This window comes from Stenella coeruleoalba (genome assembly GCF_951394435.1).
Source record: "Stenella coeruleoalba genome assembly, chromosome: 10".
In the NCBI taxonomy this organism is placed as follows: domain Eukaryota; kingdom Metazoa; phylum Chordata; class Mammalia; order Artiodactyla; family Delphinidae; genus Stenella; species Stenella coeruleoalba.
Window position 1 is genome coordinate 93,183,968 of NC_137156.1, and position 576,716 is coordinate 93,760,683.

General features: G+C 42.9%; 3 protein-coding genes across 5 annotated transcripts in view; 2 read left to right on the plus strand and 1 right to left on the minus strand.

Annotated features, from left to right (window-relative positions):
* LOC307193187 (histone-lysine N-methyltransferase SETMAR) overlaps positions 1–6,070 on the plus strand; it is a 10,624-nt gene extending 4,554 nt beyond the window's left edge. Inside the window, exon 2 of the mRNA XM_079934820.1 lies at positions 1,131–6,070. Coding sequence (XP_079790946.1) covers positions 1,131–1,970 — 840 coding nt within the window. The 3' untranslated portion in view covers positions 1,971–6,070. The remainder of the gene's footprint in view (positions 1–1,130) is intronic.
* Positions 6,071–23,157: 17,087 nt separating this feature from the next.
* SUMF1 (sulfatase modifying factor 1) lies at positions 23,158–129,297 on the minus strand. 2 transcript variants are annotated; one of them, XM_079934818.1, is made up of 9 exons: positions 129,016–129,297; positions 120,017–120,190; positions 116,763–116,837; positions 75,266–75,348; positions 73,112–73,234; positions 72,240–72,354; positions 64,255–64,371; positions 34,359–34,418; positions 23,158–25,156 (listed from the first exon to the last, which is right to left on the minus strand). In XM_079934818.1, the coding sequence occupies exons 1-9, from the start codon at positions 129,283–129,285 to the stop codon at positions 25,046–25,048; spliced, it is 1,128 nt and encodes a 375-aa protein (XP_079790944.1). In that variant the 5' UTR covers positions 129,286–129,297; the 3' UTR covers positions 23,158–25,045. The 2 variants fall into 2 exon arrangements, with proteins under 2 accessions (XP_079790944.1, XP_079790945.1); XM_079934819.1 differs by lacking the exon at positions 116,763–116,837 and having other exon boundaries at positions 25,020–25,156.
* Positions 129,298–155,913: 26,616 nt separating this feature from the next.
* Positions 155,914–476,978, plus strand: ITPR1 (inositol 1,4,5-trisphosphate receptor type 1). Of its 2 annotated transcripts, XM_079933479.1 has the most exons (59): positions 155,914–156,130; positions 156,962–157,038; positions 180,858–180,965; positions 185,275–185,345; positions 273,318–273,433; positions 282,013–282,099; positions 284,104–284,262; positions 286,411–286,509; positions 287,651–287,734; positions 287,832–287,978; positions 292,044–292,139; positions 293,811–293,855; positions 297,439–297,593; positions 303,815–303,914; positions 304,904–305,064; positions 305,585–305,726; positions 308,315–308,473; positions 310,583–310,755; positions 312,993–313,112; positions 314,116–314,310; positions 316,396–316,647; positions 317,172–317,313; positions 318,023–318,176; positions 319,207–319,394; positions 323,130–323,268; positions 323,778–323,836; positions 326,281–326,442; positions 326,551–326,721; positions 327,231–327,296; positions 328,243–328,380; positions 331,806–331,931; positions 334,082–334,282; positions 335,892–336,143; positions 338,932–339,057; positions 341,045–341,173; positions 346,528–346,648; positions 348,926–349,110; positions 352,999–353,147; positions 354,086–354,197; positions 372,992–373,124; positions 375,123–375,313; positions 404,544–404,724; positions 406,145–406,398; positions 412,653–412,853; positions 414,360–414,470; positions 416,687–416,782; positions 419,309–419,431; positions 420,411–420,515; positions 423,441–423,633; positions 428,246–428,368; positions 433,745–433,920; positions 438,365–438,529; positions 444,185–444,380; positions 445,727–445,819; positions 447,000–447,139; positions 447,709–447,874; positions 450,693–450,853; positions 467,436–467,597; positions 475,604–476,978. In XM_079933479.1, exons 3-59 carry the CDS (start codon positions 180,874–180,876, stop codon positions 475,688–475,690), a joined length of 8,130 nt encoding a protein of 2,709 aa, XP_079789605.1. In that variant the 5' UTR covers positions 155,914–156,130; positions 156,962–157,038; positions 180,858–180,873; the 3' UTR covers positions 475,691–476,978. The 2 variants fall into 2 exon arrangements, with proteins under 2 accessions (XP_079789605.1, XP_079789606.1); XM_079933480.1 differs by lacking the exon at positions 293,811–293,855.
* Positions 476,979–576,716: the final 99,738 nt, after the last annotated feature.

Sequence of the window (576,716 nt, forward strand, 5' to 3'; positions counted from 1 at the left end):
AAATATAATTAACTTTTCAATATGTAGATACCTGAAAAGATAGATGATTACATAATGATATGTTAAATCAGACCACAGTTTTCAAAAGACTATTCTTTAGTATAGCCATTTTTCTAAATCAGGTAAAATATCTTTGTAAGCTTCATTAAATCCTTTCTGGAACAAAACAAGTATAAATAAATGAATTGTTCTATACATGAAGAAATATGCTGGGCTCATGAGAGATACTGTAATCTTCAGGGTTTGAGAATATGCTTCATTCTGCCAGTGAGGAAATAACCAGAGGTCAGGTTTCACAGAGACACTTTAGACTTAAGACTTCTTTATCATAACATTTTATAAATGTAACATTTTGAAAATACAGGTACATGTAAAAGACAGAAAGTTTTTTGTATTCTCCCTTTCACACTTAATAAGAACAGGATTTCTTTACATGTACATAATATATCTACAATAAATTTCAATATCTATTAATATTATGTGACAATTTTTGGAATTATCTCTGCAAGTTTTTTGCCAAATTTCTGCTTTTAACTTTGTGAAGACTCAAATAGAACTATAAGGTAATAGCATTTTTTAAAAACATGAGAGAATATATAAGAATTCAGATAATCTTCAAATTTAAAAATTCTTTTAAAAAATCAATGGAAGACTCTCTCCCAAAGGCCATTTTTCATTGATTTATCATTTATGACTTTCTTATCCCCAAAAAGGATCTGAGGTAACTACATATATGCATTTGTATTATCAGATAAATGTGAAAGAGGTAAAAGCCAAGGAGAAAACACATAACTGCATTCAAAACCTAAATTCGGCACTGATTTTCCTGACACCTAAAGCGAACAGGGAAACAAAATGGATTACAAATTTTTCAATATCTGATAAGAGAAAAATACATAAATTTTTCCACTGCTTAAAAGGAAACCACCAAATTTTAAATCTAAAAATTAACCCTGGTTTTTAAATTGGAGAGAGATGTTTTCAGGCAATATTGTAATATATTGCATTTTGTCATTTTTGTTTCATTCTGTTTGTTGGAATTAGAAACTGTCTCAGCCAAAAGCTGCTTGGAATACAGATGAGATATATGACCTGCCGTGCTGACTTAACAGTATTTCTGTTTTTTGCAGTATACTCCTGATCATGTAGCCGGGCCTGGAGGAGACACTGATCCCACTCTGATAACCTTTCCCGGATGCGTTTGTCTCAAAACTCCCTGCCTTCCTGGAACTTGCTCCTGTCTCCGTCGTGAGAAGAACTATGATGATAATTTATGCCTCAGACACATAGGATCAGAAGCAAAGTGCGCTGAGCCAGTTTTCGAATGCAATGTCCTGTGTCAGTGCAGCGACCACTGCAGGAACAGAGTGGTCCAGCGGGGTCTGCAGTTCCACCTCCAGGTGTTCAAGACAGATCGCAAAGGCTGGGGACTTCGTACCTTGGACTTTATACCAAAAGGACGGTTTGTCTGTGAATATGCTGGCGAGGTTTTAGGATTCCCGGAAGTACAGAGAAGAATTCAGTTACAAACAATACACGATTCGAATTACATTATAGCCGTCAGGGAGCATGTTTATAATGGGCAGGTAATGGAAACGTTCATTGATCCTACCTCTATAGGAAATATTGGAAGATTCCTTAACCATTCTTGTGAGCCAAACCTATTGATGATTCCTGTCCGAGTCAACTCGATGGTACCAAAGTTGGCACTTTTTGCAGCCAAAGACATTGTGCCAGAAGAAGAGCTCTCTTATGACTATTCAGGAAGATTTCTTAATCTGCTGGATAGTGAAGACAAAGAAAGGTTGGACAATGGGAAATTAAGGAAACCTTGTTATTGTGGTGCTGAATCATGTGCTGCGTTCCTGCCTTATGACAGCTCACTGTACTGCCCCTTAGAAAAGCCAAACACGAGTGAGGAAGGAAAAGTAGAGCAGAAGCGTGTCTGGCCTCGCAGTGGACGAGAATGAGGAGGAATCGAGCGTGTTTGGCTCAGCCCTTCCTGGGTTCCCCTCTTACAAGCAGCTCACCCTCAGGGTCAGTCTCTGCTCTGTGGTAAGGAGCTTGCCCCTCACTGTAGGGAGCCCAGTGGTTGTAACTTAGGAATGTGGCAGAGACTACAGATTGTCCAGCAACACTCTCTCTCCCCTTCTATCATAGAATTCTCGGTTTTTAGCTGGGTACATGACTGCCGAGAATGCTCACTTTTCCTAGTGAGATGTGGCTAAGGGACTATGTCATAGCTAGTGGGATATGAGGGAAAACGTTGTGCCCTTAAGTGGAGCTATCCTTCCCTTATCCCACTCTTTTTTCTTCTTGGCTGGAATGTATACATGATAACTGGAGCTGAAGCATCCATGCCATACCCCAAAATAACCTTGGAGAAGGAAGCCACACATAGCAAATCAGCAAAATTGAAAGGAGTCTGGAGGCTGTACACTGTCCAACACTCTACCAGCCCTGATCTGACACCTCTGGACTATTCGGTGAGAAACTGTGTCTTCGTCATTTATGCCACTGTTATTTTGAACTTTCTAGTACTAGCACCAAACCTAATCAGTGATCCAAGGAAACCCTGATGGCTGAATACCTAAACCTTCCTTTCCAGTCAATTTTATCAGTAATAAGGCTGGTATTTTCATTTCTGTATGACTCCAGCAGTTTATTTCTCATCTGTTTCTAAATATATCAAGGAAAACGGCATGATTAATTATCACCTGCTAAAACCCTAATGATTATCACCAATAGTGAAAAATATAACCATGAGAATGACTTCCACGTATAACAAAAAGTCATAAAAGGAAACAAATTGTAAAATTTTTGCTATATACCTGCTGTACTTCAAGGCTTGTGAAGTTATGCTTCAAACAGCCTCACTTCATGTATTAACGACATGAAAATAACCCTGTCAACACCACCAAAGGTGATGGGAGTTTTATAATTCAATTTAAACTTCTGGAGAGGCAAAAATCTATTATTTCTTTTTCTAGTGTATTTAGACCCTACCACCAGGAGACTCTGTGCTTTCAAAGTTATATCATAGGGACCCATGTTATATATAACACTCTACTCCTGTATGATATCATAAGTAGGATACTTGTACATTTTAAGTGAATGAAATGTATGGTATGTGAATCATATCTCAATAAAACTGTTAAAATAATAACTATGTTAGGGTTTGCGTATTCACATAACATTATCAGGAATGGTTCCATGTGAATAGATGATAGTAGAGTACACATAAAATGCCCCAAACTACAAATGTGCAGTGTCTAAAACAGAATGAATTTTTCCTCCAAACTCATCATTTCTCCCTGCCAGCCTTCCTCTATAACTGATTTCTCTGAAGCAGTCCTGCTTTTTGTAAGGCAGCTTGTATCTCTCATTTTAAAATGGCCTTTCTCCTCCTCACAGGGGCTTCTAGTAACTGAGCTACTTAAGAGGCAATAAGGAAATGGTCAGAAGGAACATGAGTGGCTCACTGTTTGATGTTCCAGATACCCTTTCCTTCTTCCTTGTGCTCCGTATCTATTGAATATCACCGTCTGTGTATCAGAAATACTCCAGTTAGGACACGAGCAGCATCCTCCATCTTGATGTCTCTTCCAAGACAGAACTCACTGAATATAGACCCTTGGAGTTTTTTGTACTCACACACAAGTTTATTCTTTTTTTTTTTTTTTTGCGGTATGCGGGCCTCTCACTGTTGTGGCCTCTCCCGTTGCAGAGCACAGGCTCCGGATGCGCAGGCTCAGCGGCCATGGCTCACGGGCCCAGCCGCTCCGCGGCATGTGGGATCTTCCCAGAGCGGGGCATGAACCCGCGTCCGCTACATCGGCAGACGGACTCTCAACCACTGTGCCACCAGGGAAGCCCCACAAGTTTATTCTTAAATAGCAATGTAGCCTGGAAATAAGATTCCTAAAGAAAGAGTTGAAGACTCTTCCAAGTCTTTTCTAGGTAGTGAGTTAACTGCATTTACTTAATTGCCATGTTCCTAAGAAAGTTGACACTTCTACTTTTGAGAGCAAACATTAAAAGTTATACTTCTGCTTGACTATTATCCTAATATAAAAAACATAACTTTTTTACAATTATAAATTAGTATAAAATTAAAATTTTAAAAGGTGTTATGTGTCTTCATGGAATTAAAACAAAAATGGCTCTGAAGTCAATTTCCACTGAATTCACTAAGAATGTGGAAACGTGTACCTTGGAAACTGTTTTGGCCCAAGAATAATAAAGATCATACTTGGAGAACAAAACTTTTCAAATCTTTTTTAAATTAATGTTTTTAAATTTAAAATTAATATTCACAAAATATCAGTGGCTGATAGATTTTGTTCTTGGCTAAATGGAAAATTTTGCCTTAATTGAAATGAATATTCAGAGATTATTTTTCTCCCTCCCTGTTTTCAATATTAAGCCCCAATACTGCCTAACTCTGAAGCATAAGGCAGGAGTGGATTAAGTACATCAACGGTAGACTAATTTGCATAGAACAGAGGATTTTATCTTAAACTCAGGAAGATCTCATTTAAAAAGGGGGAAAAAAATCTCCCAAAGTTGTTTTCATTCCCTTGAGTGTTCAAATAATGTTCCCTGTGTAACATATTCCTTATTACATATTCCTCTCCAGTGTGTTAGTGTTCAGCAAGTTACTGAACCTCTGACTCTGAATTCCCTTTTCTGGATACAGCATTTTTGGGAGAATCAAATAAGTTAACACTTGTAAAGCGTTTAAACAATGATGCAGCACTAAGACAGCTATAACCAAAAAGACAACTACAAGTGTTGACAAGGATGTGGAGAAATTAGAACCTTCGTATATTGCTGGTAGAGTTGTAAAATTGCACAAGTACTTTGTAAAGCCATTTGGTTAGTTCCTTAAAATGTTACACATAGAGTAACCACCTGTCCCAGTAACTCCATTCCTAGGTAACAGACCCAAGAGAAACGAAAACATGTCCCACCAAAAACTGTATGCAGTCTTTATAGTGGCATTATTGGTAATAGCGAAAAAGTAGACACAACCCAAATGTCCACTGACTGATGAATGAATAAACAATATGTGGTATCTATATCACAGAGTATTATTCAACCAGGAAAAGGAGTGAAGTGCTGACACATGCCACAACATAGATAAACCTTGAAAATACTATGTTAAATGAAAGAAGCCAGACACAAACAGCCACAAATTGTATGATCCTATTTATATGAAATGTCCAGAATAAGCAACTATAGACACATAAAGTAGATTAATGGTTGCCAGGGGCTGGTGGAGAGGGAGGTATAGGAAGTGATTGCTAATGGGTTCAGAGTTTCTTTTTAGGGTGAATATACTAAAAACCCCTTTCATGTGATGACTGTCGTGTTACATGATTTATATCTCCATAAAGCTGTCATAAGAAAATGAAACAAGAAGATACGGGTGCCTCTCACTTGGAAACTGGTAACCTGTAACTGTGAACGTTGCTCTCACGAATAAACACTCTCAGATCCCAAGGAAATTCTTCTCCACTTGCTTTATGTCCTCAAAACAAAACATGACCGCGTCTAAGGTTGTGATTTTTTTGTGGCTATCACCACTATCAGAGACCAGTGAGATTTTGAACAGTAGGAGTGCTTAATTTGGTAAGAACATGGATGGATTAATTAGTCAGATCCTTCCTCTCAGACAGCATGAATGCAATTCTCAAATAACAAAGTAATGTTTCCTTGTAGTATTGAATATCAACTTTCTTGCCTCTCTTTCTGTTCAAGTTTGTGGTTCCAGTGATTTGTGTGGTTCCTCACGAATCAGCACAGTATTCGTTACAGTTGCACATGGAGACAGAAGTATTTTGCAATAATAAGCAATTCATATTAATTTTACATTTGTAAATGTGTGGGTCTAGAGGTTTGATATTGGTTCTTCACATTACTTCACATTACTTAGTTCTTCTCATAACATTTAAGAGAGTTAAAATGACAACATAAGTGATAGCAGTTTATATGATGTAATTAATATATTTTCTGCAATGATAATTCATCAGATATGATATCATTACAATGTTTGGACATGATAAGTAAATTTCATGATTTATTTTCAACTCTGTTTCAGCGGAGTAAAGCTTTCTTAAAATGACATTAATACGGCTTCCCTGGTGGCGCAGTGGTTGAGAGTCCACCTGCCGATGCAGGGGACACGGGTTCGTGCCCCGGTCCGGGAGGATCCCACATGCCGCGGAGCGGCTGGGCCCGTGAGCCATGGCCGCTGAGCCTGCGCGTCTGGAGCCTGTGCTCCACAAGGGGAGAGGCCGCAACAGTGAGAGGCCCGCGTACCGCAAAAAACAAAGAGCTACAATAACTCAGAAAGGATGGTCTCATTTGGTATCATTGTTAACAGAACATCAACCATGTGAAAATCTTGTTTATAACAGCACAATTTATGATTTTACTGAAAGGACAATAAGAAGAATTATTTTTTGGCATAAATATGTAAAAAATTATGAATCACATAGTTCATTATTTTATTATTCATCCAAACATTGCCAACTCAGTTGGATGCCCAGGAATGAGCAAAGATAATTAAATTTAGTCACATATGATATTTTGCCAACTTCACTCATATAAAAACCCTAACTTTATACATGTTTTCCATTCTTGTGGCTATGAAGACATTTTTGTCAAACTTGATTTATAACTTTTAAATATTTCTACATATTGCCTGTGGATTTCCCATAAGCTGTCCTGGCCTCGATGCTTATAAAGGGAGGGAAGAAACTAGCTTCCCTGGTAAGGCTGTTAAGGGACTCACATAAAATAATGGATTTATATAGGCTATAAAGTACTATATAAATTTGGTTATCATTACAGGCATATTTCTGGGTTTACACTCTGCTACACAGAACCGAACGCACACGTTATCATATTATCATAGTCAAGATTCATTTAGAGTCCATATAATGGTAAGTCTTTCTTGGTGGTAAATGTTATGGAAGTATTAGAATAAGCTCCCAAAGGAGTTCTGTTAATCAATTAAATAAAAGGATACTTGTCTTTGATCATTTAATTATAGCCAAATTATGAACAGAATCTGAAGAACATCCTTGGAGCTCCCTTTTACTTTATAACTACTTGGGATTTCCCTGGGATGATAAAAAGCCTTGCTAGTTTTGTATATATTGTTAGTCGGTTAATGGCCTTAGTTTTTGCCTCACTGCCCAAAGCTACAAGTCATCCGTACCTCTACCTCCTCCTCTCCATAACCAATCAGTCACCAAGTCCTATAAATTCCCTGCCCTACACATCTCTCAAATCTGTTCCGGTTTGCCCCGTTATTGTTTTATGCCATGCTTCCATCATTTCTTCCCGGCAACAGCCTCTCGGCCTCACCATCCCCACAGTGCATCCTCTGCCTTTAAAGCCTTCAGTGACTTCTCATCACACTCAGGACAGAGCCCAAACTTCTCAAGATGACCAGAAGGCCCCTGCCCCCCTCTCCACCTCATCTCTCACTCATCTTCTCACTCCGAGGTCCACCTTGAAAAGCCATGTGCCCTCTCACCCTCCCCTTCCCAACCACGACATCTCCTATGCTGCTTGTTTACATGGCTACTAGGCAGCTAAAATAACAAGACAGCCAGTAATATATTCTGTTTTTTTCCCTGTCTCTTCTTCCTTCCTTCCCCCCTTCTCCTATTTCTATTTGCTGCTAGCTGGCTAGCCAGCACTTCCATCAGCCTGCTGTCTCCTTGTCATTCATCTTCCTTCGGCCACCTGCCCAGCCTTGTCCTCACTGCCAAATCTCCACAGCTGAACTGGGAAAATACAAATTACTTGATCTACCACAATACCATCCCTGCTGTGTACTGCTCTGCTAACTTTGGTTAGTCGTCTGGTCCAGACATACTCAATGCTCCCTGTTTATAAGGGCAGCCAGTTACACAGTGCTGATGCCACTGATTCCAACCCCACATGTCCCATGGCCTCTGCTCACCATGTCCCTCTCTGACCAGCCCACCCTCCACCCTCCCTCCATCCCTAGACCACTTCTGTCTTCTTTTTCTAACCTACCACCAGCTCAAAGCATTTGTACATAGTAGGCAGACACAGAAAAGGGCCTCCAAACAAATCTAAGACATAGTTCTCCTAGCCTGTATTTAAATATAATTGAATTCCCTCAATTAGAGCTTCCATTTACCCTCAAGGCAAAGTGGGTTTGTTTTTGTTGTTTGTTTTGGAAGTGTCTGCTTGCTTGCCAATCTGTTTCTCCTGCTTTCCCCAAGACTTAAAAATAAACTCTTTCCCCTTTCCTCTGCAGTAACCAACCTACCTCTTCCCCACACCTCCTCCCCCAATTGTACACTCATCGGAATGCATTCTCCGCTCTTTTGAGGGTGGAAATAAGCATGGTTCAAAGACTAATCCTAGATCTTCAACAAACACCAGACCTCCCACTACCCTAACTTGCCCTGCAGAAATTGCTCCCAAATTTTTGACTAGTTTAAGACCATTTTAGCTACTAAATTGTTGATTTTTTTTTGGCTAGTGAGAGAACTTACAATAACCTAATATTTAGTATCACTACCCTTTCAGAAAGAGAAGGCACAGGGAAGGGGGACACATACCCCTTAAAATCTCTCAGCAGTTCTTAAAATGAAATCAGTGTAGCTTTAAAAACAACATGACACCTGGTCCTTATTTTTCTTCGCCAAGACCAGTACTTGGGAAGTGGTTCTGGTTGATCCACCCACTCATCTAAACAACTGTTATTTGTTCATTAATTCAATTCATTCATTCATTCACAAACATTTATCAAGTATCTAGTATGTGCTGGGTGGTGTGAAGTCAAGTCCCTGAATTCATATTTAATTCAGCAAATGTTTCCAAGCACCTACTATGCTACATTCTGGAGAAATAGAGACCAAAAGCCATCTTCATTCCCAAAGTGTTTAGAGTCCAATAAGGGGAAAAAAATTAGAGTCAGAGGGTCTCAAGGGTCTACACATTATGTCTATACTTCTTAAGTCTTCGAAACACTTTAATTTGGTATGTGTGTACAAATTTGGCATTTGTGTGATTGATTTATGCCTAGCTCCTCTGTTGGACTTGAGGACTGGGACCAGATCTAATTTTGCTCACCAGTTTCTCTCTAGCTACTTAATACTTAGTAGTATTAATACTAGTAGTATTAATACTAGTAATCTCTAGATACTTAATGGGTATCACTGAGTGAATGAACTATATAGTGTGATGAACCTGACATCTTTAGGATGAAGTCCAAATTCTTTATGGGAGCACCTTAATGCCTTCCACAGTCTAGCTTTTCAGCAAACCCCCACTGCTCACTTCTCATTCTATGACCTATAGTCCCTCTGGGTAGCTCTCCATTTCCTCATCAGGCCTTGGGGGAAGTTCTGCTGATGCTGCTCTCCTCCTTCAGGACAACTCCCCTCTCCCACCCTTCCACCCCTCCCTTCATTGCTTAGTGACTTCTTTCCCATCCTTCTTGAAAGTCTCAACTCAAATCCCACTTCCTCTGTGAGGCACGTGTTTGGGTTCCCTGGAGAGCACACTCAGAGGAAGGTTGGAGTGCAGGAAGATTAGCAGGGGATGCCGCTGGGATTAGCACCTGTGATCGAATGGAAGGGAAGGAAGCGGGATGGGCAAAGTAGAACTTGGGCTGTAATGAAATCTCAACAAAGACCACAGCCAACCCACAAGGAGCCCTGAGGCTGGGGTGGCCTTTCAGGGCTGCCTCTACTAGCTGTAGTGAGAGGCAGAGCCTTTATAGTCCTGCATCAGCCAGTCACTGGACGCAGACCGCCTGTGGAAAGGGAGCTGATAGCACTCTCAGCGGCCGAGGAATAAATCCTTCAAGCCTTCGGAGGGATGTGCGCAGAGCACACAGCATTCACTACACCAATATTCTCAAATTTCAGCAACCATCGAAACCACCCCAGAGGGCTTGTCAAAACAAGAGTTTTGAGTCAGTCAGAGTTTTTTGAGTTAGTAGATCTGGGGTGGGGCCTGACAATCTGCATTTCTAATAAGTGGCCAGGTGATGCTGATGATGCTTTGAGGGATCACAATGATTACATTGTAACCGCGACACGCTGTAACCACATAAAGCCTTCACCCACGTAATTTCTGACCATTCACATTGCTCTTACCATGTGCTGCCTTGTGCTGTGTTATTTCTGTGTGTCATCTTTTTGAGTCTCATCCTTTTAAGAACACCAAGCTCTACAGACCATGTTATGGTTTATGTTTGTTATGGACCGAATGCATCCCTCCCCCCTGCTCCCAAATTCATACATCAAAGCCTTAGGTCCTAATGTGATATTATCTGGAAGTAGAACTCTTTGGGAGGTAATTAACTTTAGATGAGCTCAAAGGAGTCAGACCCTCATGATGGGATTAGTGCCCTTATAAGAAGAGAAATCTCTCTTTCTCTCTCTCTCTCTCTCTCTCTTCCCCTCCCCTTCCCCCCTCCCTCGCCCTCGCCCTCTCTCCATCTCTCTGTATCTCTCCCTCTCCACTAGCACACACCACAGAAAAGCCATGTGAACACAGGGAGAAGACAACTGTCTATGAAGCCAGGAAGAGAACCTCACCAGACACTGAACAGCTGGTACCCTGATCTTGGACTTCTCAGCCTCCAGAACTGTGAGAAATAAATGTCTGTTGTTTAAGCCCAGTCTATGGTATTTTGTCAGAGTAGCCCAAGCTAATATTCTTCCTGAAAGTACATGGAAAGCCACTGGTAGAGTTTGAGCAGAATGGGTACATAATATTATTTATATTTCAAAAAGTAAAAAAAAAAGGGACTTCCCTGGCGGTCCAGTGGTTAAGACTCCACGCTCCCAAAGCAGGGGGCATGGGTTCGATCCCCAGTTGGGGAACTAAGATCCCACATGCCTCAAGGCATGGCCAAAAAAAAAAAGGGAATTGACTGTAATGGGGACACCCGACTTGGGTTGGAGGGCAGAAGGGAGTTGTGAGAGAAGATTCAGGTGGACCAGTTAGGAGATGGTTTGTATTTGTCCAGGAGAGATATGCAGCTTGGATTATTAAAAATGGGGAAAAGTACATTCAAAGAGGTACTTAGGAGGCAGTAGTGACAGGACCTGGAGATGGGCTAGATATGGGAGATGAGAGACAGGGAGAGCTCAAGAATGACACTGCAGTTTCTGGAGTATACAGCTGGATGTATTGAGGCACCATATCCTAAATACTGTGAGAGAAACAGCCTATAGGACACAAGGCTCTCACATGCAAAACTTTTACAAGTTTGCGGGGGGAGGGGTTTATTTCCTCAAATTGCACATGCTTTAAAAAAAAACTCGTGGGACCCCCCCTAGTGGTCCAGTGGTTAAGAATCCACCTTCCAATCCAGGTTCAATCCCTGGTCGGGGAACTAAGACCCTACATGCCGCAGAGCAACTAAGCCCGCGCACCACAACTACAGAGCCCACGCGCCACAACTACAGAGCCCACGCGCTCTGGAGCCCGTGCACCACAACAAGAGAGGAGCCTGTGCACCGCAACAAAGATCCCGCATGCCACAACTAAGACCCAATGCAGCCAAAAATAAATAAAAATAAATAAAGATATCTTTTTAAAACTCACTGAGGTGCTTCATTTTGCTTCTTCTTCCACATAAACGTGATTTTGCCGCACTATACTCCCAGTGTAAAGGAATGTATGTGATGCTGCTTTAGTCTTCAGCCATGCTTCTTTGACTATTTGACCATCAAAAACCAATTTAAAGTCTCATAAAAGAACACCCTGTTCTCAAGTGATTGTACCCCAAAAAAGGTGACAAAGAACATCACATAGGCTGGAATTATTGCCAGAAAGTACATCAGCATCTTGCCAAATATATTCTCCCACTTCAGACACAAGCTCTGGCCATTCTGATGACAACATACAAAGAAGAATAATAGGAGGGATGACCAAAGGAGAGTATGATCAAACGGTGTAGACGTTGTGGTCTAATTCAAGCAGAACTCCCACCATGAAACAGAGGTGCTTAGAATAATGATTCTTCTGGGAGATTAAGGACATTTTGGTACTTTTAAAGGGTTTTTTCCCATTCAAATCAGTTTTTACTATTTTTCCAATTTAAATCAGTTATTATTATTATCACTATGTATTTTGTAGAGTATATCTTTAAATGATTTTAATATTTAACGTTTAGTATTTTGTAGAGTATATTTTAACATGAGAAGGTTGTAGAAAAATGAATGTGCCTCATAGTAACTTTATATTCACTTCAAAAACATGGGTAACATTCTGCAGTACCTTTTAGATCTAGGCTTTTCTAAGACTTTCTGCTTTTTTTAAACTTGAGATATAATTGGCATTTAACATTATGTAAGATTAAGGTGCACAATGTGTTGATATTGCAATGTAATTATCAACATAGTGTTAGCTGACACCTCCATCACCTCACATAAATACCAATTCTTTTTTGCAGTGAGAATACTGAAGATCTAGTCTCTTAGCAACTTCGAAGTATATAATACAGTACCATTGACTATAATCACAAACTGTGCATTAGATCCCCAGAACTTATTCATCTTTTAACCCTATGCTTTACTTTTTAAGATTTAGGAGTCTCTTTCTCACTTGCTATGAATGAATGTATAGTTTGTCTTTCTTTTTTGTTTTTTCTTTTTCATGATGATACCGGATAAAAATATGTTTTTTAAAGTTTAGGAGACTTATAAGGCAGTTTTGGGCACCTATCATGTTAAAACGGTTTAGGCACAACAAGTATTCATTAGGCATTTGTTACTGGACAGAGGTCAAATGGTTTCACATTTTTTTTCCTTTAAAAGACTTTTTTTTTTTTTTTACCAATACACCTATACTTTTGTGGCTTGTTCGACACCTTTTCCATCTCCCCTGACACTGCCATAAAAGGTCTATGGTGATAATAAATGCTACTCATTTTTTTCTTAACTAAGAAGAAATTAAGCTGGCGTTCTCCAATTGCAGTTTCAGCTTATTTGTTTTTAAATAGTGACACTCTGAGGACGTACAAAGCAGTAAGTAATAATTTATCCCTTACCACCAAGCCAACTTGATTATGAGTCTTATAGACATTATGGGACAAAAAAGCTCCAAAGCTCCAAGTTCATATTGCAAAACCCACAGGTCCCAACAGAGGAAGCATGTGCCAAGGGTAACCAAAAAGCCACACACCATCGTGCAGCTGCTAGCAGGCTGACTTTAGTTCCTCAATGCCAGCAAATGTCAAAAACTCAGGTCATTTAGCTCTTTTTACATTTATAAATATTTATAAAACAACATACCAGCTATCATCTCGGTCCTGCAGTACCAAGGAAAGCCTTCTGTTGTTATTGTTTTACAAAGGTACTATAAAGCAAAAGCTACTGCTTAGTTTTGTGTCGCTGGCTTCACTTTTGGGTTTACTTCACCAGGGACCCCAGTCACAGAATTCCAGAGTGAAGGGTCCTTAAAGATTGTGAAATGAGGGATCTACCGCAGGTCTATGCCAATAGAGGCACATACATTTTTTTCAGTCTTGCCTTCCTTGCATCTGGTTTTATGTCATTCCAGAAGGGAGCCAAAAAATAGAGCCTAAAGCAGAAGCACCATCTGCTGGCCAATGTTTCCACCAAAATGGACACACTAGTGACTCCCCGGAGCAATTCTCCTAATCGAAAGTCTCAGGCAGAATTTTCCTGACAACCTTCCTCTCCTCCTTTCCCCTACAGGAGAGAGTTTGATATACTTCAAGCCCTCATTTTACAGATAATGCAACTAAAGCTCCCAAGGGGTAAGAGGCCCAGGAGGTAAGAATGGGGATTTTGAGAAGTATGTAATCCCAGGCCTCATTTGAGCCCTATTCACTCAGTCTTCTGGCGGGGGTGGGGGGTTGGGGTGGTCAGGAAAGTGCATTTGTGACAACCCCCCCCCCCACCACCAGGGTACTTCTAACACAACAAGCCAGGCGTGGCGCAGGGCCCAGCTCTGAGGACATCAGATGGAGTAGAGAGATGGGGAGGGGGAAGCTGATGAGGCTAGATAGCATGCAGGTCATAGTCTGACCTTCAGACTATGATTTTTTAACTTTCAAGGGCAACCAGCCATACATAGGAAAGGTCAGAATTATTAACTCAGAGATGAGCTCCAGATCGCCAGGCCACAAGGAGAAAAATAACATGGAAATTACAGGCAGTAAAGAGGTCACTGTGGATTGTGGGCAGGGGTGGGGAGTGGAAACAATTTACTCCTCAAGACTGATTCCACTAACAGTGAATCATTTTTGCAGACTGGACTCACCTGCCATCAAAACTGGACCGATTAGCATACCCCCCGGTTGTATTTCAGCCACAGAGAGCAGGGAAGGCTCCAGTGCTGAGGCCACATGAAGACCTCAGCTTGACTTCATTCATCCCCCCGACAACTATTCCTGAATCCTACAGAAGAATTTTCCTACACTGAGCTACCCTGGTTGGTCTCAGATTCGTTTTAGGATGAAAAAATAGCGTTAAAAAGCTGCAGATTCACCCTGTGTGGGAACGTAAATTGGTACAGCCAAAAAAAGGAGGGTTGTCAATATCCATCACAATTTAAAATAACCATAAGCTCTGATACAGGAGTTGTCTCCTGTATCAGAAGAGTGTGCAAATCTTTATTCCATAGGAATATTTTATTCCACAGGACTCCCAGGAACTTGTCCTACAGAAAATATCTGCACAAACCGGCAGAGATATAAGTAGGTACAGGTAGGTTTATTGGAACATTTTTTAACAGTAAAAATTGAAAATAACCCAAATATTCATAAATAAGGGAATGCTTAAATAAATGAATGTCATTAATTCAGCTATTGAAAAAGAGCTAGACCTATATATTACTTTCATGGAGTGTACACAATATATTAAATGAACAGTATCTGTAGTATGACTCGATTTTGTTTCATGAAAACCAAATATAAGTTGAATACATTGTGTGCGATTTCTGTGTGCATCTATGTATATTTTGATAAGTCATCTGTATTCAATATATACCAATAGACACATGTACAATACGTGTTTTTAAATGCATAGAAAAAGGCCTGGAAAGGTACACGTACTGTTGATAGTAGTTACCTGCTGGCACAGACTTGGGAGAAGACCAGAACTCACAGAATGAAGGACACTCTGAATATTTTTTTAGGGTTTCTAGTTTTACCCTATGCATTTTATTGCTCTTATAATTAAAAAATATTTTTCTATTGAAACTTGATGGAGAGTTATTAATAAGATACTTCTTTTTAAACATTAATTAATTTTTGGATGCATTGGGTCTTCATTGCTGCGCGCGGGCTTTCTCTAGTTGTGGCGAGCAGGGGCTACTCTTCGCTGTGGTGCATGGGCTTCTCATTGTGGTGGTTTCTCTTGTTGCAGACCATGGGCTCTAGGGTCGCGGGCTTCACTAGTTGTGGCACAGGGGCTCAGTAGTTGTGGCTCGTGGGCTCCAGACCACAGGCTCAGTAGTTGTGGCACATGGGCTTAGTTGCTCCGCAGCATGTGGGATCTTCCCGGACCAGGGCCTGAACCCACGTCCCCTGCATTGGCAGGAGGACTCCTAACCACTGCGCCACCAGGGAAGTCCCAATAACATAATTCTTAATAAAGGCAGTAGAAATTCAGAAAACAATCAGAGTGAAAAGATGAGAGATCTCCTCCCTTCCGCAGGTCAGTCTCCATCTCCATCAGCTCTTTAAAAATCTAGGGACTGGACGGGAGAAAAACTTCAGAACAATTTTTTCCTATGGAATAAAGATTTGCACACTCTTCTTTATCCTCTCCCCCTGGCTTTCCCAAATCCACAGCACCCCTAAACGAAAGGTTCTCCAACTCCAGAGATCATTTGTGCAAAAATCAAAACCAATCTGGCCACTAGAGGGGGAACAATACACATAAAACCACTTCCAGTTGCCAGGGATGGGGGTATCAATACAAGGGCTGCCTCCAAAAGACTGTCCAAAGCTGACAGCCAGAAGCAGTAATGAACGTGATTCATCCTTTGGCTTGCCTAATATATTCTGGAGCAAAAGATTTTGTTAATAAATATAACAAATATGTTAATAAATATAACAAATAATGTGGGAATGTGACTCCCACATTAATGACGTTTTTTCCCCCTCTCCACCAAACTGAGTATTTACAATGTTCTGGAACAGAGGACAATGCTGAGTTGGAAGCTGCCCTGAAACCACATCTTAAGAAACAATGCCCAGTTTTCAGTCCCTCAGCAGAGTTAGGGGAAGCAACTAAGAGACTTCTGCCCAGTTTCACAAAGACCAGGGGATTCACTCTTATCAAGGAACTCCTCCCGTATGCTTTTTCAGAGCGCTTTTTAACAAGCATGGTGCAGGACACTTGTTTCACTCTTCACACATGAGCTCAGTCGTCTTATCAGCTGTAACTTTTTTCATGAATTTGAGCCTGGTATGAATGAGCTGATAATGCACCTTTTGATCTTCATTACTGCTAGCAGGTGAATGTTTCCCATATACCCAGCTTTCTCCCACCTCGCCCCTAAAAAAAAAAAAAAATCCGCCTCTTTACGGAAACATGATCGTTTTGTAAAAAGAAGCAGCACGTTCTGGGAAAGAAAATGATGTGATGAAAACACGCCTTCTGAAAATGTGTGGGTCCTAACCTTGGATGTCTCATTGCCATATTGAGAATGACACGGAAGGGATGTAAAGCAGGTCAAAAATTTGCACACAGATCACCCTATACTGACGATTTTAACACTCCTGCCTTGATTCTACCTTTTCTGAAAGTAAATTTTAATTTTCAAAATCTGAAATAAGTAACTTGCCCGAAGTCACCCATCTAGCAAGTGGTAGGGTAAGAATTTAAACCAAGACAGTCTGGCTCCAGGGTCCATGTTCTTCACCACTGATCCATTCCATCTCCTCGCTCTTTGCCTTTTTTCTCCTTCAGGCTCCCTTTTGCCTCAGTAATCTCCCCTCTTCAATCCACCCCTCCCCACACCAAACTCAAAATAAAACTGTGGATCTAGTGATGCAGTAGAGAGAAGTCACAAAAATGGTGGGAGTCCTGGTTCGGCCTCATTCAGCCGTGTCACCTGGACGCCTTGCAAACACCGAGTCCTAGTTTCCTAAGCGCAAAGTGGGAATACTAACCAAAAATAACCGTGTCCTCCCGAGATCGCCTGCAGATTAAATTAGATCATGTACATAAAGCCTTCAGCGTAGTGCCTGGCTAAGGAGAACCTAAAACTGTGACTGGAAGATAAACCAGGCAAGAGGAAGGTAAAACAGTCACAATTTACAGCACAATGAAGATGAATTCCACCAGCAGAAAGTGAGCTGTTTCATGAAAGTAACACTTTGACCCTCCTCGCTTTATGATACAACCACCATCTGAGGGGGCAGATGGTTGACAAGCAGGGGTCCCACTACCACATCACCTCGAACAGAGGCTGCAAGAGTGGGGGAACTTACACTGTGTGCACCTGATATTCCAAAGCCCTCCTGGGGAGTCCTTGTATATCAGAGTGACTCCAATTACAGGACTGTTTAGGGCACTCCACTCACAGAATTGTCTCTCAGAGGACCCAACTCCATTATAACCATCTCTGAGAAAATGTGACAACCCATGGCGGGGCCATCTCCCTGTGCTGCTCCCCAGGGCTTCCTCTTTCTGACCCTTCCACATCGTGACCACTTCAACTAAATCATTGGTGGGTTTTCTTCGAGCCACGGAAGGAAATTCTCCTCTGCATTTAACAGGTCTCCAGAAACGAATAGGAAGGAAGCACCTCTTAGCAGATAATTTTAACTTTCTCCTGTGGTCATTTAAACTCAATTCTTCTTGACTGTCTTCGGAAGAGCTGGAGAAGGGCTGGTCATTATTCCCAAGACAGACTTGGTCACCACGAGACCTTGCTTTTCTTCTAGATCAGCAGCCCTCAAGCTTTTTGCTCTCAGGACCCCTCTACATGCCTACATCTTACTGAAGACCCCAAGGAGCTTTTGTAACGTGGGTTAGAGCTAACATTTAGCATATTAAAAATTAAGACTGGAAACATTTTAAAACATAAAAATATACAAGCTCATATTCTATGAGCCATCAGGCTACCTATCATGTAGTCTCTGGAAAATCCCACCATACACTCATGAGATAATGAGAATAAAAAAGGCAAATCACATCTTAATATTATTATGAAGATAATTCTGACTCAACCCCCTGAATGCGGTCCACAGACCACACTTTGACAGTCGCTGTTCTCAAAACCCATTACACCAATCCCTATGAGCATTGCCAAACCCTTAACTATTCTCCTTTGGATGTTGTTTTGAGTTTTGAATGTGGTAATTTATGAAGTTAGGATCTAGATCCTGGACCAAAAATCTCAGAGAAGAATTAAGTAAGAAGAAATAATTTAAATGAGTTCCCAGAATTACCTAAACAACTATTCTCTAAAACTGGCATGCAAATTAACATTGAAAACACCACAGAAAACCTTAACAGGCTGACTAGCATATTATGAGACAACAGACTGCCTTCCCTTTTGTTTTCTATTTTTAACTATTGTTATGCCCATGAATGACATTTTCATTGGTATTAAACCTGCCAGAGGTTCTTTGTGAGGCAGATTGAGGAGGAAAAGCTTCAGAATTATACAGTCTATGCTGCAATAGTCAGATGTAATTTTCTCCTTTAAAGAGAACTTTGATGGGGGGAATTCCCTGGTGGTCCAGTGGTCAGGACTCTGTGCTCTCACTGCCGAGGGCCCGGGTTTGATCATTGGTTGGGGAACTAAAATCCCACAAGCTGCACCGGCGCAGACAAAATTTGGGGAACAGATGGACCACATAGTGTCAGAACATTTTCAAATTCAAGTATTAACAGAGATTTGGGGGTCAATCATGCCAGCTTCTTTTTTTATATTTGAGATAGAGATCAAGTTACGCTTTTAAATTCAGCCTCTTTGTTTTCTGCCTCTTGGCCCACTTTGCTCCCTGTTCTAAGCTGAACCCCATGACTGACCAGGACTGTCTGGTAGTACCTTCCTGCTCCTCTGATCTTAATAATCACACTCATAGTAGAAACAAGTACCTAGCAAGCACTTACCCAAGTAATTTGTGCTAAACACTTTATTTTTGTATTATTTCATATCTCCGCACAACCTCAAGAGGTAGGTACTATTATTATCCCCATTTAACCTGAGAGGACATTACCTGCCTAAAGGCCACAAGGTAAGTAGGTGGAGAGGCAGGGAAACAATCCCAGATAATCTCATTCTGGTGCTCTCTTCACACCATGATAAACTGCCTTTTAAAGAAGATAACGGAAGAGATTAAAAAGGGCATCCTTCCATGTCATTTAAAAGAAAATAAATAAAATTTCATTTGTCAAGTGTCTGGGGCAGAGAAAAATTGTGGACTTCAGCAAAGCAACCACAAAGGGCCCTTCTTAACAGACACCAAACTAAATGCAGGTGAACCTTTTATCAGCACCACCTGACAAGGAAGGGCTTATCTCTGTTCCCCTGATTGACTGTCAGCTGGTTTCACTTTCCTGCTAAGTGTTGATTCAGAGCTTCTAACCTTACCCTGTTGAGGTGCCAAACTGACATGTTGGAAACGGGTTGGTCTGATCGGTCTTCCATTTCCTCAGCAAAGAAAACAAGGAGTTTGTCAAACATGGCCCAGGCCCAGCAATGGGAGACAATCCTGCCCGGCCTTCAATTACCCTGCAATGGAAGTGTCTTTTTGCCTGACAACGATGACTAATTCCAAAGGCCCAACCAGCCTTCTCATAATGATGACTGTGGAGTCAATTACCATTTGGGGGCAGATTAGAATCTGATCTGAAGCTGAAAAATTCCACCCCCTTGGTGCTAATCCCTTCAACTTTCCAATCCTAAATAGGGCAAATTTCAGAAAAGAGCCTATCTCATTTTACAGCCTACCTGAATATTATCTGTAATGATTTTTCTTAATCATAAAATTAATTAAACTCCTGCTTTAATAGTCTAAACACAAGAGTCAGAGGAAGGAAGGAGTTCTGGCCTGCTGCCAGGGCTCCAACTGAGCCTCTTGGCGTTAATAATTTCCATGGTGTTTTAAGCATTTGAAACAACAAAGGCCAGCTTTCACTAACAGCATGGCTGCTTCTGGCAAAACCTATAAAAACAATGCCTACTGTGGGGTAGTTCGTATTACAGACAATTAAATTTTAATAAATGAAACCAACAGTTAAGCAACTGACATTTCTGCTATTCTCTGATATTAGTCTGCAAACTTAAGTGCCAAAGTTAATGAAAATGAACTGTTGATAGCACTGCTGAGCTTGCCTATGGCTATTAAATGATTTTAGGTGGGATGGGGTGGGGATGGAGAAAAGGTGTTCCCTATGGCATTTCTAGGCAAGATGATAGCCTTGGGCAAGCCGCTGCCCTTTCTCAAACTCAGACATTTCTAACTGGTACATTACTTACTTGATCAGTCATTTTTCAGAAAGAAATAACATGGGATTTCGTGCTCCATGAAATGAATCAACTTTTCATAATCTCGGTTGAAAAGTAGCACTCCACAGGCTGAATCTGGCTACAGAAGCAATTTATTAGGTCCTCACAGTGTTTTTTTTTTAATCTGAATTGGTTGCCAACATTAAAAACTCAGAAGACTTCACAGGAAAATGCAAAGAGCCAGGTATGTACTCCCAGAAATTGGACAATCGAGGAAGTCTGGGCTCACGTTTCTGCATGGCGGCCAAGGGAGGGCAGAGCAATGACAGCGCCTTTAGAATGGGCATCAGTCAGCCTGCTTCTTGTCGCCCCCGTTCCCACAAGAGCCAGGCTCTGCACCTCCAGTGCTCCTCCTAAAAGCCAGCCTGCGGGTTAACTCCCTGGTGATAAATATTGCCAATGGTAAGGTTAGTTTCGATATCTGTTGGAAGGAAGGGGGAAGAAATGCATACCAAATATTTTATAAAGGAAAAATAAATCCTACACTAGTCCCTTGTATCAAATTCCTGAAGTCTCAGAACAGAAAACATCATATTTCCACGTCTTTTTTTCCTCAAAATACTCCTTTCACTAGGTCAACTATGGATTTTACCACATAGAACAACTTTATGTGTAGCTTGAAAACATGATCTGTTTTGTTTTTTTTTTTCCGCGGTACGCGGGCCTCTCACTGCTGTGGCCTCTCCCGTTGCGGAGCACAGGCTCCGGATGCGCAGGCTCAGCGGCCATGGCTCACAGGCCCAGCCGCTCCACAGCATGTGGGATCTTCCCGGACCAGGGCACAAACCCGTGTCCCCTGCATCGGCAGGCGGACTCTCAACCACTGCGCCACCAGGGAAGCCCCATGATCTGTTTTGAAAAGGTGATTAGCAAGAGGTTCCTGAGATTCTCATGGATGAAAGGCCCTTTGCCTTATTTTATGTCAACAACAGAATTCTTAGTAAAGATGGTCCAAGGAAAACAGAATTTACCAACATATTAGTTTGGAGCCACTACCCCACCACGCCCCAGCCCAAACCAACACTTACTAAAATAAATAGCATCTTCGATTTCTTTTTTCCTTTCATGTGGACAACAGAGATGCTCTGTCAAAAAAAAAAAAAAGTGGGGAGGGAAGAGTTAAAAAAAGAAAAAAAATGTCTACATTGGTGGAGATCTGTATTTCATTTTAAGCTGTAGGTTGAACCATGCAAAGTTTGATGCCTCTAAGTAATCTGATGTTTTCTAAGAAGGAAAGGTCACTCTTGATCACCACAACCATCACTCCCCGTCACTCCCCCCTTCTACTCATGTTTACAGGCTTAAAAGAAGATGACCTGCTCCCTACTCAGAACCTCATGTACACCCCTGAATATATATTAAGACTGCCCAAGATTCAGGACCAAAGCAGATTTGAGAACAGATCTTCAATTTCCTCCACTCTTCAATGGGACAAAAAATGAATTAGAAGCACACACCTAATAAATGAGTTCCTGAAAACACAAACAAAACAAACAAACAAACAAAACACAGATTTTCCTATACTGGTACTGGCACATCAGCCAAGTAGTCTGTTCTGTTAAGACGAATATTTCTTTAATGCAGAAATAGCTCGTAAGTGATTTGTAAACAGAGATTGGAAGATGGTCGAATGTGAAAGTCACGTTGGGGTGTATGTTATTTGAAATGTGTTTTGAAACCATCACGGGTAAACTTTCTTGAAAGTTAATAGAAAACTTTAGCGATATATGAAGACCTCCAAAATACTTTTTTTAACCCTATGGAAGTACAAGTAGTGGTTTATTTAGTGGCTTCAAAATTGCTCAAATTTGCCCTATGTTAAATAAACTCTCTGAAAATCTGCGAGTTTGAATAAAGATACTACAAAAACACTGCCCCCCTAACCTTATAAAGACTGATGCAGAAGTCTAAAACCCCAATCAGATCTTTACTTTTGATGGAAGTGGTCTCCATTAAAAGCAAATGCCATTAAAAACTTACATCTTAAGGTCTTCCCTGGTGGCGCAGTGGTTGAGAGTCTGCCTGCCGATGCAGGGGACACGGGTTCGTGCCCCGGTTCGGGAGGATCCCACATGCCGCGGAGCGGCTGGGCCCGTGAGCCATGGCCGCTAAGCCTGCACGTCTGGAGCCTGTGCTCCGCAACGGGAGAGGCCACAACAGTGAGAGGCCCGCACACCGCAAAAATAAATAAATAAATAAATAAATAAATAAATAAAACTTACAGCTTAGAAAAGAAAGATGGAGGAGCCCCAGGGCTTAAGGCTGCAAAGGACTGACTGGCTGTGATGCTGCCACTGCAGATTTAACTGAGCTACTGATTTTAGTAGGATAGGTATTATTTTTGTTAGCGCTCTAGCGGCAAAGTTCCTTAACATGTGAGTGGTCTGCCCCTACCTCTATTTTTCCTCATGCTCCCTATTTTTTACACGCAATTTTGCAGAAGGTGAGATTTTTCAGAAATGCGTATACAGCATTAAAGCTGCAGTTCGTATACTGCGATCCTGTCAGTCTGTTCCTAAGTCAACACACAATTTTATAAAGCGCAGTAGCCACAGCTGTCTGTAGTCTGGCACGCTCTGCAGCCAGTAACCGAGAAATGTGGTTCTTAAATGAAGGGCTTGTTAGGATTTCACTTTAAATGCTTTCTAACATTATGCTGCTGCTAAAAATGCAATTCTAAAGACTAAGCCAAAACACACCCCAAAATATTTATGCTATATAACATTAATTACCAAGAAAAGAATCCAAAATACACACACTAAAAGTATAACCATGTGAAAAATGTAAGTAAGTGGGAGGTAACAAGTAAAAACAAAAACTGTGCTTGAGTACTGGTGACTTAAGAATAAAATACCTTATTTCCTCCATTAGCCTTTTCAATGAACCAAATGCTTTTTTGTTGTTGGTTTTGCCCAAATTAATCATCAACTGATGAGAGCGTGTAAAGAAACATTTTATATCCGCAAAGTGACAGACTAACAAATGTGGCCAAACACCCCAGCAACACAACTGTTTCTCAGGATAAATGTTTTAACATTAGGAGGCTAGGTGCAAACGTAGCAATCAAGAGTTGGCTGAACACTTAAGAATACTCTGTGACTTAGCTTTTGAACAACCAACATAAAGACAAGCCTCTCCTTTCAAATGACATGCTAGAAGCAAATGTGGGTTCTTTGAGGACTGGGGAATCAGGCTGGGATCGTGATGACAGGGACTTCTGGCTGGAAGCCATCACTCTAAGTCAAGGTGCTTTCCCGGCATGTGAAGCACCTGTTGCGTTTCACAGGATGGAGGCGCCGCCCTTGACCTTGTCTCATCTACTGAGGCACGAAGAAGCACGGTCATAATTAGGTTCCTGGCAGAACAGCCTTGCTTTTTGGAATAAAAATTCCCACACACTGCTCAAATATCCAAGTTATCAAATAGCTAAACAACAAGAAAGTTTTCTAGCAAACAAAACACATACATATCACAAAGTCATTTCTTTAAAAGAAAACATAATAGAGGGAAAGAGAAAAGGAAACAATGAGAGTGAAGCCTGATTTAGCAGATACCACTTTATTCGACACAGTGCATGATCTGGAGCATCTGACACTCCACAGCCAACAAGATTTCCTACTTCCCTATTACAAAATACTGGATACCCTGAATACAGTTAATTCAAGGTTCTTGGTTTTTTTCTCCTACATTTAGAATTAAACAGGTTTCTCCATGTAGCAAACATTTCACATTCACCAAAGGCTTTGGGGAGAGGGGGAAATAGGGCTTGTAACTGCCCCCCTGAACCAAAGGCACTTAATGTTAAAATATAAAGCACAGTAAAGTCACCTCACAGACATCCCTGCGTGTTCGGACTGCTGAACTTGAGCGCACCATCACTGGCCCAAGTGGGATTCATTATAACAATGTAAAAGACACTGATTTCCTTGAAAAAACAAAGTGCAGTACGAATATAAAGACCCATCACCGCCACCCCCCTCATTCTTTTCTGAAAATAATATACAAGAGAACGATTATTTTACATGATTAGTATTACCCAAGGTTCACACATGGGAAAAAACAGCTAAAAAATAACCTGCCATAAACTCTCACTATGAAATCACAATAGAATCTCATATATTCAGACAATCTGCGAGTTGGGAGACAGCCTCAGAGATCATGTTGTGCATCCCCTCACTGGACAGATGAGGTCACTGAGGCCCAGGAAGGTCAAGTGTGGGACCCTGGAGTCTAACCCAGGGGCAGAGCCTGGGTAGAACGCAGACCTCCTGAGGCCTAGTTCAGGGTGCCCTCCACCGCCTTCCTCTTTAAAAGACTCCAAACGTAAAACATGAAATGCACCACACAATAAAGCACACTTGCTGATGCAGGTCAGCTATTTGGTCTCGCCACACGGTTCCTTTGGCCATTGGGCAGGTAGGTAACCCACCTGGGGGTGGGAATTCTTCACACGAGGTTGTTCAGCCTTCTGAGGGAAGCCGCGTGCAGGTTAGACACGACTTCTCCGATTCAGGAAGGCTCTTCGTGGCTGTTAGCCTGTGGTGGGCAGGTGGTCGGCTGCACAGCGGAATCCCAGATTCGAAGCGGAGCTGTCAGGTGTGTTCTGGCTTCGAGCAGCACAGCGATACCTGTAGCAGTAGGACTTTGCGGAGAGAACCAGACACATGAGTGCTCTTGGACTCTGGGCTGAAGGCTCTCAACTGTCAGATTGACGTTGTACCCAAGTACCAACTGTAGAGAGTTATGCCTATCTGCAGACAGTGCCTGCCTACAGGCACCCGCCTCCTGCACATTTAGCAGCTATGTTTCCGAAAAGGGTAGCGCGTTGAGAGCTCACCACATTATCCAGTGTTCTGTTATAAATGTGACTAGATAGAGTACAAAGATGTTGGTGTGAGTATTACTCAGAACAGTTTAAAAAAATGTAACAACCAATGGTTACATAAGTTATGGCGCATCCGTAATTTAGACTCGTAAGCAGCCATTAAAAGGCATGTTTTCATGTAACATTTAATGACACAGGAATTTCTCAGGATACAATCTTAAATGAAAAAGTCAGAATACAAAACTGTGTATGTGCTATGATCTCAATCCAGATGATCACGTACGCCAAAGAAAAGCAGACTGGAAGATTCAAAATGCACCATAATCCGAACCGCAGTTATCCTCAGGCAGTGGGGTTTCAAATTTCCGATGATAACTATGTATTACTTTTATAATTTAAAGAGTTATTTGCACGTTTGCACATTTAGAATAGCATTTGACAAGTAGACAAGAAACCAAGTAATAAAGCTAAATGGCAATTGAGAAAATATTAATTAAGAGCAACATTAAGATATTATTTACTATCCAACAGGTTGGCAAAAAATTGAACAGCAAGCCCAGGAACATCAAGAGTAGGAAAGGCTGTGGAAAACATTTTTTCTTCATACATTGCTTTTGGAGTTTAAATCACAGTAATTCATAAAGCTATGTATCTTTGTGTGGGGGACTTGTTTGGTATTGTTTTATTTTATAAGAGCAGAGTATGGTATATACATATGCACAAACACACAGACATCAAGCTCTCCAGGCATGGTGCTAGGCGCCTTCATCACTTATTTGATTTGATCATAATGGCCAGAGGAATTAAATGAGTTACCCTAGATGACACAGTTGTTAAAAGAAGTAGAATTCGAACCCAGGTCTAACTGTGGTGTGCTTGCCTGCCTAGCAACAGTCGATACTCGTAGATGGAAAGGCATCACAACTCATGATTCTGTCCCACCCCTGTTATAGCCCCCTGCATGTACACACCAGGGAAAACCTAACACATATCCCTGGTCACCTACTAGATAGTCAGTGAATAACCACAGATGACTTGATTCAAACACTTCAAAAGCTTCCACGTTCCAAAAATAACCATGCATGGAACTCTTATGTCCTAAGATCTTTGATCAAAAATAACAGACAATGAAAATAAACTAGTTACCCTGTGTACCAAGAGCATCAACTCTGAGTGGGCGCTGGGAAACTCAAGTCCCCGCCGCTGGTTAAAGAAACTGCACAAAGAATCATGTAGAGTAACTTTGGAACGCATGAAGCAGAGAGAATTTGTGGAGGGGCAAAATAGGGCAGTATGAAAGATGTTTTTTTTTTCCTTAATTCTTATTATTCTCCTTTCTCTCACGAAAGTTGAATGTTTCTAATCTTCATAAAAATTATCTCTAGAGCTGACAAAGGAATTCTCTGGAGCACTTCCACCATGAAAAAAACAAAAAACACATGGTGCTCTGTCTTTTATAGATAGCAAAACAGTAGCAACCAATTTTCTCATTTTCCCTGTGGCCAGTGAAGAATGTAACACTATTACCAACATTCAGGCAGGCAGAGGGAAAATGAATAAAAAAATATGCCTGAAATAATGAAAGATGTGATGGCATCTGCTACTACCTGTGATTGGGATGCAACGGAAGCTCTAAAATGACTAGAGGTGACCATGCAGAAAGACACGGCAGAAGCTTTGTTCCACGTAGGGCCTACTCACTGGGCTGCTGTGAAGCAAGGTGCTTTGGTATTTTTAGAATCAAGCTCCTGTGGATAATGCAGGGCCCCATGCTCTCAGTGTGTGCAGTGAATTCTACATTGGAGCAAGAATCGAGCTTGGGGCAGGGGGGCAGGCAGTCAGACAGGGACATTCTTGTTCCATAACTGGACCACACATGACAAAAAACAATCAAGCGTTTCCTGATCGCCTCCTGTGCGCACCGTCCCGCTGGAGATCACAGGCTGGTTGAGGAAACAATGATTACACATCAAAAAGCTACAAAACAAGCTAGGATTAAAAGATTCTGAGGCTACTATTAATTCAGGGGAGGAAATAGTCACTAAATGTCTAATTTTTTAGGAAAGACTTTTGAAGGCAGAACTTGGCCAGAGCAGGATTTACGTGATTATGGCAGTGGCCTTCCGACTTGAGTATACAGAAGAATAGCCTGGAGAGCTCATGTAAATACCTATTCCTAGGCCACAAACCCAGAGATCCTGATTCAGTAAGTCTGGTGTGGGTTCCAAGAATCTGCATTTCTAACCAGCTTACAGGCGCTGCTAATGCTACGGGCCCATGGACCACAAACTGAGTAGCACTGATTTACAGGACTTAGAAACAAGGAAAGAAGGTATGTTAAGTGGAGAAAACAATAACATCAGAGGCATAAAAATGGAAAAATTCAGGCAAGTGAAGAGGATAGCAAGGCCACAGCCTGAGAGTGTCAGAGCATGGTTTATTTATTCATTGAATATTTGAGAGTTTACAACATGCTAGATGCTATTCTGGGCACGAGGGAAGCAATGCGGAACAAAACAATGTACCCGTTATCGGGAAGCTCACATTCAACAAGGAGTTAAGTAGTCAGACAATAAATAAACGGATAAATTCAAGAGTGCTTCTGGCAGTGGTCAGCTTGGAAGAAAGTCACATAGGGAGAGAGGACTAGACGTGACTAGGTGCTACTTAGATAAGGTGGCCTGGGAAGGCTCCTCTGATGAGGCGCTGCGAGAGCTGAGCTGCCCAAAGATTCAGAGAATGAGAATTCCAGGCAAAAGCAATGAGTGGCACAGAGAGGATAAATGATAAAAAGCAGGAAACGTGGGTGGATAAATAGGATGGAGTCACATTAAAGGTGGTCTACTTGGCAGAAAGAGGTTGGGCTTGACACAGGTGGAAATTGTGACAAACATTTTACTAATTTACTCACCTGAAAAGGCAAAATCCAAGACTCATTAGCTATTTAACCTTAGGCAAAGCCTTTCTGAATCTGCTCCCTCTTCCGATAAAATGGGGCTATTAATGGAATAATGTCAAAATGCTTCATCTTATCTTTACATGAAAAAGTAAAGCAGTAGACATGTGGAGATTATTGTAATTGTTACTTTATAATGAACACAACACTCTTAATTAAAAGAACTCACTTTGCCTGTCTTATCTGACCTCCTTGGGTTAACCTGCTTCCTTACTAAAACAAAAGCAGCTTCTCTGCAGGTCTTAGTGATCTTGTGTTGGGAAGATGATTCCTTGCCAGCATCTGAATACGGTTACGCATTTGCTACAAAAATAGGAAAATTATTTGTTATATAAATGGAAAAGATGAAGGGGTATCTCTGGTGACAAGGCATAGGACTGAGGTCTTTGTCCGATGGCATAGTTCAATATGCAACTTGTCTCTCAAATTCTATAACAAACTGTTTTAAAATTTGGTTTTCATATGCCACAAAATGCAGGCTGTAGCAACTGTGACGAATTGTGCCTGCCTGGAGCACTGTGATCAGAAAAGAGATCCATGATGTATAAGAGATTATTGACCATAGTCATATTTGAAGGCCCTGGTACATACAGCATAAATCCATTTTGGGAAGAAAAAATAAAAGTGCACCGAAGAGTTTGGTAGAATGCTATTAACAGTTTTCTTCAGAAAGCAGCGTGAACGATTTTTTTCATTTTTCTGTTTATTATTTATTTTCTAATTTTTATGCCATGAAAATGTTTTGCTTACATAACAAAAAAGCTTAAAATCAGTGACAACAAAAAGAGCTAGTCCTTTTTTGGACCATAGCAGTACCTAAAGTCTTCCATTAACCTAAATGATGAAGAACTAAACACTAAAAAGCAAGTCTCACTACAAGTTAGTGTTGAAAGGTCAGGACCATCACATGAGAAAACAGTCAATTCACATTATCATTCCACTGCAAATGCACTCATTCACTCAGCAAACATTTATTAATAAGCAGTTCATTTTAAATTCCAGTAATCGGCAACTAATGAAATACGTAATTAAAGAGAAAAATGGCCTGATTTCATATGTCCTCATTGCTCTTTCTTTTTTTCCAACTCTACTTTTAGCACTAAAAATGGTTATTAATGATGTTAGGTCTTTGAGTGGTTGAAATATGGGTCATTTTATTAATTAAGAACAGAGGTAGTAGTGAGGGCCTATTTTAGCCCCATTTCATCAAAATGGCTAATTACTTTGTGAAACTGACCTCGATATCTGCACTAAGAATATGATCCTGGATTCAAGAACAATTCATTTAAGATAATGGCTTACCAGCCTTGGGGCTCTGAAGTCAAGTGGGACGGCAATATGGTTTTTATGAGAGGAAGACTTTTAGGGATAAAGAACAGTTTTAAGGTAATTGTAGCTCATTATGAACAAAATGATTATAGAAAAATGACACAGCAGAACTCAGGTCTCTCAATTTCCCATCCATTGCTCTTGCCACTGACACTTGGACAACTCCTTTTGCTACTAATCTTGATGTAAAATGGTGGGGTTGAGGGGGTAGGGGAGTGAGGATTTCGTCAATGTTGTAGGTTGGGCTAAAGATCCCACAGAGATTAATCTAACAACTTCAAGAAAGACTAGTATTTCCTGAGTACTTACCATGTGAACTGTTCTAAGAACTTCACATGTATTAAGTGACTTAATCCTCTCAATAATCCTGAGGTAGGTATTATTGTATACACAATAATATATATATATGTATACACAAGGAAAAAACCGACACACAGGTGTGGTAATAGTGTGCCTAAGGTCACATGGTTTGTAACTGTGAATCCAGGATTACAGTCTTTTCAGTCCCATTCCAGAATCTGTGCTCTTAACACCATGTTGACTCATAGTTGTTCTTTCTGTGCCTCGTCTCCTTACTGAAGCTATACTTTGGATGGACTTTCAAAAAATCAAAAATAATAATCAGAGCTTACTTTAGTCATGCAAACTGGCCCTGGGCCATGATCAAAAGTAAGTTACCTTCTAAGCAAGATGATTTTTTTTTCAAAATGAATTACATTATTCTTTTCTCTTTTTATTGATTTTCTTTCTTTTACTGATTTTTACCTGTGCTACAGTAATCATTTCCAGGATTCTGCCTGTCTAGTTAGCAGTTCATTAGTTGGTTTTTATTCAAAACAGAAAATGGGAGAAAATAATCTTATTATAATAAAGATGATGATTAAGAATGATGGTGTTAGCAGCAACTAACTTATGGAGACTTTACCATGAGCTAGGCACTGTACCAAGTGCTTATTTACTTTGCTGCATTTATTCCTCGTAAGAACCTTACAATACGTGCAGTTATGATGTACATTTTACAAGTGTGAAAACTGAGGCTTAGAAAGGTTAAGTAATTTGCCTAATGTTACAGGCAAAGACTAGCAAAGAACAGTTACAGAACTCCAACCCAGATCTAATTCTAGAGTCCACATCTTAATATACTTAGTGGCAGTTAAAACTGCCACTCTTAATCTAGTGTAAACAACAAGCACTGAAAGTAATTCACAGCCAACACTGCGCTGTTTTCTTGACTACACCAAAATAACCAGGCTGAGGTTAAAAACCTACATCATCTACAATTAACTTGACCAAAGATCCTAGAGCTGCCGTTTCTCTCTGGAAAATCTTGTGGATCCCACTCAGTTTTGTCACTCTGCTATTCTGTTTTCTGGAATACTCTCTCCATCACTCTGAGCCTGACTAAATTAAAACTTATCCTTCAGGGTGACTAAGAAAAGTTAAAGATGTATAATATAAACTCTAAATCAGCCACAAAATTTTTAAATAAAGAGTTATAGCTAATAAGCCAAAGGAGAGACAATGAAGTGATAAAAAAACCACTTAATCCAAAAAAAGAAAAAAAAAAGCAAAAGGAAAAGAACAGATGAGACAAAGAGAAAAACAAATATCAAGACAACAAATTTAAATCCAGCCATATCAACAATCACATTAAATATAAATGGTCTAAACAGCAAGTGAAAAGGCAAAGTTTATGTCAATAAATTCATTAACTCAGCTGAAATGGACAAATTCCTTGAAAGACACAAACTCCCAGAGCTTAATCAAGAACAAACAGATAATCTGCACAACCCTGTAGCTATTAACTAAATTAAATGTATGGTTACAACTCTAGGCCCAAATGGTTTTCCTGGGGAAATTCTATCAGACATTTAAGGAAGAAAAATGCTAACTCTACATGAACTCTTCCCCAAAAAATTCAAGATGAGGGAATATTTCCCAAATCAATCTATGAAGCCAGCAATACACTGATACTAATATCAGACAGAAAAAAAAACAAAAACAAAAAAACAAGAGACCAATACCAATCACGAACATATTTTAGCAAACTGCATCCAAAACATATACAAAGGATAATACATCATAACTAAGTGGATGTATTCCAGGAAGCCAAGGATGGTTTAACATTTGAAAACAGAAAATCAATGACTATAATTCACCATATTAACAGGCTGAAAAAGAAAAACCACATAAACATCTCAATAGCTTTAGAAAAAGCATCTGGCAAAATCCACATCCATTTCTGATAAAAAAAATTCTCAGAAATCTAGGACTAGAAGGAGACTTGCTCAAGCTGATAAAGGGCATCTTTGAAAACACTATAGCTTATATCATACCTAATTTTGAAAAGTCAAATGTTTTTCCCCTAAGATCAAAAATTAGGTAAGACTGTCTGCTCTTACCACTCCTATTCAACGATATACTGGAGGTTCTAGCCAACACAATACAGTAAGAAAAAGCAATAAAAGATATCCAGATTAAAAAGGAAGAGGTAAAATTGTCTATACTCACAGATGGTATAACCACTTACGTAGAAAATACAACACAATCTACAAAAACAACAGGGAGATCAACTCGATGCTTTCTGACGACCTAGAGAGATGGGATAGGGAGGATGGGAGGGAGGCTCAAGAGGGAGGAGATATGGGGATATATATATACTTAGAGCTGATTCACTTTGTTGTACAACAGAAACTAACACAACATTGTAAAGCAATTATACTCCAGTAAAGATATATATATATATAAAGAATCTACAAAAACATCACTTATACAGATGAGTTTAACAAGGTTACAGGACACAACATAAATATACAAAAACCAACTGCACCATAAAAATGTATTTATTAAAAATATAGGGCTTCCCTGGTGGCACAGTGGTTGAGAGTCCACCTGCTGATGCAGGGGACACGGGTTCGTGCCCCGGTCCGGGAAGATCCCACATGCCGCGGAGCAGCTGGGCCCGTGAGCCAGGGCCGCTAAGCCTGCAGGTCTGGAGCCTGTGCTCCACAACGGGAGAGGCCACAACAGTGAGAGGCCCGCATACGCCAAAAAAAAAAAAAAAAAAAAAAATATATATATATATATATATATATATACACACACACACACACAAAACATGTTAAAGGATATTTTAAAAGAATAAATTAAGAAGCTTATAAAAATTTTAAACATTTAAAATAAGCAAGAAAAATGAAATGTTAAAGTAGACACATTCATATGCATGGCACTGGAATATTTTGGTGTTCATGCTTAAAATGTTTTTTACAGGATTAATTTTCTCCACTTATTTGTGCAAAAAAAATCTTATGGTCTTTAATTCTTACAGAGTAAATGGACTCCCAATTATGAAAAGTGCCATATGTCAGACACATAACTGGTGGTAATTAGGGTTTTGAGATGCTCTTGTGCAAAAAGAGATTCACCTGTTTTTCATGGAAGTCTGGTTTCCCAGCAAGAGGATTCAGATACACCTGCAGCAACAGCTTGAATCAAAGGAAAAAAATCTGGGACTACAGACAGATGGGTATATGAACACTTAAAAGTACTGGGAAAACCTAGGGCAATGCTTTTAATTTAAAATTAAAGTTAGAATTTTAAAGATAAATTTGTCCACATCTTGTTATAAAGGTAAGTGTAAAGCATAAAGTGAACTCAACTCTATGAACTGCCACCTAAATAACTACACTAAAAATTCTAAGAAATGCAGAAGACACACACCCCTACGAACTCACAGATATACATAATTTAAATAGGTTCTCTTTAGGCCAGTGGCTCCCAAACTTTGATGTATGTTATGATCACCTTGAGAGCTTTAAAATCCTGATGCCCAGGTCACAATCCAGAAATATCAAGTCAGAATGAGGTGAGTGAGGAAATAGGCATCAATATCTTTTATAGATCCCAGATGATTCTAATGTACAATAAAGTTTGAGAACCATTATTTTAAGGCAAAGTTTGACAATGCCTCCATTATCAAATTAATAACTTAATTTGGAGCCATTACAGTTTTAAGTCTCTAACTGCCTAGACTGACTGAATTACCATGGGAAGCTTCTTGTAATAACAATCTGCAAAATGCCATGTTTACATAGAGATAGAAGTTGAAGTCCTAGATATACTAAAAATATATGATTTAAAGAAAAAAAGGGAGAGAACTGGTATTCGATTTCTGAACTCCTTAAAAAGGTTACTCATGAAACACTGAGTTACTTCTACTCGCCAAGAACAACCAACTCTGACACTGAAATTATAGCCCAAAGAGAAGAATCATTGTCTGAGAGAGATGTTTATTCCACAAAGCACACACTATATACCTAGAACACTTGGGATGTTTCCATTCCAGTATACCACAAACTACCCTCCATTTATAACTCAACTTAATCTCAACAGACAAGCCAGAAATTTACAGGAGTCTCAAATAAATTAAGGGTGTGCTTCCAGACTTACATGCTGGAAACCAGATATACAGCTCACCCTGATTCATGGGACAACAAAGGTGTCTCAAAGGGTCAAGATACAACAGATGGAATATGGTTGACAACAGATCATTTACAACCTCTGCTTCTTGAACCACTTTTCCCCATGCCTGTGCACAAACTTTTTTTTTTCTGGCGTTGATGGAGATAGGTATGTATTAACAGAAGTGGATGAGACATCTTGGGGCTAATGTTTACAATGGATCCATAAACCTGCTGTTAGAACACCAGAACAGAGTTTAGTGACTTGACTTACCTTATGGCACATGTAGGATCCACCTTTCTTCACCCGGTCTTTGCCAGAAGGGGGGCCTTTCTGTGGATGAAGAGAAGAGAACTCGTTAGTCCATAAAGCACAGCTGTCCCTCCCACAGTCAGAGGGTCTATTTTAATCCAACCAGCTCTCACATGGTTGCCTAACGTCTCCACATGCATTTCTGCCCCTGGGTCTTGCACCTGCACCCATGCACCTTCTCGAATGCCCATCTTTCCAAATCCTACATCTTCTGAGGTCCAGCTCAAGTTCCGACTATTTGGTGAACTCTTTGGGACTGCCTTAAGCAATCCAAACCCCTACAGTGTTTCCTACCTAGATGACTAATAAGCTGCCTTGCAGCACCTCTTACAACACCTTCTCACACTGATGGGCAAATTTATCCTGCATTATAACCGGCCAGCTCAACTAGACTGGCAAGCCTCTTTGAATTATGTTTTTAAAATCCTACTGTGCAACACCTAATAAACCCTTTGCTGACTGAATAAACGGATATGCTTTTTACCTTTAAAAAAATTTTAGGTCAGGTTTACTGAGGTATACTTTATATACAGTAAACTTTTATACTTTTAAAACTTTTAAATGCACACTTCTGATGAGTTTTGACAAGTGTATAACCACCACCACAATCAAGATATAGAACATAGTTTATCTTTTTCAAAAAGATTTATACAGTATTTATTATGAACCAAGTAGGGTTCTAAGTATTCTGCAAATATTAACTCATGTAATTTCTGTAACAACTTCTGAGATTAAGCAAATGCGAGAACGAGGATTCACACCGAGGCAGCCTGGCTCAAGAGTTTAGAGACCAAGAGTATAGGAAATTGGGCAAGGCCTAAAAGAAAGCAAGAAGGAACAGTGGCGGGACTTTCCTGGTGGCTCAGTCATTAAGAATCCACCTGCCAATGCAGGGGACACGGGTTCGAGCCCTGGTCCAGGAAGATCACACATGCCGCGGAGCAACTAAGCCTGTGCGCCACAGCTATTGAGCTTGCACTCTAGAGCCCTTGAGCCACAACTACTGAGCCCATGCGCCGCGATTACTGAAGCCCATGCGCTTTAGGGCCCATGTGCCACAGCTACTGAGCCCGCGTGCTACAACTACTGAAACTTGTGCGCCGAGAGTCCGTGCTCTGCAACGAGAAGCCACCACAATGAGAAGCCCACGCACCTCAACAAAGAGTAGCCCCCACTCACTGCAACTAGAGGAAGCCCGCACACAGCAACGAAAACCCAACGCAGGCCAAAAAAAAACAAAACAGAAGGAACAGTGGCTACCACTGCAATGAGAACTGGAGGCAGAAAAAGCCAGCCAAGAGGTAAGACTATTACTTCTAGAGAGGGCTCTGGATAAATGTGCAATGCAAATGAACACCGTAAAGCTGCCAGGACAAAAGCCTCATCATCAGGTAAGCCATGCAAAGAGTATTTGAGAGTTACCAGTAAACTCCTACAAACCAGAGCCACATCTGGGAAGTCTGAGGGGGACAAGAATTTTTTGCTTTTCCCTTGTTATGCAAGAAGTCAACTAATCATACAGCTGCCTGTTCTTTGCTTACTGAAACTAAGAGAAGGTTGAACAGAGCCTCCTATCTTAGTTTTCCTTTTGCTTGTCAAAGGCCCAGACGTCAGTGGCAGAAGTTAAAAGAACCATGTTTTCTCCAAGCATGGCTAACACACTGACTCGCAAATGTCAACTTGTGGGCACAAGTTCATGTTTTCTTCTAAGCCAGGTACTTAAAAGCTGTCAAAGACCAAGCCACTGGTTATTTTTCATTCCACTGCAAGGCCACAGCATTTCCATGGCCTTCAATGTTTTATGTTACATTAACAAACTTTTATTGATTAGAAATGGGCAAGCTATAATTGAGAGGAGCTACATGTGAAAATAATGACTTCACAAAACAGCATCCTTCCCAGGAGTAACTGGAATCTGACAGCCATTACAACAGAATCTGCTGGGTGAGTTTATCATTCTGTAAAAGCAGCATAATCACCAAGAATTCACTGAAGCAGAAATGAAAGCATGTAAAGCTGTGTAGCTATCCCATAGAACGGCTGCTCTCTCCTACATTAAATTTCTTGCTTGGGGATCCTTGCGTTACACTGCTTCAGGGGGGTCTCTGCATGCTGGGTTACAATGGAAAATATGACAGTTTAAATGCTGATTACAGTATCTGCTATCACGCAAGATTAAATTCTTTTGTCAAGTTAGATCCAAGAACAAGAAAAAGGAGCTGATTTGAAGGCAGGAAGGAGAACAGAACAGTTCCCTTTCACCACCATCTCCAATGAAGGAAGTCTACAACCAATAAAAGTGACACTCCTCAAAGTGACCCAAGCACTCATGAGAGTCATCCCGGGCTGATATGACCACAGCAGTTAACACAGTCCTCTAGGTGGCTGCTCATCTGGTCCTTATAAATAAAACTATTCTTGCCAGAAGACAACATGATGTAGGATCAGCTACATCCGTTTGAAATGCTTACCACTTTACAAAAAAAAACCCAGAAAAATTACTCGGAGTGTGTAGTGGGTTGAATAGTGTCCCCCCAAATTCATGTTCACTCAGAGCCTCAGAATGTGACCTTATTTGGAAATAGGAACTTTGCAGATTTGTAATTTTCTGTATTAGTTAAGATGAGGTCATACTGGATTAGGGTGAGCCCTAAATCCAATGACTGGTGTCCCTATAACAGGAGGAGAGGACACAGAGAAGGCCATGTAAAGATGGACGCAGAGACTGGAATGATGCAGCTACAAGTCAAAGAATGCCAAGGATTCCGGGGAACTGCCAGAAGCTAGGACGAGACAAGGAAGGATTCTAGAAACTCTGAAGTGAGTATGGCCCAGCCAGGACCTTGGTCTCAGACTTCTAGCCTCCAGAACTAAAAGAATAAATTTCTGTTGTTTCAAGCCACCAAGTTTGTGGTCATTTGTTATGGAAGCCCTAGGAGACTAACATAAGGGGGAAATGTCTCCATTTCTTTTCATTAAGGAAAGGATCGATAAGTCAAAATTAACGTTGTCTCTCACGATCAAGTTTGCTACTGCAGGTTAAAACAACTTGAGAGGGCTTCCCTGGTGGCACAGTGGTTGAGAGTCCGCCTGCCGATGCAGGGGACACGGGTTCGTGCCCCGGTCCGGGAAGATCCCATGTGCTACAGAGCGGCTGGGCCCGTGAGCCATGGCCGCTGAGCCTGCACGTCCGGAGCCTGTGCTCCGCAACAGGAGAGGCCACGACAGTGAGAGGCCTGCGTACTGCAAAAAAAATAAAAAATAAAAAATAAATAAAACAACTTGAGAAGCTACCGACGGTAGTGTCAATACCTCACCTCTCTGCCTGTATACTTGGCAAGAAGAGAGGCTGCTGTGCCACACAACCTGCACCACCAGTACTCAAGAATCTAAGTAAAAATACACACTGAACACAGAGACCCTGATCAGAAACAGACAAGAACCCATGTGAATGTTGTCTCCAAAGGGACTACTACCCATAACTGCTCTACTCCCAGACAGCAAAATACGAACAGGTCTCTAATGCTTGGATGATTGCAAGGACAGCAAGAAAAAAAATTTAAAAAGCAGGTTTCTAAATGTTAGCCCCAATAATCTCAAAAGGCTAAGCAAGGTGCATCTCAAGTTCTCAGGACAAGAGCTGAAGGACGAGTGCTAGTGCAGGGGAATAGTGCCTCATCTAAAACACCTCGGAAGGCACAGAAGTCCTTAGTGATGAAACAAATCCACAGTAGATGCCACAGAACCACTCCTCAGCAAGACTGGCTTGTTGAATGAGGAGTAAGCCTGCAGGAAGAGGGCTGACCAATGTGCTGGGGCTGGCCAGGTCGTTCTTCACAGGAGCATAAACAACGACATTTTATGTAGTCAAGAGATACGCTTCCCTTTCCCTCCGTGTCATATGTAATACAACAACAAGGACAGCAAAAGAGGGAACAGAGCGTCTGACAAATTTTCATCAGTCAGCAAAGGGACAAACAGCACTTCTTTTAAACGATGTGTGATGAAATCCACAGTGAGGAATACTAAGCAGCTGTTAATAAGAACGAGGCACTTCTGTATGAGTATATCGTACTGTCACGTTCACTTAGAAAATGACATGGAATCAAGCATTTATTCTGATTTTCTTATACCTTGTGCCCCAGTGGGGAGTTGATTACCTGGAGTGAGCATCTGGCCCTGGGGCACAGGAGGGTGCCTCACCCCACACGGGTCAGGCATGCACTCGTCCCTATGTGCTCATTTTCATTCACTTCAGCGTATGGTTTGACCCATGGATTATTTAGAAGTGTGTTTATTGTCCAAGTGTTGGACATTTTCCTATTTTATTTCTGTTACTGATTTCTAGTTTGATTCCACTGCAGTTGGAGAACACACCCTGTGTGACTTCAATTTTTCAAAATTTGTTGAGGTTTATTTGATGGTGCAGGATACGGTCTATCTTGGCATATGTTCCATGAGTACTTGAAAAGAAGGGGTATTCTGCTGTTGTAGGGTAGATTGTTCTACAAATGTCAATTAGATCTCATTGGTTGATGATATTGTTGAGTTCTTCTATATCCTTGCTGATTTTCTATATAATTGTACCATCAATTGTTGAAAGGAGCATTATAGTCTCCACCTACAATTGCAGGTTAGTCTATTTCTCCTTTCAATTTTATTAGTTTTTGTTTCATATGTTTCAGCTCTTTTCATTGGGGCATACATATTTAGTATTACTATGTCCTCTTGGTAGATTAACCATTTTATCATTACACAATGTCCTTCTCTGACTCTGGTGATTTTCTTTGCTTTGAAGTCTACTTTATATGACATTAATACAGCCATTCCTGCCTTTTTCTGATTAATGTTTACCTAAAACATCTTTTCCCATCATTTTGTTTTCAACCTATTTATCATTATACTTGAAGTGAGTTTGTTGTAGACCATATACAGTTAGTTATGTTTTTTAATCCACTCTGCCAATGTCTTTTAATTGATGTATTTAGACCGTTGAGCTTTTAATGAAATTATTGATATCTAAGCACTTAAGACTGTCATTTTATGTTTTGGTTTTTGTCTGCTCTCTATTTTTTTTTGGTTTTCTTTTTTCTGCCTTCCTGTGGGTTACCTGAACATTTTTTTAAAGAAATTCATTTTTATTTACCTATAATGCTTTATCACAGTTTTATATATATAAAAATACATACACAATATATTTATAAATATATAAAAAATATATATTATATATTAATATATAAAACACATTTTATATTTTTATTAAAATATGTGGATATATTTTATATACAGTTATATATATAATATTATGTTTATATATATTTAAAATATTTTATATATATTTACATTTATATATATACATATAACTGTGATAAGATGTCTACTGGTATTATTTTACCAATTCCAGTGAAGTATAGAAAATTTACCTCCCTTCACAACCCTCTAGCATCCCCTGTTTATAATTGCATTAAAAAACTTCCTCTAAATACATTTAGAAACACATCGACGTTATAATTTCTGCTTCAATCATCAAACAAAACCTACAAATCTCGAGAGAAGGACAGCCTACTGTATGCACCCGTATTTCTCCTTACTATGTTCCTTCTTCCATCCTGATGTTCAAAGGTTCTTTCTTTAATCATTTCCTTTCTGTTTAGTGAACTTCCTTTAGACATTCATTTAGGATAGGTCTGCTGGTGACAAATTCTCCAGTTTTCTTTCATTTGAAAACGTCTTGATTTCCTCCTATTCGTAAAAGACATTTCACTAGATAAAGCATTCTGGGTTGGCAGTTCTTTCAACACTTAAAAAATATCATGCCCATAGGGAATACAGGGGAAAAGTATCATGCCATTTCTTCTGCCCTTTATTAGGGTCTCTGATGAGAAACCCACTGTCATTCACACTGGCCTTTCCCCTATAGATAAGGTATCAGTTTTCTCTGGCTGCTTTCAAGATTTCTCTCTGTCTCCTGTTTTCAGAAGTTTAATTATGATACGTCTTGGTATGGGTTTCTTTGGGATGATCCTATTTAAGGTTCACTTAGCCTCTTGACTACAGGTTTAATCTCCTCCCAAATTTGGGAAGTTGTCAGCCATTATTTCTTTGAGTACTCTTTCAGCCCCATGCTCTTGGCCCTCTCTGCTGAGACTCCCACGACACAAATGACCACCTAGAGGGGTAGGATAGGGAGGGTGGGAGGGAGATGCAAGAGGGAGGAGATTTGGGGATATATGTATATGTATAGCTGATTCACTTTGTTATAAAGCAGAAACTAACATACCATTGTAAAGCAATTATATTCCAATAAAGATGTTAAAAAAATTTTTAAGTTTAAAAAATAAAATAAGAAAAAAAATGTTAGATGATCTTTTTACAGTCACAAAGGTCCCTGAGGCTTCATTCATTCATTCATTCATTTTCTATTTTCTCTCCATCATTCAGATTGAATAATTTGTTTCTGTTTTCTTTCCCCCTCTGATTTTTTTCCCCCTTTGTCCCTTCTATTATGCTGCTGAACCAATTCACAAAGCTTTATTTTGGTTATTCTATTTTTCAGTTCTAAAATTTGCCCTTAGTTCCCATTTATACTCTCTATTTCTTTTCTGAAGTTTTTTTTTTTTTTTCTGTTTTTTTTTTTTTTTTTTTGCTCAGTACGCGGGCCTCTCACCGCTGTGGCCTCTCCCGTTGCAGAGCACAGGCTCCAAACGCGCAGGCCCAGCGGCCATGGCTCACGGGCCCAGCCGCTCCACAGCACGTGGGATCCTCCCGGACCGGGGCACGAACCCATGTCCCCTGCATTGGCAGGCGGACTCTCAACCACTGCGCCACCAGGGAAGCGCTTTTCTGAAGTTTTTATTCTCTGTTTTCAATTGTTTCAAGAATGTTCATGATTGCTCACTTAAGTATTTTTATCATGGCTGCTTTAAAATCTTTAGCTAAATGGGTAATTCTAACATCTCTGTCATTAGTGTTAGTATCGATTGTCTTTTTTTCATCTCGTTTGGTGTCTCCCTGGTTCTTGATATGACAAGTCATTATTCGCTTGAAACCTGGATAATGTTTATGTTACAAGACTCTGGCTCTTATTTAAATATTCTGTTCCCCTGGCTTTCTTTGATGCCACATTGGCAGGGGAAGGGAGGGAGCCATCTCGTTACTGCCAGGTGGAAGCAGAAGTCTGGGTTCCCCACTCAGCCTCCACTGACACCTCATGAGGGATGCTCATTACTAGAGAAGGTGAGAGTTTCGGCTCCCCACATGGTAGCCACTTACACCATGGAGAGGGGTGGCCTCATTACTGCCAGGCAACTATGAAAGGCCTGGCACCCCACCTGGCCTTCTCTGACACCACCCTGGCAGAGGTATTATGTCACCTCAATACAGCCTCACGAGGGTGCAAGTATAGGCTCCCCACCCTGGCCTTTGCAGGCGTGAGAAAACACAGTTTTTTTCTGTCATGCTTAGATGGAGTAGGGTGGTTTACTGACTAGAAGTTTTCAGTATTGCTAGACTGTCCATTTCCTATTTCCCCTTTGGCTAGAGAGAGCAGGCTTTTCTTGGGACTTTTTTGGTTTACATTCCCAGGCATTTGCTGGCTTCTTCAGCTCCAAGTCTGGGATATATGAGGCCAAAAGAAAATCCATGGAACTCACCACCATGTCATTCCTGGGGTCCCAAGGTCTGCAGCTACTCTGCCTTCTTTTCGCTCTTCAGGGACTTATGTTCCTTTTCTAGGTAGCATCCGGAGTTTTAATTGTATTTAGCGAGAAGAAGAGGGAAATGTATGTCTACTCCATTTTCCCAGAATCAAGTCAGACTTCCTTCACATTCATTTTTAAACGACAGTTTTGCTACGAATAGAAGTCTTAGCTGATAGTTGTTTTTTTCCAGCCCTTTGACTGTATCATTCCACCATTTTCTGACTTCCACTGTTTCTGATGAGAAAGCAGTCATTAATCACATCATTGTTGTCCTGTATGTGATGAAGTGCTTTTCTCTTGCTGTTTTCAAGATCTTCTCTTTGTCTTTCAGCACTGGGACTATGACATGTCTAGGTATATTTCTCATTTGTGTTTATCCTAGTTGAAGTTCACTGAATTTCCTGGAACTGTAGATGATTTTCATCAAGTTTGGTAAGTATTTAGATCATTTCTGCAAAAATGTTTTGTCCCTTTCCCTCTCCCCTCTCCACCTGGGACTCCTGTTACACATGTGTTGAAATTACGTTGAAATGTTTGATACTGTCACACAGGCCTCTGTTGATCTGTCTCCAATTCTTTTTCCTCTCTGTGCTTTGGTTTGGAAATTTTCTCTTGATTTACCTTCAAGTTCACTAATTCTGCCATCCTGCCATTTCTAATCTTCTATCAGGTTCATCTAGGGAACTCTTCATTTCGGTTATTATAATTTCAATTCTAGAAATTTCACTTGGTTCTTCTTTTATCATTTCCATTTGTCTGTTGTGTTTGTCTGTGATTTGTTGATTCACATTGTATTTTTTATCAATTCTCTGAATATATTTTCCCTTAAACCTTTAAACATAATAGCTGCTTTTAAGTCTCTGTTAAATCCAGTATCTGTGATTACTCGGTTTCTATTTAACTAATCTTTTTCCTTGGTATTGGTCACAGTTTCCTGTTTGCATGTTTATTGCTTTTTAGGTGAAAAGAAGACATTTAGGTTATTTATACACACACACACATACACATATAAAATCCCCTCACTGGAATGATGTGGGGGTTAAAAGAGAGACTGCATAGAAAGCACTGAGCAAATAATACACAATAAATGTGCAGTCATTATTGTTTACTATTACACATTATTAGTTCATGACTAACTCAGACTTCCCGAAGGCGCCCATAAACCAAGTGGCGTGTAACCTCCAAAATTCCAAAACCACAGTGATAACTTGACCCATTTTTTCTAAGGCCAAAACCCCCAAAAGGAGTCTAAGTTCTAATAAAATAGCTGACCTGTTACTAACACTGCAGAAGGAAGACAGACTATTGTATAGTACAATGAAATTCACATAGCTGGTTGCAGCATGCAGAGGCTGTCACCACAGCATCCGACTTAGCAAAACGTTAACATTTTTAATGGTAAAACCCAAACAAAAACATTCTGGGGGCCAGATAAAGAGTGGAGAGAACTTCTCCTCAAGAAACTTTTAAAAGTCTGAAAATATTATTTGACTTTGCGCTTTCTCTTTCCCTTGCCTGGTACAACCGATACCACAAACACCTGAGGAGAAAACTGAGATTCACTATTTTCAATTTGACAATGGCAGCTAGCCTTTATTTTAATAACATTTGTGAGAAGACCCAGAAATCTCGTGAATACCTTAAAGTGTTTTAAATATTGTTTTCATCTGCATATTAGATACCGCTTAAGACCAACAAATGATAACAAGAGCAACTCTGAAGAAGCAACGGACACCCAGTAAAGGATCAAATTGGGGAAGGTCAGACCTATTTCTCACTGAGTCTTCCTCCATTTCACTACACCCTACCCGTTTGCTGAAGCCAGAAGCCTGAGGAGCAATTCTCAGCTCCTCCCTCTTCCCACCCCAACACCCTGCTGGTCTGATGAGCTCTACCTCCAAGGCAGATGGCTAATGGGTGGCAGCTACCATCTCCATAGTAACCACCCTGGCTCCAAACCACCACTTCTCCCCTGGACTACTACACTAGCCTCCTAAGACGTCCTGCAGCTTCCAAAATGGTACCTAGTAGGAGGAGCACAATAATATTTGTAGAATGAATAAAAGACTATGCCATTGTGAAAGAAGCTAGACAAAAAAAAAAAAAAGTACACACTGTATGAGTCCATTTATCTAAAACTCTAAAAAATACAAACTAATTTACTATGACACGAAGCAGATGAGTAGTTGCTTGTGTATGAGAGGTAGAGAAGGCAAAATGGAGGGGTTACTAAGGGGCACAAGGAAACTCTGGGGTGTTGGACATGTTCACTATCTAGACTATGGTGGTTTCATGGATATGTGTGTGATTATATATTTATTTTTTGATCAGTATATATATTTATAATTACGTATATATACATATACAAACTGATCAAACTGTACATTTTAGAAATGTACAATTTATGCCAATTATATCACAATAAAACTATTTTTAATGAAAGTAAACCAATTTTTTAAATGATGGTATTTTAAATAAAATATGAGGAGTGGGATTGGCTTCAAATAATCCAGGAGAGAAGGGGAGCGGGGATGAGTGGACGGAAATATAAATGAAACAAGATTAGCCGTGAGTTGGCTAATCTTGTTCCAGAGCCCCCAAATGCTAGGAGTCAAAGGTTTCCTTAGAAGTTTACGTATAGCAGGTTTGGAGTTTAAAAGGACAGATTTCATTCTCCACTCTCGGACCCTGAGAAGCGTGCATCTTCCCTTGAGAGCTAAGTCATCCTCGCCCTGATTGGCTAGAAGCTGGGTTCTCTGCACACTTGACTTCTAGTCAAGCCTTCAAGCTATCTTATCACCCGGGCTCCCACAGGCATGGTTCTGGCAGCCTGAAGTTTAGGATTAAACAAAAATGATCTTGCTGCCCATCTGAAGCACTTCATGCATGCTAAAACAGCGCCCTTGTTAACTCACCAGGTACTATAGCAACAGGCAGCTCAGAAACACACAGGAGCAGGCTTTTCAATCTCTTCCTTCAAGCCTCTGCTCATGTGTCTCCTAAAACGGATCTCTTTTCAATCACCTCAACCATTTTTAAAGAAAGGAACTCTGCCCACATTTGCTTAGAGCAGGCTAATACCTCTTCTCTCATTTGATCCTCACAATAACCTTGGGAAGCAGGAAGTGTCATGATCCCCGTTTTAGGGATGAGGAATAGTGAAACTCAGAGACACAGAAAAAATGGAGAGCCCCAGGTCACCCAGCTAGCAAGTGACAAGGCCAGGAGTCAAGGTCCCTCCCACATCTGTGCCTGTCCAGCTCAAATCTCTTCCAGGCTAGCTGCATCTCTGACCAACTCACTTTGTTTACCTGATGTCGAACATAACAAGGAATTTTAAGAGTGGGTAGCTGAAACCGGTATTTCAAATAAAGCTTTTTCAATTATGTGTAATTTTATTCATCCCCCAGCATAAGGTCCAACAGAAGGGACTGCAATTAGCTTTAGACCTTGCATGAGGAGAGAAAAAGGAGGGTGACACCCAGAGAAAGGTCAAAGAAAGGAAACTAGAGATCAGATTGGAAAGAAAAGCACATTAAACACACAGTCCAAGTTAACAACCCCTGCAGTATTTTCTCTGTAAAATCAGCATGTGCTGGATGGTGATTACCCTGTTAGAGAAATGAATGAAAACAGTCATTTCCTCCATGCTACTTGTTTCACCCAATCTAGGGTAAAAAGGAAGAGAATTCGCAAAGCTGTATTAACTCGCTCTCAGTGTCCATGGTCCTCCATGTTCCAAAAAAAGATGTCACTTTCACAGCCCAAGGACTACAGTAACAATTTTTTGCTTTGGGGGATAATACATAAAACTGGATATTTAAAAACACTGATGCCAGTTGTAGCAGCTAATAATAGCAGCTAATATTTACTGAGCACATATTAGAGTCAGGTACTGTTTTAATGTTTTTCATCTTTAAAAAGATATTTTGATGTAGGTTCTATTATTGGTAGGGCAGTTATATAATTTATTGTCCAAATAAGGATAATTTGGGAAGTGAACACGGCTGCTATTAACAACTGTGCCAGGCATGAGCACAGGCTAGGAATGTTTGGACACCCCATCATTAGCCCCATTAGTGATACCAAGAAGAAGCAAGCAATGAGGAAAAAGAACGACAGTGAAGTGGAAGACGTGGGACCCACAAGTCATGACAGAAAGAAGACCAAGTGAGAAACCTCAGAGCCTTTGGACACAGGCCTGTCTTTAGCCGAGGATGAAGAGCTGGTGTTACATCTGCTCAAAAGTCAAAGCTAAATAGTACTTGCTCTTGTCTTCTCCGTGAAACCTCTAGTCATGATTATGTGGGCAAGAAGTTGAAAAAACACTTGGTTTGGGGGCACTTAGGTAACATGAGTCCCATGCCCAAGGGACCCATTCTTCAGACAGGAGCTATCATACCTCTAAGCCCCTTTCACAGGCCATGCTTGCACCATCCCAGAGCAAACTCACAGTGATGGTGGATTATAAAATTTCCTGATCCCACTTTCAGAAGGTTAGAAAGAAGAGTAAGTACAAATGGAGAAATAAAGAACAGAAAGGTTAAACTGCCTGTCCAACGACACACAGCTAGTAGGTGGAGGAGCCAGGAGTCAAGCCCAGGCCGTATGGTTCCAGGCTCACACTCAGCCAACTCGGCCATGTGCCCCTTATGAGCTGAAGTGGTATCATATTCTTTTAATAAATTATTCCACTGTTCCAGTTTGAAGAGCACAAAGCTGTCCGTATTTCACAAGCTCACTGCAAGAAAATGGCTAAAACCCGTGGGAAACTGTGAGTCGAGAGTTCACATTGTTAAAAAATAAAAGACATTCATTAGCTTTGGGATAGAGCTGAAAAAACTCCCCTTGTTAGATGTGCCTCTCCTAAAGTACTTCTCTTGGCATATGACATCTGCTTCTTTCACTTAGGAATAAATACACATTTAAAGTAGCCACACTTACCATTTAAACAGACATCCATACTTACACTGATACTGCAGATGCCTTCAGTGGTTTCACTGGCTCAAACCCCCCTGGGTTTGGGGGTCTCAACCTCATACCATGGAAGCAACTGTTCCATTTCATAGACCTACTTTGTCAAGTCTCATCTTCCCTTGTGTATAACTGGAATGGTTTTCAAAAACCTCCAAGGAAAAAATCACACCCCAGAAATAAAGGGATAAGGAGGAAATCCAACATCTTCCTTTCATTACAAAATAAACTACAGGTGCCATGAGACCTCAATGAGCCACAATGTCAGGTCGGTAGAAAGTGTCTTTATGTACACACAAGACTGCGTGTGGACATGCTTCCTAAGGCAACATGATGTTGGTCTGTTTCCCATTATCCTTTTCCTTGGGTCCCTCGTGACATCACTGTCCTTTGCACTAACAGTTCTTTCTGCCTCTTCCCTCAGACTTCACACTCCATTTAGTGTCTCTGTCAAATGACAAGCTTCCAGACAGGCTGAAAGATCATACCCTCCTCCACCTACCATCACTCTCTCTCTTCATACCCTATATATATCCCCCTTCTTCCTCACTGTGGTATCAAAACAAAAATATCTGGTCTTTGTCCCCAGTTCCTGATACAGAGCTGAAACCCTTGGAAAAGATGTGTCTTTCTTTTGGCTATTCCTGAGTTGTATACGTTATAATTAACCAGCAATCATAAGTAAAGTGCTTTCCTGAGTTCTGTGAGTTGTTCTGGTAAATTATCAAACCTGAGGAAGGGGTCATGTGAACCCCCAAATTCACAGTCTGCCAGGCAGAAGTGTGGCTAGCCTGGGTACCCCATTTGCAGCTGGCATCTGAAGTGGACGAGTCTTGAAGGACTGAGCCCTTAATCTGCGGTGTCTGAGATAACTCTAAGAGTTAGTATCAGAACTGGATTGAATTTCTGGACATCCAACTGGTGCTGGAGAATTGGTGTGGAAAAATGACACGTATTTGCTGTCAGAAAAAAACACACACATTTGGTGTCAGAACAGTGCTAAAATAATTAAATACACCAGCGCTTACCACTTGGTGACAAATTACAAATTGCTTTCCTTCTCCTACTAGAAAGCAGACACCTTGACAGCATGGACTTTGCTCTGTTCACTGCTTTATCATTTGAGCCTTAAATAGTGGCTGGGATTGTAGATATCGACACTATTTGAACTAGTAGATCATCACCCTGCACTTAAGCTTCTATGTAATGACTCTTGGCCAAAGTAGAGATTCACCAAAAAAAAAGAGGCGAGAAGGTTAGAAAGAAGAGTAAGACGGGAGAGCCCCCTGTGATACAATGGGAAATATATATTTGGTCTTTGTACTGGTTCTCCAGAGTGATGAGTGGCTTCTGTGTGCTAACAAGATGACTGGTAGCTAGAGAGCCCTAGAGACCTTCAGGATGAGAGCTGGTCAGTCAGAAAGACCCAGGCATTATTATCGAGTTGGAACTTTCAGCTCCACTCCCTGATCACTGGGGAGGGGGAAGGGCCGGTAATTGGAGCTAATCGCCAACGGCCAATGATTTAATCAATTATACCCATGTAATGAAACTTCCATAAAAAACCCAGACAATGAGGTTGGAGAGCTTCAGAGATGGTGAACACATCCACATGCCAGCAGGGTGGTACACCCCAACTTCACAGGCATAGAAGCTCCTGTGCATGGGACTCTTCTGGACCCCACCCTATGTACCTCTTCATCTGGTTGTTCATTTGTATCCTTTATAATAAACCCGTGATAGTAAGTTAAGTGATCTGTGAGCTGTTCTAGAAAATTATCAAACCTGAAAGAGGGGAGCTGTGGGAACTCCCGACTCAGGAGCCAGCTCAGGCAGAAGTGTGGGTACCAGAGCGCCCAATACTTGGACTGGCATGTGAAGTGGCAGCAGACTTGCGGGACTGAGCCCTTAAACCTTGGAGTCTGTGCTGACTCCAGGTGGTTACTGTCAGACTAAATTGAATTGAAGGACACTCGGTTGGTGTCCAGAGAATTGGACTTGGCTGTTGGTATGGAAAAAAACCTATACATTTAGTGTCAGAAGTGTTGTGGCACTTTTCACAGAACTAGAATAAAATTTTTGTTTTTAATTTGTATGGAAACATAAAAACCCTAAACAGCCAAAACAATCTTGAGAAAGAATGGAGCTGGAGAAATCATGCTCCCTGACTTCAGACTATACTACAAAGCTACAGCAGTCAACACAGTATGGTACTGGCACACAAACAGACACACAGATCAATGGAACAGGATAGTGAGCCCAGAAATAAACCCAAACTTACATAGGCAATTAATCTGTGACAAAGGAGGCAAGAATATACAATGGAGAAAAGACAGGCTCTTCAATAAGTGATGCTGGGAAAACTGAACAGCTACACGTACAAGAAAGAGAATAGAACGCTCTCTAACACCATACACAAAAATAAACTCAAAATGGATTAAAGACCTAAATGTAAGACTGGACACTATAAAACTCTTAGAGGAAAACACAGGAAGAACACTCTGACATAAATCGCAGCAAGATCTTTTTGGATTCATCTCCTACAGTAATGGGAATAAAAACAAAAATAAACAAACGGGACCTAATTCAACTCAAAAGCTTTTGCACAGCAAAGAAAACCATAAACAAAATAAAAAGACACCCTATAGGAGAAAAATATCTGCAAATGATGCGACTGACAAGAGATTAACCTCCCAAATATACAAACAGCTCATACAGCTCAATATCAAAAAACAACCAACCCAATCAAAAAGTGGGCAGAAGATCTAAATAGACATTTCTCCAAAGAAGACATACAGATGGTCAAAAGGCACATGAAAAGATGTTCAACATCGCTAATCATTAGAGAAATGCAAATCAAAACTACAATGAGGTATCACCTCACATCGGTCAGAATGGCCATCATCAAAAAGCCTATAAATAATAAATGCTGGAGAGGGTGTGGAGAAAAAGGAACCCTCCTACACTGTTGGTGGAAATGTAAATTGGTACAGCCACTATGGAGAACAGTATAGAGGTTCCTTAAAAAACTCAAAACAGAGCTACCATATGATCCTGCAATCCCACTCCTGGGCATATATCCAGAGAAAACCATAATTCGAAAAGATTCATGCACCTCAATGTTCACTGCGGCACTATTTACAACAGACAAGACATGGAAGCAACCTAAATGTCCACTGACAGATGAATGGATAAAGAAGATGTGATACATATATACAATGGAATATTACTCAGCCATAAAAAAGAATAAATAATGCCATTTGCAGCAATGTGGATGGACCTAGAGATTATCCTACTAAGTGAAGTAAGTCAGACAGAGAAAGACAAACATCATATGATATCACTTAAGTGTGGAAACTAAAAAAAAAAAAAAAGGATACAGATGAACTTATATACAAAACAGAAATAGACCCACAGACACAGAAAACAAATTCATGGTTACCAAAGTGGAAAAGAGGAGGAGGGATAAATAAGGAGTTTGGGATCAACATATACATATTACTATATAGAAAATAGAAAATCAACAAGGACCTACTGTATAGCATAGGGAACTATACTCAATATTTCATAATGACCTGTAAAGGATAAGAATCTGAAAAAGAATATATATGTATAACTGAATCACTTTACTGTACACCTGAACCTAACACAATATTGTAAATCAACTATGCTCCAATTTTAAAAAATATAAAATAAAATAAATTAAAAAAAATAAGATCCTGCTTTAATTCTTTTGGGCATATACCCAGAAGTGGCACTGCTGGATCAGAGTTCTATTTTTAACATTCTGAAGAACCACTATGCTGTTTTTCCAAGAAGCTGCACCATTTTACTTTCCTACCAAAAGTGCACAAGGGTTCCAATTTCTTCACATCCTTACCCACACTTGTTATTTCCTATTTTTTTAAATAGTAGGCATCCTAGTGGTTATGAGGTGGCCAAGGGCCTCAACTTCTACACCTTCTAGGTAGAAACTTCTAGGTAGGAAGGAAAGAGAGAAGAAAGAGCAGCAAAGTCCAGGAAAATGGTTAATACTCTGACTTATACAACGGTAGATACATATGGTTTCAGAGATATAGACCATAATAATTGAGCAAATAAGCAGTAGTCTTCAACACAAGGCCATGAAATATCTAAGTGCTAAAAACCAGTCCATCTAAACACAGAAGAAGCAACTATTAAGAGAAAATAAGTAGCACATTGGATTTCTGCAACGAAGAGCTAACTTTCTTATCATCTGCTAATAGGTGTACACTGTTAAATGATATTTGTTGTCTAATAACGCAGATGGTTCTTTAATTTCTGAAAGCTTAATATGCTAATGTACTACACAAAAGAATATTCATGGTCTATCCAATCCTGGAGGGGTTGGTTCTAAAGTATAGAGAAATCAGTTTGTTTCATCCTAAACAAGGCAAGGTATATAGTAGCATGATCCTAAAGAAAGGTGACTTCTGGGTCAATGAAAACCAAGCCACCAAGATCACAGGGTACCAGCTACATCTTCTGAAAGATCTACTCCAGGTTCAGTCACTTCCATCTCTCAGAATAATGGTGTGAAACCATTCAGTCCTGCTTGCAAAGCCAGATATGGCTCTAAAGCATTGCGAGAAATAAGAAAAACAGTTTAGTCTTCCTGAGGATTTCATTTATTACATTCTCTTACACTCACAATCTACTGTGTTCTTCAGTGACAACTCATTAGCAAATTATGAGAGAGTATAAGCAATTAGTTTATACCAAATAGTATTTTTAAACATTTTTTTGCAAAGAATACTTGAACACTTCCATGATTTTATTTTGTACATTGCAAAAGTAGACAAGCACTAAGTGCCCAATTCTGTAAGTCCTGTCACTTCGTTAGAAGCAGTGTTCACTTTTTTTAGTGAGTGTAAAGCAGAGATTGTCCACGGAAAGAAATGTTATTTACAGTTGCATGTTACCAGATGTCTTATCTCCTTTCCACATCCCTAAAAAGGTCCAGAATAAATGTCTTTCATGAGTTAGATTTCAGAGTGAGGTGTCATTTCATAGCTTGTTAGCTTATTGTGTTTGAATTTTCATTACACATAAAAACAGTAGCCACAATTAAGATTTATCAAGTGCTTACCACATACCAGTCACTGCACTAAACATTTTCTTTGTGGTACCTCATTGAAATTTCTCAGTAACTCTACAAGGGGTAACTGCTATTGCCTCACTTATAGATGAGGAAGCTGAGTGAGAATTTAAGTGTCTTGCCCCAGGTTAATCAGCTGGTAAGTGGCTAAGATAGGAAACCAGGTCGGACTCCAAAACTGCCTGAGTTTAACCATCATGCTATACTTCCTCCTCACATATAGTTAAATACATAAGCACATATATATAACGAGGTGTGTTTGCTTGACTGCTTAACATCTGCAGGCTACACGCGGGCAAGCGGATCAGGTCTGTGGGATTCCCAGAACCCAGCACATAAGTCTGGTATTCAATAGATTGCCAATAAATTTTGCCGAAAGAATAAAAGTATATATTTATATAGAAATCACACATGTGGATATATATGTACCTATACTATCAATATGTCCACATATCCACATGAAAGAAGTCCCCAGAATAACCTGATATAAAAGATGATTGAACTGTTCTATTTTTCTCTTCTCAATAACATGTTTTTATTTCCAGATCCTTAGGGAAAGAACAAATGAGTCACACTATGGCATAGGAAAAGGCATGAAAGGTGAAGCTATAGAAGTGGAAGATGACGCAACATTACTTCACAATTCATTAACAGGTTAAATGTTCAGTGCAAAAACTGACTCGCCGAATCAATACTTTTAAAGAACAATTTAGTGGAAATAAGAGATTAGGAAGGTAAAAAGGACAAGAAACTGATTTAAAATCTCAAGATATAAAAAACCATAGGCATAATTCACTGCCTCTCCCTTGCTCTGGAAGAAGCCACTGCATGACACAGCAATTCACATCTCTTAAATTAACTTTCATATTTATAACACTTTCTGAAATTCCTGACTTAGTGTATGGAGTTCGTGGTAAGATACTATAAGGAAGTAAGTAGCCTTTCAAGTTTTGTATTTCAAGTAACATCTGGAGTCTGGTAAATATTGTATGAGTCTCAAGATCAGAAGACCTGGGATTTAATCCTGACTCTGCAAATCAAATTCCAAATCTGGGGCAAAGCGAGAACCTCTCTTCCACTCCCTGAATTATCATAAGAAATGAGACTAAAACCACATGTCTCCTTTTCCACAATCAGGAATATTTTGCGGGTATGAGAAATACAGAAGAGCCTCTGAGAAAGAGGGAGGGAGGGAGACAGAGACGACTCTGAGTTCTTCAAGGAGAAAAAACCCAAATATAAATGTAAAGTATACAGAACGTTGACTTGGATCCTCACAAAAGCACTGGGCAGCCCTGGGGTAAATTCAGGCTGTGGACAAGGGTCTGAGGCATACCTCTTCTTCTGCAACCCAAACATTTTACTGTAATAATCTAGAAAGCTAGAGTGCACAAGGGCTTGGGGGACTGTCTCCAGGTTGACAGAGACCACACTTTTTCTTCCCAAACAGTGTGCAATGATTCCACCTCTGGTTTAGGAGTGCTGTGGTCAACGTGTGTACAACTATAGACTGTCGTATGTGAAAAATGGTGAAGAAGAGAATTATTCCTTGTGCCAGAATAGACACATGCACTGACCTTTGCTGACTGTCGAGCATGATGAGACAGAGGCCTTAGCCGGAAATGTTAAGCGTAAATTAGGGGCTGAGATACCTGGGGGAGTGTTGAGGGAGTCACTGCAACACCAAGAAAAACGATCTGTCCAGGAAGGCCTAGAGCAGGAAGGAGATGGGAAGGGAGGCCCACGGAGGTGGAAGCCAGGATGCCAAGCCTGATGCAGAGGCTCTGGCTCTGGATACAGCACCTGCACTTCCGGCTGTCGATTCATTCTGCAAACCACACCAGGAAAGGACAGAAAAACCTTGTGCAACAGACCCATAATGGAGGCTTCTTCCATTTGGCAAGTACTCGCCTCTGTCCAGAAATGCTGCTCAGACTTGGCCTGTCAGCTGTGGACCCAAATAAATAAGGGACCCAAGTGACAGAGACTCTGCAAGCCCCCACCCTCCTTTCCCCGTGGCCGCTTCCAGGTAAACAGAAGGGCACAGAAGGAATAAACAACCTCTGAAAGGAAGCCAAAAACCTGGGCTTCAGTTCTGATTTCCTAAGTGTCAGTGGGGCAAAGCCTTCCTAGTATCATGGGAGAAAGGAACTGTAATTAAGGACTGTGAAACTCAAACTCTCTGTAGGCAAGGATGGTGTGACATTTATGTCTGCCCCTAGGACAAAGCAAGTGCTCAATAAATGCTTATTAAACAAATGGAAGAAAAGAACATAATCTGGTATAATAAACAAGAGGATGTGCTAAAGGGGAAAGGATTTTCAAAATGGAAATGTTCCAACTGCGGGGTGCTTGGAAAGTAATCAGCTCTCGTTTACGTAGTGCTTACCATGCAGGTACAGTGCCATGTGCTTGAATCTCTTGTGAATTCTCAGAACAACCCAATGTCCTTAAATTGTATCGTTACTCCCACTTTATAGATGAGGAAACAAAATCAAAAGATGTCACCCCCTTCTCCCACGGCCACCATGCCATCAGTGGCAAAACTAGGATGTAGAACGAGGTGTGAATCATTTTTAAGCCTGTCCTCTTAACCATGTTCCTACCAGCTTCTTCATCCATCGCTGCCTGTTTTCCAGGCCAGCACGAGACTCCAGGGCTGCTGTCCAGATTTACTGTACCCTAGGAACGGCTTGCTACATCCCCAGCAAAATTTACAGATGAAGCAGTAAGCCAGACAAGGGCACGACGACTCACCTAAGGCCCCTTGACATGTTAAAGCTAAATCTCAGACGGAAACCCAGGCTGCTGACCTGTGCTTCCATCACGAGGCCACGGTTCTGTTATTCAGTGCAGCAGGAAGAACCTGACTGAGGACAGCAAACGCTTTGCTCTTTGCCTGTCACGTTTTTGTTATAACCCCAACCCATTATGCCGACCTTCTGTCATCCCAATCTTAGAGCATATGGCTCCCCCCTCCCAGGAGTGCTCTACACTGTGAAAAAGACAGCTCAGAAAAGCCCTTTTACAGGGCATGCCAAACTAGGAAAGCAATTCACAAGTCACTCTCCAAAGCCCCTAGTTGGTTAGCTAACAGAAATTCTTGAAACAGCTCGACTGTGCCCATAAGGAGAAGAAAAATACACTGCGGCAAAACTAATAGAAACACACACACACCCCTCTCACTGCTTTTACTTTTACTTTCACCGTAAGTATGGGAAAGGCAAGGCTTCAAGAAACTGAAAGCAGCAGGAAAATAAAGGAATGAACACCCTTTCTCTGCTTACCATGAATTCCTCACAAGGCCATGCCATGTCCTTCCTGTGTCTGGATGCCAAGGACCTGGCACACAACTGCTGCCGTCCTTTCTAAGGGCACCTCCTCAGAGAAGGCTTCACGGCTCCAACTGGCAGAGAAAAGAGCTCAGGGAGGCCGTACCTCAACCACATCAGCAGCAAATCTCACCGCAGCACATCGTGATGTACCTGATCACTACCCACCCTCTCCCTGGCCTATGCGCTCCCTAATAGCCAGCCCGTCTCATGCACCTTGCATCCCCGAGAGCCGATACGGCCCCATGATACAGTATAAGTCTTCAGGAAATGCGGCCTGACCCCGGGGCTGACCTCTGCCTTGAGCCTCGTCCCATTCACGTGGTATCACTGACAAAACCACAGCCAAATTGGTTGATTATAAGAAGCTGGAAGGGAAAACCACTACCATAAATGACAGAGCTGATAGTCACAATGAGGTCTGTAAGCAGTCTCTGAAGGTTGAAACCCATTAAAAAAAAAATGGAATTTGATGGACAGAAAAGATAGGCTCCTCATTACATTTCAAAACACAGCTACATGGGGCTGCCCTGGTGGCGCAGTGGTTAAGAATCCGCCTGCCAATGCAGGGGACACAGGTTCAAGCCCTGGTCCGGGAAGATCCCACATGCCAGAGAGCAACTAAACCCGTGCGCCACAACTACTGAGCCTGCGCTCTAGAGCCCATGTGCCACAACTACTGAAGCCTGCGTGCCTAGAGCCAGTGCTCTGCAACAAGAGAAGCCACCGCAGTGAGAAGCCCGCGCACCGCAATGAAGAGTAGCCCCGCTCTCCACAACTAGAGAAAGCCCGTATGCAGCAATGAAGACCCAACACAGCCAAAAAAAAAAAAAAAGAATAAATAAAATAAATCAATTTTTTAAAAAAACAGCTACATAACATAAAGAGAAGATTCAAAGAAGTTTGAAAACTACTTTAAAAAATAAATGCATAAAACACAGCTGCAGGGCTTCCCTGGTGGCACAGTGGTTGAGAGTCCGCCTGCCGATGCAGGGGACACGGGTTTGTGCCCCGGTTCGGGAGGATCCCCCATGCCGCGGAGCGGCTGGGCCCGTGAGCCATGGCCGCTAAGCCTGCGCGTCCGGAGCCTGTGCTCCGCAGTGGGAGAGGCCACAGCAGTGAGAGGCCCGCGTATCGCAAAAAAAAAAAAAAAAACAAAAAAAACACAGCTGCATAACAACAATATTTAGGGAGACCCAGCCTAAAATCAATATGCTGGGGAAGAAAGGGAAGTCTTATTTGGCTACTACAAGCTGCTCCTCCTGTTGCTACTCCCACTACTACACATAGTAGTGAGAGGAACCAGCAGTGGAGGACAGAACCGGTCACGCTGAAAACAGAAGCTGCCATGTATTGTATGCTTGCTATTTGCCAAACATTGTGCTAAGTGGCTACAAACACTCTCTCAGTTCCTCACAACAACTCTATGAAGTAGGAATCTATATCCCCCTTTACGAAAGAGGGAAACCTGAGTCCCAGAGTAGTTAAGTGACTTGCCCAGGGTCACACACCTGGTAAACCAAAGTGACAGTAATAAAGTCCAAACCTGGCTCTGCTGAATTCCACTGGCTCAACCTTTAAGTCCTACCACAATCTGGGACCTGATGACACACAAGGAGGAAAAAGGACAGCCACACTATTATTTGCATCTATCAGGGAACATCTAGAATGCTGTGTACATTTCCAGATGCCCATTTAGAAAATGGGACTTTTTTAACCACTCATATTATTCAGAGGAACGTAACCTGGGTTGCCCTGGATTGGAAACCAAGTTATTCAAGGTGCAGCTGAAGGAGTGGGGATGTTTATCAAGAAAGAGAAAGACAAGGGGGCACAGGCTATGACTCTCTTCAGGTATCTGAAAAGCTTTCATGCACAAGACAGAAGCTGTGTTCTGTATTCCACCAACTGCAGAAGGAGTACCAGTGAGCTGAAACTCCAGGGATGGAATATTTGGTTGTCCGTGGGAGAACATCAAACAATGAGAACATCTGATAACACAACTAGATGCCCCAGACCTTAGGGCATTCTTGGCCCCAGGAAGTTTGAAGCTCGAGGCTGCAGGACCATAGCTGTCATGGGTACCAAAGAAAGGGTTCCTGCAGGGGTAGAAGCTGGAAGTTTTCACTTCCCTCCAAGATCCAATGATCCTCCAAACTAAGAGAGGAGGCCACAGTACATTTGGGTGTCCCACTCTATTTGAACAGGAAGAGTCCAGAGATGTAACATGAGATTGTGAAGGTAATATTATTGTGAATAGCATTTTTACCACCTTCCAAATAGCAACTGGAATTAGCATTCACTCTTTTCAAGCAAGAAGCATGTGTTTGGATAATGTGTTTGAAAATGTGTTCACAGGATCTAAATATCTGAGCCATATACATTCAAGCTTATTCCTTCTATTTTTCAACAGTTTTTTTTTGTTATTGTTGTTGAATGATCAACCTTGCTCCAGAACCACGAAGAACAGTGGCAATGGATAAACATTAGCTTTTCCTCCAGAATGATTTTCATCTTCCACTAGGGAGAAGAAGATAAAATTCTTTTCATAAGCATAGCCTCTAGAGACTGATGATTTTTGACTGCACTGCTTTCCCTTTGGGATTTATTAAATATAATTTACAACCACAGTAATTTATTATCAAGTTTAAATCAACTTCCTTAACACTTTCATGCCTTTTTCATTTTGAATACCAGGTCACTTCTACATCAAACTGATTTATTCTAAACTGTCCTCATTGAAAATACGTGAATGAAGGCCTTACGGCAGATAAAAATCCTCAGTGAACTCCTCCTCCTAGCACATCCTGGGTATGCCTGCTCCACTGATTAGGCTGCCGATGGGTGGGGCAATCTCAACTAAGGATGATGTGGTATTTACTGTTTCTTGCCCAGCTGAGACAAGGACAGGCTCACGCCATAGGCAGAGGAGGGCTAGGAGACAGGCTAAGCAGGGGTCTAACATTTTTTTTTAAGTTTGTTTATTTATTTTTATCTTTTTGTCTGCGTTGGGTCTTTGTTGCTGTGCACGGGCTTTTCTCTAGCTGTGGAGAGCGGGGGCTACTCTTCACTGCAGTGCACGGGCTTCTCATTGGGTGGCTTCTCTTGTTGTGGAGCACGGGCTCTAGATGCGCGGGCTTCAGTAGTTGTGGCACACGGGCTTAGTTGCTCCGCAGCATGTGGGATCTTCCCGGACAGGGCACGAACTCATGTCCCCTGCATCAGCAGGTGGATTCTTAACCCCTGCACCACCAGGGAAGCCCCAGGGGTCTAACATTTTTGCTGTACAAAATTCATTGATCCATGTAGTGGTGGGAGGCCAGAGGAGGGGTTATTGGGAAGAGAAACAACCAAATGTGGAGTTTAGAGCAGGGGTCCGCGACCCCTGGGGCACAGACCGATACCGGTCCGCGGCCTGTTAGGAACCGGGCCGCACGGCAGGAGGTGAGCGGCAGGCCAGCGAGCGAAGCTTCATCTTCGGCTCCCCATCGCTCGTGTCACCACCTGAACCATCCCTCACCCCCCGCCCCCCACCCCGTCCGTGGAAAAACTGTCTTCCACAAAACCGGTCCCTGGTGCCAAAAAGGATGGGGATCGCTGGTTTAGAGGACGGGCAAACGCAAGTCCAAGCCCCAAGTCCAGTCACCCAATGGCAAAAGCAGGACTGGCCATTAGGCACCTGCCAGCACCTCAGGTCAGAGGGTTGGCATGTGCCCTGTGAGATGGGCAAGGGCTCAGATGTGTGTCCTTCAAAACGAGCAGAGTGCAAACTGCAAACCACGGCTGGCACACAAGGAGGGCTTACAGCCTCTTGGTCAATTCCCAGCCACAGCAATGCACACTTGCAAAACAGAACACACTTCCCAAAATGTCTAGAGCTATACAATCTAACTGAACAACCAAACTCCACGTTGACAAAAACAAAACAAACAGAATCTCTGGCTAACAGAATTTGGCAAGCAGCAGGGATTCATTCAGAGGAGGAATACTTTTTTTAGAAAACTTTATTCCCATTGGACTTTAATGGGCCGTGAAGTGAGATTTTCATTGTAAGGATGACTATGGTAACAAAAGATAAGGATAGGAGGAATATTACGCATTCATTATTTATAAACATCATTTTCTCCCCCTCTGCTTCCAAAGGCCAACATTCCTCATTAATTCTGCTGAACAGAAGCATACAATATCCCAATTAGGTACCCAAAAATAATTTAAACAAAAAGAGTAAACCACCACCACAATAGTACTTTTGGGGTATAAAGTATTTTTATATACAACATTATCAAATCTAACTTCCCAACAATTTCATGAGATAGGTATAGTTATTCCCAGCTTGTAGGTAAGGAAACTTAAGATATATTCTAAGTTTAGAGAGATTCCTTTACTATTAAGTGGCAGAGCTATAATCCAAGTTACTGTGACTAATTCTAAGACTAGAATTCTTTCCCTTAGGGAAAAAAAGCTGCCTGAATGAAACCGTGTACCTCTAAGAGTGGGAAAGATATTATAGATCACTCCATCCTCTCACATCATCAGCGAACAAGTCAGCATGATACCAGGGTAGTGCGAGTGAGGATGCAGGTGTGGGAAATCAGGATGCTATATAAGCTCTACATAGTCTTTTATTGAAAGCAGCACACACTGCCACAGATTAATAAGGGTCTCCGGGTTAGGTAAGTGAAAAGGAAAAAAACCACAAATCATCTTTTATTATTATAATTATTGGGTGAAAAAAAACAGTAGTATCAACAGCCACACTCTGGATTGTATCTGTGTGGGAAGAGGTGATGCCACCCTAAGTAGTTCCAGAAAACACACACACACATGCATGCACACTCCCAAGAACCTTCTACCAGGTAAGACCAAACTGACCCTCACTCCATATGGCCAAATAGCTCAGTCTCTCCTAGGATTGTGTGTACAAAGCACACAAGGTGTTCCCACCACCTGCTTTTGCCATAAATGACTACCCAATAAAATAAACACTAATGATTAACATTTGCTCCCTGGAAGTCACTGAACAAGAAAAAGATAATCCCCGAATAGCCTCTGCATACAGAGCACTGACTTTTCCTAAGCTCTCCAAAGAAGATTTAAAATGATTTGCCATTATGATTTAGTCTTGGAACTAAAAGATACACATGACACTGAAGAGGTCAGTTCCTGGGTTGAAATGTTTACTAATCACATGGGTATTTTGGTCCAAAGCTTTTCCTGAAAATATCTGTTTTTAACTAGCCTTTGCTTTTGAAACACCTAGAGTATGAAGAGTAACCAAACTCTCTTGATTCTAGGTATCTGGAATTGGCTTTATTATAGGACCAGTTATTATGTACCAGGTTCTCTGCTAGGCACTGGTAATACACAGGCCATCAGGGAAGGAAGGCAAATAAATTAAGACCTCAAAGAGGGGACTTGCCTGGTGGCGCACTGGTTAAAAATACGCCTGCCAACACAGGCGACACGGGTTCGAACCCTGGTCCAGGAAGATCCCACATGCTGTAGAGCAACTAAGCCCGTGCGCCACAACTACTGAGGCTGCGCTCTAGAGCCCGCGAGCCATAACTACTGAGCGTGTGTGCCACAACTACTGAAGCCCGCACACCTAGCGCCCGTGCTCCACAACAAGAGAAGCCACCACAATGAGAAGCCCACGCACCGCAACAAAGAGTAGCCCCCACTCCCCGCAACTAGAGAAAGCCCACACGCAACAACGAAGACCCAACGCAGCCAAAATTAATTAATTAATTAAAAAAAGAAAAAAGACCTCAAAGACAATTGGGAGTTTAAACAGATCAGATGAGAACTATCAGGGCTGTGAGGAACTGCAGGGCTCAAATCCCAGAGAGAAGGGAAGCCCAGAGAGACGAGCCTATTTTCCCAGAGGTCTATTGATTCCAATGGCAGCAGCTATAATGCTGAGAAGCTGAAAAGAACTTTGCATAGACTTATAGGCCAAGGAAGAAAAACCTGGAGCTCGGCGCCCTACAAGGAAGAAAAGTCATGGAAAACCCCTAGACTGTTCGTTGGTACCCTGAAGAACTATACCCAACTAGCCCTCACAGGGACTGAAGCTCAGCTTCAAATCATCTCAATTCGTGATTGGAATAAGCTAATATGAAATAGAAGTTTCCAGAAGCAAAGGTAAGTCCACTCTAGAGAAAGATCCCACTATCCAGATCTCAAATAATCACCACAGTTTTTCTTAAACAACATCTGGTACTCAATCAAAAATAGCAAGGCATGTGAGAAAACAAGATGTGACCAAAATTCAAGAACAACAGACAACAGAAGCAGATCAACAGAGTGACCAGATATGAGAGTTGTCAGATACAGACTTTAATATATGATGACTAAATGCAAACTAGTATATCTCGAATGGATAAACAAGGTCCCACTGTATAGCACAGGGAACTATATTCAGTATCCTGTGATAAACCATAACAGAAATGAATATGAAAAAGAATGTGTATATTTATGTGTAACTGAATCACTCTGCTGTACAGCAGAAGTTAACACAACACTGTAAATCAACTGTACTTCACCAAAATAAATTTTAATATACATATACGATGACTAAAAAACCACAGTGAGATAGCACTATACACTGACCAGAATAGCTTAAATTAAAAATACTGACAAATATCAAGTGTTGACTAGTTTTTGTTCTTGTTCTTTAGCTAAAAGAAATATAGTAAATACAATATACTGTCAATATACGTTAAATCAAAATGGTCGATATCATAGGTATCTGTTATGCTATTTTCTGTACTTGTCCGAATTTTTGTAACATTTCATAATTAAATGTTGAAAGAAGAAGAAAAAGCTGTGGCCATTGAGAGATCAGCAAGGGCTAAATTATTTTAGCCTTCAGAAGTCATGTTCAAGAGTTTGTACTTTATTTTAAACAGAGGAGTGACAGCATTAAGTGTGTCCTCTATAAAGATCATTACAGCTGCAGTAGAGCAGAAAGAGTGACGGCAGGGAGCCCAGCTGGGAAGCTGATGCAGTAATGCAGATGAGAGACAGGCAGTGGCTCTACGAATGAAGGAGAGCTGTGAAGATTTCAATGAAAGAGTCTGAGTTTGCAAGGGAGTTGGGATTTAGTTCTCAAAACTGTTGAATTTTATCCCAGTCAAATAAGGAAGCAAATGAGGCCTCTGTGACAGAGAATAAACCTACAAGGAGAATGATTTATAGACCAAAGACAACATCTGAGATAGAGCCCGGGACTGGGGAAAACAAGAAAAATATGGATTTTTCTGTAAATCCTTAGAAGAAACACAAGCAATTATAAAACTGAAACCAATAAGCACTCAGCTCAACAACAGATGGTCAGAGAGATACATTCACAACTTGCCAGCATTTTGAAGCCTCGTGCACCCCCTTCCAAACATGCAGATGCTTTAATCTGAGGGGGAAAAAAATTCTATTTCTGATTCTGACAGCAAACGCCAAGTCACATCTTGCCAGTAGAGAATGGCGTCTCCCAACCACAAACCCAGTGAGAACTTCACAACCTTATTCTCATTTTGGAGAGATGGGTTGTCTTTGACCACTACTTCCACCAGTCCTGCCAGAAAGTACAAGGAAAACAAGGAGGAAATGACAGTTTCCGAAAAACTCAGCTTTTTCATCTGCCCCCAAGAAAGTAGATTTCTGTCTCTAGATTATTCATGAGCAATCCACGTGTTATTCTGTGAAGAAAAATCAAGCATATCACACAAAGTTATCCCCGTATTCTGAAAAAGGGCCGAGGCAGAGTCTGACAATTTCTTCAATTACGCTGAGCTGTTCAACACTCTACTGAGAAGAGATCAAAGAATTAATTTTCTTTATCACTACCTTTTATGCCTTTTCAAGAGGTGAAGGTTTAAAATTAAACATATTAAGTTCCCAGTCTAGCTAGTTTGGGTATAAATATACATTCTTGGATCTGACTTATGAATGTCTAGTTTGCTAGAGATAGGATTTTTAAATGGTATTTTCCCCCCAATCTGTTTACACAAGAAATATTCAGTCATGTTCTTTTTAAAGGAAGTACTTCCCACCCACATGCCCAGTTTTTGTAGCGTCTCAATTTTTGTATATTCTGCTGGGAGAGCTTGGTTTTAGAGGCACAGTAGTCCACTAACTGCAGTCAACATTCCTCCCATGCCAGAAAAGGTAAAACTTAAACATGGTTGTCTCAATTCCCAAGGCTTATGATGCACTGAACTGTGGAGTTCATACTGTGGAGTTCAGCAAATAATCATGAAATGACTCAACTTCCTGATTCAACATTCACCCAGAAAACATCCTTTCTCATTTTCTCCAAACAATGCTCTTCAATCAAAATTTCAACCAATGAAAACTCAGGCAATTAGCTGGATGATAAATACCATCTACCGGATCTCACTAGTTATTAATAAACATTAATGCATCTTGCATACTTATTTATATATCTCACTTTGATCACATTTATGAGGCTGAAATAATTTCTAAAGTTATAGACAGATTCCCTCAAATCATTAATACCATTGCAATCCAGCAGCATATGAAATGTCCATAGACATGTCTACACAATGCTTTAAGGTTGAAATGAGAGACAAGTGCTTAGTATCCCTTTGGGGAAATTCCAAGATTAACGTCAATAGAAAAGAAATACCCGAAACACATGAAATTGCTGCCACAGCCTGCCCAGGGGATGGATGTAACCTCTTCACAATACATACTCTGAGACTGATACTCACTGGGTTAATGATCGTTTCTTCAACAGAATGGTGAATGGTCCACCAGTCTGAAGTCCACTCCCAGGCATTCCCTACTATATTGTATAAGCCGTAACCATTGGGAGGAAAGGCGTCAACCTAAAAATTAAAAAAAGGGGGAAATGTCAAAGTACTCATCTTGTCTAGAAAACCTCTTTGGTACAAACATGTACAAAGAACTCTTACTTTAAAGTATGAATATTAATTCTCATTCCAACAGTGAAAATACAATCTGGCCAATGTAGAAACAAAGATATTCTTCAGCTTTGAGCTCTCAAAGGGAGTTTAGAAACCTAAGAAGAGTTCACATTACATAGTAGGACAGTCAATGAAATTATTCCTAATAGAGAGACTAGTACTGGTCATAAGTCAAATCTGTATCTGACTGGGGAGTGAGGGGTAAACCATCTTCAGACCTTCAAAAGCATAACAGAAACACCATATTAGACCCGGTATCAGTCTTGTCATCAGAGCTGAGCTCTGCTGGCCATGATGTCTTTTTAGCACTGAGAGACCCCAAGCCAATTCTATCCTCTCCACCAGCCCCTTCCAACTCACCAGCTTATCTTTACGCCTCAGTCGTTATCATCGCAACACTGAGGGGACTTGTTTTTATAAAGAAAATGTGAATTCATTACCGAGCGTATTTGTAATACATAGAGGGTTTGCAATCTCTGGCACGTGGAAGTATGAGGTAAGCTGCACAGGCTCTTCAGCAAGTAGCTTGATCACATTTCAAAGGCAGACCAGACAGTCTGCCACATAATACTGTCACAGACATGGTACCAAAGTGCAACACTTGTGTAAGAAGGAGGGTGGGGAGGAGCAGAGAAAAATCTTTGACTGAATAGTAAATATGTACAGAACAGTTATGCTATTTTAGGGACGCAAAATTTTTCCTAACATATTGTAATAGAAATTCTCATACATGAAGAAAACTTTTATTTTTTAAATGAAAAAAATACTGTTATCTTTGGGGTTCTTTTTTTTAAAGTATTTTTTTAAATCCATGTTTTTTTCCCCAATTAATGAGATAGAACTAAAAGGAATACCATTCACTTCTACTTGGCTTCAGAAGGTTTTAGACTGACACATAAATATGGAAGCATCTCACACTTGGGCAATTCAGAGCACTTCAAAGTTATGAAGCTACTCCGAAAAAAAAACTTAATCCAGGCGAGGTGGAAAGCTGAAAACGTTTACCACTCTGCTTCCTCACTCAGCATTCATTATGGAAACAGTGGTACCTATTCATTGCTTCATTCAGTAATTCCATGAGTGTCGAATGAAAGCAGGAAGGGTTTGATGACATAGACATGAATGAGCTTTAATGAGGGAGAAAGGAGGAGGATACCAAAAATTAAAAATCCAATCCTGAAAGGCAGGGTGGGATGAGTAAGGTAAGATAATGAAAGAAAAGGTGCAGGAACTCCCAAGAGGGAGAGATTTCGGGCTGAAGGTGAACCCTCTTCAACAAAGGTAGAAGTGCCTTGTGGGAATTGAGGTCAGAGTTCAAAAGACAGAGAGACAGTAAAGGAGGAAAGGCCAGAGGATACAATGTCCTTTCAAGAATTTGGAGATGATCAGGAACAGCAAGACAGAATAACAGCTGGAAAGAGAAGGAAGGAAAAGGAGAAAATAAGTTGTTTCAGGGAAAGAAGGGAAGGAGCAAGGGACGCGAGAGCAAGTGAGATAGAACGAACGTTCTGGAAGAAGGAATCATTTCTCAGGCTCAGAGAGCAGACGAGTGGAGGGGCTCTCAGGTCAGTCAGCCTGAGGTCCCCTTTATGTGCCAACACGCAGCAACCACTGGGCAAGCAAGTTAGCCTATCTGGAGCGGTTAAACCATAACATGAGGAAATAAGAGCATCTACTCAAAGGTTTGAGGGGTTTTCCCTCTTTAAACAATATGACGTTTAAGTGAGGTAAAATCAGGAGGTCACCACCCCCAAAATTACCACGAGAGTATAAAAATTTTAAACGCTCATGGTTAAATTAATCACACCAACCAAAGCTTCCTTCCAGAAAGCTCATTAAAAGACAAATGTACATGAGAAATACTTCAAACATGCTTATTTTCAGGTGAATGAGCTGATAGGCATGAAAACCAAAACATACTAACAACTGTACAACAGAGGCCTAACCAAATACAAATCCAATTCTTCAAATTCACTGTGGTCAGAATAGTCTGCTCAGTTTACAACCAGAGTGAAAATAATAAAATACATAAAATAGCAGGGGAGGGAGCTATTTCACTGCAGTCCATCCTATCATTAAAGTTCAATTCCTGCTCTCAACTGACCAGGGCCTGTGGACACAACAAGGCAGCTACGGAGGACTTGAGATAATTCTCTGGGTAAACAGTCCCAATTTAAAGGTATAGATCTTGTCTAGTCTCATTCCAAACACAGGTGGAAGTGGCCTCTGTATAACTTGCTGCTTTTTTTCTCCACGGGTCCTGTTTCTCCAATTGATTATTTGCGGGCTCCTGGTAACTGTTCTAATTTTGTCTTAGGAACTTCTATGGCAACTTCTTCAGGTAAGTTCTGTTGAATATACTCCAAACAGACATCTGTTGAACCCACAGTTAAATGTTCCAACTCGAAATATCTGTAAAGTATCCTTATTTTATACAGAAACTGGTGTTTTCTGAAAAGGTGCACTGACTTGAGAATAAATGACTATTTTCCTTGGAGGCTCATGTGCTTAAATAATGACAAGAAATTCTGTAGCCATTAAGTGCTGTAAAATATTCATAACTGTCCAGTACAGCTGCTCATGGCCTTTTATGAACACTGGCAGGCGCTAGTATAATTTGTGTGGTCCACCAGAAGCCCATGCCGTAGGCCTCAAGGCTAAGGGCAGTGGCCCTACTTCACACAGACTCCCATTGAAGAGGGACCTCCAGGCCGCCGAGGCCCTTCTCAAACCACGTGATGGCCACTGTGCAGCTTCTGCACCAACTATCATCTTTCCTGGGGTGTCATGAGCAACCTCATCCGGCACCTTATTCTGTTCATCCTGCAGCACTGTTCTGCCAACAAAAGGTGGCCCATGAGATACTGGCTGGGCTTCTTACCCAGGAAATGGTTGAGAACAGGTTGAGATAGTTTAGACCCCAAGGTCTCTAATCACTCATTTTACTGACTAAAAAATTATGCACCCATGAGAGCACAAGCGATCTTGAAGGAAACTTGAGAAGAATCAACTTCTAGATGGCCTGATTAGCCTTTTGCCTGTTGAATAATACATCCAGTTCCCACTGGTTTGTGTCGGTACCTTTATCATATACCTAACTCATATATATAGAATTTTAGAAGCACACACATATGCACCTATGTGCCTATTTAAGGGCAACATATTCTCATGCAACTTTTTTTTTTACATTAACTCTGCAAAAAAAAAAAAAACAACTATATGGCTCAAAATATTTTAAAAGTTCTCATAGGTCAAGTGTCTCCTAACCCTTCATCTTTTCCAGTGTCTCAGTCTTTCTCACTTGTTTACTATTTCAGTTGAAATTCTGGAATCACTTGGTCATGTTCCAAATAACATATGTGTGCTACATTCATAAATAAATTTTGGAAGAATCATATTTGTCTGAAACAAAAATACAAATATTTTAAAAATGACAACTGTTTGAAAGATTGTTGAAAGAAAATTATTCTCTGTAACAACAAACCCAGTAAGGTGCTACTTCCTCGCCACAAGACATCTTTCCTGACTGTGTTAAGAGAAAACGACACATATCCTTTTCAAACTCTTCCAAAATATAGCAGAGGGAGGAACATTCCCAAATTCATTCTATGAGGCCACCAGCACCCTGATACCAACACCAGACAAAGATGTCACAAAGAAAGAAAACTACAGGCCAGTATCACTGATGAACACAGATGCAAAAATCCTCAACAAAATACTAGCAAACAGAATCCAACACCACATTAAAAGGATCATGCACCATGATCAAGTGGGGTTTATCCCAGGAATGCAAGGATTCTTCAATATATGCAAATCAGTCAATGTGATAAACCATATTAACTAACTGAAGGATAAAAACCATACGATCATCACAATAGATGCAGAAAAAGCTTTCGACAAAATTCAACACTGATTTATGATAAAAACCCTCCACAAAGTAGGCATAGATGGAACTTTCTTTAACATAATAAAGGCCATATATGACAAACCCACAGCCATCATCGTTCTCAATGATGAAAACCTGAAACCATTTCCACTAAGATCAGGAACAAGACAAGGTTGCCCACTCTCACCACTCTTATTCAACATAGTTTTGGAAGTTTTAGCCACAGCAATCAGAGAAGAAAAAGAAATAAAAATAAAATCGGAAAAGAAGAAGTAAAGCTGTCACTGCTTGCAGATGACATGATACTATACATAAAGAATCCTAAAGACACTGCCAGAAAACTACTCAAGCTAATCAATGAATTTGGTAAAGTAGCAGGATACAAAATTAATGCACAGAAATCTCTTGCATTTCTATACACTAATGATGAAAAATCTGAAAGTGAAATCAAGAAAACACTCCCATTTACCACTGCAACAAAAAGAATAAAATACCTAGGAATACGGGCTTCCCTGGTGGCGCAGTGGTTGGGAGTCTGCCTGCCGATGCAGGAGACATGGGTTCGTGCCCTGGTCCAGGAAGATCCCACATGCCGCGGACTGGCTGGGTCCCTGAGCCATGGCTGCTGGGCCTGCACGTCCGGAGCCTGTGCTCCGCAATGGGAGAGGCCACAACAGTGAGAGGCCCGGGTACTGCAAAAAAAAAAAAAAAAAAAAAAACCTGGGAATAAACCTACCTAAGGAGACAAAAGACCTGTACGCCGAAAACTATAAGACACTGATGAAAGAAATTAAAGATGACACAAACAGATGAAGAGATATACCATGTTTTTGGATTGGAAGAATCAACACTGTGAAAAGGACTATACTACCCAAAGCAATCTAGAGATTCAGTGCAATCCCTATCAAACTACCAATGGCATTTTTGACAGAACTAGAACAAAAAATTTCACAATTTGTATGGAAACACAGAAGACCCTGAACAGCCAAAGCAATCTTGAGAAAGAAAAACAGAGCTGGAGGAATCAGGTTCCTGGACTTCAGACTATACTACAAAGCTACAGTAATCAAGACAGTATGGTACTGACACAAAAACAGAAAGATAGATCAATGGAACAGGATAGAAAGCCCACACATACACCCATGCACCTATGGTCACCTTATTTTTGATAAAGGAGGTAAGAATATACAATGGAGAAAAGACAGCCTCTTCAATAAGTGGTGCTGGGAAAACTGGACAGCTACATGTAAAAGAATGAAATTAGAACACTCCCTAACACCATACACAAAAATAAGCTCAAAATGGATTAAAGACCTAAATTTAAGGCCAGAAACTATCAAATTCTTAGAGGAAAATATAGGCAGAACACTCTATGACATAAATCACAACAAGATCCTTTTTGACCCATCTCCTAGAGAAATGGAAATAAAAACAAAAATAAACAAATGGGACCTAATGAAACTTCAAAGCTTTTGCACAGCAAAGGAAACCATTAACAAGACCAAAAGACAACCCTCAGAATGGGAGAAAATATTTTCAAATGAAGCAACTGACAAAGGATTAATTTCCAAAATTTATAAGCAGCTCATGCAGCTCAATAACAAAAAAACAAACAACCCAATCCAAAAATGGGCAGAAGACCTAAATAGACATTTCTCCAAAGAAGATATACAGACTGCCAACAAACACATGAAAGAATGCTCAACATCATTAATCATTAGCGAAATGCAAATCAAACCTACAATGAGATATCATCTCACAACAGTCAGAATGGCCATCATCAAAAAATCTACAAACAGTAAATGCCAGAGAGGGTGTGGAGAAAAGGGAACACTCTTGCACTGTTCGTGGGAATGTAAATTGATACAGCCACTATGGAGAACAGTATGGAGGTTCCTTAAAAAACTAAAAAGAGAACTACCATACGACCTAGCAATCCCACTCCTGGGCATATACCCTCAGAAAACCATAATTCAAAAAGAGTCATGTACCACAGTGTTCATTGCAGCTCTATTTACAATAGCCAGGATATGTAAGCAATCTAAGTGTCCATCAACAGATGAACGGATAAAGAAGATGTGGCACATATATACAATGGAATATTACTCAGCCATAAAAAGAAACGAAATTGAGCTATTTGTAATGAGGTGGATGGACCTAGAGTCTGTCATACAAAGTGAAGTAAGTCAGAAAGAGAAAGACAAATACCGTATGCTAACATATATATATATGGAATCTAAAAAAAAAAAAAAGGTTCTGAAAAACCGAGGGGCAGTACTGGAATAAAGACGCAGACGTAGAGAATGGACTTGAGGACATGGGGAGGGGAAAGGGTAAACTGTGACGAAGTGAGAGAGTGGCATGGATTTATACATACTACCAAATGTAAAAGAGATGGCTAGTGGGAAGTAGCCACATAGCACAGGGAGATCAGCTCAGTGCTTTGTGTCCACCTAGAGGGGTGGGATAGGGAGGGTGGGAGAGAGATGCAAGAGGGAGGTGATATGGGGATATATGTAAATGTATAGCTGATTCACTATGTTATAAAGCAGAAACTAACACACCATTGTAAAGCAATTATACTCCAATAAAGATGTTTAAAAAAAAAAGAGAGAAAACGAAATGCTTTTAACATTGCTTCATTAACGTATGGTTTTGCTGACAAAAGAGCAGAAAGAAAGGAACACTCATGGAGGGAAACTTGCGATACACAGTCTGGAAAAGAGTTTGGTTATATATCTGAAACCCTTATGAAGAAAGTTTTCTAGTCTTTGACTCACTAATTTCACTGTTAGGAATCTATCTTTTAAAAAATCATCAGACTAATAAGGACCTACTGTATAGCACAGGGAACTCTTCTCAATACTCTGTAATGACCTACGTGGAAAACAAATCTAAAAAAGAGTGGATATATGTATATGTATAATTGATTCACTCTGCTGTATAGCAGAAACTAACACAACATTGTAAATCAACTATATTCCAATAATAATGTTTTAAAAAATCATCAGAGATACAATTTAATATCTATGCATAAGATGTTCATTGTTGTTTACCAGAAAAACAGATATAAATTTGCAAAAATAAGAGGTAAATAAATTAGGGTTCATTCAAATGACAAGTTATCCAGCTGCTAAAAGACATGTATTTGTGAAGAACTGCTAATGACAGATAAAATGTTGCTGATATTACACAGAGAAAAACAGTAGGATTTTAAATATTATAGTATGACCCAAAAGCAATATGTAAAAAATATATAGGCACATATACACCAGAAACATTTATGCTGGCATCTATGGTAGTTAAGAGCATGGCCTTTGAAAACAAACCGACCTGGTTCAAATCCCAGCTGTGCTGCCTTCCAGCTGTATAACCTTGGGCAAGTTAGTTAACCTCTGTGTGCCTCAGAATGCTCACCTGGAAAATGGGGATAACAGTACCTACCTTACAGAGCTGAAGAGACATTAAATGAGATAATTCATGCAAATGGCTCAGCAACATGCCTGGCACTCTGCAAGTGCTCACTAACTACTAGCCATTAGGAGCATCATCAACATAGGAGACGAATGGGGGGAAATGCACCTAAACGTTAACAGGGGTTACCTATCTCTGGGGGGTAGGATTCCAGATCCTTTCAATTTTCTCCTCTGTACACTTCTTGTTTTTTCAAAGTTTCCACAACAAGTGTTATGGAATCGGAAGGAAAAAGGTGTTACAGAAAAAGAATGTCTGGTTAATTATTAGTATTTGCTACGTGCGGTGGTGGACGGAGGCAGGAAGGGGGCAGCACGTGGGGCAGAGAGCGAGCAGCGCTTTCACTCATTGCTGGTGGTTTCTCGGTGCGCTGCAGCCGCCGCCATCCGTCACAAGCCTCGCTACTCACAGGCGCAGTCCCTCGAAAGCCGTCCTCTCCGGTGTTGGTCACAGGAAACTCGCCCTGCCAAATGTTGGCATAATGTTGGCCCTTCGGCTGCAGTCTGTTGCCCCAGGGGAAGAGTCTGTCAGAAGAGACACAGGCATCAGCCTGTCAAACAGACACAGGCTTCTGGACGAAAGTCAAGAGGAGGAAGGCAGTGAAAGAGAGAACATTGCTTGCTTGTTCCGAGTGAGCTATTTTTAAAAAAAAAAAAAAAATGCATAAAGCTTTTAATCAGGATTTTTTTTTAACTTCCGCACAACCAGTTCATGTCAAGTTCACAACAACCTTGGTCTCTCCCGAGGACTCAGGAGGCCTGAAATAAATCACAGAACTAAAAGAAGGGCTTATAGGAGGCTGGGAAAGCAGACATCATCCTGGACTTATATGGAAGCATCATCAGGCAACATCACACTGCACTTTTTTATAAAGCCTTCGTTATTTTAAGGAACCTTTCCTAGATGTGACCCAAACATGAGTTTTCTGTCTCATGGCTCTGGAAGCAAAAGATATATTGCTGCTTCAGGAGATGCCTAAAATAAGAAAATCCAAAAAGCAAGGCAGCCTGCCAGGAGGCTCTAAGGAGGACTATGTGACACGGGGATGGCGGCTCAATTGCCGTAGCCCACCTCACCACACACATGGCTTTGGGAGACTGTCAGGGGGTGGTGATCCCTGCATCCATGTTTCCTAAGTAACTTCACGGGCAGGAAGAAAGCCCAGCAGCAGTAAGCTGCGATCTGGCTGTGGTTTTAAATCAACTGTCCAGCCAAAGTAAGTTCCGTATATTTAGAAAAAGGTCCACATACTGTTAGGCAAAGACGAGACCCTCCAAGTACCTATTTTGCAGGCCTCCTCGACAGCTGTACTCCCACTCGGCTTCCGTGGGCAACCGCTTCCCGGCCCATGTGCAGTAGGCGACGGCATCGTTCCAGGAGACGTGAAGAACCGGGTGATCTGGCCTGGGGAACAGCGAGAGCAGAGTGAGCAGGGCAGGAACCAGAACAGGAACAGGAACAGGAACCGGCAGGACCGGCTTCAGCAAAGTGCCCATCAGCACCTTCACCTCAATCTGTGATGCTGAGGTGAGCCTGGTCCCCAAATCCAGCCCCAGCCGGGTCACATCTGTCACCCTCGACCACGGGTTTCTGACATCCAAGGCTCCCAAAGAGGTTATGATCCCGCTTGGAACAAGACTCAAAACATTTCTTCACTTTGCATGCAGGCCTGGACCCCCAGAGAATCTCACTTGGTGCAGTAGGTGTGGAGACGCACCAGCCAGATCCCCCTATGAGGAAGGAATGATTTTCCAGCTGCTGGGCGTGGCATCAGCAGAAGCTTCCAGCTCTCGGCTCCTTTAGGAGAGCTGCAAAGAGCCGCCTTACAGCCAGCGAGGACCAACCACGGCAGGGGCATAAAGGCGCAGCCGTGTGAGTTCACCATAGCTAAATCCTACGTGTCATTTATACCCCAGAGCCCCAAGGACTGGGTGGGATGTCCTGGACCTGCACTGTAGTCTTGGCTTCTCCCTCTGCCCAATCCTGTTTCCTCCCCATCCCTTCCACAGGTGTGGATCCCCTTATACAAATATTCTTCACACCAAGCTCTATCTAAGCATCTGTTTCCAGAGAATCCAATCTGTGATACTTGGCCTTAAACTTTGTCTCTTTCTGCTATAGATGAGTCAGCTATATGTGCCTCACTCTAGCAAGTGAGGAATCTAGCAGATTCCAAATAAATCTTTATTTTTTCTAAAAGTATAGAGGGGTAGGGAAGGTTAGGGAGAAAGTTTGAGAGTAAGGGGATAAACATATTTACCCAGCACCAGATAACTTTAATTCCCTGCTCACTCTTTCTCAGGTGGACTCTACATTCCTAGGCTATTTCTTAAGCATCTTTGAATTCCCTACAGTAATTACACAACTTTCACTTATTCTTTAAAAGCGTTTATTGAGTACCTATTACATGCCAGTCACTGTTTTCAACACTGATATTAAGACATGCACTTTTCTCAGAAGAAGGACTCACTCAGTGGATATAATACATTCCACTCTCACTTTTCCTTCTACCCTTCACTTTTTCTTCTACTATTAAATTCAGGAAAGAAGATAATAATTGGGACCTAAGAGGCCGTCAACCTGAGGTACCCAAGAATCCTACAACTTTCCACCTCATGGCCTATTTCTACCACAGAGGCTACCACCTCAGGCTTTGAAAGATTTCTGACGTTTTCAAGGGGCTATATCCCTAAAGCTGAACTTCATGCACTTCCAGATTCCTGACAATGAGGTCAATAACCGGGAATGTTGTCAAAAATAGAAGCTCGAAAATCCCATCTGAAAAATTGGGTTAGGAGAACAGTTTTCTTGGGCTGTTGAGATGCTGAGTCCTGACCCAAACCTTTCTGCGTCTTCAGGGCTTAAAGTGCTATCCATTTTTGCTTGAGATAATTATTTCTTTGCCACCCTGGAGACTTGCTGACCGACTTGCAGCTCTGTGGTTTTTCGGTCAGACGGTGGCTTCAAAGTATGTCAGTCCAGGACTGGAGACAACATGAGTCCTAAACCCAAGGGATGAGCTTCTACCGCGGCCACCTGGCAGGACACCACCACTTATCTGTAAGACAGATGGTCTCCTTCCTCTCAATGACCCACTCATGAGGGAGAGCAAACAGACAAGTTGTAAAGGTTAAACATGTCATGAGATTTGTAATAGGCCTGTCAAAGGGGGAAAAAATCTCCAAGAGGGAACCCTCTGACAGGCCAAATGAGGGAGGAGGAAGGCCACTTATTAAGAGCTCTCTGTGAGCTAGGTGCTATGTTTGGGTCTGTACATACAGTATTTCCTGCCATCCTATTTTCCTACCGACCAAGTCAGTAGAGTTTTTCATACTCACTCTTTTATACAAGACGGCCACTGAGTTTCTTTTCAACAGCATAGGAACCTATTTTGGAATGAAACATGTCATCTGGGGAAAGACCCACCAGCCTCACCTGTGCAGGACAGTAGAGTCGGGCCCTTCTGGGTGTCTCCAGTTAGCGCCTTTAACAGGTAACCACCAGGGAGCAGCTGCCACCTCAAAGCAACCCAGAATAAGCTGAGGTTAGCTATGATGCCTCTAGAAAAACACTGACTCAGTCTCTGCAGAAAAATATCTCTCTTAAGGTCTTCAACTTCCAGTTGACTTACCAAATAACTTTACCAGAATATCAAAAATAAAGATTTATATGTAACTAAATCTAACAAATAAGCATTATCTCGGGAATTCTCTGGCGGTCCACTGGTTAGGACTCGATGTTTCACTGCTGTGGTCCAGGTTCAATCCCTGGTTGGGGAACTAAGATCCAGCAAGCCATACGCTGTGGCCAAAAAAAACAAAAGCATTATCTCCCATCATAAAGCACCACAGTGATTAAATAAATACGTATCTAAATGCTGTGTGTCTCCAAGAATTTTAAAAGACACACTGCTAGCTAACCCTCTATAATCTCTAACAAGTGAGACAGGTAGTATTCCTCCTATTTAAAAGATGGTGAAACAGCATTAATCTTATAGTTAAGTGCTGGGCTGAAGGTCAACCGAGGTAGCCAGAGACCAAGCTGAAGCATAGCATAAAGAGCTGGAGTGTGTTTTCAAAAGACCCTGGTTAATCTCCAGCCCGACAATAGTTGTATGGCTCTGGGCAAGTTCACTGCTTGCCTGGCCCCAGAGTCCTCATCTGTGAAATGGGAGCAGGCCCGCCTGCCTCACCTACCTCAGACTCAAAGGAGGCTGCATTAGATAGGACTGGGAAGTGGTCAGCCCAGATCCTGTTCCCAGAACCTTACCTCCTACTTTACAGTTCTGTTAACCCAAATACCAAAATCAAGTGACCCTCATTTAGTGATTGATTGAGAACGTGGCTTTGGAGTCAGGCAAAATGAGATGTGACTCATGGCTCTGCCACTCCTACGGTGACCCCTGGTAACCTAATCAACCTCCCCACACCTGTTTTCTCATTTGTAGGTGAAGACAGTAACAATGCCTACCTCAGGGGTTATTACAAGGAGGAAACAGAACATACACACAGGGCTTAGGACTATGCCTAGCACTTAGCAAGCACTCAGTAAAGGGAACCAGTCTCAACTAGGGGCCTCATGACAGGAAGAGAGTTACAAAAAAATTACCATCATCAATGATGCTAATACTAAGTAAAGAAGTTTGCAAATGTTTCTTCTAATATAAACCAGAGCAGACTCAAGGTTATCCCCATGACAATGTTACTCTCAATCCTCTGCGTCCTGATGAGCCAGCCTGAGTGGAAGAGAAGGGGGAATGTGTTCCTGCTAACAATTACAGCAATCACTGAAAACACCAAACCCTGTCTTGTTCTTTTTTCACATCAGCGCAATCAAAACATTCATGGTATTCCAATCACAATTTGATGGAAAAAGCCAAATTCTTTTATATTTCAACGAAAGAGGCATTGTGTCCTTAAAGGACACTACTGCAAAGTGTTTTATTTTTCAGACAGCAGGAGAGGTGAAAGCCATGGCTTCTTCCTATTCCTTCTGTAGTACTGCGGAATCTTTAATGGGGAGATGTTCTCGCTGACTACTCTGCTTGATGTTTAGGTGCCAGTGACAGGTAACTCATTCCATGTCAAGGGAAGACCTGCAGAGAAAGCCCAGGTCATCCCACTCTTACATTCCAGTATCTTTACATCACTCACCCACCTCTACCCTACCCCCAACACTAAGGCCACCAGAAGGTTCTATTTCTCAAATAAAAAATAAAAATTTTTAAAAAAAGAGAAGAAGAAAAAAAAACAAACAGGAAAAATGTTAACCTTTGTTAAATCTGGGTGGTAGGAACTAGAATGCCTATTTTTCTTATACCCTATTGTGCTTTGAAATATTTCATCATTAGCAATTTTTTTAACATCTTTATTGGAGTATAATTGCTAACACAATGGTGTGTTAGTTTCTGCTGTATAACAAAGTGAATCAGCTATACATATACATATATCCCCATATCTCCTCCCTCTTGCGTCTCCCTCCCACCCTCCCTATCCCACCCCTCTAGGTGGACACAAAGCACCGAGCGGATCTCCCTGTGCTATGCGGCTGCTTCCCACTAGCTATCAGTTTTACATTTGGTAGTGTATATATGTCCATGCCACTCTCTCACTTCATCCCAGCTTACCCTTTCCCCTCCCCATGTCCTCAAGTCCATTAGCAATTTTTAAAATAAATTTATTTATCTATTCTATTACTGATGGGCATTTGGGTAGCTTCCAGTTTGGGCTACTATGAATGGTACTACTTCTGTGAACATTCCTGAAAGCTCATGACTTAGTAAATATGCATAAGCATTTCTGCTGATTGCATACTGTGGAGTGGAACTGCTGGATCCCAGGGTAGACACAGGCACAGCTTTAGTAAAGACAGCTGAACACAAGCCTTAATGGCAGAAGTCCTCCACGGTTCCCAACCTTCTTCAACAGGGAACTTCCATGGAGTTGGCTTGTGTGCGGACCCAGGGCAGCTGCTCCAGTGGCCTCTGAGTCCATTCCCTTTCCCTCTCCTCTTCCCCTTAACTCACTCTGGTTGCAAATATTTACTGAGCACCTACTATCTGCCTGGAGCTAAGCCTAATTCCTAAAGGGGATCTTCAACTCCCAGAATCCTCTGAGTATGACTTAAGACAGTCGGTATATTGAGAGTTTTTCAATTATTTATTGCACATATTTATCTTACATGGTTAACTACACAAAGCAGGATACAAAGTGTGAACCTAGGCATTTTATTTTCTTCCAAAAATATCTACAAAACTCAAATTGGTGGGTCCGCGTACCACCTTACACACATCACTTCTATAGCTCCTACTCAACTTCCTCCCTGTCATATACACACACTTGCCTCTCCTTCTAGATATCTGCTTTTCATTTCTCCCACTATCACTCTTTAATGAAATCTTTCACATTTCTTAGCAACCCATCGAAAACAGACCACCGCAGCACTACTGACTTATTAGGCCACATAATTCCTTGTTGGAGGGGTGCTGTCCCGTGCGTTGTAGGATGCTCAGCCGCATCGCAGACCCCTCCCCACTAGATGCCAGTAACATCCTACCCGCAACCCAACTATGACAACCAAAACTGTACCCATATTCACCATGCCCCAAACAAGACAAAGCTACGGGTCCTATAAGGGAACCTAACGGCATTGCCACCTGTCAGAAAGACTATAAGTCCCCATTGTAATGGTCAGATGCAGAGTCAGGAACCATTTCCACATAGGACACATGAAGAAGGAAAGGTAAGTAATCAAAGTCACCCACAACAGAACATAGCCAAGTTTTCCTGGGAAAGCCATGCTTTCTGGCCAAACTAATGGCAAATCCCATCAAGTGTCACCAGGTGCCTTCTTCCAAATATCACTGTTAACTCCATGTTTTTATTTATTTATTTATTTATTAGCATCTTTATTTGAGTATAATTGCTTTACAATGGTGTGTTAGTTTCTGCTTTATAACAAAGTGAATCAGCTATACATAAACATATATCCCAATATCTCCTCCCTCTTGAGTCTCCCTCCCACCCTCCCTATCCCACCACTAGGAGGTCACAAAGCACCGAGCTGATCTCCCAGTGCTATGTGGCTACTTCCCACTAGCCATCTATTTTACATTTGGTAGTGTATAATGTCCATGCCACTCTCTCACTTCGCTTACCGTTTCCCCTCCCCCTGTCCTCAAGTTCATTCTCTACATTTGCGTCTTTATTCCTGTCCTGCCCATAGGTTCTTCAGAACCATTTTCTTTTTTAGATTCCAAATACACGTGTTAGCATAAGGTATTTGTTTTTCTCTTTCTGACTTACTTCACTCTGTATGACAGACTCAACGTCCATCCACCTCACTACAAATAACTCAATTTCGTTTCTTTTTATGGCTGAGTAATATTCCATTGTATATATGGGCCACATCTTCTTTATCCATTCATCTGTTGATGGACACTTAGATTGCTTACATATCCTGGCTATTGTAAATAGAGCTGCAATGAACACTGTGGTACATGACTCTTTTTGAATTATGGTTTTCTGAGGGTATATGCCCAGGAGTGGGATTGCTAGGTCGTATGGTAGTTCTCTTTTTAGTTTTTTAAGGAACCTCCATACTGTTCTCCATAGTGGCTGTATCAATTTACATTCCCACGAACAGTGCAAGAGTGTTCCCTTTTCTCCACACCCTCTCTGGCATTTACTGTTTGTAGATTTTTTGATGATGGCCATTCTGACTGGCGTGAGGTGATACCTCATTGTAGTTTTGATTTGCATTTCTCTAATGATTAGTGATGTTGAGCATCCTTTCATGTGTTTGTTGGCAATCTGTACATCTTCTTTGGAGAAATGTCTATTTAGGTCTTCTGCCCATTTTTGGATTGGGTTGTTTGTTTTTTTGATATGGAGCTACATGAGCTGCTTGTAAATTTCGGACATAAATCCGCTGTCAGTTGCTTCATTTGCAAATATTTTCTCCCATTCTGAGGGTTGCCGTTTCTCCTTGTTTACGTTTTCCTTTGCTGTGCAAAAGCAGGTAGGATTGTATTGCTATAAACTTCCCTCTTAGAACTGCCTTTGCTGCATCCCATAGGTTTTGGGCCATCGTGTTTCCATTGTCATTTGTTTCTAGGTATTGTCCGATTTCCTCTTTGATTTCTTCAGTGATATCTTGGTTATTAAGTAGTGTATTGTTTAGCCTCCATGTGTTCGTGTTTTGTACAGATTTTTTTCCTGTAATTGATATCTAGTTTCATAGTGTTGTGGATGGAAAAGATACTTGATATAACTTCAATTTTCTTAAATTTACCAAGGCTTAATTTGTGACCCAAGATATGACCTATCCTGGAGCATGTTCCATGAACACTTGAGAAGAAAGTGTGTTCTGTTGTTTTTGGATGGAATGTCCTATAAATATAAATTAAGTCCATCTTGTTTAATGTATCATTTAAAGCTTGTGTTTCCTTATTGATGTTCATTTTGGATGAGCTGTCCATTGGTGAAAGTGGGGTGTTAAAGTCCCCCAGTATTATGATTGTATTACTTTTGATTTCCCCTTTTATGGCTGTTAGTATTTGCCTTATGTATTGAGGTGCTCCTATGTTGGATGCATAAATATTTACAGTTGTTATATCTTCTTCTTGGATTGATCCCTTGATCATTATATAGTGTCCTTTTTTGTCTCTTGTAATAGTCTTTAATTTAACATGTATTCTGTCTGATATGAGAATTGCTACTCCAGCTTTCTTTTGATTTCCATTTGCATGGAATATCTTTTTCCATCCCCTCACTTGCAGTCTGAATGTGTCCCTAGGTCTGAAGTGGGTCTCTTGTAGACAGCATATATATGGGTCTTGTTTTTGTATCCCTTCAGCCAGTCTATGTCTTTTGGTTGGAGCATTTAATCCATTTACATTTAAGGTAGTTATTGACATGTGTGTTCCTATTACCATTTTCTTAATTGTTTTCAGTTTGTTATTGTAGGTCTTCTTCCTTCTCTTGTGTTTCCTGCCTAGAGTAGTTCCTTTAGCATTTGTTGTAAAGCTGGTTTGGTGGTGCTGAATTCTCTTAGCTTCTGCTTGTCTGTAAAGGTTTTAATTTCTCCGTCGAATCTGAATGAGATCCTTGCTGGGTAGAGTAATCTTGGTTGTAGGTTTTTCCCTTTCATCACTTTAAATATGTCCTGCCACTCCCTTCTGGCTTGCAGAGTTTCTGCTGAAAGATCAGCTGTTAATATTATGGGGATTCTCTTGCATGTTATTTGTTGTTTTTCCCTGCTGCTTTTAATATTTTTTCTTTGTATTTAATGTTTGATAGTTTGACTAATATGTGTCTTGGTGTGTTTCTCCTTGGATTTACCCTGCATGGGACTCTCTGCACGTCCTGGGCTTGACTGACTGCTTCCTTTCCCATATTAGGGAACTTTTCAACTATAATCTCTTCAAATATTTTCTCAGTCCCTTTCTTTTTCTCTTCTTCTTCTGGGACCCCTATAATTCGAATGTTGGTGCATTTAATGTTGTCCCAGAGGTCTCTGAGACTGTCCTCAATTCTTTTCATTCTTTTTTCTTTATTTTGCTCTGCAGTAGTTATTTCCACTATTTTATCTTCCAGGTCACTTATCCGTTCTTCGCCCTCAGTTATTCTGCTATTAATTCCGTCTAGAGAAGTTTTAATTTCATTTATTGTGTTGTTCATCATTGTTTGTTTGCTCTTTAGTTCTTCTACATTGTCATTAAACATTTCTTGTATTTTCTCCATTCTATTTCCAATATTTTGGATCATCTTTACTATCATTACTCTGAATTCTTTTTCAGGTAGACTGCCTATTTCCTCTTCATTTGTTAGGTCTGGTGGGTTTTTATCTTGCTCCTTCATCTGCTGTGTGTTCCTCTGTCTTCTCATTTTGCTTAACTTACTGTGTTTGGGGTCTCCTTTTCGCAGGCTGCAGGTTCATAGTTCCCATTGTTTTTTATGTCCGCCCCCAGTGGCTAACGTTGGTTCAGTGGGCTGTGTAGGCTTCCTGGTGGAGGGGACTAGTGCCTGTGTTCTGGTGGATGAGGCTGGATCTTGTCTTTCTGTTGGACAGTACAACGTTCAGTGGTGTGTTTTGGGGTGTCTGTGACCTTATTATGATTTTAGGCAGCCTCTCTGCTAACGGGTGGGGTTGTGTTCCTGTCTTGCTAGTTGTTTGGCAGATGGTGTCCAGCACTGTAGCTTGCTGGTTATTGAGGGGAGCTGGGTCTTAGCCATGAGATGGAGATCTCTGGGAGAGCTTTTGCTGTTTGATATTACATGGAGCTGGGAGGTCTCTGGTAGACCAGTGTCCTGAACTCGGCTCTCCTACCTCAGAGGCACAGGCCTGACACCTGGCCAGAGCACCAAGCTCCTGTCAGCCAAATGGCTCAGAAGAAAAGGGAGAAAAAAAGAAAAATAAAGTAAAGTTATTAAAATTAAAAATTTTTAAATTATTAAAAATAAAAAAATTAAAAAGTAATAAAAAAAAAGAACACAAGAAAGAAAGAAAGAAGAGAGCAACCAAACCAAAAAACAAATCCACCAATAACAAGTGCTAAAAACTATACTTAGAAAAAAAAAAAGAAAAAGGACAGACAGAACGCTAGGAAAAATGGTAAAAGAAAAGCTACACAGACAAAATCACACAAATAAGCATAGACATACACACTCACAAAAAGAGAAAAAGGAAAAAATATATATATATATGTATATATAAAAATAAGAGACCTACCAAATCAATAAACAAATCTACCAATGATAATAAACTCTAAATACTAAACTAAGACAAACATAAAACCAGGAACAAATTAGATGCAGAAAGCAAACCACAAGTCCACAGTTGCTCCCAAAGTCCACCACCTCAAGTTGGGATGATTTGTTGTCTATTCACGTATTCCACAGATGCAGGGTACATCAAGTTGATTGTGGAGATTTAATCTGCTGCTCCTGAGGCTGCTGGGAGAGATTTCCCTTTCTCTTCTTTATTCGCACAGCTCCTGGGGTTCAGCTTTGGATTTGGCCTCAACTCTGCATGTAGGTCACCTGAGGGCGTCTGTTCTTTGCCCAGACAGGTCGGAGTTAAAGGAGCAGCTGATTAGGGGGCTCTGGCTCACTCAGACCAGGGTGAGCGAGGGGTATGGAATGTGGGGCAAGCCTGCGGCAGCAGAGACTGCCATAATGTTGCAACAGCCTGAGGTACGCTGTGTGTTCTCCCAGGGAAGTTGTCCCTGGATCCCGGGACCCTGGCAGTGGTGTGCTGCACAGGCTCCCGGGAGGAGAGGTGTGGATAGTAACCTGTGCTTGCACACAGGCTTGCTGGCTGCAACAGCAGCCTTAGCACTTCATGCCCGTCTCTGGGGTCCATGCTGATAGCTGTGGCTCGTGCCCGTCTCCAGAGCTCCTTTAGGTGGTGCTCTGAATCCCCTCTTCTCACACACCTGGAAACAACTGTCTCTTGCCTCTTCAGCAGCTCCAGACTTTTTCCCGGACTCCCTCCTGGCTAGCTGTGGTGCACTAACCCCCTGCAGGCTGTGTTCATGCAGCCAACCCCAGTCCTCTCCCTGGGATTTGACCTCCAAAGCATGAGCCTCAGCTCCCAGCCCCCACCTGCCCCAGTGGGTAAGCAGACAAGCCTCTCGGTCTGGTGAGTGCTGGTCGGCACCGATCCTTTGTGCGGGAATCTCTCCGCTTTGCCCTCTGCACCCCTGTTGCTGCACTATCCTCCGTGGCTCTGAAGCTCCCCACCCCACCACCCCCCGTCTCCACCAGTTAAGGGGCTTCCTAGTGTGTGGAAGCTTTTCCTCCTTTACAGCTCCCTCCCAGAGGTGCAGGTCCTGTCCCTGTTTTTTGTCTGTTTTTTCATTTTTCTTTTGCCCTCCCCAGACACATGGGGAGTTTCTTGCCTTTTGGGAGGTCTGAGGTCTTCTGCCAGCGTTCAGTAGATGTTCTGTAGGAGTTGTTCCACATGTAGATGTATCTCTGATATATTTGTGGGGAGGAAGGTGATCTCCACGTCTTACTCCTCTGCCATCTTGAAGGTCCCCTTCAACTCCATGTTTTTAAAAACTGTTCTTGAACGCCTGGTCATGTCTTGAAAATAAATGCTATTCTACTATGTCTAGGAACTTATGAAATAAGCACCTTTTGAGAGTCATATGAGCCAGTTAATTCAAGGTTACGTTGCAAATTATGACATCTCTCATTCCTTTTCTTTAACAGAAATAGTCTTCAGGTGTGTTGTTTCCAGATTCACAGCAGCAACATGATCGGACTAGCATATGTGACAAGCCTCAGCCTAAAAAGAGAAATTTGGGTGTTGGGGGGGTGGGGAATGTGGTTGCCCATCTACATATATTCTGTTCAACTGAGACATTTCTAGCTGAGTTACAGCACTCCCTCATATCCAGGGAGAAAAGGACTTAACTTGACCTATTTCAAGTCAACCATCTCCATAGCGACTGTCTTGGGTTTAAGTTGAAACAGCTGTACCAGACAGCCAGAAACCAATTACAATGTAAATAGGATCCTTGTGCGTATTGATATCCCCTTGAGAAATGGACTTCAGAGAGCAAAGACATCTTTTCCCACCTCTCCCTAGGGACATAACCATACATGTAGTAACAGCTTAAAGAAAAGAAAAGGGGAAGACAGCAAAGGTGCCTTTATTCTTGCCAAGTGGTAAATTATGCTTCTCATACACACACAGCCTAGATTGAAGTCGGCACAGGAAAAAGAGCACTGTGTAATTATGCACATTCAAGTGTAAAGATGTCAAGTTCACGACTTTACAACTGTTCTTTTAAAAATTGAATGCATTTAGACAAGAGAATTAAAAAGATGGACATTTCTTGAAACGCAGTATAAACATGACAGTTACCCCATAAAAAGAGCCTGGGAGAATTTTTCAACTGGCACCAGGAAACAATGAGAAATCACAGATCTGTTCAAATTCATGAAGTATAAATAAAACTGGATGAGAATCAAATGCAACTAAAGGAATAAAATGGAATAGAAGGCACACAATGAGTAAAAATCTCTTTCTTCAACACCTAACACAAATGTAGAAAATTGAGAACTAGGCTTAAATAAAGACTAAAAACAAATTCATCATGAAAATAGATAGGTACTCAAGTCTGACAGCTTATTTCAAATTAAATCCTAAAGCAGGTACCTCGACTACTTAATAGAACACATTAGAGTAAAAAATCCATGCTTTTTCAAACAGAGTACAAATATTTAAGAAATTTAAGGCAGATCTGAAATGTCTCAATACTTTTTGCTTCAGTTTGTAGTGAAATTCCTCATGCTAGAATACACTGCATTCCATGACACCAATCGGTATACTCTAAACATTCATTACGTTTCCTTAAGAGAGTAGCAGAAATCCTATAGACTCACTCATTATAGACAATGTGTAAAAAATAGCCTAAGGGAGCAGGCAGACAGCAGAAAAAAGAAAAAATACAATCCTGCAGCCTGTGGAACAACAACCACATTCACAGAAAGATAGACAACAAGAAAAAGCAGAGGGATACGTACCAGATGAAGGAACAATATAAAACCCCAGAAAAACAACTAAATGAAGTGGAGATAGGCAACCTTCCAGAAAAATAATTCAGAATAATGATAGTAAAGATGATCCAGGACCTTGGAAAAACAATAGAGGCAAAGATCGAGAAGACGCAAAAAATGTTTTACAAAGGAATACAAGAATTAAAGAACAAACAAACAGAGATGAACGATACAGTAACTGAAATGAAAACTACACTAGAAGGGTTCAATAGCAGAACAACTGAGGCAGAAGAACAGATAAGTGACCTGGAAGACAGAATGGTGGAAATCAGTGCTGTGGAATAGAATAAAGAAAAAAGAATGAAAAGAAATGAAGACAGCCTAAGAGACCTCTGGGACAACATTAAACGCAACAACATTCACATCATAGGGGTCCCAAAAGGAGAAGAGAGAGAGAAAGGACGCAAGAAAATATTTGAAGAGATTATAGTCGAAAACTTCCGTAACATGGGAGAGGAAATAGCCACCCAAGACCAGGAAGTGCAGAGAGTCCCATACAGGATAAACCAAGGAGAAACACACAGAGACACATAGTAATCAAACTGGCAAAAACTAAAGACAAAGAAAAATTATTGAAAGCAGCAAAGGAAAAACAACAAATAACATAAAAGGGCACGCCCATAAGGTTAACAGCTGATTTCTCAGCAAAAATTCTACAAGCCAGAAGGGCGAGGCATGATATACTTAAAGTGATGAAATGGAAGAAACTACAACGAAGATTACTCTACCCAGCAAGGATCTCATTCAGATTCGATGGAGAAATCAAAAGCGTTACAGACAAGCAAACGCTAAGAGAATTCAGCACCACCAACCCAGCTCTACAACAAATGCTAAAGGAACTTCTCTAAGTGGGAAACACAAGAGAAGAAAACGACCTACAAAAACAAATCCAAAACAATTAAGAAAATGGTAATAGGAACATACAAATCGATAATTACCTTAAACGTAAATGGATTAAATGCTCCAACCAAAAGTCACAGGATTGCTGAATGGATACAAAAACAAGACCCATATATATGCTGTCTACAAGAGACCCACTTCAGACCTAGGAACACATTCAGACTGCAAGTGAGGGGATGGAAAAAGATATTCCATGCAAATGGAAAACAAAGGAAAGCTGGAGTTGCAATACTCATATCAGATAAAATAGACTTTAAAATAAAGAATGTTACAAGAGACAAGAAAGAATACTACATAATGATCAGGGGGTCAATCCAAGAAGAAGATATAACACTTATAAATATATGTGCACCCAACATAAGAGAAGCTGAATACATAAGGCAAATGCTAACACGTATAAAGGAGGAAATCGGCAGTAACACAATAATAGTGGGGGACTTTAACACCTCACTTACACGAATGGATAGATCATACAAAATGAAAATAAATAAGGAAACAGAAGCTTTAAATGACACAATGGACCACACAGATTTAATTCATATTTATAGGATATTCCATCCAAAAACAGCAGATTACACTTTCTTCTCAAGTGCACACGGAACATTCCCCAGGACAGATCCCATCTTGGGTCACAAATCAAGCCTCAGTAAATTTAAGAAAATTGAAATCATATCCAGCATCTTGTCTGACCACAACGCTATGACATTAGAAATGAATTACAGGCAAATAAACGTAAAAACCACAAATGCATGGAGGCTAAATAATACGTTACTAAATAACCAAGAGATCACTGAAGAAATCAAAGAGGAAATCAAAAAATACAGAGAAACAAATGACAATGAAAACACGGCGATCCAAAACCTATGGGATGCAGCAAAAGCAGTTCTAAGAGGGAAGGTTAGAGCTAGACAAGCCTACCTCAAGAAACAAGAAACATCTCAAATAAACCATGTAACCTTACACCTAAAGGAACTAGAGAAAAAAGAACAAACAAAACCCAACGTTAGCAGAAGGAAAGAAATCATAAAGATCAGAGCAAAAATAAATGAAATAGAAACAAAGAATACAATAGCAAAGATCAATAAAACTAAAAGCTGGTTCTTTGAGGAGATAAACAAAATTGATAAATCATTAGCCAGACTCATCAAGAAAAAGAGGGAGAGGACTCAAATCAGTAAAATTAGAAATGAAAAAGAAGTTACAACAGACACCGCAGAAATACAAAGCATCCTAAGAGACTACTACAAGCAACTCTATGCCAATAAAATGGACAATCTGGAAGAAATGGACAAATTCTTAGAAAGGTATAACGTTCCAAGACTGAACCAGGAAGAAATAGAAAATATGAACAGACCAATCACAAGTAATGAAATTGAAACTGTGATTCAAAGTCTTCCAGCAAACAAAAGTCCAGGCCCAGATGGCTTCACAGGCGAATTCTACCAAACATTTAGAGAAGAGCTAACACCCACCCTTCTCAAACTCTTCCAAAAAATTGCAGAGGAAGGAACACTCCCAAACTCATTCTATGAGGCCACCATCACCCTGATACCAAAACCACACAAAGATACTACAAAAAAAGAAAATTACAGACCAATATCACTCATGAATATAGATGCAAAAATGCTCAACAAAATACTAGCAAACAGAATCCAACAGCACATTAAAAGGATCATACATCATGATCAAGTGGGATTTATCCCAGGGATGCAAGGATTCTTCAATATATGCAAATCAATCAATGTGATACAGCATATTAACAAATTGAAGAATAAAAACCATATGATCATCTCAATAGATGCAAAAAAAGCTTTTGACAAAATGCAACACCCATTTATGATAAAAACTCTCCAGAAAGTGGGCATAGAGGGAATCTACCTCAACATAATAAAGGCCATATACGACAAACCCACGGCAAACATCATTCTCAATGGTGAAAAACTGAAAGCACTTCCTATGAGATCAGGAACAAGACAAGGATGTCCACTCTCACCACTATTATTCAACATAGTTTTGGAAGTCCTAGCCACGGCAATCAGAGAAGTAAAAGAAATAAAAGGAATACAAATTGGAAAAGAAGAGGTAAAACTGTCACTGTTGGCAGATGACATGATACTATACATAGAGAATCCTAAAGATGCCACCAGAAAACTACTACAGCTAATCAGTGAATTCAGTAAAGTTGAAGGATACAAAATTATTGCATAGAAATCTCCTGCATTCCTATACACTAATGATGAAATATCTGAAAGGGAAATTAAGGCAACACTCCCATTTACCATTGCAACAAAAAGAACAAAATACCTAGGAATAAAGCTACCTAGGGAGACAAAAGACCTGTATGCAGAAAACTGTAAGACACTGATGAAAGAAATTAAAGATGATACCAACAGATGCACAGATATACCATGTTTTTGGATTGGAAGAATCAATATTGTGAAAATGACTATAGTACCCAAAGCAATCTACAGATTCAATGCATCCCTAACAAACTACCAATGGCATTTTTTATGGAACTGAAACAAAAAATATTAAAATTTGTATGGAGACACAAAGGACCCCGAATAGCCAAAGCAGTTCTGACGGAAAAAAACAGAGCTGGAGGAATCAGACTCCCTGTCTTCAGACTATACTACAAAGCTACAGTAATCAAGACAATATGGTACTGGCACAAAAGCAGAAACATAGATCAATGGAACAAGATAGAAAGCCCAAAGATATACCCACGCACCTATGGTCAACTAATCTATGACAAAGGAGGCAAGGATACACAATGGAGAAAAGACAGTCTCTTCAATAAGTGGTGCTGGGAAAACTGGACAGCTACATGTAAAAGAATGAAATTAGACACTCCCTAACACCATACTCAAAAATAAACTCAAAATGGATTAGAGACATAAATGTAAGACTGGAAACTATAAAATTCTTAGAGGAAAACATAGGCAGAACACTCTTTGACATAAATCACAGAAAGATCTGTTTTGATCCACCTCCTAGAGTAATGGAAATAAAAACAAAAGTAAACAAATGGGACCTAATGAAACTTCAAAGCTTTTGCACAGCAAAGGAAACCATAAACAAGATGAAAAGACAACCCTCAGAATGGGAGAAAATATCTGCAAACGATTCAACGGACAAAGGATTAATCTCCAAAATATATAAACAGCTCATGCAGTCCAACATTAAAAAAAAAAAACAACCCAATCAAAAAATGGGCAGAAGACCTAAACAGACATTTCTCCAAAGAAGACATACAGATGGCCAAGAAGCACATGAAAAGCTGCTCAACATCTCTAATTATTAGAGAAATGCAAATCAAACTTACAGTGAGGTATCACTTCACACCAGCTAGAATGGGCCTCAACAGAAAATCTACAAACAGCAAATGCTGGAGAGGGTGTGGAGAAAAGGGAACCCTCTTGCACTGTTGGTGGGAATGTAAACTGATACAGCCACTATGGAGAACAGTATGGAGGTTCCTTTAAAAACTAAAAATAGAATTACCATATGATCCAGCTCTGTGTATATGCCCAGTAGTGAATCCCACTACTGGGCATATACACAGAGAAAACCACAATTCAAAAAGACACATGCACCCCAATGTTCATTGCAGCACTATTTACAATAGCCAGGTTATGGAAGCAACCTAAATGCCCATCGACAGATGAATGGATAAAGAAGATGTGGTACATATATACAATGGAATATTACTCAGCCACAAAAAGGAATGAAACTGGGTCATTTGTGGAGACATGGATGGATCTAGAAACTGTCATACAGAGTGAAGTAAGTCAGAAAAACAAATATCGTATATGAACACATATATGTGGAGCCTAGAAAAATGGTACAGATGAACCAGTTTGCACGGCAGAAATAGAGACACAGATGTAGAGGAGAAACATATGGACACCAAGCAGGGAAAGCGGCGGGGGTGGTGGTGGTGGTGGTGGTGGTGTGATGAATTGGGTGATTGGGATTGACATGTATACACTGATGTGTATAAAATTGATGACTAATAAGAACCTGCTGTATAAATAAATAAATTTAATTTAATTTAAAAATAAAAAAAAAAGAAAAACGGCCTAAGAGTTCTTTAGCATCAAAAAACCCTTTAAAAGTGATCTAGTTGACTCATTCTCAGTTGAGAACTCCATAAACATGGGAAAAGTAGATTTGCAGCTTTTTACTACAATTTTTTTATTGAAGCATAGTTGATTTATAATATTGTATTCGTTTCAGGTGTACAACATATACTCCACTTAAAGTTATTACAATAGCTCTATTTCCCTGTGCTGTACAACATATCCTCATTCCCTACCTATTTTGCACATAGTAGTTTGTACCTCTTATTCCCCTACCCGTATCTTGCCTTTCCTCCCTTTCCTCTCCCCACTGGTAAGCACTATATTGTTCTCTGTATCTGTGAATCTGTTTCTGTTTCATTATATGTATTTGTTTGCTTTACTTTCTGGATTCTATATATGTGATAAAATACAGTATTTGTCTCTCTCTCACTTATTTCACTTAGCATAATGCTGTCTAGGTCCAGGATCTGGGGCTTTTTAAAAAATTCATAAAAACAAGACAAAACAATGTTTTATTTTTTTTAAGTAATTTTTTACTTCTTTAGGCAAGGTGACAAAGTAAATTGATATAACCTATCTTGAAATCAATTTGACAATACTCAGCAAAAGGCTACATCACATGCATACCCATAGGGGAGACTGGCTGAGTCCCTTACTGTGCATCTGTATGAAGGAATACAACGTAATAACTAAAAATGATATGCAGGAAAAAAACGTAACTACTTGGATAAATGTTCACAATTTAAAGTGAAAAAAGCCAGTTGCACGTATGGCTGTACAAATCTGCTTAAAAATATGTCTAGAAAGAGACACACACAGACACACCCCCGCCCCACCAAGAAAAGATTACTGGTATATATACTGAAATGTCTGCAATGATTATTTCTGGGTGGTGAGATGATGGGTGATATTTAATGTTCTTTTTTGTGTCATTTTTCTTTTCTAAATTATCTACAGTGAATACATTTTTTATTCAGATTTTCTAAGTTTGTTCTGCTAACAGAGCTGAGAGTTAATTTACATTGAAAAAACAAAAGTAAGCAATATTAAATAATTATTTATTAATTTAATTAAAATAACATATTCACCATTCTCTATAAACTTTGTTTTTATATTCAGCTTCCAGTTTCATCAATAAGCATACACATTTTTACATATTTTTTCCAAATTTATATGTATTGATTGTTTTCATTTACTTTATAAAATATTTTCTTATGCTTTATCTGAACTTCACAACAAACATTTTTAGAGGATGCACAATATTTTCTCATGTTGATGTACTGTAATTTACCAACCAATCTCCTAACATTGAACCACTCAGGTTATATTCAACTTTGTTGCTTTTTTTTACTATTATAGATAACACTACAGTGAACATCTTCAAACATGTTCATTTAGTTTTTGCTTTTCCCAAATTTCTAGAACTGGCATCACTGTACCTAAGAGTGTGTTTCTGTGGCTTTTGCTAAAAATCGTGTTTTTTTTTAAAAAATCAACAACGGATTTTTAAAAATCTACCAATATTAATACATGGTGTGGCTAGTTTCCCTCTGGAAAGAGGGATGAGTATATGTAAAAATCATGGCACCCCAGAGAGAGGTTTTTATTACAACTCTTCACAAGAAGGCTCCATTTAGGTTCCTTATATTGCTACTGGCTTAACTACAGACATTTTTTCAATGTATAAAACAGGGAAATTACAGAAAGTCTGAATACCATTTGATTGTTTCTGTACTTTTTTTTCCTGGCTTACAAGTTCTGAGGCTTCTGAGAAAAAAGGTCAAACAAAAGACAGAATATAGAAAAGGCATATAAGATGCTTTCCCAGCCTGGCTGCATAGTTAACAGACGCAGGATTATAGTGCCGCAGGATTTTAAAGATGGGAAGGATCAGGGAGGTCGTGTATTTAAATTCCCTCATTTTAAGGATGGAAAAATAAGCCTTGAAATGTGGCAGGTAGTAACAGAGCCAGGAAAAGAACCTACAGCCGCAGATATTCAATTTATAACTCTGTTCTACTATCCAAGCATTTCCCAGTGGCTGTTTCCCAAGTCTTCCACATGACTTTAGAACATACAGGGGGGAGAAAAAGTAACATAATCAAAGCATTCAAACTAGCCAGGAAAGCACCGAGTTAATCAATTTATACTAGTTTTTAATTGCAGAACTTCTCAAAATCTTTGAACTGCTAACGTAACGGTTATGGTTAAGTTCTAAGTAAGGGGAGGTTTTTTTTTTTAACATCCTTATTGGAGTATAATTGCTTAACAATGGTGTGTGAGTTTCTGCTTCATAACAAAGTGAATCAGCTATACATATACATACATCCCCATATCTCCTCCCTCTTGAGTCTCCCTCCCAACCTCCCTATACCACCCCTCTAGGTGGTCACAAAGCACTGAGCTGATCTCCCTGTGCTATGCAGCGGCTTCCCACTAGCTATCTATTTTACATTTGGCAGTGTATATATGTCCATACCACTCTCTCACTTCGTCCCAGCTTACCCTTTGCCCTCCCCATGTCCTCAAGTCCATTCTCTACATGTGCGTCTTTATTCCTGTCCTGCCCCTAGGTTCTTCAGAACCTTTTATTTTTAGATTCCATATATATGTGTTAGCATATGGTATTTGCTTTTCTCTTTCTGACTTACTTCACTCTGTATGACAGACTCAACGTCCATGCACCTCACTACAAATAACTCAATTTCATTTCTTTTTATGGCTGAGTAATATTCCATTGTATATGTGTGCCACATCTTCTTTATCCATTCATCTGTTGATGGACACTTAGGTTGCTTCCATGTCATGGCTATTGTAAATAAAGCTGCAATGAACATTGTGGTACAAGACTCTTTTTGAATTATGGTTTTCTCAGGGTGTATGTCCAATAGAGGGACGGCTGGGTCGTATGGTACGTCTATTTTTAGTTTTTTAAACAACCTCCAAACTGTTCTGCATAGTGACTGTATCAATTTACATTCCCACCAACAGTGCAAGAGGGTTCTCTTTTCTCCACATCCTCTCCAGCATTTATGGTTTGTAGATTTTTTGATGATGGCCATTCTGACTGGAGTGAGGTGATACCTCATTGTAGTTTTGATTTGCATTTCTCTAATGATTACCGATGTTCAGCATTCTTTCATGTGTTTGTTGGCAATCTGTACATCTTCTTTGGAGAAATGTCTATTTAGGTCTTCTGCCCATTTCTGGATTGGGTTGTTTGTTTTATTGATATTAAGCTGCATGAGCTGCTTGTAAATTTTGGAGATTATTCCTTCGTCATTTAATCCTTCATTTGCAAATTTTTTCTCCCATTCTGACGGTTGTCTTTTCTTCTTGTTTATGTTTTCCCTTGCTGTGAGAAAGCTTTTAAGTTTCATTAGGTCAAAGGATCTCACTGTGATTTATGTCAGTGTTCTGCCTATGTTTTCCTGTAAGAGTTTTATAGTATCTGGCCGTACATTTAGGTCTTTAATCCATTTGGAGTTTATTTTTGTGTATGGTGTTAAGGAGTGTTCTAATTTCATTATTTTACATGTAGCTGTCCAGTTTTCCCAGCACCACTTATTGAAGAGACTGTCTTTTCTCCATTGTATATTCTTGCCTCCTTCATCAAAAATAAGATGACCATATGTGTGTAGGTTTATCTCTGGGCTTTCTAGCCTGTTCCATTGATCTATACTTCTGTTTTTGTGCCAGTACCATACTGTCTTGATTACTGTAGATTTGTAGTATACTCTGAAGTCTGGGAGCCTGATTCCTCTAGCTCCATTTTTCTTTCTCAAGATTGCTTTGGCTATTTGGGGTCTCCCTAAGAATTTGTCCATTTCTTTCAGGTTCTCCATTTTATTGGCATACAGTTTCTTGTAGTGATCTCTCATGATCCTTTGTATTTCTGCAGTGTCAGTTGTTACTTCTGCTTTTTCATTTCTGATTCTATTGATTTGAGTCCTCTTCCTTTTTTTTCTTGATGAGTCTGGCTAATGGTTTCTCAATTTTGTTGATCTTCTCAAAGAACCAGCTTTTAGTTTTATTGATATTTGCTATCGTTTACTTCATTTCTTTTTCATTTATTTCTGATCTGATCTTTATGATTTCCTTCCTTCTGCTAACTTTGGGGTTTTTTGTTCTTCTTTCTATAATTGCTTTAGGTGTAAGGTTAGGTTGTTTACTTGAGATGTTTCTTGTTTCTTGAGGTAGGATTGTATTGCTATAATCTTCCCTCTTAGAACTGCTTTTGCTGCATCCCATAGGTTTGGGGTCGTCGTGTTTTCATTGTCATTTGTTTCTAGGTATTTTTGGATTTCCTCTTTGATTTCTTCAGTGATCTGTTGGTTATTAAGTAGTGTATTGTTTAGCCTCCATGTGTTTGTATTTGTACAGATTTTTTTCCTGTAATTGATATCTAGTCTCACAACGTTGTGGTTGGAAAAGATACTTGATATGATTTCAATTTTCTTAAATTTACCATGGCTAGATTTGTGACTCAAGATATGATTTATCCTGGAGAATGTTCCATAAGCACTTGAGTAGAAAGTGTATTCTGCTGTTTTTGGATGGAATATCCTATAAAAATCAATTAAGTCCATCTTGTTTAATGTATCATTTAAAGCTTGTGTTTCCTTATATATTTTCATTTCAGATGATCTGTCCACTGGTGAAAGTGAGGTGTTCACTTTCACTATGATTGTGTTACTGTTGATTTCCCGTTTTATAGCTGTTAGCATTTCCCTTATGTAGAGGTGCTCCTATGTTGGATTCATAAATATTTACAATTGTTATATCTTCTTCTTGGATTGATCCCTTGATCATTATATAGTGTCCTTCTTTGTCTCTTGTAATAGTCTTTATTTTAAAGTCTCTTTTGTCTGATATGAGAATTACTACTCCAGCTTTCTTTTGATTTCCATTTGCATGGAATACCTTTTTCTATCCCCTCACTTTCAGTCTGTATGTGTCCCTAGGTCTGAAGTGGGTCTCTTGTAGACAGCATGTATACGGGTCTTGTTTTTGTATCCATTCAGGCAGTCTATGTCTTTTGGTTGGAGCCTTTAATCCATTTACATTTAAGGTAGTTATCAACATACATGTTCTTATTACCATTTTCTTAATTGTTTTGGATTTCTTGTTCTAGGTCTTTTCCTTCTCTTGTGTTTCCTGCCTAGAGAAGTTCCTGTGGCATTTGGTGTAAAGCTGGTTTGGTGGTGCTAAATTCTCTTAGTTTCTTCTTGTCTGTAAAGGTTTTAATTTCTCTGTCAAATCTGAATGAGATCCTTGCTGGGTAGAGTAATCTTGGTTGTAGGTTTTTCCCTTTCATCACTTTGAATATGTCCTGCAACTCCCTTCTGGCCTGCAGAGTTTGTGCTGAAAGATCAGCTGTTAACCTTATGGGGATTCCCTTGTATGTTATTTGTTGTTTTTCCCTGCTGCTCTTAATATTTTTTCTTTGTATTTAATTTTTTAATTATTTATTTATTTATTTTTGCCTGCATTGGGTCTTCGTTGCTGTGCACAGGCTTTCTCTAGTTCTGGCGAGTGGGAGCTACTGTTTGTTGCGGTGCGCAGGCTTCTCATTGTGGTGACTTCTCTTGTTGCGGAGCACGGGCTCTAGGTGTGCAGGCTTAAGTAATTGTGGTACATGGGCTCAGTAGTTATGGCTTGCAGGCTCTAGAGCACAGGCTCAGTAGCTGTGGCATACAGGCTTAGTTGCTCCGTGGCATGTGGGATATTCCCAGACCAGGGCTCGAACCCATTTTCCCTGCATTGGCAGGCGGATTCTTAACCATTGTGCCACCAGGGAAGCCCCTGTATTTAATTTTTATAGTTTGATTAATATGTGTCTTCGCTTGTTTCTCCTTGAAAATATCCTGTATGGGACTCTATGCCCTTCCTGGACTTGATTGACTATTTCCTTTCCCATATTAGAGAAGTTTTCAACTATAATCTCTTCAAATATTTTCTCAATCTCTTTCTTTTTCTCTTCTTCTTCTGGGACCCCTATAATATAATTTGACTGTTGGTGTGTTTAATGTTGTCCCAGAGGTCTCTATGACTGTCCTCAATTCTTTTCATTCATTTTTCTATATTCTGCTCTGCAGTAGTTATTTCCACTATTTTATCTTCCAGGTCACTTATCTGTTCTTCTACCTCAGTTATTCTGCTATTGATTCCTTCTAGGGAATTTTTAATTTCATTTATTGTGTTGTTCATCACTGTTTGTTTGCTCTTTAGTTCTTCTAGGTTCTTGTTAAAAGTTTCTTGTATTTTCTCCATTCTACCAAGATTATGGATCATCCTGACTAACATTATTCTGAATTCTTTTTCAGGTAGACTGCCTATTTCCTCTTCATTTGTCTGGTCTGGTGGGTTTTTATCTTTCTCCTTCATCTGCTGTGTGTTCCTCTGTCTTCTCATTTTGCTTAACTTACTGTGTTTGAGGTCTCCTTTTTGCAGGCTGCAGGTTCGTAATTCCTGTTGTTTTGGGTGTCTGCCCCCAGTGGCTAAGGTTGGTTCAGTGGGTTGTGTAGGCTTCCTGGTGGAGGGGACTAGTGCCTGTGTTCTGGTGGATGAGGCTGGATCTTGTCTTTCTGGTGGGCAGGACCACGTTGGGTGGTGTGTTTTGGGGTGTCTGTGACCTTATTATGAATTTAGGCAGCCTCTCTCCTAGTGGGTGGTGTTGTGTTCCTGTCTTGCTAGTTGTTTGGCATAGGGTGTCCAGCACTGTAGCTTGCTGGTTGTTGAGTGGAGCTGGGTCTTAGCGTTGAGATGAAGATCTCTGGGAGAGCTTTCGCCACTTGATATTATGGGGAGCTGGGAGGTCTCTGGTGGACCAATGTCCTGATCTCAGCTCTCCCACCTCAGAGGCACAGGCCTGACACCCGGCCAGAGCAGCAAGACCCTGTCAGTCATACAGCTCAGAAGAAAAGGGAGAAAAAAAAGAAATAAATAAAATAAAATAAAATAAAGTTATTAAAATAAACAATAAAAAATCATTATTAAAAATTTTTTAATTAAAAAGTAATAAAAAAAAGAAAGGAGATAGCAACCAAACCAAAAAACAAATCCACCAATTATAACAAGAGCTAAAAACTATACTAAAAAAAAAAAAAAGGACAGACAGAACCCTAGGACAAATGGTAAAAGCAAAGCTATACAGACAAAATCACACAAACAAGCATACACATACACACTCACAAAAAGAGAAAAAGAAAAAAAAATATATATATATATATAAAAGGAGGAAGAGAGCAACCAAATCAATAAATAAATCTACCAATGATAATAAACTCTAAATACTAAACTAAGATAAACATAAAGCCAGGAAGAAATTAGATGCAGAAAGCAAACACGAAGTCCACAGTTGCTCCCAAAGTCCACCACCTCAACTTTGGGATGATTCGTTGTCTATTCCGGTGTTCCACAGATGCAGGGTACATCCAGTTCATTGTGGAGGTTTAATCCGCTGCTCCTGAGGCTGCTGGGAGAGATTTCCCTTTCTCTTCTTTGTTCGCACAGCTCCTGGGGTTCAGCTTTGGATTTGGACTCACCTCTGCGTGTAGGTCACCTGAGGGTGTCTGTTCTTCACCCAGACAGGACGGGGTTAAAGGAGCAGCTGATTAGGGGGCTCTGGCTCACTCAGGCCGGGGGGAAGGGAGGGGTACGGAAAGCGGGGCAAGCCTGCGGCGGCAAAGGCCAGTGTGACATTGCACCAGCCTGAGGCGCGCTGTGCATTCTCCTGGGCAAGTTGTCCCTGGATCACAGGATCCTGGCAGTGGCGGGCTGCACAGGCTTCCGGGAAGGGCGGTGTGGATAGTGACCTGTGTTTGCACACAGGCTTCTTGGCGGCTGCAGCAGCAGCCTTAGAGTCTCATGCCCGTCTCTGGTGTCTGCACTGACAGCCACGGCTCACACCCATCTCTGGAGCTCGGTTAGGGGGCACTCTGAATCCCCTCTCCTCGCACACCCTTAAGCAATGGTCTCTTGCCTCTTAGGCAAGTCCAGGCTTTTTCCTGGACTCTTCTGGCTAGCTGTGGGGCACTAGCCCCCTTCAGGCTGTGTTCACGCAGCCAACCCCAGTCCTCTCCCTGGGATCCGACGTCCGAAGCCTGAGCCTCAGCTCCCAACCCCGCCCACCCTGGCGGGTGAGCACATAAGCCTCTCAGTCTGGTGAGTGCTGGTCGGCACCGATCCTCTTCGTGGGAATCTCTCTGCTTTGCCCTCCGCAACCCTGTGGCTGCGCCCTCCTCCATGGCTCCGAAGCTTCCCACCTGTCCCCACCCCATCTCTGCCAGTGAAGGGGCTTCCTAGTGTGTGAAAACCTTTCCTCCTTCACAGTTCCCTCCCCTAGGTGCAGGTCCTGTCCCTGTTCTTTTGTCTCCATTTTTTCTTTTTTCTTTTTTCTTTTGCCCTCCCTAGGTACATGGGAAATTCTTGACTTTTGGGATGTCTGAGGTCTTCTGCCAGCCGTCTGGCACTGCCAGGCCCATAGCATACACAGGATCAACATTTATTTTACAAATAAGTTCACCTTTTCCTGAGGTTTCCATGGTTTCCAAAGCCCTCAGCACCTTGCGTGACCATCTTCTGGATAAACACCAATTTTAAATATAGTCTATCAGTGGGATATGCTTTTTCAGTGGGATATACTTTTAAAGAGAGAGAGAATCAGCCGTTGTCTTATGGGTTTTGCACAGGGGTCCGTAAGGGGAAAGGTACTATACTAGTTCTCAGGTACTATTTCGTGGCCCCCCTCAAACATTACTGAGAACTGAGGGGAGCCATTTCCCCTCCTGGGCCATGGCTGCCTCATCTACAAGAGGAAGGGTTTTTGCCTGAAGATTTTGGAAGCTCCCTCCATTCTAAACCTTCATTTTTGCATAAATTTTTCTTAATGCTGGATATCCCCTGAGCAGGACTCCCTACTAGATAGTCTGTCTTTGTCTCACCAAGGAGATTTTATGGCGCAAACGCCAACAGCTGGGAGGTAGGGGGGATGTGAGAATCATTTTTATTTCTTAATCCAAGACAGACCTCAAAAGACCCATGACTTGAAAAGACACTTAAGAACACCTTAAACAGATATTTGGAATCTGAGCCCCTGGGACCCCAACACACCTCACTCACACTCATTCTGATCAGGTGCCTTGTTTTGGAGCAGGCTGGAATAAAATATTGTGCCCTGTTATCTTATTATATTGGGTTCTCAGTTTCCAGGGTTAACATGCTTTGCTTCCTGAGCCTACACCACACACTGACTCCTAAGACAGGTGGACAACTACTCCTTTCAAAAACAGACATAAAATACGGTTGTCTGACCATGTTCCCTTCTTATCCAATCAGCCAGCCCTGGATCGCTCTTGCCAAAACTCTTCAGTTACTGTGAACCGACCTTAACCCTGTTGATTGGATCAGTGTTCTCGTGCCAAGGAAAAGCTGCCTTTCCAACATAAGACAGGTCATACCAGGTCTGAGCCCCTCAGCCCTCAAAAACTAATGCTCCCCCAGGTGATACCCAAATGGCATTCTTTCATTTTTCGACAAATGTTTATTAAGTGCTTATTAAGTGACAGTTACTAGGCTGGGGATATTGTGAATAATACAGAAGCATCCCCACCCACCATCACAGGACATATCAGGTAAAGCAAAGGGCATTCAACAAATACCTACACAAATAATTATAGGGGAGGTAAATGACATAAAAGGAAGGCACAAGAAGCCATAAGAACAAATAAATGGAAGCATCTAAATCTGGAATGTGGGACAACGGAAGGGCATTTCAAATGGACTTCCCAGAGTAAGCTTAGCTGAGTCCTGACCATGTAAAGCTGAAGGCGGATGGTCAACACATCCGGACATAGTAGGCCCTCCACCAGACACTGTGCTCTAGTTCATCCCAAGATGAGTTCTTCCTCACCTGCAAGGCTTCCCTAAAATGGCTCTTCCTCACACAGGCCTTCTCTGATCAACCTAGCAAATTCAGCTTTCCTGGCATCTACCCCAACTCCTCACCACTTCTCTTTATCACAGCACCTGCTGATGTACTTCCACTACAGAATAGGATGGACTTCATATACTCTCATTCTTTTCAAGAATTTTTAAACAGATGATATATGTGTTTTCATTTTTATTTCTCTATTAAAAAGTCATAAATCAGAAAAAAAAAAAAAAGACACCTCGGGCTTCCCTGATGGCGCAGTGGTTGAGAGTCCGCCTGCTGATGCAGGGGATGTGGGTTCGTGCCCTGGTCTGGAAAGATCCCACATGCCGCAGAGCGGCTGGGCCCGCGAGCCATGGCCGCTGAGCCTGCGCGTCCAGAGCCTGTGCTCCGCAACGGGAGAGGCCACAACAATGAGAGGCCCACATACCACAAAAAAACAAAACAAAACAATAAAAACACCTCATATCAGTTCAGAGTTGATGTCACTGTATCTCTTAGACTTTGCACAGCTAAAAGACAGGGAAGTTATGTTTCATCGCTGTATTCTCAGGAATAGCACAGTACCTAGAAGACAGCAGGACATTTCTGATGGTTTGCTAAACAAACAGCCCATATTTTATGCCAGAAAGCAAATCTTCAAACAGAGGGAGCTAGACTCATTTCTATCACTAGAAGAAGTCAAAAAACAGACCCCACTGATGGATGGCAGACAATCAAGGGGGCATGAATCCAAAAAAAAGATATGTTACTGTATATACCCAAAAGAATTGGAAGCAGGGACTCAGCCAGATACTTGTACACCAATGCTCATGGCAGCATTATTCACAATACACAAAAGCTGAAAACAACCCAAACATCCACTGACAGATGATTAAACAAAATGCGGTATACAGAAACACTGGAATATTATTCAGCCTTAAAAAGGAATGAAATTCTTTTTTTTATTGAAGTATAGTTGATTTACAAAGTTGTGTTAATTTCTACTGTACAGCAAAGTGATTCAGTTATACATATATATACATTCTTTTTTTATATTCATTTTCATTATGGTTTATCACAGAATAGTGAATACGTTTCCCTGTGCTAATCATCAGGACCTTGTTGCTTATCAAGAAATGAAATTCTGATACATGCTACAACACGAATGAACCTTGAAGACATTATGGTAAGTGAAATAAGCCAATCATAAAAGGACAAATATTGTATGATTCCATCTATGAGGCACTTAGAATAGAGTAATTAAAAGAGACACAAAGTAGAAAAAAGGTTACCAGGGGCTAGGGGAGGAGAGAATGAAAAATTATTGTTTAATGGTACAGAGTTTCTGTTTGGGATGGTGAACAAGCTCGGGAAAGGCACAGTGGTGATTGAGGGTTGCACAACATTGGGAATGTACATGATGTCAATGAATTACCCGTTTAAAAATAATTAAAATGATAAATTTTATGTTATATATATATTTTACCTCCCTCCCCCACCAAAAACAGATTTATCACTTGTATATTCCTCCAGTCAAGGACTCTGAGACAATCCAAGAGGCTTTATTCCACAATAGCAAATCCTTTGAAAATATCATTGTAATTTGGTAGAACACTTTATGTGGCATTTCCAATTCATGAAAATGGGCAAGAGTGAAGCAAAGAAGATTTAAATAAATTTTCAGTTAGGCCAGGCAAAGAGATAGTGCATTTGAAGAAACGAGAATAACAACATTTATTAAAAGGCTCTGTATGTGCTAGATATTGTACTACTAGGTGATTCTGTGTATATTATTTCATTTGGTCTTTACAATACTCTACTAGGTAGGCATTATTATGCCTTTAATCAACTGCAAGAAATTGATTAAACAAGTAAAATGTGATAAACCATAATGGAAAAGAATATGAAAAGCAATATATATATATATATATGTATATATGTATAACTGAATCACTTTGCTGGACAGCAGAAGTTAACACAACATTGTAAATCAAATATAATTCAATTAAAAAAAGTAAAATGCTAGTTACGACAAAGAAAAAAATAACCATAGTGCTATCCTAGCATGAAAGGGATGAATGAACAGAGCTACAAAATCACTACCAGCAGTAGGCAAGACAAAACTTCAGATCTGTACTCAACGAGGTTATCAGGTTGATTGCCTCAAAAAAAGTCAACTTTCTCCGCAGCATTATAACAGGACCCAGAGTTCCAATACTGAAGGGAAAAGAAAATGAACAGGTGTCAAACCCAAGATGACCCAGATATTGGAATTATCAGACAAAGACCAAAGCAGCTATTATAACCATCAGCTATGAGGTAAAGATGAATGCTCTTGAAATGAATGAAAAGACAGGCATTCATTCTCAACAGAGAAGCAGGAGCTATTTTTAAAAAGGAAACTTTAGAATTGCAAAATACAATATATGAAAATCAAAATTCACTGGACAGGCTCAAGAGCAGAATGAAAATGACAGAAAAAATAGGAAACTTGAAGACATATCAAAAGAAAGTACACAAACTAAGAATAGAGAAAAAAAATTTTTAAACAGTGAACAAAGCCTAAGGCATCTCTCGGATAATCAAAAGTCTAACATTCACGCATTGGTATCCCAAAATGAGAGGCGACATTGGTGTTGAAAAAATATTTGGAATCATGGCTAAAAACTCCCCCAAATATGGTTAAAGACACAAATTTACAGACACAAGTATCTCAACAAACCCCAAACAGGATAATCTCTAAGAAAACAATGTCCAAAAGCATAATCAAACTACTGCAGACAAAACAATTTTTAAATCTTGAAAGAAGCCAGGAAAAAAAAAATGACACAATACATATGAGAGAACAGTGATTCAAATGACTGTTATTAGAAACCACGTGAACAGAAAAGAGTGAAATATTTTTGAAGTGATGAAAGCAAAGAACTGTCAACCCAGGACTGTGTATCCAGTGAAAATAGCATTCAAGAATGAAGGTGAAATAAAGACATTTGCAGATGAAGAGAAACTAAGAGAATTCATCACCATAAGACTTGCTCTAAAACAAACACTAAAAGAAGTTTTTTAAGGTGAAGGGAAACATGGAACTTCAGGAATGAAGGAAGAGCAACAGAAATAGTTTGGGTAAATATAATAGATTGCTTTCTCCTTTAAATTATAAAACATATGTATGAGTGCTGCAAGCAAAAATTATATGCAGGCCACAACTACTGAGCCTGCGCTCTAGAGCCTGCAAGCCACAACTACTGAGCCTGCATGCCACAATTACTGAAGCCCGCACACCTAGAGCCTGTGCTTCACAACAAGAGAAGTCACCAGAGTAAGAAGCTCACGCGCTGAAATGAAGAGCAGCCCCTGCTCAATGCAACTGGAGAAAGCCTACACGCAGCAATAAAGACCCAATGCAGCCAAAAATAAATAAATAAAAACTTTTTAAAAAACATTAAAAAAATGCTTTTAAAGCCGAACTACTTAAAAAAAACACAAAAAACAAAAAACATGAGTGTTAAGAATAATCCAGAGATCGACCAGAGGACAGACAGCAGAAGCAAGAAGAACTACAATCCTGCAGCCTGTGGAACAAAAACCACATTCACACACACACAAAAAAAAACACATTCACAGAAAGATAGACAACATGAAAAGGCAGAGGGCTATGTACCAAATGAAGGAACAAGATAAAACCGCAGAAAAACGACTAAATGAAGTGGAGATAGGCAACCTTCCAGAAAAAGAACTCAGAATAATGATAGTGAAGATGATCCAGGACCTCAGAAAAACAATGGAGGCAAAGATCGAGAAGATGCAAGAAATATTTAACAAAGACCTAGAAGAATTAAAGAACAAACAAACAGAGATGAACAATACAATAAATGAAATGAAAACTACACTAGAAGGAATCAATAGCAGAATAACTGAGGCACAAGAATGGACAAGTGACCCTGAAGACAGAATGGTGGAATTCAGTGCTGTGGAACAGAATAAAGAAAAAAGAATGAAAAGAAATGAAGACAGCCTAAGAGACCTCTGGGACAACATTAAATGCAACAACATTCACATCATAGGGGTCCCAGAAGGAGAAGAGAGAGAAAGGACCCGAGAAAATATTTGAAGAGATTATAGTTGAAAACTTCCCTAACATGGGAAAGGAAATAGCCACCCAAGTCCAGGAAGCGCAGTGAGTCCCATACAGGATAAACCCAAGGAGAAACACGCCAAGACACATAGTAATGTAATTGGCAAAAATTAAAGACAAAGAAAAATTACTGAAAGCAGCAAGGGAAAAAGGACAAATAAAATACAAGGGAACACCCATAAGGTTAACAGCTGATTTCTCAGCAGAAACTCTACAAGCCAGAAGGGGGTGGCATGATATACTTAAAGTGATGATATGGAAGAACCTACAACCAAGATTACTCTACCCAGCAAGGATCTCATTCAGATTCGACAGAGAAATCAAAAGCTTTACAGGGCTTCCCTGGTGGCGCAGTGGTTGAGAGTCCACCTGCCAATGCAGGGGACATGGGTTTGTGCCCCAGTCCGGGAAGGTCCCACATGCCGCAGAGCGGCTGGGCCCGTGAGCCATGGCCGCTGGGCCTGCGCGTCCGGAGCCTGTGCTCCACAATGGGAGAGGCCACAACAGTGAGAGGCCCGCGTACCACAAAAAAAAAAAAAAAAAGAAAGCTTTACAGACAAGCAAAAGCTAAGAGAATTCAGCACCACCAAACCAGCTCTACAACAAAAGCTAAAGGAATTTCTCTAAGTGGGAAACACAAGAGAAGAAAACAACCTACAAAAACAAATGCAAAACAATTAAGAAAATGGTAATAGGAACATATATATTGATAATTACCTTAAACGTGAATGGATTAAATGCTCCAACCAAAAGACACAGGATTGCTGAATGGATACAAAAACAAGACCCATATATATGCTGTCTACAAGAGACCCACGTCAGACCTAGGGACACATTCAGACTGCAAGTGAGGGGATGGAAAAAGATATTCCATGCAAATGGAAATCAAAAGAAAGCTCAAGTAGCAATACTCATATCAGAAAAAATAGACTTTAAAATAAAGAATGTTACAAGAGACAAGGAAGGATACTACAAAATGATCAGGGGATCAATCCACGAAGAAGATATAACAATTATAAATATATATGCACCCAACATAGGAGAACCTGAATACATAAGGCAACTGCTAACAGCTATAAAAGAGGAAATCAACAGTAACACAATAATAGTGGGGGACTTTAACACCTCACTTACACCAATGGACAGATCATCCAAAATGAAAATAAATAAGGAAACAGGAGCTTTACATGACACAATAGACCAGATAGATTTAATTGATATTTATAGGATATTCCATCGAAAAACAGCAGATTACGCTTCCACCTCAAGTGCGCACGGAACATTCTCCAGGACAGATCCCATCTTGGGTCACAAATCAAGCCTCAGTAAATTTAAGAAAATTGAAATCATATCCAGCATCTTGTCTGACCACAACGCTATGAGATTAGAAATGAATTATAGGGGAAAAAATGTAAAAAAAAACAAACACATGGAGGCTAAACACTATGTTACTAAATAACCAAGAGATCACTGAAGAAATCAAAGAGGAAATCAAAAAATACAGAGAAACAAATGACAATGAAAACACGACATTCCAAAATCTACGGGATTCGGCAAAAGCAGTTCTAAGAGGAAAGTTTATAGCTGTACAAGCCTACCTCAAGAACCAAGAAAAATCTCAAAGAAATAATCTAACCTTGCACTTAAAGGAACTAGAGAAAGAAGGACAAACAAAACCCAAAGTTAGCAGAAGGAAAGAAATCATAAAGATCAGAGCGGAAATAAATGACATAGAAACAAAGAAAACAATAGCAAAGATCAATAAAACTAAAAGCTGGTTCTTTGAGGAGATAACCAAATTGATAAACCATTAGCCAGACTCATGAAGAAAAAGAGGGAGAGGACTCAAATCAATAAAATTAGAAATGAAAAAGAAGCTACAACAGACACCGCAGAAATACAAAGCATCCTAAGAGACTATTACAAGCAACTCTATGCCAATAAAATGGACAATCTGGAAGAAATGGACAAATTCTTAGAAAGGTATAACGTTCCAAGACTGAACCAGGAAGAAATAGAAAATATGAACAGACCAATCACAAGTAATGAAATTGAAACTGTGATTCAAAGTCTTCCAGCAAACAAAAGTCCAGGCCCAGATGGCTTCACAGGCGAATTCTACCAAACATTTAGAGAAGAGCTAACACCCACCCTTCTGAAGCTCTTCCAAAAAATTGCAGAGGAAGGAACACTCCCAAACTCATTCTATGAGGCCACCATCACCCTGATACCAAAACCACACAAAGATACTACAAAAAAAGAAAACTACAGACCAATATCACTCATGAATATAGATGCAAAAATGCTCAACAAAATACTAGCAAACAGAATCCAACAGCACATTAAAAGGATCATACATCATGATCAAGTGGGATTTATCCCAGGGATGCAAGGATTCTTCAATATACGCAAATCAATCAATGTGATACACCATATTAACAAATTGAAGAATAAAAACCATATGGTCATCTCAATAGATGCAGAAAAATCTTTTGACAAAATTCCACACCCATTTATGATAAAAACTCTCCAGAAAGTGGGCATAGAGGGAATCTACCTCAACATAATAAAGGCCATATACGACAAACCCACGGCAAACATCATTCTCAATGGTGAAAAACTGAAAGCACTTCCTATGAGATCAGGAACAAGACAAGGATGTCCACTCTCACCACTATTATTCAACATAGTTTTGGAAGTCCTAGCCACGGCAATCAGAGAAGTAAAAGAAATAAAAGGAATACAAATTGGAAAAGAAGAGGTAAAACTGTCACTGTTGGCAGATGACATGATACTATACATAGAGAATCCTAAAGATGCCACCAGAAAACTACTACAGCTAATCAGTGAATTCAGTAAAGTTGAAGGATACAAAATTATTGCATAGAAATCTCCTGCATTCCTATACACTAATGATGAAATATCTGAAAGGGAAATTAAGGCAACACTCCCATTTACCATTGCAACAAAAAGAACAAAATACCTAGGAATAAAGCTACCTAGGGAGACAAAAGACCTGTATGCAGAAAACTGTAAGACACTGATGAAAGAAATTAAAGATGATACCAACAGATGCACAGATATACCATGTTTTTGGATTGGAAGAATCAATATTGTGAAAATGACTATACTACCCAAAGTAATCTACAGATTCAATGCAATCCCTATCAAATTACCAATGGCATTTTTTATGGAACCAGAACAAAAAACCTTAAAATTTGTATGGAGATACAAAAAACCCCGAATAGCCAAAGCAGTCTTTAGGGAAAAAAATGGAGCTGGAGGAATAAGACTCCCTGAGTTCAGACTATACTACAAAGCTTCAGTAATCAAGACAATATGGTACTGGCACAAAAACAGAAACACAGATCAATGGAACAAGATGGAAAGCCCAGAGATAAACCCACGCACATATGGTAAACTAATCTATGACAAAGGAGGCAAAGATATAAAATGGAGAAAAGACAGTCTCTTCAATAAGTGGTGCTGAGAAAACTGGATAGCTACATGTAAAAGAATGCAATTAGACACTCCCTAACACCATACACAAAAATAAACTCAAAACGGATTAGAGACATAAATGTAACACTGGACACTATCAAACTCTTAGAGGAAAACATAGGCAGAACACTCTTTGACATAAATCACAGCAAGATCTTTTTTGATCCACCTCCTAGAGTAATGAAAATAAAAACAAAAATAAACAAATGGGACCTAATGAAACTTCAAAGCTTTTGCACAGCAAAGGAAACCATAAACAAGATGAAAAGACAACCCTCAGAATGGGAGAACATATTTGCAAACGAATCAATGGGCAAAGGATTAATCTCCAAAATATATAAACAGCTCATGCAGCTCAATATTAAAAAAACAAACAACCCAATCAAAAAATGGGCAGAAGGCCTAAATAGACATTTCTCCACGGAAGACATACATATGGCAAGAAGCACATGAAAGCTGCTCAACATCACTAATTATTAGAGAAATGCAAATCAAAACTACAATGAGGTATCACCTTATACTAGTTAGAATGGGCTTCATTAGAAAATCTACAAACAACAAATGCTGGAGAGGGTGTGGAGAAAAGGGTACCCTCTTGCACTGTTGGTGGGAATGTAAACTGATACAGCCACTATGGAGAACAGTATGGAGGGTTCCTTAAAAAACTAAAAATAGAATTACCATATGATCCAGCAATCCCACTACTGGGCATATACCCAGAGAAAACCATAATTCAAAAAGACACATGAATCCCAATGTTCATTGCAGCACTATGTACAATAGCCAGGTCATTGGAAGCAACCTAAATGCCCCTCGACAGACGAATGGATACAGAAGATGTGGTACATATATACAATGGAATATTACTCGGCCATAAAAAGGAATGAAATTGGGTAATGTGTAGAGACGTGAATGGATCTAGAGACTGTCATACAGAGTGAAGTAAGTCAGAAAGAGAAAAACAAATATCGTATATTAATGCATATATGTGGAACCTTGAGAAATGGTACAGACGAACCAGTTTTCGGGGCAGAAATTGAAACACAGATGTAGAGAACAAACATATGGACACCACGGGGGGAAAGCCGCAGGGGGGTGAGGGTCGTGGTGTGATGAATTGGGCGATTGGGATTGACATGTATACACTGATGTGTATAAAACTGATGACTAATAAGAACCTGCTGTATAAAAATAAAAATTAAAAAAAAGACAACATTCTTTTCTCCCTCCCCAAAAAAAGAATAATCCAGGGAATTCCCAGGCGGTCCAGTGGTTAGGACTCTGCACTTCCACTGCAGGGGGCACAGGTTCGATCCCTGGTCAGGGAACTAAGATCCCACATGCCGCATGGCGTGGCCTAAAAAATAAATTAAAAAAAAAAAGAATAATCCAGATTTGTTTTAAAAACACCACTCCTCAGACCCAGGAAGCCCAATAAAACTCAAGCAGGAAAAATGAAAGAAATCAACACCTAGACATACCATAGTGAAACTGTAGAATAGTAAAGACAGGAGACAGTTTTAAAAGCAGGCAGAGCCCAATCACCTACAGGGGAAGAGCAATAGATGTTCCTGATGGCTGACTTTTGAATGGCAACAACAAAAGCCAGAAGACAGTGAAATAAGCCCTACGGTGTACTGACAGGAAATAACTGCCAACCTAAAATTTTTACTTGGTGAAAATATCTTTCAGTAATGAAGCAAAATAAAGATATTTTAAGACAATTAATAACAAAAACATTTACCAAAGGATATCCTTTAAGCAGAAGAGACATTGTTTTTTTACACATTTTTTTTTTTTACTCAAGAAAGAAGAAAAAGAAGCAGCAGCCTTGGTAATTCTGAATCCTCACTGAAATTGGCTTTCAATTGAAAATAACATCTCAAAATAGCCTCCCATCCTCCTTTATGGAGGACACTTATTCAGGAATTTGTTTCCTTAAACTGTTAACAACTTTGAAAGTACAAAATTACAAACCAATAGGTGATCATTGTTTCTCAGGATTCCATCAAGAGAAACTGTTTTCTCCTACCCCACAGCCATTCCTCTGTCAAAGATTTATGAGATACATTAATGACACAAGTAAAAAAATGAAACATACTTTTTAGAAATTAAATATTTTAAATACCATCCTTTTCAACAATAAGTTTTCTAGGGTAAAATACCCCCAAACCAACAAAATCAACAACACGACAACCTTAATCCTTTCTAGGATTTGATATCTATAGCTTTTAAGACCCTGTTTCAAATTCAGCATCCAAAGAATAATCACGAATAAGAAAATTCCAGCATGCACATGTACTCTATTTTTAACCATTAAATTCACAGTTTATCTTTACAAGCAAACCCTGAGAGCCAGATCCATGTTTTGCCTCAAAACTGTATACATTAAAAAACAGGGCTTCCCTGGTGGCGCAGTGGTTGAGAGTCCGCCTGCCGATGCAGGGTACACGGGCTCGTGTCCCGGTCTGGGAAGATCCCACATGCCGCTGAGCGGCTGGGCCCGTGAGCCATGGCCGCTGAGCCTGCGCTTCCAGAGCCTGTGCTCCACAACGGGAGAGGCCACAACAGTGAGAGGCCCGCGTACGGAAAAGAAAAAAAAAAAAAAACAAGACAGAGCAACTAGATAACCACTGGATACCACCACCAAAAACCCAAGAACAACATGCAGAGTCAATCTATGTGACAGGGTACTTAATCAAAGCCAGAATACAAGTACGTGAGGAAAAACTGCCAATAGCCATACAACCTGCATGATGCCTATGGCTGGGCAGGAGAAAGCAGAAGAAACAGCAAGTCATCAGAGATGTGACGAGGAAAATCCCAAAGTAGCCAATGGGTATCACCGGAAAGCAGAGAATTACAGTGTGAGAAAGCACTGAAAACGGGAAGGAATTCTGCCCACTCTGCTGGTGAGTGTATGTAAGGGGCCCGCAGTGAGAGAGTATAAAGGCCTTCGAACAGTCTTGCCCTATGAATTCTTTACACTGACCTGCCAGGGTTCCCTTCCAGAAAAGAGACCCACCAAGGAGAAACCTCAGAGAATGAAATCAAACTCCAGAAAACAAGGGACAAGAGAGAAAAGGAGAAGGAGTGGAGGGGGAGAGATGCCGGCAATCTGAGGAAGCAGGACTTTTTTTTTTTTTTTTTTGGACGCAGGGCATGTGGGATCTTAGTTCCCCAACCAGGGATCGAACTTGTGCCCCCTGCAGTGGAAGCACGGAGTCTTAACCACTGGACGACCAGGGAAGTCCCAGGAGGCCATATTTTTGAAGCCTACATGAGTACAACTGAAGAAAGAGTTCTGTGAAGTTACAGAAGCTACCCTGGGCCACGCCTCCTTCTAAAGGTTAAGTCATGCTCAAAATAAGCCTGCAGCTGGCCATTTCAACATGAGGTCAGGGGGCTTTCCTGGTGGCGCAGTGGTTGAGGGTCCGCCTGCCGATGCAGGGAACGCGGGTTCGTGCCCCGGTCCGGGAGGATCCCACATGCCGCGGAGTGGCTGGGCCCGTGGGCCGTGGCCGCTGGGCCTGAGCGTCCAGAGCCTGTGCTCCGCGGCGGGAGAGGCCACAGCGGTGAGAGGCCCGCGTACCGCAAAAAAAAAAAAAAAAAAATGAGGTCAGCGGAATTAAGAAAATGATTCATGAGAATAAATCAGAATCAGCAAACTCAGATGAGGTAGAGAACTCAAGAAACAACTAAAACAAAAGAAAAAGTCAGTTCAGAAATGAATACAAGAATACTTAAGAGAGAAAGAAGATGAAAAGGAAGAATTTAATTTAAAAAAAAGAGATAGAAATATTCAAAAGTGATAAACACTGAAAATGAATCCTACAAACAGATATATTAAGAATTCCTAAAGAAGAAAAAAAAAGTAAGGGCACAGAAAAAAATAGCAAAAACTTGAAGAAAAATTTCCTGAAATTAGAAAAAAAATTTTTGAAGCTACATATTAAAAGAACACACCCCATACCTGAGAATACTGACCCACAAAGAAACACCAAGATATATTCTGGTAAAATCACTAGATACTAAAGAAAAAGAAAAAAAAAATCCTTGGGTATCTAGGCAGAAACAACAAGTAGCTTTCAAGGGAAAGAAAATTTGACTATCATCAGTCTTTCAACAGTAATGCCTATTCCAAGAGAAAACAAAATAACATATATAAGATACTCAAGAAAAACAAAAGTGAACCAGATTTCACATCCAGCAAAATTGACTTCAAAGTCTAACGGGCAATAACAAACTGTCAACAATATGCAAAAACTAGGCAATACTGTCCCCAAGACCATTTCCTTAAGAATCTAGAAGAGAAAAAGCTTCATTAATCCAAATGACTAGAGAGACATTGAACATAGAAAGCATTAAACATATAGTTACTTGTGGAAGTGAGTACTCTATGTAATGGACACATGCTCTGATAATACAGAAATAGTACAACAATTTTAAAACTGGGAGAGAAACAGGAAATGCAAATGTAAAAGCTATTTTTTTTTTTTTGACCTGGTCTCAGTAATTCCATTGGTGATGGTAGCATTAGTCTTGTTATTTTGAGACTGCCATGTATAAGAGCTGGGATAAAATAAATGAGTAATTATAGGTTATTCTGATTCTATCATCCCCTGTGTCCTTGAGAACCAGGATTCTTGATGTGGAAGGAAGAAGATACAGGTAATACAAAAACCGGCTAAGTTATAAACCCTAACCTAGAAACATCGGTATGAACTCATAGAGCATTTTATCATAGCTCTGCCCACTGAAGAGGCCTAGAAACAATGACCAACCTTAGGCAGTGAGCACACCTAGAACCTAGACAGGGTCCTGGAATACTATTTTCTACTAAAAGGTGCTAGTGTTTCTTAAATAAATGGCTGATTCCAGGCCAGGGGGTCATTACAGAAAGCAAGGAAGCACTGACGACTAGGGTTACTCCAAAAGGACTCAGGACAGTTGCTTAAGGCTCGGGGTGGGAATGAGGAGGGACTGCAAATGGGCACATGGTTCCTTTTGGGCTGGTGGATATGTTTTGCACTGGGATGGTGGTGACGGCTGCACGACTCTATAAATGCACCAGAAAAAGCTGAATAAATTGTGCACTTAAATGGTGAATTCTGTGGGATAATAAATATCTCAATAAAGCTGTTTTAAAAAGAGAAGAAAAAAAGAACTCACAAGAACTTAAAGAGGCACTCAATACCCCAAAATAGGAAAATTTGACATTCAAAAGGTATCATGATTCCAAGTGAACAAAACCCGCAAAATATTTTTAAATCCATAGGTTCATGAAGATAATTTTTTAATCCGGTGATTATACAAATCTACATTTGTGATAAAACTGCATACAACTAAATACACACATACAAATGAATACATATAAAACTGCTAAAACCAGACAAAGGTAAGTGGGTTGTGTCAATTGTCAGTTTCCTGGTTGTAAAGCTGTACTATAGTTATACAAGATGTTATCATTGAAGGAAACTGGGGGGAAGGTACACAGGATCTCTGTATTATTTCTTACAACTGCATGTAATTTACAATATTCTTTAAATGTTTAATTTTTTAAAAAAGAAACCTAATTGGTCACTTAAAAAAAAAAAAGAAAAGAGCAGACGAGGCAATCAGCTCTTTATAAAAGTATCTCAATTAATAAATGAAAAAAAACCTATTAGATTATCAGAATCTTCCCACTCCCAGTGAATTAATGGGTCTAGGCACTGAGCACTAACAGCAGGTAACATCACAAAAAGAGGAAGAAGAAGACATTAGGTGCCTCGTAGTGAAAGAACACGTCACTATCTGAGGTCTTGCCACAGGGTCCAAACATGAGTCTGATCAGGCCTGGCGATCCAGCTACCAACTTGCAGGACAGAGAGGAAAGGTGAGCTGTACTGGGACAGTGCAGGCAGCAAAATTCAGACTGTGGGAAAGCCTACCGCTAAAACAACCTGGATTCTTCCACAGATAAATTGTTAGGGAAAAAAAGGGGGGCAAGGGCCAGGGGCTGGGGAGGAGCAGAGTAATGGAAGGGAAATCCATTGATTAAAAGAGTCTTAAAAGACACAAATTTCCTTTAAATAGACAAGAATAAACATTGGTAGTCTTGAGAGGCACACCTCGCAATATTACTATAAAGAAAGGCAGGGAAGCATCTACTTTAAAAAGCAAGACAGTGGTTACTTCAGGGACAGAGGGGGTGATGATAAGAATGTGGCTCGTGGATGGGATCGCTGGGGCAGGGAGCAAAATCCTAATTCTTGACTTAAGGGAAGGTTACGATCATGTTTGTTTAAAAATAACACAGTAAAGCTACACATTTGCTTTGCCTGATGTTCTGTATTTGACTTTTCTTTTACAATAAAAAGGCTTTTTCTAATAAGGAAAAGTTATATCACTAGTGTTACCTATCATAAGAGAACATTTATGACATTTAAAATAATGACATTTATTTTAAATAATTATATGAAACATTTAAAATAATTATACGATAGTAAACATGTAAAACAACTATGTGAAAGTAACCAATCTTATAAAATAATCACATTTAAAATGTACATACAGATGAACCTATTTGCAAAACAGAAATAGAGACACGGATGTAGGCAACAAACATATGGACACCAAGGGGGGAAAGGGAGGGTGGGATGAATTGGGAGATTGGGATTGACATATATACACTACTATGTATAAAATAGATAGCTAATGATAACCTACGGTATAGCACAGGGAGCTCTACTCAATGCTGTCTGGAGATCTAAATAGGAAGGAAATCCAAAAAAGAGGCGATATATGTATACGTGTAGCTGATTCACTTGGCTGTACAGCAGAAACTAACACAACATTGTAAGGCAACCATACTCCAACAAAAATTTTAGAAGTAAATAAAATGTACACAAACATAAACCGTATTATTAAATTCCAGCCAGCCACTGAAGCCTGAGGAAGGTTCTGAGGCCTATTTTCTGTGTTAGAAAGGAGATTAACAAGTGCCGCTGAGTGTTAGTGACATGCCAGCGCTCAAATGAGACTTTCTTCTCAACTTAATCAGGCCTTGAAAGAGCCCTGAGACAATGTGATTCAGGATTCTCTTACGTTTGGCCATGTACCAGCTTAAGTCACCTGCTTCACTTCAAGTCACCTCATGGACCATCTCCTATCGTACACTTCTGGAAACACTGGGTTAAAAACAGGTCTGGTGCATTAGGGTGGGCCAAGACCTAAAAACAAAAACTTAGCTCTCTCGGATCACCAACAGATTCATTTCACTTGTTCCAACCCTTTCTAAACATGCTTAAAAGGTCTGCTTTTCCATTATGAGCATTTAAGCAAGAGACCAACACTACGACCCGGTAAGAGCTGCTTATCTTCATCCTAGTTACCAGCACACACACTTCACTATGGACTTAAGAGGGCACCGTCAGAGCCCAGTAATCCTCTGCCTCTGCCTTTATGCCTAATGTGCTCAGAGGTTCTCAAGTGACAGGAGGCCTTGTATCGGAAAGCACAAATTACAAAAATAAGTGCAAAGGCCCTCCCCCAGCTGAACTCCCCATCATAAAACAAGGCACCACATCCTGAGCTACTGGCTCATCAGCACTAAGCAAATCTGACCTTTGTCAAAGCCCTTTTAAAAAAACGGCGGGGGGGGTAATCAGGTTATATAATAGACTTATAACATAAACTTGTAGCAAGCAAAGAAAGCTCTGAAATTCAGATGGAATTCAGTCATGTTTTTAAAACATTTTTCTAAAATACATACATAAAAGTGGCTTGATTCTCCTATAAACGACTTGAGAGCAAATCTGCTTCTACCTCATCTTCCCCCCCCCCAAGTTTTGCTACAAGTTTGAAGAGAAAGCAAACCCGAGCCAGGAATGTTTAATTTTTCTGGCACTGCTGCTCACCAGAGAATAGCGACCCCAACACATAAAGATGAGATTCAGGCAGGAGCTGAAAGGGAACTTGTATAACAAAGGAAGATTAGTGCTGAATTCCTGCCTTCGATGTCTGTATCTTAATCAGTCTCCCTTGGGTCAGCTGACCCCATTTCCTTTCCTCTCTTCCCACCTCCTGCTTCTTCTGTGTCCTCAGCCATCCTTGTTTTGTGAACCCTCAGCTTCCCAGCTTACCCACACTCCTTTCCTTGTATATTTTGCTTTCTCATGAGACATGTGAGTAGACAAATTCTCAAATATACACAAGCCTACTAAAATGTCTGGAACAGAAATCCCAAGTTCCACTCACCACACAGGGGCTTATGGAGACCTAGTGCAGTCTCCATGATTTCCCTGGATCCCTTTATGAGAGAAGGTACACCCTGGATGGTAAGGACCAGGTCCTGGGCTCAATTTCCTGTGTACATCCACAGCAAAGGGCCCCTTTCATAACTACTACTCTGATCAAGTGAATTCAGGAATGTTTAAATAGGAAGCTCTCTCTCCATACCAGAACCTGATGAGACCAAGACTTTAAGAATAGAAGTAAAAAACATGCACATTTAACCCTCCATTCTAGAAATGGCTATGAGCAAAAGAAACCCAGAAGTGTCTAAAGCCCAGCTGAGCTCCACTTATACTCAGGTGCACAAGACAGAAGCTCACGTCAGACCTAACACTTCAGATACTGTCCCAGGTTTGTGCCATTTTCCTCAAGATAAGGTGCCCTGGTCCCATAGGCCTGTTCTACGGGCAAATCTATAGCAGGAAAATGGTGAGGCGTTTATTTTTTTTGGGGGGGGGGGTGGCGGGGCTGGTAGTTTGGATTTTTCACCCAAGCCCTTTCCAATGAGCAATAGAGAAATATGAGAGCCTGTTTAAACATTACTTACTGCCTGTTGGATATCAGACTTCACTTGCTCACTCAACATGCCTTCAAAGACAAAGGAGTCACCAAACTTCTCAGCCTAAAGGAAAGGAAGGAAATAAAAATCCAGAAAAGGTTGTAGTAACATATTTCACATGTGCCATTTTCTCTGTACGCTACTAAAGGGGTTCTTCTTGTCCCAATGAACTTAGATTTGTCTTCTAACCTCCCAAATGACCTAAAAGCATGTGGCTTCCTGTTAAAACAGGTTACTGTCACATAGAGAGACCATTTTTATTTAAGGCTCATTTAGCTGATAAGAATGCAGACTGGAAGAGATTAGCTACTGAGACTGTGATTGTTTCTGTTGATGGAAACACATCTCCCCAAGTATTACAAATGACTTTGGAAAATAACAGGATTCTTTACATGTCAGATTACATAATCAACCTTTGTCCTTTGTTCTGCTCCTGGAACCTAGCTAAAAGAAGTAAATGGCACTGTTTGTTGATATTCTGACACACTCCACTGAGGTGTCCACTGTGCTTATACATCTCAAGTGGCCAATTCAAACACCAGATGGAAATCTGTATTTTAATCATTTTTATTTACCATTACTGTCTCAAGTCCATATCTACCTGGTTTTCTTTGTTGCATATGACCCCAGTTCTGGAAACACCCAATGTAGTCTCTTGGTCTCCATGATTCTACTCTTCTAGTTTTCTTCCTCCATTTCAGACTCCTTCTCATCTCCTGAAATACATGGGCACTTCTTCTTGCCCCTAAGACACTGTTCCTCCCCAGCAGTCTGCCCTGGCTCTCTGCTCTTCTTACTCTACACCAGTGGCCCTCAGGCTTTGTGCAGTTGAGATCACCTGGCCAGCTTGTTATAGCTACACAGCACTGCTCCCCAAGCCCAGAGGTTCTGATTCTGTAGGTCTGGGGTGAGGCCAAGGAACCTGCCCATGTGAACAGATAAGCTGGTGATTCTAACACAGGTGGTCTAAGAGATCACACGATGAGATACACCGACCTGCTGCTGGACAAACTCTTGAAATCCCATGATTTTAACCACCACCGGCATTTCAAATGATGTTCGTATCTCCACCTCCAGTCCTCTCCTCTCCTCACCACATGATATTAACGGCCTACTAGATCCCTGTATTTCCAGCTTTATGAGCACCTCAAACTCCTTTTGCTGATTAGAGCTCATCATCTTTTCTCCACCCCAGCTCTTATTTCTGCATTCCCTTGTAGCATCACCATGCCTGAGAACCCAGACCATTCCTTCACTCAACAACATGTACCAAACACCTATCAGAAGCCTGGCTTTGGGCTAAATGACAGAGATACAAGGTCAATATTACAGAGGCATGGTCTCTGTCCTGAAAGCACTCACATATGTGGTCACAAACAAAAGTCAAGTCAAACAAAGAAAGGAAGAATATAATTACAACTTTACTTGACCCTGTAAGGCAGAGAGTATAGAGAGAAGCCTCCTTTTGATAGGGTGGGCAGAGGAAGCCTCCCTGAGAGGGATATTTAAGCTGAGATGACTCGAGAATGAGAAGGAGCCAGCCATGCAAAAGGGGGACAGGCAACGGGGTCAGGAAATTCCAAGCAGGGGGAAAGTATGGGCTGCACCCCCAAGATGGGAACGAGTGTCAAGTCTGCAAGGAATAGAAACAAGAACAGCAGGGCTAGAACATGGTGAGCAAGGGAAATGTGATATAAAATGAAGTTGGAGAAATGGAAGAAAAGAAACATGAATGCCATAATAATATGAAGTATTTTATCCAAAGCAGGGGTTTTAACCCTTTTTGTGCCCTGGACCCCTTTGGCAGTATGGTGAAGCTTAAGGATCTCCTTCTCAGAATGAAATGTTTAAGTGTATAAAATAAAATCAATACAATTACAAAGAAAACTAGTTATATCGAAATATTAGTAAAACAAATTTGTGCTATAGTAACATATACATATATGTTATATATATCTATACATTAAATATAAATATGTATAAATAATACATTAAATAAGATCTAGTGGCAGGCCTCATAATTATCATTTCTAAAGTGAGGATGAATACAAACAATATTTTATGATCTCTGCAACAACAATAATGGGATACAAATTGTCTGTGATTTCTATTGGTGATAAAGTCATAGGCACTGCTGCCACTACTGTGGTATGTTGTCTATTCCTAACTGAAGGAAATGCTGAACTTCAGTTAGAGGGTAATAGAAATCCAGATGCAGTATTTCCCCATCCATGCTCCTAGATGCCCTAAACTCTGCTTAGTCTATCTAGTCTTGATGGGAACCCTAGTCTAAGGGAAGCTTCTTGCCTTAGAAGCCCACTTCTAACTTCATCAGACTACTGAGGAACCTGACCTGAGAGTATCCTCATGAAACAAAAGGAACAGCAACTTCTTACTACAAATAGGTACAAAAAGACAACTACTTTGTATATTTTAAGAAATTCCAAAGAAATGCAAAATCAAATTTGGATGCTGTTTTGCTTTCAGCATTCGCTCTGAAATTTTTTTTTTAAAGAAAGGAAGATGTTCTGGCCTGGAAAAAAACAAAAACAAGGACAGGGACTCCACAAACTGAAGGCAAGGGTAGGGTAGAGTCCTTTGGTAAGAAAAAAATGGGAAACCTACATAACAAGGATATTTTAGACACTCACAGAAACTTTCATAAACTAGAAAGCCTCTCTCTTCCTATTCCCGTTTAGGACAAACATCCACTTGCAGAACCTTGCTCTGTGATTCAGTGACCACAGGATAAAGCCTGGAACTGCCAAAGGAAAGCTTATGAGTCGTCAGGCACTGGAATAAAACCACAAAAATGAAAAGCTGCACTTCTGCATCTATTACTTCTGAATTATGCAATGCTTCTGGAACACCCAAACTATAAAGTTTTGAGAGGGAGAAGTGGCCTTACTTTACATGCTATCATCTCAAAAAGCCTGAGAGGACAGTGACGCTCTTTGGAAGATTAAAGCACTGACACACTAGAGCATAACGGTTAAGAAGACAGCTCCTGGGGTCACACTGGCCAGGCCTGAATCCCAGCTCCGCCACTAACCAGCTGTGGGACTCGGGGCAAATCACTTTGCTAATTCCCAGTTTGCCACCTGAAAACTAAGCTGCCTCACTGGGTTGCTATGAGAACAAAAATTACATGAAATATACAGAAAATGCCTGTCAAAGCACTGGGCACATAGGAAAAAGCGGTCAACTGATAAAGTTCTTCCTCCCCATTCCAACCCCATTACCTCTGTCAAATAGCCAGTTGAGTTCACAAACTTCTCAAATTCAGCATTACTGACTTCATAGGCATCCATGTAAAAGGCATCAATAGCAACTCTCCTCGCAGGTGCTTCCCCATCCTGCTTTATCTGAGGATCATCTGTGCCCATTGTAAATACTCCGGCAGGGATGGGGACCATCTGCAGCAAAAGGGGAAACACGGGAAGTCAGGCCGTCACCGCCAGAGTGAACCTGGGTCAAGTGTAGAGCGCCAGCACACAGTAAGCACCCAACAGCGAGCCAACCTCCGCCACAAAAGCCACTGTGAAGTAAGTAAAATCATGGCGTACTCCAATGAATGATTAGTCACAAAAAGAAGTGAAAATTCTTTAGGGTAGTGATTTCTTTAGGAAAAACACTACATAATACACATCTGCACACGCCATGGAAACAGGTCTGGAGCAACAGTCACCAAGCTGCTAATGGCTGCAGTGCAGAGGCAGGGAGAATATTCCACTTCTTTATACATTTGTGCATTTTTGTCCTTTATTATGTCCATATTTCTTTTAAATTATTTTTAAAAGCAAATATAAAAATGCCAAATACAATATTTTTTTTTAACTTTTTTTTTTTTTTTTGGCCACATGGCATGTGGGATCTTAGTTCCCCGACCAGGGCAACCCGCGCCCCCTGCAGTGGAAGCGCAGTCTTAACCACTGGACCACCAGGGAAGTCCCCATATATAATATATTAAAAAACCCACTGAGTGAATCTAGGTTCCCAATGATAATGGAAAAGACAAATCATTGAAATGGAAAATCTAAAAGGTTTACTAGAGGACCATGTCTTGTCCTTATTTAATACCTTATTAAAACTCTAATTGTTCCTATCTACTGTTTCACATAACCTCTAAACACCAAGAGGGTAGCAACCGAGGCTGCTTTGTTCACATGTTTTCCTAGCACTAAACATAAGATCTGAGGATCACACCGAAAATTTTCAGTTAAGAAACACAGGTCCATCCTCAGCATCACTTGGGAAATCCAACATTACAGCAGTCATCCAGTTTTACTGGGTATCCTAAATATATATCCCTCTGTCCTCTCCCCTTTTCTTTTCCTCGATTAATGCTGTAGCCTCACAATTGTCTCCTTGCCTCCAGTCTCATCCCTTCACATTTCTCCCGGCTCCTCTCTAAGCCATCAACCTTCCTTTCAATCATTCATACAAGTATTTAAGCCCCTACTGAACTTTTCAAAATATCTGTCTTCTGTATCCCACACAACTTACTGAGGCTCTGCTTGGAACAGAAAAAGACTGGAAACAACCTAAATATTTTTCAATATTGGAATGATTAACTAAATTGTGGGCCACCCAGAAAATGGAAAATTAGGCAGCCATAAGAAAAGGAAAAGAAGGAAAACACCAGGAATAAAAAGACACTTTTAATATATTGATATGGAGAGATCTCACCACGATGAAAAGCAAAGTGAACAAAGCAAGGTGCACCCTAGAAAGCATGGTGTGTTATCATTTGCATGAAAAGGAGGTGGGCAGGAGAACATAGATTCACATATTTTTTTGTATTTGCTTACATTTGCAGAACACGGCTCTGGGAAGGTATTCAAGAAACTCATGCAGTGGTTGTCTGAGGGGAAGGTTATTACGAAAGTGGAAAATTTTTCACTATACACCCTTCTACAGAATTTTTTTTGTAATTTTAAAACCATGTACTCTATTCAAAATAACAAACAATAAAGTGTCAATCTGATTATACCTCTTTCCTACTTAAATTCTTCAGGGATCCCCAGCACCTTTGAGGGTTAAATATCTCAGCATCAGAGCCTAATCTCTCCCCACCTCTCTCACCCTGTACTCCACCTGCACTTCATCTCTTGTGAATAACATCAATGCTCAACGATCACCTCCTACAGAAGGCCTTTCCTGCCTACATTTCCCTCTGCTGGCTGGGCATATCCCCCTCATTTGGAATCCTCTGATAAACACCTCTCTAAACAACCGACACACACTGTACATACTTTAATGGCTTGTTTTTACCTGCCCTAGATCCCAGGCTCCTTGGGGACCAGAAATAAAGTTTTCACTTCTATGTCCCCAGCTCCTAGTACGGTGCACGGCAAGTAAGGAAAGAAGGAAGTAAGGAAGGAAGGAAGGGAGTGGGGGGGATGGATGGATGAAGAAACTTCGTTGACTGAAAGAGTGACATCACGGATACAATGAAAAATGTATCAGTTGAATTATTCCTAATTATAAAAATTCTCTTTCTTTTATAACACCATCCCAGACATGGATAGCATGCCTGCATCACAGTGAAACCTGTTTAAGAGACTCTGCTCGAAGACTGAACTAGGTTCCCACATTATTCTCATTATTCTCCAAGCATCTGGGACACAAGATTCCTCAATCGAGATGAGAAGTCAGAATTTCAAGCAGCTCTGCAAAGAAGAAGAAAAATAGAAGCCTGCAGACGAAAGCTTAAAATGATTATTAAAATGATCTAATAAAAGGTTTCATATTTCCTAAAGGACTTTAAGAAAAAAAAAAAGCTTTCCAGCAGCAGACAAGTAGGTCCTTTTCTCAGAACGGCTGTTCATCCCAAGGTGCAAACACAAGGCCTATAGGAAACTATGCCCATTGTTCCCAATGAAGTTTTACAATTATCTCAGTTTTTCATCCCACTCTCCCTCAAGGTGAGCACCAACAATGCTAATACAATCACAACTTCCACTGTGGACTCCAGGCCTAATTTTTTTTCTTTCATTAACCATCAGAGATAGCCAGCAATGAATAAGCCAAGTTTCCATTCTGGAGGCTATAGATAAAAATAGCCTGCATGGCTCTGACTGTATCATAATTCCCAATTTTCACTGATGAAGTCTCTGTCCTACAAATGTAGAATGTCGTTCTAGTGAAATTCAGAGCATCAGGTCTCACACTCCTAAACCAAATACAAAGAACCGTTTTGATCAGTGTGGACCTTCATGAAGGTCCAGATTCAAACAATCCATTCGTCCTTGGAGGTAAGTTAAAACCCCTTCTGGCACATCAGTTTCTGCCACTGCCAAGCAAGCCAAAAGGACAGGTGAGTCAAAGCAACTCTCTTATCACTAGGACCATATCTGAGCTACACACTCTGGCCAGGTGCAGTGGACATCTATGATTTTTGCCCACCTGGCACCCATTCCCTCCTGTTCTTGTAAGAGCAAGTGACATCTCTTTGAAAACCACTTCTTCAACTAAGTACATGTCTCAGGTGGAGCTGGATGACACTGCTGCATGCCCCCCACTCCCCCCCGCCACACACACACCCCGCCCCTGCCCCATGACTCAGGCCTAGCCAATTACCACATTCTTTTGACCACAGAGATGTAATCAGGGATAGGCCCACGACCCAATCAAAGTTAATCTCAGAACTTTTGCTGGAGCTATGAGGGAAAGAAAACTCTTTCTCTTCCAGCTCTTTGATCATTAGAAGGAATACTACCTAAAAATGAAGCCAACATAGAAGAAAGAGGAACTGCCGAGAGAGCCAAAAAGAGAGATCTGGAGATGCTGCCTGAGGCCCTGCATCCAGCTGTGTCTGGGACCATATCTGCACGTGAACTGCCCAGCCATGAGAGCCCATAAACGTCCCTACCCACACTTCTTTATCAGCCTACTAAGCTAGTTTTAAGAATCTCTTCTTTCACTTGCTTCTGTGGGACTTTTGTTTTACACACAAAAATGAAATAAGTTTACAGGCAACTCTTTTGTGTAGCACTTCTCCTTTTTCCTTCTTTCCTCTCCTCAAACCTAAGTAAAAAGGTAAAGGCTCCGCAGAAAACTGGGTGAATAACAAGAGATGCAAGCTCCCTGGATCTGCCCACAAGCTGCTGTCTTATCTATCTATGCAGGGCTTACCTACCTATATCATCCTGTCACTCTACTGACACTAATCATAGATGAAATGGCATTAAAGTTCCTTCAAGCCCGGGGATTTCATGATTCTATTCAGCCTCAGTTGTCACATCTGTAAAGTAGGGGATAATATCTCACAGGATCCTGGGGAGGATAAGATACAGCAAAAAGACTGCTTTCCAAAGGTTTCTTTAAAAAGTAACTCATACCCTTAATTCCCCTGGCAGTTTCTCAATATTGTAACCAACAAAAAAAGGTAAAAGATCATTCCAGAAATTGTTACACGATGCCTAAATGTGTAAAGCGCTTGGAGGATACAGACATTAAAACAGGTCTAAAAAATTGCTTCCCGTGTAGAAAGAGATATCAGACAATTACACAAATAACACTACTTTACAGAAAATATACAAGTTTCCATCAGACATTGACAAAATGCTATGAAAATTTAGAGGATAGAAACACCACTTCTTCCTGGAGGAAAGGGGTCATAGAAGAGATGGTATTCAATCGTGTCTTGACACCTGGGTAAGCATTACCCGATCAAACCATCCTCAGACAGGAAACTGACTGACTTTACCCACATATACAGAGATACCACGTACAATTTTATTGTCTCATGATCTTCAATGCCTTTTCAAACAACTCTTTTAAAAGATACATGGAGATTAAAACATTTTGATACCTTTTTATAAAATAATAAGCTGTACAGAACATTGTTAGAATAGTTTTCTCAAGGAGCATTGTATAGTTTTTAACCAGAGGGAAGTTAAGTAAAATTTGAAAATATCTATATTGTTTCCCAGACAATTCTTACTGCCATAACTTTCTGGTGAAACCTAAATTCCTTGAGGGTAAAGCCCAGTGCTATTTACTTCTCTGTAAATAGCACTTGGCAAGTGTTCATTAAATCGATTAAAATATTTTTTAATAAAGACTCACACCTAAAAAGTGTTACATTAAAAAGGGTGAAAATGTCACCCCCAGAAACCTTAAACTACTTACATATCCCGGAACACACCATGCACTTGTACAATGCTTCATTTGTACCCATGCTATTCTCCTTCTCGCAATGTCCTTCAATCTGCCCTTCCATCCCTAACTCCTGAAAATGTCTCCTCCAAGGCCTAGCCTAATGTGGTCTTTTCTTTGAGCACTTCCTGACTTGTCCAGGAAACAAGAATCCTTTCTTCTTCTCCAAGTGCTTTGTACATACTCCTCCTATAGGACTGTCACTATAGAAAAATGATGCTTGCATATAATTGTGATTGTGTGTGTGTGTGTGTGTGTGTGTGAGTGAGAGAGAGAGAGAGACAGACAGACAGACAGAGAGAGACAGAGAGAGACAGAGAGAGGTCTACCAACAAGTCAATGCCTTGAGGGTAGGGCATAGGTCTTTCTTTTCTATAAGCCCAGAACACAGGACAGAGTCTTATATAATACGTGTACCAAATAAGTATTTATTGAATTAAACTAAATAAACGGAAAACAAAAATAGATTCAGTACAACCTCAATCCAAATCCCAGCAAGTTATTTGATCAATATGAACAATACGATACTCAAGTTTATATGGAGAGGCAAAAGACCCAGAAGAACCAACACAATATTGATGAGAAAAACGAAGTTGGAGGAAAGACACTATGCAACTTACTATAAAACTACAGTAGCCAAGACATGTATTAGTTAAAGAACACCCAAACGTATTAATGGAACAGCGGAGAGGGACCAGAAATAGACCTCCATAAATAAAATCAAATGATCTTTGACAAAGGAGCAAAGACAATACAATGGAGCTAAGGCAGTCTCTTCAACAAATGCTGGTACAACTGGACATCCACGTGCAAAAAAAAAAAAAAAGAATCTAGACAGAGACCACTCTTCAAAAGACAATGTCAAGAGACAGAAGACAAGCAACAGACTGGGAGAAAATAGTTGCTGATGACACATCTGATAAAGGACTGTTATCCAAAATAAACAATTCTTAAAACTCAACAATAAGAAAACAAATAATACAATTAAAAATGGGCCAAGGACCTTCCAAAGAAGATATACAGGTGGCAAAGATGCTCAGTATGTCAACCAAAAAATGCAAAATTAAAACAACATACCATTACATACCTTAGAATGGCCAAAATCTGAAACACTGACAACACCAAATGCTGACAAGGGTGTGGAGCAACAGGAATTCTCATGCCTTGCTAGTAGGAATGCACAACGGTACAGCCGCTTTGGAAGACAGTTTGGTGGTTTCTTACAAAACTAAGCATACTCTTGCTATATGATCCAGCAATCACATTCCTTGGTATTTACTCAAAGGTGTTGAAAATTTTATGTCCACACAAAAAACCTGCACCCAGATTTTTATAGCAGCTTTATTCATAATTGCCAAAACTCAGAAACAAGCAAGATGCCTCTCAGTAGGTGAATGGATAAACTGTGGTACATCCAGACAATACATTATTATTCAGCATGAAAAATAAATGAACTATCAAGCTATGAAAAGACACATAGGAAACTTAAATGAATATTACTAAGTGAAGGAAGCCAATCTGAAGAGCCTACATACTATATGATTCCAACTATAAGACATTCTAGAAAAGGCAAAACTTATGGAGACAGTAAAAAGATCAGTGGTGGCCACTTGGGAGGAGGGAGAGGGATGAAGAGGCAGAGCACAGAAGATTCTTAGGGCAATAAAAATATTCTGTATGATACTATAGTGATGGACGTATGTCGCTGTACATTCATCCAAACCTATAAAATGTTCAACACCAACAGTGAACCCTAATGTAAATTACAGTTGACTCCTGAACAACACGGATTTGAACTGTGAGGGTCAACTTATACATAGATTTTTTCAATAGATACATACTTCAGTACTACATGACCTGCACTTTGTTGAATCCTGGAATGCAGAACCACAGGTATGGAAGGCCAACTGTAAAGTTATACTAGGATTTTTGACCACGCAGGGGGCCAGTGCCCCTAACCCACATGTTTTTCAAGGGTCAACTGCACAGACTTTGGGTGATTATGATATGTCGGTGTAGGTTTATCAATTGTAACAAATGTACCACTGTGGTGGAGGATCTTGATAATGGGCAAGGCTATGCCTGTGTTGGGGCAGTAGGTATATGGGAAATCTCTTTACCTTCCTCTCAATTTTGTTGTGAACCTAAAACTGCTCAAAAAAATAATCCTTTTATTTAAAAAAAGAAAGAAAATTAAGAAAATAAAAGGTTATCACTACGACCATGTATCTCACATAATATTGGACTTCCTGAATTCAGAATAAATGGCTAAGTGTCAGAATTAGACCAAAGTCATCTGCACATGAACTAAAACATCTGAAACCAAGGAAAACAGAGAGACAAAGAACAGCCTCCTAGGAATTCCTTTGTCTTGATAAGAAGTCTACTTCAGGTTCAAGCATTAAGTTTAAGAGTCCTTGAAGGCTTGTGAGCTGTGTTCTCAACAACTGCTAGTTTACTAATAACTTGGGATGCTGCCAAACATTATAGAAACTGAGTGCAAGGGAAGACAAACATAAAATAAATGCACATATACAAAATATAAGTTAATTAATTATATATTTTTCCCTTTATAAAATGAATGCAAGATATGGCCAAAGATGACCCACACAATACTCAGTCCGGACGTGAACCCACTCTAAAGGGATGAAAAATGGATATCTTATAATGATACGTACATCAGATTCTGGAATCAATAGGACATTGGAGCATTTAAAATGAGGAATGTTCAGTACTGGCCAGAAGGTTCTCGGCAAAAGTTTGACACAGACCAATGTACATGCAAATAAGACAGCGCCCCTGTTAGTTACAAAGCAGATAACCAGAGGGCTTTCCCTGCAGGAGGAGGGAGAAACTGATTATCAATTACCATTCAAGTTATAGAGGAACTAAAATCAAGTATGGCCAACACACACTACAACTGTAACCAAGGCTCCCCACAACACAAAGGATAAACACTAATAATGCAGGGAATCCTCTGAGGAACAACAGGAAACATTTTAGAGGCCAGTAATTATACAGGATGGAGAAACAATGAGAAGTCCAGCTACCAACCTCCTAACACTCTATACCCAAGTCACAAAATTATAGTCCTGACTCCCCTCCCTCTCACAACCTAGCTGGGGAGAGACACCAACAGACAAATATCTTCAGTAATGGTTATGTCAGAGCAAACAGGTACAACTGCGGCAGCATATGGAAATACTGAAGGGGAAGGAAGGAAAGAGGTCAGGTAAGGCCTGCAGGAGGATGTTACCTCTCACCTAAGAACTGAAAATTGGTCAGAATTAACCCACAGGAAAAAAAAAAACTTGGACAGAAAAAGCTGGAAAGGGTGTACTAGTATTCAAGAAGAAGAACTTTGGGAGTCAGCAGATCTAAGTTGTTTTCACAACCATACCAATATGCAAAATACCTGGAATGGTAAGAACTAAGGAACAGTTACTGATATTTTGCTTTAACTAAGAACTAAATAATAGTTATTATTAATGTTATTATTTACATATCCTAGCACATAAAACATTCAGGCACTGTGCAAGGTATAGATAAACGATAGTAATAAAACAACTACTGTTTACTTAGTCTTTCCCATGTACTAAAGTGCTAGGAATAGCAGAATAAATAAGACAAGTCCTTGTCGTCAAGAAGCAGAGTCTACTGTCAGAGACTACTGATAAGTAAACAACAAGGTTAGAGACACTGACACCCAGTGTCCTGATTCCTTCGCAATTAATGAGAGGAACGCAGGACTTAAACCCACATCTATCTGACTTAAAATTCTGAGAACCTCATCAAAAACACAGGGTGCAAGAACGAGGAAGCAGGAGATAAGAGGTAAGAAAAGGAAAGACAACTGTCCTCAAACCAAACTCCCTAATGCTCAGCATTACGCAGAGCTCCAAGACCCACCCGTTTCGGAGGGCGGAAGAACTTCTCAACAAACTGGATCTGCAAGTGCGCGATTTGGCAATGTAATTATAATCTTTACTTGCCTTCCTCCAAACCCTGGCCTTACCCATCCCAACCCTGTCGAGGAACCCGGCGCCCCCCACCCGTCGTTAAGGAACCAAGAGAGCACCTTGGTGGGCGGGAACGGTCGCTCTCCGGCTACCGAGCCTGGGGCGTTCGCCTCCCGCGAGTATCGGTGCGCGGCCGCCGAGCTGCCATGGGCCCCGGGCCGCTGGGGAGTGCCACAACCGCACGAGCCCGCGAGGGACGCCGCGCCCGCCTCGGCCCCGACCTCTTCGCCCCCCGCCGCCCGGCCCAGCAGCAAGACCAGAGGCAAAGAGAGAACGAGACCGAGCCCGGCGCCTCGTCCTCCAGCCGGCCCTAGCGCGGGCGCAGCCATGTTTTCCCACTAGCCATGTGACCCTTTGGGTCACGTGGCCCCGCCCACCTTAAAGGGGCCAAGCCCTAGGCTGACTTCAGTGTCCCTAAGAGTTGCCCTCTTTCCCCCTCTCTCCAGGTACCTCTCCTTTAGAGCCTTCCTCCTTGGCTCTCCTGACGTGAAAACAAGAAAACCCAAAAAGTCTTGGCCTTCCGCAGCCTGTGCGCCCCATTATTATTTTTAGGTTGAAAAAATTATAATCGAGTTTATTGAGCATTTGTTGTGTGCCAGGCAATACACTAGGTGAGCACTTTATTTTTTGAAATCTCATTTAATCCTCACGAGGACCCTGAATGTTGAGTGCACAGAACAATTAAGTGATCTGCCCAAGGTCACAAGGCAAATAAATGTCAAAAGACGAGATTTAAACCCAGCCACACTGCGTCTCTAACACATACCTTCAAACCCTGAGTTTTAAATCATTATGCTGTAATGCAGGCAATTCAATAAGCTTCCCTTAACAGGAAAATGGAAGATGAACGTGTTGAAGGACACCTCACCAAGGGATACAGTTAGAGAAATCCCTACTGTGGCTCTCAAAGTGTCGTCCCAGACCAGCAGCATGAGCATGACCCGGGAACTTGTTAGAAATTCAATACTCAGAATGTCTGGGGACAGGACACATCAATCTGTGAGTTTAACAAGTTCTCCAGATGATTCTAAAGCATACTGATGCACACTAAAGTTTGAGAACCACTGTTTCATAAGACCCAATCTCTTCAGGGGGAAATAAAAGGCAAAACAAAAACCAGAAAGAGGGGGGACCTATAGATTAAATATGACATCTCACACAATTGTAGTATATATGAATCTTATCTAAAAAGTGATTCAAACCTACTGATCTCAAATTTTTTAGGATAATCAGAGAAATATGGCCACTAAATCAAGTTATGATATTTGATAAAATTAAGAATTACTGTCAATTTTGTTTTTAGTTTTTTAAGAGTGATAATGGTATTTGTGGGTATGTTTTTTAAAAGAATCCCTTCCTTTGAGATATATGTATTGAAATAGATGATAGATAGATAGATAGATAAAAAGACATGCTGTTGCCAAGGAGTTGCTTCTCAAAATATGGTGAATGGGGTGATGGCTAGAGATGAAACACAATCGGCCATGAGTTGGTCATTGTTAAAGCTGGTTTATGGATTTTTCAGTGTTTTTTGTCCTATTCTTTCTAGTTTATGTTTGAAGTTTTTTTAGTATAAATGAAAGTCCGTGGTGATCATTTTGCAATACATACAAATAGGGAATCATTCTGTTGTACACCTGAAACTAATCTGTCAACTATATCTCAAATGAAAAAAACAGGTGAAAAAATTTTAAGTCCTTCCATACTTGCTATTTTACAGTTTGCCAAGAGCTTTCACACATTTTCTCATTTAACATCACAACCCCTTGGCAAGAAATCTACTATTACTATACCCATTTTACAACTGATGAGGCTAAAAGATCAATGCTTTAACCAAGGTTTTACATGTTAGCTGTGCACAAATATAGATTCCAGGTCAGAGATAATCTTTGTCAGTCTCTTTGCAAGTGTTCAATCTCAGCACAAGCCTGCTGCCCTACCGAGCCCTGAATTCCTTTGATTGATGGTCCTGCTACACTATTAGGCGATAAGCTTCATGAAGGCAAGGATCCTGCCTATTTGTTCACCATTGTATCTGCAAAATTAGGCCAAGACCTGGCACTTAATAAACTCTTAGTGAGTATTTATTGAGTTAATGGAAAAATGAATGGCAGTAATCATGACCTCTTTCCCTTAAAGAGAAGCAAATTGTTGAGAAAATAATACAGATTTTAGACTCAGAAAGAGCTGTGTTTAAAGCCGGCCAATTACAAGAAGCATTCACCTTTCTAAGCCACTATTTCTTCATATGTGAAACGGGGATAATAATAGCACCTTCTTACAGATTTTATGAAGATTAAGTGAGATAGCGTTGAAAAAGTCTTCGCATTTCACAATACCTCAAAAAAAATGTTTGCTATTATTAGCCATCATTATCAAAGATGGAAACTTCGTTGATTCTCCAGGAAGTATCAACCTTCTCTCTCAATTCATTAAATAATTTCTTATTGGTCACTCACTAATCAATGAGTAAGTGGGAAAAAGTGATAAGAAATCCATAGGTGAGAAGGCCATGCTAGGAATCAGAGTTAAAAGTACAGCTCAGCAATCAACTCTACACCAATTAGGGCAATTTATCTAGACTTTCCCTCACGCTCTGACTCCCACTTAAGTTCCTTCTGCTGGTCTTCTTGCCCCTTCCATCTAATGAAGCTAGATGAAAGACCTCAGACCTGACAGTGACTTCTGTGTTCACTAAACAGCAAGACCAGTGTGACTGCAGTAGAATGAACAAGGGAGGGAGGGAAAACAAAGGAGGTCAGAAAGTAACAGGGGGCCAGATTATGTAGGATCTAGTAAGCTTTTACTCTAACTGAAAGGCAGTGTCATTACATAGTTTTTTGTTTGGTTGGTTTTTTTGCGGTATGCGGGCCTCTCACTGTTGTGGCCTCTTCCGTTGCGGAGCACAGCCTCCGGACGCGCAGGCTCAGTGGCCATGGCTCACGGACCTAGCCGCTCCGGGGCATGTGGGATCTTCCCAGACCAGGGCACGAACCCGTGTCCCTTGCATTGGCAGGCGAACTCTCAACCATTGTGTCACCAGGGAAGCCCTACACAGTTGTGAGAAGACATCTCACACTTTTCCTGCTAATCAGGGTCAGTTTCCCTGCCAAGTTATAGGCTCCTTGTCTTGCCTGGAGGTCCCTGAACACAAGGAGTCCAAAGAGCCCTGATAGCAGTCATGGCTTGTAGTTCAATGGGATCGTTCCTGTGCGCAGCAAGAGTGTACTCCTTTGAGGACCAGGACAAGGCGAGCCTCTGTTGAATTGCTGAGTGATGCTGGTGCCCCTCTGCCCCATGCATGCCTGACAGCCTTGGTACCTAGCATCTCATGAGGGCCCTCCCAGGGAATACAGTCCTCAGTGGGTCTTCTGGCCTCTCAGAATAAATCCAAACAGCATTTTTAGTTCCCTGAACTATCAAGTCCTTTCTTCTATCTGCCTCAGCAACCCCTGCATTTCACCTTCATTTAGAGTAAGCCACTGCTTTCTCCCAGCTTCTAGATCCACACTAGCAATGAGTCTGCCCCTTTCCCTGGGGTCCTTGCCAAGGTATGAAATCCCAAGTCCTAAGTGAGAACTTCCAAGTCAATACATTCTTGTCCATCCATTCTTGTGTTTTGGGCCCTTAATCAAATACCCACACAGTTCAGGCCCAAGGTTACTCCCCTGGCTTTGGTTCATATGTGCTAGTTAATTCCTTTGTAAAACAGCTTTACTGAGATATAATTCACACACCATACAATCTACCCTTTTAAAGTATATAATTCAATGATTTTTCATATACTCACATTATTATACAACCATCACCACAATCTAACTTTGGAACGTTTTTATTATCCCTCCCAAAGAAACTCCAAACCTCATTAACAGTCACTCTTCATTCCCTCATCCCCCCAACCCTGCCCCGGGTAACACCCACTCGACTTCCTGTCTCCATAGCCTTGCCTATTCTGGACATTTCTTGTAAATGAAATCATAAAATATATGGCTTTTTGTGTCTGCTTCTTTCACTTGGAATATTTCTGAGATTCATCCATGTTGTAGCACAAATCAGCACTTCTTTCCTTTTTATGGCCAAAATACCAAATTTAATTCATCCGTTCATCAGTTGATGGACATTTGGATTGTTTCCACTTTTTAGCTGTGATGAATAATGCAGCTATGGACAGCGTATGAACATTTGTCTACAAGTTTTGTGTGGACATATGTTTCATTTCTCTTGGGTATAAACTAGGGGTGGGATTGTTTGGTTACATGGTAACTCTGTGTCTAACCTCTTGCAGGAGCTACCAAACTGTTTCCCAAAGTGCCTGTACCAGTTTACGTTCCCATCAACAATGCCTGAGGGGATCTACTTTCTCCATCATGCTAGTTAATTCTTGCATTTCCTTTAGAATAAAATGTCTTTTCTCCTTTCTGAGGCCCAGCATTTCCTCAGTTTGGCTATACTGGGATTTAACTCTCCTTATAGCCTGGCAGGCACAGAGGAGGTGAGGGCACTGCCTGGGGTGAGGGGGACCTTCAGCTTCTTCCCACGTGGAGGAACTGCTAAGTTCTCCAAACTCAATACTAGTTCTCTGCAGGCTCTGGGGCTCAGAGAAGTCTGCAGAGCCACATTTCTCAGGGGCCTCCACCTACATGTTCCTGCCCCACGTTTTGGGTCCCAGGTTTTTCCAGTCTGATCCCTGACTTTAGCATAGGAAACCTGCCGTGGCTGAGCATCCAAACATCTCTGGAGCTCTGGATTCTAACAATCAGATCATTAACGTGACACTCAGCTCGACCTGCTCTTAAACAGCTACCAAAGAGCCCCTTTGGGTCTCACATGTACTTTTTAACTGTTTTTTTAGCTGCCTTTGTTTCTCTTTGTCTCTCTGTAGGATGTCAATGCCACTTGGTAATAACCAGCCAATCCCATTATTCTTGGATCCATTGTTCCTCTACATCTTTCAAATTCCCCAAATCAGCACACTGGTGTAGACGTTCCTTTCCACATGGACATTTTCCCAGGTCAGCACCAGTAAACATTTTACCAGTTGGGCTGCCACCTTGTGCCAGGGGCTGTCCATACCCCACATACCACTCAAGATGGGGGTCCTCTGAGGAGGAAGAACAGAGCTGGAGGAATCATGTTCACTGACTTCAGACTGTACTGCAAAACTACAGGATTCGAAACAGTATGGTACTGGCACAAAAACAGACACATAGATCAATGGAAAAGGATAGAAAGGATAGAAAGCCCAGAAGTAAATCTACACACGTATGATCAATTAATCTACAACAAAGGAGGTAGGGATATACAATGAGAAAAGACAGTCTCTTCAATAAGGAGTGCTGGGAAAACTGGACAGCTACATGTAAAAGAACGAAATTAGAACATTCTCTAATACCATATACAAAAATAAACTCAAAATGGATTAAGATCTAAATGTAAGACTGGAAACCATAAAACCCCTAGAAGAAAACATAGGCAGAACACTCTTTGACATAAATCGCAGCAGTGTTTTGGGGGGGGAAATCTGTCTCCTAAAGCAAAGGAAGTAAAAGCAAAAATAAACAAGTGGGACCTAATTAGGCTTGAAAGTATTTGCACAGCAAAGGAAACCATCAACAAAAGGAAAAGACAACTTACTGAATGGGAGAAAATATCTTCTAATGATATGACCAATAAGGGGTTAATATCCAAAATATATAAACAACTCAAACAACTCAACAGCAAAAAAAACAAGCAACTCAATTAAAAAATGGGCAGAAGACCTGAACAGACACTTTTCCAAAGAAGACATGCAGATAGCCAACAGGCACATGAAAATATTCTCAACATCATTAATCATCAGAGAAATGCAAATTAAAACCACAAAAAGGGGTTCCCCTGGTGGCGCAGTGGTTGAGAGTCCGCCTGCCGATGCAGGGGACACGGGTTCGTGCCCCGGTCCGGGAGGATCCCACATGCTGCGGAACGGCTGGGCCCGTGAGCCATGGCCGCTGAGCCTGCGCGTCCGGAGCCTGTGCTCCACAACGGGAGAGGCCACAACAGTGAGAGGCCCGTGTACTGCAGAAAAAAAAAAAAAAAAACCTACAAAATGATATCACCACACACCTGTTAGAATGGCTATCATCAAAAAGAACACAAATAGTAATGTTGGTGAGGATATGGAGAAAATGGCACCCTCATACACAGTTGATGGGAATGTGAATTGGTGCAACCATTGTGGAAAATAGTATGGAGGGTTCTCAGAAAACTAAAAATACAATTACGATATGACCCAGCAATTCCACTCCTGGGTATACATCTGGAAAAACAATGAAAATACTAATTCAGAAAGATACATGCACCCCAATGTTCATAGCAGCATTATTTACAGTAGCTGAGATATGGAAGCAACCTAAGTGTCCATCAATAGTGGATAAAGAAGATATATATATATATATACACATACATATATATGTGTGTGTATGTATGTGTATATATATATATATATATATATATATGTGCACACACATATGTAATGGAATACTACTCAGCCATAGAAAAGAATGAAATTTTGCCATTTGCAACAACATGGATGTACTTGGGGGATATTATACTAAGTGAAATAAGTCAGAGACAAATACTGTATGATATCACTTATATGTGGAATCTAAAAACTAAAACAAACTAGTGAATATAACTAAAAGGAAACAGACTCACAGATATACAGAACAAAGTAGTGGTTACCAGTGGTGAGAGGGAAGGAGGAGGGGCAAACTACCATGTATAAAATAAAGAAGATACAAGGATATATTGTACAACACAGGGAAAACAGCCACTATTTTATAATAACTATAAATGGAGGATAACCTTTAAAAATTGTGAATCACTATGTTGTACACCTGTAATTTATATAATATTGTATATCAACTCTATCTCATTAAAAAAAGATGGGCATCCTCATTGCCAGCCAGGCAGTGGATGACCCAGTCCTCAAATCTCATCACCTGCTTTCTCAAACCGCTTCTAGTACCAACTCTGTCAGTGTGGTTCACGTCAAAAAGAGATGCCTCCAAAACCAGAAATATAGATCAATGGAAGAGGATAGAAAGCCCAGAGATAAACCCATGCACCTATGGTCACCCAATCTATGACAAAGGAGGCAAGAATAAACAATGGGGAAAAGACAGTCTCTTCAATAAGTGGTGCTGGGAAAACTGGACAGCTACATGTAAAAGAATGAAATTAGAAACTCTCCCAAAGCAAATAAACAGCATACACAAAAGTAAACTCAAAATGGATTAGAGACCTAAATGTAACGCCGGACACTTTAAAACTCTTAGAGGAAAGCATAGGTAGAACACTCTGGGACATAAATCGCAGCAAGATCTTTTTTGACCCACCTCCTAGAGTAATGAAAATAAAAGCAAAAATAAACAAATGGGACCTAATGAACTTCAAAGCTTTTGCACAGCAAAGGAAACCATAAACAAGACAAAAAGACAACCCTCAGAATGGGAGAAAATATTTGCAGGTGAAGCAACTGACAAGGGATTAATCTCCAAAATATACAAACAGCTCATGCAGCTCAATATCAACAAAACAAACAATCCAACCAAATTATTACAGAATCATTAGAGAAATGCAAGTCAAAACTACAATGAGGTATCACCTCACACCAGTCAGAATGGCCATCACCAAAAAAATCCACAAACAATAAATGCTGGAGAGGGTGTGGAGAAAAAAATGGAACCCTCTTACTCTGCTGGTGGGAATGTAAATTAATACGGCCACTATGGAGAACAGTATGGAGGTTCCCTAAAAATCTAAAAATAAACCTACCATATGAATCAGCAATCCCACTCCTGGGCATATACCTAGAGAAAACCATGATTCAAAAGATACGTGTGCCCCAATATTCACTGCAGCACTATTTACAATAGCCAGGATCTGGAAGCAACCTAAATGTCCCTCGACGGAAGAATGGATACAGAAGTTGTGGTACATATATGCAATAGAATATTACTCAGCCATAAAAAGGAACAAAATTGTGCCATTTGCAGAGACGTGGATAGAGCTAGAGACTGTCATACTAAGTGAAGTAAGTCAGAAAGAGAAAAACGAATATGACATAATATCACTTATATGTGGAATCTAGAAAAACAATACAGATGATCTTATTTGCAAAGCAGAAATAGAGACACAGATGTAGAGAACAGACGTATGCAGACCAGGTGGGGAAAGGGGGGTGGGATGAATTGGGAGATTGATTTGACATATATACACTACTGTGTGTAAAATAGATAACTAATGAGAACCTACTGTATAGCACAGGGAACACTATTCGGTGCTCTGTGGTGACCTAAATGGAAAGGAAATCCAAAAGAGAGGGGGTATATGTATATGTATAGCCGATTCACTTTGCTGTACAGCAGAAACTAACACAACATTGTAAAACAACTATAGTCCAATAGAAATTAACTTAAAAACAAACAGATGCCAAGATGTAATCAGAAATGCAAGAGATTGATTGTTGGTAACACCTGTGAAAACTAAAGGGACAAGGGAATACAAAGGAACAGGCATTGAAAGCCTCCAGACCGTAATACATATTTGAAACCTGTGAAAGGAAGGAGGCAGGAAGGTGATTGAGCAGGAAAACCTCTCTGTCTCGTGTATTTGAATTGGTGGACTGAGTAAAGCCCTCTCCAGGGTGGGTGGGCATCAATGTTAGGATTTAGAAGAGAAGCTAGGACGGTGATTTTTTATGTTATTCCTTCCTTTCTCTTCCCAAAGGCCCATAAAGCATCTTTTACTTGCCCTGAACTTCTTTCAGTGCACTCTAGCTTCTTCCCATCTTTCTCTCCAATCACCACTGTTCAGGAACATCGGGAATATGAATGGACGGTAAGTTTGGAGAAAGGAAAATGGTAGGCTGTACTGGAATTGTCACGGAGCTTGCCATGCCTGCCTCCAGCATTGCTAAGAGAAAAATGTCCCTCCCGGCACAGGTACAAAGGAGTACAGCTAGCGGCTTGCTTCACAAGAGCCGGCATTTATAAAGTGTCTGAATCAGCAGCATCAGTAGCATTGGGGAACCTGTTAAAAGTGCAAATTCTTGGGCCCCACCCCAAGACCTCCTGAGTCTGAGGGTGGGCCCACCAAGCATTGCTTTAAGTGGTTCTGATGCACAAGCCGGTTTTGCCTGAACTTCCAGTTACAGTTGATTGGACCAGGGATGGCAATGTGACTCAAGCACAGCTAAACCATAGGCTTCTGTGGGGCTGCGGTGGGCTGTGGGGAAAGAGAGAGGAGCTGGGGAAACCAGGTTTCCTCTCTGTGACGGCTGAACGGGAAGCAGTGATACCCTGAGTGTCAGCAGCCGTCAAAGCTGGACAAGGGCTGTGCCACAGTGGTGAGGCCACGAAGTGTCCTGAGAAGGCTAGTGTCCACGACCTCAACACTAGTGCACAACATCACTCGGCTCTGAAGGTGGGAGAGAAGCAAGATAAAACTATCTGAATAAGAGGAAAAGAAAAAAGCAAACAAAATGAAAATTTCTCTCGGTATAAATTTTTCTCATTGACTGCAGCACAAACTAGCAAAACTAAAAAGGCTCAGTTAGGGAATTCCCTGGCGGTCCAGTGGTTAGGACTTGGTGCTTCCACTGCCGGGGCCCAGGTTCAGTCCCTGGTTGGGAAGCTAAGATCCCTGCAAGCTGCTCTGCATGGCCACACACACACACAAAAAAATTAAAAAGCAGCAGTTAGCAGGCTTTCCAAACCAGTGATTTCACCACACAATGATGCTAAAGAATGCCTAATGAAAGAACCCCGTGGCAAAATGTTTCTGCCTCTTTGGACTTCTCATTTTTACTCTCTAAATATACAGAGGAATGTGTCCTATTTTTAAAAAATACTCTGGAATGCTCATTTTAGATATTACATAAGTTGATAATTATAATAATCAAAAGAACTAATAATTCTCGAGCTATTCCTAGGTACCAAGCAATGTTCTAAGTATTTCACATGTTTTAAATTATTTAATGTCAGTTCCACAAGAGCAAGAATCTTCATCTGTTTTCTTCTCTATTGTATCTTCGGTGCCTGGAATTGTGCTCAGCACCTAGTGGATACACAATAAATACTTGCTGGATGAATTAAAGTGGATCATCACATAACCACTGGATGGAGGGGCTGTTATATCCATCTGGCTGACCCTCCTGGCTGTAAAGATGGAAAATCAAATGAAATGATGGAGAACAATGATTCCCAAATTTTTCAACAAGAAGTCAATTGGAAAATAGAAATAAATATATATATAAATATATATATATATAGTATAAACATACATTTATATTTCAGATGCTCCTACAATAGAAGTTTTACTTTTAATATCCACTTATTTGGAAAATGAAACGTCAAGATGCTGCTTTGAAGGCAGTACATTAGCAAAGGAAACTGTGTATTACATCACATCAGTTCCTGTATATATTTGAAAGGTTTAGAAATATATTACATTTTTGGGCTTCAGGCAATGCTTAACATTTGAATGAACTCCCAATACTTGTAATCACTGGTTCCCCAGGGGTCTGTGGCTCAAAGATTGGAGATCACTGAGGAAGTAATGTCTCTCTGGGAAGATGTGCCTCACGTAGTAGAGAGGTCCTGGCATCAGTCTCAAAGATTAGCTTTGGGTCCCAGCATTTATTTAGGAAACTTTAGGTTTAGTAATTAAGCTTCTACGCGGCTGAGTCTCCTACCTTGCCTACTTCATAATCATATTTTATTGAGACCAAATATATAGGTATAAGAAAGGAAATAAACACTAGCTGGTTTTACTATGGTATCACTTTGATTCTGCAACACATTTCCATATCTCATTGTATTGTTTCTGAATTCTGGTTGTATCTTGTGAGCTAGGGATACGTATAGTATCGTAGTGCTTCCTTTTCCCTCAAAAAGCTTTTTTTTCAAAGCAGGGTATATATTTCAGTAAATGGTCTTGGAATCAAGGAAACATGGCTTTGTATGGTCCTGTAAATAACAAATAATATATGAATTCATTTTCTCTTCTTGTTCCTATCTCTTGGAATTTGCAATTATAGTCTCCGAAAAAGAATGCTGTGCTCTGTGCTACAAGAGAAGACTCTGGTAGGCAGAATAATGGCTCCAGAGACGTCCACGTCCTAATTTCAGAATCTATAAATACATTACCTTATGTGGCAAAAGGAATTTTGCAGATGTGATTAAGTTAAAGTCCTTGAGATGGGGAGATTGCCCTGCTCAATCTAATTACGTAGGTGAGCAGAACACCTCTTGGCTGTGGTCAGAGGGAGATGTCACTATTGAAGAATGGTCAGAGAGATGCAACATTATTGATGTTGTAGATGGAGAAAGGGTCCACAAGCCAAGGAATGTGGGCAGCCTCTGGAAGATTGAAGAGGCAAGGAAACAGATTCTCCTCTAGAGTCCCCAGAAAGGAAGGAATGTACCTTGGTTTTGGCTCAGTGAGACCCATGTTGGTCTTCTGACCTATAGAACCATAAGATAATAAATCTGTGTTTGTTAAGTCATTAACTTTCTGATCATTTTTTATGGCAGCAATAGGAAACTAATAAATACATCTTTCAGTTCCAGCATTATCACTAGAGGCAGGCTGGGATTCACAGCAGAAGGTCAGCAGATGTACCGAGCATTCTTTGCAGTGTCAGACGATGTGCTTTGGCTGGGGGCACAGCTGGACCATGGTGAGTCTAAGCACCAGAGGGGGACTCTGCACCTCAACCTCAGCACTCACTGTTCTCCCTTGTCTCTGGAAAAGTATGAGAGTGGTCTTGCATGGGGTCATGGAGGAATTGGAGGGTGATGATAACCATTTAGGGTTCAGGCACAGACAGAGCTCATATGCTAGCTGTTCAGGGGAATTCAGAGAAAGGCCAACCGCCCAACCCCTGGAGATCTGTGGGCCTTTGGAACCAGGGGAAGTCTTGGACCTCCCTGTGCGAGACAGGAAGCCACAGGTCCCAGCCAGTCCCTGGCCAGGCAAAGTTCCTGGAGTCATTTCCCAGAAAACTTCCCAGTTCCCTCCTTACAGGTGTGATGCCTTTGTGCCTATAAAGCATAGCATGCTGCAGCTGTTTCTCTAATTTCATCATCTGTCAGAATCATTCAGAGAGCTGATTAAAACACAGATTGCTGGGCCCCACTCCCTGAATTTGTTTCAGCAGATCTGGGATGCAGTGTGAGAATTTGCATTTCTAACAATTTCCTAGGTATTGCTCTTGCTGCTGGTCTGACGACCACAGTTTGAGAAGCATGGATAGAATGAATAAGAGCTTAGGATTCAGAGAACCCTTGCTGCTTACAAGTTGAATGATCTTGGGCAACTTACTTAAATTTTGGAATTCATCTATCAAATAGGGTTAATAAAATCCACCCTTTAGGACTGCGATGAGGATTAAATAGAATGACCTATGTAAAGCACTTAACACATAGTAAGATCTCAATAAACGGTCTCTAATATAATGTGTTTATCATCATCATCATTATTATTAATGACAACTTACTAAGTGTAACATACAAGACACCACAGGCACATCCATAGATAAGCCAATGAGAGACAATAAATGTTATCTCACAAACTGTCTTCCTACGATTATCAAAACTTTCTCAAAGTCTCCAACCCACAGATTATCATTTAACTTTGTAACTCAAGAGGACTCAGAGGAAAGAGTCTGAATAAAATGCTTCACCCACAAAACAGAATGGAGAGGAAGCAGAAAGTTTTAAAATATTTTGAGAAAATTTGTCTAACAATAGAAAGAGGAAGCTCATTTGGGTGTGATTCAATGGCTATAGAAATGAATAAAAGTAAACTGGGCCAGGAGCAAATTAATTTGAAAATAATTGCAGAAAAGAAAAAGGAACTGTGCCATGCTTGCTCCTCTGGGAAATCTGACAAAAAAAGTAAGGATTTTGGGTTTTTCCCCCCTCCCATTTCTAGGATAATTGGTATTACTGTCATGTGAAAAAAAATAAGTCAGCCATGGAATGACTCCACTGTTGCTCCTCTTTCAGGAATTTTTTCTCTGGGTCACAGCAACAGAAGAACAGGTTAGGTCACTGGGAACCCAGGACATTCTTGTGATTTCACCACGGAAAAGTGTCTCTTTCCTGTTGGAACTTGGCTATATTGATGGATCAGCCAAAAGCTCAGTGGAATAAAACCTAACTGAAATAAATGGATTTAATTTATTATAATGTATATAATAAAATTTACAGAAATAAAAATTGATATAATAAAAAGTACATAGCATTAGGATTTTAATCTTGACTTCCATTTAAAAACTAAAAATAAAGAGCTGGTTAAGAGACTAGGTAGAAAAGTTTGCTACTTTAATTTAGTAGTTTCAATCCCAAAGATCTGAGAGTCAGTGGACTTACCTCCTGCCTAGGGTCAGGAAGCCTGGTTTCTCAACCCCACATAGCCTTTTTGTGTCTCTGTGAACTGGAAGAACCACTGAATCTTTAGATGTCTGTTCCTTCATCAGCAAAAGAAAGGACTGAGTAAATAACTCCTTTATAAAATTGCCACTATTGGGAATTCCCTGGTGGTCCAGTGGTTAGGATTCCATGCTCTCACTGCTGAGGGCCCGGGTTCAATCCTTGGTTGGGGAACTAAGGTCCCGCAAGCCTTGTGGCATGCCCCCCCCCACCAAAAAAATTTCCGCTTTCAAGTATCCTTTTATACAAACTACTTTTCAGCTAAAGGACTTCACTGTGTAAACAGCTTTGCTTAACCAGCTATTTGATTAAATGCCTTTGCGTGCAAGGAGCAAAGTTGCATTAATAGTAATAATAATAAAGACTGTAGTGTTAGCTAATAGTCTCTCATTTATTGAGCATTTACTACGTGCTGAGCACTTAGATGCATTGTCTCATTTCATTCCTTTAACAAGGCAGTGAGGGAAGTTCTATAATGATACCAATTTGGCTGATGAGGAGATTGAGGCTCAGAGAGTTTAGGTAAATTACTTACCTGAAAAGAGGCCAATGTAGGTCTTGCCCAGTCATGGGGCTGGTAAGTGGAATGCTGAGATTGGAAAGTGGGACTTGGACTTCTGCAATGTGATGGCAGTATCTCTACTATTTAGTACTCGGTTACACTGCCTCACACAGTGGTGGTGGCACACTGCATGGCTATGAATGGCTTGGAATTAGACAAGGAAATTACCAGGACTTCAGACGGTTCTGGGTATTGGCCAAACTCAACTTTACTCCCAGCATCTCACCTTCTGGTGGGCATCTCCTCTGTGTTCCTCTCTGTTCCCTCACAGTTATTTCTGCTCCCTCATCACTTTGATTTGCACAGGGCTTGTCCAGCCCCTGTGACCTTGAAAATTTAGGCCTCACAGTCAGTTACTCTAGTCTCTCTGTTTCTTTATTTAAATCTAAAGAACATCAATTTCAGTAAAGTTGCAGGATACGAAATCAATATATAGAAATCTGTTGCATTTCTATACACTAACAGTGAACTGTCAGAGAAATTAATAAAACAATCACATTTCCCATAGTATCAAAAAGAATAAAATAATGAGGAATAAATCCATATAAGGAGGTAGAAGACCTGTACTTGGAAAACTATAAGACATTGATGAAGGACATTGAAAACAACACAAACAGAGGAAAGGTATATTAGGCTCATGTATTGGAAGAATTAACATTATTAAAATGACCATACTCTCCAAGGCAATCTACAGATTCAGTGTACTCTCTATCAAAATAAAGAAGAATAAAGCTGGAGGTATCGTGTTCCCTCATTTCAAACTACACTGCAAAGCTACAGTAATCAAAACAGTAAGGTACTGACACAAAAACAGGCACATAGATTAATGGAATAGAATAGAGAGCCCAGAAATGAACCTACACTTATATGGGCAATTAATCCACAACAAAGGAAGGAAGAATATAAAATGGGGAAAAGACGGCCCCTTCAATAAATGGTGTTGGGGAAATTTGACTGCTCCATGCAAAAGAATGAAACGGAACTAGTCTCTCACACAGTTATAAAAATAAGCTCAAAATGGATTAAAGACTTAAATGTAAGACCTGAAACCATAAAACTTCTAGAAGAAAACCTAGGCAGTACACTCTCTGACATAAGTCTTAGTAATATTTTTTCTAGATATATCTCCTCAGATAAGGGAAACTAAAGCAAATCTCAACAAATGGGACTACATCGAACTAACAACATTTTGCTCAGTGAAGGAAATAATCAATAAAATGAAAAGGCAGACTACTGAATGGGAGAAGATATTTGCAAATTATATATCTGATAAGGAGTTAATATCTAAAAATACAAAGAATTCATACAACTCAACATCAAAAAATGAAATAAAGTGATTTAAAAAAAATGGGTAGAGAATCTAAAAAGACATTTTTCCAAAGAAGACATAGAGATGACCAACAGACACAAAATGATGCTCAGCAACACCAATCATCAGGGAAATGCAAATCAAAAAAAAAAAAAAAACAATGAGATGTCACCTCACACCTGCCAGAATGGCTGTAATAAAAAAGACAACAAATAACAAGCGTTGGCGAGGATGTGGAGAAAAGGGAACTCTCGTGCACTGTTGGTGGGAATGGAACTGGTGTGGCTACTATGGGAAAGAGTATGGAAGTTCCTCAAAAAATAAAAAATAGAACTACACTACAATCCAGCAATTCCACTTTGGGTATTTGTCCGAAGAAAACGAAAACACAAATTCAAAAAGATACATGCACCCCTATGTTCATTGCAGCATTATTTACAACAGCCAAGATATGGAAGCAACCTAAGTGTCCAACAACACATGAATGGATAAAGAAAGTGGCGAATACAGTGGAATATTATTCAGCCGTAAAAAATGAATTCTTGCCTTTTGCAGCAACATGGAGGGACCTGCAGTTATTTTTATAACTGTGTGAGAGACTAGTTCAGTTTCTTTCTTTTGATTGGAGCGGTCCAATTTTCCCAACATCATTTATTGAAGGGGCCGTCTTTTCCCCATTGTATATTATTATGCTAAGTGAAATGTCAGAGAAAGACAAATACTGTATGATTTCACTTATATGTGTAATCTAAAAAATCAAAAGAAATGAACAAACAAAACAAAACAGAAAGAGTCATAGATACAGAGAATAAACAGGTGGTTGACAGAGGCGAGAGGTTAGGTCAGGGAGAGAAATTAGTGAGGGAGGTTAAGAGGTACAGACTTCCAGCTGCAAAATAAATGAGTCACAGGTACCAAATGTATAGTGCGGGGAGTATAGTCAATAATCGTCTAGTATCTTTGTATGGTGACAGATCATAACTAGACTTATTGTGGTGATCATTTTGAAATACATTCCATGTATAGAAATATGGAATCACTATACTGTGTACCAGGAACTAACACAATGCTGTAGGCCAATTATCCTCCAAAAACAGACTAAGTAATTCAGTAACTAACTAACTAATTCAGAAGAAAAACAATCAGATGTGTAGTTACCAGAGGGGAGTGGAGAGGGAATTGGATGAAGGCAGTCAAAAAACACAAACTTCCAGTTATAAGATAAATAACTATTGTGCTAGGGATGTAATGTACAACATGATAAATATAATTAGTACTCCTGTATGTTATGTATGAAAGTTGTTAAGAGAGTGAATTCTAAGAGTTGGCATCACAAGGAAAAACTTTTTTTTCCTCTTTCTTTAATTTTGTATCTATATGTGATGATGGATGTTCACTAAACATTGTGGTAATCATTTCATGATGTGTGTAAAAGTCATTATGCTGTGCACTTTAAACTTATACAGTGCTTTAAGTCAATTATAAAACTGGAAGAAGAAAATAGAACTAAGCTAAACATAAAAATAAGTCAGTTAGTTAATTAATTAAAGAGCAGCCATTGGCTCAGGTCACCTTTTCACATGCAGCTGTACTGCTGGCTATGGTCCTGTGGTGTCCACTAAATGGTTCAAAACACAGCAGCAAGGGCAGTGGATCAGCCAATGTCCTATAATAACGACTGATACTACCACTTACGTGCTTGCTATATTTGAGGCTTTTCCCTAGAATTATCTCCTTTAATCATTATAACAACAACCCCATGAGGGAGACACTATATTGGCCCCTTTTCAGATAAGTAATTTACCTAAGTTAGTAAGTGGCAGGGTCCCAGGTTTCAAACCCAGCATTTTTCTCTTGTAATACCTTTATTGAGAAATCATTCATCTACTATACAATAGACCCTTTTAAAGTGTACAGTTCCATGGCTTTTTGCATAACCACAGAGGCATATAATCACATTCAATTTTGGCACATTTTCACCACCTCAGTAAGAAATTCCATGCCATTTAGCAGTCCCCTCCATTCCGTCCCAGCACCCCCATTCCCTGCCAGGCCTCGGGAAACAATGATCTACGTAGTCTCTATAGATTTGTCCATTCTGGATGTTTTATATAAATAGAATCATATAATATGCAGCCTTTTGTGATTTAGCATAATGTTTTCAAGGTTCATCTGTCTTATAGCATGTGCCAGTAATTCATTAATTTTTATGGCTGAATAATACTCCATTGTATAGATAGTCTGTGTTCTGTTTATCATTTTTTCAGTTGATGGATGTTTGGGTTGTTTCCACTTTTGCCAATGATGAGTAATGCTGCTATGGACGTTGTGCACAAGTTTTTGTATGGATGTATGTCTTCCTTTTCCTTGGGTAGACAGATAACTAGGAGTGGAAAAATCTAGGCATTTTGACTCGACTCTACTTGCAGGCGTGGTTGACTTATCTAGGATAACTTACTAGTTAGTATTGGCTGTATTTTAATTTAATAGAAAATTTTAAATGAGTACACTTTTCTTAATACATGTAAATGAATATTAAATAACCAGGGCTACCTAGTTTGTTTATGATACTTTAGGGGTCTCCAGTACCACTTTAACTGATCCTTAGAGACCCAGATATCACAGGCATATACATAATGTTCAGAAATAGATTGACTTCATATGTTTATATAATAAACAGATGCCAAGTATCCACCATCTGCCAGGCGCTGTGGAGGGACTGGGGAACCCATGGAATCAGAGAATGTAGCATTGGCAAATACTCTGAAAACAACCCAAGTGTTCAAAATTCTACCCAAATCTGCCAGCTCTCTTTGCTGTTGTGTGCTTTATGGATGCCAACATTTGCCAGTGACATGTCTCTAGCAGGGTGTTCCATCCTATGTACAAAAAGTTTCCTAAACTTCCCGAACAGGCTTCTTCCCTATGGGGGAATGATAGAAATGTATGACCTCTTCCCCCCTCCAAAATAGAGTTTTAAGGCAAATTCCACTGTTTCCTCATTTCTTCAAGATGTTTCTGCTTTTACTACATTTTAAATGAGATAGAGACAAAAAAATAAGATTATAATTGAATGGCTGCAATTAATCAAAATTTAATTACTTGCTGATTAAGAATTATTCCATGAAATACATGACAGTGTTTTCCCTCTTTTACTTTGAATGTGCATTGACATGTCACCAAGTGCCACTCTATTGCTTCAAAACATGGTTCCAAAATAGGTTAGCATTATAAGAAGCCTTTTTTTTTGCCCTTTTCTTTTTTAATATTGGTGCCTCTTCCCTTGTGATAATGTTCTGAAAATAAGCTAAGTGGAAGAGAAATAAAGGCTATTAATCTGAGAACTTAATTTCTTTTCTTTTTTAAAAAAAGTTTTATTTATTTATTTTTGGCTGCATTGGGTCTTCGTTGCTGTGCGTGGGATTTCTCTAGTTGCGGAGAGAGGGGGCTACTCTTCCTTGCGGTGCGTGGGCTTCTCATAGTGGTGGCTTGTCTTGTTGCGGAGCATGGGCTCCAGAGCGCAGGCTCAGTAGTTGTGACACATGGGCTCAGTAGTTGCGGCTCACGGGCTCTAGATCACAGGCTCAGTAGTTGTGGTGCACAGGCTTAGTTGCTCTGCGGCATGTGGGATCTTCCCGGACCAGGGCTTGAACCTGAGTCCCCTGCCTTGGCAGGCGGATTGTTAACCACTGTGCAACCAGGGAAGCCCTGAGAACCTAATTTCTAACACTGATTTGGGGTCAGAATGTACACCTCTTTTTTTGAAAACAAGGGCAACAGACATAATACAAAGATCTATCTAATAACAGCTTTTCACCCTACTTCTCAAGCCAAGTGTAGTTTTCCAAAACCACATGATCTGAAATAGTTTGCTTTTTCTGAAGGTCAAATGATCATTCAATTATGCACAAGTTAAAAATAATTAGTAAATTCTTACTGGAATCATTTTTTGGAAAGACCAGCTCTGTTTATTTGTTACTACATGGAATTATTTTCATTGAGCCTTACTACGAGTTTTTTTCATTCAGGTAGAAAACAGTATATTCAAAAACTCAGAAAGAAAGGCCTTGCTTTTCCTATGAATGGGATTCTTTTGAAACAATCTTTCTCTTCGAAATATCTTTATTTTTGATAATGAGAGTACAATTTGCTTGTTTAATTTTTTTTTCTAGTGAACACTTATCTGCATAGAATCGCTCATTTGCATCAAGGATTGCCAACTTCATCTACTTCTCGAGGCATCTCAGGTGCTGAGTGAGACTTTGCCTTTAAAATAGATGTACTTTCTGCTTCCTCCTCCTACCCCTGAGAGGTAGCACAGCTATAAGTGTAATTAAAAGGGCTTGTTTGAGGGAGAGTTGAATAGAGAAACTACTCACAAGAAGCTATTCCTCTCCTTCACTTGCTATATTATATTCAATATAAGTGTTTCCATGACAAAGAATCATCTTGATAATGTGTATCTTTAACGGAGAAATATTCCGTTCTTTAACTACTTCATCACCCTAGATGGTGGTTGAAGTAATTAAAGAAGCCCGGAGGACCTGGACAACATCTGGGCGATTTCCTAGGTCACAGCTGCTAGGTCTGCAAAATATTACTGGAAAGAAGGACAATGAAGGAAATGGGATGAAAGACCATCTAAGGGCTACAACTTAACCATTAAAAAGCAGCCAATCTTCCTCTTTGTTACCCTCTAAACACCACATTTGAAAGTCTGAAATTCCTTTGGAAGGAAGGTAATGATACAGAAAAAGCGGACAGCAAAACACTTTGCGTTCTACTCAGTCTTTTCCACGCTTCCCGGTGCCCAGCTAAGCATGTGGTAGAGTATGTAGGTACCCATTAAATATCAGTTTAATACTGACAGCCAGGTACTTAAGTAGCCAATAAAGTGTTCTTATATAAATCCCTCTACTCTACTCCCCACCTCTCCAACCCCACTTCCCTGGGCTGACCCCACCTCACTGATCTGTTTCGTGAAGGATTAAACTCAAACTCTCCATCTGGGTTGAACTCATGATGCAGATTACCCATGTCCTAAAACTACAATTAGAGGGAAATACTACTTTAATCTGGGAACAAAATTAAGTGGGAACAAAAGGAAGCAGTTAACTCTCTTGAGTCTGGATACACTGACATAACATGCGAAGTGAAAAAGCTGCAGGTTCTGCTTGATTGGTAACTGAATTAAGTAGATTTCAGTACTTGCTTTAGTGACCAGGTCTATTGATCATTAAATAACTTGCCCAGGAGAAGGGAAAAATGAAGTCTGTAAAAATTCTCAAGTTTTCCATTTCCCTTTTCTCATGCGTCATTTGCTTTGCTTTTCTGGTTGCCTTGAAAAGACCTTAAGTAATTGCAATGAATTACTCATAACTTGGACACCTTTGACACAAATATGCCTAGTTACAGGAACTAGCTTGTTTTACATTTTACCGAGAAACTTAAATGGAAATTTTAAAATAATTTATTGCACTTAACTATCACCTTCAAAGGTATGAAATAATTCTCCAGCGTAACTGTGAAATGATCACAGAAATGGTCATAGAAATATCTATAAATGTGGCAAGATTTTAGATCGTTTTTTGAGGAAGTAGACAAGTACAAATACATAAACAATTTTTTCAGATTAAATACATATGCATTTTTTAAGAGTGAGTTTCAGACACCAGGAGATTCCACTTCTAAATACTTTTTTAGGGCAGGGGTCCCCAACCCCCCGGCTGCAGCCGGGTTCCTGTCCACCAGCCTGTTAGGCACCGAGCCGCACAGCAGGAGGTGAAGGGCAGTAGGCGAGGAAAGCTTCATCTGCCACTCCCCATCCGCCCATCCCTCGCATTACAGCCTGACCCATCGCCTCCCCCACTCCGTGGAAAAATTCTTCCACAAAACCAGTCCCTGGTGCCAAAACCATCGAGGACCGCTGCTTTAGGGTATGCCTCCTAAGGACAAGGGCACTCTCCTACAGAACCACAATACCATTATTGCACCCAAGAAAATGAATAATTCCATAATATTCTTTAATATACAATCTAGATTCAAAGTTTTCCAGTTGCTGAAAAATGTCTTCCATAGATATATTCTCTTATTTCTTCCAATTCAGGATCCAATCACTGGTCACATGTTGCATTTAGTTGTAATGTTTGTTTTAGTCCTTTAAAACTAGATTGTCCTCCTGCCATTTAGTTTTTCCATGACACGGATTTCTTTGAAGCATCCAGACCAGTGGTCTTGTGGAATGCCCCATATTCTGGGTTTGTCTGACTGTATGCTGAAACACTTCGGGCAAGATCGTTTCACATGTGATATTGTGGGTTTCTTATAGAATCATATCAGGATGTAAATAGTTTCTGCTTGTTCCAGTATTCTTGATGGTAAATTTGACTCCTTGGTTAATGTGGGTGATTGACATATTTCTTCACCGTAAAGGTCCACTTTCCACTTCGTAATTAGTGAGTAGTGTGGGAGGTGATTTTTAAGGACCATATGAATATCTTTCTTCCCATCAACATTTCGCCCAGGAGGTTTGGCATTTATTGATATCTGCCTAAACACATGTTTACAGCAGAAGCTGCAAAACGGTGATTTTCTAATTTTATTATTCCTTCTACATGTATTAGCTGAAATCTTCTGTAAGGAAAAGCTTTCTGTTTTTCTTTTGACAGATTGCCTTTCATTTCAAACACTGGGGTAAAATAATGAGGACTTTCCCAAGATTTCTTCAAGTCCCTAGGTCTAGCTTGGCTACCAGAGTAGTTGAGGGTGATAGTCCTACAGATGGGAGGCAGGAGATGGGGGAAATGTCTGTGATGGTAATAAAGCCCTGGTTCTGCATGTGTCACAGGAAGATAATGGGTAAGAAAGCAATAGTGCTCTTGATTTGCTTACGTGGTTCTTGATAATGTTGGCAGCGATAATCAGAGATGGTATAGCTGTCACTTTCATATAGTTTAAAGTGGTAGTGAGAGCTTAATTTTTGCATTCTTCTGTGGCTATTATGCTGCCTCCCCGATTTTATATCATTGACAATTTACCCAGATTCCCTCCACATGCAAGGTTACTGACCAGGATTCTCTTTTAAATTCCAGAGATGGGACAGCAAATATAGGGCCTCTCCCTGTTCATGCCTTTTCCTAGCCTCAGAGGATACCCAGAGCCTGGGCTCAGGAAAAACACCTTACTTTTCCTAGCTCCATGCCAAATTGGTCTCTCTTCTGCTCTTGTCCAAATGCCGACTGCACTTTTTCCATCTCAGGTAGGGCTGCTATGTGTTTGTGCATCATTTCTTCTGGCCATCCTTATAGTTTCGACAGTGAATTAGCCAATAAATGCTGTGCACCTACTCTGTATACAGAGCTGAGCTACATGCTACACAAATATAGGACCTGGTCGCTACCTTCAAACAGTGTATCTGGTTGGAAAGACAACATTACAAAAAGACGGAGCTAAAAGACAATCTAGTCTTGTAGGGGTATCTATGAATGAGACTGGGGGTGTTGGCACAAGAAATTTCAAGAACTGGTGCTAAAATTGTGAGCATCTGTGTTGTGCTGGGGCAAATGTCCATGGGTTTTATAAGATTCTCAAAGAGGACTGTGACTCCATCCTTCCACCACAAAAAGTAAATAATGACCAATGACCAAGAGAGAACAGTTGGAAGATTGTCTATATAGTAGCTAGTTCTCTTTACCGATAGTAAATGTAGTACACATGTAGGTAACACAACAGGGCCCGAAAAAATACATCAAATTCTCTGACTTCAGCGTCAGTCATTCTGTGTTGCCATTTAAGAGTGATTTGGAGAGCTATTAATGAAAGTACTCAAGGCTCACTGTGACATTTGCCTGGGAGAAAACTGGGACTAATGCTGCCCTAATAATCTGAAGTTTGGTTTGGAACTGAGTACTATATCATGACGCATCAACATTTTCCCCATGCTTGTGGATAAGGCTCTCTTGGTACAGCTACGGTGAGCTTGCAACGCCAAGCATGTCCAATGACTCATTTGATCTGGTGAACTTGGCAGGGCAAGGATTATTGGCTTTACTCATCAAAAACACTGAGCCTCTGCACAGTTAGGTGACTGGCCACAGCTACATGGATATTAATGGTGCACCTGGGTGTCACACCCATTTTTTTTCCGTTCTTTGCTTTCTCCAGCATATCTTGCTGTGTTAATCAGGGTAGCATTTGAGGGTGGGCTTCTCAGAAGATTAATCCAGTTGCAGTTTTCAGCTAAATACCGCTGACGAGAACCTGTTTCTATTTGCGGGGTTTCCCTGGGGTAGGCTGGTGTGCTAGTTTTGGACGTTCTTCAGACTTCTGCTCAATCTGTGATAGTATCCTGACTGTAAAGCTCTCCTACTTCCCTGCATAGGGCATTTTCAAGGGCAAAGTCATAAATGGCAACTTTCAGGGCTAGTCATCTTCTCAAGTTGGATCTCAAGAATCAGATTCTTGGTGTTCTAGACCAGCACTGTCCAGTAGCATATAATATAAGCCATATATGTAATTTTGAATATTGCGGTAATACCATAAAAAAGTAAAAAGAAGCAGGTGAAATTGATTTTTATAATCTACTTATCTCAATATATCCAAAATATTATCATTTCACCACGTGATCAATATAAAAATTATTAATGAGATATTTTGATTTTTTTGTCCTAAGTCTTTAAAGTTCAGTGTGTATTTTATACCTACTTCACATCTCAGTTACAAGTAGTCACATCGTAAGTGCCCGAATGCCTAGTGGGTACTGTATTGGAAAGCACAGATCTAGAAACTTCTACCAGGAAAAAAAATACAGCAAAGACAAAGAAGCCCCCTTCCCTCTATGGATAATGGAGAATGAAATGGGCTGTGGTCCTTTTATCGGGAATTCAATCATCAGTCATACTCCATCATAGAGAACCTCTGTGCAGCATAGCAAATTTCGCAAAACTACTTTCTAGTGATCCAGTAGCTTCCAGAACCTGAGGCCAGTTGCAAAATGTTGAATAGGACCATTCATACACACAGGTAGAGGAAACAGTCTATGACGCAAATGGGCTACAAGGTATGTGTGCTCAAAAAATATGTTCATCTAGCTTTCCACATGCCTGCCACACCTCCTGTCAAAACACCTTTTTAAAATGAACATTTTTTTTTGCATATCTAAAAAAATGCGCAGACAGAGGACTAAGGCCTGCTGCATTAGGAGTGGTAGGGAATACAAGCGTAAATAAAATACGGTCCGTGCCTTTAATGAAACTTGTGGTCTGGGTGGGAAGACAGTGGAGAAAGCAGTTAAAGGTCAAGTGTCCACTATATGGTGAGGATGAAAATCACCCAACTCCAGCCCTCAGACTTGAGCAAATTTCCTTCAGAAAATCCACGTTAAAATCCCACTGTGTTTCTGAATTAGAAGCACAGGGTAGGGTGCTTTAGTATTTACCAGTTATTTACCAGTTATGTCAGCATAGAGCGATTTGTTGAATATGAAAAGCAGAACAAAAAACCCTTTAGAAATAGAACAGATTGTTTTCATGGAGGAAGAGAGGGGACAGATGGGAAAGGTGTGAACCCCTTTGTTGTGACAAGGTGGGGGAGCTTCCTGCTGATGGGAGGGGTAGCTTGAGGCATTAGGCAGAAGCCTGTGGTGTCCAGCAACCAGAGGATGATGCTGAAAGAGAGGAGGGGACAAAGGTGAATGTGATAACTATTCCTGGATGATTAAACGCTTATATGCACAAATACAACACATATGTTTACATTGGGGAAGCTGTGGAGGGCAGTAGTAAAAAACCAAGGTTTGGGAGTCAGACAGCCTACTCCCTGTGTGACTTTGGGGAAGTTGCTTAACCTCTCTGTGCCTCAATTTTCTCATAAGTAAAAAAAGGTTCATTAATAGGATTTGATGAGGTAATGTACATAAAGAGTTTAGAGTAATGCCTGGCACATGGCCTGTACCCAATAAATGTCAGTAATTATTATTAGTTTTGGCATTATTATGTCAGTAATAATTATCAGCTATGCTGCTCCCCTAATTTGTTTCTGAAGTTTCATAAGACTGTTGACTCTGTATCAAGCAAACTTGACAGAAAGTTGGCAAATTCTAATGATTTTCTCCCTCCAAGATGGCAAAACTCGGGCAAAGAGATAAAAATGACTTGCCCAAGGGCTCAGAGGCTGCTCCCAAAATGGGGAGGGAGGCCGTTTAAGGCAGTTGTGATGGATTTCCCGAAAGACAAGGACTTAGTACACTTACAGGCTGGACTTGGAATCCAGGCTGCACTACTTAATTGACGGTGTCATCTTGGGAAGTTACTTGATTTCTTTGAGCCCTCAGTTGCGCGTCTGTCAAATAGGGATAATAAATATGCCTAGGGTTGTTAAAACTGATGAAAAGTGCATGTGGGCTGGGCTCAAAATCAGTCTCCCCAATTATTATTATTGCTATTGCTGTTGTAGCAGATCCTATGCGGCAGTAGGCAGTGCCTGTCCGGAACACTGCGATGTGTTTTGGCTCACCACCATACTCCAGTGCCTGGCACAGCGCCTGGTATCCAGTAGACTCTCAGGAAACGTTTGAGGAATGAACGCACATCTTCTGAGGCTGACTTGCCCTCCCTGTAAAAGCCGCAGCCAGAAGCTTATAGCCAGGCATCACTTAGCAGTGAGTGAGCTGAAAGCCACCTTGTCCCTGAAGCCCCTGTCGGAGCTGCTGGAGGGCGCCCCGCCTGGACGCGCATCTTTGTATGAGCTTCTCTCTCCACAGCCCTTATTTTTCTGGTTTGCGGTTTATTTACTTAAGCATTTACAGCTCCCGGGAGCAGAGGGGCTGCCTGTAGCAGGGTCAGGACCGAGGTCGCGGTTTGTATTTATTTTCTGCCTCTCAATCTCAGCGCTGGCAAGTCACAACCCCGCTCCTTTATTTGTGCACCGAGAGGCTTGCGTTTCTTTACCTCCTGCGGGGCGAGGAAACACACAAGCAGCTCGGGCTCAGGAAAGTGTTCTCAAGCCACTTGCCTGTGTCCCCGCTTGCACTGCTCCCAGACTTAGTTTTCTGTGCAAACCCGAACAGGGCAGAGCAGATTAAATAAAGACAACCTCGCGCCTTTAATCCTTGACCGCAAACACTGGCGTTTTTGTGCCCTGGATTTCTGAAATTCTTGGCTCGGGGACTCAAAGCGGGGGAAGGGTGGGTAACAGCTTGTAAAAACTTCCCAAAGCAGAAATCCGAGCTCCTCCCCGCCCTCTGCTCCCAGTGACACCTGGATTCTAGGGAAAGGGGGCAGCCGAAGGAGGAGAGTCCCCAAGGGTTGGGGGCGCCCCCAGAGATGGTTTTGGGTCGCGGGCTCCAAACCCAGCCGCCTCTCAGACCCGAGCTCGTTTTGAAGCCCGGACTCTCGGCCGGACGCCCCTCCCTGCCCCGGCGTGCGTCTATTTAGAGCCCAGCCCGGGAGCCCATAGGATTCTGGGACTTGTAGTTCATCCTCCCTGCCCCAGGCGCCGCCGCGACCCCGGATTCGGACTACATTGCCCAGGGAGCTTCCCGGCCTATATAAGCTGCCAGGAGCCGCTTCTCAGTGCAGTAACCATGTGGATGAGCTGCTGAGGCGCTTCCTCAGGCTTGCTGGGGTGGGAGGAGAGGAGGAGGAGGTGGTGGTGGAGGAGGAGGCAGAGGGTGGAGAGAGAAAGCCCACGCCGAGAGGAGGTGTGGGTGTTCCGCTTCCATCCTCGCGGAACGAGCTCCCTCTTCGCGGACATGGGATTACCCAGCGGCTGCTAACCCCTCTCCTCGCCCTCCTCCCCCAAAGCGGCGTGGCTCCCCGGGCACCAAGGTAGCGGCTGGGGCCGGGCAGAGGGCGCGGGGAGTTGGTACTGTTCCCCCGGGGGCAGAAGTTTTTGCCTCGCTCTCTGGGAGTTCTTGGTGGATTTGCACGCACTTGCATGCATTTAGAGGTTCTTTTACAGAGGGCATTTTGGGGGGGTTCATCTGAGGTTAAAAAAATTCTGAACTCCATCGACTGGCTTTGAGGGCTGCCCATTCTGGATTGGAATGGCATTCCCCCAAGTTGGAAACTGTTGCAGCTGCTGCAGGAAACAGTTGTTTTGTTTTGTTTTGTTTTTTGGGAGGTGTGTGCGGGGGTGTCCTGTGTGAGTCCGCTGCAGGAAACAATCTTTCTTAAAATGTAGCCGGCCCTCGTGCTGCACGGTTGGGAGAATAATGCGTGTACTGGGGCCCCAGTGGGGAGGTTTTAAAAAACGGAAGAAAACCCCGGGAGCGGTGAGGGATGAAGTGTGGACGAAGCTCACGCCCGATGAGGATACTTGGTCTCCGCTCTGGGAAACAAGTGCTTTGGGATCTGCCAAACACTTCGCTTAGTTTCAGCCCCTCGGCGCGTTCGAAGTTTGTGCGCACTTAGTCTCACCTGTCAGTTATATATTGGAAACAAATAAGCGAAGTTACCTGTAATCCTCACTTAAGTGATCCCACCAACCTACCTGTCAGATTTGGTGGTGGTGGTCGTGTGTGTGTGTGTTGCGGGGGCAGCGGGGTTGTCTCTCCAGGAAGGAGTCTAACGGAAGTGGAAGTGTGGAATTTGAAAATTTCTCTTAGGCACCCACATCTGGCCAATCTCATATTGTCTTCCTTCTTTCTCATTATTTAGGAGCTGACTACGGGGGGAGCCAGACTCGCACTCCTGGCTGGGCGTGTTTTGGCAACAGAGTGCCTGACCCGGGTCAGGTGAGTGTGGAAGCCTGAGAGCTGTAATCAATAAGGAGTTTTTGTCCTAAGCCTATTTAAGTTCCCTCTAAAGAGTCATGGAGATGGGGAATAGGAAATAAAAGGAAACTTCATAGCTCAGTCTCCAAAATTTGTCACTGCCTTTGGTGAGGGCTTTAGGGAGCGGATGAGATCCAGAGGGCAGTCCTGCCTAGTACTTTTGGCCCTAGCTCAGAAGTGAAGCAGCCTGAAGGTTTATGAGAGGAGGGGAAAAAAAGAAAAACATTAAACGGACCAGTAAAAGGGATGCCCATTGGTGACGTGAGAATTGAACTTGCCAGGTGGTGTGCTGATGATTTAAATTCTGAAGGATACAGTGTATTTCATCTGCCAAGATATGTAAGCAAAAATTATCTGCTTCTCTCTTTCAAAATAGTCACTTTCTTTTTTCTTACTGTGAACGTGTGTTTAATCAGAGTAGATTGGGTTCCAAGAAATGAAAGTGGTTGCTGGCAAACTGAAAGAATTAGAACTTTAAAAAGGGAAGTTCTTGAAACATAAGATAATAGCATCCAGCCCTTGACTTGAAGCCACTTGAACATCAAGGAATCTGGTGGATTCCTATGGTTCAGGTGCCTGTCATGGGATATGAGCTTAGAGCAGCATTTAACTGTAAACACAAGCAGCTCCTATTTTTTTCCTCCCCAAATGTTCAGACTGCACTTCACGAGAGGGAGGTTTCAACGGGTGCACATACATCCTCATTGCTGCAGATTTGAGCATCACAAGTTTTTTCTTCTGAAATGGTCAGGAAGAGGGTAAACGATAGGGTAATATGGGTGGGGGGCCTGGGTCTTCGTAACTTCTTTAACATTCTAAATATTTAGCTGTTCCCTGGGCTACAATCTTCGGGCTTTGCTAATTAGAAAAGAAAAGTCAGACATTTCATTATAGTAGTATTGTGCTTTTGTTTCCTGTTGATAAGCTCCTCAGGAGTGCTCGTGGAGTGGGAAGGATTTGGATATGTGAGGTCTACTTCCTTCTTGGAGTTTTCTTGACTCGTATGGCTACGTGGGCACTCATAAGGCCAAGGATTGGGTTCAGGTCCTCTCTTCAGAGTAAGGTGCAGGCAGGGAGAAAGTGGTCTCTTCTCTGGTTGCTAAAAATAATAATGCCCATTAAGTACTTGTAAGCCAGGTCCAGAGCCATACATCACAGAAACCCTGTGAGTCAGGTACAGGTGAAGAAGCTGAGGTGCAGAAAGTGAAATCACTTGTCCGGTAACTAGCACCCAGTGGATGCAAGATATAACCCCAAGGTTTGGGACTCTGCTGCTTCCCACAAATGCATCTAGGTTTGTGGGGCGATAAGGGGGTACCTGGGAAAAGTGGTAAACTTATTGCTGTCGATGAATAACTTTTGCTTGTGTCCCACCAAACGATGAAGGAACAAAGTGACCTTGATGTAAGAAGAAAACGATGTAGCCATAGATGTAGGAATAAAAGACTGTGGCTATTTGAGGAGGTCTTAGGTGTTGTACTGAGTTCGTTTTGGTAAGCTGTGTGCTGCAAGTCTGCATGAGGAGAATAAAAGAAACCAAACCACAAGGAACATTGCTTAAGTTCATCATTGGGTTTATCTCACACCTGAAATCCATCTTGATTGTCTACATCAAGGCATCTGAGCAGGTTACAAGAATCAAGTGTTTCTCCATTTGAATACTTCGAAAGTTTAAATTGCAGTGAGTCTAAACTGTGAAATGTTGATGTCTTTTCATGTATCCTTCAGTTTGCTTTGTGGCCAGTTGTGTAAGAACACTTTTCTTTTTCGTTTCTTTCTCTTGCGTGTGTGTGTGTTGAAAGTATAATCTGCTTTTTGAATAATTCAAATTGGAACAGAATATCCTATCAAGATTTCCTAATCAGGCAGGGAAAGTTCTTCATGCTCGTAATGAATTACTCCTGGCCTCCAGTTTGGTACTCATGGAAGTTGTTTGGGGTTGACAGTGGTGTTATCCATTTAAACACAGCGGTTGCCTTTTGGAGGGAGTTAGCACCTTTTCTTGAGGAAGGAGAGATGGAATGTTTGCTTAGAGAAGAAATAGGCGAACTAAAGACAGATCTGTTGCCTTTTATCTCAAAATATTTTCAGCTGAGGAAGACCGTAGTCTTAAAGAGAGAAAGAAACTTCTAATACAATGGTATACTAACAACTGACTTCCACAGCAAAAACCCAAATGGCTTTTTAGCTCATTTGTAATGATTTCATGGAAAATCTGATTTCTTTACAAGCAGCTCTTAAAAAACAAACCAAAATGAAGCAACAAACACCAAATTTGAACAACAGAAAAAAGTCAAAGAATTAAAATTAGGCCTGGAGTTAGGTTTTTAGGTCAAGCTGCTCTTGGGCACGTCTAATTAAGGAGTCTACCCAAGGCCAGTGCCCCATCTTTTTGCTGTTGGTTTGATCTTTTAAAATAAAACACATTGCTTTCACAGGCTCTTTCTTTAGTAACTGGAAGTACACGCGAGTTTTTAGTTCACTAAGTTTTTGCCCAACTCTTTTTTTTTTCTGGTACGCGGGCCTCTCACTGTTGTGGCCTCTGCTGTTGCGGAGCACGGGCTCCGGGTGCGCAAGCTCAGCGGCCATGGCGCACGGGCCCAGCCGCTCCGCGGCATGTGGGATCTTCCCAGACAGGGGCACGAAGCCGTGTCCCCTGCATCAGCAGGCGGACCCTCAACCACTGCGCCACTAGGGAAGCCCTGCCTGGCTCTTTTGATGAAATGAATTAAGGCTTGAAGTCAGGGACAGGAATGACATAATTTCCATGATTCCTACCAATTGTCATAGTGTTTGTGGTTCTGAGGTTATTGCTAATGAGGATGAGCTGAAACCATCACCCACTGAGCTATTCCTCCTGTTGAACTATGTCCAGGTTCCTCCCTAAACTGGACATTGTTTAAGGCACTTGGTATGATAAATCTATTCTAGAAACTCTAATGCCTGTTTAAGTTGTGGTTCAAATATTTTATTCCTTCATTCAACAAACTTTGAGTACCTGCTGTGTGCCAGGGTGTGTTCTAGATGCTGGGGATGCAGTGACGAGAGTCCTATTCCTAAGAGGCTTAAATCCTAACTGGGGGTAGGCAGCCAATATAATAAGTAAGTGTTGTAGTGTGATACGTAGTAAATGCTATGGAGAAGAATAAAGCTGAGTGAGGGGTAACGGAAGACAACAGTGTTGGTGAGGAAGTGGAGAAATTGGGACCTTTGTGCACTGTTGGTAGGAATGTAAAATGGTGCAGCCGCTGTGGAAGACAGTATGGCTGTTCCTCAAAAAATTAAATGTAGAATTACTAGGTAACCCAACAATTCCACTTCTGGGTATATACCCCAAAGAGTTGAAAGCAGGGATTCAAACATTTTTGTATACCCATGTTCATAGCAGCGTTATTCACTATAGGCAAAAGATGGAAACAACCCAAATGCCCATTGACCCATGAACGGATAAACAAAATGTGGTATATCTGTACAGTGGAGTATTATTTGACCTTAAAAAGGAATGAAATTCTGATACATGCTATAACATAGGTGAACCTTGAAAACATTCTATTAAGTGAAACAAGTCAGATGCAAAAGAACAAATAGTGTATGGTTCCGCTTAGAAGAGGTTTCTAGAGCAATCAAGTTCTTAGAGACAAGAGGCAGAATAGGGGTTGCCCTGGGCGGGGCTGCTGGGGAATGGGGAATGTGTTTATTGGGTACAGTTTCCTTTTGGGAAGATGACAAAGTTCTGGAAATGGATTGTCGTGATGGTTGCAGAATAATGTGAATGTACTTAATGCCTCTGAATCATACACTTAAAAATGGCTAAAATGGTAAAATTTGTGTTATATATGTAGATCTTACCACAATGAAAAGAAAAAAATGATAACAGCAACAGAACAGTAAAGGGAATAAGGGAGTACTCTGGGAGATCAGGAGTCATGGAAGGTCTTTTTTTTTTTCTTCTTTTGACTTCAGTCAGTCTCTTTATTTTCAGTTTGCGTTTTGTTATTTATACCTGCAATGCGAAAACGTTGTGATCAGTTTCTCATCTCTGTTTATGGTTGTGGTAATAGGGAAATCGATTGTTAATTGGTCAGCTCAAACTGTACTCATTTACCTATTATGCCTCCTTGTCTCTCTCTCTTATTTTTTTAAAAAATTTTTGTTGATTTGCCATGTTGTGTTAGGGAAGGGCTGTTTAACACGGTGGCATTTCAGCAGAGATCTGAAGGAAGTGGGTGGGTGAGCCATGTAGGTGTCTGGGGGGTGGATGTTCCAAAGGGCCAGAGCAGCCAGTGTAAAGGCCCTGAGATGGGAGCAGGTGGGGCCTGTTAGAGGAAGGACAAGGAGGCCAGGATGGCTGCAGCTGAGGGAGAGTGCCAGGTGTTCAGGTGGGAGAGGGAATCGGGAAGATTGTGCAGGGGCCAGGTGTTTGCCGGTATGCAATGATTTGTTTCCCCGAGGATCTGTAAACTTGCACAGAATGCTCAGTGGTTCTCGGCATCACTAAACCACCTTGTCCTTTCCAAAGAGGCTTTGGTGAGGCTGGCAGGATCACATACCAGCTTGGAACTTGCTGGGGGATAAAACCCAGATTTCTAGACTGTCTGGTTAATCACCTGATTTACTTGGGATTGTAATTCACTTCAGGAGGAAAGGCATCTTTGATAAAAGAGGTGAACGTACTGTTAGCTTGGATAACAAAACAAATTCTAAGAACCTAATGATATTCCTGGGGGTTTATCTTCAACACAAACCTTTTGTGCCCTGTGGCTACCCTGCAGTCTGTCTAGTCTCATTTTAAGGAATTACACAAAGAGCACTCATGCTCTGCTATCTAATATCCTTCGGGGATATGAAGTTCCTTCTAAGTGATTCTCCCTGATGAGTGGAGTGGACCCCTCAATGTGTACAAACGTGTAACAAAAATACATTTTGTTACTTATTGTGTAAGATGTACGTATTCAGTTGTAAAACCTTAGGAAGTATAGGCAACAAAACAAAAGCAGTCACTTCCAATCCTACCATCTAAGATTAGGGTTTCAAACTTTCCCTCTATGTATAGACATATAAAAATACATGTATGTTTAAATTTTGTGAAAAGGGACTCATACCTCCTGTTTGATTCCTTGCCTTTTGCATTCTATATTGTGAACATATTTTCTTCTTAATAAATAGACATCTGAGTCATTTATCCAGAAGGGGCTGTACGTTTGATGGGATTTCATTGGAATGAGGACATGTATGGAATCACTAGGGTAAAAAAAAAAAGTATATCATTCAGGTTTCATCACTGTCATAGAGTCCAGGTTTTCTCATTCAGTTTGTACTGTTTTTAAGAATGTAAAAGACAGTGGATATGTGTATATGTATAACTGATTCACTTTGCTGTACACATGAAACACATTATAAATCAACTATAAATCAAAAAGAAATAAGGAGAAAAGAATAAAAAAAGAGAATGAAATGGAAGGTAAAACACTATTCAAATGTCAGTTACCACATTACAGGGGTAAAGCCTAGTTATCATGTATTTAAATAAAAAGTTTCTCATTGGTTCTGCAAAGTAACCTAATCCCCTGAGGGGTTAGGGCCAGGCACTCTTTTGTTTGCACTTAACAGGAAAACTTTACTCTAGAAAATTGGAAATACATGAAGTAGTAGCGATCTTAGTATTATGAACCCCTCTTTACTCCTTACTCACCCTCCATGGTTATCAGTTCATGAACCATATTGTTTTATCCACAGTCTCATATACTCTTCCCTCTCTTCTTGGATGGTATTGAAACAAATCTCAGATATACCAGTTCATCTATATTTTAGTATATATCTCTAGTATTGGGATTCTTTTAAAAAAAACAATCACGATACTGTTGTCCATCTCAAGGGGAAAAAAAGAAAATTTTAAAATTGCATCTGTGTTCTCACTTCCTTAATTTAAATAAATTTATTATTTCAACATATATATAATAATAACAGATATGCATACTTCAGCAGTTTGTTTGAATTAAGAACCAAATAAGGTCGATACATTGCAAATGGTCACTGTGTCTTTTAATCTATGTATTTCCTCGACCCCTGTTTTCTTTCCATGCATTTTTTGGTTGTTATTAAAGAAACTGGGTGATATCTTTTCCTACAGTCTGCATTTTGCTGACTGCATCAGTGTGGTGCAGTTGAACATGTTCCTCTGTCCTCTATATTTATTATATTTGTGTTTAATTTGATAGTTAGATGCAGAGGCTTCATCAGAGTCACGCTTTTTTTCCCCCAAGTCTACTGTGAGCTTCACTCACGGGCGTGTGTGGTATGTCTGGACATGCTTTCTTGTGATTAGCATCCAGGGATGCTGATTGCCTCAATCCATTAGTTCAGCTGGACTTGTAACACTCCTAATTCTATTTCTGGTTCATTTATTAGCTGGAATATTTTATGACATGAAATTTCCTCCACTTAGTGTTTGGTTCCCTGGGGTAAAGTTTCATATATATATATATATATATATATATATATATATATATATATATATAAACAAAAGACAGGATCAATACTTCAGTCTCTCTCTGTGTTTTATCAGTTTTCAGAAATAACGCATTGATCCCCTTGCATGATCCATGGCAGTGGATCTCAAGTGGGGGACATTGGACGATATCTGGGGACATTTTTGGTTGTCACAACTGGGGAGAGGGTGCTACTGGCATCCAATGGTTAGAGGCCAGGGGTGTTGCTAAATAGCCTTCAATACATCTCACAGCTCTCCAACCCAGAATAATCCATTCCAGAGCATCAGCAGTGCCACTGTTGAGAAACCCTGTACCGAGATGACCAAGGGGTATGGTTATTTTAATATCATTATGAACTCATGGCTTTAGACATATTTTCTATGTTTCATTTTGTGTAGTCATCCTTATTGATGTTCAAATTGTCCATCTCTGCCCAGAGAGAGGCTACTCAAGTTGATTCAAAAGACACAACCCCAGTGGTCTTAGACTTCCTGCTTCTTGTATGACAAGATGTTCCAGGCTCATCTTCTATATTTCTTGACGCAGACCTGAATTCAGTCTTTTCTCCGAGAAGCCCTAGTTCTTTTGAGTGGGAGATGGTACTTAGAGAGCTGAGCTCAGGGCCAGATAGGTACTCTTCTCACTCTCATCCTATGGGTCAGAAAATAAATTAAAATGAAGGAAATGTAAAACCTGAACATTTTTCATGAAAGCTTTTCCAGAATGTAATCGATACATCCTTGCCTTTGAAAAAAAAATTCTGAACATACTCTTTTTTGTGTGTGTGTGTGTGTGTGTGTGTGTGTGTGTGTGTGTGTGTGTGGTACGCGGGCGTCTCACTGCTGTGGCCTTTCCCGTTGCGGAGCACAGGCTCTGGACGCACAGGCTCAGCAGCCATGGCTCACGGGCCCAGCTGCTCCGCGGCATGTGGGACCGGGGCACGAACCCATGTCCCCTGCATTGGCAGGCGGACTCTAAACCACTGCGCCACCAGGGAAGCCCTGAACATACTCTTAACTTTTCAAGTTGGTCTCAGTTTTAGCTTTAGTAGGCTGGGGTTAGGATGTAGGAGTTCTCCCCAGTCAAGCAGGAATGTTACTCTTGTTCTGTAGCCATGCTTTTCAAACTGTGTGGCAGGCCATTAAGAAGTTGTGAAATCAGTTTGGTGGACCTTGATAGATGATTTTTTGATAAAGTAGACCAGAATAGAAAACGTCACAGTATATCACGTGGATACTTAAAAGAACTGTGTATGCTGCAACAAGTTTTCTCAATCTTTCTCTCTCTCTCCCTCCCCCCCTCCTCTCTCTCTGACACACACACAGAGTAAACATTGGATTGTAAGTTCAGTGTATTTCTTACTGTGGGTCACAGCCAAAAATTTGAGAAACCTTGTTCTACATCTTTACTACTCCATTTGTGGTCACCAGACCAGCATCATTGGCTTCAAACTGAGAGCTTGTTAGAAATGCAGACTCTCGGGTCCCACCCCAGATCCACTGAAGCTGAAACTGCGTTTTAGCAAGGTCCCCAGGGGGTTCTTAATGCGTGTGAAAGTGTGAGATCTGTGCTGGAGGGTGCTTGCCCCTGTGCTTTTTCAGAACTTTTTTTTTTTCCCCCGGTACGTGGGCCTCTCACTGCTGCGGCCTCTCCCACTGCGGAGCACAGGCTCCGGACGCGCAGGCTCAGCGGCCATGGCTCACGGGCCCAGCCGCTCCGTGTCATGTGGGATCCTCCCGGACCGGGGCACGAACCCGTGTCCCCTGCATCGGCAGGCGGACTCTCAACCACTGCACCACCAGGGAAGCCCCCAGAACTTATTTTTATAGTTTGTTTTTTCATGGCTAGCTGTCACCTCTTGAAACTGACCTTTGTACTTTCCCCTAGCAGCCTTCTCATGTTCAATTAAGAGGAAAGGTAGGCGAAATCACCAACTAAGGTGAGGGTATAGAAGTCTGGCAGGATTCTTCCAATCCAAGAACATGGTATATCTCTCCATCTGTTGGTATCATCCTTAATTTCTTTCATCAGTGTCTTACAGTTTTCTGCATACAGGTCTCTTGTCTCCCTAGGTAGGTTTATTCCTAGGTATTTTATTCTTTCTGTTGCAGTGGTACATGGGAGTTTCCTTAATTTCTCTTTCAGATTGTTCATCATTAGTGAATTGGGAGGTTGGGATTGATATGTATACACTGATGTGTATAAAATGGATGACTAATAAGAACCTGCTGTACAAAAAAATAAATAAAATAAAATTTAAAAAAATGGTTATGAAGAACCTAGGGGCAGGACAGGAATAAAGATGCAGCCATAGAGAATGGAATTGAGGACACGGGGAGGGGGAAGGGTAAGCTGGGACGAAGTGAGAGAGTGGCATGGACATATATACACTACCAAATGTAAAATAGATAGCTAGTGGGAAACAGCTGCATAGCACAGGGAGATCAGCTCAGTGCTTTGTGACCACCTAGAGGGGATAGGGAGGGTGGGAGGGAGGGAGACACAAGAGAGAGGAGGTATGGGGATATATGTATATGTATAGCTGATTCACTTTGTTATAAAGCAGAAACTAACACACCATTGTAAAGCAATTATACTCCAATAAAGATAAAAAAAAAAAAGTCTGGCAGGATTCTCTCTGATAAAAATGAGAGCTTTCATGCTTACATTGAGGGATTTTTTTAAATTGGCTGTTCGGATAGAGGTAGAAAGAGACCAAAATCTACATGTAAAGCCTACTAAGGATTGTGAAGCCACAGACATACAGAAAGCTGCATTTTAGCCTGTTGTCAGACACTTTGAGGAAGTTACGTTTTATAATGTTCTATGACCCTTCGAGTCAGCAGAACTTCTGAACTGCTTGGTATAGCGTTGCTCATCAGAAAAAGATGAACAGAAGAAAAAAATATCACTAGCCTCCAAATTCCTCGGTGTTCATTTGCATTTCAGGAGCAGCTCTCTTTGGGAAGTGATTTTGTTTTGCAAAAACAGCTTGAAAAGCTCCTCATACCCCCTTCACATGCACATATTTCTGAACAGAAAAAGCTCACAAAAACACCTAGACTTGGGGACATTCATGTACTGCCCAGCCACGTGTGTGATCATGTTCTGTCTCTGTACCTTTGCACGTGTGCTTTATGCCTGCCGACCCCATCCTCATCCCCTCTGTATCCACCTTGCCAAGTGCTTCTCTTCCCAGCCAGGTGTTCTTCCTTCTGGGAAATCTTTCCTGAACCTTAAAAGTCTTTGTCATCTGAATCGCCGTGACACTTCGTATCTATAGGCCTTTTTGATTTTTCCCTCATAGGAGTACCTGGCACATAGTAAGTGCTCACAGATACTCATGAATGAGGTTATTTATCTATGTTTTATCTCCCATTGAAGTCTGTAGGCTACTTCTTCATCTAATTTTTTGTACCCCTGTCCCGGTGACCTATTTCCTGAGTTGGCCTGTTGCTTTGCCCGTTTGCCGTGGAGAATGAAGTGAGAACCGGGTAGAAAGGTCTTCAGCAGTTCCTCATGGTTGCTTTTGAGGTGCTTTCTCAGCACAGCTCTCTGGAGAGCATTCGGCTTGGAAAGTTGGTGATGGTTACTAAGAGGGAGTGGAGGTAGGAATGCGGTAGTGACTGAGCTGCTCTCAGGTTGAAATGGTGTTGTCCTGCTGAGCCGCAGGATGGGGACTCCCGAGAACTGGGTGTTGCCTGCGTGTTCAGTCCAGGCAAAACATGCAACATACGTGCATCTGTTTCCTCTTCTGTAGAATAGGTATAAAAATACCTGCTTTGGGGCATTGCTGCCAAGTTGTAGAGAATAATAGATGCTAGCCAAAGGTCTCAGAGATCAAAACAACCAGGCCTTTCCAGCGGGGTGATTTGGTCCCCCAGGGGCCATTAGGCAGTGGCTAGAGATTTTTTTTTTTTTTTTTGTCCTCACAGCTGAGGGGAAGAGGGTGCTAGTGGCATCTAGTGAGTTGAGGCCAGGGATGCTGCTAAACATCCTACAGTGCACAGGAAGGGTCCCCCACAGCAAAGAATTTTCTGCCCCCCAGTGACAGTAACCCTGAGGCTGAGAAAGCCTAGAGTGTTTTTCCCAAACTTAGTGAGACTTTTCTCTCTCTCTGAGGATATTAACCTAACGTGCTTTCTAAAATTATTTATTTATTTATTTTTTTGTGGTTCAGACTATGGGGGCGCGGAGGGGAGTCTTCTTAGGTTGGGACTGACTTTAACTTTTTAACAAAACAAACACCCTCCCCATCCCTGCAAGCGTTGGTCTTGGTTCCTGGAGCCCTGTGGTCTGCAGGCTTTGGCCACCAGTTGGTTTGTGTGACCTCCAAGAAGTCACTCAGAGGATGTTGGTTTGTTTCCACCTACAAAATGAGGACTTTTGGCTAAATGATCTCTCCCCACCAAATGTAAAGTGCTCTGACTGCCAACTTTGATTGGCTTCTCTTACGTTGGCCTTTAGGAGTAGGCCAGGAGCACGTGTCATACCGACATCTTTTCTGAGAAATAACTCTGTAGATCATGTACCTGTTTCAAGAGTAGCTTATTTAGCGGATGTGTTTGTGAAAAGGCAAGCAGTTTATCTCTGTGTGTGTGTGTGTGAGATGTCTAAAAGGAGCAACAGTTTAAACCAGAGGATCGCTCCGAACTTCAGATTTACGATTATTATTTCTGAGATTGTAACAGAGGGCCCTGCTTAAAGTTGAAACTTCTGAATTGATGACTTTCTTTGCCACTGGCTGAAAACGAAAGCAGAATGCGATCTTCTGAGCTCCAGAGAGAAGTGCTTTGTGCAGTCAAATAAATTATCTCTTGATGGGGACGCACTGCATTTCTGAGGACAGTCTGATTACACTCTAGAGGAACCAGAAGGCAAGGAGGGGGCTGCACAGAGACGTGGATGGCAGTGGGGGTGGGAGCATCTAGCCGGGTGTCCGACTGCAAAACGTGCTGCTGCTCGTCCTCGTTTCACAACGAAGATGATATCGTCAAAGTGTCTTTGCTCAAAGGAAGTTCCAGAATTAACCGTGAGAGTCCCCAGTAAGCAGAGACGGTTAGAAAGAGAACCTTTTCTCCTTCTGTTGGCAGAGTCAACCATGAAAAGGATGGGTTTTCTCTCCCCCGTATTTACAGCCGTGTTACCATATATGTGCCTGGGCTAGGGCGTCTTACTGAGGCGTGTGCTTCTCTGGAGGGAGTGTCCTTGGCCTCCAGCCAGGACATTGATCAAATGCTGGCAGCTCTTCCTTTTCCTGGGCATACTCTTGTTTTCCCTCTAAAAGGCCTCGTGGTTTTGCCTGGCTTTGCCCACCGGGGGCTGCTTGACCTAAAAGTGAAGTGATGCCATTTTGTGTTGGTGGCGGCTATGGTCCCCCCCGTGTGTCCCCCCCCAAGTCCCTGAGGTCTCTTGGACCTCCAGGCGCTTGTAAGTCTCTGTGCATAAGCCTGCTTCTTTGCAGCCTAACTTTAAAGGGTGCTTTATGATTTCATTCTTTTTAAACAGTCATTTTTAAAGCGAGCAGCAATAAAACCAGCGCTGAAAGACTTTGGCGAAAGCCCTTTGTTTTGTAGGGGCTGGAGGTGATGTGGCTATGCCAAGAAAGAGCAGGAAAAGCTGATGGATTTCCATTGGCTACGTTTTTCAGCAGAAGAATGACTTTCCAAGCGTACGGTGCTTTCAGGCCAAGTAGCAAAACTTGGGGTTCCATAGGTGTCGTGCAGTCATCTATTCTTCACTTGGCGGTGCTTGGGTGGTTTGGGTCTTACTTGGGGAGAACATTCTGTAGGAGTTGGTGTTGGCATGTTCAGGTAAACGCATGTCACAGTGTGTCCCTTGTCTGCATTCATTTGGACTTGCTGGTTGATAGACTGATCTTCAACTGATCATAAGCCCATAAGCCCTCAATACGAGTAGCTTATGAGAGTAGAAAAGAGAGCAGATCAGAAGGTAGAATAACAGCACACAGGAATGTTTCCTGTGTCTTGCCTCCAGTGTGCTAAGTCCGTTATTTCCTTTCTTTGTGTTTAATCCTCAACACAACTTTATGAGGTAAACCCTGAGGATCCCCATTCTGCAGATCAGTAGTTTGAGGCCCAGAAAGAGTAAGTGACTTGGTCAAGGTTCCGAACTTCCCATCACAGTTACAATAAAAGCCATGCATTTTACCCTTGTGAAGTCCCACTGGCACAGGCTTCTCTTTTCTCTGACCTTGCCCAGTACTTTCCTCCTTTCCCCATGAATTCTCCCGACTTTGCACTGGTTTTCTGTTTCTGGAACGTGCCAAGCCCTTTTCTGCTGTAGGGCCTTTGTACTGGCTGTTTGCTCTGCCTAAAATGCCCTTCCGCCTGATTTCTTTTGCATGACTGCCTCTGTCTTGACTTTCAGGTCTTATTTACATGTCTCAACTTGTTCCCTGACCAGCCATAACTGATGTGATTGGGTGACAGTTTTAATTCTCGGCATAGTACTTATCATTGTCTGACTTGATTGTTTTATCTTTTTTGTTTGTTTACTGTCTTCACTAGAATATGTGTATCATGAGAGCAGGGACCAGGACTGTCTTATTTGACCTACATCCTCAGCGCCTGGAGTAGGGGTAATATATAGTAGGTACTCAATGTGTCAAATAAAAAGGATTTAAGTTTCCAATCAAGGGGTCCTCTCTAAAGCCCTGGCTATTAAGTTGTATGGTTTGCATTTTAATCCTATTCTATTCAGTTTTTTATATTTATATGATATGAGTCCTAAGTACACGACCAGCCAGTGCCAGAGCAAATCTTAAAGAAAATTTGTAGCAGCAGTTTTTTCAAACTGTTGGGCCTCAAGAGCTCTTTACATGCTTAAAAATTACTGAGGACCTCAAAGAACTTCTGTTGACATGAGTTATACCAATCTGTATTTATAATATTCAGAATGAACCCTGAGAAAATTAACACAGAAAATATAAGAAATAGACCTATTGCATATTAACACAGTAACCTATATTTTTAATAGACAATAACTGTGTTTTCCAAAACAAAAAAAATTCAGTGAGAAGAGTGGCATTGTTTTACATTTTTGAAAATTGCTTTGAGATCTGGCTTAATAGAAGATAACTGGACTCACATACCTGCCTCTGCCTTGAGTCTCTTGTGACATCACATGTCTTGCAGCCTCTGGAAAATTCCACTGTACATGTATGACAGACTGAGTGAAAAGGCAAATGACACCTTGGTGTTCTTATGAAAATAGTTTTGACTTTGAAGATTCTCCAAAAGGGTCTTGGGAGCTCTCAGGGGTCCCAGGGGTACCATTAAGAGCCACTGGCTTATAGGATAGGTAGGTAATTTGGAAGCTTGCATGGTGGCATGGAACGTTTGGGAGAGGAAAGCTTTCTGTTCGGAAATATATGCATGTTAATGCGTTTAAGCTGTTCTTGGAGAACAAAATTGCTTCCCAGCTAAAGCTCCTCCTGCATTGCAAAGGAACACTGAGAACTTGGAAGCCAATGGTACTTGTGTTCATCTTTTTCAGATGAGCAGGATTACACCAACCAGTCCAGAAGTTCTGCAGTGGGAGGGGTCATTAAAAAATGGTAAAGCGCAGGTTCCTCTCCTCTCCATGTCTGAAAACAGTCACTTCAAATGCAACTTCCTTAATGGCTGTTACTCTACAACCCCTTACATTGGTGGTTCTTGTAGCTGTTGGCCTCGGATGAAGTTGTGTCCTGTGATAGAAATTAGATTGTCTCGAAGCATTATTTTCCTCGGGTTCTGTCACAACTAGTGTTAAAAGCATCAACGTGGAAGCTATTAGAAGTAGATGAGGGAAATTCCTGGCGATCCACTGCAGGGGGCATGGGTTCGATCCCTGGTTGGGGAACTAAGATCCCACATGCCTCGTGGCATGGCCAAAAAGAAAAGTAGATGAGGTATTCCATGTTAGTCAGTTTAAGTGTTTCAGTAGGGTAAATGAGTGCAAATCCAGGTCTCTGGGGAGTATTTTGCATGTGTCTTGGGTGATGTATACAATTGTCAACATTAAAGTAAGTGGGCGGGAAAACACATGGGGCAGTTGGTCATCAGGAAGTGGGTGATGCACCAGGGGCAGGCATGACGGGGGTCTTCAGTGCCTGACACCAGGGCTTGGAAGGGCCAAATTTAAGAGGGCAGTGTTAGTGGGTTTCTTTTTGTCCCCTGATTACTGAAGGTCAGACTGTTCAGCCCTAAGGGCCAGGTGGCTTCATCTTAATGAAATACAAGAGGCTTGCTTCTACATGTTAATAAAAATGTGTGAGTCTGTGGTTTTGGGGTCTATTCACTGCCATAAAGTAATGATTCTGATTTCTTCCCTTGTTCGTCCACCCTTGAGGATTAAGTGATACCTTAGTTAACTTCTTGGTTAATGAAAGTGTTCTAACTTGGTCTCATTTCAGGAGTTGCTAACTTTTAAATTCTGAATTGTGTGTAGGCGAAAGTTGAGGTTTTTTTTTTAGAAAAACGAATATAATGCAATTAGTTAAGTATGTGCAGGAAAAATAGATGGGAAAAATGACAATCAGTGAGGTTCTGCCACAAAGCTTTTAGCAAAAAAAGAAAAAAAAAAATTGGATTTCTTTCCTGTCTTGAGCTGTTTAAAATGAAATGAACATACTTCTTTTTCGATGAGGCTGTGCTTTAGCCTGTCTTCACACCCAAGTGGAAGAGGTTCTAAATATTGAATTATCATTCCTTTGAAGAGGTTTCCACCCTCCACCCCCGCCTTCCAGCAGGGGCCTGGTTTGATGTTAGAAGAAGGGAAAGTGGAGATGAAGTCTGGCTGTCTTGGGTATTTTGAATCTGGGGGCTGAGAACAGTACCTTGGATGACTTGTCCTACTGTCGGCCACTTAACGGGCCTGCAGAGGACTGAAACATTTCTGGGACCTTTGTTTATTTGAGTGTGTTTCCAGCAGTGCTGACAAAGTAAGAAGGATCTATCCAATAGAAGAATCACAAGTTATGGACAGAAGTGAGTGAAGACTTTGAAGGAAGAAAAGGGAACGTCTTCATTTCAGTCTCACTTGAAAATAAAAAAGTGAGCCCTTAGTAAGGGCCAGGTACTGGGCTGAGCACTTGGTGTGGATTATCTGGTTCTCCTCTCATGATGACCCTGCGAGATAGGAAGGGTGTTCACCGCACCTTTTTTTTTTTCTTTTGCGATACGTGGGCCTCTCACTGCTGTGGCCACTCCCGTTGCGGAGCACAGGCTCTGGACGCGCAGGCTCAGCGGCCATGGCTCACGGGCCCAGCCGCTCCGCGGCATGTGGGATCTTCCCGGACCGGGGCACGAACCCGTGTCTCCTGCATCGGCAGGCGGACTCTCAACCACTGCGCCACCAGGGAAGCCCCCACCCCACCTTATTTTATATGCACGAGGGAGTTGAAATTCAGAAGTTATGTAAATTGCTTAAGAACACACAGCAGGGCTTCCGTGGTGGCGCAGTGGTTGAGAATCTGCCTGCTAATGCAGGGGACACGGGTTCGATCCCTGGTCTGGGAAGATCCCACATGCCGCAGAGCAACCAGGCCCGTGAGCCACAACTACTGAGCCTGCGCATCTGGAGCCTGTGCTCTGCAACAAGAGAGGCCGCGATAGTGAGAGGCCCGCACACCACGATGAAGAGTGGCACCCGCTTGCCACAACTAGAGAAAGCCCTCGCACAGAAACGAAGACCCAACACAGCCAAAAATAAATAAATAAATTAATAAACTCCTACCCCCAACATCTTCTTAAAAAAAAACAAAAACCAAAAACCACACAGCAGCTAACTGATGATACTGGGATTTGAATCCAGGTGTTCTGAGTCAATGTTTCTAGCCTTTCTGGACATATTAAGGGATGGTCAGTGGGAGAGGGGTACTTCTTTTCAGGGATGGAAGTTAGATATTTTGTTTCTGGCTCTCCAGATTTCTTATAGAAATCTGTTGAAAAGGGCCAGCAGGCCTGTATTCTCCATTCTTGATCCAACAGTATGAACTTGGCTTTAATTAGTTTTAGGAAAACAGTCCCCTAAAAACCAGTGTAATTTCTTTTAGGCAGCAGACAATTTGATACTGTAGTACGTTGAACCCAAGTTCGACTGCTTGCTGTGTCCCAGGCACTGTACTAGGGACTGGGAGGCAGTGGGGAAGAATAATTTTGCTGTTCTTACTCTCATGGACTCACAGTCTAATGGTGAAGACAGGTAAACAAGCAACCAAGTGACAGGTGATTTTAGGACAGTGGTAGTGGGCCCAGATGGGGTAATTGGGGTGCTATATAGAGAAGCGTATTGCCAACATATAACCCAGATTTGGGGAGTCCGAGAGGGCCTCCCAGAGGCAGTGACATCAAACTGGGACTCTAAAGGTGACTGGGAGTTAGCCACAGGGGGTGGTGGGGAGGTGAGGGGAGGAGTGTCAGGCAGCAGGAACGGCATATGCCAAGGCCTGGGGAACAGGGAGGCATACAGCATGTTGGGGGATCTGGAAGAGTTCATCATGGCTGGAGTGTAAAAGCAGTGTGGAGAGCACAGAGAGACGAGGAAGGAGAGGTAGACAGGGACCAGATTATGGAGAGCCCTGAAGAGATCTGGGAAGGTTTTAAGTAGAGGAATGACATGGTCTGGTTTATGCTTCTAGAAGGTCATACTGGCTGTGCGTGTAGAATAGATGCAGGGAGAAAGACAGATTCAGAGACATGAATAGGAAGGGTTTATGGAGCCCACTTGAGAAATGGTAATGGCTGCAATTGGGTGGGGGAAGAGGAGTTCAAAAGAATTGGGGGAGTCAAGAAATACATTAGAGCTTAAACTCTGTGAGATTTGATGCCCATTAAACTTCTTCATTCATATATTTGACATACTTACTAAGCACCTACCATGTGGTAGGCACTGGTGATGGGAATGCAGTGGGTATGCAAAACAGATCCCAGACAGATCTGGGATTTAAGTAGGGCAAGGGATGAGATAAGGATGAGTGTGTTCTAGGCCCAAGGGAACAGCATGGGCAAAGGCCCTGTGACAGGGAAAAGGAGAGAGGGGAGACAGGAGATGTCACCAAACTCTGTGGAGGTAGATGATGTGAGTATGGAGGAGGAGAAGAGGGTTGGGCAGACAGGTGAGTTTTTTTGGTACATTGAGATGCTGTGGGCATTTAGGAGCTGAATCCCAGTAGCTCTTGGTCATGAGACAGATTTGGGAATCCTCATCCTGGAGAAACCACTGGAGCCAGCAGAGTGGACAAGATGACCAGGCAGATATAGAAAAGGCAAAGAGCAGCACAGATTCTGTGACCATGGATTTGGAAGGCCACCACCTCTGGTTTCTCTTCTCCAAGGAGATCTCTGAATTGGTGCATTTTTTTTTTCAGGCCTTACAGTGTTCTTTATATTTGTGGAAAGCTTGGTATGTCTGCTTTTCTGTGAACTCAGAATGATTTTTTTAATTGAAGTATGATTCACATACAAAAAATGATAACCCTTTAAAAGCATACAATTCAGTAGGACTTCCCTGGCAGTCCGGTGGCTAAGACTCCGTGCTTCCACTGCAGGGGGCACGGGTTTGATCCCCGGTCTGGGAACTAAGATCCCACATGCCATGTGGCACGGCCAAGGGAAAAAAAAAGTATACAATTCAGTGCTTTTGAGTATTGAATTGGCGCATTTTTATTCCCACCTTGCTTACCAATAGAATCCGACATCCCTTTTCTTTATAGTTTGCTCAGGGAACAGTTTCAGAGGACAGTGAATTGAAGCTGGGCCAGCAGGTGATGTGAGGCTCAGCAAAGCCACCACGGCTCCATCTGCCTGAGGATGTCACAGAGGCAGTAGTAATCCACCTTTCTCCACCGTGGTCAAGCCTCCCTGGGGGGATCCTGTTTTAGAAGGTGCATCAGCTGGTTAGAGCAGTGGTAGGAGGCGGAGGTGGTCTAGAGATGGCTTCTGTAGATTGCATGATTTACTTCCTGCCGAGTACTTTGGTGGGTGCTTTATAAACACAATCGTATTGAGCCCCTGACCACCTGCTGAAGGAGGTACTCTTACTATCCCCCTTTTATAGATGGGAAAAGCGAGGCTTGGGGAAGTTATGGATCTGGCCTGAAGCCGTGCAGTGATGAGCTGGCAGAGCTGGGGTTGGAACCCTGGCTCTTGAGGCCAGGTGCTGTCAGGAACAGGGCAGGATGCTGATGCTTTGCAATCAGAAGCCATGTCTTAAGGAGAAATCAGATAGGGAGCATTCACGTATTCAGAGGTCTTTGAGCATCAGAAGACAGATCAATAGCAAAAATTCTGGGAGGCGTTTGTCCTTGTGTCGGGGGGGACAAGGGCAGGAGTGTCTTCTGACTAGGCTGTTTGAACCTAGGGTAGACCTCATTGCCAGGTGTTCAAGCAGAAGCGCAGACTATACCTAGGCGAGATGGGGGGTGGGGTGGGACGGGGGGAGTTCTATTATTGGGCAAGAAATGGAATTACAGGCTTTGCAGGGTTGCTTCCGCCATTTATTCTATGATTCTGTGTATTTGGAAAGGCCAGAATGTTCTGTGGTTGGGAGTTGAGTATAATTCTGCATTGTTCAGCTTTTTCTCAAGGGGTGAATTAGGGAGGATAATTATCTTCCCTAAAGTGAAATGTATCATCATGGGTCATACAGGAGTTCATTTGTTGATACCCAGCTGACTTTTTATGCAGGGGATCCTTTCCTTTGCTGAGTTTAAATTTTTAAAAAATTTATTAATTTTCCAGTTTTATTGAGATACTTGACATATAATATTGTATAAGTTTAAGGTGTACAACATAATGATATATGTATATTTTGTGAAATGATTACCACAATAAGTTTAGTTAATATCTGTCTCCATACATAGTTAAAACATTTTTTCCTTGTGATAAGAACTTTTAAGATCTACTCTCTTAGCAACTTTCAAATATACAATACACTATTGTTAACTGTAGTTGTCATGTTGTACATTATATGCCCAGAACTTACATAATGAACAGAGAAAGTTTAATATAAAGAATTCTTTTTATTTATTTATTTATTTTTTTGCGGTATGCGGGCCTCTCACTGTTGTGGCCTCTCCCATTGTGGAGCGCAGGCTCAGGGGCCATGGCTCACGGGCCCAGCCGCTCCGCGGCATGTGGGATCCTCCCGGACCGGGTCACGAACCCATGTCCCCTGCATCAGCAGGTGGACTCTCAAGCACTGCGCCACCAGGGAAGCCCCTTTTTATTTTTTAAATTGAGGTATAGTAAATTTATAATATTATATAAGTTTCATTTATACAATATAGTGATTCATAATTTTGAAGCCCAAGAATCATCCAGAATTCCACCTCACCTCATTAAAAAAATAATGAAAAATAGCTAGCATTGAGCAGTGGAAGTCCGCCAGCCCCTGTACTGGGCACTTTGCATGTACCATTTCATCTATTCCTCAACTCCTTGAAGTATATATTATCCCCATTTTACAGATGGGGAAAGGAAAGCAGAGAGGTTTAAGTGCCCTGGATGACAGTGGTGGACTAAAAATAATAGTTAGTAGGCCAAGAGACAGTTGGAGCTCTGGAGCTGACCCCCTGGGCTTGTTTTCATAGATGTCTGGTGACCAATTCAGAGTTTGTTAGCAAAGAGCCCTAGGTGTCCATATAGTGTTTGATGTACCAGGGTCATGCAGCTGAACTGCAGGTTGGCCCTGGCTCTGTTTTTCCCTTAGGTGATCCCCAGCCACTGTGTGAGTGACACAGGAGCCCTGGGTACAGCTGTGAAGAGTTTGCAGGCACAAGTGGTCCAGGATCAGATAAAGAGGCAGGCTCTCCCACCCTGCTTCTAAACAACAGGAAGTCTTCCATAAGATTGCTCCCAGGCCATGGCACCGGCTGACTTTCCACCTCCTCCCCTCCAGGCCCCAGAGGCCTGTTCTGTTGACTATCGTGGCCTTTGTTTTTACTTCCAGGACATCAGTGATGATTGCACCAGAACCTCTCCTCCCCTCCCCCCTCCTCCCCCTCCTCTGCCTCCTCCCCTCCTCCTCCCTCTTCTCCCCTCCTCCCCTCCTCCCCTCCCCCTCCCCCTTCTCCCCTCCTCCCCTCCCCCTCCCCTCCCCTTCCTCCCCTCCCCCTCCCCAACTCCTCCCCATCCTCCCCTCCTCCTCCCCCTCCTCCCCCTCCTCCCCCTCCTCCTCCTCCTCCTCCTCCTCCTCCCTTTCCTCCCCCTCCCTCGCCTTTCTCCTCTCCCTCCACTTGACTAATGGTAGGTGACGGGAAACCTCCAAAGATTTCCAGCCAGACCAGGGAGGCTCTGCCTGGTCCTTTGTGACGGTACTTATTGTTTGAGACTCTGGGGAAGAATCTGTCCCTGCCCTCGCCTCCCCCCCGCCCCCGGCCTTTTTTAAATTGGGACCCCTGGCAGATTGCTCAGTAGAGGATCATTAACTGTGTGGATGTATTGGCCTGCGTTTTCTGGGGGAAATGTAAAGTATGCCTAAAGTTTATTAGTTCAACTATCTACTTAATAAGCATGTTGATGAGGAAGAAGATACTTAAATTTTTTCCCTATCAAAATATTATGTGGCGATGGTAGAAAAATTAGGAAATACCAAAGTAGAAAAATGAGCAAATAGAATTGTGCACATAAAAGAAAATCAGTTCTCCATAGTCTTGTCACCCAAAGAATAAGAATGGTTAACATTTTAATCCATGTTCCAGGTATCACCATTGAACAGTTCTGTTTACCAGTCATGTAGACCAGGATTATAACCTGGGCCTTCCTGCTTGTTAATTATGTGTGGCTTGGCCATCTTAACCTCTTTGTAGCTCAGTTTCCCAACAGCAAAATGGGAATAATGGTAGCGCCTGCCTCATGCTGTGGTCCTGAGGATTTGAGAACATTTGTAAAGCTCTCAGTACAATGGTGGGCATGATAATGCTTGCCAAATGCTAGCCATTATTATTGGAAACGGTCGTAATGCAGAACCTTGCTGCACGAGTGTGGTCCAGACATCTACTGCAATTATCAACTGCAGGCAACGTTGAGTATGTCATGCTTTGTCATTCCAGAACACTGAATTTTGTCCACTTCTTCCCATTAAGGGCCTGAAACTTTTAGTAAGGTGACCAGGTGGTGCTGAAAGTTCAGTGAATAACAGTCATACTCCTATTTCCTGGCCTGGTCTCCACTGGGGCCAAATACTCATTCAAAGGCCAAGCCCGAAAGGAGAGTCAGTCACAGCAGACAAGGCCCCTTGCCCTCTTGCCTGAGCACGTACCTGCTCTCCTGCGTTCAGCAACTTCCCAGTGTCCTTCTGGGAGGTCGAAGTGTGCAGACACAAATTTGGTCTGACTCAAAATTCAAACAGAACTTGTTTCCCAGTAATCAGTTCCAGAAGTACACTGACTTCCTGACCCTTTATGATGAAACTTTTATATATAAGCACATAAGGGAAATATTAATGCCCCTTAGTGGTTTTCATTTGTGCAGCTTTGGGGGATGTTGTTTAAAACATTGGTTTGCCTTTAGGTATAAAATATCCAGTTAGGAAGAAATGACAGGATGATAGCCTCGATTCTGGAGAGGGGGACTTGGCAATCTGTCCCTCTTGCATGTTGTCTGTCTTTCCCCAAGGTCCAGAGATGCTGGCTCTTCTGTTTGAGAGTTTGTGTTCTCAGCTGCTGTCTCTCTTTATACATAAGTTCAAGGCAGTGCTCTTTATCTCTCTTGTAACATCTTGGTTGTTGGGGGGATACATGAGTTTTTCCTTGCTGTTTCTCAGAAGCAGTGAACTGAGGTTCTTTAATGGTTTGTTTTCTTACCTGCCGCTCCTGCTAAGGTAGGAGAAATGCTTCTTGAGGTTTCCTGCTCATCATTGCTGCATACTAATTCTGAAAAGAAAACTTGGCACCCAGAAAGCAATTTCGGGAGAGTATGCTTTTCCACGCCCTTACAACTCTTGTGGCTTTGCGGGAGGAATGCTTTCTGGCAAGGAATCTTGAGTAAAGAGATGGGCAAAGATGTTTAAGGGGGTCTGGGTTTGGAGGAGAGGTCTGGGGAAGACCTAGGTGACCCTGAACGTTTACACACCAGGTGCCTGAGGAAATGATGGGGAGGTACTGCGGTCCACACCAGCACACACTCTTCCCACAAAACTGAGATTGTTTCTTTTTTTTTTTTTTTTTTTTTTTGTGGTACACGGCCCTCTCACTGTTGTGGCCTCTCCCGTTGTGGAGCACAGGCTCCGGACGTGCAGGCTCAGTGGCCATGGCTCACGGGCCCAGCCGCTCTGCGGCATGTGGGATCCTCCCGGAGCGGGGCACGAACCCGTGTCCCTTGCATCGGCAGGCGGGCTCTCAGCCACTGTGCCACTAGGAAGCCCCTGAGATTGTTTCTTAGATGTCAATTTAGTTTTTTACATTGGCTCCCACTCCTCAATATTTCTGGCTCTGATGAAAGCTGTTTCTATGAGTCATGTCAATATTTTCTTTGATATTTGTGTGTGTGTGTGTGTGTCTACTAGGCTGTGTAGAGATTTCCTGAATTTAAGAGCATTTTCTAGGACTGCCCCTTAACTAGCTGTGTGCGTTCCTGACCAAGGTTCTTAAGCGACCTCAACCTTACTCTTCTTAATTGCATTGGGAAGGGTTTGGACCAGGTGCTAAGATTCTTTCTCCCTCTGCAAGTGTTTCTTGGTGAAGTATGAGAAGGAAGGACCCTGGAATAGCATTTGGGTGAAGTGTGTAGGTTGTTGAATTCTTAAAAGGCTGCCAGAGCTTTGTGGTATTTATTACTAGGTTTCCTCTTATTAATTTCATTTTGTTGCTTTGGCACCTCAGCCCAGGCACTACTGGACCCAAGTTTTATACCAGGTGTTTCCTTCTGACTGAACATTCCCTGAGGCAGATTGAATATGTTAATGTTTCATAAGTCAGACTTTCCAGCTCCTCAGCACTGCAGCGTTCTTGGCTGACTTCCTGCTCTCTTAATATTCACTATTTATTATCGAGGGTCTTCAACTTGGAGAATTGGATCCAGGCATGGTTTTGTTAGAAACAAGCATTACTGTGGTTGGAATATCCTGAAATTAAAGAATATGTGGGAAAAATGTGGTTGCAGATGTCCTGCTTGGCTCAGTGAATTGCCTGCCTGTCACACTCCCATTTAAATTTGACTTTTAAGTAGGCCGCTTTGGAAAATTGAGCGAAGCCAATTTTCAGTGACTTTCCCACCCCCCCCACCCCCCCACCCCCGAGCACTTCTTTCCTTCTAATAATGTTGCATATTTTACTTTGTCTAGGATTCTCAAGAAAGCCATGTCTGACAAGATGTCTAGTTTCCTTCACATCGGAGACATCTGTTCTCTGTACGCCGAGGGATCGACCAACGGATTTATTAGCACCTTGGGGTAAGAGCGCTTGGTTTCTTGTGTGGCAGGATTGGTTTAAGACATCATAACATCAGCTTAAAAACTGATTTTTCTAGGACAAGAATGTTTCCATTTTACTGGCTTTTCCAGCAGTGGTTGGAATCATGAATATCAAATCTCACGTTAACCAAGTATAACATCTTACACAAAAGTACTGTTTTCTTGTCAGTTCTGCAAGAGTGAAACATCATTAGTTAGGACTCTGTTAATTCAGAATTTATTATAATTTCCTCTTTTTTCACATGTCAAGGGGCAAGTGTTAAGTATATGGGATGAATTTTAAGATTAATATTTACAGACCCCAAGGAAGTGCTTTAGCTTCGTAAGAGCTCTTATTTTTAAATGGTGACTTATTTGTTGTACAAGCAAAGACCAGAACTTATCAGATGCTTATCTCTCTTCTTCGAAGCAGAACTTTTCCTACTTCAAGTTGCTGTGTGCCTCTGAAAGTTACAAATTGCACAAAGTTCTTTAAATCAGATTCTTGGTCTTTTGTGCTTTCTTCAGTTTTTTTTTTTCCCCCAACTCTTAAGGGTATAAATACATTCCCTAATGTACTCATTTGATTATCTTCTCCCTTCTTTCCCTACTCCTGTTGTCTAGAAGAGGAAATGAGAGGTGAATTAGCCCCAAAGGCAGACACAAGCAGAATGGGGAGTGAAGATGGTTAACTGCAGAAGAGTCACAAATGGCCTATAATGTCTTTGCTGGAAAGGAGTAGTGGGTGGCATTGTTGTATTTGGCGAGAGCTGATCTCAAATAGATGGGGCGAAGGAAGGCAACAGCTTCTCATTCTTACAGCAGCCAGAACCTTCCTTTTAATCATACTTCTTAAAGTATGCTTGTTCTCTGGTATTTGTGCAGAGTGAGGATTCTCAGGCTCTCTTTCAGTTACTCCAGCCTCAAAGAGCAAGTTATGTCAGGTAAAGAATTCTATCGCTCAACTGGACCTCTCTGAATAAAGATTTTATTTTCAAGAGTCATCTGATAAAAACAAGTCATCCACGACTGCCTGATCACCAAATCAAGTGATTTTTTTTTTTTTTCTCAGTCCTTACCTTTTTTTTTTAAACTTCTCTAAAGACCCACCCTTCACATTTTACCTTCTGTGGCTTTTGGCAAAGAGCCCTGCTGCTTTGCCTCTCTGTTGTCCCTTTTTTCTTCTTGGCTGACTCCTTGCTTTTTCCATCCGTGGTTGAATCTTGAGTCCTCTTCTTATTTTTCACCCATAACAGCACCAATAATAAGTAGGAATGGTAACTCCTTCCACGAATCCTATGGGTGTTTACAGCTCAGTGCTGCGTACTGTACATACACCATCCCTTTAATCCCCAAACAGCTTTTTACAGTGAGGACTGTCGTTATGGCTATTTATGGGGGCAAAACCTCTGAGCATCAGAGAGGTGAAACCACCTGCCCCGGGGTTTCACAGTTGCGAAGACTCAGGACTCTAAGACCAGCGCTCCTAACGGTTGCCCTTGACAGGGCAGACTTTTCCTTCCTGCCTTTGCTGACCACCCCTCTCTGGCTGAATTGGCTCACCACCCTCCTAACTGTCTGCCCAGAGCTCTTACCTGGATGCCTTGTTAAACCTCGACCCCACTCTATGCCCCATCCCTCCTCTTTGGCCCCAGTTTCTTTTAATGGTGCCACTGCCCTTCCAGTCACCTGGGCACGCTTCCTGTCACTTGCTCAGTCTACTGTGCCAGCCCCTATAATGTTAATACCTCCTTTTCTTCCAGAACATCTGTTCTTAGATTTCGTATGAAGTGCAGAGCTTTCTACGCGTTTTCCTCAAGTATTATGAACAAATTAATGATAAGGTCTCCCCCTTTAACATGAGGATGGCTCTTGTATGAATTTTGGGCCCTAGTCCTTCCTTTAGATGAATATTTTATTCCCTTGGTTCCCTGCACATATTTGAGGATAATTGGTATAAAAATGGATTTGGAAAATAAAGTGTGACCTTTTTCCTTCTCATATTTCTTACATTTATGGAGCAGCAGTCTTGGTTGACGATGAGTGACTGCCAGTTTTTGTGGAATCAGCCTCCAGCTCCATTTATGTTGCCCAGTTCCACTTACATAGATGGTGGTTACCTCCAAATGGCTTTATTGACTCAGTGAACTCTAGAACTCAACTAGGACCTTGGACAGCCCAAGCGTATGACATGCACTGTCAGAGAAGTGCTTCTGAATCACCTGCAGAACTTGTTAAAAATAAAGGTTCTTGGGTCCCATCCTGGAACACGACTTTAGGAGGCCTGGGGAGGATGGGCACCGGGTATCAATATATTTAAGACACAAAAAGTCTTAGGAACATCTGCCTACTTGAGAATCCTTGAGACCTACTCTTCGATTTTACACATGAAGAAACTGAGACCAGGAGGAGTGAAGTGATGGAGTTAGCGTCGTGCTGCTAGTAGGTGGCCGAGTGCCATCTACAATTCACTTTCTTCTAGCCTAGGCTGGGGCCCTTTCTCCTACCTCTTCCCGCTTGTTTGAGAGCTTGATGATAAATTAACCCAGTCCTGCATTGGATTCCAAGGCATTCCCCCCGGCCTCTGCATACACATATTATATTTGATCTGGTGGCATTACCTTATTTATACTCACAGAGGCTCAGTGATTCTTGACTTTCTGCTCTTGATTTTTGCATTACAGTTCAGGCTGTCACCACACTGTCCCTCTTGTTGATGCAGAGGGCTCTTGTGTCTCGGAGCTGAAGGAGGCAAATTGCTGGTGGGACACTTTTGATTCATCCACCAAGTAAATACTGAGCACCCAGCCTGGACAGGAAGTGTGCTGGCCCTGGGCACCTTCTGGGCCACAAAGCCGGCAGATCTCTGCCCTCGTGGAGTTCGTAGCCTAGTGCACCATTTGTGTTTCAGCCCAGTGATATTGGGGTGACAGAGGAGAGGCAGAGAGGGTCTGGGGCAGGAAAGACTTGAGGGCCTTCATGGAGAAGATGGGGGCTCTGAATCAGGGTCTTGAAAGACGTGCAGGACTTTAGGAGTTGTCAGGGAATTTTGGAGGAAGGAGCAGTAAGATTTAAGGCCGGGTATTTAACGGTACCTTGCCTTTGGGATAAGACACAGATTAATGGAAGAAGCCCTGGAAAACCATATTAACTGGGAGCAAATTCTGTGGTCACTTGGAAAATGAGCCAATCTTACCGATACCAGTTTTAGGAACTTGGAAAAGTCAGTTAAACTCCTCAGAGCTTCAATTTCCTCATCTGTTCAAACAAAAATACTGTTTTAAAATCGGTTCTTCTAAAAGCATTGTACAAGTCAGATTGTTCAGTTGGGACTTTTTTTTTTTTTTTTTTTTTTTTTGCGGTACGCGGGCCTCTCACTGTTGTGGCCTCTCCCGCTGCGGAGCACAGGCTCCGGACGCGCAGGCTCAGCGGCCATGGCTCACAGGCCCAGCCGCTCCGCGGCATGTGGGATATCTTCCCGGACCGGGTCATGAACCCGTGTCCCCTGCATTGGCAGGTAGACTCTCAACCACTGCGCCAACAGGGAAGCCCTCAGTTGGGACTTTAAGCACGGGGCCTTTATATATAATTTGGGGCTGGTTATCTATCTGTAATTTTTGCACTGGTTGCTTTTGAAGCTCCAAAGTCCTTTCTTACTTCGATGCTTTTGTACGTGGGGTTCCCTCCCCCTGAAAACGCTCCCCTCTTCTTCATCCCCCACCTTGACTTCAGTTTCCAATAGCTCCAGTTTTCCCTCTTCCACCAGCAGCTTTTCAGATGGCCTCAGGCACAGTTAATTTCTGGCTGTATTTTGTTCTCTTCCCTTACAGCCTTTGGTTTATATTCTTGTTATCAGTTTGTCTTTGTGGCTCCTGCACAAACTAGCCTTGAGCTCCCTAAGGGCAGGGGCCTGGCTTCTACTCATCCTCACATCCCAGGACCTAGCTCAGTGCCTGGCATGGGGTGGGCCCCTCAGCTACCGTTGGTTGAGCGCGGATCCCTTGCTATGCCCCCGACTTGAGCATTAGTGCGTGCTGTGCTCAGATCTCTCGTGGCTGCGGGTAAGAGAAAAGAGCCACAGAAAACAGTAGCTGAATGTGTCCGTTGCAGAAGCAGAGTCTTGGGTGTTTGGATGAGGGTTAGCTCCCTCCATAGGAAACCTCTAGTGTCAACAGTTCCCTGGCAGGAGAATAGGGCAGCCTAAGTTTTGTGCAGGAACAGCCCTGAGTATTTGAGTTTTGCATAGTGCTTAGGGTTTTATTTTCTTAGACTCGGCTTGGTACAACATTTATCTTTATTTTCTTTGCAGCCTGGTTGATGATCGTTGTGTTGTACAGCCAGAAGCTGGGGACCTTAACAATCCACCCAAGAAATTCAGAGGTAAGTTGGTGACCTTCCCAGAGCGGGTCCCGTGACTCATTTGAAAATTCATGAAGTGTGTTGCTCTGTGTGGATTTAGTTTTTTTTTTAAAGCAGTCATAGGTTTATTTGCTTACATATTTTTTAAAAGTATGATACCAATTTCAAGCTTTCTGACCTCTTGAAAATGCATAAATAAGTTCAGTGTCAAGATTGGGATGGCTTGTATTAGGGCCTTCATTTGTCTCTTGAATACATGTTGGTAAGTGCTAATTCAGTTTAAAGCCTCACACTTGTGCAGATATGGCCAAACAAACGATTTCTGGATTGAGTCACAAGGAACAAGTGTTATTTCAGCAGATCTTGCTGTCCCTTTGGGGGTTTGATATCCTTAGATACCTTGCCTTGGAGTGAGAAGTTCTCGATTGTTACTTACTTTTTGAGTTAAAAGGCATAGGTGGGACGGCTTTCCTGCTGGTAGCCTAGCAGTTTTGTCTTTCTTAGTAGGCCTCTTGCGTTTGATGCCTTCCTTGGAAGGTAGCTTCGTTTATTCCAGGAGGTGTTTAAAATATTGTTGTTATCTTAAAGTGAGAAACGTTTTTTTTTAAGTTTTTTGCTGTTGCTGTGGTTAGTAGTGGTTCTCAGCTCTGGCTGTGTAGTAGAATTATCTGGGAGAAATTTTAATTAAACGGCTGCCCAGGGCCCCACTGCAGCCCAATTAAAGAATCTCTTAAGGTTGCAGCCTAGGCAGTGGCATTTTTAAGGCTTTCCGTGTGATTTTTATATGCAGCCAGGGCTGAGAACCCACTGGGTTAGGTATTTGACTGATGGCTTCAGTCCCAAAGAGTTTAAACCTTGCTGTTTGCAGATTGTATCCTTTGAGTTATAAGTTCTTATTGTTAGGTGATTTAGAAACTGTTTGAGTTTTTTGGATAAAAGCTAAAGAAATTAGAATAAAATAGGAGGCAGACGTTCAGATGGGGAGAAACCATTTGGAAGACGTTCAGTGTTGAGCTGCATCCAGTTGGCACGAGTGTGCCAGCAGAATGTTTTCACCTGGGGGGTGCTGGTGGGAGACTGTTAAAAAGAAAAATTGTTGGCGTGGGGCTTCCCTGGCGGTGCAGTGGTTGAGAGTCCGCCTGCTGATGCAGGGCACACGGGTTCGTGCCCCGGTCCGGGAAGATCCCACATGCCGCGGAGCGGCTGGGCCCGTGAGCCATGGCCGCTGAGCCTGCGCGTCTGGAGCCTGTGCTCCGCAACGGGAGAGGCCACAGCAGTGAGAGGCCCACGTACCGCAAAAAAAAAAAAAAAAAAAAATTGTTGGCGTAAGCCTGATGTGACAGGAACCTGAGGTTCCTGTTGCCTCTGTTGCCTTTTTCTTCTCAGTTCCTGTTCCATGTCATCTTCCAAAACAGAATCCTGAGTGCAGCAGAAAGATTGGATTCAGTGATCCTAATCCAGTCACTCACTCATAGAATTAATTCCCTCCTCTGAATTATATAATGTGCTGCAGTTTATCTTTTAAAAGAGCCAAGAGTGATAGACTTGAGCCAAGAGTGATGGACAGATAATGTGCTTAGGGCTCTGCAAGCATTTTTAGCTCTTGGAGGGTTCTGTTCTCCCTGGGAGGGGATTGAAGCCCTCATAGGTAGAGGTTTAGCACCTTGTCTGGAGTCACAGAGCTGGTGATGGGTGCAGTAGGAGCTGGGCTTGTCAACTTGGGCTGCACAGAGAAATCACCTGGGGGACATTCAGAAATATCACGTATGAGCTCCGCTTCCAGAGATTCTCATTTAATTGGGCGTTTGAGATATTTTGAAAGCTCCCTGGGTGAGTCTTCCGTGCAGCCTAGGTTAAGAACCACTGCTAATAGAGCCTGAGCTATAAATTCCCGGCTTTACTACGTAGCAGGGAGCTGGCCCACACGTTGCTTTTGCAGCAGGGACCAAGCGAAGGGATGAGAAGCTTATTGCTTGGGTCCGATGTGAGCTCTTATCCCATTCTACACCCAGGCTCTGGGAGTTGGGAAAGGAAGCTGAGAAAGATGTTACTGTACTGTACAAAGTTAACCAGTGGCTATTTGAATACAGGTTTAGAACATTAAAATAAACAGGACCGTAGCCAGGGGAAGTCAGGAGAGATACATGTTTTCCTGGCGCTAGGGTAAAAGTGCCTGCTGCTTACATGTATACCTGGTGGCTGATTGAAAGGGATTGTTCTGAGATAAAAGTGACAGTCCGATAGAGGCCATTTAGAAAGAACCAAATTCCATTTATGGCCTGGCCTGGTTCTACAGGTGGTCATGTGACAGTGACTTAATTTGTTGACTGTCTTTCCCCATAAATTAAAAATAAAGGTTTCTAGGTTGTGAGGTGCTTTGTACTTGTGGGAAATCTGGTTCAAAACAAGCTTTGCTGCAGGCTTTGTGAATGTAGGTCAGGGCTGCCTAAATTCCTTGTGGTGAGCCGGAGGCCCTTTGCACACAGGTGAGGGGCCCAGGCCCATCTCCCTTCGCAGCCACTGCCATGCCAGGAAGGTCTCTTCCACCTTGGAACCCGGGCGACCTTTTCCAAAGCAGCCTTTCAATTCTGGTGTAGCGTACTTTGAAACATTTTTCTCTAAAATGAAGAGAAAGGTCTCTCTTTAGAAAGGGATGACTGCCTCTCCAAATACTAGTCTATTTTGAAGTTGAAGTCATTTTGATGTTTAGAAATGGTGCATAGGGCAGTTGGGCAATTTGGAGGCATTTCTAGTCCATTTCCTTGCTGTGCCACTGCACCTCAAAGTTTAACAAACACATATGGAAAAGTGAGGTGCTGGCAAGCGGCCGCATAGGATGATGGAGTCTTTATCCAAGCAGTCAGCAGAGCTACATTTAGTCATTTGGGTTTGCTGTCGCTTCCATTGTTTCCTTGCCAAGTTGTTTCCTATATTGGGAACCATCATAACCTGTTCTTAAGTAAATGGAAGCCAAAGGCCTATTTATCTAATACTCCCTGTGGCTTCTGACTTTGGGTTTTTCATTTTGTGAGCTCCTCTTGAAATCTGCTACCCTAGTGGTTAATAGCATAGGCTGTGGTATCAGGCTTCCTGGGTTCAAATCCAAGTTCTACTCATTCTTAGCTATGTGACCCTGGACAAATGGCTTAACCTCCGTGAACCTTGGTTTTCTCATCTGCAAAATGCAAGATGGTATTAGCCCCTCCCTCATAAGGTTATGGTGACGATGAAATGTGTGTTCCGCATTTAGTACTGAGGGAGCCTGGCCCTTAGTTAAGGGCTCAGGAAGCCTTAGTTATCCCTGTCTTTTTGTTCCCAGTTCTTAGTACAGAGCCTGATACTCATATATGGTGGCAGAAGGGAAAGGAACTATATGTGAATTCTTATATATGGTTCCACTTTTTGTCTTTAAATGCTTCTGTGGTTAAGGGCGTGTACATGGACCCCGTGGGCCTAGATTTGAGGCCCAGGTGTTCCCATATACAAGCTGAGTGATCTTGATAGATGACTTAAATATCTAAGCTTGTTTCCTTACTTATGCAATGGGGGAAAAAGAATTCCTTCCTCATAAAGATAATAGGATTGAAGATAATATGGGTAAATAGCCAAACAGAGTAGTTGGGTACACAAGGCTTGCTCAGTGACTGGTTGCTGTTATTTTTCACAGTAGATGCAGAAGAGTGAAACTACTGAACACACTTGCTTCTTTCTGATGAGTCAAAGTACATTTCCAAGGGAATTGCTTTTTTTGTGATTCCTTGGACTATATCTCCTGCCCCTAACATTGTCTGTAGGAAGAAAAGATTGGCTGCACATCTGTTTCACATAAGCCAAGGCTTTTTCATTATCCGAATGAATATTGGACCGTGTCCCTGCCCTCTAGGTGATGAGAAGATCTGAGATGTAGAATAATTGTTACTTTCGTCCTTTTGTTAATGTGGTACCATTTTAAAGCACCAGTGTCCATAGAAGGGAAGGCAGAATCTCTTTTCTTCCTGATTTGTGTTGCTTTGCCCATAATCTTAAAAGAATAGGGAAGGCAAACATCAGATTGAAACTGGGAATAGAAGCTTTGTGGTTAGTGATTTCCTTTCTCTATGTTATCTTTTCCTTTTCACTCCCACCCATCCCTTCCCCCTAGTAAATATACCGGCATCTTCTGCAAAGAAAAGATGGAAACTAACAACCATCGTCCATTTTGATCCTAGAATCTCTGCTGTTTTAAGTATAACCTTCAGCACTGTTCGAGTGGAAATAAGAACTGGGGCTTCTGGGAAATAAGATAGGCTTTGGTGTTGATGCGGTTTATTGTGTAATCTCCTTTTTCAGACTGGGGCAGTGGTCCAGTTCTTGCCCTCAAAACTTGATCTTCTCCATTTATGTCAAGAGGCCAATCTTGGCCCCAAATCCTTGATCTTGTACAGATGCTATCGTATCAGTGTCACCAAGGTGTGAGAGGTTTTTAACCTTGTAGTTGAACCTTTAGTTTCAGAAGAAAAGCTGTTTGAAAGAAAACTCACAGTGGAAGATGGGGAGGAATTTAGTTTGGGCAGGGAAAGGTGAGGAGAAAGGAAGCGTTCTGATGTCGTTCAGTGCTTCATGTGGATTGGGGAAGAGCTCAGAGATCAGGCTGAAAGTGTGGGTATTTTAGGTAAGTATCGCCCTTGTGCCCTGTGCTTCGCCTTCTCCCCTAATCAAGTTGGTTTCGAGCGTAATAATCCACTAGGTGGATGTATTATGAAAATGAGTGTTCAGCTCAACAAGCACTGAGGTCCTACTGTGTTTCAGCTGCTGGTTTTGGTGATAAGGGAAGGCAGGATGAGTTGAACACAGTCCCCCTGGCTTTTTGAGAGTCTTAAGGTGTCTTGGAGAAACAGACCCACATTATAAATAACAGTAGCCGACAGTAATAGAGCATTTAGTTGTGCAAAGCATCTCCCGTGGATTCTCTCTTTTAGTCTGGTAACCTTCCTGTGAGGTGTAGGTATCAGTGTTCCCATCATGCAGATGAGGAAATTGAGGCCCTAAGAAATTGAGTAACTTGCCCATAGTCACTTAAATGTCCCTTCTTAGAATGATTATTATCATTACACAAACGTTTATTGGTTGCCTCCTGTGCACCAGCCATTTGTGTCCCAGGGAGGAAAGATAGAGACATTGACAAGGAAGTCAACGCCAATACACCGTTAAAATTTTTCAGGGCTGTGTTGAGAGTAATTTGTTGTCCACGTGACAGCTGTTTATATACAAGTAGAGGCCCAGCAGGTGAAATATCTTTCTATAAAGTAGGAAAGTTGCCCCTGTAATCTAGTAGTTTGTTGGAGCAAAGTAGATGATGACACTTTTCACGTGTTCTCTCTCCTTGAGGTTTGCCACACCTTCTCAGCCCAGGGTGTGTCTGTTTTACCCCTGATGCCATTTTGGCTGACAAGGTTGAGGATCTGGCCCAGCATCACATGATGTGTGAGTGTCAGAGTCAGGCCAGAACACTCTTGCAAAGGCCTGGACCCAGTGGTTTGTCTTCCCTCTGCCCTATGGACCCTTCCCCGTGTAAAGCACAGAGTTCCTTCAAGCCGTGTCACCTGCAGTCTCTAAATGGGAATGGACTAGGTTATTACTTTTCTGCTGTCTGCCCACACTCTTTCTAGCATTAAGTTAGGACCATATAAATGAGGAAGAAAGCCCACTGCAAGATAGAAAACCACTTGGACCCTTTACCTTAATGCGTTTTTAACAAGGTGTGGGGTACTCTGTCTGTGACCTGCAACATTATTTGAATCCTATTTGTAATGCAAATGAGGGTCTGGTCTGGGGCAGTATAACCCTGCCTCCGGGCATCTCCTGAGTAACATGTTGGCTGAAGACTCCTGCTTGCTCAGCACGTGTCCCCTTTAAAAGATTGACAGCCTAGGAATCATGGTCTCAGGATGATACTGGGATGAGGAGTGTGCTGGTTGGCGGTGACAAACCACTCTGGGTCTGAAGCATGGCTGTGAATTTGAGGATCAGACTTAGGGTCTTTTCATTTTTTTGGACTCTTCTTTTTGTGCAGCCCCAGAATGCTTGCACTGTGTCAGCCCACCTATTAGGGGGCTTGTGGATTTAGTAAGATGGCTTGTTTGAGAGAGAGAAAGAAGTGTTTCCCATCTCATGCAAGCTCTTTGTGAACTGGCCTGGGATCTCCCAGCAGTTTTGAAGGGAGCCTCAAATAAGAATGGCATTTTTCATGATCCAACGATGAGAAGTATTTGAGTACCAGCAACCTGCTTATCTGATCACAGTCTTACCTCCCATTTAGGCTGAGGTGGGGGATGGTTCTTCGCAGATGTGGGAAAACTGCTAGCCCTGGAGTAGAGAGCCCCAGCTGACCTGAGAGCTAGCGCCCCGCCCAGGCTCTGCCACCGACCACTGTGACGCCGTGGGGGAGTCACTGCATCTCTCCAGGCCTCCGTTTTCCCATCTGCTCAATGGAGTTTAGCTTGAAACTGTGATCAGCGCCAGAAATAGGCCGGTTAGCTTTTCACAAGGCAGCATTGTTGTCCAGGAGCCTCGTGCTGTCCAGAAGTAGGTTTCTATTTCTTTGGGATTACAGGTCTTCTTCGTCAAGATAAGACGAATGGATGGAAACAGCCAGGCCTTATTCTGAGGCCAAATGGGGACACGGCCTGGATCTTGGGTCACAGAGGTCATCTGGACTAGGGTGGCCATAACGAACTCATAGGCTCAGCTTTCGTTCACCCCCGCTCTCCTTCCCTGCCCGTTCTCTAATTGTTGCTAAGCAACATTATTTCTCCTTTTTTTTTTCTTTTGGCAAGGCCTCGAAGGAATGAACCCATATCTTACTTAGTTTTAAATACCCACATGCGAAGGGGAGGTCCTCCCTTAAATTTTGTTTGTTCTTTTGATTCTAATCCACGATGGGCCTTTCGCAGTGGGACTGAGTTTTCTGCCTGTCTTGTTATAAATAAGGCAGAAAAATCAGTCTATTTAAGGTGCTTGTCAAGTATATGCCTTGAAGCGTATTCAAGGTTTTGTGTGTGCGAGCAGCTGCTTTGTGGGAACGTCTCTTGCATCGTGTTCCGTATTCACAAAATCAATTCAAATTTAATAAAAAGATTAGTAGGTTTTTTTATAATCTTCATTTCAGATTTACCCGCTTATCCCAATCTTGAACCAACAGACTCCATCTAAAGGGCACAACACTGTAATTCAATTCCCTGGACACCATAGAAGGGTCACAGCATGTTCCACGGTCACTGAGGTGATACCTGCTGCGTGATTAGACTGGAGTCCCACACACTACAAGTGGCCCTCGCTGGATTCCTGCCTACTTGCTCAAAGCTTTGAGATGCGTGTCTGAAGGTGCTGGGCATCCTGCACACGGACACAGGAGAGCTTTATACTCCGTTGCCTTGGATAGCTTCCTTTCTGAATAGCTGAGTCACCCATGGGAGAGTAGACCCCAGACCCCTGTTTTATATTCATTTACTCATAATAATTCATTTGCTAATGGAGAGCAAATTTCAGCTCTATATGCATAAAGTGCTTCCAGTGTAAGGGATATGTTCTCTTTGTCATCTGATTGAATCTCAGTATTGCCGTTGTGGCTTCCTCCATTGAGGGCAAAATTGATTTGGACAGAGAGCATGTGTAATTGCATCATACTGTTATATGGTTCTCCTGAAAGCAGAACGTAGTGGTTGATGAAGGACTTCTTCTTTTGGTGAAGGCTTTTATAATCCTGTCTTCAGAGCACTGATGAAGTTACGTGGTGAATCACTTGAGTTTATGATAATTCTTTCCCTCCCTTTTTTGACAGATGAGGAAATTAGAGAGATTTAGGTCGTCTCCTGGGCTCAGAAAGCAATTCTGTGTCAACATTGGGATTGGGACACACCCTGGGTCCCCACCCACACTATCTTTTAGGCTGCTGTGTTTGAACAATGGATTTAAAAAAAATTTTTTTTTTTATCCTATCACCTTGTGTACTTAATGATAATGTGTTTTCCATACATGCAGATAATAGTGAATACCATGTATAGTGCTTACATATGTTAATGAAATTTATTTAATTTGTATAGTTTACTTTACATACGTTAATTTATTTAACCCTCATACAACCCCATAAGGCAGCTACAGAGCTATGAAGTCTTGCCCTCCTTTTATAGATGAGGAACTAATGTACAAGACGTTGAGTGGTGGGTCCAAGTTACACAGCGCGAAGTGGCAGAGCCAGGATTTGAACCCAGACAGTCTGACATCAGAAGCCTTCCTTATAATACCTCCTCTAAACTGCTTTAGAAGGAGACGGGCCTTTGAGTATTCCTTTGCCAAATTACTGGATTCCTTCTTAATCACCTTCTTCCTCTACTGCCCCGAAATATGGCGTTCTGAAATGCATTGCACAGGAGCCAATGTCTGTATGCTAGAGGTACATGCTAACTGCCTACTTCACAACCTTCAGTGTAGTGTGTGTCACAGCTGTCTTCTATTTTTGTCTCCCCAGCTAGATTTTGGAGCACCTGGAGGGACCAGATCTTGCCCTGCCCTCGTGGCCCAGTGCCCGGCATAATGATGGTCCTTAGTTAAAAGCTGGTTGAAAAGGAATTAGTGCTTGTTCTAAAATGGTTTTCACTGTTCCCGGTTCTTGCAGCGTTTTTTGCTGATGACATTTTAGGTTAACTGAAGGCTAATTTTTTTCCTACATGGATGCCTGATGCTGTGCTATAACCTCTCTCCAAACTACCTGAGTCTGGAAAGATTTCTGAACAGATTTCTTATAGTTGACTTGTCTTTTCCCTGGAATGTGGACTGGCTTCATCCTCTGAGGGTGTCTTCTCCTTGACCTCCCCCAGTGTTTGATCTTTTTTCTCTGTTACGCCCACAGTTTTGCGATTCCTTGGCCTCATTCAATACATGATCATGAAAAACAAACAATAATTAATGCCCTTCCTCTTTTGTGCCTGGTCTTCTGGCAGAGTCATGGTGTGCCTTTGCTCTTGAATGTTGGAGCATTCCTGTGGTGTGGTGGTGTATTATCCCCACTTTACAGTTGGGTACCCTGAACCTGGAGAGGGTCAGTAACCAGTCTGGACCAAGCTGGGATTTGAACCCATGTCTGGAGTGTTCTTGACAATGTCTCTACTCAACCATTCAAGTGAATTAATAGAGTTGTGCTTCTCAAGAAGCATCTGGGGGCTCTTATCACATCCTGGGTTCCACATTTAAGAGTCATACTGCTCAATGGGAATAAAGCTAAAGGAGGGGTAACCAGGAGGATAGGTCCCAAAGTGATGACGTTCGTGCTGAACGGTGAGCAGCTGAGAGAACTTGAGACGTTTTAGACTAACCCGGCAACAGCAGTTCTCACCTAAGTTGCTGCAGTGGTCTCCTTGCAGGTTTCTGCATTTTCCTCTCTGTCTCCTTTGGGCCTGAGCGTTGGGGCCCCTCCCATCCATTCCCTGCGCCTAGAGGAATCAGCGCAGGTCTCATGATGTCACTTGGTTGCTTGGTGCCCTTGGTGGTTCCCCTAGTTGTGCTTAGGATAAAGGACATGCTTTCGGGGTTCACAGGGCCCTGCATGAGTCTCCCTGCTTCCCTCTCGGCCTCAGCTGCCGTCCCCCCCGCCACCTCCACATTCTGTGTTCCTGCCACACCGAGGCATTTCGTCCTGGCAGTCAGGGTACTCGCTCTGCGCTCTGGGCCTTTGCGTGTCCTTTATCTTCTGTCTGAAATGATCTCCCCATCTCTGTCACTCCTCCTGGGACCCCCTAGTCTTTGTCATGCCCACTCATCCTTCAGACCTCAGGCATCTCCTGTGGAGGTTCTTTGCCGACCCTGTGTACACATAGGCTGCTCCTTGTCAGCCCGGACCCTGGAGCCAGACTGCTAGGGCTTGACTCTCAGCTCTGTTTTATGCTGGTCATGTCAGCTTGAACCTCTCAGTATCTCCATTTCCTCATCTTGAAAATGGGAAGATTCTTATATGCACCTCATGGTGTTTTTGTGAGGGTCAAAGGAGCCAGTCCACGTGAAGCACTTAAAGGAGTGCCTGGCCCGCACTAAATGCCCTAAAACGGTGAGCTGCTCTTGCCGGCGGATGACTTCACTGTTACCCACTCCATTCATCGTGAGCTCGGAAGCTGTGCCTGTCTCCCTCTAAGGCTTTGCACAGGCCCTGGCCTGTGGCAGGCTCTTGCATATTTGTAGAATGAATGAAGAAAAACCTCTAAGGCATGGCTTCTGAAACTTGAATGGGCACCTGGGGATCTTGTTACAATGCAGATTCGAATTCAGTAGGTCTGGGTGAGGTTTGAGATTCTGCATTTCTGACAAACCGCCATGCTGATGCAAGGCCCGAAGGGACAACTGACAGTTGTCTCCTCTCACTGTGAGGCTGTCACAGGGAGGGATGTGCTGAGCCCAGAACAATAGAGAATTAGGGCCAGCAGAGGAAAGTGACCAGAGGCAGAGTTTTCGATTTTAGGAATGTGCTTCTGACTGTAATAAATACTGAGCCATTGCTTAGGGAAGAGGCCTGCTTCAAATTACTGAGTTTCCTCTCATTCATAAGGGTCTGAACATCTGTCAGGGATCTTGGAGACGATTTCTGCTCTGGGACAGAGGTTAGGTAGATGATCCCATCTGACCGTAAGTGTCTGTGTTTTCCCACCAAAGGACCCAGCTGTTTCTTCTGTTTTGCTTCCTGTGTTTGGGGGCATTGGGTCAGCAAACAGCTGGGGAGAGTTACAGACACGCTGTCCACATGAGTAGCTCTCAGGGAACCAAGTATGTTCAGTTCAATGGGTAGAAAACAATAGGTAGTAGTGGAAAGATGGAATTATTGAATATTTGAAAAGGTGAGCAAATATAAAAATCCAAAAACCTTTCTGAATCAAGATCCTGCCAGATCTGGTTTAAATGAATAGGTAAGATGTATTGGGGAGGCCATGGGCATAGTGGTTGAGAGTGCTGGCTCTGGAGTCAGACTCAGGCTCAGGTCCCTGCCCCACCTCTCATTAGCTGTGTGACCGTGGGCAAATTACTTAACCTCTCTACACCTTAGTCTCCCCAGCTGGTAACTGTGGTTAATAGTAGCATGGAACTGATGGGATTATTTTAGGGTGAGGTGATGCATGTGTGTAACACCGTTGGCAGCATGCCTTGCACAACCTAAGCACTTAATATGTGGTAGCTGAGTAGCTGTTGTGGCTCAATTTGCAATTAACAGCTTTTAGGACATCTCTTAGGAACATCAGACATTGCCCTTCAGACGTTGATATGTCCGTTTTAAAACTTCAGTATGTGGAGTGTACAAAGATATCCATGGCCAGACACACTTTAACCTCGCTGCATTTCTTATACTTTATTGAGCGAGTTCATGAACAAGAGGGAGCTCGAGAGCTTGCAACCTTTTGAAGAGAAACCAAAGGCCTTTCTCTACTTACACAAGCCTTGATCAGGGCCTCACTCACTGATGGGGCGTTCACTTGAGATGGCAATCCTGCCTTATGTATAGAATTACAGGCCCAGCCGAGAGAGGAAGTTGTGTTTATCTTAACCCAAGCAGCAGGCACTCCGACCACTCTTGACAGACAGGAGACAGATATTGCCAATCTGCTCTTTTCCTGAAACCCCCCACCCTGCTGTGTGTTTTTTGTACGTTCAGAGGGGTGCCTGCCAGTTGGGCTGCAGAGTGACATTCTGTACCTGACTCTGAGGACAGTTGAGCTTCCAGGAGAAGGGATATCCAGCAGCTGCTTCCTTGGTACTGTTGGCCAAGGCAGAAGCCCTCGTGGCTCCTAGAGAAGGCAAGAATTGTGCTTGTGTCCACTGGTTTGGGGAGAAAAGTGGAGAGTGGCCACAGGTGTGGGGAGAAGAATGTGTCCCTTCAAAGAGTCTGTCTTTTCTCCCTGACAAAGCAATAGCTGGAGGCCAGGGCAGAAAAACTCCAATTAGAGCAGTTGCAGTAATTGAGAAAATCAGTTGGACAATTATTTCTCTTATTGACATTTAGAAGTGCCTTTTTTCGTCTGGTATTTTTCCAGGTACATGTGAGTTCCAATTTGGGTGCTTCTGAAATGTCTGGATATTTTGTGCTGCTAAAATTATATGTGTCTAAAAATGTTATCAGTGATGACACTTAAGTATAAGCTCACTTGGACTTGCTGCTAGCACGTTGCTGAGACTGAAGTCACCCCCTCCCCCATATCCATTCTCAGAAACATGGCATTTCAGGTAAAGGTAGAAAATAGAATAATTCAGCCTAGGTTTAGCCATCACGTAGAGGCCTGCTCTTGAGAACTTTGCTTTGGTCTTGTTGACAAAGAATACTGGGGTTTTGTTGCCATAGTTTCAGTGAAAAATTTGACCTTAGCTACAATAACATACAGTTAGAAAGAACTAGCTAATCGGTTTTCTAAAATTAGTGTTCTCTAGTACATAAACCAGTAAGCACAGAGTATTTAATTAACTATTACACAAGGATATAAAAGCCCAGGGGAATGCAGTCCCTTGATCCGGTCAGGGGGAGGAAGGAAACCCATAACTGTCCTTCACTGGTCTCTTGCAAGCTAGAAGAACTTTTCTTTTTTTTTTAATGTTAGCATTGACTTTATTTTCAGATCTGTCAGGAATGGATACACAAAGCTTGCTGAGAGAACAAAACAACATTCAGCATTATTTCCAGTTGTCCCTTGCTGGGTACAGACTCACAAGGCAAGAGCTGAAAATGATGTTGGGCCGCGATTCTCACAAGGACACTTGTTGGTGGTGTCTTAGTCGGCTTGGGGAGAAGGAGAGGCATTTGGAAAGCTATTTCCTGTCTGAAATCTTAGCAGCTAGGTTCTAGACTTTAGTTCCTTTGAATGCTGAATGTGTGATGAAGGGGCCAGTGCCCCTTTGTTGTCCCCTCATTCTGAGTTCTGAGTACAGCTGTGTTCTTCCCTCAACCCCACAGTTAGCTGGTCACTGAGCGCTGACTGAGCGCCAAGAAAATGGCCCGTATGTAGATTATGCAGAATTTGGTATCTCTTGTCATCTGTCTATTGAGACGCCCTGCCTGCAGTAGCTCATCTTTTTGGCGATGGCTTGAAATGTTACCAGTGTTGCGTCAATCCAGAAAGCTGTGTTAACATTTCTGGAGCGAGGAAGGTTTCAGCCTCTGTGGTTTCAGGACATGTAGTCAGATCCCTAGCTGACATTCTTGTCTAATCTTTCCACTGCCTTCCATGGATGCTGCAGAGGTGTAATTGAGTTCGTCTCTTTGCCAAGTTTATTACTGTTTGAAAACATGACTCAGGATTTTCTGGAACGTCCACTGTTGTATCTTCTTATCAATAACATCATGATAAATGTTCTCTCTCTATTGCATTATGATTTCAGCTTTTTCTCTTTTACCCATAAACAATTCTTTCATAGAATTTGAAGTGTGGGCTATATTTAAGGGGCTATAAACTTTCTCCATTTGATTTTTTCACCATTTTGCATGTTTCTGTATTGGCATCTTAACTATTGCAATGGAAAATATGTGGTTGGCGAGACTCTTAGAAACAGTCTGAAAGGTCATTGGACTGTGCAAGCTTCTTGACTATTTACAAGGTCATCTACCTGAACAAATAGAAATGGTCTCTGCCCTTAAGGAATTTGCAATCTTACGAGAAGAGATGAGTGAGAACTACTTTGAGGATTATTCTTAGAGGATGTTGAATCCTAGATATGGTTTTATTTCCCTGATGTTCATTGTTTCCATGTATTCCATCAGGTCACTGTGCCCAAATCATTTGAATTCATCTTAATAATAGCTTAACTGCAGTGAGGTGGGTGGACCTAGAGTCTGTCATACAGAGTGAAGTAAGTCAGAAAGAGAAAAACAAATGCCATATGCTAACACATATATATGGAATCTAAAAAACAAAAATGGTTCTGATGAACCTAGGGGCAGGACAGGAATAAAGACGCAGATGTAGAGAATGGACGTGAGGACAGGGGGAGGGGAAACGGTAAGCTGGGACGAAGTGAGAGAGTGGCATGGACTTATATACACTACCGAATGTATAATAGCTAGTGGGAAGCAACCGCATAGCACAGGGAGATCAGCTCGGTGCTTTGTGACCACCTAGGGGGGTGGGAGGGAGACGCAAGAGAGAGGAGATATGGGGATATACATATACATATAGCTGACTCCCTTTGTTATACAGCAGAAACTAGCACACCATTGTAAAGCAATTATACTCCAATAAAGATGTTAGAAAAATAATAATAATAGCTTAAGAAAAAATGCAGTTAGAGAGCTTGTTGAAAAGTGACAGCACACATTTTAAAGTGTCCGGTTGGCCTGGCTTTCACTACCTTTGTGTCCTCAGGCCCGTGCATTAATGTGGTTAATTGAATTAATGATACTTAGCAAGTATCATTGAAGAGATTGCGTGTGTCCAGTTGGTTGGTGGAATGGTGCACTAGTCAGGACTCTTGGTTGTGGGTAATAGCCAGCTTGAACTAGCGCAACATAAAGGGGCTTTTATTGGCCCCAACAGCACTGGCTGAACAGCTGAATTGCATGAAGGGCAGGGATGCCACAGCGGCTCAGGAAGAGACCCATTCAGGCACTGAGTACCTTCAGCGGCCTGTGTCCATCTCTGGTCTCTTCCTCTCCCTGCACATCTGCTACTTTGTGTTCTCCCGTTCTCATCTAGTTTTGGTGTCAAGGTTATACTACACTCCTAGAAGGAGTTGTGCCATGTTCCCTGTTTTTCTGTTCTTTGGGAGAGTTTGTGTAGCATTGGAATTAGCTCTTCCTGGAAACTATAAAAACCTATAGGTTCTCTTTATAGCAAGATATACTACTTATCAGTAGACAGTTTTCTTATGTCCTTAAAGGGCTATTTCTTCTTGGGTCAGTTTTGTAAGTTGTCTTTTTCTAGGAAGGTAGGCATGCCATCTAAGTTTTCAAACCTATAATATCCTTCTATTATCTTGTTAATCCCAGAAGTGTCTGGTGTGGGCCCTGTGGTAAGTTTAAGAGTCTCCCTCTCCCTCGTGGTGTCCACTTTTAAACCCCCAGAACCTGTGAATATGTTACCTTATTTGGTAAAAGGAACTTCACAGATGTGATTAAATTAAGGATCTTGAGATGGGAAGATTATCTTGGATTTTGGGAGGTGCCTAATGTAATCACAAAGGTCCTTATAGGAGAGAGGCAGGGGGAATAGGGTTAGTAGTAGGCGATGTGAGGATGGAGGCAACAAGTTGGGTGATGTGGCCATGAGCCAGGGAGTACAGGAAGCTGGAAAAAGCAAGGTAATGGATTCTCCCCTGAAGCCTCTGGAAGGGGTGCAGCCCTGCTGACAGTTTAATTTTAGATTTCATGACATTGAGAGCATAGCTTTGTATTGCTTTAAGCTCCTAAACTTTGGTAATTTGTTACAGCATCAACAGGATTATTCTAATAATAATCTGAATATTATTTGTTTGTTCTCTTTTTCTGGATAAGTGTTGGCACATTTTTCTGTCTTGTTAGTGTTCAAAGGAACAAATTTTGGCTTTATTGATTCTCTTGTAGGTTGGTTTTGAAGTTCATTAATTTTTGCCTTTTATTTTATTCCTTCTACCTTCTTTGGATTTATTTTGCCCTTCCTTTCCTACTCTCTTAAGTTGGATAATCAATTCCAAATATTGAGCCCTTCTCACCTTGTAATTCGAGCATCTAAATTTGTGAATTTCTTTTAATATTGCTTTAGTTGCATCCTACCTATTTTGACATGTATTATTTTTTATTCTTATTAAATTTTAAATACTTTCTTATATCTACTATCATTTCTTATTATCTATGAGTTATTTAGAAGTATTTCACATTTTCAGTTGTATGGGGGATTTCTGGTTCTGTCTTAAAAAAGTTTTTTTATGACTTAGTTGTATTTTGGTCAGACCATATGGTCTGTATCCTATCAGTTCTTTAAAACTGGAGCGACTTGCTTTATGGCTTAGCAGGTGACCTGTTTTTATGCATATTCTACTGTGCTGGAAAGAATATGCTTTTTCCAGCCTGGGGTGCAATATCCTGTATATGAGTTCATTAGGATCTTTTTTGGTTGCTGTTTTTTTGTATGCTGGAACTATCAAGACATTTCTTAAAATTTCCCACTGTTAATTTTCTGAGGTTATGGAACTCTTCTATATCCTAGTTGTGTTGGTGATTATACAATACATGTATGTGTTAAAACTCGTACATCTGTGTACCAAAGAAAAAGGTGAATTTAACTGTATGTAAAGATTTTTTAAAGGTTTAAAAAGTTCCCACTGTTACAGTGGATTTGTAATTTTGTCTTGTAATTTTTACGTTTTTGTGGTTAGTTTTTTTAGTTTTTAGTTTATCGAAGTTATGTCAGTAAAGGCTAACACTTGTAAAATTGTTTATAACTTCCTGATGTACTAAGTGTTTTATTATTATGCAAGGAACATTTTTATCTGTTTTATGTCTTGAAGTCTGTTGTTGTCTGTTATTAATAAACCCACACCAGAATTGTTTTAGTTAGTATATATTTGGTATAACTTGTTCTTTTAAATTATGTCTTTATGCTTTGGCGATGTCTCTCATAAGCTGCACATAACCAGATTTTTAAAACTATTCTGACCATCTTTGTCTATTAATTGGAATGTTTACTCCATACATATTTGTTGTAATTACTGATGTTTTTGGATTTACAAACTTAGCTTGTGTTTTTCTTTCTTTACCTCATTTTTTTCTTTATTTTTTTCCTTCTTTAAATTTCATTGAAGGCTTTTTTTGTTGTTGTTCCATTCCATTTTTTTCCCCTCTACCAGCTTGAAGGTTATACTTTATATGTTTACTATAGCAGTTACTCAAGATATTTTAATGTGTATTTAATTAAGCATAACATACAATATAACGACCTTAAAACATTTTGATTCCTGTCACCCTCTCTGAGTATGTGCTCTTGTTAGTACTTTATTTTATATTTAAGCTTACATATTACATATGATTTTTTATATTGTCTTTTTTTAAAAATTGACTTAACACATTAGAATTTATCAGACTATCTGGGATAATTGTCTTTCCACCTCAGAAATGCCCTATAGAATTTAGAGGGTCTGCTAGTGGTAAATTCTCTTTTTTTCTTTGAAAATATTTGTTCTATTTTGTTTGTCTGCAAATTTGACTTTTATTCTCGAGTGATAGTTTTGCTTGGTATAGAATTGTAGGTGGATGGGTACTTTGTCTCGGCATTGCTCTTTTTTGGGGTTCCATTTTTGCTGTTAAAAGCAATTGGCAGAAAGTTTGTATTTTTCTCTCTGGTTGATTTTAGGATCTGCTCTATGCTTTTGCTTATCTGCAGTTTTATCGGTATGATTCCAGGTGTTGATTTCTTTTCATTTATCCTAAATGATATTTGTTAGATTCCTAGATTGAGCGTTTTTTTTTTTTTATAACAATAGTGGAGAGTTCTGAGCCATTATCTATTGGAATACTTCCCTTCCCAGTCTGTCTGTTGTCTTTTGGAACTTTAGTTAGGTTATGCTTCTTAACTTCTTCATCTTTTCCATCTTTGCTCTCTAGCCTGTGCTCTGGATAGATTTTCAACTCTGTCTTTGTTTACTAATTCTGTTTTATTCTAAACTGCTGTTTATTCTTTGAGAGTTTAATTTCAATTCTGTTTTTCATTTCTAAAATTCTCTTTGTATCTTCTAAAAACGTTTGGTCATTCTTCCGTATTCCTCCATATTGTCAAGCCTCTGTTTTACTTCTTGTTGCATAAAACGAAACAAAACATAGTGTTAAAATATTCTCTCTCTAAAAATTCCAGTTCTCTACAGATCTGACTCTATTTTCTGTAGTGGCTTGCTCTAAAACTGGTGTCTTATTTCCCTATGTGTTTTGTGATTCTGACTATTGCTTGTGTTTCGTGGATTTTCATCTGTGGGAATTCTTTGAGGACTGCGGTAAAGCTCTGTTCCTCCAGAGAAAAGTGTTTCCTTTCGCCAATTGCCTGAGATGCCACAGCTCAGGACTTCTTTAAATCAAATTCTCGGCCTAAGGTTTTCTTTAATTTTGTTTTGTTTTCTGCTTAGAGTTTAAAGATTTCCTGTATAGTATGAATCTGGGTAACAAACAAGTATGAGAGCCCACTTGTGGTTACGAATTATAGGAGAGTTTCCTCTCCTGTATCTAGTGCCGAAGTCAAGAGAGACAAATTACCAGAGCAGGTTTCTTTGTTATTCGTCATTGCTTTGGAGGTGTAACTCCTTGGGAGTCCAGGCTTTATGCAAGAGTCTCCTAGAAGACTTCTGACCTTGATTAGACTCAAAGCTTTATCTCCTGTATCCAGTACAGCTATCAAAATGGAAGCCTGAGGTCAGCAGGTTTTCCAGATAACCACAGGGTGAATGCTAGCTTTAGGACTCATGCACCACCCAGGGGTCTTGCTTTCACTTCTTTATTGGGTTCTTTGGATTCCCAACTAGCTATCTACTTCAGTAGATACTTCAGTAGGTGCCTTGAAATGTGTTTCAGTATTTCGTCTAGCTTTTTTTGTGTTTTGATTGAGAGGCTCATGCAGAATTGGTCACACTGTAAAAAAAATAGATGTGCACAATCTTGGCTTTTTACCTCCTGCAAAGTGTCATTTTCTGGGTGTTGGAAAACACGGCTGCCAATAGCTCCTGAAATTTAGAATTTTACAGTTTTAATCGTTGGAGAGAGACTGATCTCTGTTGTTTTAATGATCAAAAATTCCAGGAAGAGCTTCAGTCAGATGTCTTCCTCTGGATCAGAAAAAGCTTAGGGGGATGAGACTAGGGGCTTAGGGTTACCTGTGTTGACATGGAAGCTCCCAAGAAAACCACCTGGGCTAGAATCAGTTCCTAAAAATGGAGGTATTGGGTACTGGTCTGCTGTGGTGCTTATCAGGGAATAAATAATGATACTTGAGTCTGTTAGGAATGATTTTGACTTTGAATAAGAGAAAGGTCCGTCTAATAGTGGCTTAAAATGTAAGTACATTTGTTGTTTACTTAATTAGAAATCCAGAGAATGGGCAGTCTCAGGTTTAGCGAAGGACTCTAAAGTGTCCTGTCTTTTTGCTCCACATACTCCGGGTATGGACTTTTCTTTTCATGCTCTTGTCACATCTTGGTTACAGATTGACGGTTGTGGCATCAGATATCCTGTTTGCATTCATGGCAAGATTAAAGGGATGGGGGCAACACAGTGAGCTTTCTGCTCTCATTCTTGTCCTTTTAAATAAGGCAACAAAAGCTTATCCCCAGGATCCTATTTTTGTTTCATTGGTCAGTACTGGGTTCCATACTGTTCTTAGCTGCAGGGAATTTGGGGGAAGCGGCCAGGGAAAAGGTGTTAGAAATAGCTAGGGTAGACATTAGGACCTCCATAATGCGGTACGCTGATTGCAGTGGAGGACTGCACGTGGTTTTCCTGCTGTCTCATTTTTAGTGTTTTGGTGATTAAAGAATACTGGCTTTTATCAAGGATAAATACTTTAAGGTACCTATCTATAAGAACAAGAAGAATTTTTTTTTTCCCCCAGTTGAAGTTAAACATGTAAAGTCATCTTAAATGGATGCTATATGTTCACCAGATGCCAGTATCTGCCATTAATAGTATGACTGTTGGTGAAAGCAGGTAACTTAGTAATAGCCACTTGATTTGTTTTATTGGCTGGCATATGAGAGGTATGCCCCAAGTGAATAATTTCTGCATTTTGTTTGTAATTCCTCGGTTTGGCTAGATGAATGGGACTAGGTGAAGAAGAGCCTTTCATACACGTGACTGGGTTTCCATTGACCAAGTCTGGGGGCCACCCATCTCAGTTATTTTGGAACAACAGTGCCAGTTTGCAAAGCGCAATGGACTTTTCTGTGATGGCGATGTCGGAGGGTCATTCTGTGAGCTTGCCCTTTGATTTGCTTTCATTGGAACAGCTTCTTAAGAATCAAGAGCTTACTCGCGGTATCAAAAACAGTTTGGTTTCGGTTCCCCAAAAAGATTAAGCTTGAGAGAAAAACCTAAAATAAATTAGATGATCTTCTTCAAATTCAATGCGTTTTCCTTTTTCGTCTTAAGGAGGAAGTAGTTTTTCTTGGAAAGTGGTAGGGAAATCTTTCCTATTTCTAGTACTTGTGTATGGAGGCTGCATATGGTATAAAAAAAGAATTTGGCTCTGGAAGCATCTTTATTGGGTTCAAATCCTGATGAGTGTGTGATCTTGGGCAAAGTATTTCATTCTTCTGTCTTGATTCGCTCCTAAGTAAAATGGTAACAACTTTAGAGGGTTTAGGGGACTAAGGGGTGTAAGAAGTGCTCTGAGAGCAAAGCCAAGGACACTGTAAGCGTGTAGTTAGTGCTCAACAGTATTATCATGATGATGATAGGCATGTACATTCTTTTTCCTCCTTTCTCAGTTATGCTTCTGAGTTGGAAAAGGAGTTCTTTTCTTTAGGAAGATAGAGTTGGGGAGCAGAAAGTATCTTCTAAGGGCACCGTAAGAAGACATTCGGGTTGCTGGCGCCTGAGAGTGTGTATATACAAAAACCTTTCATTCACTTTTTTTTTTTTTTTTTTTGCGGTACACGGGCCTCTCACTGCTGTGGCCTCTCCCGTCGTGCAGCACAGGCTATGGACGCGCAGGCTCAGCGGCCATAGCTCACAGGCGCAGCCGCTCCGCGGCATGTGGGATATTCCCGGACCGGGGCACGAACCCGTGTCCCCTGCATCGGCAGGCGGACTCTCAACCACTGCGCCACCAGGGAAGCCCTCATTCACTTTTATATTGTCTGATCCTTACCTCAGTTCGGTGAAGTTGGTGCCTTATAACCATTTTCTAGTCGAGGGAAGATGACTGTGTAGGTTATGAAACTTGCCCAAACTCATAATTCTGGCACACGATAGAGCAAGACTTGCCACTAAGAGGGAGCTCCTGAACTTTTCCTCCTCTTGGAAGTTCTTGCCTCAAGGCTCTGCCTTAGCTCAGGCTCGTGCTCAAACTGGGTTCTTCTGTCCACTCGGTAGCAAATGTGCGTTCGGCCTTCAGCCCATGAATCTGAAAACTGTATTATACTCTTTGTTGTTTCTTCTTCATTTACATAAAAGGGTCGTGTGTCTGTCTTAAGATGGGACAAATAATTCAGTGACAGAGGGACAGGGTGATGCTTAACACTCAATGAACTAAACCAAGCATTAGGAGAACTTCAGCTTTTTCCCCTTTGGAATGACAGTGTGCTGCATTCTGCAGTAGATCTTGACAGACCTTTCTGGAGTTCATGTCATGTGAAGAAGTGTGGGCACATAAGACATAACAAGGGGAAAATGAGAGGGCTGACTTGGAGTGTCCAGATGTCAGTCCAGGTTTGGGAGCTGAAGGACCCGAGTCCCGGCCTTTGTTTTGCCCCTGACTAGCAACGTGACCTCGAGCAATGCTCTTGACCAGTCTGGGCCTTTGCTTCGTCATCTGTGACGTGAGAATGCTGGCCTGGATAATGAAACATAACAGAATTTTATTAAGTGTTGATCCCATGCAAGGCCTGAGCTAGGCACAGTTTGTATTACAAGTGTATTTACAGTCTCTTAAATCACTCAGGTCCGCTCTGTGTCTCTGATTGATTTTAATCTCTAGTTTATGAAAGATTAGGTTTGACATTTTGTTCTTGCATCTCAGTTGTAAGAAGCACATACCAATCCCTCCAGTTTATCACCTGTAGTTACTTAATATGGATAAACCCCATGTATGCATTTAAAAAAAATTTGGCCAAGAAGTGATAACAGTGTCTAAAATTACCCCAAATGGAAAGCCTTAATGCAAGCAATGAAAAGACAGATCTGCAGCCATTCCTTGTATTATGCTGCTGGGTTCCCTACCTCCATGTCCCGATTGATGACATGGATTTGCCTTTCTTAATTGTGCCCTGGTCCAGTATGGCTTCAAAGGAGTTGGGCATGTTGGTCCATGGTGGAGTGGTGGTATATGGTGGTGATATCAGAGACTTTATAGTGGAACTTGGGTTCAAATATTAGTTTTGCCATTTACTACGTGTTAGTATCTCAGAAGCTCAGTGACTTAAGCTATAAAATACTATCCCCGTCAAAAAGATGGTCTATTGTGCATATCATAGGCACATAGTAAATGTTAATTTCCAGCCCCCTTCCTACCCAATCACATTGGGATATAAGTCACTTACCCAGATCCAGGGGGTTGAGCTTCACATGCACCAGAATCATTTTCCTCCTTCCTACCCTGCAAAGGCTTAGACTTGTAGTGTGGTAGGTGGGATATGAAACAGGTACCAGACTGTTTCTTGGCAAAAGGGCCTTAGATATCATTTAGATCGTTTTATTTCACTCTAATTCACATTTTCTTCTGTACCCACTTCTGAAGCACAGTTACAAGCCTGGCTCCGTCTGGGTGCCTACCTGTGACTAAGCCATCCTACTTCTTATTTCCCACGCTGAATTAATAATCAAACCCTCTCCTAACTCCAAGCACTGGTCAGGGTTATGTAGGGTGATTGAGTGAGCACTGGCCGTGGGGTTGTTAGAAAACATCATCTTTTTGTTCCTCTGAATGGAGTCTGTCCCCTGTCCTGCTTAGGTTTGTCTTCAGTAGTAGATAAAGTTAGTAAGACCTCAGTCTGACTGTAAATAGCCAGACACTGCCAAGATTCAATTGCAGTTGAATTAAAACCAGCGGAATTGAGTCTGGTTAGTTAATTGAGAATTACGTCTCAGTCAGTGTTCATCTTCAGTTTTTCGCCTCTGTGCTCCTGTCCAAAACCAAGTTTGGGGCTTCCCTGGTGGCGCAGTGGTTGAGAGTTTGCCTGCTGATGCAGAGGACATGGGTTCGTGCCCCGGTCCGGGAGGATCCCACATGCCACGGAGCGGCTGGGCCTGTGAGCCGTGGCCGCTGAGCCTGCGCGTCCGGAGCCTGTGCTCCGCAGTGGGAGAGGCCACAGCAGTGAGAGGCCCTCATACTGCAAAAAAAAAAACAAAAAAAAAAAACCAAGTTTGGATTGTTTACATGTTTGGATTTCCTTTTTCATGGCATTTTCTAGCCACGTGATCCAAGAACTTGTGAAGTAAAAGGAGAAGGGTATGCGTGTGTGTGAAACTAGGACATTCTCATCTTCCTAGTAAATACTCAGTACTTTATTTCTCATTTCTTGGATGGCATCTAAGTTTAAGATGCCATCTGATGGCGTCTAAGTTCATCAGGTTTCACAGCTGTTTGATTTCCTTCATGCAGAAAATAAATCTCAGCACCTTTTCCTAAAGCCCGTATGTTTCCTCTTGAAATGTACAGGTAGTGATGAAGGAACCCTTTGTCCTGTTGATTGGAATTGTGCCACTGACCCTTTACACTGATCACTTCCGTTCTTTCAAGGTGACACCAAAGATATGTTATTGGGGGAGGAAGAGCAGGCGTGTCTCGCTCAAGTCATAAGTTTCATTTAGGGGCTAAATTTTGGGGCTAATAGCTAAGAGATCTTTTTTTTTTTTTTTTGTGGTACGCGGGCCTCTCACTGTTGTGGCCTCTCCCGCTGCGGAGCACAGGCTCCGGATACGCAGGCTCAGCGGCCATGGCTCACGGGCCCAGCCGCTCCGCGGCATGTGGGATCTTCCCAGACCAGGGCACGAACCCGTGTCCCCTGCATCGGCAGGCAAACTCTCAACCACTGCGCCACCAGGGAAGCCCTAAGAGATCTTTTAAAGAACTGCCCAGGACCCCACATTCTGTGTAAGTCAGAGGCACAAATTTAAGTGTTTGCATTTTACACTTAGAGTAAAACTGCTCCAGTTCTCACCTAACCTGTAAACCGTATTAAGAAAATCTGGGTTGTTAACTCGCCTTTCTCAGCAGGAAAAAAAAAAAAGTCTTCTTGAAGTGGAAAGCTGATGAGTGGTTCTCACGTTTCTAAGGAATCACTTTTCAGGAGAGCATGGCTTGTTTTTCTTCTTGGTTACAGAGGGCAAGTAACACAGAGCACCCTTGGTTGTCCAGTTAGTAGGAAAGAAATCTTAGTCCCTCTTGATTTTCTGATTTTTAGAAATGATTGGTTAATAAGAGAATTATAACATGAAAATATTAAAAAAAAACTTTCACATACTAACTCTCTATAGTAAATGTTTAAATAAGTATGATGCTTTGCTTTTTCATAATCAGTAAATGCACTGACATGGCTGTTTAGTCATCCTCCTTTCTGTTTTATCACAAGACTATTTAAAATTGAAGTCAAAGATAACTTAAAGCCTCACCAGGGCTGTTTAAAGCAGAGGGGCTTGAAATTATCTTTCTCTTGCAAAAAATAGAAAAAGGATTTCCAAGTTTCTAAAATCCTGACAGCTCCACTGTGCATAAAGGATTCAAGGGCTTTGTTCATCTCCCACAAACATCTGTCTTGAAGTTTGAGCGTTTTTTTTTTTTTAAAAAGCCTGAAACATTCTGATTCTTTGTTTCCCCAAACTATAACTTGGATTGCTGAGAGGCAGCAAATTGTCAGTGTTAACTATTACTTTCTTTCTCTGGACCATTTCTCTGCATTTTCTCCTGTGGGGGTGAATCTGGTCTAGTCAATGCCCCGCACCATGTGGGCACTCCGAGGAAAGAAATGGGAGAAGAGAAAGGAGGTGGCTATTTCTACTAACTGGAAAGTCAGAGGTGGTGTTTTTTCCCTGCCCCCAAGGAAAAAAACAAGATTTTCTTCTTGAGACATCACTTCAATTGCCCGTGTTTTCTTTGCTAGGCTGTTTTTGCTGATGAAATCAGTGTCTGCAGCATTTCCTGTGCTTTCCATCTCTTTCTTTATAGTTATAACATTCACCTGTCATTGAATCTGCTAACAACTTGGCACATGCCAGAAAGAAAGCTGTTCTTGGGGGAAGGGGTTGATTTCTGGCTATTAAAAATTTCCCAAGACCCCGTAATTCTCTGAGTAGGGCCATATTGACGATTTCCAGTACCTGTGCTTTTCAGACCCTGCTCCAAAGGGCCACAGCCGGCTCCTTCCATACAGTAGGACATGTCAGTACATGTCTGCCACGCAAGTGCATGGTAACCATCTGTCCCACTGACACACTGGCACCTACCTGACAGGGTTGTGATGATGATTTTATTGGCTGTTTCAGATAATCATTTAGTGCCTGGTACATAATAAACAATTGAAACTTTGTGTTTCTTACACCTGGCATGTAATAAATATTCCTAAACTGTTAAAAGACAAAACAAAAAACCTGAGCACATCCTTAGCCAATTATCTTTGAGTTAGATTTTATCCAGATACAAGCGACATACTTTGCTAACACGGGCTTGAAGAAGTAAATGCAAAACATTGATTTGTGGAAGATGAAGATGACTCCCCTGGGAACCAAAATGGCTGGAGTAAAAGAGGACAGACCAGAATAGGGCTGTCTGACTTTGTGTTTACATCTTACACGGAGCTGTTTTTCCCACTGCATGGAGCAGACAGAGCTGAAGTGCTTGTGTGTATGTATGTAAGGGCGTGGCGACTTGGAAGAGAAGATGCCAGCTGTGGCTTCTCACAGCAGAGGTTTGGAGGCCAAGGACGGGGCTGCAGGGAACTCCCTCTACTACAACATATGTTTTGTTCATTTCATTCTGGTCTTGGTCTACGTGTAACCAAAAAAAAAGAGAGAAGGAAAGGAAAGAAAAAAAGACAGAGACCAGCTGCTGGAGTCTAGAAGGGAAAAGTAATGGGAATGGGGAGAGTATGTCAGAATCATCCAGCATCATCGTGTTCATGGGGTGATCTGTTTTACTTGCCCCTCACTGTTGGTGCTGAGATCGAAAGATGTGAAATCCTGGAACAATTCAGAAATGTTTCCTTAGAAAACATCATCTTCTCATAGCTTCACTGTATAATGCTTTTTATTAGGACAGATCTTTCTGATCTCTCAAGCATTGCCAAGAAGTGCCTATGCTTCTTATCTAGAGAGTTTATTCCATGTCTTAATTATAAAGGGTTGAGTAGATGTTTCAGTATTGACGTTGGTCCTTGCCTGTGAGACAAGGTCATAAGAGAGGTAGCCCCGGCCTTGGCCAGTGATTTAGCACTCATTCAATAAATACTTCCAAATTCTTGCTGTGTTAATAATATGCGCTAATTGCATTGGGGTAGAGAAAAAGATAATACTTCATGTGCAGTGCTTTTAATAGTTTCTAAAGAATTATTCTTTTATACCAGTGAGGAATTTGAAAATCAGAGGGGTCAGGCCGAGGTTATATCACTGGTAAGTCAAAGAGTTATAGCTGCAACTAACTATCTAGTTCTTTTTCTCTTCTAAGACATGTTCCCTACTCTCAATCAACTCAACTTTTAATAGAAAAGATAATTTGGTTGACTACAGTGAACATTTATGAAGTACATTCTGGAGGTACCATGTTAAAACAGACTTGCTGTTAATCTGGGTCTCAATATAGCAGAAGCAATCCTATTTGTATTTTTATCTGTTTTATTTTAAGGGTGCTTATCACAATTTTAATGAGGAAATTATTTGGGTAACGAGTTATTCTCTATGTATCTCCCCTCCTATACCGTGGGCAGGGGTTGTGTCTTTCCTGTTGACCTCAGGATTCCCAACTCAAAATGAAGTACAAAACAGGTGCTCAACAAAATCTTATTGAATCTATAAAGAGCAGATTAGGTTTTGTTTTATCAGTATGTAAAGTGCCGTGGGAGTGTAGATGAAGTCTGTTGGGGAAGGGGTTGTAGACAGGAGTAGGGAAACTTTGAAAGAAGACATATAAAGCTGGGCCATGAAGGATGGATGGGAGTTAGGGATGAATGGAATGAGAGGCATTGGGGTACATGAGGGGAGGGACATTCCTATGCACTGACTTATAGGACCAAAACTATAGACGGGCAGAGTCCAGAGGTATCTTTTTTGACTTGGGACAAAGTGTTTGAAGTTGAGGCTGAAGTGGTTGATCAGTGCCAGATTTTGAAGCCCTTGCTAGACTTAGGGCATTCTGATTTTGTTAATAATATTGTTACTAGTAAAAAAGAACATTTATTAGTTTCTTGCTATGCTGAATGCATTTTATACCTTACCTCATTTTTTAGGTCAATCCCGTATAGTATAGTGATGGTATCCCCATCTTGTAGATGAGTAAACTGACACTCGGAGAGTTTAAGTGACTTTCCCAAGACCACACATTGTTTTTGTCTGTTCAGGCTGCTATAACAAAAATACCATAGACTGGGTAGCTCATAAACAAAAGATGTCTTTCTCATGGTTCTGGAGGCTGGGAAGTCCAAGAAGAAGTCAGACCCGGAGTCTGGTGAGAGCTTGCTTTCTCTTCATAGAGGTGCCTTCTAGCTGTGTCCTCGTGGTGGAAGGTGGCGAGCTCTCTCAACTCTCTCTCGTAAGGGCGCTAATCCCCTTCCTCAGGGCTCTGCCTCGTGACCTAATCCCCCCACCTCCACAAGGGCCCTGTCTCCTAGTACTGTCAACATTGGGCATTAGGTTTCAACATATAATTTTGGGGGGACACAAACATTCAGACTGTGGTAATCTGTGAGCAGCAGAGTTGGTGATAAATTCAATTCTCTTTGGTAGGAACAGAGACCCACTGATGTCTGTGAGCCTAACGTTTCTCAGTGAGTGGGGGAGTGATATATCATTCTTTATATCATTAGAAGTGAGCACAACTTGGCAACATACAGGTGTTCCAGGGTTTGAGAATAAATTTTTGCATCTATAAGTAGATGTAATCCGTACTTTCCTTTACGAACATTAGTCTGGTAATAGTATGTATTGGCTGAGTTAACAGATGTGTGTGTGTGTGTGTGTGTGTGTGTGTGTGTGTGTGATGAATCCATTGAATTAAGATATTTGATGCTTGCTGTGTGCTGGCACCGTGGTAGGTGCTGGGGACGTAGAGTGGTGAGCTCGTTGGTGGGTTGGGCTGGAGGGATAGAGGCTCTAGGGAGGTAGGAAGGCCAGATGGGAAGGAGTGAGGGTGAGGTTGCAGGTCTAATCAGTGAGAGAAGATGGTGACCAAGAATCATGACTGGTGTCAGTGACAGAGAGTCTCTGTCATTGGCCATTGGGCGAATGATGGAAACATGACCCTGATTTTGAAACAGCAGTTTCTTGTCTTCCTGCTTGTGGGTAGATTAATTGGGTTGCATGTGTCTATGAATGGTAGTATAAATACGTTTCTGATGATAATCCAGAGAAAAAGTAAAAATGGCAATAAGGGAACCGTTGCTCATATATCAGTTGATAAAGCAACTCTCTCTTCTGTAAGAACACATGGCACCGGTGTGGCGGCTGAGAGTGAAGAAAGAGTTTATTACTGAGAGCATGATCCATGGTTGGAAATGTACCCACGTGGAATGTGTTTCGATCTGGTACGGGCCGTGCTTTTGAAACAATGCGCCCTGTTCCATAGGGCTTTTGATAAATACTGAGCAGAGTGGAGTGTTGGAGAACTCAGTGTTATTATTTATAGAAAGCACCAGAATCCCATAATCAAAGTCAGGGAATTTGGGGGGTTGGAATTGATTGGAGGGATTGCTGAATCTAGTCATCCCTACCTCTCCCTGTCTTTTAAGCTGAGGAAGCTATCCTTGGGTGTTTACTGAGTTACGTGACATAGCCAAGGTGGTACAGCTAATTATTATAGAGCCTAGACAAGAACCTAGATCCTCAGAGGTAATGGGTCACTTTCAGCAGTTTGGTGTCTATCTTTCCAGAATGTTTCCTATTCATTGGAAGGCATATACAGGTATATAAACGTGTACATTTTTATGAGTCCTCTTAAACTTAAAATTATTCTTCTGCAACTTGATGTTTTTCACCTGGAAGTATTTCTTTAACCCTTTTTTTATAAAGAAAGCCAGTGCCTAGTTCTTTTCATCTATAGAGGATTGTTCCATAGTATGGATATGTCAGAGCATAAGTAGGCATTTGGTGAATGATAGACATACAAGTTTTTTTTCTATCATGAACAATATTGTAATTGATTTATCAAAAATTTGTATAGCCCCCACTCTGTGTCACATGGTGTGCTAAAATTAAGTTAATCCTTATAAGTGCCTAATGAGACTTAGCTGTCTTACAGATGAGGAAACTGAGATAGGGAAGAAATTAAATAATTTTGCTTAGCACCACATGGCTTAAAGCCAGCATTTGAATGCACGCAGTCCAGCTCCAGAGCCTGAATTCTTAACCGCTGCACTGTGCTGCTTTTTAGCTTACATAGCTCTGCGTTCACGAATGCAAATATTTCTGTGCAATAGGTAGCATAGAAAGAGCATTATCAAAGAAACTTTTTTATGGAGAAATGGCCAAGCATTCGGACACAAGATGGCTTCTGAGTTGATAATAGTATCAGTGACTAGCCTTTATCAACACTGTGCTAAATGCTTGTTATGCTTTGTCACACGTAGTCCCCACACCTGGCCAGACGGAATCTCTTACGTTAAGGGAACTACAATGTGGTCTGGTTTTTAGGGCCCCAGATCACTCACACACTTCCTCCCTCCCTCCTTCCTTTATTTTTTCAGCTTTGTTGACTTATAACTGGCGTATAACACTGTGTAAGTTTAAGGTGTGTAAGTTTAAGTTGTACAGCCTTTTGGCTTGATAGGTTTATATATTACAAACTGATTACCACCGTAGCGTTAGCTAACACCTGCATCACTTTGCATGACTACTCTTTCTTTTTTGTAGTGAGAACATTTAAGATCTTCTTTCCTAGCAGCTCTCCAGTATATAACACGGTATTGTTAACTATAATCACCACGCTATACATTAGATCCCCAGAACTTCCTTATTCATCTTAACAACTGGAAGTTGGTACTCTTTGACCAACACCTCCCCTTTTTCTCCATCCCTTAGCCCCTAGTAACCACCATTCTGGTGTCTGTTTCTACGAGTTCAGCTTTTTTTAGATTCCACGTATAAGTCATATCATACAGTGTTTGTCTTTCTTCGTCTGACTTACTTCACTTAATATAATGCCCTCCAGGTCCATCCATGTTGTCCCGAAGGCAGACATCTTTCTTTTTCATAGCTGAATAATACTCCATTGTTTATATAAATATAAATATATAAGTAAATACACACATGTGTGCATGCTTGCACACACACACACACACACCCCACATCATTTTTATCCATTCAAAGGTTGATGGACACTTAGATTGTTTCCATATCTTGGCTATTGTGAGTAATGCTGCAGTGAACATGGGTGTAAATGTATCTTTTTTTTTTTAAAGGTATCTCTTAAAGATAGTAATTTTGGTTCCTTTGCATATATACTCAGAAGTACGATTGCTGGATCATGCGGTAGTTGTAGTTTAAACTTTTTGAAGAATCACCATACTGTTTTCTATAGTGGCCGCACCAATTTACATTCCTGTCAGCTGAGATCACCCATTTAGTGAGTGGCAGTTGGTGACTTGAACCCAGGTTTCTCCAACTCCAGAGCCTCAATTCTTAATACTGTTTAACTTCCTTTTGACTCTGTCAGTTGGGCCTCCGTATGATGAAATATTTTGGCTAAAGGTTTGACTGGACTTCTGAATAGTCATCTGTGGCTTTTTAGCTTAAATTTTGTTTCTTTTTTTAGTGTTTGGAATTAAGCTTACGAAGTAGAGTAACTCTCCTCTTGCAGATTCGGTATTTTTTCTCCCTCTAGCAAAGTTATAGTGCATGGATATGACTCAGAAGCTGGGATGAGGGTAGGATTGTTCCCAGTTATTCTAAATGTAAACATGAATCAGGGGATGCATACCTCACTTCTCTAAAAATGCAGTGATTTTAGCATTCATTGTAAATTCACTGATGTTCATAAATTCATGGTGTGACTCCATTGAGTTTGAACATAAGCTTTATTAGAACTGCATAAGCTGCTACCCCTACCCTCCACCTCCTTTCCTACAAGAACATTCTCTGCCCACTCTGAATAAGTTTATAGATGTGTTTGGATGTCTTCTCAGCTCAGTTGAAAAACAGGGAAAATAGGCTTCGGAATATATTTTCTGAGTGAGAATTTCTTCTGTCATGTGACAGGTTTAGTATGTTTAAAACATAGGAGGGGGGGCTTCCCTGGTGGCGCAGTGGTTGAGAGTCCACCTGCTGATGCAGGGGACACGGGTTTGTGCCCCGGTCCGGGAAGATCCCACATGCCACGGAGCGGCTGGGCCCGTGAGCCATGGCCACTGAGCCTGCACGTCCGGAGCCTGTGCTCCACAACGGGAGAGGCCACAGCAGTGAGAGGCCCGTGTACCGCAAAAAAAAAAAAAAAAAAAAAACATAGGAGGGGAAAAAATGTTAATTGGAATTAAAGCCATCCAGTTGAATGCTTGATATGATGAAGAGTTTGAAGAAAGTCGAGGATATGCTAAAGGCAAATAGTGAAAGAAAAAAGAAAAGCACGTAGAAACTCCAGGAGAAACTAAAACTGAACTGAAAAGGAAGTATATTCATATTACATTATCTGATATGTTTTGAGCAATATTTACATGGTCATAATAATAGAAACACAAAGTCAATTTACAGGCAAAATAGAAAGCTCACGGTTAGAAAACATTATCACTAATCAATCTTGATGCAAAAGTGAAATTATATAAGGTAGATGGTAAGAGATGGAAAGACATGGAGAAGTGAAGGAGGAGACAGTAATATCAAAGTAGGGCAGATAAGAGCTACTGAAGGTGGTGGAACAGGAGTTAAAAGGGACTACATTTAAAAAATAAGATAAAAATCCATGGGCAAGAAAATACCAAACTAATCTTTTTACGAGAGGAAAATAAATACTAAGAAGTAACAGAGAAAAGAGTTAAGAGTGCATCCTCTCTGGAGAGGCATTTGGGGAAAGTGGCTTCTATTACAGGACAAGGGACTGTTGCTTTTCATTTTAAGTTAATTTGATTTTTAAAACTTTTTTCTGATGGAAATTTCCAAATACCCCCAAAATAGATACAGTGAACCCCCATGAACCTGTCTGCAAGATTCAACAACACTCTATGTTTTACCATTTTTGTTTCATTTATCTTGTTTTTTTTTTTGGCTAGGATACTTAAAAAAAAAATGTCACGCCGTTTCAACTCTTAATACTTCTGAATATGTCTCAGAATAGAAAAGACATCTTAGATAAGCACTTTACTATTATCATAGCCAATACAACTAACAATTTCTATCATTACCACATTGAATTTTCTCTGATTATCTGAAAAAAAAAGTTTGAATAATTAAAATGTTCAAATGAGTTTCCAAACAAGGCCTCCTCTTGTACATAGGCATAGATCTCTTCAATCTCTTTTAAGTCCCTTTTAATCTAGACTAGTTCCCTTTTGCTTTTTATCATGCAATTGACTTAATGAACAATATTTGATATTGAAAATATGTGCTTGCATTAATTTGATTAAAAAGTTTAATTTGATTAAAAACTTCAAAGCTTTATATATATATATATATATTTTTTTTTTTTTTTTTTTTTTTTTTTTTTGCGGTATGCGGGCCTCTCACTGTTGTGGTCTCTCCCGTTGCGGAGCACAGGCTCCAGACGCGCAGGCTCAGTTGCCATGGCTCACAGGCCCAGCCGCTCCGCAGCACGTGGGATCTTCCCGGACTGGGGCACGAACCTATGTCCCCTGCATCGGCAGGTGGACTCTTAACCACTGTGCCACCAGGGAAGCCCAAAGCTTTATATATTTTGAAAAGCCTTATATTCTCCTTAACTTTAAGTATACTTTAATAAAAATTCCTTTTTAATGCTTAAATTTAAACATCTCTAATGCAGAAGCATTCAATTATCAACTATTTTGGGCAGGATTCTTTGCTTACAAAGGTGAATAAAAATAATCGTTTTCCTCACAAGGATTTTTCAGTTTAGTCATAGAGGGCAGTTTGTGGATGTCCCTGCTGAGGCATTTTGCCATATGGAATTTTAATTATTTTTTTAAGCTAACAGCTAATGGATCCCTTACTAGGTGCCAGCCACTAAGTGCTTTAAATGTATTATTTTATTTAATCCTTATCATGCCCTATGGGAGAATCCCCAGTGTACAGACAAGGGACCTGAGACCCAAGGGGACTGAGTAACTTTGTGTGGGATCATCTAGGTTAGTATGTGACTCAGCCTGTATATGAACAAAGTCTTTCTGATGCTGGACCCTGAGCTCTTAATCACTAAACCTCTCAGTTTTGATGTGCTGGTCATCTCTTCTAACAAACAGCATCCTGTATTGATTCAAAATATGGGCTGTGGAGCCAGACTGCCTGGTTTCCATCTTGGCTCTGACACTTAGTAGCTCTGTGACCTTGGGTGAGTTACATAATCTTTTTGTGTCTCAGTTTCCCCATCTGTGAAATGAGGATAATAGTCCTGCTTCATAGGGCATTATGAGATTGAATGACTTCTTATTTGTAAAGACCATGGAACAGCCTGTGGCACATACATAAACAAAAAAGTGATTTAAATAGCTGCAGCTGGAAACACTGTGACTGCCATATGTGTGGATTGATGGGCAGGTGACAGATGGACAAATAAGAAAAAGTAGAAGCAGATAGTAGGCAGTGTCTTCTTATAGTATCTTATGAGTGAAAGGAATCTCTTAATGTGATAAAATTCTCCATCAGGCTCATAATATTTTGTTGGTAGATTTCCTGATACTTAATGTTCAGATCAACTTTTCTAACCATTCCTTTTTGTTTTGTTTTTGTCTTGTTACTTCAAATCATTTGAATAATCAGGAAGCATAAAAAGCAACTCTCATGTTAAGCTTTCTGTGGAAGGAGAGAGAACTGGGTTTAGGCTTTCCTTTCAAGGAGAAAGGAAAAAAAAATGTTAGTCACATTACACAGTTGAAATCTCAAAAGGTTCTGGAGGGGCAGATAAGTTTTAGTGCTGGCTAATAGATGCAGTCACTTAGCCTCTGCCACATAATCTATCCCCAAGGTCTCATGAAGGGAAGTAGAGGGGAGAAGTGGATTATAATGTGACTGAGCAGTTAAGGATGGCTCCCGAACTCCTTGCTCGGTTTGACTGATTTTTTTTTAACCTTTTGAACTGGGCTAAAGCATAATTATTTATAATCTAGGAGACTAGAGCAACTTGGAGACCAATGAATTACTTCTAAGATGGCACTCTGCTGTTTTGAGGATGTAGGCTGATAGGACTTTAGGTCATACATGGATTCTGCTGGAGATGTCCGTGGAATGAGGTGAAGGATCTTGTATTCAATGCCTCCTGATCCATTTTCAGCAGCTGACCTGGTTGGCTGTGATGTGCTGATTACATTTGTGTAATAGGTGTTAGTACATGCCAAGTAGTTTTGGGTAAGTAGTGTCAGATGGAAGGAGATGATCTGCTTGGCCTAGTAGCTGATTGTTTCTGTAATTGGTAATGATGTGAGTGAAATTCCATCTTAAGGATGGCAACAACTGACTTAATTGAGAAGGACGATGTGGAATTTCCCATTGTCTTCCTTTATTCTGCAAATGACGTATGAGCAATTCTCGTGACTGGAATGATACTGTGACTGAGTAGTTAAAGTTGGCTCCAGAAATCCTAGGTTGGCTTGACTGTTTTTTTTTTTAACCTTTTGAACTTTGGTGATACATAATTGTTTAGAATTTGTGTACTTATCCAAGCACATTTATATTTTCAAACTTACTTATTTGGGTCCAGTGTGATAAACTGACCAAAAGGAAAAAAAAAAAGGAGAAAATAAGAAGAAAGTATATCAACTTTCTCTCTGATTTTTGGATCTGGAATGGATTTTGGACAGTGTTATGCTTGCCTAGGGACTTCTTTATTTTTTTATTCATGGCATTGGTTTGTAACAGTTATGATTTACCTTAAATGACTTAAAGGTGTATTAATTTTTTTGGATGTGGGATAAAAGAACATGAGTAATAGACGTGCCAACAACTATTTTAAAATACAAACAGATAACTGTTTGTTTTGCTATAAAGGTTACGTTGAGGATTCAGAGCTTGCGACTCTCAGGATGGCTGTGTTTCTTAGGAGAATGATTTAGACAAGCTGAAATGAAAAGTTCCTAGGTCACTGACATTTATTCAACTTTGTTTTTAATGCTTGTTTAGTTTCTGATTGTATAGAACATGGGCATTTAGATACATCTTATCAAGATATCTTGATGTGCTAAATTTTTTTAATTTGTGTTTTTGTATAAGAAAAATTGTTAGATTGAAATGTTAAGTTTCAACATGTAGCTTTGCCTTTTGGGTGATAATAGTCCCCAATTTTATTAAAAGCTTGTTTTGTGGTAATCATAGATTTTTTTTTTTTTTTAGCTGATAGTGTGTGGAAAAAAATACTGAGTGGGTGAAGCAGTTGGACTAATTATTTATGCTGAAATTACTTAGGAAAGGATATGTGACATGTTTATATTACACTCAGCAAATTGTTTATAGCAGGGATCATTTAAATACACATTTCCAATATCTTAGGTTTTAGATTTGCCAACTCGATATATGTTGAGACTTTCCAGAGTCTTATAATTACACCAGCTAGTGGTTCTCCCTTGAATAAACTGCAGGACTTTGCACCTCACTGAAGATAGCTCCCCTTTGAAGGTGATACTCATTTATTCTTTCAAAAAAAAAAAAAAAAAAGTGCCTGCAACGCACTATGCACGATGTTTACCGCTGGGGCTGCAGTGCTGAATGAGACAAATGAAACCTCTGCCCGCATAGAACTTTCAGTCTAGTGGGGTGAGACTAACACCAAGCAAGTAAACAGTACATAGTGAGGTGCACCAGAGAATGATAAATGCTGTGAAAAGTATCAAGGAAGATGGTGGGATGCAGTTTGGCTGGGATAGAGTGGTGTGGCCAGCCCTAAATAGAGAGGTGAGAGAATCTTCTAGAGAAGGTAAAGTGTAGGTTGATTCTTAAAAGTCTAAGAGGAGCCAGCCCTGCGAGCCTCTGGGGGATGGTGTGCCAGGCACCCGGAACACCGAGGGTGAAACCGCAATGTGGGTACAAGGAGTGTTGGAGAAAGAGAAAGAAAGCTGGATGGCGGGGAGCCCGTCACCTTGTCCTAAACCATTCCCACTATAGGCAGTGCTCAAGACCCTGCAAGAAGTAATTTTGTCTCTTTATGCAGATGTTGAGAAGTATTATGTAACTTGGGTTTTGCTAAGCCTTGCAAAGTTCAGGTGACAAAAGTTTGATTTCCTACCAAAATGCAGGCGCTTTTGCCCCCAGTACCCCAAATTGTGTGGATTTCCAGCACCCTGTTTCCTATTTTGCTTACTCTTTCTTTGGTGAGGAGAGGAGACTGCATTGGATTTGTCCGTTCAGGATGCTTGGGGTGTCTGTGAATCGACAGACCAACATATTTGCTTTTGGAACTGGTGGGTTCATGCTTGTTTATTAAACAAATATGACTTTATTCAGAGGGTATATTAGTTTGCTAGAGCTGCTGGAACAAAGCGCCACAAGCCATGTGGCTTAAATCAGTAGAATTCTGTTGTCTCACCTAAATTAAGGTGTTGGCAGCTTTCTGAAAGCTGCGAGGAAGAGATCTGTGGCCATGGTCTCTCTCTGCTGGCTTCTGGGGGTTTGCAGATGGTCTCTGGCATTCCTTGGCTTCTGTTGTATCACCCTGATCTCTGCCTTCACCACATGGCGTTCTCCGTGTGTGTGTGTGTGTGTGTGTGTGTGTGTGTGTGCGTGCGTGCATGCCCAAATATCCCCTTTTTATAAGGCACCAGTCACACTGAATTAGGGCCTACCCTGGTCCAGTATGACCTCATCTCTGCAGTAATCCTGTTTGCAAAAAAGGTCACATTCAGAGGTACTGGGGGGTTAGGCTTTCAACATATGAATTTTGGGGGAGGGGGAACACAATTCAGTCCTTAAGAGAAATGTATATAATTTGGCTGAATTCATTGTTTCCCACAAACAGAAAAATGAACGATGTCTGCAGATTTCTTGAAGCTGTTTAACCCATTTTTTTCAGTTCAGGCACCGGGAAGCCATGGCTCCCCGTCAGTTAATAACAGCTTAGTGTTTATTGAGGACTTACTAGGGTCCTCTGTGCTAAGGTCTTGACACGTGTTGCCTTGTTGAATCCGTGTATGCACCTTCTGGAGATGATTCTGTCATCAACTTCACTTACCCTTGAGGGAACTGAGACTTAGTTCTGTAAGGAACCTTGGGTTCTGTCACCACAGCAGCTCTCGTTGCGACACTATTTTTCATACTCATCTCAAACGGCTTAGCCTTGGTGGGGTACTGGGAGCTACCATTACCACTAACAGCACCTCTAGGTAAAAGGAATTTCTTATCTTCCTAATTCTATTCTGTGGCTGTTCAGTGCCTCCCTTGGTCTTTACCCTTGGGAGATCTTATGTCATTGTGCAGCAGTGCTGCGAAGATTAATTAGTTAATATTTGTGAAGCACTTTGAAGATGAAAAGCTCATGAACGCTAAGTAGAATTAAATTTGGTCTCCTGGTGCCAAGAAATAAAGTTTTTTCTTTCCTGCTTGGGGTCAAGAGCTCGCCTTAGGGTGCAAGAGAGCCTGTCCTCACAGGGAGTAGGCTGTATTGATTACTCACCCAAGGGGAAGATCTGAATGGTACTCAATTCTCTTTTAACCTAGATTGGATTCTGCAGGCTATTGAACAGTTGACCCTCTGGGAAATAGAAAGGTGATTGATATCGACACAGGTTTTAAGTTTTAACTTCTAGGGAATTCTGTTGAGTACAACCCCAGAAATTCAGAGATGAAGTAGTTTGAAGAGTGGTTCTGACTTTTGACTAAGTATATTAACTCTGGAAGTGATACTGATGTTTCAGAACACAAGTCTGCCGTTATTTCTTTCTCCTTTTCATTTGTTACCACTTTGGCCTGAGGTTTGTGCCAGGAAGTTGCGATGTCTCACTCTTAATGATCTGAGTGGCACAGTGTTGGCTCTGCCTTGCCTGTTGCCCTTCCTGGTGGCCAAATCCCTGTGCAGTGAGCTGTAACATATCCTCAAATAAACTTTGTCAAAGTGTGTTTGGAGATGGAGGAGAAGATGAATTCACAGAACAAATAACTATAAAAAATTCATGACTCGTAAGAATTTATTTGGCTTAAGAATTTAAGCTAAATTAGGAGCCAAATTGGAAACTGAATCTTGGACTTTTAAAGACTGTTCTTTCCTTCTCCTGTTGGATAGATCTTCTAAGCACTCCCCTCAACTTATGTGTTTAACAATTGCTTTTCAAAAGGACAGTTTATTTAATTAACCCTGACTCTATATATCAGCAATTTTTTGTTGCCCAGGAGCTGTTTTCCCAGAATATATTGACATTTATTCTGGTCTTCCCTATGAGCAAGCGTCTGTCTGTCGAATTCAGCTCCTAGAATCTCAGCTCGGAATGAAGAAATAGGTAAGGTGGGGCATCGGTGAGTCAGTTCGGCCAAGAATGAGGCTGGATAAGCTCAGAGTCCAGAGCCAGGTCAGAGTTGGGAGTGGAGAGAAATAGCCAGGAATATTTGGCCCAGGAGACAGACAGACACACACACACATACTCACTGCAGAAGTAGAGCTGTTTCCCAGGTTCTTGACCTCCTGAACGCAATAAGGATGCCTCCCCCTTTCTTCCCCTGCATTTTTCCACCTGTCTACCCCGTATGACTCTGGACAGTTACCCACCTGCCCTAGCCTTGGCCACTGCTAGATATTCTCCTGGTTGAGACGTTTTCCTTCTCTTAATCTCTCCTCAGGAGAGTTGAGTGCATATTAGATTGCTTTCCTTTCATTTCCTCTGCCTTCCTCCATTCCCACTTCAGCTCTCTTTCTCCTCGACGTGTATCTTGAGAGGTAACACAGGGTGGGTTAAGACTGCCTGAGTTTGAATCCCGGCTCTGCCACTTTAAACCTATATGTAGATCTTGGGGAAGTTATTTAGCCTCTCTTTGCCTCAGTTTCCTCATCGGTAAAATGGGGATAATAATAATACCTATTTGATCACAATATTTTGAGGATTAGATGAGATAATGTGTTAAAGTCTTAGGATGTGGCCCGGAATGTGTTCAATTAATGTAAATTGAAGAGGAAGTGAATTGTCCTCTTTCTGCCCTTCAGTTCTTACCTAGGTGACATTGGACAATCCCTATCTGTTTTGCTTTAGTTCTTTCTCTTTCTTACTCATTCCTGTAGCACTAGAGATAAGAAGAAAGGACCTAATTGCTGATGGATCAGTTCCTTGTTGAATTCTTGAAATACTCCAGGTTGAAAGTGAAAAGATAAAGCACAGTAAGATAAATTCTCTTTTGTAACTTAGGGTACCAGGAGACGAGATATGCCAACAGAGGATAACAGTATAGTGTAGAAAGTGCTAGACCCCAAGTACAAACCAAGATTAGAGGTAGGACAAAGGAAGACACCATTCAACTATAAGGAGGAGTCTTGGGAGCAAGGGTTGGTCATGGAGGGCTTCCCCGAGGAGGTGACACTTGAGCTAGTTCTTAAAGGATGAAGAGGCATTTTCCAGTCGTACAAGATGGGAAGAAGAATTCCAGGAAGAAATAACCTCATAAGTAAAACAGTGGAGATACCAGAGCATTGGGAGGACCGTGCAAGAGGTTCACTGGGGCTGGAGGGGGTGTTGAGAGGTCATGCTGCACAGAAGGTGAGGCTGGATGAACAGGCACCCAAGTCATGGAGAGTCTTATGGGCAGTGAAGCCACTCGGCCTTTACCTTTAGTCAGGGATGTGATTAAAGGGCTTTGGCAGAGGAGTGAGTCTGGTATGTTTGCATTTTAGGTGGACAGCCGTGCTAGCATTACACGTAAGATGGGTTGTGTGGGAAGGGGTGATGGAGAAAGCCGAAGACGAGTTATTCTACACTATAGGTGAGAGATGGTGAGGAACCTGGGCTGTGGGGCTGGAGAGGAGAGAAATCTAAGAAGTGCTTTGACAGGACTTAGTATCTGATGGATGTGAGTGCTGATGGAGAAGGAGCCTCTGGGAACATTTCCCAGGTTTCTGCCCTTAGAGCTTACTGGAATGGTGTGCAGTTAACCACCATAGGGAGCATGGGAGGAGAAGATGAAGTTGTGTTGGGTTCAGTGTCGGGTATGTTCAGTACCCAGTGGGCAAGGAAAAAGGGTCCAGCGGTGAGATCTGGTTGAATTTAGATACATGTTCAGAAGTCAGTAGCAGATGGTACTTAAAAACTTTGGGAATGGAGCTTCCTTGGTGGCGCAGTGGTTGAGAGTCCGCCTGCCGATGCAGGGGACGCGGGTTCGTGCCCCGGTCCAGGAAGATCCCACACGCTGCGGAGCGGCTGGGCCCGTGAGCCATGGCCGCTGAGGCTGTGCGTCCGGAGCCTGTGCTCCGCAGCGGGAGAGGCCACAACAGCGAGAGGCCCGCGTACCGCAAAAAAAAGAAAAAAAACTTTGGGGATGGATGAGATGGCGTAGAAAAAAGGGCAAAAGACTAAAGCCTGGAAACTCAAGAAACACCAGCATTTGGGGGAAAGTAAAGGGAAGGGAGAAAACCCAGGGGCAGGTGCAGTGGGGGGAAAATGCAGAACATCTGGGAGAGGAGGCTGTCCTGGATGCCAAGCGGGACTAGAGGTTCAGTAATGAAGATTCAACACTATCATCACCCCCAGCAAATCAAATATGTTAAGGTAAGAGAGCTTCTCATTGGATCTAGCAGATGTGTGGTCACTGGGAGTCTATGCCAAAGCCATTGCAGGGCATGGGGGTGAGGGAACCCGAACCCAGAGACCCGAGGAGAGGAGGACGTAAAGAAAAAAAAAAAGTCTGTTTTTACAAAATTGGGCCATGAACTGATGGTACTTACTGTAGAGTTTTATGGTAAAACTTTTGGGTGCTAGTGATGTTTTAGAGAAATACAGAAAGCAAAAAACATAATAAGCTTTGTAGTGAACTGAGACGTAGTGAAAACTAGTCATACTCTACTGCTAAGATCCTTACTGTCCTTCGGGACCTGTGCTCGCTTTTATCTGTTTCGATTTCTCTTCTCTTTCCTTCTACTTCCTCCCATTCCACAGAGCTTTGTTGAGTACCTATTATATGCTAGGCCCTAGGGGCTGACAGCCTGGGTAAAGATTATATCCCTCCCCTGGAGGTCATCTCCCCTGAGGGGGAAGATAGTGGTGTGAATTAATGGCAATGTCCCAAGTGTGTCTTGGGCTAAGAAGGTTGGGGATGGCTTCAGTTGAAGTGGATCTTGCAACATGGGTAGATGTTGACCAAAGCACTTCAGCAAAGGGAGTAGAGCCTGCAACATCAAGAAGATGAGAGGCCATAGCTTGAGTGAAGAATGCACATAGTTGTGTGGCCGGAGTACAGGGTGCTTGGCTCTTGACATCAGGAGTGGTTCCAGATGAGGCTGGAAATGCTGATGGGGGCTGTATGGGGCAAGTTCTTTTATGCTCTCTTCAAGGCATAAGGAGTTTGGAAGAATCCTTAAAAACACGAAAGTTTGTCAGCCAGAGCATGACTTAAAAACCATTACAATTTGGCTTTTTTTTTTAAAAAAGAAAGTTAATTCTGGTGATAGTGTGGAAGACATGTTGTCTTACATCCAGTCTTTCATATAAAATTTGCTTTTAAAAATGCTTAGTTTCTAGCATTATAACAGTATATATATTTCTGTATACATGTATATAAAATGTATTTCTAACAGTGTAGCAGTCTGACATTATAGCAATACTTTTACACATTTTTAAATGATATTTTAGGTTCCCATAAGTAAAGTCATTTTTGTGACCACCCTTTTTCTATAGAAAAATGAATATTGAATGTCAAAGGACAGAACTTAGCGTGTGAGAATCATAAGCTAAAAGATCCTAAACTCAGATCTCTGGTGTCTTTTAAAAATGCTTACCTTTCTTTTTGTGTACGATGAGAAATCCCAGAACTCATGATCCCCGAAGTGGAAACCTATGATTCCCTGTGTTTGCCTACGTAGGTAACACAGCTGTTTTATAGATGTCTTTCAAAGGGCGCATGTATGTTTTGGTATTTAAGGAATAGGTCTTTGAGCTTGTCATGGGAGCGCATAGTTTTGGAAACCAGTTTTTAACCTTAAACTTGGCTCACATTGAACTCTAGAATAATGTGTTTTTTAAAGACCAGCTGCTGACTGCGTTCACGCATATTTAATTAAGTTTTTTGAATGGCTATTAAAGATCTTAAGACAGTTATACTCAGGTTCAAGGAAAGGACTTCCTGTGGGAATTTAATATTTTTAAACTGTGGGCTGACCAAGGACTGGTATTTACTGATATTCTTGACTCCAGGAGTCCCAAGTATAACAGCTGAGGGTTATGTTGCTGTTCATTTCCTCTCTTCTCCCAGCTCTGCAATTGAGCTACCCTTCAATTTTGGACCATTGCATATTTTCACACTCCAACTTTGAGGCTTACTATTTCAATGTACGATACAAATACAGTTGCTGAGGGAAAATGACAAAATTTCAAACTTGATCAGAGGCAAATAGGAAGTTGTTAGTTGGGCTTCTTTCAGTCTTCGTAAGCTCCTCAGCCTCATGATATTATCAAAATAAAAGTATGGACTATTGAAATATTAATTGTTTGCAGTTTCTTACAGTCTATGAATATCATTTATGAGAGCCGTACTAGCTTGAGTTCCCCTAAAATCATTCTCTAATGTTTTTGGAACCTACGTGTAGTTTGACCTAACAGTACAAATAGACCGTGTAACCACTCACTGAATATAAATGATGTTTTTATGCTGAAAGAATAAGACTGTCTTCTTGAGTTTCCAGACACCGTATAGCAGATCACAAGTAGAAGAGTCTGAATGCCTCATAGTCTTTCATATTATTTTACTTGCTTGTTTGTCTGTTTATTTGCTTATTTATTTTACCATAAACCTTAAAATTATAGGTAGTTCTACAGTAGTTGGGGGTAGATCAGTCAGATCACGCATCACCTAGATATTTTTGAAGTTCCTTTTTTGTTCTGTCAATTATGTTTTGTCTGTATTTTGCAGTTTTGGGGGGACAAGTTTGTCCTCACTTACCAGTGGTGATAACTGTGAATAGGAAGTAAGTCAATCAAATCCCATCAGTGTTTTTTTTTTTTTCGGTACGCGGGCCTCTCACTGTTGTGGCCTGTCCCATTGCGGAGCACAGGCTCCAGACGCACAGGCTCAGTGGCCATGGCCCCCAGGCCCAGCCGCTCCGCGGCATGTGGGATCCTCCCGGACCAGGGCACGAACCCGTGTCCCCTGCATCGGCAGGCGGACTCTCAACCACTGTGCCACCAGGGAAGCCCCCCATCAGTGTTTTTAATCGATGATGTATCAGTTATCTTTGCTACATAGTGACTGGCAACATACCAATTACAAAACATTAGGGGTGCACACAGGTAAGTGTTTTTTGCTCATGTGTCTGGGGTCGCTGAGGTTCTGCTGATTGTGGGCGAGCACGCCCACGTGTCTAGGCTTGGCTGGCTGTAGGATGGGGTGAGGTGATGGGGTGACTTGGCTCTGCTACACACGTCTCTCCTTCTCCGTCAGTCTTGGCAGTGGCTCTAGAGAGCCAGCCCCAGTGTACAAACCCATGAAGCCTCTGCTTGCATCATGTCTGCTTGACCAAAGCTTGTCACTCAGGGCTGAGGCCAAAGTCAAGAGGCAGAGCAGGCCACCCCACGCATGGAAGACCGGCACTGCAGAGTTACAAGGCAAAGGGCGTGGATGCAGGGAGAAGTGAAGAACTGGGGCCAAATGTTGCAGTCCATCAAGTAAAATAGAGAATTTTGATTGAGACCAATTGATTTCACTTCTTGCCCATCACATACCTTGTCTCCTTCCTTTAGGATTACATGAGGGATTCTTTGTTGGTAAAGACTCAACACTCAAGTTGCCTTGAAGGTTACTGTAAACAGAACAGGCAGGCTCACAGACACATAAAAGTATCAATAGGAAACCAAGAATAAGCAGTTCTCACTGGTACTGAGATGGCTGAACAGAGTTTGAGGCTCTTCTGTCTGTGAGAGTCTGAATGGCTTCTCTCATCTCTGCTTCTTTCTTTTTTTTTTTTCCTTTTCTTTCCTTTTTTTATTTTGCCACGCCTTGTGGCTTGTGGGATCTTAGTTCCGTGACCAGGGATTGATCCTGGGCCCTTGGCAGTGAGAGTGCGGAGTCCTAACCGCTGGACCGCCAGGGAATTCCCCTCTGCTTCTTTCTATTTCTTCTCTCTTGCTCTTGACCCATCATGGCCTCCTGCGTCCCAATTCTATGTGGGCTTTCAGCTCAAGCACCCACCACATCTCAACTGTCTGGATCTGTTTGTCTCAAATTCCTGTCCCAGCCTCGTGCTCAATGATTGGTCATGCTTGGGTCTACTCTTTGTGTCTCCCAGGGCTGAGTTCTCAGATTTCCTCTCTTTATTTACTCCCTCACTTACTGAGCTGGTCTAGTCCCATGACTTTAAATGTTACCACAACGCTGATGACTCAGACATTACTGTCGCCAGCCTAGACTTCTCCCTTGAACTCCAGACTCACGTATGCTATATCTTATTGCACATTTCCCCTTGGATATATCTCACAGGCATCTCAAACTTAGACCACTTGATTTCCCCCTCATAAACCTGCACTTCTCAGTTTTTTCCTCAGTAAATGGTAATTCCAGTTTCCCATTTGTTTAAGACTCTTGTTGGAGTCTTTTCTTTTACATTTGGTTATATATTTATTTTAAAATGATACGCATATACTACAGTTCTAATACATATAGTATGTACATTATCAAAGGAAGCAAATTTGAAAACTTAATATGATACAGATGAAATCTGTAGATATTAAAAGTCGTCTTCTTTAGGATGCTTCGTATTTTCGTTTATGAATATCTTAAACACGGTAGATGCTTAAATGGTGCCTTAAACATGAGTTTCATTTTTTATTGTGGTAAAAAATGCTTAATGTAAAGTTTACCCTCTTAACCATTTTTATGGGTAACAATTCAGAACTGTTAAGTATATTCGCATTATCGTGAAAGAGACCTCCAGAACTTTTTCATTTAGCAAATCTGAAACTCTGTATCCATTAGACAAAAACTCCCCTTTTCCTCCTCCCCCCAGCCTCTGGTAACCACCATTCTGCTTTGTTTCTATGAATTTGATTACTTTATTTAACTCATAAAAGAGGAATCGTACAGTATTGGTCTTTTTGTGACTGGCTTCTTAGCATAATGTTCTCAAAGTTCGTTCATGTTGTAGCATGTGGCAGGAATTCCTTCCTTTTTAAGGTTGAATCATATGCCCTTGTGTGTACAGACCACATTTTGTTCATCTGTCCTTGGGTATATAGTTGCCTTCACCTCTTGCATATTGTGAATAGTGCTGCTGTGAACATGGGTGTGCAAATATCTCTTTCAGTTCTTTTGGGTGTATATACCCAGAAGTGGGATTGTTGGATCATATGGTAGTTCTCTTTTTAATTTTTTGAAGCACCCCCATACTGTTTACCACAGCAGTTGCACCATTTTACAATTTCACCCACAGTACACAAGGGTTCCAGTTTCTCCACATCCAACATCTGGAGTCTTGTAACTCCTCTTTTTTAAATTTAGATTAGATACCTAATGAAATCCATCTGCAAATCCTCCTGACTTGTGCTCAAAATATATGCCCCGTCTGACTGCTTCTCACCTGTCCATCACTGTCACTTTTTCCCTAATCACCACTGGCTCTTGTCTGGACCACTCCCATAGTCTTCTAACTGGTCTCCCTGTTTCCACGTTTACCCCCTACAGTCTGTTCTCCACAGAGCAGCTAGTGATAATTTTAAAACATAAGCCAGGTTTTATCACCTTCCTTCTCGAAACATTTTCATGGCTTCCATCACACTGAGGATAAAATCCAAAGTCTCTTCCTTGGTGTATAATGTCCTAAAAATGTTCATCCCTTTACTTACGTGGCTTCAGACACGCTGACCTCCTACTGTGCCTTAAACACACTAAGATTGTTCCTGCCTCAGAGCTTTTGCATTTGTTGTACCTCAACCCGGGTGGCTTTATTCATGGACAGTTTCTTGATTGACTTCCTCCTTAATTCAGGTGTCTGCTCAGTTGTGACCTATTCGGAGAGGCCTCTCAAACTACCTGATCAAAAGGGGAGCTCATTGTCAACATTTGTTGAGCACTTACCACTCTCTGACGTCGTACTGTACTTACTTGTGGCATTATTATTGGCTTTCTCCTCCAAGAGAATTTCAGCACTATGAATTCTCTCAGCATCTGCAAGAGTGTCTTGCACGTAAAAGATGGTCAATCAATAATTGTTGAATGAATAAAAGAATACTTTGTACTCAGGTATTTAAACAACTTTGGTCATGGTGACAGAGATACCTAGTGTACACATGGTGTCCTAGGTGGGGGACTTCTAAGGAGAATGACTTTAGTTTTTCTCCCTCCTCCAGCTGATTTCACCAGCTCTTATTCACTTGTGGGCTGTTGCTCAAGGGATCTGAGTGGGAAAGTATAGATAGATGCCTCACCCAGACTCTTATGGAAGAACAATTCAAGAATTGATGGGCATTGTTTGCCTCTGTCCTCTTGGCCCCAAATTACCCTTCCTAAATGAGTTTTGCTTGCTCTTTATTACCTGCAATCACATTTCCTGTTGTAATGTGAGGGCAATGCCTCATTTGCACAGTGAATGCTGAAAATGGGCTTTAAAGCATAAAGCAAAGCCAGAAATTCCTCCTGCAGGGGACATGGTAGTTTGACAAGTCTTTGAATTACATAATGGAATCTCCTCTTACTGTCATTATAAAAGATACCGAAGTATCCAAAACAATGGGCTTTTCTTCCCAGTTTGTTTGGGATATTCCTGGCACTCCTGCCATCCTATACTTTAGGGGCTGGGGGATTAGAATTATGTGTAGTACCTTTGTTTTCCCCCAGCTGGGTTTGTGATGAAGCTATTCCGATGGGAACGCTCAGTTAATTCTAAAGGATCTGCACGTGCTTGTTGAGCAGAGTGCTTCTACCTTAAATGGTCTTCCATGCTGTGGAAGAGAGCTCCTGGTGCATCATCACAGTGACAGTGTCATAGGGCTGGAACATCATCTTTGTCTGTTCACGCCTCCTCGCGGCTTTGAGAAGTCTCTTTCAGTCTTACTAGTCTGTTAGAGACAGTGATAGTCAAAATGGTCCGTAGACTCCTGGGGTCTTTGGATAGGTAACCAGGGGGTTTATAAATTGCAAGAAGTTGAAAGATGATTGCAAACATAGTTTCTAGTTTCTCAATTTGGGTGCTACTTACACAGCATGTTCACTTTCTGAAAATTCAGCTTCTCTGCTTACGATGTGTGTTCTTTTCTGTATGTTATACTTCAGTAAAAAGGCTTTCTGAAGAAAACAAACCAACCATAATTCCTGTCTGCAAAAAGATCTCCTCCTGGTGGAGGTGGTCAAATAGAAGATCACATACTCAGATTACTACTAGGATTAAAGAAAGCCCTATTAGAGGAGCACAAATAAAAGGGATCAAACTCATCTTTTAATGGGATGGAGGAAAATCTGAGAGAAGATTTAAAGGGAATTTATCACCTTTCCTCCATACACGATAGGATTTATACAGAGAAAACCAGAATAAGTAGGTTAGATTCTAATTCTGTGATAGCATGCTTAGAAGATAAAATATTGGTTAAAAAAGCAAAAAACATGTTCAGAATATCATTGCCCTCAGGGAACTTGTTGATGATCGTCTCCCCAGACCTACCTCACTATTGGCATGGGTGACTAGATGGATGAATGAATGAGTGTTGAAACACATGATGATGGGTGGTCCATTGATGTGTTTCGTTACTGTGAGATATTTATTACTATTAATGACCAGCAGTGACGCTATATTGGAGGAAAGTGGTGTTGGTGTTACCGTGTCAGGTGTTACATGGTGTTACATGTGTCAGTTGGTGTTACATGTTACATGGCTAAAAACATGACATAATTATTTTTTAAAATGTTGCTCACTGTGAAAGAATCTGATGAGACAAAATGGTTTTATTGTTTCTCTTCATCATAATGATTGAACAGAATCATAATAGGCAATAATTAGCAAGCCTTGCAAGGTGCTATAAAGCTAATTTCTCTAGTGTAAGCGCATTGAGCTCATAGCAGGAACTGATGGGCAGGGATTGGAACTGTCGGGCAGTAGAAGTCCTTAGTGTAGATAGCACCCAAACTGGTCTTTGAACAGTGGGTTCCACACATGCGGGTGCAGAAGAAATACCTTGTTAACAAGTTTAAAGTGTAGATTCCTAGGTCCTGCCCCCATGTTCCGTGGGTCTGGGGGAAGGAAGCCTACTGTTGTGAAAGTGTGGGTGGTTCACAGAGGATGCTGTGAGAAGTGATGATGGGAAGTGAAGGTAGGGGGTGAGAGGAGGATGGGTGAAAGGCAAGTGCTTGGAAGTGAAAAACGATAGCATTCAGTGAGGAGGCAGGCTGATTCCCAAGATAGAAACAGAGACTGTGTCTGAGAAGGAACAAGCGTGGCGGGCAGTCTCTAGCTTTGGAGGGACTGACGCCAGAACAGATAATAGCGGTTGAACCTCTTAGCCATAGGATGCTATGATCTATACTTGCTGATTTCATTTGAAGGTGGCTTAAGAATGAGGTTAATATTTAAGTGAAAATGTCAACTCGAGAGGAATTTGTGCCTTAAGACGTCAGAGCTGAAACCAATCTCAGAGTAGCTTTTTGTTCTAACCTGTCATTGAAGGGCTGAAAAGACTGGGAGCCCCAGAGCCAGGGAAGTAAGTTGTGAGGGGTCAGCAGAGCTTTGGCTGAAATTCAGGAATCTCCTGATGAGTAACCATTCCACTTATTTGTTCACTTATCAGACACTTGATGAGCCCCTACCATATGCTCAGTTCTGGGCTGGGCCCTGAGATTCTGCCGTAAAAGAAAAAAATGATACAGCCTTTGCCCTCTTGGAGTTTATAGTCTAAGGAAGGAGAGTCAGTTGTAGAACAAGTACAGGAATTTCTCCTACTGTGAGTTCTTTCTCCCAGGATGCCAGTTAAGTACAGTAAGGTGGTTTTATTAGGAAACAAGCTTTGCACTTTGCAGCCCCCTGCTGATTACAATACTATTGAAATGAGGACCTGGGTACATGATTAGCTGTGCAGCTCTCTACATAGCTGCACTGTTTGAGTGGCAGGCTGCTCCTTGGCCCTGAGTTATTTTATTTAATGCAAGCTTTTATGATTTATTTGGATAGTGTACAGCTGTGCTACTTGACATTTACTGTGCAAGGCTATCCCCTAGGTGTCTTGTTAAAAATGCAGATTCTGTGGGTTTAAAGTGAGGGCTGAGGTCCTGCGTTTTCAGCAAACTCCCAAAGGTGCTGATGCTGGCAGCAGGTGGACCACACTGAACAGCAAGAATCTAGAAACCTGGAGATATTAGAGGATCTTCTGAGTCACTGAAGATCTCTCCTGTGATAAGCCATTGGCTTTTCGTTAGTTTGGATCAACTGATTTTTTTTTTTCAGCTTGTAATAATAACAAGGTCCACTGTAACTACAAAAATACCTTTGCTGTTGAAATTCATCCAGAAGAACAACTTCTTGATTGCAAGTCCTTTCTAACCCATTTTCATTGAAAACATTATAACATCATTTTGGATAAAGCAGGTTTCTTGAATTCACCAACTATCACATTATAGCAGAACAGACTGTAATTACAAGTGTGACAAATATAATAAAGGAACTGAGAAGGATGCTAGGATATCTATATTGGGGTGTTCTAGCTGCAGTACGTTTGGATAGAAGTCACACTGTTTTTTTTTTCTGCTCACTCACCCCAATCTTACATTAGTACATAAGATAGTATATCTCGGAACAGAAAATCTTGAAGGGGGGTAGCGTTATTACCTCAAGCTCTTCCAATAGCTAAAGCCAGTGAAACTGCACATTCTACACACATCTCCAAATATCAGCCCTTTCACTTCCGGCTCATCATTTGTTTATAGCAAGCGGAAGGAGAAAAATTATTACTTTCAGATTGCTATAATGCTTTACACTATTGGGCTTTTTAAAGGTTGTAAGTGAATAAATTGAGCTTTTGTGTAGGCATGTTTCTTTTTTTAAATTGTTTGATATGAGGTTAAAAACTTAATTACGTAAGATTCTATAGAAAATAGATTCTCTCTGCCACTTTTTTTTTTTTTTTTTTAAAGAGCGATTTTCCCATCTTTTCAGTGACAATATCGGAAAATACAGAAAATCACGGGAGGGAGAATTTCAGTTCGACCTCCTTGATTAATTTCCTTCCATTGTGTATTGGCCTCCTTGTTCAAATTAGAAATTTCCATGGCTGACAACAAAAGCATTAATCCAGTTGTTATTCTAGGTTCCTTTGCCACTTAAAATTGTGGAGTTTGTGTTATCTTTAGAATGAGAAAGGACCTTGGTACTTAACCTGGCCCAGTGGTTCTGCATTCTGCGGTGGGCTCAGCTGTGGAGTTACCATCGTTCGAATCCCCCTTCTTTAAGGATGTCTGTGCTTAGTAATCTTCCAGTCAACATTTGTGCATGAGATTTGGCCGTTGATGGCTATCCTGATGGCCATAATGAAATGTGTAGTTTCCAAGGAACAACGGAAGAATTATAAAATGACTACACATCAAGAAGTTTTTCTTATTGTAGTCTTTTCTTTTTTTTTTTTTTGGTGCCTTTTACATTTTGTCTGTGTGAGCACAGAGTCCTTGTTACTGGTTTGTATAGAGATAGACCAAATGAGGTAGATAACAGTGAACTTGACAGTGTCGTCAAGAGGGTAGGACTCAAGGGGTCAAGGCATCTTTTGTCTTGTAATTTTGAGGCTTCTACAGTTCTGACTAGAACAAAAATTTGACCCACGTGTTGCTGCCAATTTTGACTATCAAAGTATTTCATTTGGTTCTACCCAACCAACTTTATGTTATTCCATGGCTGTTATGACCTGAGCATTTTGATACGAGGAAGGTCCATTTGTGCAGTGACTTCATGTGACTTGGGGTCAGATTGCCTGGGTTTGATTTCTAGCCCATGGCTCATCAGCTATGTGATATTGGGAAGATTACTTAACCTCTCACAGCCTTCTAAAGGATGTGCCCCTCTGATGATGAAATGAGATGATATTGCAAAGTACTTAAGTAGCAAATAGAACATTGTAAACACTTAATAATAGTAGTACAATCGAACATTTGTTGAGCTCTACATTCTTTTTCATAAAATAATGATCATGATATCTCACTAACATCAATATATACTTTAAATCCTTGTTTTATATATTATATATAATAAATGTTATATATTCTATATTATATATATTCTATAGCTTAAATGTTTAGAATAATAGATCAGCATCTATTAGATCATGTTGATCCTGTAACTTGACCAGAGCTGTCACCATGGAAAAGTGTTTTTTCCTTTGGGGATGAATGGTTGTGGACTAAGGTTGGTGCTTGGCTTGGAGGTGCTTAGAGAGAGGAAATATTGGTCAGTCACTGAGTACGTCCTTCTTTGGTGGTTTCCCTTTAGTAGAAAGTCTATTACTGATCTGGGTTCCTTTCTGTAGGAAAGTTCATTTTAGACAGTGGCACTGAGCTTGAGTTTGTGTTTAATGATAGAGAATTGAAAAGTGTTATTCTCAGAAGGCATGGTAGGTTCTTTTTGGTGCTGTATAAGATGAGGTTGGACATAGACTTTAAGTGGAATTATTTGCCCTCATTGCTTTGTCTTTAAAGCACATCCCACCATCTGCAGTTTATAAGCATATATTATCTGGATTGGATAATTAGATATAACTGCATTGTGAATGTTAAATCAAGCCTTTTTTCCCCTTAGGATATGTTGGAAGACCCCCGATGGAGAATCTTAACAGTAATAACATTAAGTGAGGAGGAAGGATAAGGGTTCAAGTTAGTTAAATAAGGAATTGGTTGGTTGATGGTTCAGAGAAGTGGTTTTCAAATTTACTCATCCAGCTACTTCTTAGGACCCATGTCACCCTTTCGAAGGGGAGTCAGAGCAAGAGAACCCCACAAATTCCCCACATTGTAAAAATTACCAAGCCAGTTATTCAAAGCACCATAGTTATGTAATTTGAACACGTATTACAGGGAGGTTATAGATGAGCAGAGCGGAGAGTTTGCTGCTCTGGGGTTCTACAAGCTCACTGATTTTGCAAGTGAAGGATGTGGTTTTCGCCTTGCTATCCCACAGGCTTGTTAGTAGTACCCCACAACCGTCCTTATCCCCAGCCCCTTGCAGGGACAGAGTTTCCCCGGCTGAACGGATCAGAACAGATCCTCTCAGTGGACAAGCCACAGGGACTGAACTAAGCATGCCCAGCTTCTCCCAGTCCTTCAATCCCTGAGGGGGGCTTCCTCCTGCCAGGAAGAGGGATTGAGGGGGACTGGAGAGAAGCTACCAGTGTCACCCTTGGGAAGATGCCCCTACCCTCAGGCAAGAAGAATGAAGATTCCCGCCTTGTCCAGCAAATACTTATTGGTTCTCTAAATACCAAGCAGTACGTTCCGTGCCAGAGCAGTTAATGAAACTCTGTACCGCTGGACTCCGTAACCCTTAGGGCTTAACTGTATTGACCCTGGGGATATAAACCAATCCCCACACCCCCCAGGCACCAAACTGAAATATTTCAGAAGTTTCAAATACTCCCTGTTTCAGGTACTGGTAAAAATTCAAAGTAATTCCCCTAAGAAACACTTAGAAGCCACCCAGATCCGTTCTGATAGCCCAGCCATCTTGCAGAGTGTTTTTGCTGAGGCAGCATGAGTAGGGCGCAGGAGAAATGTCAAGTGTCCGTCCCTTCTGAGCTACCGAGAGGCCATGAGGTTCCTGCCTAAGGGGGCTGTCTGTACGGATGAGACACATGGACGGTGACTCGGTGGTCTTACGTCGTGAGGTTAGCTCTGTTTTGGGGGCTTCAAAACTCCCAGGAAAGATTTCTTTGTTGTTCCCAGACCAGTGTTGTATACATTGGTCATTTTTACATAATTTTAGGTTGCTTGCCGTATTCTATATAAACCTCGGTTTAGGAAAATTTAGCTTGGTAGTGGCAGTCTATATTGGGAACCATCCCTTCTCAGTATTAAATGAGTCTGGGACAACGGGCAACGCCCACCCCATTACAAGATTTTTATGAAGCAAACATCTATTTTTGCTTTGTGCAGACTCTACTATATGAAGGGCTGAAAATAACCAAATGCTCAGACACCATTTGTAATGCAAAAAATGACCGTAGGGGGAACCGTGTTTTTTGCTGCCCTGGTTATGACTAACTAGTATAGGTCATAAATTGTGCCCTCTAGAACCAGTTTTGCTAGGTCATTCCAAGGTTTTTTCTGGTATTGGAGGAACCTGCAGTTTTTCCTGTGGACCTGAAATGTCCTCTTGTCCACACAAACTGTGAAGGAAACTGAAAATAATTTAGAGAGGAAGGCTTTTTCTTTTTTTTTTTTTTGTGGTATGCGGGCCTCTCACTGTTGTGGCCTCTCCCATTGCGGAACACAGGCTCCGGACGTGCAGGCTCAGCGGCCATGGGGGCCCAGCCGCTCTGCGGCATGTGAGATCTTCTTGGACCGGGGCACGAACCTGTGTCCGCTGCATCGGCAGGCGGACTCTCAACCACTGCGCCACCAGGGAAGCCCCTTTTCTTTTTTTAAAAAAATTTTTACTGGAGTATAGTAGATTCACAACGTTGTGTTAGTCTCAATAGAGTGACAGATGTAGATGACGCTGTTTCTTAAGCTATGGCACGCATGAGGCTTGCAGACTCCAGAGCGCCCATCCTGGCCTGCATTGTACTCCCAAGGAGTGTGTTTGCCAGTGTTCTCAAACCAGCATCAGAAATCAAGTTCTGCATTCAAAAGATAGACGCTTCTGATTTTTATCAGATAGGCAAGTTCCCTATCCCCCTAGCACATACACAAGCTTTCTGATCCAGAAACGTCGGCGCGCGCCAGAGGAACAGCTGGTTATTTTAATGCCTCAAGCCTGTTCCTGCTGCGTCTATAGGACAATGCTTCCCCCACCCAACCCCCCAGCCCCACAGTCTGACTATGTCCAAGGGGAGCCCAGTTGACCCACTTCTCCTGTGTGCTGTGGAGAATGGATAGTCACCAACTCCGTGTCCCAGCCGCCAGCAGAGGTGCAGTTACAGACAGACGTAGACTTGAGCGTTTCTTGTAGCATTGTGATATGTGTTTTCATCTCCAAACTTCAAGAAAGAAAAAAAAAAAGATCCAGGATGGTAAGTGACTGTCCAGGTTGCATTAGCAGGACGTGGACACAGAGGAATCACGTTCTGCATTTCAAGCTACTGGCAGTTGACTGGACATTGCATTTTCTCTGAGCCTCTTAACCTTTCAGTGCATCCCTTCATGGCTGTGAAAGTTTCTTACCATCTGTTTGATTTTCCTGTGAGATGATTAACTTTCAGAAACCTAAATGACTCAAGGAAAGTGAAAGCAATACTAGACTTTCTGGAAAAATTTATGGAATGTGTCATTCTTCTCCCAGTGACGTGTGTGCTTTAGCGAAAATGCCTCCTTTGCTGTAAGAAGTCTGTACTCTTTGGGCTGGTGGTTTGTCTCAAGAGCTGCAGAAGACAGTGTCAAAGTCTAAATCACAACCCTAGAGAGATTTTTTTTACCCCCAGCCTTTATTTTAGCAACCTTTGTCTCCAATTTCATCTCTGGCATGTAAAAGACTCATGGCATAAGGGGGGAAAGAAAAGTTGATTTATAAAAATCAACCCATTTCTCCTATCAAGGAGATGGGCTAAAACAGGAAATTGGATGTGGAACTTCTTTGGAAGAGAAGAAAATAGAGTTAAATAATTTTTTTTTTAATATTTAAATGCAGGTAGTCTCATAAATATTTCCTTTGAAAAAAATTCATTGGATAACCTTATCTATTGATATAATAACGTCTAACTATATGTTATATCTGAACTGTTTGCTCTGAAGCTATTCATGTATGACATTGAGAAAGAGTTAGGATTTGAATCATAGCAAAGCCTTGTTCCAGTCTGAGTTACGTGTTTCACAAGAGAACGTTTGGGCAGCCCAGTGGGTTTGAAACTTCCTGAAAGTTGCACGGGCTGGGATCTGTGCATTCCGGGCCTCTCTTTGGCAAAATATTCTTTCCTTTGTGGTTTCTTCACATTTTCTCTTTGCATTTGCAATCCATGCCGGTAGAATTGGGATACTCAAATTTCTATGATCCAGCTGGCTAGTTTTAGGAAAGATACAGCTTGAGCCTGTTCTTCCTTGGCTTTTCGCTTTCACTTGCCTTATTTGGTAAAGCTGTGGGCTTCGTTGTTCCTGGAAAGGGCTGTTTCACCAGTTTCAAGGACTATTTCCCACTCGCATCTAGTTCGGAGCTGGGAACCAGAGCTCGCTGGTCGCTCTGTGGTGTCTGTTCCGAGCTGGGGCAATTGCAGGGTTGGAGTAGCCTTAAGAATCCTCCATGTATACAGGGCTGACGGTGATGTATCCCTCCCTAGTGAGAGGTTGGCACGTAATATATATAGTGCAGTGTAAACTTCCTTTTGAAACTGGGACTCATGAAAGATGCCGGCTTTTTTGCTTTGTCCAGGGCCTGGAATGGGCATGCCCTTCTCCCTTTTCCCTGTATCTTGTTATCTAGATTACCTTTCCCCCAATTATTATTTCCGGTTCTGCTTTCTCCCTACTACTTTGGGGGCTTTTTCCTATCCCTTTTAAGGAACCAATAATCTTGCTCATATGAGAGCTCCACATCCCAGGTTTTAATAGAGCTCACGGTTTAATATTCGGTAAGTACCTCTTTTGATGTTATTTATAGGAAAAGGTATTCTTATCATGTTTGTGGTATATGAAGTCATGTTCTTAGCACACCCACACCACCTTTCTGACTACACACCCTTCTCTTGTTTCTAAGGAGCATTGCTTTTAAAAATAATTAGCATAACTTTTAGAGAGATGAGAAGGTGGGCCTTATTTCTTGGGGCTTAAATTTGTTTTCTGCTTTAGCATAAAAAGGAAGTTTGTAGACCCCTAATCCTCAAAAAGATAGTTATATTCTTTCTGATAAAAGATGAGGATGGAGAGGGGGGAGGAGAGGAAGTGAGGTTGATGTAACCTGATCCTTCACTCTTTGCCAAAAGAACAGTCAACTGTTGTTGTTGTTTTATAAAGTACAAGGAAGTTGATTTCATTAAGAGTTTGGAGGGAGGGGGCAAAGGAAACATTTTTTCTTTTTAACCTCCCAGAACACAGAGGCTGCCCCTCAGTAGGAGAAGCAGCGAAACTCCTGAACTGAGCTCACTTTCATTTTCAAGGGCCTCTTGTGGAGCATTTTTTCATCTTTGCTGCAGAAAGAAAGGCTCCCTCTTCTTCTTCCTTACCCTGCAGTTCATTTTGGGGGTGTGTGTGAAGTTAAGGGATGCTTAACATCACCAGGCATCCCCAAAACGCTAATGGACAGGCACAGATGGGCCATCTAGACATTTACTGGGACGGAAAAGCCAGAAGGAGGAAAACAGAAGGGCAGCCTCTGAAAGTTAAGCACCAGAGTTAAACCTGACCTGACCTCTGACAATGTATTACTCTGCTACCCAAACCTGTTAGAGGCACACGAGTGTCCCCCACTCTCCTCGGGTATGAATTCTGGGCTGTTCTCTGACCAGCCACTTGTTTTGAATACTCAGTTCAGCCCTATCAGGTCTTGAGTGTTTCTGTTTCCCTTTTAGAAAATAACAAACAAGTTTGAGAAGGTTGGAAGCAATGCGCTGGGTGTGTAAATGAACAAGTTTGCCTCATGCTGGGTTAAGCGTGTAAACCCAGCCAATCATGTGCCCGTACAGGACACACAGGAATATTTTGATCTCACTACCGCTACTCCTTCTACAGTAGAGATTAATGTCTCTTGGCTGGATTAGTTCTTTGATCCTCCTTACTCATTCTTATCTGTCCTGGGGCACATAACTCTTCGTCACACTAACAATAATGATTACTACTGACAGGAAGGCTTAACGGTAGCTAGCGGTGAAAGCTTTACCCCCGTTTCCCCATTTCTTCCTCACAGCGGCACTGAGAGGCTGGTGCCGATTAACTCTTTGTTTGACTCTTGAGGGAACCGAGGCTTACAGAATGAACACGCCCAAAGCAGTGCAGTTAACTGGAAAGCACGGTCCTGCCAGCTGCTTCGCTCTGTTGCCTCCTAGCCCTGTTTACGTCATTGTCCCGCTGCCCAGAGCCTCGAGTGCTTCTTTAAGTAGTTTCTGGAGATCGTGGTGCAAGGACTGACTAGACTAAATGCACATCAGTAAGTTGTCGAGATGACTGTGTCTTTAACACGCTCAGCCCTCTGCCCTGCTTTGCTGCCACGTTCTCTCTTAAACTTCATCTCTCTTCTTACCCTGTTCCATTCGCCTCTGACTTTGGTTCCTTTGCTGCTCAGGTAGGTCTCAGACCTGTGGGTCCTCTAAAGGCGTTGGTTCCCAACCTTGACTGTGCCTTGGAATCACCTAGGAGAACGAAAATATGAGATTGGAGGGCTCCATCCCTGCTGTTGGGATAGGTCTTGGCAATCCATGTATATATATATATATATGTGTGTGTATGTATATATATATATATATATTTTTTTTTTTTTTTTTTTAACATTTACCTGGAGATGATGATGATCAGCTAACTTGGCTTTCAGGCGGTTTCTCAAACTTTACTGCTGAAGTACGTGGTGATCTTGTTAAAATGCAGATTTGGAATCCGTCTGGCCTCTGATTGCTGTCTCTCTACCCACGATCCTGCATTTCTAACAAGAGCACAGGTGATGCCGAAGCTAATGGTTCACAGTTTTTATTTTAAGTAAATGGTGCTGAGATGGTGCATCTTGACTGTGCTTCCTTTCCTTTTCAAATCAATTAAGTGACTTGTATCTCCTAGTAGCTGGAATGGGTGGCCTCCAACAACCTACTGGATGTAACTGCTTCTGGGATAAAGTGAGAAAAAGGAGCAACATGGAAGGGTGTTGAAAGAGAAACTGGGGAATTCCCTGGTGGTCCAGTAGTTAGGACTCCGCTCTTTCACTGCCGGGACCTGCGTTCAATCCCTGGTTGGAGAACTAAGATCCTGCAAGCCGTGCAGCACAGCCAGAAAAAAAAAAAGAAAGAAAGAAAGAGAAGCGGCCTCCGTTTGGAAAGGACTTGTTAAAAAGGCAGGTATTCTTAATTAGTAGCTTAGGATCTAATCTTTGTCACTGAGGGCTGCAAATGAAGCTGCCTGGAGTCTTCTTGAAGACAGCTTCTAGCTGCAGAGGTTTTTAACACCTCTCATCTGACTTTGTTAAATATCTACTGGAATCCGAAATAGAAGCTGTGTAGGGAGAGTCTCCCTAAGCATACCTCGGCTGCCAGGCATGCTCTGTGTGGATTTCTTCCTTGATATGAGATCAGTCATAGGAAATCTGAAAGCCCTCCAAGACGTTTGGTTCCATGTGATATTTAATGCTGGAGTGTGTCCCCTCGAGTGTCCCCACCCCGGGATCCCTAGCCCTGGCTGCCCGCAGAATCATTTAAGAGCTTTCCATTCTATAAGAAATAGGTAACTATAGTCTCTCCGTAAACATGTAAGGCATTGATGCAAAGGCTTGTCTCCTTTTATCCCCTTCCTGACCCTACGTGACTACTGTTATCGATGGTGCAGTAATCTTGCAGGTTTTTCCCTCTGCATTTATTCACCTATGTGTATACCTTTTTTGAAAAGAAGGCTATTATTGAGTGTGTATTTTAACATTACAGTGGCTAGGAGTGCACACACCCTACCCTGCTGGCTCTCCAGAACCTCCCTGGCTACACCTTCTGGGCCTCCCTATCTCTCCCTCTTTCTTACTACCTTAGTCTGGTCCCGGGCCTTGTTCTCAGCCCTCATCTCCTCTCTACCTATGTTCATTCTCTAGATGATCTCACCCAGTCCTGCGAGGTTAAATATGCTGACCACTAATTCCCAGCTCACTTACAGTAAAATCCTATAGGACGTTCTGTCAAGCCAGGTTCTCAGCCTTGGCTGGCTGCACGTTAAGATCACCTGGAGGAATTAAACAACAACAAAAAACCATAGTGCCCGGGATACATCACAGAGGAGTTGGATCAGAATATCTGCACATGCGACCAGGATTGAGAACTGCTGTTGAACGTGACCTGGCTCCTGCCTACGTGTTGCTCTCCCGGCTGGCTCAGCTCTAACCATATGGGTTGCTTGACAGTTCTGTGCACGTAGCTAATTTCTGCCCCAGAGCCGTTGTCTGGCCTGGAATTTTCGTCCCCCCACCCCACAGGACTCGTACCCTCACTTCCCTCATGTGTCTGCACAGATGTCACCACCTCAGAGAGACCTCCCCTGACCTTCCTGCCGTATCGCCTTGGTCCCTTTAGCTGCTTCATCCCTTTTTGTCCCTCCACCATGCTTCATTCTTCTTCATAGCAGTTATTATTCCCAATACTATGGTTTTTTTTTTTATTGTTTTCTTATTCTTTGTCTCCCTCTCTAAACTTTAAGCTATGTGAGGATAGAGGCCCTCTCTGTCTTGGTCACCAAGACACTAGGTATCCCTAGTACCTAGACCAGCGTCTGGCCCAAAGGAGATGCCGAATCAGCATTTATGAATGAATGGGAGTCAGCAGGGTAACTGGATGACCGTATTATGGTTTTTGTGGCATTTACCCCTGAATCTGCCCTCGCTCTTTCAAGACCACGAGGCAGGAGGAATGCCTCATCCCTCTAACTCTGGTCCTCTCCATGTATTTTGATTCAGGATGGTGTTTCCTCGATCCCTCCTAAGGGAAGAATGTAAAGGAGAAAAAGAACGAATGGCAGGATAACCTGATTATTTTCCTCAAGTGACTTGACTGTGTTCAGATCACTAGATCTTTGCCTTGAACTGGTTCCAGTTTGGGGGGAATGTTTGAAAGAGCTTTTCATTTAACCTGGGCATTTAAAATTTTTTTTGAAGAGAAGCTTATGCTAGAATTACAGAAACCTTCAGCACTTAGGACTGATACCAGAGTATTAAATGTCAGTGGTTACTCTGGCTTGGGTTTGGTTGTGAGGTATTTATTTAAATGATGGCTTCCCTCGACTTGATTCTTTTTAAGTCCTCGTTTGGAGCAGTGTCAGTTTACTAGTCAGATCTGATATAACTCTCTTATATAATCAGACTTTTTAAAGATGCAAATTGAAAAGGCATTGCAGTTAGGGTTTAGAACTTCTTTTATGTTACACACGTCAAGGATTGGTCTTCCTGCTTTTGATCTTTTTCCCTTGATCCCTCCTTCAGCAGGTTAATTCAGAGCTGGGTTCTGAAGGGTTCTTCAACTGAAAACAGAGGGCAGTGAGAATAATGTCTGTGTGTAATAACGACACCATTTGAGTTGAAGGAGGGGACTGTGTTGCTCTCTTGTGTAAGTGTGGCTGGTGCCTTACCTGTCATACCTGGGAATGCTGGGAAGGTGCAAGAGTCACTCCGTGTACTTAGGTTGACTGTCCTGTTTTATGTTACATATCTAGTCACTGTTGGCCTCTGTTATGCATTTTGTCTCTTAGTCTCAACACATTGGTGATATTCTTTGTACATTAAGTGTTTGCATCGTATTTTGCTCATTACTTGTAAAGCATAAAGCCTTTTGTCTACTGTGAGATACATTTCTGGCTGTTTACGTGAAGCAGTTCCTCTTGCCTTCCCTTCGTGGCTTTTATATGAATCACAATCCCTTAGGGTACAGACAGCTGGAAGCCTCACTCATGCAGGGATTTGTTGGCTGATGTTACCGGCTGGAGCCCAGGGACTGAAATGATGTGTCTTCAGGGGCTGTACTTGCTGCTTTCTCCGTGTTTTGTCTCTGCTTCTCTGTGGCTGGGCTCCTTTCTCAGGCAGCCTTTCCCTTTGTGGTATCCAGACTGTCGTGTGCAGCTCTGGGTTTGCACGCTCTTGTCAGCCAGGCTAGGGGAAGGAAGATGTCTCCGCCTGTTTTCTCCAGCCAGTTAAATCCCACCGACTCAGAGGTCCTGGGCTCCTAGCACTGTGGCCTGGGGAGGCAATCCCGTATTTGACCAGGGTGGGTCACGGGCCCACCTGTGGAGCAGGGAGGTTGAGTGAGCTCCACCCAAACACTGCAGTTGGGTGTGGCTGGAGGTTGGTTCCCTGTAGAAATGAGTCATGTCACTGGAAGAGTAGGGAATTGGGCTTAGCTGGGCACCCTACGAACCACTGGCTTCTCTGGTGTCATCATTGGGAAGTGACCCATGGTCTGATAGCACAGAACATGCTGTGTGCTGGGGCAAGAACTTGCTCAAAGCCAGGCGACCTCAGCTCTTGTCAGGCGACCCTTGCCTTGGCACTTGGTACCCCGTCTAACAGTATCTGTCGGCGATGCTTTACCCATAGCTTCCACGTGTGGATTTTGTTTGCACGTTTGTGAACCGAGACATGTCATTTCCCTCCTTTGAGTAAGTGTTACCGTTATTTGTAAATGGGAGGCTTGAACAAGGTCACTCTTCACTCTCAAGCTTCATGATGTCCTATAGGCCCCTCCCTCCATTTTAAGAGGAGGAATGTGAGAGTCCAGGTGAGTGCTTGGAGCCACTGGCAGAGTCTGGGTTACATTTTAAGAGCTGAGATTAGAAAGAAGTGAACACAGCAGTGTGTGTGGGGGTGATGACAGATTTTTTGCCTTATAGCCTTGAATTTGATTCAGCATTATAAATCGAATAATTCCGTTTAAATTTCCGATGCTAGTTCCTTGGGGGAATATAAAAGTGAATAAGATGACCATGCTTCCATGCGGGCACAGAGAACACTGTAGGAGAGAGAGGGCAACTGTATTCTGTCATAGTTCTATTATAAGTCGTGAGAAAATAAATACACCTTTGTATTTATATAAGCAGACTCGTGTAATATTGCAGGGGAGCCCAGAGGGACAGAAAGTGTGAGATGTGCTGTTAAAGGTGCACAGGATGAGGTGGGAGATGGAACCGGAAGCGTGGCTGGAGGCCCCAGCACTTGGGTGCTGGCTTCAGGTGCTCAGATCTTTATTCTTGGCCTCTGAAGACTGCTGGGTGGGGAAGGCTATGGTCAGCAAGTGTTGCAGAAGGTCACCCCTCTGGAGAAGTGGGAGACTGGAGCCAGAGAGGCTACCAGGAGAGTCCCTGTGGCAGATGACAGGATTAAGAACCAAGGTAGAGGCAGCACTAAAGGTGGGGTGGCCGTGCGTAGAAGGTAGATTCACTAGGACCTGCTCGCAGGCTTTGGGAGATGTGAGGGAGGGAGGTACGTTGAGATCATCTAAGTGTTCTTTCCTGATTTACCAGGAAGGTAGTGGCGCCGTGAATCACTGCCAGTGGTTAGGAGGAGGAAAGGATTTCGGGTGGTGAGAGGGGCAGAGAATGGTTTGACTCTGGTTCGTGTCACCATGGCCATGAGGCAGATGTCAGCTGCCTGTCTCCTTGAAGGAGCCAGATGCGGCATGTGTGAACAGATGTGGAGAGACATACCTGGCACTTACATTCTTGGCTGGAGTTCAGGAGAGCCGTTAGAGCTGGAGATGCACATGCGGACGTCTTCAGCCAAGAATCTGCATCACTCGGGATTAGGTCTGGCTGTTACAGAACAGAAATATAAACCGCAGAGCTTTCAACCCAATGGATGCTGTAGTGGCAGCAGTCAGCGCTTGGCCTGGGCCCCCTGGGATCCCTATGTGTTCTTCCTCAGTTTTGGGGCATTTGTGTCCTACAGCCCAAGAGCACGCAGCTCATCATGGGAAGATAGCCCTCAGGCTGCGGGACCCACTGTGCCATAAAACATGGAGAGCCCAGAGTATCTGGGAGTCTCTGAAGTTTCCCACCTTCACCAGGGACTGACTGATACAGAAGAATGAAAACTCAATCTCAGGACGGGAAAACAGGAGGCATTGTTTATACTCCGGGGCTCCTCGTAGGATCAGGCTGAAGTCATCCTCTGTAGAACTGTACCTAACAGTCCACTCTGATGAGCTTTTCTCTCTTCCCTGTCTTGCTTCACCCACTTCCTTATGGGTTTATTTTGGGAGCATTTCCTTTTTGAAAAAAATTTATTTTTTTATTTGGCTGCGTTGGGTCTTTGCTGCAATCAGGCTTTGTCTAGTTGTGGCGAACGGGGGCTGCTCTTCATTGTGGTGCACGGGCTTCTCATTGCAGTGGCTTCTCTTACTGCGGAGCACAGGCTCTAGGCGTGTGGGCTTCAGTAGTTGTGGCACGCGGGCTGTAGAGCACAGGCTCAGTAGTTGTGGCGCATGGGCTTAGTTGCTCTGCGGCATGTGGGACCTTCCCAGACCAGGGCTCGAACCCGTGTCCCCTGCATTGGTAGGCGGATTCTTAACCACTGTGCCACCAGAGAAGCCCGCGCTGCCTTAATAAATCATTTGTATATGAATCCTAGTCCCAGTCAGCCCAAGATAGGGATTCATCTTTATCTCAGGTAAATGAAGTCCAGGTAGAGGTGTTCCAGGTCTGCTGTGGCAGCCGTGTGGTTATCGAGAGGCAGACCCTTGTGTCTTTCTGCTCTCCCATCCCTCGTGTGTGCCTGTCCTCAGGTTGTCTCTTTATCATAAGATGGCTACTCTTGCTCCAACCATCACAGTCACATTCCAGGAAATGGGAAAGAGGAAAGGGCAAAAGGATGCACCTGCCCACTGATTGAGCCTTGTTTAAAACCCTCAGCCAAAAGGCCCTCCCCAGGACCATCTCACTGGGAGGCTGGGAAATGTCTGTGTGTGGCTTTGTGTGTTTATTTGAATCTGGGCCCATTGCCACCCCAATGATAAAGTGTTCTATTGGTGAGAAGAAGGGGGAATGGGTACTGAGTAAGCAGCAAACAGTCTCTGCTGCAGAAATTAAATTCAAAACTGAGCATGCAGACAGTGTTGCTTTTGGAAGCCTGGCTGAGGAGGAGGAAATAGAGCAGGGAGGTTAAGGATTTGGGCTCTGGATTTAGACCTGGTTTATAAACCCCTCCCCTGCTCTCTTGTTTACATGATGTATAACTTGGGCCAATTGCTAAGCCTCTGTTTCCTCTTCTGAAAAATGAGGAGGGCGATAATAATGGAATCTAGCTAAAAAGGCAGTTGTGAGAATTTGCTGAAGTAGATACTGTGTATGAAGCTCTTCACATAGTACCTGGTATATATCAGTTATTTTGGGGCAGCATATGCGAGGAGCAGGGGCCTTGGCTTACGGATGTTTTTAAGAGCAGAGAAGGAGCTGTTAGTGAAGAGAGGCCTAAAGAGGAGCAACGAGACGGAGGGCGGGAACTTGGAAATTGCAGGGGAGGGTGATGAAGAGTGTCAGATGGCGCCGAGATTGGGAGGATGAGATCTGAAAAGTCAGTTGACTTTAGTTATTTATTTTTAAATAAAGTTATTTCTTTATTTTTATTTTTGGCTGCCTTGGGTCTTCGTTGCTGCATGCCGGCTTTCCCTAGTGGGGGCTAGTGGGGGCTACTCTTCGTTGTGATGCACGGGCTTCTCATTGCGGTGGCTTCTCTTGTTGTGGAGCACGGGCTCTAGGCACGTGGGCTTCAGTAGTTGTGGCACGTGGGCTCAGTAGTTGTGGCGCGCGGGCTCTAGAGTGCGGGCTCAGTAGTTGTGGCGCGTGGGCTTAGGTGCTCCGCGGCCTGTGAGATCTTCCCAGACCAGGGCTCGAACCTGTGTCCCCTGCATTGGCAGGCGGATTCTTAACCACTGCGCCACCAGGGAAGTCCCAAGTCTGTTGACTTTATAGCATCTAGGTCATTGATGACCTTTGGGAGAATTTTAGAAACATGACTGGGGAAGAATGTTCTCATGAAATCAGAAAGGCGGCCAGGCATGGCCCTCATTTCATAGATGAAGAACTATGGTCTTTGTGTGTTTTTCTTTGGGATTTGCTTAAGCACACCCTGCCCTGCCACCCCCAGCCTCCTCACCCCACAATGATTATGGTGAAACCAGAAATTAAATCCAGATCCCCTGCTTATGAGCGCCTCACTAGAATGCCAGTTTAATCCCTGAAGTTGGCACTGGTATCTGCATCTTGCTTGTAGGTGAGTCTCTACAGTAAAATTCCCTGATGAGCCAAGAGTTGAGAACGACGTTCTTTAGGGTTTGTTTTGAAGAGTCTACCTTTGTGGTTGAAAACCAAGTTCATAAACAAATAGATAAAATCTTTGCATGAGTTTTCATTCCTGCTTTTAAAATATTGATTTTAATAATATTTATAACTGCCCTATATTTCATCATCTTTGATTCCAAATCTCAGACTTAGTAGTCAAGTGAAGTAATAATCTACCATTCGTGTTAAGTGGTGTTTGTACTCTGCTGATCCCTTGTTTATAGATGGCAGAAGTGGGACATGGGGTTTATTTATGTTCAGAAGGGTTTAGTAACTGGTCACAGATGGGTTTGCAATTCTCCAAAGCAGGTTGTTACCCTAATGAAGGTGTGAAGTGTCACCTTTCCGGTTTTGGGTTATGTGGGTTAAATGACTGCCTCTTTGCTAGAATCCTTTAAATTTTGATAAATGGAAGTCTCTCTCCTCCCTGCAGTCTTAGACAGCTTCTTATGATCAGAACTCCTCATTAGCTGCTCGGTCTTTCCAGAGTCACCTTTCATTTGTGTACCCTGGCAGTGTTGAAACCCAGCAACTACATGCTTATTACACAGGACAAAACAGAAGTCACCCTATGGGGAGATGGGAATGTGGTTGCCATTCACTTTAAAGCAACTTGACTTCACAGTGTTTCTCTGGGTCAGTAAAAGGATGTAACTTTTAGAGGCTGATTTTCTCAGTGTGTTGATATGTCAACAGGGGTTTGCCCTTACTTACTGTGTTCAGCAAGCATGAGTGAGGCCTGCAGAGAGCAGTAAGTGAGTAAATGAGCTCAGAGAGGATGAGGGCAGATGAGGAAGTAAGTGTGTATGTCCTGTCGCCAGGGGTCCTCTCACTCACCTCCAGCAACTTGCTGCCATGCAGAGATAGGAGCCCAGCATTGCCAATTCCTGTTTTTGTTTGTCTTTTAATAAAAAGCTGGAGAGGAGGATTTTAACGTGAAATTGCCTGCTTTTTAAATAGTGGCAATTAATATGAGTGTTTGGAACAGTGAGCTGGCCAGATAGAACATTGGCTGTGAGCTGGATGCGGCCTGAAGTCCACCAGCTGGCAACTTCGCTTAGGATAATGCTCTTAAGTGAAGCTACTGTTGATACATTGAATGTGTCTTTATGTCAGAGCAGTGAGCAAGGTTTTCTGGGGCTGGGGGTCTAGGTAGGTGACGAGGATGCCGCTTGAGCCCCCGTGGAGCTCACAGTGCTGTAGATAAATGAGGCAGTAATCCAGGGCCGTACCTGAGAAGCATTGTAAGAGGAGGGCGGCAGAAGTGCCGCAGGGTTTCCAGGCTGGAGAGATGACTTCTGGCTGGCATCACCAAGGAAGGGGGGCATTTGCGTTCTGTCGGGAAGATGATGGATCAGGGGGTCATTCTAGGTACTGAGGAGCCCAAGAAAAGTCGTGGAAGTGAGAGCGAGCTCTGTTCAGGTCCATAACTGGGTTTGGCTAGAGGTCAAGTCCTGGTTAATTTTTGTCTGGGGATTCTGACTAGCATGATACGGGATCCTGTTTAGCTGTGCTCATTGCAGGCTGCCCCTCCTCGCTTGTTGGGCCATTCCCGGCTGTGTGGTCAGGCTCTAAAGTACACAGAGTCACAGTGGTCATCTCCCTCGTGTTAATCCCTGTGGTTGGTTTTGCAAACATCTGCAGAGACCTGCGCATTGGGAGGCTGTTAGCGTTAGTTGACTTTCAGATTCAGAGAGCTGTTTCTATAAACCATCCTGGAGCTCGCCTGCTGTGTGCTTCTGTGACTGTTTCCCACTGAATTTTCTTATCAAATGGCACTAACTTTCAGCGCCTGTCCTAGGTCTACACAGCCCCATGTGGCTCTGGATAGCGAGGAGTGCTAAGCTTCAGTCCTCCTCCCGGTTAAGGTGTGTTACTGCCCTCATCACCCCTGGTTGAAAGGAAGCAAGCTCTCCTGACTACGACCGGTCATTGCCCTTGTTCTGCACACTGCCTGTGGCAGTCCAGTCCCTTTATAACAGGGTCCTGTGCTTCTTGAGGGCAGCAAGGAGGTCTTCTCCCTACTTGGTTATCTGGGTCTGTCTTGGGAAACCCTAGTTTGACCAGAGGATTAAAACATAATAAACGTGAAAAATAAATAAATAAAAATAAAGGTAGAGAAGTTTTAGGACACACAGTTGTGGTCCATGTTTTAAGTGCTCGTAAAGCATGGGAACATAGTAAAGGCTCTATCAAGTCATACGGTAAATCGTTTTAACTTTTTCCAAATGAAGTTTTCCAAAAGTATGTCTAGAAGTGTGGCTCTGGATTTGGAGCGTCTCAGTTCAGGTATGATCTCACGTAAGGTACCTAACTTCACCGAGCCTTACTTTCCTCCAGAAACGTTGTCGAGTCCACTGGGTGTCCTGGTGCCTCTCTCTGGCTGTATCCCGTTCACTGTGTCTCCTACAGCGTGGCTTCCAAAACTAGATGTCGTATTCACTTGTGGTCTGATTAGTGCACAGGATCACGAGTAATGCGTTGCCCTCTTCCCCGCCATGTTTTGTTGCCATAAAACACTGACACGTTCTACTCACATCCCTCCAAGTCCTTCCGAGTTGCATATTGCCTGTATCTTCCTTAGTGAGTTAGGATTTGCTCCCCAGCACGCAGAAGTTTACTGTTGAACCTGTGTGATGTGGTTGGTTTTGTCTCCTTCCTCTGGCCTGTTGAAGCCTGTTTGCTTCACCAGTGTTCTTAAGATCACTCCAAGCTTCATGCCATCTGCAGCTTCAATACAAAAGACAAATCTATTTTTGGAGAAGTCTGTTGAAGTGAGGCATGCTCTCATTTGCAGAATAATATTGGCGATATGTACTGGGGGTTTTCTAGGTGTTAAACATTTCGTCTTGACTGCAGCCCTCAGATGTAGGTCCTTTATGAATAGCCCCATTTTACTGGTGAGGATATGGGATCTTAGGTTAAGTTACCTGAGGTTGCAGAGCAGGGAGGGATAGAGCTGGTCTTGAACCCAGAGCCTGTGTTCATAGCCTCTCTGTCCACATTTGCAGATCATCAGCCCATGGGCTGACTCCTGCTCTCCCTAGTTTTTGTTTTAACCTGCGCGATGTTTTAAAAATTGAGTTAGTTGGTTCACCCTTTAAAATTGTATACTTTACATAAAAACACAAAATTCTGGCTTTGGGGGAAAATTCAGAAGATCCAGCCACTTTGGATTAGTGTTCTTAGGTGGCAAAATGGTCAGAAACTGACAGTTTTTCAGAGGGCAAGCACTCTACAGTTTGCTAACATCCCTTCGTTTCCTGTGGTCCTCACCTTCTTAAAATTCTTGAGTGGCTGCTGCAGCCAGTTGGATTTGTGATGCTGTACTTGATTCATAAAACTGGGGTCAAGAGAAGTCATGAACTCTAAAAATGAAAATCGTTGAATGAAAGTAATTGGCTGAAGCCCTCACCCACCCCGTGATGGCATTTTTACAGTTGGGGTCCTTGGGGTCATGGCTTTCCTTCCGTGGCACTAGCACAAGTCGGATCTCCTCTGCACTGAATTGGTCTTGGGCTTGACAGTGTCCGGTTCGCACGTCAATATGCCCTGTTGTGAGGTGGTGGATGTAGTTTTGTGTTACTGTTGTTTAAGATTGTTTTATTGAGGTATTGAATATAATTGGCATACAATAACCTCCACATTTAAAAAGTGTACACTTCGGTAAGTTTTAACACATGTATATACCTGTGAAATCATCACCGTAATTAAGATATTCACCACCCTAAAAGTCTCATCCTGCCCCCTTTTAACCCCTATTCCCTCCTTCTTTACCCCACTGCCACCCCTACCCAAGGGAACCCTGATCTGCTTCATCATTATAGATTAGTGTGCATTTCCTAGAATTTTATATTTAAATGGCATCATACAGCATGCACTCTCTTTTGTCCGGCCTCTTTCCATGCACCATACTTATGTTAAGATTCATTCATGTGGTGGTTCTGTCAAAAGTCTGGTCTTTTTTTTTTTACTGCTGAGCACAGTTCCATTGCATAACTCAGTTTGTTTATCCATTCAAGGCAGATTTTTGGACATTACGGCCCCGGTTTCTGGCCACTCGTCATGTTCTCTCAAGCTCCCCCAGGGATTGGGGTTGGCATCTAGGATTTCTAAGGTCTTAAATGATTCTGTGGTTCTGAGGAGAAGGCAACCTTGGGTCTTGTTGGGTGGCCTTGCTGGGGAACATGCAGATGGGCTCTTTGACAGGCTGGAGCTCAGAAAGAAGGCTGTCTCTACCGACCTTCCTGTTCTGTGTTTTTTTGAGAAGGGTTTAAATAGCTTTAATTTTTGGCTTCTAAATTGAGAACACTTTCCTGGCATTTGTCAAATATATGTGAATGTTTATGTGTCTTCTGCGTAAAATGATAGTCTGTGGGCTGGTTAGAAATTGTAATGTGGAGATTATGGTGTGAAGGTTGGTATTCTGAGAATTTAAAGTTAATGGTGGTAGACACATTCCTTGGAAGAAGGTCAAGATTGTGTCATAAAAGCTAATTTCTATGGCTGTCCCTCTAAGACTTATTTGCTTCCCGAATGGGAGTTCAACAGAACCTCAGTAGCCATCACAACACAGGAATGGAGAAATAAGAGTCCCACTTAATTTCTTGGTTGGGTGGTACAGCTCATGAAACCACATCCTAATTTTGTGGTCTTTAGAGAAATTCATTCAGTATTCCAAGCTGAATTTATTCCTGGAAGAGAACTTCGTCAAAGCTAACTTTGCCAAGTATGTTGTCATATCCATTGTTTAAAAAGTTATTGACAGTAAAGTAGCCTTGGAATGTAATCTCACACTGCCTTATATGTCAACAGAACCCATTCTGAAGACCTTCTGTCTTCTTTCTGTATTTGAAAAGTTGGGTTTTCAGACCCAGTTGCATCACCACACATTCTTACATACTCGAGTGCAGTATAGATGGTGGCTTTGGTTCTTATATATATGTTTGTTTAACTTTGAGAGAAATAATACTAATTTTACATTTTCAAATGTGTTTAATTATAGTTGTAAGCTTTCTTGGTGAGTTTCTAGAACATTTTTTTTAATAGACTTTTTTTTTCCTTTTGTTGCTGATAGTTGAGTGTGGGAAGTGTTGGGTGTACAGTTAATTGCCTCTTAGAAGCAAAGGGGAAGGAAACCCATGATTTATAGTCAACTGATTTTCAACATAGGTACCAAGACAATTAAAAGGGGAAAATGGTCTTTTCAGCAACTGGTGCTGGGACAGCTGGATTCCCAGATGAACAAGAATGAAGTTGGACCCCTACCTCACACCATACACAAAAGTTAACACAGAGTGGATCAAAGATCTACAGATAAGAGCTAAAATATAAATCTTCTAGAAGAAAACATAGGTATAAATCTTCATGAACTTGGATCAGGCAGTAGTTATTTGATATGACACCAAAAGCATAAGCAACAAAACAAAAAATAGATAAATTGGACTTCATGAAACTTAAAACCTTCAAAGGACAGTATCTTTCTCTTCAATAAGAAAGTAAAGAGACAACTCACAGAAAGGGAGAAAGTATTTGCAAATCCTTTTTCTGTTAAGGACTAGTGTCTAGGAACTTGTAGAATTACACACACACACACACACACAAAAACTCTTAGAACTACACAACAACAATTCCAGTGTGAAAATGGCTAAAGGATTTGAATAGACATTTCTCTAAAGGCAATATACAAACGGCCAATTGGCACATGAAAAGATGCTCATTATCATCAGTTGTTAGAGAAATGCAAATGGAAACCACAATGAGAAACCACTAGTATGACTAGAGTCAAAAAGGTGGACAGTAATAAGTGTTGGCGAGGATGTGGAGAAATTGGGACCCTCATACGGCTGAGATTGTAAAATCACGCAAGCATTTTGTAAAATAGTTTGCTAATTCCTCCAAAGGTTGAATATAGTTACCATATTACCAGCAGTTCCACTCCTAGGTACATGCCCAAGAGAAGTAAAAACAGATCTGCATAAAACCTTGTATGTGAATGTTTCTAGCAGCATTATTCATAATAGCTGAAAAGTAGGAATAACTCAAATGTCCATCACCTGATTAATGGATAAACAAAATGTGGTATATCCACAAAATGGACTATTATTCAACCATAAAAAGGAATGAAGTACTGATACCTGCCACAACATGGATCAACCTTCCAAACATGCTAAGTGAAAGAAGCCAGTCACAAAAGGCCATGTATTTTATGATTCCATTTATGTGAAATGTCCAGAATTCATAGAGACAGAAAGTAGATTAGAAGCTGCTAGGTCCTGAGGGGAGAGGAGAACAGGCAGTGACTGCTACTAGGTACAGGGTTTCTTTTGGGGAAGATGTGGGTGTTCTGGAATTAGATAGTGGTGATATCTGAATTTTTTTAAAAAAACTGTTGAACTGTATACTTTAAAAGTGTGAATTTTGTTGGATGTAAATGATAGATCCATAAAAAATGGGTACATATTAAAAATTTCAAGCTTACGGGTAACAAAACATATGAAAAGAAAACAGAAACATTAACTAAAATACTAAAGCATCAACTTTTGACTAAACAAGTGAAAAAAAGAACTAAAGGAGACGGAAATAAGGCAAGACCCATTTTTCAGATGACAGTTTTTGAATGCGTGTGACGGTGCGTTCTAGGTGGGAGGTACATTATAGCTCAGCAACAGTTAGGGAAGGCTCATGTGTTTGCTAGGCTGTTTGGAACACAGGGATGAATAAGACCGTAGACTTCTGTTTCCAGGCGTGGGCAGAGTTGTGGAGGTGGAAGGTGGGAGGGAGGTCAGGTAGGATAAAGTCAGAAGTCTTTGCTGAGGCACCAGGACACAGAGGATGATGCATTCCTGTTGAGGGGTCAGAGTCTTTATAAAAGCATTAACTGAAAAAAGTTACTGGATTACCTGGAGAGCTGGGTATGTATCTCCTCTGCTGGGGGAGGAATGAGGGTATCTGATTCCAACCAGGGAATATATGGGGATGAAAGAGGCTGTCTGGCTCTGTTGACAGCAAAGTAAAAGAGCATTTCTGCTACATTGGCGTCCATTTCCTCAGGCAAAGAATGTGTGATTTTTTCCACTGGGCACATAAGGGCCATGGGTGTAGGTGAGCTGGTGTGGGGCTTTTCTTAGCCAGGAAGGGCGCCCCATGGAGAAGAACCTAGGGTTGCTGGATCGGACCTTCATTGGCTGCGGAGGGGTTGTGACTGCCAGAACAGATGCTCTTCCCCCTGAAGGGGGAATGCAGAGGAGGGACATCTAGCCATGGCAGGCTCACCTCCAAGATGCCTATTAAGGTGCCAGCCAGAGCAGATGGATGCCGTACACCTCCAGATGTGACGCCCCGAGAAGCACACAGCATCCCTTACGCAGTATCCCAGCTGGAGTCAAACCTTGAGGAGACATGAGACAAACCCCCAATGAGGAGGGCTCTGTTTTTTTAAAAAGGACTGTGTTCTTAAAAAAAAATGTCATGATCATAAAAGATGTGTAACAGCTGTAGTCATATCACAACTAAATGCATTCCCTCATCCTAAATTGGATCCCGGACTGGATCAGGAAGTGCTAGACAGGACATTATTGGATCAAATGACAAAATGAAAATCTGGACTATAAAAGTTGAGATAAAAGTATAGGATCAATGTTAAATTTACTGAAGTTGATAACTGCACCATCGTTACGTTAGAGAATATCCTTGTTCTTAGGAAATGGGCACTGAAGTAAATATAAAGGACAATAATGTGTGCAACTTACTCCCAAGTAGTTAAGGAAATTATGTCATATGTATGTATCATACACATGAAGTGTTATATATTGTGTGTGTACATACAGAGAGAGCATGAATGGTAAAGCAGATGGGCAAAATGTTAACAATAGGTGACTTTGGGTAAAGAGTAGTCTTCGTATTATTACTCTTGCAACTTTTCTGTAAGTTTCCAATTATTTACAAATAAAAATCTAAGAAAAAGTGCTCGTGAATGAAGCAGCTGTAAGTATCTGTCATGCCGGGCTAGAGTGTGAAGCTAGCCAAGGAAGGACTCTGCTGTTCTCCTGTCCCTCATCTCTTCCCTTATCCCTGGATCGGAAAGCGAAGTAGGCAGGATGGGAGTACGGTGGGGAGGATGGAGGTGTATGTCAGAAGGGAGTGCGGGAGTGGAAACCTGGCTTGAAATAATATTGGCAGCTTTGATCATTATAAGGGTTTAGATAATTTAAATTTCTGAATTGGCACTGTTTGCAACTTAGGGTAGTCAGTGTCTTGCTGTTTTTTTTTTTGTTTGTTTGTTTTTTTAAAGCCGGGGCAGAGGAAGTAATTTTTCCCACTGAATAGATGAGTCCTTCATGGTCCACGTACCTATTACATACATCATAAGGGAGAAAGGCACTGTTTGGCATGCTGGAGGAGGGAGTGATGAGTCTGCATCGTAGCAGAGTCAGGTAGGATGGGGAACAGGGAGGTCTTCTCTAGGGAGCTGGCCTTTGAGGTGAGCTGAAAGCATGTGAGAGATGAAGAGTGGCCTAGGCAGCAGATAGCCATGGTGCTGGTCAAGGTGGGGACCTGGGAATACAGTTTCAGGCGGAGAGAACAACTTGGTAAAAATACAGAGGAGTGACATGTGGCACATGTTTGTGAGAACTGTAAGTGTTTTGGAATGGTGGGAGCGGGGTGTTGGTGGAGGAGCATTTTAAAGAAATGAAACTGGAGAGGTGGGTGGGAAGGTGGGCAGCCCACACATCCCCAGCTGATGTTCTGTGCACCACGCTGTCATCTGAGGCATCTGAATGCTTTGCTTGCTAAACTCTTTGAGGTATGTCTGACAGGACTGGGGAATCCAAGTGGCTGGCAGTGACTTCAGTTTCTTAGAACGTTGCTACTCAGAGTGGTTCCCCAGGCCAGCAACTTCCAGATGACCTGACAGTTTGTTAGCAATGCAGCTTCTCAGACCTGTCTCCAGACCTGCCGACTCAGTGCCTTCCTGTTAACAAGATCCTCAGATGATTGGTCTACATGTTCAAGTTTGAGAAGTCCCGTTCTTAGAATTCATTTATTCTGCAGGTTAGTGTTTTTCTGAGTGCGGCTGGGGACACTTCACATTAGAATCACCTGACTTACTTCACTTACTATGATCATCTCTGGGTCCATCCAGGTTGCTGCAAATGGCAGTACTTCATTCTTTTTTATGGAAGTAAGTCAGGCAGAGAAAGACAAATATCATATGAGATCACTTATATGTGGAGTCTAAAAAAATGATACAAATGAACTTATTTACAAAACAGAAATAGACTCACAAACATAGAAAACAGACATGGTTACCAAAGGGGAAGAGGGGGAGGGATAAACTAGGACTTTGGGATTAGCAGATACACACTACTATATATAAAATAGGTAAACAACAAGGACCTACTGCATAGCACAGGGAACATCTTGTAATAACCTATAAAGGAAAAGACTCTGGAAAAGAATATATATATATATGTATAACTGAATCACTATGCTGTACACTTGAAACTAACACACATTGTAAATTAACAATACCGCAATAAAAAAAAAGAAACATCACCTGGAGAACTTGTTAAAAATGGCAATTCTGGACTTCCCTGGTGGCACAGTGGTTAAGAATCCGCCTGCCAATGCAGGGGACACGGGTTCGAGCCCAGGTCCGGGAAGATCCCACATGCCGCGGAGCAACTAAGCCAGTGAGCCACGACTACTGAGCCCGAGCTCTAGAGCCTGCGAGTCACAACTACTGAAGCCCGTGCACCTAGAGCCTGTGCTCCGCAACAAAAGAAGCCGCCGCAATGAGAAGCCCATGTACCAAAACGAAGGGTAGCCCCCGCTCACTGCAACTACAGAAAGCCTGTGCACAGCAACGAAGACCCAATGCAGCCAAAAATAAACAAACAAATTTATTTATTAAAAAAAATGGCAATTCCTAGGCCCTGTCCCTCCACTCAGACATTTGTATTAATTTGTATTGATAAAATCCCCTGACAACTATGATATTTGTACTTCTGAATTTGAGGTCAACTGCTGTGGTGTGAAATCCTGAAGGAGTGGTTCTCAGTTGAAATCTCCTGTGGAGTTTGGGAGGGAAAATTGCTCACACCCAACCTCCAAGGAGTTAGAATCTCCTGGGGAGGGCCCAGAGCATAGTAGTATTTTGAACGCTCCCTGTGTGGCTGTGGGGAGTAGCCAGGGCTGAGAATCACAACCCTAAAGGGTTTTAGGCAGGGGAGTCAGTTTCAGAACAAGAGCTGTAGCGATAAAGTAGAGTTGCAAATACAGCAAACAAAGAATGTGGTTTTGAGATGCAGTACCGAAGGGTCTGGAATGCTTCCCTTTTCACCCCCTACCATTGTCTTTATCCCTCCATTGTGTCAATTTCGGTAACTTTAGGACATTGATTCATGGGAAGAATGGGAAGGAAGGCTTAATCCTGAGGTCCTCAGTGGGGGGCATTTTTGATTGTAATACCTGGGTGCTACTGACCCCTGAGATGTAAGGCCACGGATGCCGCCAGGCTTCCTACAATGCACAGGACAGCACCTGCCCCCCCAAGAAAGAATTATAGATGATGCCCACAGTGTCGGGCCTGTGCTGAGAAACCCTGGTGTAATAATTTTGAAGCAAGGGGTCATTCTTGAGGTGCCTTCCTGGAGAGTTGCTACTCTGATAAGCCACTGTTTGGGGTGGGAATGTATCATGTCTTTCAGATACGTGTTCTGGAGGAGAGAAAAATCTTGACAGTCATTTTTCTTGAGAGATATTTTAACTTGTAAAGGCTGTTTGATGGTAGACTGTGTTTGCTAGGATTAAAAATCAAATGTAAGTAAAGGAAACCTAAGTCGTGAAATAAATTAGGAAAATGACTTTTCTTTTTATTCAGGGTAAATATATGCCATCTTTGAGTGACTCCTGATTTGTTTACTTAGTTCCTTTTCGCTGAGTTAGGGTTGGTGAAAGGGTCCCTTTGGAAGTAATCTGTTCACTGAGGGTGTGCTTAGTATGCAAAAAAAAAAATCACAACTATGTATAGGGAGTGGCCCACATCATGTATGAAAGGGGCTGGTTGGGGAATCCTGGGTTGGAAGCACCGAAGGACCCAGAGTTGGGTCACTAGGTCTTCAGTGGAGACCAGGAAACAAACGAACAGAGCAGGACAGATGGGGCTGCATCTTCCTTTGGTCGTCGTTGTCCGCTTGCCTTCTTGCCTCTCCATGGAGATGTGAATACAAACCAGCAGTGACAGCTTTGCTCACTTGGCCAAGGTTGCCTTGAATACCACGTGGAGAATGTGGGAGGGAAGTGCACTCATGGGGTCAAAGGGTGATGCCCTCCTCCCTGCCCCTGCCCCCGCCCTGCCTAGGTAGGGGTGAGAGGAGGGCCAGCAGGCTGGCAGTATTAGCCTTTCTCTTCTAGACCATGGGCCATATCAGGAGGTCTGGTCCACGTCACAGAAAAGCAGGATGTGCAGCATATAATGGAACAGGTTTCTCCAACTTCTCATTCTTTCCATGTCGTCCATCCCTCTTCCTGCCCCACCCACTGGCTTGCGCAGTAGATGCTGTTAAGCTCAGCTGAGAAGGCCTCTGACACCGTCTCTCCCATGTCTCCCTGGGCTGGCTTAGATGTTCTGCTCCAAACACCTTGGAGTTACCTGTTGGCTTCTGTCTGTCTCCCCAAGGACTCTCAGGGCCCAGGTTCTACTGACACTGTGTCTCCAGCACACATGTGCTTAAGAAATGTTTGTTGAATGAAGGAGAAATCAAATGCAGGAGAAACTGTGTACGTTTCCTTCGTGTAATGGGCGTTTCTGATGGCGAAAGTATTTTTCCAGGAGGATCTTGGGATAACCAACCCAATAGCTCATGTAAGTATTTTCAGACCACGTGTTGCAGACCTTCTGAATGCCCTTTTGTAGAAGATGTGACATATCCTCAGAGGTTCACATGAGCTGTAGTGTTTGAAATAGCCAGGGCCATGCACTGTGAGATTTGATTTGCGTTGAGAGATACTGAGCATGTAGAGATCTACACAGCAAGATTTTTAACCTGAAGTCCACGATTTTGTTTACTCTTCGTATATCTAACACAGAGCTGGGCATCCTAGCTCAATTTTTTGTGACTGTTGGATTTATTTGACAGGTCTATCCAGCTATTTACTCCTTTGTAGAGTATATTCGTTTTCAGGTAGATTGGCAAATTGGACCAGATGATATAAATAACATGCTTTTCTCCCTCCCTTCCTTCCTTTCTTCCTTTTCCCCCCTCCTTCCCTCTCTCCCTTTCTTCCTTTTTTCCTTTCTTCCTCTTTTAAAAATAGTCTTTTTTTGAACTTGGTGAACATTTGATTGATTTTTATAAAAATTTCGCATTTGAAAATAAATTAATAGATGATTTTGAAGCTATTGAAATATCTTTTATTATACAAAAATTTAAGCACGTATACAAATTGAAAGAATAATAGTATAACGAACCTCCATGTACCCAATACGCACCTTGACTGTTAGCAACTCATGGCCAATCTCAAGTCATCTATATCCTCCCATCTCTCTCTCCCCAGTTATTTTTTTTTAATTATTATTTTTTTTTGTGGTACGCGGGTCTCTCACTGTTGTGGCCTCTCCCGTCGCAGAGCACAGGCTCCGGACGTGCAGGCTCAGCGGCCATGGCTCAAGGGCCCAGCCGCTCCGCGGCATGTGGGATCTTCCCGGACCGGGGCAAGAACCCGTGTCCCCTGCATCGGCAGGCGGACTCTCAACCACTGCACCACCAGGGAAGCCCTCCCCAGTTATTTTGAAGCAAATGTCAGACAACATGGCATTTCATTACAGATTTAAAACCGCTGCCTGTTAATGGTTTCAAGGTGTTTGGATAGAACAGGGAATCAGTGGGGAAAAGGGACTCGGTCAGAATACCTCCGGGCATAGGGCTTCGTGCCAGGGAATGCTTATTGCCCAGAGTGTCCTGTGGTGAACAAATAACGGCTGCCCTTTGGGGAGACAGTGATGTCATCTCCCTTCTGCCCCTCCTCCTCTCCATTATGAACCAGTAAGCGCCCAACCCAAACCCTGACAAAACAAGGTGTGTTTTCGCAGCCACAGAAGTCGGACACTATTGTTAACCTTTTACATGAAGGGGAAATTTGTTTTTCTGTTATCAGCAAGATCATCCTCCTTTTTTTGAGAACAAGTACTATCTCAGTTTTTTCTTTCCTTAAGGTATTACACACACACACACACACACACACACACACACACACACACACACAAAGATGCACAAACCTTAAATTTGAGCACTGCTTGATGTTTTAAATACACTTATACCCACATGACTCCCACCCAGATTGAGCTAGGAGAACATTTCCAGCACCCCAGAAAGTGCCCCTTCTCAGGAAATACCGCCCCCAAAGGTAACTGCTATTTTGACTGTGGCTCTAGCAAAGTTTTGCCTGTTCTTGAACATCACGTGAATGGATTCATTCGGTATAAATGGACTGTTTTTGCCTTGGTTTCTTTCACTCAAAATAGTGTTTGTGGGGACTTCCCTGGTGGCACAGTGGTTAAGAATCCGCCTGCCAATGCAGGGGACACGGGTTCGAGCCCTGGTCCGGGAGGATACCGCATGCCACGGAGCAACTAAGCCCATGTGCCACAGCTACTGAGCCTGCGCTCTAGAGCCCGCGAACCACAACTACTGAGCCCGCGAGCCACAACTACTGAAGCCCACGTGCCTAGAGCCCGTGCTCCGCAAGAGAAACCACTGCAATGAGAAGCCCGTGCACCACAATGAAGAGTAGCCCCCACTTGCCACAACTAGAGAAAGCCCGCGCGCAACAATGAAGATGCAACACAGCCAAAAATAAATAAATAAAATAAATTAAAAAAAAATGTTTGTGGAATGCATCCATGTCGTTATGTGTAACAGTCGTCTGTAGCTGTCCAGCATTAAAGTGGAGCATGAGATGCAATTCGTTTATCCATTTTGTCTTAGTGGCTAATATTGGTTTACTCTGTGCCAGAATCTGTACTCAGTGCTTCAAGTGAAGTGGTTAATCTTCTAGGTTAATTTGTGAGTTACCCATTGCGGTTATTGCCTTTTTATAGGCAAGAAATGAAAACCTACAGAGGTGAGATAATTTTCCCCAAGATCATACAACACAGAATAGAGCTGAGGTTTAAAACAATTCTTCCAGATGGCAGATCAGTGTACACCTCAGTGCTTCCACATTTGGGTTTTCTGTGACTTCTCTGACGTGGTCTATAAGCTTCCACAAACATCATCAGGTCTTAGGGCTCTGGGGTGCCTTGGGGATCATCTGTTTTCCAGGGAAGATGTGTGGACACAGAGAGCTTTAGTAACCTGGCTGTGGCTTCCTGGCTAGTGAGTGGTGGAGCCAGGGCTGGAACCCGGGTTTCCAGATTCCTTGTCTCTTATTGTTTTTGGCATTTTTGTTACTCTGCGGGTCAGCTCGGACTTTGGGTTGCAGACAGCAGAAACTGACTCACCTAAGCCAGGAGGAAACTGTTGAAAGACTATCAGTCACTCGCAGACTCAGCAGGGAACCAGACTCAGTGCTGGGGGAGGCAGGCTCTGGACATTTCCCGTGGACACATCCGGCACCGCTCCCAGGAGCAGTCTTGAACTGGCCCTGGGACTTTGTATCCATCTGTCCCGGTGCAGAGTCCAGGGCAGAGGCTCCAGCTGTCCAAGCGAAGGCAGATACCTGTGTTGGGGCTGCCTCTAGAAGGAACTCCTGGGCCCGTTTGTCTTCCACAATGGGAGGAGTCCTTGCCTTCCCAACTAAGTTTTTACTTCTCTGATCTATATTCAAAAAGGTAAATAAAAATTTAATTGGCCAAGCTAAAGTAGGTCAAAAAGGGAAGTTTCTCCCTACATTTCTCGTTTTTAATGTGTTTGTGAATGATGGTCCTGCAACCAGGTAAGATGATAAAGGTACAGGAGAGCAACCTTGGGAGTCCTCAGTCTGAGTTTTCTACTCAGAAAAAGCATCTGGTCACCTTAATGGGAAAAAATTACCTTGTTGTGCTTTGTCTCTCAGGAACAATGTCTGTGTTTTCTGTAGATAGGTAATGGGAGGTTGATTTGGCAGTCCCTATTGGAAAATGTCACTGGACTTCAAAGGGCTTCTTCTGTTCTGGCTTGGGGAAATGTGATTCGCATGCAACAGACACAACAGTGTGATGTACTGGTTTCCTCTTACTGAACTGGACTTAATTACTTGTTTATGGAAGGCTTTTGTTGGAAATAGGAGTAGGTTTTCCTTTTGTGAACTGCCGTTGAAGAGCATTCTTCCACCTTGAGTACCCACTCATGGACTGAGTACTCATTCACTGATCCCATATTTACTGAAAGCACCAGGGACAGGATGATACAGAAGGCAGATAAGCTCTACCCTCGTGAAGCTGTTTGTCCAGTAAGTATGAGTTGGGAAAGTCCTTAAAATCCAACAATTTTGTTTTCCCCTTTCATTGCTTCTTTGAAATCTTAACTCCCTTGGTGGGGAATTAACATTCCCCTTTCTCTTTGTTGATCATATTGTCTGCTCCTTCTGAAATTTTTACTCTGTTGCCTCTTTTTCAAAAGAAGCAAGATATGTACGATCAACACTTAAATTTTTCATATTTGAGCTCATGTAAATCTACTCTTGATTTCTCCCTATATAAAATTGCATTTATATATACTCACTGAATGAAGAATTTTAAAAAGATGATAGCTTGTTGACTGTTCATCTCTTTGATCAGTGAGGTAGGTTAGAAGAGCTCAAATTCTGTGCCATGAGGGACTGTGTTTGCCTAGTTAACTACCGCCACATCAGCCAGTGGATGGGGTAAGAGACAGTGAAATGGGCGCTTGGCAACCTGGAGGACAGACTGCAGCACGGGTTGCTTGGGTCCACAGCAAACTCATTTCTTCTTCCTGGGCACTCGACTGAAGGGCATTTCTTAGCTCCTGGCATCATGGGGGTGGGGGGATCATGTGATTGGTTATCACTGATGGTCTGTGAGCACAAGTTTAATGTTGCTTCCAGGCCAGTGCGCTCAAGAGCAGATGTGCCTTCTCATGGCCCTTTTTCCTAGAGCATCCTTCTACGTGTGGAAGTGCGAGATCTGGCGACCTGGGAGAGATTTCTTTGGAATGTTTGCCCAGCAGAGAACTGCTGAATTGTATGTTAGAGGTTATGTGCACATTCCTTTGTAGCCACACTGAACGATAGTGCAGAAAGGTTTCCACATCCCCTCTGATCCTTGTTATTATCCAGCTTGTTGGCTTTTGTCACCCTGTAGTGTAAAGTGATATCTCACTATGATGTTGAACAGTGATTTAGTATAAAAAGGTCATGTTTAAAAGTTACAGATTTTCATTGATACATGGGTTGGAGGGGGAACTGCTTCATAGATACAGGGTTTACTCGTGGGAGTGAAGAAAATGTTTTGGAACTAAATAGAGGTGGTGGTTGTACAACATTGGGAATGTACTAAATGCCACAGAATTGTTCATTTGAAAATGGTTAATTTTATGTTATGTGCATTGAACTTAAAAGAGTCAAATATTGATAAAATGCAGAATAAAAATAACGGTCTTATGTCTGACACCTCACGCTTTCCCACTTTTTTGAGGCAACAATTGAAAGCATTTTAACATTTTATTCTGGTATTTACCACTGTATTTCTAGATGATGTGTGTCTCTTCATATCTGTAGATGAATTTATCTTAAATATCACCTGTTCACTTCCTGTTATTGTACATGACGGTGGCTTCCGACACTTTCCTGCTCCCCCTCCATCCTCCCATTAAAGTTGTATTACTTTTTTTTTGGCTAAATTAATAGTTAGTCTTAGATTTTTATGACTGTGTAAATATTGTTCACCATTGAGCTAAACACATACTACATTTTATCAATAGTACACAGCTTTTCCCTGGAGTTCTTAATCATCTCATTTGTCCTGATTTGCCTATTAGCTCTTTTGTAGCATTTACTAGTGTTCTCTCCCTCTGCAGGCTTCATCACGCTTCCATGTGGCAGGCGGAGGGGACGACCCATCACTCCTGGGTCTCGGCCCATGGGCCCTTTGTCCCTGCTCCAGGTTGGGCAGTGATGCCCTGTGCAGTGTCATCATGGGCTCCTGAGCCTTTCCAGGGTTCCGTAGGGCAAATAAGTTTGCTTCTCACTGGTACCCTCACTGTAGATACCTCCCTCCATCTCTCAGGTTCTACCTCTCCATCCCCTTCCCATCTTCATTTATTCCAAAAGAAGGACTTGAGTTTCTCAGAAGATGAAGTTGCATTTTTTTTGTTCTTAATTTTCATTGTGTTGGAGTTTTTTGTTGGGGGAGGGGAAAAGGAGAGGAAAGGTCTTTATTCTGCCCTCTGAAAACTATGAATCAAGTTCAAGCTTTTGTAAGGCTCAATTAACATATTCTCTAGGTTTGGTTAGATCTCCCTAGCCAAGATGAGTCGCTACATTGCATTTGTCATACTGATTTCCTCAGCTCTCTTCTCCAGTACCCCCATCCTTCCTCTTCTTCTGCCCCTAACCCCTTAAATTACTGACTGTCCTGTATTTTCAACCTGCTAGTTGACCAATGGCCCACTGAACATTTCAGCTGGGTTGTTTCACAGGCATCTCAAACCAAGCAAAGCCAAAATAAGATTCTTGATTTCTCCTATTCTCCTCTAAATCTACCCCCTCCCGGCCTTCCCTTTCTTAGGAGGCACCATCGCCAGAAGAAAGCTCCTGTAGAAACAAAAACCAGGTTCTTCTTTGTTTAAAGCCCTTTGGTAGCTTCCCACAAGGACAAGCAGTGCCTCCCCGTGACCCACACAACCCTGCGTGATGTGGCCCCCTGCTTGCTTCTCCAGACACGTCTCCTGCAACCCTCCCTTCGTCCGCTTCCCTCCAGCCCTTCTGTGCTCATTTTTAACCTCCTGAAGATTTCCTTCCAACTCGAAGCCTTCGCACTTGCTGTTCCCTCTGCCTGGAAGGCGTTGCCTCTACGTTGTTATCAAAGCCGGGCTCCTTCTCACCCTGCAGCTCTCTGTTCAGAAGCCGTGGACATGCCTTTCGTTGATGACCCCGTATAAAGTGGTACTCCTCCACACCAGTCGTATTGGGCTGATGGATAATTCTCGTCTTCATAGTCCTTTAACTTGCTGTATACTTCAAGTTGTGTATTTGACTAGTTTTTCGTTGTCACTAGGGTTATACTAAGAAACTTGTGCATTGGGTTCACTGTTACAGTCTCAGCCCCCTGTACTGTGCCCAGCACATAGTAGGCGCTTTAATAAGTAGTCATTGGATTCATGAATAGACTGCTGGGGGCTCAAAGCTGGAAGTGACTTAGGACAAACCTGATGTTGCTTCTGAAGACCTAGGGATTTCAGCATGTTTAAATCCTTAATACAACAACCATCTTTGTGCCGCTACATTACTCCTAGCCCCTGGGTTACCGGAGTGTACAGAACAGACACGAGTCCCTGCCATCAGGCACTTTACTTTCTAGGATTCAAAGTTCTAAGGATGTGGAGGACAGCAAGGAGATGGGGGGTTTCGGCTGTTCTTCTGGCAGACTTTATTCTCTCACTGAGTCCCTGATGTGTGGCTCCGTCGGCTTCTTGCTTTCTCACCCTGCTGGGAACCCCATCAAGGTGGCTCCAAGCACACCTGTGGCTCCTCTTCCTCCTGTTTTTTCTTTTTTAAAAAAAATTAATTTATCTTTGGCTGTGTTGGGTCTTCGTTGCTGCACGTGGGCTTTCTCTAGGTGTGGTGAGCGGGGGCCACTCTTCGTTCCGGTGTGTGGGCTTCTCATTGCAGTGGCTTCTATTGTTGCAGAGCATGGGCTCTAGGCATGTGGGCTTAGGTAGTTGTGGCACGTGGGCTCAGTAGTTGTGGCTCGCGGGCTCTAGAGTGCACGCTCAGTAGTTGTGGTGCACGGGCTCAGTTGCTCCATGGCATGTGGGATCTTCTCGGACCAGGGCACGAACCCATGTCCCCTGCATTGGCAGGCAGATTCTTAAGCACTGTGCCACCAGATAATCCCCTCCTGTCTTTTCCTAACCAAGCACCGCAAGTCCTAAGGTCATGGTTAATGCAGCTGCTAAGCAGTTGAGTGTTCTCCCTTCAACCAAGTTCTGGAATGCTCTTTATTTATTTATTTACTTTTATAAATTTATTTATTTATTTTATTTTCGGCTGCATTGGGTCTTCGTTGCTGCATGTGGGCTTTCTCTGGTTGCAGCGAGCGGGGGCTACTCTTTGTTGCGGTGTCTGGGCTCTAGGCTCGCGGGCTTCAGTAGTTGTGGCTCACAGCCTCAGTAGTTGTGGCTCGCAGGCTCAGTAGTTATGGCGCACGGGCTTAGTTGCTCCGCGGCATGTGGGATCTTCCCGGACCAGGACTCGAACCCATGTCCCCTGCATTGGCAGGCGGATTCTTAACCACTGTGCCACCAGGGAAGTCCCTGGAATGCTCTTTAAACCATGGAAGATCAGCTATGCCTGTTTTCAGCCCGCGTGCCCTTTAACACTTAACCCAGCCTCTCCATTCCACTCACTTCTCCTTTGCTAGCCCAGTGTGGCATCTGCTGAAGCTTAGGAATATTCCAAAGTAATTTTTTGAAAGCTTAATTTAGTTTATTTTTTAAAAGCCTTGAAAAATCACTTGTCACATAAGAGATCTTTGTGGCATTTCTTTGGGGCAAAATCAAAGCACAGTGTGTGTGTGTGTGTGTGTGTGTACATGCACATATATATACACACATACATACTTCCCCCAAATAGGTACAATTCTTCCACCAGATTCCCTATATTTGTGCATTTCTATACTTAGCACAGTATTGGGATCCAGCAGAACTTTAACTTTGTCCTGCTGTGCCATCCAAATAACAAAGGGCAACATAGAGCCGCTGAAGTGCAAAATTTCAGAAGGTTACTTTAACATCATATTTGAATTGCTTAATCTAATTTTCACTTTGAATCAGTTGCTAAGCAACTGGGAAGACAGGACAAAATCAGCAAGGCTAATTTGGTTCTGTTACTAGTATGTTAGCATCTCATATTTACATAGACAGTTGGTTGTAAAAACGCTTAATCCAGTACAATGCTGTTTTGCCCAAGAAAAATAGTTGTTGTGGAAGTTACAGCAGGGCTTTGGTTGGATTGACAGTGCTTCAATTCACACTCTCATCTTAGGTCAATGGAAAGCTATCTGAAATTTGAGCCTGTTTGTAGTCCATTGGTTTGTTAAGTGGGTTATACCCACTGACAATACCATCAACAGTTGTAAAATGGTATTTTCCATTGCATGTTAATCCCTTGGCGTTATAGATCCAGCCGGATCCTTAAATCAACTTAAGTCAAGTTATGGGTGGGATGGGGTGGGATGGTAATGCATACCAGTTAGCCATCATCATATGAATTGTGCTGGAGGGAAAAATAATAGTTTTTCTCAATGTCTTCTTATTGATGAAAATTGAAATTATTAACCTCATTTAATCCATAAAAAGTTGTGTACCAGATATTAATACCAGTGACTTAAGTGTTTTGAATGGTTTTTTGGTGTTAAGTCTTGTGATTATCAAGGAAGTCACCCTGGTCCTGCGCAAGTGGCACCTTCTGTCTTGTGTCAAAGATAGGACATTTAACACTGGCTGGTAGTCTCATGGTTGTGTGTGATTGTTCTCAGGGTGGATGGAGAGTTCACATATATCAAAGCGGTAGAAAAACTGTGTCTTTCAGTGACGTCATGAAGTTGCCACTGATACAGTAAATAACAATGACCTGTGAGTTTCATTAGAGATGAAACTTTTATCTTTTAAACCAGTTTCCTGCCATGTCCTTTGTTCTCTAAAGACCTGGATAGCGTCTTTCATGCGCACTAACAATTACTTTCAGTAGATGGATTACATTCTTGATAAAGATGGATATCAGTGATCTTATATTTGTCTGGTAGCTGCTTGTGACTAGGTAGAAATATTTAGTGAAGAAGGAGGTTATTGAAATGGGAAAGTACCTTTTTTTTCTGCAGTTAATTGATTAAAAATTATTTTCTGAACAGTGTCAAGTATTTGTATGCATTGTACTTCGTAAAAGTTCATTGATTCCAACTGAATTAGAGGAAAGACTTAGTATCTGTGTCCTTGACAGTAAATGAATATTTTTTACTTTGAGATAGTTATTTGGCTAAGACAAAAACAGTATTTAGCTGTTCAGTGTCCTTTCAGGGAATGTCTCAGTGAACAGATATGAATAAGTGTACAGTTAGTAGATTAAGTTTTTTATAAAAGCTTGCTCTGATCTACTTTCAGGGTGCAGTTTTCCCAAATCTGGGTGTTCATTCCAAATTTATTAATTTTACTCTACAGATACCATTTGAAAGTCCTGTATGTCAAAAGGTAAAATTTTCAGAGAGTGAGTATCAATTCTAGTGTTAGTTTTTTGTTTTTTTTTTTTTTTTTTTTTGCGGTACGCGGGCCTCTCACTGTTGTGGCCTCTCCCGTTGCGGAGCACAGGCTCTGGAAGCGCAGGCTCAGCGGCCATGGCTCACGGGCCCAGCCGCTCCGCGGCATGTGAGATCTTCCCAGACCGGGGCATGAACCCGTGTCTGCTGCATCAGCACGCGGACTCTCAACCACTGCGCCACCAGGGAAGCCCTAGTGTTAGTTTTTTAGAGCGGTTATTTGTAAGCTCTTTCCATGGCATATCCCTATCAAAAAAATTTGACAAAAATACCCCTAAACTCTGTGTGTGTGTGTGTGTGTGTGTGTGTGTGTGTTTAAAAGTTATATACATGTGTCACTGTACTAATAGATTGTATACATTATAAAAGCAAGCAGGAAAATATGTTGATGAAAAAGATTAAGATTAAACAATAATGTGTCCTCTTAATCATGATTAGCATATTATCATGAATATCTTAAGGCACATGGGTGCTTTCAGGGCAACGTTCATCATTAGAGACAACATTTTACGTGTTTTTTAAAACAGTTTTTAATATCTGGGTGACTTTTTTTTTCACATCTCGTTAGATCATCATCATTTTTCCTTTTTCTTGTTTGTGGGGTTTGCATTACTCCTCTCTTTGGTGTTTTGATTTCATTGCAGACATCTTTTGAAGCCACTAGTCCATTTTGTGAGTTAGTTCTACTACATAAAACAATGTAAAAAGTCATGACCCCAGGCATTCCTAAACAGAAGCACATCACCATGCACTGAGAGAGAGGGAGAAGACACAGGATGTCTCTGCAAGTTCATTTATTTTCTTCCTGCTCTCCAGAGAGTCATCTGGTAAACAACACTCAAGAGACCATTGCCCAAGGAGGTGTCTCCAAATAAGCTTCTGTTGTTGTTGTTTTTTTTAATGTAGTCAAATTGAAGTGAGTTGGATTTATATCCAGAAATGTTTGTAGGTACTATTGCATACAGTGAGACTACTGCCCTTAAAGTTGTCCATCATAAAGGAAAGGAGATAACTCTGGGGCAGCATTGAGAGCTCTGAATTTGGAGTCTGAGTCCCAGCTCTGCCCCTAACTGGCTGTGTGACAATGGACATTTGACTTAACTTTCTAGAAGTTTCATTTTCCTCATTTCTAACCTCACATAATGGTGGTGAGAATTAAAGGTCAGAGGAGAGGTTTGTAAAAGGGCCCTGTAACTTACCATTTACACTTTCATGTAATTTATAATGCGTTATAGAAATAAAAGGGGAAAGTTTTTTTCATAGGTTGAGTGTATATACGTCCTCAGTAACAGTTTTTACTTGTTTGTTTCACTTCTAGATTGCCTCTTTAAACTATGTCCCATGAATCGCTACTCCGCCCAGAAGCAGTTCTGGAAAGCTGCTAAGCCAGGAGCCAACAGCACGACAGACGCAGTACTACTTAACAAACTACACGTACGTATGGGGATGGAGCTCCATGGCGAGGTCTCGTGAGCGGCCGTGTGGGTTGTGTCTGAGTGGAATGGGTCGGGAAGATGAGTTTTGCGGTCCTCTAGCTCTGGATACCAGCTTTCATACAGTCTTTGATAAAGGGCTAAAAGGGAGCTGACCCTAAGGAAAGGTGGGTCGTAGTCATCCTGAGATGTCTTGAGAGTTTCTTTTTTCTCAGCCATGCCCTTTCTGGGATGGCTTTAGGTACGGTACTGGTTATGAGCACAGGGTCAGGAAGCCAACTGCCTAGATTAGAATGCTAGCTTCACCACTCACTAACTGGACATCTTGGGTGAGTTACTTAGCCATTTTGTGCCTCTTGTTACCTCATCTGTAAAATGGGAATGGTAATAATATACACATCAAGAGGTTGTTGTGAGGATTACATGAAACATAAAAAGCACATGAACAATGCCTGGCATGTGATAAGTGCTCAGAAAATTTTAGCTTTTATCATTGTATTTATCTTGTCTATTACTTGGCATATAAAAGAGATGCTCATTCTACTGCTGATGCGCTCTGTGACCATAAGCAAATTTTTGAGCCTTTCTGAGCCTGTTTTTCCATCTGTCAAATGATGCTATAATTCTTCTAGTGTCGAGATGATATAATTCTTCTGTGAGGCTAATCTGTGTGGAATTTCTTTGAGATGTGGCGAAGAAAGACATGACATATATCCAGGGTGGTATTGAAATTGCAGACCGTTCCCCATCTCCCTGTTCTGCTTTATTTTTCTCCACATCACTTATCGTGATCATTCTAATTTATTTATCAGCTCTCTACCCCCATTAGAATGTAAAGTACTCAAAGGCAGAAGTTTGTGTCAGGTTTGCTCGTTGCTGTCTCCCTCTTGCCCACAACATATGGTAGGCGCTCAAATATTTACTAACTTAATTTTAAAAAAAAGCTGTTTCTTGAGACTCAGTGATGGCAGCCGAGGATGTGGGGTATCTGTGAGCACATGGGGCTCATGCTTGCTCTCTTTGTGACTAATAAATGACAGAGTCACAGCCAGCTGCACTGGGTAAGGTAGGGCCCATGGAAGGGACTCCTTTATTCAGCACATACTATATTAGACAGGGGTGAGGGGCTCCAGGCATGATGAGAAGACCAGGTTCCTAACCTCCATGAGCTGATCCTCCAGTGTGAAGACACACAGGCACTCATGGCCCTTAAAATGAAATGCAGACTTTGTGCCTGCTGGACGCTGCTTTCCCTCTGAGGCTTCTGAACCAGCTAGACTTACTCTGTGTCCTTTCGTTTTATTTTTTTGAGCACCACAGACTCCTAACAGTCTCACGAGCTTAGCGCTTGCAATTTGTCCTGTTGAGAACAGTCTTCCCCTGACTTTGCCTAAGCTAAGACCTCTGCCTCCTTCATCTCTCAGTTTAAGTCATCTCAGTGAGGTCTCTCCCCATCTCCTTATCTAAGCCATGTGTTCCTTGCTTTCCTCCGTCATAGCACCCTGTTTATATCTTTCTCTGCACTGATCAAAGTCTGCAGTTATATTTAAAAGTTCCCTTAATTAGCATCTGTCACTCAGTAGAGTGGCGACACCACAAGATGAGGAGCAGTGCCTGTCTTGTTCACCACTGTATCCCCAGTGCATTGTAGTAGTGTCTGGCACATAGTAGGTGCTCAAGAAATAGTTCTTGAATGAATGAGTGAGCACTGTGCTAGGTGATGGTGATAAAACTGTGACAGCATCGTAACCCTCTGGGAGCTTAATAGCTAATTAAGAGTAAAGAGGTAGTGACACGACTGTAGCAAGTTCTATTATAGGGCAAACCACTGAGGCTGTGGGAGCACCTAGAAGGGGCAGTCAAATCCGCTTTTGAGTTTAAGGATGGGTGATATGGTAGTCAGGGAGGGCTTTCTGGAGGAAGAGGAGGTGACAGGTAAGCCTCAGAGTGAGGCATCTGTGGGAGTAAGAGGGTAGGAGAGAAAAAGAAAACAACAGAAGCAAAGAGATTGCTTTGAAGGCTTCTGGGATTGCATCATTATTTTAATGGTTTTAGGGCAGATATTCTCAACCTCAGCAGACCCATTGCTCCCTCTGAATAGCAAATATTATGTAACTATAAATATAAATAGGAAATAAAATCTGTAAATAATATAATCTCCCAAGATGTCAAAGTTTTGAAACTGAATTATAAAGGCAAAATAAAGGGAAAGTAATAAATTTTGTAATTGCACAGTCACTCTAGAGGACGTAAGGAAATAAATGCTTTTACCTGTTTCTATAGACCCCGTGAATGAGGCAGCTGAAGACTGTGGCCGATGTAGGTTTATAGTACTGGTGACCCAGAAAGCATGTTTTCCATAATGTGGTGTTCCAAAATGGTCAGCTGCTCTTGGTAATGTTACTAAGAATGCAAGGTACACGCTTCTCTTTATTAAATAACACCCTCAGTTTTGGAAAAGGTGTTAATAATATTACTAATTGAACCATGCAGATCCATGCTTTGTGTTCATGTGTAAAGTGGAGTTAAGGGTTTGGCTCAGAAGTTGCAGCTTTTTAAGCCGTGTGACTGTCCACCGGAATACCAAATTGTGTGGGAGGAACGATGCTTCTTCCTTGCACAGGACTGTGCAAACATTGCAGGGCATCCAGCATCCCTGGCTCTTGTCCGTGAAGTATGAGTAGCGATCCCCTCCTTCCCCAATCACTGTGAGGATCCAGGATGCCCCCGAAGTCTGTACTGGGAGCATGGGAATCGAGTTAAATGGGTAGGAAAGGTTGCTCAATTCTGCACGTCTCTTGGGAGAGCCATTTAGCACGTACGCCTGTGGGGTCATCTTGGTGGAAGGAGTGTGGCCTTAGCAGTCCTGCGGCCCCTTTTCTCGGATGAAATTGATTCTGTCCACTGAGGTATTCTTAGTCCGTCTCAAACCCTTTCTTCTCCTACGCGCTTTACAGCTGTAGTTGTAAATTCAGATTCCTCATGGCCAAGCAGGAAGCCAGTTGGAACCAAGAGGCCTTGGTGGGCTGGGTTGCTATGGGGCGTGTGCCTGTGTGCGGGTCTGGGGGGCAGCTCCGCTCCCCTGCCATTGCTGCGTGGGAAGGTGGGCCAGGAACTGCCGCCACATCTTCTGCTTCTTCAAGAGAAGCTAAAATCCGTGCTTTGATGTGTCATCTCTCAGTTTTTAAAAAATGTTGGCAGCTGCTTCCCTTAAAGTTTAAAACGTAACACTCAACACCAGTACAGGAATGGCTCAGCAGGATGGCGTCCTCTGGCCAACTGTTCTCAGCCTGTGATACGTGTGTTGTTTCATCAGCAGTTCCTTTTCCCGCCCCTTCCCACAAATGAACCATGAAAAAGCCACAGAGTTGAAAAAGGCGATCCTAAAGGTGACCAAGAACTTTGAACTCCTTACTAAAATAAACAATAAATTCTCTCTTTCATGCTGTTTCTGTTTTAAATAAATTTTAAAAGGAAACCAGCACTGTCTCCTGATTCAGGATCCCTGACATGACTTGCAGGTCTTGCCTGTTAACTTTGTGCAGTTCCTGCTTTCCTGCTTGGCTGGACCTTTCTTTCCCCCTCTTGTGTCTGAAAGTCATGCACATGTTCTAGTGCCGTCATTAAAATGTTGTGTTTTGGGCAGCCGCTTGCCTTTGGGGGCGGACGGCCAGTCTCCAGTGGGTTTTCATTTTTATTTTTGTCAGCTACTGTGGAGCACCCCAATCAAAGGTCAGATTATTTTAAATTAATGCCATTTAAGGAATTAGTCGTCTAGACCAGTTGACTTCCTTTTGACTAGGATAAGCAACATGCCACCAACTCCCTGAAGGACAATGACATCTAGTGGCTGGTTGCTATGTGTGTCTGTTCGTTCTGAGAGAATAACTGGGTTCTAACTCCCCTGGTCGTGATTTCCCAAGACTCTTGGCAGAATGAGGTTCCGCCATCTGCAAATCACATAATTTGTTCTACAGCCCTCGACTGCCGTTTCCTGACAGCATTTTTACCTGTTACCTTGAAACAGCACCTACATTGTTTTGGTTCTGAGAAATGGTCCATTACCTTAAGCCGTAGCTTCTACAAGCTAGGAGGAACCAGAGGAGTGAGGAGTCTTTATTGTCATCTGAAGCCTGGGTCCTGCCTTGCTTGTTTTCAGAAGCCTTAATATTTATGTTAGATACTTCAGAGCTTGTTGACCTTAAATAAGGTTCCCCATTGTTCCAGTGACGTCTCTGTAGTAATTTAATAATGGTTTCTCCATTTCTGAAATAAAATAACAGGTGACTGTGATGGGGTTGACCTTGATGTTGCTTAGGGAACATTGTAATGTCTGTGGTGATTCATGGTGGTAGAGACCATAGCATAGAGCGTGATTTCTCCCTTAGAAATTCAGAACTGTCCGCAGCCCATTGTGTAAGGGAAAAGAACAACAGGTACTTAAATTATTGGGATTTTAAATATTGAAAAGATAACACATTTAAGATGGCTTTTTAAAAATCTAGGCTTCTTGCCCCAGAGGTACGATGAAGGTGTTTCTGAAGTGAGTATTGTAGGAAGAAGTGAGCTCCAAAGTATACATGAGTAAGAAAAGGAAAAAAAAGAGTGATCTCTAAACCTTAATCCTCAAAGATAATCTCGGTGTGTGCCCCAGTCTCCCATCCCCTATTTTATTCCTTTATCTCTATATTTTAAAGTATTAAAGGGGGCATGCCATCTCACTTTCTTCCTTTTTTTTTTTTTTTTGGCGGTGCCGCGCGGCATGTGAGATCTTAGTTCCCTGGCCAGGGATTGAACCCATGCCCCTTGCACTGGAAGCGTGGAGTCTGAACCACTGGGCCGCCAGGGAAGTCCTTCACTTCTCTTTCTTTCACCTGCTTTTTTTCCCACTTAATATGTCATGAATAAATAGGTAGCTCTGTATTTTTAATGGCTACTTGATTACTCCATGATATAGCAGTACTGTAATTTTAGACAGCCAATCCCTATGGGGGGAGGATTCTGACAGTTTTTGCCATTCCCCCCAAAAATAAATGATGGTTATGGCCTTGTGCACATGCCAGATTATCTTAGAGAAACTCCTAGAAATGGGATTGCTAAATCAAAGTTATGCACGTTGAACAACTTTTTGGTAGATATTGCTGGATTATTCTTCAGAAAGGTTATACAAATTCACTGTCTTTTTTTTTTTTTTTTGCGGTACTCGGGCCTCTCACTGTTGTGGCCTCTCCCGTTGCGGAGCACAAGCTCTGGACGCGCAAGCTCAGCGGCCATGGCTCACGGGCCCAGCCGCTCCACGGCATGTGAGATCTTCCCGGACCGGGGCACGAACCCGTGTCCCCTGCATCGGCAGGCAGACTCTCAACCACTGTGCCACCAGGGAAGCCCCAAATTCACTGTCCTACAGTGTGGGCTCCTCTTTAGAATATACTTGAGGGATTTAATAGACCAGATTTAATTTTTTCAAGGGTGAAAGCAGCCTTGGTCAGTGGGCCCAGGTATTGCCTGTACTGTCCTTCCTTTTTTTAAATTTTACTTTTTTAAATTAATTTTTATTGGAGTATAGTTGATTTAAAATGTGTTAGTTTTACTTCCTTTTTTATCAACCTTTTGAACTAAAAATCATGATGAATTTTTTTTTTTCTGAAAAGCCCAATTATATGTCAGTTATATCAGTAAATGGGGGAAGGGAACAAATTTGGTTTTGTGGAGGAGTTATCTAAAGACTGATATGTGAACTCAAATGAACACATATATAGTGTTTGTACACTTAGTAAAAGATTAAGTGAGTGGGAGAGTTTTCTCCTTAAACAAAGAGTGCGTATAGGAAAAGTGAATTCTTAGAATGGTCTGTAAGCTTAATGCATGGAATGTTTGTTTAGTAGTTATATGTAGGCTTGGTCATCATTAAACCTTTTAATGGAGTTTTCAGATGTGATATTTGATATTCTTAGATATTTATTCTCCAGTTGTGTATTTTCTGTTCTAATTTTATCTTTTGTATGTTTGTACACGAATGACCTTTAATCTTTAGAGCTGCTGGTGTTTAATTAGTCTTAACTATGAAATATGTGTCTTCTTGGTGACTAATCTGACCTTTCCTTTTAGATATGCCAGTGACCACTGGCTTACCACTTGTGTACTTAGTCTGAGCGTAGGTAGGAACTTAATATTTTAGATGAATATTTCTTAGATTGAAGCCACTGGAAATTCTTGAGAGTAAGAGGAATACCCATGAGAATTTTCCCTCTTAAACAGGAGCCCTTATATCATTTAAGTTCAAGAAACACTACTTTATAATTTTCTCAAGGTGAATCCTTTTGGTGTGGTGTTTCGAGCAGAGAACATTTGTATTTGTTTGTTGGAAAATGTTGTTTTATTTTACTGAATTCCTTGATTCCTCCCGCTTTGACATTTTTTTGCTTTCTCAACTTTCCTGTCCTTATTAGCTGAGAACTGCTTAGCAGAAAGAATAAGTGGCTCTCTGCAAAGTATAAACCTGCCTTCCAAGTGGATTCAGTCCAGTGTGTTTTTTTTTTTAAAACTACCTGCAGAACCTGTGGGTACTGTAGAGCTCTTTGGATAGGGTACAGCTCAGGCATGAAAATAGGGAGAACAGAGGTGGGAGGAGGGGATGGGAAGGTGTTTATGGAGGGGAAGAGAGAGTTGGGGAGAGCCATGCCTAGGGCGGTTTGGATGCCAAGGATTGCCATGGTGTCTGCGCTGGTATTATTTCTGGATGTGTCTTGCACCCAGTGGATATTACCTTTTTGTAACTGAGAATAGCAAACTGGTAACTAATTCCGAAACAGAAAGAGGGAAGCCTCTGAATAGACCATTGTTTTAAAGGATTGAGACATATGCTGCAAACTTGCAGTCAGCCACACAAACTTAGGCAAATCCTTACCCTCCTATAAATGTGGTTTCTTTTTAGTTTAGGGTTGCTTCCTGCAGCTTATTTTTCTCAAAAGATGTTCCTTCCTAAAAATACCTATACTCCAGGTAGAGGTGGAGCGAATGCTGAATTAGAAGGAAACTGAAAGATTCTTCACCCACCCACCTTAGTTCACCTTTTGAAATTTTCATTAGAACGTTTCTTAGTTACATAAACTTGTGTATAACATTGGTTAAAATTTATTGAATGCCTATTTTGTGTCTGGTATGCATTTTCTGTAATGTCTATGATTAGGGAGAAAAAAGGCTTGTATTGTCCTCATTTTGTGGATGAGAATGCTGAGTGAGGCTTGGTGAGATTAAACGACCTGGCCAAGATGGTAAAGCTGGTCTGTGGTGGAACCAAGACCAAGTCCAGAAGGGTTGTGTGGAAACGCGGACGTGCTCCCTGGGAAAGAAGCCCATTAACCCACTGGCATCTGGTCGCATCTTGCCTCAAGGCCAGGGGAGACTCTACGAAGAGAACGTTGGAAGCAATTCCGAAGTACATCATTGGTCATCATCATGCTTCTGTCACCCATCAGATTAGATGCCGTATTTCTTCCGTTATTTTTCTTTTGTTTTACTTAGTCTGGGTTTGGGAATCAGAGATTGGAACGGCAGTTTAATTGCCTAGGATGAAACTAGTTCCCCTTGAGTGTGGTTATAATATGCTAACAGACTTGCAGAGCTACACAGGTGAACGAAGGAAAAATGACTGTGCGGGTTGGTGGCCTTGGCAAACTGTTATGGGAACCCTCTATTTGGTTTTACCCTGTTCCCTGGCCTGCCGGAGCTGCACTAGTAATATCTCCAGCCTCATTTGTGAATGTGTAAATCTGGAGTTAACCCAAATATGGGTTTGGGGATTATCTCTTACTTACTTAATAGATGTGTAATTTTTAAAAAATGACATTATTAAGCAAAATTTCAAATATACACAGTAGTAGAGAAAACAGTGCTCCTTTTGTACCCACTCAACTAGCTATGCAGTGTCGACCAAACTTTTTCATCTCTCTGAGTCTGTTTCTTCTTTATGAAATTGAGATAATGATCTTCTCCTCAGGGAACTACTGTGAAAACTAAATAAATTATAATTGGTATGTAACAATAATAACTAACACTCCATGAATGCCACAATGATGAGATACCGTGCTGTGTGATTCCTGTGAGGTGAAGGTACTATTTTTATTTTCATTTTACAAAAGAGGAAACTGAGGATTGCAAAGATGTTAACTAACACATTCCAGGTCACAAAACCAGTATTTAAATGCTGTTTTATTTTACTCCAAAGCTATAAAGAAGACCTGTACAAATCATAAAAGGGCTATGCAAATTCCCTTCCAACCCTACCCTATTTTCTTTAAAAATACATAAGCTTGTGACTTAGTCTCACCCTAACCAGATGTCCATGAATTCCTTAAAAAATGAATACATGTTTGAAAAACCAAGAAGGCCAGCAAACAAGGCATAGTGGGTTGGTTTCTTGAACCCCTTGCTCATTGCACTTAGCCTCAGAGTGTACTTAGGTATTTGCTTATTTTTGTGGTTCTTGTATGAACTGGCTATATTGCTTTTGCCTTGCGGCAGAGAAATATATAACCCATTGTTTCTTCTTTGTGACCAATCTTCCTCCTCTATGTACAGCATGCCGCAGACTTGGAAAAGAAGCAGAATGAGACAGAAAACAGGAAATTGCTGGGGACCGTGATCCAGTATGGCAATGTAATCCAGGTGGGTCAAAGCCGCTGTTCTGTCGTGGAGCTGAAGCTTTACAAAGAGTGAATCGAAAAACAAGCACACGAAACCCGGTTTGGACAGATAGGACTCTGTGGACACAGCCAGTTTATTGCAAAAGGTCTAGCATTTCTTGTGATGTGGGCTGGACTCTTGGGCTTTTAGTTGGTTCTCTCTCAGTGCAAGGGTCCACTTCTCTCCCCTGTTAATTTAAAATCTGTTAATTTAAAATCTGTCCACATTTTTTAGATGGGAGGCTCCCTGTCTGAAGAGGAGCCTGGCTGTTGCGCTTTTGCCTAACTTGCATTGCTTGAAAGTTCTTCATGTTTGGTAAAAATTGGTTCAAGAGCTGGTCACCAGAAGTAAGAAGAGCAATTCTGTACCTTCAGGTAGAACATTTGATGATAGGTCTCATGTCTTACCTCACGGGTTGTGAGGTTTACTTGTTTGTATCTGGTACCTTCAAATTTGACAGGATAAAACACAATTTAAGAAACAGCTACAGCAGGTTTTGCTAAAAAAAAAAAAAAATCCACCTAGGTCTATCCTTGCAGAAAACTGTGTGAAGAAGTCCAGTGCCAAATGTGGCTTTTTTTTAAACCATTTTTAAAAATTGAAGTATAGTTAACTTACAGTGTTGTGTTAGTTTCAGGTATATAGCAAAGTAGTTCGGTTATACATATGTGCATATATCGATTCTTTTCCATATGTTTTGCATTATAGGTTATTACAAGATATTGAATATAGTTCCCTGTGCTATACCGTAGGTCCTTGTTGTTCATCTATTTTATATATAGAATAGTGTGTACGCGTTAATCCCAAACTCCTAATTTGTCTCTCTTTACTAATACTAATATTAACTTTACAAATGACAAACGAGTTCCTTCCCACTTGTTTTCCTGTTAGGTATTGGGCAAGAATTCTTGCCATGGTTCGGCTGGCTTACTAGCAGAATGGGAATAATAATGGTATGTGCGGCCTAGGATGATTGAGAGGTACCTGTCACAGAGTGTGCTGTGAATACTTATGACCTAATATTTCTTATTTTCCCAGCCTAGATCTTGAGGATCACCTGTAGGTAATGCCAGGTTATAAGCCAGCTAAGTCCAGCCCTTGGAGAGGTGCATGGAAGATCAGAGGTACTACTCATCAGAGTACCACGGAAGCTTGGGAAGGCATTGCCTTATGTGTCATGGCCAGGGGATGTCAGGGACTCACAGATCAGACAAGAAGATTTGTGGGCCTCCTAGGAGTGTTCTAGAAACTGTATCTGTTAAGCTGAAAAGGGAGATACTGGCAGTTGGAGGTGGTGTCCCATGCTAGTCTTACCATTTCTCCAGGGATTGGACGGTCTTTCCTATTCCCCTCCATCTTCTCTTACAGCCTGTTGAGTTGGGAAGCCTTGGTCAGCTCTTGCTGGTCTAGACTTACTATGAGACGTTTCGCATCTAGATCTTCCATCTTTCCATCCCCTTCGTGTAACGGTTACACAAGAATTAAGAATAGAGTGCTTAGAAATTCAAGGTGGAAATCCATAGCAGCCGTGTTTTTCCAAGTGAATTGACAGTCCCCTAATGGGGTCACTTCTTAAATTGAACTGTTTCTCGTGTTCAAAAGTGCCTTTCCTTAGCTCCACCTTCATGTCAGGGCATATTCAGACTGCAGTTCTTTAGTCCCTTTACCTGGGGTTAGACCCCTTGCTGCTAACCAATGGCACAGTGATGTTCCTAGCTGATGGTGCACTTGACCTGAGCGACACCCATCTTGTCCAGGGCTGTGTTGGGGGGGAAAAATGTCTTCTCCTCTTCCTTCTACTTCTGCTCCCTTTGGTCTTCCTTCTTTTCTAATCATTCCCTGCCTTAACCACTTCTGTGGTTCTCTAACTTCACAGGTGGCTCAGTGGTGGGAGGAGTGTTTGATACATATCTTGTATGACTGAGAGAGAAATGTAGAGATTCGGGGACGTGCTGACGCTCACCTTATTCTCTTGGTGGTTTTCAGCTCTTGCATTTGAAAAGTAATAAATACCTAACAGTGAATAAGAGGCTTCCAGCTCTGCTGGAGAAGAATGCCATGAGAGTAACGTTGGACGAGGCTGGCAACGAAGGGTCCTGGTTTTACATTCAGCCATTCTACAAGCTGCGATCCATCGGAGACAGTGTAAGTGCACATGCCCAGCCCAGGGCGTGCTCCGTGCCAGGCCTCCAACCATAACTGTACACTAGAGTCAACTAAGAGAAATTTAAAGTTGGAGCCAGAGGCTTATCCCGTATGAGGAGAAGGAAATCACCATGGAAACCAGTGTTTGGGAAACAGGGAAGTTTGGAGAGCAATGTGACCTAAATACAGTAGCTCTGTTTTTTTCCTACTGGGCTTCTGAAAAAAAATCATATGAGGAGCCCATTACTTGAGTAACTTTACCACAAGAGCAGCTATCATGTATGAGTGTCCTGGGGAGTGTCCCTGTCCTTCTAGATCAGTAGTGGAAAAGAAATGGTTCTCTATTGCGGAAATAAAGTTAGGACAGAAGGATGGAAAGGAAGTAGATCAGGGAAGGAGAGTGGCTTTTAGGATTATCCTCAGTTGCTCTTGATAACTCTGCAGGCTCTTGCTTCCATTTCAATGACTGTGGTTGGTCCCGAGCTGGCTCCTCTCCTGAGGGGTGATTAAGTTATAAAGCCCCAGAAATCCTTTCCAGGGTGACTTAGAACAGTTCTGATACTTATTAGCTACGTTAGTAAGTCATTATGTGGGCATATACTTAACAGTGACTATGTTTCAATGCTATCAGCTGCATTTCCAACCTCATTAAGATTCTGAAATAGTTGTTTTCCACCAAAAAGAAATATGTATTTAAACAGTGTGAAATCTTGTCAAAAAGCTTAACTTGCCTTCACCTGAAACTGGGTTTTCCCATTTTTTAATATTTAAGTATACAAGCTTTGGGTCGTTTAAATATGTTTCAGTTTATATGTTTGTGTGCATATTAAAGTCTGTACAATATACGTGAAGCCTCTAGTACCTGAGCAGCCCCCTCGCAGCGGGTGTACAGTGCATAGTGATCATCAACTGATTATAGAAGAGTAAGTCCAGTAAAGCTTAGGTTTCACCTAAAGGGTTGGGTTTTTTGACATATTTAACTTGCATATATTTTGAGTTAGAGAAAACTTAGTTGTATGTGTTCCCCAAATGTATCAAACTGAGAATAGGTGTGTTTTACACCTTAGGAAACCATCGTTTCTATTCTTCTTCCTTCCACTCCCATAATAAAAGACAAGGGTGCTTTGCTCTGAACTTCATGTTTGCAAGTCCTTTGCTTTCCTGTCCTTTAAGCTTACCTGTTTAGCTGTGCCTTAGTTGAGAAAGTAAGATGGACTTGAATACTTGTAGAATAGTGTCTTTCAAAGGACAGGTATTCATCTACTCATGGGCCAAGAGATCAATTTAGTAGCTTGGGACACTCATTTTAGAAAGTGGAATAGAATAGGCAGTATCAAGCTGTGTTAAACATGACGGGGATAAGATTGTTTGGGGGGGTGACTTTTTTTTTAGATAAATAGAGATCTCTATATCTTTCTATACATGCATATATGTATATACACACATAGCCACATAAACTCTATGTATGACTGAGTCATAATAGAAAATGTATTTCTTAATACGACTTTTCAAAAAAGTATAAAAGCCTTTGCTTTAGAAATATAAATTTATAGCTTTATTCTTTCAAAGATAAAGACTTACTTCAGGCAATAATCTGCTTCTACTCCTAAAATTTAGTTAGAGCTTATTTGTACAAGTGCCTTAACTGAAGCTAACGAAGATATGATTTTTTTCTTCCTGCTCTGACTGACTTGGAGATCGCCTTTGGATAATCATTGACAATTGTGGGCAAAAATTTACCCTTAGGCTTGTGAACATCACCTCTTCCTGGTCAGGGTCAGGCTTTGGGGTTTTAAAATCTTTTTTTAATTTTTATTTTTTTTGAAATTCCATTCTTTATATATTTTAAAATTTTTATTTTATATTGGAGTATAATTGATTAACAATGATGTGTTAGTTACAGGTGTATAGCAAAGTGATTTAGTTATACCCATACAAGTATCCATTCTTTTCCCAGTTCTTTTCCCGTTTAGGTAATGATAGAATATTGAGCTGAGTTAATTGTGCATTTGTGCTGTATCATTCTACTTGCTGGAAGCTGGGCCGCCTTCTATGCAGGCTCTTACAGCTCCTGCCAGAACTAGCCACTGGTCAGTCTGCAGTCCTGACCTGTTTTGTGAAATGCTCTATTGGTCCTTTCCTTTCCAGGTGGTCATAGGTGACAAGGTTGTTCTGAACCCCGTGAATGCTGGCCAGCCCTTACATGCCAGCAGTCATCAGCTGGTGGATAACCCAGGCTGCAACGAGGTAAGGGAAATAAAGTTATGGCTTGTGGGCAGGCATATGCTGCAGGAGCAAACCTTCCTGGGGCCAGAGCATGTGCGTGCTCACAGCGACTTGAGTAGTGACTCGGGGCAGTGTACCCATTCTGCAGGGGAACAAACTGACAGCCAGGCCTGCCGCATGAGGTTATATAAGCCTGTTCATTGGGTGGGGGCTGATGTCACCTGAGGGCTCAGTGTGCTAAGCTTTGTATCCCTGGAGGATTGTTTTCTAACTTCTTTAAGGAGAGAAGGGCCCCCTTTACCAAGTGTTTTTGGCCAGAGGGGTACCCTTTTCTAATTGGTCTCTCTAAAGAGTGTGTCTTGTGCTGATTCATAAGAAGGGGACACTGCTGGCCATCGGCAGCCCTGTGAGAGTGACATCTTACTTTTGGCAGTACATCTACTTAACTTAATTGGCAATTTTAGGACACAAGGGCAATAACTTGATGGTGACATAAATGTTTGCCTAATGTTTGTTTGGAGGACACAAGCTCTGGAAACAGACAGATACGGATTCAAATCCTGAATCTGCCCTTCCCTACCTCTGTGACTGTAGGTTCATTATCCAGTCTCCCTGGGCATCAGTTTTCCTACCTCTGAAATGGGCATGATGGTTATGGCTATTTTTAGGGTGTTGCTGAGGATAAAATATATTAGTGAATGTTAGACCAGTGCCTGGCATATATTTCGTTTACAAACAATGGCTATATCATTAACATTTTAGGATGTATACGTTGGACTTTTTTTTTTTTTTTTTTTTTTTGCCTTTGTAGCTCATCTCATTTTATACATACTTGTTTTCACTGGGCCTTTACGTCTGGCTATAGTACAAGAGACTTGGGGGAAAAAAAAGAAGAAGAAGATATCATTCCAGGGGGGCAGGAAGCTTGGTTCTGTTAGCCGGAGTTGCAGCATACATACTGACTGGTACAAATGAACCATTTATTACCAAAGACTTCTATCAGGCCAACTGAATTTGCAAGTTCTATGATCTTCATGATGTCAGTCTTTAGGCTTGGAGGGCTGAAGCACAGCCTTGCTTCTTGGGCAGAAATAAGGCATTTGGGCACAGGAAACCACAGTTGTTGAGGGGTATGTGAAATAATAACTAATTTGTTTTCTAGGTGAATTCCGTCAACTGCAATACCAGCTGGAAAATAGTCCTTTTCATGAAATGGAGTGATAACAAAGATGACATATTAAAGGGGGTAAGTTTGATACGTTACAGGCTGGGCAGCACTTGGGTCCTCTTTGGTTCTCTTTTTAAATGCGTTTTCCTTCATTCTTCCGTGTGTTGACTTGTAGGGTGACGTGGTGAGGCTGTTCCACGCCGAGCAGGAGAAGTTTCTCACCTGTGACGAGCACAGGAAGAAGCAGCATGTCTTCCTGAGAACTACCGGCCGGCAGTCAGCCACGTCTGCCACTAGTTCCAAAGCCCTGTGGGAGGTGGAGGTAAGGGATGGGGTGGGGCGGGCAGGGAGAAAGGATTCATGGATTTATAGGAATAAGTCACATCCAGGTACTCACACCCACCTTGTTCCAAAAACAATGGATGACTTGGGATGACTTAGAGAAACAAACACATCACGCCATATCTGAAGGATGCCAGATGTTCCTGTGGAGGAAAAGAATAGCTACCTCGGGAGCCAAGTCCCAACTGAAGTTAGAAATTTCTTTCTCTGGGTCATCTGATCATCTCTTCCTTCTGTGTTTTTTTCTTTCCCTTGCTCAGTTATCTATCACAGCAATATGTAATCAAGTGCCTAACCCATCACAATGTGTAGGTGACTGCACATTGGCGATAGGATGGAAAGATACTGGATGGTGAAGTATCTACACCTCCAAAGCACAAAGAGGCACATTCCCTGTCCTCTGGATGTGTAGATGAGGGAGGGCAAGCGATCAAGGAAGACTTCCTGAAGGAGGTAGCATCCGAGCTGGTGCTGACGGGATGACCTATATTTCAGACGGAAGGGATGAATGGAGTAAGTCACTTCCTATAAGATACTAACGTGGAATTGGAAATGTGAGGCAACCTTGGGTTAGAACTCAGTAACCTCATTTGATGAGGAACAGAGGATAGTCATGCGAAATAAGACAGAAACTGTTTTAGGAGACCAGATCCTGAAGGGCGATATATCCAGGCTGTAGGGACTTGGAACTTAATTCATAAGCGAAAAAAGTATTAGAAATGTCAGAACCCTACGAAGTCACCGTGACTGACTTTAGAACCTTAAAAGCAAGTACCATGTCTTCTTCACTCACAAACTGATTGAAATGAATTAAACGTGTCAACCTTTTGGGGAGAGTTTTTGCAGTATGGACTCACTTAACCCAGAAGTCCACTGTAGACCATCTTCTATATTTTATCGTCTGAGAAGCAACAGCTGTCTAATTTTTGCTCCCCCCCAAAACTGTTGCCTGCCAATTTTCCCTCTGAATACTCTAGGGAAACACTGAACGTCTTCCTTTTTTATTTTCTTCTTGAGGATTTTAGAAACTTAAGTGTCCCTTCCAAATAAAAGAAGGAAGGCAACACCATGTGTTTTATATTTCTGGTCATGATTTAGGGTTTTCATTATATGTCTTCACCTCATTGCCAGTCAGTTTTACATATCGTCATAACTTTTTACACGTGATGTTAGAACCTTACGATAGTATACAGTTGAATCTTGAACAACACGGGTGTTAGGGGCACTGACCCTCCACATGGTTAAAAATCCACGTATAACTAATAGTTAGCCCTCGGTGTTCGTGGTTCCTCTGTATTCGTGGATTCATCCAACCATGTAGCACTGTAGTATTTAATATTGAAAAAAATCCACGTGTAAGTGGACCCTTATAGTTCAAAGTCGTGTTATTCAAGGGTCAGCTGCACTTCTGTTTCTCCCTTCCTGTCCTTTGTGGTGATATTCTCTTGCATTTTATTCTATATATGCTATAAACTCCATAGTGCGTTTTTATTTTTTTTTTTGCCTTGTTTAAGGAGTCACTTGCATTTTAAAAACATGGAAAAACGAGAGGACAGGAGTCTTTTACCCACATAGTCATCATCTCCAGCTCTTCAGTTTTTGGTGTAGATTTGAGTTTTCATCTGGAATCATTTTCCTTCAGCCTAAAGAACTCCCTTATCATTTCTGTAGTGCAGGTCTGCCACTGGCCAATTCTCTCAGCTCTCATTTGAAGACAAGAAAACAACTTTATATTTGTCCGTGAATATCTTTATTTCACCTTCATTTAAAAAGATCAGTTTATTTTTCGTTTTTGAAAATAACAGCCTCATTGAGATACAATTCATATGTCACACAATTCAGAAATGTACAGTGTGTAGTTCTCAGTGGTTTTTAGTTGACCCAAAAGAATCCCTGAGCCACAGCGGTCACAGCTCATTTCTCTTCAGATTTGCCCCTCCCCACCTCTGGTAACTGGTCCACTTTCTACCTCTGTAGATTTGCCCGGGTTGAACATTTCATATAAATGGTATCCTACAATATGTGGTCCTTTGTACCTGACTTCTCTTACCTAGCATAAAGTTTTCAAAGTTTATCCATGTTGCCATGCGTATCTGTATTTCATTTCTTTTTATTGTCAAATAATATTCCACTGTATGGATATACCACATTTTATTTACTATTCATGGGCATTTGGATTGTTCCTGCTTTTTGGCTGTTGTGAATAGTGCTGCTGTGAACATTCATGCACAAGTTTCTGTGAGGAGTTTCAGTTCTCTCAGGAGTGGAATTGTGGGTCATATGGTTACTTTCTTTAACTTTTTGAGGAAATGCCAGGCTGTCTTGAAGGCACTATTGTATGTCCCCACCTGCAGTGTATTAAAGGTTCTCATTTCTCCATATGGCCTTCATTCATGAAAGATATTTTTGTTGAGTGTAGAATTTTACATAGACCGTTATTTCTTTTTGTACTTGAAGGCGTTCGTCCATTGTTGTCTCGCACAGATTACTTTCTGATGTGAATTCAGTGGTTTTCTTTTGTTCCCTGCATATAGCGCCTCTTTTTTTCCCTAGCTACTGTAAAATTTTTTCTTTTTCTTTCTGGTTTACGTTAACCTCATTATGATGTGTCTTGATGCACGTGTGAGTGTGTGTATGTGTGTTTATCCTACTTTGAAACCACTGAGATTCTCAAAATGTGTGGGTATGTATCAAAATGGGAACATTTGGGGGTCCCTGTTACGTATTTCTCTAGCCTCCACCAACCACATGGACACACTGGGTCATTCGATATTGTCTGACAGGCTGCATTTTCCTGATTCTTGCCTGTCCGCTGCATTATGACAATATGCTCAATGTTGTGATGCTCCTTTGTTGACGCTCTGGATCTGCTGCCTTCCTTTAAAGAGTATTGACTTTTGTTTTGCCAGACAAAGAAAGTTACTTGCAGATCACTTTGACCCTTTGGAGGTTTGTTTTAAAGCGTCATTGGGTCAAGTGTACTGTAGCATTTTTTTAGGGCTAGACTAGCCCAGCTACTAAGGTGTGGGCCTTTTGATGTCGATACTGAATGCCCCAGGTGTTCAACCGGCCTCTCCTCTGGCTTGTTAGAATCAGAACACCTTCTAGTCCTGTGTGAACTCCTGGATCCTTGAGCTTACGACTACCCTCTCGTTTTCTATTTGGCCTTGTGGGGTCTCACCTTACACGTATGCCGCTTGGTATTTAGCCAAAGACTAAAGGAGGCCCTTGTGCAGATTTCTGGAAATTGTTTTCTGGGGAGCTCTGTATTCTGCCCTGACAGATTCCAGTCACCTCAACCTCCTTAAGTTCTGATATCTCCTCACCTCAGTGAGACTGGTCTCCTCTGCTTGAATACCTCTTCTCGATGCCACTGTCCAGAGAGGGGACCTCCCAGCAGAAAGCTGGAGCAGTCGTGGAGATCACCCTGTGTCCCTGTCCTCAGAGATGACAGTTGTGCGCTCCCTGTCATCCAGCATCTGAACCCAGTTGTTTTGTATATCTTACATCTTCCTCAGTTTTCTCGTTGTCTATGGCATGTTCACGTATTGTGTGAGGTGCCTATTTATGGCAGCAACTCCCAGTGCCAGTTATTCCATCATGAGCAGAAGCTACGGTTACATTTATTTGTAGGCTGAATTGGCCCAGGCACTGTGAGTGTCCAGTTTCAAAGCTCAGGCGTGTGGATGTATTATAGTGCATGAGCGCATGGATAAATTGCTACAGTTTTCCATGAGATTCTTTTTTTGTTGCTTGTTTCGCCTTTTGTGGATGAAGTCCAGGATCTTAACTTCTTCCTTATGATTAAGGCAAATAATCTGAAAACCACTGAACTTTGTCTTACAACCGTTTCATGTTAATTAGGGGACTCTTTTTTCTTTGGAGAAACATTGCTTAACAATGCATATGATACTTGTTACGCGTTTGTTGGAAGATAATGATTTTTTTCAGCTTAAATACGGCTCCTGCACTATGACTTCTGGGTGGTGTCTCAGATTCAGCGCCGCCCTCATTTGGATTGACATTTCTTCCACTCCTGTTGCAGGTGGTCCAGCATGACCCGTGTCGGGGTGGAGCAGGATATTGGAACAGCCTCTTCCGTTTCAAGCATCTTGCTACAGGGCATTACTTAGCAGCAGAGGTAAGTGGCAGCCCCATAGTTTTTCTCTTTCAAGGATGATGTACTGCTCTTTCCTCACTTACCTATAGCCATTGAGTAGTTAGGGGCTGAGGGTAATGCTCCATTACCTAGCTTTTCCTTCTGCTTTTCTGTTTCCTTCCACCTCATTTCCCTGCTTATAGACAAGAAGAGGCAAAAATCGTGAACACATTTTAGTATTTGACAGGGATTCTGATCAAGCTGTGGGGACAAGGTCAGTTAGAAAATAATGCTGTGGTGGGAATGTAATGTCCATCCTGGTGACTTTATTTAATAATACTGTGTTGTATACATTTGACTCTGAACGACGCAGGTTTGAACTCTGAACGGGTCCAGTTACCTGTGGATGTTTTTCAGTAGTAAACACTGCAGTGCTACGCGGTCTGTGGCTGGTTGAATCCGAGAATGCAGAACTGCAGATGGGGAGCCGCAGGTTTGGAGGGCTAGCTATAAATTATACACGTGTTAACTCCCGCATCGTTCAAGGGTCAGCTGTATTTGACAGTGGCTAAGAGAATCGAGCTTAAAAAACATAATGCTAATCAGGGTTTTAGGATGATCTTTCCATTTTGCTCTTGTTGACTGCTCTCACCGCATCTTATTTACCAATCCTGATCCTAACACGAATGACCAAGACTTGGCCGCAGTGAAACATGGTACGTAAAGCTGGAAGCATTAAAGCCCATAAAGAATTACGTCATTTTATACAGCCTGGTTACTCAGAGCTTTAGTGGATAGACAGGGTCTTTTACTTACAGGAATGTAAAAAAATCAAGGCAATGTATTTTAAATGACCGTGAAGGGTTTTTGAGGAAAGGCAAGACTCAACACTGAAGGATGGGAGGAATTTCCCTTTTAGTTTTTGTATTAAATTAAGGAGCCGTGTTACTGTGTGACAGACGTTGAGTTTTACTCTGATCCGCTGGAAGATGTACGATGCATATTCATACCAGATTCTAGCCGTACATCAAGGGACACCTCCTGTCATCCGATATCACTGGTGAGACTGCTCAGAGATTTTCAAGGTGATGCCTGGGTGTCAGTGTTGCTTCTGCAGCTGACCCCAAGGAAGGCTGAATCTAAATGTTCCAACCCCCCCCGGGATGCCTGACACTTGTATGAACTGACGGTTTTGAAATATTGAAGAGCCGAAGATTAAGACTAAGTTGAAATTTGAAATGGAGCCATAGGAAATGATGGACCCAGCCCACCAGCTGTGAGAAACGTTGATTACATGGTTTGCCAAAGATCAATGGCGGTTGCATTATCTGTTATGTCCTGGGGCGAATGCAGTTCTTGCTGGAAGCCAGACATTTTTTTTTATTTCTAACTAGAAATAAGCAGGATTATCAATCACTGGGTACTGACCTTTTATTTATTTCAGGCTTTTAACTGTTGCTTTGCTAGTGGATTCTTTGTGTTCCTCTGTCTACATTTGAGAGCCATCTATTGGTGACTGGTAGATTGTTCCATGTGTGTTGTACTCATGTGACGTGTGTTGTGATTGTGGCATGCTGGTTTCGTGAACAGAGGGAAGGGAGAAGTTCTTAGCTGTCCAAAGATATTCGCAGGCCTTGAAGTCTCCTGCTAGCGGGGCCAAGTCCTTGAGAAAGCAATGGATGTTTTAATTTCCTAATGATTCTTTTTCATCAGGTAGACCCTGACTTTGAGGAAGAATGCCTGGAGTTTCAGCCCTCAGTAAGTATGGACAAGAGCCTTCTTGTCTTCGTCTGGTAGGGTGAGGACATGTGATCTGGAACCCCATGTACGAAACTGCCCCTGTGGTCACTGAGTGCTGGGGAAGGGGAGAGCTTACGCTGCCTTAACAGAGGATCTTGTTCTGTGCTTCCCTGGAGGGCAGTCATATCCCCTTGTGTCCTGGTTGGTCCAAGAGACTGTTGGTCATGATGCTCTTTCTGTGTGCTTAGTCAAGGGGTCTCCATCTCTAAGTTGCGGAAGTTCACGGTATCTCTTGGAATACTGCTAGGTTGGAGACGGTGATGGTCCCTGTAGAAGCCAGGCTTTTACATGCCAACGTCTCATTGCTGTTGACCTGAATCTATGACTCACTCGGATGTCTTCAAGGAATGAGTGTATAAGGTGGACACTGTCATTTAGAGTGTGGAGGTAGCACATGAGGCATGACTGCTGATTAGACACTCAGTTGTCTAACCATCTGTCCTTTCTGCAAAGTCAGAAATAGACCTTATTGTGTGGTTTGGAATTTTAATGCCAGCTGGATCCTTCTTGGGAAGCCATATTGCCAATTAATGCTGATAGGGAGGCACTTGGGTTGGGGGTTCAGGTGTCCACAGTTACGGGTTGAAGAGGGAAGTGGTTGTGTTACAGGGAAATGATGGGTGTAAGTCATGCAGTTCTCTTGTGGAGTGCTTCATTCTGGTGTAGGATTAACAAAACAAAGACCCAAACGGTTGCTGCTCTGTTTGACGTTGTGTGTCCATGTGGACATCTTGATGGTGAATATGCTAGGTGGTACTGAGGGTGTTATTTTTTGTAAAATTTTGAAAAAATTGGACATTAACATAGGTACATTAATGAAGGGAGTTGGGGTGGAGATGATACAGAATGTAATTGTCAACGAAAGTGCTGTGAATTCTGCAGCAGCCATGAACCTGCTAATTAGGTTTGGGCAGAATGTTAGCTTTGGAAGAAACGCAGAGTTCTAGCTGAGGGTGTCCCACCATTAGTTAGTTGCTGGACTTGCTGGGGGACTAAGGCTCCCCTTAGAGGTGACTTGGAAGGAGAACCATGGCTTCTTTCAGGGAGAGCTGATGTCCGAGTGAACCTTGAACTCTGTGTGGAATGGGACTGCTCTCCTGGCCTGTTCACGTGCGAGGGAAAGACGGGCACGTGCAGTGCAGGGGGAAGGACACAGTGATTAAAAGTAGGGCGAGAGAGAGACAGACTTGGGTTTAAATAGCGGACCCACCGCTGATGAGCTGTGTGACTCTGGACAGGTTACTTGCCCTCTCTGAGACTGAATTCCCTCATCTGTAGTTGTGGACAATGGCCTGGTTGTAAGGACGAAGTGAGATGTTGTGCAAATGAAGTGCCTAGCCCATAGTAAACGCTTAATAAATGGCATTTTTGTAAGGTGCAAAGGATGGTTACCATTTTCAGTGCCTTTCCATCCACCGTTCCTCTGGGCTGCACAGCAGTTGCACGAAGGGATTGGGACAGGTCTCTCCATCTTTGTTTGACGGGTGAAGAAGCAGAGCGTGGTCCTCACTGGCCACAGGCCTCAGGGTCGCTGGGAGTGCGGTCATCTTTCTACTCTTTCGTGCTTCTGCATGCCAGGGCAGTGCCATGTGCCAGTGGGTCTGGCTGCAGATCTGGGCCGCGTTGCTCTCGCTACGTGGGGTGTTGCTTGGGTGGCGGTCCTCGCGTGGAGGAGGGGTGTGTGTGGTGGGGGCGCTCACCCCGCACCCTCAAGGCCAGCGGCGCAGCTCCTGCCTCTGGGAGGAAGGTGTCAGCGTTGGGAGGGTCCTGCACCCTTCACCGTCTTCTCGGTTGGGAGCCTCGGGAGTGTGGGAGAGGAAGCCTCTCTTTCTGCTCTGCTTCCTGGTCGCGTATTTCCTGAGACTGGCACCCAGTGCCCGTGGCTTTGCCTGGGACCCCATTCGGCTTTGTCGCTCTCCTCTTGCTCAGTTCAGCAGCCCCCCTGAGCCACGGGCTCGACGCCACAGGGACAGAAAGAACAACCCGAGGCTGGCTCTTGTCTGACGGCCTTCTGCACGTGTGCCTCTCCTCCCACTAGATGGCAAGCGCCGACTGCACTCGGGAGGATGAGGGCGCCTTGCTCAGTCACAGTCCAGATGCAGTGGACTCAGTGCAGTTGGCATTTTTCTTCGGATGTGTGGCAGGTCTGAAATTTAACTGCCAGTCCGTAGCTGAGCCCCGTGTCTCACACCAGAACCGGGGCAGGGTTTATTTTGAAAGTGGTGTGTGCAACCCTTTACAGGTAACAGTGGTTAGAAGAGGACACGTTCTGTTCAGAGTGCTTTCTCCCGAGCTGAGCTCTTGGAGCTGTCCTGAACCTCTCCAGTGGAGTCTTACGTTAGTGTAGGTGGAATGACAAACGGGGGTTTGTTTAGCCAGAGGTACAGGGTGTGAGAAGGAGGGAGTGTGAGGGGGGAGACAGAGGTTTGGGGTATCAGAAGAATTGTTTGCATTTTCTTTTCTTTCTTCCGTCGCTCCGCTCCCTCCCTTCCTTCCTTTTTTTTTTTTTTTTTAGACAAAGACTGGGGCTGCTGATGAACTGAAAAAGCAAGCTGTTACCTACAGTCCTAGAACTCAGGCCCCATGGAATGAAATTGTCTTAACGCTCTCTCCTTCGCCTGTTAGATTTGCTTTTCTTTTCTCCATTGCATTTGGAAAGGAAGCAGGGCCTCAGCCTAAGCAAAGCAAGATAGAGACAAGGGAAATGTGATTTTCCTAGTACATACAGGTGGATATTGTCATCTTGCAAGGATGTTAAACATGAGAAATGATCCCGTCTAGAGTCACACGGCGGAGAGCCACCTCGTGAGCCTGTCAGAGCAGGCGCTAGGCTCGGCATGCAGCTTCCGTCTTCTTAGGCAGATGGCCTTTGGAGACTAGATGTGTTTTTACAGTTTCTTGGGAAAGCTTTCATCCTTGTTCTTCAGCCTTCACTGTCAGAGATTTTCTTCAGTCTCAGCCAAATCCCTCACGTAGCAGGAGGGGCCCCTTTTCCCCTGAATTGTCGTCAGCAATTGATTAATTGGGAACATTTTTTCAGGGCTAGTCCGACTTCTCAAATATTTTTCTTGGCCACATGGGGACAGCTGCTTACAAACACTTGGATTCAGGTTTATTTCATTGCATTGTTTTTTTCTCCTGGGAAGTAGCTGTATCATATTCTTGCTAGACAGTTTCGCTGTAGGTTAACACAACCGCCCATAACAAAATCCACAGGCGAAGTTTCTCACACTGCTTTTCCTCTCTCCCGACCGCTGCACCGGGATGTACCGCCAGTAGCACTCTGCCCATGGAGAGCTAGTAATGCAACCCCACGTTGCTTAAGCATTTTTATTGCAACACCAGGAGGTAGAGTGTAAACATTCTTGGTGCGGGTGGCCAACTATCATCTTTGATGACTGCTCTGAAACAGTGGTGCTTCTCCTGCCAGCTACTGACGCTCACTATTGTTTCTTCCCTGTTCCTGTGGACTGTGCAGTGATTGTAGTGAGGGAAGGCCGTGGCATGTGCAATCCTTGACGTGATGACTTTTCCTCCTCAGCTGGACTCTGATCAGGATGCCTCCCGGAGCAGGTTGCGAAACGCCCAAGAAAAGATGGTGTACTCCCTGGTCTCTGTGCCCGAAGGCAATGACATCTCCTCCATCTTTGAGCTAGATCCCACCACCCTCCGTGGAGGCGATAGCCTTGTCCCAAGGTATGAGTCCAAAACGGCTTATCTCAAGTGAGTCAGGGTGGTATATGCGGCCTGGCTGGGGTTCTTGGAATCCAAAACATCATTGTCGTTCTTGAAGCTCTTGTACAGGATTTGGTAAAGGATTTGTTCTGGTTGCCCATTGAAATGACATCTGATTTTTCTTTTTTCCATGCTTATCAGTTGTAAGTTCTCAGTAGTCAGTAGTTAGCTAAGACGTGCTATGTTTAGGTGAGCAAACCAAACGTTAAGCTTAAGTAGCTCAATATTTCTAGTTTCCTTTACTCTCTCCCTCCTTTCCAAATCGGAGAGATCTCCTGGTCAATTGAATAAACAATTGAAAAGAAATTCTAGTAAATGGAACGTTTGAAATTCACTCAGTGCATAGTAAGTTTTATTAAAGGTATTGAGAAATCAGACCAGTCTTCTTTGGTTATTTTATTAAATTTGTCTTTTAGTTTTGTTGCATAAAAAAGCATTTGCATTTACTAGACCGTAAATGGAACAAAAGCTCACTCTTAAAATCAACAGGGACTTCCCCTGGCGGTCCAGTGGTTAAGACTTCACCTTCCAGTGCAGGGGGTGCAGGATCCATCCCTGGTTGGGGAGCTAAGATCCTACATGCCTCGGGACCAAAAACCCAAAACATAAAACAGAAGCAGTATTGTAACAAATTCAATAAAGACTTCCAAAACGGTCCACATTAAAAAAAAAAATCTTGAAAAAACAAAAAATCAACAAAAGTATTAATAGTGGCTAACACTTGTTGAGTGCTGACTACATGCCATCTATAATGCTAAATACTCATGTTACATAATTTCACCGTCACCAAAACCCCTGTGAGATAGGTATTATCATTTGACCTTTCCTAGAGGTAAAGAAATGAGGCTCAGAGAATTTAAACAACTTATCACAAGTCAGCGAGCACCGTTGCAGAGCCAGATAGGGCTGTTCTTACAGTTCTGACTCTTGGACACAGCCTTGGGTAGTGGAAGTCTCACTGGCACTGGGAGGTTTTACACAGGGCCCCTCTCTCTGAGGATTCCTTTGTGTTTCATTGTTCCTGTATATCATTGCTGTTTACCTGCTCAGCCAGAGCTGGGCTGTGAAAGTGGTAACTGCAGCTTGGGTGCTGTTACAACCGGAGGAGAACACAGAAGTGTCTGTGTAACACAAAAGACTATGTTCTTAAATATTGTATTATAGGAAACATTAAAGGAATTGTAAAGAAGGTAATGGCTGTGGAGAGGTTCGTATCCAAGTGTCTAGCATCCACTAGACACTTAGGTGCTTAATAAAATTAGACGGCAGAGAAGGGAATGATTAACGCTAACAAAAATGCCAAAACATGAAATTTAAAAAAAAAAGAATTAGAGGAGAACCTTCTCTTGTGCCGGATACTCGTCCTATCCCTCTCAGAGTGATAAACAGAAGGCAGCGTTCACAAGAAGAGAACCTTACAAGGAGGCTGTTCATTGCCATTCAGCACAATGATCGCTGCTTCTTACCGTCCGCTGGGTCATTAACCCCTTGAGAATCTGGGAAAAGCTGGAGATTGTTCTTCTATTAAATCCTAAGTATGGGCACAGCTTCGCGTACTCCAAGTTCGTCCTGATGTAGATTGCTTTTTAAAAAAAAATGATACATTGAGCTATAATTCATGTATCGTACAATTCACCTACTGGAAGTGCTCAATTCATTGGTTTTTAGTAGATTAGCAGAGTTGGGCAACCATCAGCACAATCGATTTTAGAACAATTTCATCACCCCAAGAAGGAGCACCGTACCCATTGGCAGTCGCTCTCATTTCCCCAGGCTCCACCCTCAGCCTTAGGCTAATCTGCATTCTGTCTCTATTGATCTGCCTGTTCCGGACATTTCCTATAAATGGAATGGCTTTTTGTGACTGGCTTCTTTCACTTAGCATTGTTTGTAAGATTCATCTGTTTTGTAGCATGTATTCTTCATTTCATTTTATTCCTTAATAAGATTCCACTGTATGGTTATGTCCCATTTTATTTATTCACTTATTAGTTGATGGCCATTTGGGTTATTTGCCTTTTTCTGGCTTTTCTGTGAACATTTGTGTACACATTTTTGTGTGGATATATATTTTCATTTCTCATGGGTCTATACCTAGGAGTGGAATTAGTGGGTTATGTGGTATAACTGTATGTCTAACATTTGAGGAACTGCCAGTTTTACATTTATAGTTTTATATTCCCACCAGCTGTATATGAGAGTTCTGATTTCTCTCCAATGCTTGTTTGTCTTTTTTACATTTGAGCCATCCTAGTAACTGTGCAGTGGTATCTCATTGTAGTTTTGACTTGAATCTCTCTGATGGCTAACGATGATGATCTTATGTGTTTATTGGTCATTTGTATATCAGTTGTGGAGACACATCTTTTCAGATCCTTTGCCCATTATTTTTTGGCCACTTAAAAAAGGGTTATGTGTCTTATTATTGAGTATTAAATGTTCTTTATTACGAACTCCTTATCAGTTATGATTTGCAAGTATTTTCTCCCATTCTGTAGATTTCTGCACTTTCTTGGTGGTGTCTCGTGAACCACAAAAGTTTTTAACTTTGTTGAAGTCCAGTTTATCTATTTTTGCTTTTGGCCGCTTATGCTTTATAAGAAGCGGTTGCCTAATCCAAGGTCACAAAGATTGATGCTAATGTTTTCCTCTGAGAGTTTTAGTAGTTTGTGCTCTTTTCACTTAGATCTTTGATCGATTTTGAGGTCATTTTTAAACATATGGTTTGAAGTAGGGTAGATTGCTTTTGTAAAGCGTCCTTTCTCACTGACTACCTAGACAGGCATAGGGACTATAGAATCCAATTGCGCTTTGGTTTAAGTACTTTTCCCTGTGTTGTGTCCTCTATTCTGGAAGCTCTTTAATGGATTTTGTTTTTAGGCTCCCAGAAGACAAGGGAATGACGTTAGTTTTATTTGCTAAGTTTTTTGTTTGTAAGGGTTAACAAAGAACAGAACCATGTGATGTAAAATATCTGTCAGAAGATATTTCATGGCATTCCCTTGGTGAAGAGGAATGAGGTGCCAGTTGGCCATATTCCCCAGTGGGTTGGAAATCCCCATGATCCCGTGGGGAGGGGAAGTTTGAATTCCTAGGTCAGCTTGCCAAACAGCTTTGGTTGGCTGTAGAGCCCTGCTTCTGTATCCCCTTGATTCATTACTGTTTCTCTGTTGGAAAACATTCTTTGTGGGCAGTTGTCCATAGACAGACTGATTGTAAACTCATAAGCAAGGGAAGCCTTGTGTTCACCCTGGAGAAAGTGTCTGGCGTGGTTTACCAATGTGTTTATTATTAGTTATGATCTTGGACTTGGTCTTAGCTCTCTAAATTTTTATCTGTTCTTGCCCTTGGCCACCAACCTCAGAGCCAGAAGTGAAAAGGGCCTCTTATTCATTGATTCAGTGGAGTCATAAAAATTTTAGGAGGAGTACACACATTTCCCTCCATCTTAGAGTTGTGCTAAATTTTGCTTCTTTGAAGATCAGAAGGTGGCGGTAGATACATGAAAGTACCTGAAATGTTACCAGCAAAGAACTTTTCTGTAATAGTCGTTGGTTGAAAGAATGCTTTCAAGACAAACTGAAAGGGATAGTGACAAGTCCTGGATATAATAAGCAAGATAGTAAAATTGCAATTTATGCAAATTAGATGCAATAAATGAACATTGGGAGAGCATCCAGCTTTGTGGCTCTTTTGCAGTTGTCCTGATATCATGACTCTTGAGCTAAGGGTTGGGAATGAGACTTCAGATGAATAGACAGAATGCCCTTGGTATTTTAAATGAACTTTGACATAGAACTCTGTAGAATGTAGTCAATCCGCCAAGTAAAAGTTAAGCTCCAAGCTTTCAGTTATACTTTGAAAAGAAGAAAATGAATCCAAGTTCCTCAGAAGAAAAAATGCAAATCTCTGTCAAATGTCTTGTTCATGTTGTTTAATTTATGTTCATGCTATTCAGAGTAAATACCACTTGTAATTTTCAAGACAATTAAAATGAAGGAAATTAGAGGATCTACCGAAGAGACGAAGAGACGTGCCTGGTTTAATGTGCCCTCCCCCGTGCCCCTTTCCCATGAACTTGGGATGCTGTTGTTTTGAATTCCTCTTAATGCAAATGACTTCCATGCTGTCCTTTCTGCTCTGGTCCCACCAGTGTTTAAAGTTCCAGCTCAAGTCTTCTGTAACAAAAATATTCCATGCCTCCCCGAAGCCTCCTTAATCTCCTCCTCTAAAAGTACTTACCTTGACTGTCTCCCATCTTAAAGCCTTTCTAATGTATGTCTCCTGTTACTTTTGCTTGGCGTGCATTCATTTCATCTCACTAATGCAATGATAGATTCCTTAAGAGCAGGTATTATGTCACTACTTCTTTAAAAGAAAAGCAAATTTGAAAAACATTGTAAAATGATCTATGCTCATCATAAAAAGAAACAACACCAAAAATATTTTAAAATCTCACGGAGAACAAAGAGACAAGTAAAAAATTACATAAAATCTAACCATTCGGAGGTAACTACGACAAACATTTTGGTTTTCTGTAGTTTCAGACACGTCTCTGGGCACACAGATAACCTGTGTATAATTTATCATAAATGAATCATAAGCTATTTTTAACATTTTTTCCACTGAACAGTATGTCCTGTACATACTTCCAAGTGAATAAATATCGATTTAATCATTTTGAAGAACTCTGTACTCTTCTGTCTTACATACTATAATTAACTAGCCCATTACTGAGACATTGGGTTGTTTGCAAGATTTTAACTATTATAAATAATGCTTTGTTGAACATCTTTCTGCCTCATTTTGCACCTGTGCTGTCATCTCTTAAGAAATATAAAAATGAGATTGCTAGATGAGAAGGTAGATACATTTTACATGTTATACGAAGTGTCAGACTCTCTTCCAGAGTTTAACCTGTTGACACTCTTACCGTGAGCGTGTAGAACTCATTTTTCTAAGCTCTGTAAGCTCTCTAAGCTCCAAGTGCTGGGTTGTATCAGTTTCCAGGATCTTTGGGATACGATACAATAAAATGATATATTGTTTTAATTTGTATAAGCTGAGGGAGTTGAATATGTACTTGGATGTTTATTGGTCATGTATGTTTCTTTATTAAATTACTGGTTTGCGTACGTGTTCCATCTTCATTTCCAATATTCATGATGTTTGTCTTACAGATTTTTAAGATCTCTCTATATATGTGGATTAATACCCTTTTATACTATATATTAATCTTTTATTTTCCCAGGTTGTCATTTTTCTTTCAGTTATGTTCATGATGGTTTTTAAACTTTTTTCTACTTTTGCTGTATGGAAATGTAAAATTTAAACTATGTAATAAGATGTATCCATCTTTTGCTTCTGAAATTTGGAAATCTTATATTTCGTTATGTGCTTCAAAAGGCTTTCCCTCTCACAAGATTATTAAATTTTTACTCACATTTTCTTCCAGGCATTTTATGGTTTTATTTTTTGCTATATTGATCCATATGAAAATTTCAATTACTGCTTTATCTCTCATGATAAGCACTAGTAGGTCCTCAGTAAATACTTTTTGTTACTCTGTCTCATGTTCGGTTTGTTCGGAGATAGTCATTCACAGTGTATAATTTTATACACGCATACCTCAGAAATACTGTGGGTTCAGTTCCAGACTATCGCAATAAAGCGAATATCACAATAAAGCAAGTCACACAAATCTGGGGGTTTCACAGTGCATATGAAAGTCACGTTTACAGTACACTGTTATCCGTTAAATGTGCAATGGCATTATGTCTTAAAAAACAATGTACATGTTTAATTTAAAAATACTTTATTGCCAAAATGGAACCTGTAGACTTGCATGATGAACAAACTTTTGATTTGTTAAAAAAACAAAAAAACAGTGTTAAGGGCAGTAGAGCCAAACATGATAGAATGAGGTGTGGCTGCGTTTAGAAATACAGCACGAGACAATCGCCTTAGAGTGGTTTCTGAATGGTTTGCCACTGTAGATCTGTCAAAGTGTATCTTGGACCAGAACCGTTTGCTCTTAAGTTTATGCTGTCCACTGTGTGTAGCGGAAAACCATTTTGGTATCCTTTTTCGATTCTTATAGGATGTATTCTAGGCCAGTGGCTCTAGAGAGCCTAAATAACCCTGTCCCTAAAATCCTTTTTCTTTTTTTTCTTTTCCTTTAGAAACTCATATGTCCGGCTCAGACACCTGTGTACTAATACCTGGGTTCACAGCACAAATATCCCCATTGACAAGGAAGAAGAAAAACCCGTGATGCTAAAAGTAAGTCCCCTAACTTGGCTGCCTCCCTCGGTCTCATGCTCCCGATAAAAGGGCTCCTTTGAGGGCAGATGGAGGCGTATGGAGGTCTGAAGTTGTTGCTTCGGCAGGAGCGTGGTGGTGGACAAACTTGAATGTGATGAAAGAATTCTTTCCGAGGGACCTGGCTGAAGCAAGCCCAGGGCTTTTGAAATACCTAGAACCTTTTATTTTATTCCATAGCTTCCGCCCTAAAGGTTGAGCAATTGTCTGGATCTCATATCTGTCTGAAAGCTGATTTTGGCTGGGGGAATGTTTGCTTGTGCCTTGACATACATCACATACCTAGTTGATTTCCCCCAATCTTTATTATTCCTTTATTTCTCTTTGTATTTCAATGTGTACTTTTATTTCTTGAAAGTCCTTCCAACCTCTTTAATTTCTCTCCCTGAAGCCCACCTCTCCTTTCTCACCTTGTTCAGGATCATAGAGCATAAATACACAGACATAGGGTTTTTCTTTTTCAAAAATGGAATTATACTCTCACATAATAGTTTTTGGTGATGGGGAAGATTATTGGAATATTTTCCTCTACTTTAATGAACATTTTCAGGTATATAGAAAAGCTAAAAGATCGGTGCAGTGTCTACCCTTATAATACTCTCAGAAACAAGAATTACCATTTTGTACATTTGATTTTTTCCCTATGTATTTATAAGTGTGTTTTTAAATTACAGAAGTCTCAGATGCTTCCTGTAACAAATGAAGCTATAAAATCATAGTGCTGCCCCATTTCCTGCCTTACTTTCCTCCACAGCACCAACCTCTAGAGGTAACAGCTGTTGATGATTTGGGGTACATCTTTCCAGGTGTTTTTCTATGTCCATTTATTTGAACCACAAGAGAGCTCTAGGCTTTTTGGATTGCCCCATGTCCCACAAATACAGTGTTTGATTAACGTCTTACCCTCTCAGTCTAAGAGGCTGTTCCACAAAGACCATCTTGCTTTTCAGATTGGAACCTCTCCCGTGAAGGAGGACAAAGAAGCATTTGCCATAGTTCCAGTCTCTCCTGCTGAGGTTCGGGACCTGGACTTCGCCAACGATGCCAGCAAGGTGCTGGGCTCCATAGCTGGGAAACTGGAGAAGGGCACCATCACCCAGAATGAAAGAAGGTGAAGGCTCCTTGCCAGAACCGGACGTGCTCATCTTCACCCCCTGTGGGTTTTTGAAATCCCTTGTGGAGAGAGAGGGTGCTTGGAAGAGCTCTGTGTGAGAGCAGCAGGCCTTAGCATTTGTGGGTGGCTTCAACTTGTGGTTTTCAAGAAATAGTTACTTTTGCTTTCACTGTTCTGAAAGTCTCTAAACTTGTAAATATCTCCTCCTTTCTCTGTTGCCCTGTCTCCAACTTGGTCTCTGGAACTATCTTACTGAGTGTCAGGGGTTGAGGTTACTCTGAGATAAAATGTAATGTCTCATGTTTTGTGAAGGTGATAATGTTTTTGTGGACAACTAGATATTGTCTCTATTTCGCTCTTATTGGTAATTGGCCTCAACTGACAAGTTCAAGGAAACTGGGAGAATGGGTTTGCTTCTGCTTAACTGGTTCCTTTGGCCTGAAGGCTTCCAAGGTGAAGCTTTCAGCCTGTCACACATCGAACACTTCCCATATCTAATAGCTTTTTTCCTCCTAAGATCTGTAACCAAGCTGCTGGAAGACTTGGTTTACTTTGTCACTGGTGGAACTAATTCCGGTCAAGATGTTCTTGAAGTGGTCTTCTCTAAGCCCAACAGAGAACGACAGAAGCTGATGAGAGAACAGAATATTCTCAAGCAGGTCAGTGAGTGGTGACATATTGGGTTGGCTTTATAAGAAATCAGTGGTATCACTGCTCTTACAGAGGGATGTGAATGATTTCCACCTCGCAGGCTTGATCCATTGACTTTAAAAAAAAAAAGACTTAATTTTTTAGAGCAGTTTTAAGTTCACAGCAAAAGTGAGTGGAAAGTACAGAGATTCCCCGAGTACCTCATACCTCCACACATCCACAGCCTTCCCTGTTATTAGCATCCCCACCAGAGAAGTACGTTTGTTATAGTTGATGAACCTACACTGACACTTCATAATTGTCCAAAGTCTATAGTTTACATTAGGGTTCACTCTTGGTGTTGTACATGCTATGGGTTTGAACAAATGTATAATCACATGTATCCATTATTATCACATCATACAGAGTAGTTTCATTGCCCTAAAAATCCTCTGTGCTCTGCCTATTTGTCCCTCCCTTTCCCCCAACCCTTTGCAAGCAACCACTGATCTTTTCTTTAACATCTTTATTGGAGTATAATTGCTTTACAATGGTGTGTTAGTTTCTGCTGTATAACAAAGTGAATCAGCTATACATATACATATATCCCCATATCTCCTCCCTCTTGCATCTCCCTCCCACCCTTCCTATCCCACCCCTCTAGGTGGACACAAAGCACGGAGCTGATCTCCCTGTGCTATGCGGCTGCTTCCCACTAGCTATCTGTTTTTACATTTGGTAGTGTATATATGTCCATGCCGCTCTCTCACTTTGTCCCAGCTTACCCTCCCCCCTCCCCGTGTCCTCAATTCCTTTCTCGACATCTGCGTCTATATTCCTGTCCTGCCCCTAGGTTCTTCAGAACCTTTTTTTTTTTTTTAGATTCCATATATATGTGTTAGCATACGGTAGTTGTTTTTCTCTTTCTGACTTACTTCACTGTGTATGACAGACTCAAGGTCCATCCACCTCACTACAAATAACTCAATTTCCTTTCTTTTTATGGCTGAGTAATATTCCATTGTATATATGTGCCCCATCTTCTTTATCCATTCATCTCTTGATAGACACTTAGGTTGCTTCCATGTCCTGGCTATTGTAAATAGAGCTGCAATGAACACTGTGGTACATGGCTCTTTTTGAATTATGGTTTTCTCAGGGTATATGCCCAGTAGTGGGATTGCTGGGTCATACGGTAGTTCTATTTTTGGTTTTTTAAGGAACCTCCATACTGTTCTCCATAGTGGCTGTATCAGTTTACATTCCCACCAACAGTGCAAGAGGGTTCCCTTTTCTCCACACCCTCTGCAGCATTTATTGTTTGTAGATCTTTTGATGGTGGCCCATTGATCTTTTTATTGTCTTCATAGTTTTGCCTTTTCCAGAATGTCCTATAGTTAGAATCATACTGTATGTACCTTTTTCAGATTTTACTTCTTTCACTTAGTAAAATGCATTCAAGTTCCTGCATCTTTTCATGGTTTGATCGTTCAGTTGATGGTTAACACACTTGTTGAATATCAGCCGTGTGAGAATTTACCTGTTAGGAACCCCAACAAGAATTCAGTTGACAACTTTATTTTCCTCACAAATAATATCAAGTGCAGTGTATCCTTAAGGTTATTTCATGTACCTGGAAGATTTGGAGTATATGATAAACTCAGAAGGCCTGTAGAGGCGCTTCTGGGGACCAGCATAAGTCACCAAAAGATCTTCCTGTAAATGAAGAATGAGTAGAAAATAAAATGAACTCACGGAAAATACAGAGATGATGTAATTTGGTATAAAGTTAAATAAACTGGGGTAGAAATAAATTAGAGGGAGAAAAGTGACAAGTCCGGGGTAGATGAAGTACATGGAAATGTATGCCATACAGTTCTCTAAAGCTGTTGGAGGCTGGGCCGCTGGAGCCAAAAGAAAAACTTGTTAGTTACAAGTCCCATAGTTCTCCCTAGGAACTTGGATTTGAGAATCCTTTCTCCTTTTAGACTGTGATAGACGATATTTATTAACACTCCATCCTGTTTCAACAAGGGTTTAAAGTCCCAGAATAGATTATGCCCTGCCGTTTGATGTGATAACTGCCAACTAAGACCTCTGGCTAAATGCCCATGCTCTTTTCCACAACAGTGATTCCTAGAGGGTCTGAAACTGTGGAGGAGCCTTCGTTGAGCACTTGTGTGAGCACTGCACTTATGACCTGACACTTACTATCTACTTTAATCCTTACAACACCCTTGTGAGCTAGGTATTACTCTTTCCATATTACTGCTGAGAAAACTGAAGGTTACCTTGACCATGATCTGTACCTGTAGGAAAGTAATAAAGATGTGTAATTTCAACCTAGAATCTGCTGATTCCAGAGTCTGTGCTCTCAGGCACTGCTTGAAACACTGCATTTTCAAGTATTTGAGGACCACTTAGGTCCAGGAGGACGGAATTCAGGGAGGAGCCAGTCCCAGTTGATGGAATGAATGCAGTTTTCAGGTTCATGACTGTTTGCATGGAGAGATTTTCCTGTATAGTTTAGCCACCCTTGAGGTTATCTTCCAAAGGAAAGGTTGGCCCTTAAAACAGTAGGTGATGGTAGTTCTTATTCTTTTCTTTCTGCAAACAGATCTTCAAGTTGTTACAGGCCCCATTCACAGACTGTGGTGACGGTCCGATGCTACGTCTGGAGGAGCTGGGGGACCAGCGGCATGCACCCTTCAGACACATCTGCCGCCTCTGCTACAGGGTCCTGAGACACTCCCAGCAGGACTACAGGAAGAACCAGGTTGGGATTAAGGACCAATGGGAAGTGAGGGGCAGCTTCCTCCCTGAAGTTCATGTACTTCCCTCAATGAGTTTTAGGTGTCACGTGTATGTTTATTTAATGGCCAGGTAGTAGTTCATTGTTAAGTTTGCTCTCAGAAAGGAAACACAGATTTGTTTTGCAAGCCTGGGAAGATATATTACAGCCTTGAGAAGGATACCTGAAAATTCCCCTTCTACAGCCACCTTGGAGTGAGAGTTCTTTTTCTTGACATTGGTATTACATATACAGTACTTCTCATGGCACGTTCCCGTAAGACTTAAGGGCACACTGATTCCATGTGCTTATATTGAAGATGGAGTGCAATCTTCTCTTCCTGTCCCATCCACCTCCTCCATCTCTGCTGGTAACTTTCTCTTTGTTGTGGTTCTGGCTCATGTTTTATGACATTCTAAGTCATCAACTGTGTGATGACAGTAAACACACACAACCAGTATATTCTCTCCGTGAATTAGGTGTTTTAACCTCTGTGAGGGTTCCTAACAATTGGAGATTCTGAGGAAACACTGTATCAGTAGTTCTTCACTGGGAGTAATTTTTCCCCCAGGGGACATATGGAAATGTCTGGAGACCCTATTGAGTGTCGTGAGTTGGGGATGCTACTGGCATCTAGGGGACAGAGGCCACGGATGCCATTAACATCCAGCCGTGCACAGCACAGCCCCCTGCAACAAAGAATTTTGCGGCCCAAGAAGTCAGTAGGTAGTGCTGAGGTTGAGAAACCCTGCGCTCCGTAAACTGCTGTGGGTGCACAGAGTGATGCTTATCGTAACTGGAACTCCAATCCCTGCCTTGTGTTACAAAAGGTTTTGTTTTTAAACTTTGAATGCCCCTACATCTGGCCTTTACATTTAAACTGTTCTCTGTAGTTAAAGTTTTTTGTGTGTCGTCATAAACAGAGTTGATCCTAAGCAGTGCTCTAAAATGTTAGATGTAACTTTGTTAGCTAGTATTTCTAAACCTTTCGCTTTGCCTTTGCTACTGTTTAAATATAAAACATCACAGACCCGTGATGCTATGTTTGTTAGTTTTATGGTCGCTATAAATCTACCTCCGGTGCATGAATACCATCCTCATACCATACTAGGGCCAAAGTGATTTTATTCTCTTCCAATGAGGATACGTTAGAGTCTGTAGTGGGTGCCAGAACATTTTGCTCGTACGTGACGGGACTAAACCAGTCCCTCTTGCTGCAACTCTGGATGTCCTTGCTTGGTTGCTCATGGACCCTGTGCCAGCTGGCAGGAGTATATCCCTGGGGGCTGATGAATTCCCGAACATGCATCCTTATGGAGTGAGGGCTGAAAGGTGGCCCATGTCCACTGTGTTCATCCTGAGTCACTTTTAGAATTTTGGAATTAATGAAAACAAATTATACCAAGTTTCAAGGGCCGTTTGAACTTTGAGCAAGCAAATAGTCTGTCTTGGGTAGGAAAAAGGTCTTTGAATAGCAACAAACAAATATTCATAAGAGGCTTCCTGGAGTTCTGAAATATTTCTATGGAATGTCATGTCTGATCCCCAAAAGAAGCCAGGGGTGTTTTCATATGTTCTACGAATATAATTGACTGGCTTACATATTCCTAACTTGTTTCTGCTACCCACTGACTTTAAAGATGTATTTTCATCCCAGACAAGGAAAACGCCATGGGGTAGCATCGTTCTAAATATCCAGGTAGGCTTGACTGTGTTTATTCAGCAACACAGAGCAGTGAGGCACAGTTAAAGCCTCTTCAATTAGTAATAAAATCAGAGCTGAAAAACAACTTTTGACCTTTCGAAAAATAAGTCACTACATTAAAATTTATACAGTGGACTTAATAAAAATGCCTATCTGTAAATACAGGATATTTTACTTAATTACATCTGAGTGGCAGGTTTAGTAAAAATAAAGGATGTGAGGGAGTTTGCAGCTGTTGCCCTGGATTAGAAAGTTGTGGAAAGATGCTCCCCTGTGATTTCCCTCATGGGCGGTGATGCTCCTCAGGGGCTGCTGCCCCCTCCCTTACTTCCAGCCTCATCCCATTGTCTCCAGTCCTCCCCCCTCACCTCGCTTTCCTTCCTCCGAAGGAGTACATAGCCAAGCAGTTTGGCTTCATGCAGAAGCAGATTGGCTATGATGTGCTGGCTGAAGACACCATCACTGCCCTGCTCCACAATAATCGGAAACTCCTGGAAAAACACATCACCGCGGCAGAGATCGACACCTTCGTCAGTCTGGTGCGAAAGAACAGGGAGCCCAGGTGAGGCGGGGGCGGGGTTGATAGGCGGAAGGTGTCTTTGCATTTCCGTTGCAGGCACTGAGCGTGTCATGGTGCTTTTTCCTGGATTTCCTTTGTTTGGGGCTGTTAGGGACAGGTTTTTTTTTACCATTAGTATTTATTTATTTTTTTTTTGCGGTACGTGAGCCTCTCACTGTTGTGGCCTCTCCCGTTGCGGAGCGCAGGCTCAGTGGCCATGGCTCACGGGCCCAGCCGCTCCGCGGCATGTGGGATCTTCTCGGACCGGGGCACGAACCCGTGTCCCCTGCATCGGCAGGCGGACTCTCAACCACTGCACCACCAGGGAAGCCTGGTATATATATTTTTTAACATCTTTATTGGAGTGTAATTGCTTTACAATGGTGTGTTAGTTTCTGCTTTGTAACAAAGTGAATCAGTTATACATATACATATATCCCCATATCCCCTCCCTCTTGCGTCTCCCTCCCTCCCACCCTCCCTATCCCACCCCTCTAGGTGGTCACAAAGCACTGAGCTGATCTCCCTGTGCTATGCGGCTGCTTCCCACTAGCTACGGGTTTTGATTGGGCAGGTTTTGACAGGCTCTTTGATGAGTAGCGGCGGAAAGAGCTTGGTATGGGAATGAGACCAGGGTAGAATCCTAGCTGCAGCATTTACCAGCTGGGTTACCTTGAGCATTAACGTTCTCATCTGCTAGGTGGGTCATTGCGAAAATTAAATGAGAATAAATACATGTGAAGTGCCTGGCATTTAGTAGGTGCACAGTAAATGACAGCTGTCGGCCACTCATTCACTTCATAGCACCCCATGGTGATCAGTTAGAACTCCCCCAAATATCATCAGTTAGTTTTTTGCACACATAGTTGTTACTTGAGTGTTTTTGTTTACATTAGTGAATTCTATCAATTCTGTTGCATTCATACAGATCTCCCCCTCCCCCTACGCTCTCTTCCCTCTTTTTTTCTCCTTCTAATTAATTAAGATCCACACCATTTCAGGTGAAGTGGGAAATAGTTTACAATGTGCGTATCATGAACGGTGACACTGGAGAGCTGAAAGTGTTCTTATAAAAATGACTGCCCCCACCCATAAAATAACATTTTATGGACCATTCTCATGTGCCAGTGAGTGAACTAAGTAAGCACTTTGCATGAATTAGCTCATTTAATCCTCAGAAGAACTCTCTGAGGTTCTATATCAGCCTTTTTTGTCGATGAGAAAACTGAACCACAGTGAGGTTAAGTAATTCCCCCCAAATAACAGTACATATCAGAACGTAGTGGATAAGAACCAGAACCAGGGTTCTGATTTGGGCCTCAAGCATCAGAGCCTTGCCCCTCACCACTCTGGGTACCTGCATCCTAACCATGTCTTCCTTATGTGAACTTCTTACTTGGTGGTTCCTTCTGTTCATCTTTACCTTGTCAGCTCTTCCTCACAACAGTCACTGCCATCCTTCCTCTTTTGCTTTTCTTTCTTTGCTCTCCCTCCCTTCCTCTCTCCCTTCCTCCCTCCCTCCTTCCTTCCTTCCTTCCTTCCTTCCTTCCTTCCTTCCTCCCTCCCTTCCTCCCTCCCTTCCTTCCTCCCTCCCTTCCTTCCTTCCTCCCTTCCTCCCTGCCTCCCTGCCTCCCTGCCTCCCTTCCTCTCTTCCTCCCTCCCTCCCTCCCTCCCTCTCTCTCTCTCTCCCTCCCTCCCTCCCTCTCTCCCTCCCTCCCTCCCTCCCTCCTTCCTTCCTTCCTTCCTCCCTTCCTCCCTGCCTCCCTCCCTCCCTCCCTCCTTCCTTCCTTCCTTCCTTCCTCCCTTCCTCTCTTCCTCCCTTCCTCCCTTCCTCCCTCTCTCCATCCATCCCTCCCTCCTTCCTTCCTCCCTCCCTTCCTCCCTTCCTTCCTCCCTCCTCCCTCCCTTCCTCCCTCCCTCCCTCCCTCCCTCCTCCTCCCTCCCTCCCTCCCTCCCTCCCTCCTCCCTCCCTCCCTCCTCCCTCCCTCCCTCCCTCCCTCCTCCCTCCGTCCCTCCCTCCCTCCCTCTCTCCCTTCCATCCATCTATCCATCCATCCTTCCTTCCCTCTGGTGTCTGGGTTTCTGGGGGTTCCATGGATGCTGACACTAAAACCCAAAGCGTCTCTGACTTGTGTTAAAGGTAGGCTGGGTCAGTCCTCTTGAGGGAGAGCCAGGCTCCCAGAGCCCAGCCCCTGCTCTGTGTACAGAAACTGTTTAATTTGGTTTCTCTTTCTCGGTAGATTCTTAGATTACCTCTCTGATCTCTGCGTGTCCATGAACAAATCCATTCCGGTGACCCAGGAACTGATATGTAAAGCTGTGCTGAATCCAACCAACGCTGACATTCTGATTGAGACCAAGTGAGTGAGACGTGCGGGTTTAAGGTAAAGAAAGATGAGGACGGGATTTAGATGGAGAATGTGTGGCTCGGTGGATGTCTGTGCTCAGAGGTGATGAAACGCAGCTCCCTGATTTCTGAAGTCAGGTTGGCTGGCTATTGATCGTCCTCTTGCAAAGGTCTTGATCCGAGGAATTTTCAAGTTTGCTTTTGCTGTGGGCTCCTCTGCATGGTGACGTCACATACTTTGACAGTAATGTGAGCTCACCAGGGAACGTTTTACACACCCTTGGTTTAATTTTAAGAGTTTAAAATTCTCTAATTACGATCATCCGTTTTAAGTTTTAAAGGAGGTAATTCATTATTGATATTAGGTCATTGTAGGGAAGAGCTTGTTAACTCATCACTGTTCAAAAAGGGTTCATGGGTCCACAGAAGTTCTGGTAATAGTAGCAATTCATTTTTAGCAGGGGAGCAGTTTTCCTGAGAAGCATAGTGCCAGTAATATTTAAATGTTAAAAACAATGTTTAAAAGAAGTTTATTTAAAAAACACTAAATTATGCTCTAAACTAGTGATTTTTTTTTTGTTTCTCATGCATAGCTTAATTTTGGGCTTGGGCTAATTCCGACTTTCTCATCCTTGGCCTTTTGATGTTCGGGGCCATGTAGTTCTTTGCTGTGGGTTCTGTCCTCTGCATTGTAGGATGTGTAGCAGCCTCCCTGCTTCTACCTGCTAGGTGCCAACAGTACCCCTCCCATTTGGTTGGGACAACCAAAAATGTCTCCAGACATTGCTAAATGTCCCCTGGGAGACACAGTCACCCTGGCGGAGAACCCCTGGGCTAAAGTGTATGAAGACGTTAATGTTTGGTTCTTCGTGATTCTGCCGGTGGGAGAAGTAAAGTGGCTTTCTGTGTGTGTCTGTGCTGAAAGTGCAGCTAGAGTTCAACGCATTAATACAGTTGATCCGTGATGAGCAAGGATTTCAGACATAATGAGTGTCCCCCCTCCTCTTATTTTCCAGGCTGGTACTCTCTCGTTTCGAATTTGAAGGTGTTTCTACTGGAGAGAACGCTCTGGAGGCAGGAGAGGATGAGGAAGAGGTGTGGCTGTTTTGGAGGGACAGCACCAAAGAGGTTCGCAGTAAGAGTGTGAGGGAACTGGCGCAGGATGCTAAGGAGGGGCAGAAAGAAGACCGAGACGTCCTCAGCTACTACAGGTGCGGGGGCGGCATGGGTGTCCTCTGATGAGATCGTCCGTCAGAAAGACGGATGTGTACTTCAGGAGTTTGTAGAGTGTAAGGTTTCATTGATACTTAGATAGGACGTTGCTATCTGGGTGTGGCTCTGTCACAAGAAGGCTGAGTGTTTGCATGAGCCCCCAGTTACAGTTGATCCCTACATAGCACGGCACAGGACACGGATATATTTTGTAGTAGTTAAGAGTCAGGCTGCGGGGTCACCTCTCTACATAGCAGCTTTTTGACTTTGGTCAAGTTATTCACCTCTTTATGTCCTAGTTTCTTTATCTGTAAAATAGAGACAATAGTTACAACGTCATAGAACTTTCGCAGACAGAGCTAGGAAATGTGTGTGTCTGTACACACATCTGTTTGTCCACGTAGACACACACATATCTATTTCTATATCGACCTATATAAATGTAATAAAAATCATGAGTTCACATCAGTACTTCCAATTCTGTTCCAACACTGTAGCGTTATTCTAGCCTTCACCCTTTTGTATTCATAACTCGTTCCTCTGACAACGAGAACCTGGCTGGCACTGTCCCCGCTGTGTTGCTCAGTCTGCATCGCTGCCGGTCACCTCCTCCATCCCAGCGTCACCTCGGTCCCAGCTCTGAGATCTGCTGACTCAATAAATACTTTTAAAATAAAAGAAGAGGGAAGGAAAGATGAGGAAGTGCTTACAGCATTTTTTAATAGAAATAAATAGAACTTTGCAATTACAATGCCCTTTGTTACCTCCTGTATTCTTTCTCTCCATTCATGCAGATGGTGTGTGACCTTCCACACTCTTTGTGTGTTTATATTTTACATTTCTGTACATTCATAAATAATACATAGTATTTTGTTGATTCTTAAAATTTTATATAAATGGTTCCAGAGTCTGAGTTCCGTTCTGAAATCTGCCTTATTTTTTCATATTGTTTCTGAAGTGGCTTCATGCTAATGGTGGTAGGTCCATTTCTTTCATTTTGACTGCTGAATGCTATTCCATTTTATTACTGTGCCACATTTTCATTGCTCTTTGATATTCAGCGTATGCCACAATTTAGTTTTTCATGTCGGGAAATATCCTTGTTCAAATTTGTGCATATGTGTAGGAGTTTCCATTCTATACCAGGGAATTATGAGATTGGGGGGCATGCATATTTTAAACTGACCAACCAATCCTAAATTGGCTATTTTGGTGTACATTCCCACCAAAAGAGAACTTTCGTTTCCCTTTGTCTTTGCTATCTCTGAATACTGTGATGCTTTTTAAATTTTTGTTAATCTTACGAGCATGAAATAGAACATAGGTTAATCCTCATTTCACTGATATCTAGTGCGGTCGAGAATATTTCCAACTCATGATTATTGGTAATAAATAGGGTTTTAAAGTCAGAAGCTGGAATTCGCCACTGTGGAACCTCGTGGCTTTCTTATGTCACATTATGGGAATGGTTACTCTTTTAATGTTTGCTATATCTTCCGCTGACAGTGAATGAGGAAGAGTGTTTCAGTGGTCAGATTTGGAAGTTAACAGAGATCATATGTAATTAGGTGAGGAAGAAACTGTAACATTTTGAGGAGCCCCCTATTTCTTCTACCATGTTTTTCACATGTGTGTAAAAGTCAAAGGGGAGAGCTCTATGGGATAAGACCCTGAAAGTATCATAAAATTCCTAAGCAGACTCAGTAAGGGTCTGAAACCTTTACCGTTTCCTATGCGGTCTTTCATGTGCTGCATAAAAGCAGGACTAAAGAAACAGGCAACCGTTTTCAGCCTAATGCTTCCCCCCCGCCATTTTATAAAATAAACAAGGGCAAAACGGCATCAACTAGCCATGTAATTATTCCCACACAGCAGGGTAGGCACATGTGACTGTTGGCGTGGCTTGAACTGTTCTTTTTCCGCTTGGTACAGAAGCCAGAGTTTGCATACACAAGCAAGTGAAGAGTGTTGATGTGTAAGTTCCCGTGGCCACCTGTCACTCCTATGAGAGTTGGGGCCCCCCGCGACTCTCCTGCTGTGTGTTTCCATGAGAGTGAGCCCTGTGTAACTTTCCTTTTCTCCAGGTACCAGCTGAACCTCTTTGCGAGGATGTGCCTGGACCGCCAGTACCTCGCCATCAACGAAATCTCAGGCCAGCTGGACGTGGATCTCATTCTCCGCTGCATGTCTGATGAGAACCTGCCCTATGACCTGCGGGCGTCCTTCTGCCGTCTCATGCTCCACATGCATGTGGACCGAGACCCACAGGAGCAAGTCACTCCCGTGAAATACGCCCGCCTCTGGTCCGAGATTCCCTCCGAGATCGCCATTGATGAGTGAGCCTGGCTCCTTCACCCTGTTAAGACCTCATTCATGTTGCTTTAAAACTTCTTAGTTATAGTGTTCTATGTAGTGGAAGACAAACCACTTATGGTCAGGTTAATAAGTCTGGTTAAATCAGAGAGGAAAGATAAGTCATTTTTTCTTTAAGCTTAAGATATAATTAAGGGTGGCAAATGTTATTTGTTTCCTCAAGAATGTAAAAGATGGCATGATTGTCCTTTTATATCTCTTTTATTCAACAAATGTTTAAGTGTCTCCCGCATGCCAGGCTCAAGGAATCTACCTGGCAACAAACAAGAAAACTGTGTGTACACTAGTGGGGCAAGACAGACAGTAACCAAGATAAAGGACTAAAATGTATACCTCGGTGTGGTGGGTGCTGAGGAGGGAAACGTAAAGCAGGGACAGGAGGATGGGAAGCGTTGGGGTGGATGGTGTTAGCTTTGGGGGCTCAGCAAACAGGGAAGGCCTCGCTGGTCAGAACTTGACATTTGATTTCTTTCTCCTTTCCTTTTAGCTATGATAGTAGTGGTACTTCCAAAGATGAAATTAAGGAGAGGTTTGCTCAGACCATGGAATTTGTGGAGGAGTATTTAAGAGACGTGGTGTGTCAGAGGTTCCCTTTCTCTGATAAGGAGAAAAATAAACTTACATTTGAGGTAACTCACGGTGCGGTGATCGTGTGTTTTGTCTGCTTCGTGTTGAGCATTGTTCTATGGGGGAAATAGAAAATAGGTGGTGATTTTTTTTTATCATGATACTCTGGTTTTGTAATAAAAAGGAATTCAGCTCAGTTTTGTTGCAGAGTAAAATAGAACGAATACCAGTCACTTGCCTTAAGGCAGTTATGCTCCTGGAAGAAATACATCTGGTGAACTGAATCCTGTAAAAAGGATAGAACGTTATGTATAATCTGTACATTATATTAAAAGTGACAGGAAAGAAACAGTCTGTGCTCGGGATCGGTCACAGATGAATCATTTGAGGGACATAAATCCTTCTCACCTTTGAGCTGAGTGTTTCTCTTTGAGACACTTTGCCTTTTGAGGAATCAGATTTCCAGGGACTGCTGTGTTATCTGGATCCTTGATTTGTATACCTTGGCTTGCCCCGTATTATCTCTGGGAAGCTGCACAGAGCCAGTGATGAGGTCAGTCTCTCATTAACCAGTCATCAGAGCGGATCAGTAGCTTTGCAGGGTTTTGTTTCTTATTTTTTCTCCTTATGAAGCAAAATGAAATTTGGTCAGAAACTGCAAGTAAAATACATGCCTTCTCTTACAGTCATTTATAAAATAGTCAACCTAAAATGTAAGTGAAGGATACTGTTTATTTAATTCCTCCTTTCTCTCTTTTTTAAATACAATAGGTTGTAAACTTAGCTAGGAATCTCATATACTTTGGTTTCTACAACTTCTCTGACCTCCTGCGATTAACCAAAATCCTCCTGGCCATATTGGACTGTGTGCACGTGACCACAATCTTCCCCATCAGCAAGATGGCAAAGGGAGAGGAGAATAAAGGTGAGAATAACATGGAGAAGCTGAGGAGGGAGGTCTCATGGCGCCCATAGGTCGGGACACGCTTGCCCGGCCTCTCCTTCTGCTCTTCTCATACCTACTGTGTGATGACGCGTCCTTTCTTTGTCTTTTCTCTCAACTTTTCATTATGAACATTTTCAGATATAAATAAAGGCGGCAAGAGTAGTACAGTGGACACCTGTAGAGCCACGACTTAGAGTCAGTGATTATTAACACTTTATTGTATTTTTATAGTTATATATATGAGTCTGTACATTTCACTGCAACATTTGAAAGTTGCCCAACGCTTGCCTAATGCTTATGTCTTAAAAATACATGTCATTGTTCTTGATGTGTCATGAGGTCCTCAGATGTTTGTATTAGTATATGAGTACGTGAAATCCAGACTGTGTCTGGGTATCCTATTTCCAATTTGTAAATAGGAAAATCTGCCTTTGTTTTTTTCCCCCTCTGTTTTAGGGTCGTAGTAGACACACACTAGGTACTCACGTGTGGATTATTGTTTAACTGGTCTCTACAGCTAGAATAGAAAAAGTACGTTTACTTACGTCCTACTATCTGTTGGGGGCTGTGCTTGCTCAGTCATTTGCATACATTTTGCCACTTAATCTCTGTCAGTTGGGCTCCGTTATTCTCATTTTATAGTGGAAGAAACTGACCCTCAGAGGTAGCATAACGTATTCAAGATCAAGTGGCTTTCGGTAGCGGCACCAGATGTGTGTCTTGTTAGCTCCTGCATCCCTAGTTCTGTGCACAGCAACAAGCATGTAGTAGGTGACCAATAAAATTTGGCAGGTGAATTAACATACATAAATGCTCCATACTCTTTCCCCTACTCCTTGAAGCCCTGCATTTCTGATGGTTGTTAACCGTTTCAGGTTCCCAGGCTCTTAGAGTATATTGGAATAGAGACATGTTAAGTGATTTGTCCCGAAGAGCCTCTGCCCCTGGCCAGGTGCCCAGAGCGGACACCAGGGATGTCATGACCAAGGTTTGTCCTGGCCCTTCTTAGGTAGTAACGTGATGCGGTCCATCCATGGGGTTGGAGAGCTGATGACCCAGGTGGTGCTCCGGGGAGGAGGCTTCCTGCCCATGACTCCCACGGCCACCGCCCCTGAGGGCAACGTGAAGCAAGCAGAGCCGGAGAAGGAGGACATCATGGTGATGGACACCAAGTTGAAGATCATTGAAATACTCCAGGTAACCGTGGGCCGGGGCGGGTGCAGGGTGGGCGGGAGTGTGCTTCCCAGGGGACCATCTGCATCCAGTGTCCCTGCTTTTACGGAGCCCTAGGCTTTCTGGGAAGAGAGTGGAGGCAGAGTCTTAGCTCAGCCTCAAGTGCTGTTTCTGAATTGGCCCTCTGCTCCCTGTGCTGTCATCTCCTGTCCCTCCCCAGCATACCCTGTTCCTCCAACCATGCCACACTTTCTGCAGTTACCTTACGTTTCCCTAGTCATTGGTCTCTGTCTTCACCCACTTAGAATTAACTCACTTACGCTTCTATACATAGCTGAATTCCCTGTTTTTTGTTCATAACTCATTCAAGGTTCCATTAAGTTTGTAACTCCTCCCATAATCCTTCCCTTCCTCCCTCCCTTATTCATTCATTCATTCATTCAACAGACATTTATAGAGACTGATTCCATGCCAAGTAGTTTTTTTTTTTTTCTTTTCCCTCTAACAGTGTTACTGTGAGAGGGTTATATTTGTTTAAATTTTGAGTACCACATTACAAATTAATTATAATTATACAATTTAAACATCATCTACCATTTCAGTTAACAATGAGAATAAAGCATATTTGTTTCTAATACTTTTTTCATATGCATTATCTCATTTAATCTTTTTTTCACACACACACACACTGTATTTTATTTTTACAAGAGATAAATAAACTGACACCAAGCATTGTAAGTGGATGACCACAACAAAAGCAACAGTGATTGCAATTACCAAACATGAAACACACTCGTACTATGTCATAATACTGACATTCAGTCCAGTAATCCTCCACTGTAACAGCTACTTTGCAGTGAAAATTGATTTGTATATTTTTTGCCTCTGAGTCCTTGTGGGATTTTTTTTTTCAATTCAAACAAAAAGTCACAAAAATTATAATCATCCTCATCAGTTCACTCAGTCCCATGTAATTAGCTTTTTTTCATCTTGATCTTTTGTTAGCACTTTTATGAGTTCGTCAGTTTTCCATTAGAGTTCTGAAAATGCTTGTTCATTCAGTTCAGCAGTATAGTCAGTTACCAGAAGCCTGTACTCGTCAGAGCATGCCGAGTACTTTTAAGCACTGAAGATCCTGCAATGAACAGAATCATTCCTGCTTACATTTTGATAGGAGGCAGAGATATATAAAAATGTATATACTAAGGATGTTAAAATATAAAAGAGAGTCAAGATGGTTTGGAGGCCATTGGGGGTAAAGGCCACGGGTACTGTTTCTGATGGAGTTGTCAGAGAAGGTCTCCCCATTAAGGTTACGTGATCAGAGACCTGAATGCAGTGAGGGAGCTAGTATGTGGGTATCTAGGAAAAGAGTCTCCGGGACTCCAAGAGGGAACAATAAAGGCCAAGACCTGAGGTGGTAGCATACTTGACAAGTCTGGGAACAGGTCAGGTTCAAGAGAGAATGGGAGAAGATGAAGTGGGGAGTCAATACATACAACCTCTTGGGTGGATTTGCTGTAAAGATGAACAGAGAAAAGTGGGAAGGTGGCTGCAGGGTGATTATTGGTACTATTTAAGTTGGGAGATGTCAGCAAGGTTGTATGCTGAATGGGAGTGATCATGCAGAGAGGGAAGACTTACTGATGAAGGGGAGAGAGGATAATTGTAGGAGCAAAGTCCTGGCCTAGGCAGGAGGGGGTGGGAGCCAGTTTACTGGAGAGGCCGTGCGTGATCTTCCATGTGAGAACCTCCCAGCCTGCCAACAGTGTGCGTTTCCTCTTCCTGCTCCTTGGTAATTTTTTATTCATTAACGAAACCAGCTGTTCCTTCATGACAAGAATACTGTTATCACCTTTCTCTTTCATCCCGCACTGTCTAATCTCAACCCCGGAACATGGAGTAGAGAACTGTAAATGTTTACAGATTTGAGGATTTTTTTTCGATTCTGAAATCACAGTTAACTAATGGTTTGAAAACATCCCTGGGACTCCTCAGAATAATTACTGAAGGCAATAAAGAGTGATTTAAATGAAGAAGAAAACTCCTTAAATTTATGTCTGACCAAAGATAGAGAAGGATTTCAAGGCTTTCTTAGGCCATGGCTTACAGGTCCCAAGTATGTGAATATCGTGCATGTTGATCAGAATCGATGCGGTGTGAAGCTTGGTTACATCTTGAGGTCTACTCACTGTAGTAATCTGAGAACATTTGGTTGATGGATTCATTCTTCCAGCAAATACTTACTGATCCCTTACCGTATGCAAGGCACTTTGCTGGGCTCTGTGAGGAAATGCACAGATGATTTGGACACAGGCTATGTCTACAGGGGGTTTATAGTCTAACAGGAAGATAAGGTATGATGAAGCTGTGTGTACATGGAAATAAAACCGTGAGAAAAGTGTTCTCCCGAAATACGGGTAGGTCGTGTGATCCCAATTAGTAAGGACCAGAGGAGGTAAGGTTTTCTTGGAGCCCTTAGCCCTGGACGGGATATGTATAGAAACAAGGGGGCGTTCTTGGGTGGATGGAGCAGGTTGAACCAGGGCATCAGGACGCATGGGTCCGTAAGCTGTTCTCCTTGGGCAGGGACGTGGAGTGTGCTGAAGGGAAGTTATCAGAAATGAGGTTGGAAAGGCGGACTGCGCTATGCTCTAGGGAGCTCTGGGTGCCTGAAGTATTAGGACTTTACTCTGTGGGGAGCCTTTGAACTTTTTCAAGCAGGGAGCTAACCTAAGAATAAGCATCTTTGAGATGTGGATCTAGTAAACTTGTTTCTGTAATGGCCGAGGAGGGAGATAGAGGCTGTGAGTGGGGGTAAACGACGGCGGGAGAGAGATCCGTGGAGAGTGGCAGAGGTAGAACCAGCAGGGCTTAGTCACTGATGAGATGTGTGTATCAAGGAGGGAAGAGTGGATGGTCCTGAGGTTGACTGAGGGTGGGAGAACCCAGGCAGAATGGACACTGTTAGTTTGGTACAATGCTGAGTTTGAGACTCTGGGAAAACACCAAAGGGGATGTCCAGCAGTCAGTAGGAAACGTGGACCAAGAGCTTGGAAGATAAGCCAAGGATCTGTTTCAATCCAGGGGAGGTGACAGCCCTGGCATTGGGTAAGGTCGCCAGGAGGGCCAGGCAGAGATAAGGAGAGCACGGAAGGGAGAATGTCGGTAAGGCCCTTAAACAGTGCCAGATGCTTGATCTTTCATTTTGGCTCCAGCCACAAACATGGAAAAAGTGACTTTCTGTTGGAGTGAACTGGGAGGGAATACAGGGAGTGAAAGAAGAGGGAGCCCAAGGGATTGTATCTACATCAAAGAAAGCAATCAGTAATAGAAAATAAGAACCAAACTAATTTTCAGTACTGAAAACACATTTTTCTCTGTCAGTTCTTTTAAAAGCGGCCAACTTCACCCTTCTTAAGGCCCAGAGTTGGCATTCAGTACTTGCTGAACTAAAGCAATGTTTTATAGAGGATGGGGTGGAGAGTGAGTGATTTATTGTCCTGAGCATTAAATTAATTGCCGGGACGCTGGAGTTTACACTAGAAGCTAAGGTGCTGTGGGCAAACTTGATATAGTCCTAGAAGTCTTTTGTTAAAGTGACTGTTTGAAATCTAAGCCAAATATCTGGCTCACGTAGCGTTTAAGGTAATTGATGCAGCAGACGCCAGGCCCAGCCAGAGTGCGGTGGCGTGGCAGAATGTTCCAGGTGGTCTGCTCATGTAACCAGTCTGTTTCCATTTCCACTTGAATCTTTAGTTTATTTTGAATGTGAGGCTGGATTATAGGATCTCCTGCCTCCTGTGTATATTTAAGCGGGAGTTTGATGAAAGCAATTCCCAGACTTCGGAAACATCCTCCGGAACCAGCAGCCAAGAGGGACCAAGTAATGTACCAGGTTAGTGATGCCAGAATGGGGTTTCCGCCATAAAATGGGACCTGGGTCTAATGAAAACTGGAAGTCCAAAGAGTATGTTCTAGAACAAGGGTAATATGTGAACGTTTTTGAAGATGACTGCATTTTAGAATGAGACCCTGGGAGTTACCCTTTTGGGGCAGGGGAATAATTGAAAGGGCCCAGATGGCTTCTGGGATAGATCTTACTTCCTTCCATCTTGGAGTGTCTTAGTCATAAGACAGCTGAGGGTTCTAGTGTTATGGTGAAATATCAGAAAACAAAAACAAAACTCTCCCAAGAAAATTTACTGTCCACTACCAACTTTTACTCATGGTGAATGCTTTTTCCTGCCCAGGAAATAGTGGTGATGGATAAGGAGAAGGGTGGTGGTAGGAATAACCCCACCTATCAAGGCCTGAGGGGCAGGGGCGAGCCTGTCTTGGGGGGAGTTCACGAGCGGCACGTTTCCACCCCTTCCTGCACCTGAAGTTCTGTTCTCTGATTTTCAGGTGCTCTTGATTTCGAACACATTGAAGAGCAAGCCGAAGGCATCTTTGGAGGAAGGAAAGTATATTTTCAGTTTCTGTTTTGTAGGTGGTTCTAAGATGGGGGAGGCCTCTCTTTTCTAGCTCTCAAAGGCTTCTCCTTTACTGTTCTAGGAAACGTTTAGTCTCTGGGTTTAGGCTGTTTGACTGCTCTCTTTATAACTCTCAGTACTCAGTCAGAGTGATCTTAGTTGGGTTCATGTGTGTGTGTGTTTCCTGCTTACAACAGAAAGAATTGACAGAGGTTTCCCAAAGTACACACATTACAAAACTTTTAAATGGTGAGGAAATAGAGTTGAAAGAAAGGGGGCGCTCGAAACAGAGTGAGTGTAGCAAGGTCATTGCTGCTAATGGGCTGCAGTCACCCCCGAGCCCTTTAGAAGCCAAGCAACGATGAAAAGGACACAGACACCTATACTGTTCTTTCATTGTCCCTAACATGAGATTAATGTATGAACCCCTTTCTAAAAGATGAGATTGCTCAGTGTTGACTCAAAACATTGTTACGAGACTCAAATACCTGTAAGCCTCAAACACCAGCAAACTTGGTATAAACACCCTCTATGCATAACTCTTAGGATATGCACACTTGGTTGAGTTACCTATTGCCGTGTAATTAATAACCTGCTCTCAAAACGTAATGGATTAAAACAACAGTCATTTTATTGCCTCTCACAGTTCTGTGGGTTGACGGGCTCAGCTGGATGATTCTTCTGTTGGTCACTGTTGGGTCTGTCGTGCAGCTGTGGTAGCTGTGACTGGGGCTGGCACAGTTGCTCTTCTCGCGTTTCTGGCTCTTTGGTGGAGGTGTCCGTAAGGCTGCGACTTGTCTCTCTCTGCACACAAGTATCTTGGGCTTCTGCATAGCTGGGTGACTGGCTCTAAGTGTAGAGACCAACAGTGTGCAAGCACTAAGCAAGCCTCTGCTTGCATCATGTTCCTAACGTCCTACTGGTCTGAGCAAATCGCCCGGCCGAGCCCAGCATCAGTGTGGGAGGGACGTATACAAGAGTGTTTAGACCACAGAGGGGCCACCGATGTTAGCAGTCCACCGCAGTGCTTAATGTAAAACCTGTGAAATTGACTTAGCAGCGGCATTTACTCTATGGAAGAGGTTGCTCTTCTGAAACTCAGGGGTTTTGCGTTTAACGTGATGTCATTTCCATCTGCTGGGTGGTGTCTCAGCTCTCCCACCACTTTCCTGATACTGAACAGCAATGAAAGCTTCTTCACACCTTTTTGGAGCACATAGCGCGAGCAGAGGATTTACGCACTGAGTCCCATCTGTCTGCAGCCACAGAGGTCCCAGCATTCGGCCTTCATTTGACTGGAAATACAAATTGGGCACCGACACAAAAATTGAGTGGCGGCGCTCAGGTTCGAGGTGGCCTGCCGTTTGCTCCGGCACGTGCTTATTGCATTTTTACTTGTATCAGTAACACACAATCAAGTTACCGTAGATACTGAGAGAACCCCTGATAATATACTGATGAACCCCGGTTGGAGGAACACTGAGTTGGGGTGATTCACGGCAACACTCTGCAAAGTGGGGTCTGTGGGACCAAAGCGCTTGCTACCAGTTTAGATAAGTGAGCCTTTGGGCACTTTGATGACAGTTGGACGCTGTGACCGCATCCAGGGGCACCATCAGTGCACATGGTACAGACCAAGACAGCAGTTGGCTACAGACTAGACATAAGAAAAGCTCATCCTTCACCACAGAGGGTTTGCTAGGTGCTGAATTAGGGCATCTTAAATAAAAAATAAACTAGCAACTCGGGAGAATCACGGCTGTGTGCAGCTCTCAAACCACAGGTGGAGCCCAGCAGAACACCAATTGGGAATCTGGTTGCAAAGCCAGGCCTGTCACTGTGGGAAGGTGGGGACTTTGATTAAAAATTAGACAGTTGTGACATCTTATTTTTTTTAAATTTATTTATTTTTGGCTGCATTGGGCGTTCGTTGCTGCCCGCAGGGTTTCTCTAGTTGCGGCGAGCGGGGACTACTCTTCGTTGCGGTGTGCAGGCTTCTCATCGCGGTGGCTTCTCTTGTTGCGGAGCACAGGCTCTAGGCGCGCTGGCTTCAGTAGTTGTGGCACGCTGGCTCAGTAGCTGTGGCTCGCGGGCTCTAGAGCGCAGGCTCAGTAGTTGTGGCGCACGGGCTTAGTTGCTCCGCGGCATGTGGGATCTTCCCAGTCCAAGGATCGAACCCATGTCCCCTGCATTGGCAGGCGGATTCTTAACCACTGTGCCACCAGGGAAGTCCCCAGTTGGGACAGCTTAACTGCCCCCTCACCTCAGAATATATCTGAAGAGCAAATAAGGTTGTGTGTTGTTAAATGAGGCAATGAAAAGCCGGGTCGGCTGAGGGGGGATACAGAGTTAGGAATCTCACTAGGTGAGGTGTGTCTGGGCCCAAGGGCACGGGAGAGGGCGTCTTGGCTCATTTGGCCTTTCCCCTCAGTGAGGAGAACACGCCACTGGACCTGGACGACCACGGCGGCAGAACCTTCCTGCGGGTCCTGCTGCATTTGACGATGCACGACTACCCACCCCTGGTGTCAGGGGCCCTGCAGCTCCTCTTTCGGCACTTCAGTCAGAGGCAGGAGGTCCTGCAGGCCTTCAAACAGGTAGGTCGGGTTGCTCTGTGTGTGTGTGTGTGTGTGTGTGTGTGTGTGTGTTGTTGGCATTGTGTCTGAGAGTCTGTTGTGAGTCACTATTGAATTGCATTCGTTCAGGTTCAACTGCTTGTTACCAGCCAAGATGTCGACAACTACAAACAGATCAAACAAGACTTGGACCAACTGCGATCCATCGTGGAGAAGTCAGAGCTTTGGGTGTACAAAGGGCAGGGCCCCGACGAGGCCATGGACGGTGCATCTGGTGAAAACGAACATAAGAAAACAGAGGTGGGTGACACACAAGTTACGCTGCAGGAGGAGATGGATGGGGTCCTCAGAACAAGTAAACGTCCTCCTCTGGTTTTAGATAAAAATGCAGATTATAGGATGGGCTTGATTCTCAAGAGGTCTGCTTGTTAACAGGGTGACAGCCATTCTTCCAGGAAGTGAGCTACAAATACAAGTTCAGCGTCATCTCTCGTGCCACCGTGGCCCATGTAGAACAGACTTTGAGTGAACTAGCTCCAGGTGTCCCTTGCAGACGCACTTGGGAAAGAACCTGTTCTCCAGCCATGCCTGGACCATCATATTCTCCCCCATCAGTGCAATAATCTGCATCCTCTCCCATCAGAGGGGAGCTGAGTTGTGAGCAAGTGAATGACAGGCACAAACCCCGCATGATGGCTAGAAAACGCTGCAAAACTCCTGTTCTTTCCTAAATTGTGATGCTAATGCTAACAAACAGACAGGAACCTAAGAGTTGTACAAACCGCACTCATGTTCATCTTGGTTCCTAGGAGGGGAACAACAAGTCCCAGAAGCATGAGAGCACCAGTAGCTACAACTACAGGGTGGTCAAAGAGGTAAGTGCTCCCTTGTGAGCTTTTCCCTTCATGGAAAGTGGAACAGGGAGAAAGTAAACCTCTGAGGTGAAGTGCATGGGTTTTAGTGTCAGGTCTTGGTTCAGATCCAGCTCTGCCACTTATTATTTGTGTGTCTTCAGTCTCCTCACCTTGTAGAGGTGCCTCCAGCACCTATACTTCTGAAGGTTTACAGTTGAAGGAAGAGTTAAGTGGTGAAATTGTCAAGGACTTGCCTCAGCGGCTGGCACGTAGTGCCCACCAATGAGGACCATGTCTCTTTAGGAATCTTTGCACAGGCTAGTTCAAAGTTGGGAGGGTGGCGCTTGGTGTTTTTTACCCTAGAGCAAATTCTTCCCAAGTCCTTGGCAGTGATGCTGAGTCATATCATTTTAGGAGATCTGAAACCATCCCACTTGCTGATGGAGCCGTAATCCATTGGTTATTCTGGAAGACTTGTTCTTAGCCATATGTGGATTTGGTTTAATACAATCAATAGGGATACTACAAGTTAGAGGAGTTTCCCTCGTTTTATGTTCTTAATATATTGTGATCCTTTTGCCTTCCCGTCCACACCGCCCCCTGCAATCTTTTTTCCAACTACACTTCCTAGTTTTCTGAGATTGATTTCTTTTTTCTTAACAAAATTTTTTTCCAACTTTGAGGTATAATTGACAAAATTATAATATACTTGACAAAGTGATGATTTGATACACATACGCACTGTGAAATGATTACCCCAGTCAAGTTAATTAAACATCCATCAGTCACATAGTTAGGTTTTTGGGGGGAGCCAGTGGGGGGAGGTAAGAATGCTTAAGACCTACTCCCTTAGCAAATTCCAAGTATACAGTGAGGTATCATGAACTGTAGTCAGTAGGCTGTAGGCTAAGTCCTCGGAACTGAGATGGGGGTCAGAGGAGAAACTTTGATTCTTTCTTTGTACCAGATTTTGATTCGACTCAGCAAACTCTGCGTCCAAGAGGGCGCCTCTGTGAGGAAGAGCAGGAAGCAACAGCAACGCCTGCTCCGGAACATGGGCGCCCATGCCGTGGTGCTGGAGCTGCTGCAGATCCCCTACGAGAAGGTGGGCGTCCACATCCACGGCTGCCGCCCCATGGGGGGCGGGTTCCTGGGTTTCCCCAAACCCTTCGCACTTGGGAGCGGTCGGTGAAGAAATGAAGCTGATGTGACGATTGTCATTATAAAGCCGTCTTCGGTAATTTATATCGAAACAAACAGAGCATCCTAACAAGGAAGCAAAACCACCCATAACCTCCCTCCACTTGGAAGATTCTATAAAGAAGGAGCAGTCTGTGTATTCTCTCCTTACTCCCGTACCATGCTGGATGGGGGCAGCTTGGTCTGAACACAAAGTCCTGATGACAGAGCTGTCTGTGCACATGGGCTTGTGCTGTACAGTTTCGTCTGCAGTGTTACTCAGGCATGTAAGCGCTACAAGTTACTAAATGCATGTGGGGACGTGGGACTCGCCCACTCAAGGTCCTCACTCATATGCTGGCAGCTGGTTGAGCTGGATCTATCAGATACTGCTTGGCTCTAAGTCTTCTGGTCTGTTGCTAGCCGTTACCCTGCGTCTCCCATTTTTCATGTTAGCGTTTGGCATTACTAGTGATGGGATTGAGGGAAGGAGGATAACATTTGCATCCGTGTGGCCTGACAGGGCACTTTCAGAAGCATTCATTCAAGCTTCTAAAACCCAGTATGGTGATCTTGGTGTTGCCACGTGATAGATGAGGAGACTGAGGCTTGGGGAAGTTAAGAGTCCAAAGGCATAGACGCCGGTCTCTTGAGTTGCCAGTGGCTCCCAGAGACTCGCTAGTGAAGAGTCGCCTGAAGAAGGTTCACTGCCTAGTGCTTGCAGGGTGCCAGGCACTGTGCTGAGGCCTTTACGTCATTTGCTCATTTAACCCTCAGGACACCCAGATGAGATAGGTGGTACTATTAGAAGCCCCATTTTAAATGAGAAAACTGAGGCCAGAGAGGTTTAGTAACTTGCCTGGAAGGCCCAGCTGCACCTCACAGAGTCAGCCCCACTCACCTGTGGAGCCCGGGCCTTGGACCTCTGTGCCTTCCACCTTACCTGTACCTCACCTTTGTAGGTAACACACCTTTACCTACTGCCCTGCACTTCAGGAAGTTCCCTGCCAAGGCTTCCTCCTCAGTCACGGTGCCTGTGTGAATCAGATGCATCAGGCCTTTCACCAGCCGCCAGTAAAGCGCAAGTTCGATCCCTCCAGTAGGTCAGGTACTTAACTACGGTGGAATTAATGTAGACAGGTGTGGGTGTCATCCGAATGTGGCTGACATTTGGACTAGAAAGAGCAGGTGGATTTCCCTCCCTCTGTGTAAAGAATGTGATGTGAGGAGGGAGTTTGCTGGCCTCGGCTTTGCCTCATAATAACGTTTCCCTAACGAGAGACGTTCATTTACAGAGCAGTGTTGAATCGATCTATAGGAACCAGATTCGGTTGGAATTGGTGGCTCAAAGGCAGAAGATTGTGTGTGTGTGTGTGTGTGTGTAATTTGTCTGGTTTTTGGATGGGTACAGTCATCCTAGTGTGTGAGAACAGTGGAGGGATTCCTACCAACAGCTGACCTCTTGTTATGTCTTTATGAGTTTGCTTGTTTGCTCTGTAGAAGTCTGCTTCGAAGGCCAGAAGCTTTTCAGTCAGCTTGTGCACCAGCAGATTCCTTTCTTAGCTGAAGAAGAGGAAGAATGCAGAGTGGTTCAAGGTTGCTGCAGTGTCTGTCTGTCTAAAACCCTCTTGTTTCTTAGAGCTAGAAGCTTTGCCCCTCTCTCTGTAAATGGGAGACAAATGTAATACCCGTTCTGTTGTTCTGAGACTTGCTAACAGTGTCCTTTTAAATCTCCTGCTTTGTTCGATTGTCTCACTGACAGCTCGGATTCCTTTCGTCAGCGTTCTCGGCAGACGTCTTCTGTTTTCTCACAGGGCTGTTGTCTAGACCAGGGTGGGCAAACTGCAGACATGGATCACTTCCAGCCCACCACCTGTTTTTATACAGCATATGAGATAAGACTGGTTGCTACGTTTTTGAATAGTTAAATTTTCAGGGGTTATATAAGTTCGTGCGTAATGTCTTCCGTTTCGCTTTTTGACCCATAAAGCCTTAAAGTACGTATCTGGACCGCTAAGAAAAAAATTTGCTGACACTCATTCTAGACCAGTACCAATAGCTAACATTTACTGAGTCATTACTGTCTAAGCCCTTGACATGAATTTTCTCATTTAATCATCGTAACCACAGTAGGAAGTGTGTGTGTGTTATTAGCTCTATTTTACAGATGAGGAAACTGAAAGGTTAAGTCACCTGCCCAAGGTCACACAGCTTGGAAGTTGTAGACCTGGCATAAGGGCCAGGCAGCCTGGTTTCAAGGCCTGCATTCCCAACTGCTACACTTTCCGGCCCTTGAAATGTGGCGAAGTATGTGCGATGACTTAGGAAGATGACGCGGGCTCTATGGATCTGAGGGATGATTTCCATTTGGGGCCTTTTTACTATTGTAAATGGTGGCTTGTTTAGAGCTGGGCAGAGTGGCAAGAGGTTTTACATAATTATCTTGTCATAGGCATCCAACTCTTTACAAATACTGAGTGTATTTTTTTTAATTGAAGCATAGTTGATTTACAATATTATATTAGTTTCAGGGGTACCGCAAAGGGATTTATTATCTTTATAGATTTTGCTCCATTAAAAGTTATTATACGATAATGGCTGTACTTCCCCGTGCTGTACAATATATCCTTGTTGCTTATTGAGTGTGTGTTTTTGATATATGAAATGAGAAAATCGTAATCAACCATGTGAAATGCCTGAGACACATATTATCCTGATTTTATAGGTAGGAAAACTAAGTCTTAGGTTAAATAATGTGCCTGAAGTGACAGGGAAAGGAGTTAAGACAGATACCTGTGCCCTAACTTAGAATCTAAAGAGATTTCCACTGTGCCATGTTAGCTACTGCCAGAAGTTAGTGTGTCCACAGGTTAAGGCAACTTAAAAATGTGTGCCCGAGAGCTGAGGAGGTGTGGGTTTATGGCCATTGAGGAAGTTGGCTCCCATCTGCTGTCCGTCCGTAGTTTCAAAAGTAGGGAGTTCAGAGATGTCAGCCGTTGCTAGACAGTGGAATTCCAGACACTTCCTCTTAGCTTTCACTCTCTATTGCCCTTTTCCCCAATAAAATCATTTCATTTCTGCCCAAAGCTAGTGGGAGAGAATTCACTTTTCTCCGTGAAGTATAAACAACTTGTTGGCTTCTTTGCAGGGTCAGCAGTGCAGTCCCCCAATGTTTTCACACAGCCCGCCCCCAGCAAACACCCCCAGAGCCCCACATTAGTCGGAGGGGATGGAGGTGTCATCGAAGCTGGCCTCCTGGCCTAGAGATCAGTGCTTTCTCCTGTTGACCTTCTCTAGTCAAAGGCATAGCTCTGTTTTCAACCTGGTTTTTGTCTCTCTCGCTCCACACAGGCCGAAGACACCAAGATGCAGGAGATAATGAGGCTGGCTCACGAGTTTCTGCAGAATTTCTGTGCTGGCAACCAGCAGAATCAGGCTTTGCTCCACAAACATATAAACCTGTTTCTCAACCCAGGGGTAAGACTGGAGGCCTGTCTGGACATCTGTGTGGGGAGGCGGGTGGGGAAGCAGGAAGCAAGAACACCTTGTTCTTTTGCTGTTGTGGCCGCTGGGACTTGTTATGAGGCAACATTCATTCCAACGGGGAACATTTTGATCAACACTCAGGAGGATGTAAATACTCCCCATCCTTTTGGGAGAAAAGGTAGAAGGAGGGGGGAAGAGGTGGTAGATGCAAAGGTAAGATGAATTGATGTTTTTTCTTAATAACAGTCCTCATTACATCAAACTCCAGCCATAGCAAAGTGCTCATTCTCACAGTGCAGGCACAACCTCCTAAGGTCACGCATCAGGTTTTCTGTGTTTATACAAAACATCATCTATCCATGTAAAACATAATTATGTTACATTTTAGTTAAATATGTTTTTAAAAATATATTAAATGTGTAATATGCTTTTTTTAAAAGAAGATGGTGGTACACTCCACCCATTGTTGTGCGTTTTGCTTTTTTCACTTAACACATCTTGGCTGTCTTTGCAAGTGAAAAATATATAAACTTTGCTCATTCATTTTCATGGCTAAATGGCATTCTGTAGAATGGCTGTAACTTTTTTTAGACCGTTCCTGTATTAATGGACAATTAGGCAGTGTCTGATTTTGGCTTGTGAACAGTACTGCAAAGAACATCTTTGTACATGAACACACCCTCACGTACACACACAGAAACACACAGAAACACTCACTCATCTGTACTGCTGGAGCTTTCCAGGAAGAGGACTACTGCGTTGTAGGGTAATGTTCCCTCTTTGTCATGTTAAGAAAAAGAAAAGGCAAAAAATGAAAAGGTTAAAGCCCCCTGCCTCATGCTAGTCATAAAACCCAATAACTCAGTAAGTCTGGGTAAAAAGTAGAAAATTAAGCTTCTAGAAGAGAACATGAAAATACCTTCATGACCTTGTGGAAAGGGAAGTTTTTTCACACAGTATGCCAATAGCACTAGTCATTAAGGAAAATATCAACAAATTGGACTTCTTTAAAATTAAGAACTTCTATTCATCAAATGACACCATTAAGTTAGCAAAGACAAGCCAAAGAGTGGGAGAAGACACAGCGTACGAGTCCAGCAACGAGTTCATACCCAGAATAGGTATCAAACTCAGGAGAGTCCGTAAGGAAATTCACAGCCCACTTTTTTAAATGGACAAAAAATTTAACAGTGGGACACTCCACAGTAGAGGTTATCCAGATGGCCAATAAATATGACAAGGCCCTCAACATGGTTAGTCATCAGAGAAATGTAAATCAAGCAAGATGCGTGCAACAAAATGTAACTAAAATGAAAAGACTGACATTACTAAGTGTTGGCAAGGATACAGAGTAGCTGTAATGTAGAATGTAAATTGGTAACATCTTTCAAAGCTGTTTGGAAGTATCTTCCGAAGCCAAACATATTTAAACTCTGCAACCCAACAGTTCGACTCTTGGGTATAAAGCCAACAGAGACGCATACATTGTGTTTATCAGAAGACATTGAGAAGAATGTTCAGAGCGGCACTGTTCACTGTTCATTATTCGTTCACTATATGAATACTGTTCATCGTATTTGTCGTAAGAATTGTGTAACTACTTACTCTTAAAATTAGGTACTCCCACAGATGCCCATCAACAATAGAACAGATCAATACATTGTGGTATAGTCATGCAATGGAATGTACATAGCGGTGACAAGAAACAAACTAGTAATACATGCAACAATGTGGATGACAACATGCAAAAGTAACGTTGAACAAAAGAAGCCAGGTAGAAGAGGATGCATGAGGTTCAAGAACAGGCAAAACAAATCTATGGTTGTGCAAGTCAAAATAGTGGTAAACATGGGGGGTGGACCATAAAGGCAGCCTGTTTTATTTCTTGATCTGGGTGCTGATGGTCCCTCTGGAATTCATTCAGCAGAAAACTAATGATGAGTTTAGTGCCCTATGTGTTTATTGAAAAAGTTGAGTAAAAAGGAAGATGGTACAGAAGCGAGCACGGAGAAAGATGCTTTCACGGGGTTAAATGCCCCCCTCTCTGTGTTTGTCGTGGACTCTTCTTTTTCTCACTTGGTCCTCTGCTCTGGCCTTCCTTTGACCATGTGCCTGTGCCCCCGCCCTCACTCTTGTGCCAGATCCTGGAGGCGGTCACGATGCAGCACATCTTCATGAACAATTTCCAGCTGTGTAGTGAGATCAACGAGAGAGTCGTCCAGCACTTTGTTCACTGCATCGAGACTCACGGTCGAAATGTCCAGTACATCAAGTTCTTGCAGACGATCGTCAAGGCCGAAGGGAAATTCATCAAAAAGTGCCAGGACATGGTCATGGCTGAGGTGACAACTGTGGATTTCTATATATCTTCCTCTGGTGTTCTGTAGGAGCTTAAAAATTATTTATTTTTATCGGTATGAACTGGCACCCTGTCCAGGAGCCATAGGAAGGGACAGAAAGTAATTGTGTGTGTGTGTGTGTGTGTAAGTGTGTGTAATCATGTGTTTGTGAGCTTAAGCTATAGATACAGGCGAGAGTCTGATCTAGGATTTTGTAGCAATAATTCTATTTATTTTAAGGATCATTGGCTTGGATTCTTCTGAGAGGGAAAAACACCCCCAGGAATCCTGAACCAAAATAGAGTGGGTGGAGGTTAAATGTGGGTAGAACCTTTTGAGCCAGAGCATCCTTTCTTGTAGATTATATGACTTTTTTTAAAAAAAATTATTCACCAAATTAATTAGCTGGAAAAATTGTTGCTTGATGATTCTCAAGGAGAAGCTGGTCAGTGGAATTGGGGCAAAGTCACCCTTGGTTCTCTGTGGGACGTCTGTGTCCCATGTATGCTGTCTGGCCAGGAAGGTCCTCTGTCACTCCCACAACTTTGGCGTCTGCATATGCTTGGTTTCATCCATCCTTCCACCTTTAAAAAAAAAAAAAAAAAAGGAATCTCAAGTAAATCCACTTAACACTTGGGTTTATAATCTTATCTACATATATGATTTCAGTGAAAGGTGGCGTAGTGTCATTAAAAGTGTTGGCTCGACCTGGGATGCGAATGTTGGCTGTACCATGTCCCTGGCTGTGTGATTCGGGATGTGTTATTTGACTTCTCAAACACTCAGTGTGGGTTTCTGTAAATGAAGGCATGGCGGTATTCACTTGAGGAGCTGATAGGCAGGTTAAATCAGATAATGATGACAATAATAGCTACCGTTTATTGGAAGTCTGCTGTGCTACTCGAGTCGCTGTTGTAAGTAATCATGGTATCTGGCACATAATCAGAGTTCATAAAGGTTAGTTATTATTAAGTAAATAATATTGACCATATTTATTTTGACTTCTGTGCTGGCCCTTTTTGGATCTTTTGTATTTCATGCAGTGGTGAAATTGATTAATTCTTAAGTAGAGTTATGAAAAGCCCCAGTCCCCGGGAGACAAGTTACGAATAGGAATGCCTTGACTCTTTGAGTGTTGAAAGGAAGGCGTATCTTAATTAGGATTGGATAATTTGTGATTGTGAAGAAATAAGGCAGCGTGTGAAAGAGTTGTAAGAAGAGTACTTATAAGGCATGAAAAGGAGATGGAAACATTTTTAAAAACAAAAATCATTGCCTAATGATTAGTTTGGAAATACAAGTGCAAGGTTGAAATCTACATTTTTACCAGATACCTGAATGCTGGTATGTAGACTTTCTCTTCCCCTGATAGTTTTTTAGGACTGTTGTGATATTTTTATATCTGTGAATGAAAATGATGCTGCTGAAGATTTGTAGTTGTTTAGTAATAAATGAATGAAATCTAGGTGAGTTCAGTAGTACAGGTGCTACTGGTTTTGGAAAGTCAATGCTAACAGAACATCTCTTTCTTTGTGAATAGATTTGTTTGTTTAATGCTTCCCCCATCCCTGCAAACTTGTGCTATAAGCAAGTCTTGTTCTTTTGATTATAGCTGGTTAATTCAGGAGAGGATGTCCTCGTATTCTACAACGACAGAGCCTCTTTCCAGACTCTGATCCAGATGATGAGGTCGGAACGGGACCGGATGGATGAGAACAGCCCTCTCATGTACCACATCCACCTGGTCGAGCTCTTGGCCGTGTGCACAGAGGGCAAGAACGTCTACACGGAGATCAAGTGCAACTCCCTGCTCCCGCTGGATGACATTGTCCGTGTGGTGACCCACGAGGACTGCATCCCCGAGGTGAGCGACTCTATCCCCAGGATGGGTGGGCCCTGCTCATGTCTCTCCTCGTGGCACGTGGGGCTGTGGCTGGATGGGAGTCTTCCGCTGACCTAGGTGGGACCTCACAGTTTTGACACCTGCAGCTCATTTTGTTGTGAGATTTGCATTGGCTGAAACAGCATCTTCTTGAGCATTGGTTTTGGGTTAGAGGAATGATGGGGGAGTAAATTTTTCCGTCTGTCTCCTTGAAGAAGAATGGGAAACTGCTGGAGGGCTTCAGCTCTGTGTAATGAATGATTCCACGTGTTGAGCAAAGAGCATTGACCTGAATGAACTTCTCAGAAATGAGAAGAACGGTGCATTGAGATACAGTTCACACCAATGTAAAACTTAACTCTGTTAAGTGTATTCTTTAAAACAAAAACTTGTATTGCAAAAATAATGAATGTCGACTATAAAATATTCAGGAACTACAGGTAACCAATAAGAAAATGAAAGTAATCTACCATTTCACTGCCCATAATAAATACCTCTTAGGTTTTTGAAGTAAATTCTTCTAGCTTTCTGTTTCCCTATTCATATACTAACAAAAAATGGATCATACAGTATATATTTTATCTTTGTATGTTTTGAAATATATACTCTTAGTTTATATTTTAAACTAAATATACATACATTTATATATATATAGCATATGTAGTATATATTAAATATATGCACTGTTTTTAGATTAATGTTTGGAAAAGTTAATACATTTAGAAAAATTCAAATAGCAAAGACCATAAAGGAGTAAACTATGAAAAATCTTTACCTGTTCCCCACACCCCTCAGAAAATTATTTATTAGGTTCTTGTGTATCCTTCCGGAGTTTTGCATAAAAACATTTATAAATATATATACTTTATTCTCCGCCCCCCCCCTTTAACACAAAAGGTGACATTCCAGGTACATTCTTTTTTTCATATCAGTCCGTAAAGAGATTCTGCATTCCTTTTTTATAGTTGTATAAAATTTCATTGTACAGATGTACCATAATTGTCTTCCATGAATGTTGAACCAGCTTATTATATAATGTGATAATAATAAGAAGAAGGAAATAAAATACTATATTTTTCTCACAGTCTGGTTTATACAGTATATTATCAAATATTTGGATTCTCATATCCCTGATATATGGATGTGGTATTTCGATATAGTTGTACTTTGCATTCTCTTATTATGCATAAGTGAGGTATAATAGCTTGTTTTTTTGCCCATGTTTGTTTGAAATACAACCTAAGTACAGAAGAGTACATAAACGTGACTTGTGCAGTATAAGAATAATTACAAAGGTAGCGGCTGTGTAACCACCACCCAGGTCAGGAAATGTGCCTCATTCCCCACCTGTGTCCTTTTCCAGTCCCCAGCCTCCCCCAGAGGGCTCCCTCATGGAGGCATAGTTGTGACGTGGCTCTTATGTAGTTTTCTTTGTACATCCCTAAACAGTATAATTCAGTTTTGCCCACTTTTGAACTTCCTTTATGCACTATTTTGTGACTTTTCCTGTACCGCCGTGTGGTGTTAGGATTCATCCATCCTGAAATAACGCACCTGTATTCATTTCCTTTGCTTTGGAGCATTGCTCTGTGTCATTGTCCCACAATATGATTTTCTGTACGTCTGTTGATGCTCATTTGGGTTATTTTTGCTTTTTGGCTGTTAGGACCAGTGCGTGTGTCCTGGCCCACACGTGTACACATCTCTGCAGGGGGTATACTTAGAAGTGCTGGATCATACAAGGTGCATTTCTTCCCTTTGACTTGATAATGTGGAGTGGTTTCCAGCAGTTACTCCAGTGGCCACCCCTCCCCCAGAGCTCCTGTTGCTCCCAGACCCTGCCAACCCTTGCTATTATCAGACCCTTTATTAGTATATATTTGTTTTCAATCTGGTGGGTGTATAGTGATATCTCATAGTGGTTTTAATTTCTATCCGCTTGATTCCTAAATGAGATTCAATCCCTTTCCATGTGTTGTTTTTGAGATTTGATATTCCTTTAAGTAAATAGCAGATCCGATTTTTTGCCTGTTTTTCCTTTGGCGTGGCCATCATATACGCACAGATCTGTAGGAATTCTCTGTGGGGATATGCATTGCAAACAGCTTCTTCCAAATCGTGTCATTTAACTCTTGTAACAGTGCCATTTCATAGATATTCTTTTTTTTTTTTTCTTAGTTCCTTGATGAGGGATCGAACCCATGCCCCCTGCAGTGGAAGCACGGAGTGTTAACCACTGGACCCACCATGGGTGTCCCAGAAGTTCTTAACTTTAATGTAGTGAAACGTGTCCATCTTCTCTTCTCTGATCAGTGTTTTTTGTTCCATTCTTTTTTTTTGTTTGTTTCTTGTGGTACGCGGGCCTCTCACTGTTGTGGCCTCTCCCGTTGCGGAGCACAGCCTCTGGACGCGCAGGCTCAGTGGCCGTGGCTCACGGGCCCAGCCGCTCCACGGCATGTGGGATCTTCCCGGACCGGGGCATGAACCCATGTCCCCTGCATCGGCAGGCGGACTCTCAACCACTGCGCCACCAGGGAAGCCCTTGTTCCATTCTTTACCTTGAGGTCATGAACATATTCTCTTCCAAAAGCTTTGTTTTTGAATTTTATAATAGTGAATTTTGAATATCAAAAAATCATAGAAGTTAAAGCGTGCAGGGAAAAATGGAATGACCATCATGGTCCATCCTTGTCACTATTAAAATGAGGGAACTAATCAATCCTGCATGTACGAAGTTGGTTTTTGAGAAAAGCCTGTTTCTCTCTTCCAGGTTAAAATTGCGTACATTAACTTCCTGAATCACTGCTATGTGGATACGGAGGTGGAAATGAAGGAGATTTATACCAGTAATCACATGTGGAAATTGTTTGAGAATTTCCTTGTGGACATCTGCAGGGTAAGTCTTTCTGGAGCTAAGGAGGCAGGGTAAGGGGGTACGTGTGTGTCTGGGTCACCCTGTGCAGCTGTAAGGACGCAGTCACGTAATTTCACCTCGCTGATTTGTGGCACAAGGAGGCACCTGGCTCTCGTCTTTCCACACGTCTCGTTTCTCTTGACCCTTTTACTCCTAGCTGAGAATAGATTTTACTCGTCAAGCTTCAGGTAAGGTAGATTATTTCTGGTTGTCATCTCATCCTTTATGGGTTGATTTGTGAATGATAACCTGGGACATACTAAACTCAAATTTATAAACTTTTCGTTTCTTTGAGAATAAGTCTTTCCTCAAAGGACACCTTCCTGAGTGTGAGCGTTTATGATATCTCCTACAGTCTGGTGTCGAGCATCCTGCAAAGCTTGTCACCTTCCGTCTATTGCTTTCCTGACCCAGCCTTCGGGGTGGGCTTCAGTACTCTTGGTTTGGTTTTGCGCTGAGCTTAATATTGGTTCTAAAGCTATGGGACTGCGACCTCACAAGGCGCTTTATGGATTTCATATGAGTTTTGTGGTGGTAGGGTTCGGGGGGAGGGCGCGTGGGGGGAAAGTAATTCAGTCCTTGAGAGAATGATTGTGAGATGAATACCAATTTCAGAAACGTTGTGATGCTAAAAAGAAAAAAAAAAGGTGCATTGGAGAACGCTAGAATGTGGTATTTTCTCCTGACTGTACAATTCCCAGTGTGAGACAAGGAGCCTGAAAGAACTTACTTTCCTTGTAATGAAGGACTATGTTTAATAATACCCGGGTGTTGGTGTCACAGATATATATATATATTGATGTATTATTTAAATATGTATATATTTTTATCTCAAATTCTTCCTAGTCTTTTAATCCCATAAATCTGGGGGTTCAGGCTTGAAATGGCAGGCCTCCTTTGCCCCTTTAAATCAGGACTCTGACAAGTTTCTGTGAAGGTCCAGATGGTAATCATGTTTGGCTTTGTGGGCCATGCGGTCTCTGTCACAACTACAACTCTGCCCTGCTAGCATGAGAGCAGCCATAGCAGTCGGTAAACAGATGGGCATGGCTGGGTTCCAATAAAACTTTATTTATAAAAACAGCCAGTAGCACTTAACTCGGCTGACCCCTGCCTTAAATTGTTCAAAAATGCTGTAAAATCTGTTGCCACCTTCATTCTCTGGATGTGTCCACAAACTGCTCATCCCTGGGCTCAGAGCATGATAGCTAATAAAATTTGATTGTTTTACCCCTTACTTCATAATTTTTTATTATATACAATTTTATATCTCAAATTAGAGGGCTAATGAATTTGGTAATAAGACTTGATTTAATAAAATGAATTTTTAAAACCTGTTCTTCTGTTGATAAATCTCTAATCTTATTCTACACAGCGAAATTATGTAGAGTCCAGGTGAAATCTGAAGTCTCTCTTCACCTGAAAACGTATACAGTTATCCTGAGTCACAGGCCACTATTTTCAACAGTACTGCATATCAGCAGAATTTTGATTGAATGGAAGAGTGTTCTAGGTTTGGAGAATATCATGCACAGTGGTCCTCAGTGGTAATATTTGATTCAGGATCTTAATTATATGCTTTAGGAAACTCTGGCCTAGAGAAGATGAATGGCTTAAACAGTTTACTTTTAGGGACAATGTAGACAATTGTAGTTATGATGCCTCTTACCACCTTTTGGGTTTTAGATTTGCCGCAAGTTGGTAGGAATTGGGAAGCGATGGCCTTGTAGGTCCCACACCAATTTTCATGTTCTGTGATGCCACACCATGATATCCAAGTTGATCTGTTTCTCTTCTTCCATGATTTATTTTTTTATCATGGCTGTCTCTTAAGGGGAGAAGTACTGACTTGCAGGCTTTTCCTTTTCCTTTGTTAAGGGTAATTAGCAGGAGTAGTCACAGATTTCTTAATTTTACAACTGGTGTGCAGGTTTTGGTATGATGTCTAAAGTGTCCATTTGTCCTCCAGGCCTGTAACAACACAAGTGACAGGAAGCATGCAGACTCAGTTTTGGAGAGGTATGTCACCGAGATTGTCATGAGCATCGTTACCACGTTCTTCAGCTCTCCCTTCTCAGACCAGAGTACGACTTTGCAGGTAGGAAATACAAATGTATTGATAGATGCAGGGTATTCACAATAGATATTTGGCAGCTGGAGCTGGTGCGGATTCGGGACTGAGCGGCTGTAGATGAGCCGCTCTGCAAAGCATTGCTGCAGATGATTTTCTCTTTGTGAAGAGTGGTTTTTACAGGATCCCTTGGATAATCAAGTACCTGAGAATGATTTTCTGTACCAGATGGTTCTGCTGGTTGTTGATTTTCTCCTTAAAATGCCTTCTTCCCTCCCCCTCCCCTTTAATCTTGTTGATTCCTTACCTCCAATCTTAGAAAGAGAAGCAACTTTCAAATAAATGCTAGCGTGTTATTAACACTTTTTAAAAATATGTCTGGAAATCTCCATTTTAACTTGAAGTGTGTGCCTAGAGTTCACCAGAAGGGGTACGTGGCAGGTGGGAGTGAGAAGTCCTTTAGCCTTGACAGCAGGGCTGCCACGTTACACCAGCCCCAGCACGTGCTGCTCTCATGGAGTCCCCTGGAGTCGTGCAGTGCAGCAGCCCTGCGTGCTGATTGTCAGTGTAGTTAGAGTTCCAAAGGATCTGGGAGGTGTTTTTATTATTCTTTTACTTGGAAAAATCGCTCTTCTTTTTAGAACTGACGTCTGGGTCCGTGGCTGTGGGAGTCTTGCTGCAGGTCTGTGTGTACAGCCTGCAGAATGAAAGCAAGACTTGGTCTCGGGTGGTCAGAAGAGCAAGAGTCACCATCCTTGTCATGCAAATAAATGGAGGCTGTCCTGGGGTTAATGGGTGGCCTAGGGTGGTTGGAGCGTAGACAAATAATCTTAAGGTAAATTCTCCAAGAGAAGAGTGATTCATGGTCAGTATAATATCACTGGTACATTTATTAGATATTGCTATATTCCATTACCTATATAAAGGAGTTCATATTAGCTTAGTACAGGTGGTATTAGCCCCATTTTGCAGCTGAGCAAAATGAGGCTCAGAGGATTTAATCACCATGCTCAGCCATGGTCACAACTACTAACTGGCAAAACAATGATTTCAACCCAGGCCTGTCTGACTCTGAAACTTGAATTACGGAATTTTTAGTAAGATATGTTTTCTTAGGGACTGTTGGTAACCTTCTATTTAATTGAGCTTCACTGCTAGCTTTTAGTTATCTCTAAAGCAGCGCTCCCCAACCTTTTTGGCACCAGGGACTGGTTTCGTGGAAGACAGTTTTTCCACGGGGTGGGGGGTTGGAATGGTTCAGGCGGTAATGGGAGCGACGGGGAGCCGCAGATGAAGCTTCGCTGGCTTGCCGCTGCTCACCTCCTGCCGTGCGGCTCTGTGCCTGACAGGCCGGGGACAGGTACCGGTCCGTGGCCCGGGGGTTGGGGACCCCTGCTCTAAAGTATCATAAAGTTAGAATGCGACTTTTAGAATATCTGTACATAGTTTTTGTGTAACTGGGCAACAGGAACTTGTTAGATCCCAAGCACATGAGCTGCTGGAGGCCAGAACGTGCTCCTTACCAAGTGCTGTTCTACAGAGCCAGCTGCTTTGGTTAGTCAGGTTGGACTTGCATAGTGGCAATTGCTATGGCAATACCCATTCTCCTAGAGATTGTGAAACAGTATTGCAAAACCAAATGTCAGAGTAAACCAATCAAATTAATTTAATGGAAACTATTAAACAGGAATTTGTATTTTTGGTTTTTCATCTTGGTCCCCCTGCTGTCTCCTTCCACTGCCTTGCTCTGAAACCAGTTTTAAGCCAATTGACAGGCAGGAGTGGTCAGAGAAATAAATCTTCAACATAAATGTTATGTAAGTCCCTAGCAAGGCCCAGGTTGTCTAAGCATATTTTTTGTTTGTTTGTTTGTTTTTTGTTTTGTTTTTGTTTTTTGGTACGCGGGCCTCTCACTGTTGTGGTCTCTCCTATTGCGGAGCACAAGCTCCGGACGCACAGGCTCAGCGGCCATGGCTCACGGGCCCAGCCGCTCCACAGTATGTGGGATCTTCCCGGACCGGGGCACGAACCCGCGTCCCCTGTATCGGCAGGCGGACTCTCAACCACTGCTCCACCAGGGAAGCGCTTGTCTAAGCATATTTAAAATACAAAGTCCAAGCTGGATTTCTAGAATATTTATTTTCAAGGAATACTATTTTTGAAGCTGTCCTAACATGTCTTACTTTATCTGTTGAAAAGCCTATGTCTTGCTCCCCAGGTAGATTTGTACCTTCGTCCTTCCTTCCTTCCTGGTTTTGTTTCCTTCCTTCCCTTCTTTTAACCCACATTTGTGAGGGAGGAAAATGGTGGCCTGGGATTGGGCTGTGCTGCATTTAAGGTGCCAGTGGAATGTCCGTGAGGCAGCTGGAAATGTGGGATCCGGGAGCAGCAACAGAACTTTGGAGGCTTTTATAGCAGGTCAGAGCTGGGTTCCAATCCTCACTCCACCCCTTCCCAGCTCTGTGAACTTGGGTAGATGTTGAAACTTCAGAACCCCATTTCTTACTATAACAGGGTTATAGTATCAACCCTGCAGATTATTGTGAGAATTAGAGTTAATGTTTATGAAAATATAGCATAGTGCCTGGTACACAGTAGGTGCTTAATAATTGGCAGTTTGTACTGTGTCCTGCTAGACGGCAAGCTACAGTGGGAAGGGCAGAGAGGTGTCTCAGATACTGTTCTATCTCGAGCACTGTGCCTGGCCCCTGGTACATGTTCATTTGTTGAGTGAGTTAAATGAATCAGGGAGACTCAGGAGAGGGAAGTGGTAAAGTCCAATTATAGACATTGGCTAGTTCAAGTCTCAGCTGGGAAAATGAAGGGGTTAACTAGAAGGGACCTGGGCAGAGCACAGATAATTAAGGACAGTTTGTTAAAGAGACCAGAGGAAGATCAAGGGGTTATCTTACAGTCAGAATGGGATTCACGAGCAACGCAGAGCCTTAAGAACTAAGCAGGGAAGAATCTCAGGAAGAAGGTGATGGGCAGCCATGTTCATTAGCCCAAGAGGTCGCGTGAGCTGATGCCCCCAGGTTGTCCATTAAAATGGATAATTAAGAAGCAGCTCCTCTGGCCGATTTATTCGTCTTTTGTTTATTCAGAGGCCAGATGGGAATAGAGCAGATGCTCAATAAATACTGGTTCAATTGAATTCATTTAGTCGAAGGATTCGTTTTCTTTGAGTTAGGCCATTGAGTTCCCATCCCAACTCCACGCACATTAGCCAGTAGGGTGGGTGCTGATACCACTGCTTACTTCACGGGGTCAGGGGTTGGTCAGATGAGGTGTGTGTAAAGCACTCAGCACAGGGACAGGCAGGGAAGAAGTGTTCTCAATAGATAGCTGCTCTCAGTGGACCCATTGGGCTCAGGAGCTCAGTATCAGGGCTTCTCAGGCTTCCTGTGTTCCTGTTCTCTATTAGTAACACAGATGACTGTCTTGGTGGGCTGTGAGGTGCAGAACAGAAAGTACTCCCTCAAGAAAGTAATGAGATTCTGGTTTGTAGGTGAACTTAGTAGAAAGAGCACAGATTTGGGGCATCAGAGAGCCCTGACGATGAGTCACTGCTTGGCCATCACTTCGTTCTTTTGGATGCTTTATTTTAACCTTTCTGAGCTTTTGTTTTTCATTTGTGTTATTAAGGTAACTCCTCTGTCATAGGATACTTACCAAGGCCCCAGTGAGCTCTTAAGTGAAGTGTGTGGTACTTAATAAGTGAAAGTTATCTGAATGGTGTTTATAGAGGAGGTTCTGAATTTTTATTAACCTGTTTTATTTTTAAAAATTTTAATTGAAATATAGTTGATTTACAGTGTTGTGTTAGTTGCAGGTGTACAGCAAAGTGATTCAGTTCTACACACACACACACACACACGGACACACACACACACACACACGTATTCTTTTTAAAATTCTTTTCCATTATAGGTTATTACAAGATACTGAGTATAGTTGCCTCTGCTATACAGTAGGTCCTTGTTGGTTATCTACTTTACATATAGTAGTGTGTATAGTTTATTCCCAAACTCCTAATTTATCCCTCCCCACTTTCCTCTTTGGTAACCGTAAGTTTGTTTCTATGTCTGTGAGTCTATTTCTGTTTTGTAAATAAGTTCATTTGTATCATTTTTTTTAGATTCCACATATAAGTGATATCATAACCTGTTTTAATTTCTTACAATAAATTTCCTTTCCCCTAGCACTTTTCAATTGTTGTTCTTTTATCTAAGAAACTTCTCTAGAGTTTTTTCTGTACTTTTTTTCGTTGCTGTATTAACTCCTCCTGTTTTTCGGAAGGGATCTGCAAGTACTTTCTCCTAAAAATTAAAGACCAGTGGAGTAGCTTACCATACACAGTGACCTTTGCCTTGCAGGTCTAATGTTACTCTGGTCCAGGTAGCTTTGAATGAAGGCCAAAATTATAATTTGCAAATGCACTTAGGAAGTCAATGTCAAATTGATTAAGTCGTAGTTTGAGTTCCTTTATTTTAAAATGAGTACAAATTTATACCATCATAGAGAGGAATAAATCCTACTCTGTAGTTAACTTGCAAGTACTGATCTGTAGTAAATGAACACTTGTGAAGAGTAACCATGAGAACTAGCTTCTCCTTATGTCATTGAAGACACGGCCAGAAATAAAGAAGTAAGGAGCATTCTAGGTGAGATTCACTAACCAGTTTGTTGATGCTGATTAAAACTATAGGTTCTATGGCTCCCCTGGTGGCGCAGTGGTTGAGAGTCCGCCTGCCGATGCAGGGGATGCGGGTTCGTGCCCTGGTCTGGGAAGATCCCACATGCCGCGGAGCGGCTGGGCCCGTGAGCCATGGCCGCTGAGCCTGCGTGTCCGGAGCCTGTGCTCTGCAACGGGAGAGGCCACAACAGTGAGAGGCCCGCGTACCACAAAAAAAAAAAAAAAAGTATATATATATATATATATATATATATATATATATATATAGGTTCTACTCATGGAATATAACATCTGGAAACAACTTTGGGGGTTCATTGGCCTCAATCCCTGTATTTTATATATTGCACGAAGTTAAAGCTCAGAGAACTAAAGTGATTTGCCTACAGTCATACAGCCAGTTGGTAGCTAGGCAAGAATACCTGTTTTCAGGCTGTGATATTCTGCTTCGCCTTCTGGTGGTCAGACTTAGCATGAAGTTTGTGCATTGCCTTAAAATGCTTCTGACTTTTTCTCCCTTGGCCAGGCCACTTCTGGAATCCAGCTCATCACTGGTCACCCCTTCCCACTCTTGCATAAGGGTCCATGAACCCGTGGTTCAAGGCAGTGTCTGTTTCTGACCAGCGTATCAATCGGTCACAAATAAAAGTCTTCACGTCGCCTTCCTCTTGGCTTCTCTTTCTTGCAGACTCGCCAGCCCGTCTTTGTGCAGCTGCTGCAAGGTGTGTTCAGGGTTTACCACTGCAACTGGCTCATGCCAAGCCAGAAGGCCTCAGTGGAGAGCTGCATTCGGGTGCTCTCTGATGTAGGTAAGACACCAACTCAGGTTGGATTTAACATGATGAATATGCATTGCCCAGTGGTAATAAAGGCCACCTTGGATGGAGCAGTGGCTCTAAAGCTCTGTGAGGCTTCCGCACCCGGGAGGCTGCACAGCCAGAACTGGAACTGAGATCTTCTTGATTCTTAAACCTCCTTTTCATCTTTCCAAGCCAGCACCTGCCAAAGTCCAGAGCCAGCAAGTCCCAAAGAAAGATAGGCTTTGAAAAACAAGATTCCACGGTTAAATGTTAGGCAACTCTTGGCAAGTCACAGAGCTCAAGTTTATTCAAGGCCCTGGGAAGCCCCTTGTTCAAGAAAGTGATTTGTTTAATCCGGTAAACATATTTGACCACATGGAAACTTTTTTTCGTGCAAAGCACATGTCCAATCCTGTGGAACGCCCTTTCTCAGAAATGGCGCACTGCTCTCTTCTGCCTCTTGATGATAAATGCTTCTCCATTCCCTCCCCCCAACCTTGTATCACCTCTCTTAGGCCGCTTTGAAAGGAAGTTACAACCATTACTGTTCCCTTCACCCGGAGCTTGTCAGACTCTGTTGCTTTGCCCTGTTCCACCCCCCCCCCCATACATGCTATGCAATGCAAAGGGATAATCTTCCTGCCTAAATTGAGAAGGGTTGTCTGTCTCTAGTAGCTATTAAGATCTCTGCAGACACCAGAAAAGACAAGCGGGGCTCTTAGCACTGTTGAGTAGCTGTCCAGCAAGTATAGATTGTGTTTACTGGGGCTCATTGCCCGATTTCAGTCGTCCCTGCCTGGTTTCCTTTATACTCATATGGAAGGTATTCGTGTCTTTTTATTATTTACGTGGTACTATTTCACAGAAAGAGATTAGGCTTTTGAAAGTGTGTACGTACCAGATTATAGGTTCGTGGTGTGATATCTCTCAAATAGGGTTCTGAGATGGGCTCCCCAGATAGCCCTAAATTCTGCCCATGTATGATCCTGCAACTTAAGGTTGTTGGTTAAAACTTGGGCAGATCTCTGAGTTCCTAGCCCAGTAATCATCAGAGAGAGGAAATGTTTTCATAGTCTTGGCCGTGATGAGGAAAGGCAAGGAGGGCTGGTATTTGTGAAACAGCAGAGCATGAAAACTGTACAACCCATTAACCCCAGCACTTTTTTTGCTTCTACTGGTATGAAGTTTTGAAGAGAAGGAACAGTTGTCTTAGTTTTTTCCATGTTGTTGGATTTCACGTATGGAAAAAAGGATTGTTCGTCTCGTTATTTTCCTTTCTTAAGTTAACTGTTTTATTTTGCAGTCATTTTAGATTTATAAGAAAGTGGCCAAGATGACACAAGAGTTCCCATATATCCCTCACCCAGTTTCCCCCGCTGTCAACATCTTCCATTACCAGCTACGTTTGTCAAAACTAAGAAGCTGACATTGGCCTATTGCTATGAACTAAACTTCCAGACTTGATTTGGTTTTCCCCACTTTTCCCCACTATTGTCCTTTTTCTGCTCCAGGATTCAGTGTAGGCTACTACATTGCATTTAGTTGTCATGCCTCCCCAGTCTCCTGTGGTCTGTGACAGTTTCTCAGACCTTCCTTATTTTCTGTGACCTTGACAATCTTGAGATGTCCTAGTCAGGTGTCTGTAGAATGTCCCCCATTGTGGGTTTTTTCTTTTTTTCCTTGCTCATCGGGTTACTTTTTTTTTTTTTTTTTAACAACTTTATTGCAGTATACCCCACTGTGGATTTGACTAATGTTTTTCTCATGATGGGACTGGAATTGTCCTTTTTTGAAGGAAGTAAAAAAAAAAATACAAGAGCCTATATGGAAAGACTAGCTTATGTCATTGTAAATATTATCTTTTGTACTTTGTTTGGCTTGACACAGCATTTTGTAGATTGTTGAAAGGATACCAAACTGGAGGATTTTTAGAAAAACAGTTTACTGGCCAACTGAGTTCCCTGTCTTGATAATTCTTAAAATGTCTGAACACATCTGAGACCCTAAGAAGCTATTCATTGTGGAAGCCCCTTGAACTTCGACTTTGAGTTACCTGAACCGTATGACCTTGGAGCATTATAAATTCTCTCAGAGCTGCTGCCCCTCAGAATTCACATTGGAAAACCCGACCTAACAGATTATGAAGTTCAGTTGAGCTACTCCATGTCCACACTCACGTTATAGGCGTGGAAACATCTGCCTGCTGGATGGTGGGGGGGAGTTGTCGGTCTCTAGGGTGTCTCCCATCAAAATTGTAGGCTCACGAGTCCCCTTTCTCCTGTACAGCCAAGAGCCGAGCCATTGCCATCCCTGTGGACCTGGACAGCCAGGTCAACAACCTCTTCCTCAAGTCCCACAACATCGTGCAGAAAACTGCCATGAACTGGCGGCTGACGGCCCGCAATGCAGCTCGCAGAGACTCTGTCCTGGCAGCTTCCAGAGACTACCGGAATATCATCGAGCGATTGCAGGTAATGCCCGGTGCTGACAGAAGCGATCCTTAGCCTGGCCTAAGACGGCTCCCCACACAGAAGTGCTTCCTGAAGCCAGAGAAAATCCAGGGTTGGCCACAGTATGGTGAGTGGACAGTCGAATGCAATGATGTTTGTGGGGCTAGGAGTGCAGAGCTACTTGGGACCAGAAAAGCTCCTGACAAAGTCATGGTCTTTAGAGGTTATTCATTGATTTACAGATCTCTTTATGAAGAAGTCCCTCCTCTCTTATTAGGAAGGAGTACATCAGTGTTAGAAGAAGATGCTTAGAATAAGGGCATAACAGCTCCTTTTTGTTCATCACCTTGGGATTTTAGCCTCTTGAATTAGTAGGTAAACAAGTGTAATCATGACTTGAGAGAGAAGTTTTATATCAAAATGAGCGAAATGAAAATAAAAGTGTTATTAAATTCTAGCTAGGATATGCTCTTTTTTTTTTTCTTAGTACCTATGAAGAAATGTGCTCTCCCTTTGTTAAAAGGGAGAGTAGTGAGAATTAGATGATGTTAAACACTTAAACATACATCTTAATATTAACATCTTCCTTTGAACAAGCACCCCAGGTGATTTTCTCACAGATGGTACCTGGACCACAGTTGGAGAATCACAGATCCTTCAGATGAGCTCAGTGCAATGGTGCAGTCGTGAAGAGCGTGATCTCAGGACAGTGCCTGGGTTCAAATTGTGGCTCTGCTGCTTAGAAGTGCATAACCTTGGGAAAGTTACTTAACTTCTCCAGTTTCCTAACTTGTAAAATAGTATAATAGTAACGCCTACGTCACGGGGTTGATATGAAGATTAAGAGAGTCAAGATGTTGCGGTTATCTTTGCCTGCCTAACAAAGGACAACAGCGATTGTTTTATGCTCTTTTAGTGTTGGAGGTTACTGGGCTCAGTGAGGTATTTCTTCCTTGAGTCCTTTCATGCAGTTGCAATCAGATGGTGGTTCTGTTTGGACTCATCTTGAAATCTCTCTCACTCACATGTTGGGCAGTTGATACTGATTGTCAGCTGGGACCTCAGCTGTCACCTAAAATATCTACACATTGTCTCCCCATGTGGTCTGGGCTTCCTCACAACATGGCAGCTGGGTCCCCAAATAAGTCTCTCTTGAGAGAGATAAGTAAAAGCTGTTTTGCCTTAATGACCTGGCCTCAGAAATCACATAGCACCCCTTCTGTCATATTCTCTTGGTCAAGGCAGTGACATATGTCCATTTAGGTTCAAGGGGAGAGGACATGGACCCCCATTTGATGGAAGGGATGTCAGTGACTCATTGTAAGAAGAGCGTGCAAGATAGTTTATACTGTGATGGCCATCTTTGGAAAATACAATACACATAAAGCACACAGAACAGAGCCTGGCAGGTAGTGAGCACTTGATCAGGGAGCTGCTCTTCTAATTATTATTACTATTATTATTGTTATGACTGTAGTAATTATTATCATTTGGTGAAGTAAATGAACCTCTGAAGGTTACATAAGTTACCTAAAGACGAATGAATTCACTGTTTCATTCATCAACCCCACCCTAGGCATGGGGGATACAATGACCAAAACCAGAAGTAACCTTAACCCTCGTAGACTCTCAAGTGTTGGAAGGGAGACAAACGTTAATCAACTCATCACACAGATAAAAGTAAAATGGCAGGAGGGGCAAACGCTGCAGAGGAATGAGTAGTGCTACGAAAGGCACTGATGAGGACGTTAATCTTGCCTGGAACTGGGGCTGGTGGTCAAGGAAGGCATTGCTGAGGAAGTAGCATTGGAACCGAGACCAGGAAACCGTAGGACTTACTTAAAGAATGGAGTGGAAGGGAAGGAGAGAGCATGTGTGTACAAAGACCACAGGAAGGTTAGTGTGGCCAGAACCCATGGAGCTGGGGAGGTGGGCAGCACTTCGCAGGTCAAGGGAAGAATTTCAGCCTTGTTGTGACAGAACCGCTTCTTAAACAAAGGTAATTTGGTTCCTCATGGAGTGCTTCCTGACCCCACTATGTTTTAGAAAGAGGAAAGTTATTGTATTGTAGACTCATAACTGTATGAACACACCGTATTTTCTCCTGCTCAAACTAAATCAATTATCCGTGGCTGCAGAAACATACCAGGGCTCTTCTTAGATCTATTATGCATACTCTTGGGGAATAGAATAAAATACATAAGTTTAGGTAGTGCTTGTTTTAAAGACTTGGCCAGTGGCTAAAGGGATCCTCGTTATCTAATGAATTATTGTCTGTCTGAGTCCCTGGAGTTAGGAGATTGCCCAGAACAGCAAAAGTTGTCATAATGTGAGAACATTAAGTTGCAAAGGGCGCGCTTATATAATTAACCCCCATTCAGACATACCCCCTCACTTAACACTAGCATCTCCCTCTGCCCATCGCTTCTCCATCCTTGTTTGTTGGTCTTTCCCTGATTGCCGAATGTTATACATTTGACAATACAATGCAAATCAATTGCAATGTGAAGTTCAAACCTGGCAAAAGATGCAAGATTTCATGAACACGATGCCAAAGAACTCCTTCAATCTCAAGCAAATGCTGGAGGCAAGTAACATTTTGCCAGAGTTAGGACCAGTGACTCTTGAAGAAGGGGAGATTGGGTGCTTTCTAAGAGGAAACTGGTAGGGAAACTGACAAAACCCTGAGAGAATTTTGCCAAAGCGGCCCTCTTTTTGACAGCGGTGTGCAAGTCACTCTGAATTAAGGGATGTGGCAATGTACTCGTACAAACTTTTTGGGAAAATTGTCCCCCCGCCTCCCCGCAAGAAATAGTTTGATTCATTCACGCATTCTTTAACGCATCCTAAATATTATTGCGTGATTACAGATTTTGTTAAATCTAAGATTAAGTAAACTTGTATTGACAAGTTTTAGTTTTAGTTTCTGGATCACCAGAAATTGGGTGGTCTGGATCACCCAATTCTTTATGAATTTTCGGCCTATGAAATTTGGGTCCCCAGTTGAGACGAATGCAATGAAAGTGGCCCTTTCCATGCAGATCTCCTTGGTTAACGGCTCCTCCTTATCCAGTAGGCTGCGTTCTGTCCTTCTTAGCCAGCATGCCGATGCCTTGGTTCTGAGTTAGCAAGCCAGACAGCAGACTTGAGCATCTTTTGAAGATAATTTCTCATCTGTTTTCTGCCATTTGCCTTTATACGGTGTTTGTTGTGTTGGTTTTGCTGCTCTTTCAACTTCTCTCTGTTTTCCTTTCCTACAGCTATGTGTTTTGCATTTGAAGACCATCATGCTCTCAGGGTACATGTATTTAGCATGTTGATACAGCATGTTCATTCATTTGTGTTCTCGTTTTTATATGACTTTTTATTATGTGAATAATTCATGCTCATTGGAAGTAATTTGACAATACTCACAAGAACCGATACATAGAAGAAAACTAGACTCACCCGTAGTTCCGCCACCCAGAGAAAACCACGAATGATGTTTTAATAATGTTTGCTGCATATCCTTGAGATATTAATGTTGTTTATAAGAAGCGGATCATATAGTCCATACTATTGTTTGACCATTTTTTGCACTCATATTGTAGACACCTTTCCATGTTGTCGAACGTCCTTTTTGCATCGTATTTTAAAATATGTGGAATGATCCCTTAAGTAGCATAAGGACCATCTCACAGGGTGGGTGGGAATGATGACTTGTTATCACTTTGTTTTCTGTGTCAGGGCCTAATGCTTCAGGTAACCGTTGGGCAATGTCTAATAATTTGAGGCAAATACCAGACGGTGCTAAGGTTAGTCTAACCCAGTCTCGTCTGTGGTCATGCTTTAGGTCAGAAATGAATGTTCTCACCCTCCTGCAGTCAGCTGTGGCCCAAGCTGCTCACCAAGGCTGTGCTTCCATTCCAGGACATCGTCTCTGCCCTGGAGGACCGTCTCAGGCCACTGGTGCAGGCCGAGTTATCTGTGCTGGTGGACGTCCTCCACAGGCCTGAGCTGCTCTTCCCGGAGAACACAGATGCCAGAAGAAAGTGTGAAAGCGGTGGCTTCATTTGCAAGTAAGCAGCCCCTTTCTCTGCGGAGCTCAGGGGCAGAATCCCACTGGCCAGACACAGCACTGGTTCCTGAAGAAGGAGGGGCTGGCCTGAGTTTTGACTTTGATGAGTACAAGGTCCCGTGCTAGGGATCTGTTCTGACCTTCCCAAAGTAAGTGTGTAGGTTCAGTCCTACTTACTGACACTTGTTTTGGTGAAAATTTCTCCTTTGAACTGCATGCCCGTTTGTTCATCTCCATTCAACACGTGTGGATAGGGTGCCCACCATGAGCTGCCGTACAGACTCAACAAGCCATGGCCTTTGTGCCCTCAAAAAGCTCTCACCTACCAGGGCCTCACAGTCTTTTCCTAACAGCTTTGTAGTTGGTTAGTTTGCGCCTTGGGGCAAAATCTAGAAGAAACAATTGGTTCCGTCACCAGAAATCTCCATCATCAGATGGAGTTTGGTTGGTTGTTTAGCTTGAGCATGGGCTCTGCCTGAGTTTCTTATTTTTCTGGGCCCCTCAAAGAATAAGACTGGACCAAGAGAACAGTGTGTTTGCTGCAACCATCATACTCCTGAGGTTTTTTTACACCCCTGGCATATTTTAGCCACATTACTGACAATCCTCAGTGGATAAATAGCTGCACTTCCTAAATGAGCTGATTTGAGGGAGCCCCTGTCTGTTCTCCATCCTCTATCTCATTTCTCCACTATGTGGGGCCGACCCGTGGCCAGGGAGCCTGTTTGCTGTTACCGACCAGCAGGTGTCACTATTGAGACACCAACGGGCTGCTCTTAGTGCAGGGAAGGCCCGGAAGCCTGTTTAACCTGGGAGCCCTTGGTAAATATTTGTTCATTAAATGACTAGTTACAATAAGTTGATTGTCAAGTGTGTTTTTTTTTTTTTAATTTAAAGATCGTTTCAGGGCTGTAATCCGTGGTTTTCCCCTCCATTCAGGTTAATAAAGCACACTAAACAGCTGCTAGAGGAGAATGAGGAGAAACTCTGCATTAAGGTCCTACAGACCCTCAGAGAAATGATGACCAAAGATAGAGGCTACGGAGAAAAGGTACTGCATTTTATTTTCATGTTAAAACTAGGTTTTGCTATTAAATTGAAGTGGAGTGGGAGCCGTTAGAAATCCACCTTAGTTCAGGCATATTCACTGAAGGGGTTAAATTTTTTTTTTTTTTTAAAGCTATTTATCCTGCCCTGAAGGTAGCTAAATCATATGACTGTCTCCTTAAAGCCATATATACGTAGTTGTCTCTTACAGGCTGCTTGCCATACAATCTATAATCAGAAAAACAGCAACAGCAAGATTTTCCATATGTTTAAATTCCCAATGAGAATGCAAATGCCTCTTGTGTATCAAGGTGTGTGTTCCTGAACTTTGGGTTCCAGCTAAGCATACCTGTGGGTTTACTTGCTTCTTTCTGGTGAGATGTTACACAATCCTTCCAGTGTATGAAGAAACTGCCTCCAGTTCTAACTGGAATGAAGACGGACAAACATGTCACCTTTTCTAGTTGAGATTGGGAAATGGACCATCCCTAGGACATGAGACTTCTTAGCACATGCAGTGAGCAATGATGTACAGAGAACAGCCCTCACACCCCCGATTTTGGTCCAAGTGGGGTAAAAAGAGCCCCATTGCTCTTCCTTTCTGCCCCCAGCAAAAAAGCATGGGCCTGAGTTTAAATCTCACCAGTCTTCATTTGAAGGTAATAATGTTCATTGTCTTCAAGCCACTTCTGTCAGCATTTTCCTAGCATGTAAATGTGCTGATATCACTGACTTGTCAAATACACAGTAACTCATTCATCTCTGTGAAGAAGCCTTGGTAATTAAATCACAGTCGTCCTCATCAAAAGGGATGGTGACAGCCAGATTTTTGCAAGTGTAAAAGTGTGTCAGAATCTTGCTTTCTAACCTAAGCAACATCTGTCATTAATATTAGAGCAATTTAATGTGTGAGGGTCTTTGGATAAGAAAAAATAAAACAGAAAGGTATGCAGTCCTTTTTGTGGTATACCTTTCTCCACTGCCCCCAAACCCAAGGCTTTTAAACGTCACTCTAAATTTGTACAATCTATAAATTAAAACTGGAATAAGTGTCGCTTAATTAGAAAATAAGTGTTTATAACTCAGGAGGAATTTTGTGTAGGAAACCTGCCAGAAAAGAGTTCATAAATATAAAAGCAAAGAACACTGGTACAAGTGGGAAGTAATGAGATGACCAGTCCGTACAACACCTGTGTAGACAGCTAGGTAGGTCTTGCACTAGAACAAGGCGGGGGGTGGGCAGTAATAGAGAATACACGTAGCGAATAAGTAAGTAATAACCATTTATTCCACAAGATGTTTATTTTTCTTAAGGTGAGATTTAAGAAATGTTTTAAAAATATGACTCTAGTTATAGAAATTCACTCTCCGTAATACAATAAATTCCACCAAAGGGACCTTAGCCAGCTGTGAATATATTAGCACCTCTGGGGCAGAGAACTTGATTTTAAAATGTGGAGACCACAATTTTCTCTTCTTGAGAATATCTGTTTCTTTCTATACCCAAGGTACTTAAGGTAAACTCTGTGTCTCAGCTCCAGTGAATTTTTCAAGTTGTGATTATACTTTTATTTCTCTGAAGTTTTTCTTTTTATAACATGGAAAGTAGAAGTACTAGGAGTTGGTCGAGTGTTTGCTGCCGAACAGAAAAGTACACCGGGGTCTTTGGGGCCGTGTAGAGGTGTGCTTCCGTGCTCCCTTTCACTACCCAGTAGAGCCAACAGGGAGAACACCGTCAGGGCCCCCGGGAGACAGCAGACCTGAGATGTTGTACCACTGCCTGTGAGAAAGCTCGTGGAGAGTGACGGAGCCAGGGCTTCAAGAGGGCAGCAGATGGAGGTCACTATCAAAGAGTTATCAGAGTTGAGAAGAGGTTCTTAGGCTGTAGCTCAAATCCCTGTTCAGCTGGTGAAGAGATGAGTCATACCCTAGCAGATAGAGGCTGGGAGGCAGGATGACATTTCTCTCCAGTCTGGTTGGAGCTGTCATCCCCCTTGTTGAGAGTGAAAGTACTATAAGCAAGTATGGGAAATGCTCTGCCACCGAGGAAGACCTTCTGGAAACCCGTGCTCATCAGCAGCTCCTGACCGGCAGCGCGTGTGTGCCAAGCTTCTGGCCCCAGGCTCTGACTGCTGGAAAAGGCTCCTTAACCATTCGCTTTAAAAGGGGGTGGAGGCTGTTAAACGATTTCTGTTTCTTCCAGTTTGGTTGCTGGTATCCACTCTGTCCAGTTTCACGAAGGCTTTTGGAAAATGCCTTTGATGGTGTGTTGGCTGCCCCTGTTTGACTAAAGAAACGTGACGTATGGGACAGCCTGACTCTTTCAAGGGTGGAAGGAACCCAGACCCAAAGCAATAACCTTTCTTAGGCGAACCCGTGGGCATTAGTCAATAAAACAAATGAGGTGTACTTTGGACTGCGTGCTTGGGACACAAGGGCAAGCGTGAATGCCATTTCTGTCTTCTTGGCGCCATTTTTCTATTAGTTGCTTCTTAAGTGGAACTTGTCCCATGACTAACACCCTCGTGGGACATCCAGGGCTGTTCTCCTCCCTGCCCTGTCCTGAGCCTTCATGGTCATGGATCTGGTCCACTGGGCTCTGGTATCACCTGTGGTTTGCGTCAGGCCCTAGGAGTCAGATCCGTGAGAAGCCAGTGGTCAGTCCACTTGTCTTGGTTCATTGCCTGAGATGTGCCCATCCAAGAACTATGACATATGATGGAAAGGTAAGGGCTGGACAAAGAAGATGGTCACAGAATTTAATCATGATCATTTAGGAATTAAATAAGTCCTCTTTTACTATTGTGTCTCTAAAATGCAAAGGACCAGCCATATTTCCCAAAGAGTGGTAAATATAAAATAAAGGAATATTTCAAAGGATCACCAAAATAACGATGGAATACATTTTTGTGTGATTCTTGTGTTTTTCTGTCCAATGTATTCAAAGTTAATCAACTTTAAAATCAGGACTTTGCAACCATTCTGTGTGTGCAGTGCCTACTAAACTCTGCTTTTAATTTACAGATTAAACCATTAAAAAAAATAACCTCCCGTAGCTAAATATCTCTAAAATTTAACCTGAATCTCTCTATAACTCGTAGAACATCTTTAAGCTCTTAGACCCTGCTTGAAAGGAAAGCGTAATTATTTTATATACTGGCTACTCTGTAATCTACTGTAGGATTTTTATTAAGCTACTTTTTATTTAAGTTACTAGTCACAGGGATTTGGAAAGAAATTCAGAGGCCAACAATTAATGTGAAAGGCCGACAATTTATTTAAAGTCCATTTTTTTCTTCTGAATAATAGTAGCTGTTATACTACTAGAGAGTTTTTGACCTTAAGTAACATCAGGGTTTTCATTTCATACGAATTGTCAGTCCCCTGTTAATTACCGGTGCTTCTTTTCTCTAGGTGAATAAACTATTAACATTTCCAGCTACCAGTGTTGCTAATAGGAGTTTAAATTTGCAAAATGTACTAAATGTTAATGAAACATAATATTTAGTACATTTTGTGGATCATCCATCTATCATCAAACAAGCATAATGGTGATTAGTGCTTTTGTTTTTTCTTTCTCTTGAACTTGATGCTAATAAATCATTTACTTGTTACTACTATCACTTGGGTAGGCACTAATCACCTTAGGGGAAATCTGTTCTCTTTAATCATCAACAGTATCAGGATTCGGAGCTTCTGGGCTTGGTATATGTTGGTCTTACTACTTAAATTGAAGTTGGATCTGATTTAGTCCAGTGATAATTTGGACTGCAGACTCCCGCCTCCCCCACTGAATGGGAAGATGAGTCCAAAGAAAGAATTTTGTCCTAAGCTGAGTTGATCAGTGTTTAGCCTTTGACTCTACTCCTTGCCATCCTCTTCTGAAAGGATATGGTTCTTGATTGGGGAACTTGCCCTTGCCCACAGCTCAGTTCAAGGGTTCTCTCTACAAGAGAGTGCAAAGGTGCTGTCCTGGGCTCTTGGTTAAGTGACCTGCGAGGTTTGATACCTGGCATGTGAACAAAGGGTGGCAGCACCCTGCCCGTTTGTTCCGGAGCAGAACATTGCAGAGCAGATGTCAGGGTGAGGTGCACCGGTGTCGAGAACGCCTGCGCCTCTTAAGATGGTCATGATGCTTCAACCTGAGTCAGTGATAAGAATACAATGACAAAGTTTCTAACACTTAGCTCGCTCGTATTTCCTTTTCTAACACTTCCTTCTTTTTCTCCCCCCCCCCTTTTTCTTTTCCAGCTGATTTCCATTGATGAATTGGAAAATGCAGAGGTCCTAATTTCATTTTTTTTTAAGTGTCCCATGGTGATGTTTCCATGACCCTCTGCCAGTGAACTCTGTGATCTGTCCCCTAGTCTCTGCAGCGTCTAGTATCTGACTTTGTGTAGTGTTGCCTCTGGGAGTGAGTCGAGTCCTTTGTGTTTGTGTTAGCATTTCCCATGAGTTTGTTTGCCATTTGTCTTTGGAGATCCCATCTGAGTCTAGATAAAGATTTCCTAAGCTGTGATAAGATGTCAATCCTTCACTGTCTAGAATCTCAACTGAATTTGTGGTTGACACTGGCTAGTAACATATCTCTGAAACTGAGTGTTGATATTACCTGAGGAGCTTTTCTGTCCATATGTGAAGCACCCATGCAAAAAGAAATAACTACATTGGTATAGTGTGAAAGTAGTCAAAGAAAAACCAAACCACTGCTCTCTTGGCCTACATGTTGGAAGTGTTAAGTGTGAGGGGTCATATAAAATTTTGTCAAAGTGCCGTGCAAATTCCAGAGCCCTGGTTGAGACTTGCCAGCTGCTGGCTTGTGGTGGGATTAGGAATGTACAATATCCCTGGGTTCTCTTCTAGAAAAACCAACTAGAGATCAAGAAATTGAAATGTCATCTGATGGTTTCTATACTTATGTATCAAATTAGTTTCATTTACCCAGAATGACCCTGGAGACTGATGAGTGGCCATTGTGTGTGGGATTTGAGGGCGTCTTAAATATTTTCTCTCCTATGAATATTTTTCAACATTTCTTGCCATATCTGTAGGATGTGATACATGTTTGGTAAATGATAATAGAAAGGATTAATGAGGGGAATTAATGCATATAATTGAGGGAGTTTAATTGCTTAGTAAATTGAAGCAGACTGGAAAACACTTTTATCTGACTTTTAAAAATTAATTTTCTGGTCCACTTCTTTAAGTATCTGTTCATTCTTTTGGTAGAACGATTAATACCTTATTTTGGCGGGATAGAGCTACCAAATAGAATATGAGGCCTGCTCTCATATCTACCCCCATAATTTCAGAAATACTAAGAGGTGGTTCAGGTGTACCTAAGGAGAGTTTGAATCACAGACTTAAAACTGCAAGCGACACGAGCAGTTATGAATTTGGTCCAGTTCCCTCAGGCATGGCGCTCAGAGAGGTTAAGTGAGTGGTGCTAGCTCACACAGGTAGATCGCGGCTAAAGCAGAACTGGTACTGCTGGCTCAGCTGCTGGCCTGGAGCGCTTACTGTTCAGCCGTGGTAGATTCTGTAAGTGCAGACTTTTCCTTAAATCGGTCGGCATGAACAGGTGAGGAGTCCGTGCTTCTTTGGGATGGAGAGAGGGTGAGAAAAACCAAAGGCTGTACAGGGGTTTAACTACTTTAACGACAGTGATTTTTGCTCCTTCCTGTTTGGTCTTCTGTCTTCCGGGTTATTTGCCAGCAGAACGTCTCATGCTGAATTTCCATATTGGCACCCTTCGACACTCTTGTTTCTCCCTAGAGTTGTAAATGCCTCTCTAATTTGAATTTTTCCTCTGAAATATTGAGGTTGAGTTTCTATTTGCTTCAAGACAAATTAAGCCAGGAAAGGAAAACCTTCCCTAATCGGAGTCTGCAGTGTTATTAATATACTGTTTTGCAGCATAGTAATCATTTGATGTGTTTGCTTTGCTCAAGATAGAACTTGGGTCTCCTGGCTGGGAGTTTACTGCTCGCTTATGGAAAGATTCCACAGTTGGAGCAGGTGTGTTTATAATTATCCACTAGGAAATAGAATACTGTCTGTTTATAAAAGAAGAATGTTCTGGCAGCCACTTGGATTCTTTGAAAATTCCCTGAGGAAGCAACTGTGGATCCCCTCTCCGTTGTTATCCCTGGCAACCCACAGAGCCCTGGAGCACCAACAGTGTCCCCAGGTCCTCAGCCTGTCGGATCTGGCCCTCTAAGCAGAGATGCCTGATTGGCCTTTATTATCCATGTCTGTTCTGGAAACAACCGCAGCTCCTGAGGTTTCTCTCCCACCAAGCCTTTTGTCCATGTGTGTGGGTGAAAACCGGCAACCCACAGCTGGAGTTCTGCAGAAACTCCATTAAGAAACTTAATGAGAGTTCACGCTGGCCCGTGGTACGGGCAAGGCCTCCCACCTAAATTGCAGACCAGCACTTCAACCTTGAAACGTGCTGGGGAATAGCCCCTGAGCAGGGTACGGCATATCTGGAGAGCCATGGTCCCTAGATTGGGGAAGGACCACCACTCTTCAGTGACAAAGGCCTGTTGAGCATCGTGAGAGAGGAGATGTGCAGTGAACGGCTTGGAAAAAAAGCACAGCATCGTCCGAGTCTCTGTCTGTGCTCTGAGAAAAGAGGGTGAAGTGAGGACAGAATCAGAGTCCCTGCAAGAAAAGTGCATGGTGGGAGCCTTCCCAGCTGTCTTCTGGAGTAAAATTTCATTTGAAACCAGGAAAAGGAGGGTTTTCTTTCTTTTCTTTATTATTATTATTATCAGTTTTTGCAAATAGGCAGGGTCTCCATCCTTACCTCCTGATTTTACCTTTTCCTTAGGGGGCAGGGAGAGGGCGAATGAGGGGAGAAGCGTAGGGAGCTGCTTGCATTAGTGTCCATTCAGCTTATTCTTAAGTTTGTATCTCGACGAATGGTTACCTATAGACACACACAAATCAAGATGGCGACTGTTTCTATCCGCCCAGAAAGTTCCCTCATCTACCCATTCTTGGCTTTAAACAGACACTGATGGCTGCTTGAGACATTCGTTCATGTGACTAATCCCTGAGTGCCTGTTCCATCCCAGGCGCGTTGACTAGGGGAGTTGGGTCCAAATAGGCACAGTGTCTGCCCTTCTGGAGTTTACGGTTCTGTGGAGGTGACAGACGATAATCCAAATTAATGTTAAGTGACAGCCATCAACCATGAGAAATACAGGAAGGTGAAGTACTTGGGGTCATGAGACCATGTAACTTAGAGACTTGTACCTGAGCAGGGAGGTGAGGTAACAGCTTAGGAGGTCAGGTCACACCGTGAGGACCACCGGCAGGTGAGCATGTTCGTCACTTTTCTAAACTGTAAATTTCTGGACTAAACAAAGGGATGATTTTGACGCAGCACTCCAACTTCAGGCCGAGGCGGTGGGCAGCACGGTAACCTACCTCATTTTCACGTGTGCGTCTTTGGAAAGGAGGGCGTGTTTAGAAAGTGTGTGCGGTAGCTCAGTGGACATGCTGCATTTCTTCCTATTTGAGATATGATCCCCATTTAATCACTGTCGCTTGGAACCCTGACCTCTGCAGAGCCACTGGTGGCAGCTGGCAACTTCAGCTCCTTGCATTGCAACAAAAAAGCAAGTGGGAGGATTGGTGTTACCGCTTGTTAGGGTGGCAGCAGCCTGCCTGTATCTGCCTATATATTGAGTCCTCAGCTTCTGCCACCGAGAACTGCGTCTGCAAGCAAAGGAGGCCACTGCCAGTAAAATTCGGGGTGGGGGGGGGTAGAAAACAGAGAAGAGAAACCCAAGAATTATTCAATTTCACCTTCAGGGGGCGTTCTCATGACATCCAACCCAGGGTGGAGGTGTCCTACTTTTTTACATTGCTGTGAACTGCTGGGTTGGGCACCTGCCAACATTCAGGCGGCAGTTACATAAGAGCTTCTTTTTTTCCTGGAATTTAGGCTCGCTGCTGATGTGTGACCTTCAGCAGTAATTGCCAATAAATGCAGCGGGGCTGTTTACTGTTAGACACTGGCAGCCATAGAGCAAGTGGGCTCAAGTCGGAGCATACAGGAGCTATTGCAGAATCTGGGGAAGTTTTGTTTTCTTTCTCTTTTTTCCTTTTTTTTTAAATGCTGAGATGATTCCATAATGACAGAAGTTGTATAATTCAGTCAAGTCAGAATGTGGTTTTTGAAAATGAATTTTACTTTTGGGTTCCGGTGATCTTGTTCTATAAGATACAGGTGAAACTTCATCGTTGGAACTAGATAACGTGTATTTCTTACTTTGTTTCTAAAAACAAATGCCATTAGTAAACGGCATTGTGTTAGCAAATGTGAAGATTTAAAATTGCCCTGCTAAAACGTTAGGTAACTTCTATTTTAGCTCAGTTTTCTTTCAGGCATTTTGTTCTCTTAATGTGGGTTTTCAAAGGCTCATGAAGGCCAGGACCCAGCAAACATATTTGCGAGGCCATTCGCTGTTTATTTATTTTTTCCCTTCTCTGAGATGGAGTGGGTGAAAGGAACTGAAGGCTGATTCAGGGGATTGGAGATGGTAAATTCTCTTTGCTGTGCTGATAATTAGATCTATAGTACAGTCTCATTTCTTGAACTATATTCAACCTCTGCTAGGGGTGGCCCATGGAAGGAGACATCTTATTTCAAAGGAAAATTCTAGAAGCCCAGGGGAGAAGGATTCATGTTGATGGCAGCAGGAAACAGTGTGTTTTAAGTGGCTCTGCTCTGTGTTGGCCTGTAACAGGCACACGTGAAACGGATGTGTATATGTATGTACGTACGGTATGGACGTATGTGAGGATGTGCCGTTGTACACACACCACAAATAGGAACCCTCAGAAGTCTGTGGGGTTTTTTTTAAGAATGGCAAAGTATAATTTCCTTCATTTGTAGTAGAAATCCATCCCCGGATAAAATGTCAGGTACATTATGTATAGAAAGCGAGTGTTTCAGCATCTTACCTGCACGAATCTAGTTACTACTCAAGTGCCGTAGTTACGATGACCTGATTCGTGGCCTCATCTGGGAAGGACACTTGGGATTCTGGACCTTGAGGTTCATTTTGAATTTCTGTTTCAAAGCCAGTCATTTGAAATCTTTTTCCTGTGAAGTTTGATTTTGCTGACCTTGTCTAAAAGCACTGAGAAGACGTAAGATCCAAGAAGAAATATGCAGAGGCAATAGAGGGCAATAGTTGGTTCCCAAGTTCAAAACCAGGCAGCATCGGACCACTGCCAGTCACCTGTTCATTTGGGGAGACTTCACCTTGACTGGAGGTGTCAGCATCTGATTATAGTGACTGATCCTGAGATGAGGTCGTGAAAGACAAGACCTGGGGAATGTAGAAATACTCATTTTCTCAGAAGAGTCTCCCTTACTATGTGGTCACTGAGAATTACCTTTCATGTAAAAAAAAAAAAGTTACTTTGATAATAAAAATATGTTGAGAAAATCATTTCATTCTTTTACCAAAATTATCTTTTGCTTTGGATAATATATATTGTATTTATGTAGCTGTTATCTGATTTGAACATATATAGCTTATTAATATGCTTATCTTTTTCAAAAGTGTGGCTTACTGCCGTAAAAGAGCCTATCCTCCCAGAAATACAGGTGAAATCCTCATAGGAAGCAGTGCTGGTAAAGGCCATTGGTTATTTTACCAAATTATACGCTTGGTTTGGCCTTTTTGATGCCTGAAATCATTTTATGTCCTATTGTGCTGTATTATTTAGAGAACTTGCCTGTTAGATATTTACGGAATGAAGTTTACTGAAAATATACCAAGCATTACTTAATGTTTTAGTTGGAAAGGAATCTTAAATAATAAGCTCAAGTCTCCTTGAACTACAGGTCAGGAAGTGGAAGCCCAGAGAGGTTCAGTGACTGCCTGAGGGTCACACAGAGCGCCAGCGCCTGCATGAGCCACGGTCGCATGATACCTGTCCACTGCTGTCAGTTTTTCTATTCTGTTTCTTGAATGGATAGCGTTAAAAAATTGTCCTCTGTTTAAATAGTGATTCCTGAAGCAGCAAAAAATTTTCTGTTGTCTCAAAAGTCTTTCTGTAATGTTCTAGGGAAAAGATCAGTAACTGTAATTTTTGTTCTAAAAATTAAACGAAAACTAACATGACAGCAGTTGAGGGAGGCAATAGAGTGTCAGTACCATCATAAAACATATCAGAAACGACTGATCTCTGAGTGTGTAAGAAATAGCTGTATACTACCCATGAACATTCCGAAAGAATTCAAGGTGCTTCTTTGGACAAAGAGATCTCAGACAAGAGAATTTTAAAAAGACACGCTACTTCCTTCCATTCCGTCGTCTTCTTTTTCTTTAACTTTTATTTTGATGGGCAAGGGAGTAAGAGGATAGCTCTGTAGTTTCCTACAGTCAATCCCTGCCTATAATTCTTTTGTTCTGATCATACAGAATCAGTATAAAGGATATGTTGGTGAAATGTGGCCAAAGCCAATTGTAAAAGATAGTACTTTTCCCATCTGTATCTCTGACTGCTCTAAAATGCATGGGAAGTTGCTTTAGTTCTACTTTTTCTTATGTGTCCTTTTTGCACTAAGAGCAGATGGCACGAGTGTTTGCACAGTTTTAATTCTTTAGCCTAAAGCATACAGGATGTAAGGATAGAGTTAAAGTGTGTTCTTGGATCGTGATATTGTTTATATTATCTGGAAAACACATACACCTGAGCTCTGGTTTTATTTTCCTCACCACACTCAAGTCCTTGCTACCACTCTGTGCTTCCCGACCCCAACAGGAAGCGAAGCACGTCGGAGGGAAATTTTCTCCCTGAGGCTAGTGGAGCTGCGCTCAGGTCTGAAAGCTCTTCTGTCCGGAATCCAGTGAGCAACTCCCCACCTATGCCTCCTTGTCCTTCTTAAATTAGTTTAAATTTTGTCCTTAAAGAGAGCCCCTGTATCTTTACTTCATTTTACCTGTTGGCAAATAGAAAAAAAAAAAAAAAGAGAAATCATTAGGTTACATAATAACAGTCTTATATGAAGAGCATTTTTTTCTATCTTGGGGATCAAACCATGAAAAGGGGTATCAAGTGTTGAGCTGGGTTGAGACCCCGCCAGATTTCACAGCTTCCAGCCTCCCCACCTCGTGTTTTCAGCACCTGTGCTGGCTCACACCTGACAGCCACGCTTTGGCCTCCCGGGAGGTGTGCTGTGTCGCTGGAGTCCCGCCGAAGGAGGCCAAGGTCACTCAGTTGCAGCGTGAGCCTTGGCTTCGTTCCATGGCCCCAGACCGCACCTTGAAGCAGCCAGCCGTGCCCGGTGCGTGACTTTGGTCCCGGGCAGCCCAGGGTGGGGTCTGGCGGTTACATCTGATGTCAGTCCCTCCTCCAAGCACGTGCCCTCCGGGGGACAGATTCGTGGTGCTGCTGCCACGTGAAACTGTGGACTTTTTAGCTGCCACGTGCACCCTCGCAATTGCCTTTCATTTTCCTGAGGGCCATCATCTTGTCTCTCAGGTATGGGTTGGGTGTAATGAAGTTGAGGGGCAGTCAGAGGAGTGGGCTGTCTACATGGAATGGTGGGGGTGGCTCCGGGGACCCCAGGCCCTGGAGCCCTGAGGGAAGTACGTGGAGGGGCGAGTGACCAGCCAGGTAACCCTGCAGCCAGGAGCCTTCCTGTCTCCTCCCAGAGCTGCTGGAGCAGAGAGGCTTTTTCAGTCCCTAAGCTGGAGCCTCGGGTCTTACCCTCTGATTCAGGGCCGGGATGTGGGGAAAGGAGAGACCCAGGAGGACGCACCTGCCCACGGAAGAAGCTTGTCACGGGCGAGTGGTGGTACAGACTTTGCAAGGGCCTCGGGACTCCGGGGAGGGGGCTGCACCTGAGGCCCCTGTTGTCATTACGCACACACTTCTCCCCTCCCTGAGCCTCTGTGGGGATACGCTCTATCACTTTTCCTCTCTGTGGACGAACAAAACATAGATGTGCAGTAGTTCTTCCTTTGACATCGTTTTTGGTTTTTTTTTTAAGGCATACTTCCTTCTTGATCAGTGGTAGACTTTTTTCTTACCTTAATTTAAATCTGTTTTCCCATCTCAGGCCAGTTGTCTCTCCTAACACAAGCACATTCAGTTCAGTTCAAAAGGGAGGGTGTCTCCTGCCCTCAGTGGCTGAAGCCCCTTTCAGTGGATGTGGCAGCTCTGTCACCGCATCATTGATCTTGCCCTCCATGTTTCGTCCTTGAGTGTTGGTCTCTGGACTTTTCGCGGCCCATGAGATGCACGTGCTGTAACTAACATGCTTCATTTTACTCCCAACTAGCTGCCCCAAACTCCGGCTCCTGAGAACTCCACCGAGGTGTGTGCTGCTCACCTGTATTTGCAGCGCCAGCAAATACGGGTGCTTGTCAGTGTTCCTGGCTGAGTGTGTGAGTTGTTCTGGGGAAATGTCTGTCCCGCTGGTAGGTGCAAGGAGGGAAGTCTCTTGTCTGCCTGGGGCCTGATCATTGCTGTAATCGGGTGGCTCTTGGTGTAGAAAGAAACTTCTTAGTTGCTGGAGCTTAAACCACAGGGTCCTGCAGGAGAGGGCACGTGACTGTCCAAAGGTTTTCACACAAAACCGTTTATCTCTGTCTTGAAATGTTCAGTTGAGAAATGCTGGAACGTCCAGGCCTTTCTGCTGTGACACAAAATAGAACTCTGGGTTCTGCGCAGAGACGAAGGGAGTTTGAAGTTCTGGATAATAATGTATAGTTTTGGTGAAGCTGCTGATAAAGTTGTAGTTTCACAGCGCACTGTTTCTGTTCTTCCTGTCGCTAACTCAGCTTGCTAAATGAGGGACTGGAATTAATTAAGACATCTAAAGTTATAGAGAAGCTTTTTGGGGAGGCATATTTCCAAGGATCAAAATTTACTTTCAGAAACAGTTATAGAATCACAGGAGTCAAAGCTAAAACGAAGTGTAGTTTATCTGAAAGGAGATCTTAGAAATGAAACAGATTATCAAATAGCTGAGTTCCAGTGGGGATGCTTTGGAACGACCATTCTCTAATATTCTAATCAGAGCTCTCCAGCGTCAGTAGCCTTGATTAGAATGCCGTGTGCTGGTGGCCTGGGGAGTGCTGAGGTCTCATGTATGTGTCTGCTTGGAAGTGTATGCATTGATGTCCTCACGCATGTGCTGTGCAGTAATGCATGTGTGAGTCATGGAAGGACCTGCCCGGTTGAGTCTTGCATCATGACCCCTTTTGGGTTCATGTAAATGTACCTAACATTCAAGTTCCTTTTCATAATCTGTGCAAAAAATAATATTGGCCAGAAGTATTAGTCATGTGCCTGTTCATCTTAAACAGTGCCCGAGGGTCGGGGATGGGCGCGTTGTTAAGCGGCATCCGAAGTAATGGAGCGTTGGTATCTGTCTGGGGAAAGCCTCACACAGGCCTGTGTTCCTTCTGTGTCAGTCTTCGCTATGTACGCATGCTCCGTGTATTTTATTTGTGGCTGATCCTGAAGATGGGAGTGTCTCCCTAGTGTTGTACGTACTTAAATGGAATTTCTGCCTGCTTAGCAGGAGGTTGAACCGAGTCCACCCCTGAGGCAACTGGAGGACCATAAAAGGGTACGTAGTCCTGGGTGTTGGGAGCTAATGACCACAGCACTGTCCACAGCCACAGGCTGTGACTTAAAGACGGATGGTGGTGGTGGTGGTTGTCATTGTCATAGCATTAATTGGCTCAGGACCGATCACAGCCATTTACAGAAATGAAACTGACTGGTGGTTCTACCCATAAACTACCTGTTCGCGCACTACACCCAGCCGGTCCCCGAATAACGACCAACTCAGCTTTTCACATCCTCTCTTCTTCTCCTGGAATGGCTTTTTCCTTAAGTGTAGCCTTAAAAACAAATTTTTTTTTCTATAAGTAACGGATGATCATCATGGGTAAAGTATAATAAACAAAACAAGTATAATGGAAAAAATGTTCATAATTATACTACCTAGCTATAAAAGCTGCTCTTGATTTAATATTTTCTTCTGCCCCCCTTTTTGCACACGTGAGAATGTGTGGCAACACACGCAGATACACTTTCATTGTCATTGGGGTTCTTCCAAGTGTATAACTTTTCTTCCCTGCTTTTGTCCTTTAATATATCTAAGCATTTTCTTGGATAGTCTTTGAAAGTTAACAACTGGCTAAAGTTCCACAAATTAACGAGTACTTTGTAATGTTTTCCTTTGATGAGGAACTGGACAAGTGTGTACATATGTGTATAGATTCAAAAAAGGGGAATTTCTAGGCCAAAGGGTAGATTCTTCCTTAAGGTGCTGATTGTGCATTGCTAAACCATTTCCTAGAAGGCCACGTATATCGTTAGCATGCTGACCACTGATTGCACGTTACCCATTTCTGGAAAATACCAGATATCCTGGTTTTCTGGGTGCCTATCATATGCCGATCCCTAGGCTAAGACTTTTACACGTGTTAACGCGTAAATGTTTATAAATGCTGCTGTTGACCTGCCAAGAGAGCCTTCCCCTCCATTTCACAAGTCACAGGGTTAGGAAATGGGCAGTCGTGGCGAGTACCGCCCTGAAAGTGTGTTCACCAGTGTCCTGGAGAATGTGCGTCTGAGATGAGTGGGTGCCCGGGGCACCTTTGTTTTGCTCACGCGCTTTCAGTCCCTGCCTCAGTCCCAGCACATCTCGAGTCCTTTCCTATTTCTTGCGATTGTGCTTTCTCAGACTATGACCAAAGAAGCTCTTCTAGGAAGTTGGCACTCAGCCCTTCCCCACCGGCTTCCAGTGTCTCCTGCCGTTCATTGATCAAGGGCACCTTGCATTCCTGTTTTTTCCATCCTTGCCTGTCCTTCAAGCATTGTCCTGGGTCTTAGAAGTAGCTGGTAAAGGCACATAGCTAGCTGTCTCTCGTGCCCTGAGTTTGATTTGCTCCAGTGCATGAGCTTTGGAATTAGAAACCGGTTCAAGCCTGCCTTTGCCAGGCCCTCGCTGTGTGATTTGGGGCACATGATTTAACCTCAGTTTCTCCTGCTGTAGAATGCGGGTAATAGTCTCCATCCCTTATGACTGCTCTCCAGGGCTGTGCCCTTGAAGCACTTAGCAGAGCGGCTGGACTCTGAGAAGGGATATTAATGATCATGGTCGCCTTGCACACTGAGACACAGCAGTGATTTGACAGACAACCGGAGTAGGAAAACGAAGGTATTTTTAAATCAAGGTGCTGCCTTAGTGCTGACTAAGGCGTGAGAGGCTCACTGCTCATGTGAGAGGGTAATCTTTCCTGAAGCACCTGATTTTTAAGCGGCTGGAACCTGGGAGCCCAAAGGTCACTTTTCCTCTCCTTTGCGACCTTAACTCTTAGTGCTGTGTTCAACGCTGGGCTCTATTCCCACACAGTTCGTTAGCCACGAGTTTCATTGACGGAATGAAACGTGTTTGAACGGACTTGCAAGGCAGGAGTCTGTTTTCTTGACTCCGCATCACTGACCTGCCTTTTTCACCATTTTCACCTGACACTTAACTGCACATGAAACCCTTTGCCTTTGTCTTTTCTCAGTCTTAGGTAATCATGTGTGTGGAATGTAGAACTTTTTTTACCAGAGACAAACATCTGATATTGGTTTGCATGCTGTAGGTGTAAACTGCTGGGGGAAAACTAGTATTCTTTTTGAAGAAAAGGCTGCATGGCCAAATATGAGAGCTGGGGAAGTGATGTTTTTTGGGAAGTGACTTTTTTTTCCTTCTCTGCAATCAGCTTTCTCAGCCCAGTACGCCGTGAACAGCTTAGTGCTGTTGAGTAATTTATATCAAGATGATTAGGAAGGCTTTTCTCTGCAGATTTTAATTTTTCCTAAATTAAACCACGAGCTCAGAAAAACAGAATTTTCCTTGAACCTAAGTTTTCACACTAAGGATTTGCATCACTTTTAATAATGCTTCTGCATTTTCTCTTTCTGTCCCTTTTTTTTACCTAAAATTTTCAGTCTTTATTCTTTCAGAAAGGGAATGAATCTCATCTTGTTTTTTCGTTTTTTTGTTTTTTAAAAAAAAGCAAATCCCACGTGTTCTCTTTTTTCCCCTTGCCTTAAAATTTATTTTTTGTGGAGTGAAGGTGAGGTGCATGTGTGCCAAAAACCGTACAATTAAGAGGGAAAAAATTAAAAGTTTGTAGGGTGGAGCGTGTGTGTGTGTGTTTTCCATAATGAACACATTTCATGATATCCTCTTATGGGGGAAAAGGTACCATTTGATGCGTTGGTTGCTATGGTAACTGCTAGGGTTTGTCTGTGCAAGGAGAGGCAAAATGGTAATGTGAGATCCCTTTGGAACTTTAGTTGGCATCCAGGCTGCATAAATGTGAAGTTCCTGTTCCTGGAGTCCACGTGTTCCCGGACGGCATATGCTCCTTTCTCTACTTCCTGCTTCCTTGATTGCAGACTGACCTGGGTCTTGCTGATGAGACCCTCACAACCCCGAGGAGCGGAAACTCTGAGCCACTCCAGTCCTAGGTGGAATCGTAGTGTGAAGCCTCTGGTTGAGTCTTCCCTTAAAGGGTGCATGTTTGTTGGCTGGTGACAGTCACCCTGCCTTTGACCATTCAACCCTGTGCTCTTCCAGGTTCTTGCCACAGTGGCAATGTTGGCTGTTCTCTGTGGCTGCAGCGTACAGGTCTCAGATCAGCCATTTACCTCTCAAACAGTGTTCTTGTGGTGCCCAAGAGGATCCCATAGAAAACCGGGATGGTTTCCTGCCAACCCTCCGTTCTGGGGGAGCTCAGAGTTTGTATCTTCAGAAACAAAATCAAGTAGATGCATCATTGTGTTGACAGAGGGAAATGGTATTTAGTGTACTGTTACATTCAATGTGGCGGTAGCCTTGCCTTTCCCCCTTTTCTTTCTTAGTCAGCTTTCTTGACCATTCCTTTGAAATATGTGTTTCTCTTGTGAAGTCAGCCTTTCAAAATCACCATGCTCTCCATGACTGCTTTGGAAAGCGTTGATAACGTTTGTTCTGGTGCAAAGCTATATCTTTATACAAAAATGTGGTTTCCTAAGCCATTAAAGAATATTATACTGAAAACAGCTTACTTTGAAAGTATTTTTAAAGATCACAAATAGCTTCTTCACTGAAAGTACTCTTGGAATCTTGAATTTACTGGTGGTCGAAGTACGAAATGAGTTTCATGTCCTAGTTACAGGCATTCTCCCTTGCTTAACTACGACGAGAGACGTATTTGTGGATGGAATGGAGAGAGGAAAATTGAGATTTCTTTTCATGCCTGAACTTTCATTTAAAAATCAGGACTGCCTTCCCCCCTTTTCTCTCTCCTGTTTACCCCATCTCTCCATTTTTCCCTGGAGTCTGACCAGCAGCATGCGTTTAACAAAGGAGAAAAGCCAGGCTGTGTAGCTCTGGGACCTCACATCATTTTGACAGTTGAACTAAAGGTTTCTGTGCCTTGGTCCTTCTTCCCTGGTCCTGCCTCCCCACCACCCTTAGGACACTCTTCTCCCTCCCATCTTGTTTTGCAAACACCCTCCTTGAAGTCTCCAGTCCTGCTCTTAGAGCCTCTCAACAAATCACTTTAAGCTCCACTGGCTCCCGTTACAGTGGCAGGTCTCTTCAGAAGAACTCCTGTGTCTCTATTTTAGAGACTTGCTGTATTGCAGCACCTCTTCTCTCTGCTAGACTTCCCACTTACCTCTCAGTGATGTGCCAGAGGAACTCCAGGACTTAAGGGTCCAGGGGAAATCCATATATCCTTTAACTGGTAGAAACTTCCAGATTGGGAGGTGGTCTGGGAGTCCCTCAGTAAGACTGCACGAGGAGTAGAGCTGAGAATAAATCCCACTGCTTTGTGCTGCTTTACCAATGTGCGTAGTATTTGAGAATAAGTCAAGGTTGTGTTTTTGGTTAGGATTTTTTGTTTTTTTTTCTTTTTTGGTTGGAATCGCGGCAGTTTGTTATATCCCCTGCCCAGGAGTCGTTTGATATTTATGTATATTTTTAAGTTTTTATCATGGAAATGTTTAAAAATATCCAAAATACATATTTTGAAGAGTTTCAAGAACCCTCATTCATAACTCAGCTTCGGTGACTATCAACTCATGCCCACTCTTGTCTCATTTATACCCAGCTAGTACCCTCCTCCCATATTACTTCAAAGCAAATCCCAAATGTCACTTTATCCATGCTACCTATTTTTTGATTGACATATCTGATCTCTGCCAGAAATTTATTTTCTGTTGCATTATTTTTTCTTCACTATGTGGCCCATTGACTATTTCTGTAAGAAAGGCTTACTTTCAGCTTATTGTTTTATTTACTCTATTACTCTGATACGTTGAGATTTTCTTTGGACCTTGGGATGAATGCTCTGGTTGGAGTAACATTTTCATATTGCTGTGGGGAAGATGACCTGTGAATTTTTCAATTTGTCTGAATTTTATTGGCTTATCCCAAAGGGATTTTCTCTTGTTTTGTTTTGTTTTTTGTTACTCTTAGTTACCCTCCGAGATTAATGTTCTGTCTTTATCACCGTGTGAGAGAGTACTTTCAGATATTTAATATTTTAGATTGATGCTTTTTTATGATGTGGTTTCCTGAGAAAACACTGAAGAAGTTAACTTCAGAGTTTCCAAATGCTCTTATTAATAATTTATTTTTTCACTGAGTGAGACTGAGCCAGTTATAACTGAGTACCTCTGTGTTGTTTTTTTTTAATATTAGTAGCTCAGTCATGCATTAAATTCAGAACCTGATTTCATTATCCTGTTTGAATTAAGGGTGAGGCCCTCAGGCAGATTTTGGTCAACCGTTACTATGGAAACATCAGACCTTCAGGAAGAAGAGAGAGCCTTACCAGCTTTGGCAATGGCCCGCTGTCACCAGGAGGACCCGGCAAGCCCGGGGGAGGAGGTAGGCCACGTGGGGTGCTAATTAGCTGCACGTGTGAACTGAGTGTGCCACGCAAGAGCTGCGTGTTTCTGATTAGCAGGTTGGACCTCTAACAGATGCATTTGGGTTGCAAGTGTATTATTTTAGCAGCTTGTTTTGTCTCTGGTCTACCATCAAATTGGTGTCTAAAAATGTTTCCCTGCAATTAGATATTGGCTGAGTGTTTTGCCCCTTTTTCCCATGCAGCAGCCCTCTTGGTGAGACTTGAATGACTCAATGAACTTGACTTTATCGCACATTTTCTCGTGGCCACGAGGACTCATGTTTTCCCGTAAAATGAGTATGCTGTTGGCAGTGAGGAGGCGAAAGCCACCATTTATTATACACTTACTGAGCCGAAGGCTTTCCCAAGCATTTTGCCTTCTTTATCTCCTTTTCTCCTCTGAGTTACTATCTGGTAGGGACTGCTGTCATCCCTGTTGAACAGAGGAAAGGGGAGCTTATTAGTGACTGGTCTGTAATGTAAAGCTGCTTTAAATTAATTAAATCTAATTCTAATGCCCAAGCTTTGTGCCTCCCCAAAGTCTTAGGTTTCTGCAAAAAAAAAAAAAAAAAAAAAACCAGTAAAGAATTGCTTAAAAACACATCCTGAAAGGAGTCCCAAAACACTGTAAGCACAATTACAGGTAAAGGCTACCAAAACGTTGAATTCAACTGTGAGCGATGGTGTTGGTTTTAAGAGGGGCCAGTAGTTCCGTGCTCAAAGCACAAATGTGAGTTGCCTGATTCCCAGGCTATGGTGATGACCCTTGAGCACTTCAGTCCTTGGTGGACTCTGCTGGTGGCACAGAAGTACTCAGTGGTTAGTAAAGTAATTCTGGCAATCTCTGGGAAGGGATCTTGGGCTTCTCGCCAAATGAAAATGTAGAGCGGATCTGCCCACAGAGCACCCCAGAGACAGACCTTAGCTTCTCATCCAAACGTTCCCAGTGATTGTCAAGCAGAAGTTCTTCCCACAACATCTCAAAACTATTTCTCTTTACTTGCCGAAGTGCAGTCATTCAACAAACATGTGAGGCTCTGGAGCGATATCAGGAGGGGGGTTTGGAAATGCATCAGAGACAGGTTCTGCTTTAAGAAGCTGTTGGAGAGAAGATGTGACAGCCAGTGTCTACCTTGTACTAGAAATGCAATAGATTGGACTCAAGGAAAGCAATGTAAAGGATGTGGCATTTGAATTGAACTCTGCAGGGAGGGACTGATAGATGATTTTCTGGGGGTTTTTTGTGGTTTTTTTTTAATCACCCCATTTCCCCATGAACATTCATATTTCGGGTTTTGCCAATAATAGTGCAAGTTCTTAAATAGGCACTTTCTCAACACGATTGGAATCTGTTCCACTAAATGGCACAGGCCTTCTCTTCCTAAGTATATGCTTCTCGTCTGAAGCTCAGTGAGGAGATGAACTTTGTTTGGTTCACTCCCCTACCCCCTGCTCTCCGCTCCATGCCAAGCACTGAGTCAATATTTATTGAATGAATGAATGAAAAAAGTATGTGAAAGGGTGAGTTTTGGGGCTGCGGTGGGCTTCTTAGAAAGAGAACTGAAGTGATCGTTATAGGCTATGCTTCTTGAGCGTGTTTAAGTTCTAAGAAGTGTTTAAGTTCGGTTTGTCTCTTAAACTCAGATCAGTTCTTAATAATTCTGCCCCGGGTCACTGTATTTTAATGTAAGGGAGAGTCTTGACTGGATGGCTTTAAGTCTCTTGCTTGAAATGTCTTATTCTTCCTTCATCTTACCTGCCTACATCCAAGTTCCACCTCTGTTACTTACAAGCTGCACTGGGTGTCCTTGGACAAGTGACTTAATCTCTGTGCTAATAACGAGTACCTTCCTTTGTGCTTGTTAAGATAGCATCACTAAAGTGTTGAGTGCACAAAATGTTGGTACTCGGTAAGTATGCAATAAATGTTAACTGCTCTGATTGTGGTTGATAAGAGCAATGTTCCATCTTCCTAGGGGGAGGTTCCGGGTCCAGCTCCATGAGCAGGGGGGAGATGAGCCTGGCTGAGGTTCAGTGCCATCTTGACAAGGAGGGGGCCTCCAATCTAGTCATCGACCTCATAATGAACGCATCCAGCGATCGAGTGTTCCATGAAAGCATTCTCCTGGCCATCGCCCTGCTGGAAGGAGGCAACACCACCATACAGGTAAGAAGGCAGCTTTGCTGCTCATGGGGCGTCCTTGCTGAACAGGAGGAGGATTTGTTCCGGGCACCAGGTACTGGGCGGTGCTGAGACTCCTGTACGAGAGACAGCTCATTTTTAGGGCACGAAATTGTATTGTTCTGAAAAGCGAATTCTTTTGCTATCTTGCTGTGGTCATCCTGTCCTAATTCAGACTTGGTTCTAAAACGTGAGTTACATTCAAAAACTGATAAAATGCTGAGGATATGTGAAGAAACCTGGCCCAGGATTTGGAGCATACTAGATAATCCGTGAATGTTTGTTCATGAATGATTGCGTGAATTATGTTTACAGCTTTTATCCAGGATCATAGAGGATCCCGTCACCTGATGACCAGAGGGGTTTGGACTGTGTGCTATTTAGATTTGTTACATCTGTGGACCTTGCAGCTCTTGCAAACTATATATTTCTCTTTCTTTTAACTGAAAAGCTCAATAAAACTGAACCAGTGTGAACTAATAGGAGCTAATAGGGGAAAGCCAGGCTAGCTTAGTCAAAGGTAAATAGATGACTTTTTGTTGGCTTGTTATGACGCATATTTTAAAATAATAATAGGAAGTAGAATTCTGAGTAGAAGTCCTTAAAGAAGCAATTTTAATGAATTTTAATAATATATACATAATTTTCACGTGGACACGGCAGTTAAAAAGATTCCTTTAAATATTTTAAAATACTTTGGATACTCCCTTCATGCATTCTTCATTCTTTGTTGGCTCTGAATAAGGGTTTACTTAGCTGTGTGTGTGTGTGTGTGTGTGTATACACACACACACACACACACACACACACACACACACACATTTTGATAACAGCTTTTGATTGAGATATAATTCATATATCATAAAGTTCACCCTTATGTATATATTTGACTTGACTATATATTCTTTTTTTTTTATGCCATTAATTATTATGCTAGGTCAGCAGGTGTACACTGGGATGTTTGGTCCCCTAATTAAATGTATTATTTCTTTTTTAAAAAAAATAAGTTTATTTTATTTATTTATTTTTGGCTGTGTGGGGTCTTCGTTGCTGCTCATGGGCCCTCTCCAGCTGCGGCGAGCGGGGGCCAGTCCTCGCCGCGGTGCGCGGGCCTCTCACCACGGTGCCCTCCCCTGTTGCAGAGCACGGGCTCCAGGTGTGCAGGCTTCAGCATTTGTAGCACACGGGCTCAGCAGCTGCGGCTCATGGGCTCCAGAGCGCAGGCTCAGCAGCCGTGGTACACGGGCCCAGCTGCTCCACGGCATGTGGGATCCTCCCGAACCAGGACTTGAACCCGCGACCCCTGCATTGGCAGGCGGGCCCTCAACCACTGCGCCACCAGGGAAGCCCTGACCATATATTCTTGGTCTTGAATTTAATTTCAGAATCTGGATTAATGAAGTTTTGTTTCTTTGTGCAAATTTAAAAAGGGCATTTCTTCTCCTGGGCCTGAGCCAGGGCACCTGGGTTTCAGCCCCACTCGCTCCTGCAGCTAGGCACCCTGTGCCCTCCCCACCCATGGCAACTGCGGCGGCCCTGTCTCTTCGGCCTCCAGCCCAAGTACCCCAACACACACTTCTGACGTTCTTATGTGCGCTGCCCTCAGTTGAGATTTGTGCTGGTGGGAGAGTCCGCTGCACGACTGAACTGTCACACGGGCACCTGTGACCTGTAACATGTGGGCTGCCGTTTGATTTTGTCCCGCGTGAGTCTGACCATGCATGTGCGCGTGGATGGGTCCTGCAGGTCCTCTGTTCACAAGGATTCGCTCGCCCACTGCCGTGGTCCTGCTGTCTGGGTATGTGCGCTGTCATGGAAGCAGGGCTGAAACTCTCCTGGTCTCTGAACCATGTGATTCCCAGGGACTAGATCAGTCAAACTAAACATTAATTGAGCACTTGCTGTGTACATGACACTGAACTAGGGACTTCAGGGCAGTGGTTTCCAGACACTGGGGCCGGTCGGTCTATGAGAATTTTCTCCAGGCACAGCCAAGTGTGGAAACCAGGGTGATGTGGTCAGTGTTTCATAAACCAAATGTATCAGTTTGAAGGACCATCTGACCATTTTATTCTGAGGTTATAGCCTGTCCAATTTTTTTTTTTTTAATCTCTGATATCTTTTCTTGAATAAAGTGGTGTTGATAGTGGTTGGGGTTTTTTCCCTACTGGCCAAATAAGTTGGAAACCTTAGGTTATTCCTTCCCCTCCTCAATTAAAAAAAAAAAAAAAAAAAGTTGCTAATTTGCTAATCCCAGTCTTCAAGAAATTAAAAATGAAGCAAGGGTATAAGACTTAGTATACATGCACATAGGAAGCTGTGTCTCAAGAATGATGTGTAGTGCCATCCAAGAGGTAGGAAAGATACTGCGGACCCCCCAAGGGAGAAGTAACGGCAGCCACGTGAAGAGTCAGTGAAAGGTTTTTTGATGACATGGGTTTTGAAGGATGGGTGTGGGGGTGAAAGTTATGCATAGAGCTGGGGGGTGCGGAGGCTGGACCATGCCGCAGGGCGAGAAGGCCCAGAGGCACAAGAGTGGAAGGCGTGCTCACAGGGCAGGATGTTTTCTAGGAGGGGCATAGGAGGCCTTTTGGGGTGTTGGAAACGATGGGCTACGTGTTGGTAGTTACGTGGGTATAAATCTGTTTCAATCTCTGGGAGCCATACAGTTAGAATTGGTGTGCTTTACTCTACAAAAGCTATACTTCAATAAAGGAGGAAAAGTATCCTGAGCCCGGTGGGGACAGGACGTCATGAATGGAGACTCTCCAACGCTCGCTCCCTCCTCAAGGCTGGTGCCTTGGACCCATTTATAGTTAATGCATGTTGGCCAAAGTGTCGCCCGATTGGCTGCCAGAAGCCAGAAGGTCAGAGGGCCCCCCACTTGGCCCCGGGAGGCTTTACCGAGTCTGGATGACTGGACACAAGAAGACACCGTTAATTAAGGAATAATGAAGCCCGGGGAGGGCTCGAGGAGACTGAGGGCTGCCGGCGCTGAGCCTGGCTGGCACGACGCAGTCTGAGTTTCTGGCGAGATGCTGTGTTTTTCACAGTGTACCCCTGATGGTGATGGCAAGGCACACAGAAGCTGTTTTTCCTTCCAGTTCTTTATCTTGTAAAGTAATTACGAATATTAGTTTCATGTTTTCACACATTTATTACTCATATGCTCAGGCTCCAGATGAAATGCCTCGGTGGAGCTCCAGGCCCAGCCTCTCGGCGAGCGGAGCTGCTGTCTGTTGGAAGAGCCAGTGTGCTCACGGCTGGGTGGGCCTGGATAGGGTGGCCTGTGAGCCCCCTGCCAGCTTGGGAGGGCACAGCAGGGAGCGTGTGCTGGCTCTGCCCGTGCCCCATCTCTCTCTCCTCCTGTGATTTCAGGGGTTGCTGGGAGGATTTCACCCACTGCCTCGTTAAAACCCTGCGGTTCCAGGAAAATTCATTCTAGCCTGCAGCTGACTTGGCCCTGAGCTCCTGTTTCTCCAGAGAAAATGATGTGGAATTCAAGTTGTCTGGGGCCACCTAAGCACAGACACCCTGCAGTCCCAGGGGGAGTGTGATTCAGTTTTGTTTTGCTTTAGAGAAGCCGGTTCAGAGTACTAAAAGAGCAGCTGGGAAGTTAGCGTGAGTCGGGTGAAGGCTGCAGTTGTGACTGCTAATGGTCGCCGAAGGCTGTCGGCCATTACAGGCGGGGTGGGTCCCAGCTGGAGCGCACTGCCCGCCGTCCTTCCTGTTCACCGTGATGTGTCCCAGTCCCAGGAAGGGAATCCAGGTGGGCTCCCCTGGACTCCTGTTTCTCAGGGACAGGTGGTAGAAAAGGCAGTCGCTGTGGGGCGTGCAGCACTGCACAGCTCCAGGGCTGTGTGCTGGTTCTCCAAGGAGACAGCTGCAGAAGAGCCCTTAGCTTTACTAGCGCCTCCTCCCAAGATGTGCAGCAGGCTTCACGTGGAGAGGAAGGGGAGTGAGACATGCTTTCCAACCTAGTTTTGTGTGGGATTCGGGAAGTCATCCCTGGGTTTCTGTTCCTGTGTGTATCTATCATGAGACATACATGCGTGTGGACTCCTGGGTTCCTTACCTCTTTGAATCAGGACTTTTTAGAGATTATTAGATGTTTTTCCAGAAATACTCAGAATCCAGTAGTGATGGCTGGCTGGCTCCATTTCTGAAGTCTTTCTTCCCTGGCTTGTGAAAATAATTATTTAAAGTACGGTGATTGCATAGTCTGTGGGACGTCCATGCAACAGCATCCTACTCAACAATAAAAGGGAATGAACTATTGATAAATGCGATGACGTGGCTGCACCTCAGAGGCATTACGCTGAGTGAAAGAAGCCAGTTTCAGAAAGCGATGCCCTGGGTGCTTCTGTTTATATGACATTCTCAAAGGACAAGGCTGTAGGGATGGAGAACAGATCAGTGTTTTCCAGCATAGGGCTGAGGGGAGAATCCGACCATAAGGGAATAGCACAAAGGAGTTTTTTGGGTGATGCCACTGTTGTGTGTCCTGCTTTGGACACACAAATCTATACATGCGTGAAAATTTGTAGAACTGCGCACCAAAAAGTCAGTTTTACTGTATGATCATTAAAAAATGAAAGTAAAAACCGTAATGATGATGACGATAACCAGCATTTATTAAGGGCTTACTGTGGACCAGGAACTATGCTTACGGGTTTCTCACGTATCATCTCATTTAATTCTTACAGTCTCCCTAAGAGGTAGGTGCCATGATTATCTCATTTTTCAGATGAGACTAAAGCCCAGAATAGTTACGGAACTCGCCCCTCATCATACAAGCAGTAAGTAGTTCTGCTGTGCGTGATCCTGGCTGGGGCTGCAGTCATCAGGGCCTTGATTGGGCTGGGACGGCCAAGATGGCCACTTGTACGGCTGTAGCACTGGTGCTAGCTCCCAGCTGGCTGCTGGGCGGGGACTGTGCCCTTGATTCTCCTCCATGTGGCTTCTCTGTGTGGTCTGGGCTTCTTAGAGCGTGGTGGCTAGGTTCTGAGAAGCAGCGTTTTGGGGAGTAGGATGTGGGAGCTACCAGTCGTTTTAAGGCCTGGGCTTGGAATCCATGGTACAACACTTCTGCCATGTTCTACTGGTCAAAGCCAGTCGTGAGACCGGCTCGGCTCCAGAGGGAGGGGAGAGGAGTGGCACCTCTTGCTGTGGGTAGAGCTTGTGCACTAAGGAGAGAGGGAGGCTGGCTCCCCCACACCCTTGTTATCGTTGATTGAGCACCTGCCATGGGTCGGTCAAGCCCCTGAGTTGGGCAAGAAAGGGAGACACTATTGTCTCTGCAATGGAGGAGCTCAGTTCTCTCTGGAAGTTCAATCCCATTTTTGCAAAAGTGTCAACTCCTGTCCTTTCCCTTCTGATGGTGTGTGAAAATTCACCCTTGTACTGAGGGTAAGGTCACTGGGGACCAGAGTTCTTCAGAAGTTCTAAACTTCATTATCCAGACCTCAGAGGGATTCCATTTGTAGCAGTCCAAAACTAAGGACCTACAATGCTCGCTAGGAACCCTCACATGGAGAATTGACCTTACTCTGAAACCTTGTAATCTGTCACACCATCACTTAAGCCCTGAAATGCCTGGAAGCTGAATTGGGGATAGTTCCTGGCCTGGCATAGTGGACTCCAAGTCTTCCCATATCTTCTGTCCCTGCCCTGGCTTCTCTGAAGATAGATACTGCCTCCAAAACTTCTCCTACCTGGGTGCTGTCAGAGTGGCTCAGGCTTCATGGTGAACCCTCTGCTTATAGGAGCAAGGAGATGGTACCACTACCCTGGGGTTCTCCAGGAATGGGTGACATCGTTGAGCCATGGGACCGAGCTTCTCTTTAAGAGTAACTCCTTCTTTTACATGTAGCTGTCCAGTTTTCCCAGCACCACTTTTTGAAGAGGCTGTCTTCTCCATTGTATGTTCTTGCCTCCTTTGTTGTAAATTAGGTGCCCATATGTGTGTGGGTTTATCTCTGGGCATTCTATCCTGTACCACTGATCAATATTTCTGTTTCTGTGCCAGTACCATACTGTCTTGATTACTGTAGCTTTGTGGTATAGTTTGAAGTCAGGGAACCTGATTCCTCTAACTCCGTTTTTATTTTTCAAGATTGCTTTGGCTATTTGGCATCTTTTCTGTTTCCATATGAATTGTAAAATTTTTTGTTATAATTCTGTAAAGAATGCCATTGGTAGTTTGATAGGGATTGCATGGAACCAACCTAAATGTCCATCGACAGATGAATGGATAAAGAAGATGTGGCACATGTATACAATGGAATGTTACTCAGCCATAAAAAGAAATGAAATTGAGTTATTTTTAGTGAGGTGGATGGACCTAGAGTCTGTCATACAGAGTGAAATAAGTCAGAAAGAGAAAAACAAATACCGGATGCTAATGCATATGTAGGAAATCTAAAAAAAAAAAATTGGTACCGAGGAACCTAGTTGCAGGGCAGGAATAAAGAGGTAGACGAAGAGAATGGACTTGATCACATGGGGTGGGAGGGCGAAGCTGGGGCGAAGTGAGAGTAGCATGGACATATACACACTACCGAATGTAAAATAGTTGGCTGGTGGGAAGCAGCCGCATTGCACGGGGAGATCAGCTCGGTGCTTCGCGATGACCTAGGGAGGACGGGAGGGAGGCTCAAGAGGAAGGGGATATGGGAACATGTGGCATAGGGCTGATCCTCTTTCTTGTGCAACAGTAACTAACACAGTATTGTGAAGCAATTATACTCCAGTAAAGATCTATTAAAAAAAAAAAAAAAAGAGTAACTCCTGCCTTCTCTCTGCCCTCTCTCATGCCACCCACTTCCTGCCAGCCCCCAGAAGAAGTCTTTCCGCTTGATGTTTTGTAGCAAGTGGGAAACTATCAAATAAGCATTTGCTTCTGAATTAATTTTTGGCAACGCAGGGCTCAGCGAGCCTCATGCCACTTGCATATCCGTCCTTCGCGTCCTTGCCAACTTCTGTGTTTCTTCCTCCTGACATGTCCCCACCAGCACCCGGGGGAGGTTCTTCCACTTCCTCTTCGCTTCAGGAGGACAGAGACTGCTCTCACCTGGGGGAAGGGGAGGAGTAGAATGTATCTTTGAACATACCCAGTGTTAGGTTTCTTTTTTAAGCACATACAGATGTTTGGGGCTGTACGTGCTGTCACGACCATAGAGAACCTCACAGCAAACGCAGGGAAAAGATCGAAAAAGAACATTTTTTGTGGATTAATTGCTTCCGGTTGCAGAAGCCCAGTGAGTTGTATGTATCAAATGGCTGCCCACGGCTCTTCCCATGCCAAGTCTAGCCTACAGACACACCCAGAAAGGATTTTCTTTTCCGCACGTACACAGCTCGAGTTGGAAAAAGTGAGAAGTGCTCTGTCAGGAAGCTGGCTGCGGATTCAGCTGAGAGAGAGAGAGGTCCCTCGTCCAGGGGCCTTTCCCTTGCCACACACTTATTTTTTGTGGTTGGCTTAAGACAGCAGCCCAAGAGCCAATATTCGATAGGACATCTCCCACCCCTTCCAGAAGAAGTCGCCGCAAGAAGGCACTGAGCGGGGAGCACGCTGGACTGGAGGCCACCCCGACCCCAGTGAGCGGAGATGGGGGGCAGGAAGGGCGCTTTGCTTTGCCTTGGCGGGAGGTGGGAGGCCAGCTGGTGAGGCAGATCAGCCTTGGTTTGACAGGACAGCTACCCCGAGGCGGAGGACGAGGAGACTGGTGTGCAAGCGAGTTACGTAAAAGGGTGTTGTGTTTGGCAGCCAAGTCAGAAATGAGTCATTCGGGAGCGGTGTTTTCTGACCTCGGGTTTTATCCATGTGGGAGAAGAGCACGGCCAGCAGTGGAGTCAGGAGACTGCTTTCTCCCCAGCCTGGGGGGTGTGGGAGCCGTTGCCATGACAATAAGAGGAAGGCTGGTGGCCCCGCCCCCTGTGCCCTTTGGCTGAAGCCACCAGGGGTCTGGACGGCGAAGCCGCCCGGCTTGGTTCAGGGAGGAGGGCTGCAGGCGCTGCCAGTTGGCCCTCCTTGGAGAACGGGTAGCGTGGGGTCAGGGACTTCGGGGGACACTGCCCAGAAGGGCAGGCGTGGCAGGGGAGGGAGCTTGGCCTCTAGAGTGGAAGCACCTGGGCTACAATTCCGGCCCTGCCCCTGCCATCGGGGTGACCTTGGACTTTCTCAGGATGCTCTGAAAGTCAGTTTTCTCATCTGTAAACCACGAGTTAGGAAGCCTGAGTCCCTTCCTTATGCAGTTATTGAGAGGATGAAACAGGGCCACATGGGGGGGGGGTACAGGGCGTGGCTGCAGGAATGAGCTGCTGCCCTGGGGCTGGTTTGATGGAGGGACGAAGGCCTCCAGCCCTGCCTCTCACCTCCCACCCCAGGGCTCAGGGAAGGTCCTTGACCCCCCAGGCCAGCTCCTGCCTGGGGAGCAGGACGGTGTCCATCCCCACCTCACAGGGCTCCTGGGATGGTCGGACAGGGTGATTCACCGAAAGTGCCTCACTCGGTGCCCAGGTCACAGAAGGATCTCGAAACGAGGTGGTGATTTTTTGTGTTAACACAGTCTTTATTATTTAAAAATGAGCTTTGTTTTCTTCAACTTGTTCTCCGTCAAAAATCCAACTTCTGATAATTTGCTTCTGTCTAGTGGTTGATGATCCGGTGGGCCTGGGGGGTGTGCTGTCGTATGTTGTTTTCACACACTGTTCACCTAAGTCCCTCTCACTCTTTCTGTATTTGAGCTAACATCGGAGGTCCAGGAGGGTGGGAGGCTTCATTGCTTCGGGTACTGGTTTTTTACGCTGCCGGACATTCTGGGCGAAGCAGAAAGCAACAGGCAGTCCAGTTACCTGCTCCCTGTCCCAGGACTTTTTCTTTCCTTCTGTGTATTATTATTTTTATCCTTACTTTTTGGTCTAAGTCATCCTTGGACATAGGCCCTTCCTCTCCATCCCCAGGAAACTGGTGTGTCACTGAACAAGAGTCTTTTAGGATTATGGGTCTAGACCAAGGTTTTGCAGTGAAGACTCAAAATCCAAAAGTCGTTCCCATTGTTGGGAATATAAGACTTGAATGAACGCCCCCAGCTGTCCAAGTGTTGTGGGCCCTGGATGATGCACGGACCTACTGCAGTTGAGGACAGAACATGACTGCAAAGATGGTCAGCGTGTTCTTTGTCACTTGGGTTTGAGAAGCACAGTCCTGTTGCGGTGGTCCGAGGGGAAGATGTGCCCGCCCGGCTCGTGCCTGTAGAGGAACTGGAGACCCAATGTTACTTTTCTTCTTTCCTGAGTAGCAAAGCCAACACTGTAGGCAGAAGTGGACGGTTCCATACATGTGCTCTTCTGGCCTTCCCTAACAGGACTGCAGTCGTTAGGGAGTTGGGGGGAGATCTTTGGATGCAAAGTGTTCATCTTCTTGCTTCCTAGAAAACCCATAAGCAGGAATTCATTTCTAAGAAGAGATATCTTCAGAGGAAACCTCGGGTTTTCCGTGATCTCCAAAATTTGACTGAGGAACAAAAAAAAATGTCAGAGAAGACTGGAAAATTGTTGTCATTATGCCTTCATTGTATCCTATTAAATCCACAAGTCTAAATGGTCCTTCTTTCTTTCTCTTCCTTCAGCTCTAGCAAGAGGTCCGTGTTCTTCCTAACTTTCCTTAGTGACTTCTGAGGATGGAGTGCCTCTTATGAACTTCTAAGCTGACCCCAGATTCTCCTCTGTTGGCTTATGATACCTTGGTCCAGGGATTGGCAAACTATGGCCAGTGGGTCGAATCCAGCCCGACGCCTGCTTTTGTAAATAAAGTTTTACTGGAACACAGCCAGCCTTACAATAACCTTTAGTGTTGTCTTTGGCTGTTCTCACGCTGCTGGGGCAGAGCTGAGGGGTTGTACCGCAGACCGAACGGCCGGCAAATCCTAGAATATTTACCATTTGGACCTTTATGGAAAACCTCTGCCAGCCCCTGTGTTTGTTGAATCTTTGCTGTCGAGATAGGCAGCTGCTTAAGGAAAAGAACCGAGTCTTAATCCCTGTGTTCTGTCGTCTTCACCCCCGGTAGAGAGCAGTGATAGGTTTGTGGTAAATATTCACCAGATGACTAATACCCTAAGTCCCCTGAGAGTCTGGCCACTTACTCCGCTTATAAATGGAAATTCAGGGAGCGAGAGGCCTCTACTTTTTCTTTCCTTTCTTGATTGGAGGGCTGATCTCCCCTTTCCCTTTACTGCCTCTGCGGGAATGTATTCCATCGCCCTGCTTAGCACTTTTTAACGCAGATTTGGAAGGCAGCCTCGGGCAGCTCCTTCCCGAGGGGATCTGTATACACGGCTCAGGAGTCCAGAGTTTTCATCTGGAAGCCCTGTCTGACCGTCCACCCCAGGGTGCCACACTTTACGTCAGTCACTTCCTGATGGCCTGACGCTGTGCTATTTCTGTGCTTCCTCTGGAGGTTTTCCTCGTGGTGAACAAGGGACTCCTTGGCACACATACAGTTCACCTTCAAATATGTGAGATGCTGGCGCCTGGTCTCCAGCCTATTTGTCGTCTTTTTCTCCAAGCTCCCTGGGTGACCTCACCCATCCCCGTGGTTCCCAGCTACCATTTATGCCAACAGCTCCTGGCCCTACCTCTGTGATCATCTCCAGATTTCTGCGCAGATCCCTGTTGGGCATCTCCACCTGCGTTAACTCTCAGTTCACGCCACCCCAGGCGTGCCCATCACCTCCAGTCCTCCACCGCGTTGGCCTTCTTGTGTTCTGTATCTAGGTCAGTGGACTTCCCACCGCCACCTGTGCAGTCACCCGAGCTGGAAACCTTGATGTCATCAACTCCTCCCTCTTGATTTTCATCAGGAACTCATTCTGCGTCTCCTCTACCTCCCAGTATTCTAATAGTCAGGACTTAGTTCAGACTTGTAATGAGCCAGACAGTTGACACCTGGAGGCTACATGACATGCCCAAAGTGACCCGGCTGGGGCTGGGGGAGCTGGGGTTGGAAACAAGGCGCTCTGGCTTCAGAATTCCTGCCCCTGACAAGCATCCTATACCATCTGCCAGAACGGGCCATCTGAGTTCTGAGCCTGAGATGGGCTCTTCAAGGCCTCCCTGCCTCCGGACATTTCTCTCTTCCATACTGCTGTCAGTGATGCCCACCCCGCCCCGCCAGATGAAGGCCGGACCACCTCATTCCCTGTCCTAACGGCCTTCCGCGGAAGATCAAATCCACTGCCCTGTTGCTGCGATCCACTGGTGCCCACGTGCCTGGCCCTGCCTGGGTTCCCACGCTCACCCCCGCGTTCATTGTCCTGTGGCTGCAACCTGCTCGTTTGCCCAGCCCTGGCCGTGTACTCAGATGCCTCTGCTCCGTGTGGGACGTGCCGCTTTCCCTTTGCCTGGCACGCTCCCTGAGCTCTGTTTAAATTGCCTCCTGCTCTGGAAACTTGTTGATCCCCTGAGGCAGAAGTAGTGGTCTCTTTGTCTGGGCAGTTCATTTACTCAGCAGTCACCACTCCTGAAATGGAGGCTCATTGTAAGACCCGAGGAGGCAGAGATCAAGTCTCACCCCCAGGCTCCCCAGAGAAGTCTCTGCATGTGTTGGATGAAGGGAAGTCAATCTGTACGTAGCAAATACACGTAGAGAATCCTGCTCCGTAGGGCTCCTCTGGGGATTAAATGAGATAATATATGGAAAGCACACAGCAGCTCAGAATGGTGCCTAATACGCAGTCATTGCTCACAGTTTCTTTTTGGTTTTATGTCTTCCTCTCCTCCCCCCACCCAAGAGTGTAATTTCTCCCAGGGTCAAGCCTCAGTCTTACTTCCCAGCACCTGGACCATGGTGGGTGCTCAATAAATGTTCCCTGAATGAATCAAAGTCTGGACCGTATGTCGCCACCATGTTACGTTCGTCATCTTGTTCTTTTCCCAATATAAACATGAGGATGTGAAATGTGTTGTGAACGGTGATCACAATTTTAAAGAGGCACTTTCTTTAGGTGAGAGAAGGAGTTAAGTTTATCAGAACCCAAGGGAAATATATAAAGTCAATTTGGAGAAATCTCCTTGTGATGCCAGAGATTCTCGATGGAGCTCTTCCTTCTCCTTTTCTTCTTTATAGTACCTGTAGTTGGTGGTAATAATAATGAGTACCAAAGTCTGAACGCTCACGTGCCAGGAGCGAGGCTTGGTTTCTCTGCACGATCTCATTTACTCTGCGTGGTGGTCCTGTGTGGGCAGGTACCGCCTGGACCCCTTTCTGCTCAGTGGGAAATAGAGGATCTGAGAGGTCAAGTTGCTTGCTTAGTGTCACAGAGCTAGCTGGTAGTTGTATCAGGGTTTGTTTCAACCCCACGTTCCCCAGGGAAGTCTCTGCATGTGTTGGGTAAAGGTAACTCGATCTCTACGTAATGAATAAATACAGAGAAGAGCCTGAGCTCTCAGCCCCTCTGCAGAATGTGTGGCTTCTCTCTCTTTGTTCTTCTTTTTGTTAGTGGGTTCATTGTGGAGGGCAGTCTGCCTTCCAGAGAAGTCCTGAGATGGCTTGTGTGTCTTTGCTTTGGTTACATCACCGGCCTGTGCATGATGGAGAAGAGAAGCACGAAAGACTTTACCTTTCAGGCTGGGCATCTCATTTGCCAAATAAAAGTTATATGTGCCACACATGCTGCTTCCCCTCTAGCGGGTTCCAGGGTCTCAGGTCCATGAAAGTTAATGGGAAGGAAGGTCTCTTGCATAACTTCCTCTCCGTGGAGACAGAGGGCAGCTCATTGAATTAGGGCTCCTAAGAAAAGTTAGATTATATTGCTACAAGTTTTGATTTTCACTTGCATCTAAAGGAGCATATGTACTTCGGTGTAATGTGAGGCTTATTAGAGCTCATCTTTTGCCCATTTTGCATGAAGAAGCTCCATGCCCTGGATTCTCCCCATATTCGAGTCTTGGGCAGGTTGAAGAATGTTTATGTGTTGCAGAAGGAAAAGGAAAGGACTCGTTGCCTTTATAAAGTGCCCGTTGCAGGGCAGGCACAGCGCATGGTGCTGCTGTGTACTTGATCTGGGCGAGGTGGGATAACCCCAATTCTGGATAAGAAAACTGAGTCCCAAAAGATCGAGGGAGGTCTTACGCAAAGTCACCCAGTTCGCAGAGCTGAGATTCGGTACCCAGGTCTATCTCCCTCAAAAACCTCTTGACTTTCTACCATGCTGGACAGCCTTGAAGTTGCATGGGTCCAATGCCAGGGAGTTAATCAGTGCCCTACATCCACTGCGGTGCTTTGCATCTTCCTCGTCATTGTTGGGAGCGGGTAGGCAGCGCTAGTTATTTGATCTGAGAAGCAAGTGGTCACTGCTTGGTCATGCAGTGAATTCTCTAAGTCAACTTAGGAACCACACGATGGAAGCACGCCCAGTTTTATAATAAGATATGAGTTTTTCTGTAGTTGCCACTGGTGTCCTTTCTCTGGTCGGAGGTGAACTTGTCCCTAACACAGGAGAGGCTCGTGCTTGGTTACGTTTCTCTTAGTTTTCTGGAATCCATGTGGGGGGGGAGTGGAGGGGCAGGAGAGTGAAAGCTGGGGTGCATTGCAGATGGCTGCGGCAAACCCCTCTACTGTTCGCAGTTAGTGGCTGCATGTGTGAGTCGTATGCCTGTCTTATATTTACAAGAGGAAATATCCCGTTTAATTTTCTTTTCGCACCAAGAGCCCAAGTGTTCAGAGAACATGGTGTTTTAACACTCCCTCGGTTATCAGCTGCGGAGCGGAGGTTGTATATTGTCACATACAGTTTTCTGAGTGTATTTCTACATTGTTACCTGGCAACATTGCCACGTCGGGACAGGAAGATGTATTGGTTCCTACCAGATCTGCGCTGTTTATATTATAGAAGGTCGATGGTGTTTTCGTCACAGGAATTTAGAAGAGGAGAAGGCTTGGGCTAATAGGGCTCAGTTGAGAGATGAGATGAGCTGATGTGCTGACCTAGGACCAGGGGTTCAGTGGGGGATGGTGGCTCTTGCCCTGCCTGGATGGATGCCTTGTTGTGTTGTTGACCACCTCCCAGTTCTGATGAGAAGGGAAATCCCATGGTAGGGAGGATAGCCACAGCATCCCTTATTGGGGTCACCCTCTGAGCTGCTGACATCCCTATGGGGTCTTCTGTTTAGCGGATAGGCTGCGTTAAAGGCCCTGTGGTTCAGAATTTGCGTGCCTAGTGGGGCCTCGGGCCATCATAGCACCCATGCCCTGTGTGATTAACCCCATCCCTTGAAGAGATTTGTGTTCAAAACCCTTGCATCATGGGTTTGAAAGTCCTCTCGGTTGAAGCCACACGTTCAAAGACTCAGAAAATGCTTACTGAGACCAAGGGCATTGAATTCTGCAGCACCTGTAACATTTCTTGAAAAATGCTTGAGAGAGAAAAGTTCCCATGGTAACAGTTTTTTGAAAGAGTCTTGTGGCATCACTAGGTTAGACAAGATAGCAGAGTAATGGGGGTTCAGCAGCACAGCTTGTAAGCACACGCTCCTTTAAAGCTACTTCCCGGTGAAGATGTCAGAACCAGAGTCTGTCCAGGAGCCCCGGCAGCGCTGGAGACTCTGACCGGGTTGGGATAGATCTCAGGGCCTCCCGTTGGTGTTTCCCTCTGCACTTCTCACCTCTGTTGGCCTCCCGAAGAAGGAGGCCTATTTTTTTTTTTTTTTTTTTTTGCGGTACACGGGCCTCTCACTGTTGTGGCCTCTCCCGTTGCGGAGCACAGGCTCCGGACACGCAGGCTCAGTGGCCACGGCTCACGGGCCCAGCCGCTCCGCGGCATGCGGGACCCTCCCGGACCGGGGCACGAACCCGCGTCCCCTGCACCGGCAGGCGGACTCCCAACGACTGCACCACCAGGGAAACCCTCCACTGGACTCTTACTGTCTTGCCTGTTGAGAAAGAAAAAGACAACTGAATCTTCCTGGAGGTATTTAGAAACCATCAGTTGGCTTTAAATGTATGTATTTTGAGTGCTCTGACCTCCTTTGAAAACCCAAGTCATGTATTTGGTTTCACACGGTTCTCTGCTCTTGGGTGTTAATACAACTCCTGGCATCATCAGAAATGTCCTCCGAGGACGCCACAGGATTCCTTAAAGTTTTATTCTACAGCAAGTAGATTTTTTTTTTTTTTTTATACCTGAGCAGGACTTGATCCTGCGGGTTCCGAGCTTGGGTGATCCTCCTGAGTGTCCTTAATGTGGAAATCTATAGCCTCCTCTTTAAACTTTAAGATGATCCCTAACTGGCTTAAAGTCCTCAACCCGCAGGCTGAAGAAAACGCTGCAGAAAAAAAAACAAGGTCATGCTGCATTTTTTTTGGTAAGCACAGGAATCAACAAAGAGATGTTATATAACTTCTATTTATATCCTCCTTGCTCACTATCTGCAGGCAGACAAGAGTCGCTGAGAAGGGATTTAATGAGCTCTCCGGGTTTGCTCACCTTCCTGAGCTGGTAGGAACCAGCTTGTTCTCAAGTGCGTCAGCAAAGAATCTGGCTGTGGGTGGGCGGCCAGGGTAGGTGGACAGACTTGTTGCCATGGTGTTCTTTAATTCCCCTGTCTCTCAGCCATCTCGCTCCCCCTTCCCTGACTCCTTCTTCTCCCCACCTTTTCTTTTCTTTCTTTTTTTCCCCTCCAATCTATCAGCTTGCTTGTTTCTCACGCCTAGCTCAGTATTCTTGGAGCTGTCTCCAGAAACAGAATATTTTCCTTTTCCCCCTAAGAGTTCCCCATCGTGTAGCTCTAAGACATCAGAAGGGTTTCGGCTGAGGTGTCTTTCCTCCCGCCCTCACCTATTTCTTTTCCTAGGATAATTTTCTTTATTACCAGCCCCTTCATTATAGGGACCTGTCCTGGGAGTCTTCAAGCTCATCCGATAGAAGCTTACCCTTTGCTCTCGGGTTGCCCCTGAGCTAGATGGATTCCATTGCCCGTTGGACAGACCATCGCTCTGCCCCAGAGAAGGAGGGCTGTTGGCATTTCCATAATCCTCCTTGTGCTCTTGCCCTGGGTGGGGTGACAGCTCTTATCTCATCTAGCACATTATAAGGTGGAACCACATGAAAACAAAGGAAGGCGTTTGTCCCACAGTGATCATTCCTGGAGCTTGGGCAACTTCTGTTACCTGAAGGCTGCAGGTCGGGATTACTCAGCCTGCACTAAAAAAAGTGGCTGCGGCATCCACTTCTCAGCAGGGAAGCAGAAGTGCCCTCCTGAGAAGCCCGGTGGCAGCTCCGGGGGTGTCCACCTGCACCCTGGCTGCTCTGATGGCTTTGCCTTGTCGGTCACATTTCCACCAGAGCAGAGACATTTAAAAGACGTGAGTTAGGGAGGTTATAATGAAATGTTCTTCGAAAAGAATAAGTAGTTCCCGTGAGGATAGGCTTAAAAAAAACAAAGCCGAAACCCACCCCTGCCTTGCCCAAGAGTTGTGCAATTCTTAATAGCAGTAGCCTGTTTGAATAATCAAAGGCGAGCTGACTTCCCCTTAGTAACTTCTGTCAGAGCCATCTGCATAAAATATCCCCAGATTCCAGACCAAGAAGGCAACTTTATTTCCCCCCGTTCTGAGTAACTGGAGGGACTTCCCCTTTGGAACTTTTCCAGTCGAGCTAACTTCATGGTTGAGAATACTTTCTCATTAGAAACTGTCAGCGGCTAGAGTCCTGCCGTGGGGGCCTTAAAGACGTGTCACTCACAAGCCTGGACCCTGCGCACTGAGAACCTAAGTGACATTCACAGCTGGCCTCGGCACCTCTGCCATGACCCTCCTTCTTACTGAGAAATCTATGCCCACGTGCATTTCCTGAGTCCTCTAAGTTCCTCTGTGCAAGCGTCAAGAGCCTCTCTTGATGTTTCTCCCAGTTACCTTTGCCTGGGTTTTAAATTTGTCATCAAGATGTCCTAGATGCCAAAGGGGAGAGTCCTGTAAACCATCTGATATCTTCAAGCCACTCGTTTTCCTTTGAAATCAGGACTTAAAAATTTAGATTGCTGTTGGAGGAGGAGGGTGCTTCAGTTGCCCTCACCATACGGTGTTTGAAAAATGTGTTTTCATTAGCCTCCTTGCAACACAAGCCCCGAGCTTGTAGTTATCAAGTCAGGGGTGTGAGCCAGGTTCTGAGATGGAAGGTCTACGAATGATTGTCCTTCCCGCCCCACCTTAATAATGCAAGTGTCAGCCAGGCCAGAGTAGTTAACAGTGAACTAGCTGGATTAGGATCCCCAGCCAGCCTGAGCCCATCGCAGAGACCTGGGCACAACCCTGATAAGCCTCTGAGAGGTGAGAACGCCACATCAGCCTCCTTCAGCTGGCCTTTGGCGTTCGGCGTTTTCCCCGCTTGGCAGGATTTTGAGCTGTCACGGACAGGGATCTTCTGGTTATTGAGTTAAACTTCAGCTGCCGTAGATGCAAAGCTGGACTCGATTTAAGTTTTGCAGGAGTGCACGTCCTTCAAGACTATTGTGCGTTCATTAAGATAGCAGGTATTGGTGGTGCCCCTGCTGGGTGCCGGGCACGGGATGAGGTGGCCGTGACACAGTCCGGACTGAGATCATAGACGGCCTGCCCTCGAGGAGGTTATAGTCTAGCAGGGGAGATGGATCGTAAGCCAGTTAACAATTAAATAAGGGAGAAGCGTGAAGAGGGAAGAGTGTCATGGAGAGGCCACTTAGGGTGGTCAGAGGAGGCTTCTCCAGGGAGATGCATTTAAGCCCAGACTTAGCAGACGAGAAGAGAACGAGTGGCGTGAAGAGTAGAGGGCAGGAGTGTTCAGACAGACGGGTTGGCAGGAGCTGAAGGAAGCCAGCGTGGTTGGAGCATAGCACTGGGGGGGGGGGGGGGCGGGGGCAGGGGCGCGGGGCATGAGACCACTGCTCGACCCAGGTACTGAGCTTCTCGTCAGGTGGGAGGCTGAATTAGGTGATCTCCACGGCCCCTGCCAAGCCCTAGTCAGTGCTTCTAAAGGGCACCAAGTTGACTCGGGCTGTAACCTACTTGGATGCACGTTCCTGATGTCAGAGCCATAATCTATTAAGCAGCACTTACACAGATGAGTGCTGTGTAATTTTATCCGCCATCTCCATCCGTCTGGCCATCTGTATGTTTTACTCTTGGATCCCAAGGATGTTCTCTGCAGCCATATGGGCCCCCTGATGGGCCAGTACCCAGTGAAATGGACCTGCTGGGTTGGGAGGACTGAAAGTCCTGGAGCGTGTCCTTTGGGGTTCAGACCAGGACTGAGACCTGAGAGGTCATCTGATCGAGCAGAGGACAGCGGGTGATGGTGAGCCCTCTGTCAGAAGGCGCTCGCTTTGCTTGATGTTTTGCGTTTGCCAGCCAACGTCCTTGCCCCCGACAGGCCAGGGTATATTTATTTCTTTTTGGATGTTATCCGTCGAGCAGGCGTGTCACAGTGCGGTTTGTTGAGAGTGGGGAAGGAAAAGTATCTGGTACAGAACACCTACCAGGTGCAGGCCCTGTGCTGGGCTTGCACTGTGTTACCTTCTTGATTCCATCCTCCAGGCCTCTTGGGTAGCACTCCCCCTCCTCCTTCCTCCGTTACAGATGAGGAAACCGAGGCTGCAGGTTAATAAATGCCCTGTGCATACCTGCCCAGGTCCTCAGCCATCCCTGTCCACCTGTTTGTACCTTGCTGAGTGTGCAGGGCGTGGAGCCCTTTCTCTGAACCCCTGCTGCTCTCCGTACAAACACAGAGAATGGGTGTGCAAAGGATCCTTCTTGACGTCGACATAAAGCTCAAGTTGGATGCCCCGGGGAACCTTGGTGACTTTAGGGCAGAAAATGTCCGTCAGTGTTGATTGATTGGCCCTCAGGTACCCAGGATAGAAATAAGACCAAAGAGCGAAGGTCTTATCCTCCGACTCCTGTGTCAGTTCTTTCTTGATAACGCGCATGGAACCCCCAAGTGAAGCGGGAAGGGACAGCAGCCGCGTCGCCCCTAGGCTCTGGGCAGGGGAGCCACCTGAGCCCTCCTTTGCTGATGCCCGGGGTGCGTTTCTTGCCGATGGAGTTTTTGCAGCACCTCTTGCATCGTCCCTTTCAGGTCTCGTGATACACACTGGAGGCTCACTGAGAAGGCCTCTGTCCCCCTGTCACAGATCCCACAGCAAGGCTGTGGGCAAGCTGACACGAGACCTGAGAGTGTCACCTGAACCAGCAGAAGGCACTTTCGTTAGATCATAGAACCAGTCCTGGAGGTCACCCTTGGAGACTAGTGTGCGTCTCCAGCAGCCCCAGACGTTCACTGATACTGATTTCCTTCTTCTCTGGTTGAGTAGATGTCTGTAGACCGAGATTCCAAAACCTCCCTGAGTACTTTAACAAAAATCATCCCTGAGGTCTAACCAAAGGCTCGTCTGCTTCACAGTGCCTTTCTTTTTTATAAACCTCATGTTGGCTTGAAGAGCAACCACAGTACCTCCTTGTACTTAAAGAAATTTCCCAAGGAGGTCCCTGCCGCAATCTCCCGTCACTTCAGGCACATTTGGGGTTGCTTCTGTTTCCCATTTTACTGGTCATCATTGTTTTTCTCTGGAGGCTCTTTGTTTTCCTGCCTTTGGTTGGAAGGGACAGACGGCTGTGCCCGTGCACCCCACAATATATGCTGGCCTTTGGCTTCTGTAAGGAGGTTTGAGAATTGAACCCAGAGAAAATTTGGAGTCCCCTTAACTTCTTGTCCCTGGGTCTTCTAGAATGAAGGCTGAGCTGCCTCCCTGAAACCTGTGTGATTTTAGTCTTAAATGTTGCTAGAGATGTTATTGCTGACAGTTTACCTACACATACAGGGGCTTTGTAAGATAACACCTTCAAAAAAAATTTTTTTAGGAAGTACAGTTTGTTGGTTGAGGTGTCATGGATGAGTATGTGAGAAGCTGTCCGTGTTCTGATCCACACGGGAGAGGGGAGACCAGCCTGCCTACCAGATCGGGGAGACTTTCCTGGCCAGTGCTGTTTCCTGTGGGCCCCGGGGGACAGGTAAGGAGAGGTGTTAAGCTCTCAGGTCTCAGAAGAAAAGTGGTTCTTAGGCAACAGGTGGGACTTCGCTGCTTGCTAAAACCAGAATTAACTCACCTTGAAAAGCATCATGAAGATACAGTGCTTTGGTATTGACCTTGGAGCTCAGGCCCTTCCCTGGAGCCCAGTGCCCAGATTAATTTGGTCTTCGTCGTCCTCCAGCCCCTCTCTCAGGCCTTGGGAATCAGCGATGAGCAGACGGTGGCCTCCGTCCAGCCCTGGCAGGGAAGAGGAGATGAAGCATGCTGTTTATGTCTGAGTTATCAAGAGATGGCTCTACAGTTTGGATGAGGGAGGAACTCTTCAGAAAAATGAAGTTGAAATGTCAGTGCCTTTACAACCCATACTTCGTTCACTTCATCACTTCCTTCTTTTCTGTTTAAAGTTTATATTATTTCTGAACTCATTAAAGCTGGCAACATCCTCAGAGACACTGGTGAGCTGAGACTTGCAGATGTTTACTGGTTGAAACCCATCAAACCTTGCTAAAAAAAATGCCCTTAGAGTGAGTGATCATTTATACCAGGGGAGTGTTTGATTCTTAATGCCCTCTTTACTAATTATTAGATTCTTTTCAAATATCATACTTTTCCTGAAGTCAAGAGTAGTTGAAAATATTGGAAAAACAGTTCATGTTGAAAGGCTTGGGCCTGTCCGGGGGAGGGTCTGACACCATTCTGCCTTGGGTGTATTACACTTTGAGAAGTGGAAGCAATAACATTTGTCTCTGTGTCTAATGGAATCTGAATGACGTCTATAACTAGTGGAATTCCAGCTGGATTTTTTTTTTAACTTCCTTCATTGTGACAGTTACTGGGAAAGGCTCTTCAGTGTGTTTTTTGCTGTCAATTTACAGGCTGTCTTGACCTACCAGTACGAGCAGGGCTTGTTTATCTTTGGCTGTTTTGGGGACACTAGACTTTGGTCATCACATAACACCCGGCACATTAGTCGATCCACCTATCTTACCCGCTAACTGATTTCCTTTGAAAGTGGTATTGATAGATTATACACCCTGCATTTGAGTAGCTTCCCGTAGTAATCAAAGTGCGTTTCACATAGTGTTTCATAACTGCACCCTTGATGGACCCCCTCCATGTGATGCACGCAGGGCAGGTGGTAAGAGTCATGTTTTTCAGATAAGGAACCTAGGGCACAAATCCAGTTAAGCAAGTTGCCCAAGTTCACGTAGCTGGTTATCGAGGAGCAGTGGCTAAAATTCAGGTTTCCAGACTTGCAGTTCTCCAGGCTCCTGTGCCTAGAGCATGTGTGTTTTATCGCCTGGTTCCTGGTACATGATCTTTGGGTTTTGATTGTTGTCATGGGTTTCTAAGAAAGGGACTCAAGACCTACGGTGGTCACTGAGGGACAGTGGTTCGGTGAACAACCTGTAACCCCCAGCCCCGGCAACTAGCAAAAGAGCCTTGTTTGGGAGCCCAGGTTAACAAGAGCATCAGGCCTTGCGGGAAAGTTGGGGCATTCACATGTGTTCCTACCATGGCTGTTCTTTCCTGTGAGAAGAGTCTGTGAGACTCTCTGCTGTGCAGCTGAGGGACCTGGGCTGGCAGGTAGGGAGTGCATTATAAAAAGCCAAAAGGTGTTTGGAGTTTGACACACTCTTGCTTAGATGAGAGGTGTTGGACAAAGCAGGGGCGTTGAGAGCATGGGCTGAGGTGTCACACCAGTGGGGCTTGAGTCTTGGGGCACCACCACCACTTCCTAGCTGTATGACTTGGCAAGTTATTTAACCTCTTTGAGTCTCAGTTTCCTCATCTGTGAAGTGGGGATAGTGGTAGCCCCTACCTCATGGGGTAGTTAGAAGGGTTAAATGAGATACTGCATACAAAGCACTTAGGTAGGTGGCAAGCAAATCAGAAGGCTTCAGTTATTGTTCACTGTAATTTACAGATCAGGGGTCCCCAGGAAGTGATGGAAGTCTCAGTTAATCACAGGTATAGGAGGAGAACCCCACAAGCTAAGCCCCACACTTGGGTAGCCATTGCTGTCACTCTGTCACCCGCAGAGCCTCTGAACAAGCTGGACAGGAATGGGTTGGTCTGTTTGGAGACATCCCTTCAAGTCCTGGAGACTCCAGGGCCGAGGCCGAGGTCCCCGTGTGCCGGAGGCAGAGTAAAAAGAGAAAAAGTCAGACTCCAGGGAGGAATTTTCATCTGCTCCTGGAAGCACAAGGATTCAGCACTGTTCAGCAGTCACATTTTTCAAATTCTTGCATTTAGCCTGAGAACTTAATTCATTCTGCAGCAGATAAGTGAGCACGCAGAGTGAATGTCATGGGCTGTGTACCAGGCAGTCAGATAGAAAAGCTCATTCTCTGGAGTCTCTGAAGGCTCAGTGTGAGGGTTTCTAGAAGGTGGACTGCTGCCGGGTGAAATGCTTTCCTTTGGGGAAGGATCAAAGTCTCAGAGCTGTCCCAGGAGCGCTGGGGACTGCTCCCCCCATACCGTCCCCTCTCCCGCCAGACCTGCCCTGGATCACATCCACCTCTGCTTCCTGCTGCTGCCACTTCCTTTATCTGAGATGCTCGTAAAGGGCTCCTCCCGTGTCCCTGCAGGTGCAGGCTGGCTGGCTGGCTCTGGGTTCCGAGGTTCCAAGACTGTCTTTGCCCTCCTTCCCCCAAGTCTCTGAATTCTGGGGAAGATGGCTTTTCAATAAGGTGCTCATTCGCTCACCTTCCCTGTTGTGTGTCCAGCGCATGGCGAAGGCCCGTGGCTCCCATCCTTCTCCCCACACCCCATCCTGCACAGTGTGACCTCTTGCACCTAAAGAAAGGAGTCCCCCCACCCCATCCTGCACACTTCCGGCCTGTTGTTTAGAGGAGCTGCCAGTTGTCTGCTGGTCCCTAACTTCGGGCCGCCTCTGGTTTCAGGAGCCGGGTGGACCTGTCATAAATCACGCTCTGTTCCTTTGCAAGGACTTGGCTGGGCACAGAGGGTGGCTGCCAGGCTAATTAAGGGATATCTTATTATTTTCAAGAGTGATCTGAAAGGGTGGTCTCATTATTTTAAACTAAGACCTCAGTTCTTAAGTCCCCATACAGCTCACGCAGCCCGAGGAGGGCAAACTGTGTCCGCTTGGCAGTTAGCCGAGAGCAGGAATGAAATCCGAGCTGCTTGCTGTGTCAGCCAGCCACCACCGGGCCTGGGCAAAGGGACTGGCTCGAGTAGGCAGGAGACGTGGGCTCTGTGTGGCCTCGAGATGTCTGTTTCCCTCTCTGGGCCTCAGTTTCCTCCTCTGTGAAATGTGTAGGGCTGGACTAAACGGGTAGTTCCCAGACAACGTCCTGTGGACCCTGGCGTTGCAAGGAGGCGCTGCAGTGATGTGAGGGGCGTGCTCCCTGCTGTGTTTCAGGCTGAGCAGTTCTGCCTGTATCTCTCTCATATCTGGGTCCTTACGGAAGGTGGTGTTAGGGGACGGAGGAGAAGCAGGGTTTCCCTGCTGGGAAAAACATCTGGAAGTGTCTGGAATAGAGTGCTTCCAGCTTTAACATTCTGGGATCCGTCTTTTCTGTTTTGTGGGGATTGTTTTTCAGCCTGGCTTACAGTGGCCATACCTGGGTCCCCTCCCACCTCTGTCCCCCAGAGCTTCCATGGAGGTGGCCGCTGCAGGTGGTCACTTTCTCACCTGGCCCGACCCCGGCTTCCTTCCCTGAGGCCACTCCAAACATGGACCTGTTGTCCGTGATGTTGGCATTGACGCTGTGTCTGCCCCCAAATGCACCCTCGTTTTTTCGGAGTTGCCTGCCGATCACTGGGGCTGGTGTTCCGTGTGATCACTAAGAAGGCAGGCGGTGCACAGGGCCTTGAGTGCAGAGGCAGGGAGCGGGCGTGGCTCTGCCACACGTCAGCTGACCTCTCCTGACCCCAGCTCTCCCGTCTATAACGTGATGGATTTATGAATGGTGATATCTGTCTTGACAATCTCCTAAAACGCTGATGAGACAGCTTATGTGAAGAGGGCTTTGGAATCACATGCGATTTGGAGATAAGCAGAGGGTGAAGAAAGATGGGCCGTGAGGGCGGCAGACGCAGGTCCCTCTGCAGGGGAAGGTGGCCTCTGAGGGTGGCCCCTTGTCTGGACAGCCTTGACAAAGTTCTCTAGCCTTCGGGTAACAAAGCAGTTTTTTCCCCCTTCTCTTCCTTTTTATTGTGATGTGATTTACATACAATAATATGTAGAGATTTTAAGTGTACACTTTGATCAGATTTGACAAATGTTTATACCTATCGTATTTGTTTTCATTGGCTGCTGTAACGAGTTACGAAAATCTTAGTGGCTTGAGACAGCCAGACTTTTTATCTTACAAGTTCGACATGAGTCTTAACTAGACTAAAATCAAGGTGTCAGCAGGGCTGCATTCCTTTCTGGAGGCTCCGGGGCAGGATCCGTTCCCCGCCTTTCCCACTTTCTAGAGGCCCCTTGGCTATAGCCCCTTCCTCATGTTCAAAGCCAGCAACGCCGAGTGGAGTCCTTCTCACACCATATCACTCTACCCTCCTCTTCCGCTTTTAAGAACGCTTGTGATGACACTAGCCCCTGAATAATCCAGCATAATCTCCCTATTTTAAGGTTAGCAACCTTAATTCCATCTGCAACCTTATTCCCCTTTGCCATGTAAGGTGACATATTCCCAAGTCCCAGGGATTAGGGTCTGGACATCTTTTCAGGGGTGGGGGCGTATTATTCTCTCTACCACACCTGTGTGAATTCCACCCCAATCAAGACATTTTCTTCACTCCAGAAAGTTCTCTTGGTTCCCTTTTAGTCACTTCCCATTCACCCGCCCCCCGTTTTGCTTCCTCTTACCTGGGACCAATGTTGCCTGCTCTAGACCAGGTTTATTTGGAAGGCGGTGCTCAAACCTGCTGGGTGGCGTGGAGTGAAAAGTTTGGAGAAGTGAAACAGTCTCTCCATGGCTCTTGGCTCTAGGTTTTGGGGGTGGAGGTTGGGGTGTGATTCACTGAAATACGCCCATGGAGGGAGGTAGACCAGTGCCCATGAAGAGCCTGAGGCGGGTCAGGGCCAAGTCTCCACCTGCTCTGGTCCGAGGTCCCACCCGCTTCTGGGGAAACAGTCCTGAGGAGGGCGCCCCCTTCCCGCCCGCAGGTCCTCCGAGCACATTGTGACGGAAGCAGGTGGAATGAACAGGTCTGTGAGCCATGTTCAGGGCCTGATCTCACCGAGTCCAGATGACACCAGGCACCAGGGAGGGGCAGCGAGGGTCTCCAGGAGCCCCTGGCCCCGGCCTGCTACACGGCCCCTATGCCTTCCCCCGGCACAGCCCCTGATTGGGGACCGGGGGTCCTTAGTTCCTGCACGTGCCTCCGTTTTCACTTCTCCTCCCGTACGAGGTACCAGTGCTTCCCCTCTGGAGCCCAGCTGTCTTCCTTCTAGGGCGTCTGCTGAGCTTCTCAGTTGGGGCCGCTGCAGCCCCGCTGTCACCCCTCCTCGCTGCTCTGCCACTTCCCAGGCCCGTGCCTCTCACAGCGTCCTGGGAAGACGCAGTGTGTCACAGTGTGGGCTTCTCGGGCATGCTCCACACCTGATGCACATTATCTGAAAGACCCAAAAGGGTCTCCTGATCTCAAAAAGGAGTAATAGTAACCACTGCTTCATCAGGGGCTGTGTGTGAGGTGAGACACACGCAGGTTCACCCCAGGTTCCCGGGACCTTGTCAGGTCAGCTGTTGGGAGTGTTACTGTGATTATCTCGGGTCTTCATAGCCACCCGTGAAGGGTCCACCCTGTTGCCCATTTTGCAGATGAGAAGATTGGGGTTTCAGAGGCGTCGTCCCTTTCTGAGGTGACCCCAGCTAGTGAGCGGTGGAGCTGAAGACCGGTCTTTCTGACAGTTCTCGCCACTTAGCTGCTTGGGTGATGCCTTTGCTGTGGGGTTTTCACATGATACTAATGTCATGGTGGTGTGAAACCAACACACTTAGTGGGCACTGTGCTAAGCACCTGATGCACCCTGGCAGCCCTTCCACATGGGTTCAGAGAGGTTGAGTAATTTGCCCATGGTCACAGAGCCAGTGGATGAGGGACCCCAGCCTTGAACCCGGGAGGTCCAACTGGAAAGCCTGCCCCACTAACCCCTCCGTGAAGAGATGTTTCCTTGCTTCGAAGCACTGGTGGTATCTCTCCTCTTGCTTCTTACTAAGAGGTGTGATGGAGTTGGCCTCTCATTTCAGCGGGATGGCCAGGTGCCTCGGAGCCGAGCCCAAGACTCCCGGAATCACCTCTCCCATCCTCCAGCCCCCATCCTTGCTTGATGTCGCTTTTCTGTGCTTACTCATGTCACCGTACCCCGCTGTCCACTCTATCGTTTTATTGACCACGTTCTGTTTATAAAGCAGCTTCAAATCCTTGAGGGATGGGGACTGTTATAAACAGTGCAAAATAAATATACTGGCCATCGCAGAAACGTATGTAGAAGCCTGTAATCCTCAGTGCCTTGCCTTTCCCTCGTTTTATAAGAGGTGTCCTCGCCCTGACCCTGTCAGGTGACATAGGCTGGGTTAACCAGCTAGACCTGAAGCAGTGCATTTGTAGCAGGTGATGGGTGTGTACTCTTGCGCTCTTCCCGATGACACATGGCAGGCTTTGGCTCTTTATTTATTTACTTATTAAAGTGCACTTGTTTTCTTGAATGACCAGAGTGTCCAAGGATGCTTTTTCAGTTGCCTCCATGCCATGAGAAGACTTAAGGGGCAGCAACTGAAGTTCATTGCCCCGAGCAGCCGCCTCCTTGTGCAGTCCCCTCCTGACCCCGCGTGGGTGAGATGCTGTGTGACGCCTCTTGGTGGAAAATGGAATCACTGTATTTGGGTGGCTCTAGGTTGAGGTCTTCGTCCCCCGCACACCTCCTCTTGTTTGTCTGCGGAAGCGCTGGCCCTCAAAGAAGTGAACAATTGGAACTTGGTTTCTCACATTAGAGGATATGAAAAATAAGAATCTACAGTGTGGTGGGAATTTATTTCTCCCATGGCCGGATCTGATGGGGGGGGTGTAGCGAGTCAAGAGGAACCGTGAAGTGTCGAGTTGTATTCATTCTTTCACCAAATCATTACAGAGCGCCTTGTATGTGCTGGGCCTCTTCTGGGTGTTCTGACGACAGCTGTGAGCCATGTGGGCGAGGCTCCTGCCCTCTTAGAGCTTACACTCTGCCCAAGACAGACAGTTAAGTAGGTGAACAGTAAATACAGGTGTCGTTTCAGGGGCCAGTTGCTATGAAGAATAAAATAGAGCGTGTGAGGATAAACAGCTGGCGTGGCTGCTGTTAGTAGGATGGTCAGGGGTGGTTCTCTGGAGGAGGTGATGTTAATGCTGTGACTGACAGATGAGGGGACCCAGCCATGGGAAGAGCCAGGAGGAACCGGGCAGTGGCGCTGAGTGTCTGCTGCTGTTTGCCAGCACTCTGTGGACTCAGTGGTTAAAAGGCTACTTTAGTGAAAGTCATTAGCGTGACTATTGAATGACTGTGTCTTTTTCCTACCAAGCCGCCAGTTTCATGGGGCGCAGGCCTCGTTTTGCTGAGCATTGTTTCTCCTATAATGGGCGTAATCCCTGACTCATGGCAGGCGCACAGTAAATAGTGGATGGGCGGATGGACAAACGGAATGCCGGTTGAATGGATGGACGAACTAGAAGCCTAAAAAAACCAGAGGGAAGCAAAGGGCAGTGGAGCACACTGAAGGCTCGAGCTTGGTTCCCAGAGTGGGAGTGTTGGAGGACTCAGTGACACACAGGATGGAGGCAGGCAGTGACTTGTAAACTGGCATTTGGGAGTGGCTGGAAGAGAAAAGACAGAACCAGAGAGCACAAGTAGGAAGGCTGGATCCTGTGCTGTATGTAAGAAACAGCCAGAGGTAAAGAAGAACAGGGAGAGGGAAAAGAAAGGGCACGATCAAGAAGAGCTTGGTGGGCAGATGAGGCAGACATTTGTCAGGGCAGCATATGGGCTAGTGGCTAGAAGAAGGGTCACAGTGACTGAAGTTGCGTGTTGGCAGATGGAAACATGGTGGCTCTTGGGGCGGGGGCAGGCGCTGAATCAAGCACTGGGTGTGGGGGGGGTGAGAGATGGAGCAGTTAAGGGGCTTCATGAGGCTGGCAAGATGTTGCTTTTCTCTGGGATTGCAAGCCTAGGGTCACCTTCTGTAGGGAAGTACCATCTTTCCAAATGGGGGAGGATATGACATTGGCAGAAAGCGCCCACTGCGAGAAGCAAATATATTGTTTGGAGCTTTGTTTTATTCCTCTGGAAACTGACCGTATTGTATTTTTATGTAAAGAATTCACAACAGCGTGGTATCTGCAAAGGGGTGAAAAGAGAGCGCTCACAAATGAAGTTGAGATACCATATTGTGTTTTTATATCAACAATGTAGACTATTGCTTGCAGTGGGTCCAAAAAGCAAATGTGTATTCAAGAGGCGAGCTACCTGTTCACTGTTAGCTTTTTCATCTAACCACCCTTTACCTGCCCTTTAAAACCTGATTCGAAAATCACTTTTTTCCCGACGATTTTGGGATCACTCCAGCCCAATGTCATCCTTGCCACCTCTGAGCTTCCATAATATAATCGTCTGTGTAGCTTCTGGAGCACGTTTTACACATTGAAGCCCTCCTCGTGGGCGTGTCATGCTTCTGGTGTGGAGCCCTGTAGGGGCAGGTAGCACGTCTTACTCATCTGTATATATCCACAAGGCTTTGCAAAGAGGGGGGCTCGTAGAAGTCCTTAAACACATGACTGGCCCTGCAACAATCGCCAAAAATACATTCTGTTTCCATTGTTCGTGGAGTTGATGTATATGTGTGCAGGGGGTTGTGCTTCGTTGGCTGAAATCTGCCCACCACCCCTTAGCATGCTTCCTAAGCCTATATGACTGATTCAGCCAAGGACTGGCGGTTTGCTTTAAAGGCTCTGTGTAGAAAACCTCAGGCTGTGGAAGCCAGAGGATGACAGTGCATTGAACGGTGTTTAACCCTGGTCCAAAGTTAGACCGTTTTTGAGGTTTTGTGTCTGGCTCTGATCTCCACGAGGTTTTGGTGTCCTGAGTGGGATTCAGTAACTGGTGTGTCACAGTGTTGAAAAAGCTGTGGGTTTTCCTTGGCAGCACTCCTTTTTCTGCCGGTTGACAGAAGATAAGAAGTCGGAGAAATTCTTCAAGGTCTTCTATGACCGGATGAAGGTGGCCCAGCAAGAAATCAAGGCAACGGTGACCGTGAACACCAGTGACTTGGGAAATAAAAAGAAAGATGATGAGGTAGACAGGGATGCCCCATCACGGAAAAAAGGTAAATGCTCCCCTGCGTGCAGCTCTTCAGTCAGCTGGATTGTAAAGATGGGAGGAACCCCTGGTTTTCCTTTAGTTTTTACACGACTTCTAGGCTCCAAACTTTCTGACTGGGGCTTTCAGAAGAAGAAAACCAATCTGGTTGTGATAGAATTCTTCCTGTGTAACCTGAACTGAATTCCTGCTGCTTTGGAGGCTCCTCTTGTTTAATAAACTAACATACATTCTTCTTTGTCAAACTGAGGGTTTTGTTGGCAGGAAATCCATTAATAATCTTTTCCTGTAATTTCCATTTAATGTTAGAGAAAGTTGTGGAATACGCACTTTTAAATTGGCTGTCGTCTTTTGTCAGCTAATCCTCCCTTGTTTTCTGAAATATTTGAAAGTTCATAAAGCTTTTTATCCATTATCCCCTTTGAAGAGGAGTTATACTGGGGAGTGGGTAGACCCAAAAGCGTTGGAGTCAAATGGCCTTGAATAGGTCTGAGTCTCGTTTTTTTAGCAGCGTATGTGGCCTCGACCCAGTAGATACCAGTAGCCCACCCCCAACTTAAAATCTCTCCAGACATTGCCTGTCATCCCCTGGGTGGAGATGGGGTCAAAATCATCCCTAGTTGATCACCGCTGGTCTAGAATGGGGATAAAGAGAAGAAAAAGAAGAAAGGCTAACATTTACTGAGGACTTTCTATGAACCAGGCACTGTCCAAAGTCCTTTACATGTGTGACTTCATTTAGAAGTCAAGTGGACATTGTAAAATCGATAAAATCGTTATCCCCATTTTACAGATGAGGAAACTGAGGCCTAGGGATGGTAATTAACTTGTAGGATATGGAGCTAGTAAGGATATGGAGCTAGTAAGTACTACAGCCAGGATCTGAACCCAGGGAGTCTGGCTACAGCGTCTAATGCTTCTAGCTCTAGTGCCTGGTTACCTTACAGGGTTACTCTGAAGAGTCGATGAGGTAATAAACATGAGGTGCTTAATCACGGTGCCTTGGGGCTTAGTAAAGGGCTCCATCAATTGTTGTATAAGAACAGTAATTACAGTTTGTTTAGCTTATGTTGAGTGTCTCAGGAACATTCTAGAGGAAGACGTCACTGATGTTCTCCCCATTTTACAGATGAGGAAGCTGAGGCCCAGAGTCATAGATATATGAGGTTGACAGAACCTCTACTGCTTTTCCTCTAAACCACAGAGCAAGTGTAGGTGACATGTTAGAGCCACCAGCAAGCTGGAAGGGCTCAACTTACTTTTAATCCTAAGAGGTGAGAGAAGATGGTGGCTTCCTGGAGCGTTTTGCCGACCTTGAGAGACTCTCGGGTGAATTCCAGAACTTAGATCTCTGCACGTCGTCTTTGGTGTGGTGAATAGTGTTCCTGGGATTCGGCAGCACTGACCATCGTACGTTTGCCTTCTAGCCAAAGAGCCCACGACACAGATAACGGAAGAGGCCCGGGATCAGCTTGTGGAGGCCTCTGCCGCCACCAGGAAAGCCTTCACCACCTTCAGAAGGGAGGCCGACCCCGACGATCACTACCAGTCAGGGGAGGGCGCCCAGGCCACGGCAGACAAGACCAAGGATGACCTGGAGATGAGCGCAGTCATCACCATCATGCAGCCCATCCTCCGCTTCCTGCAACTCCTGTGCGAAAACCACAACCGGGACCTACAGGTGAGGGCCGGGGGCTGGGGCGGCGGGGGGGGGGTCCCAGGTCCTCACAGCTGCCGCCGCTTACTGTGACATCTCAGCTCCTCTCCTTTCAGCCCATCTCTTCGCGCTGAGGACCCTGTATGCTTCTCGATGTCTGGGCACTAGAAGTGTTTCTCTGTCTTGTCGTCCCCACTGTCTCCACAGGGACAGGGACCAGATCTCACGCTCAGCGGTGTAGTTGCCACCTGCTCCACATGTGTTTGTTATGTGTGTGTATGTGCCTGTGTGTGTGTGTGCCTCTGTGTGTATGTGCCTGTGTGTGTGTGTATATGCCTCTGTGTGTGTGTGTATCTGGTAGCCTGCCACCGTTTGATACATAGGTGTACAGGTAAAACTTGAATGGATGGAGGGGTGGATGATTAAATATACTAGACTTAACAGAATCTGGTACATAGAATGTTCTAATCAAATATTTCTTGGTTGGATGAATGAAGTGGCTTTCTGGTGTTTTACACAAATGTTCAAAAATATTTGTTGAACTGATTATTCCAGAAATCCTTTGTTCACTTTTTTTTTTGTCGTGGGATAATAACAATGGCCAGGTTTATTGGGCACTTAGATGATCCTGGATGCTAAGTGTTGCCTGTATTATAACACTTGTCTTATAGATGAGGAAAACAAGATGCGCAAGACCCAGTTAGGGAGTACAGAGCTTGGAAGTGAACCCAGGCAGTCTGGTGGGTAGAGGCTGTGCTGTCAACCACCGCATTAAGACAGAGGGCGTTTCCTTCCTTGCAGAGTTTCCCCAACAGCAAAGGCTTTTCAGGAAGGGCCAAGGATGGGTTCCAGAGATACCCTCTTTGTTCTGAGTGCACACAGATCTGTGGACGCTGTCTCTGCCCAAGAGAAGCATGCTAGAGCACCGGGGCCTTGGCCTTCTCCTAGTTTTGCTTCTGACTCTTGGGGAAAACACCCCTCTCTGCATAAAACAGATGAGGATGAACAGGAAAAGCGTGTCTGAACTCCTCTGAGGTAGAATGTTTTCTCCTAAAATAAATAGATTGGTGGGGGTAGTTTTATCTGAATTGTGATGGTTTGAAAAGAAAATAATTCTAGTCCGAACACCGCAAGGGGAAGGTGCAGCCTTGAAATATTTGCACAACTGAGTTTACCCACCAGGTGATTTGATGGCCTTTCACGTGTCAGCTGTGGCCAGACCATTCGGTGCCACCAGAGATCGCTAACACTTCAAATCTGCTGCAGAATCTCTGCCTGGATAAGTTGAGTAAGAAATTATATTGTGAAGCAGAAAGACAGAACCATTTAATGGAAGTGGGTGAAGTCTGCAGTATGAGTACTTACTGTGCTGATTTTTGTTTTCAATCAAATGGGTCCGAAGAGCCTGGGCTTTGAAAAAGCATCGAGGGACTTCCCTGGCAGTCCAGTGGATAAGACTCCGTGCTTCCCCTGCAGGGGGCACGGGTTCCACCCCTGGTCGGGGAACTAAGATCCCACATGCCGCGTGGCACGGCCAAAAAAATAAAAAATGAAATGAAATTTAAAAAATAGCATTTAGATCCAAGGTCATCAACCAGCCACGTATTTCAAAATGAACGGATTTCCATCAGCTCCACTGTCAGCCACGCAGGGACTTCAGGCTTGTTCTCTGCTTTGCTGCCCACTCCTTCCCTCCACTGACATTCCAGCTTCATCCCTGACCACGTCTGAGTGTGGGATCTTGGCTGTGAGTCTGTTTTTCTTGCCTGTTGCTCAAACATTCCTGCTTTGGACATAGAACACGTCGGCCCCTGATGCACTGGCCTGACTTGCGTGGATGCCAAGATCAGTGGGTGGACAAGGCCCTCATGACCCAAAGGGCCGGGGTCCGGTTACTGGCTCGTTGGCTGGCGTTTGTCTGGAGGCGGACTGTGTCTGCTCCACCTAAGCGTATCTACACCGTTCATCACCGGGGAGACAGGCCGAGGGAGTGTGAGCGATGCCCTGGGAAAGCACGCTGTCCCACCAGTAAGGAAACAAAGCCTACAGCTCGACTGCGGTGTCTTTGTGGATGGGGGCCCTACCCTGCTGCTGGGGCGATTTCTAGGCTGAACTTGGTGGCCAGTGCCCTGTATCGTTCCCCTATACCAGTGTTACTGGTTTCCACCAACCTCGGGCTCCAAAGGAAGAGTAGGTGGAGACTATGCATACGTGTGTTGATCTCCTCATCTCGGCGAGTACCCTGCTCTGTGCCCTGCCCTGGGGGTGATGGAGACCGCCCCCTGCCGACCTTCCCCTCACAGAGCTGCACGTCTAGGACAGGAGCCACTCGGCAAGCGGGAGGCTGCCGTGCAGGGTGATAAGTGCTACAGTTGTGTCATCTTAGGGGTTTTGTGGGTTCAGAGCAAGAGAACCAACACAGTAGTAAACTGGGTCCAGGAAGGCTTCCCAGAGGAGCTGATGTCTGCTGAGTTCTGAGCAAACAAAACACAAGGCTACCTTGAGTCGAGTCCATCCGTGAATGTCAGAGGGGCGGTCCTGGTGTGCTTGTGTCCCGGGCGTGGCTCTGGTTTCGTGGACCTGTTCTACCTTCCCTCCGCCCCCTTGACCTGCCGTCTTCACAGCACACCCAGCCTCCACTGGGAAAGCAGAGGGAGGCTCCCATGGTACGAATTCACCACTTCCTTTGGGGAAGTCTTCACAGTTTTTGTTTTGTACCTTAGCTCTTTGCAAAACTCTGCTTTGAACGAATTCCCTAAGAACTCCATGGGCAGAAGCCCCTTTTAATGCGTCCTTCCAAAACAACATTCTCTAATACGCCACTCTGCCAGAGACAGTGGTATCGGAGGGAGAGGGAGTGTACAGTATATTTCAATATATATACATTTAAAGCTTAGCAACTTAACCTTTGAAGGTTCTATAACGCCAGTGGTGTTAACTGCTTGGGGCTGCAGAATCCTCCGTTTGAACATCTTAGGCAGAAACGTACGTGGTAAAGGAGATGAGAACAAAGCTGCTTTGTTCAGAGTAGAAACGACAGAGTGTCAGAACTTTGCTTTCCTCCCTCACCTGCAAGAGCCCTGAGAGCTGGGGCATTCCTGGGCTCCTCCGGGGTTTTGCAGGGAGTGGCTGGAAAACCAGTGATCTGGACCAGTGGTTCCCAAAGATGAGGGCTGCACCCATCTACAGACTCCCACTAAGCCAGGCACACGGAGGTGGTAATAACATTGCTCTGATACGATGGTATTTGTAGGAATCCAGTTCTCACAATGATGGTTTTAGGTGGGATTCAACTACTCTGCCTGCCACCCTCTTGGCAGTTTTCTGGAACCGATGGTGGATCTCTGGGTCAGGGTTTCCTCGTGGATTCCGAGGGAGAAGACATTCTCGCGAGGAGAGAATTATCAGCTCCCTGGTATAAGGAAGTGCAGATGAGCCCAGAGAGAGAGGGACTCTGGCCCTTTGAAGTTGCCCGGAGTTTCTTGTCATATTTAGAACCTTAACCTTCCTGTTGGTAAATGTTCAGTAGCGATAAAGCCACTGAGTTTGACTTTGCTGAATGGGCAGTTGCTGCCTTAAGCAAGCTTTGTTCACAGTAGCGAGACACGTGACGGGAAGGACTGTTTCTGAACCATTTTCCGTATGCTTTTGAACCTTCCCCTGAGAGGCTGGCTTTGCCTTTCACCTGGGGTAAGGAATACAGGTCTTGCTCTTTCTCCACTGCAGTCTGTTTAAGCACAGACTCCACTGCAGTCTGTTTAAGAAGTCTTTGATCTCCTTCGTCTACCCATCTTGACTTGGTCCCTGGCCCTCCAAGGAAGACGACAAAAAGAACAGGACTTCTCTAGCCTGGACAAGGTGGGGTAGGTGGGATGTGCTATGGGTGAGCTCTATTCCTCGAGCATAGAAAGAGTTCCCATGGGCCTTTAGCGAGTGGCACGCCTCTGTTTTGGTAGAGAACAAGAGAAAATGGAACTGAGTTAGGAAGGAGACATTCTGGCTAGACATTCTGCAAAGGCCATGAGAAATGGGAGAGGCTTTCAAGAAAGCGCAGCCCACCGTCCTTCCTGGGGAGTCTGCAACATGTCACCTGCTGGCCTTGACGAGTTCCCAAGTCCCCTTTCCTTCATCCAACTTAATCCAGATACTTCAGCCAGTGTTTACGAAGCCCATGGCACGAGCCAGTCCCTGGGCCAGTTGTCGGTCACCAGTGCTGGTGCCCCAATCTCACTGGAGTCAGGATGGAGGGTTTCCTGAAAGAAGTGACTTGAGATGCCATCCTGAAGGAAGAGGAGTTAATCAGGGTGGAGACAGGGACACAGGCAGAGGGAATAGTGGGGCTGAAGCCCAGGAGATGAGAGAATGGAGGGTGCTTAAAGAGCAGGAAGAAGTTCATTGCTGCCAGACAGAGGAGCATGGCGGGAGAGATGATGTCCGTGAACAGAAAGGGGCACGACGGGAGTGGCCACATCCCTGAGCGGAGGTGGGGAGGGGCAGGGTGTGGCAGGAATGATGACACAGGAGTTGCAGAGGCAAAGGGGCCTCGAGAGCCATGCTGTGAATTTGAGCCTAGGTTAGCCTGGCTGTCTCCTGCCCTCTCCCTGAATACTCCTTCACTCCACCGCTGCATGCTGAGGGGTTCAGCCAGGCCCTCGGACAGGTAGCATCTTCCCCGAGGGGCTGGGGCGAGAAATGGCTGTAGAACCCTCCTGTGGCTTCCTGTGACCCTTAGAAAAATAGTCACCTTACGAAAGGTCACGTGGTCTCAAATCACCTGTCCTTCCTCCACCTCCACCCGGACCTGAATGACTGTGCAAGTTCTAGACTAGTCAGGAAGGCTTGCGCAGAAGGCCGTGAGGTTAACTGGGGGTGGGGGTGAGGGGGGTGACCTAGAGGATGAGTCGAGCGTAAACTTGATTACCAGCTTTTAATCTGGGCATTTATGGATGTTTTAATTACACAAGGCATACATGAATATATTCTATGAAGGTTTAGATGAAAATAAGTGTTTGGTTTAAGAAAACAGTCCCTCTACCCATTCCCACGTCTCTACACAGAGAGAACTGCTGTTGGTTTGGGCTGTATCCTTCCTGTCCTTTTTCTGTATATTTGGATGGAAGCACTGGATACATATTAATCTGCTATTTGCCTTTTTGTTCGTTTAACTTAACAGTATGTCCTAGAGATCTTTCCATATTGGCACGTATGGACCTACCTCAGTGTTTCCAACTTGTGATATTAAATGATGTTGATACACTATCATTTGTTTACTTCCCAACTGACGGGCGTTTAGCTTGTTTCCAGTTCCCCTCTATCTCAAACAGTGCTGTAGCAGACATCCAGTACGTACTTTGTGAATAGTGATACAAGTGGAATCACCAGGTCAAAAGTTAACATTCGTTTTATCTTTTGATGATATCTTTTTACTTTAAAAAGATACAGTTTTCTACAGTAAACATGTAACTTTTATAACTATGCCCAAAAGAATATCTGTGGTTAATCTTCCCTTCTTTTTAAGACGAGATTACTGGAGTCTATGACGAAAACAAAAAACAAAAAGCAACTCCTGTGCATCAGAATAGACTGTGAGTTATGAGGTGGCTGAATGTGGCTTGCTTGACTTTGTTGAGAAATTATCTGCTGTTATGTCTCTTGTTAGCATTGCAAGTTTACCTGGAGGATACATACTCGGACACGTGCACACAAGCACACACACATTTACTCGCTTTTGTTCCTTCCTTTAATAACGGAAGTGGCCAAACAAGATAAGCCAGGTTCCCTCCATGGCAGTGGGCTTAAGCCCAGCCTGTAACACTTCATTCTGTGATGAACTATCCTCAGTGTTAGGTTCTGGGCATTCAGCATCCAGACCACAGCATCATCTTTTAAACATTAACTAGTGTCCTTGGAAACGTCAGAAGGCTCTGAACATGTGATGGATGGGGAGGTGGGCTGGGGCGGAAAAGAAAGAAATGAGAACTTAAAAGCTACTGGAGTCTGAACTGGGTCGTCAGAGAGGAGCTCTCCTCCCCTGCATCCCATACAAAAGCACCTTGGAGAACAGGCCACAGTGTTTGCGGCCATTGCCATAGACCATGTCCACGGTTGACCGTCATGGGGGCTGGCTGACCCTTCTACCCAACACTGCATCTCTCTGCGTAATTGCTGCTCAATCCCAGGCCCCAACCAATTACATACCATCAAAAGGGCAGAATGAGTGACCTTTTCCCTCTTCTCTTTGCCTTTGTTCCCCCAACCTGGGGACTGCCCAATTGCAGAACTTCCTTCGTTGCCAAAATAACAAGACCAACTACAATTTGGTATGTGAGACGCTGCAGTTTCTGGACTGTATTTGTGGAAGTACCACCGGGGGTCTTGGTCTTCTCGGACTCTATATCAACGAAAAGAATGTGGCCCTCATCAACCAAACCTTGGAAAGTCTGACCGAATACTGTCAAGGACCTTGCCATGAGAACCAGGTAAATCCATTTGCATTTCGGGGTGGAGAAAGAAGTTCATCATTTTGAAGCATTGTTGACAGGGCCTAGTTCAGAAGTCGCACAGCATCTACCTAGGGACCTAGGGATTCAGTAGACCTGGAGGCCTTTTCCAAGCAGTGAGGAGGGAGCATCTGAGCATTATGTTTCAGGACGTGACCTAATCACAGGCACTCGAGGGGCTGTCGGGGTGATCGTGCCCAGCTTGGTTCGGTTTGAACGGCCCAACTCGAAGTTGACTTAGGGGTACATATTAAAGTTGGAGTTAAATGAATATGACCAGGAGACTAGGCTCTATTTCAAATATCAGGAAAGACTCAAAAAGGGGCTACTTCATGGAAGGAGGTTTAAACCTAACTAGAGAGAAAAACCTTGCTGTGTATGAGACAACTTGACGATAACATGAGACAATGAATGATTGAGACTTTAACACCACAGACGCTCAGAGGAGAGAAGGGCTCCGTTAGTCTTGACTTACGCTTCTCGAGAAGTATATTTTTGGAGTGGAACCCAATCGTTTCTTGAGTAGAGTCATTGCTTATCCCTGACGTCTTGCAGATTTTGTGCGGTTTTGCACCGATGCTAGAATGAGTATGATTTTTAGCTCAAATCATAGCTGTATCCTGGCTGGAGGGGGTAGGCCAGTGCTTAAATAGCCCATTGTAAACCCAGTGGCCAGGAAAGGTATGACATGCTGTGTTACTTGGGAAGCAAGGCCAGAACCTTGACTCAGAAGAGAAGAACGGCTTACAAGAGGGACCACTTGCTGTATATTAAAAAATCTGCTCTTAGTTGTCCATGACTACGAGGCTAGCATTTTGTTAGATCCACTTTCGTCTCCAGGCTTCCTGATGGGACCAACGGGGTAGTTTGAGTTAAAGTGAAAAGGAACAACTGAAAAATTACAGCAGGCTTTGGGGGAGAGGCTTTATCTAAGTGAACTTCTTTATAACCTCAAGATGGCTTTTCTGCCAAACAGAGGCCTGTTCAAAGGAGCATACTGGGGTGAATTCTGCTGCAAGTGGGGCTCTTACCTGGGGGAAGGTGATTAATTCTGATATTACGTGAATTAAAATGTGCTTTCCAAACTTAAGCCTTAAGCAAAAGTGTGCAGTACGAAAACCGAGTGATGTAGAGAGAATGCAACACACCTCTAAAGGGGAAAACAGCGCTCAGGACCCGGAATCAGTCACACACCATATTTTCCCTTAAGAACAAAAGCCCACTGCACTGTTTGGATTAGACACGGCCAATTTATCAGTTACAGTGCATGGGGACTTTCCTACTGTTTACTGTTAATTCTGAAACTAGAGACTTTCATCTGTCTTTTATTTTTACCACTTTCTCACGGAAAATTTGCTGCTCTCCCCTAGAGACATTACTGGGACTGGCGAGCATTGTGCTGAAATAGCAGTTGAGCCTGTTGGCCTGTGACGTCTGCTCTGTGACCAGCGTTTGTGTAATGTCTGCATGTGTCTCTTTCCTCAGAACTGCATAGCCACCCATGAATCCAATGGCATTGACATCATCACGGCCCTGATCCTCAATGACATCAACCCTCTGGGAAAGAAGAGGATGGACCTCGTATTAGAACTGAAGGCAAGTAGGAATTGAAAGCAAAAGACAGTAGCATCTGGAAACCCTTCTGTGTATTGCCTGTGCACGCGACGTGGTCACTGTCATGAAACTAAATACTAAACACAGTTCTTTTAAAGTAAATGAATGATCCAAGCTGCAGGTTCTCAGTAAAAGGCAGAACTTCAGTCTTTCCCTTCCAAATAAGGCCTTGGGACAGGATACCAGCTTTTCAACTCACAGGTCACATGGAAAGAGAAATCATCGCTCAAAGCTGAGAAACAAATTCGAACCGCATCCAAGCACTAGCAGCCTTGATTCTGAAAGCCGCAGACGGAGAAAGAATGGAAACTCCATTCCCTCTGTGGTCTCTCATCTTTCCCCCATTGAGGACATAGGGCCAGTTGAAGAAGAGTACAGCTAAAAACTATCTAGGACCCCCCAAAAAGTTGAACTTTTATATTATCCGGCAACACCTTTTTCTGTTCTGTGGTTGATTTAGCAGAAGGGTGGTTCGTAAGTGTTGGGTTAAAATAAGGAGAGTTAACCTGTCCAGAATCGTGCCTCTGGGCCTCTGATGAGTTTCTTTGCATCGTGTACAAACAGTGGCTGACAGATGACTGATGGAGAAGCACCCTTGACGTGCTGACTCCCTCTGATACCAAAATAGTTTTCTGGGGTGACGAAGCTTAAGCACCCTGCAGCAGTGACTTCAAGGTGATTAAGCTGCTGGGCTTACAAGCCAGCCTCTGGGGTGTTTGAGAAGCTGATCCACTACTTCTGATGTGGATTTCTTGAGGGTCCCAAGAAAATTAGTTTTAAAAAAATATTAAAAAGTAAAACCAAATGAACAAAAAGCCCCTCACTTATCTTAGGGCTTCCAAAGATTCTCTGAGTCCAAAGTTTCCATCCTGAGAGTCAGACTTGCAGCTCCATCCTGGTGTCTAAAGTATTTTTCGAAATGTTAGCCTTACTGAGCACATTTCATTTTCACCCGTTCCCATGTTGCTTGCCCCTGTTTGCAGCACTGGGCCACTTCATCACTGTCACAGGAGAGCCTGGACCTACAGGGTTTAGCTGAAAAGCCGATCTGTAGTTATGGCTTCAGTGGTGCCGGAGGACAGAAAGGTCATTAGGGAAGGTGGTAACACAGAAGCCCACAGGAATTGCACAGTTACTTTTATTTTTAGTATTTCAAAATGAGTGTCCAAACTAATAGATGGTTTGGGTGTATGGTTTAAGTGGATTTTTTTTTGGGGGGGGGGCACTATTTTTCACTATTTTTAACTCCTTTGACAAATCGTGTTGTAGAAGTAACTTGAACATCATTCAGGCTCACATCCCTGGCTACCATGTATCAGAATATATATGATGAGAGCCTGAAATAAACTGAGAATTTCATGCATTCCTAATCAGCATTTCAGTGGCTTTTTGAACCACTAATCCGGTAACCTGAAGGTGATTATAGAAATTCCTGCCCTGTGAAAAGCCACCTTTTGATAGCACAGCAACCCGATGGAACTGCTGTGATCTGTGCTTGGGGAGAAAAAAAAAATACTGCCCCCTCTCACCAAAACAACTTTCGAGTCCTACACACGAAGAAGCATACGGATTATCATAGGCCCGGGGCCTAAAATGAGCTTAAGTCAAGAAGTACAGGGTGTGGGCACACGAAAACTTTGAATATAATGGGAAATTATGGTTTGGTATGAGTATGGTGCTCCGTTGGGTCACTTTTGTTAACTGGCGTTGCTGTATCTCATGATAACAGTAGGGGTCGTGAGAGCTGATAGCACTGTTTTAGGACAGGGCGGGGGAATTACCTGAATTGCCTGCCTTCTCTGACCTGCAAGGCTGAATCACAGTATTTATAACCACTCCCCACTCCCCCGGAGGCGTCGTGGGTCTAGGTACCAGGTGCTTCCTGACCACTGTCATCATGAGGGTCCCAGTGTACCCCCAGAACCCATGTTTAAATGTCTGCTAGGACTTGGACCAAGTGACCTAAGGGGGAAACTGGGCCCAAACCAAGAGGTGCCTCGTTGACCCCAGTCAGTTTCTGCGGACATGTTTTTGGGGTGTCAGGTGACACATTCTCCGTCTGGTGATGCTCTTGACGCATGCCCTGCCGTGGGGCAGGGTGTCTGTAGCCAGGACGCGGCAGCTGGTCGCCCACGGTTCAGGCCAGCTGCCCCCAGTAGCTCCTCTTCATTTCTTCCTCCCTTTGTGTCTCCAATTAGAACAATGCATCCAAGTTGCTCCTGGCCATCATGGAGAGCAGGCACGACAGTGAAAATGCCGAGAGGATACTCTATAACATGAGGCCCAAGGAGCTGGTGAGTCGCACGGCTGAGCCTCTGGCCGCAGCACTGCCTAGCATCAGAGCTTCACTGGTGGCAGAGCAGGGCATCTGCCTCCTCGAGCTTTCTTTACGATGCCGGTGATCAGAAGTGCCGAGAGAACGTTTGATTCGGGCCCCTGCCTAGGGCAGGGAAGTGAGCCCTGCGTGGCGTAAGTGTCCTCTGCCTTCAGCGCAAACACGCATGGAAGCCTCCCTGGCCTATTTCCCTTGGGGGAGGTGGCACCGGGACAGGTCTGGGAGGCCGGCGGACTGGAATTCACGTCCGTCGCTCTGCCCTTTGCTGGGTCACCTTGGGAGGCCCTTGGACTCTCTGAGCTGCACTTTCGTCTTCCCTAAAAGGGAGATGATGGTATCAGCTGGTCCAGAGGGTTGCTTTGGAGACAAGACAGATGATTCCCACCGGGCCCTGCGCACAGTGCCCGCACACACGGTAAACCCTTCGAGAATGCACGGTCTCCTCTTAATTCTTCATTCACTGCCGCTTTGTGCCGCGTCTTCTTCCAGGGCTCAAGAATTCACGTTTCTCCTTGGTGCCCGTAGTCTGGGCAACAGAAGGGTGTTTTGGGGGGTGCTGATGTTTTGGGTTTTTTAAAAAAGAAAACACAATCTTGTTTATATTTGGGGGGTGATATTCACAATTGGCTGTGACTTCCAGGCTGGGAGTCTGTGCTGCAAACTGCGAGACAGCAGCTCTCAGAGATGCTGAACCGAGCTGAGGACGGAACTCTCTATTTGGACTTTTTCCCACGCAGATGAACTGTAACTGACAGACCTAAATGAGGGCACTAAAACTTTCCTGCCCCCCGGTGACCCAGTGTGCACTCGGGGCCAGGCTGAAGTCCCTTTATGTGTTCCTTTAAATAAAGTTCACAGCGAGCCCAGCTCTTTGATCTCTGAGGTCAGGAGTGAGTTCTCAGCCTGAGATGGAAGTCCTCTCCGAGTTTACATAATGGCTTATGTAACTCGGGGTGGGGGAGGCTGGGATCTGTCGCTCCTGAGTGGGGACAGGATGACTTAGCAGAGACCCCGCTCCAGTTCCCTTCAATCCAGAGCACGCCCCGTCTTGGGTGGGGGACCTGGCAGCACCCCGGGCTGTAGGTGCCACTGACTCCCGGGTCGCCCCCTTGTGGTTCATTCCCGAATCTCGGAGAAGCAGCAAAGGCTTCCCGGAGCAAACACGGTTCTGAGCACGCGCATAGCGAAGACGCTCACGTGTCCGGAACACGTGTGTGCATTTGTGTGTGCACGCATGTGTGTGTACACGCATATCTATGTGCGTTCAGGCTCCCACGTCCCGTGCAACACGTTGTCTGTTCAGTTTGGTTTTAGAGAAGCGAAGGGAAGACAAGCTGAGAGAGCGAGGGTCTTGTCTCCATTATTATTTCTAGGGCCTGACCTGATGTCAGTACAGAAATGTGCGTCCCTCTGCCGCGCTTGGTCTTGGATAACGAGAAATAATTCAGAGTAATGGCCTCGAGGCGATGCAGGAGGCGGAAATGCCTTCTGAGTCATCAAAGAAAATGATTAATTTTTAGTACCACTTAAGGGTTGAAAGCATTGTGTTCTTAATCATTGAATGATTAAATCTTGAATGATAGGTTCATTTGATAGATACTGGCCAGACCCCGCTTCGTCCAGGGCATCGTGCTGGGCACCAGCGAGGGACTGAGAAATGGGCAGAGCCAGCCGTGTTCCTGGGGAGCTGAGGCCAGTGGCTGGGAGCAGGAAGGCCGGCACTGGAACGCTCTGGGAAGCGTGCTCTCCGCGTGAGACAGTCAGGGGCAAAGCTCAGCTCACTAGCCGTGCGAATTTCAGCACGCCTCCTTCCCCTCTGCGTCTGCTTCCTCGTCCATAATCAGGAGGAATCTTTGACATCTCATAAAATGTTTATGAGCAGTAAAGTTTCTGAAAGAATGAAGATACTGAGCACAGTGCTTGGCACATAGAAAGTGCTGGTAGATGTCGCCCGTTAGTGGTATTTTCTTCACATGGAGTAGGCTGTGGGAGACAGGGAAACATTTGGAGTCAGAAAATAGTTTCATCAGCTATTCCTAAAGGCAAATGCTTTCCTTTTTAGTTTTTCCTGAAATGGCAAAGGTAGGGGATGGGGAGAGTTGGCAGAATGAAATGGAGAGAAGGGGAAAACGTGGCTTCTAGCCTTTGTTTGTATCGTATCATTGTTTGGAGGCTTCTTGGGTTTTTGTTTTAGCCATTGTCCCGTTCTAAAGGAGAAGGGCGTGGACCAGCCACAGAACGTCTCGTGGCCTAGCGAGAGCGAATGGGTTCCCCTGTCATTTCATTGAAGGCTGATTGGCGGTGACTGCCTGCGATCACATTGAGAAGGATTCTGAGGCTGTGTCCACGCCTGCTGGCCGAGCGTACTGAGGCTGATGAACCGTGTCTGCCCGGGAGGGGAGACTGATAGTACGCATGCTGTCATTGCCAGGCCTACGTGGGTCTTTCTTGAAGCAGGAACTCTGTTCCCTGACCCTTCTTGCAGGTGGAAGTGATCAAGAAAGCCTACATGCAAGGCGAAGTGGAATTCGAGGATGGAGAGAATGGCGAGGACGGAGCTGCTTCCCCCAGGAACGTGGGACACAACATCTACATCTTAGCTCATCAGGTGCCACCCCTCCCCACGCCCACCTGCTGGGCAGGACTCCATGCTGTGCGCCCTTACACTTACTTTTCCTTTAAGGTTTTAGCCTGAGCTTGTTTGGGTTCGTGGTAACGGGTGCTGCCAGCCACCTGACCAAATGTGCCGAGGTCCAGGCGGCTCCCATTGCCCATTCCCGTAGGGTCATGTCCTTGGAAACCCCACGTTTCTTAAAAGCGTTCGTGCTGAGCAGTGACACTTGGATAGCTCATGACTGTGTCTCAAGACAGTTGAAAGGAGTCTTAGTCTTTTCATAAATATTGATGAGTCTGTCTTAACCATCTAAAGAAATAAACGTCAGCTGCCTGACCGATCGCACTTGGCAATCTTTGGGAACTTGTCATGATGACTTCTTTTTGTTTGCATTTTGGGGGATGTAGTAATACTTCCTACCCTGGCACCAAGAGGCCCTGTTTCGTAACTGTCTCCCCAAGTGGCTGGGCTTCTGCAGACACTTCCTCTTTCTGGAGGCTGATGTGTGTGGGCAGCCGGGAACTCTGCTGCAGGCTGGCATTTCCTGTCCCTTTCACCTCTCTTAGGTAGAGGAGTTTGGTAGAAAACAGTGATGGGATTGGGCCTGAGGTTGATAGATCCCTGCCCCTTCTCTCCTCCATTCCTGGCATTTAGCCCCTGAGAGGTCTCGGGCCATTCCGAATGCAGGCTCCGTGGGGCTGGATGGATAAACCCCATCTCCCTCCTGCCTGGCTAAGGGAATCGGGGCACAGCGGGACCTCGAGTGGGCATGCGCTTTCCACGCTGCTCTGCCAGAGCCCAGTATAGTTGCCGTGCAGCACACCCTTGATGGGGAGGAGAGGTGCCCTCGCCCCCTTCGCCCCCCAGCTTGCTGCTCGTTACTATGCGTCTTTTATACCCAGAGCTGGAAAGGAGCTGTGTGCTCCTGTGGCAAAGAGACGTGACTCCCCTGTTTTCTGTATTTGTGTTCTAGTTGGCTCGGCACAACAAGGAACTTCAGAGCATGCTGAAACCTGGTGGCCAGGTGGAGGGAGACGAAGCGCTGGAGTTTTACGCCAAGCACACGGCCCAGATAGAGGTAAAGGCAGGGTAAACCCGGGGCCCGGGCCTGCGTCGAGGGCCTCCGGTGTTGGTGCCCTGGGCTGGGGCCGGCACGCCGTCATTGGTCAGAGCGGTAAACAGGTTGTGGGAAGCTACCGTGCACCAGGGCCTGCACTCAGTGCTAACGGCCAGTGATGGCCAAGCCGGTCCCGAGGCCTGCGTAAGGCCTGGCGAGAAGGCAGGTGAGTCCACACAAGGAGACGCGCCATGCGTTCTGACAGGGCCGTGAGGACAAACAAGGCATCACGAGACGGTCCCCCGGAGGGACCTGCTGTGGACCGTGGTGGTCAGAGAGGCCTGCTCTGAAGATTGGTATCGAAGCACAGACCTTCAGAAGGATGGGAATGAACAGGCAGAGCTGGGAGGCAAGAGCTTGGCAGACACGGGGAGGCCCTGAGGTGGCAGGTGAAGGTGAGGAGGTAGGATGTAGGGAGCTAGAGGGGGAGCAGCCCACGATCAGAGAGGGAAGACGGGTGGGCCCAGAGCCTGCAGGACCGTGTCCGCCATCCTCAGAAGAAGTCTGGACTTGACCCTCAGAGCAGTGTGGAATCATTGGAGAGTTGTACACCGAGGAGTGATACGACCAGATCCGCCTTAGAGAAAACACACACAAGAAACAGAATCCTCTCCGTTTCGCAGCTGGGAAAACTCTGAAATAGGACTCAGAGCGGTTGTGTCATCTGTCCAGTTATCACTGTCAGGGCTGGAATTTTCACCCAAGTCTGGCACTGACCCCCGAGCCTATGGGTGCTTTTCATGTCACCTGCCTTGTCTCCTGACAGTCGAGAGAGCACAGACCTGCGGGTGCAGGCTGTGGGCAGTAAGCGATGGTGTGTCTGTCTTGTTTGGCTAATGAGGAAATGCACAGATTCAGCATCAGTGTCGGGGCAAAGATTTTGAAGGGCTCACAGACTCCTTTGGGCCGTGTGAAATGTTCAGGATGGAGTCTTGTAAGAGTATATTCTCACCCGCTGTCTCGGGTCTCTGGGCTGTCCTAATAAAATGTGTCATTTCACTGATGAGTTGATCGTGACGGTGTGTGTAAGCTCATATTCTTGATTTATTGTTGATGACTGGAAGTTTGTTCTCTGGAGCCCTTAGAAGATGAGCTTCAGGTGTTTGCGGTGTGGAATGTCAGAGGAGAAGGAGCCTTGGAGATCATCTCGAGCTCCTTGGCTCACCGGGGAGCAGACGGATGCTTGATCAGATTAAGAGGTGTGAACAAGGTCATCCACCCTGTTAGAGGTGGCAGAAGGGCTGAGTTCTGATTCCCAACTATAAGTTTACTGAAATAAAGAGGCATGGATCAATCTTAAAGGATAGAGAGAAATGGCCAGGCAGGGTGTCCCGAGCTCTTAAACCCTCTTCCTGGGCAGCTGCCCGTACCTTCCAGCCTCCCAGGGAATTACCTATGCAAGGCGGATAGCGCTGTCACTCCCTGGGGCTCTTGCAGACCCTTGTGCGTTCACTCTGGTCACTCGGGCCGGGTAGCCCTGGAGTCTGGGAATCAGTTCTTGCCAGGAGGCCTCCTGTGTCCTCCTCCGTTGCCTCCTGAGCCCAGACACACTTCTGAGATCATGTTCCTGCCGTGTAAGGGGGGGCTGATCCAGAGCCCACTTGACGGTGTGAAGCAGGGCGGCTCTGGACAGTGGGAGACTTCAGACTGTGTGTGCACCCGTGTTACCAACCCCCGCACTACAATTCCAGTTAAATGAGGCTGGCTTATGAACCACAATTAGTATGATAAGGAAGCATCCATAACCTGATCTCCAACTCACTTTGCAAGCCGTTGGTCTCAAGATGACGTCTCCCAGAATTTATGGAGGCAGGGCTGTGGGAAGCTGTCTCGTTTCTGAGAGTTTCCCACTACAGCTTGACCTGAGTCACCTCTCTTGCTGCGTTGGGAACAGTGTTGGGAGAGAGAGAACCAGATCTTCTTGTAGAGGGCGTGGGCCCTGGGCCTCACCTGACTTGTCCAGCCTCTGGGGAGGAAGGATAAAGGGAGACCATGCCCCTATGATACTGCAGCCCGTACCCCTTTGGAAATCTCTGCCCCCCAGGACTGTGACAATGCAGTGTTGAACAATTTGAACAATCTCGACCAGACAACTCTCTCTGGGGATTGAGCCCATCTAGGAAGGGCCCGGGGAAAATCTGTGAGGTGTCCACCCCGGGACCCAACAAAGCTAGTTTAAAGAACAGTGAGTTCTACTATACCAGTGTTAAATGGGCATATTGGTTCATGCGTCGCACATGTTAGAGGCCATGACAAGTCAGAGGTAGGAGGTCACTGCAACTGCGTAAACCAGTGATCCCCTTGTAGAGTTCCTATGCAGGAAAAATAACGCAACTTTGCAATCTGAGGAAGGCTATTAGGTGAGGTTTGCACCACAGCCTAGCTCTGCAGTAGGCTCGCCACTGGCCATGTTTGGCTATTTACATTAAAATTAAGTATTAAACTCAGACCCTCGGTTGTACTAGCCACACGTGCTAGTTCTCAATGGCCACGTGTGACTCGTGACTCTCCTTTAGGACGGGGCAGGCACGCAGACACATAACCGTTCCATCATTACAGAAAGTTCTCCTGGATATCCCCAGCCCAGAGCCTCATCTGAATATGTACACAAAACACGCTTTAAATTGTTCCAGATAAAACTTAGTCACTAGTCAAAATAATGGGTCTGAGGTTAGAAAAATACTTTAACAGACTTACCAAAATTGTTTTCTTACAGATCTAAGAGATACAGCCCAGTCTGGGAGCTGCAAAATCCCAGAAGTCTAGATCAAGTCTGTGTTGTGCTGCATCTTCAATACTGAGCCCGTTGCCAGTGCAGAGATCCTCAGTTGTGTGTTGGTTTTTGAAGCTGATGAGTACTGAACCTCATCCATTTTTTCCCCCTAGATCGTCAGATTAGACCGAACCATGGAACAGATTGTTTTCCCCGTGCCCAGTATATGTGAATTCCTGACCAACGAGTCAAAGCTACGAATATACTACACTACAGAGCGGGATGAACAAGGCAGCAAGATCAACGATTTCTTCCTGCGATCCGAGGACCTCTTCAATGAGATGAATTGGCAAAAGAAGCTGCGAGGTAGGTCAGCAACGCCTCCAGAAGCTACAGAGACACGCGGTTCTGGGGTCTCACACAGCAGGGCTTGATGGTGGCTACGTGGACCTCCAAGTAGGAGCAGAGCTGGTGCGAGTTAGGATTCTGTCCCCCTCTGGGCACCGAGAAGACTGGGCACCTTTGGAGCTGATAAGTGTGCTCCAGCCTTAGGGTGGCGCCTCCCCTGAAGGGGCTTCCTGCCGCCTTTGATCTGATCCGCTTGCAGAGCTCCAGGGAGAACTTGGCATGCCCTTTCTTGGTATCTTGATGTAGAAAATAAAAGGAGCGGAGAACGGGCGGGCCCGGCGCTCACAGGATGGTGCATTTGAGCAAGAGACAGCCCACCTGACTGCTCATTTACTAGCCCACCTGCTCGGAAGATGCCGCTCTTCCCCCTTTTATGGGGTAGCTCGGATTTTAGACCCTAGTGTCATTTTATAGGCAGTGGAATCATTTACCGCTTGAGATGCGTCACTGGCCACCAGCGAGTCCCGTGGCGGAGCCCAGCCAGGCGGGCTGCAATTACTCATCTAAAATACTTTTATAGGGCTTTCCCGGAAGGCTTCTCCGCGCCCGGTTTTCATTAGGGTTTTAACGTGATCCTGCGGTACCGACAGTACGCTAGGCACCAACTGTTACGACCCACTTAGAGAGGACGGTGCTTTATTCCTGTCTGTTAGTCAGGAGCCAGGATTTTTATTTGAATTCCTGGATTCCAGCTGCAGTTGTGATCACTGGGGCTCCTGCTGCGGTGAGGGGAAGCTGGGCTAGAGGTCAGTTTCTGGACGCTTTTGTCCTCTTCCGCCCCTACCAGCCTGGGCTGGCACAGACTAGCCTCCTCTACTGCTTCCACTGCACTGCTTTGCTCCCTGCCTCCCCAGATTCGGTTGGTGTCAGAGGGGCTTGTGCAAGCAGGCTGGCCAGGAGGCGCTGTTCTCACCTCACCCCCACTCCATCCTCCCTGATCTCTAAGGGGCACCTCATCGTCCGGCACTTTAAAGCATTATCATATGTTTTGCTGAGCCAACCCATTCCTCACCCAGCCCCATGCTTGGTGTCTGGACCACCTTTAGCAGAACAGCGGGCGTGTCCTCCTTGGTGTGGCCCTCAGAAGACCTAGAGGACAAGCTGCCCCACTCTCTGTGTGTCCTCGTAGCCGCTGTGGGCTTGACCCAAGCTCCTCCCGCTGAAGCATCGTGAGTAGTGTTGAATGTCTACACAGCACCATGCTTGGGCAGTAGGATAAAAAAGACACCCAGAAAGGTAGACATAGACCCCATCCGTCGTGTACTCTTGTGTTTTCAGCTATTCCATGAAATAGAAGGCACCTTCCTCTTATTTGTTGATTTTGCTCTTCACTGAAATAGTCCATAATTCCAACTTCAAGGGATGATCCTGAATTCGTGTATCCAAACCTCCAAAATAGTTATTAAAATGGTGATTTCACCCTTACCAAATGTACGGGTCTACTAAGTACTAAGACTGGTCAGATACATTCATTCTCTCAGAATTGTGTTGTCAAATAGGTATATAAAATAGGCTCTCCAGTGGGGCTTATGAACTGAAAGAAAGGTCTTTCACCTTTTATGATGAGGGGAGATACCTTGTCATCCCTGAGATGTTGTCGTCAGCCTGGCATAATAGGAAGACCTCAGTCCCAAGAGGTGGGAGATCTGAATTCCATGCTCCTTCTGCCACTCCCTGACTCTGTGGCTCTGGGCAGATGACTTAACTTCTTCTAGGCCCTCACCTATAAAGTGGGGAATTAAGACTACCTGATTGTTTGATTGATTGCAGAATGGCCATCTCATCATTCCAAGATTTATGTTGCATTGTAGCTAATACCTTCTCTTACTAAGTCTGTCTTTGTTTCAAAAACAGTTTTTGTTTCAGTGAAGCTTAAACACAGCTATGGCTGTCAACTGAGAGATTTTAATTGGCTTCATAGCTTTCTGCTGGTAAGAGAAAAATTGAAAGTAATAACGGAATTAAACATGATTTGCATATTTAGGAAGGGGAGAAATGTACTCAGAAGTGCAATTAAAATGAAATATATTTTCTTCTCTATGTAGCTTATTCCTCTTCTAATAAGTCTGCAGAAAAGATTTCTCTGGCTTATTCATGAAGCTCCTCTTCCTTTTCCTGAAAGTATCACAGAGAATCATCTGTGCTTTGGAGAATCTGTAGCTAGGGCTCAGGTACACAGTAAGGTCTGTCTGAGACTCGGATTGCTTCATCTTTTCTTCTGCAAGTATTAAGATACTCAGGTCCTGTGCTCTCTTGAAACCCTCTTCCCTGCTCTCCTCAAAACACACACACACACACACACACACACACACGCACACCCATTCTGTGCATTCACATCCTCTGTCCACTGTGCCTCTTTGACACCTTCTCCTGAAGATCCTGGCCCCAGTGAAGAGAAAACTCTGGGCTAGGAAAACTAGGAGATAGTGAGAGGAAATTGAGGCAGAGCTGCATATGCTGACACTTTGTTATGTGGTATTACATGGAGTTTACCCTCATGGTTATTACACACATCAGAGTAGAGTGGGAAATTCTCTTGCTACATGCACATGGAGTCCAAGTCCTCAAGCAAGCCCAGTTCCTTAAAAACAAACAAACAAGCTAGGGAGGAGGGTTACCAAGAGATGCCCCAGGTGCAGTTATTTAAATCGCCCTGCCCATCTGGGATCATGGTACCCTGTCTTCTTGCACCTGCGTAGATACCCGGTTGACTTGAAGGACGGAATGTTTGTTCATATTCAGTGACACCACAATTTAAGTACAGTGTTAGTTTTATAAAAGTAAGATTTGTGAGCTGTCTGCCATAGTTGAAGACCATCGTTGAAGACCAGCTACTCTCACACTTAGTATTGAGAGCTGCTCTGAAGGGAATTCTGGCTTACCCATCACTGAGCCCTGCCAGTTCCTGCCTTTTTGTCTTTTAACTTCTTATGAGCCTGTTACACATACACTGATGTGGGGAGGATTTTGTAAATTCCCATGAAACCCTCACTCAACTTCAACAGTTTTCAGCCCTTTGCCATCCTTGCCATGTGTCTCTTCTGTGCTCTCTGGAATGTTCATATTCAGATCAGAAATGGGCTTCAGTCCCAGAAGAAACACCAATAGCCATTGTCTACAGAGCGGGTGATTTCTCATCTTAAATTTGCTTTGGCAATTAACTTATGAAAAAGTCATTCATTAACTATAGGTGGGACTGACTCCTGGTCAGCTCTTCCATTGAATGGTGACATGAGCCGCTTAACTTTGTCCCTGTCACTGAGCCCAGCAGGTCTCTGAGCTGGGGAATGAGATCTCCATGCCTTCCATCCTCTGCTGGGCCTCAGTTTCCCTCATCCATAAAATGAGATCTTTTAAACTAGGTGATGCTTATAGCTCTAAAACTCTACAGTTTGGAAACATGGCCTCTTAAAAAGTGCAAACGTGAGATGAGCAGTTATTAAATTATCCAGGGCTCTGTTTAATTATGCCATAACTTTATTTTGGATAGAAGTTTCCAGAGGCTTGACTACTGCTATAGGCATCGTTCGAGAGTCATTGGATGTGTCCCTGGCGGCTGTCCTAAAGTTAAATGATGACTTCATTGGGAGAGAGAAATAACATGCTAGAGATCCATTTTCACATACTCCACACTTTTCTTTGGAGGAGGATAATGTTGAATGAGACTGTCTTTTGGAAACTTTGCCTCTGGCCTGGAGATGGAAATTATTCCTGCCATCATCCTAAGCGTAAGGCACCACTGCAGAGTTCAGAGGAAAAGGATGCACCCGTGCACACACTGGTCACCGGCTTGTTCTCCTAATGCTGAGATGCAGCCAGTGTGGTATCACCTGCCGGTAACAACGGATTAAGATGGCAGCACTGCCTACAGGGTCTCTCGCCCTTTGTGAGGGCTTTGGTTCCACATCCTTTCTCTACTGTAGCCTTTGCAAATGGGAGCTCCGCTGCTGACCGTCCAGGCAGAACTCCCACTCCTAGTTGGCAGATGACCTGGTTTCAGGAAAAGGATCATTATCTTGCTTTTAGTCACCAGTGAGTTGGTGAAGAATTTCGAGCAAGGGAAGAATGTGGAAGAGGTAACGTTGTTCCTAGCCTGGGGCCCAGCTGAACCAACTCTGAATGCTGTGTGTCCCCCCACCCCAACCAGTGCCCCCCACTTCTCAAAGTTTCATTGAATTTTCGGCTCTCCTTAGGCATCTCATCCAGTCCCAGCACCCCAGGGGGAACTGAGGACTCGGCGCGTGAACCCTGGATAACCCCCAAGATTCCATAACTGATGGTGTTGACAGGGGCATGCAGGGTTTTTAGATGCTCCGACTTTTCCCCTTTCTTCTCCTCCTTAGCCCCCAATACATCTTCTGTTCCAGTAAGTACTCCAAACAGAAACAAACCAATCTGGTGTCGTTCTGAGCCTATGAGTCACCTTCAAAACAAACGATCGTTTTTACTGTTGTGGTAAAAACTGGGAACAAAAGTGGACTTGTAGGGGCGGAGCGGGAGGGCCGTGTGGATTCCCAGCGTTCTGGCTTGCAGTCTTGAACCTCACGGGGCTCTGTCCTTGTTTCCACAGCCCAGCCCGTTCTGTATTGGTGTGCCCGCAACATGTCTTTCTGGAGCAGCATTTCATTCAACCTGGCTGTCCTGATGAATCTGCTTGTGGCCTTTTTCTACCCATTTAAAGGAGTCCGAGGAGGTACCATCCATATCTTTAATTTCAAGGAAAATTCCAGAGGCAGCAGGAAGGCTGTGACTTGCATCTTAAACGTGATCCCTGGAAGTACTGGTGCAAGTTACGGGATCCCAGTTACCCATTTTCAGACAAAATGAGAGTGTAGCTTTTACCACGGGTTTATTTTTAAATCTAACTTGAAATAATACAAATTGTGTGTCCGTATTTATTTGCCAGGAAAGAAAGAGAAGAAGCTATTTACAGTATTAAAACTGTAAGGGTTCATCTTAGGCAGCCTCCTTGTTTTATATGTTGGGAAACTGTCAGAGAAGCTGAGCGATTCAGCCAAAGTCACACAGCCAGTCAGCGACCGAGCTAGCCCTAGCACGTAGATATTTTGATGCTCAGTCCAGTAGATGTGTTTTTCCCATGCCATACTTGTGAAATTGATTTCAGACTAAAGAATTTGTAGGAAACCTCTGGAATTTTTTTTTTTTTTTTTGACAAGAGGTAGGGTGAGGCAGGGCTTGAGTGACTGCAGACGGTACATCCTTGGCACTTTAGTCTGTTAAGAGCTACGTGCCCTTATTCACATAACGAAACGTGCTGTCCATGGTCTTGCTGGGTTTCCCCCACCACCGTCTCCTTCCAGTCATCTGTATGCACATTCTGCACATTTTGCTGAGAAAAGGCAAGGCGTTCAGGAGGCGCATTTTTCTGTTTGGGGCTCCTCGGTTTGCGTGACGGCTCTCTGGAGACATTTACGCGTGTGGGGTTCTGGGGGTTGGCGGAAGCTCCTCTTCTATTAAACATCTACGGCCTACTTTTCTGACACCTGCTACAGCCTCCTGGGAGGCCTGCTTTTCAGCTCAATTTCTCATCAGAGCTTTTTGGCAGATCACCTCCCGTATGTATGTCACAACCTGCCAGGAGCCACCTTGTGTGAAACATAATGGGATGAAGAGCCCAAAAGTAAGACCAAAAAAAAAACAGAAACAGCGCAGAGGTAAATTCCAGGCTCGGCTCTGGATTTAATAATGCAGATGTCACGAACGTAATGGAAGTAAGTTTAAGGTCAGATTTGAAAGTGGTCATATGTTCTGTGATGTGTCTAACTTACTCATTTGAGGCGTTAGCTTTTCTGTTTGGCCTGAAGCTATGTTGAAGGCTCCATTTAAGTGATGGTTTTCCCCCCAAACGCCGTACTTAAACACCAGCCCAAGGGGCATTTTCCTTTAAAATGCAATATCAGGAATCATAAGTGTCCTTGGCTGCAACATTGGGCAGGTCCACAGGGCTGCAGGGTGTTGCCCCTGGGGGGAATGTCTGCCTTCACCAGGGTGCCAGTCAGCAGAGGTAAGAGCGCAAAGTGGTCAACCCAGGGCTTAGGTGGAGGGGACAGAGCCCAGGCCTCTTTTCACCTCTGGGGAGCTGTTGTGCACATCATAGCAGATTCTTCAACTATTACTTTGGATGTGTTTTCGTTTTACCCTCCACTTCTTTAAAAATATTTAAAATTGATTTTTTTTTTTTTAATATATCTTGGCCATTTTCTTCACTGGTCCCTTGTGGCAGTTTTGAGGCCAGTGCTGGGGACAGTTCATTGACACCTCTCTCCTCTTCCATGATAAGCCTCATCCAGTGGAGCAGCTAGATTTACAAAGTCCAGACTTCGTGTCTAGGCCTGGCTCTGCCACTCACCTGCCACGTGACTCCGGGTCAGCCACTTCAATTAGTTCTCCTTATCCTCTCTTTTAAGAGGTGCTTAAATGGAGCCAGTAGTTGTGAAACCTAGGTGTGGATTTAGAAATTCCTGTGGAGGTCAGGAGAAGATAGTTGCTGACCTAGTCAGGATCTCTGGAGCATCCTGTTTCTTGCCCATCCAAGTTCAAGAACTACTGGATGCAATGATTCTTAAAGGTCCTTCCATCTTTACAGTGGTGGCACTCAAGGTGACATCACCCCTGGCTGATCTGTAGAAGTCCAGGCTTCCTTTTTTGGCAGCATTGGCTATAGAACTTCATGCAGATAGACTCAACAGAAAACGTAATTAGATGTCCTTGGAGAGAACAAGGTTGATCCGACCTAAGGAAGCCCTTTCCATTATGCAGTGACCGAGATCACCTCAAACACATCCACTCACTCAGAGGGATTTACTTTTTTCTTTTGGAAGATGTGTCGGGGGCATCTTCTATAGTCACTGTTGACCATCTTCAAGAGGAGGGTTGTGTTAGCCCGGTCTAGAAACAAAATCTGATTGGTTACCTGAAAGTATTTCTTTGAGAGCAATATTTGTGCTCATTGAATCCTGAAACCAGGATTTCCAAAATGTCCCTCTTTGAGGTGTGTAACGACCTTGCTCTGTGTGCCGACGTGGCTCTGTGACTTCCAAGGCTTGTGGCTGCCAAGGACACTGTGGCCTTAAAAGCTCCTTTTTAGAAGTATCATTTTCCCCCTTTATTTCAGAACTGATGAGTCACAGCGTCTTTGAACAGCATGAAAATTGGGCATCTTCAGGTCTCATACTGAATTTGTAAACATGGCATGATGATTAAAGCACATAAAGTACTACTTTTTAAACTTTCTTACTGTTGAAATTTTCAAATATATACACAAGTAGAAAGAACAGTATAATAAACTGCCATATACCCATAAGCCCAGCTTTAACAATTACCAACATTTTGCCAATTTTGTTTCATTTATACTCCTACTGTATTTTCTGCAAGATTTTAAAGAAGTCTTGACATCTTGTCATTTTGCCCATAGATATTTCACTGTGCATCTCTAACTTCTAAGAATATTTTAAAATGTGTATAATCACCATACCATTATCATATCTAACAAAACTAACAGTAAATCATGTCATAGCCTGTCCATATTCATGTTTCTCCAGTTGTCTCAAAGAAGTCTTTCTATAATTGTTTATTTGGAATCTAGCATTAATTATCACCTCTGTTTTTATAGTGGGAAGACAGCAGGTTTTTATATTGTCCCCTTCAGGATTTGAGTACATGTGTTGTACTGGTCACATTTATTACACTGAGCTCTTAAGAGCAGTTTGTGATAATCAAGTGCTTAAGAAAATGAAAGGCAAGCCACAGGCTGGGAGAAAATACTTACAAATCATACATCAGACAAAAGGCTTATATCCAGAATATATAAAGAACTCTTACAACTCAACAATAAAAAGATTACCCAATTAAAACAGTGGGAAGAAGATTTGATCAGTTACTTCACACAAAAAAAGACATATGAATGGCCAAGAAGCACATAAAAAGATATTCAACATCAGTAGTTATTAGAGAAATGCAAATGAAAACCACCATGACATGTTACTAGAAACCTACTAGAATGGCTAAAATTAGAAAAACTGACGATACCAAGTATTGGTGACGATGTGGAGCAAGTGGAACTCCCATATATTACTGATGGGAAGGGAAAATGGTACCATCAGTTTGGAAAACAGTATGGTTAGGTCTTCTAAAGTTAAGCATGTACTTAGGGTCCCAAAATCTACTTCCATGTTTTTGTCCAAGAGAAGTGAGAACATAAATCTACCCCAAGATTTGTACTTGGTTGTTTCCAGTAGCGTTATTTGTAGCAACTCCAAACTGGAAACAACCCACATATCCATTAATTGTTAAGTGGATAAATCAGTGGTGGTGTATTCATATTACGGAATACTACTCAGCAATAGAGAGAACAAACTGTTAATATACACAATAACCTGAATGGATCTTAAAAATTTTGTTAAGTGAAAGAATTAAAAAGACTACCTACAAATATGATTATTTTTCTCATTATGAAATTCTGGAAAACGCAAAGCTACAGTGGTAGAAAGCAGGTCCGTATTTGCCTGGCATTGGAGATGGGGGAAGGCACCAGTTGCAAAGGGCACAAGGAAACCTCTTAGGGTGATAAAGTTGTTTATATCTTGATTGTGTTGGCAGTTACATGAGGTCATATGACTGTATACACTGCCAGAAGTCATCAAAGTGTGCACTTAAAACGGATGGATTTTTTTTTTTTTTTAATGATCGTTAAGGCCCATTCCTCCAGGGGCGTATATACTCCTGGTATATGCTGTGTCACCTTAGGCAAGATACGTAACCCAAGATTCCGTTTCCTCTGGAGTAAAATGGAGATGATAACAGCAACCTCATAGGGTGATCAAGAGGGTTAAATACATGATAATCCGCGTAAATGGCTTGATACAATATCTAACAGTTGTTAAATGCACAGCAAGGGACACCTAGGCCCCAGCATGCACCTCTTCCTGGATTTCTGAGAAGCTTCTGCCTCTTGGCGCCCATTCCTAATCAGGTTTACCTTTGAAGGCTATCCAGAGGGAAGAGGTAGGTGGCTGGGGTTAGGGGGACAGTTTTCAGAGAGAAAGTGAGTCTCAGCAGGTGTGGACGAAATGAACTAGGGCAGCCAGCAGGCTCGTGGAAGAGCTGGAACCTGCCGGGGCGTCTCTTTCCCTGGCGGTGCTTCAGTCCCAGCAGTTCTGGAGAATCGAAACTCCTTTATGTAAGTGGCCTTAATCATGTAGTGCTACTTGTTTACATCTGAAGGAAAGTCAAAACGTGACAGCGTTTGAAATAGGGGTGTTTTTTTTTTTTAATGAGTGTTTTGCAGTACCTTATTTTTAGCCCTGTTGGCTCATGTTACATAACCAAGCCGTCTCGTGGGACACTCTAAATAGAACTTGCAATAGCAAGAGATGACAAAAACTGGTATAAGCTCTTTGACTACAAGGATAATCTAATTGTAGGATGATGCTAATGATACGGAAGTTGCTTTCCTCCTTGCCTTGAAGAAATTTGATGCAGGCAGGGGGCCTGCACTTTTCCTTAGCATGCTTTTAATAGAAATTAGAAGTTTATTCTTCCAGCTTGCCTCCCCTAAGAGTGAAGTGTGACACATGTATGAGTTCTGCTCATGGAACAAACTCATTTGATGGGTGCTTGCTGGGTGCCCAGTGCTTCCCTTGGGGAATTTGGAGTCTTGGTGGGGATGGGGTTTAGGGAGGGGGCAGTGACCGCTAGAGAACAGTGTCCCATAGGGATGACCAGGGGTACAAGAATCAGGGAAGGAAGGAGCGCCTGGCATGTTTTGTGAGGAGGAGACTTCCTAGAAGAGGTGACATCTAAGCTAAGACTTAACATGATGGGAAAGGGAGAGAATTTCCCAGGTAGAAGGAACATGTATCAGTAGAAGGCTTGCAGGTAAGAAAACATGGATGTGATTGGTTACGTCTGGGGCAGAGAACTGGACGTGAGGGTCGGGACATACAAGGCCAGAGACGTGGTTGAAGAAAATGACGTTAAACCTGTTTTGGTCTGTCACCTGTACCCGGTGAAAGCTCTGATCTCTGAGAGCCCTGCCTTGTCTTTCCAGGAACCCTGGAGCCACACTGGTCAGGGCTGCTGTGGACAGCCATGCTCATATCTCTGGCCATTGTCATTGCCCTCCCCAAGCCCCACGGCATCCGGGCCTTAATCGCTTCCACAATTCTCCGGTTGATATTTTCGGTCGGATTACAACCCACGTTGTTTCTTCTGGGAGCTTTCAACGTAAGTATGAATACCTTCATCGCCACTTTTTTGTTTACCTACAAGTAGGAATGCCTTCCATCCTCCCCAGAATCTTGGCCTGTGCTTCCGGTGCAGAAAAATATTATCTGGGTCAACTGTTAAAATAGCAGAAGCAAAGGAGAGCTGCAGGTGGCCGTCTCCCTCTTCCCCTTGTCACAAGATGGTGAACCTCTTAACGTACTCTCTGGGCACTGGCAGTCTCATTTTCAGGGAATATTCCTCTCAGAATTAGGCAGACAAAGGGAGAGAAGTTGAGATCTGGGTTAGTTTTGCCAATCAGATCAAAGGTGTGCTAGGACAAGAGATTTTAGCCAGTTAAGTCAAATGACGGAATAACACAGCACCCACTTCTGGTGAGGACCTCAGAGAAGCAAGAGGAACCGTTGACAGAGATGGAGCAGGTGGAGAGGTAAGAAGAGAATCAAGGAGAGTTACCTCAAAGTAGTGACATTTGGAAATGCTCTTTCACCGCTGTGGATGGGCAGATGCCAGCTGCCTCTGCAGAATTCCTAGGAAATGGACGCAGCTGATATGAAGCCATAAATTGGAGAGGTTTCCTGCTGAAAAAGAGGAACGAACTGGGACATGTGGGGATCTAAAACTGCCTTCCAGAGGGTTCTGCCCTGAGTGTATAAGGAAGCTGAGGTCACTGTTCAGAAATGGAAGTGATACTGCAAAAAAGGTGAATCCAGTAATTGAGGGCAATCATAAATGTCCCCCAGTGGCTGTTCAGATGGCAGAGGCAGCAAGGGCGCTAGGGGAGAACGGGGACAGGGCTGAAGTTTTGTCTTAAAGAATGGAGACAGTGGGGCCAGGAAGCAGGGGTTGAGCAGAGCATCTTCCCCACAGGCCACAGCAGCGAGGGGAGCCCGGGCCTGCTCGGGAGATGGCCGCCCGTTGCGCTTCGCCTCCTCTGTGCCTCACGTACTGACATGTAGGGCCTGATCCTGTACAGGGAACCTGGGCCCTGCATTTCAGGAAGACGCACTGGGGCTTCATCCTCCAGGGCAGCATGTTCTAAGTTGATAAATCTTAGGTGAAAAGAGCGTTCCTTGGTCAAATCCATGTGCGAAATGCTGGGTTAAGCAACATGAAAGGTTTTTCACGGCAGCATTTCTGAGACTTTAACATGCTGATATGGGTTATGAATCTGGAAGAAAGGGACACCAGGTATTTGTGTTTCCCGAACTTATTTGCCCACATTTTTTGTAAAGTATCACTTGGAATTAGTGTTGTATAGAATACAGGTTGGGAAATTCTATTCCCAATAGTGGGAAATGATTCAGGGTTTTTGAGCAATTCAGTGGTTGAGAAAATTCCCTTGGTAGTGGCATGAATGTACACGGATTTGTGCAGGGGGTTGGGGGACCACTTAGGGCCTCTAGCAGGGCTTTCAATTACGTGTGACGAGCCTGCGTCTTGGTCATAACGGAGAAGAAGGAAGGTACAGATGTCAGAGCTTCGGAGGGAACAGTGACACGTGGTGGGCATTGGGTCTGAACCTTAAGCCTGAAATTAGTGCCGGGCTTGGTCTGGGTCCTTTTCTCCAGGCAAAGAAGGTATCACTGTCTTGACTGGGTGATGAAGGAGGCAAGTATAACTCCAAATTTTTAGTCACGGGGGGCTGGGAGAAGAATGATGCCTCCAGCTAAAATGAAGTCACGCAAGACCTGGTTTTCAGGGTGAAAACAGACGAAAACTGTTGGCTCACTGGGCTCGAGGTAACAAGACAGGCTATTAATGTTGGGCCTCATGTTTGGAAATCAGCCATGACCAGAGTGACAGAGCCACATCAGCATTGAAGCAGGAAATACAGGCTTCACCTGCAGTGAGAGGAAGCTTTTTAAGAAAGAAATACTGGAGAAACAAATAAATAAAAGGAAAAAACACTCAGTATTTCAGAGGTTGTCTTCTGCGAGTTAATTCTTTTGTTTCTCTGGCCTTTGGTCATTCCATAGTTTTCTCTTTAACATAAGTCAGTTGGTGTTTGGATAATTAATGACCATTCATAATACCATTAGCTCGGGGGCATGGGGGGGGGGAAGCTGAAACAGTAAACAATTACTCAGAGGGGATAACAAAAGAGGAATGTCATATGCAGCAATGGGAGAAGGAATAGCGGCTGTGGACACACAGCGAAGGAATGTCGGAGATCTAAGAGCTGGGGAAGCAGCCCAGGGTGGTGTCCTGGCAGCCACGTGCAGGGACGGTGGTGAGAAGGGTGCTGCAGGAGCTGGGGTTGGGTGCTAGGAGTGGACAGGGCAAGACGGCCGTGTGTGCCCTGGAGAATCCCTGGGGACGTGGGGAGAGCCGCTGCAGTAGAGAGCGGGGACCAAAAGCCACATCTGACACTAACCAAAGTGGGGTCCGTAGGAAGTGGGGACAGCAGACTAAGACCATGAATAGGAAACAGTTGCTGGTGAAGCGACAGAGAAAACGGGGGCAGAAGTTAAAGGGGAGAGTGGACTCAGGTGAAGTGCACTGCTCTGTTAATACCGCAGGTGCCTGGGCTTGTGTGAGGTCCTGGAATGTCGAGCAGAGCGTGGCCATTTTTTTTTTTTTCTCTCTGAAACCCCAGCAACACAGTTCTTTCAGAACGAATGATGCTTTCTCACCCTAAAAAAGATCCTACACTGGCAAAAGTTAGAATAGTAGAGGAAAACGACCTGGTGGATTGAAAGGTTAGCCTGTCTGAGAAAGCCGAACCTTCTCCCTGGGTGTCGGCTTCCCCCCTTATCTGATTGCCGAGAAGCTCGCTTGCACTGACCCCCCAGATTAACTGGCACTGCTTCCGCAGCACCTGTGGCCAGGCTAGCTCGGGTAGCAGGAGACGGTTTTACCAAGTGCAGCCGAAGCGCACTCTCTCCACCTTTCTCCTGATTCAGGTTTTTCTGGCAGCGTGTTGCTATAGGCAGACTTCAGGCATGGGGTTTCTCTCAGAGGTGGGACTCTGTTATACAGTAGGTCAGCCTTCAGTTGCAGGGGTCAGAAAACCTAATCCACGCTCATAGAAGCAAAGGAGAGAATGTGACTGAGCATCCTAGCGCCTGGCTTCAGGTGTGGCTGCATTCAGGAGGCTGGACAGTAGCGTCAGGGCTCAGTTCCTCTCTTTTGGTTCTGCGCTGGTGGTACCCTTGGGCTCCATGGTAATGCAGGATGGATGCCAGCAGCCTCAGAGGTCACTTTCTGTCAGGTCCAAGGTCAGGGGTAAAGAACAAAGTTGTCTTATGCTGCGGTCCCAGGAAGGATCTCAGTGGGTGTCATTGACCCCATTTGGTCACGTGCCTATCCGTGAACCAGTCGTTGCCAGGGGATTGCCATAATTCCGACTGGCCAGGATGGAGCCCCACCCAGACCTCAAGGACCGATACATGGGAAGGGATGGCTCCCCAGAGGAAGAACAGAAGTTACTCCCAACCCAAGAAGGGCCAAGCGTTGGTACTTTACGAGGTCCCAGTGTGGCTCCTTCTGGGGGATCAGACTAGTCTTCTTGGAGAGTTGGGGGGATCTGATAGTATAGGTTGGGAGGGAGACTTCCTTTATTCTTCATACTCTTTTATGCTATTGGGAAAAAATGCTATTACTTTTACCATGTATATATGACTGTTTCAATGAAATATGAGTTTATGAAAAGGAAGAAATGGGGAAAATCACATTTCTCTGCTTATTAATAAGGTTACATACTTTTCATATATCGTTTTTTAACTTTTTATTGAGATGTAATTGACATATAATATTAGTTTTAGGTGTATGACATTTTGATTTGATATGTATATCAATTACAAAATGAATACCACAATAAGTTTAACTTTCATCACCAAAAAAAGTTTTAAAAAAAGTTATTCCCAGAAAGGGGGGCAGGGGAATAGAACTCATCCTGAAGTCACTTACTTTCCCCTGCCCACCCCAAGAGAATTCTCACTTTCCCTGTAAGATTAGGAGCAATGGATGACAAGAACTGGCTGCTCCTCATTAAATTGCAACCCTCTCATGCGTAGCATGTAACAGAAAGTTAGAAAACACTTTTAATCATGCTGATCACAGGGTTCGTGGATTGAGGTGACTTCTGTGTTTGACTAACTCATGGAAGGATGTTAGAAATGATTCATCTTGAAAATCATAATTTCAGTATGTGTTAATTTTGTTTTTGTCACTTACAAATGCCACTTGATTAGTGTTGCCCATGAAGTTATTTGACTGTCACGTTAACTTGCAATATGCCTGAAAAGCAAAGTAATGAAATGACTTTGATCCGCAGAACAGTTCTCGGCGCTTTCGGTGGGCCCTGGGTGCAAAAGGAAGCTTTTGTCTGGGCACAGGCGCCGAGAGACGCCTGGGGGCAAACTGCCCTCGGCTCTTGTGAAGAGTCTGGAGTTCGGCACGTGGTCCGTGCTTATCTGACTGTTGCTCTCATTGTTGTCAGGTCTGCAATAAAATCATCTTTCTGATGAGCTTTGTGGGCAACTGTGGCACATTCACCAGAGGCTACCGAGCCATGGTTCTGGATGTTGAGTTCCTTTATCATTTGCTGTATCTGCTGATCTGCGCCATGGGGCTCTTCGTCCATGAATTCTTCTACAGTTTGCTGGTGAGTTGCTGGTGTTGAAAGATTTTACATGTGGGCAACTAGGAGAGCATCCTCTGTCCTTCCTCCCCTCACGGACCCCTCTTTTTCATGGTGACTGATGTGCCTGGTCTACGAGGTCGTAGCCCGCCCTGTATGCAGCGTTTGGGGCATCTGGAGAGGAAAGCTACCCAGGGAGCAGGTCAGCTATCAGGAGCCCAGGAGGTGCGCGATCACAGTGCGTGATCGTGATGATAGATGATGCCCACCATCTGGGTCAGGAGACGTTGCCTCCATGTGCACCTTTGTCTGTCTTATTTCTTGGCCTCAGCCAGCGCTTACAAGGAGAATGTTTTTGCGACTGTCACCTTCTGACAGTTCTCATGGGATCCATTTTCCAGTGAAAACATGTAGTACCAGTAAGAGCGGGAGGTATTTTCAAAGACCCAAGACCCATGGCAATGAGCTTGATAGATTTATTGATCCAGGAGACCTTTTTAGCAGAAGTTGTGTTCCGGTTTGAGCCGAGTGGTTAAATGTCTTGATTTTCCATTATTTCCCTCCTGAGCAGGTTTTTAAATGACAGACCTCTATCTGCTTATTCTCCTGTCATTACAGGGAATCTTGACCTGTAGGGTTGTAGATAAAAGAACCACTTCATTGTACCTATGTTAAATGACGGGAAGCATAAAATTGACCTTTCTGCGAGCGAAACCATCCATAAAGGGAATACAAGAAGTATTAGAATGTGTCTGATGATAAAAAATGATCAAGGCCGAAGTGTTGACTTAAGACGAGGGACTTGGGAATACCCTGGCAGTCCAGTGGTTAGGACTGTGCGCTTTCATTGCCTAGGGTGCAGGTCCGATCCCTGGTTGGGGAACTAAGATCCTGCAATCCGCGTGGTGCGGCCAAAAACAAGAAACGACGAGGGATCTACTTGCAAAAAGCAGAGCAAGGAAGGCACTTCCAGGAGTTGCCGTCCATGTGGTCTCCAGGCTGGTGACTTAACTGCTCTGTGCCTCAGTTTCCCCATCTACGAAATGGGGAGAACAGTCCATTTCCTGGCAGGGCCATCATAGGGATTTTCTGCTACTTCACGTGTCAGGATCTGAGAACAGTACCGCCACAGAAAAGCTGAGCGATGGCCGGCTGTCATTACCGTCTCTGTCATCCCGTCTCCCCTCTCCCCGCCATACACCATAAAGGATGCACCGTTTAGGCCTCCAGGATTAGCTCCTTCCACTAGTGGTGGATGTTGGCAGACTGAGGGATATAGATATGGATTCCTTTCCCTCATTTTAAAATAGGTCTGGCCGTACTTTGAGGTTTTAGGCAAAGAGGTCTCTGGATACACTTGTGATGGCCATTACCTGCCCGATTCTGGTCGCTCTCTATCAGAGATCTTTAGAGCTCTGTGTATATTTCTAAGCCTTTTTGTCTCATGCAATAACACCCCTGGGTGGGGTTCCTGTTTGTGAGTCTGGGAGGCCCAAGTCCGGAACCTGACAAATTCCTGTCCTCTCTCAGTGGGGAGGCAGAGTTGAGTCGGGGTCTCTCCCACCCCTGCTGAGGGGTCTCTCCCACGAGGTAGGGGAGTCCCCTTCAGACAGTGCCATCTCGCCCTGGCAGAAAATGACTTTTCCAACCATCTATATCCCGTTGGCTCTGTTTCTTTTTCTGTTCATAAGATCCTTTTCTTTTGGTCACTGGCAGTGCCAGCCAGTGCCAGAACTAGACACGGTGGGTGTCATGGTGAGACGAGGCAGTGTCGTCCCAGCCCTCACGGGCCTCACAGTGTAGAAAAGAACAGTTCCTGTCACTTACTGACCGTTCCCTGTGTGCTCTTTCTGTCCCCTCTCACAACCGCCTTTGAGGCGGACGAACTCTGCAAATCACCACTGGCCAGGTGGAGCCTGGTGAGGCAGGTCACCTGCCCGGAGTCGCACCGCAAGTCAGGGGCAGAGACCACGACAGTGACGCAGCTCTGTTGACTCCCGGGTCTAAGTGCTTAAGCACGGCCCTGAGCTGCCTTTCATTTGAGCCTGTGAAAAAGTCCCTGCTTCGGTGAAACCGGTATTTCACATTGCAGTCTGCATGCCTGCCTTCCCGTCCCTCACCTGTCACAGAAGGATCAGAGGGGCTCCGAGCTGCTGGTGATGCTACCTCGGCTCAGTGCACTTTGAGAAACACTGACCAGGGTCACATGAGACTGGGGTTGGACGCTTCTCGTAGGTGCTTCTGCAGGGTTTCTAAGTCACTTTCTGTGACTTCAAGTGATGCGTTCTTTTTGGTGTCAAAAGCAGTATTTAACATGTCTGTTGGGAACCACAGACAAAATACTGAAACTGTTCACATTATTCCATAAATGAGGAAAGCCTGTGACAGGAAGGAATTGAAGAGAGACCTCTAGCAGGGAAAACCCACACGTCACATGAAAACTCTACACCAGCAGGGCGGAAAGGCAGAGTGGGCGACTGTGGCCTAATTGAAGTTCACCCCGAGACTGGCTGAACCCGGTCCCAAGCCTGCATTCAAGTTGTGTCCTTAGCAAACTATTAACATCCCAAGATGAAAGTGTACAAAGTTCCTTAGCAGGCGGGTAAGAAAAGGAGAAATTCACATGGTCAGTAAACGTGGAAGTGTTCTAATGTCAAACAGTGACATATTGATTAAAACACGAGCGTGATCCCGTGTTGTACCTGTAATGTTGGGAAAGGTTCAGAAGCACGAGCATGCCCACTTCTAGTGAGAGTGCGCTAAAATGGGCCTCGTTCTCTAACAGTGGTAAGGATGAATTGGTGCAGCCTTTCCGGAAAGCAGTGGAGTGAATATTGTGTGTTATGTTTGACCCAACAGTTCCATTTCTGGAAACTTGCCAAAAAGAAATAACTGGACAGGTATATATTCAGGTACATGCAGAGGTGTTCATCACAGCATTACTTTTAATGATATATAATTGAAAACATCTTGACTGTTTAAAAAGGAAAAGATATTGATTGAGTAGACTGTGGTTTTTCCATACACTGGAATACTAGGTGATCATTTTTTTTTTTGAAACTGACATAAGGTTTATTATTTTTTTCCTCAGAAAAAATTATAACAGAAACAAAGCTTAAAAACATAATGAAGTAAAACTTTCCTTAACAAAGATCCATGAACATAAAATGAAAAAGCTCTCAGAAATCCAAATAGATCTAATTGTTCTTTTTATTAAATATAGACACAGGTGGCAGCTATATTGCCCAAATTCAAGAGACTATAAATACCTCAGGACCATATTCAAATAATCTCTAATCTAAAATGAGTGAGAGTACCAGAAGGAAGAGAGAAAAGGTATTATCCAAAAAATCAGACCACTGCTTTTTTTTTTTTTTTTTTTTTTTTTTTGCGGTCCGCGGACCTCTCACTGTTGTGGCCTCTCCTGTTGCGGAGCACAGGCTCCGGACACGCAGGCTCAGCAGCCATGGCTCACGGGCCCAGCCGCTCCGCGGCATGTGGGATCTTCCCAGACCAGGGCACGAACCCGTGTCCCCTGCATCAGCAGGCGGACTCTCAACCACTGCGCCACCAGGGAAGCCCACTGCTTATTTTTAACCAGAGCTGTGATGATAGTTATTTACTTAGATTTGAAAAAATATCTATTTTGATCACACCCTCACAGAGATTCTGAGTTCGTCAATCAGGCTATCATCCAGGCAGGTACTTTAACTAGGTGATCTTTTTGACATGAAAATGTTCATGATTCTTTTTACCAAGCAAGCGGACTATATGCCAGCTTACGGTATAATATTTTTGTAAAAATATGTATGCATACGTTACACTTTTTTCAATTATGTAGTAAGGTCAGAAGGAAAGAATTTGTTGAGTAAATGTCTATAGATATTGGGGTTATTAGTGATTTTTGTTTTTTCTTTGTGCTTTTTTGTGTTTTCACCATTGCACTTGTCTAATTTTCTAATTAGAAGAAAGTTTTTCCTTATCAAGTGATATATGTCCATTGTTTTAAAATCAGAAATGATAGATAAATGAAAAGGAAAAAGTTACTTGTCATTTCAGTGATTTGGGGGCTGTATAATGTCTACAGTTCTTAGCCCCAGAAAACAAGTGGCGTTTGTTGTCTGAAGTTGCTCTTACTTGCTGCTTCATGGTGAGTTGCTGGAAAATATTTAACCAACATTAACAGCAACATTAGCCTTTGTACTCTTATATCGAATAAACGCCTCTTCGTTGCTTCCTTTTAAGTGTCCTCCTTTACCCGGTGCCCTTCACGCTGGTCTCAGAACACAGACTGGCCTGATGGAGGCAGAGGGGCTAATTGAGCAGAAAATGAACTCAGACGTAAAATTCTAAGTTGGAAGGGACTCGGAGATGAGCTAGTTCAGTCCACTGATTTTACCAGTGCAGAAACTGAGGTCCAGAGAGGTCTCATGGCCCGATCAACAGCTTGCAACGAATTAAAAGCAGAGTCAGGATTCACACCCTTGTCCCCTGACTCACTTGGCTGTGCACAGTCATTCCCCAAAGCCACGGTGGAAGCAGGACCTTCAGGACAGGATCAGATGTCCACACAGAGGCCATATTAAAGCTAGCCCCCACCCAGGTCCAGAATGACACCATGCATCTCTTCTCTCATGGCTCTCCGCCAACCCTCCAGCCAAATATCTGAGATTGTAGTTCCTAGAAAACCAGCTACTGGTCTCCCATACCTCTAAGTACTTCCAGGGGGCCTCCATTTCTCATGAAGCCAAGCTCTTGCAAAGCGCAGGCCCCTTGGACAGAGGGCGCACCAAGATGGTGAACCCGCTGTGAACCGCAGGGGGTCTCTGCCCCAACCAGGGCCATGGGAAGGGTTTAGGCTTCCTGGCGTGTTACCACCGCCAGCGTCCCTGCTGTGTACTATCTGTGTGACCTTGGCCCAGTCTCTTCATCCCTGCTGTGTACTATCTGTGTGACCTTGGCCCAGTCTCTTCATCCCTGCTGTGTACTATCTGTGTGACCTTGGCCCAGTCTCTTTGTCAGGAATTTAATGATAATTACCATCGATTGTGGACTTACTGGGCACATGAGTATGACTGTATGCTAAGCACTATATATACATCGTCTATTTATTCTTTACAATAAGTCTCTCTCCTCCAGTCTGCAAATGATGAAACTGAGACTCTGAGAGGACGGGGGTAGTGCCTGGTCCTGGTGGTAGCAAGCGGTTGAGCTGAGGTTTGAACCTTTGTCCGCTCCAGAGTCCCTCTCCCTGGCCTGGCCCATTGCAGGTCAGCCAGCCCCGTATCCAGAGTGGCTGGCCCTTAATAGAAGCTCAGTGAATAATCCCTAAATGAATACCAGGCCCCTCATCCCTTTCCTCCCTTGTCCTCTGCAGCTCACTGGCACAGCCTGTATTTTCTCTATTCCCAAGACCTCTAAGCTACATGTAAACAACTTGAAATTGCTATTGTTTCCCACCCTCCTTTTTTATATTTGTTTTTCCTTATTTTTACCATCTCGGTTTTCACTGTTAAGACAGGCAAGGGTAACACGTCAAGGGTATAATGCTTTTGAGTTTCCGGAAGGGTAAATTGTTTATAAATCATTATAAAGTTGTCATTAGGGGATACTGATGTCCATCTAATATAGAGGCTTCTTAAAATGGTCCCATTGTTGTCCTTTCATTTGTTTTTAAAGCTTTTTGACTTAGTGTACAGAGAAGAGACTCTGCTTAATGTCATTAAAAGCGTCACTCGCAATGGACGGTCCATCATCTTGACGGCGGTCCTGGCTTTGATCCTGGTTTACCTGTTCTCAATAGTGGGCTACCTTTTCTTCAAGGATGACTTCATCTTGGAAGTAGATAGGCTGCCCAATGAAACCATTCTTCCAGGTGGGTTTGGGATCTTCTGAGCTTTTTTAATGTTAAAAGAGTATTTCCTGATTACAACTGAACTAAAAATGATGACTTTGGCAGTGTAGGTATCTCCCTAACACTCAGAGTGTGAACTGAATACAGGGCTTAGTTTTCACTTCATTCAAAGGGCGGTATGATGTGTCAGTGCGAAGTGTGAGTGTCCAGATGCTACGTTGAATTTATTTACTAAAGTCCTATTTTAAACTAGTACAACATTTTCATAAAACAGTTTGACCATGTATATTGAAAGTATAGGAGTATGCATCCCTCTGGCTTGGTAATTCTACCCCTAGGAATTTATCCTTTAAAAAAAAAAATGTAGAAACAGATGTGTACGGAAGTATGTTCATTGCAGTGTGAAACTGGAAGCGATCTCAACGTAAGGGAGTGTTTCATTAGAGTGTGGTTCATCCATGGTGTGGTGACACCTGCAGATATGGTACGTCTTTATAAACCTTCATGGAAGAGTACCCAGGATATGGTAGGAAATTGCAGAAGAATAACTACAATAGGGTCTGTGTAGATTTTTATTTTTAATTAAAAAGCTCATATATGTCTTATAAAATATGGAAGAATATACCCCCAAACTGCAGTCAGTGGCTGTCTCTGGGGCATTTTTTTTTTTTTAAACAATGTGCACGTTTTACAGTGAGCTTATATGATTTTCATTTATAGAAAAAACAGAAGAGATTTCCTCTTTTGAGAGAGAGAGGTACATATTCTTGAGTGATACCCAAGTGCCTTTTCCCTCAATTAAAATACTTGACACTAGTAAGTGAAATATTACTGGTTTTTCCTCTGGTAGCCAGGCGCCCTGAGTCCAAGGAACAAACTAGAATTGTAACTAAGCCAGGCAGCCTTTTTCTCCCTCCCAAATGCTGCATTCTTGGCATGTAACTCCAGCCTCCAAGTTGACACTAAAAATGGCATTCACTGCCAACCATCCTAGGGTTCTGAACTAAACTGATCTGGGTCTCAGATTTCCACTCCCGCTTCTCATGCAGACTTGGTATAAATCTTGCTGGAGTCTGTATGTTCAGTAGTGTTTGTCGAAGAGTTTCAGCTGTTTGTCTTCAAAGTTGGAGAGGTGCTATTTAAGTGCGATATTTCTAGTAAGCTTACAGGAATTGACATTTCTGGCTTTTTTCCCATACAGATCACCAAACGAAAGTGTAAATTGCATCTCTGCTTTGAATTTATATGCAGGCTTGTCGGGTGTTATTTATGTAAAGAATTGTTTAATCAGCCGTGAGTTGGGGACTTCAAACATTTTAACCATATGTTGCCAGATTGTTCATCATAAAATTTCCTTCTCTCTCCAGAAGCCAGTGAGAGTTTGGCAAGCGAGTTCCTGTACTCTGACGTGTGTAGGGTGGAGACTGGGGAGAACTGCTCCTCTCCGGCACCCAAAGAAGGTAGGACCTCGCAGCGTTACCATGTTAGTGCCAGGCTCCCCCCAGAGGCTTAGATGGTGCACATGACATTGGAAGCAGATGAAAGCAGACTCACTGCTCAGAAGTAAGGCCAGTAGCAAAGAGGAAGGGCTGGGAGAGAGGAGGGGGATGAAGCGGGGGAAAGAAGGCTATGTGGGAAGAAAATAGCTGCCTCATTGATTCAGCCAGTATTTACTGAGTGCCCACTATTTGCCAGGGACTGTGTTGTACTCTAAGATGGAATAAACTATAGTGGCAGGGTCGGGGCCGGGGGAGAGGGAGGTGGGCAAAGAGGTGATTACTAGAGAGGATGCTAAGTGCTGAGAGTAAGGATGGAATATAGAAGATAGGCACCCAGCCTAGTACTGGAGTAAGAGTATCACCCAGGAGGTGACAGCTGAACGAAAACAGTAGAATCTTGGGCGAAGGAGGAGGGGTCCGTATTCCTGTTGGAGGGAACAGCGTGCCTGAAGGCCTGGACGTAGAATACGGCATGTTAAGGGAGATAACGATCACGAGGAAGGAGAGCGGAAGAAGTGAAGCCAGAGAGGTCAACAAAGGGCCAGATCATGAAGGGTCTTACATGTCAGGCTAAGGGGGTCAAAGCTTACTTAAAGGATGATCCAGGTTGTTGAGAGGGGAGTGATATGATGAGATAGGTGTTTTAGCAAGACCATTCTCACTGCAGCTGGAGAAAAGAACAGGGCGGTCAGCAAGTTCTTCCTCCAAAAACCAGTAAGAATGGACAGTTTCCAGTTTAAGGCGATTCATTCAGCGGACCAACTGTAAAAATGTTGCTGGATTTAGCCCTACAGCATCCCCGGTGAGGAACCTGGGCCCTGAGCTGAGAGAAGAGATGCTTATCACTCAGCGTCCTGTCAGCGCCTGTTCGGAGCTGACACTGTAGTTTAAAATCTGAAAACGATAGGGAATATTTTAGATTTAATAGAGGGCAGGGCAATTCTGGGCTTGAGAAATTAGCAAGTTTTAGTGATGAAAACAGTGATGAAAAAGAAAGCCTTGGATGCTCGATTCCTTTCTTTTATTCTTTCTGGCTCCTGTCTGTCCGCTGGTGAGGTGGCCTTCGGGAATCATGATGTCCAAATCCCGGTATCTCTTTTCACTCACGTTTCAAATCTCTCCTGACTTGCCCTGTTCGCAGAGCGGGTCCCTGCAGAAGAGACGGAGCAAGATAAAGAGCACACGTGCGAGACGCTGCTGATGTGCATCGTCACAGTGCTGAGTCACGGGCTGCGGAGCGGGGGCGGAGTGGGAGATGTGCTCAGGAAGCCGTCCAAAGAGGTAGCTGCGCCCCAGGGGAAGGAAGAGCAGGGGGGCGGGGTGGGTGGTGAGAGCACCAGGCAGTGGGCTCCAGTGTAAACCGAAGACACACAGGCAGGGCTGGGAGCGGTGGTGAGGAGACGTGCGTGCAGAGCCAGCTGCTTTCCTCTCTGGTCACCGTCGAGTTGCAGCCCTGGGAGGAAGCCCCAGTGCGGAGGGGGGCAGCTTCTGCTCTCCCCTCTGTGTATTTAAGCGATTCCTTCCTTCGGGGGCCAGGTCTGGCCTGCATGAACACATTCGTAAACCCCTTAGATCCCAGGAAGCTGCTCTCGGGCACGTGCCACGTGACACTTGGAGAACTCACAGTATACACAGCGGGCGTGAAAAGAGCGGCATTTGTGGCTCTTACACTTTGACACCCAATGTAACGTGCCGAACGAAGCACACGGCGCTGCTGGGGTTTGGGGTGGGCCAGGAGGGCTGGGACGTCTGACTTGGAGGCATCCGGTCCCCTCCTTCTGCCCTGAGCTCTGCAGACCCGAGTGCTGGGGACAGGGGGTAACCCGCTGACAGAGGTGCCTCTGTTCCAGGAGCCCCTCTTTGCTGCTCGAGTGATCTATGACCTCTTGTTCTTCTTCATGGTCATCATCATTGTCCTTAATCTGATTTTCGGGGTCATCATTGACACCTTTGCCGATCTGAGGAGCGAAAAGCAGAAGAAAGAAGAGATCTTAAAGACCACGTGCTTTATCTGCGGTGAGTGGTGGCAGCCTGGCTTGTGCCGAGGGGCTGGGGGAGCCCAGACTCTCCGTGGGAAGGGCCGCTGCCGTTCTCCAGCGTCCCTGCCCTTGGCACTGAGCGGCCCCTGATCTGTTCTGCTGGGGAGCGTCTGGAGTGCCCATGGGCTTAGTGCAGCACTTGGCGGTCGGTTTTAAGCAATAAGCTTGGGCTCGCAGAAGCATCATCATACACCATTTGAAATGTATGTGTCTCAGGGTCTCATGGTTGTTGGGCTGCCAGAGCATCTCGTGTTCCCATTCTAAGTAACCAGAATGGAGATCTTGCCTCCACCTCCAGCCTGTGGATGGCTTTACTGCAGATGGTAACAGGTTTTAAGTGGAAATAGAGTCCTCTAAGAGCATACAGTGCAAATGTTCAGAGCTTGGGCTTGGGAGTCAGACCTGGTTTCTGATTAAACCTCTGCCACTTAGCTGTGTAACCATGGTATAGTCACTTCACTTCTCTGAACCTTTATTGTTCATCTGTAAAATGGGTACAATAATATGTACTTCTCTGCCTTATCTTGGGACTTAGGAGAGCTAGTTTATGAAACACGCCTAGCATAGCGCGTGCACTGTGTAGGCACTTAATGATGAGTAGTAAACTGCTACATAAGGGAGGTGCACGGGGTGCCAGAGATATCATTTTCTGTATAACTACAAGGAAATACATGTAAATGCAGATTCATCATGTAGGAATCTGGGAGCTGAGTAGTCATTTCAAGATTGTTCATAATGTAGTTACTAAATACATAAATTTCCTACTGGTGCGTCTACTCAAAGAATGATCATTTTTCCATTTAAAAACTTAAGAGCTTAGATTTTTGTCCCCTTAAAACCATTTAAAACTTCTCCTTTTGACAGAATTCCAGTTACAGAAGTCATAAGAATAGTACAGAGAATTTCTATATACTCTTTCCTCCAGTTTGTCACATGTTAAAGTTTTCCTTCATTTTCTATATTCACACACACACTATTTTTCTGAACAGTTTGAGAGTGGCTGGCACAATGCCCCTTTATCCCTATTTTAATACTATATATTTCCTAAAGATAGGACCCTTCTCTTATATATACGCAATATAATTATCAAAATTGGGAAGTTAACAAGGATGTAATACTCTTACTTAATCTACAGATCCTAGTCAGAGTTCACACTTTATGCCTATAATGTCCTTTATAGCAAATGATAGTCCCAGGTCATGTGTTGAATTCAGTCCATTGACATTTTTGAAGAATATAAAAGTTAGTTATCTTGTAGAATGTCCCTTGGTTTGGGATTTTCTGATGTTTCCTCATGGTAGGATTGAGATTATGCATTTTTTTATAGGAACATCAAAGAAATGCTGTATTCTCCTCAGTGCCTCATATCAGGAGGTACATGCTGCCAGTTCATCTTATAACTGGTTGTATTAACTCTGATCCCTTGGTTAAGCTGGTAATTGCCCTGTTTCTCCACTGAAGTTACTTTTCTGCTCTTTGTAATTGAGAACCATTATATGAGGAGATACTTTGAGGCAACGTAAATATCCCATTATTTCTCAAATTAAATGTTAACGCACCAGTTTTTGCATCCAGTTTTTTCCTGAGTCTGTGATTGTGATGTTTGCCAAATGATGATCTTCTTCCTTTACTGTTTTTTCTACATTTGTTAATTGGTTTTTTACTTTAAGAAATAACTTTCTCTTTTCCCTGTGTATATTTGTACTTTTGTATTTGTAACACAATGGATTTGTGTGTTTTTAGTTAATTCGATGGGTTGTATAACCCTTTACTGTCATAATTTATTCTGATGCTCAGATTGCCCCAGATTTTGAGAGCCCCTTCAAAGCAGGCTTCTGTGTTTTTGCCACGTCACCATCATTTATTATGGACTTTCTTACTTTTTTAGCACCATGAGGTATTCTAGATGCAAGCTCACCTTGCATCTTCCCTGACCCAGCCCTGGTATCAGCCATTTCTCCAAAGAGCTCTGGTTCTGTTTAGTGGAGACTGGTATTTAGAAGCCAAGATCTGGTGACTGGGTGTGCTCATTCCTCTCGGTGTGTCACTGCTCCCAGGGCTAATTAGGGCACAAATCTAGAGGATACATGTATCCACAGAGTTCTCTATCTATTTCATAAACACATGAAAAAGGATGAGTTCACACCCATACCTCTAATTCCAATTCAACAATCAGAGTTTATTCTGTCTCTCTCCCTTTCTATCTTTGTGCTCCCTTCTTTGACAGTTAGATATCTGACTCCCAGCATCACCATATATTTATTTATTTGCTCAATCTAAGAATACACAGAAGCTGTTTTCAGAATTGCTCACCTATACCTCTGCAAAAGATGAACTTACCAGCTGTCATTTAAACTGTATGTCTAGTTCTTTTTGTCCTTCCCCTGTCTCCTCACAAACCTTTTAACGTGTCTCCCTTTTGGCATTTACCTGGGAGAAGGGACTTCGCATTCCCTGGTTGCCTATGTGCACGGACCTGTCACACCCATGCTCATTTAACCCACACACACTCCTGGAACCTAGATGGTGCCTTCCCATCCCCTGAGAAGGCAGCTAAGGCACGTGGAGACCAAACAGTGACTGGTCAGTGGCAGAGGTGGAACTCAAGCCCAAGTCCATCTGACCCACGGCCTGTGTTTTCCTGCTATGATGCAAAAGTGAATGCATTTGTAAGGCCAGCAGAGCCCAACTCTTTATAAAGACAGGAGTGAAACCACAGCCTCCCGGATGGATGGTTCTCTCGTGGGTTTTTCTGCCCCATGGCTGCTCACTCGGGGCTTTCTGTCTCTTTTTAGGCTTGGAAAGGGACAAGTTCGACAACAAGACTGTCACCTTTGAAGAGCACATCAAGGAGGAGCACAACATGTGGCACTACCTGTGCTTCATCGTCCTGGTGAAAGTCAAGGACTCCACAGAGTACACGGGGCCCGAGAGTTACGTGGCGGAAATGATCAAGGTGAGCGCAAAGAGCTCCTGGAGGCAGGTCACACTCTGGCCTGCCAGCCCGGCTTCAGCTCGGAGCATGGTACCGGGAGCCAGCGGGGAAGCTAACATCCAGCGTCTACTGATCCCTTACCATGGACCGGGCGCTAGTCTCTGGAACTTCGTGAGTCTTTGCAGGTGACCTTCAGAAGCCCCAGACAGGGGGTGTCATCTCCAGGTTAAAGGAGGAAGCACTGCAGCTCAGCGAGATTAGCACACGGCCGCCCTAACCGGGGCTGGGCTTCTAACCTAGATCTCGCTCTGTAGCCCGCCTTCCCACCTCTATGTACTTGGCCTCTCTTCCTGATGATGGATCCCTTTCTGTTTTTTTCTCCTTATATAAGACCTGGTCTCTAAGCGGTATATTTTTTAAATGATCACTCGGTGTAGTTCGGCCTGGTTGGTCCGTTTGGCCTCAGCCTAGCCTTTCTGGGAGACAATTTGCTAATCATCAGGAAGGGATCACGTGATGGAGGAATCTGAGTCCCAAATTAATCTTCTTGCTGACGGGGAGCGTGACCGCCGTGGCCGCCGTGGCCCGGGAAGGGGGAAGCTGCCGCAGGTTTGCAGAGCGCTCTTCTCAGGCAGGGCTTTGTAGAGGCACCAGGCGTGTGCTCTGGGGGTTCCGGGCCAGCTGTCCTTTCATCCCTGTGGTTCTGAGCTTCATTGAAACGTTCAGGGGCGTATGGTAAAGCAACGAGGCATGGATTGTGAAGTTCAGGGAGTCTGTGATTTACACCAGCTCCCTGAGGAGAGGGGACGGTGAGCTGGGAAGAAAGACTACATGATTCACTGATCTCCTTCCTGTTGCCAAGGACTTGAGCACGCTGCCCAGGTATAAGTTATCCTAAATGAGCCCTTCTGTGTTTTTTTATGCAGATGTGATTTTAAAGCTTTTTATGCAAAGGAACCCCAGGTGAGGGCTGATCACTGGCGGTGGACACAGGCAGGCCAGTACTCACGGGGCCCTAGTTCTTGAGCACCCAGTTCTGAGGGGCTTTCTGGGGATGCTGTACTGTCTGTACCATGGAGGCCCTTAAGTCTAATTCTGTGCTTCTCATAATTTAATGTACACATGAGTCATCTCGAGAGCTGGTTAGAATTCAGATTCTGATTCAGCAGGCACTGGCAGAACTTGAGATTCCGCATTTCCAACAAGCTTCCAGGGGATGCCAAAGCTGCCGGTTCGTGAATCATAACCGAATAGTAAGAGTCTAACAGAGAAGACAAAACAGATACTGTTTTAAGAAATTATCATCCAAACTGGTTATGTGACTGCCGAGGAGAAGTATTCCTTCTTCTATGTGGACTTAGCTGTCTGTGTGGTCTGTGAGGCTCTTCCACGTCTCTTACTGTGTTGAATGAAGAAAACTACCCAAAGTGGGGAGCCAGGAAGAGAGAACTTTGGGGGTGAGGAGAAATAGATGGGGTTTCACCACAGAGATGACTTTTAAAAGGTTTTAAAAGAGAGAAGGTACAGTACTTCCCTGGCGTTCCAGTGGTTAGGACTCCGCGCTTCCACTGCAGGGGGCCCGGGTTCGATCCCTGGTCGGGGAAGTAAGATCCCGCATGCCACGTGGCGCAAACAAATTAAAAAAAAAGAGAGAAAGAAAGAAGCGTAGAGAGACCAGAGCGATCAGAGTAGGAGAAGGCAAGGAGACAAAATAACACAAAGAAGGGGTAGAGAGACGAGAGCGATCAGAGTAGGAGAAGGCAAGAGAAAAAATAACACACAGAAGGGGGAGAAAAAGACACGAGTCCCAGAATGAGGGTGATGGATGTCCTCTTTTACAGATGAAAGGGAGGCTTAAGGTTAAGTAAGCTGCCCAGGAAGAGCTCGGAAGCTGGGACGCAAGCCCGGGTTTAATGACCCAGAACTGCACTCCATGACCCCGGCATTGGGAGGACACGGGGAGAGTGCTGGCGGCTCTGGGCCAGGTGGGAGCAGGGTCTGTCCTTAGGGAGACTGGGAATTCTGGTGGTTGTCGGGTGCAGATGTTCACAGGGGAGGTTTCCGGGGTCAGGACACATGAACTGAAATGTCTTCAGGTCCTTCCTTTTCCTCCTCGTGTCGACAGTGCCAGGTTACACCGTGTTTGATCGGCATTCATGCAGACCCAAAGCTGTCTGCATTGTGAAAACCAACCTGCCTTTGCATTAAATCCTTTAACGTTTAGAAGAGGTAGCCTGTAGTTTTCACCCTCATCACACATTCCTTTCCTCCCCTTACTTCGTTTGCCTCTCTCTGAACGTGCCCTGTCTTTAAGTCTTTCGGGGGCCAGTTTTGAAGTTTTCTGTTAATCACCTTGCTTTATGGTCACAGAAAACTCTGGTGCGCTTCTGGGTTTCTGTCTCGGTCACGAAGACTTAACAGGAGGCTTGTGAGCAGTCACCTGATGAGGATTAAAAGCCGGAAGTCCCCCCCGCCGGCCACCCAGCATGCTCAGAGCCCCCTGCGTTCACTGCGCTTTCCCATCTACATCATCCTTTGTGTGAGAGCTTCTTGTCAAACAGCCTGAAAATCTGTAGCATCAAAGAATTCTTAACTCTGAATGTCCAAGTTGCTGAGGAACCAGATGTCTCGTGTGCTGGGCGAGGGCCCAGGAAGCGTTCGATCCACCAGCCGAAAGGCGATGCCATTTTGCCCACAGCGTTCCTGGCGGTGTCTCGCCCTGAAGCCACATGAATCCTTGCCGGGCAGGCTCCCTGGAGAGCCACAGTGAGCTAGGAACTGGGGGTGCCCAGCTGAGTCACTCAGTGGGGGCTGGCAGCCCGAGGGCACTCAGCCGCCACGGTGGGGCAGGCTCCTTCCCCCCGCCGGCCTGCCCCGGGCATGGGCTCACTTAGTCAGATGCCACAGAGGCAGCCCCAGATGTAGCCCCGGGCGGTGGGGCGGTCCTCAGCGTTCCTCCTCGCGAGGCGGGCCTCTGGGAGGAGAAGCTAGGAGACGTCTCGAAGAAGCCAGCTCTGGGAGGCTGCAAATACTCCAGCGTCAGGAGGGAGAAGGGCAGCTGACGAGCAGTGTCAGAGATGGAAGGAAAGGCCGGCCAGGAGTCCGTGAGGCCCTTTGGCTTATCATGTCCCAGAAGAAATGACTGAGACGGGCCCTTTGGGTTCCTCGGGAAAACCGCCTCTTGCTCCGTGGCACGAGGCGGTGGGTGTTGAGTTCTTCTTCAGCTCTCCTTCAGCCCGTTCATTCAGATCCCAGAGACGCCTAAGGAACTGGGATGTCACAGTTGCCAAAAGACGACCCTGCAGAACCAAATGGAAGAGGCCCCGGGTGGCCGCTCGGAGGGTGGGGGAGCTTTGCAGACGCCCCGAAAACAACTGCTTGCAGATGGGGTATCAGGGATGGCAACTAGGTTTTCATCTCAAAAACCAACTGCTTAGTAGACTCTGCCAGGGGCTCTGATGGGAGAAGGCTTCTTAGAAGCCCAAGCTGACTTTGAGAGGGCAGCTCCTGAGGCTGCAGTTCCCTGGAGAACTGGCCGACGGTCAGGGGGCCAGGACCTCTCTCTGGAAACGGAAACATCTGGAAAGAAGGAGCATTTGATGCTCTGCCTCACAGCCAAGAACTTAGCAACCGGATGTTCACCCACAAATTAGTTTTCATCTAAACATAACAGAGAATGGTTTCCCTCTCCTGATCATCCCGTTTCCTTTCACTGGAGATGGGACCTTTCCTGGCAAAGCCAGGCCCAGGCTGGTGCCTCCCAGGCAGTCATCGCCACCTAAGAATGGGATCTGGGGGCAGAACGTGGAAGGTGTGCGTTTTGGCTCCGGCCCTTCCGAGCCCGGCAACCCCGGGCAAGTCCCTGGACTTTCCTGACCCATGTGTGAATCGGGGTCAGTGTCCCCTCACGTGTCCATGGGGTGGCGGAAAGGAGAGGAACGTGTGGGCCCGGGGACAGAGGTGGTAAGCACTCAGGCACAGAGCCGTCAGCGGGAAGCAGAGGGCTGCAGCGTGGACAGCTGGTGCGAACACCGACTCCTAGGTGCCAGGACTGCGTAAGGCGTCTCGGCTGTTTACGTGCTATTACTGAGAAAAGTCAGAACAGGCATCCTCCAGTGGAAAATTCCTGTGTCTTCCTCTCTCTTAAATTTAAAACTGTTAAGTGTCCTTAAATGTTGAAGCAGGACCAGGCTGACGTTATCACTGTCTCTCCGTTGAGTCGGTCACGGATACTTGTGACGTTTGTCTGTGCGGTTAGGGCTGTCCTCCGCTCGGGTTCACTGCCCGGGACCAGGGGTTCCGGCAACATGGGGAGCGCCCCCGGAGTGCTGTGTGTTAGATTCTATCCTGATTATACTGGGTTAGCTGGTGGGTTCGTCTCTTGGCTTTGCGCACATGATGGGAGGTGGCACTGTGCGGAGGTGACTTCGGGACGCTCAGCCTCTTCTGTGACTCTCTAAGTTACAGGACTCCCAGCGCCACCCGGTAGTGCAGAGCCGGTCTCAGATTCGTTGACTCAGGCCCCAGACAGGGCTGAACTTTCAGAGAAATGTGACTACAGAGTGACCTCACTTAGCCCTGGCAGTTCAAAGGAAGAGGAAAAAACCCTGAGTTCCCTTCTCCCCATATGAACTTGAAGTCTGGTGCTACCACATAGAGTTTTGGCGATAGCCTTTGTAATAAGTGGACTGTTTTTTTTAACCCTGGACTATAATTTACGTACCACACGCCCTTGCTTGAATGACGTTTAGCGCTATTTGGCTTTTCTCCATTGCCAGCTGAAATGAGAATTTGTGTTAGTCTATACATGATGATTTGACAGGCCATGCAGTCTGGTGTATTTAACCAGAATAACTGGTAAATCAGTTGTGAGTATCTTTGCCTGAAGGAATTTAAATACTGCACAGTGGGCGTGTTGTAGGTAAAAGATCAAATGTATGATTCCAAGCAAAGACCCAGCAGCCCAATTTTCTATGACAGTCAAACTCAGGAGAAAAGTCAGTCCTTGAAAAGCAGACCTAAGTTATTCTTGAAAGTTAGAAACTCGAGAAGCATTAAGAGGAGAGGTTGGTAAAGAAGACCAAACAATAACTTAAATATTAAGGCATCTATTTTGCTAATAAAATAGAGATTTCCCTTCTGAAGCTTGGAATTCTACCTTGTCAACATAAGGTGTATTTACAGAGGTGTGTTTTTGAGTTAATTGCCTTTAGAGACAGGGTGACCAGATGGGATACTGCTCATCCGTAGTTCACAGGGGCCGCTGCGGCCCCTCCTCTTTGCCAGGATAGTGTGTGAATTGACGAGGGAACTGAACGGTGAACTAGCGGGGGAGAACCTTCTTCCACGCCAGCCTGATCCTGGGGCACAGAGGGTGCTCCTGTGAACTCTGGGCTGTGCCGTGCTTCGCCCTGACCCGAGCAGACTGGATCATACCGTGGTAATAGGTCTCGTTTAATCAGTATGTACTGAGATAAATGCTTTGCGTGTATGATCTTGTTTGGTCCCCGTAACAGCACTGCAGGTGGCACCATCACCATCTCCCAGACGGGAACCTAAAGCCCAGGAAGGTCGAACCGCTTCTCCAGGGTCACACGGCTGAGAAGTGCTCGGGCTGAGATTCACAGCCAGGTCCGCTGATTAGCCCACCCTGGAGGGGTCCTGACGCGTGCACGTTCAGCGTGGCTCGATCTGTGCTCGCACACATGCCTCAGTGTTGAGAACCCGCAGCCGTTGGGCTCTGGATGTGGTGGGTTTTCCTGACTAGCACTGGCTCATCTCCCGGGCCCCTCCTCTCCGCTGCGGTGCTGAATTAGCTGCCTTCAGAAGAGGCAAGGGCTGGAAAAAGGGGGGTAGGGGGAAGAGCAGGAGAGAGGATCCCCTAGGGAACGCGCACAAATAACAGGATGGGGTTAAGTCTCTGAGCTGCTGCCGGCACCGCCAGTCAGGCAGCCACCTGAGTCCGGTGCTACAGGGGTTGTTTAAAAGACTGGAGCTCAGGAATGGCAGAGAACAGCTCTTATAAAGGGCGTACCTGCCATAGGTGTTCATTTGGACTTGCTACAATCTGATGAACTTCGTGGGCCTCACCTAAGCTTGGAACAGGGGATGATATTTCCTTTGGTGACCACATTTGGGAAGAGAGAGGGGTTGGTTAAAGGGGAAGGACGGTTCACCGGAGCCACAGCCAGACTCGGGCTCCCACACCCAGGGGACTCATGTGAATGCACAGAACTCCCTGAAAATTAAACGTCAGAGCTTCTGACCCATCCTCCCTTAGGCCTGGCGCTGACTTTTTCTCACAGGTAGAGCAACCCGCTCTCTCCCCCTGCCTGCCCATCCCCCTACTCCCCCCCCCCCACACACACACACTGATCCACCGGAGATTTCCAGTTTGTTCCATCTTGTATCAGTTCGCTTGACCTCCTCGGACTTCGGGTGCAGGAGGGAGGGGCGTGCACCTAGCGCTCCCCGACCTCCCCTTTCCCGAGTTCTCGCCTCACCTGTGCTTCGCTGTGTACCTGGCAGGCGGGCCCTGGCTGCTGATACTGTGACATGGAAACCCTCTGCTTCTGCACAGATGTACAGGAACGGGTTTGGGCTTTTATGCTGGAATTCCAGTGAGGATATGCTGGGGCGGGGGGGGGGGGGCGGTGGTTGATAAGATCCCGAGCTGTGTCTTCTGCTTTCCTGCCTAAGCCGGGTGGCCACGGAGTTGCTTAAGATGCCCGCTGGGCTCCGCCAGCCCTCAGCGGTGGGTGGGTAGGGATACAGGCTGTGCCGCCCTCTCACCCGGCCCAGAAAGCTTTCTGAAGCTCGCTGACACCGCGGCAGAGTTCAGGCACGTCGGAGTGAGGGAGAAGTGGAGAGGGATTTGGCACTCGCCCCTTGGCGGCTGGAAGCAGCGCGTCAGCATCACTGGACGTGCCACGCAGCCGGCCAGGCGCGCTCTCGCCCCACCCTCTGCACTTGAGCCGGGGTTCGTGTCCATGGCAGCTGCAGAGCTTCGGGTTCCCCACCCAGGCTCACACCACGTCCCGCCCTCCAGTCTGGAGGTACGAAGCCGCCCCTGCCCGGCCGCGCTTCGTGGGCAGCTTCCTCCTGTCCGGAAGCGCTGGGCATGGGAGCCGGGCCTGCAGGGCCCTCCCGGCCCTCTCTTCCGAGCTTCCCACGCCTGCCCTTCGCCAAGGTGTGCGAGGGCACTGTGTGCAGCAGCGAGGGGAGCAGAGCCGTGAACTTCCTGCTCGCACAGGGCCCCGGCACTCGGGTCCGCCCGAGCGTGGGGTCCGTGAGCCTGGGCGCAGTCTGAGCGCGGCTGCCGGCGTGTTCACCGCCTCTGCTAGGGTCTCCCCTTGGCTCACCAGCCCCAGGGTGTGTGTAGGGGTTGACGTGTTTGTACACGTATGTAAAATATTTGTTTACACGCACATTTCTCCCAATTCAGCAGATTTTTTAAGCTCCCAAAATGCACTTTCCTCCCTTCCACACCTTGAGCCCGCCTCCTGCCCCTCCCCCGCCGCAGACCCCACTGGGCCACCCGCCCTGCCCCTTCGGTCCCCAACTCCATAGCCACGCCGGTAACTCCCTGGCCTGCACTCCTTCATTTCCTCTCTGCTCTGAACACGGGCTGCGTCTGACAGAGCCGGGCGGTAGTGCGCGATGCCACTGAGAGGTGTGTGACCCCCTGGCTTTTATGAGAATGTTCTGAATTCGTCTTTATCGAGTACATATATTCAGGATTCTTTAAAATGTATCTCTTCAGAATGAGGCCTACTAGTGTGTGTCTAGGGAATGTGAGAATGAGGAAAAGATGCGAGCATTTAGGTACAGCTGTTTGTATTTAAAGGTTATGACGTGGACAAGGTCTCAGTTTCTCCTTTCACAAACGCACTTTTTTACAGGGCCCCCGTGTTACCACCTGTAAAGTGAGAAAGTTGAACCAGAGGGTCTCTTAGGCCACCTTTAGCTCTACAGTTCCACGAAGCAACTTTCAAACGACTACCGAGGGTCTGTGTCAGGAGTGGATGCAGGGAGGTATCAGGAGGGAGAGGGGAGACCCATGTGAACAAGCTAGTGAGTGTGTGGGTCAGAGTGCAAGGGGCAGGTTGGTAAAATGGGGCGGTTGGAAAGGACTGAGGAATCTGGAGAATTGTACTTTCTCCCAGAAGAGTTGAGGCTGTGGGCACCTTGCCTTCCAAACCCCTCTCAGGTCAGGATGGCGCTGGTGGCGCGCCCTTGAATTCTCACTGAAGTCGTACGGATGGTGACGAAGATGACACCCTCCCATCACCGGTTTCTCAGGGTGTCTAGGCAGGGCTGGCCTTCAGTAAAACCATTTCAATCAGGAGGAGATTTCCAGCGCAGCAGCCAGAGGCCGACACGCTATCTCGCGGGCCCTGCTGCAGGTGAGGCAGCGAGCGGGGTGGCACGTGGGTGTGCGTGATTGTAGGTCCAAAGACAAACACTAGGTCTTTTTCCCCAAAACAACAGCAAAGAACTTTGGAAAGCCTTTTAAGTAGGCTAAAAACCAACCAAAAAAACCATCATTGTATAAAGAGATCAAAGTTTAAAACTCGTGGAATGCAAAAAAGAATAGAGGCCAACCAAGAAACACTGTTAAAATCCCATACGTAACCACAAAGAACATTCTGGTAGATTGCTTAGCTAACTGAACGTGCAGGGGACGTGGCCTGAGCAGAACATCCTGAGCCAGCCTGGGAGAAGCCGAGTTCGCCTGAGGGCTCTTCATCAGGAATCTCCGCCCCGCCCGCCCTGCCCTGTTCCAGCACAGGCCATCCCCCACCTTTCTCCCCTCCTCTGTGACCTCAGGCTTCTTCCTCCCGCCACCCCAGGGGCCCAGGACCCAGCTGCACCTCTCCAAGTAGGGAGCGCTGCTTTCTCGTGGCCCCAGTGAGAGCCCGGCATCACTTCACCTGAGGGCCCAGAGTCACATGAGGCAGTGACTCTGCAGCTGACTCTGCCTAGGGATTTCATCAGAAATGGGTGCGGTTCTCTCCCTGGCGGGGGCCGTCTCTCTTACACAGTAACGTCCAAGGACAGCTATTAACTGAGTCTGGAAGGGTGAGTGGTCATTCCATCCCAGCTGAAGATTATATAATGGGGCCTGTCTGGGTGATGTCGTCCGAGACAAGAGCAGCAGACCACGCCGACGCCTGCGCTTGCGAGCAGCGTGGGCACCCTTCCCGTGGCTCCATCGGCAAAGGGAAATCTGTGCCTCTAAAACTGAAACCCTCCCCCCGGAGGGGGAGAACTAACTTGTGCACAGCGCTTTCCAGTTGACGGGACACGTTCTTACAGCCATTGGATCCTCACATTAACCCTGTGAAGTAGCCAGTAATCTCTCAAAAAAAAAAAAAAAAAAAAAAAGAGGGAGCAGAGACCCAGGCTGGTTGGCTGACTCACCCCAGCTCATGTCCTGTGAACATTCTGGACTGTCGGGGCTTCAGCTCCGGATCCTAGGACGCAGCTCTTCCCACTGACACGCTGACGGCGTGGGCTTGCTACGGAAACAAACCTGTGAGAGACAGGGACCTGGACCCTTCAATTTCATTTCAGGCTGGCCAACAAATTCCAGGTGTGGGATCCATTTTTTTAAATAGGTTTTATTTTGTACAGGAAACACTGAGCAGAAAGGACTGAGTTCCGTATGCCCCCTTCTCCCCACCTCACCCGCCAGTTCCCATTATTAACTTCTGTATTACTGTGGTGTAGCTACTACAATTGATAAACTAATCTAGATACGTCATTATTAACCAAAGACAGTAGTTTACGTTAGGATTCACTCTTCGCGTTGTACGTTCTGTAGCTTTTGACAAATGTATGATGACGTGGATCCGCTATTACAGCAGCAAATAGAATAGGTTCGCTGTCCTCCAAGTCCTCTGTGCTCTACCTGTCCATCCCTCTAGCCCCCAACCCTCAATCTTCTTACCTTTGGAATCTATTTTTTCAATTTAGTTTTTTTTTTAATATATAATAGATACTATAATGACAATTTTGGAGTCAGTGAGCATACTTAGAGTTACTATCACTGTTTTTTCACCCAAAGCAATGGATTCTGGGTTTTGTTTGTTTGTTTTCCATGATCTTAGAAAAATGAGCTCTAAACATTATTTTCTTCCTCTTCAATGCAAATAGTCACCCTAACTCACAAGAGGGGCAAATATTTAAAGTTTATTGAGTGTAATATATTCCTGCTTTAGAAAAGTTAAGGATTATCTTCAATCCTCCCCTTCCACTCTCTTCCAGGCATTTTCTGGGGGTTTGGATACATGGGGAGGTTTGGATACATGGGGCAGCCAAGGATCTGTCTCCAGGCCTGCCCCTCAGTCACTCCTGTCACCTAAGCATCGCCAGGCACTCTGGGAAAATCCTGTTTGTCATCTTGCTTGGTAAGATAAGTGGAAACGCATTTGACACTTGAGTTGAAAGGACAGTCTTTGCCTTCCTGAGTCTTCCCCAAGGGGATTCAATGGCTTACAGGTCCATCTTCCCAGGACCCATCTTCTCAACCATGACCCCTTCTTTGACCCTCATGCCCCCACCAAAAAAAAAAAAAAAAAAAATTGCATTTCTCTAGTCTGACTGTAAAAGAATAAGGGATTCAACAGTAAATGTTGCGTTGTTTACAGGGTAAACAAAACTCTACCTCAGTGGACTTTCTCTGAGGAGGTGACTGATGATCTCAGTTGTCTTTCTTAGAACAGCCTCTTCAGTTGAACCTGGGAAGAAGAAAAAAAAAAAAACGCTTCTCAGAATGATGAGCATTTGCATCATACAATCCAACTTCCTCTCCTCTCTCTCTGTGTTTCTCTCTCTCTCACACACACAGCCTCCCTCTTTCCAGTCAAGAACATTTCAAGAGGTCAGTGCCGCCCCCGTGTCTAAAACTTCAGTGTTTGCCTTTGCAGGGACTTTTCCAACTTTACCTAGAAAAGAACTAACCAGAACCTTAGCACTTGTGGTCAGCCTGCTTCCGGCTGTGGCTTGAGTCGGTTTGTCTGCTCTGACGAGGAAGTGCTTGCTGTGACGGGAACTGCACTGGCTGGATTGTAGGAGGACCAGGGCAGACAGTGCCTAATGACATTGGTATGCGAGGTACCAGCAGCAAGGAAAGCAAGGGAAGCACACAGGGGCCCTCAGACCCAGAGCGACAGATGCGGCTGAGAGACGTGCAGTGAACCCACGAGCCTCCCCAGACCCACCCTCCTGAACACACGCACGCACACACACACGCACGCGCACACACACGCACACACATACACACACACACAGAGCCCAAGATGAATTCATGTATAAACAAAAGTGCCTTCGTTGATGACTTTCTTAAAAAGGCAAGAGAAGCCAGGATACTGAGATATGTTTTTGATCTGGAATGGACATAAAGGCAGGATTTTGCAAACATTTATGGACCTTCAGCCCCTGGCTGGCCGGGGAACCACGGGCGGAGGCTTCCCTGGAGTCACTGAGCACTCAGCATTTGCTGTGGAAGTCTGAGCTAAAGAGAAAGTGACTGGACTCAGGTGTTCTCTCTCCGCTCCAAGGCCAGGACTGGGATAGTCTAACTATCTTCTTGTAAAGGTTTCGATCTCTGTGCAGAGGGTCCTGCTGGTGAGCAGCCTCCACGCCGCGTCGGGGCTTATGCCACAGTGCAGGGTGCAAAGCCGAATGGAAACAGAACAGTGTGGCCAGAATTGTTCATTAATTTTAACTACTAGATGCTCCCTGGTAATTTGAGATTAGACTTAACAGCCCAGGATGATTTTTTGTTTTGTTTTGTTTTGGTTTTTTTGGCGGTACGCGGGCCTCTCACTGTTGTGGCCTCTCCCGTTGCGGACGCGCAGGCTCAGCGGCCATGGCTCACGGGCCCAGCCGCTCCGCGGCATGTGGGATCTTCCCAGACCGGGGCACGAACCCGTATCCCCTGCATCGGCAGGCAGACTCTCAACCACTGCGCCACCAGGGAAGCCCCCAGGATGATTATTTAATTAAAATACTGGCACCACCTAGGACCGCAAATTTGGGTACGTGCCTATGCCGGGGCAGAAGAGCTACCGGTACACACCATCGAGAGCACTTGGATACCTTGTTTCCTGTGGTTTAAGGCTTGGACGGGGCCCCAGCTCTGCTTTGCATTGTTATTGGAGGAGGGCAGTGAGGGAGAACCTTTAAGGTGGTAATTGGTAAACATCTTGACCAGGAAATCCTGTTCCTCCTTTTGTACTGAAGGACTCTCATGAAATGGAGAACGAAGGTGTATCGCCAGGATTGGGGCACGTGGTACAGAGTGGCCTGTGAAAAGTATGACATTTCTTTAAAATCTTGGGGTTTCATGTTCTCCAGGGCATATTTTGAGTTTAATATAAAAATATTTTGGATCGTTCACCACTGACTGAAATGGACATTCTAAGAAGATGCATTATTTCTGTCTATGGCTTTGTGTACCCCTTGGGCAGGGCCTTCATGCCCCAGGATTACAGGTGGCAGCCCACTTACAGAAGTACAGATAAAGCGAAAACGAACAGCATCTGATGCATCTCCTGGCCACTGCATGAGGAGCAAAGATGCCAGTAGCAGCCACTTTAAGGCCGGTGGGCCCCATTCGATGGCCTAGCGGATACTCACTGGGCGCTCAGGACTTGGAGGTAGGGCTGCAGTGGGGTCCACGAAAGCGAAGAGCCATGCCCTGAGCCCTGCACTACACCTTCCTTGTACTGCATTCCACCCCTTGGGGGCAGGGACCTTGTCTTCCTCATCTCTAGACCCTCAGCACTCAGCCCTGTGCCAGGCACAGAAATTAGAAGTATTCAGTAAACGGTTGTTGGATGAGGTCTGTGCGTTTTGCATTTGTCAGAGACCTTTCTGAAATCACTGCCTGGGAGTCCAGAGATCAAATCACATACACCATGCAAGGGGGTGGGAATCTGCCGTGGAAAAATTCTTTTTCATCTATAGTCATGTGGTCGCTTGCTGTTAGAATAAGGAAAAGAAACTGTTCCTTAAACTTAAGGAACTTAAGCTACGTACAGAATCTTGCATCGATTTTGTCTTCTTTTTTGAAGACCTGTTTAATGTGGACTCTGTTTGGAAATCGGTGTTTTCTATTTTTATGGAGGGTTTGCTAAGCAAATGAACATGAAAATTTGAGAGCCAGGTCTGAGACGAATTCTCTACCCATTTTAGGCAGTTGTACATTCCTCTGCATGTTGGCAGTCGGTGGGCTGCAGGTGAGCTCTCACTCCTTCTCGTACACGGCCCCTCTCTCTGCCAGCGCCTCGTCAGGCAGGGGCTCCAGGTCACTTCCTCCCCTTCCCTGCCACCCATGTGTCCAGGCCTCTTCCTGTCACCGCCGTCCCTCTCCCTCCCCAGCCCAGCTGGCATGGCTCTCCCGTGCTCCACAGTCTGGGCTGCCGCCCCGCCTGTCTGCCCTCCGCCCCAACTGCGGCCCCACTGGTTTCAGGGCTGTGCCAGCCCCCCCTCTGCTGAGAAGGCCCTCACGCTGGCCCCGCGTCTGGCCAAGTGATAACCTTCCTTCAGGCCCTCCACAAAGAGGATTCCAGCCACGCAAAACCACTGTAGTCAGTCCTTATGTTGACCCTTCTCTTCCTGCCGCTCGTTTGACACGGCCTCGCTGCCTTGTTTCTTTTTTTAACTGAAATGTCCACTCTCCTTAACTAAAGTCAAGCACTCTGATGGCAGGAACCCTACCTCATACTTAGGTCTCAAAGCCATGTCCACTTTAAAGAGGTCCAGGAGGCCGTGACCAAGTGCAGGGGGCTCACTGCTGTTTCCTCAGAACCAAGCATGTAAGGTAAGGGCTCCCTAAGTATTCGTTGAATATGCTGTATTTTTTAAAATGTTTTCTTCCGGGAGTGCTTATTGTACTTCTGACTTGAATCTAGAGAGCTATCAAATGTTTCCCCCCAAATATACTCAGTAATAGGAGTTTACACTTTGTAAACACCAGATCAGCCGCGGGATCTCCTTTGAAACGTAGGGATTGTTTCCTCCCTCCCGGGGCCGTGTGCTGCGTTACCATGCAGGGTAGGCCTTAGCGGTCTCTGAACTCCCTGCTACGTCACATTCTGTCGTAGCCCCACTGGTGGTGTGTCCACGTGCTCCTGAGTCTGACGGTTTAAGTGGGACTTTGGATCTTTCCTCTTCACCTCGCTCTCCTCAGGGGTCAGCGTGCAGATATTTGCAGCCGTCCCCGTGGGTATCCGGTCTCGGGTACACGGCCGGCCTTGCTGCAGCTGTGCCCGTGGCCCATCAGCCTGGCCACCCACCTCTCCCTCTGTCACGGGGCCCACGCTGCCTAGTGAGAGTGAGTAACTGCCAGCCACCTGTCCCCTCCGTGTGCCCCGAGCAGTCAGGGGCTTCTTCCCTGAGAGTGGCACGGTGGGAAGGTGGGATGACGTGTGAAGGACTAACATGGGGCAGTGGTATGATCAGTGACAGGTGACCTCAGCTGCCTTTCAGTGTCGCCACTGTGCTTAAATGTTTTCAGATGTCTGCTCTCTCCTCTTCGCTGTAGACACACAGCAGAAAACTGATTAGACGTGGCAACGCTCCAGGGTTTTAGGCTGGTCGTCTTTGAAATGGGGTCTTTTGTCAAACATCCTTTTGCCCACTGCTCTGTCTGCGGTGGGAGGCTGATGAGAACGAGTATAGGCTAACATCGGGGCACATGGGAAGGGAGTGTTGATCACAGGGTGTGTGGCACAGCAAGGTAAACAGCATCACTTCCCTCCTCCAGCAGTCATTCTAAGCAATGGAGGTTTACCATTTAAGCAGTAGTTAGCAGGGCCCACCTAGGAGACAGTGGCTTTATCACTCCTTGCTTCCACAGATATTTATCAAGGGTCTGCTGTGTTCCAGTCACTGTACTAAGGTGTTTCCTGCTCTCAGGATGCTGGCAGGCTAGTGAGTCCCGACTAGACTCCCCACACGTCTTAAGCAAATGCTCTCCAGTAGATGGGACACCTCGTGCCACCGTGGCATGCCTTCTTTGTAGTATTTTCAACTAGTTCTTGTTTGGCTTCTCTATTGCTAGATTGCATTAGGTCAAGACACGGTTTAGTTACGTTGCTTTTTAAAATTTAGACGTCTTGTGGTATTTTGTTCTTGATTTTGAGTATGTTGATGCCTTTTATTGTATATGACAGCGGTTGGCCAACTCCACCAGCATTTGTAAATAAAGTTTTATCGGAACACAGCTACCCCCGTTCATTTGTGTATACTCTACACAAATGGGTGTTCGGGGGCTACATAGCAGATTTGCTGTGACAGAGACCATATGGTCCAGAAAGCCAAAGGTATTTACTATCAGAAAATGTTTACTATGCAGAAAAATTCTGCTGATCTCTGGTGTACACAGAGCAACAACAGCAAATTCTGTATGTGTGTGTGTTGGTGGGGTGGGCGTGATTTGTGTTAGGATGTTTATTAGAATTCATCCCGACAGGATCCGAATGGCCCAGGTGAGATGTGACGCCAGCTGGGTGTGGAATGAGTCAGTGTGCCTCCCCTTACCTCCGGCTGATGAAGCTTTTCTTACAGTTCATTCCTGCCTCTCTGTACAGAACTCACCCAGGAGGTGTACTTTTTATGAGAAAAGCATATGTGGGCAGGAAGAAGTGAGGTGGGAGGAGGAGGCTTGTCCATCCTGTTAACCAGCGGTGAGAAATGCTGTTTACAGGTGTGAGCTACAGGCATCAAAACGAAGGGAGGAGACAGACAGGGAAGGAGACTGAATGGGTCTTTCTTATACCAACTGACAGCACCCACCAGCCATTTCAGGCCCGAAGGAAAAGGAAACACGAGTCGAGAGGTGGTGTCCATAAGTTCACAAAGAGGGAAACTGAACCCGCTCCCCATTTTCAGCCTCTTAACAACCCTCTACCAAGCAAACACACCCATACACGTATCTGGTCGATCCCAGAACACTCGAGATCTTAAAATTCATGTACTTGTAGAGTGTTTGCAGATGATTTTCCAAGTATAACGCTTTAAAAAATATACAGCACGGTATGAGGTACGTAGAGTCGTCAAAGCCACAGACTGCAAACAGGAGGCAGTTGCCAAGGGGTGGCAGAGTTACTGTTCAGCGGGGATGGAGCTGAAGTTGGGGAAGATGACTCCCCGAGATGGACGGTGGTGATGGCTCACAGCAATGTGGATGCACTTAATGCCCCTGAACTGTACACTTAAATGATGAAAATGGTAAATTTTATTACATATATTTTAACACAGTTTTAAAACTCCAATCTCATTAGCTGTGTCATTTGCAAAGATCACAGATGGAGTGGCAGTAGTCGTATTTGGAGATTAGGAATCTTGTTTGGAAACCCACTTTTCCTCATATGTTAAAGTGATTTCTTCTAGGAATTAAGAGAGTTTAATTATATTCAACTAAAAAGATATTTACTGAACGGTTTAAAAAAACACAGTACAGTACATTAGTTCTGCAGCAATCAGGAAGAGCCTGGTGGAAGACGGCACAAAGAAAAGACGGTGTGATAAGACTGCCTTTGTCGTCTCTCCTCTTCGAAGTGACTCCCTCTTTTTTTCATGTGGATTCCAGGAAAGAAACCTTGACTGGTTCCCAAGGATGAGAGCCATGTCCCTGGTCAGCAGCGATTCGGAAGGAGAACAGAATGAGCTGAGGAGCCTGCAGGAGAAGCTGGAGTCCACCATGAAGCTGGTCACTAATCTTTCTGGGCAGCTGTCAGAATTAAAGGACCAGGTAAAAGAAACCCCACCTGCCTACACACACCCACTACCATACACACCAGGTGTGGTGAGAAAATCAGTAGTGCTCATGTTAAAATGCTGAAGTTTATCACCTGGATAGAAAAGGAAACGGGCAACAGAGGACAAACTCATTTAGTCCATCAGTTTCCCCTCCACTCCCCCTTCACTGCCCTTTGACAGGATAAGCCCATGACGCTACTCTCAGTGCCGCTCAGGACGAGGTTTTCGTATGAAAAACAAAACCAGAAAATGAGAAAATGCAAACTACTTCAATGAAGTGCTGTACAGAAAAACACGATGTGCAAAGCTGTACTCCTGACTTTTCTTCACTGACAAAAGATTAAAGGCTGTTTCTGGTTTTGCTTTTCAGCCCTCAGCTCTATCGACCCCTGGCCCCAGATACTGAAATCCAGCATCCTGGGATACACCACAGTCAAGGAAGAGCCCCTTTTGGTTCATTCATTGGCCAAATCCTTACTGAGTGACTCCCATAGTCCAGGCGGCGTGGCGGGTGCTGGGGGTGAACAGTGACCGCTCTGCCGGCCGCGTCCCTGCACTCACCCAGCTCAGCCGTCTACAGATGCGCTGCCCCATCCTGCTCCCTGTCCGTAAGATAAATGCTTTGCCCCTGTAACTAAGCTGGGTGAAGGGGGCAAGTCTGCAGCAAACCCTGTATACTCCAGAGCCCCCCTGCCCCGCCCTTGACCCCCTTCAAATGAGCACTCACAGTTACCAGGTGGTGACCTCCTGCTGGGAGGACCTGTGCTCTGCCCGTAGCTGACCGGGATAACCCTGCACAAACACGGCAACAGTTCAGCCTCCCGCACGCGGTGCTGAAAGCTTTTAATCAGTTCCGTAGACAAGATTATAAATTTTGTACAGCGGTAGTTATCAGGCAAGGTTGGCCTGGAGGTAAGTTGTAAGGTCTGCCCGCAGGTGATTTGTTCCTCTTAGGTACATAGTAACTAGCGAAGGCCCTGGCTGGCATCCGCTCTTCCTGGAGGTAGTTTACGTGGCACTGTAACAATCCCACTTTGAATTGTATTTCTGTTCCAACTAAATTATTCCAAACTGAGCCCCAAGATACCATTTGGCCTCAAGTTCTTTTCTTTCACATGTATTAAGATACAAATAAGAAGACTAATGGGAACAGAAGACCTTATTTATGAAGGCTGTCTACAGCACTGAGCTTGGTAGCCACCTAAAATGAGTAATAACCTAAATAAGTAAAACTAATGAAGATCTAACTAGATTACTTTGCTTATTATTTTATTAACTTTTTACCCCTGCTGTGAAACACTTGACAAATGTTCCACAGGACTACACTGATTCATGAGCACACTGTCTGCTACAGCTGCTTCTGTTTCCCCCCTGAAGAGCGAGGCGAGCTCCGTAAGGCATGTAGCAATGCTCAAGTTCCCTTCCTCTCCCTTTGAGAGAGCTGTGGCTACAAGAATCTCCATTAAATCAGATGTTTTAAATTAGATGCCAAAAAATCTTACAAAAATTGATCTCATGCAGACCTAAATAAAGGAAGTATTTAGCGCTCTATAAAGTGCCGTTTGTAAACATGTCTGAAGCACACTATTATTGGGTATTCTGGGGTAGTAAATGCCGCTCGAGCCCTTCTCTGTAGGCCGGGCCTGTCCTTTCAATGCTTAGGATCCTGTGTGTTGAATCGCTCCCTGAGGGTGGTTCTGAAGTTGCTTCAGTGATGCACATTGTGCAAACCAGTGAACCTGGTCTAAGGACCAAATTGAAGCTGAGGAATTTGCACAGAGAATCACAGGTATAGGAGGTAGCCAAGACCACAGATGGCATTGCACCCAATTCCCTCATTTCATTTCGTGAGGACATTCAGGTTCATGGCAGGCTCTTAGGAAATTTATGCAACTTTACCTGAAAATGTCAGGCTGGAACTCCTGGTCCTGCAGTCTGGGTTGGATTTTGTGTGCGTGTGTTGTGTTTTTATTTTCCCTTGTTTTGTTTTGTCACTGTACCCTGTTTGCCTTTCATGGTTGACTGTTTAAATTCTCATTCATTTTTTTAAGAACGTTAAAGAGTTTCAGAAGTCGCATCGCGCACTTAAAACGTTAAGGAGTGATACAGTCATTGCCATGTTACACCACTGATCAAGACTTGGCATTAGAATCGTTTCTCTGAAGCCAAAATTTTGGCTTGAACAAACTGTAAACTTGATTACATATGGACTAAGGTTCATTAAGTGACATCAAAACCAGTGTGGTTTAAACTGCTTGGTTTCAGCTCTGTTTACATTTTGGTTTTAAAGTTAACGGTTAGAACCACCCTTCAGAAAACCTTTCCCCTATGAAGGAATTTGAACTTGGACCGTTTTTTCTTGTAAGATGTTATAGGCTAAGAAGAAATCGGAGGAAACCAGTACTATATTCTCCAGTGCCTTTACCAGCATTGATCTGCTTAGGTTTTTAAGGTGACCAGAATCACAGGAAAAATTCAGCATTGTTGCTTTTGCTGGGGAAAATTTGCTTTTTTCAGAAGGAATTAGTCAACATTTTCTTTTGATTTTGTAACAAAACTGTAAAGCATTTGTTTGACAATCAACTTGTTGAAAAGATTTGAATTTTATTAAATTTGGTGTGTGCCAGTCCTAAAGATTTCTTAAATTGTTCTGCATAAAAAGCCATGCAGACAGGTCAGAGAACTGCTGGTTCTTAAACGGTCGCTGTGAGAATTCCTGCCCTCCAAAGGGAAAAAAATTCTGAATTAAAAAATAAAAACTCCATGAATGATTAATGAACAAGAAACTCTGTGACAGATATTTTTTAAAACAGCTATGAAAGAATACCATTCACTGGTACAAGTGCTGGAAAATACAAAAATTGCTTCATCACTTAGATATTTTTGCAGATCTAATGGTCCAAAAACCAGCATAATGGAGCAAAGACAGCTGAATGTCTTGGGATTTAATCTTAACTGTTATTGACCTCGTTGGTGGTTGTTTTCTTAAAATACCAGTTTGAGGAGAAAAAGTTCTTATCAAGGATATTAGTAAAATCCTGGTTAGTGGTTTTTCTATTACTGCCAAGAACAGTTAATTAAAATTGCTGTTCTAAGTGTTACTTAATGATGCTTCTCATCTTGAAGTTTCCCCTCCCAAGAGATTCTGAATACTAAATGTGATTCTCTTACATTCTTATTCCAAGGCGGAGAACTAATGTAAGAACTTAAATTTTTTTTGCATGTTTTCTTTATATTGAGAGAAGGGTTCACTTTCTTGAAAATGTGACTGGCTTCCTATAGGACAGTGACCCTTATTTGTAGTTGGTAGGAAAAGAAGTAGTGCTTGAAATTCATGTCATATTAGCATGCGACAGTGTTTGGCATTTTGTTTGTTTGTTTGTTTTTTGTTTTGTTTTGTTTTGTTTTTTGCGGTACGCGGGCCTCTCACTGTTGTGGCCTCTCCCGTTGCGGAGCAACAGGCTCTGGACGCGCAGGCTCAGCGGCCATGGCTCACGGGCCCAGCCGCTCCGCGGCATGTGGGATCCTCCCGGACCGGGGCACGAACCCGTGTCCCCTGCATCGGCAGGCGGACTCTCAACTACTGCGCCACCAGGGAAGCCCATGTTTGGCATTTTTCACGCAAGAGGGTTATCATCTTGTTAACATTAACTGCGTAAGTAAGGAAGGAAGAACAAAAGAACAGAATAATTCCCCACAGTTGGAAGAATGGAATATTAAGCCTTACTTGAATGTCTGTGGTCCTTACACTGTGTTGGAACCACAAAAGAGAGGCCTTTGGTAACACCTGCCATCTAGGATACTGTAACTGATCCGGAAAGCAGCAGACCTCTAATGTTAGGATACAGTAGGAGAAGTTCCACGGCCCGAGGAATGAAGTGAGTTTCATTGGTGAACAAAGGAGCACAGAGAAGTAGGCAGGCAGTCCCGTGAGAGGCCTTAGAGGGTCGGAGGAGTTTAGCTTCTACAGTCCTACGAGCAGGTGACTTCTGAGCTAGCTGAAAAATGCAGCAGGGGGCATCCCAGGAAAGGAATCAGCATGAGCAAAGGCATGAAAACGCATGGCATGCTCGAGGAATGTCACTGTGCTCTGGGTCATTTGTTCTTCGAACCATCATTTATGAAACACCTATTTGCCAGGTGCAGCCCTAGGTACTGGGGTTACAAAGGTGAATAGAACCAATTCTCCTTCTTCAAGGAACTAACAGCCTAGAGTGGGAGACAAACAAGTAAACAAATAAATTATAATTCAACATGGTAAGTACGTAACAGAGGTTTGAACAGATTGCTCTGGGAGTGGAGAAAAGGGAGCACTCATTCAGCCTGACCACAGGGAGAGGATTCGAGTCAGTGCCTCGGAAACCCTCTCAGAGGTGGGAATGCAGGAGCTTGGTTTCAAAGCTTGAGCGTTTGCCAGATGAACTGGAGAGGAACAGCCCACTAAGGATCAGGAGTGTGGATATCTGTATATTTATATTAAACCAATATAACTGCATTCAGGAGATGCTGCAGTTTTACTTCTGAATATCTTAGGCTCCTCGTTAGGAGCGTGGCTGATTTCATAGGACTGTGAAGCACAATTCTGGTGACTGGAGTTTCTGGGCTGTTTAGAATCTGAGTAGCCACGACCTCACTGTGACAGGAAAGCAGGTTGCGGCTTTCATGTGCCGTCGATGAACCGTCCCTGCTATGCCAGCCGTTAGTCGTGTGGAGGCCGATAGTGGTGGAGTAAATTTTGCCCATTTGCACTCAACACTCCGTATTTTCATGGAAGATCTTTTAGATGTTTGGCTACATCTGACTTGTAAAGCTACCATATCGTTTGCTTCGTGTTTAGACTGAGTCAAAAGAAGGAATGCTGAAATTCAAGTTAGTCTGTATATAGATTATGAAGGAGGATATTGCTTCAAGTATTCATTCTTAGCTAAATGTAGATTTTGAGGATTTTAAATGTATCTACTACAAATGGGACATTTCACACTAATCAAAGTAGCTTTTTCTGTATTAGAATTTTGACTGAAGTTACCACCTTAGACATGAATCTGATGGATATATATATATTTTTAATTTATTTTGTTTATTTTTGGCCACGTTGGGTTTTTCATTGCTGTGCGTGGGCTTTCTCTAGTTGCGGCGAGCAGTGGCTTCTCTTGTTGCGGAGCACGGGCTCTAGGCGTGCGGGCTTCAGTAGTTGTGGCATGCAGGCTCAGCAGTTGTGGCTCGCGGGCTCTAGAGCGCAGGCTCAGTACTTGTGGCGCACGGGCTTAGTTGCTCCGTGGCCTGTGGGATCTTCCTGGACCAGGGCTCGAACCCGTGTCCCCTGCATTGGCAGGCGGATTCTTAACCACTGTGCCACCAGGGAAGCCCCGGGTGGATATTTTTATCTAGTCAGTTTTGTTTCAAATGTCCAGAGAGAATACATCGTGAGAATATGCTAAGGATAGATAGACTTTGGTCATTATTTCTGTTTTGATATAGACAGTAGTAACAGAAAATGGTGATGCCTTAAATAACATATATAGTGCATGTGAATCTATGAAGACCAATAGGTAAGTAGGTTGAATTGAGCTAATAAAGCCGGAAGGTATGTGAGAATATGTACTAAGGGGCCAGGGAAACTTAACTGGCCAGCAGTGTTGAGCTTGGTTTCTTGTAGGCCAGATTTAGTCCTTTAGGGGGTTTTGTTTTCATTACTGTTCGCATATAATTATCACTGGATGACGACCTTGCCAAAACGGACCAACACTTAAGCAGTTGCCCAATTCCTTACTATTTATTACTCACTTAAATGGTAGCCATTCTGTCTAAAAAGGCCATGGTCGATCAGAACAGAATCCAGGCAGTCAGATTTGTGTGCCGACCACCTGCTCAACTGCAGAGAATCTTCTCCAAGGTCTTATTTTGAGAAAAATAATACATTTACCCAAAATACTTTTTTTTAAGTATTCAAGTATATGAAAATATAACCACAGTGATCTTGGCCTGTTTCTGAGATAACCAGTGAAGAGCTCTTCTACAGCAGCAGCGGCCCCAGATCAGTAACACCAGTATCACCGGGGAACTTGTTACAAATGCAAACTCACCAGCCCTACCCTGGGCCTGCTGAGTCAGAAACTGTTTGTGGGCCCTTGGATCTGTGTTTTAAGGAGCCTTCTAGGTGTTTCTGGTGCACGCCAAAGTTTAAGAACCATTATTCTAGGGAAACAGAAAACAAAATTAGATAGGTATGTACTAGGTTCTTGAAATTACCAGGAATATGACTGCCTGAACGAAGGTTTTGGCCACTACCCTACAGCAGTAGGGAGCTTGAAGGTTTGTGATGCAGGGAGAGTGATGCAATCATTGTTTTAAGAAGACAACCCTGGAAAATCAGAATCGGACCTCCACTGGGCTTTCAGGCGATAGCCTGTCGAAGAGGGAAGGAAGGTGTGCCTTCAGTTGAAGACTCATTTGCTATAAGGAACCCAGTTTAGAAGCCCTTAAGTTTAAGAGGAGGAAGAGCCAACAGATTGAAAAGTCACAAAAAGGTGATCCGACAAACAGGCGTGAAGATGCAGGTACATAAAAGGTCATCTCAAGTGCACGTAGTTATTTATGGAAAATTTTCAGGGAAAGCTTTAATGGCCAACTTCAACAGCAGAAAAATCGCAGCATCTTTAAATAAAGTATCTGTCAATACGGGGTGAGCGCACCAAGGTTCCTAAATCTGTGAGAATGCGGCGATTATTAAATTTAGTTAAGTTTTACTGGATTCTCTCTCAAGGCTACCTGCCGAGGGGCTAGTCAGGGGGTGAGACTCTGGGGCTAAGCAACATGAAGTATCAGGCAGTGAGATGACTGAATTACTGATTGCGTTACCATCTACTTGTGAATTTATTCCACGGGTCACGTGAGGTTCTGCTTCCGCAGCTGAATCTGTGTAGTATAGGGTGTGACACCTCCCTTCACGATTTGTCACTCATCCAAGGAAACTTTAGAGGCTAGCTGGAATATCCTAATTCAACTCTTTATAAAAGGCTTTATAAAAAGCTGCCTTTCGGAAATATTCACTCCTTGTAAATCTTCTCTTCTAAAATATAACTGAAGGCATTTCACAGGAGCCTAAAAATAGTATTTTGATATGAAAGGAAAACGGCTATGCGTTAAAATTGAACCTAGGTAAGTTAATCTTATTTTATGTTCTCAGGATATTTTGTACCAAAATATTTGATGCCCAGCATCAAATCCTGAGCTAGGACTACCTGGGTTATGAGAAATGTGAATGCAGGGAATTAATTATGCCCCGAAATAGCCAGAACAGAGCTGGATACCTGTCAATGTGAGAACTGATTTAGTTCGGCAGCCGAAATAAACGGTACCAACCTCTTGTTCTGGGTTTGGAAAGCACCGTTTCATTTGACCAGCCTTAGGAAATGGTCTTTCCTGACCTTAGTGTCTGTAGGTGGCAAGGAATAGTCACCACTGAGTGCCAGGCCATGATTATGTTATTTAGTCACCCTGGACCGCAGAGGAGAGGACATTCCTCATCTCCCTAGAAATGCTGTGTGATTTTTTTTCTCGCAGATCAAAACGGCCCAACAGTCACTGGAGAGGAATCAAGACCCCCTGAAGACGGTGGACTTAATCTCTCTTAAACCTAGGATTTTAAACACACTGCTTTTCTTGACAGTTCAGTGTGTTGTTACTGTCATACAAAGCTATCAGTTGGAAGTGGATTTGGGAAACGATCAAGAATCTTGTGCTTTAACTGTTTTTTTGTTCCTTTATGAAACAAGTAGAAAGCAAAGTTTCTGAATGTCACATTGCCTAAGGCACAGAATTCCCCATTCTGCCTAGGAAGATGTCCTTTTTGAAGTTCTGTGTTTGATATACTGACAGTACACTGTAGAAAGTGGGTTTCAGTATAAACCATAACCACAGAGGTAATCTATGGTTGAGTATATGATTTGACGTACAGGAAGTGTCTGGGTCTAATGATGAAACTTTTTAACTTTCCAGATGACAGAACAAAGGAAGCAGAAACAAAGAATTGGTCTTCTAGGACATCCTCCTCACATGAACGTCAACCCACAGCAACCAGCATAAGCAAATGAAATAAAGGAATCGTACTTACCTTTTTAAATTATTTTTAGTGTGGGTGTGGCTAATTCGTTCTGATTCACCCACAGAGGTTACATTTATGCTTAGTATATTTGTAAATACTCAGTTTTATACCGTATGTATATGACTGCTACTCTCAAGGTCTGGATATATGTATTGTAATTAGAATTGTTGGCACAATGAAATTTCATTTGTGCCAAAAATATTAAAAATGCCTTTTTTGGAAGGACTAAAGAAAGCACCTGATTTGCACTTGAACCACATTATAGATTTAAAAGTATATGACATGTATTTTGTATTTAAAACTAGAATAGCCAGTATTTATGTTTTTTATAGAACTGTGCAATACCAATTATGCAATCACAATAAATTTGTAACTCCTGAGTATCCTAAGGGGAGTGCACATCTTTGAAGCTGGTGTGTTCATAGTATGTAATAAATGGTTAACTATCAAATGATGCTGCTGCCAAAATCATATTAATAGTGAGTTTCAGGCCCCCGGGCATTTTGTACCATATAATTAGCCTGTGGTGATACTACTTCTCATTGCTAGCGGCACCAGTGCCTCTGTCTCGTAGTGACAGTGCTCCAAGCCTACGAACTGTCAAGTCAGCATTCATTTTAAGAAAAGCAACTTTAGTTTCAAAGATACTTTAAGGCTTCTGAATTGATCATTTAAACTATTTCTTTAAGTAAGAGAGCTGAATTAGAGGCTCAGACTTTAGTTTGCCAAGTCAGTGAATTTTTTAAAGGGAACTTTTTATGCCACGCTTGAGGTAAATGCATACTGCTAGCCAATCAATGTCATCTCCTAGGTGAATTCTGGTGTCACGTTATCAAGAAATGAGTAATTGATGGGCTCTAGATTATCTAGTCCAAACAGATTTTTTTGTTGAGCTGATTTTTTTTCCTTCATCTGAACCAACATGCTACAGTAGCTAAGAAGTATTAAAAACTATATCCATCCGTATAAAGATGAAATATGATCTAGCCCATTAGCGCTCATAGTTTGAACACTGACATGTTATTCTTGTGAAAGAGCCACAGTTGGGTTTTATTTCTTTGTCACATTATTTCTTTTCTTGACGGATGAAAAAGTATGAAAGGAAACTTTTATATCTGTTGCCTAGTTTTGTACATGGATCTCATTTTACAAGAGAATCTCTCTACAAAAAAAGTTAAACATGTATTGAAAGCAGAGTTCTGAAATGAGTAAAGTTTGTAAATGCAGATATAAAAATAATATTTAATAAATGATGCAGAAGAAAATACAGTGACCGGCTGGTGGCTTTCATTTAGACATTTCTTTGCGTCGTAACAACAGCTATTCCAATTATAGATTTCCTTTAGGACCAATTTAAAGTATAACTGGTCTGCCTACCAGATTAATTCCAAAAATGCTTACCTGATTAATGATAACGGAGAACTACCTGAACAGATGTGGGGGAGGGTTCATACAGTAGCCAGCCATTCATTCTTCTCTGTAAGTGACTGCCAAGCAGACTGTCACGAGCACTGTAGCACATGGTAAGGCTCCCACTCCTGCACTGTCCCTGGGGGACCTGCATCTTGCTACCTGCAGTGCAAAGGAATCACCAACAGGGAGATTAGTTCTCACTCATGCCCAGCGGTCAGAGTCCTTCAAGACAGTTGAAAATGTTTTACAAAAGCTAACTCGTCTATCCAAAGGTAGTGAAACCTGTCCCCTCCTGAGAGCAGTGCCCACCGTGGTTGCTCTTTTAACAAACACTGATTTTTCTCTGTGCTTTGCTAAATAAGGATAATTACCATCCAATGTTGGGAACTAGGTCGTGATTAAATTCCAGTTAAATGACTAGTTTCAAAACCAATGCTTCTACTTTATAATTGATAACTTTTAAAAAAAAAAGTGAGTAATTTTCCATTCAGTGCAGCGTATGTCCATAGAATTTTTCCATAATAAGGCAAGCCCAAGACAGATACGTACTTGTAGCTATAAACAAACTGGCGCTCCACGCCGACCCCCCCACCCCTCCCCGAACGTGAGCTCCAGCCAGCAAGGACTTGCTCCCCTCGGATCTCCCTTCAATCTCCTGCGCTGCCCAGCACGGAGAGGCAGTGTGTGTGGTTTGTCTCCCAAGCCCCGTCCCATCTCGTTCACTGCAGAGTTCTGCAATGACACGTTCAGGTTGCAGCTTTTACAGGTTTGTCCTGTTTCATTCGAATCCTGTCACTTGAGATACAATCTTCATTCAACTCGCCAGCTTCAGCAGAAAATAAATGGAATCAGAATGCCACTCCACCCTACAAGCGGTAGATCCTACCCTTGGAGTTTGAGTGTGAACACAAAGCTGGTACAACTGAAACATAAAATCTGAAGTTATAACTCCTACAGCCTTTGATGTGTGATTGTGATTTCACCTTTCTCCAGACATCGCTTTTTCAACACTTCTATTTCAAGGATCAAGGTCCAAGTCACCTTCAAAGTTACTCACGGAGGTGAAGAATTAGTGCTATCGGGCTAAGAAACAAATGTGACAGCATACTACTAACATGCAAAAAGTCTTCTCGGCTCTGATTATTGAATTTTAAAAGTTTTCTGTAGCACGGATTCATATTTGAAGATTTTGCCAACTTCCTTAACTAAACCACGTGTTAAGTCAAAGGGTCTGGGAAATTCCGTTCCACTTTTCTAACATTTATATTTTCTGGCCCGTTTCTACTTATGTCCCTGAAATTATGTAGTGATGAACCTTGTTTCCCCCTGCAGATACAGCTTCCACCCTGCTGAGCCCTAGAGCTTTACTCGAAAGTTCATCCTGCGCAAATACTCTATTTTTTTTTTTTTTTTTTTTTTTGCGGTATGCGGGCCTCTCACTGCTGTGGCCTCTCCCGTTGCGGAGCACAGGCTCCGGACGCGCCGGCTCAGCGGCCATGGCTCACGGGCCCAGCCGCTCTGCGGCATGTGGGATCTTCCCGGACCGGGGCACGAACCCGTGTCCCCTGCATCGGCAGGCGGACTCTCAACCACTGCGCCACCAGGGAAGACCCCGCAAATACTCTTAAAGCTGTGCGCCCTGACTCCTCACACACGCACACAAAATACGCTTTTCACTTTGTTTTTTAAAAATTTGATTCAACCTACCTGTTCCCAAGCTCATTACTGGTTGTTCTTCAGTCAGTTTAGTTTTATTTGGTTCTACTTTCTGAAAATGGGTTGCTTGATTTTGCTCCTGTAAAAACTGCTCTTTCACCCTGTTTAAACATTTCCTAACATAAATTACAAAGCAAGCATACCTTATTTGTGGAAGCTAACCAGCAACTCAGTCTTTGCAGTAGCAAACTAAACAAAGCTTTACTTATGTGCTAGTGAGAAATTACCACGATCTTCACAGTAAACTAAGGAATTATCACATTAAAAACTCAATTATAGGGCTTCCCTGGTGGCACAGTGGTTAAGAACTTGCCTGCCAATGCAGGGGACAGGGGTTCGAGCCCTGGTCCAGGAAGATGCCACACGCCGTGGAGTAACTAAGCCCTTGTGCCACAACTACTGAGCCTGCGCTCTAGAGCCCGCGAGCCGTAACTACTGAGCCCACGTGCCACAACTACTGAAGCCTGTGCACCTAGAGCCTGTGCTCCGCAACGAGAGAGGCCACCGCCATGAGAAGCCCGCGCACCACAACGAAGAGTAGCCCCCGCTCACCACAACTAGAGAAAGCCCGCGCGCAGCAACAAAGACCCAATGCAACCAAAACTAAAAAATAAATTCATTAATTTAAAAAAAACTCAATTATAGATTTCTGTATCCTCCTCCTACGGTTGGTTGGGATAATGCGCTAATGAGAAACAGCCTGAAAGTTTCTGATAGTTATTTTAAGGCTAATCATGAGACCATTAGTCTGACTTCTGGGCTACATAGAAGGAAATTTAGTCCCTCAATACTATTAAATACAAAAGGATCACAACTACATACTTACACAAGTAGAGTTGAGTTTTGCTAAAATAATGTTTTCACAGATTTTAAAAAACAAAATGTGCTTGATAGAAGGCTTAATTTACATGACAGTAAAAGTCACCTTTACACAAGACAGGATATAATAACAAAGGACTCCTACTGAAGGTTCCTGAGACAACATGTTCTCATCTACCAAACCATAGATGGGAGTGCAGCTTTCATTTTAAAGGTAAGAAACTGAGCCTCACAGTGGTAAAGAGACTTGCCCAAGGGCTTACCTCCAGAATAAACAAAGCACTCCTGACTCAGCTAAACAGGAGAGAGCTCTTCCACCTGCTATCCCCATTCCAGAAACGGGCTACAGTATCTTATCCGTAATCAGTTTCCCATAACAGTTCTCACTTTACAGAAAGTTCTTATGCAGAACTGTATTTTGTCCTACAATACAAATGGATTTCTTTTTCTTTTCAAATCTCTTTCATAAGAGGATCTACAAGTTAGAAACTCCTGAATATGATTACTTTGTCAAGACTGAAAACTTTGTGGCAAAGATAAGAAGCTCCCAAAATCTCTTTTACAACTACAAATCTCATATAAATATCTCTTATTTAATTGCATTTTTCAAAAGGAGAATCTGTTCTCTCAGTCAACGTGGCTTTCTCCACGTGAAAAGATTCCATACAGACTGGCATCCTATCCTACCTACCACAGAAGTCGGTGTTGATTAGCCAACTCTGCTCTCTCCTCTTCGTTACAGTGATCATTTGTTAACAATCAACTAGAATGTTGGAAAACCCCCGTAAAGATTTCGATTTTACAGAAAGTACCCAAAATTCCACCAGTTTTGCATCACAAAGCAGTGGTTAAAGTTTTGAGTAAAATGCCATGCATGTGGTTTTTGTGGGTGGCTGCAGCTCAGAACAACTCTTAGGACTTGTCAGTTATCTACAGGGGAGAGCTAGGATGGCAACTATAAACTAAGACCATTGTGATCACGGTAACGAACAACTCTCCATCCCTGGTACTGTATGCCATCTTTGGCAACTCTTAACAACCTAAAGGCTGATGCAGAAGTGTAACTAGCCTTCGAGTCTGGACCCCAAAACCTACCAAGTTGAAGAAAAGAAAAAGACCACTGGCAGGGTTTTACATGTGGTCAAGTCTGACAACGCTCATGGACAACTCCGGCTGCTGGTGATTTAAACTCACTTGGTAAAACAAATCTCTAGCTCACTGGGGTACTACATTAAAAAAAAAAAAAATTAACGCAAAGAGAAACTTAAAATACTTTAAGGTCATGACAAACCAGCGTGAAAGAGAATCCTAACACCCAGAACTGAAACTGCATCATTCACGCAGTCTGGAAAGAAAAAAGAAAGCTAAAAACCACTATAGATTAAGAATGCCAAGTTTGAGAAAACCCCTAAGGTGAATTCTGAACAACAACAACATGAAAAAGAGTCCCACAACAGCAGAAGTGCATACTGCATGCAAGACCCACTAATGGAAAGAGTTTGCCAGCATTTCTGTCATGACCTCACGAAAGACGGCTGGTCCCATGTAAATGAAACTTGAGGCAATCCAGGAACTTAACCTGTCCACTCCAGAACTTAATTCAGCTAATGACTTCATCTTTTTTCCCACATACCTGTCACCTATAACATCTCATGAAGTCTTGTCAGAAGCTTTCTGTAAATGCTCTACAGAAGAAAATCAATTAAGATGCGGTGTGACACTGGGACGAGGAACCAGAACCACACAAGGCTCGGCTGCCGAGTGTCAGTTCACGTCCGGGCCCCCACGGCAGCACGGTGGGAGGGAAAGAACTGGACCCTGAGGCTGGCAAGAGTCTTCATGCCAGCTCTACCACTTCAACGCTATGATTTTAAGCAAGTTCTTTAATCACTGTAATTTTCACACACACCCCCCAACACACACACACCCTGCCCGTTCCCTCAACCACCATCTAAAGACTGCAGATGCTACCACTTCTTTGGGGCAGCAGTAAGCTTTATGAAAGACAATATATGTCAAGTGTCGAGTATATACCCGACACATGTCATTTCCCATTCCTTGGCAACATCATCATTTCCTTGTGCTCAGGCCGATCCACAACGTCAGCTAAATACTGCACGACCAAAGCTACTTCTGTTCCTACTAGATGGGCCTGAAGTTATTACAGTGGGATCCTAAACCCCCAAGTCTTAACATGATATGTTTGGGACATATCGAGTCATTTTTAAAAACTGTATCTTTAACATCCAAATTGTTTTTACTATCCGTTTGAACTGAATTCATAAAGAAAGAAGACTATTATAGAGCTCATAACTTCCGGATAATTATTCTCATATTTGTCATCAGAGTTGAATTTACGTCTGACTTCCTTTTTACAAAATCTTCATGGGAAGACACTTTATCTTAGGGCTGATGATGTATTTCCTTAGTTTATGAAGTGCTTTTACCTACATTCTCATTTAGGTAGAAGTCTCCCAACCCTGCTAAGCAGGTATCATCCCTGACATGTAAACGGTCCTAAATTGTACCATCTTTAACATTCAAATGCAAATTTTAGACCGTTATCTCACATAACTGTACGAAGCCCAGGACTTTCCTTAATAATTTCAAGGATCCTAAGGTGAGTGCTTACAACTTCCTAATAATTCCTTGTCACTTACTCATCCTAGATCCTGACTGCAACCTAATTCTCATCATCTCCCCTCTCTCTATTCCCCTCCACACTAGTGTAGACACAGCCATCTCTACTCTGTCTCCAAAACACATTAACACCTGGGTGTTGTGAAAAGCAGACCTTTAGTAGAGGAAGATTTTAACAAATAAATAAATAACAAGTAAACAGTAAGAAACGATTTAAAACTGAGAATCAGACACTGAAGCTCTCTACCCCCTTCCTTTTCTGCCAGTGGAGTAGCCATTTGTAGCCTCATCTCGAGCCTAATTCTAGGACCCACTTTCTCTCACCATCCCTGCCCAAACAAAAGCAAAATAAAAACAAAAAAAAATTTCCCTCCAGCTTCAAGTAAAAGCTAAAAATTCTTGTTTCTTTATTATACAGAACAATTTAAGCCCCCTGGTCCCAACCCCTCCCATCTAGATTAGCCCTTTACCTTGACAGAACGAAAAAAGACTATAATTCATCTGTCTTTAGCTTTCAACTCAAAGAGCAACCAGCTTTTAAAATAGCTTTATTTTTTCCCCTTCCTGATAACTCCCTATCTTAGAGAAGAAGAAATCAATTTAGAAAGGTGAAGTGATTTGGCCAAACTAGAACATCAGACCTGGGATTCAAAGGCAGATCATCTGACGGTATACACTCACCCTTCGATATCCACGGGGACCCCCCTGGATAGCAAAATTCGCGGGTGCTCACGTCCTTTACGTAAGGAGTCCAATCGGCCCTCCGTTTACTCAGGTTCCATAGCCACAGGATCCACATGCAAAGACTGAAGGGCTGACTGTATCGTATACCTTCCTCTCCAGGCCAACGCCTCACTACGCCAGGTGCAATCCTGCCGATAAGGTGCTAGGGCCTCCACCTGTCCACCTGTTTGGGGAAGACCTGTAAATACTAGGTAAGAGTTCTAAGAGGTGCAAAGTAAGAGTTCTTATGGGTAAGGTCTGTAACTAGTTCTTTTCATTCAGTACCTAGCACAATTCCTGCCAATAAAGGGGCTCAGAACACCTGAGGGGGAGAAAAGATTGCGAACCTTCACGTAATCTGCTTGAGGGTTTTGGAGCCAAGGCCAATTAGGAGTCTTTCACTAAGGAAGGACTATTTAGCAGTGGCCCAAAAGGAGTTGCACAGACAACCAAAGATCAGGCAGTCACTACCCTTTTTGCTGCGGACCATTTAATCTTATAACTATCCGATAATCATAACGCCTCTGGCCCCAGGAGTCCTGCTTCACAACCCCAGACCAACCCCCACTGCCCCCTCCCCCTCACTAGGCAACCCCAATCTCTCTTCCTTCTTTCAATGCTTATAACAGATAAACCTGTGCTGGCTTGTCTATCAAAGTCTAAAATGGGTTGGCAGGGGACTTCCCTGGTGGTCCAGTAGTTAACACTTTGTCTTCCATGCAGGGGGTGCAGGTTCTATCCCTAGCCAGGGAGCTAAGATCCCACGTGCCTCCCTGCCAAAAAAACAAAACATAAATAAAAAACAACACAGGGCTTCCCTGGTGGCGCAGTGGTTGAGAGTCCGCCTGCCGATGCAGAGGACGCGGGTTCGTGCCCTAGTCCGGGAAGATCCCACATGCCGCGGAGCGGCTGGGCCCGTGAGCCATGGCCGCTGGGCCTGCGCGTCCGGAGCCTGTGCTCCACAACGGGAGAGGCCACAGCAGTGAGAGGCCCGCATACCGCAAAAAAAAACAACAACAAAAAAAAAAACCAGAAGCAATACTGTAACAAATTCAATAAAGACTTTAGAAATGGTCTTCATCAAAAAAATTAAAAAATCTTAAAAAAAAAAAAGGGGGTTGGCAGGGTTGAATTCCTTCTGGAGGCCCTAATAGAGAATTTACTTCCTTGCCTTTTTCAGCTTCAGAGGCTGCCTGTGTTCCTTGTCTCATTGCCTACTCCCATCTGTAAAGCTAGAAATGGCCAGTCGAGTCCCTTCACACCCTTTATCACACTGTGATGCTATGCCTCCCTCCTTTACTTATGAGGAGCCTTGTGAGTACATTGGTCCCACTTGAATAAACCAGGAAATCTCCTCATTTCAAAATCCTTAACATAAGCACAACCGCAAAATCCCTTTTGCCGTGTAAGGTAATACATTCCCAGGGTCTGGGCGTTAGGACTTGGACATCTTTAAGGGGCCCATTATTCTGCCTACCACATTTGCCTAAGCAGAAACCAGGCAGTTGTTTAGGTTTAAGACAAGAAAAACAAATCACCTGTTTTCACGCTTGACAGATTTGAATACAATTGGAAAGGTCACAATCCCTTATGGTCCAAACAGGCTGAACAAGTCAGTTAATTAACATGACCATATAGAATGATGAAGCTACATGTGATTACCCAAGACAGTCTGCGGCTTCCTTTTACTTTCACTATTGATACTCTTGGAGAACCAGAAACAGCTATTAAAAATGTGTTTACTTTTATACAAACACACACACACACACACACACACACACACACCCCTAATTAGAGTTTTTATTAACTCAGGTTTTACTTGTAAGGATTAGCATTTCAAAAATAAGTTAAGAGGGGGCAGAGTCAAGATGGCAGCAGGTGAGGATGCAGAGTTTGCGTCTCCCCGCAACTAGGGTGACTGTCGGACACTGGTGCGGTACATCTATGCCCAAGGAGAGGGGAGGAACCCCCGAGCAACTGGGTAGGACATGGGGGCACTGTGGTGGGAGGAGAAATGGAGGCTGGACAGGACCAGCACCCCTGAGGGGTGGCTCGAGGCGGGAGGGGTTCCCATGCCTGGAGAGACCCTGGGGGGCTCGGAGGCTCAGGCGTTTCCCCTGCCCTATCAGGCCCAGGAAGCCTGCGGGGCTCCCGGGCAGGCCCTCTGAGGCCCCCTGTGGGCTGTGTTGGTCCTAGGGCTATAGGAGGGAGGCGGGCGGGAGGGGGCCTCCAGGACCGGAGGATCGGGGAGGTGTGGCGGGCGTCTCCCAGGCCCACTCAGCCCCGGGAAGCCTGGACTCCCAGGCTGGGTCGCCGCCCTTCAAGGCCCCCTCCAGGCCACATTGGTCCTAGGGGCAGAGGAGGGAGGGAGGAGGGGGGAAGAGGAGGAGAGGCAAATGTGGGGGACCCTCCTGGGCCAGGGGATCAGGGGAAGCACCGCAGGTGTTCCCCCCACCCACCTGGCTCTGGGAAGACTGTTGGGCTTCCAGGTCTGGTCCCCTGATTTCCAAGGCTCCCTCCAGCCACGCAGGTGCTAGGGGCATAGGAGGGAGGAGGGGGGAAGAGGAGAGGTCAACGGGGAGGGGCCCTCCAGATCGCAGGATGCGGGGAACGGGCCTAGCACTTCCCCTGCCCGCTCGGGCCCAGTGAGCCTGCTGGGGTCCTGGACCTGCTCCTCCGCCCTCCAGGGCCAGAGGCACTCCTGGGCCCCTCCTGCTGCATTAAGGCTAAACCCCCCCAACATCCCCCACCCCACCTGGCCTTTTCCGGCCCTGTGGGTCCTAAGCATAAGCCCTGCCCACTGCCTAAACCCCACCCCTGCCTAAGCCCCACCCAGCACAGCCAAGGCCTTTTCCGGCTTTTTTTCCCCCCTCCTGAATTTAACTATTGTGGTTCTGTTTTACCTTCTGGTTGTTGTTTTATCTAAATTTTTATTTTTCTATTCTTTCTAACATATCTGTTTTCTAATCTTATTTTATTTTTTCCTCTTTGTTATCATTCTGCTCCTTTTTTCTTTTCTTTTCTTTTTTTTTTTTTGCCACCCTTTTCAGCTCACAGGATCTTGGTTTCTGAGCCAGGGGTCGGGCCAGAGCTCCTGCGGTAGAAAGTCCAAGTCCAAACCACTGGACTAACAGAGAACCTCAGACCCCAGGGAATATTCATCAGAGTGAGGTCTCCCACAGGTGCTCATCTGATCAACAAGACCCAGCTTTACCCAACAGTCTAAAAACTCCAGTGTTGGAAGCCTCAGGCCAAACAACCAGTAAGACAGGATCACAAACCCACCCATCAAAAAAAAAAAAAAAAAATGAAATGACAAAAAATATGTCACAGATGAAAGAGCAAGGTTAAAACCTACAAGACCAAATAAATGAAGAGGAAATATGCAATCTGCCTGAAAAACAATTCAGAGTAATGATAGTAAAGATGATCCAAAATCATGGAAACAGAATGGAGGCATGGATTGAGAAAATAAAAGAAATGTTTAACAAAGATCTAAAAGAACTAAAGAACAAACAAATACAGATGAACAACACAGTAACTGAAATGAAAAATACACTAGAAGGAATCAATAACAGAGTAACTGAGGCAGAAGAACGAATAAGTGAGCTGGAGGACAGAACGGTAGAAATAACCACCGAGGAGCAGAAGAAAGAATGAAGAGAACTGAGGACAGTCTCAGAGGCCTCTGGGACAGCACTAAATGCACCAACATTCGAATTATAGGGGTCACAGAAGAAGAAGAGAAAAAGAAAGGGTCTGAGAAAATATTTGAAGAGATTATAGTCGAAAACTTCCCTAACATGGGAAAAGAAATAGTTACACAAGTCCAGGAAGCACAGAGTCCCATACAGGATAAACCCTAGGAGAAGCACAACAAAACACATATTAATAAAACTAACAAAAATTAAAAACAAAGAAAAAATATTAAAAGCAGCAAAGGAAAAGCAAAAAATAACATACAAAGGAATCCCCAGAAGGTTATCAGTTGATTTTTCAGCAGAAACTCTGCAGGCCAGAAGGGAGTGGCAGCATATACTTCAAGTGATGAGAGAGAAAAACCTACAACAAAGATTACTCTACCCAGCACTGATCTCATTCAGATTCCACAGAGAAACCAAAAGCTTCACAGACAAGCAAAAGCTATGAGAATTCAGCACCACCAAACTAGCTTTACAACAAATGCTAAAGGAACTTCTCTAGGCAGGGAACACAAGAGAAAAAAAAGGACCCACAGAAACAAACCCAAAACAATTAAGAAAATGGTAATAGGAACATACATATCGATAATAACCTTGAATGTAAATGGATTAAATACTCCAACCAAAAGACAAAGACTGGCTGAATGGATACAAAAACAAGACACATATATGTGCTGTCTACAAGAGACCCACTTCAGACCTAGGGATACATACAGACTGAAAGTGAAGGCATGGAAAAAGATATGCCATGCAAATGGAAATCAAAAGAAAGCTGGAGTAGCAATAATTGTATCAGATGAAACAGACTTTGAAATAAAGACTGTTACAAGAGATAAGGAAGGACACTATGTAATGATCAAGGGATCAATCCAAGAAGAAGATATAACAATTATAAATATTTATGCACCCAACATAGGAGCACCTCAGTACATAAAGTAAATGCTAACAACCATAAAAGGGGAAATGGACAGTAACACAATAATAGTAGGGGACTTTAACACCCTCACTTACACCAGTGGACAGATCATCTAAACAGAAAGTAAATAAGGAAACATGAGCTTTAAATGACACAACAGACCAGATAGATTTAATTGATATCTATAGGACATTCCACCTGAAAGTGGCAGAATACACTTTCTTCTCAAGTGCACACAGAACATTCTCCATGACAGATCACACCTTGGGTCACAAATCAAACCTCGGTAAATTTAAGAAAATTGAAATCACATCAAGCATCTTTTCAGACCACAATGCTATGAGACTGGAAATCAGTTACAGGAAAAAATTTGTGAAAAACACAAATACATGAAGGATAAACAGTGTGCTAATAAATAACCAAGAGAGCACTGAAGAAATCAAAGAAGAAATTTTAAAAATACATAGAAACAAATGACACCAAAACACGACAACCCAAAACCTATGGGATGCAGCAAAGGCAGTTCTAAGAGGGAAGTTACAGCAATTCAATCTCATCTCAAGAAACAAGAAAAATCTCAAACAATCTAACCTTACACCTAAAGCAACTAGAGAAAGAAGAACAAACAAAACCCAAAGTCAGTAGAAGGAAAGAAATCATAAAGATCAGAGCAGAAATAAATGAAAGAGAAACGAAGAAAACAACAGCAAAGATCAATAAAACAGCTGGTTCTTTGAGAAGATAAACAAAATTGATAAAACTTTAGCCAGACTCATCAAGAAAAAAAGGGAGAGGACACAAATCAATAAAATGAGAAACAAAAAAGGAGAAATCACAACTTACACCACAGAAATACAATGGACTATAAAAGACTACTACAAACGACTATATGCCAATGAAATGGACAACCACGAAGAAATACACAAACTCATGGAAAGGTGCAATTTTCCAAGACTGAACCAGGAAGAATTATAAAATATAAACAGACCTATCACAAGTAATGAAATTGAAACTGTAATTAAAACTCTTCCAACAAACTACAGTCCAGGACCAGATGGCTTCACAGGTGAATTTTATCAAACATTTAGAGACGAGCTAACCCCTATCCTTCTCAAACTCTTCCAAAATACTGCAGAGGGAGGAACACTCCCAAATTCGTTCTAGGAAGACACCATGACCCTGACACCAAAACCAAAGATATCACAAAAAAAGAAAATTACATACCAATATCACTGATGAACACAGATGCAAATATCCTGAACAAAATACTAGCAAACAGCATCCAACAACACATTAAAAGTATCTACACCATGATCAAGTGGGATTTATCCCAAGAAGGCAAGGATTCTTCAATATATGCAAATCAATCAATGTGATACATGATATTAACAAGGAATAAAAACCATATGATCATCTCGACAGATGCAGAAAAAGCTTTTGACAAAATTCAACATTCTTTTGTGATAAGAACTCTCCAGAATATGGACAGAGAGGGAACCTACCTCAACATAATAAAGGCCACATTTGACAAACCCACAACCAACATCATACTCAATGGTGAAAAACTGAAAGCATTTCCACTAAGATCAGGAACAAGACAAGGATGTCCACTCTCACCACTCTTATTTAACACACTTTTGGAATTCCTAGCCATGGCAATCAGAGAAGAAAAAGAAATAAAAGGAATCCAAATTGAAAAAGAAGATAAAAACTGTCACTGTTTGCAAATGACATGATACTATACATGGAGAATCCTAAAGATGCCGCCAGAAAACTACTAAAACTAATCAATGAATTTGGTAAGGTTGCAGGATACAAAACTAATACATACAAGTCTCTGGTATTCCTATACAATAACGATGAAAAATCATAAAAAGAAATTAAGGAGACACTCCCATTTACCACTGCAACAAAAAGAATAAAATACCTAGGAATAAACTTACCTAAGGAGAAAAAAGACTTGTACTCAGAAAACTATAAAACTCTTATGAACGAAATCAAAGATGACATAAACAGATGAAGAAATATACCATGTTCTTGGATAGGAAGAATCAATATTGTAAAAATGACTATACTATCCAAAGCAATCTACAGATTCAATGCAATCCCTATCAAACTACCAATAGAATTCTTCACAGAATTAGAACAACTAATTTTACAATTTATATGGAAACACAAAAGACCCTGAATAGCCAAAGCAATCTTCAGAAAGAAAAACGGAGCTGGAGGAATCAGGCTCCCAGACTTCAGACTATACTACAAAGCTACAGTAATCAACACAGTATGGTACCAGCACAAAAGCAGGAATAGAGATCAATGGAACAGGATGGAAAGCCCAGAAATAAGCCCATGCACATATGGTCACCTAAGTTATGACAAAGGAGGCAAGAACATACAATGGAGAAAAGGCAGCCTCGTCAATAAGTGGTGCTGGGAAAACAGGACAGCTCCATTTAAAATAACAAAATTAGAACACTCCCTAACACCATACACAAAAATAAACTCAAAATGGATTAAAGACCTAAATGTTAACACTGGACACTATAAAACTCTAGACGAAAACGTAGGAAAAACACTATTCGATATAAACCACAGCAAGATATTTTTTGACCCACCTCCTAGAGTAATGAAAATAAAAACAAAAATAAACAAATGGGCCCTAATGAAACTTAAAAGCTTTTGCACAGCAAAGGAAACCATAAACAAGATGAAAAGACAACCCACAGAATGGGAGAATATATTTGAAAATGAAGCGACGGACAAAGGATTAATCTCCAAAATACACAAGCAGCTCATGCAGCTCAATATCAAAAAAACAAACAACCCAATTAAAAAACAGGCAAAAGACCTAAACAGACATTTCTCCAAAGAAGACATACAGATGTACAAGAGGCACATGAAAACATGCTCAACATCACTAATCATTAGAGAAATGCAAATCAAAACCACAGTGAGGTATCACCTCACACAGGTCAGAATGGCCATCATCAACAAATCTACAAACAATAAATGCTGGACAGGGTGTGGAGAAAAGGGAACCCTCCTGCACTGTTGGTGGGAATGTAAATTGGAACGGCCCCTATGGAGAACAGTATGGAGGTTTCCTAAAAAACTAAAAACAGAACTACCATATGACCCAGCAATCCCACTACTGGGCATATATCCAGAGAAAACCGTAATTTGAAAAGATTCATGCACACCAATATTCACTACAGCATTATTTACAATAGCCAGGACATGGAAGCAACCTAAATGGTCCATCAACAGAAGAATGGATAAAGAAGATGTGGTACATATTTACAATGGAATATTATTCAGCCATAAAAAGGAATGAAACTGGGTCATTTGTAAAGATGTGGATGGACCTAGAGTCTGTCATACAGAGTGAAGTAAGCCAGAAAGAGAAAAACAAATATCATATATTAAGGCATATATGTGGAATCTAGAAAAATGGTACAGATGAACCTATCTGTAGGGCAGGAATAGAGACGCAAATGTAGAGAAAAGACATGTGGACACAGTGGAGGAAAGAGGGAGTGGGACAAATTGGGAAATTAGGTTTGACATACACTACCATGTGTAAAATAGACAGCTAGTGGGAACCTGCTGTGTAGCACACGAAGCTCAGCCTGGGGCTCTGTGATGACCAAGGTGGGTGGGATGGGGGGAGTGGGAGGGAGGTCCAAGAGGGAGGGGATATAGGTATACATATAGCTGACTCACTTCACTGTACAGCAGAAACTAACATAACATTGTAAAGCAATTTTACTCCAAAAAAAATAATTAATTAATTTTTAAAAAGTTAAGATCCAGTGAGGTACAAAGAAAACAAAAGTAGATCAAAAACTTCCCAACCAGATAACCACTGCTGATTAAACAAACGTACAACAAAACATACCTATATAAGATTAGAAATTTTAAATAATATGCCATTCCTATATCTTCTTTGGTGAAATGTTTTTTCAAACTTTTTGCTCACTTTTTAATTTCTTTGATATTATTGAATTTCGAAAAAATTTTTAATATTCTGGTTGCCAATTTTTTATCAAATATATGTTTTGAAAATATTTCTTTCCTGGTCTGTGGATTGCCTTTTCATTTTCTTAGCACAGCTTTTCAAAAACCTTACGTTTTTAATTTTGATGAAACCCAATTTATCCATTTTTTTTTTATGGTCACAATTTTTGTGTCCTAAGAAATCTCTGCCTAACTAAGATCCCAAAGATTTTCTCCTATGTTTTCTTCTAGAACAGCAGTGCATAAGACTGTTTTCTGTGATGATAGAAATATCCTCTAATCTAAGCTAGAGTAATCAAGACAGTATGGTACTGGCACAAAAACAGAAATATAGATCAATGGAACAGGATAGAAAGCCCAGAGATAAACCCACACACATATGGTCACCTTATCTTTGACAAAGGAGGCAAGAATATACAATGGAGAAAAGACAGCCTCTTCAGTATGTGGTGCTAGGAAAACAGGACAGCTACATGTAAAAGAACGAAATTAGAACACCTCCTAACACCATACACAAAAATATACTCAAAATGGATTAAAGACCTAAATGTAGAGCCAGACACTATAAAACTCTTAGAGGAAAACATAGGCAGAACACTCTTTGACAGCAAGATCCTTTTTGAGCCACCTCCTAGAGTAATGAAAATAAAAACAAAAATAAATACATGGGACCTAATGAAACTTAAAAGCTTTTGCACAGCAAAGGAAACCATAAACAAGATGAAAAGACAACCCTCAGAATGGGAGAAAATATTTGCAAACGAAACAACTGACAAAGGATTAATCTCCAAAATATACAAGCAGCTCATGCAGCTCATGCAGCTCAGTATCAAAAAAACAAACAACCTAATCCAAAAATGGGCAGAAGACCTAAATAGACATTTCTCCAAAGAAGACATACAGATGGCTAACAAACACATGAAAAGATGCTCAACATCACTAATCATTAGAGAAATGCAAATCAAAACCGCAATGAGGTATCACCTCACACCACTCAGAATGGCCATCATCAAAAAAACTACAAGCAATAAATGCTGGACAGGGTGTGGAGAAAAGGGAACCCTCTCACACTGTTGGTGGGAATGTAAATTGATACAGCCGCTATGGAAAACAGTATGGAGATTCCTTAAAAAACTAAAAATAGAACTACCATATGACCCAGCAATCCCACTACTGGGCATATACCCTGAGAAAACCATAATTCAAAAAGAATCATGTACCAAAATGTTCACTGCAGCTCTATTTACAATAGACAGGACTTGGAATCAACCTGAATGTCCATCGACTGATGAATGGATAAAGAAGATGTGGCACATATATACAATGGAATATTACTCAGCCATAAAAAGGAAAGAAATTGAGTCATATGTAGTGACGTGGATGGACTTAGAGTCTGTCATACAGAGTGAAGTAAGTCAGAAAGAGAAAAACAAATACCATGTATTAACGTATATATATGGAATATAGAAAAATGGTACTGATGAACCTAGTGGCAGGACAGGAATAGAGATGCAGACATAGAGAATGGACTTGTGGACACAGGGAGGGAAGGGGAGGGTGGGACGAACTGAGGGACTAGCACTGACAATATATACACTACCATGTGTGAAACAGAGAGCTAGTGGGAAGCTGCCGTATAGCACTGGGAGGCCAGCTCAGTGCTCTGTGTCAACCTAGAGGGGTGGGATGGGGAGGGTGGGAGGGAGGTGCAAGAGAGAGTGGATACAGGTATACATACAGCTGACTCACTTTGTTATACAGCAGAAACTAACACAACATTACAAAGCAATTATAATCCAATAAAGATGTAAAAGAATAATAATGAAATATATTTTTAAAAAAACAGAAAAGCCTTTCCCACCAAGCTCAAAAAAAAAAAAGAAAAGAAAAATGCTGTAATCTGAGCTAATCAATACACCTTTAGTTAGCCACCCATGGCCACTGAGGACTTGACACGTGGCTAGAACAACTAAGCAGCTGAATTGTCACACTGTATTTAGTTTTAATTATTTAAATTTAAATAGCCACATGTGGCTAACAGATGCAACAGGAAGTTCTAGAAGTGCTGTAGTTTTAATTTTACATTTTGATCTATTACACATTTTTAGTTAATTTTTGTATACATACAAGGTTCATTTTTTTTTAATTTTTTAAGGTTTTTTTCTTCTTTTTAAAATTTATTTTATTTATTTTTGCTGTGTTGGGTCTTCGTTTCTGTACGAGGGCTTTCTCTAGTTGTGGCAAGTGGGGGCCACTCTTCATCGTGGTATGCGGGCCTCTCTTGTTACGGAGCACAGGCTCCAGATGCGCAGGCTCAGTAGTTGTGGTTCATGGGCCTAGTTGCTCCGTGGCATGTGGGATCCTCCCAGACCAGGGCTCGAACCCGTGTCCCCTGCATTAGCAGGCAGATTCTCAACCACTGCGCCACCAAGGAACCCCAAGGTTCATTTTTAAAAATATGGATGTCAATTATTCCGGCACCAAGTTTTAGAAAAGACTATCTCTACTCCAAAGAGTTATCTTGGCATCTTTGTCCAAAATCAGACCATGTTTGTGTGGTCTGTTCCTGTACTCTGTATTCTATTCCATTGGCCTATGTGTCTTTCCACTCACCAATCTCTCATTGTCTTCATATATGGTCAACTGCTCTTTGACAAGCATACCAAGAATACATAACGGGGAAAGGTTAGTCTCTTCAACAAACGATGCTGGGAAAACTGGAGAGCCACATGCAAAAGGATGAAACTGGACCCTCATTTTACACCATACATATATATCAACTCAAAATGTACTAAAAATTTAAATACAAGACCTGAAACTCTACAACTCCAAGAAGAAAACATAGGGGAAAATCTTCACGACACTGGTCTTGGCACTGATTTGAACACCAAAAGGATACACAACAAAAGCAAAAATAGACAAGTGGGGCTACATCCAACTACAAAGCTTCTGCACAGCAAAGTAAAGAATCAAGAGTGAAAAGGCAACCTATGGAAAGGGAGAGAGTATTTGCAAACTGATAAGAGATTAATATTCAAACTATATAAGGAAATACTACTACCCAACAGCAAAAAAACAAACTGGTTAAAAATGGGCAAAAGACTTGGGGAGACATTTCTCCAAAGAAGATCTACAAATAGCCAACAGTTATACGAACAGATGCTCATCATCAGGGAAATGCAAATCAAAAAACCACAATGAGATATCACCTCACACCTCTCAGGATGGCCATTAACAAGAAAACAAAATACCAAGTGTTGGTGCGGCTGTACAGAAACTGTAAGCCTGGTACACTGATGGTGAGAATGTCAGATGGTGCAGCCACTATGGAGAATAGTACGGCGGTTTCTCAAAAATTAAAAATAGAACTACCATATGATCCGGCAATCCAATTACTGGGTATTTATCCAAGAGAATTGAACTCAAGATATCAAAGAGATATCTACACTCCCATGTTCACTGAAGCGCTGTTCACAAGAGCTAAAAGGTGGAAACAATCTAAATATTAGTCAACAGATGAATGCATAAAGAAAATGTGGCATATACATACAGTGAAATATTATTCATCCATAAAAAGAAGGATATTGTTTTGTATGCTACAGCATGGATGAAATTTGAGGACCTTATACAAAATGAAATAAGCCAGCCAGGACAAATACTGCATTATTCCACTTGTATGAGTTATCTAAAGTAGTCAGTCATCAAAGTACAAGAAGAACGGTGGTAGCCAGGGTCTGAAGGAAAGGGGAAATGGGGAGTTGCTATTCCATGGGTATAAACTTCCAGTAGTAAAAGATAAAAAATTCTACAGATCTGCTACATGACACTGTGCTTGTAGTTAACAATACTGTATACTAATTTATTAAGAGAGTAGATCTCATCTTCTGTATTTTATGTTCTTACCACACTTTAAAAAAAAAAAAGAAAAACAGCAGGCCAGAAGCTTTGATTTTTCCAATGGCAAATCTTACCTCAGCTTTTCGAGGAGTAGAGAAAGTGTACTGTTCTGCACTGCTTGTACAGTGAATTCGGGGAAGTTTCTCCTGGGTTAGGGTGGTGGATACAGAAGCTCAACTATGGAGTCCGCAAAAAATAATGAGAAATCCACAGCAGCCTGCTGGAATCTTGACTCTGGGCCATTCCTGATGCTCAGCGCCATCCCAGATCTCCAGCTTCCCAGTATAGAAGAACCTCAAGGTTGGGACTTCCCTGGTGGCACAGTGGTTAAGACTCCGTGCTCCCAAGGCAGGGGGCCCGGGTTCGATCGCTGGTCTGGGAACTACATCCCACGCGCATGCCTCAACTAAGAGTTCACATGCCACAACTAAGGAGACCGCCTGCTGCAACTAAGGAGCCTGACTGCCATAACTAAGGAGCCAGCGGGCCACAACTAAGGAGCCCGCCTGCCACAACTAAGACCCAACACAACCAAATAAGTAAATAAATTCATTAATTAATTTAAAAAAAAAAGAAACAAGGTAGCTCTGATTGACCACAGCGGACACCCATCTTTAAAGAGGACCCAAAAAAGCTTCATCATGAGCCAGCAGGGGGTTTGAAAAACACTGGAAAGAGCTTATTTAATAAAAAGCAATTAGAGATTGAGATAACAGCATGATTGGAGACAAGATGGCAGAGTAGAAGGACTTGAGCTCACCTCCTCTCATGAAAACACCAAAATCACAACTAACTACTGAACAACCATCAACAAAAAAAGACTAGAACCTACCCAAAAATGATATTCTACATCCAAAGACAAAGAAGAAGCCACAACAAGATAGTAGGAGGGGTGCCTTCACAATACAATCAAATCACATGCTCGCTGGGTGGGCAACCCACGAACAGGAAAGTAATTACATTGCTGAGGTTTTCTCACAGGAATGAGAGAAAACAATAGCAAAGATCAATAAAACTAAAAGCTGGTTCTTTCAGAAGATAAACACAATTGATAAACCTTTAGCCAGCTTCATCAAGAAAAAGAGGTAGAAGGCTCAAATCAATAAAATTAGAAATGAAGACTCACAGACATAGAAAGTAAACTTATGGTGACTAAAGGGGGAATGGAGGGGGAGGAATAAATCAGGAGTTTGGGATTAGCAGATACAAACTACTATATATAAAAGAGATAAACAACAAGGTCCTATTGTATAGCACAGGGAACTATATTCTATATCCTGTAATAAACCATAATGGAAAAGAATATGAAAAATAATATATAATATATATATCACAAATATATATGAACCACTTTGCTGTACACCAGAAACTAACACAACATTGTAAATCAAGTATACCTCAATTAAAAAAAAATTTTTAAACCCCCCTCCCAAAAAATAAAATAAAATTAGAAATGAAAAAGGAGAAGTTACAACTGACACCACAGAAATACAAAGGATCATAAGAGACTACTATGAGCAACCCTACGCCAGTAAAATGGACAAATTCTTAGAAAAGTACAATCTTCGAAGACTGAACCAGGAAGAAACAGAAAATATGAACAGACCCATCACAAGTACTGAAATTGAAAGTGGGATTTAAAAACTTCAAACAAACAAAAGTCCATGACTAGATGGCTTCACAAGAGAATTCTATCAAACATTTAGAGAAGAGTTAACACCTACCCTTTGGAACCTATTCCAAAAAACTGCAGAGGAAAGAACATCCACAAACTCATTCTGATACCAAAACCATCATCCTGATACCAAAAACAGACAAAGATACCACACACACACACACACACACAAATTACAGACCAATACGAATGATGAACACAGATGCAAAAATCCTCAACAAAATACTAGCAAACGTAATCCAACAATACATTCAAAGGATCAGAAACCATGATCAAGTGGGATTTATCCCAGGGATGCAAGAATTTTTCAATATCTGCAAATCAATCAATGTGATGCACCACATTAACAAACATAATAAAAACCATATGATCATCTCAATAGATGCAGAAAAAGCTTTTGACAAAATTCAACACCCAATTATGATAAATTCTCCCCAGAAAGTGAGCACAGAGGGAAACTACCTCAACATAATAAACGCCATATACGACAAACCCACAGCTAACATCACACTCAATGGTGAAAAGCTGAAAACATTTCCTCTAAGATCAGAAACAAGACAAGGATGTCCACTCTCGCCACTTATATTCAACATAGTTTTACAAGTCTCAGCCACGGCAATCAGAGAAGAAAAATAAATAAAAGGAATCCAAACTGGATAAGAAGAAGTAAAGCTGTCACTGTTTGTAGATGACATGATACTGTACATAGAGAATCCTAAAGATGCTACCAGAAAACGACTAGAGCTCATCAATAAATTTGGTAAAGCTGCAGGATACAAAACTAATACACAGAAATCTCTTGCATTTCTATACACTAACGACAAAAGATCAGAAAGAGAAATTAAGGAAAACAATCCCATATACCATCACATCAAAAAGAATATAATTCGTTGGAATAAACCTACCTAAGAAGACAAAAGACCTGTAATCTGAAAACTGTAAGGTGCTGATGAAAGAAATAGAAGACGACACAAACAGATGGAAAGATATACCATGTCCTTGGATTGGGAGAATCATTACTGTCAGAATGACTCTACTAACCAAGGCAATCTACAGATTCAATCCCTACAAATTACCAACAGCATTTTTCACAGAACTAAACTAGAACAAAAAGTTTTTAAAATTTGTATGGATAAACAAAAGACCCCAAATAGCCAAAGCAATCCTGAGAAAGAAAAACGGAGCTGGAGGAATCAGGCTCCCTGACTTCAGAATATACTACAAGGCTACAGTCATCAAAACAGTATGGCACTGGCACAAAAATAAAATATAGAACAATGGAACAGGATAGAAAACCCAGAAATAAACCCACACACCTATGGGCAATTAATCTATGACAAAGGAGGCAAAACTATACAACGGAGAAAAGACAGTCTCTTCAGTAAGTGGTGCTGGGTAAACTGGACAGCTACATGTAAAAGAATGAAATTAGAACACTCCCTAACACCATACGCAAAAATAAGCTCAAAATGGATTAAAGACCTAAATGTAAGACCAGATACTATAAAACTCTTAGAGGAAAACATAGGCAGAATACTTTATGACATAAATCACAGAAATATCTTTTTGGATCCACCTCCTACAGTAATGAAAATAAAAACAAAAATAAACAAATGGGACCTAATGAAACTTAAAAGCTTTTGCACAGCAAAGGAAACCATAAACAACATGAAAAGACAACCCACAGAATGGGAGAAAATATCTGCAAATGCAGCTACCAACAAAGGATTAATCTCCAAAATATACAAACAGCTCATGCAGCTTAATATCAAAAAAACAAACAACCCATTCAAAAAATAGGCAGAAGATCTAAATAGACATTTCTCTAAAGAAGACATACAGATGGCCAAAAAGCACATGAAAACATGCTCAACACTGCTCATTATTAGAGAAATGCAAATCAAAACCACAAGGAGGTACCACCTTACTCTGGTCAGAATGGCCATCATCAAAAAGTCTACAAATAACAAATACTAGAGCGGGTGTGGGGAAAAGGGAACCCTCCTACACTGTTGGTGGGAATGTAAATTGGTACAACCGCTATGGAGAACAGTATGGAGATTCTTTAAAAAGCTAAAAGTGGGGACTTCCCTGGTGGCACAGTGGTTGAGAATCCGCCTGTCAATGCAGGGGACATGGGTTCAAGCCCTGCTCCAGGAAAATCCCAAATGCCGCGGAGCAACTGGGCCCATGTGCCACAACCACTGAGCCTGTGCTCTAGAGCCCGTGAGCCACAACTACAGAGCCCATATGCTGCAACTAGTGAAGCCCACGAGCCTAGGGCCTGTGCTCCACAAGAGAAGCCACCGCAATGAGACGCCCGTGAACCACAACAGAGAGTAGCCCCTGGTCGTGGCAACTACAGAAAAGCCCATGTGCAGCAATGAAGACCCAACACAACCAAAAAAAAACAAAAAAAAAACCCTAGAAATAGAACTACCATACGACCCAGCAATCCAACTCCTGAGCACTGATTCAGAGAAAACCATAATTCAAAAAGATACATGCACTCTATAATGATCACTGCAGCACTACTTACAACAGCCAAGACATGGAAGCAACCAAAATGCCCATGGACAGAAGAATGGATAAAGAAGATGTGGTACATATCTACAATGGAATATTATGCAGCCATAAAAAAGAATAAAATAATGCCATTTGCAGCAACATCGATGGACCTAGAGATCATCATACTAAGCGAAGTAAGTCAAAAAGAGAAAGACAAATATCATGATATCACTTATATGTGAAATCTAAAAACAATGATACAAATGAACTTATTTCCAAAACAGAAACAGACTCACAAACTTCGAAAACAAACCTATGGTTACCAAAGGGGAAACATGGAGGGACGGATAAATTAGGAGTTTGGCATTAACATATACACACTACTATATATAAAACAGATAATCAACAAGGACCTACTGTATAGCACAGGGAACTCTACTTAATATTCTGTAATAACCTATATGAGAAAAATACCTAAAAAAGAATGGACAGGGCTTCCCTGGTGGCGCAGTGTTTAAGAATCTGCCTGCCAATGCAGGGAACACGGGTTTGAGCCCTGGTCTGGGAAGATCCCACATGCCGCGGAGCAACTAAGCCCGTGAGGCACAACTACTGAGCCTGCACGTCTAGAGCCTGTGCTCCGCAACAAGAGGAGCCACGACAATGAGAAGCCCACTCACCGCGATGAAGAATAGACCCCGCTTGCCGCAACTAGAGACAGCTCGTGCACAGGAACGAAAACCCAACACAGCCAAAAATAAATAAATAAATTTTTAAAAAATGGATAAATGTTTATGTATAACTGAATCACTTTGCTGCACACCTGAAACTAACACAACATTGTAAATCAACTATAATCCAATATAAAGTAAAAATTAAATTTAAAAAATTGTTTTGGCTACTCTATGTTCTTTGCCTCTCGATATAAATTTTAGAACTAGCCTATAAATTTCCACAAAAAATGGCTGCTGAGATTGTGGTTGTAATTTCATTGAATCTACACATCATTTTGGGAAGAAATTACATTCTGATAATATTGAGTCTCCCCACTTATGAACCCAAAATATCTCACTACTGATATTAGGTCTTCTCTAATTTCTCTCATCAATTTTGTAGTTTTTAACATACAAATCTTACACATATTTTGTTATATTTTCCCTAAGTATTTAAATAGTTTGGATGCTTTTTTTTTTTTTTTTGGCCACACCTTGAAGCTTGTTGGATCTTAGTTCCCCGACCAGGGACTGAACACAGGTCACTGCAGTGAAAGCTCCAAGTCCTAACCACTGGACCCTGAATGCTATTTTAAAGAGCACTTTAAAAAGTCTTCAAGTTCAAATGTTTGCTGTTAGAAAAGTACGACAGTTTTCATATATTGACCTTGGATCTTGTGACCTTCCTAATTTTACCTACATATCCAGGAGTTTTTTGGAGAGTCTTTGGGAGTTTCTACACAGACAATCATGGTATCTACAAATAAAGGCGTTTTTATTTCTTCCTTTCCACTCTGTATGCCTCTTTTTCTTGCCTCACTGCACTAGCTAGGACCTTCAGGAAAATGACGAATAAGAGTGGTGAGAGCCAGCATCCTTGCTTTGTTCTGACTTTAGGGGGAAAGCATTCAAGTCTTTCACTATTAAGTATGATATTAGCTGTAGGTTTTTCATCCATGGCCTTTATCAGGTAGTGGAAGTTCACTTTTATTCCTAGTTTTCTGAGAGTTTTTTCAGGAATGAATAATAAATGTTTCTTAAAATGCTTTTTCTGCATCTATTGAGATGATCATATGGTTTTTCTTCTTTAGTCTGTTGATATGGTGAATTGCATTGATTGATTTATGAATAGTGAACCAATCTTGCACCTTATGATAAACTCCACTTGGTCACGATATATTTTCTACTCTTTTTATATACTGAATTTTGTTCAATTTTGTTTACTGTGAGAAAATAAACAACAGAAAACTTACCATCTTAACCACTTTTAAGTGTACAGTTTAGTGGTATTAAATATATTCAATACGTGTTCAACCATCACCACCATCCATTTCCATAGCTCTTTTCTTCTTGGAAAACTGAAACTCTGTACCCATTAAACAGTATTTCCCCATTCCCCCTGTTCCTAGCCCCTCAAAATCATCATTCTGCTTTTTGCCTCTATGACTTTGACTACGCGAGGTATCTCATATAAGTGGAATCGTACGGTGTTTGCTGTTTAGTGAGTGGCTTATTTCATTTAGCATAAGGCCCTCAAGTTTTATCCATACTGTAGCATTACCAGAATTTCCTTCCTTTTCAAGGCTGAATAATATTCCTTTGCATGCATATACCGCATGTTGCTTATCCATTCATCTATCAATGGACACTTGGGGTGCATCCATCTTTTACCTATCATGAATAATGCTATGAACATGGGTGTACAAATATCTCTTCAAACCCCTCCTTTTTTTAACTGAAATACAGCTGACATACAATAGTATGTTAGTTTCAGGTGTACACATAGTGATTTGACAATCAAATACATTATGAAATGATCACCACAATAAGTCTAGTAACCATCTATCACCATACAAAATTATTACAGTATTATTTGTTATATAATGTGTATTACATCCCTGTGATATAAAAGTGGAATTGCTAGATCATACGGTAACTCTAATTTTAATTTTTTTGAGGAATCACCATACTATTTTCCATAGCAGCTACATCATTTTACATTCTCATCAACACTGCACAATGGTTCCAATTTCCCCACATACTCATCAATGCTTATTATTTTCTGGTTCTTTTGATAGCAGCCATCCTAATGAGTGTGAGGTATACTGCTGGCCTCATAAAATTAGTTGGGAAGTGTTCTCTCCTTTTCTATTTCTGGAAGAGTTTGTGTAGAATTGGTATTATTTCTTCCTTAAATACCTGTACAATTGACCAGTGAAGCCACCAGATTTTTCCTGTGGGAAAGTTGTTAGGTTATTTACTACTTCTTAAGTAAGTTCTGGTAGTTAGTCCTTCAAGGAATTTGCCCATTTCATCTAATTTATCAAATTTATTAACATAGAAAATTGTTGATAATATTCCCTACTATCACTTTAATGTCTGTAGGGTCTGTAGTGATGTTCTCTTTTTCATTCTTGATATTGATTTGATAAGTCTAGCTTTTCCCCTGATAAGTCTAGCTAGAGGTATGTCAAATTTATCTTTCAAATACCACTTTTTGGTTTTAGTGACTTTCTCTATTTTTGTTTGCAACTTTATTCATGGCCTTATCTTTATTATTTCCTATTTTCTGTTTGTTTTGGATTTAATTTGCTCTTCTGTTTTTTAGTTTCTTAAGGTGGAGGCTAAGATCAGCCTTAAGAGGCTAAGATAGCCTCTTAAGAGGCTAAGATTGATTTCAGGCCTTTTTTGTTTCTAATATACGCCTTTTATGCTACACTTCCCTCTAAGCACTGCTTTAGCATGTGCTGCATTTTAACTGTCATTCCATTCAAAGTAGTTTTTAATTGCCCTTATGCCTTCCTCTTTGACTCAGGGTTATTTAAAAGTGTGTTGTATAATTTCCAAATAGTTGGAAATTGCCGATATTTTTATTAATTTCTAGCTTAATTCTCCTGGGATCAGAGAACATACTTTATATGATTTCTTAAATTTGTTGAAATTGGTTTTATGGCCCAGAATGTGATCTAACGTGGGGAATTTCCTACATACACTTGACGAGAATGTGTATTCTGCTGCTGGATGGAGTATCCTCTAACAGTCAGTTACATCAAGTCGGCTAATAGGGCTGTTTAGGTCTCTACATCCCTGCCCATTTTCTGTCTACTAGTTCTATGGATTACTGAAAAAGAAGCGTTGAACTTGCCAGCTAAAGCTGTGGCTTTGTCTATGTCACCTTCGGTTCTTTCAGTTGTGTTAGGAGCATTCACATTTGTGACTGTTAAGTGTTCTCGATGAACTGACCCCTTATTCATTATGTAATGCCCGTCTTCTTCCTTGGCAGTATTTCTTGAAGTCTACTTTGGTATTAATAGAGCCACCTCATCTTTCTTTTGATTAGTGTTTTGCATGGCATATGTTTTTTCCATCTTTTTACTTCTAACTTATCTATGTCTCTATAGTTAAGGTGAGTTTGTTGTAGATAGCATACAGAGTTGGTTCTTGATTTTTTTAAAATCCAATCTAACAATCCCTGCAGTACTTTTTTGAAAGGTAATTCTCTAAGTACTTGTTTTTTAAAAAATGCACCTGTGCTGGGGGGTCATGGAGCTGGTTTTTCATGCAGAATGAGGGTGGCTCAGGGCCAGGGTGTGGCAGCCCTGCTCTGGGATGGCGACCTGGCCATGTGGGCCCCAGTCACATCTCCAGGCACCTGCCTCCCGCTGAGCTGCATGCCAGTTGCCCCAGTCTCCCAGCCTCCATCCCACCGGGCCCTCCCAGTGCTCCTTTTTTAAAAGAAAATTAGGTGTCTTTCCACATTAAGGCACTTTTCAAGCCACTAGCTCTGATTCTTTGTGATGCAATTTTTTCCTTGTTCTAGAGGTTGCTTACAGACTTGTCACGTAAATTAAACATAATTCCTTTCTTCAAAAAGAGCTTGAAGTATTCTTAGTATTTCTAACCTTCTCCCAATCGTAATGAGAAGCAAATATTATCCCCCCAATAATTCCAAATCGCTGGCCTCGACTCAAACCTCCCAAGTCGTTATCTTCTTCTTGATGTTAGACTCAATCTGTCTAAAACTGAACTCTTATCTTTCCCCTCATAGTCTTCCTCTCAAATTTGTACCCGTTTTGTATCCCTCCTCTCAGTGAGCAGTATTACTATTCTCTCAATTGCCAAAACAGAAACCCAGGCATTACTCTCTTGTCTCCCTTCATCCAAGCTATCACAAAACTGCATTAGTTCTACTCATATATAAGAGGTCAAAATGGCAGAGTAGGAGGACACTGGACTTGCCTCCCTGCACAAACACATCAAGAATACATTTACATGCAGAGCAATTATCACTGAAAGCAAACTGGAGACAGGCATAAAGACTCTTATATGTGCAAGGCTATAAAGAAAGATCCACACGGAGTCAGGTAGGAAGGCAAGAGAAGCGATAAGGTCAGGACCTACGCAAACATACAGTAAAGGCTGTGGATCAACCACTTAAATACGCTAGTATGAAGATTAAAAGAAAAAAACTGTAAATCAACTACAACCACAATAAGCAGTTAAGGGATAAACGTGAAGATGTAAATATGACACCAAAAACACAAAACGTGGGGGAGGGGAATTTTAAAAAGTATATCTTTTAGAATGTGTTTGAACTTAAATAACTATCAGTTTGAAACAAGCAGATATAGTTACAGGTCAACATACATGAACCCTATAGTAACTACAAATCAAAAACCTACAATAGATACCCAAGAACTAGAGAGAAGGAAACACAAGCGTACAGCTAAAGAAAATCATCACACTACAAGGGTAAAAACTAAAAGAAGAAAAGAACAGAGAAGAACTACAAAAACAACCAGAAAATAAGTAACAAAATGGCAATAACTACGTACCTATCAATAATCACTTTAAATGCCAATGGACTAAACACCCTGATCAAAAGACATAGGGTGGCTAACTGGATGAAAAATCAAGACCCATTTATATGCTGCTCACAAGAGACTCATTTCAGACGTAAAGACACACACACAAACACTCTCAAAGTGAGGGGATAGAAAGAGAAATTTCATGCAAATGGAAGCAACAAGAAAGCTGGGGTAGCAATATTCGTATCAGACAAAGTAGACTTTAAAACAAAATCTGTAACAAAAGACAAAGAAGGGCATTATATAATGATGGGGGATCAATACAAGAAGAGCATACAACATTCATTAAAATATATGCACCTAATATAGGAGCACCTAAATATATAAAGCAAGTATTAACAGACATAAAGGGAGAAACTGACAATAATACAATAATAGTAGGGGACTTTAACACCCCACTTACATCAATGGACAGATCGTCCGGATAGAAAATCAATAAGGAAACAGTGGTCTTGTATGACACATTAGACCAGCTGGACTTAATAGATATCTACAGGATATTCTATCCCAAAACAGCAGAGTACACATTCTTTTCAACTGTTCTCCAGGACAGATCATATGCTAGGCCACAAAACAAGTCCCCCAAAATTTAACAGAATAGAAATTATATCAAAACAAAAACACTAATTCGAAAAGATACATGTACCCCAGTGTTCACAGCATTATTTAGAATAGCCAAGATATGGAAGCAACCAAAGTGTCCATGAAGAGACGAATGGATAAAGAAGATGAGGCATATAAATACACATACATATACACAGTGGAATATTACTCAGCTATAAAAAAAGAATGAAAATTTGCCATTTGTAACAACATGCATGGACCTGGAGGGTATTACGTTTAGTGAAGTAAGTCAACAGAGAAAGACAAATACTGTATGCTATCATTTATACGTGGAATCTAAAATAATAAAACTGAATGAATTTTAAAAAAATACAGAAACAGATTTACATATATAGAGAACAAACTACTGGTTACCAGTAAGGAGAGGGAAGGGAGGAGGGGCAAAATAGGGTCAGGGGATTAAGAGGTTCAAAATACGACACGTAAAATAAATTAGCTACAAGGATATATTGTACAGCACAGGGAATACAGTCAATATTTTATAATAACTTTATATGGAGTATAATTTGCAAAAATATTGAAATGCTATGTTGTGCACCTGAAACTAATATAATATTGTAAATCAACTATACTTCAGTATTTTTTTTAAAAGATGCAAGTTCTGCAGTATGCAACTTGAGTTTTTACCAATTATGTTCTAGGACGATAAACCATTCTTTGAAGAAAAAATTCTACTCATACATATTTTTTCAATTATCTTCCATTTTCCATCCTCATTTTATCTTCACTGTCACTACCCTTTTCCAGGCAATCATCATTTCCACCTGGACTTCTGCAATGGTCTCCTAATAGTTGTTCCTCCTACTCACAGTCTCGAAGCTCCCAGCATTCTTCTACCCTACTTTCCAAAACCTTTACTCACAGATTCAAAGTCCCTTAACTCCTTCTTCCTTATTTATCCTCATCTCTCACACCTTCCTCTTTCACCAAAGCCACTGCCCCCAACACACCCCTACGTCTATAATGATTAACATTGTACTTTCCAGGTCCTAGAACAATGGATGCACTCTTCTGCATCACGTCTTTTCACACACTGTTCCTTTACTGAGACTGTCCATCTCCTCCTGCCTTCACCTGATTTTTACTTATCCTTCAGACAACAATTAAGGTACCTTTTTCCTGGGGATCTTTCCATGACACCCTAAGCTGGGTTATGTGCTCTTTATCTCTTTAGCACTTAACAATCTGAAGTTATTTTGCTCTCTGTTACCTCTCTCTAAATTGTAACTCCCATGAGAGCTGGGGCTGCTTTACATCTTGTTCACCACTCTATTCCTGTTACTGTTAAATTCAGAAATCCTTATTTTGTTAATAGAAACGGGTAAAAATTAGAACAGAGGAGTCAATCGCAGTGAAAGAATTGTAATTCCACTATACTGACTGCACTGACAATGGGCTCAATCAAAAATATTCATTGCCCACCATGTCTTTTTTTATTGTGTGAGCATTATAGGACTTGGACTCAGAAGACCTTAGGCAATTTCCTTTCACCTTCTCTGAATTTTTTTTTTCCTTTTCTGAAACTTTTTCTTCATTTCTTTAATGGCTTAAGCAATACCTATATGAAAGTGATATAGGAGAACTGATGAGAGGAGATTAAAGTGAAAGACTTTTGTAAAACCAACAATGGTACATATACATACATATCATTATATACGTATATGTATCACTGACTAATCCACGTTGCCCAAAGTCTAATGGCTTATTTTTAATCCATCACTGCGTTTTACTATTAATTTCCAATATTTTAATAAGGCACAGGATAAACACAAATTTACCTTTCCTGTTCTGAAGTCTAAAACCCTTGTTTTAAAACCTTTGTCATCCAATATCAATTTTATGAGCAGATCCTTAAGTATTATACTTGCTATGTATTAAATTAAAATTCTTGATCCCTTTACTAAAGTAAGAAATGATTGGTTTTGGCTAAGGGCCACACTAACATTGTAAGAGTTCGTTATTTCATTTGAAACAAAGAAAAACAACAAAAATTTTAAAGGAGAGTACTGTTTCTCAATGAAACATTATATTCAGGATTTCTACCACAATTAAAAGGCTTCACTTTTCAGAAAGATTCTTTTCTTTTAAAAAAAAGAGAGGAAACAAAGTCATAAATTTCCTGAGGTGAAAACATATAATAAACATTGTCTTATTCCCCAGTGTCCAAAATGGTGAAATAAATGGATATATATGATAAATATAAATGGAAATGGTACATTCTCAATGAATGTTTATTATGATTGTTGCAGTTCAGTTATTCAGCATATTATACTCTCTGCTAAATAATGTATGTTGAACTGAAATAGTGAGACCAAGGACAACTAGCTCTTTTAAGCCAAATTCAAGAAGCTGTTAACACCAGCACATAAGTTCTACAACTGTTTAAAATACTGAAATGAGAAGATGAAAATAAATGAAAAAGTCAAACCCCAAAATCTCTCATATGCTTTCAATACTATATTTTAAAAGTATCAGTTATAGATAATATCAACCAAATACTTTTTCCAGCAAGGAGCTATTGTGTGGGCAGAATACTGACTTTTGCAAACACCTGTCAGTCATTTAAGGGGGTCAGGATCTATTAGTTATTTGTACATATCTTAGTTGCTAGGCATCATAAACCATGTATAGTCATCATGAACCACGTATAGTCACGGTGGACTTATAAAAAGCTAGTCACATTCTTGCAAAGTAGGTTTTATGATAAACACACCACAAACAGAAACTCTCACTAGTACTGAGGGGCAAAATCCAGCTGGGTTTCTTTATCCCTAACCCCAGCTTCAGCTGCAGGTTTTTTCCCAGTAAGAACAGTAGTTTGATTTACTCAACACTGTAGAAGTCAGGGTGTGGTCACCCTTCTCCAAATAATATTACAAATGGATTTTCCCTGAACTCTTGCAGCAACAGAATCTTTAAGTGGTTACTGGTAGGAAAAGGTGAGATTGAGGTCAAAATGTCTGAAAAATAAAAATTAACAAAAGCTTTCAAGGACCACCCTAGAGACAATGGAAGCTGGGGTATTACTGAGACGACGGAGGTAATACAGCACAGAACACGAATATTTTTTAAGCTTTCAACATGGAGCCCCAGTAACAGCTGAACATAAGGTTTTGCCAGCTCTCCTGCTGAGTACTGACAATTTTATCCCAAATTAATCCAGTATACTAATAACCATGCCAAGTACAGATCAATCACATTTCCTTCATCATCATCATCATAAGAGGGCTAAATGGGGACGTTCCTGGTGGTCCAGCGGTTAAGAATCCCTCTTCCAAAGCAGGGGACATAGGTTCAATCCCTGGTCAGGGAACTAAGATCCCACATGCCGAGCGGCAATAAAGCAGGGCAACAGAGCCCGCACACACGCCAACGAGAGAGCCTGCGCGCCACAACTAGGGAGAAGCTAGCGCACCCCCAACGAAGAGCCTGCGCACTGCAACGAAAGCCAAAAATTATTTTAAAAAAATAAAAAGAACAGAACTAAATGTAACATCAAATTCAGAACAACCAATGAAACGTTTCCTTCAGCGTTTCTAAAACACTACGAACTAGAGAGATCGGGAAAATCAGACCAAGGAAGCCTTTTCTAAGTCAGGGATAAATGGGAGTGTACTTAATAAATTATTAAGTGTACCCCTTCTCCCTGGCTAGCTGACAGAGTAGAAACGGACCGCTATCCGCAGGTATGCACCCTGGCTCGCACGGTCTGTGGTTGCATCCCCCAGACGGCCTGGCTACTCTAAAATAAACTCTACGTTGACGCCATTTGCTCTGCCTGACACCTGGAACTAGCATTATGTGCCCACCATGTGCCAGGGACAACGCTCCACACTCCCTTCTCGTTACCTTCGAAGCACATTCTGTGCGCTGACAAAGGAAACTGAGGCCCAAGCTCACACAGGGGCCCTGGCACTAAACCACCGTGTAACTCATCTTGTTGAAATGAGGTCAAGGGCGTGACTCAGATGCTCTAAATACTCACTAGGCCGGTAGTATTTGTGACGTTAACTCTTTTCTTCGGGGCCACTCGCAAGCTGCAAGCCCTCTAGAAGGGTGGGGAAACTGAGGCCAGGCTGTGACACGCCAGACGTCACAGAGCCGGTGGCGGGCAGACAGAGGCCTCGAAGGCTGACCTCTGCGAATCTCAACGTCCGTTTGTTAACACTGCCCAGATCTTCTGCTTGGCTTACTCGGCCCTGAAATCTCGCAGGTTTTCAGGGGAAGGAACCTGGGCCGAGGCGCTCCCTCCAGGATCGTTTTCCCGTCAGCAGCCTCCGTCGACACGGGAAAGTGGTAGCCCGCCCGCCGGCCCCACCCGCCACCAGCTGCAGGGCACCGCGCCAGACACAGGTTGCCTGTTCCCAGGCACTACCTCCTCCGCCTTCACCTCTTTGCCGCCTCCGACCTCGCCCTAGCCCTGCTGTGCGCCTGCGCCCCCGGGCCCTAGAGCCCGTGGGCCGGCTGCTCACGTGCGTCTGCACCTGGCCCCGCCGCCTACAATGGAAAGGCGGGGCCTCGCGCTCACCACGCCCCCTCGCTGCCCAGCCCCCTCGAGGGAGCGTTGCAGCCTTGGCCGATTCATTACCCGTCTCGCCCAGCCGGCCGCGCCTACTTGGCCGCGTGCTGTGTGCGCGTGCGCCAGGTCGGGATTTGGAGGGGGTCGGAAGACTGTTGCGCGGCCAAGGCCGCGAGCTCTACTGGAAGGCGGGGGACGGAGGCGTCCGGGCAGGCCTGGATGGGGGAGGGGGCGTTAACTCGGAAAAGGAAGGAAGTGGGTGTCACGGGCTGCACACCCTGCCCTTTTGGGGTTGTCAGACGAAGGTCAGAAAGGACTGCTCCAGATTTCCCCATTTCATGTCTAAATGCAAATCTCTGGAACCCTCACTAACTCCTTCATGTCATGAACCTCAACAGTTCCTTCAGAGCAGCACACCCTTTAGTAATGATCATCTCTAGAGCATTCTGTGGGCAGAGTCTCTTCCAGTAGGAGTAGCAGGCTCAGAGTGACGCTCTCTTCCGAGGGCACCCACCCGGCCATCGGCCTGCCTTAGAGGCCTGTCCAGGTCACGCATACAACTCTAGTGACACTTAGACTTCTTCCATTAACGTAACCCAATGACAGGTGTTCTTGTGCAGCCTTCTTGTGTATGGTCATACGAAGAAAAATACAAGGCTAGATGTAGACTGCGATGTTAGATTCAAAACCTGAAATATGTGCCTTCTGTCAGTTGTGTATTCTCTTATGGCATGAGTCCCTCGATTAAGACATATGTCCCTTGAGAACTAGCTTTTTGTTGTTTTTAACACGACTTAGAAGCTGTCATGGCCTAAGTTGGGGCATTCCTGATACAGGACTTAGGTGAACATCTGTCCCCCATTTGTCATATTTGTCCCGTGGACAGTTTTTTTAGGTTGACAACCTGGGTGCAAATATAATGGGGAAATAGCTTCAGATCTGCTCCTCTACCCCCAAATTTCATTTCCTGGTTACTAGAGAATAGGAGAAGGATTAAGGAACAATGAGAATTGAACCAATAACAAAAAGCATTCCTGCTTTGAGGTCTTAAAATTCTGGTTCATCTTTGCCACTTCTCCCCCAAAGATTTTAGAAAAGTGACTGTTCATGGATTGATTTTGATCACGTTTCTTCATAACATTTGAAAGAGTATCCTTCCTGCATTTGGGTTTGTAGGGGCCTAAACTGAAATTTTGACAGAATGGAAGCACTGGAAATGGGTTGTGAGGGGAGACAGTGTGGGATATTAAGGAAGCGAGGATAAGAAGATCCTAGTTGGTGGAGATAACAGAGAGAGCTTAGAGAAAGAATGAAGACCAAAAACGTGGAGCGGGTGGCAGATCTAGCAGATTATTCTGATAGTAATGATAAGCTGCATTCTTGAGCATGAGGATTTGTATATTGCTTATGGTGACCAGAAAACATGACTATTTTCTCATTTGAGGAGTCCTAAGAGTTCTGGCAATAAAGTAGAAAGATGTAGGGAGGGGTGAGAGTTTAGTGCCAGAATGATCACCTGGGATCCAGCAGATCTCAGTGCACATTGCTTTAGTGTCCCCACCCTACCCCCAACTTGAAAAATCACGGACTAGGGTAAAGGAGTAACGGGGTAGGATACACAGGGCTCTGCGTGTATCTGGATGCTGTTGTGGAAATTCCTGGAGCAGGTATAGCCAATAAGGGCTCACCTTCTATGTCTAACTGAGGCCTTCCAATTGGAAGGCACCTGATAACTTACTAAATGATGAGCTCCTTAAGGTAAAGACCCTGTGTACCCACTGTAGATCTTTTCCATCCTGAACCTCCCAAATAATGATCAAAGATCTAGTTTGGGGGGTCCTTGTGGCAACCTGTAGTTCTCCTGAAATCAAGGGTTTGAGACTGCTTGCTGAAGGAATTGTATATTTCACAAGTATAAAGCCCATAGTTGAAGATTTTTAAAAACACAAAAAAACCTGTTTCAGTTCACTTCGGGGGTGAGGGGGGTAGGTCTCATCTTGCAGCAGGTGCAGATTGTTCAACACAATATTCAGAGAGGTATTCAAATGGCTACACTATTTTGTCAAATCCTAGTTCCAGGGTCCCTACTCCAGCTCCCTTCAGAGCCCTAATGCTTCCTGCTCCTTGTAAAAGATAAAAACTCAGTTGTAAAACTGAACAGCATTTTGACTTCCCACCCCGTGAGGCTGAAAAGGAGGAAGAGGTGGAAGGGGAAGGTAGGTTGTACCAGGAGCAAAGTCCTGAAGATAGAAGAATAAGCCTCAAAAGTTGAGATCCTACGGTGATTGATTAGTTAGCCCGTCCAGAGCTAAAGGTTAAACACAGGCTAACAACAGCCCAGAGAACAATTGGATAATTCATTAATTGTGTTTCTGTTTATATACCCTCCCCCACCCCTCACTTTCTAGGCTAATGTAGGTTCTGTCTTGATTAGAGGCAAATTTTTGGAACTAGACAGGATCTTGGAACTCATGACTCATTCTCCACACCTGGCATGTGAACAAACAGGTTAAGCATTAACAGGTGACTTGGCCAAAACCACACAGCTAGTTAGTGGCAGAGCTAGGATTAGAACCCCTCTCTCCCTCTTCAGAGCCAATTACTCTTCCCGTTTGCCTCCTAAATGGCCACCCTGTATGTGCACGACACGCCATCCTTCTACAGGTAGCGTCTCTTTTTCCTCCCCTTGACTTGGTTTGTGACTTCATTTAACCAGTAGGATGCAGTGGAAGCGACATTCTCGGACTTTCACGCTCAAGCCCTAAGAGGTCTGGCAGCTCCTGCCTTCCGCTCTGGGAAGTCAGCCTCCATGCATTAAAGAAGCTTGGGTTACATTGCTGAGTGATGAGACACAGCACATGAGTGGTGAGGCAACGTGCAAGAGAGGCCTTCTTGGACCTTCCAACCCAGCCCAGCCACAAGGTGAAGGCAGCTGAGTGAGTGACTCCCACCAAATCACATGGAGCAGATCTACCCAGCTGACTACTATCCCCATTCCTAACCCAGAGAATCACGAGAAGCAGACACTAAAAGACCACGACATCCTCTGCCTTCCTCTGTTCACTCGATTATCATAATTAAGAAATCAAGACATTAGACTATGGTTAGGCTTCAGAAGAATATCAAGGAAGCTCGTCAACCAAACGGTTCCATGTTTGTCAACAGCTCTCATCAAGACAAGGTGGTTTTCTGCTTCAAACTTGACACTAACACTGTAAGTGACCGTTTATTAATTTGCTGGTCAAACAACCTTGCTATGGGTATATTAACTTTTACTTAGCATTTAACTCTAACAAAATTTCCTCCAAATCCTAATGTTCTCTAATGACACATCACAGACCACCAGAAAACTTAGTAGCATAACACTGCTTTGCTCAGTACTTTGCAATTTGGGCAGGGCTCAGCGGGTACAGCTGGTCTCTGCTCCACTCAGCATCAGCTAGGGATGGTTTGAAGGCGGGTTCTCCTGTGTCTGGAGGTTGGTGGTGGGAAGAAGGCTTGAACAGCTGGAGGCTAGAACTGTCGCTAAGGAGCCTCCCATGTGGTCTCCCCAGCAAGGTGGCTTCAGGCTAGCTGGTACTCTCACAGGTGCGTCTTAGGGATCCTAAGACAAAGTTCTAAGAAAGGAATCCCAGCAGGAGCTTTGTCACTTTGCATGACTTAGCTTTGGAAGTCAGGTGACATCCCTTCTGCCCTGTCATTAGCCCACCCATATTCCAGGAAATGGGACATAGGCCCCACCTGTTGATGGAGGGATGCCATCGTCACGCTGTGAGAAGGGCATGAGGGAAGGACATGTGTTTGGAAAACACAACCCCGCCTCAGCTTCTAAACCCTGCATCTGAATTTCACCCTAGGGATAAAATCTTGATAGAAAAACTAATTCCAGGAGCTTTGGCTTAAAAAAAAAAAAGTTATTTCAATTTGCAACCCCTGTGAGAGTTAATTCATTTTTCCTAGAGATACGTTAGTTTGGAGGCTACAGTTTAATCTCCTTCCCCAGGTTTTTCAGAACTGGGGAGAGGAGGATATGAATAATCTACTATTACGGCTGTTTTGTAAACCCCTCACCTCTTAAAAAAAATCGATTCACTGCTTACAGTTGAAACAGGTAGGGTATCCACGGCAAGGTTGCTCTTGTGACCACATATTTTAAAGAAAATTAGTTTTGTATGTTCTGTAACAAGTTGTGGATGACTACTAATAACTTATGTTTCTACATCCACGTGCCTGCAGGCACGTTCAGTGTGGATTCGTTCAGGAATCTTTTATTCCTAATGGATTTCTAGCTTCTCAGCTCAGCTAACCTGGTATCATTTTTTTTTAACACCTGGCAATGTCACACCAAAGGTATGTGGTGCCTTTTTAACTGTTGCCTAGCAACACTCAAATGGTCAGGACAGGAAGCACTGTGTGCAGTATCTCACTGTAATTCTGGTAGGCATCATTCTGTGCCTAAGACTTAAATTAGCCAAATTGAGGTTTTTTGTATGAACAGCAAAACTAACATTTCTATTACTGCAAAAACATGCCCTGGGACATGTACTAATCAGAGAAAAGCTGTTATATTTCTATGGCATTTTGTAGTTCTTTTGAAATTGTCAGAAGTAAAAATAAATATCCAGTAGAAATTATCCATATATTCTTTGCAGATTATTATGCCTATATTAAATACTTCTCTATCTGTGGTCCAACCGTTAAACCTAGTTTTTCCAGCTTATTTTCCTAAACTATGTTTTCATCATAATTCAAAGCTATGATTTTATGAAGCTTTTAACATTAGCTTTCCATACTATCTCTGTAGATTCCACTTTGAAGTTTACCAGGTAGTCTTCTCAACAAGGTGATTTCAGAGATTTTGCTGGTCAACTGACTCCTAACATTTCACTCCTATAAATTAAAGTTACCACTAACAGAATCCATCAGTGAACAAAATATCTTTAATAATGTGAGTTATTACCCTTTACCTATTGGGAACGTTTCACTGACATAGTCTATCTCTCTTAAAGCTGAGCGGTCCAAGAATACTTTTGCAAGAAACACAGCAGAAGGACGGGTGACACTGTTCCTAGCCGAAACATTTTAACATTTCAGTTCATTGTAAAAGAAATGAATTTGTTTTTAAAACTATATTTTAGGAAAAAGAAAATTGGGTTACTTGTCCAAGAATGGTTAACACAAAAAGTGCTGCGAGGCATTAACTTTTATCTTGTAAAAGAAATGAAACTGCTAAGAAGAATCACAGAGTGCATCTTTGTCACAAGCTGATGAGATGCATTACTTTTCAAGTAGTTTAAGAAGAGGAGCCCTGTCTCACATAAAGTTGCTGGATGAACACACCTGCCCAAAAATCAGGCAGGGGCCAGCCAGCATCCCGCCGTTGGTTCCAAGCTTCTGTGTGTGCCCCTTTTGCAAAGCCACGTTAACCAAGGCAGCTGAGTTTTCTTTGTTTGTTTTATTGTTTTAACATCTTTATTGGAGTATAATTGCTTTACAATGGTGTGTTAGTTTCCGTTTTATAACAAAGTGAATCAGTTATACGTATACATATGTCCCCATATCTCCTCCCTCTTGCCTCTCCCTCCCTCCCACCCTCCCTATCCCACCCTTCTAGGTGGTCACAAAGCACTGAGCTGATCTCCCTGTGCTATGCGGCTGCTTCCCACTAGCTATCTATTTTACATTTGGTAGTGTATATATGTCCATGCCACTCTCTCAATTCGTCCCAGCTTACCCTTCCCCCTCCCCGTATCCTTAAGTCCATTCTCTAGTAAGTCTGCATCTTTATTGCCATCTTGCCCCTAGGTTCTTCATGACCATTTATTTTTTAGATTCCATATATATGTGTTAGCATATGGTATTTGTTTTTCTCTTTCTGACTTACTTCACTCTGTATGACAGACTCTAGGTCCATCCACCTCACTACAAATAACTCAGTTTCGTTCCTTTTTATGGCTGAGTAATATTCCATTGTATATATGTGCCACATCTTCTTTATCCATTCATCTGTTAATGGACACTTGGGTTGCTTCCATGTCCTGGCTATTGTAAATAGAGCTGCAATGAACATTTTGGTACATGACTCTTTTTGAATTATGGTTTTCTCAGGGTATATGCCCAGTTGCAGTAGTGGGATTGCTGGGTCGTATGGTAGTTCTATTTTTAGTTTTGTAAGGAACGTCCATACTGTGCTCCATAGTGGCTGTATCAATTTACATTCCCACCAACAGTGCAAGAGGGTTCCCATTTCTCCACACCCTCTCCAGCATTTATTGTTTCTAGATTTTTTGATGATGGCCATTCTGACCAGTGTGAGATGATATCTCATTGTAGTTTTGATTTGCATTTCTCTAATGATTAATGATGTTGAGCATTCTTTCATGTGTCTGTTGGCAATCTGTATATCTTCTTTGGAGAAATGTCTATTTAGGTCTTCTGCCCATTTTTGGATCAGGTGTTTTTTTTTTTTTAACGTTGAGCTGCATGAGCTGCTTGTAAGTTTTGGAGATTAATCCTTTGTCACTTGCTTCATTTGCAAATATTTTCTCCCATTCTGAGGGTTGTCTTTTGATCTTGTTTACGGTTTCCTTTGCTGTGCAAAAGCTGTTAAGTTTCATTAGGTTCCCATTTGTTTATTTTTGGTTTTATTTCCATTTCTCTAGGAGGTGGGTCAAAAAGGATCTTGCTGTGATTTACGTCATAGAGTGTTCTAAGGCAGCTGAGTTTTGAAAGCAACTACACACAGAAATTCTCAGGCAAGTAAGTTTCATTTAGAAATGAGAAAGTTACTGAAATTAATATAATTTTTTTCATCATTTCCCCCACCTGCACCCCCAAAAAAGAGTAAAGAATGACTTGAACCTGCCTTCTTAACATTTGACTCAAATTGAACTGAGGCCATTAGCTCTGCGGCTCTATAGAGGATCTGACAGGGTCAGATCCGTAGGGGTTCTCTTAACCCCACAAGAGTGGTTCAATGGGTGTTTCAGGTTCCCTGTGTGTTTGCGCCACCCTAGAGAAAGGTCCCTGGGGACTCACTTGATGGCCCTTTCCAGGCCGGCAATAAGACTGCAATTGGAACTCAGTTTAAAAACTAAAGAACTGCTTGTCATTTCAGCAAATCTCTCTGAGCACGATCTTCCTCCTTGGTAAAATGAAGAGAAGCCCCCATGCCCTACTTTTGCACAAGAATGTTTGCGGGGGGAAAGAAATCAGACAACGAGGAACGCGAATTGAACGTTTCCCACGATCTAGATCCTCTTCATGCGTTACAAGCGTCATTCCACCAAATCCTCATAATGACTTTATGAGATAGGCCCAGAGATCAGGCTGAGGCTTGGAGAAGTTCAATGCCCAGCCCACGCCACATCAAGATGTGAACTGACTTCTAACTGCTAAGCTAGTTGACCTCCAATACAAGATATACGAAAACAGCTGTTAAACGGTAAAACACTAGGTCAGTGTCAAACATCACTATTATCAAAACTTCCTAGTTGTGAATCTTTATTTAAAAGTTACGTATGTGTATGTGAACATCTCCATATGTTATTTTTATAAGTTTCTATGTGTCGATTTGGGGGAGGGATGATGTTTCTATTCAGATGACTTTTTAGAGGGCAGTGACCTATGATCAGTGTAGAATATCTGGAAAATAAAGGAAAGTCTTAAGACGTACAAATGTGATGGCGAGGCACACATAGAAGCATGTTGGTATAGCAGCAACCTTCATTTCCCCAAAAAAGAAGGCCATCAGAACACTCTTCTCGGAGGAAGAAGAGAGCCTTTTAGCACCAGCCCGTAGTTAGAACTCTGATATTTGTTAAGTAAGGGTCAGGATGACATACTGACCATGGCAAGTTGTCATAGGTTTTCAGCTATCATTAGATCAGACAAATTAATAGAATTGCATGCTAAGCAACAAAATGACTCAACAGAGGTAGGATTTAGCAGACCCCTGGAGGCTCTAGATTTGCCAAGATCCCTGAAGAAACGTTCATTCCTAGCAGTTCCAGGTCTAAGAGAAAGGTTTCAGTGGCATAGCAGTCTGCATGGGGTGATGCAGAAGGTATTCATTTGTAAAGAATGACCTAAGTGTTGATTCAGGCGAGTGTTCATGCTGGGATCAGAGCAGAGGGTCAGAGAATTCCTACAATTCAGAGTTGTACCTTGGATGTCAGAAGGACATTTGAGGCAGGCATGTGTGTCGAAAGCAGGAGACGGGACTCTCGCCATGAGGGGCTCTTTCAAGGGAGGAGGTTATTGCTAGAAATGAGCAGTCGCGAATGTCTGGCTGTGCTTTTAGGTAACTGCTGGAAAGCAGAAATCTAAGGCAGGAGCTGGAGGATGCCACAGGACTGGAAAGACTTCCAAGGAGCCGGTCGAGATTGTGTTCAGAGGCGAAAGAATCTCCCAATGACGTCAAATGTATCTGCCCCTATCTCCATTCCTATCAAAAACGGAGGCCCGTTTTGTCTTTCCCTGAGCTCTCTTCAATTCCCTTCTAATGTCCACTTCACTCACACTGAGAGGAATAACATGTTCATATGGTTTCCCCAGACAGGGTCCGGGGGAAGGCCCTTCCCCAGGTTCAGGGGCTGCAATGAACCCTCTGAAACCACCACTTTTTCATTCAAACGTAATCCGAAACCATCTCTGTCCCCCCTCGATTCTTTCTATGGCATCTTTAGCTACTAACTCGGAAAGGGAAAATTCCAGGAAAAAATATGATCGTGGTGGGGTACACACACACAAACACCCCACACCCTCAAAGTGCCCCCAGTGACATGTTAAGCACTCTTCCCAAGATTGTGAACAAAGTTCCCCAATCCCATTAATCCTACCCTTTGTTCTTCCGTAAGCACGAGCAATCCAGTTCTCTGATTCCTGGTCAGTTATGGGCCACACGTGGAAGCAGAGAAAGAACTGACCTTAATCTCTTTCAAGAAAACTTTCCTGCGTTGACAGTTCATGAAGTTCTGTGACCTGAATCCTCTTAGACACTTAGTATAGACCTAACTATACTACACTTACGTTACACATAAGGGAGCATGAACTTTGTCAGTGAAACGAAATAATTTGCTTAAAGAACAGGCACCCCTTAAGCACAGAAGGTGCTTAATACATCCATTAATTTAAACAACACAAACCCTAGAATGTCTGAAATATCAGGAAAGGAAGTTTTCAATTAATGTAATTATTTCCTATTATACACTAACCAAACAGTAATTTGACCTTATCCCAGTCTTCCTTTCCTTAAAAAAAAGAAAAAAGAAAAAAAGCCTTTTCAATTTTCATTTCTCATAGGCAGTTTTAATAAAGAACCACTAAAAAGGAATCAAACAGGGAGATTTATACTGCTCAGGCAGCAAAATTAGCAAACAATTAGCAAACAATGAAAGCCTTATGAGGTGCTAAGGGTTAAAAAAAGAAATATAAACTGTAATCCTTGCCTTCAGTGCTTTACCACCAAATAATCGCTGTTATCCACTGCTTCATTCATTCTTTGCCTAGCAACTTTACAGCTGTTCTCTCCTTCCCTCTTCTTCCAATAATTTCTTCATTCATCAATAGTAACCATCAACCAACGCTTCTTATCAACTGCATAGTGACCATAGCGTCATCACAAGTTACCTCCTATAGGTTATCTCACTATTGTATCGGTAAGCCCGACAAAATGCTATTTTTAGAGCATAGAAGCACATTTAATTACACAGGGCACTTAAATCATCCAGCCTCCTAATCCCAATTTTGATATGCCTATATCCTTACTCTCAGAAAAAAATTCACACACTGGTCAATCATTTCACACAAGAAAGGAGTTCGGTGCTAATACTCAATAAACTTCCTTTCAAAGAAATTTGGATATTTTCTCAGTAACGCTTTACTTTTCTCCCTTTAGATTATGAAAGATAGAGAGCGGTACATTTACTGAGTATGTTTAAAATTAATTTTGACTTCCTGTATTTCTGTTTACACATGTTATTAGTTATGGGCAAAAACTATTCAGGGTATAGTTAATGAGATATTTTTCTCAAGCGATCATATTAAGTTTCCAATGAGGAGACTGGACTTGCATTTTTGATGTGTTCATTTAAATTTCAGGATGAATATTCTGAAGAAGAAAAGATATTCTGATACAAACTTAGGAAGTAAATTGGATTTCTTTTTTTGTTTCCATTTCTTAAATGAGATCTAGCTGAGACTAAGTTCTACTCCACGTCTGATAGTAATGAAACTGCTTCCTCTTTTTTCTAGCATTCGATGTCATTCTTCCCTGATTGCCAAATAGACGTTTTATTTTTATAAACAGCCATGTCTATATTAAACACAGTATATGTTTTAAAATAATTTAATAAACCCTGTAAAATACTTAGGTGGATGTCTTCCCCAGGAAGAGTCCGAGGGTTGACCCAAGTTGGGGCCACTTATGGTGACGACCTAGCAAAATCATCAGGAAGAAAAACTATTCCAAGTTCCTGTTCTAGTGATTTCATTTACAGAATGCCAGCTGGTTTCAGCATTTCCCTGTTTATATGAATACTAATTTCAAGCTTTTCAAAAAGACCTTATTTGATTCAAGAAAGTCAGGAATAGGACATGAGCGGGTGGTCCAGTGTCTAATGCAGCCTATGTGCCCCAGGTTTAAAACCAACTGGTGAGATGCTGGTGTCTGCAGAATGTCTATGGGATCTTTATTCTCGGCTATATAATCTTCCAGATTAAACCAGAAATAATCTGTGTGCACCCCCAGAAAGTAAATAATCAGACATAGCACTGCTCTTCCCCCTTTCCTACTTTCACACGTGACTTTGCATGTGATTATCTAAAGCCTGCAGACCTGATATTTTCCCTAAAATTCTGCCATTACAAGTATTATATAACCAGCCCGCTGTTGTTTCCAATTTAAAAATATTTTTAAAAAGTGACAAAACCAGCCTGCAATAAATGTGATTTAAGGATAAGTCTCTAAGTAACCTCACCAAGAGATTCTGAGGTAGATCTAAAACCCTTTCTTCCAACTCTTTGCCCATTTGATCCATCTTTAAATACTTTAAAATACATGATGCATAATAAAGAAATATTTCTGACCTGAGTATATGGAGGTTCCCTGGGACTGAGGGAAGTTCACTTGAAATAGATTTTTCTTTTTTGCAAGAACTCAGCTTTTGCAGAATTAGTTCTGATGCGAATAATATTTTCACATAATTGCAAACACATTTTTTATTCTGTGTAAATTTCTAGAGATGTTGCTCAAGGAAGCAACTAATGCAAAGCTTTGTTAAGAGGAAAAAAGCATATTTAAAATTAAAAAAAAAAAAAGTAAACCCTGAAGTTACCTAAAAGGAGCCTGAACACAGAAACAGCATGGGAACATTTTTGAGAGTTGAAATGTATAAAAATATGTATATTTTTAAAAGTTCATAAATTGATCCAAATAGATATGAGATGAAAATGACATCACAAAACAGTGTGGAAACATGGACAATTCAATACTTGACATTGAGATAACTGGGTAACATTTTAGGGGGAAAATTCATATCTTACTCCAGGAAAAATTCCAAATGGATAAAATATTTGAAGACACACAATGAAAAGTACTCAAGCCCTAGAAGAAAAACAGGATGCTCTCTTAACGATGTTGGAGTAGAGTTGCCCTTTCCAACAATGAGTCAAATCCAAAAGCCATAAAAGAAAATACTGATAAATTCAAATACATAAAAATAAAACTTTTGTGTCAAAAGCCATCCCCAGCAAGTCAAAAAACAAATGAGAATGTAAGATAAAAATATTTCCAACTCACATTACTAATGAAGATCTTACCTTCCTAATATAAAAGAGCTTTTTCAAATAAGGGGGAAAAAGGACTAACAGTCCAATAGAAAATCTTAAAAGAGATAAACAATGAAAAACGGAGATACCGTTTTTCTCCAATCACTCACCAAAAAAATCTAAAAGATCGATAACACCAAATGGAAAATAAACATTCTCATATATTGCTGATGGAAGGGTAATTGAGTGCAATCTTTAAATTAGCGCAAACACAGGGCATTTTTGCAACAGCTACTAAAATGACTAATGACTGTATCTTTGACTAGCAATTCTACCTTTCTGGGTATACTTGGGAAGTAACCACCCATAAGGTTGTTCACTGCAGAACTGTTTATTAAAAACAACACGAATGTCGAGCAAATTATGGTACATCCATACAGTGTAATATGATACAGCTGTACATGAAAAAACAAAAGTGAAAGGATTTGCATATTGATACAAAAAGATCTCCAAGAAATAAGTGAGAAAAAAGTGAAGGCTCAACAGTGTACTCGGGACTTTACCTTTTGTGTAAAAAGAAACAAGCCCATATCGAAATCTGCTCATATGTGCTAAAGAACTCATGTATACACACACACAAGTAATAATAACTTGCAGGATGTGCCGTCTCTGTGCGCGGTCTAGGATGGTTGAGAATTAGGTGGATGGAGAACAGGATGGGACGAGAGATATTTAATTTTTGGATTCCTTGATTTTTTTTTCAATAATGTACTTATTACCTAAAAGTTGGATTAAAAATTCCTCCCCCATAGTGCTCTGCACCCTCCACAATATTACAAGGTACAGAGTTGACTTGCTATGCTTGAGACTTCTCCAAGGGCAGATGTTATGTATCCCCAGTGCCCCTCACCAAACCTAATACTTAGTAGATGCTCAAGAAAATGTTTGTTGAGCCAAATAAATGTACAATTCATGTTTTAAAAAAAATAATGTACATATTACCTATTCAAATAGTACTGAATAAGCATAAATTAATCTTTTTACCCAATCTAAGCCTAGTAGATGATTACATTTACTTTGCTTCTGGTTATTTCTCTTTTTTTTAATTAATTAATTTATTTTTGTCTGCCTTGGGTCTTAATTGCTGCACGCAGGCTTTCTCTGGTTGCGGCGAGCGGGGGCTCCTTTTCGTTGCAGTGCGCGGGCTTCTCATTGCGGTGGCTTCTCTAGTTGCAGAGCACAGGCTCTAGGTGCGAGGGCTTCAGGAGTTGTGGCTCACAGGCTCTAGAGCGCAGGCTCAGCGGTTGTGGCGCAAGGGCTTAGTTACTGCGTGGCATGTGGGATCTTCTCGAACCTGTGTCCCCTGCATTGGCAGGCAGATTCTTAACCACTGCGCCACCGGGGAACTCCCTGGTTGTATATCTCTTTAATGACATATTTTCTAAAACTGCACATTGTGCTACAAATTGAAAATTAATTAGGTTTGGTTGAATTTTATTATTGAAAGAGTAAATTGCAAAAATCATTTAAATTATATATTTGACTTTTCTTAGTCAATTTAGGATTTCCTTGTACAACTCTGTCCTTACGTCTCAGCTTCAAATAAAATCATTCCATTTTGCTTAGAAATATATGAGAACATTCACTGATCAAGGAACCTAACCTTATCACTGAAGAATTTTAATCAATTTGAAGCTTTTACAAACATATAAGCATGTTAAAGGTTTTTTTTTTTAACATTAAACTTTACTTTTTTTATCCTGTGCATGAGGTTTGACTGAAGAAGTTAATTGGCCATCTGCATTTCTTATCCATTTTTCCTCCTTCTTAAGTGGAATATAATATCTTACTTTTACCCTAAGATTAAAAATCATTTCCTCAAGTGATAGGAAATTGTCTTCGGCATGTGCACGGACATATTCCTGCCTACATAAGATTATCACCAAACTACACCATATTTATCTTAGAGATCTTTTGACTCTTTACCTTTAAATACAATAACTTTTTTAACCTGACACAATTAAGATTTTGTCCCAGTTCATTCCAAACACAATTTAAACTTCAAGAACTCCCTTAAAAAGAAGCCTGTTCCTCCAGCCGCCTCCAGATATCTTTTGAAACACTTTCCGTAATTATTAAATAATTAATTGTATGATGTGTCATTTCATGTTTTGTCTCCCCGATAGAATACAAGGATATGAACCAAATCTCTCCTGTTTGCCACAATGTATTCCCCAGGCCGGAAGAAAGTGTAACAAGGGGCCTTGTACATAGTACATCCTCAATATACATTTGTTGAATAAGTGGACAAATGAATTGCCTTTGTTTCTCCCCGACATCTTTTCAAGTGTTAGAAATCTAAGCTCCTGGAGGCCGAGGCTGTCTCAGAGGAGTTGGGAAGGTATAGCTAGCACAGCACCAAACCAAATTATATAGCTTATTCATTTATTACTAATGAAGCAATCATGTATCAGAGGCAACAGTAATATTGACAGACCCAGAATTCAACATCCTTGAAATAATGGAACTTGGCTGGTTTGCTTAGAAATAATGCGGAAAATTTCAAACTATATTTTATACCAATAATCCTGACAACTAGCATTTCTTACACTTTACTCAGAATATCAACTAAAGCCATGAGGTGTTACCTATCTCCAAAGTAGGTTCTAGATGGAATCCATTTTACCTCCAGCTGGCAGGTGTTTTGGGTTTTTATTCCAGAAAGACCAGTGAAATTGAGCCAGCATTGGATATTAAAAATATTTACAGGATGTACAAAGGGAAAGTATATCTTCCGTTGAAAATGGTTTAATTTTCCTTGGGTTGTTATAATGACAATTTCCTTAACCTGATAAGATAACAGATTTTTAAATGTAATCATGTATTTATTTTATGGTTTGCACAAGATGTACCTTTAGTACATCCAGATTTTCATAACCCATCAAACAGTTTTTCAGTATGTGTTATGGCAGGATATTCTAGAACTGCCAAGAAAAGTAAATTCACAGAGCTGCCTGCAACTCACTAACTATAACAAATTAGCATAAGCAGCCCCATTTTAGAAGGAATGGCTTTTACAAGTTACACAGAAAAATAATGTGATTTTGCATTTATATCATTAAAAACTGTTCGTACAGTACACGGTTTTATCATGAATATTAAACATAGCCCAGACTGTTTAACATAGCTAGTTAGTCTATTTGAGGTGGAACTCCTTAATGAAACCGAACTGGTTATGCTCTTAAGAATAACTAGGAAAACTAGCTTAAACGTACCTATTTTTACGGATTTGTTTCTACTTAAAAAAAAAAATGCATATCGAATAAAACTTTTCAACACTTGTCAGCTCTCCTGTGAACATACCATATAAATGGACCGGCACCGACTGCCAGGAAAAAATAAAGGCCAAATTACTCTCTTCCACCCATGCTGTGAAGTTCAGAGAGAAATCTGTCCTAGAGCCGTTACAGATAGCATACAATGAGCCATTTAGAGAGAACCGAAGGATGGATAAAATTCTTCAGATTTCTCTGCACAATAGCAAAGATCTTATTTTCTTAGTCACCCTCACAATTTGAAATGCCTCTGGCTGGTTGTTCACAGCACAAAGCAAAGGTGCGTATTTTCCAATATCTAACTTGCTTAAGCTCTATTAATTCCAGCGAAAGGAGTTAATAAGTGCAAATGGCAAAGGAAACTATGACTGCAGCCTTCCATTATTACAAACACATCCACACTGCAATCGGTGGCCAGTGCAGTACTAAAGAGGTATATCGTTAGTACCCAGAGTAAATGAGAAACTAAAGAGAGTCAGAATCCGTGCTGTACACTATTCTGGTAAACGTGGAACCATGAGGTGACGGTTTATAAGCACCTTAAGAGTATTTTCTTTTTACAGAACCTAACACGCAGGCTCCTGAATTTTGTAAACACGGCAGCTTATAACGCAGGACCACCCTTCGGACCCCTCCACTCTGGAAGATGCAGAGAGGAGGAAAAGGCCATTAGGCTCAGCCTGCTTTAGGAGGGGCGTCGGGAGTGTGGGGGGCAGGGAAAAAGCAGGGGTGGAGGCCGAGATGCAAACTCAGTAAGGTTTAAAGAGGAATTAGGAGATGCCTGTCCTGCCACCAGCCACCACCAAACGACTCATTTCTCAGTCGGACTGCAGACTTTAATTTAGCTCTCCTTTCTTCCTCGGACTCCAAATGTCAAACTCGATCCTTCATTCTCCCAAATCCCTTTTCCCAAAGCGCTTTCCCACCTGTGTTCCCGGTTGAAGTGAAAACACCTGACTGCCCGTCGTAGAAATCTGGGGCTGTCCCAGTTAAAGCCCTTTCAATCCATCACCAACTCTTGCTGAATCTGCCTTTTAAGTAACTTTAAAATGTCTGCGGTCTTCTCCCTCCCTACCATGGCCGTCTAATTTAAGCCAGTCCCGTCTCTTTTGACAACGGTCTCCTCAGTTATCTCCCTGACTCCACTCGCACCCCCTTCCAATTCATTTCTTTTAAACATTGGTTATATCATTCCCAAGCTTAATGCCTGACTTTCAGAGCTGTCATATTTTTTCCCATCTTATTTTGATCCCAGTTTACCTCCCTCATTTTTTTAATATATATATTTAAAATTAATTATTTATATATTTATTTTTGGCTGCGTTGGGTCTTCATTGCTGTGCGCGGGCTTTCTCTAGTTGCGGCGAGCGGGGGCTAATCTTCATTGTGGTGCGCGGACTTCTCATTGCAGTGCCTTCTCTTGCTGCGGAGCACAGGTCTTAGGCACGCGGGCTTCAGTAGTTGTGGCTCGCGGGCTCTAGAGCTCAGGCTCAGTAGTTGTGGCACACGGGCTTAGTTGCTCCGCAGCATGTGGGATCTTCCCGGACCAGGGCTCGGACCTGTGTCCCCTGCCTTGGCAGGCGGATTCTTAACCACTGCGCCACCAGTGAAGTCCCTACCTCCCTCATTTTATCTTGAACTTCTCCTGGACACAAACACCACAATGCTTTACTTTTCGGTTGCCGAGAGCAGCAGACTGGACCGAAACTTAAAGCCTTGGCGTCTTTCTTTTTTTCTCTGCCAGGAATACTTTCCTTCTCCATTTGCCTGGTCTGCACCCCCTCATCATCCCTTTTGACTCAGGGTGGAAAGCCCTTCCTTCAGGACGCCACCCTCACCTCCAGTGCCAGCAGCTGCTGTGGTCCCCACAGACACCTTCCTCATAACACTTGGGCTGAAAGTGGCTGTTTCCTCTATCAGATTGTGAGCGCCTGTGAGCTGGGTTCATTGTTCACTGCCGCCTGGGCCCGGCACATAGTAGGCCTTTTAAAATAATGGTTAAATCCACAAAACTAAATATAACATCCAGGACAGAATCCAACTAAATGCATTTCATACAACTCAAGCGTAACCAAGTGAAGTTTTCTAGCTGTTTCAAGTTACTTGGAAAGATCAGGGTGTCGCAAACCCACCAGATTATAAGAATGACTTGAGTCACTTGTTAAAATGACAGAGTTCTATCTCTGAAAGAGACACACAAAACACTGGGAAAAGTGTTTGAATCTGACTGATTCTGAAGAAGAGAAATGGAGATCAGCACCAGGAATGAACTGGCTTTTCACTGTTTACTCTTTGGATTTTTCTTTAAAAAGTACACACACACACACACACACACACACACACATATATACACATACACACATATAAATGGAAAGTACATATATTTACCTTACATGTATCATGTATTCACATATTGCTGGAGGAGTATACACATACCAAAAAAATCCAGTAACACTGATCACCTCCTCCAGAAGGTGAATTGGGATGTGGGGAGGACAAGCTTGGGAAGGAGACTTTTCGATGACATTCTTTTATATATTTTGGGATTTCTAATCATGTTCAATATATGACCTGGTCAAGAATTTTAAAAATTATGCAGAAATACAGATTTTTAGGCCCCTCCCTGGAGATTCTGATTCATGAAGCTAGAGGTGGAGCATGGAAATCTGTATTTTTAACAAACTCCCCAGGTAACACTAGGTAAACGATCAGGAAAGTTTGGCGAACAGGATTAAGGTGGGACTTGACCTTGGTGGTCATATAATCCAGTAGTTCCCAAATCTGGGTATCATCTCTGATTTAATCAGAATATTGGGGGTTAGGGTGGGGCAGGGAAACCATGTCTAAAGCTCCTCAGGTGGGTCTGTCATAGCACTGCTTGCCGCTTGCATTGAGACCACTGCCCTAGCGCAGTCAATCACTCCATCAATACATGAATTTCTTCTCAATCTTATATGCACAGAAATGTCTCTATCACTTGATGGCCAGCCCCAGTGATTCCCACCTCCTGGTGTTCACACCCATATGTTGTCCCCGCCCATTACTGAATAGGAGTGACCTGTATAACCTGTAGGATATTGTGGAGAGGATGGAGTGTGACTTCTCATGCTAGGTTGTAAAAGACATCGTGGCTTCTGTCTTGCTCTCTCTTGGGTCATCCACTCTGGAGAAGGCAGCTACCATGTTGTGAGGACACGTAGGAAGCCACATGTTTAGCTGGTAAATCCTCTTGCTAAAATCCAGCAATGACTTGCAGGTCATGCAATTAAACCATCTTGAAAGTGGATTTTCCAGCCTCTGTCAAGCCTTCAGACGACTACAGCCTTGGCTGTCATCTTAACTGCGAGCTCATAGGAGATCATGACACAGAACCAAGCTAAGGCACTCTTCCATTCCAGACCTATTGAAACCATCTGTAGGAATGTTTATTATTGTTTTAAACTGCTAAGCTTTGGGGGAAGTCGTTACGCAGACTTAGCTGACTAATACAACCATATTTTCCCATACGTTTAGTTCTTACCAGTGGCCCCATTTCCATTTCATTTTTATCTCCCAACTGGCAAAAATGTTGCAGTCTCTTAAGCCTACAACTAAGGTGCTGTAATGTGATACTTGCTTTCACAGGCTGAGTGTCAGCTCAGCGCGCCGTCACAGACTTTCTGACTTGGGCAGCGCTACTTCTTCAGTCATGTCGGTCAGCCGTGTAAAGACCTGAAAATTCTGCCTCCTGTGGTTCCCTGAGACGTGGCTTGAGAGGACGGGGAAAACCCAAAAGATATTTTATGTGCTAATGAAGTGCTAAGCATCTGTCCATGGCAGGCCCAGTTCTGGCATTTTTCAGCCTACTGAAGCCTCTCTCTGATCTTTCTCTAGAAATGGAGAGCAGAAGGGCTCTAAGTGACTTTAGCTTGTGACACAGGATCCATTCACTGTGCTCTGCTAAGCTCTGGAGCCAGACCTGAAAATACTAGTCTCTATGTTGACCGAGGAGATGTGCACCCGATTTGCATCTGGCGAATTGGGTATGTTGACATCACCAGTATCATGAAGAGTATTCCTTACACAATTACGCTCCAAGTCCTAGGAGTACTTTAGAAGGAAGCCAGCACCCTCTCTCTCCTTCACGTCACCTACAAGAATCACATTTGATTTCACTAATGAATTATCAGCTAAAGACTTCAAACAAATATGTGCACGTCCCTTATGCCAGCTCTTCCTCTTTTCCGCCAGTTTCTGAGAGTTACGGTCACTTGGTCTAGATCTGCATGGACACCTGATGACTTAAAAATCTGAAATTCTAAACCCACTGGTGTGACTCTACTTGCACAGAAAAGCAAAAGTCCATTTGTGGAACATCAAAAGGAGTTAGGAGAATGTGGGCTGTGTGTTTCTTAGTGTTGCCTAGCAATATGGTTAGGGCACAGGAATCACAGAGAGGGTGAAATTCTCACCCACAAGGAAATCATATTATTCATAAACACGCACACTCACTCACATACACACACACTCACTCACTCACATACACACACATCTGACATCTCTGGAAGAATGTAATAAACTATGAGTAGAGAATTATAGTCACAAGTAGAATAGTCTTCAGAGCACTGTAGAATAAACATGCTAGCTGATCTGTTATTTATGTTTCAATGTCTTTGTGAGTATATCTATCACTTGAACAAAATATTATATGCCTTTGAGTGGAGTTTACAACTACTCTCATTGACAGGAGCCCTGCCAGTATATGTAAAACGCACATGTTAAAATAAATGTTAATATGTAAAAGTATAGGAAGAAGTATTCAGTATATAGAAACAACTTTAACTCCTTTGCTCATCCTTACTTCCAAATATTGAGGTTTACCATTAATTTTCGTAAGACCCACAAGTATAGTGGTACAAAGCTTGATCATCAAAGGCAGACACTTGATTTCAAATCCTGACTCTGTCTTTTGCCATCTTAGTTAATTTCCCTGAACCTGACCTTCCTCATCTGTGAGTTGAAAATAACAGAAATATTTAACTTACAGGGCTGTGGTAAGGATTAAAATAAGGGAATCCATGTACATGGCAGAGACAGGGATGGACACTCCATAACCTTTCTACTCCTTGTTATTCTGCAGAAGACCTCTTGATTGACTTTCAATAAATACAGAGGCCACCAGTTAACCCAAGCAATGGGATCGGTAGGGTTTCTGCCTATAAGAACGCTGTTCAGGTGTCAGAAAGGGGAAATTATGGCCTCCAGTTCCTCCCCTGCCTGAAAGGAGAGGTGAGAAGTCACCCTACTCTTTCCTCTCGCAGCCCAATCTGTGATTCTTCCAAAGTCAGAGAGCCAGCCAACTCGGTTCTAAGAGTGAGACCCAAGACTAGAATGTGACCACTCACTAAAGGAAAACTCCACCCTAAGGCTACACAGCCTAGCGACCTCCCAGCTCCAGGCTCCCCTCTTAGAACAACTTGCTCGTCCACACTGCATCCTCCCAGGTTACCAAAATGGAGGTCCCCTAAAAAGACTTCCCTCTTTCTTCTTTCCAGCTAACCTTGGAAATGTTCTCAGATTTGGGTAGAACTGTGGTTTCCTGGCTCCGTGTTCCTTCCCCAGGCTGTGCTGAGGGGAACTGGCAGGTGGGGAAAGCAGGGAGGCATCATCTGTCTCTTCTGCTTGAGTTTCAAGCTCTAGTCCCCAGCAGTGTTTGTCTCTTAAGATCTAGGTGAGAAAGAATCAGAATAGCTGAGCTGCCAGCCTACACCTGGGGAGAGGTAAGTAATTAGCAGAGCTCTGTAAGCAGCACTGAGCAAAAACAATCTGCGTGCCCTACTAGGCAAAAGATGAACAGTGAGTGATTTGTGAGAACAAGAAAATTATTGGATTCTATTTGTTCATTTTATATGTGAATCAATAAGCAGTTTTTAAAAGATATTTTAGTCTGTTCCTAATATCCTTTCACTTGTATGAATTTGTGATTTTTTTTTCCTTTTGAACTATTTTGAACAGAATTAATTTACAAGTGCTATGGTTACTTACTATGGTTTAGAAAATTCCATTTATTGAGATAAGAATAAATTTTTTCTTTGGCTTTTAAAAGTCCTTGAAACAACAGTTAGAAAATATAATGGAAAAAAGGACCCCATTTGTATTAGCAACAAAAAGATTGAATTCCTAAGAATAAACTTTTAAAGCTACTGAGGTTCAAAAAGAAGACTTAAACAGAGGGAAGGATATCCATGATTTTAGGTAAAAAGGCTTTATAAAAATATCATTCTTGGGCTTCCCTGGTGGCACAGTGGTTAAGAATCCACCTGCCAATTCAGGGGACACGGGTTCGAGCCCTGGTCCGGGAAGATCCCATATGCCGCGGAGCAACTAAGCCCGTGCACCACAACTACTGAGTCTGCGCTCTAGAGCCCGCGAGCCACAGCTACTGAGCCCGCGTGCCACAACTACTGAAGCCCACACGCCTAGAGCCCGTGCTCCACAACGAGAGAAACCACCGCAATGAGAAGCCTGTGCACTGTAACCAAGAGTAGCCCCCATTCGCCACAACTAGAGAAAACCCACGTGCAAAGAAGACCCAACGCAAACAAAAATAAATAAATAAAATAAATTAAAAATAAATAAATAAATAAAAATGTCATTCTTCCTAAATTACCTATACATGTAAAAAAAACACCTCAATTTTAAAAAGGTTTTTTTAAAATGATACAAGTTGATTATAACATTAATATGGAAAAATAAACAAGCAGGTGTATGCAGGAAAATCCTGAAAAAGGGAAGCAAGGGTTGCCTAGCTGTGTTAGATAGTAAAATGTAAAGCTACAATAATTAAAAAGGCATGGTACCTGAACAGACAGGCAGCTCAGTGGAACAGAAATGGACTCAGATACAAAAAGACATTTAGTATGAGATAAAATGGCATCTTTTATCAGTGGAGAGAGATGGCTTATCCAATAAATGGTGTGCAAACAACCAAGCAGTCCTCTGGGTGGGGAATTTTAAGTTGGATCCAAACCTTATACCTTTTGCCATGATAAATTCCAGGTGGTGTAACATTTTTAGAAATAAAGAAAATCCTGAGCATGCCAGAATAAATTGTTAGATAATTTTTTATATAATCTTAGAGAACAGTAGGCCCTTTGAAATATAGAAAAAAGCCAGAATCCATAAAAAAAGTTGATTTATACATAAAGTCAAATATTTCTGTATGGCAAAACAACAACAAAACACAGGCAAAGTTGAAAGACAAACAACAAACTTTAAAAAATGCCATTTTTATAACAGATAAAGGATTCCTACAAATTAATAGAAAAAGATCAATGTTTCCATTAAAAAAGACAGTTTGCAGAAAAAGAAATAAGTGGAAAAAAGCTCTAGTTAACTCATAATAAGATATCATTTTCAACTATCAGATTGGGAAAGATTAAGTAAAATTCATTGTTGGAGAGAACATGGTCAAATAGGTACTCCAGTCTTACTGCTGAAAGTTTAAATCGTTACAACACTATCACAGGCAATTTGGCAAAATATATCAGAATTATAAATGGACGTACACTATGCCGCAGCAATTTCATTTGCAGGGATTTATCCTGCCTATGTGCTCAAGCATGTGTGAAATAATCTGGATACTAAGTTATTTAATACATAATTTTCTGTAATAGCAAAAGATGAGGAATAATCTAAGTGCATATTAGTAGGAAATAAATAAATCGGTTCCATGAATATAATGGAATATTACGGAGCTGTTAAAAGGGATGAGGAAGCCCTTTATGTACTCATGTGAAATGATTTCCATGATCTATTGCACAGAAAAAGGTAAATGAGGACCTGCAGTCATCAGTTATGAGACAGAAAAGAGACAACTGGGAAAGAGATTGTCACTGCACATCCCTTTATCTTCGGAAATGTGGACCCTGTGAATGTATCACTTAGTCCAGAAATAAATAGATAAAATTTTAAATAAAAGCCTTTGCCATTTTGATCGTTTTTCTGAAAACAGTTCAGTATTTTACTTGGTATTTTGACAATCCTGCTACAGCAAATAGCTAAAGATCTTTCAGGACTTTCATGTTATCTTTGTTTTTATGGAGTTGGGTTTTAAATATAAATCCTCCAAGCAAGGAGAATGCCAAAGAAAGCCCATTTCTTCTGAATGTGTAATTTTCTACTGCCTGATTCTATTTCTATTACCTGATTTAATTTTTCACGTTAGAGCTCGTGGCGGGCAGAATTCTGAGATGGCCCCACGATCACATAGATTTTGTTAGACCAAAGCCACGCTCACTTGTTCACGTGTTGTCTGTGACGGCTCTTCCGCTGCAGTAGAGCTGCGTAGTCTTGACAAGAAGCCACATGGCCTGAAAAACCTGCAATCTTTACTATTTCCCCTTTATAGAGAAAGTTTGCCAACCCCTGTTTAAACCATTTTGAGTTGGGTCTCCTCTTATTTGCAGCCTGAAAGCATTCACAAAATTTTGATCTCTTTCATTCTGATGAAAAGTGAAATTACACTAAAGCAAAACAGATAATAATGACTCTGCAGGTTTTTGAGTAAATTTCTACTGAAGTATAGCACACATACATAAAAGTTGACAATCATTATTGTACAGCACAACGAGTTTTCGCAAAGCAAATATACTGTGTAATCATCACCAAAACTCAGAAGCTCCCTTGTTCTCCCTTTAGTCACTGTATCCCTCTCCCCAAAGACACCCACTGTTCAGATTTCTATTAGAACAGATTCCCATAGACTAATTTTAACTGTTTGTGAGCTTCACGCAAGTGGATTTATAGTTGTGTCCTTTTGCATCTGACTTCCTTTGCTCAGTGTTTTGTTTGTAAAATTCCTCTATGTTTTTGTAGCAGTAGTTCATTCATTCTCATTGCTATGTAATAGGTCATTGTACGTCACAATTTATTTATCCATTCTACAGTTGATGGACATTTGAGTTGTTTCCAATTGTTGACTATAATAAATAGTGCTGCTGTAAATAATGTAATTATTTGGTGCATATATATATACACCTAAATATATATTATAGACATGTGTATACGTTACATATGTAAGTTATTGATATCTATGTGTATATGGATAGCTTATACACACTGTTGGAGTGCAATTGTGGTTCATTCAAACGTGATTTTTACCATGGATCTGCAAGTACAATTCAATGTCAGAAAGTACATAGTTTCACTGAACAGAAATTAATATTGTTCCCATCTTACTTCAACATCAAGATTAATTTAGCAGAGCATCAGCCTCAAAAGGCTGTACGCAACCAAACGAACGATTAATTAACTGAAAGATTAAAACAATTACCAACAAGCTGATTTCCCCTCCAGAACTTCCACCATTACTTTAAGGAAGTTTCAAGCTGCCTGCTTAGAGACTAATTGTTTGAGCAGATGAATTCAAATCACTGCTTCCTTTGGAACACTGGGAAGGCTCAGATCACTTTGGCACGTTGCTAAGTCACAGAGGTGCATTTTCTGGGACACATTTCTTACTTTGAGGAAAAAGTGATGAAAAGTTATAGACAGATGAGGTGGCAGGGAGCCTCAGTAAACTGAGAGCTACAAAAAAAAGGGCAAAATTGCTGCACTCGAGTTCCAGTGACTTTCCTACTTAGCAATCCTGTTATTAAAAAAGCTATAGAAAATCAAGATTTCATTAAAGGGTACTTCCTCCTATTCCAGCCACCCCCGACTGGTACTTCTGCCTTGCTGTTCCCTTCGTCACTCAGGCAACATTCTCCAAAGATTTGAGAACAGTTTATCTTTTTTTTTCAAGCAGCACCCAAGGATTGCATGGATATCTTATTGTTTGATACATACCAGGAAAATTAAGAGAACGAGTCTATACAGGCAATAAGGAGAGCGATTATTAGGGGTGCATATTTGACTGAAGTTCTTTTTCCACTCCTCAGGTGTTATCAAACCAATAGAGAAGACTCAGGCTGATAATTATCAAGATGAGTCATCTGTAGCCACAGAGTGCTAGGGTCAAACTCAGGGCTTTGCGGTTTTGAGCTGCTGTCCTCCCAACAAGATTGCAAGTTGAATTCTTTTGGCCTATCTCTCCTGTTTGGTCAACTCTAAGATCAAGATTTCTTTAAGCAAGAAAGGAAGAGAGAGAGAGAGAGAGTGAGGGGGAGGAGAGATGGGGGAGGGAAGGAGGAAGAGGAGGAGGAGAGGATAGAAAGGTGCGCGTTCGGGCTTGCCTGGTGGCGCAGTGGTTGGGAGTCCGCCTGCCGATGCAGGGGACATGGGTTCGTGCCCCGGTCCGGGAAGATCCCACATGCCGCGGAGCGGCTGGGCCCGTGAGCCATGGCCGCTGAGCCTGTGCGTCCGGAGCCTGTGCTCCGCAACGGGATAGGCCACAACAGTGAGAGGCCCGCATACCGCAAAAAACAAACGAAAGGAGCGTGCTCTTGGCAGAATCCTAGAAATATTTCACCGTGAACTCTACAGAGCAGAGCAGCTCAGGTCTTCTACCCCCAGGAGTCTGCTCTAGCTGTGGTGTGGGCATACCTAGGGGTCGGTTCTTCAACGTTCTTTTGAAATGTTAGTATTTTCAACCTGATAGCATCTCCCTCAAACTCCAAGGGCCAGTGACAGACTGCCAGCTACGAGGCAGCCCTTCTGTCCCTAGACTGGCCACAGTCTCTCTCTAGGACACATTATGAAAGTCTCAAGAGAAAAGAAAGTGTACCTTCATAACTGAATAACACACAGGAGAAGTGGGCAGAATATTCCAAGCTCTGGAAGTACAGATCATGCAGCCACGTGTGGCTGTCTTGTGCAAGGCAGTGCTGTGTGATGTTCAGTATCCTCTCCCACCTTAAATGAAAACAATTTCTTCCCTCACATTAACTTACAGAACAGAACTCTCCTGGTAGTTTATGGGCAGCCTTAGCAATCTGTAGGCTCTGTATCTTCCATCAGCGATCATTTCTGTGTTGAAAAGCTCCTGACTCTTAGAAGCTATAAACAGCGTCCTATTTTGATTTTTAAAATCTTTTTTTTTTTCTCCCCTGAACTCTCGAAAGAGAACTTTTCACAACTCAGTTTCCAGGAGCACTGATCTTGAAAGCTTTTGGTGGACTTTTATTGCTCTCCGTCACACTCCCGTGAGGTGGTCGAGATCTGCTACCCCCATTTTATCGCCAAGGGAGCCGAGATAGAGCTGAGCCCTTTGCCGAAGGTCACGCACTGAGTCAGGGAAGCCCTCAGAGGCAGGACTCCGTGTTCCTGGCAGCCTCGGCTGCCTCGCCTCGGTTTGAACTGCCTTAAAAATAGGACTTTTAAGAATTCTGATGAGTAGATTGAAACTGTGCAGTGCTTTATTAATGGTGACTTGGTAACTGCATATATTAATGTTATTCATTGACTTACAGCCAAAGCCACTCATTTACTAGATGCTCAGGCTAAGAGGGACTGTTTCTCTCGTTTGTCACTGAGTATAATCCAACACTTCCCTGTCAGGATAGGAGAACACAGTTACATCAGACACCAGAGTAAAAGCGTGAATTGCCGTCCTTTGGGCCTCTAAGAGGATGAATGTCTAGATTCCCTACCAACTCCTTACCCGTGGCCTGTGCTATACCCTTGCCTGGGTTTCCTGCCTGGGAGGCCACCCCTCCGGCCACTTGCTTCTGCAAGTGACTTGCCCTAAGGTCCCAGAGCACTCCCTGCATTTCGGTTTCTCTGACCCCCTCTTCACTCCACCCACCTCTCTCCTTCAAAACCTCTTATCTGCAGCGTTCGTCTGAATCACCTCCCAAGAAACCACTCCCTATTTCTCCACCAAGCCTGGTGTCTCTTCCTTTGAAGCCCTTATCTGATTCCATTTACTTTACAATCGGGCTTACTGGCCTTACGCCCCTTATGTGTAGATTATAAACTATTAAGGGGCAGGGAAGATTTTACTCAATCTTGCAGGGTCTGATGGAAGATGCAGGTTCTGCTCACAGCATAGCAAGCTGCTTATTACAGGAGTGGGCAAAGTTTTTCTGCTAAGGACTGGTTAGTAAATATTTTAGGCTTTGCCGGCCATGAACAGTAGCGATTGATTATTCTTTGCTTTCTTTGTTAGAAGTCTTTAAAAATATAAGAACCATCCTAAGCTCCCAGATCAGCTGGGAGCTGGATGTGACCCTCTGGCCATGGTCTGCCTGACCGCTGGCTTAGTAAGTATTTCTTGGATTGTCATCCATGGTCTTGAATTATGTTGGAACACACTTGTTTTGCATTTATGGAAATTTTAGCACAACTGATGACTTTTGTACTGGTTAAAAATAACAGTATTTGCAATGAGAATGCTTTCTTTCATTTTTCTAAAATTGTGAAAGACCAACTGTGCCACATAACCCAAATACACTTCTATACTCTTAACTTTTTGTGCTTTTAAAAGAAATTCCATACGATAGTATCTGTATTTATTGTATTTTAAAAGTCCAAACAGTTCAAACATGGGTGAAACCCAGCATTTATGTACGAGGAAGTACGACCTTGCAAAATCCACACGTGCATCTTTTTGCGTCATTAAAAGGCCAAATTCCATCACCTTTACAAAGATTCTGCCAGAGCTATTGAGGTCTCTTGGCTTTTTTAGGAAGTGGGATAATAAAACTAGCTCTGCAGCAGTGATAAGATCGGTTCTTTTTAAGGTGTTGCAAAATGTTTCATTCGTCCTGTCAAGGATTGCTCTGAAGCAGGATCTTGGACAAGTTAATATTTATAATGCCTGAATCTCTAGAAAGGAGGAGAAAGGAATGGTTCCTTTCAAGTCTCACTGACCTGGGTCTCGGTTTAGCACCACACAACGCCATCCCTGCTACCCCCTGGCCCCAGGAATACTGCAGAGTAATAAGTATCAAATGTTTAGTCATCTCTTGCATCATGTTTGTCAGACCTCACAGGCTCCCCCGTCAACATATACTGAGTTAGAGTTCAAACAGCCAGTTTCCGTATCAGCAGCTGTTTGGTTTAATATCTTTTCAACAAAGGTGCCATAGGGAGCCTTTCAGAAAACCTCCTGTTAATAATACTTCAGCCTGTTTTCCTGAGAAGATACAGCTGAGGATAATGTTGACTCCGTACAGCTGATAATTTGCCAGCCTGTGATTTGTGAAACTTTTGCAGATGAAATCGTCTTTAAGATGTCACATCTGAAAACCTCTGAACTTCACTGAAATTTAATTGCGTGCTGAAAGACGTGTCTTGATTTCATTAGCATGCTGAAGGTCAGCCTGTCCTGGGAGAGCATGTATAGCCTATAACGGACGGTAGCTCTGCTTATAGGAAAGGAAGACGGACGGAAGCATAATAATCCCAGCCTTGAAGACAGCATTACTCATAGCCAGTTGGCCTCTCCCTTTTGACAGGGAAGCCACAATGTTTCAGAGAGAGAGTTCCATTAGCGAGGTGACCAATTAAGGAAGCAGGAAACAGTAAGGAGGAAGGTATAAAATTATCTTGTAAAAATACTCTTCAATATTAGAGCTATTTAACACATAATAAGAATATATCGTCTAACGCAGTAGAAAATTTGGTTTTAAAAATAACCCTGTCCTGGGTCTTCCCTGGTGGCTCAGTGGTTAAGAATCCACCTGCCAATGCAGGGGACACGGGTTCAAGCCCTGGTCCCAGAAGATCCCACATGCCGCGGAGCAGCTAAGCCCGTGCGCCACAACTACTGAGCCTGCACTCTAGAGCCCGTGAGCCACAACTACCGAGCCCGCATGCCACAACTACTGAAGCCCAAGCTCTTAGAGCCCGTGCTCTGCAACAAAAAGAAGCCACCGCAATGAGAAGCCCACAAACCACAATGAACAGTGGCCCTGACTTGCTGCAACTAGAGAAAGCCCACACGCAGCAACAAAGACCCAACGCAGACAAAAGTAAAATAAATAAAATAAATAAATTAAAAAATAAATAAACTTAAATTTAAAAAGAAATATTTAAAAGACAGTGGGCTTTCATGCTAGAAATAGCCATAATTTTTGTTAATGTTTACTTCTGTTTTATATTTAGAAAATGCCATTTCCTGTATCTAAAATGGCTTCTGAAGATGGCAAGTGCAATAAACTGAAATTGTGCTGAATTCATTTGTACTTTCTAAACATTGAACAACCCTGGTGAATCACTATTTCCTATTCAATTTTTTTAATCTTTTGCTATATGTTTGTTTCATATGCTTTGGAAGTAGGTCAGAAAAAAACAATAGAAAATACATCGTCTCTTAGGTTTTAATTCGTAGCCTGGGTGCGTCTGGATTCATAGTCTATTAGGTTGAATCATATGAAATTGCTACTCATGTAGGTCAAAAATCACCAAATATTGGTAATTTCATAAGTGGTTGCTAGCTACCACTTTGCTATTTCTCCTTTATTATCCCTGTGATAGGTCTTTGACCCTTGTCAGTTGGCTGTGGGTAAAGGGGAGAGTTATGGGATAAAAATTTATTCTTGCGTAATAGGATAATAGATGATAACAGATGATAGATAACTGACAGAAAATCAATAGATAATGATAGACAGTAGATATATAGATGAGAGTAGACGACAAGAATCGATAATAGGTAGAAAGTAATACACGACAATTCCTGGCTCCAAGCATTGTGCGTCTACAGAAGAGTATCTTAGCTCTTCCAAGCTTTTGGAAGAAACAATTGAAACGTTCTCTTTTTCAAAGTAAACACCCTATTACAAACATTCTTTTAATCTGCTCCACGTCAGGGATTTTGAAGTCCTCCATTTCTTTCCTCTATGAGCTGATCATAATGATAATAGTAGTTAACATTTATTGAATACCTACTAAGTACCAGCGTCTGTAACAAAGCCTGTACATCTTCTCATTTCCTCCTCAAAACAACTCTATAAGTATTAGGCTTATAATCCCTGTTTTAAAGATAAAACTTTTGGGAGAGCGTCACGGCTCTTGTTTTCGAGCCTACGTTGTGTTTGATGAAGTGGAAGGAGGACCCGAGAGGCGGAGAAAAAGTTGACCCAGTCAACCTGCATATCCTTATGTCAATAGACACAACCTTGGTGTCAAAATCTGGGAATCTTTTCTGATGTGGTTTGGCAGCAAATCATACTTCTGATCCTTGAATCTGAGCTTTAAAAGCTTACTTTGTGGCACGGTGATATGACACCAGGACTCCATCAACCTCTCAGTACCACATTATCCTTATCTATAAAATAACATAAAATTATCTACCTCAGAGAAGCATTAAAATTGACATGTGCAGGTGAAGACAAATACAAAGTAGTACAACCTGTTCCAAAACTGGAGATGATTATACTGGTTACTCTGCTTTCACAATAATTGCTATTTCTCATTTGTGAGTTTGTGACAACAGATGGACAAGAAAAAAATAGACTCCACAGAAATCCAAATCTATAAAACCTATCAGTTTTACAGATTAAGAAATAGCCTCTTTTCCTACACTGTACCGTTTATCAAAACTAATGAAAATCTTTTGAATCGGAAACGCATTCTTAAAGGTATAGAGAAGTTCAGTAATTCACAGCTCCTATAGATCCTCCACATTCTGTATTACAAAGGATAGGAGAGAAAAACAGATGGAATTACTGCTAGTCTCCAAAGAGCATATGTTCATGGAAACCTTGCTACAAAAGCTAATCAGCCACAGGAAAGTGATTTACTTTTCTGAAGATTGCACATGAGTCAACAGCACAACTAGACAATGTTGTTTTAATTCTCCAGGTTGCAGAGTTAGCCAAAGAAAAGAGAGCTGATTTTTTTAATGATCGCTAAAGACATCTTTGAAGACAGTTGAATCTGGGTTGGCAAGGCAAAAAGTCAAACAGCAGATCAAAACGAGAGAAGAAAGCTGTGACTAAAATAAAAGTGATGTGTTCATGCAATTGAAACATTTAAGTCTGTGTAAATGAATGAAAGAATCTTCTCTGCGAGTTTCTGATAGTTTGTCACCAGTTGTTAGATAGACCAAATAGTTTAAAACAAACACTCTGCAGGGGCTGAATTAAGGCTCTGGTTTTAAAAACACTATTAGTTAGGCAGATGGTGATAAAAATGATCACAAAGTAATGATTATAGACACAGCTAAATCAAGCTGCCCAAATAGTGTCACCCATTCTTTGTCTACTTCCCGTGTCTCAATCTTACCCTCCCATGCACACCCACGGGCCTGTCATTTCACAGGTCTTTCTTTCAACTAGGAACAAGGTTGTTTATATAGCACTGTTGTCAAGAAGGTACACTGGAAACTTATGGTTGCCGGGGGGAAAGGTCGGGAGGAGGGATAGACTGGGAGTCTGGGATTGACATGTACACATTGCTATATTTAAAATACAGATAACCAGCAAGGACCTACTGTATAGCATGGGGAACTCTGCTCAATATTCTATAATAACCTAAATGGGAAAAGAATTTGAAAAAGAATAGATACATGTATATGTATAACTGAAACACTTTCCTGTACACCTGAAACTGACAGAACGATATTAATCAACTATACTCCAACATAAAACAAAAAATTTTAAAAAAGGTACACTGGAAGAGAGAAGAAAATCTAGGGAGATGGCCACAAGGATAAAGACCCGTTCCTAAAATCCCATGACCACTTGCATCATTCACATATATACCTCAACTCTAATTTAGAGAAGCACTTTCTATGAAAACATGATACTACAACAATTTCAACACTTGTTTTCTCAAATTAACTAACTCACTTTTCTTCAGATTAGCTAGTTTTACAAAAGAATGTAATTGATTAGTGAAAAAACAGACTTGACTAATGAGTGAGCTCCGGGAATAGGCTTCTGGGTATCTGAGAAGCATTGACTCATACAAATAAGTTGGAACAATGACTCTGGCTGGGAAAAGAACAGAGATGGAACAAGCAGTTGCCTAGGGCAGTGAATTTACCAAGGGCAGCAGAGGCTTAAGTGGCTTCCGCGGGAGCAAAGGCAGCCTTTGAATTTGGATATAACCCAATTTGCTCAGGGTAGGAGAATCTGTAGATCGGCTACTCACTGGAGAAGTTAAGCAGCCACTCCACTGGGCTCGTGGGTGGTGGACAGATGGATGTTTTAAAAGTGAATATTTAGAGTTCAGGGTGCAATTTAATGCTTTCGCTAGTATGGTTCCCTAAGAGTATGCTGCATTGGCTGTAAGCCAAGCTTGCCTTCTGCTGCTTCTCTCCAGCCCGGCACAGGCTGCCGACTATAAACCAAATGGCGATCACCAGGTAGCAAAGATTTGCCTTTGCTCTGGCTTCTCGAAAAGCCTAGAGTCTTTTTTTTTTTTCTTTTTTCCCCACACTGCTGGCAACTGAGCTGGGCTACTGTGTATATATATCTGGCAGTTCATCACATTTCCTTATCCATATTTTTTTTTCTTTCCCCAAACTCACTCCACTTTGTTTTATTCTTGGACAGAGCATATATTTGTATAAATTGCTTCAAATCCTTCTGTGAAAGTGGCAAACAGACAAACACATAGAGTATAGAAAGAATGTCAATATGGTAGATCACAAGATCTCACAGTCATTCTGGCTGAGGAAAGACATCGTTTAAATTGTTAACGCAGGAGACTGGCTACATGTGAGTAAAGACCTCGAGTATTCAAGTTGCAGGGTTCACAGACTCAGGGAAAAGGAGAATTTGGGAAAGGTCTGGAGAAGACGATGCCGTGTTGAGTGTCTGTACCGTTAACGCAGGTCCACAAGAAATCATTTTCCTTTCCTTCACTGAACTTCCTAGTCACTCTCTGAGTGTTTTTTCTTTTCTTTAGCTAAAAAAGCAAAACAGTGCTAGAAACTGATTTTAAAATGGGCTTCATTCTGCTAGATTGTTCATACCGATCTCTCTTGGCATTTTACGTAATGTTTTATTACGTTTGGGGCATCATTTTAAGAGAAATGGTAGAATCCAGTGTTCATATATAGCTTTGTTAGGCGGTTGTTGAATAAATCTCGCAAATCTGGTAGCTGTTTTGAATGTAATTATGAGTCTCTATCCTGGAGGTCGAATCTCACCATTCTCAGGAAGGGGTTGGTCTACCTGTCTGTCACTAACAGACCTGGGAGTCACTCAGCTGCTCCTGGCTCCCTAATCTTTGAATTGAGGGGCATGAAGGGCTGTAGAAATCACCCTCTGCTTTTCACAGTCATGAGCTTTTTTGATCTTCATAACAACTCTGAAAGATAGGCAAGGCAGTTGTTAGTTTAACAGACGAGGAAATGGAGACTCAGAGGTTATACAACGTGTTTAAGATCTTAGAGCAATTAAAATAGAACACCTGAGACCAGAACACAGGTCTAACTCAAGAGATCCATTTTACTGCAGTTTTAGCATTTACAGTTCTATTGGAATCTCCTACCTCACTTAATATGTGGGAAGAATAAAGAAAAACGTCCCACAGCGCAAAGACACCAAGCTGAATACACTATTGTCCTGACCTCTTAAGGAATGGTTTTTGATCTTGTAAAAGAATGTAGAGTCTAACTCTATCAAGAGCCAGATGATTGACAGCTCAGGGGGCGGGGCGGGGCGTCACGGGTTTGGGGTGAGAGTGGGTTGAACCAGCCCCGCCTGGCTTTACATGGAGCACATAGCATTGCTACCCCAGGTGGTTCCACGCGGTATCATATGCTCAACCTTTTAGTAAAGGCCAGGGTCTTATTTAAAAATAAAATATCCAAAATTTCTATTATGAGCTTCCTAAATCCCCGTTAAATGAAAATGCAGCATTTTCCTCACTTTTCTTCCTATGCTGACATTTTAAAATACCATTTTCCTATTTCTTTTCCTATCTTTAGAGAGGGAACTATGTGAATGCAGCAGAAAGAACCCCATTCGGAATTCAAGAAAACTGGGTTCTCAACCTTGCAACTCAGTTCTGCGACTTGGGGCAAGTCACTTAGCCTCTCGGGGCCTATTTGTACACAGGAAATCTAGGGGTTTTCCTATCTAAGCTTTGAGATCTCTTCTAACTCTCAAATTCTATGATTCATTTCTAACTTAGGTTCCTCTTACTTAACGTTTGTTATTTGTTCTGTCGTGTGTTAATTCCTTCTTGTAAACCTAGTTTAATTTCTAATTGATACTATTCATATTATTTTACTCCACAATTACTAGTAACGGGATCCCCTCCCCTAGGGACTCTGCTTTGTTCTTCAGCATAAACTTTATATCACTGATCATATTCTGACAAGCGTTATAAATATCAGTGTGCTTGCCAAGTGTATCGGTTAGAATGCAAAGAGCCAACTCCAACTGCCCTAAGCAATCGACAAAGGTCTGTTGATTCATACAATTAAAATGAAATGAAGCATTAGTGCAAATTCAGGCAAGGCCTGATCAGTGTTCTCCACCCATTTCTCTGAGATTTTATTGACTCTGCTGATCTCTGTTCACAACTTTTATGCTGCAGTGCTTGTGGGTCTCCTATTCATACCCAGTTGGGGCTCTGGGAAGAATACCCTACTGTCTATTCTCTGTTTTAGGAATCAGGAAACTCTCCCCGGCGCCTTCAGAAAACTTCCTTTGGCATCTAATTGGACTAAATTGGGTCACACAATCATTCCTGAACCAACCATTGTGGCTGGAGGAATTTTATTGCAGGCTTAGGCCTGGGTGTCTGAACAATTCTTTGGTGAGGGGCCGGGGCTACCATGGAACTGAGTCCAAACCCTAAACTACATCATGGTTTCATTACCTGAAGGAAAGCATTTTGGGGAGTCAGTCATTATATCCTGTCTCTTCAACTCCAAGAACATGGAGCTGATATTGCATCTTCTGACCCTCTGCACGCTGGGTACCTAGTTAATATTTGTTCAGTTGAATTGAATTTCAGATAGTGGTGAAGACATAAACCAAAACAGAAGATAGCACACAGGCCCCCTTACCTCTTCCTCTCTTTTCTATTCTTGTAATGGCTGCTGTTCCTCTTCCCTAACTTTCCCCACTATTTATATTTTACCCCTTTTATTTTTAGCCATAAGTTTTACTAAGTCTGAAGATAACCAAATATTTCCTGAATAATATGGCTCTGAATATGCATATTCTCTAAAGACGAATATAAGCCTATTTGCAAATCTAGCACTTAGAGCGTTGTTGGCAGAACTCTGAAAATCAGTTTTTCTTTTTTTTAATAGAAAAATGTACTATAGCATAAGGATTTGTTTTCCACAAAGCAGAACCATCTTTTTTGATTTCAATGATTTTGATTCTTCCATATATATATATATATATATATATATAAAATATTAAATGAATAAATAACAAATCAGACCTTATGGATCATATAATCCTCTGCCACTAAAACTCGAATTTACAACTGACAGGTCTACCTTAGAAAAGATAAGGGGTGTGGAAGGGGGTAGACATGCTTTTTTAAAAAACCATGGAATCAACCAAGGCTGGAGCACCTGGGTTTATTCAGCCCCTCTCTCCCATTCCAACCCCTCCAGCAGCACTGTTCTCTCAGAAGGTACACAGGGTACTGGGGCCTGGCAGGAGGTAACGCTCGTAAATGACGAGGAATAGGGAGACCTCTAACGCGGGTAGCACCTCTCTTCCAAAACAAGACTACGGCAACTGCTTGCTCTGGTCCACACATCGGGGGATACGGGATCCAGAGCCACAGAACTTAACAACTCAGTTTACCCTTTACTGAGCACATACTCTGCCAGGTTCAACCACCTAAGATACAGTCCCTGTTCTTCAGGAGGAAAGGTGGACAAGGAAACAGTTACAGTTCAGCAGGGTAAAGTCAGTGGAAGCTGTAGCACATAAGAAGGGTACGTGGGTCCTGCAATCCCACTCCTGGGCATATATCCAGAGAAGACCATAATTCGAAAAGATACATGTACCTCAGTGTTCACTGCAGCACTATTTATAGTAGCCAAGACATGGAAACAACCTAAATGTCCATCAACAGAGGAATGCATAAAGAAGATGTGGTACATATATACAATGGAACATTACTCAGCCATTAAAAAAATGAAATAATGCCATGTGCAGCAACACAGATGGACCTAGAGATCATCATACTACATGAAGTAAGTCAGAGAAAGGCAAATATCATATGATATCACTTATACGTGGAATTTTAAAAAATGATACAAATGGACTTATTTACAAAACAGAAAGAGACTCACAGACATAGAAAACAAACTTATGGTTACCAAAGGAGAAAGGTCCAGGGGAAGGGATAAATTAGGAATTGGGGAATAACATATACACACTACTATATATAAAATAGATGAACAACAAGGAACTACCGTATAGCACAGGGAACTATACCTAATATTTTGTAATAACCTATAAGGAAAAAGAACCTGAAAAAGAATATATATATATTCTACAGTTGTGCAATGTGGCAACCCTGACCCATGCCCCATGTTAGGCTGATGGAGAAAGGCTTCCTAGCAGAAGGGATATTCAAGCTGAGGTTTGAAGGAAGGAAGGGGAGGTCATTTGGAAGATCCACACCAGGTTGAGGAGGGTGCATTCACACACATACTGCAAACATCACCCAAGCCTTAAGGAGAAGTGTGGACGCACATCCTCCAGTGAGTAGATGGCAAAGAAGCACTCCCATCTCTGCGCTCTCCTATTGCTGGGTCAGAAGAAGGATGTGCTTATGGGCTGCTGGGATGTATACAAGCCTTGGGTCTTTGGGGAACTAGCTGGTACTTTATCAATAATTGTCTTCCTGAGTCCCTGCACATCTGCTAACACTGGAGAGCTTAGGCGGAAAAGAGCCTACACCCAGGGCATGTCTTAGGGTGTCTTAAGACAGATTGTCACTGTGAACAAAACAGGAATAATTAATTACATTAAATAGTTAATCCTTCCCCATCTTTGTAAAGTTTCACTGAGCTTGTGTTTGGCAGCCCACACTAGCCATAAAATTATTTTTAAAAAATGGATTAATGAATACAAAAACAATTCTGTTTGCCAGATATGTGAACTTGAGAAACTCACTATCATAATTCAAGAACCCAATTCAGCATAGGTTTTCAAAGAAGCAGTTGGATCTAAGTAAAATCAAATAAGTGGCTCAATGCCTGATATACACTGATAGATATCTTGAATAATCGGAACTGACAGATATGAAAAGAGATCATAAAAACACTGGCAGTAAAAAATGTTATTTATGTCATTTTTGAAGCCAAACATTGTAACATCGAATCATTATTAGAAAATCTGGAAACAGATTAAATTGGATCACCGGTTATTATCAGGTTGGTGACATAATTCACAGTCCTGCTTATGTCTCTTTGGGGTTTGAAAATGGAATTGCCAGGGTTGGGCTCTTAGGATGCACACTTGAAAAGATAAATCATGGACTATGGAGTCATTTTTGGAAAGATTTGTGAAATAAGTGCTTATCATACCAGAAGTATCCCTAAAGAAAGGACAATTTTTTTAACATCTTTATTGGAGTATAATTGCTTTACAAAGGTGTGTTAGTTTCTGCTTTATAACAAAGTGAATCAGTTATACATATACGTATGTTCCCATATCTCTTCCCTCTTGTGTCTCCCTCCCTCCCACTCTCCCTATCCCACCCCTCTAGGTGGCCACAAAGCACCGAGCTGATCTCCCTGTGCTATGCGGCTGCTTCCCACTAGCTATCTATTTTACGTTTGGTAGTGTATATATGTCCATGCCACTCTCTCACTTTGTCACAGCTCACCCTTCCCCCTCCCCATATCCTCAAGTCCAAAGAAAGGACAATTTTTATGGAATACGTTTTACCCCTGGATGAATGCCTCCTGCACTGTTTATTAGAACTTCCACGAGACCAGGTAAAGGCAGTATTTTAGGCTGATAGTGACAAAGTTATGTTCTTTGGGCTCGTAGGAGTTCATTTTGGTTTCCATTAGTTTGTCTTTGTAACACTGTGAATCGGAAGAAGAGATTCTGAGGTCTCCGTTCTTTCTATACCACTACAGAAGTTGAGACATGTGTATAACGTCTGGGTAATGATTGTTCACTCCAAACCATGTGCCTAAGCAAACCACTCTAAATTCAACCACGAGTGTAAGAGTTTGGTAGTGACCCTGTGGCATCTGGACTAGTCTGAACCACAGTCGTCTTTATGATGAACACGTTTCTCATTTATCACCAGTCTTTCTATTGCAAAACAGAACTATTCTAAATCTTTATTTTTGCAAGATGAGCTTCTTTTCAGGTAGATAAATGCATTTTGCTTACATTTACACAAGGCATTAATTGCAGACATGCAGATATACTTGAACTTCTCATCAGTAAGTATAAAAATTCCATTATTGTCCCTTTTTTAATTCATATCCACCAACTCTCTGGTTAAGCACTTTGTTCTTATCACAGTACATAATCAGACACAGTTAAATTTTTTATAACAACAGCCAGATTTGTTTGTTACGTTTGCAAGATGATTTTGTGGTTAAGTAACAATCACTGATGAAGGCTTATGTCAGAACGTCAACCTTGAAAGGTCACATTTGAAAAATTCATGCTAGCACTAACTACTTCTGCTATCATTTATGTTAGACCGATAGCATTTTATAGGCGGAAGGAACCATACTGGTCATCAGGACACAGGTGAGGAAACTCCTCCAAAGCAGAACAAATTATACCATTAGAATAGATGAAGAAATGCTCATAAAACCACTACATCCATAGAGCTTTCTGAAGCCACTCATCTGAACCACACAAAAGCATTTTTTGCATCTGTGTGCTTTTTAAATTACCTATTGAAGTATAACATGTATCGAGAGGTCCACATCCCAAGATTCTGGCGAAACGTGGAAATGCATGGAAAATTCTAGCAGATCATTTGTATTCTTCAGAGGAATTTTCTACTTACCTGGCTTCCTTTATATCTTTCCATGGCTGGTATCTTGCTACATATAGGAATTGCGAGCAATTATTAAGATTTTTACTCAAAAGTCTGATTATAATTTTTTTTGTGTTGGGGACGTGACCGTATGTATGCTGAAACAACTAAGATATTTAAATTCAGTTGGAGAATAATGAGTTCTAGTCTGTCTCCTTGGTATCAAGAGTCAGAATGTATTGAAAAGATAAGGCTGACATTTATATATACATGCCTGAGAATATACACATGTGCACATGTACAGATGCACAAAACCTACCAGAGACACAATAGCAGCAAATTACCCCATGAACGGTTCAGAAAATGTGTCTGGTCTGATACAGAATTTGCATGAATACATACATACGTACATACATACATTCATACATATTTTTCAGCCTGGTAAGGGTTCTGACATCTGTACAAGAGAAAAGCCTGTGGGAGGTGGGGAGAGTGATAAATTAGGAGTTTGGGATTAATATATACACACTACTATCTGTAAAATAGATAACCAACAAGGACCTACTGTATAGCACAGGGCACTATACTCAATATCTTGTAATAACCTATAATGCAAAAGAATCTGAAAAAGAACATATATATGTATATATGTATGTATAACTGAATCACTTTGCTGTACACCTGAAACTAACACAACATTGTAAATGAACTATACTTCAATTTTCAAAAATGGTTTAAAGGAAAGAGAGAAAAGCTTGTGATTTCTTTACTTTCCCTGTAGGTTATTATAATTCCTCAAGGAATTGATTACCAGATCAGGGATACCAAGTGTATCAGTTTGCTTAAACCACAGAAATGTATTGTCTTGCAGTCCTGGAGGCTACATGCCCAACATCAAGGTGTCAGCAGGGATGGTTCCTTCTGAAAGATATGAAGGAGAATTCGTTCCAGGTCTCTCTCCTAGCTTCTGGTGGTTTGCTGGCAATCTTAGGTGTTCCTTGGCTTATAGATTTATCACCTCAATCTCTCCCTTCATCTTCACATGGCAGTCTCCCTGTGTGTATGTCTCTGTTGTCCACATTTCCCCTTTTTATGAGGATACCAGTCATATTGGATTAGAGCCCACCCTGATAATCTCATTTTAATTTGACTAATTACATCTACAACAATGCTATTTCCAAATAAGTTCACATTCTGAGGTACTGGGGGTTAGGACTTGAACATATAAATTTGGTGGAGGGACACAATTCAACCGATAGGACAAAGAAAAAGTAACCTAGCTGCCCAACAATTTTCTTGGGTCATGGAAAAGAAAAGGAAAAAATAAAAATAAAACATAATAATAAAACCAAAAGTCCACTCATCAAAACTAGTATCCTGATTCACAAGAATATGTAGTGAACACCCACATGGAGTAGGCACCCCCTAATCATGGAATTAATTGAAATTCCCAAGTGTTTTAATTTTTGAGAGAAACAAAAGCTCCCACATTGTACATCTAGTAAATGTGATCTAATATATTTCACTAAGTGAAATGGAGTAAAAGCATAGCATCACCAGAGCCATAGGGAACTCTAAAGACCATCTGGATTCAAGGATGAAGAAACTGGAGCCCAGAGAAGTTAAATGATTTAAGGTCACATGGCTAGCTCGTGGCAGATTAGAGACTGAAACTGTGATCCCTGGTTTTGATTTCTAATGCAGTGACCTTTCCACTGATCCCAGAGTAAGGGGCTGATCATGCCCTACTATTCCAGGTTATAGATTGTCACCTGATCTATTGCATGCCTGCCATTAGATTTCTATTTGTAACTAAAAGTTGTCTAAACCACTAGCTGGAATTGAGGTATATAAGGAAGAAAAGAAGCAAATAGATTTCCACCACCTCTCCTCCAAATACAAGTCTTTGACATTCTCTAATGATTAAAGGAGTAACTATCAGAGCTTAAAGGGGAAATTGTACCTTTTCAATGGAGAGTTCTAGAGGACATTACCGAAAACAAGTGATCAAACTTAACATCACTAATAGGAGAATAATGACGTCATATGCCTCCTGATAGGATGCAACAGTATATAGATTCACTTACTAAATGTTGTCCCAAAGATAACCTGTATCTTATCAAAACTTTAGGATTAACCTCTAAATTTACAGAAAATACTGGGAATAAAAGAACAGGGTAAACAATACCGTGAGGAAACAATCAGACAAAGCTAGAATGTGGGACATTCTAGAAGTCAACTAGCTTAGTCTCTTCAAAAACTCAATATTATTTAAAAAAAAAAGATACGGGAACTGTTCTAGATAAAAGAGACTTAACAGAGATAACAACCAAAATGCACTGTAGACTTTGATTAGATCTTAATTAAGAAAAAAAAAAAAAAGACACTGAAAAGACATTGCAGGGACAAATTTTAAAAACTGAACATGGATCAGATATTTGATGATATTTAGGAATAAACAGTTAAGTTTCTGTGTGATATAATATGGTAGTTAAGTAGGAGAACATCCTTATTTTTAGGGGTGAATTGTCCAGAAATCCACAGCTTACTTTCACATGATTCAGCAAACAGAGCAAATAAACATATTATCATAGATAAAGATGGCAAAATGTTAACAATTGATTATTCTAGGTAATTATTATTTGAGTTACCTTGTACAACTCTTTCAACTCTTCTATGTGTTTGAAATTTAGAAAGTTGGAAGAAATAGGGTTAGGCTAACTTTTTTATTTTTTTTTGCTCAAGTATTTCTATAACAAAAATAGGAAAATGAGGTGAATGAAAGACTCTACTTTCTTCAATAACTTTTATTGTGCCCTTCACAATAGTAGGTGTTAAATAAATATTAGGGATTAAATAAATGATTGCTGATTTTGAATTCATATGACCAACACTGCTGAGAGTTAGGTTATCCTTCAATAGAGGGCTGATTCAATAAATGATGGTGTGTTCCTACAATGAAAAAACCAAGCAACCATTTTTGTTTAAATGAAGAAATTCTTTAAGTACTAATTTAGAAAGATCTCCAAGATATATTTTTAGCTGAAAAATGCAAGGTGCAGACACTGTATATAGGCTAAAAGTTATGTTAATATATTTTCTAATATATGAATATACTATCCCTGAAAGAACACACCCAAACCTTCCTACTGCATCTGTGAAAAACCCACAGCTACGACCATACTCAATGAAAGCTTTCCTCCTAAGATCAGGAAAAAGAAAATGATATGCACTTTTCACTATTTCTATTCAACATCGTACCAGAAGTTCTAACTAGTGCAATTAGGCACACAAAAGCAATAAAAGACATTCAGATTGTAAAACAAGAAGTAAAACTATATCTATTCACAGAAAACATGATGTTTTATATTGAAACCACTAAAAAAAAAAAAATCCACCAGAAAAACTATTGGAGCTAATAAAAAAGTTCAGCAAAGTTGCAGAATACAAGATCAATATACAAAAATCAATTGTATTTCCATACACTAGCAACAAACACCCACTAGGAAGGCAATAAAAACAGAAAATAATGAGTGTTGGTGAGGGTACAGAGAAATTGGAACCTTCATACACTGGTGGTGGGAACAGGAAATGGTGCAGTTACTGTGGAAAACATCTTAGCAGTTCCTCAAAAAGTTAAACATAGGGCTTCCCTGGTGGCGCAGTGGTAAGGAATCCACCTGCCAATGCAGTGGACACGGGCTCAACCCCTGGCCTGGGAAGATCTCACATGCCGCGGAGCAACTAAGCCCATGTGCCACAACTACTGAAGCCTGCGCGCCTAGAGCCCACGCTCCGCAACAAGAGAAGCCACCACAATGAGAAGCCCACGCACCACGACGAAGAGTAGCCCCCGCTCACCACAACTAGAGAAAGCTGCACACAGCTTGCACAGCAACGAAGAACCAAAGCGGCCAAAAAAAAAGAGTTAATGAGGTACCATTGGTCCAGCAATTCCACTCCTAGGAACATATTCGCCTACACACAAACTTGCACGTGAGCATTCACAGCAGCATTATTTATAATAGCTGAAAGCAGGAAACAACCCAAATGTTCGTCAGTGGATGAATGGATAAAAAATGTGGTGTATCCACACAATGGAATATTACTGAGTAATAAAAAGGAATGAAGGTCTGATACGCGCTACAACGTGGATGAACCTTGGAAACATTACGCTAAGTGAGAGAAGCCAAAAACACAAGTTGCCACACATCGTATCATCCTATTTATATTAAATGTCCAATGCAGTGGTTGCCAGGGAGTTGGGGGAGGGGGAATTGGGAGGTGTATAAAGTTTCATTTTGATGTGATGGGGTATTCTGAAATTAGATTGGGTTGATGTTTGTAAAACTGTGAATATACTAAAAACCACTGAATTATATACTTTAAGACGGTTAAAACGATGAATTTTATGTTTTATGTAAATATGTTTTACTTCAATTAAAAAAAAATTTTTTTAAGTATTAGGTGGCTTCCCTGGTGGAGCAGTGATTAAGAATCCCCCTGCCAATGCAGGGGACACAGGTTTGAGCCCTGATCCGGGAAGATCCCACATGCCGCGGAGCAACTAAGCCCCTGCACCACAACTACTGTGCCTGCGCTCTAGAGCCCGTGTGCCACAACTACTGAGCCTGTGTGCCACAACTACTGAAGCCAATGCGCCTAGAGCCTGTGCTCCCAACAAGAGAAGCCACCACAATGAGAAGCCTGCACATCACAGTGAAGAGTAGCCCCCACTCACCGCAACCAGAGAAAAGCCCACACGCAGCAACAAGACCCAACACAGCCAACAATACAATAAATGAGTTAAGGGACTTCCCTGGCGGTCCAGTGGTTAAGACTTCGCCTCCCAATACAGGGGGTGTGGGTTTGATCCCTGGTCAGAGAGCTAAGATCCCACATACCTCTCGGCCAAGAAACCAAAACATAAAACAGAAGCAATATTGTAACAAATTCAGTAAGAGTTTTAAAATGGTCCACATCAAAAAAAAATCCAAAACAAAAAAAAGGATAAAATAAATAAATTTATTTTAAAATTTTCTTTTAAAGTATTGGGCCCCAGAGAAGGGAACTGAATGAAGGGGGGAAAAGCCTAGGAGGGAAATATTCACTTTGTACACTTCTGTCCCTTTTGAATTTTGTACGACATGAATTTGTAAAACACACAAAAAATGTAAAGATTTAAAAAATAAATTTCTGGGCTTCAACTTTTACTGACAAAAGGTAGTAAACTCCAGATCTGGGGATTAATGGATGATTAAACCAGATTTTAAAATTGCCAACTTTCAGAGCCTTTAGAAATAGGATAGCTTCTCCTGTGTCTAGGTAGACATGATTGTTTCTGCCTATGGATCAGATCATCTCTCCAAGCCCCTTTCCATCCTACATTCTAGAAGATCAAGATTTCTGAGTGATGAGACTGGGTGGTATAATTCCCTTCCTCAATCAATAACAAAGGATAGTTACACATTATAAAGTTAACTCCAGGGCTTCCCTGGTGGCGCAGTGGTTGAGAGTCTGCCTGCAGATGCAGGGGACGCGGGTTCGTGCCTCGGTCCGGGAGGATCCCACATGCCGCGGAGCGGCTGGGTCCGTGAGCCATGGCCGCTGAGCCTGTGCTCCGCAATGGGAGAGGCCACAACAGTGAGAGGCCCGCGTACCACCAAAAAAAAAAAAAAAAAAAGTTAACTCCATTTACCTCTGCCATGTTACTATGTGATGTGAATATCAATCAGACTGCTTCCACTGGTACCCATTCATGCCTCAGCTGAACTGGGCTGAATTCTCTCCCTGTGTGTGCGTGTGCGTGTGCGTGCGTGTGTGTGTGTGTGTGTGTGATTTTCAGAGTCACTAAACATCAATGAAAATGCAGACACCTAGACCACACCTAGACCCACTGAATCAGAATCTCAGTACCTCAGTGGGCAGGACCCAAGAATGGGTATTTTAAACCACTGTCCTACTCAAAAGAAGAGCAATGTTAGAAGCAGGTGAAAAGAGTCCAGAGGTGGGAGGTGCCTTACTTAGCTTTCATATACCTAAAGGTTCTACCTCTAGGACAAGGAGTCAGCCATGTACAAGAGGGATCTTTCCCAGGACCTCGCCGGCCTCAGGTCTTAAATTTCTTCATTGCAAGGAGCTACTCCTGTGGGTTAAAGCAAGGTAAAACAGGGGCTTCCCTGGTGGCACAATGGTTAAGAATCTGCCTGCCAATGCAGGGGACACGGGTTTGAGCCCTGGTCCGGGAGGATCCCACGTACCGCAGAGCAACTAAGCCCACGCACCACAACTACTGAGCCTGTGAGCCACAACTACTGAAGCCCACGTGCCTAGAGCCTGTGCACCGCAACAAAGAGAAGCCCCCGCTCACAGCAACTGGAGAAAACCCTTGCGCAGCAGCGAAGACCCAATGCGGCCAAAAATAAATAAGTAAATAAATAAATTTTTTAAAGTAAATAAATAAATAACCTATTTTTTTTAAAAAAAAAAAAAAGCAAGGTAAAACATTAAGCAAACATCAGTTCCTAGGGTCTCAGTATGAATTACAGTATGAGTTTGCTTTCAAACCCATTAACTGACTGCAAGGCTCCTAAAGGCCAGGACACATTAGAGGAAAGTTTTACTGTGGGGTTAAGACAGGGATGGGGTCACAGCAAAGCATCATTGATTTAGCCCAGCAAGTCAGAGAGACGCTCGTGAGTGTGCGTGGGGCGTGTGGGTGGGGTAGAGGTGACGTCTTGGGAAGTTTGCAGGAGTATTAGTTATACACTTTTTGTGTAACAAACCACCCTAAAATTGGTGGCTTAAAAGAACGGTTTAGTATTTCTCACAACTCTGTGGCTCATACAGGTCTCACCTAAGCTCACTCCCGTGGCTGCAGTCAGCAGGGGGGTCAGCTGGCACTGGACTCCAGTGGGCTCAGCAGGGCAATGTCCTGGGCCTCTCTCCTCTCATGATCTCTCACTCTGGGATTCTTCATAGCATGGTGGTTGCGGGGCAGGGTTCCAAGAGGCAAAGGCAGAAGAGGAAAGGCCTCTTAAGGCTCCTAAACTTGCATACAGTCACTTCTGGTACATTCTGCTGGTCAGTGCAAGTGCCTAGACCAGCCCAGATTCAAGGTGTGGACAAACAGTCTCTCCCTTTTCACGAGAGCAGCTGTCAAATATCTTTGCCACGTTTTTCAATCTACCACAGGAGGCAATATGAAGACCCTAGACATTCAGAGAAGAGGCTTCAAATTTGATGAGGGGAAGTGAGAGAATATTGCTAAGAGGAGGTTCAAAGACATGAACACTGCCCAATGCAGATCTTTTCCTTGGACTCACCTACTGTACACACCTCCTTAAATCCAAAGGACGGAAGAGCCAGACAATACACGTCTCTGCCTTTCATTAAATCTACAATAGCAATTTCTATTTCCCAGTAAGGAAATTTGAGCTCTCAGCAACTCTAAACTGATTAAAGTCACATAAAATTTAGCATTCAAGTGCAGAGATTGCTGGCTGGTCAAGAATGGGGATGGTCTCTCATACAGAGTCGAAGCATCTACAATTACTAAGAGTCATCATTTAGCCCCATTTTTACAGTGTTGTGCTTTTCACATATTCTATCATTTAATCTCTGTCCTATGACAAAGGTACCATTATGAGTCCCAATTTATTAATGAAAACAAGGCCGAGGGAAGCTAAGAGAGTTGTCCAAGGTCACTTGAGCTGGTAACGGCAGAGCCGGCATTCACACCCAGGTAGGCTGACCCAGCTCCCACTCTTTTAACCACAACACCACCCTTCATTTATAAGTGTTTGTTGCTGCTGATGATAATGTAGATGGTGATGATGGCTTTGTTCTTTCAAAACTCAAGATATACAATGGTTTTCATTCTGCTTCTTGAAAAGAAATGATCATGCAAAAATAAAAACATCCAAAGAAATACCATACAAACTACTACCGATGGTCATTTTCCACGGGAATAAAGAAAACACCTATGGAGTGCTTCCTAGCTGGCGGTCACTGTTCTAGGTGCTTCTCTATGTCGCTGTCTTTAAGGTACATACCGCCCCCAGGGTACAAGATGAGAAAAGAGGGAAAACAGAGGTAATGAGACTTACCCAGGGTCACGCCACAGGTCCTGATTCTTAGGTTCTTCCTAAATTGCTACTTTTCAAAAGGATGTTTATAACATAGTTATTCTTTTCCTAACCATACCCTGTAAACAAAAATTAATTTGAAGATATTTTTCCAAAAACAGCCGAGCACAGGATTTGAACAAACACTGGCCAAGTTATCTTGTGAAGTTATCTCGATCAGAAACTTTCAGCCATTTGAGGACCAAAAGCTTCTCTGAGAATTTAAAAAACAAATTCCTCAAAGCCACCAAAAATGAAATAGTCAGTAGTAATCTTTGATACAACCAGTTTACTTGGGAACAGACATAACAGTTCAGGGAACAGAAATTATTTCAGATCTGAAGTCCTAGTAGGAAAAGCTGAAGGAAATAAGAATTGCACAGTTATAGGGAAAACCTTAGGTAATTATGGCTTTTTAAAAAGGCTTTAGAGACTTTAATTCCCTTTAAAATAGAGAGACTGAGAGCCATTCAAAATAGAATTGTCACAGATAAAGCAAGGCATATCAGCAATACTAGGACAGATTTTCCTTCCCATTCTGCTCAGTTAAAAGGTTTCTATATTGGTCCAGGTGAACCTTCTGTCTTCCAGTGAGCATTGAGTATCAGACTCTATCCAAGCTACTGATCACGTATGGTTTTTTGTTGTTGTTTTTTTTTGGTTTTTTTAAGGGAAGGGTCGCTGCCAGAACAGCGGGCTGACTTTCTGATGGGGACAGCTGACCCCGACCACGGGTTATTTGTCTTTTTTTTTTGCGATACGCGGGCCCCTCACTGTTGCGGCCTCTCCCATTGCGGAGCACAGGCTCCGGACGCACAGGCTCAACGGCCATGGCTCACAGACCCAGCCGCTCTTCGGCATGTGGGATCCTCCCGGACCGAGGCACGAACCCGTGTCCCCTGCATCGGCAGGCGGACTCTCAACCACTGCGCCACCAGGGAAGCCCCTGATCATGTATGTTTTACACAGCATAAAATTCACTTGTATTCAGTGTATAATTCAATGATTTTTAGTAACTTTACCAAATGGTGCAACTATCGTCATCAGTCAGTTTAAGTATAGTTTCATCTCCCCTAAGAAGCCCCCTCATGCCCACTTACGGGTGATCTCTGTTCCCAGTCCTAACCTCACACAACCACTAATCTAGTTTCTGTCTAGAAATTTGCATTTTCTGGTTATTTCATGTTCATACAATATGTGCTCGCCTGTGTGTGGCTTCTTTCACTTAGCATCACGTTTCTGAGGTTCTGACATAGCCCGTGTCCGTAGTTTGTTCCTTTTTGGGGCTGAAAAGTATTCTGTCGCATGCACCGGCCACATTGTGTTTATACATTCGTCAGTTGATGGACAGCGGGTTGTTTCTAGTTGGGGACTATTATGAACAAAGCTTCTCTGAACACTCAGGTGGGATTCTTTCTGTGGATACATGTTTCCATTTCTCCTGAGTAGACACGTAGGAGTAGAACTGCTGGGCACATGGTAGTTTCATGTTTAACTTTTTGAAAAATTGCCAAACTATCTTCCAAAGTGGTGTGGCCGGTTTCTGAGACGAGGAAGATCACTTGCTCGGAACTGGTCTAAAACCCAGCTGCTACCTTCTACTCAACCAGAAGCACTAGCCTGCCCTTCAGTGAGCCTCAGTCTGGATTACAGCTGTGAGGATAATAAGGGTTAGGGACAGAACTGCTGGAGTCACCATGATAGCTTTCCCTGGGCGGAAAGACTTCTCCCTAGGGAGAGTTTCTAAGAAAAGTCATCACGGGCATGCAAAATTTAAAGGAACAGAAAATGATTCCCATATAAGGCAGCCTGTAGTAACTGTTTACTGGATCCAGAGTTTCTGTTTGGGATGACGAAGAATTCTGGAAACGGATAGTGGTGATGGTTGCAAAACATCACGAATATACTTAATGCTACTGAATTGCACACTTAAAAAATGGTTACGATGGTAAATTTTATGTTACGTATATTTTGCCACAATTTTTTAAAAAGCAAAGAACAGCATCTGGTCACATCATTCCTTTGCATAAATCCTTCATTGTCTTCCTACTACACTGAGAATAAAATTCAAATTCCTCACCAAGGCCTGTAACGTCTTGCAGAATCTGGCTCCCGCCCGTCTTTCCACCTCTGCCATTCTTGGTCACTTTGGCCTCCTTTCTCCTTCTGGAACCTTGAGCCTTTCCTGCCTCTAGGCCTTTGCTTCTGCTGGTCCCTCCCTCCAAGGCGCTTCCCAGGTCTCCTGGTGGACGCGGCCTCATCCTTCAAGCCTCAACTCAAATTCACCTTCTCAGAGAGACCCTCCTTAGGTAGCCTCTTAGGTAGGTCTGTCTGTCTCTCTTCCTCCACGCTTTATTTCCTTCCTAGCATTTACCACAGGCAGTAATTCTCTTGTACTAGTTTTTTGTCTACCTCCCCCAATGGAAGTAAGTTCCACGGTGGCGACTTCCTTCTCTGTTTTGCTTACCGGCTACCCCTAGCGCAAACATACTGCCTGGTGCAGAGCAAGCCTTTGAAAAATACTTGTTGACTATGATAAATAAATAAAAAGAGCTCTCAAGTGTCAAGGAATGAGACTTAATTGCATTTTTAACTACGTTAAGCTTGCATTTAAACATTCATTTTGAAGTTGATTTTTTAATAAAAAATAATAGCTCTCACTGGCCTAGCTTCACACTAATGATTTTTACAAGACTCTTTCCCACATACAAGTGTGATATGGAAAAAAATAATCTGGGGAGATTTATTTGCCTTGTATAAATTATTGCTTTTTAAAAACCACTTATAAGAGTTAGACAAAAAAGATTAAGATATTTCTGAAGCTCCTTTACACACAAATTATATATTTTTAAAAAAGATCATAGAAAAAGGAATCACACACCCTTCTAATAAAACATTTTCCATAACTCCTTTGCTTAAAGTCAAAAGAATGAATACTAAATTCTAAAATTATAATGGGGAGGGGACAAAAAAATTCCCAAGAGAGATGGAAGAAAACTGAATTCACATATTAAGATTCTATAATATCTATGGAGCCTTCACTCTTGCATTCTGGCTACATGGTAAGTTTACTATTGTAACAAAAGTGACAAATTCAGAATTACTTACCCAATGGCAAGGCGCCTATTGGTCAAAACTGCAAAATGTAAGGAATCCACTCTAATTCCGATCCTCTATCCTCTGGGTATTCAGTGCCCTACCGCTATGGCACCCTGCCTTCAAGTGTCATCTAAGGCAGCATTCCATCATCTTGTCCCAGTTAAAACCTACTTATTCTATGTCCAATCCTTCAAGCCAGCGCTATAGGCAGAAAACCCGATAAGGTAAACCATAACGATGTGGTAATGGAACCCAAAGCATTTATGTGCCACCACAGATTGTCCACTAACATATGTTAGCAGTGGCCTCTTAAAGACAAAGCCTTGATAAGAAGGCATGGCTGCATGGCTTCAGTAGCGAAATCCAGGGAGCACCAGAGGAGACAAAGGTTTTAGATGAAAAAGCAGAGCCTGCGGCACCCACAAAACACAGAAAGGGGAGATGACCAGAAGGTTTTTGGATTTGTGAGTCGGAGACTCAGGACAGAGATTTGGGCTGGAAAAAAATAGACTTGGGAGCATCAGCCCATGAATGATCACTGGAACCAGGACAGCATGAGTACCTCAGATTGTCCAAGAAAAGTGTGTCCAGTTAGAGGGGAGAATCACTCCTTTTGGCTTCTGCTGGTACCCTTTGGTCTGCCTCTCTCCCAGAGCCTGCTGCCATTCCGGCCACCTCCATCCTTTCTCAATCCAGCAGCAAGAGTGGTCCTTTTGACGACTTGATTCTTTTCCTCAAAACTCCCCAAAGTCCACCCCCATCTCCCTGAGAAAAGACCAAGTCTTGACAATGGCTTACAAGGACTACAGGATCTGGAGCCCATTGTTTCTCTGACCTCACATCCTAGGGTTCACTGCATCCCACCACCGGGGTCATTCTTCCTGTCTTCAGACACCTCAGGCTCGCTCCTTGCCTTAGGGTTTTTGCACTTCTGTGCTCTCTGCCCGGGATGCTTTTCACTTGTCCTCTTTTTTCTTTTTTTAATTGGGGTATAGTTGTTTTACAATGCTGTGTTAGTTTCTACTGTACAGCAAAGTGCAGTTCCCTGTGCTATACAGCAGGTTCTCATTAGTTATCTATTTTATACATATTACTGTATATATGTCAATCCCAATCTCCCTATTCATCTCACCCCCTTTTCCCCCTTTGGTGTCCAAACGTTTGTTCTCTATGTCTATGTCTCTATTTCTGCCTTGCAAACAGGTTCATCTGTACCATATTTCTAGATTCCACATATATGCATTAATATATGATATTTGTTTTTCTCTTTCTGGCTTACTTCACTCTGTATGACAGTCTCTAGGTCCATCCAGGTCTCTACAAATGATCCCATTTCGTTCCTTTTTATGGCTGAGTAATATTCCATTGTATATATGTACCACATCTTCTTTATCCATTCCTCTGTCTATGGGCATTTAGGTTGCTTCCATGACCTGGCTACTGTAAATAGTGCCACAATGAACAATGGGGTGCATGTGTCTTTTTGAGTTATGGCTTTCTCTGGGTATATGTCCAGTAGTGGGACTGCTGGGTCATATGGTAATTCTATTTTTAGTTTTTTAAGGAACCTCCATACTGTTCTCCATAGTGGCTGTATCAATTTACGTTCCCACCAACCATGCAAGAGGGTTCCCTTTTCTCCACACCCTCTCCAGCATTTAATGTTTGAAGATTTTTTGGTGATGGCCATTCTGACCAGTGTGAGGTGATACGTCATGTAGTTTTGATCAGGCTCCCTGACTTCAAACTATACTACAAAACTACAGTAATCAAGACAGTATGGTACTGGCACAAAAAAAGAAATATACATCAATGGAATAGGATAGAAAGTCCAGAGATAAACCCACGCACCTATGGTCAACTAATCTATGACAAAGGAGGCAAGAATATACAATGGAGAAAAGACAGTCTCTTCAATCAGTGGTGCTGGGAAAACTGGACAGCTACATGTAAAAGAATGAAATTAGAACACTCCCTAAACCATACCCAAAAATAAACTCAAGGGGCTTCCCTGGTGGCGCAGTGGTTAAGAATCCGCCTGTCAATGCAAGGGACATGGGTTCGAGCCCTGGTCCAGGAAGATCCCACATGCCGTGGAGCAACTAAGCCCGTATGCCACAACTACTGAGCCTGCACTCTAGAGCACATGAGCTACAACTACTGAGCCCACGTGCCGCAACTACTGAAGTCCACACAACTAGAGCCTGTGCTGTACAACAAGAGAAGCCACCGCAATGAGAAGTCCATGCACCGCAACCAACAGTAGCTCCCACTTGCTGCAACTAGAGAAAGCCCGTGCATGGCAACGAAGACCCAACGCAGCCAAAAAAAAAAAAAAAAAAAACTCAAAATGTATTAAAGACCTAAATGTGAGACTGGACTCTATAAAACTCTTATAGGAAAACATAGGAAGAATACTCTTTCACCTAAATCACAGCAAGATCTTTTTTGACCCACATTCTAGAGTAATGGAAATAAAAACAAAAATAAACAAATGGGACCTAATGAAACTTAAAAGCTTTTGCACAGCAAAGGAAACCATAAACAAGACGAAAAGACAACCCTCAGAATGGGAGAAAATATTGCAAACAAATCAACGGACATAGGATTAACCTCCAAAATACACAAACAGCCCATGCAGCTCAATATCAAAAACATGGAACAACCCAATACAAAAATGGGCAGAAGAGCTAAATAGACATTTCTCCAAAGAAGACATACAGATGGCCAAGAGGCACATGAAAAGATGCTCAACGTCATTAATTACTAGAGGGATGCTTTTCTAGATACCCACAGGTCAGTTCCTTTCCCTTTTTTAAGGCTTTGCTCCAATATCATAATCTCAGAAATGCCTATTCTGATCTATTCTTTCTTTAAATTCCCACCTCCCCCTACCCTATACTCCCTACCCCCCTGTTCTGTTTATTTTTTCTAAAACACTTATTAACGTCTAGTTTTGTAATGATTTATTTTATTACGTGTACACTTACAAATTTCTCCAAGTGCAGGGAGTTTTGTTTGTTTTGTTTGCTAATGTGTCCCAAGTACCTAGAATAATGCCTGGCATACAGTAGGCTCAATATATATTAGTTGACTGTCAAATGAAATCTAAGAGAGAATCCTGAGGACTTGAACATTAAATGTTAGGCAGAAGATCAGCACGCATCCCTCCCCTCCCACTCCCCGCAAAAGAAATTGACAAGAAACGTCCTGAAAGACAAAAGAAAATTAGGAGATTATGATTTAAATGAATAAAAGGGAGAAGATGTTTCAAGAACAAAGAGGTGGTCAAGAGTGTCAAATGCTGACCAAGAGTCAAATGAGATGAAGACTGAAAGACATCTAGGGGATTTAGTAACAAAGAATGTGTTCACCTTGGAGAGAGAAATTTCAGTGACATGTAGCTGAGACATATAGGAAAAATTTCAACAGAGCTTACTGAAAGTTAAGAGAAAAGAAAAGAAAAATTTAAACCATGAAATCATCAAGCTTATAAAATACAGATATTAGATTTTACAGTTTGTTTCAGTTGTTGATGTATAACAAACCATCGCAAAACTTAATGATTTAAGACGGCAACAATTAGATTATCACTCACCATGTGAGTTGGTTGGATTCAGCCGGGCAGTTCTTCTGCTTCACATGATGGCAGATGAGGTTGCAGTCATCTAAGGCAGCAGTCAGCAAACTTTGCTATAAAGGGCCAAATAGTAAATATTTTAGGCTTTGCGGGTCATAAGGTCTCTGTCATGGCTATTCTACTCTGCCATTGTAGTGAGAAAGCAGTCAGAGATAATATATAAACAAATGGGCATGGCTGTGTTCCAGTAAAACTTTATTTACAGAACCAGATGGTAAGCCACTTTTGGCTGAAAGCCATAGTTTTCTCACCCTTGATTTAGGGGCTGAGCTAGGGTGACACATCCAAGGTGGCTCACCGCTGCAGTGCCTTGTTACTCCTCAGTGTGGCTTCTGCATGTGGTTTGGGCTGTTACAGCACGGTGGCTGGTTCCAAGAATGAAAAGCGGACGTTGACAAGACTTCTAAGGTTTAGCCCTGGAACTTTCACACCAGGAGGCATGGTTCACTGGAGGCTACCAAATGTAACAGACAACCACACAACTCTCAGAGTTTTGCTTATTAAAGCTGTGCTCCATCGTACATTCCATCTAGAGACGCTCACCTAAGGAAAAGACTCGGTGACTTGTAAAGCCATCCTTTCCATCATCAATCCTTTCAAGAGTTCTTTATTTTTTTTTGTACCATCAACTGAAAGACTGTATGATTTATTATTTTAAGACAGCCTGAGGAATTATTTCCTTTCCATTAGCCTGGGAAACTCTAGGTCTCCTGACACCCACCCTTGAAAATGCAATTTCCAACACACTGTACTTAAGCTATAAAGCACAACCCATTAAACTTAGATGATGAGTATGACACAAAAGGGGTATTAGTAGTAAGATGAAAACATCCATACTTAACTACTTGAAGATCTATCAGAGTGATGTTATTTTGCAAAAGTAAGTGAATTATAATCTATATGTTCTATATATTATATTCATATGTAATATATCATATAACACATGCATATAGGAACATATAATCTATATGTTCTATATATAATCATAAGTTATATTATAATCTATATGAATAAATATTCATTTACTCTCTCATCAATTTAAAAATTATTTCTTGAACACTTATTAACTGTTAGATCTTTACTGCGTTGTGGTGATTACAGCCATCACCTTGTTCTTAACGCAGGCTGATAACCTATTAGGTAACCTTGAGCATACAGTAAAACAAAGACTGCATGAAATCAGATAATTTCCAGGGGACTGAAAAAAAAGGGAAAAATTTAATTATCATAAAATTTTTGAACCACAGGAGAACTGAGTGCATATACATAATTTTAGGTTGATATTCTAGTGAACCAATATGGTTTGGTGTATCCAGACTACTTTAATCCAATACTGTCATTATATTGATAAGAAAATAATACTTGAATACCTACGAGAAGAACTGATTCTACCCTTTAAAACTATGACCAAAAACTACTCAACATGCTCTCAGGGATGTGTGGTTGTATGCCAGGGCAACAAGACACTACCAGGTGAACATATCTCATCTTCCCCGTGTCAATTTTAGTTTAATATTTTGGGAGAAAAAAATTTTAACTGATGAGGACTTTATAATTCTTATCACAATACAGTGAAATGACAAAATATTTTAAAGGCCTTTACAGGTGAAAATTAAAACAATCTCGGTTAAAAAACAGTCAGCTGAAAGTGGAGATAAAAACCAAAACAGGAGTGTTTCTTAAAAAAATAAAGCACTGTATATGAGAATTTTTGGCAGACATTAGAGCAGTGATCAAAGAGAAATTCATAACCTCAAATACTTATATCCATAAAGATAAAACAAGTGAATGACACCCCAGCTCAAAAAGCTAGAAAAACAAAGTCAACCAAATAACTTAAGGAAAGCAGTAATACATATTAAAGCAGAAATTAAAATCCCAGAAAAATAAGAGAACTAATTAATAGATGAAAATGGTTCCTTGGAGGTGAAGGGCACACTGGCTAACGTAAAGAAAAAAAGCATAAATATAGAAAAAAGGAAAGTGAGAAATGTCTTAACATGAAGGAAATTTTAAAAATCATGGAAGACTACATTGCACAATCAATTGTTACACAAACAAATTTGAAAACATAGATAAAATGAATAACTTTCTAGGAATACAATTTTAAAAAATTGACCCCAGTAGAAAGAAAATTCTTAAGCAGACATATTTCCATTAAAATTTTTAAGGACATTTTAAAGAACTACCCCATAAAAAAATCATCATGCTCAGATAGTTTCAGAGAGGAATTCTACCTAATCTTGAAAATTGGAGTAATCGCAATGCTATGTGAATTATTTCATAGCATAGAAAACAGAAATGTTTAACTTTTGTATAAAGCAAGATTAACATTCCTACTTGAGCCTAATAAGTATAGTATATACACAAACTTAAAGATCAGTCTCACGAATATTGATACCAAAAAAAAAAAGAACACCTAAATAAAACATTAGCAAACAGGATCCAATAACATGATTGAGTGGAATTTATATGAGGAGTGCAAGAATGGTTCGATATTAAGAAATCCTTTAATGTAATTGACCATATTAATATAAGAAGGATATTTGTATGATTGTTTTCAATAAATGCTGAAAAGGCTTTTGATACAATTCAACACTCATTCCAATACTAAATAAAATAAGAAGATGGATATTTCCTTAACACAATAAAAAAAATACCTAAGTCCAAAAGCCAGCTTTCTATTTAATTGGGAAACACTAGAGACATTCCCACTAAAGTCAGGTATATGGCAAGGATGCCAACTATCTCTACTACTACATGTTTAACACCATATGTGAGGTATCAGCCAATGCAATTAGACAGGAGGAAGCAATTTGAATTATAAAAATTGGAAACTGAGAAGTAAAACTACATTTGCAGATGACATGATATTATACTTGCAAAAGCCAAGTGGTCCAAAGATAAAACTAACTTAAACAAAAAAAGCAGTTCAATAATATAGCAGGATATAAAATTAACCTACAGAAAACAATAGGTACATATACACAAACAATGACCAGCTAAAAGGGGTAACAAAAACAAAACCCCATTTACAATAGCAACAACAACAAAGATAAAATATTTAGATATTAACAAGAAATGTGTAAAAGTTATAAGAAGAAATCCCATATGAGCATTCCTGAAACATGTAAAAGTATACTTCATGGAAAGACATTCCTTGCTTTTGGGAAGTATCATCCATCATAAATGTGTCACCTACCCCTAAATTGTAAATGTAATGCAATTCCAAAAAAAATACTAATAAGTTTTTGTTTCTGACACTGAACAAGTTGATTCTAAACTTCATCTATATGTATATTTTTTTATTGGGGTATAATTGCTTTACAATGGTGTGTTAGTTTCTGCTTTATAACAAAGTGAATCAGTTATACATATACATATGTTCCCGTATCTCTTCATATATATTTTTTAAAAATAAAGTGCAAAAGAATAGGTAGAAAAATTGAAAAATAAAGGCAAGGCAGGAAGACTAGCTCTAATAGCATTGAAACATACTATAAAACCTCTATAATTAAAGCTGTGTGATATTGGAGCATAATATAGACAGACTAGCAGAAAAAATAGGAAGTCCAGAAACAGACCCAAGTATATATGGAAATTTAGCACTAGACTATATATTCAGGATAAATACCCAGAAGTGAGATTGATGGGGCAGAGAGGAAACATAGTTATTTTTAGATATTTAAATACTTTTAGATATTATTGCTTATTTTCTCATGGGCTCACCAACAGTGTGTCTTGTCAAGGTTTTGAATGTTTGCCACTTAGATAAATGAAAGTGGTATCTCAGTGCAGTTTTAATTTGCATCCTCTTATTATGAATGAAATTTAATCTTTTCATTTGTTCAAGAGCATTTTGCATATTTTTATATCTTCCTTTTTTAATGAAGGAATTTACATACAGTAAAATGTACAGATATAAAGTGTTCAGTTCAATGAACTTTGACAATTGAATACATCTGCGTACACACCACTCAGAACAAGATCTAGAACGTTTCTATCACCCCAGAAAATCCCCTTGTGTTCCTTTCCAGCCAGCCCTCCCACCCGCTCCAGAGGCAACCACTTTCTGATTTCTATCACCATAGATTAGTTTTGCTTGTTCTTGGACTTTGTGTAAATGGAATATACATTATGTGTATCTATTTTGTATATGTGTCTGATTATTTTGCTCAATGTAATTTTTTTAACATCTTTATTGGAATATAATTGCTTTACCATGCTGTGTTAGTTTCTGCTGTAACATAATTTTTTTGATTCATCCATTAATCCAGGTTGAGCATTAGTTCATTTCTGCTTATTACTGAGTACAATTCCATTCTATGCATATAACACAATGTTTGCAAAATTAAATTTTATCCTCCATATGGTTTCTCATTGCTGAGGAATGGAGTTGCAAATATGGAAAGGGAGAAGGATAGAATGAATCCTGGGCTGTTTGATTGGAATTGGAGCTATCAGTGTGAACTCACAGCTTTGAATATGTATAGACAGATGTAGAAATAACTACAGATATGTGTGGGTATATGTGTGTATGTGCATGTATATAGATGCATTCCCTGGCTCTGACAGCATGGAAGCAGTGTCATACCAATAGTAATGAGTACACCCACCACCCATGCCTTGGTTTCTAAATACCATCCTTCATGAAAAACAATCAGTGCCCTTTGGAGAAATGGCTGATTCCAGGGCTGAGGCAGAGAAAGTACAAGGTCAGTCTGGAATAACTTCTGCCAGACATGAAGAGCACTCCAAAAACTGACGTAGCTATCTCAAAAGGACAGAGGAGGTGGTGTGAAGGAACTTTCTCTGGCCAAACTTCAGACAATGTGAGCATCAAAATGCATAAAAACAAGAAGAGATTATAACACATTAAATTTTTAAAAATCCACAAGTCCCTATTGTTACTAAAAATAAAAACTAAATGTTGCATAGAGGGAAAGGTTTTTTAAAAGATAGAATAATACCAACTCAAAACTGTAAGAAGAAATGATAGAAATAGAAAAATCACCATTTTATAATCACCAGAGGAATAACTGATTCAGACAAAAATCACCGTAGTGTAGAAGGCTGCTGGAAAACAGGACATTTACGTGATCTCATATGAATTCCTTATTAATTATGCAGGGGAAATGTACTGTTATAACGGTGGACCCAGCAGGCACCACATTAACCAACTGATCAAAGTGAACACTGCCAATAACTGCACACACCGATATCATGTGTCCCTGAGGGGATGCACTGAGAAGTACATAGTATTCCATCCAAAAATGTTGAATCTCATCATAAGGAAAGAATCAGAGAGTTCCAATTTAAGGGACGTTTGGCAACTGGAGCTTGGGCTCCAAAAATATCAATGGCATGAAAGACAAAAAGAGGAGACTAAAGAAATAGGAAAACCAAATGCAATGTGTCATCCTTGACTGGATCCCAGAGCAGGGGAAGAAAAAAACAACAAACACTTTAAAGGACATTATTGAGATACTTGGGGAAATTTGAATATAAGCTGTATGTTAGATAATATTATTGCATCAATGTCAAATTTCTTGAGTATAATAATTAAACTGTGGTTACATAAGAGAATGTTTCTGTTCTTTGGAGGTATAACCTTAAGTACTTAGGGATGAAGTGTCATTGTACCGGCAACTAACTCTTAACTGGTTTAGAGGGAAAAAAAGGGAAATATCTTTAGGTTCTTTTGTGTGTATCTTTCCATAGGTATGTGTGAAGAGAGAGGAATAAAGTGGATGTGGCGAAATGTTAACAACACATCTGATGAAAATGGGTGTTGATTGTACTATTTTCTTTTTAACTGTTCTGTAGGTTCAAAATAAACATTTGGGAAAAAACATTATTTTTAAACTAAATGGATTCAATACAAGTCACAAAATATTTTTCGTTTCAAACAGGAGACTTCCAAAAGATGTTTAGACTGACCATGCTTGCTTTGAGCTATGACCCTAGACCCCCAGGAAATAAACACTACCTTCAAGGTCACTTCAAGGTGAACAGTCCTTCCATGGGGAGGTTCAAGGAGCTTGGTCGGGGGTGGGGGGGGGGATAGGATGCATCCCTTTGGGGCTGGCTGGATGCCTCAGTTCATTAGAATAGGTCAAGGTCACTGCTGGGAGTGAACCTGTGTTTCATCTCCACAGCCGTCTCTTCCAGTTCTTCTGGCAGTAACCACTATTCCTTCGAGGAACTGGGATTCGCATTCCACGTGCTTCTGTTGGAGATGCCAATCATGGGACCCTGTTCCCTAGCCAAAGGCTCAATAAGTAATCCAAGACTGGCCAAAACAGACCCCAGCCTCGTGGCCACAGAGATTAGCCCAGGGAAGGGTATGTGACCTAAGCTGGGTCCATCAGGCTCCTATCCTGATATTTTGTTAATGGGTGCTCACCTTCCTCTGGGTTCCTTTGGACAGGATAATGAAAATCTGGAGCTGTCTGTTCCAGCAACAAAAAGAGTAGAGACCACCACGCTCAGTTGCTGTGCTGTGCTGCAGAGTGAGGTGCTGGCTTTGCTTTGGCATCATCGTTCCACTCACTGCAGCTCCATGATTACTGTTCCCTCGTGGACCTTGTGACTGCTGGGTCACCTGGTCCTGATTTAGAGTTGTCTCACCTTACCCTCGGTTTTGTTTTCCACTGTTTCAGTTACCCTCGGTCAACCGCAGTCTGAAAATATTAAGTGGAAAATTCCCAAAGTAAACAATTCATAAGTTTGGGGGGGGGGGTTGTTTCTTGCTTTGTTTTTGTCTTTGCTGCACCGTGTGGCTTGTGGGATCTTAGTTCTCTGACCAGGTATCGAACCCAAGCCACAGCAGTGAAAGCACCGAATCCTAACCACTGGACCGCCAGGGACTTCCCAACAATTCATAAGTTTTCAATCGCATGCCCTTCTGAGCAGCGTGATGAAATCTCACGCCATCTCGCCCCGTCTCGCGATATCTCTCCCAGGACACGAGCCATCCCTTTGTCCAGCGTATCTTGCCTGTCAGCCACTTAGTAGGCCTCTCAGTTATCAGATCTACTGTTGAGGTATCACAGTGCTTGTGTTCAAGTGACCCTTATCTTCCTTAATAATGGCCCCAAAGCGCAGAAGTAATGATGCTGGCAATTCGGATAATGCCAAAGAGACGCCACAAAATTCTTCCTTTAAGTGAAAAGGTGAAAGGTCCCCCACTTAATGAGGAAAGGAAGAGAAATCATCTGCTGAGGTTGCTAAGATCTACGGTAAGAATGACTCTTCTGTTGGTGAAACTGTGAAGAAGGAAAAAGAAATTCATGCTAGTTTGCGTCTCAAACCTCAAACTGCAAAAGTTACAGCCACAGTGCATGATAAATGCTTAGTTAAGACGGAAAAGGCTTTAAATTTGTACAATAAGGTATTTTGAGAGAGAGAAAGAAACCACCTTCACACCATGTTTATTACAGTATATTGTTATAATTGTTCCATTTTTCGTTATTGTTGTTAATCTCTTACTGTGCCTAATTTATAAATTAAACTTTATCACATGTATGTATGTACAGGGAAAAAACAGTTTATATAGGGTTTGGTACCCATGTATCTGTGGTTTCAGGTATCCATTGGGAGTCATGGGATGTATCCCCTAAGGATAAGGGGGATTACTATACAGGCAGCATCTCATGCCACAGACTGAGCTCTATTTTATAGATCACGCGGCACATATGCATGTGGGCACACGTGAGCACACATACACACTCCTCTGCAAAACGCCTTCTTATTTGCCGAATCCCTACCCTCTCATAGGTCATTCATTCTTTCAATAAACATAGAAGACCAACCGTGAACAGACATGGAATGCAGCGCTGTGCGACGGCGGGGCCCAAACGCCACCCTGATTGCCAAGAACTCCCCCAAAAGGCTTATCAACACGGCTCCGTGGGGCCCACGCCTAGAGATTTTGGAGACACTCTGTATTTAACAAGTCACCCAATGCCTATTCCAGTCTAGAAAACACTGCAGGGGGAGCCAGGGAAATCCAGGTGAACGCGGCTCAGAGCTTTTTCTCAGGGGGCATTAGGTTAGCGGGGACGAACGCAGCAGAAATCAGCGAGGCGTCCAAAGCGAACACTGCAGAGCGTCAGCGGAGGAATCTGAACTTAACCGGAAGCGACGTGCGGCGGGCTCTTGCTCATGGGTGCTCGCGGGGTCTCTCTTCTGGTTATCATGCCTGCTTTGTGTCTCAAAACAGTGCCTTCAGAGGGAGGACTCAGCCTGACTATTTCACAAGTTCACGTTGGCAATTGGGGAAATCAGGCCATTTAGGGAGCTGCTGCACGTGCCTTGTGGTGGAGCTAGATGTGGGGTGACAGAGGAGTGTGAGTGTGCGGTGGGTGTGTTGTAGTGTGTGTGCATGTACAGCCTTACCTAGGGCTCTTGACCTGCATGCGTTCACAACAACCTTTCAAAACCATATGTTCTCAGCAAGGGGACAGTGCTGATGGGACCACATAAAGCTCTAGGTGAGCTTTTTGCCAAATCAGAGTGTGCCGCTTATGGTAACCTTCTGGATGAAAATCACAGTGTGTTGTAATCATAATAACTGTAGTTTATTGCCCAAATTGTTACATGCCAGGGAACATAATAGCTGCTTTTTGTAATTCTCATTTAATCCTCTCAAGAACCCTCTGAAATCAGTACTATTATCCTTACTCGACAGATGGGGAAATGAAACTTAGAAGCGTTAGTACAACCTTTTGTTTGAGCTGTTGAAGTGTGTTTGTAAGTGATCCTTAATAGATATTATAATCTAATGTATATCAATTAAGTTGCAAGATGTTTCCTCAACTATTACTTATTTGACAAATATTTATCGAGCACCCCTTATGTGCCTAGTTCCCTGCTAGATGTTATAGGAAAGATTGAAAAGTATCATAAATAGCTCTCTCCTTAGAAGCAGTTCATTTGGTCTGGAGGTAAAATCATAAAAGGATATTTTTGTGAGCTACTTTCTTTATCTGTGTTTCACTTTTACAGCAATAGTACTTGGACTTGTAGTTGTGTAACTCTCTGCTCCTCCTTTGCCCCCTCGGGGTAAGGAAAACCATTTCACTCACCTTTGTATTCCTAGCACATAGTAGGTGTCTTATCAATGTTGGTTGAATCAATGAACTGTTTGTCTGGGAGTTGGAAGGTATGAATGAACATTCTAACCCTTTCCTTATTCAGAGGCTGGAGGGTTTCGTGCAACTTGCAAATGAACCCAAACCCAAAATAGAACACAGCTATTATTCAGCAAAAGAAGTTTTCAAAATAATGAGTATGTTCCATATGCAACCATTCTGAGGTACTTTTTAACCAACTTCCCTGAATGTCCCACGAGATGCTAATATGTTTTTCTTAAAAAAGAAAATAATTCCACAGTCAAATACATCTGGGAAATGCAGGGCTCAGTAGGATTACAGGATTTCGTTTCTGCAGGAATACTCAGAGCCCATAATACAGTACCGTGTACTGTGTATAAACCAAAAGATGCAGATGGGGAAATGAAGAATATACCATATATGATAAGCAATATTTTCCAAATTTCTTTGACAGTAGATTCTTTGGAGGAAGGGGTGAGGGGAGTAAAAAAAGAGTTAATTGCAGGGCTGGAAGTAGTGTGAAGTGAGTGAGACACCTAGGGCACAACATTCAAGATAGCCCCTACCTGTAATGTAAGTTGGTGCAGCCACTGTGCAAAACAATAGGGAGGTTCCTCAGAAAACTAGAAATAGATTTACCATATGATTCAGCAATCCCACTCCTGGGCATATACCCGGACAAAACTATAATTCAAAAAGATACATGCACCCCTATGTTCGTAGCAGCACTATTCACAATAGCCAAGACATGGAAACAACCTAAATGCCCACTGGCAGATGAATGGATAAAGAAGATGTGGTACATATATACAGTGGAATACTAAGCCATAAAAAAAGAAAGAATGCCACTTGCAGCAATATGGATGCAACTAGAAATTATCATACTAAGTGAAGTAAGTCAGAAAGAGGAACACAAACACCATATGATATCGCTTATATGTGGAATCTAAAATATGGCACAAGGACTTCCTTGATGGTGCAGTGGTTAAGAATCCGCCTAACAATGCAGGGGACATGGGTTCGAGCCCTGGTCCAGGAAGATCCCACATGCTGCGGAGCAACCAAGCCCGTGAGCCACAACTACTGAGCCCGGTGCTACAACTACTGAAGCCCACACGCCTAGAGCCCGTGCTCTGCAACAAGAGAAGCCGCCGCAATGAGAAGCCCGCGCACTGCGATGAAGAGCAGCCCCCGCTCACCGCAACGAGAGAAAGCTCGCGTGCAGCAACGAAGACCCAACTCAGCCAAAAATAAATAAATAAATTTATTTTAAAAAATAAAATAAAATATGGCACAAATGAACCTATCTATAAGATAGAAACAAACTCACAGACATAGAGAACAGACCTGTGGTTGCCAAGGGGGAGGAGAGGAGGGGGAGGGATGCACTGGGAGTTTGGGGTTAGGAGATACAAACTATTAGATTTAGAATGGGTAAACAACAAGGTCCTACTGTACAGCACAGGGAACTATACCCAATATCCTGGGAAAAACAATAATGGAAAAGAATTATTTTAAAAAAAGAACGTATATATGTGCATAACCGAGTCACTTTGCTGTACAGCAGAAATTAGCACAACATTGTAAATCAACTATACTTCAATAAAAAAAAAAAAAGAAAGCCCCCGCCTGTGCAAAACCACTTGCACAACCCAAGAGTGAGCACGTCCCTCAGTGTCACACCCTAGATGCCTCACTGCCTCACCCAAGCCCCACAACAGAAAGAATGCCCGATACGACCACTGAAAGAACTCTGCCATAAACACGATTAGGGAAATGTTCTCTGGCCACTCCTCATTTGCAGTATCTAGTCAGGGGTCATCATTTTAAAGATGACAAAAACATTTCTGGACCTTCTTCCACATGTTCTATAGTGATTCTGGCTCAGCTTAGGGGCTGTGGAGTCTTTTCCTGGCCCTGCCCAAGAGGCAGAGCCTTCTGTGGAGGGCTGGCCAAGGGCACCAGAACCCAGATGGTGTTCTGAGCAGAGCCAGGCTGCCCCTTTGAGCTGGTCCAGGGAAAGGAAGTCCAAATGGAACTGGTCTGTTCCACACACCGGAAATCACTGATTGCTCTGTTTCTTTCATTCTTGAAAACAGCAGACGAAGAGAAAGTCAATAAATGATTCCTTAATGACTAGGACAATGTTTGGGGCTCAATAAACAGAATGAATGAATGAGTGAATAAATGAATGTATGAACATATGAATCAGATAGAGGCCCCTGCCTTCTTTTTAGAGTCTCTCTTCTGAGCCACATGTTCTGCTTAGATCTTTGCTGTTTTCCATTTGTACACTCTCCTCAACGTCCCTCCCAGGGTAAAGCCCTGTTTGATCTTACAGCTAATGACTAAAGCTGGTTGGGGCAGAGAGCCTGAGAACAAATTGTTTGTTCAAGAAAGTGTGTACATTCTACAAACTCACTTTCCTTCCCTCTCCCATTTTCTTTCTTCCTGTTTCTTTTAACCCATGAAAACAATCATCTTGAAAGTTTCACAGTGGCATACACTCAGATGCACTTAGGATACTCGTGAATTCAATGTCACTATACCTCTTATACCCTCTTTTTGGTTTTTTTTTTTTTTGGTTTAAGTAAAAAAAACTTCAGGGGAAACCCAATCCAAATAAATGTAGTAATATATATAGCTTTTCAAACGGCATGCTGAAATATCAGGTAACAAACAAAGTTTTGCTTGGTTATCAATCTAATTAGACTCTAATACAAGCAAGTGATAGGAGATAGTTCTACATTATAGTCCAGTTCATGGAAGAACTAAGAAGCAGAAAGTGCATATCTGTATAATTAAAACAGCTACTGCGTTTACTAAATATCTATATATTCCCTGGGCAGGAATTTGGGTTTCCTGAGAGGGTGCCATTAGGATTTTCACACTCCAGGTCGAGAAAACTGAAAGAACCCTTGTGCTTCTCAGGACCTAATTTGACTCATTGGTGTCAATGGTGGCTATGCCTGTGTTGTCACATGAAATGATCACTTTGTCTTGCCCCTCATAAATTTTCTAATATTCCTTCTCTTTTCAGTATTTGCATTTTATGAGATCAAACTCTTTTAAGTAACAGTACACATTTTCCCTCCGTGACTAAACATTTCATCTAGCACTTATGATGCTAGTAACATATTCAATACCTTCTGTAATCACGTGGTTGAATCACTGAGGAAACATGCAACATACCCAGCCCTTAAAAGTCACTAAACCTTACCCTCCAAACGGCAAACAGTGGAGATCAAAAGTTGTCCTTTTTTTATTTTGCGGTACACAGGCCTCTCACTGTTGTGGCCTCTCCCGTTGCGGAGCACAGGCTCCAGACGCACAGGCTCAGCGGCCATGGCTCACGG

Excerpts from the sequence above, each read along its gene's own strand:
- SUMF1 (XM_079934818.1), bottom strand. The coding sequence starts at position 129,285 with ATGGCTGCGCCCGCGCTAGGGCCGGCTGGAGGACGAGGCGCCGGGCTC. Across the intron at positions 116,838-120,016 it reads CAACTGGCTATTTGACAGAG|GCTGAGAAGTTTGGTGACTC; the intron begins GTAATGGGGTTG and ends CCTTTCCTTTAG. Across the intron at positions 75,349-116,762 it reads AGTCTGATATCCAACAGGCA|GTGGCAGCTGCTCCCTGGTG; the intron begins GTAAGTAATGTT and ends GGTTGCTTTGAG.
- ITPR1 (XM_079933479.1), top strand. The coding sequence starts at position 180,874 with ATGTCTGACAAGATGTCTAGTTTCCTTCACATCGGAGACATCTGTTCT. Across the intron at positions 273,434-282,012 it reads TACTACTTAACAAACTACAC|CATGCCGCAGACTTGGAAAA; the intron begins GTACGTATGGGG and ends CTCTATGTACAG. Across the intron at positions 308,474-310,582 it reads AGGACTACAGGAAGAACCAG|GAGTACATAGCCAAGCAGTT; the intron begins GTTGGGATTAAG and ends CTTCCTCCGAAG.